The 480212-nt window shown below is 42.8% G+C and overlaps 8 protein-coding genes across 20 annotated transcripts; 7 read left to right on the plus strand and 1 right to left on the minus strand.

Annotated features, from left to right (window-relative positions):
• Positions 1-5207: 5207 nt before the first annotated feature.
• Positions 5208-22072, plus strand: GFPT2 (glutamine-fructose-6-phosphate transaminase 2; the record flags this gene model as incomplete). The annotated part of the gene is made up of 19 exons (XM_080353325.1): positions 5208-5508; positions 10016-10123; positions 10737-10835; positions 11485-11610; positions 12191-12249; positions 12740-12874; positions 14283-14344; positions 15914-15993; positions 16281-16398; positions 17078-17241; positions 17751-17846; positions 17950-18047; positions 18384-18504; positions 18817-18974; positions 19111-19225; positions 19829-19956; positions 20676-20843; positions 21271-21432; positions 22028-22072. 19 exons carry the CDS (start codon positions 5208-5210, stop codon positions 22070-22072), a joined length of 2343 nt encoding a protein of 780 aa, XP_080209451.1.
• A 3836-nt stretch (positions 22073-25908) lies between these two features.
• MAPK9 (mitogen-activated protein kinase 9) lies at positions 25909-46708 on the plus strand. The gene is made up of 12 exons (XM_080353142.1): positions 25909-25980; positions 30465-30639; positions 33211-33340; positions 34472-34530; positions 35540-35678; positions 36206-36371; positions 37638-37709; positions 41787-41969; positions 42896-43020; positions 43557-43620; positions 45236-45307; positions 46065-46708. Exons 2-12 carry the CDS (start codon positions 30518-30520, stop codon positions 46205-46207), a joined length of 1275 nt encoding a protein of 424 aa, XP_080209268.1. The 5' UTR covers positions 25909-25980; positions 30465-30517; the 3' UTR covers positions 46208-46708.
• Positions 46709-191625: 144917 nt separating this feature from the next.
• Positions 191626-220062, plus strand: RASGEF1C (RasGEF domain family member 1C; the record flags this gene model as incomplete). The annotated part of the gene is made up of 14 exons (XM_080353217.1): positions 191626-191825; positions 194941-195123; positions 196767-196889; positions 199397-199534; positions 203006-203218; positions 205310-205384; positions 208930-209025; positions 210083-210185; positions 210287-210366; positions 211033-211128; positions 215984-216079; positions 217483-217606; positions 219621-219693; positions 220038-220062. The coding sequence occupies exons 1-14, from the start codon at positions 191667-191669 to the stop codon at positions 220060-220062; spliced, it is 1584 nt and encodes a 527-aa protein (XP_080209343.1). The 5' UTR covers positions 191626-191666.
• Positions 220063-231916: 11854 nt separating this feature from the next.
• CLK4 (CDC like kinase 4) lies at positions 231917-242950 on the plus strand. Of its 5 annotated transcripts, none has more exons than XM_080352973.1 (14): positions 231917-232035; positions 234082-234141; positions 234730-234887; positions 235932-236157; positions 237343-237433; positions 237832-237898; positions 238904-239020; positions 239123-239289; positions 239384-239478; positions 240549-240678; positions 241015-241097; positions 241611-241690; positions 242429-242516; positions 242604-242950. In XM_080352973.1, exons 2-14 carry the CDS (start codon positions 234088-234090, stop codon positions 242739-242741), a joined length of 1494 nt encoding a protein of 497 aa, XP_080209099.1. In that variant the 5' UTR covers positions 231917-232035; positions 234082-234087; the 3' UTR covers positions 242742-242950. The 5 variants fall into 5 exon arrangements, with proteins under 5 accessions (XP_080209099.1, XP_080209102.1, XP_080209098.1 ...); XM_080352972.1 differs by having other exon boundaries at positions 231945-232188; XM_080352974.1 differs by lacking the exon at positions 231917-232035 and adding an exon at positions 232910-233097.
• Positions 242951-245322: 2372 nt separating this feature from the next.
• Positions 245323-427094, plus strand: COL23A1 (collagen type XXIII alpha 1 chain; the record flags this gene model as incomplete). Its single annotated transcript, XM_080353326.1, is given in 34 exon segments — positions 245323-245391; positions 246023-246404; positions 246407-246521; positions 246523-246594; positions 246596-246884; positions 250916-250985; positions 376766-376810; positions 383844-383887; positions 403365-403391; positions 405111-405137; positions 405824-405850; positions 410388-410459; positions 411680-411796; positions 412223-412258; positions 412773-412799; positions 413203-413229; positions 414305-414349; positions 414946-415008; positions 415091-415135; positions 415631-415708; positions 416316-416339; positions 417239-417292; positions 418069-418113; positions 418550-418639; positions 418991-419062; positions 419842-419883; positions 420862-420888; positions 421297-421368; positions 421465-421518; positions 421782-421808; positions 422300-422353; positions 423043-423129; positions 424541-424618; positions 427038-427094. Coding segments are annotated over 34 exon segments (2451 nt in total). The 3' UTR covers positions 427086-427094.
• Positions 426022-456342, minus strand: HNRNPAB (heterogeneous nuclear ribonucleoprotein A/B). 8 transcript variants are annotated; one of them, XM_080353411.1, is made up of 9 exons: positions 456181-456342; positions 455752-456052; positions 452548-452716; positions 452305-452463; positions 451755-451886; positions 449993-450101; positions 449747-449899; positions 449584-449668; positions 426022-430831 (listed from the first exon to the last, which is right to left on the minus strand). In XM_080353411.1, exons 2-8 carry the CDS (start codon positions 456012-456014, stop codon positions 449598-449600), a joined length of 1056 nt encoding a protein of 351 aa, XP_080209537.1. In that variant the 5' UTR covers positions 456015-456052; positions 456181-456342; the 3' UTR covers positions 426022-430831; positions 449584-449597. The 8 variants fall into 8 exon arrangements, with proteins under 8 accessions (XP_080209537.1, XP_080209541.1, XP_080209540.1 ...); XM_080353414.1 differs by lacking the exon at positions 426022-430831 and adding an exon at positions 441431-441449; XM_080353412.1 differs by lacking the exon at positions 426022-430831 and adding an exon at positions 447937-448065.
• On the plus strand, positions 437919-447776 carry PHYKPL (5-phosphohydroxy-L-lysine phospho-lyase). Of its 2 annotated transcripts, XM_080353407.1 has the most exons (13): positions 437919-437983; positions 439685-439803; positions 440622-440781; positions 441522-441596; positions 442431-442518; positions 442607-442723; positions 442943-443025; positions 443289-443514; positions 443776-443930; positions 444439-444528; positions 444734-444864; positions 445290-445346; positions 446783-447776. In XM_080353407.1, exons 1-12 carry the CDS (start codon positions 437925-437927, stop codon positions 445340-445342), a joined length of 1356 nt encoding a protein of 451 aa, XP_080209533.1. In that variant the 5' UTR covers positions 437919-437924; the 3' UTR covers positions 445343-445346; positions 446783-447776. The 2 variants fall into 2 exon arrangements, 1 of the variants encoding a protein (XP_080209533.1); XR_013922828.1 differs by lacking the exons at positions 445290-445346; positions 446783-447776 and having other exon boundaries at positions 444039-444528; positions 444734-444793.
• Positions 456343-466394: 10052 nt separating the features above from the next.
• Positions 466395-472914, plus strand: NME5 (NME/NM23 family member 5; the record flags this gene model as incomplete). The annotated part of the gene is made up of 5 exons (XM_080353187.1): positions 466395-466535; positions 468001-468206; positions 468552-468652; positions 469653-469771; positions 472828-472914. Exons 1-5 carry the CDS (start codon positions 466407-466409, stop codon positions 472912-472914), a joined length of 642 nt encoding a protein of 213 aa, XP_080209313.1. The 5' UTR covers positions 466395-466406.
• Between the last annotated feature and the right edge of the window lie 7298 nt (positions 472915-480212).

Below are 480212 nucleotides of genomic sequence, written 5' to 3' on the forward strand. Positions count from 1 at the left end.
GTTCTGGAAAACAGCAGGTTTTGATTTGCAAAAAATAGAAGCTTTTGCCAGAGAACTGTCTAAAGGGCAAATCGGAGGGCAGCCAGCAGCAAAACTATTTTCTAGCTTCAAAGGTGTTCCTTTCAAAGGCCAGTTTAAATCCTTGAAGTATTAAAGCTGTGAAAACAAATAAAGAGAAGAATGGAATGAAATTGTTCTCACCAAAATAGCAAGCCGGGTTCATACGCTTAGAAATAAAACGAAGCAGAGCAGCGCAGAAGTTGCACTTCACCCTGCTCTGTGGTGTTGCGTGAGCCAGCACAGCTTGGGAAGTGCCGAGTTCTTGCACTTGGAAGGTGGGCGCTGCCAGGAGGCACCTCCGGGAACTGGGGAAGGAGCGCGAGGTTTTGTGTTAGTGCCGAAGTCAGAGGTGATGCTGTGGCCAGTCCTGTGGTGTGATGGAGCTGTGTGAACCACAGGGAGCAGCTGTGGTACCTTTTACAGCAGCCTTTTACAATCCTTGTTCAAATTCTTTCAGTGAAGCCATAATTTGGTGTATACTGGAAAGAATTAAGGATTTCTTTTAAGGCTCTCTTTACTTTTGGAATTTAAGCTCCTTGACTTCTTACGGGGGATGCTTTTTTCAGGTATTTGAAGTAGATAGCCTTGCTCCCTCCAGCCCTATGTAATCTGTGAGAATCTTGTATTTATGAAAAATACTGACTGGACAGTCCTGATTCCCAGAAATGTGTCGGGGAGGGCAGGTACACGGATAATCTGTATTGCTCTGTCTCACTCTTGACCTCAAGGACCACACAACAGGCTGGGAAAACCCAGCACCAAAAGCCAGCTTACTTGAAAAACCTACAGACTTTTCCAAACATTTCTTTTTCTCCCTGACACATCCCATTAACTTTTTTTGCAGCTCCTGTTATGAGGCATTTACATCAAAAACTCAGGAAACCACTTAATACTGTTTAAAACATAGTGCTTTAGAGGAATTTTTATTAAACGTGCCTTTGTATTTTTGAAGTATTTCAAATCTAGTTAATTAGCTGGGTTGGGTTTACATTACAAATGCTGATCACAATTCAGTTGAAAAGCTATCATTGAATTAAATCACAGTCACCTAATTTCTCAGTCACAGGCATGACGTTTATTCACATTTATGCGTAATTCCTCCTAACACACATAATTTTTAGCATTTCAAAGACAAGCTGTCTGGCAGCAAAGAATGATGATTAACGCGCCTCCGTTCTCAAATGAAAGGCTGTTAATTAGCATTATGTGCTCTCAAACTGAAAACACCAACTCCTTAGTCCTAGACAGATCCCAGCTGACTTGCTAGTTGGCACCTCTGCCGAGAGAACTATCAATATAACAAACATGTTTTCCTCTCCTTTGAACTTCTCAGCAGAAGCAAGCTGTCGCTCTCTTCACTTCAAAGGCCCTTACCGATTATCTTCCAAACTCGTGGAGCGGAGGTGGATGCTGGAGCGACCGGCCCTTCCTCCGTCACTGTGTCCTGTCCTGAAGCAGACAGACGTGATGCTACGCACAACCTTGCCTCCTCCAAACCAAATGCCAGCAAGGTCAGCCCTTACATTTATATGTTTTTGTTTTTGTTTTTCTGTTGGTGAAATTCAGCTTCACTGGAGTGACTCCTGGTTAATAGCAATCACCATTATCAGACTGGGAAGAAACTGGAGAACAATCCAGATCATGCTGGCACCCCAAATACTGTTCAGAGCCTTGGCGGGGAATAAGTCTATTCCACCTAGTTAAAATTAAAGTGGTGGTGATGGGAGTGATCAGCTTTTCGCAATGTTTTAAATATTTTTATTGGGAGTAATACATAAAAATTGCAGAAACGCAGGAGTCTAGTTGAGGAGGATGATGGTCTGTAATGTAGAGTGGCAGCTTTTGGTCTCTCAACTTCCACATTTCAAAGCAAGAAAAACTCTTCAAGGGAATCCTTCCTAGTGTTCCTTTTCTCCAGTTTATTTCTTTACATATATATATATAACTAAATTGTCATTGTTAATACAAGAACTTGTGCTGTGTATTCTAGTATCATTCTAGCAACAGGCTATTAGTTCTCAGAAAATGTAGTAGCCACTCAACCAGTAGTCCAAAAAGCATAATTTAAAAGGAGTTTTATAACACAGCTATAGCGCTGGACTTGGAAGGGACTTCCATTTGGTCACCCATCATCCATAGACGGAGTACTCGCTTTAGTGATTCCTCACAGAACAGGGTCTGCTCCAGCAGTGTCACCAGCAAAGAGCCAGAAACCAGCCCCTGCAGCCTGTTCTATTGGGGAACTGCTCCTCCCAATTTTTTCCCAATATTTATCCTATTTCTCCCTTTTTGCAGTTCGTATCCACTACTGTTTTTTTCCTGCCCCTGTTTACTAATGAGTGTTTTGGTCCTTTTACTCCCTGGGACAACTGAATCTCCTGAAACTCCTCAGTAGGAAATTCAGTCTCCTTTGGTGTTTAGTCTGGAACAGAACAGGGTATTGAGATATGTATCTGAACCTCCTGAATATGCAAACGCAGACTGAAATATCTGTCCTTAAAATGCTGCTGTCTGCTTTTCAGGACAGGCCATCCATGCTGTAAGAACCAGTACCTGCATGAGGCTCAGAGAGAGCCTAAGCACAAATTCCCCTTCTGTCCAACCATATCCTGAATGATTTTCATTGCTCCCCACCTTTGCCTAATGCTTCCCCAGGCAACCTCCTTGCTAAAACAGTGACATGGTATTCTCCATACTGTCCCCTACTATCTCCTAGTTCTATTTTTGATCACTTGTGTGAAGACGAAAAAAAGAAAGCAGTAGCTGGGCAAAAACTCCTGGTCCCCAGAGTATCACTCAGGTTTGTGTTCAGACTTCCATGGGAAGCTGCATCAGTTGATCTCCTCATTGCTTCTCAGATGCCCGTCTCTTATAATATGAAAATGGTAACCTTTGAGTTACAAACTTTTTGTCAAAAGTGCTATCTGTTCGAGGTTTTTTAATGGTCTCCTGAGAAGAGCACTTTTCCAGAGTACAGCAGAGTTGCTATATCCTTCTTGTGTTGAACATGGTAGATGATACTTTCACGTATTTTGGTTTCTAGACTTGAACAAGTTTTAAGGTGAGATGGGATCAGTTTGATCATCTGAGTGCTGTAAAATCTGTTCCTTCGAGCCAAACAAACTAACCAGTAAATAAAATTAGTGTATTTTCCAATATACTCCCAAAATTCATGAAAAAGTTAAATGGCTTTAGGCACATGAGTCTGGGAAGTGTTGACTGATAAGTTATCAAAGTAACAGTTTAACCACTAACTAATGCAGTTCATACTTGCAGTCGAATCTCATTTTTGTTTAGTTTTCTTCCCTGGGGATGTCACATGGAAACATGAAATGTCTTGCATGAGTGAAATTTTGGGCTCTGACTTGCGATCTTTGGCAATTAGTGTTGCAGTGATGTTAAAAAAAAAAAAGTGCTTCTTTTCCTTTGTCTGCACCACATAAAATTCATATTGCACAGGGAGAAAACAAATAAAAAGTTTATCTTTACAGTGTATAATTTCACATAAATAGCAATGCTACTTAAAGAGCATAGCTGAGATGAGGAATGTCCCCCTTCGCTTGGACTGGACTGGAGGAAACAAGAGCAGAGATTGCTTCAGAGCAGGAGTGCAGCAACCTAAACAGATAAGACAAACTGGAATGAAGTGTCAAAATGCCTGATGTCACACAGCAGGCAGTGACAGAGCTGGGACTAAATGGTGACAGATCATGGGTCTGTTTGGTCTTATTCTGGGGGGTGTGGGGAAGGAAAACAAAATTGTTCTTTACAGAGCACAGTGTGCATGGCTGTTTCACACAGGCAGTAGAAAACACAATTTATTCCTTCTTATAAACTAATTTAAAGCAGAATTTTTAACATTTTCTTTATTACTTGAAAATATTTTAAATCTAGGTTTTTGCCTTAAAATTGAGACATAGTTTCTCTTTCTTAAAGGAGCACAAAATGTTTGGGGGTTTTTTTGTGTGTGGTTGGAATAATGATGTTCCAATCATTATCCTTCATTCAACCTCTCCATCAAGACAAAAAGTGATGAAATTTGAAGGAACCAGTGCTTTATATAAAAAATGACTTACAAAAGAAATGCAAGAAAAAGTGAGCTCTTAACTCCTAGTTTAAATGAGACGCCTTGTGCTTGACTTTCAGTAACTATGTATGAGGTAACGAGGATCATCTGTATGAAATATTTTGAGGCTTTTTAATAAGGAAGGAGAAACTTTGAGCAGACTGAATTGTCATGAAACTTTACGTATTTTGGAAAATATGCTCAAATTGCAACTCAAGCTACTTCTGTGAATGCCCGCAGTCCCAAGCACACTGCGAGGCACTCGCTTTGCTCGGGGGAGGCTCTCTGAGATAAGAGATCACAGGTTTCTGCAGCAGAAGATAAAAGCTCAGGTCTGCAGGACTCTTGTGCTCAGATGACGCCTGGCCCAGGGCCTGTGGCCCCCCTCACGGTGTCTGACCCCCAAACAGAGCCCAGCCGGGAAGAAGGGGCTGGAGCAGGCTCCTGGAGCCCATTTGCAGTTTCTTTCTTGCCAAATTAAACGGAACGGACCACACAGACTGACCGGTTTAGTCTGCTACTGCGGGACAGGCCCTCCCTCAGGCCATGGCCCTTGCCTTTGGCCCTGTGCACAAACGCAGGTGCTCTCGGTCCTGCCTGTGCAGATGGAGCTGGCTGCTAAGCGCGGGTTTCTGAATGCCTGTGGCCGAAAAGGCTGGACAACGGTGGCCGGTTTCCCCCGCCAAGTTCGGAGAGCGGGTGCCCGGCCGCTTCGCCTCCGTGTGCGGAGCCCGCCGGACCCCGCAGCTCTCGGCGGCCCCCGGAAGGGTTGAGCCGGGTAAGCGCGCGCGGCCGCCGGGGTGCGCTGGGCCGGGAGCGGGGCGCGAACCGCCGCTGCCCCCCGCCCCCGGGCCGCCTCCGTGCCGGGCTCAGCCCCCGCCGTGCAGCCGCTCTCCGGCCAATGAGCAGGGAGACAGGGGCCGAGCCGGCCGCGCTATAAGAGCCGAGGAGGCGGCGGTGGCTGCGTGAGGCTGTCGGGCGAGAGCAGCGTTTCCTGTCAGCGGGACGGACCGTGTGGCGCGACCATGTGCGGTGAGTGACGGGGCCGGGGGCAGCGTGTCCCCGCCGCCCGTCAGGGGCCATGGGCAGCCCGGCCCCGCCGCAGCCCTTGTCCCTCTGGTCGGGACGGAGCTGGGTTCACCGCCGGCCGTGGCGGCATTCGCTGGTAGGAGCGGGGTGCCCGGACAAAGCGGCTGCGCCCGCGTCCGGCCGCCCCTCTGCCGGGGTGCGGGACAAGGGCTGCTCGGGGGTGCCGGGCTGCTCTGCGGTGACTGCGGGTCCCGGGGCTGCGGAAACTCGACGTTGTTGCACCCACAGCGGGTTTTCGGGACCCTGTTTTGTGGGGGTGGGAAGGGGAAGACCGGCTCTTGCGGTGCTGGCAGGTAAAGGTGAAGCTCCTCGTCTGCCCTCTCCTACTGAAGGAAGGTGAGGGCCTTTCGGTCCCCGCAGCCCCGTCTCTCTGTGTCTGCCGTGTCCCTCGGTCTGCTGACGGGAAAACCTCCCGTTCCCTGCCCGGGGGTGCCTGGGCTGCACTGTTAACCTTTGCTCCGGGTCCAGATGCCTCAGTGCATCACTGCTTGGGCTGATAGACACGCTTCTCGATGCCCTTGGCTCTGTCTTTCCTAATCCAGGACAAGGGATTAGTTGTGACTCATTTCCCAGCTGTGGCAATGGGAAGCTTGTGGTTTTCGAACAAAGGTTGTGGAGGAGCTTAATTCTTAGCTGATGGGAGTTTATTCACCTTTATCTAATAAAGATGCGGTGGTGAAGATAATACCCACATCGCGTATACAATTGCTTTGGATCAGATTGAAATAAAAGCATGGGTTCAGAAGCTGCTAATGCAATGTACTTTAGGTATGGAGAAAGTTTTAGTGAAACTTTACCTGTCCCTTCACCGATGGCTCCGCTCAGCTCTGGAAGGATACTTTTGTTGGAAGTAGAAGAACTTGTGCTTGTACTGCTTAGCTGTCGTGAACAAAACCTCTTTTGTGAGATGCAGACTGAAAGTGAGTTGAGTTGCTGCTCCCAAAAATGGGCTTTCTGAGGGAGGTATCTTCCCTGCCTCCACATCCTCAGAAAGAGCAAGGAGTCCAGGAAGCCTCTTTCACTTGAATGGAAGCGTGAGGTGATACCGTTTGAGCTTCTACGTGACAAACTCCGTGTCTTCTAAACAAAACCCCTTCAGGTGCGAGACTTGGCTCAGTGCCTAAGCAAACCAAAGGCATTGGTGGCAAGCAGTGAGCAGTGAGACGTGTGATGGGAGTATCAGAAATCTAGCTTATCTGGGTTGTGTATTGATTGGGAAATGAGGGTGTTAACTGTTAAATGAGTTTGGTAAAACGGTATTGGGGTGGAGCAACTGACTCATTAGGAAATGGCAAAGAGAGCAGCAGATCATGAAGTGCAGGGGGAGCAATGCTAGTGTTCTTCCCATCAACATTTGGAGACCTTTTATGTGACATTTGTCATCATGAAAGATGTCTCATGTATTCCTTGCTATGCTGATCTGCTCTAGGAAGTGCAGGAGTTCTTGAGGTTACAACCAACAGTTTCTAAGTTACTTTTTTGTTTGTTTTTATTTTTGCATATCTTCCTAGGTTTAAGTGTTGAAATTATGTCCTGTTATGTTCTCCCTGGCTTTAGGTAGCACATGAAGATTTAAACCCGTTGTTTTCTGTTTTGAAAATACATAGGTCATTAAATACTGCCATAAACATGCCCTTTAGGAAACAGATTTGAGATGTTAACACACACGTAAGAAGACACTATAGCAAAAGTGTGCAGGTTTAAAACTGGGATAAGGTGATCTTAAACTGATGATTTTTAAGTCAAAATTAATTTTGTCAGGATATGAAGTTGAGACCAGGACTGTCTCAAAGCTAAGTTTCTGTGATCAACAATGTGCTTACCCCAACAGAGGCTTCCTTTTATTTAAAAAACATAATTAATTCTGTTCAAACTCCAAGTATAGGCTGCCCCCTTCTTGATTTTGGGGAAGTTTTGCAATTGCAAGAGTTCTTGTGGATTTTTCCCACAAAAAGTACTCCATTAACTTTTCCTCTTCTTGCCACTCTGCTTGCAGTCTTAGAAGGGGGAGGGGAAACTCTAAAGTCTTGATGTGCATGTAAAAGGAGAGCCTTGCTGTCAGTGTCTGCACCTGATTAAAGTTGGCTTTAGCAGTGATTTAACAACCTTCTGAGTGTGTGATTCTAAAGGTAAGCCATACATGACTGATCTAGCTCTATGCAAACTCTGTAATTATGGAAAATTATAAACTAGATTTAGCATTAAGGTCAAGAGAGCAATGCCCTAGTAAAACACTTCTTTAATGCTTTCATTGGATTCGATGTTTGTATGTATGACTTAGGAAAGTATTTCATTGCTGATGTTGTGCTGACAGATAAACATTACCTTACTTGATACATATCACTTCAACATTGCATTAGCTTAGAGAACATTTGAGTCTTCATTGAGGAGGAGAGATGGAAGCTCTGGAACTGGCATCTAATAGCTTGGGGAGGACATTATAAAGTAACTTTGAGCATCACAAAACTCTCTTATCGTAAGTATGATTCAACAAAGGTTCAGTCATATTGGGTTGCTTCCAGATGGAATTAAGCTACAAGAAGTCTTTATCAAAACTTGTTTCTACAGGGGTTGAGCAATGTGCTTTAAATCCAGCCAAAATGATGACCGAGTAGTGAAGAAAATATGCAAGTGGATAAATCATGAAACAGAAGATTACTAAAGAAGTGGTGCTGAGAGTAAGATTTATTTCCTTTAACTGAAAGAGTTTAGAATATATTCCTTCAGAAGTGAGGCCGCAGCTATTGCCTTCATTGTAAATGGCCTCTGGTGACTTCTGCGCCTCCTAATTTACGTGTGTGGAAGCACAGCTTGAGTTCCCTGGAAACAAGGATCTTTTTAACAATTGCAGCACACTGGTAGCATTGTAAGGATGGTCCCGAAGGAAGGTTTTTCCTGGAGCTCTGTGTAGTAAAAGATGCCACATGGAACATACAAGGCTGATGCATCTTAAATACATTGTGAAATCTGGCCTAAAAAGTAGAGCTGGATGTGAAATGAGGTGTGTAGCAATGTTTTGGAATGATGTTGAGAAATTTATATTGAAGAAATTGAAGAATGCTGCTCTTGAGGTTCGTGGTTAGTGCCAGAGAACGGTAAATATCTGTCTGGAAAAATGATCAAGAAGCTCTCAGTCTAAGGTGACTGAAAAATAATGCCTCAGGTTATATACAAAGTGTCCATGAAAAACAGTATTTAGCTGTTCAAATTCCCAAATACTTCTTTAAATGTAACTATTGTCTTAATATCTCCATTAATGTTGGACACTCTAGAAATAATTAGACTGGGCTCCTCATAAATCTCACTTGTGTAGCTAAAAAGTGCTTTCCACCCTTTAATCCTTCCAAGATAAATTCAGAGAACAGTGTAATAGTCTCTTTAGTCTCACTGTTGAATCAACAGTATTAATGACTTAAGACCAGTGGAGTAACTGGATTCGCAGCAATATTTATAAGGGAGATTTATTGGTGTATCATTAAACTGCTTCTTCACAACAGCCATTTACAGTTCAAAAGCCTTAATTGAAGGGGAAGAGGGTGTTAAATTTCAAACAAAGGCTTTATTTAAAACACTTGCTTGTCTGAACTGCTTATCTGTTGAGCTCTTAAGTCTGGTTTTTGCTCACTGAAGTCTCCAGTCCTGACTTGTTGCTTGGAGAAACTCTTGAAACAGTGAAATTAGATGCTTCTGTTTGATTGGGGTACAGATGATGAGACTTAATAAAAAGGCCTATTCTATCCTTATAAATGCAGAAGTCCTATCAAGAGCAGCAGGCAAAGGAATGGTGGTGTTTTCCTTTGCAGGTGACCTTTTTATTACACCTTTTCTAAAGATAAAACAGCACACCCAAACTCTTTCTAATTTCAAAAAAACCACTTTTGTAGTATTGCCTTCAAAAAAAAAAAGCAACCAAATTGGGGTGGGGGGAAACCATCCCCAAAGCTAAAACAGCCATGTCTTGGTTGATCTTGGTTGATGACTGGTCTGTTGAGGAGCAGGGGGTCAGGGCTGCAGACTCTTGCGGGCTCTGTTTGCCCAGCAGACAAGGAGGGAGTTCACGTCCCTGCCCCGGCGGCTGTGCCAGCACTGACCTGATGGGCGAGCAGAGGGATCTGGTGTCTCCAGCTGGGTTTGGCAGGCAGCGCAAAGGGGGAACGTATGGATTTTGGGTGACCCTGGTTTTGTCTTCTCTTTCTTTCCTTTGTTGTCCTATCCTTTTGACTTCTACCCTTTCTTTATATTTTTCTTCTCTATTTTCTTGCTGCTGAAGTGACTGTTGTATACAGGATTAAGCTGGAGCTTTTCAGAAATAGATGCTGTGCGTCGTACCTACCCGTGGGTATTTAAGGCCATGACTTCGATTACAAAAGTCTCCTTGTGTTAGTACTGGTGAATATATTCCTTCTTTGAATGTCTGGGTTTAGATCTGGATATGAAATAGATTACAATGTTCTCATTTTCATCTGCGGTTTTCATGAAAGGTAGATTTTATTTTTTTTAGGCTCTCTCAACTGTTTAACTCTTGGTAGGTAACATGAGGGGAGTGAAACTGGCCAGGAAAGCGTCTGCGTTGCGTGGTGAAAATAAGGGTCCTGATTCCTTTACTGTATTTGAATTCTTTCTATTTAAAAATCCAGTAGGAAGAATTGTACTAAAGAGGAGGTTGGATCCCCCTAGGACCTCACTGTGGTACTGTTTTTTAAGACCCTTTAAAATGAGTTTGAAGGGATGCAAACTCAAACAAACAAACAAAAAATCTTTGCCTCTCTTTCACCCCCTTCCTCTTTTCTCTTTGAACAGGAATTTTTGCTTATCTAAACTACAGAGTGCCTCGGACTCGAAAGGAAATATTTGAAACCCTGATAAAAGGATTACAGAGGCTGGAATACAGAGGATATGACTCTGCAGGTATGTACGTTAACGCAATAAATTCATTTTAGCAACCAATAGCTACTTCTGTGACTTTCTGGATACTTTCAACTTCTGCTTGTTGGATTTTTTTTTTATCCTGCAGATTAAAATATCAGAACTAATTACCTTGATTCTTGGAGTTTCTTCCCTCAGGACTTGACTGTTTAGCTCTTTAATCAGATGGTGGTTGAAGCTTAGTTCACCTAAGCAAAGCAAACAGGGCATGGGGAAGGTGACCTCCATACAGGGTCATGTAGTTTGTGCCTCAGCCATTTTTGTGCATGAGAGTCCCAGTTAAAGGATGAGGAAGATTAACCTTGTCTTTAAATTTGAGTTGGCTGATTTCATTGGGCAAAACATATCTGTCTATCCTTGAGCAAAATTTGAGATGGCTCATGCGTATTTTCATCTATGCAGTGGATATAGACTTTATCTGGTTTGATTTGAGCATACAGAGACATAGCGACAGACTTCAAGCCCATCCCTTTGAAGGATAATTTTAAAATAATTGTTTCACTAGTGTGTGCTTGACTGTATGGATTTTCTCAGCGTTTTTTAATCCAGTGAATTTCGTGCTTTAAATAACACTTGTGACTGTCCTGCATTGTAGGAGTGGCAATTGATGGAAATAATAATGAAGATAAAGAAAGGTTCATCAAACTGGTTAAGAAAAGAGGAAAAGTAAAGGCCCTGGAAGAAGAGTTGTACAGTAAGTGCCTTTAAAATTACCCCTTTACTTTGGTCTACGAGTCGGATATCATCTGATCTCAGCAGAAAGTCAGACCATGAAATTACAGTTATGATTTTGTACCAGAAGTAACTGCATGGTATAATCCAATGGCAGTTAAATTATTTGTGCCCCCCAAATCTGCACTTGAAAAGCAAGCTGATCTTTAGGTCTAGTGCTGTGAACGTATCAGCCTGCTCCTCTTTCTTTTGATTGCTCCATTGTTCAACACCTGGGCTTCCTTTGTGCTTTACTGGGAAGATTTTTGTGCTTGGTAGCTGAAATGTCAAAACATGGACTCTGACAGAATTTACAACGATTTAAGCAGCTGGCTGTCTTCACAATCTGCTTTATGCAGCGCTTCCATCTGTGAAGAACTGAAGTTGTGTTTTAATACGTTTACATTATGATTTGTAGTGATGTGCTCCGTTAACTGTTGGTATTGGCTGAAAATGCTTAAGTCTTGGCAAACAAAGTTTTAACCACAGTAGCTTTAATGTAAATGTAAAGAAAGCAAATGGTTTAAAAGAAAGCCAGAAGATAACTGTAAGAATTCTTGTTGTGTTTTACTAGTTATGTGTGTGTGCGACTCAACTTTAAATAGTCAGTAAACTGAGTTTCTTGTGTATAGAACAAGATGACCTGGATTCAGAAGCAGATTTTGAAACACATTTTGGAATTGCTCATACCCGCTGGGCGACCCATGGAGTACCAAGTGCAATAAACAGTCATCCTCAGAGATCAGATAAAAGGAATGGTATGTAATCTCTGGAACTGGATGAATCTGAAATGGTTGAACCCACATAGTACATACGCAGTCTCTTCTTACGAGCGTTGTGATATCTGTTCTTTTATACTAGGGCTAAGCTGTTGCTATTCTATGTGGGTTAGACACTCTAACAATAAAATAGCCTCTTGTGAGGCTAAAGTAAAACTGTAAAAGATTAATGAGGTCTGGTTTCTGAAAACTGATACAAGTTAGTCAAAGGCCAACATTCTTGTTTTAAAAGGTAAGACTGAAAATGTAAGTGCATCAATATTATCTGGGCTGGAAAAGGGAGATTTCATATAGTTTTTCACTTGAGATGACTTGGTGATGTTCTACTGGGTGTCAGTTAAAACTGTCTTGATGATTTGGAACAATCTCCATATGCCTTCAGAATTTGTAATCTTCTGCTTTCTGTTGTCCATGTTATGATAAACTGTAGGTCTGAAAGCTATAGCAGATAGTTTCTAGTGTACTTCTAAGCTTTTTTCCCTCTAATTTTGTGTTCTGAGTTAAATATCTTAATTTTCTGTTACTGATGTGTGTGTATATATATTTTTTTTCATTTTAGAATTTGTTGTTATCCATAATGGAATCATCACAAATTATAAGGACCTGAGAAAGTTTCTGGTGAGTCTATGGCAACTTGATTCTAAAACTAGAATGTTAATGCCCCACCAACTACTGTCAGATCTTTCATGACTTTGTTGGAATCTGAATTCAAGTGTCTTGGTATCATCTATAAAGTAGTAGCATGAAGAAGTCTGCCTAATAGTAACACACAGGAGCTGATGAAGTGCAATATATTCTAAATGCAAAGTACTTAATGAGTAGAGAGCAATTTGCACTCAGCTTCTTGGAGAGGGCATGTGAAGTGGAATCCCTCCTATCTCTTATTGCTTGACAGATGCTAAGCAAGTCTCACTACATGTCTTATTACAATATTTCAGAAAGAGTAGCTGTGACAGGATAAGTCTTTATATTTTGTCGATAATGCTATGAATCCACTAGTCCAGCATTGTGTTCCAGGCAGTCTGTCTTACTGTGCAGTTCTGGTGGGAGGCAGCTGGAAAGCTCTTCAGTGTTTCTTGCCTTCTTACTCTTCTGTATGGTATTTCAGGAGAGCAAAGGCTATGAATTTGAATCTGAAACAGATACAGAAACAATCCCCAAATTGATCAAATACATGTATGACAACAGAGAGAGTGAGGACACCAGTTTTTCAGCCTTGGTAGAAAGAGTTATTCAACAGTTGGTAAGTGGGAAGCTCCTTTTTTTCCTCTACTACAGTATAAGCTATTTGTGGAGTTCCTTAGTATACTGCATTCAGATACTCTGTGGGAGTCCTGAGAAGGTGCTGCCAATGATGCTTTTGGCCTCTAAACAGTGCTTAATAGACCAAGAAATTAAAATTTTGGAAACTTCCAAGGCTTTTCAATGATAAACTTTTAAATTGCAATGTTTTTTGTTTGGTGGTTTAGGTTTTGTTTGGTGGTTTAAATGAAGTTATCACATTTTTTTAATAAAGCAGCTTAATTAAAATTGTAGGAGCCTCTGGGAGTTGAAATCTCTTATAAATGGCAGTGTGTTCTTAAAGGCTATTCTGATCATGTTAGAACACTGCTGTGATTCAAGTTTGTCTAATAATGTGCCTTGGCTCCCATATTTGGAAAGAGATCAACAAGCTGTACTGATTCATGGTGTAGCTGGTTTCCAAACTGTCAAGTGGGAATCTACTGTTACTTAGTATACCAACGCTTAAAAACTTCGATAGCTGCATTGCAAACGTGGAGAAAGCTCCCTTTGTTTCCTTCCCCAGGCTCCGGGCAGATGTTTTCCCTCCCCTTCCTGCAGTTTCTTATACTCTTCTCACCTCCCCTTGCTCCTGTAAAGCAGCTCTGTGGGATTCCCTTAGAGCAGAGCTGGAAAGCACATGCAATAGAGGCCTGTGTGGGTCAAGAGGGAATAGTGGTGCTGGCACCCAGTTGTGGGGAAGGGTGACTTCAGGTGACAGATCAGAGCAGCCTCAGCCTGGAGTCCTGTGAGAGGAGAGAACGTGACCATCTCTTTTCTCTTTGCAAAGTTGGTGGGGGCTTTTGCTCCTGCTTTTGGAATACTCCTCAAATTTGCAAACTGCATTAATACTATAGAGTAGTTGGTTGTGTGTTCCTGTTTTTGTTCTGCTGTTGTGGATTTTCTGTTTTTCTTTCCTTTTTTTTTTTTTTTTTAAATACATTATTGGGAATTTGCTGCTTAAACTAGAAGTACCAACTTTGACATTTTAGCTAAAAATGCACGATGAAATGCAGCTACATGCACATTCTTATTAAAAGTCTTTCTAAAAGTAAACGCCTAACAGTTTTCATGTTGATTACCCGTAATATCTCAGAGATTTTTGTAACCACGCATTAGAAGATATTGGTTTTATTTGTAAAGAGGCACTCCTCAGCCTTCAGCCCTTGTACTGTTAAGTGCATGTTGGCTTGTTCTGCTCTGACCAATTCCTTTAAAGGTCTGCCCTCCAGGGAGAGATTCCTGATAGCAGTAAAGAGCTTTCCTTCACAGCCTCCTCAGGAAGAGGGGCCCCAGTTTAATGAGATGCAACTAATTGAGATAAGTTGTTTAGGCATTTTCTTCCTCTCTTCTGTTTGCATGGTTTCCAGGAAGGTGCTTTTGCATTGGTTTTCAAGAGCATCCATTACCCGGGTGAAGCTGTTGCTACCAGGTTAGTAGAAGTCCGCTTTACACATAATTCATGCTCTTTTTTTACATTAAAAATAGTACTAGCATCTCTTAAAGACCCAAATACTGATGTTTAAAGTGCTTACTTAACCAGAACTCAGAAGGTAGGTAGATGCACTAGTGGAATCCTTGTGAAGTGCAGCAAAACTCTGCTGAGCGTTTCAACTGACTATTAAATATAACTTAATTTGAGATGTGCTGACTGCAAGTCACAGAATTTCCAGAGGCTTGTGTTGATTCTCTGTAATCTCTTACTTGTGTTTTTTTTCTTAATAAATTAGCTGTGACTACTCACTTTTTGAGGATGCAAAGACAGTAGTGAAAAGTAATCAGGTGATGTTTTCTTGTGTTGTGCAAATACACTTCTGGTTGGAGATCATCCAAATTACACACTCAGAAGAAAGTACCACTGACAAACTTATTCCCATAGTCTGTCCTTTTTCCTGTTACAGTGCGTCTATAAAAAAAGCTCAGTGTATCTTCTGTTTCTAAAATTGTATTAAGAGTGTGCTAATAGTTTTTCTGTATGTAAAATGGGAGGGAAAGGGTTCAATTTTACTTCACATTGAATAAAGACAGAGAAGTATGTTCAGGTTCACTAAAAAGCCATCATACTAATAGGTTATACAAATAGTGTTCTATAGCTGTCATAGCATCTATGAGAGTTTTCTGTATAAGTTCTACTTTTATTTATGACTTGGAAAACAACTTTCAGGAAATGTAAAGATATTAAAGTAGCAAGTGAAGTAGCTTTGGGAATAAAGACTGTTTTATACTACCATCAAAAAGCCCATTGCTTCTGGGGCCTAAAATAGGGCTATATTAAAATTGTGAAAAAGCCAACTGTACCTCTCTAACTGGAGAACATCTTCTGAAGTGAACTATTCTATATGTGGCTCAGGTTTGGATTTTTAGGAGTGAAGGGATTAAGAGAAGCTAAATTTGTAATCTGAGGTGTTGGAGGGTAAATTACTCTTTTATTCCTGTGAGTTTGTTGGTTTGTGTTTTTTTGGTTTTGTTTTGGTTTTTTTTATGAAGTTCTTCAATGTGGCACGTGATACATATAATTAAAAAATTATCTTAGTATTCTACAGTTTCAGAGATGCAGTTAACATTTCTGAGTTTAGAAGGCTAAAAGGTGGAACAGTGTTTGAATAGTGAAGAGTGACAGAGCTTATTGCTGGCTCACTTTAGAGGCAGAGTAAGCTTTGTTTAAAAACAGTATTCAAAGTGATGCCTGTATTAAGCTGTTTTGAAATTAGTGGAAGGGAAACAACTACTTCATATACATTTTCCTCTACCTGGATGTAGTTCATGGGGAAAGAATCATCAAGGCGTATGATGCTCATTCACATAATAATATTTTGTGAATCTTACAGAAACAAACAAAGTTTATATAGCTCCTGCCATTTAACGGCTTTAGGATCAGGGTTGAGAAGGATCTTCCTATTTGGGAAGCTAGATGGGATATTGCCTTTCAACTTCACAGATGTCCTTTGATTTCTTTGTATGCAACTTTCTCTTTATAAACTTGTGTGTTTTCTCTTTGTAGGAGAGGAAGTCCATTGCTCATTGGGGTTAGAAGCAAGTACAAGCTCTCCACTGAACAGATTCCTGTTTTATATGGAACATGTAAGTTGATAAATCCTATTACGTTATTTTTAAGAGCTAAAATTATTTTTACTTTATAATTAGAAATTAGGTTAATTGGTCTTTGTACTATCAAACTACTAGCTGGTGCCCCAAATAACTTCTTAGTTGAGGATATTTTATTTTTATACTACTGAATGCATAGTTCTTGTAAAATTCCCATTCCCCAAAATACTTGCATGATCGTGATACCTTGAACCTGTATAGTCTATAATCTCTAACTGGAACAGACCTGCTTTTGCTTTTAAAGTGTCTCATTTCTTTAATAGGCAACATTGAGAATGTGAAGAACATATGCAATTCCCGAGTGAAACGACTGGACAGCTCTACCTGTCTTCATGCTGTTGGGGATAAGGCAGTAGAATTTTTCTTTGCTTCGGATGCAAGGTAGTAAGAGTACTTAAATGCTTCTCAAAATATTGTTTTACTTAGAAGTGAGATAGCTCTGGAAATCTTATTCTGTCTTGCTGCTGTACAATTGTCTTCTGATAGGACAGCTTCCAATCCAGGTAATTTAATAAAACCTACAGGCTCAGGTACTTGAAAACTCTAAAGGCTTGACATCAGCATTCGAACTGTAAATATCTGTCAATTGCGGATCTCTATGTAAAATAAATCCAGTGTAGGAATGTAAGTTCCATACAAATAGACACTATCAGCTGAGTATTTGGGCAGAATATAGGTTAGTCTGGATTTGGGCATTTTAATCCAGCTATCAGAGGAGGAAATAGTGGTGGTGTTCCAAACTTAGCAGTGACCTGGACATCAGGTACACGTTTGTCTCTCTCAGAAGCAAGATCCTGACCTTAGGGGTCCAGCAGAGACCCTGGAAGGCAAGATCCAATCAGCAGGAGCTTGCTGTTGTGAGATGCTGTGGTTCCTGTGAGAGTGCAGGAGGAGCAGCAGATGGAGCCATATCCTTTAAGATGGCTCTATCTAGTTATATCCAAAAGGAAGATAATAGGGGGGCTGGAAGTGTGATGTGGGGTAGTTGATCGCTTTGGAGAGTGCTGCTACCAGCTCCGACTGACGTGTCAGGTTTGTCTTGCTTCTGTTTTTACTGTAGTGCTATCATTGAGCACACCAACAGAGTGATTTTTTTAGAAGATGATGACATTGCAGCAGTAACTGATGGGAAGCTTTCAATACACCGTCTCGAGCGTTCAGCTAGTGATGATCCTTCCCGGGCCATCCAAACCTTGCAGATGGAATTGCAGCAAATCATGAAGGGTGGGTTGAAACATCCGTAAATCGGTATCACTAAAGATAAATAATTACTGAATGTTTTTGTAGTAGATAAGGCAGAAAACTGCCAATTTGTTGTGAAAATGAGCTGATATTATTTGTACTGTGAGCTGGCAATTCAAAGCTTTAAGACCAAGTGAAGACAGGTAGTATGGGACCCTGCCCACTTCTAGCCTTGGGAAGGTCCTAGATACTCCATGTTAACGTGTTGTTGTAGTTGTTGGCAAACTTTGTAAACTAAAAACTGAAGTGGAACAGATAAGTTTATTTTAAAAGGGGTTCAGTTACTTTGTCAGTGTTGGGAAATGAAACCAACCTAATAAAGAGAACTACCAGTCCCTTCTTTCTTCTCACCTACTCCTAAGCTTAAGCTAACAAGGTCAAATTAGCATGCTACCACAGGTCATCTTAAAAGTCATCTCTTTGTAACTATAATAGGCTTTAAATTGCAAACTGTGTACCTAAGTATTACCGTGTAATGTTTTTCTCAACAGGTAACTTCAGTGCATTCATGCAAAAGGAAATTTTTGAGCAACCAGAATCAGTTGTCAATACGATGAGGGGCAGGGTGAATTTTGAGAGCAGCACAGGTAACTCAGAACAGGCATTCAGGTTGCACTAAGCCTGCAAATTTTGCATGTATTAACTAGAAAACAACATATTCCGTTGATATGCTTGTTTGTTTGTTCACAGTTCTGCTGGGGGGCCTGAAGGATCATTTGAAAGAAATCAGAAGATGCCGAAGACTGATCATTATTGGCTGTGGCACCAGTTACCACGCTGCAGTAGCTGTATGTTCAGCCTTAGCTGAAATGCTTCTAGTTGCTGGGGTTTTAGACAACAGCTCTTCATCTGCTTTTTATTCTATATCTTAAACTTTGCCTTTCATTGAGCCATCTCACCCTTTTACTTAGCTTTCCTTGGTGCCACATTCCTTATTAATGCTCCAGTGGTGTTACCTGCTATGCTAGAAATTAACTTCTTTCACCTCGTTTTTTGAAGCTCTAAGTGAGCTGTAATTATCAACTTTTGTAATAAGAATCTGTTTAGATTATCACTCATTCTTAAGATGTCAAGACTTTTATGGGTGGCAATATTAATAAATATTGTGTGCTGCTTGAATACAGACTCGACAAGTATTGGAAGAATTAACTGAATTACCAGTGATGGTGGAACTTGCTAGTGACTTCCTGGATAGAAACACACCTGTATTCAGAGATGACGTGTGCTTTTTTATAAGTCAGTCAGGTGAGCTGCTCTTACTGCTTCTCTTCAGTGGAGTGAAAACTGTAGAGAAGTACAAAATCCAATTATTTATTACTTGTTGCATGTTTCAAAGGAAGATGATGGTTAATGGGCCAGGTTTGTCTTGAATAAAAATTTTTCCGACTTGATTCAAATTTATAGATAGTGGGTGAGTGCTGAAATATTGTTTTCAGTTGCATTTTGCATTGTGTGAGTGCAGTTATTTAGAACACACTTGTGTAGAATTTTCATGCTTTTCAGGAATCATTATTATTATTCTCTGTCAGCCAAAAGGCAAATGTAAATGTTTTCCAGGTGAAACTGCGGATACGCTTATGGCCTTGAGGTATTGTAAAGAACGTCGTGCTCTAACAGTTGGCATCACAAACACAGTCGGAAGCTCAATATCCAGGGAGACGGACTGCGGGGTACATATCAATGCAGGACCCGAGATAGGTGTGGCAAGCACAAAGGTAATTGCTGCTCAGTGTTTGACTTTCATACATCACCCCTGTGGAATCCAATTAAACTTTTAATGGTAGCACTTCAAACTGAGATCATACTCACTCTCTGCAGACCTAGCTGCTGAATGGTTTGTTTTGTCTGCAGGCTTATACGAGCCAATTCGTCTCTCTTGTAATGTTTGGCCTAATGATGTCTGAAGATAGGATTTCACTGCAGAAAAGGAGACAAGAAATCATTAGTGGACTAAAGTCACTGCCAGGTATTTTGATATTTTGGGATTGAGGAGGGATAGGGGATGTTGTTTAATGGGCAATGTAAAATACTACTTCGGGATGTTTCTTTCTTAAGTTTCACTCTCCCCCTCCTCCTGAAAGGTGGGCAATACTAGAAAAGTGGACTTTTAGTTTCTGCACTATTTGACAATTTTACAAGTACCCTTCCAAGAAACTTGGCAGGAAGATCAGAATTTTCATGGGTTCAGTTTTCTCATTACAATAAGGTAGTTTTGTATCAGCAGTATTACTTGATCTCCTAAATTGATTATTTGAAATTGTTAAAGCATTTCACTTTAAATCAGGGTAGACAAAAGGAAACTAATTCAAGGTGACTTTAAAACAGGCGTTCATGACATGAACACTGGTATGAGCACTGGTTAAACCGATAGTTGCTTTAAATTTCTTACTGTAAATACGACTGGAGAAAAGCCTCCTTAAACCGCAGGCAAAGGTGCAAAGTTAATGGTTGAATTACGTTAAGCATATTTGTTCTAATAGCTCATTGGAACATCTTACTACAAGCAAACTATTTTTTTCCAATTAAAAAAGGGAGGATTTCTATATGTGCTTTTTATGTTCTGCAACAGAGATGATTAAAGAAGTCTTGTCCTTGGATGAGAAGATACATGATTTGGCTCTTGAACTGTACAAACAAAGATCACTGCTGGTTATGGGTCGTGGATATAATTATGCCACTTGTCTGGAAGGAGCTCTGGTAGGAACTTCTTAATATTGTTGGATGTTATTTCAAATGAGCTTTTGTAGCTTCTGCAACACAGTTTATTTCTAACACTTCATTACAATTAAATTCTGCTGTAGTGAAACTGCTATCTATAACTAAGAGCATTTAGTTCCGTTGGATTGAACAAATACATAAGGTGAACGTAGATACAATACTGGTTTCTTGTTTCTTTCACACATAAATGCAGTTTTTAATGAGTCTATTAAAAAAAAAGACAAGAAACAAACCATTTAAAATGCTGACCCTTTTGAAAATATCAGAAAAACACAATGTACTGGTGTTCAAATGAGATGCTGGTGCAGGGAATGCATAAATTACATTATGAACATTCTGTTGGAATGGACCCATAGCAATCTCTCACACAAGTCTGAAATGTTAAAAGTAGACTGAATTAGCCAAGCTTGTGCTGGGTCTTTGGTTCTTAAAATTCCTGTTGATTACTCCATTTCTTTATCTTCAAATGCAGGTGCACGGGCAAGCTCTCCTTGCACCAGCAGCCTGCTGGAAATCCCAGCAGACAAGCTTGGCTGTTTTCACTGTTAACTCATCTTTGAAAACACCATCTTGATACTGTGTGTCTGTATTTAAGTGTCAGATATGCAGCCTTGCTGTTTTGCTTCTTCTGGCTTTTATTTCTCATCCCATTTACTGGTAACTTCATGTTGGGTGGTTTGTCTTTTTGTTGGTTTTAGAAAATAAAAGAAATCACCTATATGCATTCTGAAGGTATCCTGGCTGGTGAGCTGAAACATGGGCCGCTAGCCCTAATAGATAAACAAATGCCTGTAATCATGGTGATAATGAAGGATCCTTGTTTCACCAAGTGCCAGAATGCCCTGCAACAGGTCACTGCTCGACAGGTAAGCTGTTGAGCTAATGCAATGTCATAGGGAAAGAGATTGTTCGTGTTGTATTGCTGCTGACTGTACCTCAGAAAAAATGATGCATTTGTGATATTTTTCCTAATTATTAAGTTATAAATAAGATGCTATATCTGCATTGTAGGTTGCCATTAAAGGTTAACACCAGCAGTGCAAACTGACTAGGGGGGGGGGGGGTGGTTTGTTTGGCTTTTTTTGTTTGTTTTGAAGCAAATGGAATAACTTTGAAACTCCAGAAAGTTGAAAACATTCGAGTCTCACAAACCAGTGGATGACAAAAGTCATTATGCAAGACTGGCAGTTGTATTTGTTAGCTACGTGTCTTCAGACATACTACAGTCACACTCTGGACCAATATTTTGAAGCAGTTCTAAGCCAGCTTAACGCTGCAAAATTTTACTTTCAGGGTCGTCCAATCATTCTGTGTTCCAAAGAAGACACAGAAAGCTCAAAATTTGCCTATAAAACCATCGAGCTGCCTCATACAGTTGACTGCCTTCAAGGAGTCTTGAGTGTTATTCCTCTCCAGTTGCTTTCGTTCCACCTGGCTGTTCTCAGAGGATACGACGTAAGTGCTTTCTATGTTTAGCACTCTAGTTAGTGCGGTTTTGAACTTCCTCCGACCAGTGTACAGTGAGACACCCAGTTATATGGCACATCTAACAAAGAACTGTGGTAGTGCGGCCTACAGCGACTGTGGTAGTAGAGGCAGCATTTCAGTGATGATTCTTTAGCTTTATACTTCTTAAATTTGTATCCTTCTAAAAAAATTATAAAGATAATTTGCTTGGTTTGAGGGAAAATAGGACTTTTTCAGATAACTAGATCTTAAAATGTGATATTGCACTTAAATGTAAAATAGTTAAGTGCTTTATCCAGCTTAGGTTGTTGATGCTAGCGAGGTGTGTCAGTTGGTAGTGATGACTGCTTTGGAAAATCACTCTGTGCAAAACAAATATGTATTTCTTGGGAGAGTTTGGAAGCAAGGATGAATTCAACAGTGAGTCATTATCTGCAGATCTGTAGTCTCTTGTGTGTGTTAATGTGTCTAGAATAAAGCAGAACTCATTAGGAAGTCTGAAAAAAGCACACTAAATGAACTGTCAAATGCAGAATGTGTGTTTTGCTCTGTCAAATACTGAAAGTCTGTCTCTTCATTCTAGGTGGACTTTCCAAGAAATTTGGCCAAATCTGTTACTGTAGAATAAGATCCAAGAACAGCTGATGTTTTTGTCACCAGATGTCTGAGTTACACTTGTAGAAATGTGTTGTTCTGAACTGATAGGTACACGTTTTTCTAAAGAGAATGACAGTGCTAACTGGAAAGTGTCAGAAGGATTTATCTTTCAGCTTTAAAAGCTCTTGATGTGCCTTGTACCCAAGTGCTTTTGCTCACAGCAAATACTCTTGTAAGTCCTGAAGTTGCCAAAGAAGATAAAAATTGTTTACACATGGTATACTGAATGAACTTTTCTACTGTGCAATATATATATATGTACAGCTCTCTTCAGAGTAACTGTGAACATTTTTTTAGCCTACACTACTTAACTAGTTTTAAAAATATAGTATTTATAACTACAGTTGTATAGCTTTTTTAAGTTATTTTTATAGTACATTACTTATCTGTAGCATGGGTAATGCTCAGAATGTAAGTACTGAGCGTGCTGACACTTGTGTACAGTTGTCAGGGGGTTTTTTTTGTTGTTACTTCGGCCTCAAACTGGAACTTTGTTGTCCCTCTTCCTTTCCAGCTTCCCCTCCCCTCTTTGTATCTGTGTTTTGTATTTAATCAGTCTTTTGCAAAGCTCTTCTGTGGCTGCAAATTCCCAACGACGTTCTAAAATTCTGCTTCTTTCAACTAAATATTTGAAAAGCAAGAGCAACATTTTGTTTTGTATGCCACCCCAGCTCTTATTTGCACAACATGTACAGTGCAACAAAGTAAGGGAACTGAATGTCTTGCAAGTGGTATTTCTGTTTGAAGAGTGTACAATGAAGTTAAAATGCAATTAAAAGATCATATAATTCTTCTTGTTTCATGTGTTTTCAGTGGGTTTGTTTGTTTTTAACTTTAGGACTCCTCATCTCAGGTCTGAATGCAGGTGCAACACCACAGTACTCTGATCCAAGTAGGAGAGAGTGTTCTTCCCTAGTCTTGCCTAAATCCTGGTATCAGAGTTCTTTCCTCTGTTTCTTGGGTTAGTTCTTTCTGCTTTTAATATAGTATCTACACTACAGATATTGGAATATATGTAAAAAAAACCCAACACCCTATACAACCAAATAAGAGAATACCAAGTACATCTTCAAGCTAGGACTAAAGCCCTGTTTTATTAAGATATATATTTACAAAAGCACGTTTTACTATCTGAACTTTACACACTGAACTGAAGAGCAGTAGGAAACATTTATAAAGCTCAAAGAAATCAGGTAGGTAGACACATGAAGTTCTCTGCTCATTTGTTATGTTAAAACAGTCAGTAATTTCTGTTTTCTGCATTTTAGTAACTAAATCCTACTTTGTGGGATTCCTCTGCAGGTTTGCTTCTAAATGGAGATGTTTGAATGCTTATGTAGGTTAATAGCTTGAAAGTGTTACACTAGCTAGTTGTAATAGGAGCTTCTTACTGGAAACAGCTCTAGTACTTTTTATAACCCCAAATCCTAATGAAAAGCATAGTGCTAATCTGACCTAGATGTCAAGTAGATGTAGCTCAGTATCCAACATGTTTTAGTGCGAAGGCCCCTTTTATTGTCTGTCTAGAACAAATCATAGAACAGACAACAATAGAGCAAGACAGTCAGTTGCCGTGAAGGACAGCAGCAGGTAGCATCTTGCCTGTGTCCAGTTTCCAATTTTGTCTCCAGAGAAATTAATGGGCCACAGAGGCAGCATAAGTCAGTGTGCTAGAAACTTGGGGGAGCTGCACTTTATGGAATGATAGGATCCTAATCCTATGGGCCTTCCACTCAAAAAAGCCACAGTTAGGGAAAAAAGCATGCAAGGAAAAAAAAAAATGAAAATAGGAAACAAAAAACCCAGCAAAACTGCAATCTCCAGCACGTACCACAAGTCCTTGTTAGATGACAAAACAGAAGTACCCCCTGAACTAGATTCTAGGACCTCCTGTCCCAAACTCAACCACACTGTAGACCAAAGAAACAAGCTAGAACCTCCTCTAGACCCAATAGGTTAGCCAGAACCCGCTCTAGACCTGCCAAGTGAGTTAGAACCTGCTTTAAAGCACACCACCCCCAACTCCAGAATTCATACCGACTCTAAACATGATGGCACCAACACCACCCTGGCTCTACAAACAACCAACCCAACCTCTGGAACAGACCTGGACTCCAGGGACAGCCCAGGCTCTAGGGCCCCATATCTAATGTCAACAGCAAACACATTATTTTCCCCTTTTCAAGTATGGGCATAGGAAGATGCAGGTCACCCAGAGGGCTGATATAAGGAAGTTCATGCAGTGTTGATGAATACCACCTGATCACCCGATGGTAACTTCATTTCAACAGGAATATATGCCAGATAAAGATGGATAAAGCCGAAAGGTAGAAGGTTATCCGTTAATAACATCCTCAACAACGCTCTCTGAGTTTCTAGTACATTACAGAGCACAAATTTAGGACAACAAACTGTCATAGCTTTTCTTTTGAAATTAATTCATATTTTTACTAAACTTAGGCTTTTAAACCAAATTAAGGGGCTGGAATATTTTCTCTTAGCTCTCTAAACTATTTGTAACATATTTTTCTCTCCTCTCAATCACTTAATCCCACGCTTACATGGAGTCACCTACCTTTCCTCATGGTGTGCCCTGCCAAGTGTGCAAATTCGCAGCACGAGCCACAGAGTAAACAACTGTAGCACCACAGCGTGCACCAGAGCACAGAAATGCTCCCTGCCTTCCAAAGGGTCTGTGCTTCCACCAAATAACAATAACCAAATACCCCCCAGGGTACGTGTCAATAACTAGAAAGACTCAAGTTTTGCAAAATACTAATACTGCATTGGTATGAAAACGTAACAAAGAAGCTGCTAGAAAATAAATCAAACGTTATTGTCAAATCAAATCTGTGTCTAGAATTAGTACCCTCTTCATATTAAAAAGTGAAGCTATTAAAGGAAACTCACATCATGTAGTCTGTATGATACATTAAATTGATTTATTAAAAACATTTACAAGTGTGGTTTTCTAAAATAATCTATGAGAACAGAAATCACAAAAAGAAAGCTGGTGTTAGTCATAGGAGAGGTGGAAAAATATTTTGAGTTTATTTTTAGCCAGCACCTGTTTCAAAAAACCATGCAGTCCTAATGTCAAGGCAGATGGTATGGTACTGTATAGAAGGCTCATGGTTTTTGAGGGGGGTCAAAAATAGCTGGGCTACCTGGGCAGGGAGTAAATCCCTTCCCTTCTGACCCATCTCCTGGGAAAGCTGCGTGAGGATCCTGCCCCAGAGCTTGGGGCCATCGCACACCCAATGGGTCAGCGCCTGCAGCTGTGGGACCCTGCGCGTGAGACTCTGTCATCGTCCCAAAGCACAGGTGTGAGGTGACCGTGGTATGTGGTGTTGTGACAGGCTCCCAATATGCAATGTCATTTTTCTGTGATGGTTTGAGGGCTTCCTACACACAGCGGTGTTCCCCTCACAGAGCACTTCTGGAGCAGGGCAGCTGTGAGGAAACAACAGTACCACACATTAGCGTGGACACCACAGCAGCTCATGAGGAGGCACGCCTGTGAGGTGACATCATAAATATGGTGACAGTTTGACGTGCGAGAATGACATCACGACGGATGGTGGGTGACTCCCTCCTCATTAACCCCAACTTCTCATCTCCGCTGTAGGCCTTCACGGCCCTCCCTTATATAGCGGCCAGTAGGTCCCGCCTCCGGTGCCTGATTGGTTGATCTTTGCTGGCAGAGGGTTACGTTTGGGTTGAGCAGCTGTCTGTCAGCGGGTGTGGGCTTGCCGCGGCCTGTGTGGAGCACCGGGAGGCCATTGTGGCTGGGGCAGCTCTGCGCGCCGGGGGAGGAGGCGGCAGCGGCCCGCGAGCGCCGCGCCCCGTCCCGCTGGAGCCCGACCAGGGGAGGACAGGGTGAGGGAGGCCGCCGCGAGGGGGGCACTGCGGGCGGTGGGGCTGGAGCGGGCCCAGCTCCCTGCTGCGGCGGCCGGCCCTTTGGCGACCGAAGTCGCCGACTTCGCCGCGGGCCCCACCCGCCGGGGCGAGGTAGAGCCGCGGTTCCCCGTGTGCCGCTGCCCCGGGCCCGGCCGAGCGGGAGGGAGATGGGGGGAGCCAGGCGGCAGGGCTGAGGGTCCTTCCCTTTTCTCCTCCGCGCCTCTCCTGCGGGGCTGCCCTGGCCGAGCCCCCCGCCGTTCCCCGTGCCGCAGTGCCGGCCCCGGCCCGCTCCTCTGCGGCGGGCGCTGCCTCTCCGCCCGCTCCCCTCCTGCTTCGAGCGCGGCCCCGGGGCGGGATCGCCCCTTTCCTCCGTCCGCTGCCAAGCGCCGGGGGCTGGGCTGCCGCTCCGCTGCTGCCGCCGTGTGCGGCCGGGCCTGGCGTCCCCTGGAGCTCCTCCGGCCCGAGAGGGTCGGGGGGAGCGCGGCCGGGCCGGGGGAAGGGCCGGAGCTGCGCGCCCGCTCGAGGGGAGGGAAGCGGAGCGGAGCGGAGCTTTCTGTTGAGCCAAGGCGATTTCTCAGCAGAAGTTTTAGAAGAAATGTTAGAAGTGCTCTTGCTCATTTATGTACATAATTTTAAAACCGCATAATTGGTTAAGGGAGATGCACGTGTAAACTTTATCCCTCTCTCCACCAACTAGCCCTAGCAGGGGAGCTGAGATACATCCAGAGTTTGTCTTTGGGTATGTGTAACAGCCGAGTGATACTGTAACAGGTAGTTGGTAAAACCTTTGGTCAGTAATTGCCTGGTTTACCTAAATAAAAGTGTCGACTTCTCGAAGAGCTAAACAGATCCAGAGTACCTCTGCACTGCTGTAACTGATTGATGCTGCTCAGCTGCTGCTTTGCTATACTTACCTTTGTAACAGACTATTCAAGGGTTGGTAGTGGAGGGATAGGATATAACTCTGGATGACTCTGCAGCTGGACTTATACCTGTTGATATCTATTGCTGTAAAGATTAAAAGACAAAATGCACAACATAACACTAGTGGATAAGAGTCTTTAAAAGCGCACATCTGGATTTGAAGTGCATTTGCAAGGGTGAATAAGAGAATGAAGGGAAATTTTCTGCATGGAATTTCCATGTCTTTTCATAAAAAACACATATGTGTTCATTGTCTAGTCATTCTGTCAGCTGTAGAATTTCGTCTTGAAGTTTTAAAAAAAATCAAGCTAAGTTTCTTGATGTTTGTATGCTTCATTGTCAGTAATAACATTTCTGTAACCAAAACAGCCCCAGGAGTGTGTTCCCAGCTGCTATAACCTGTTTGTTTCAGAAGCTTTTGACTTGAAGATATCCAGAGGACAGATCTGGTTAATAAGAAGTTTCCATTTTAATAAATGCCTTTTAGGGAAGTGACTGTTGAATACAGTATTCTTGCTATAGTGCAGTTGCTTTCAACTCTTGAAAATTTCTTCATGGAATTCTGTGTAACAACTCACGAGCTGACTGATGGTGGATTTGATGTGTTGGTTATTTTTCTAGTTACCTTTCATGAGCTGCAGGTTGAAAAACACTCCTGTAAGTTTCCTGCATGGGATGTGCTCAGTCAGTTTTGTGATTCTTAAGTTTCCCTAATTGTACAAGCAAATTGTATTAAAAAAACCAAACCCAAACCACTCACTTTATGTGCATCTTGTGCATGCTCTAAGATAGAAAACCATCCCAAAACACTGTGATTCAGAAATATGCTATTATCACAGTATCACACAGTATGTTTGGGATTGGAAGGGACCTCAAAAGATCATCTAGTCCAATCAGATAAGTATGTTTGCTGACCATACTTGTCTTTTACGTTTGCTGCTGGTCCTGTTTGTTGCAGCTGCAGCTAGGAAGCCATGAATGAAAACTTATATTTAAGAAATGGAAGTAATGTCTACTTAAAAAAAAATCCTGCAGTGGAGAAGTGTAGGGTATGTTAGCTGCAGTGATGAATCAAATTAGCTCAGAATTACAAAACTAATTTGCTAGATATACTTTCCACTGAGCAATGGGAAATCTGTTTTTGTTCAAGGGCTCTGGTCCCTGAAGTAGATTGTCTTTCTGACATCCTGTGAAGACCTACAACCCCTAGGCACCTAATTTTACATTAACGTGTATGTCTGAAATAATGTGTGTCCTGATGCTTTCAAGCAGCTTGCAGCTCAAGTAAAAATTAGGGCTCACCTTGCTTTTCTTCCATATTTTATGGAGCAGTGTGGTATTTTGCACGGTGAATTGCAGGGGATGTCAGAATACATAAAACTTGTGTATTTCAGTGCCTAAATCCCTCTTTGGGTCTAGTTATCCTGATCGCTAAATTAATTTTAAAAGATGGTTTTGTACAAACAAGGTTCCTTAAATGGAGGGTTTCTGTGGTTCAGGATAACTTCCTTTTCTCTTACTTCTTTTCCTCTGTTACAGAAGAGGTACAGCATAGTTCTCGCGCAGCTAACAAGTCTTCAACTTGATTCCCAGCTTATGTGAAATCTATAATTTTTCAGTTTTGCACTGTCTTTTTTACAGAGAGAGGATTTTGGCCTTCCAGCCATGCCTCTCTTGCGATGTATGGAGTTTCATTGAAAATACTGTGGCTACTCATTGACTATTAATCAAAAAAATTGGTACTTCAGAGTCTTTGGCTTTGGAGGGAAGACTGGGGTTGTTCCAGGGATGCAAGAGGAAAGGTTGAGAGCATCTCTTAAGGTGGTGTTTTGGTCTTGTGTTACCATGAACTGATTATGGAACCACGTTTGACAGGCCCTAAAAATATTGTCTCAATGAACTTTGCTTCCTCCCCCTGCTACTGCTGTGGCAGAGGCAGAAAGTTGGTAGCTTACATTTTCTCTTTGCTGATCCTTCCTCCTCTGCTTTTTTTCTTGAGCTTCTAAGAGGAAATATCAGGTAGACTTACTGTTTAAATTGCTGCCAGATAAGGCTAAGTTGAATATCTACTTCTTAAAATGCTGCTTAGGTTTTGAGGAACTATAGAAGGTAAAAGGGACTATAGATATTTCTCAAGAATCCCTTTAGACTAACCATTACCAGTTTAAACCCAGTCTTTATTAGGATTTGTAGGCCTTTGCCTGTTTTCCTTGCAGATTTTCTGGAGGTCATCTGCTGGCTTAAGCCATGGAAAAGACACTGCTACCTCCTATGTACTCCTAGGAAGAGAGGGGTTCTAATTCTTGAAGCAGCCAAAAGCTATTTGTGTGGCTGTATGCCCTTTTAGGACAGGCTTCTGGGTTGCTCTTGAGGTTTTTCTGTTTTGCATTGGCTTCTGTAGGCCAGCAAAGAGGGCGAATAGCTGCTCTTTCTATAGCTAAGCAGACATGGGTGGTTAGGACAGCTGCTCTGGGAGAAGGTGATCTGCTCTCATTTCCCTTTTCAAGGAACACTTGACGGTGCAATTTACTCGAGGCGGTAATGACACTATCTGTCCTAGTGAATGTGAAATTGAAAGTAGGAGAATTTGTTAGAGATCTCTCCAGTAATTAGTAAGGTAATTTTCTTGTAAGGTTTGGAAGAGGGATGGAGGCCCAGGAAAACTAGAGGTCTGCATGCTCGTTAGTGCAGCACTTTAAAGTTGAAGAGGTTTAGCCCATTACCATGCTCCCCGAGGTAATTACCTACCTCTAATTCATTCTTGACAGATGGATATAACTTATTCTCTATTCTGACATGGAAGTCTGTTTCAAACTATAGCACAAAACTCCAAATTCTTGTAGGACCATAGGTACAGTGCCTGATAGCAGAGAATGTTGTGGTGTGTTTAGAATTGGGGGGTGGGTTACAGTAGGTACAGATCAGGGACGGGGTGCCTAGCAGAGCCCTCCGACTGAACTATGTTGAGAGGGATGCTGGAGAAACTGCAGCAGCCGTGGGGATTTGGCAGGCAGTTGTTTTGTTTCAAACCTGTTTTGCAGTTGTAATCAAGTCTTTTATTAAAACCCTGGTGTTTTTTTTTTCTATGTCTGTGGACTCCATGCTTTTTTGCTGTTGCTTTTGTCTGCATTATTAGTGTTTGAAAGACATAACTTATTATTTTTTTTTCTGTAATAAAGAAATTAATCTTGGAACATAATAGTAATTCCAAGTTAGGGAGTAGCCTTCATGTAATAGAGTGAGTTGTTGATTTGGATGGTTTTGTTTGTTTTTACAGTTGTTTACTTAGCTGCTTTTTGTTTCAGGGATTGGAACAGAAACATGCATTTACTTAAAGCTGTGAAACCTGTAATTATTTGCTGCTTGTCTGCAAGTATTTTTCATTAGCAGTGGTAACACATAAAGTTGAAAGAATCCTTATTTAATGGTACACTATTGAAAAATTAATATGTATTAAAATATGTGTAATATATTTTCCCATCTTGTCTGCCTGGTCTTAGTGACAGATTGAATATTTGTTTTCTTTCTTTCCCTTTAAGATCTTGAAAACTTTACCAGACCCTTGAGAGAGAAAACTATATGACACTACACCATGAGTGACAGTAAATGTGATAGTCAGTTTTACAGTGTTCAAGTTGCAGATTCAACATTCACTGTACTAAAACGTTACCAGCAATTGAAGCCCATAGGATCAGGGGCGCAGGGGATTGTTTGGTGAGTAATAAATACTTTCATTTTATATTTATAGCTTTTTATATTTAAATAAATTACAACATATTCCTGATAGAGGTGCCAGAATGTCAAGTACTGATGATAATTTGTCTCTCGCTACAGGGTGATGGACTAAATAAATTTGAAAACACCTGCTTGCTCTAGTTAGGTGCAAAACTATTTTTTGTTTTAGGGGAAAACTAATATTTGGATAACTGCATAAATTAAAATGGTCGACTAATTTCCTTCTCATTAACCACTTTATTTTTGGTTTTAGTTCTCATGTTCCCCCTGTAGTTATGACATTGCAGTGTAAGGTGTGACAATGAGATGGTGAGAGATTCTGGGTTTTACTCATTTCTACATCATGGCCCCTTTCTTCCCCCCCTTTTATTCCCGATCACTCCTGTACATTTCTAGGAGCCATCAATGCAGTGCCTTGCCATTAACTGGCAGGATGAGGCAAATCAGTGTCATTGTCACTCCAGGATTAACCAGAAAGGGATGCTGTGTGAGGGGTTGGGCTGGCCCTCTCCTCCTTGGTGTGTCACCTCAGCTATGTGTCCAGGACGGGAGACTTGTTAGTCTGATCCTGAAGCTTAGTCTCTTGTGTGGCACCACACCTCTGGGCCAGCTAAAGGTAAACATTTTCAGATGTTTTTTTAGACTGCAGCAATGCATTCTACACGACTTAGTGCCAACCCGTACTTCGTTGGGCAAAGTTTACTTGGTAACAGCAGAAATGTTTGTTGATGCGTCTGTTTTTAATTCTTCCCCTTGGATTGTGTAGGCAGCAGATAGCATTGTGTTGGGTTTGGGTTTTTCTTTGAGTCGTGGTGTCAGTGACTCCCATCTAGATGAGCAAAATAAGAGATTCAGGTGGACTTATTTGTATGTGCTCAGTGAGCCCTGACATAGACGTGATTTGCCAGATCGCAACACTTCCCTTAACATTGCTCCTTTGTCCACTGCTGACCTGTGATTAACTTCAACATCTCATTCTTGTCAACCCTCTCAGTTATTGATTTTAAACTAATTGGTTATTAATTTTAAACTAATTCCCAGGTGTAGTTATTGATATATCCAAGACCTAAATTTACAGATAACATCTTCTATATGAAGTGAATCAGTGCTTTCATATTTGGGAGGAAAATAATTTATCCAGTTGTCTGGCCAGTTGAATTTCTTCCATTTGTGTTTTGTTTTGCACAGACATAAACACTTCAAATCTGAGAGTGTATCGTTGAATAATGACTTGCGTATTTCACAGAGCTAAGCTGAAATAAATGCTAGCGAGCCTTTAGTACAAATAGTACATAGATTCAAGTTTGGGACATGTAATTTGGGGCATGCCTTGAAGAAAACACATCTCATGGGTGAGCCCTGCTTTGTGGTGCAATTGTTATTTGCAGTGGGGAAAGCGGTGTCTTGTGTTGGTAAACTTAATGTAATGTGTTGTTAGTGTTGTTATGCATATAATTCATTATAACTATTATTGTTATCACAGAAGAGCTGTTTGTTTTGTAAGAGTACTATAATGTGACAGTCCTTTAAAGTCTGGTATTGTACATATCTTGATGAGGTAGGGAAGGAGCTGACAAAGAGCTTAAATGTGCTTGGAACATATATATGAATGAGAGTTGTTTTCTACTCTATGAAAGCAACATTAAATGGAAATGCAGTAATGCGTGAATCCTTGTTTAAAATTGAAACTATTTAAAGATTTGAACTTATGAGTAGTTTGTGGTATGAATTCACATTTATTTTGCTGAATAGTCTGTGTGTTAATAATGAAGAATATTCATCCTTTAGTCTTGTTCTGGATATACAGATAATTTGGCTTTAGATTCTTACAGCTGTTAAAGCGAGTTCACACCTGTACTCAAACTGCAGAGGGGAGGAACAAGCACAACTGAAAAACAAGATAAAACCGATGATCATGTTAACTTTTAAACTTTGGTGTTTTTCCCTGCAATCTGAGTTTTCCATATTTGTTCTTTAATTTTTTTCCCAAAACCACATGATGAATGTAATATTCTGCTAGGCATGACAATTGTGTGTAATTGTAAACAGCCTACATACAGGAGAGTATTGACAGCTGCAGAATGGATCACAAAGACGTGGTTGCGACTTTCCTTTAGCAAAGAGAAATTTCTATTGCAAATACACAGTGATTGTCAGTCAGCAACTGTGTCCAAAAAAAAATTCCTCCAAATACACAGATTAGCCAGTTGAAATGCTGCTTGATTTCAAAGAAGCTTAACACATTTTTAGACCTTGCAATTTTGAATGTGAATCTTGAGTCAGCAGATTCAGTCTTAAGACAGAAAGGAATGCAGGAAGATTTCTGATGTCAGTGGCTTCTGCTTAGCCTATTTGTTTTTATTAAAGGATGTGTAGATTTTAAAGGATGTTTGTTTTCTAAATGAAAATGAGATGAAGTTAGTATAAACAGCTTAGTGGATATGCTTTGTCTCAAATCTTGATTTTTTTATTTATTTGTTTGCCTCCCTTTTGCCCCCTCCTTTCCCTCAAACAGACCAACTTACGTTGTTTGTCTTTGAAAACTTCTAGTGCTGCATTTGATACAGTCCTTGGAATAAATGTTGCTGTAAAGAAGCTGAGTCGTCCTTTTCAGAATCAAACCCACGCAAAAAGAGCTTACAGAGAGCTTGTTCTTTTAAAATGTGTCAATCACAAGAATGTAAGTTTGGCTTTCTGTTTCTCCCTATTACTGTAAGTTGTCTAAAAAGCTCAGGATTTGCTCTCTTACTTGCTGCTAGTAAACAAAGTAATGTAAAAGTAGTGAAAGACTGGCAAGATTTGCTATGGGTAATGTAGTTCTCTCCAAATTGTGGTGAAATTCTTGGGTGAGCTGTTTGGAGTCTGAAATTTACTCCACAGTTGGTACAAGTTTACCAGCAGTGTCGCCTTTTAGAGTTGGCCTTGCTGGGTTGCATTTGCCCTTTTAAGTCGTACTGCGGCAAAGCCTGGTTGGCAGTGGCTTTGTTTGTGGGCTTGGCTCTTGTAACTGCACTGTAGTTAAATCTTCCGAGCTTAAGCAAGATTTTTATTACAGTGTTTGACTAGTGGGGTTTGCAGGGATGCAGCACTTTTATTGGTAAACAGAAGTTAAATACTGTGGACAATACATGTATATTTTAAAATCTTTGAACCTTCTGAAATAAAAAGCCTTACTGTCAGTACTTCAAGAATGTGAGGTTTATGTTGACTGATATGTTCTGATATTAACACGAACTAAACATTGCAGATCATGGAAGTTGTGCACTGAGGTCTCAAACTTCCTGGAGTCAATAAGTCTTTTAGGACTGACTTTTAAGGAAGCTTTTGGTGAAACCCAGAAGTAGCAGAATTAAAGCGAGGTGGTTACTAAGGACAGCAGTCCAGTAATTTCAGCAGTTCTTCTAGAAATAGTATGTAATAATCCAAGTTAAATGGAATGGTGTGGGGCACCTCTGAGTTTGTGTTGTTGGACAGCCTTGGTGAAAATTCCTTGCACAACATGGGATTTAAAATAAAGGATTGTGGGGGAAAATGAGAGCTATTTCAGGCGCGAGGCAGGGATATAGGTGTCATATAGTTTTTAAAAGAAAATAATGGTTTTGTCCTGTCTTAGTTCCTTTGGCATACATGTTGCAGTCTTGAACTATTTCTGAATCAGCAGTTTTTTAATGTATATACGTTAAGTGAAGCCAAGTAACATTCAAATTGAGTATAATAGCAGTGTGCATTTGATTTTTGAATAGTAACTTCTGCAATAGTGGATTTTTATGTGAATTAAAGCTCAAGTTTATTATGTTTATTTTTTTTATAGATAATTAGTTTATTAAATGTATTTACACCACAGAAGTCACTAGAAGAATTTCAGGATGTGTGAGTATTAGATTTTTTTTTTTTAATTTTCCTGACCAATATGAGCCTGAGCCCTGAAGCTGTATTTATAGTATCCTGCAGACTTCACACTTGGAAAATAGAGGGTAGCTAAATGCTGAATTTAACCTTTCATTAGTCTTTATTTCTAGTTTTCTTTAAGAAAGACTAAGATAGATGTTTCACTACATGCGTTGATGAAAGCGGAAAATAAAAAAAAAAAAACGGTTATTTAACTTTTATTCATATAACTGGCTTATTTTGCTGATAGCAAATGCATCTGGTTTGTGTGTGTTGTCCTTTAGCTAAATGGGTCACCTCAAGATAATAACTTGGTCTGGATAACCAGATATAACTTTTTTGCCGTATCAATTGCATTCAGTATTTTTGGCCTCGATTAAGAACTGAATGTATTTCTTTTTTATGCTGGCTGTGCCAATTGATCTAGAAGTGATTCATGGTGGTTTAACTGGTGGGGCATTCATCAGCTGAATATGCTGTTGTGGTTTGTGAATGGGCTTCTTGGGCAAAGGGAGGAGTGTGTGTGTCTGAAGGGGGTAAGCAGATGATATTTGAACTTGAAAATGAATAATTCCTTCATAGACCTCACTGTATTGTTCTTAATTTTCTTTTTTTTTGTAATTAAAATACAGTGAAGGGAAGCATCATTTTTGAAACATTGCAATATCTGCAATTCCTGCATCAGCTTAAGTCAGTCTTAGTTTTTTGTGCTGCATAAATTCAGAATTATTCTTCTGTATTACTGTTTATAAAATGAGTGGAATTCTAATTGCTTGTGATGGACAATTGAACATTTAATAGCTAGATTATTTGAATAAATAATTTAATTTTCAAACTGGTCATGCATGATTTTTAAAAAAAAATCCTAAGCTTTTTGACACTTATGCTAGTAAAGTAGTTTACTTTTATTAAACATATCTCACGCTAGGCTTAAACTTGAAATGAAAAGTAAGACTTGAGTTTTCTTAATGCTTTCTTTCTTGTGCTCTAGATATTTGGTTATGGAGCTGATGGATGCAAATTTGTGCCAGGTTATTCATATGGAATTGGATCATGAAAGAATGTCTTATCTTCTTTACCAAATGCTATGTGGTATCAAGCATCTCCACTCAGCTGGTATCATCCACAGAGTAGGTAGTATTAGAGCATTGACAATACTCTTTATGTACACAGATATTCTTATGAGACAGGAGGGAAGGCAGGGGGTTGTTACTTCATAAGTTTATATTTTTCATTCATAAGAATAGTACTAAACAAAAGGATTGTCTATAAAACATGACCATCCATGAACCTTTCAAATTACTAAAGAATGAGTCTTTAAAATGTAATATTTACCCCTTAAATATCTGTATCCTTGGAGATACTCAAAAGCCATCTGAATGTGTCCTGCAGACAACTTCAATTCTGGTTTTCCCTGAATTTTTTGAATACTTGGCTGTTCAGCATTTGACTTGTCTCTAGTCTGTGTATAAATAAACAGATACATCAGAACATGACCGTGCAGTTGTTAATGTGAAGGGAACTGATGATGTATATTGAAGGAGGGGGGGTGTGTTATTCTAATCGCTTGTGATGAACTATTGAACATTTAATTTTTAATAGCTATGTTGTTGTTCAATATGTTGATTCTTCCTTAACTGAAGTAATTTCTTGTTAGGATTTGAAACCCAGCAACATAGTAGTAAAATCAGATTGTACACTCAAAATCCTTGATTTTGGACTGGCAAGAACAGCGTGTACTAACTTTATGATGACTCCGTATGTGGTAACACGGTATTACAGAGCACCAGAGGTTATCCTTGGAATGGGATATAAAGAGAATGGTAAGTTGCTGGAGTAACACGTATGCTTTAGACAAGATATTTCAAGTGTTTCAGATCATAAGAAAGGGGAGGGAGGGGCTGGTTTCCCCCTGCCATGTCTATTAAAGTATGTTAATCATAGTATTGGAAATAGCAAGAATTACACTGTAGTGATTTTGGAGAAGGTAATAGTTTTCTTTGCTCTGTGTACCTATCTCTGTTTAACATATACTGCTCCTTCCCCTGTTTTAGTGTTATCTCTTCATGCATTTTCCTGTTGTCTTGTTGCCTTTTTTTTCCTAAAAAAAACAAACCACAACAAAAACATTGAGACGTTTATGCTGGATACTATTTAAAAAATCAAGATATAATAAACCTTTTAATCAATGTTATTTTATTCTGAAGCATCTTCTTTCAACCCCTCTTTTGCATCTCCTATTATTAGAATCTGTTTCAGATCTCTATGATAAACCATGTTTTATACTCTCTTAAATCTGCATAACACTCGAGGAGGCTGGGTGTTGTCTTATTAAATCCAACACAGCAATAATGTATTGAATATTCAGCCAACCAAATTGCTGGCTAGGAAGTTGTCCCTGATTGCGTTGTTGGGGGCTTTACCTGCCGTTTTTTACTAGCTGTGCAGTAATATGCTGCCTCCTCTGGACTTCTGTGCTACTACATGTTTTTACATTATCACAGGGGCTTGGGGATACTTTGCTTTTTGTGTACGTGTAACTTGGGCTGTGTGATACAAGGGACTCGCAGGACCTTGCTGCAAAAAACTTCTATTAATGCACAAGGCAACTTGTTATAGAGCAAGTGCTGTATGGATCAGAACATTAGTAGAGGCTGTTCTGGATGGGACAAAACCCAAATTATCTGCAGGACTGTAAGAATACAGTGTGACCTTACAAATAAATAATTGTGGTATTTAAAAAAACCTCTTTAATCTTTTGTCCTTGTTGCACCTAACATATGATAGTGGATATCTGGTCTGTTGGGTGTATTATGGCAGAAATGGTCCTCCATAAAGTCCTGTTCCCAGGAAGAGATTGTATCCTTCTTCGTGGTCATTTCACAAGTGTGAACACTGATTATATTTTACCAAATGCTAATAACACAGTTTAGGAACAGTCAGTTGGTGTGGATATGATTGAAAATTCGTGTTAGCGGTTTGGTTTCCTACATTGTTGTGTTTTATTGTAGATGCTAGATGTTTTTGTTTGTTTTCCTCACTTTGGTTCATGAAACTTCATAATTTGATCATTTCATTTTTACTTTCAGTTGATATCTGGTCAGTCGGGTGCATCATGGGAGAATTGGTGAAAGGTTGTGTGATATTCCAAGGCACTGATCGTATCCTTCCCTAGTCATCCTTGAATCCCATTCGACTTCCAACAGAAAAACCAATTCTTTTGATCTGTTTAAGTTTAAAAGCATAAGCATTTTTTTTCAATAATATGTTTTAATAGATCTACTGTACTATTTGAAGTTAGTGTCATTAACCAAATTGTTGAGATTTCAGTTTTATTTTCTTAATAGACTCTATTTAATGTAGTTCGTACTAGTTGAATCCATAGAATTTATACTAAGAGCTTCAGCTTTGGTAGCTTAAAAAAGCATACAGTTAGGTTTAAAAAACAAATAGAAGGAAGTGTATTTTCTTACTCTTGTTCGTTTTAGGTAAGTGTTGTAAGCAAAAGCCTACCAAATTACTTTTTACTATGCATGGATTTTCCTTACTCTTTGTTTGAACAGTAGACTAATTTTTTTATTATTGTACAATTTTTTGAGTTTCAATCAGAGTTTTTTCTTATTAGCACTTGCTGGACAGCAGTGTCCTCATTGTAAGCACACTGCATGAGAACGCTTTCTTTATTATTGAATATAAAAAGAAACCTTTTTGGGTTTTTTTCTTTTTATCAACATTTTATTTTGAGCTTATTTTTTCGGTATGATTGTCATTCCTTCATTCTGCCCTCCAGGTTGTTTTTTTAACTCAGATTTGTCTTCTCAAAATTCTGCTTTCTTGTATGATAGTAATTGTAGGAAACTTTGCTGTATTAAAAACAAATGCCCCATATATATGTTTTCATGCCTTTGAGACTGGGAATCTCAGTAATCCATCACTGGATCACAAACAGATCTTGATGCTGTGCTAAGTGAACAGAATTGATCAGTAAATAAAGGGAGTGTTCTTTGAAGATTTTGATATATTTCTAAATATTTCCCTAGAGACAAAATTTAAAACCTTTGACTCGTTATCAAACTACAGTTATAAATATTGGAGCAAACCAGATGTCATCCTTGATTAATAAAACCTCTCTTAGTAGTAGTGTTGTAGGCCTAGACATTCAAGGTTGATGAGTAAATAAATAGAACCCAGACAGGGTAATTAAACCAGAATGGCCAGTTGTGGCTGTAGCTCGTTAGAAGCCATAGCTACTTGTGGTCCAAGATTTTGAAGAAAGTGGAGTATTTTTTGCTTGTTAGCAAGTAAAAGTTGAGCCCACCTCTAAAAATACCAAGTATATCTTCACAGAATCTTGTCATATATACCTGTGTATCTAATAGAGGAGGACTTTAAATTTAAATCCTAAATTTCATGACACTAATCTTCAGTGGTTGATCATGCATTATTTAGTAATACAAATGATTAATTGTTAAATAAGTCTTTTTATTTTCTACCCTTCTTCCTTTCTATACTTATCGTTTTACCTTCTGAAGCCTTCAGACCAACCTAACACAATTCTTCATGTATGTTGTCATTCACCTGCATGTTAGCATGAGCTACTTTGATTTATTCATGAGTAAAGGAAGGAAATTTTGTCCGTACTTGTTAAATATACAAGTTATCACTTGTGGTTCTCTGGAGGTTGCTGAGGTTCCACCAGTCTATATTTCAAGGGCTCTCCTCCCCTGGTATCTTATCGAAGTGCAGAGTTACACTTGCAGGGTTTTTTTCCTTTTGTAAGACTTTCAGTTCCCTTTCATGTGAAATACTGATAACTCTTTGTGCTGTTGAACGTTTTCCTGAGTGGTAGCTGCTTCAGTCAGATTGTCGTTTTTCTTTCATGTTTTGACAGTGAGGTTTATGTGGGACACTGGTGTGCGTTGCCATAAAATGTTGAATTTTTTATTGCCTTTTTTTTTTTTTTTTTCATTGACCTAAGCTTTAAAAATATCACGTTGTTTGAGGATTTAGAGTAGGGAACCACATTCAACATGTTACCTAATGATGTGGCCTTGATTATCTGCAGGAAAAACCTGCTTTTAGATGAAATAGTTTGTGTTTTCCCATCTGGTCAATGGGATACGGGCAGCAGTGCCCTGCGTGGACTGAGATGCTCCAGGGAGATGGATGCTCCTGGCTGGTGCTGTGGAGGGTGGTGCTCTGCCAGTGGCTGGCCTGAGTTACTGGGACCTGCTGGGAATGAGAAATGCAGAAAAAACAGGCAACGTAGCTACCTAAGATGAAATGATGGAAAGCCTAGGAGCACCAGAGGGGTTTTAGTGCTCTTTCTGCCCAGGTGGTGAAGGAAGCTAGTTGGCCGACTGATGCAGAAAGCATGAGGGTATATTCATGCTTGCTTGTGAAAAGTCCTGTGTGACTGACTGTAACAAGGGCCCTGTGTTCAGCTTCTCGCAGAGCCGCCAGCAGTAGGCAGCACACTGGCGTGGACCCAACTGTTCTGATTGCTTTGACTTCGAGGTCACTAGAACAGGGAGGGCAGTTTTGTCTGCAGGTTGCAAGGTTATTCACATCATGTGCTCTGCATGCTTTGTGCTAAAATTACAGGTGTTGTGGGGTTTTTTTGTTTTTGTTTTTTCCCCATTTGGCTTGTTGATAATAGGCTGAGCTTATTTCAAGTCCAACCCTGTACTACGGATTATTTTTTTCCAATTTTCAGTATCTGTAAAGCACTTTGAAACAATCCAACTGACAAATTGTTGTTTTCCGGTTTTTATTACTAAAGTAAGGTAGGTCATTATGTTTTTCTGCCCTCCCTCCAGTGCTCTGAGACCACAATAGGCTCCACTCTAATTTGGTTAGCTCACTGTCTAGACTGCTGTTACTCAAATAAAAAGCATCTTCTTGAATCTAGATTGGTGGAGATCTCTCACAAATCAGTTTAACAGTTAAGAACAAAATTTCCTGGTGTATGTTAAAATTGTCTTTGTATGTGTTTTGTTTTAGCATGAGAGTTAAGAATATTGACTTCTTAATTTTGGTTTTAATATAGTTTTTCCATTGGAATGTGTTCAGTAAGGAAATAAAATTTTCAATCTTTGTATCAGAAGTCTGAAGTCTTAGCATGAAGTAGTGACTATGCACATATTTCTGGTTGTATTCTTGGCACACTAACTGAAATAAAAGCACCTCAGTGTTTTTTAAATACATCTTAATTCAATGTGCAGCAAGTTCGTTTTGTAACAAAATCTGTCTATGTGAATGGATAGGTTGAAGTGCTAGATTATGAACTTAGCTATGAATATTTGCAGTGTCCATGGTTAGACTCTGGAATTGCACAAGCTTTTTATCAGAAAAGCTGTGAAGTGTAAATCTGAGTAAACTTACATATCAGCTTATATAAACTTAGATAAAGCGGTGTCTTATCAGTGTGATAATGACCTGGTGTGGCCATAAGGAATATCACTGTATCTGGAAGTGCCTTCACTTGGAAGAGGGAGCAGGGACACCCCAGAAGGAACATGAGACACAATTGCAACTTGTGGCTTGTAAATGCAGTTCCCACAAAACATTTAAATTCTGAATTTAAGAACAGAATAGTCTCTTGGTATTACCACAGTCGCTACACTTGAACAAAAGAACCTGCTAAAAAAAACATAGGTATCTGGTTTCACTGTTCAAAATTCTTTTGAGTCTTTTCTGAAGCTGAATTTAAATACAAAAATCCCAGAGCCTCATTTCCTTAGGCACAAACTTCCTTAATTTGAGTGGCATGTATTTTGCTTTGGGTTTTTTCACATATTTTTCCCCACTATCAAGAATCTTCAATGTTGATGGTATCGTGTTCTGCTTCAGAAGATTCAGAAGGTTCAGCAGCAGCCTTTCTTTTCTGTCCTTATAGTTATTTTGCTATAGATACAGTTGTCTAATAAAGGTTCTTTTGGACTCCAAAAAAGTATTGCTTTAAATATTAGCCAACAGATAATAATAAGGAAAAGATACCTAAGCATTATGGATTGTGCAGCACTTCTAGCCAGCCCTTAAGATTAGGGAATCTGACTTTTATTTTTGTCAATTTAGCTTTTTGCATGGCAGCTGGGAACACTGTTGATGCTAGAATGAAGTTCATATTTGTGTCCTTTGTTCAAGTTTTCATTACATTTTCACATGTCTGTAAGTGATATTTTTGTATAGTGCAGACTTCACATTCTTCAGCTGATTTTCCTAAAGATATGGTGCAGATATTGATCAATGGAATAAAGTTATTGAACAATTAGGAACACCGTCAGCAGACTTCATGAAGAAACTACAGCCTACAGTGAGGAATTATGTAGAAAACAGGCCAAAATATCCGGGTATTAAATTTGAAGAGCTCTTCCCAGACTGGATATTTCCATCAGAATCTGATCGTGACAAGTTAAAAAGTAAGGCGAGTTTCCACCCCCCTTTTTAAGTTGTTAATTTAAAATGTCTGCAATATGCTTAGTTCAAAAAACCCCAAAACAACTAGTATAAAATATTTATTGCAGTATGGGTCAACATTAAAGGTTTCATGTCTTCTGTTTCTTTTTATGTCCTGTAATCTTAGTAGTAGTCATTAAATATAGAGCTATTTCCCTACCCACAGTATTCTGCTTTATTCTCTTAGTTCTAATCCTTTGAATAATGTCTATCGCTTAAATATTCTCTGAAAGTAATACTTGTTACGGAGGTTATTTGCAATTATCTTTTTCTAGTTAATGTGTGCATGTAATTAAATTTGGCTGTACTTTGGCTTTAGATAATTAGTGATAAAAGAAAAAAAGCCCTTATTTTCTAGATTGTCAAATATATTTTTTTGACATAAAATAACTTATGGACTATTTTGTCTGAAAAATCATTGTAATAATAAAAAACATGTCAGTGAAGTGCCGCTGCAATAATGAGCAGCCAATTATTGTGCAGTAACAGCTTTAAAGGAAAAACTGATTTGATGTTGCAGAAACCAGGTCACTGCTGTACCGAGATGTATTTTTAAGAGCTTATTAAAAAACATTCTGGTTTTTGTGTTTAGTAGTTAATGCTAAATAAACTGTGACCCATGTAACAGCAGAACTGTTCAAAATCGAGTTGATTGGTGTCAGCTGCAGCGTTTAGTTTATTTTGGATAATAGCAAAATAACACTAAAGGGGTGAGACCTCATTTTAAAAAAATATGTAGAGCTGTATGGGAAAGCTTGGATGTGTGGGCTTGTTTTCACAGTGAAATCCATTACAGTGTATGTCCTATGTTCCCCAAACTATTTTTCTGTGTCAGATGTTAAACTCTGCAGCTCTTTTACATGCTTGTTCTTTTCATTTTTACTTTCAGCCAGCCAAGCTAGAGATTTATTATCAAAAATGCTCGTAGTAGATCCAGACAAGAGAATTTCTGTAGATGAAGCCTTACGTCATCCTTATATTACTGTCTGGTATGATCCAGCTGAAGCAGAAGCTGTAAGTTTGCATTTAAAATTAACATTAAGATATCAGTTTAATAACTTTAAAGAATACCTTCATTTTTAGTCAAGCGCATGTTTGAACTCATTCTTTGGCTAGCGAAATCACCCATAAAGCCTTCAGATCAGCATCAGGGGCAGATCACCTGAAGAGCAGCTGCTGGAGTGGAGCTGATAATATAAGTTTGAAAGTGGTTGATAGTGTTGATAGTTGCTTTTACTTTACAGAAAGAGTTGCTGTGTTGTGGTAAATCCAGGGCTTTATGGAAAGGGGAATTTCTCTAAGGCCCCATAAAACCTTACAGTGAGTTTTACTTTAGTTGATGCTTTGAAACAGCCTTTCAGTGAGAGGCAGAACTTAAAAGCAAATTCTGGAGCTGTAAAATGAATGTGTCTTTCAGGTACAGGGAATAGACTGCCAAAGATGGAGGTAACAAAATGTTTAAAAGCTGTCATTTTGGGGGTTGTTTTAGTTACGATTGGTTGTATTAACCTGATGTGGTAGATACACTATAGGCTTTCTTTTCTTTGCAGCCTCCACCTCAAATCTATGATGCACAGCTGGAAGAAAGAGAACATGCAATTGAAGAATGGAAAGGTAAAAAGTGAGCATGACAAATGACATTTATTGTAATACCTTGTATTATTAATGTGTGGCTCACAGTACATGTGCTGCACTGTGTAACTGACTGGAACCCACTATTCCAATTATGCAGTGCTGCTTGTGGCAGTGTGAAAAGAAACCAATAACGGGAAAATGTTCTATTTGGAGTGAATATATATGTACACATGCATATATTTACATATACATACATGTAGCTTTCTGGAATATATTCATCAAAATGCCAGAGTTTTCTTTTTTTCTTGACTATTTTGTTGTTTTCAAGTGTTTATAATCTCAATGGTTTTTTTCCTTGATAGAAAATGCTCTGAAAGAAACACGGGCCTCTTCTCAGTGCGCATTAAGCCATATCTTTTGATAATATTTACTAATTAATTTGTTCTAGAGGTCTTAAATAGCAGAAAAGAGGTTTTTTTGTATGTGTTTTTTTTCCTCTCATTGCCTATTTATTGAACAAATAGGTCAAACTGTTGACTTGAACAAACAGCATTGTGGTATTTAAATCAATTACATCTTATAGGTCTTGTCAAAACATTAAGAGGTGAGGCAGTTCAGGTTTTACACATCTACCATCAGAAGCCTGGTTTTGCTTAGTACTTTGGGAGTAGCTTGTTTTTGCAAAATAGCTCTAAGTTTCAGGTATCGATTCTGGTTTATATATATTTTCTTTAGGGCATGTCTGCACAAATACACTTCCAATTATTTTGGATTAATGCAAGGCGGATAGTTAAAATGGATGAGTTAAATCTAATTAAATCCATTTGTAAATGTTACTCAGAATTAAAGAGGTCTTAGATTTATTTAAATACTGTTACTCTCTTAAGACTATGGGTACATACACAAGCTACTGAGAGTGAACGGAAAGTATAACTGAGTGTTCCTCATGCTCTGCAGCAGTAATAATCTTTTTGCTCTGAAGGGGCCAAGGTAATGCATTTTATGTGAACCACGCCACAGACATACCAAACAGAGTAACGGATGCTGCTTTGAAGTTATACCTCTCTTTTTTTATGGTTGTTCATGTGCCCGTGTCCAAAATCATCCTTGATTAATCAATGAGGACTTTCATGCACAATTTTAATTATTTGTTTAGCCTGCTTCAAAATTTCCAGACTTTCCTCAGAGTATCCATGGAGATAGTTTTTAAAGAACAAAGACATTTGTGTGTGGTTTTGTTATGAAAATAAAATTTCCATGGGGGTTATCCATATATTTTCTTAAAAAATCCAAATCAGCTTGGTTTTGGGGTGTGCTTTTTTTTTTTTTAACAGTTTATGTATACCTGTTGTGTACTAATACTAAGTTTTGGGGTGGGATGGTTGTTATTTTTAAATGGACAGCTATTCTGTTTATAAAATAGATTGATTTTGGTACACGCTTGATGTCTTTCTGTGGTACATAAAGAAAATTCGTAGAATTCTCTAATCATTGCCATACACCTTTAAAACAAAAAGGAGGGGGTTGCACTTCCAAACTGACCCTTAACCATGTCATTGTACCTTTACACATATGTAAATTATATATTAATCTTTTGTCGTCTTACAATGTGTTTTTGCTCTGTTCTTTTATTCTCCCACCCTTCTCTTGTAAGAATTAATATACAAAGAAGTAATGGATTGGGAAGAAAGGAGCAAGAATGGTGTGGTAAAAGACCAGCCCTCAGGTTAGTCATTGTTTCAGTAGTTCTCCTGTAACTGTGGCACATAGTGCTGACCTGTGGCACTAGGGAGTGAAGAAACCCTGCTTAATAATCCAGGTGGGCAAAAGCGTTGTTGTTCAAGACTCTTGATTCTGATTTGCCTCTGGAGATACATGTGGTGGTTTTTCATTGTCATTAAGTAAGTTGGAGGAAAACTTGCATGTCCACCACCCTGAGCTGCTTTCTCCCCAAACAGCTGAGTCACCAAATGAAATTATCGATACTGTGCTGCGCCAGCTGTTGTGTGGGTATCTTCTATGCTGAATGCGTATTCTATAGCTCTGCATGAATGAGTCCCTTTCATGCAGGATTAAACATCATTAGGGCACCTTGTTTTAAACTAGTTAATATCGCGAAGTATTTATGCACATGATTGAACCCTTGGTGTTTGCCGCTCTTCTCTTGGTTCAGTCATTGGTATCTTGTACTGTGTTTTTTTTAGCTATATCTATTAGATTTCTTGATACTCAGGTCATAATTCATGTTCTCTTCTTTTTCTTTTTTCCCTGCCTAGAGAGGGAGAAAAAACAAATCTCTCAATGTTCTCCTCAGGTTTTGAGTGCTAGGGAACTTGGTGCTTGCTTTTCTATTGTTTATTAATTTCTGAATTTTCTAAGGATTTCTGTGGGGAGAGTGATGCTCAGATGCTAGAGGTGTGGTTATCTGTACCTGCAATATTGTCTTGCCTCAGATTTTATTATGTTTGGTTTACTTAGCACAGATGCAGCAGTGAATAGCAACACCAGTCCTTCCCAGTCATCATCTATCAATGACATTTCATCCATGTCAACAGAGCAAACATTGGCCTCAGATACAGACAGCAGCCTCGATGCCTTGACAGGACCCCTCGAAGGATGTCGGTGATCAGCCAGGATTGCAGACTTGATCTTGGAAAAGAACTCTTGCTTCCATTGGGCCTGAATTGCTTGTAAGTTAATGGAACCAAGTAGAAAACTCCATGTTCTGCATGTTCTGCTAAAGTAATGCCTGTTTTTTTACTCAGTTGTTATGAAATTGCCTGCTTAATGTTGTAGAATGAAAGCAAATCAATGTCTAAAGAACAAAAAATTTAAAGTTAGACACTGTTACAGGCTTTTCTTCATTTCAGCCTATTTCAGGTGAGCAGTTATAATTGACTTTTAGCCAATAGCTCCTCTTAAGTGGGTTCATGAATCTTCAGTCCCAACTGGCAGGCTTCTGTGACACAATGGTTGTTTACATTTTAATACAGTATTGCTCATTATTAGGTTTTTTGAATGTATCGTCTCTATGAAGTTGGATTTACTGTGTGACTGTGGCAGTTTGCTTTATTTAACAACTGGAGTGTTATATCTAAGTGTGAACTCGCACATCAAACACTCTCAGAACTATGTTTAAAGGGCAGTTATTTTTCCACATAGCACTTTTTTTAATTGAGCCCTTTCTATCTTCACTTTCCAACGATTCTGTCTATCTTCTTGTAGAAGAGATAAACATGAAGTTTAAAGAATATGGCCATTACTTTTTATTTCATCTATGACTATGTCTCTAGCTTCTTCAGTTTTTTAAACATAGATGGAAGGTACAGTGGCTTAATGAAATTGTAAGGAAGGATGAGTGACTTACCTGTGAAGCAGTGCCTGTTTAGAAGAGGAGAGAATGCTAAAATGTTCTATATTTTCTAGCTTGTGATACTGGTCCTTTAACAAAAACAAACAGAAAAAGAAATATGTGATGCTCTTCATTCACTGCAAACTCTGATAAAAGGACAGGTGAGTTGGAGAGACTCGCAGCCTCAAAAAGAGCTGCATAAATGTTTTCCATTTTTTTAATGGGTCCATTCTATCTAGTGAGTAATGTAAGAAATAAAAATACAGTAGTTTTGAGTCACTTATAAATCAAGTACTTACTTAACAAACCTTAGCTCTGTTACCACAGTAGGAAAACCTCTCCATTTGTACTGGGGGAGGAAAACATTTAATACATATTTTCTAAATACAGTGTCAGAGAAGAAGAGATTATTTGCTGTTTCAATACAGTTTTCAGAATCAGGTAATACAAACATTGCCTGTACATTGCATGATATGTTGAATTAGAAAATGCGTTTGCAGTAGAGTAGGGCTTAAATTGCTTTATACTACACACTTGTGAATTTGGGCACATTCAGTTTGGAGTGCACAGGTGTGAAACTTTGCTAAAGGATCTTGTGTGTGTGTGTGTGTGCATGTGTGTGAGATTAAACTATATAAGAGTAATAGATGTACACGATGAGGTAAAACACCACTTTTCTTAAAGGCACTATATTTAGCTGTTGTTCCAGATACTCTTGACTTGAATATATAAATAGAACTTATAAGATATACTGGCCCAGCCAGCCACTGCATTACTGACATATTTCTCTTGGAAAAGAAAGTTGTCCATGGTTTCTGACCTTACAGTTTGAAAAGCAGCAATTTCTCTTTATGCAAACATTGCTTTTATATTACAATTTTGCCCCTTTTTAATGGCTTAATTTGCTGTAGCAAAAATATTGAGGTTTTACTGTCCCAGGAGATTAAATACTTTGGTGTTTTGTTTTTTTTTTTATTTTAATATGATGTTAACTTCAAAATTGTCATCTGGAATCTTGTATTCGTAAAATTCTGTTTAATTGAATTGTGGGATGTTTAGGCTTGGTTTTTTTCCTTGTTTTGTTTTAAACCTACAGATACCTTAATTTATCTTTGGATACTGACAGTCCATGTGAAGCATTTTTAGTGCATTTTTGTTACTGGAAAAAGCATTTTAAAATACCTATTTACCATATTGCAGAATGGTACAGGTTGCTATTCCTCTGTGGTTTTTAAATCCCTTTTATTTGTGTACATTAGAACTACTGAAGGCACCTATTCAACATGAACAGTAGTGATTCACTATGGAAGTAATCTACTGGATCTCATTTTCGAAGGTTTTTTAAATTGTTTTCAGCTGAAGTTGCACTGTGCTCTGTTAGTTTTAACACTGCATTAGGAGACTTAACGCAACGAAGTTTTATTTTTTATGCATGTATGGTTTGGATATTTGCAGAGTTGAATTTTTCCTCTTGGACTTGGGCTGCTCAGAACAAGGGGGAGTTGGACCAGGTGACCTCCAGGTCCCTTTCAACTTAAATTATTCAGTGATTCAAATTATCTTTTGGTGGTTTTTAACACAACTGCCCTATCTCCATGATTTGAACTGGTATCCAACTTTCTAATACACACTAGTAGCTTGAATATGTTCTCTTGGAACAAAAAAAACCTCCTGAGATTGACTGAGCTTATTTGTAAATCTTGTTGCAGAAAAGCTGCCTCATACCTTATTTTTCTAATGCCATCTTGCTGTGGCACACATTGAAGCTCCAAAATGTTACAGAAATGTTACTGCTTCTGGAGCACACATGAAATGTCTGTGAATATTGTGGATTTTGGTTCCATTATTATTTAAAACCAAGTTGCTAATGACCTGAACGAACACTCATCTTAAGGAGGCACATACACAGATTACAGAAAACTCATGCAGAATAGGCGCATGCTAAAGTTCCCGTGCTGGTTCATTGTGCACTTCCAGACTATCAATGCACTGCATGTGGGTGATGTACACATGTATAGTCGTATTCCTGACTGCAGATCAAGCTCAGTGCCGTGTTTGTGAAATGGTCCTTGATGCTGGGAGAACAAAATGGAAAACAAAATGCACATGTAACTTGACAGGGGTTTAAAAGTTTAGAGAGTTTGATGTGCAATATAATCACTTTTCTTTCTAATACTAAAATCATGTATGTAAAGTGATGCAGTTGACCATTTTTTTGCACTTTGGCATTTATAAATATTTATATGTATTTAAAGATTAAGAATGTGTGTGTGTATACATATACATTATATATTAAGAAACCTGCTCAGTTTTCTTAACAGGAATGTTACTTTGAGAGACTTTGTATAGTGTTAAACACTACTGCAGCATACAAACAGTTTATGAAATCTGACTAAAAATAAGTGGTGGTCAACATAGATACAATCTGTAGTCTTAACTGCTCACCTGAAAAAAAATAATCTATGGCTATCGATGAGATTATTTACCAGAAATGTTATGCAAAGTGTATGAACACTGAGTAGCTGAATGGCATTGCAGAAATGGAGTATGTTTTAAACAGTTCATTTCATCTGTGCTCATATCATTTTTCCTCAAAAAAACCCAACAAAATCAAACTTAAAAAGAGAAGCTTGACCTTTAGAAATCTGGATAAGCAGCCTGCAACTGTGCTTTGAGGAAATACTGTGATATGACAAGTCTAGTTCTTTATTGAAGACGACGAGAGATGAATGTCAAAATTAAGGCTTTGTCTGCATTAATAATACAAAATAAACTAGTCTATTGATTGGAAATTAGTATTTGCAAACAGCCTTTGAAGTTTTGTAATCTTTCCGGTAAGGGTTTGCATTTTTTTGTCAAAATAATGCAAATTAAACTCAACCTTAACTAGCAATTAACTAGTTGGTTGGTGAGTTTCAAAACCTGTTAGGAACCAGAGGGCTCTTGAGGTTTTGTCTTTTAAGACAAATCATAAGTGTTTATTCAAAGTTAATTAAAACAAACAAAAAAAAGTGATTCCCTATGTTTATTTTTCTTTCCTAGAGGAAGGACCTTAAATGCTAAATTGTTTTCCTTTTTAGATCTGATTGTATTTGGCTTAAAATTACAGTTTTATGAATAAGGTAGGATTAAGACATTCAAAATACAACTGACATACAGAGTCTCCAAGAACTGAGTGAATGACCCTTTTTTGGGGGGATTAGAAGTGCAGCCCTTGAGTTTGGTGTGCGCTGGAGGTTCAGCTTTCAGGTGCAGACAAATCCTTGCTGCCCACAGTGCCGGTTTGGAGCCCGGGATGGGTCCTGCAGCAATAGTTCGTGTGGAGCGGTTCACTGCACTTGGGACACTTGCAATGGAATTGCTTTCAGTGTGGTGGGGATAAATGCTGAACAGTCTCTGTTTGTATATTCTACACATGTCATATGGATTCTATCAGGGCTTGATGCTAAACTTAGTGATACCATATACTGGGAACCAAATTCTTCCCTGGGATGTGTATTGTGTGATTCCTGCTCAACGCTGGTTTTGATCCAGGGACGCCTGCACCCAGATACAGAATTTGGACTTGAGTTCCTATAGATGAATCGAGTGAATTCTTTGCTTTTCCAGAGTGTCTTTGATTATTTTTTTTAACATGTTGAAATATGTCAGAAAGAAATGTATCCCGGCTCATTATTTTACATATATTTTAGATTGTCTATTACAGGAGTGATAGTGATGTTCTAAAAGCTTATTACACAACTTACCAGGTCAGTTTTAGTTTTTGCCCGCCATGCATGATAAAAGTGTCTGGAGCTAAACTAATGTTTTAGGTAAACTATCTTTTCTCATATTGGTGTTGGAGGAAAGTGGAGAGAGAACCATCATTTCTACTTGTGTTCTGTAAAATGACTATTTTTGTAGCTAAAATGATAGTTGTTGGATTTCAATCCCACAGCGTTGCTTTGTGGATATAAACTTACCTGGGTCCGCTATTTCAAACAGTTTATGTATAACAAATCCAGTATAAAATTAATAAAATGCACTCTTCTGCGATTTATTGAAAATATGGCAAATTATTTTGGTCCAAGAATTCAAACCAAAATAGAGAAAATACACTTAACTATTTTAATTTTTTCCTTGATGCTGCTGCTTATTTTTGGAAAGGGTGCTTGCAGTTTTGCACAAAAGAAATCAACTTTATTAATTGCTGGGTTTGAAGCACTTTAGGATTCTTCTAAATGCAACCAGTATATGGTATAAAAAGGAACGACATTAAGAAAAATGTTTAGTGTGTTTAAGTTTTGGTTGCCGTCTTTGCTATTCTGATAGATTTGATCAGAATCCTTTAAGTATAAACCTGTCTTGAGAGATTTTAAATTACAAGATTTTTAATGGGCTGAAATTTAACATGTAGTAAGAGATTGAGAAACCACCTTGCACTCAAATGCCTGTAGGGTGACTTGAATAGCATCGTGACTACCCGGCCGTCTGTGCTACCAAGATACACCGGTATGTTCCTGTAGCGAGGTCAGTTAGCTGTGAGCACTAGGATTCTTTTTCTTAGACACAAAACTTTGTATTAATCTTTGGCTACGCGTCATAAGGTGGTTGTAGGTGCCGTGGGAAGGCCAGAACATTTGCTGGTTGGGCTCCACTGCAGTCGATGTTCGTGAATACCCTGGGAAGACTCTGTCCTTGCTCCAAAATCATCTTCCAAACCCGACCCTTGCTCGGCTGGTACTGCAGCGAGCACATGGGGATTTGTTTCCCAGGTTGGGGCTGTAGTTCCACACCTCATAGATTCTTAGGATAACAAAAGCAGAGGAGAAAGAAATTGGGTAAGAACAACATTTTACGTTCATTACCTGACACAGTAGTCATATTTGTTACTGATAACAGAGCTAATTTGATACCCGTGAGCGTACGCTATTGTATTGTCTTCTAATGGGGAAAACTTTTTTGAAAAAACAAGTGTGTCACTAGCTTTTCTATGAATTCAGATGCTTAAATTGGTGCTAATTTTTTAAAAGAAAATGTAACAGATGGTTAGCAGTGTATTTGTCTGTTTTTGATAACTATATTTTCTTAAATGGTGGCAAGCCAAACTTTATAAAATGACTAATGTGCATTTTCAGCTTCATCAGATTCCCAGATTTTCCTAAAGTAAAATGTTTAAACTTCCATGGTAGTTCCTGGTGCTCTGGAGCTATTCCTGTCAGTGTTTTATACACTAATAAAATGAACACCATTAGAAGAGAGCAATACACAACTATCCCTTTCTTTAAATTACATGACATGTTGGGTTCCCCAGGTGGTTTTAGCAGTTTAATGTAATCAAGAAAACTAATTAAGAGGAGATGACAGATACTTGTGTGCAGTTAACTCAGTACAGTGAAGCCTTACCTGGTCATTAAGATAATTTATAAAAGATTATACAAATTTTCATATATTTTAAAGAGGAAATAACAAATAGAATTGTTTTCATACAAATTCAAATGTTAATTCCAGAGAATATATTCTGTAATGTACTCCAGAACACGTGCTATTGAAGGCTCATAGGCTCCTGGAGTGATTTATGAAATCCAGCTTTATCTAATGACTCAAACCCCCTCTAAAAATCAGTTCTTTGAGAACTTCTTTTGAAATGCCTTCAAGTTTCAACTCCCTTCCAAACGCTTTGTCTGCCTTGTTTTACGCCTCCTTCCCACCTTCTGTTTACCAAATGTCACAAAAAGTAGCATCAAGCCCTATCACTTGTTAGAGTGTTCTGATTTTTATGGCCTTAATATTAGTTACAGTATGGTATAAAATTTCAGAAGAAAGATGTGCTTTGAAGTCTAATTATATAGATACACGTGGCCTCTTCTGCCTATGAAATCAGGCGTTGAATGTCATATCTCATTCTTGATGCTTGTGCAATAGGAACCTGTTCCTTTCAATGCAGTGGCTATTTTGTCTGATGCTGGATTTTTCTTTTTGGGTTGACTAAAAGTTGACATTTTTTATGGACAGCAGTCATGTTTCCTTGGGTTTGGATTGATTTTCTTTAAGGAAATTAGAATTTCATATGGAAAACTGTCAATAACTAGTTCTGAAGTGTTAGTTAAAGCCTCGTTCTGAAGCTTTTTTATTTTGTTTTCTCCAAAAACTTTATCATAAAACAGTACTAAAGCCACTGTAAAATTACAAATAAAGATGTATACTTAAAAGATTTGAGCAGTGTGTCTTATTTACTGTAGCGATTTTTTTCTTGATTCTTCCTGTGTTGAAACGGAATGTTGTGTATAACTGAAATGATGTATGCTCATAGTTATCTTAGAACATAAAGTTTCAATTACCACTTTAGCTTCCAGTTAACCAAAAAGTAAGTATTGGTATGAAAAATGAATGAAGAGCAGTTTTGAGAGATTGGTTGGTGCTGCTTTCTTCCGACCAGCTGAAACATTTGGGTACTTTAACAGCACTTGGTTTTACTGTCAAGTGTATTTTGAAATCTGGGATGGTTTTTTTGAACTGCAGCAGCTTGCGTGGGAATTCTGACAGATCTGTGTTGCCATCGGGAGGTTAAACAGTATCAGAATTAGTTTGTCTGACTTACTGGCAAGTTTTGGATAATCTACTGGCTATATACATGTGTATGTATATGTACATATGTAAAAGGACTTAGGTGGAATTTTATCTTCATGCTTAAACAGCGTTGCGTTTCATTTTGTTCTCACTGAACAAGACAGGTACAGCTGACTTGAAAAAATACTTATTTTGAGGAAGAGGTAAATACTCTTTTAAAGCCCATGTGTGATACCTGTGGGACCTCTGGGGCAGCTGGTAAAACCCCAGATGCACATGACATCCCTCGATTAAAACCACTTGGGCTTTCAGGGCGTCCCTACAAGACTCCAGGGTGGCCCAAACGCAGCGGGTGCTGCCCGGGGAGTCGGGGTGCGGGGTGTCCAGAAGAGCAAGTGTCCCTGGGGTCAGCGGGTGTGCAGAGCTCCCGGGCTCAGGGATCCCAAGGGCTTTGTCAGCTGTCCCTGTATAACTGACAGTCTGGTTTTGCTGCTGGGTTGGTTCTTTCACCTCTGACATCGAGTATGTGCTGCAGTTGGGATGGGGCCTTTCCCTCCCTTACCCTTCAGCTCTGTTTCAAACTAACCACACTCTGGTTTATTTCCATCTGTTAATTTCCCCAAAGGTTTCAAAAAACTCTTCCATTTCTTTTTGCAGCATTTCATTCCTCCTCTCTGCGTCTTCCTTCGCTCTCTCCGCGTTTCGTATCTTCACCTCTGCCAGCCGGTGCCGCTGGCGCTGCTGTCCCAGCTGCCAGCGCGTGTCCCGCATCTCCCACTGCAGCTCTCGGTTCCGCTGCTCCAGGCTGCCGGGGACAGACACTGCATTACACAATTTCCCCCCTTTTTTAGATATAACCTTTTTTTTTAAACATATATCCCCATAAACAGAAGTATTGGTATCCCAAATACTTTTCCAGTTTCTGGTGTTACATATTAGAAGCTACAGTTTTTAGTTATCCTGATTTACAATAAACAGAAATAACCGTACCGCCAAAGGAGTCAGTTTTGGGTGTTTCGGTTGTGGGTTTCTTTTGTAGTGGAATACTACAGCAGCCGAACAAGTGGCAATGCAACATATTTTAGGAATCACTGAAGATTCTGCTTATATTGCAGTTCCCTTGAACTGCAAGGGAAAATATAAGCAGAATACGGCAGAGAGTTGTTTTATTTTAAAAAGGCCAAATATGTAGGAATAGCTCATTTTACGAAGAAGAAATGGATGAGTACTTTTTCATTAAATTAAAGCTTAAACAGATTTTTTTTCTTCATGAAATGTTCAGGGCAAGGTGTAATTCAACATTACCCGTTTGCAATGGCGCATGTTGAGGTATTTTATAATTTAATCAAATAGTCAAGTCACACAACATACCTGTGTCTTATAATTAATTGAACAATATTGTATTTAAAATATTGATTCCTTTTAACTACACAACAGAAAAGCAGCGCTATTTGGAAAGTAGAGCTTGGAAATGTTCCTGCTTTTCTTCCTTGATATCACAAGCTACGGCTAAATCTCTATTTCTAATCTTAGAAATTGGGAAAATACTGACAAATCCTTTCCTCTGAGCTAAAATTAATGACTTGCAGTTTGTAGAGAATAATGAGTTACCGCTCACGCTGCCGAGAAGCCCGCACATTTTTCCCTAGAGAAAAGCTTAATATTGAATTAAGGCAAAAGAAGAAAATATGCAGTAAACCAGCAGCTTTTTCGAGAGCTCTGAGTAGCCCTGCAAAAAACAGTCTTACAGATATCTGGAGTTTCTCAAGCACTTCACATGAAAACTAATTCAAACAGCTCTGAATAATTGTGAAGCTAATCCTGTCCTGCTGGCTCCTGGCGCCGGTCGTGGTGCTACACGGAGGGGCTGTCTCGGCCCCGCTCGCAGGTCCGGACCCTGCAGCAGGAGAAGGTGCCTTCCCTGAAGCCTCACAGCTTTTAAAATCCTTTACCTTGCAATTTTTGACTCGTACTCAGCCTTCTGTCGGGACATCAGCAGCTTCAGCTTTGCCAGGCGCTGCTGCGGGGAGCTCGGGTTTGCTGGCAAGTCCCCCGGGGCAGCGAAGCTCTCGCTGTCGTCTGCTGGGACGGGTCGTGTGTTTTCCTGATCCCGCAAGACATGACTTATGGCTGTGATGGTTTCTTGAGAGTCTTCAGAGTGGGCAACTCTTGTCAAATAACTTGAAGGAGGATTTTCCTCAAACATCATTTAGCAGTGGGGGTGTGCCCAGCCAGCACCCCCAGCCCCCCAGCTGTTGTCGGAGACTCGCTGCCCTTTCTGCTTTAGAGGAGCCTCTGTTTTCGTGTCTGTCTCGCTCTGCCTTGTCACGGACTGTGAGAGTTTTCTTCCTCCCCACAGCTGTTTGAAGCTTTCCAAATACTTGGAAACAGTCCATTTTGCTGGACCCTGGATCTTATTTCAGGCTCCAGCTTTGCTTTTTCTACACAGTGGGTTGAGGTCTTGAGCTGCTGCTCTTGTCTGCTGCCTGCTCGTCTTTATAGCCATGGCTGGTGTATTCTCATCTCCAGAACTACTACTGCTTTCTTAACCTCAGTCTGTTAGGTGTAGTTTGTCTGACATCTGTGGGTGGCCCATTTGAGAGCCATCCACCCATGACTAGTTTAACTCCTGCACTGCAGAGGTGAATTCTGCAGCACTGAGCCGGTCCCAGAGCTGTGCAGAGAGCGGGGTGCAGGGGCAATGCTCCTCGTGTTCCCCTTCACATGCATTAGGAAGGGATGGATTACATCTGTTCTGGCTGTGCTGTCACTAACCTGTCAGGCACAAGAAGAATTGCACAGATGTAAAATGGCTCGTCTGTGGCGCATCCGCTGTGTCTGCTTCGGAGGGAGCAAAGCAAGCGAGGGAGGCTGGTGCCTCCAGTTATGACGTTTCAAGGACACGAAGCCAGAGGTTAAGGAAAAATAGGCCACTCGTCAGTTATATTTCAGTTCCTTTTGGAAAAATATGGTGTGTTTATTTTAGCTGCCTGTTCTCACAAGATAAGCACAGTACAGACATGACTGGATTATAAAAAAGGAAGAGCAAAATATGCATGCAGTTCAAATGCATATCTCAAGAATAGTAGAGATGGTTTAAAATAATCTGGAAAGTTTTGTCTCCCCGATCCCCACCTGTTCAGTCCCTTGGTACAAGAGTTCAAAATGAGCTGATTTAAGTGCTGTTGAATTTCTGTAAGTGTTTTACTGGTCTCCCATGTGAAAATCGCTCCCAGTTTTCACTCTGTGCACCTGAGCAGGCTGTGATGTGTTCCTTGCAAAGTCAGGACTGGGGGTTATTGAGACGCTTTCCTGCTTTAACCTGCGCCCTTTTCAGAAGGAAGAATCCTTGGAAGTGAGCAGGCGGGCAGGTGAGTGCTTTGGGAATCTAAAGAATGCTTGCAGTGAGAATTAGATTAAAAAAGTAAATGATGCTTTAGCCTTCTGAGGGTGAGGTGCTGTACTGGAGGCAGGTGAAGGTGAAATCCGCTAATTTGATTTTGCAGAAGGAAAATAATAAACTGATTTAAACACCACCATCAACATCCCTCTCTCCCTCTCAAAACTGCAGTTGTCACTAACCTAAACTTTTGCTCAAAATAAACTATTCCTGGAGTGTTAACGCCAGTGCTTTACTTGAGTTCTACGTCTATTAATAATCTAACAGATGGCTGTAGTTTCTGATGAATCGGGTTCGGTTTCATTGAGGAGGGAGGCAGCAGCTGTGCCCACCAGCTGCTCTTGCGTGGCCGGGGGCAGCTCTGGCCTCATCCCCGCAGGCACCTCCGCTCGCCCGTCCAGGACAATGGGGCATTGCTGCCCGTTGCTGCGCTGGCAGGGAGCGGATCGGCCACCTCCCTAGGTCAGGATGGAGAAGCGGGACAGCTGAGGAGTCCCCGCTTGAGAGCGGACGGACGAGGAGGAGGAGTCCAGCCTTTGTGGTCTCGTTTACAGTGATGGTGCTTTAACAGCTCAATGTGGGTGAAGTAAAGGAAGTTGGTGGGACATAGAGGATTTGGTCATGGGCACCAAGCCCATTTATTACAGGAACTGGTTCCAGTGGCTCATGTGGAAGACCCTTTGGAGGCAGCAGGCACCAGGGAACGAGCAGCCCTTCATCCCATGCTTCTAACGGCAGAGCCATGTGCTGCACTGAGATGGCAACCTGCTCCTTCTTTTGACACTTGACCACTCAAGGGAAGTGTGAAACCATCGCTCAGAGCCAACCGTGCGATAAGGTGACCAGGGGAAAAAGCATGTGAAGGTGAAGTGTGTCGCACTCCTCTGCTTTGCAGTGACTTGGGTGCTTGCATTAGCTCCTGCTTCTCTGGGAGAGCTTTTCTTCTTTTAGGCTTTTGCTAATTGCTCACCTTGATGTTACCTTGGCGTCAGTGCGTGAAGAGAAGGCAACAACAGATGAAAGGGGTCCCCTTCCCAGCCGCCCCTCATGCACACACACACTTATTGTGCTGGTGCAGCATCAGAGCAACGTGAAGCACGTCAGCACTAAGGATGCTGCGTCTCCATTTGCATCAGAGCAACATCAACGGGGGATGAGAGCCGGACACTCATCTACTCTGTGCTTCCTCTCCTCATTCATCAGTCACAGCACCATATCATGTTGATTTCCCTCACCCATCTGAATTTACATTTATTCATATACCACATTCTCCTTTCACCTTCCCCATGGCTTCTCAGGGAAGATTACTTGTGTTAGTTTCCTGACGATTTAAAGGTCAGTGCTGAAGGGAGCTGTGTATTTTTTGCCCTGAGGCGGAGGAGCAGCTCTGTTCCAGACTCTTGGCTTGCAGGGAGCTGGGAGGTTTTGAAAAACTGTTTCTTATTTTGGACTGACTTGGGATGGAGCTTGTGATTCTGTGCAATGACCTCTCCCTGGAGCGCAGAGATGCTGCCATGCGTGGTTAAAATTTAATGTGCTTGAAATAGTTCCTCCAGGCGAGCTGTGGGATTCATCCTTCCTCAGTTCGGGTCCTGTGCCAGCTGCCTGTTCCCCTTTGTCACATTTGGGCTCTACAGGGGACACCAGAGCACCCTCACTTCACCTTTGGTAGGGTGTCATTGGCACTGCAGACAGATGAGATGCGACTGTTCCAAAAAGGATGTCAATTTGCCTAGGGGCGTGCGTGGTTGAGGTTGCTACCTACAGAAAAGCTCGTAACTTCTTTTACACAAAAGCTGATGGTAATTAGACTCTGTTTTCATAAGCCTGGTTTATCAGCACTTTCTCCTCTTCAACTAAGGCACAATAAAAATGCGTTACATTATTATTGTATTAAACTATGTATAGTCAACATGTTTTGCATCTAAAATTGACTTGGATGCTATCTTGGTTTGCCATTAATTAATTGAAAGTTTTGTTCTTGCTGGGTTTTTTTCAGCCTGGGTTTCCATGATGTTAGAATGGTGAATCCCACAGTCTCCTCGCTTGTTGTCCTCTTGGAGTTGAATTAAAAATAAAATCAGTTTCCTGTGCTATTTTCCCCCCCAAAAAAAATCCCTTTAGGTCTTTTTAACTCTGCATGAGCTGTTTGCTGTGCTAAATATTGTGAATAAATGGAAGCAAAGCAAATGTTCTCTCTGCATCTGCAGAAAGAGGCCCGGCACGCATTTCTCTTGGCTGGGACAGGCTCTGGTTCCAGGTGCTCACTCACCACTTCAGGAGTCTGAGCTCGTTTAAACTTCTGGCAGCAGTCCTGTGTTGTTTGATAGCAATCTTTTTGCAAAGAAAATAGAAACAACATCATAAACAGCAAACTTGCATAACTTGATTTTGAAAACTAATTAACTCTTTTCTTTTTTTTTTTTAATCTTTGTTTGCCTTTTTTATGATGCTTGTTATTACACACAGGTGTTGCCACATCCCAGGAGGAAGAGGCACATACGACCTAGTGCCATAAGAGCTTGAGCTTTTCAGGCTTTGGGGCTTGTCAGGAATATGGCCCTGTGCCCCTTCTGCATACCCTCGTGTTTTTGTATATAAATACAGAGGTCTGCAGCAAGATAGCATCACAGAGAAGGAAGTCACTCGCCTTTGGGCAGCTGGAAGCGGCTTGAAAAAAATAGAGCTGGAGTCTTTTTATTGCCATCCCAGAAAAGAGCTGGGAGCATGTTTAAATCTTAGGGCTGCAGCTGACCGCGGCATTGCCCTTGTCCCCCCAGAGCTGGGTCCTGTCCCCGCAAACAGCCACTGCCCAGCTGTGACACCGCGGGGCATTGCCCTTGTCCCCCCAGACCCGGGTGCTGTCCCCGCAAACAGCCGCTGCCCAGCTGTGACACCGCGGGGCATTGCCCTTGTCCCGCAAGACCCGGGTGCTGTCCCCGCAAACAGCCGCTGCCCAGCTGTGACACCGCGGGGCGTTGCCCTTGTCCCACAAGAGCCGGGTGCTGTCCCCGCAAACAGCCGCTGCCCAGCTGTGACACCGCGGGGCTGGAGCTGCCGGGGCCTTTGGAGCCCTTGGGATGGGGACGCGGAAGGGGCTGCTGGTGCTGGACTGCGGCAATGGCTGCGAAGGGAAAATGGCCTTTATTTCCAGAGCAGAAGAGCAGCATTCAGCCGCTTACCCACTAGATGTCATGGTTGGGCCTGGGTTTGTGCTGCTCTCGCCGGCTCTGCCTGAGCCCAAGTGCCTGGCCAGGAAAAACTGCACCATTTTTTCAAGCTCACTGGCAGTTTATGACCAACACCTTATAAAGTGAGCTGGGAATTATTTTTCCTTCCTTAAACAAGGGCAAAAAGGCTGGTGTGGGGGAAGATTTAAAAAGCAGTAGCGCCTGGCAGGAGAAGGCACTGTGTGCTTTGCTATATCCAAGGGAACCTGCGTTGGGGATGAGTTTATTTTAGGTGGACGGCTGTGGTGGAAAACTCACGAGGAAAGAGCCAGACAAGCCAGAGCTGCTCGCTGCTCCTCGTCCCATCCCATGCTGGTTTTGAATTAAAACTTGCTCAGTACAACATGCTGGGTTAAAGGGGGTAGAAGGGCTGGGGCAAAAGGGGGAGGTGAATCTGGGCAGTGGTGTGAGCAGCATCTGCATCGCTCTTCAACAAAAGCATCCTCACTGAATACCTGTAAACAGCTTTAATCTAAACAAATTTTCTCCCCCTCCAGATGTGTGTGGGGGGGGCGGAAATGGTGTTTCATTTGAAACTTATTCAAATTAACTCACTCATCCTTCTTTTTCTTCTGTACAATAACTCTGTCATGGTATAACGGGGAAAACTGCTTGGAGGAAACCCTCCCCAACTGTCTTTCTCATGGACTTTGTTTTTAATTGGAGGTAGTTTTGATGCAGTTCCTTTTTCTTTTATTCTCTGCAGATCTGCAAGGAAGGATTTTGGTTTGGTTGGTGCTAAAGGCAAACTGTCTTTCTTGTGCTTTCAAAATGACCCTCGACCACTCACATGGAATGGCCAGTTTAGTTCAGCATTTGTATTTCTGGTTGACATTAATAGGAGCTGCTGATTTTCAGGCTGTCACTCAGTTTTAAGGATTCTTTTTTTCCTTTTAGGATCTTCCCAAGGCGTGTTTCCATGTGACACTTTTTATTTGCATAAGGACAAGGTTTTTACTTTAAAATAGTAAACAACAACAACAAAGGGTTGAGAACTCTAGCAATCCCTCTGGAAATGATCATTTTAACAAATGTCTGCTGCTCTGCTTAAATCAAGCTGTCGTGTTTAGCTGCATTTTGGATGGTGTCTATAAACACGGCAGCTGTCTGCATGCAAAAGGGACTTTCCAGCAGTGCATAATATGAAAAGAATCTTATTACGAGTTAAAAAAAAAAAAGGCAAGAAAAGCTCAAAGAGCTCGGATGATGCCAGCTTCCTATCAGCTCCAACAATAGTCTAGACATCTCAGAGAGTCATCAGATTAATGTGATGTACGTTCGACATTTACAGCTCTAGGTTTCTTAAAGAGAGCTGGGAAAAGGGCTCCAGGGCTTGGTGCAGCTCTGAAGGGCTCCTGTCCTCTGTCCCACTTCTTACTTCTTTCTTTCCCTCTTCTCATATCTGGATTTGGATGCTATGGGTCACCTCTTTGATGAACCACACCTTAAACCATGAGACGACCCTCATTTAATGTCATTAACCTCATGGACACCTTTGCTCAGAAACCCCCGCAGCTGTTTGCATAACACAAGGGGAAACTCTCCCAGGGCAGGGATTTGGGCAGCTCGAGGAGGTCAGATGGCTTCACCATCTCTGGGGCTTCCCTCAGGGTGCTGGAGATGCGATGGAGCCAAGGTCGGACCCTGCTTCAATCAAGCTGCTCTCCTGTCCGCTCCATTCGCTGCTGCACCTGAGCACCCCAGGATGGCGCAGCTTGTTCCACCAGGGACCATTTTTCTCTGGGTTGAGTGTCGCCATCTCCTCTCGGGCCAGGCTGCTCTTCAGGGCAAGAACAAACCATCTCGTGGCTGCAGGAGCCAATTTGTAAAACATTACAAAATTTTTTTGGAAAAAAACCCAAAACAACACAAAACAAACCCCTTGCTATTTGGCAAGTGACATTACTTCCCCCAGTGCAAAGCCAGGGGTCAAAGGGGGTTTTGTGCTGTCCCTCGTGGCCAGCTGAGCCATGGGCAAAGCCAAAGGGGAGACTTGGCTCTGCCTGCTGCACCGAGGAGATTCCCAGAAAAGAAATACCAAAGCACCAGAGGAAAGGCTGCTCTCATGATATCTTCTGGCCCATCCAGAAGGAGAAAATGTCAGGAATTTCCCAAGAAAATCTGTAGTCTTTGGCTTCCCAGCTGAACTGTCCAGAGGAGCACACATGCTGGCAGGTGTCCTGCCTCCCCACCCATGCCGAGACCCCTTGTTTCTTACAGGGTTTCTTCTTTTCTTTCTTGCTTTTTTCTTCTTCTTCTTTTCCTTTTTCTCCTTTTTATTTTTATCTTTTTCTTTTATTTTTCTCTCTTCTCTTCTTCTCATCCCTTTCCTTCTCCTTCTCCTTCTCCTTCTCCTTCTCCTTTTTCTCTTCTCTCTTTCTGCCACATTCAAACAAAATTTGTTTGAGGGAGATGAGAGGGAAAACAGCCCTGTTAGGCCATCCGATTAAATCACTTTTTCCTAAATGTCACTTGAAGAGAGTGGTCATAATGTTGAGTCATTACCAGCCATTTGCATGTACAATAACAACAGTGAAACAGATAAAAAATCGATACAGGAATCAATAGAGAGCTCCCTGCTCTAGGTCTTTTGCCTGGAGCTTATCATCAGTAGACACTTGAAGAGCAGAGTACCATTAATTAGAGGAAACATTTGCAATCCAGAGGAAATGACTGACAGCTGGAAAATCCCCAATTTGTTTTTTTAACTGAGTTTTTGGGAGTGTGTTTGTTTTCCCTTTCTCTTCTGAACTCCTCTGTGTCCTGAGTAGAATGTCTCCTTTCTGCCCGTGTTTTGAAGAAAGACAGAGGTTCCTCACCTGGGGTTTTGGGAAAGAATGATTTTCCAAAACATGTAAGCAAAAGCCAGAGGCACCCCTGCCTGCGTTTAACTCCCTCCTTAAATCTTTGGGCAGTAAATCTCTGATCCCTCCTCTCTTGTACCCGTCCTCCCAAGCAGTGCTCACAGCCTGAAATAGCCCGTAAATAAGAAATAGATTTTGTTGCTTTTGCAAACAGCAGCTGCCGGGTTTGCAGGACAGGGGGCTCTCAGCAGGCAGAGCATCCTCTGGATGCTGCTGGGGCCTCAGCCCCGGTCTGAGCAGGACCATGACCAGGTGGCTTTGTTGGGCATCACTTTTATCCAAATTGAGTGACTTGCATCAAACGTCCAGCCCCGCTGGGTGACCCAGGCTGTGGCATCCTGCCATCCCCACCGCACGGCACCACCAAAGGGGACAGTTTGTGCCGTGGCCTTTGGCTCTTTGTCCCCGAGCAGTAGGAATTGGCTCTGTGTCGAAATTCAGGTTTGGAGCTCCCAGCCCACCCACCCACAAACACCGGTTAAATATTGGGAAGGAGGGAAAAAAAAGTACACAAATAATTGCAAAAAAATAATGCTTTTGCTTATTTTTGTGACAGTCCTGTGAGGCAAAAGGAAGACGGGCTGTGCCGTGATGCTCCATGCAGCATCGTGCCCGCGGGAAGGCTGCGTACGGCATCGTGTTGGGGAGCCCGCACTGCATCTCTGACATGGGATCAGGACCTGAAGCAACATTTTTTTAGCATTTTTGGGTAGTTACAGTGCATTTTAAAAATGGAACAGTGTGCACAGTCCTGCCTGGGCTAGCTGGCTCTTGGCAGTGCGCTTGCTTTATTGTCTGCGGTTGTGTATTTACTTTAACTAATAAACATAGGCTGAAACCACATTTGAGATACTCTTTCTCCCCTACATCATGGTTTAGCTGATCCCAGGCAGCCACTATTAGGTGGCTTTGGATTTGGGGTTTTTTTCTTACTCCCTATTACTACCATGAAATCATTTACAGGCCCCAGGGAGAATGGGAATAAAATGCTTTAAAAACAGCGATTATTCTTAGTAAAATATTCTAAATAATTAATTGCTTATTGGCTGCAGTGTGCTATTAAATGCCTTTTAGCTACTATTTGTATAAACTCTTAAAGCCCTGGTTCAAAGCCAAGCTCAGGTTAATGATACAGTGATTTCTGTGGGACGCTCAGTGCTGCCGATAAAGCAGCTCCTGCAAACAGCCCCACAGAGCTGGACATGGTCCTGGGTGGGTGTGGGACTGTGGGGTGCCCACACCGGGCAGGTAAATCATGTCCAGCCCTATCACGGGACTCAGCGCTGAGGATCTGGGCAGCAGCTGCACCCCTGCTCCTATTGGCACCGCTTATCTCTTTGTGGGGTCAGATCTTAAATGGTTTGTTGGGCTGAAGGGTTTTCAGTGTGTACTGTTGTTTCTCTAGGTGGTGCAGAGACACATGTGGGTGTGTGCCAGTGTCGCTGTGCTTCATTTTAACCATTTTCTGAGGATTTCTGCACTTAGAAAGTCTTTTCTTTCTTGCTGACATTCTGGAGAATCTATGTAGAAAATACACTGTATTGGTGTAACACTCTCCCAACTGTTACCCTCAGGATTTAAGAATGGTGACAAATGCCTCTAACGCATGGAAGAAAGGGAAATAAATGATAATACAGCAGTGCCTCTATTAACTTGCTTCTCCAGCAGCCTGTTTTCTATGCATGCACGCTGGAGATAAATGAGAGCACTCAGCAGGCTGGTGCTCAGAGCAGGGCACAGCATTCCCCATCTTTGTAGCATGCAGGTGTTTTAATTTGGTTTAATCTCAGTTGTTTCCTTTGTGTCTTGTGCTTCAGTTTCTAAATCTGATCCAGACAGGTCTTTGCTTGTGGTGCAGCAGCTCCCTTGACTGCTTTGGTGCTGGCAAAAGGCTGGGTAGGAGGGCTCAACTGGGCACAGCGTCAGACCCAAGCACCTGCCTCCAGTTCATCTCTTTCAGCATCACTTTCTGGTGCACCTATAATGAAAGGACTGATAGATCCTGAAGCTCAAAAATCTAATTTTTTTCTGTAAAGCTTTTCTAAAGTTGCTTCTGCCTATTAGCAGGCATTAGCATCTCTTTGCAGAGAAGATCCTAAACGTCTGGGCAAAAAGCTGTGATCTGCTTCAACAGCCATTGTGCACCTCAGCTCTCAGGGCTGTTTTCATAAGTAACTCAAGCAGAATTGGTGCAGTCTGCAGGACAGGGAGTGTTTCCAGGTCAAGTGGCTGGCAGAACCAATTAAATGTTTTTCAGCTTCGTTCGCATCTAAAAGGTGAACACTGCAGAGTTTCAGCAGCCACCGGCCTATTTATTTTGTTATTTCAAGTGTAAAATGAGTCAAATCATTACAAGCCACAGAACTGTTTGCAGCTTACTTTTCAAGAAACAGTATTTTGCTACTAGACCTGAAAAATACCCATCGCAGCTGCTGGTCCTGGTCCAGAAGCCCCAGGACACTGGGGTCTCTTCCTCAGGGCTCCATTAAAGACAGGGCCTTTGCAGGATCCGGCTCAGGATGCTGTTCAGAAACCAGCGGACATGACCTGAGGTCTGTTCCCTCCAAATGTCTCCAAGTATTTCACAAACGGTGACCTTTGCTATATCTCTTGGAGGTAGGTAAATAGTAATATACTAATTTTACAGATGACTAAACAGTGTAGGGTGTTTAAGTGGCTTGGCCAAGGTCAGAGCAGACAGCAGCAGGGCTGGGAGGAGAGCCCCGTCCTGCCGATCCCATCGCTTCCTCTGATAGCTCTGAGCAGCCCCAGCCTTCAGCAGCGCTCCATGGCGTGGGCTTGAATTTAAATGGATCTCAATTTCACATACAGCAAACACCAGGATATAAACTGGGGAATTTTGAGCAGATCTTTTATCTGGCTGTTTTTAAAGGACTGTTTCATTTAAAATGGTACTCGGCAGAAATTGGGCTCTTAGAAATCAGAAAATAAGCTGCCTCCTGAATGACAGCTATGAGGGAACAGGCAAGGTAGGGGATTAATTTGTTTGATTAAATCTTTAAAGAGTTAACTCTGAGAGTGCAGACAGCCCTGCAGATTATAGCACGGGTGCAGTGGTGGGCAAAGGAGTTATTTAGATAGAGCACACGCGCTATCTTTCATTTTTCTCAGTCCATAATTACTAATAAATAAAATAAAAACGAAACCACAATTTAGGCTGTGGAATTAATTACCATGCTACTTTTTCTCCTCTAGGATAATAAAATAGTGCAAATGACTGATGGCAACTGAAGTCTTTTCTGCAGGCACCAGCACCCTGACATTGGAGCTCCAGGGAGAAATCTAGCCGTGTAAATCACCACGCCGGGAGCAATCGGCTCCACGGCTCGTGCTCCAACGAGAAACTACTCTTTATCTGGAAGGAACTCCAGCGTTTGAGCAACATAAATTGTGCCTGGATCAGGCTCTTATCAGGCTATTTAAAGATGTATGGCTCATATTTCTAGAAGACTGCTGAAATAAGAACCCAAGGAAGCCACATATCAAACTTATTGGCCAGAAGTTAGAGTCTGACCCTAAGTTGTAAACACGGTGTTGACTGTGGCCATGGTATTTACAAGCACTTTCTGAAGCTGCTATGGATATTTCAGGATTGCCATGGTAATAAGTTGTTGCTGAGGGGGGAAGAGTCATGGCAGAGCCCAAGCCTGTCCCACATTGCCGGTTTTAGAGGAAGCCACCTACACAAATCTGAACCCATGTTCAGCAGGTCTTTCTGTGTACAAACCACTGAACATTGCCAGGTTTTATGCTGGAAACATCCCAGCCATTCGCCCAGACACCGCTGGATCTGTAAAATTTTCCCCACTGAGGCTGCTGGAGGAGATTCCCTAAAAGAGCCTCTTTTTTTTGATTTTGGGGCAAACCTGCACCAGAGCTGAGGATCTGTAGCCAGCCTGATCTGAGCACGACTGGGTCGGCTAAGGGTGAAGGTGGCACATCTCTTGAATTGGGGCATTGACTGTACTTGTGGCCACTACATGATGGCCCAGTTCATCACGCTGAGTAATTTCCTCAATTTCTGTGGCTCAGCAGTGGAGTAAAGTGTCTCTCAGTGCCTTGAGCTTGGTCTTCTCCATCATCAGTGGAGATCAGCCCATTTGCTCACTGGTGGCAGGAATATGTGGTGGGTCTGTCCTGCTCCTATCAGGAGATGACAAATTGCCACCCGCCACCCCTGCAGGGATGCCAGGAGCCTCATCCCCCCAAAAGGGCTCCTTTAATGTCAGGACTTCAAAACAAGGCAGCAACAGCAAAGCCCAAATGGGAAGTAACCAAATTAGCTCCAGACAAACTGGCCACATTTGGCAATGGACGATTTAGATTCGTGGCCCCAGGCCGCATCCCCCGGCTCTGGGAGATGAGGTGGGTGTGACGATGCACAAAACTTCCATGGTGTAGCCGGATTTGTGCATTGCAGACAGCTTGGGGCTGGAGGGGAGGTGGTGAAGAGGCTCCGGTCAGTGTTGCAGCCCAGGAGGACTTTTGGTAAAATAATGTTTACCTTCTCAAACATTAAAGCAATTGCTGAAAGCACACATTCAGGATCAGAACAGGTTGGAGACACTGAAGTTTTTGACCACATTAGCGAGCTCTGGTTTTTATCAGGGCTAAGAGACTGAAATGTCCCATTTTGTCCCTGGGGTTCTGCTGAGCCTCCAGTGCAGCCAGGCTCACAGGCAGCCGCTCACACAGCTTCTGAAAAGCAGCTTCCATGCCTCTGGCCATTTTTTGCTGCCATCTGATAACATGAGCACATTTATTAAAATCAATTGTAATTTAGGTGGTTTCTTTTTCTTCATTCTTTTCTATGATACACAACACTGGATTTTGCTTTATTTAAAGACTCTGAATGCAACAGTTCCCTGCCAGCCCACAGGCTGCGACGCACCAGCTGTCACAGAGGAGCAGCTGAAGGAGCTGTTTATTTACTGAGTTTTCTCCCCAGGAGTATGAGGCTGGCTTTTCATAAAGCAAATGCTAACAATGAGGTAAGGTGCTGCTAATCGAGGACAACTCCATTGGACCAACCTTTCCTGAGCCATGCTGGGGAAAGCCACGCTGCTGGGGCCAGATCCTCCCCATGCCCCTATCCCAGGTGGTGCCCTCAGCTGCATTCATCACTTCAGGGCAAATAATTCCCCAAAATCTTCAGCCAATTTGCTGTTAGCTGCCCAGAAGGAGGGATGAGCTAAGGGCCCCAATGTGGGTGGGTATAAATAAGGGACAGCCCCTGGAATCGGGAGTGCTTGGTGTGGGTGAGGTTGGAGGCAGGCTAGGTCTGTGTGATTATCCTGATTGCAAGTTTTGAGGTGCAGAAGTGGCTTGTGGAGCTGCGGAGTTGTACCCTTAAGAGGATCAAAGGAGATAGCAGGTGAGAAGTGTTTCTTAGAAAACTAATCTTTTAATGTAAGGACCTGCAGAAGAGCTCAGTGCATTTAAATGCCTTAGCAAGCACTTGGAAAAGTGGTGCCAGGCTTGTAAATGGATGGTATGAAGGGTGGACGTCTACCTTCTGTGAGTGATGGCCCAGGTTGTGGATCAGGAGGCAGAGCCAGAACGTCTCCCCAGTTCAGTGACTGTGCAGGGAAGCATTCAGAGCAGTGTGGGACCTCAGCATGTGTCCCTTAGCACAGCTGTAAGGAGAGGTGTCCTCAGCTGCTCCCTGTCCATGCACCAGCATCCCTCAGCAGCAATAGCCATCCCTGATGGGCACTTCACCTTCCTGTGCCTGCAAAAAGAGCTGTTGGAGAGGTTTACTGTGGGTGGTTTGCTCCAGAAAGAAGCTACAAGTGTCTGCTCTGATGACACTGGCCCCAGGGATGGGGAAGGTGCTGGCTGCTGGTGTGACCATGAGCATCTCCTGCAAGCTGGCAACTCTCTGTGGAACTGGGTGTTTTTAAAACACCATGGAGCTGAGGGATTGGCTTTTTTTTTAAAGCTTTTGGCATGGGAAAGGGTGGGAATTGCCCAATGTCACTGTTGCTGTCAGAGGCTTACAAAAGCCCTGGAAGGACTTCGTTGCAGGTGGTGACTCAAACCATCCCCTCTGGCCTGAGGTTCATCAGTCCCTGCAGCTTTAGTCCCTTGTGTCTGGGTTATGAGATGGGACTGTGGTGTGTGCTGACCTGCTGGGCTGGACTCGCATGGCTTGAGGATGCTGGTTTGGCAGAGGTGCTGCAGCATCACTGCACCATGGACAGGGCAGCTAATAAATATGAACATCACTCTTGCTTTTTATTTGCAATTAATGCTTGGTTTGCTCCTTGAACTCTTGTTTTTCTCCATGCATGCAGGGCTGTTCTGAATCATTAACCTGACAGCTAGTGAATAGGAGCCTTTATTTTGTTGTCTCTAATAAAAGTCCTTTTGTGGAAAATGAATGGAAGATAAGGTTATAAAAATCCTAAAGACATACCGTGGTGAGGCACTGAAAAGCCCAGGTCCCTCTCTTGATCACATCACTCTGATGTTATTCACATAGGTACCAGGGAAAAATGAGACCTCAAATCATTGAAGCCGTAGTTCAAGGGCAACTGAATAATACACATCCATAACTCATCGGGTGAGCGATGGTGGGAACCACAGAGGACCAGGGCTGTGAGTGAAGGGCAAACGTGGCCATGGCAGTGGTGGTGCCTTGGCGGAAGGGCAGAGGAACACTTTGCATGGGGCAGCATCTCGTCCTCCTGCAGCAAACGCATCCCACAGCAAGGAGGGCTCTGTTTGCCTGCGCTGCTGTCAGAAACGTCCAAGTGCAGGTTGGCTGCTGAGCTGCCCTGGAATGATCCTTGTCTCTCCAAGGCTGGGTTTGCACCTCAAAATCTATAAAGGTGGCGTGTGCTTGTGATAAACTAGAACTGTTACAACACGTACCCTGTTGGCATCCTGCCACTATGGCTGTTGGTTTTACCCCTGTGCAGCTCCCTGGGGCCAGATCTATTCCCAGCGTTGTTGTATCTGGGCTAACTGAGGACAACAGAGCTTGGCTGCCTTGTATCAAGGAAGGAGTCTGACCTACTGATTGTGGTTTGCATCACTGCTCCCATTTTGCACCTGGGAGAACTGAGGCACAGAGAGGAAAGACATGTCTCTAAGCTTGCTTGGCAGCAGAGGCACTTGCAGGTGCAGAGTGCACCTAGTACAGCACCTCCTTTGTTATTATTAAAACACAAATTTCTCCAGTCTGAGGCTCTTATTCCACAGGCTGCCTTTTCAGGACGGGGAGCCAATTTAAAAAGAAATATCAAAGCTGTAAGACTTTTAGTTCTGTTGTGAAGACAACCACTTGAGGAACAAAAGGAACTGAAAATAATTTGTCCTTGTTTGCCATTTTAAGTATAACCCCCTCTGCTTTCCTTATTATTGCAGTGTAAGTATTTAGCACAGCATTAATCTTGCTTGTCAGTAATAACATGCAAATTAAACACCTGCTCTAGGAATCTGTAGTGCTTTGTTCCATTAGATAGTATTGACATGTCAGATATTTGGACTTTAATTCAGAAAAATGGTGCCATTTTCATTTATCTCTCCTAATGAAGAATGAAGGTGTGCGCTGATACAGGGCTGCCCACAGCAATGCAGCTAAAAGTGAAAAACAATACTTAATATAGCCACTAAATTACATGTGACATCTCATTTAAAGATAAACAGCCTGAAGGCATATGTCCAAGTGGCATTGATGAAATTTTTAAATGTTCCTTTGAATTCTCATTTAACCAGCAATTTGATAGTGAAGGTGCTGTGCTGGCTGGGGATGTAAAGTGTTGCTTCTTTTAATGTGAACTGAAAGCAAAAACAGGAGAAAGCTGCAAGTCCCAAGGGATACAGATGTGGACTGACCCAGATGTTTCCCTCCAGTCCCATGGGAAAACAGGAGCTGCACCCAGGAGATGGGTGGCTGGGGCTATTGTGCTGTGAGATGTCAAAGCTCACTTGTCCCCACATGTGCTTCAGTCTTGCAGGGCTGCATGTGCACTGTGAGCGGTGTCCCATGGTCTGGTGAGCTGTAGTTTGGACAGTGCTGAGCCCCCACTGGGTCATATCTGACGCCATGTGCCCACCTTGCTCTTTAGTGTCGCATTGTTTTTTGCTTTCTGGAAAAGCTCAGATCCACACGGAGAAATGCTCCTTAGCAATTTAACCTACACAACCAACCTTATCTCTGGAGATGGGTTTCCCCCTGTGTGGGGGAGCACAACAGAAAGTTGCTCCCTGCCATAAGGTATGACCTTATGGTTATGACACCTGCCTTTGCTAACCCCTTCAATCTGTGTTTAAGGGCCTTATGGCTGGAGCCCTCACAATCATGTTATCTAGTCCAGTGCTTTGCTCTCCTTAGCTGCAGGAAGACCTCATCCTCAAACATTCACTCTGTATCCCTTTTGCTCTGGTTGAAGTTCATTTCTTCTCAACTAATCCATCATAAGCATGGAAATCAGGTCTCTTCTTCCACAGTAGTAGGGGAGCCCTCTATGCATTTGAAGCTCATTGTGTTCCACTCTTGGTCTTTTTTTTCCCAGCTGAAGAGTTCATTCAGTCTTTTTCCACTGTTTTCCCAGGCTGTTTGTTTTCCTCTGGACCTGTTGCAGTTGGCTTTGCTATGTGATACCCAGCGTAAATAAGCTGAATTCTCAGTGTTTTTCTCTTCCAGTGAAAAACAGGGAAGATTTTCCAGAGAAGGGAGATCCCTTTTTTGGGGTTATGTTCCTGTTTCTGCAATAGAAAGCACTGATTTTCCCACAGGGCTTCATCCTGTGATTTTTTTTTTGGCATGTGTGGGCAATCTGGGCCATCAAGAAGCAACTAATTCCTTGTTTGCATGTGCAGCTGGGGCTTTTTGGTACTTTACAGAGCCTGTTCCTGGAGGCAGGCCCTGGACCCAAACATCTTGTGACTAGAAAGAAAGACTTCCAGAGGGAATGCATAAAGTGCCATATTCTCCTATCAATACTTGCTCATTTCTTTAAGTGACTGCTTGAACTAGTGTCTCTATGGTGTTTCTCCATTGCTGTTGTTGGATTATAACCTTTGATTTACTTTAAACTAATCTCTTATTAAGAGAGCTTCAGAAATGAACTGACTTCTTTTTGTCCAGCTCACCAACATTTGCACCACAGATTTTGTTTGTTTGTTTGCTTGTTTTCCCCCAGAACGTAGCTGGCAGCAGCAGGAACAAGCTCAAGCAGAAGGTGCCTTTGTGGCCAGACACCAAACACACAAATGACCAGGATACAGAGTTTCAAAAATATTCAGCAGCATGAAAAAGCCATGGCAAAGAGGCAAATAGCAGGCGTTATTAGACCCTTCTCCTCCAAATCTTTGATTAGTCACATTTAATGGGATTTCTTCTCATATTCTTGAGCTTCACAGCTATGCTAGTGTTTGACCAATCTGCATGGTCACCTATTACCAGCTCCAGGCAAATCCCATCCATTCACTAAATGTTTCTTCACTTCTCCTTGATAAATGTCAGGCTCAATCTATAATGCAGCTCTCAGAATTTCCTGGTATGGGGTCATTTGGCATTCAGCACTTGGAAAGACCACATACTTCTACTTGTTCAGTCTTGATTTTGATCAAGAGAAGAGTTGATGTCATTTCAGCATTCCTAAAGCTCCCCCTCCCTTTTGGCTTTTTTTAGAGTATAAAGCAACTCAACACAACAGGCTGAGCTTTGTTGATTCTTCTTTTTGCATCGTGCAATGTGACAATATCCATAATAAACACAGGCTGGGATTGCCTGTGGAGAATCTACACTTACTTTGAGTAGATCCCTTTCCCATTCCTCCAAAGGTGTTTTAAAATATTAGAAATCAATGCATTTCCCCTCACATAGAATATTACAAGCAGTTTGGGTTTTATTGTTTAATAAATAGTTTGCACTCCCACGGCTCTTTCCAGCGGAGAATATGTGTATTTCACAATCCTTTCCGGTGTCTGGCCATACAACTTGCCTCTAGCAAAGAGCGTTCTTAATTTACATGGTACTTCTAGATGATGTGCAATTGTCAACCCAAACCTCAGTGCTTTCTAATCGCAGTTGGCATAGACTTCCCCTGCTGTCTTTCAAGCTGCAGGGAAGTCAGATGGTTTCATACATGCTAAATCTCTGGGTATTTTGTGATGGAGACAGCAAACTGCTAAAAGCTGGATGTCCTCCACCAGTTAAGCAGGAATTGGGTATTTCTAAGATCAGCCTCACTTATTTACATTGCTGATGTCTCTGGATATGTTACGGCCTTTAACTTACTTGTATCCCCCTATGAGAAATAAGGTTTTCCATATTGTCTATCTGGGAATCGAGGCCTGGAGAGGGGAGGTGGCCACCCGAGGCAGAGCCATGCCAGTCTGCTGGCATCGGGGCCTGATCCTTCTTCCAGTTTCTTGTTCACATTTCCCTGAGCTGTGTGGCCTGTGACAAGTGACATTTAGCAAATCATGCCAAGCTGATGATCCTTTGATATTATTCCTTTGGGGAGGGGAAAAAAAAAAAAAAAGCCTCTTAATTAACAAGAAGAACTAGCAAGAAAAACTATTCCAGAGCTCTTTCATCAGCAAATAGTCATGAAAGCAGCAGAGCTGTGCAGGGGAGCTGAGACTGCTGAGTTTCCATCACCCCTGTGTGGAGGAAAGACACACAAGGTCTTGCTCTGGTTCACACATGATGACTTGCAATATTTGGGTGGCTTCTCCTCCTTACCCCAGCACAGTGCAGGTTATTTGGAAATGCTGGGGAGCAGCAGCCCACGGAGCGTGCAAGGGCAGCTCCTGCCAGCCCCGGCCTGCCGATCAGTCTCTGTGTGGCCCCACCACTCATACCCACACCTCTCGAGAAAAGTTTTGTAATAAGCTGCCTAAAAGTCACTATCACACAGTCACAGTTCATGAGGCCCTTTGTGTATATTTTCTGATTTGCATAACTCCCTGGATGGCATGTTAGGGCTCTCTTGGCTCACAAATTGTGGCTTCTTTTACTCGGGTCTTTGTGGGTGATGGCTGCTGGGAAGGGCAAGAGGTGAGTTGTGATCTCAGTTCTCTGTGCTGGGGTAAGGGGGTGGATGAGAGACTCCGTTATAACAAGACGTGAGTGAAAATGGCAGCAGGGAATAGATTCTTAATTTAAATAATGAGTGCCCCTTGTTGCCTGACAGATGGTCATTTTCTGAGAAATGCGAAGTCTCTTTGGAGGGGTCAGATTGCTTGTAGTTACATGGAATAATGAGGGAGAGGCGCTGGTCCCAACACATGCTGTGTTTTGCACATTTTTCCGGGGCTATTCCCAGCTGTCTCTGAAAAGAGTGGATTTATCCTTTGCAAACCTTGTGTGAATCTGACCATGCATTATTGCATGAAGAAATCAAACAGTAATGGGAGTGTCTCTGATATTCAGGCAGCTATTATAATGCCCTTTAAGCATCTTTAGTTGCTAGAAAGGAAGCTTGATACTGATGCCAGAAAACATCTTGGGCCTGAATGTGCCTTTACTTGTGCAGGGCTGGCTGCAATCCAATATTCAGTTATCTACACGCCAGTGGTGTCTCCGGGATTTAACATGCGGGAAGGCAGATGGATGGCAAAGAATTTGTGAAGGGGTAGGGCACCTTCCTACACACTTCCCCCTGCCTCACTGTATCCACTTCTAGTGCAAGAACTGAAAGTCAGGCACCCAATACTCTGTTTTAACCATTATTTATTCCACCAGTGCTGATGATGGGCAGTAGGAGTTATATAGCAGGAGGGGTTATTTGGGGTCCTCCATGAACTCTTTGCTGTTTCACAATATTTTAACTGGGATGGTGCAGCCCTGTTGAGCATCATGTCTGCTCTGACTGAGGTGTTCCAGTTGTCCACCCACTTCTCTGAAAGCAAGCTGGTGCTTGCTGTCTTCATCATATCCTTCATCATGCCCTAAGCCACTGTCCAGGAGATGTCCAAAATCTGTGCTGCTTTTTGGCCAGGATACCTTAGGTGCAGCTACGGGGTGTTTTGTTTATGCAAAAGCATTCAAAAAAGGTATAATTTGAATGAATTGTTGAAGAAGTTGTTCAACCATCCTTGAACCCTCGTGGGGGAAGACTTCTTGACAATTGGTGGCCTTGGGGTGGTTTCTTTTACTGTCTGTAAGTCAACATTTAGGCTAATGTTTTAGCACAAGTAAGGCCCTTGCAGTCCCATTAAGCTTTTCCTGAAACAGGAAAGAAAACAAACTCTAGTCTTGAACCAAAGAACTCTTGTAATGATACAGACTGTACTTATGTGTTATCTTTTTGCTTTTTTCCATATGTGGTTCCCTCATTCTGCCCCATTTCTCCCAGTGCCAAGGAAGCATGAAGACTTTCTGTTGGAGAACATGTAGTGATGACAAAGTCCCAGACAAGTAAGAACTGAGCTTGCAGATATTAAAAAAAAAATCTTCTGAGCTCCCTTCAGCTGTGTAGGGATAGGTTTTGTCATAATATTTTTAAAAAGGCTAAAAAACCCCAAATCAACCCAAATCTGAAAGTCTATAAAGGGACAAACAAGTTTAAACACAAAGGCAGTGACTTTGTTGCTTGGCAGCTGGGAGATGCTCTCATAAAATTCAGCAGTTTCATACATCCTCACCATGTGGTCTTTAATCTCTGGGTAGCAATGTGTTTGGAAGAAGCCAAGTCAATCAACACCCATTTTTCACAGTGAATCATCTACTAGTGTCAAATTCTGGTCTGCGTCTTGTGCCAGAAAATGGGTTGTTGTCACCTAAATGGGGAGTGTGCCATGTCAGTTTGCAAACTCATTTGTTTCCTGGACATGGCCCTAAATTATATTCTTTGTCAAGTCTGAGAGATTGAAACCAAAGTTGTATTGTGAGAGGGCTTTTGTCTCCTTTTGGCTAACTTCTCTCCAAAGGTAGTTGCCTGTTGTTTCCATATACCATGTGCTCAGACTGACAGGGGAACAGGAGATTTGGGCAATGTGGTGTCCCTGTCAAGGTTTTGCTCAACCACTTGTGGTGGCCAGTGCTACTTGCTAAGAACTCTGTGCATCTGGGAGGGAGTTTCCAAGGAACTCAAATTACTGGACAGTTTACAGAATGTTTGCCTGATCTTCCCCATGGTTTCCTAGCAGCATGTGGATGTGTTAGCCCTGCTCTGGCATGTATAAGCTGTTACAACTTAATTTCTTTTTAATTGGTTTTTAGATGGTTGACCTGCAGTGAACTGAATCAGTTGATGTTTACCAGCAACGTCCACATGGATAGGATGTTTTCACAAGAGTGGGAAGAGAAGGAGAGAGATTGGAACAGCAAAGCAGTTGATGGAGTGTAGTATTGACAGGGAGTGAAACCTGGAACAGAAAACAAAACACAAGTCATTTTTTAAAGGTTAGTATTCTAAATATAGCTCCAAAGCTGCTAAAAGAAGATGAGGCATGTTTTTTAGCAGGTCACCCAATTGGTCTGCAGTGTCAAAGGCAGTGAAAAATGTGTATGGAGCTGAAAAAAGGCTTCATGCTCTTCTGTGCCCCATCATCCATGCAGGCTGCATTTGGGCTCAGGGACAACACGTGTGTGCACCTGGTGGTGACAATCAGGAATGACAGAGGAGCTGCGGACAACCAGGAATGATCCACTGGTGTGAGATGTGATGCTCCCAAAAAACCTGCCCAGCTTCATTGTGTTGTGCGTGATTGCAGATAATGAAATGCTGTGTGCTTTCATTACGCTTCTGAATATAAAAGAAACCTTCATTTATCTGTGCCTGGAGAATCACAGAGAAATCGGCATCAAAGAGAACCTCCTACTGAAAGCATTTGATGTGATAAAGGATGAAGAATATCAGGCAGGAGCCTTAAAGGGGGAAAATCTGACAGGCGTGCAACCGCTACTAGCAGTCCAGCCTTGTAGCCTCCAGTTTAAATGCTCTAAGAGTACGATCATAATGCACTGGGGCATTCAGAGCATAAATTGATGTTTTGTCTTTAGTTTTTTTTGGTTGCTCTAAGAATTTGCCCTGCAGCTCCTGGATTAATTAAGTGCTGACAGTCTAGTAGAATAGGAGCGGAGGATCTCTCCTGCCCTTTATATGTGTTGCACACACTGAAGTACATAGTGCCCTTAGGAAACGAGCTTGTTCCATTAGGCAAAATCAATAAGGCAGAAACCTCTGAAATTCTTGTATTAAATCACAGACTAAAACCCTGTATCTGGTGACAATGATCGTAGCTTTTGTGTCCTGGACAGATGCTTGTGGGAGCACTTTGGTCAGATAGGCATGTGTACTTTTGCAAGCATTGGCTTTACTTCACTGCTGTTTCCTACTGTGACTGATTTTTCATTCCTTGGGATACCAGAACAAAACTTTAGTTTGCATCTGTGCTTGTTCTGAGAAAGTAGCTGCTTTCTGGAGTATTTAGAGTAACTCTAGCAAACCCATTCATGCAAACATTTGCCATAGAAGGTCAGTTTCCTGCCAATAAATTCAGGGTCTCTCCCCAGGCAGGATGCGCTAAGTTTCTAAATTTCCTTGGTTGCAGCATATTTTTTTACCCTGCAAGTTTTATCTCTGATCCAACCTTGGTGCTTTTCTGCCACAGTGATGCAGGGAAGGGTGAACAGCTCAAACATCTCCACAGCAAGTGACACCAGTGCCCAAGCACTGCCTGAGGTGAAACATCAAATGTGCCATGTGCTTACTGCCCCTGAGCAGCCCAAAGTGGTGCGTGACCTGTGATCAACTTTTTTGTCATTAATGTTTTGTCTCAGAATATCCATTTTTTGCCTGCAGGTCTTGGGCTGCTTTTCAGCTGGAGCAAAAATCAACAGGTCCAGCTTATGTCATGTCTGTGAAGGCAGAAGTTTGGGCACTGGCAGCTTGTGATGGGCTTTCAGAGGCCTGCCATGCCTTTCGCCTTCTCTTCATGTCCTGTCTCCAGCAGGTGTATCATGCTGATAAGCTGCAAAAGCAGCAGATGCCATAAAGGTTTATTTTCTTGAGAGATACAACACAGGAAAAACTTGCAAGGAAATAGCGAGCCTTATTAGTGTCATTTTCACAGAAGATTACAGTCTCCTGCTGTCTCAGTATTGTACTGAAAGACCCAATCCTGAAAAAGTTTCTGTGATATATTGTATGAATGCTGGTTTCTATATCTGGCGGGTGGGGCAGGGCACAGCAGAGTTAATCTGCAGCAAGCTGGGCACATATTTGGCATCTGAAGCAGTGCGGCCAGGGACTGGATTGCTTTGAAAAGGTGGATGGGAAATTCTCCATCTTGAGAAACTCTTAACAACAGCCTGGATAAGGTTTATCTGAAGCTTTCCCTTGACTGGCAGCTCGAGGAAAGGGTTAGGTCACTTCTTCTCCTTCCCAGGGTTATTTGTCACCGATGCTCAAGGTCCTGTGTTATCTCAGGGTGCTGCATACAAAACTGCTTTTCTTTTCTGAGGTTTCCAGAACTAAAGTCCTCCTTACAGGTCTTGGAAAAACAGCTTTTGGGGGACATATTTTGTTATGAGGGTCAGAGATTAACACCCTTCCCAGCATCCATAGCAACCTGCCTTAAAAATCTCTGCTTGGAAATCTTTTTATCTTCCCTGGATGCTCTTGAATATTTTCCAGGAATGTTCTGCTCTTTCCCATTCACAACTACTAAATATGGATTCTGTTTGAACTGCAGACCCCAGTCTATTTTTACTTTTATTTTCAGAACATTTAAGTTTTTCTACCCTTGCTAGAATAATTTGGTCTGCTCTTAAACCCAAGATGTTGCTGTCCTCTCTTCTTGCCATTGCCCAATTTTGGCATCGCTTACAAGGAGTCTATTATTCTGGGGTACTTCTGTGTGGATAAGGACTGTTTAACTTCTGGCTGGCTGGAGACAAACTTAAAAGTGGACAGGAAAGAAAGGAAATCAGTTGTCCTTATACAAAGGAATAATAAAGCACCTTTGCTGTCTCTATGCTGTTTGTAAATGGTTAACTGAGGTTTGGGACAGAAAGGACTGTAATAGAGCAGTGAATTCCTGCCTGTGAAGCATTTGTCATTCTTCAGGGCTGAAATGGCCAATGGTTTCCACGTGTAAGGCAGAAAATAAGTGGCTGCTTGCTTCTCCATCCTCCTGCGTGCTAATATTTAGCAGGGCTTTATTTATTTGATTAAGTGCAAGGAATACATGCTTATTGTTTACATTGCATAAATGGAAATGGCAAGAAATAGATTTTTATCTTTGCTACTCTTGTCTTTGGCTGCTGCTTTGGCCTCTGGGGTGTTTCTGGATTTGGTGAAGGTTTAAAGCAGGGAGAGGAAAGGGGGCTGGAAATGGGGGAATATTCTCTGGTGTGTGGGCAGCGAGGGACCTATTCCATTTGTGAGCTGTGACTTGATTAAGCTTACACATCTCCACTTGACCTTCGTATGGAAATTTGTGCTTTAAATAATGTGTCTAAGTCTCCAGGGTCAAATCCAGGCTTCTGTGATGCAAAACATTACTAATGAAATTACTGCATCTTGAGCTGACAACATCTTGTTGGGAAGCAAGGCTGAGCCCATAGCAGTGCTGGGATGTTCCAGCCCTGCTCAGGACCCACTTCCAGCCTTTAGGAAGGGGGTTTAAATCCGGAAATGATCAGGATTTAAGTGTGTGGTAAAGCACAGCAAAGTTTAATTCCCTTGGGGACAGCCATGGTCTTGTCCTGTCACTCCTGCCAGCACCTACTACTGCAGCTGCCCTGGCTCTGCTTATTTATTGTTCCTCCTGGCGTGGGCTGTGTCCTTTGACAGCAACAAACCCAGCTCTTCCTGAGAGAGCACCAAACTGGTGCTCTAGAAATGGGAAGAGAGAAACTCAAACCCTGAGTCCATTACTATAGAAAGAAAATCACCAGGGCTGGATGTTTCTGCCGAAGTGTTGACCCACATTTGCAGTGTGAAGGGTTAAAGACAAAGCTGGTGCTTGTTCTTCCATGGCATTATCTGTATGATTGCTTTTCATAGCTTGCTTATTGTGGTTAGCAGAGCAGCTATAATATAGAGTGCTAGATGCAATAAATCTTGTCACTGCTAACAGCATACTCTTTATCAGAGCTCAAGGAGTTGCAAGGTAAGCAAAGGCGATCTATAGATTTAATTATATAGAAAGTCTAACCTGTGTAGATCTTAAAGGAAATTATGACTCTGAAGATTACATTAGTTTCAGTTTTATTTGTGTTGTGTATATTATCCTATTTTAGTTGTAACAAGGGCATAGACAACACACTGTCGGCATGGTGACTTCTGTGGTTTTGTACCAGCATTGAACAGCAAAAGATGCTGATAATTTAAGGGCTGAGGTGGGTTTTTTTGTCCCCCTTTCTGATAGCTATATCTGTAAATTTACACTCCTGCATTTTAAAATCTTCTCTCATGCTAATTGTAGTCCAAGAAATCTCTCTGGGTGAAGGAAACCATTTTGATTTTATTTATTTACTGAAAGATAGGCTTGTGGCCACAAAACACAACTCTGTGCATCATAGTGTCAAGTCCAAATTGTTCTAATCTCCTCACCACATCACTCACCAGCTCAGTTCCCAGCATTGGGCTGGTCACAGCCTGTTCGCTGCTGGAGGGACACACCAGACGTCCCCCTGCCCCTGGTGGGGGACATCATTCACCCTGTCAGTGAAAACAACTCTTGTCCTGGGTGTTTGGGATTATAAAAGTTTTAGCAATTTCCATTTCTTCCTGACTCGTGAAATCCCCAGCTTGGAGTACACTGATGTGCAGGCTTTAGCAGACTGTCTGACTTGTGGTCTGGGGTCCTGAGGGGACAGGATGGGTGGCTTTAAGGATTTTTCTTCCCTCCCCCTCCTTGAACTTCATGCCACCTATTTGCAGCAGCCATTTGCTCTCCAGAAGCCCCAACTTTTGGCTTGTTGCAGTTGTCTGGTGAAGCACCAATGTGCTGCAGGGCTTTCCTCCCCCAAGACAAACCTCATGGAGACCATAGGAGTGCAAGGGACAATGTAGAGGCTTTTGCTGAGGTCAGCTTCCTTAGGAGATGCCAATTCAATTAACTTGAGGCTCTAAGCAAACTTCTGGGGGTTGAGTTGCTCTGCCCCAGGCTCAGCTCCCCAGGTGGGACAGAAATAGGAGTGTTAGAAATGGAGAGATGGGATCATCATTGCCAATTAGCAGTGAGACCAAACTGGATTAAAACACGCTGCCTTGAATCCGTGGCTGTTGTACAGACACCATGACATGGTCTGTAGTTGGAAGAACCTGTTCTGATCTTCCCAGCTCAGGAGGAGGACTGGGGAGCTCCTTGGTGGTCGGTGAATTTTCCAGATGTGTCACTGAAGTATCTCACTTTGACACAAGTGACTGATGCTGCTGGGGACACTCCTACACACCATGAGTCAGGAGGAGGTTGCCCAATGTGCCCTTGGGGGAACGTGTTGCTCAAACAGGTTCATCCAGGAAAGAGCACCAAAAAGTCCCAGCTGGGAAGGGGCAGAACAGAGATATATCTGCCTCAAAATTTCCACACCTTTCTCATCTGCAGCCTTGAGACCACACTCAGGGTCATGCTGAGCTCCCCTAATCTTCCTGTTATTTCTGTCTCCAGGGGCTGAGATTCCCATTCTGGATCAGGATTGAGCTCCCAGGGACTGGCACCATCTCTGCTCCCTTTCTGAGCAGGTGTTGGGTTGGTGACAAATGGGTGCAATCAAAGCACGTGTCTAGATTTTAGCACGCAGAGCTGGTTCGTAAATGGAGTGTTTTGTTAATGTAGAAGGAAATGAATAGATATTAATTGCTCTCTGGTGGTTTGTAATTTTTCATGTAGGTTATTGATGAAATAACAGTAACCTGAGGGAAAGCAGCAGAAGAGAAACAGGTTGGGAAGAGCCTAAAATCAGAGGAAAAACCCTATATCAGCTGGAGGCAGAGGGGGGCTACATTTTAAGCTGAAATTTTGCCAGTAGATTTTCCAGTATTCAAATACTTTAGGAATTCTTGGCCTCACCAAGCTGTTCATAGAAAAATTTCTTCCGAAAGTCAAAACATTATTTTAACACTTCCAAAATGAGCCATTTTGATTTTTCTTCATATTTCTCTTTTTATGTTCCTTCCATTTTGAAACCCACAAATTGATAGGGGAAACTCCAAATCTCATTCAGCTCCAAACTGAGAAAAGAGCAAAATACTTTTAGCCTAAACAGAGAGGAGTATTTTGTTTGATTCCTGAAAGTTTTGCAGATTCTTCTTTTCTGCCTTTTTCTTTCAGCACACTTGCTTCCTTTTAGGGGATTGCAAATGAACTACAATAATAATCATGCAGTTATTTTTCCTGCTGAGGATAAATGTGTCTGCAGTGGCAATAGTGACATAATTGATGCTGGACCCAGCAGACTCTTGAGCACAGACAGAGCTTAGGGGGAAAAATGATGGTACTTTGGTCTGTGCTGAATCCAACCAAACATCATCCTGACCATCTTGGGCCAGGTCTGGGGAGGGCAGTCTTAATTACCCAGGCAGGTGTTCATTTATTAACTCTCGCAATTCATCAGGGAGAATAACCACTAAAGAAGCAATGCTCCTTTTATATAGCAGTGTCACTCTGCGTGCTGTTTGTGGTTCAGAAAAGCGATGAGCAGGTACACGTGTGCAATGAAAATGTATTCAATGTATTAAACTCCCCATAAACAGCAGAAGGAACCAAATTGTTCATGTTGGATTCTTTTGCCCTTTACAGATAGAGAGTTAAGGCTTCTTTAAAGATAAAGATATACAGCAGCCTTTAGTTTGGGGAAAGACCAGGGGAGAACAGAGTGGGCTTGAATTACTTTTGCTGTGAATTTATGGAAAGCTTTGACCTTGAAGGGAATAGTATAGCTTTGGTCTGTTTGCACTTTGCATTGCTCAGTGATGTTGCCTAGCTGTCAGCACACTATTTCATTTATACATGCATTTCTAATAATCTACTCTCTCTGTTTCAGTCTCTTCTCCATTTCCGCCCACCCCCCCTGCCCAGTCTCTGCATTCCTGGCAGTTGCAGTAGGACAGGCTGTCCAAGAGCTGATAGACAAAACAACTTAATGTTCTCACCATCTTTAAACACAAGAAAGATACAGGCTTTTCTTGGAGAAAAGACTTTGCCCTAAGCAGTATCCAAGTTTCACATCCCAAAAATGAGATTCTAACCCCTCCCTGAGAGCAAGGCTGGGAAAAGCTTTCTCTAAATAGACCCAACAACAGTCATTGAAATGTCATTATTTTCTTCTTTTCACTTCTTCCCTTCCCCTCACTTCTGATGTAAATAGTAATTTGGTCAACAGCCAGTGCCAGGCACTTGCACCACATGGGTGATTAATGCCTCTCACACTGGCTGGACCCATTAGCCCTATTTTCCACCTGCAGCTCCAGGAGTGGCGGTCACATTGCTGCACCCCAGTATACCTGTGTCCCTGGGCATGGGGAAACTCAGGCTCCCCCAAACCCAGACTATGAGGGATAAATGGGTTGCACGGAGTTGGTTCTATGGGGCCACTAGATGTATCAGCTTCCCTGAAGCTACTACAGCTAGCTGCTCACTAACACCTGTTCTATGCTCTCATCAATAGATTCAGCCCCAAGCTTGCTTTAACCCATTTACAAAGCAAATTGGGTGCTACCAGACTTGGACTGAGAAAGTCCACAGTTGTGGGATCATCTCTTTGCAGGCCTTGGTGAGGTGGGTACAGGCAATCAGGCAGACATGGATGAGGTTTGATGCACATTGCTGCTTAGTAAAGTGTAATTAAGTGATGTCCATCCCAGCAGGCAGCTGAACTCCATCAGCCAGCTGAAGCCAGGACTGCTGGAGGGAGTGCAAGCCTGTGGGTGAAAGACTGCTCAGGATGGGTGAGACATTTCCCCACCATGACCCTGTCTCCCTCCTGCTTTGGTGTAGGGGCAAGAGGTTTTCCATGTAGTCTCTTCTTACAGGAAGAAGAAACAACAAATTTCAGTATCTATATTCAAGATTAATGCACCAAAGCAGGGATGCTCTTCATATCCAGCATTCGGTGCACTGTGCTTGGGCCTGTGGCTGCCCAGCTCAGGTGCTAATGTCACCCGTGGGTGATGTTTGTCCCTTCTGCCATTGTCCTTCCCAGCTGGGAGAAGCTGCTTCTCTGTATCGTATTCTCATCTCTTGCCTGAAAACAGTCTTCGTGCTGCTGTGGGCACTGGTGAGAACCACTGGCATGTGCGGAGGTCTTTGGATAAGCAATGCTAAGTACAAAAAAAATTATCACGGCCAGGATTTTGTACAGGTGTTCAGACATGGGGGTTTTGTAGGAGGTAAGGATATATTGGAAAACCTGGGAAGGGGAGGAATGTTTTTTATGTTCTAGAGTGGGCGTGTGTTGTGTGATGCCATTAAAGCAAGCCAGGCTCAGCTGGGCTTCTGGCTTAGGGTGATGGAAGGGGGCTTCTAAAACGGAGACAGGGAAACACCGAAGTGCTCACACAAATAAGTGATGTCTCCTCCTCCCGGGGTGCCCTGAGCCAACCTCAGGGCCAGTTTTTGTGCTTCAAAGCAGCTGATGCTGAGGATCTGCCCTAATGTTTCTTCAAACCCTTTGGAAAAGCAATTCAGACTGATCTCTCCCAACACTTGGACTGGGACCACAAGTCTCATGGATGTCACCATCGCAGGTGAGAGGCACGGCACAGCCCCGGGAAGGGACCATACACAGCCTCTGAGCAGCTTCATCTGCTGCTGGCGTGTTTGTGACTTCAAAGGCAGGAACTGAGAGGTTTTGCAAAGCCTCGGCTTTGTTATTCATCTTCTCCAACGCTCATAAATTATCAACAAGCAACCTCAGCTATCAAGTCGGTGAGGAGGACTGGGTAATTATGTTTGTGGTTCAAAATGAGGGTTGTCAGTTTTAATTGAGGGAAATCTGAGGGCACAGGGAATTTTTAATGTTACTACCTGAACTCTCAAATGCTGCACAGAAAGTAATTGTAAATGAAAAATTAATCAGGGCTTAGTAGGGAGTGCAAGGGGTACTTCTTTTTCTCCTATTTTATTATTTTGCTCTCTTTCAAGCAAATTTGGATCTACTGATACAACTGACAACAGGTTTGCTTTTCATTACAATAAGAAAAAGGCATAGGCATGTACCAAAGGGCCTGAGTGATTTCAAGGGGAATCATATTTTTTAACCTGGTAATCATTAATATTTAAAGGGATTTCTCAGGTAAGAATTTCAGAAGCAAGTCTGCTACCTGGACGGTGCTGCTCTCTGGGGCGTTGGTGCCTGCAGAGCAATCCCGAGCTGTTGTCTGTCCTGTTGCAGGCCATGGCCATGCCCACACCTGCCACAGAGAGTTGGTCCCATCGTACCTGTTCCTCCTAAAACCAAGGGAGCTTCATTCTCTAATGTCACCAGCAGCCAGAGGGGCTGTCCATGTGACTGCAGTATCTGACGAGCAGGCAAATGTCAGCCCATCATGGGGAGTGTGGGTTAAGTTCTGATCATCAGGCCGGTATCCTCCCCTAATTTATTTTCCTTCATTTAGACAGGATTTGCTGGGTTGCATGTGATCTTGTGAATATTTATAATGAGATCTTTTTTTCTTGCTGCTTCTGTGATTAACCAAATTGGTACTTCCCAAGGGCGCGCACAGTGAAGGTTAAACTAAAAAGGCCAAATCCTTTCCTGTTATTATCCTTTGAGCATTAGCAGAATTGTATCAGGTCGGATTTTTGGCCCCTCCACATTCACTAGAAAGGGTTTTTTCTCAGTCGGACAATGCTGCCTTGCTTCAAGTGTGCTTGGTACTGGCAGAACTGGATCGGAAATATTCTCAAGATGACAGAAAAACGTTTCAGTAGGTTTAGATCAGGTCCGAAGCAAGTCAACTGCAGCAAATGAGCTCCCACTTGCTAATGTATCTTTATAATAGCCAAGCTGCAGACAAGTAATTGGCAATTGTAGTTGTTAAGTCATAAAGAACAATGAAAAAAATGCAGTAATTTTTTTAGTATTACATACTTCCATTATGGTAAGAATATGCTAAATCCCTGATTAGAGATACTTCGGGTCACTCAGCTGATGCTGGTAGGGAAGATGAGATCGTTTGCAGCACATTATGTGTCACTGGCTGGATTCACAGCCCTGCTGACAGTCTGGTGATGCAAAACCAGCCTGGATCAGCTGGCAAATCGAAGTCTCTTGGTTGCCTCTTAGCGCCATGGCATGTTAAGTAATCCTCAATCAACCAGTGAATTAAAGGACTGACTCTGACCTCAGTTATACTAGTAAAAAGTGAACATAATTTTACTGCCATTAGCAAACTCAGGGTCTGACCGCTTTTGCAGAGTGCCATGGCCTCAGGTGGACCCAAAAATCCCCTAAACCTCCATGCCATGGGGTGAGCGGGTGTCAGCCCTTTCTGTTTGTGCAGGTGCACAAAATGGAGGCAAGTGCTGAGGGTTAAACACACCTCTGCCTCCAACCCTGCATTCACCTGTGAAAATCCCTGCTTTAATCCCAGCAAAGCCAAAATGTTTGTCTGTGTCACACCCCCTGCAAAATCTCTTTGTGAGCAGTTCCAGGTGCCTGCCACGTGGATGGGTAAGGTCAGAAATTAAGGGAGGAAAGGAGAGGAGCTTGTGTTCCCAGTCCCCCTGCTCTCAGGCGCTCGTGGTCACAGAGCTCCCTTGGGTGCTCACTCCATGATCCCGAAAAGCTGGAAAATGTCCACAGTCTGGGAGCACAACTCTGAGGGTTTGTTTTACCTCACTGGTGCACCATTCCCAGTCAGGCTCTGGAGACACCTGCCTCCCTGCCCTTTATGAATTTTGACTTTTCTTGCTGCGGTTACTGACTTGCAACCAGGTTTAATGAAGGGGAATATTCATATTAATATCAAGGAAAGCTGCAGCCAGGCTGAGTAACTACTCAGCTTTTTCATGTATCACCATACCTAGTGCCAGCTCTTTAACTGTTTGACCCTCTGGGATTTGGGGGGAAAAATGTGCACATGTGAAGTGTGCTCCTGAGAGCCTTTGTGTTTGTGGTTGCTTCTGCAAATTGCAGCAGATTGCACTTCAAGCTTTGCTGTGATTTGGAGGCAAGAGGTCAAAGTCTGGCACCAAAACCATTGGGCCTCTAGGCTTTTGGACAGAAGCATCTTTGGGATGTGATTAACATGCAGTTACTTGGTTCCTATTTATTTTCCTAGCTCAATACAACCAAGACAATTTCATGTATCAGAAGATCTGGCCCTTTTATGGGTTTATTCTGTCATGAACAGACAAGCTGTGGGATGTTGTCCTGTAAATTGTTTCATGCCCTCAATTATTTCTCTCAAGTAGCCTTCTTTGTTCAGACTGCATCCCAGACGAGTGCCTGGCATCATCTGGAGGGCAAAAAGTCCTGTCTTTCATCTGCATCATGATGGAGAGCTTGTAAACTGCCTGGCTGCAAATGGGGTAGAGGGTGGTAATTAATATGTGTTCCCACAATATAGAAAGAGGTTGCAGACAAGTATTTACCAGCTCCTGTGTTTTTAACAGGTTGGTAGAACACCAGAGCATATTTAAAACAGCTTAATTCGTGCTACAGTTTTAACTCTGAATAGGAAAACTGTTTCCTTATTTCCTCTAAATCATGTGTTTGGGAAGGGCAAGAATACACAGAGACCAAAACTTGGGATGCTGGCCAAAAATACCCAAAAATGCAGTCAGGGTATAAAGCACTTGACTGGGCCTTAGGAGAATGAACTTTGTTCGGCTTCTGGCTGCTTCCTCCAGTCACCCCTGCTCTCTGCATCCCCTTCGCTCTGTCCGTGAACAGAAAATGAAATGAAGGCTGGTTTGCAAAGGGCAGAGCTGCAGGAGGCAGCGATGTTGCTCTCCCGTGCCATGGATCCTTGCTCACTGGGCAGCACTGCCTGCACCTAGGGGCTATGAGATGAGTGTGTCTAAAACAGGTATTACAGGGGTATAAGTGTCAACTGCAGTAAGAAAAGGCACAGGGTGACATGGTAGCTTCCAGTCACCAGCCTGGGTGGGTGTCATCCTGTCCCCTCCCTGCAGCAGTGCCAGGCACAACCCAAACTGTGTTAAATCACAAGGCAACCCTCTGCTTTCCTTGGGCCTTGAGGTGAAGGTGACAAAGGGAATGACACGGCTTCATCGGCTGGATTTTGAAAGTGCTGATGAACCACCAATAGGGTGTGGCTTGTTCCTGTATGCCCAGAAATGCTTATGTTTCCCTCGGTGAGGGTGTTCAATGGGCTGCTCCACAGTGTATCAGCTATGAGCAGGGAGCTCTGTTAAATCAAGTGAAGGGTCTGACCTCAGCTCCCGCAGTCTGGTGTGTTTTATTTTTGGAGCCTATCACACAAGTGTGGCAGGGGCCTTCCTGCTCTGGAGCAGTCTGTACATGCAAGGAGGCTGTGCCAGTCACGAGTGATGTCCAGCTGTGAGCACCCCAGCAGGGACCAGCTGACCACGCTTTGACACAGTCCTTCGAAGGATTTTGGTCCTTGTTATGAAGCTGTTCCCAAAGATGAGTGTAAAGAACCGCAAGCACCTTCCTCCCTGTCTGTTTGCATTTGTGGGATGTGACCTACTTATTTGATATTTGTAACACAAAAGCCTCCCTTCTTTTCCCTTGCAGCAAGCCACTGCAGGAGTGCTCCATGCCCAGAGCCTTCAGCAGCTCCAGGAGAGTCCTGGCATCTCGCACTGCAATGAGCTTCGCCTTAGAAAAGCTGCTCCCCAGGGCAGGAAGGCAGCTGTTGGGGTGGCTGCTGCCAGCTCCAGCAGGACATGTCCCCAACCTTGCTGCACCCCAGCTCACACTGTTCCTCCTGTGGTCAGGGCTGTCGATGCAGGGGAACTGCTCTGCTGCCTTTCTACTCCCAAAGCCCCAATGTGCAAACCCTCAGCAAGAAATTCTGCAAAGTCAGTCTTTGCATGGCCAGAGCCTCCACATGTCTCTGAAAGGACAAGGACAGTTAAGCCATCGCAGGGCAGGGGACCTCTCTCAGGCCCTGAGCAGTATCACTATCACATATCAGTATCGTGACAACATTGCAGTTGAAGAAAACAAGAGGTGAAATGGAAGTGTGGAAGCTGGGGAGATCAGGGTGTTGTTTGTTGTTTTGCGAGAGAGTATCCAGGAATGAAGCCACTCCTACACTACAAATCTCAACAGCCATGGCTGTATGTGGGAAGGAGCCCTGACATACACAGCAGAGACCTTTTTGCCTCCCCTGCTACCCACCCATCCGTAATCCCAGGCTGCTATCCCCCCAGGGGACAAACAGCCATTATAAGCCAGGGAAAATGAACACAGGATGTACTAAGGATTTTGGAAGGACTGTGCTTGAACAGCAAGGAAATATTAATATATGCTCTTTCCCCTTGTAAATATGTCTTCAAAAGACACCGCAGCTATCTGGGATGCTCCTGCACAACAGCAAGTCGTAAATGATGGCTTTCTTCAAGCAGAGTAGACTGGAAGCTCGGTTAAATATATCAAATTAACTGTCAAAATAATCTTCCAGGACTTGATGAGCCCAAAGATTAAACAGCATGTTATTTCTTCTCTGTGCTTTTTTTCTCTTAGCAAAAGGGATTTACAGTAGATTCCAAAAATCCATATTTTAAATGAATTGCAAATAGTTTCTTGTAGACTTGGCCCATATGAAAGGGATTATTACCCAAAACAAACTCTCTGTCAGGGGGAATGTAGGTTAAAGAGAAATGGGAATGTAAATAAATGTAAAGACTTTACAGTGAATTCTGCAGGGGGCATGTTTATTTTCTTTTGATTCTCCAAGCCCGGCTTCCTATGTAATTAAAGGCTCTAGCTCTTCATTGTGAAACATATGATCATTTTTGTGTGTGTGTGTCATCAGTAAATATTTGGGCTGAAACTGTTTAAACATAAGCTTTCAATAATCTTTGTTTTGCTTTTTCCTGTTCTCTGGCTGCATTTTGGTTTGAATTTCGTAGACTAAAAATACATGATTTTGTTTGAAGAGCTTAGATGATCTTGTTCATTTTGCTGTTTATCTATTACCAGGGAAGTCTAATCCTCCTTTGATTGATGTTCAGCATCACGTAGTTTAACGGTGATGTGGGATTTGCAGCAGGGAGTTTATTATTCCTAACCACGCTCTTCAGGTATCTCAGCCCACTGCTGACATAGCGTACCCACCATATTTGAAATTGTATTGCCCTAACAAAGCCTACTGCCACAGGTCGGGAGCAAAAATGTTAGCAAATAGATGCAAAAAAAGGTGATAGAAGACTGAAATGACAGAGGACATTGAGAGGCACAGGGAAAAGAGAAAGATTCGTGGCTGTCAATTCAGATTTTTAAGATAACAATGTGGCTCTGAGGCACCATTCCCCGCATTGCTCATGTTTGAACGCTGCTGGGGAGGACGGTGCCTGCCCAGCCACTGGCTTCAGCCTTAGCTCTGATATGTACCCATGTATTTATCTGTGGCTCTGAATTTCAGCTTTCCTTCTAGGAGATTTTATGGGGAACAGCTGGTGATTTCTTTAACTTATTTAAAGGCCTGTAGGGTAAAGAAGCAGGGAGAGGAAAAGAAAGCCAAAGCTTCCAAAGGATTTCCCATTTACTGGGCTTCTGGATGTTCATGTCAAAGTTAAAAAGTAACATTAATTACAGGCATCTAGAAAGAACCATAATCATCTGTCATTCATGGTGACAAGATGACATCTCCTGTTTGGATGGTTCAGCAGTACCATTTGCAAGCTCAAGATAACTATTTCTGACAACCTCAGGAGATGAGTTTGACATTTTGGATGGATGGATGTGCAGGGGAGGTTGTATGGCAGTGCAGATACGCATCAGGGCCTTATATAGACAAAAAGCAAACAGGTATTTGCATTTGGAGCAACTTTTAGTTTAGATAAAAGGGGAAATAAGCACAAAAGAAGAAAGCACTGAAGGTTGGGTGACCCATGCGCCCTTCGTACAGCCTGTATTGAGGATTCACTGCTGTGTCCAGAGTCCTATTAAGCTAGATACTGTACACTCCTAATGACATTAAGTCATTAAACTGTGGCAACTCGGATGTGCATCTTATTCTTGCTCATTCCTGCCTTTTACCTGGGAGCAGATGGGAAAAAGAAGCCTGCCATTTCCAGGATGGGAAGTCGTGGGCTGCCCACTGGCTCAGTAACCTGGCCAGATGGGACCTCCTCGCAGCCTGAACTTCATCTTTTGCTCCTGGAAATCTCCTTTCGGATTTTCTTGCTTCCAGGGTGAGTTCCAGTGAGAAAATGCTTGTTTGCAAAAAATAAACAAGAACTAGTAGCTATTGAGAGATGGTCTGTTTGTTGCCTACATCTATGACACTATGACTGCAATGGTCATCAAAATCTTGCTTGAGAATGTCTATTCTGAGTAAATTGGACTGGAGGCAGCAAGGGCAGGAATGCCAGACTCAAATTGTGGGTTCAGCATGCTGAGACTCACCAGTTCAGGACTGGGAAGCACCAGCTGACAGATGGCCAGTGTCCCATCTCTGTGCAAAGCAGGGAATCACTATGTCAGATCTTTTTCAGCTTTTTGTTTGTTTTTTATCCCCTGACAGATATCAATCTCTGGAAGAGCTGGCATCTCTTATATCCTCTCTGGCTCTGACTTCTCTGTGTGTCTGCATAAAGTAGGCCAGTGGGCTCCTGCTGAGCTCAGAGCTATGTAGGATTTGGGAGACCATGCCTGCATTGCTGCCTGCCCCACAAAATGTTCCTGCGTGCCCTCGTCCCCTGTGCTGCTGTGGTGAATCCCTACCTTACACTGCAGGTGGTTCATCACCTTGGGGCTGGTCACATAGCTTGAGTGTATGAGGAATGCAGCATCTTCATCGCTCTTGATTAAAAATGTGTGATGAGAGCCACATACCTGTGAAATTTGCTAATTGTGTGTTAATAATAGCAGAAATGAAGAATAAAGAAGAAAACGACAACAAAAAATACCCCCATCCAACCACAAATCCAAACTAAATAATGTAAGGAGTGTGTCCTGTGATCATCTCGCTACAGATTAGATCAATAGCAACATCTAAATGAAGCCAGGAGAGTGGCTCTGAGCCCAGAGATCTGCACTGCTGGCACAGTATTCACAGCCCTTATCATGGTTTAGTACACAAATGTTTTCCCTGCACATCGTAAGTTTCCCTGGTTGGCTAATATACAACCATTGTTGAAATAAATATTTTGTTAAATTTTCTTGCTAGAGGAGAGATCAAGCAGTAACTCTTCACTGCCCCTGGGAAAGAATATGCAAAGCCCGTTCTTCAAAAGGTCAGGCTTACATTAGACACTGTGAATACAGATAGAAAAGGAAATCTGTGATCGTTCTGCCCTTCGGGCACATGCTAAACATTGCAAAGTTTGGTGTGCAAAGTATTTTTTCATACTTATGGAATATTGTCTGTAATGTGGATTCTTTGAGGAAGTCGGTAAGAATCTCCGTTGGGTCTTGACATGGGATTTCTGACTAACATGATGAATTTCTTTGTTTGCTGTATTTATTTTTCTCCCCTAACTGAACCAGCCTCAGAGTGTTTATTGTGTAGTTCATTATTTATACCGTGGCATTCAGCTGCCCTCATCGGATCAGCTCCCTCTGTGCAAACACACAGTGGGAAAGTCCCTTCTCTAAAGAGCTTTAGCCATCGGTGCTAATTAGGAGACAAAGGTGCCTGCTGCTCTCCCACACTTTGTTCTCACCCACAATAACAGCCAGTTTGTTTTCCACGATGTCCCAGGAGGCGATGGGATTGTACCTCCCACGGGTCTTTTGCCAAGAGCTGGTGCCTCAAGGGTGCAGGTTCAGAGCTGTCGGTGGAGGATTTGTCCTTTCTGTGAACAGATGATGATTTGCAACACACTCCTTTCCTGTAAGAGGTTGAAGTCTTAGCATGTCACTGTTTTTTTTTTAACACAAAATAAATGCCTTGGCCATGGGAAGTTGTTGTCCAGGTGTCTTTATGTTAGGCAACCACAGAAATCTTGCTTTTCCTAAGAGGAATGCTGGAGGAGGTACAGTAATGGTAGCATCCTCCAAAAACACTGCCTTCACTTTGAGGACTCAAAAGGACTTTAACTGCAACTTTGTCTTCTGTCTTTCTTTATTTTCCAGTCTCTGAGAGGATACGAAGAAATGGTTTCCCATTGTCCTGAATATTACACAAAGGGACTGCAATATACAAGGAAGATTTAAATGATTTATAATGTAGAATGGTCCAAAGGATAATCAACACAGGGAATGAGAGAACTGCTGGAACACAATCTTTTGGCAGCGCATAAAAGCCCAATAATGATCTTGGAAACGTATTGATTCAGGGATTAGCATAAAAGGCATGCAGCTAGGATGCTTTGTTCTGGTTTGGGTGGCATCACTGGAGACCTTGAGGAAGGTCGGTAGATCCCACTGACTCTCAATCATTCCAGCTGGAAGTTGGGTAAGAAGCAAAGACCTCGGAGAGGACCAGATGCTGTATCCACACTTATTGTTCCAGGGTAAATAAAAGAAGAAAATGTTTTTCATTTGTTTGAGCAGCTGTCATTCTCCAGTGAATCTTCCACTACATCATTTTCAAATGCCTATTAGCTAAGTAACTGTACATATTTCAAATTATAATTAAAGGTAAAGTATAATTTAAATATGTAATTCTATTGCCATTGAAATAGCATGAGCCACACTTTGGTAGTGCAGTCGAAAGGGTTACAAGGGTAGTGACACAGAAAAAGCCAGTTGTGCTAAGCCAGGCACATTTCTCTTGGCTGCAGCACACAAGGCTTTTTGAGAGAGGCTAGAAAAGTGACATTGTGAAATAAGACCTGGAGGATCTGAAATGGTGTTAGTTTAAATTACAGCTGCTATGTCATTCGCCTCCCCATCTCTGTCTCAGCTATTTCTGCAACGGGGGCCATTCAGACACATGCGAGTAGATGTGGCTAGAAATGCAGACTTGCCACCATATATAGGATGCAAAGAATACTTTATGCCTTATAGGAACCTAAAGCCATGTCAAGCGAGAAGCAGAAAGCCAACACTTTGCACTGCCGCTATCTGCTGAGCCCTGCACCGCCTCATGAGATGGGATGGAAGAAGATGAGATAGAATCCTAGAGGCGATCCTGGCCATGCCACTGAACTGCTCGGGGATGCTCCAGTGCTTCGACTCCTCCACCCCATGCAGAAGGAGCTGCACGGCCACCGCAGCCGTTCCTGCCCGAGGCACCGCGGTTGGCAGTGCTGTGCTCCCAGTGCCCCGCTGATCTGGTGACATACAGGTGGTGACACCTCTGCAGCTGGATGAGGACAGTAACTGATTTTAGGCAGTTTTCATGATACACAAGTCTGACTGCAAACTCTGCAGCTCCTTAATTAATGACTTGCTGGCTTCATTCCCGACTCATGGCGTCTTCATATAGAGTATTCCAGTCACATACACTCTCAAAACAGCTTTGTCTTTCAGAGATGCAATCCAACAGATGAATAAATAACAATAAGCTCTGGCTGAAATGCATTCAGGAAAAATTTGATAGGAACTAATTTATTTTACTTTATTATTTAGCAACCCAATATATAAAATTACCTAACACAACAGTAGATTAACTGCTGCACTCACTTTCTATTAGATTTTGGTTGCCGTTATTGAAAGGCTTAAGCATCTTTTTTGAGAGGCAGTTACGTAAGAAAGAGGGGTTTTTTTTTTTAAAGACAAGATACTTTCAGGGTTTCCTGACACAAAAGTATACTGAAATAGACCTGCATCATCAAGCCTTTGAAGTATTGGGACCTTATCTGAGCTTCACCTTAAAAAGCTTACATCGTGGGTTGGTTTTAAGGAAGACATCACTGAAAACTCTGCCATAAAGATTACAGCTGACACCTCCTGTCCTCAGGCACAGTCAGACTTCCCACCATGTGCGTACGGTGTCCCCAGGGGCTGGTTGTGCCCCCCAGGAATGGAGAATCAGCTTTGATCTCCTTGCCCTCAGCTCTGGAAGCAAAGCCCCTGGCACTAACTCATCTCTAACATGGAAACGGGGCAGTACTCACAGTAAAAGCAAAATCCCAAATTAAATACTACCAAAGTAAAGTGTCTTTTTGCACACCCAGTTCTTTGCTTGGGAAGGTCACGTAGGGTGCCCAGCTCCCTGCTGGATGAGCTGCTGGTAAAGGGTGTTGGTGTCTTGCGCAGTTTCTGGGCTTCTCTTGCCACAGGCTGAAGCATCATGTTCAGGTTTGTCTGACAGAAAAACTCATCCCAGGCATATGGGTAATCCTAGAAACTGGGAAGACTAAAATGAACCCTAAGTAGTTTGGCTGCCAGTGCACAAACACTGTCTGCTTTGACAACAAAATGTGGACAGACTCCTCGGAGTCATAGAAAACCAGAGAGGGTAGAAGAAAGAGCAGCCAAATATATTCCCCTGGCTGTAAATAGCCACTACTGCAGTAAACTCTTTGGTTAGAAATAGTGCATTTCTATTGTTGAAAAATGAAGCTACAATGGTAAGGGTAAAACTGGAAGAACAGTGCTGGACTCCTTGGCTTTGGATCCCCAGAATGTCCAGGAAATGAAATCAAACCTTCAGTAATCTCACCTACTGTGGAGTTTTTCAATCTTTAGAGTTTTTCTGTTGTGTTCTGATTTATCAGTTAGACAGAAGATACCGCCCAAAAGAACTTAGGCCCCAATCCTGAAAAAGAGAACCAGTTAGAGTTCTCACAGTATCTGAACTAAACTAATGTGTATTTGCAAGGGAAGAAATATGGTGATATTCTCTGAAAATCTTGTGCCCCATTTTCTAGAAACAATCAAAAACTGAGCAAGGGCAACTCTCTGAAAATTTTATGGTGGGTCCAGATAGAGAAATATAAATGGAAATCTACTGCATATCAAGAGAATATGAAAGTTGAATGCGTTGTACACTTGAGCTGTTTTATTTGTACATCATCTACTCAGCAGTCATCCTGGTAGTTTTTCTACCCCTTCAACTTTGTGCAATTGTATAAAATGACACAGCTTCTTTCTAAAGCTTTGTGTGGCTAGATGGAAATTAAACTCTGCATTACTGATAAAGGCCACCACATGCAAGGAATTTGTTGTTTAAAAGCTGGAATGATATTCTTTTTAATTTTAGAACATTTAGGAGAAATTAAGAAACCTTTTAGTTCATCAAGAAAGTCAGTAACCTGAAACTAAGGGTTTGACAGGTACAGGCAGATATAAAATTCTGGGAGAGAAAATAAATTGAGAAGAAATGAAAAACTTGATGAAAGAAATCCAGACTAGTGCAATTTCTTTTAATGTACTTAAGAAGGCAGTTAAATGGTCCAGACTGGCTGATGTGTAAGAAAGAGAATGTTCAGAAATAGATAGGTCACTTTTAAGACAGGAAAGGTTAAATGACTTTGAGCAACAACAATGTCTCCAGGGTTCAATGGGATAAAACAAAGACAGATACATAACCAAAGAAAACCGAATATGAAGTGTACTAGAAAGTGCTATCAGAAATTCATTTCTGGAGTTAACGGTAATATAGAGCAACATGACGTGTCTAGGGGGGAGCAGTGGAAGAGAAGAGTGCCTGGCAGGGAAGGGTGATGGGGATGAAGTTCTCTCCCATTGCCACCAAACGCCCCCCTCCCCACGTCCGACCCAGCTCCCAAAGGCACAAAATGCCAAGCTGTGCCCCACTGTCAAACTGCCTGTGTAACCAAGCAACCCCAAATACATGTGTACACATATATCTTATATGTCTTCCTCTCCCTCCCATTTATAAATATCAGTAACAGTGTCTGGATATACCCAGCTCGGATTCTGAAACTGGTTTCCCATTTCTATGACCCCCTCCCTGAATACAAGCTGGCTTTTCTTTTTGGTCAGTGAGCGGCTTTCTGTGTATTTTAGTTCTGGTCCTTAACCAATAACATCCTGAGCATTCCACAAACCCCTCTCCATACCACAGCAAGGCCAAGTTGCACTGAAGTCATTGTCTCCTGATCTGCAGCACGGCATCCGCACTCGGATAAATCCCGAGACAGTTTAGCTGCGCTTTGAGGAATTAGTTAAACCTCCAGCTCTACTTAGACCTGAGGAGTTTGTGGGTATAGGGACACAGCATGAAAATTAGGCAGCGGGAGACAAATACAGAAGCTGTTGAGGGAAGCTTATTTCAAGCATGTCCCCCCAAACCCACCAGCCTATTACTCTAGCCATAAATTTATCCTTCAGTGTTTGTTTTTTTTCTTGTCTTAGAGTCTGAAAGGCCTATTTCTAACATTGCAAAGCCTCAGCTGTCATATCTGTTTTTCTTTTATTGCAAGCTACGCACTGAAGCACTGTGCCCTTTCATATCAAATACATCATTAAAATAGATCCTTTTTCCCATCAGAAATAAGCTCTGGGCGCAGTTACTCAAGCATTTTCTCCAGCAGCCAAGCCAATCTAAGATGTTCCCACCTTCCTGACCTGTTTCTGCCCACGTGTACAGTTTCCATCCGCTCACACGTACCTGTGTGTGGGGCTGCCCCATGAATTTGATCCATGGGGATTAAAACCAATGCTCTAAAAACACATGTGTCAGCACAGCAGAGAGGGACATCGACCCCTGGCACGGACACAGGGAATGCGTCCTTGTAACCACGTCTTCAGACGCTGCTAATTGCCGTTTCTGCTGCTTGCGGGTGCTGCCCAAAGCAAAGACTGCAAGCAGTGAAAAACCTGACCTGAAACCTTTATACATTTTTCAAGCAGCGAGCTAGAGACCAGAACCATTTATTTAGCTGTAATGGCACACTCTTTAGGCATTTCCCCAAACAAAATTAGCACCCTTAAATCCCCAAATCAATGCAGCTTCCACACTTTGCTATGATTAAGTAACATGCCGTCATTTATTTAATCCTCTTCAGAAACAGCAGAGCTGCTGTGAACAGAAGATCTGTGTTTATTTTCAGGCATTTCTAATTCATTCCACTTGTGTCCTCACAGATACACGCAGAGATTTATATCCTTGGTACAGAGGAACCCATTTAGTGAAACAAAATGCCAGCATGTAAAATACAAATCAGGGTGAGCCTTAAAAGCTGAACTGTAATCTTGTGTCTTCCTCATAGCACTAGTCTCCCAAAAGACTACAGCTCCCAGCATGCACCCAATATAATGGCATTTCTGGCACCAGGGTGACAGTTTGCATGAAGAAGCAATTAACCTCCCTTGGCAAAACAGGAGCCAGTGGAAAGAATCATGACCACAGCTGCTCCGTATTCTTGAAAATTTGGTGCAGCTGCCAGTTTGCAAGTTCACCCTGCACTTTAAGGTGGTGAAAATTTGCAAGCTGTTTGACCTGCTGGTTGTTGGGAGGAAAAGGGATGCTAAAAATGACTTGCGGAGGGCTTGGTGAATACTGTGAGATCACAGAAAGAGAATTAAATGCAAAAGAGCACCTCTGTGAACAAATGTTAGCAGGGTATGTTTGCTTTGGAGAAAATGCTTTATGTTAAAACTTGCAAAGGAGCAGAACAAAAGGTAAAATATATTACAATGGCTATTCGCATCCACAGAGCTCTAATGAGCCATTCCACCTAATGAATGAACCTATACACAGCATTTTGGGGATAGTGCCAAAAGGCTGCAGCTCTGTGACACATGTGCAGACCCCTCCATGGGGGTTTTGTGCTGCTGCCTTCAGACAGTGTCGCTGGCAAGTTCATACTCTGGCTTTGCCAACCAGCTGCCACCGCGGGGCACACAGGGTGTCCCTGGTCCCAGGAGGGAAGCAGCCATCTCACCCAGCATTTCCATACTGCCTGCTCTAGCTGCTTGCTATTTAAGTGTGTATGAAACTTTATCTTTTTGCAAACCTGAGATTTTGTGACAAGACACAGCCTCACAGGTACTTATCAGCTTAGCAGGCAACAAGAGTCTGGGTTATTTATATTTGCATTACCAGCTGCACCTGCAAAGTTCAGCGAGAACTAGCTGGAGAGCAGCAGCATCAAACCCACCACGTTTCCTGAGCTGCTGTGCAAGCCCAGCATGGGCAGAACAGGCTTTTGCCGGAGGTGAGATCAGGCAGGCAGCCCAAGGCGAGATGTGGATTAAAACCACCTCGCCATACTGAGGGAGGAGAAATCACACCTGACCTTGGAGCCAAAGTGGTCAGGGGAATATGCTGGGTTTTGGTTGGCACAGAGATGTCAAGTCCCTTTAAATCATTCCTAATCTTTTCCCAGGGTGAAGAACCTGGATGAGAGGCTAAATTAGCTGGAGAGAATAACTACTCCTTATTCTCACCTCTGACTTGCAAAATCTTAAAAACAGAAGAGCCTGTTTGTGTTTTTTTTCTAACCCTGTTCAGAGTTAAGGATTTGGGTGTGTATTCGTGCAAGATGTACATGCAGGTCTATAAAAATCCTCACCTCCTCCTCTTCTCCCTCACACACATACAAACACATTGTAGCACTTGAAATTCTTCAGTTGCTTGGTCAAAAAATGCTCAGGAGAATGATCAAAGGTTAATGAGAAGTTCAGCCGAGGAGCAGTCCCCAGCAGAGATAGCAGTTCTTTAAGGCTTTCAAACAGCTGACAAGAAACCATCAACAAGTATTTGTGGTCAGGGATAAAGAGAAACATCTTTTTGAACATATCCAAGCATGAAACCTCCATGGTAGTTACCTTATAATACTATCCCTGCATGTCAAACCATGTCATTTTTATGAAGAAGACTGATTTATATATGATACAGGCAACTTTTCACAACCCTCAGGGGCTGCGACTTCAATAGCAAAGATCCAAGTAGCAGAACTGTATTCTGCAACCCCGTAATAAACAGCAGTGGGAGGAAGACGCGTGTTGCGTTCTCATTCCTGTTACCAGACTTCAATAAGAATTGCCTGCGAGTGCAGTCAATTTGTTTTCAGAGGTCAATAAAAATTGTCTTCATGGAGGAACACTTTTTGTTGTTGTTGTTGGGGTTGTGGTTTTGTTTTTGTTTTTTACTTTGTCATTGTTGTTTTGTTTTTTTTTCTGAGTTTCACATATTTTAAAATAGAACTCTCCTGAAAGTAGGTTTTTGACTTGATGCCTGGGAACTTCTTAAGGAAATTTATGTTTTGTGAATGTTCATGTTATAAAATGAACTTACTTGTCTGTGCTACTAGAGTACCAAGAGCTCCACTCATGTCGAAGCATGGTCAACAGTCCTTCAAGAAGGAGGACCAGGGTTGCTGGAATGGTTTATCTGGGCCAGAGCCTACTCTGGCCTGAGGTCCGAGAGACCTCAGGAAAGCTGGCAATGGGAGCAGCCAGCACAGTGGGGCCAGCCGGCAGGTCATGGTGCCTTGATGGTCTCAACCTCAATGGTCTCAACAGCAAGTTGCAACTAAGCACCATCACCTCATGTGGCCTCTAGTTTGGGTCATAACACCTGTGATCAGAGGGTGGGGGATCATCACAGGGCCATAATGTTGGATGGTGCCCGAGGAAGAGATTGATTCACATTCTCTGAGGTTAATTATATGGTAAATGTTGATGAACTGGGCAGAAACCTTACAATCTATAAGGTATTTCTAATGGCAATTTATCATCATACTTATTGTGTTATTGGTTGAAATAGTAGTCACAAGACATCCAAACCAAACTGATTAATTTAGATATGGTAATAGTGTATGTATTTTAAACACAGTTTGATGCACTGGTGTATTTTTTCTCTTGTCTTTATTTTTATTTTCCTGTCGCCATGGTACTGCATATGTAAACACTCTTTATTTAAAAATATAAAAAATGAAAGCAGATCTAAAGCATTTTAGAATGTAAGTTCTCAGATCAGAATAACATGTGTGGTGTTTTGACATGAGCTGAAAATATATCCAAAGGCTCCTTTCCAGCATGCTGACAAAATATATAAATTAGCCAGGCAAAGGTCTAGCTCTCATCAGAGCTCCCAGCTTGGCGCAGAGCTCTGATCCAGCAGAGCAGCCAAAGCCGCTGCCTCTGATACCTGGTGAATCATCATTTTTCTAGCAAAGATGTGTACCTGTGGTCATCACAATGAGGGCCACAGGGAAGCCAGCAGCTCACTGCCTCTAAATTCAACGATAAATTAGCATTTCTCTATGCCTGTTTGCTACAGTGGTGGCCAATAAACCCCCACAGTGGCCCTGGCTATTCTGTCAGTGGGGAAAGGGAGAGCAGAGTCACCCCTTGGGGCAACCTGAAAGACAGGACTTTCCGAGGAACACTGAGCACCAAACCTCACGAGTCCCTGTACCAGCGCTTTGTTCTCAAGGAATCAATCACCATTCTGGATCCAGTGGGAAAGGGAGACAACCTGGTGCAAACTAAAGCATTTTTGGAGCTTGGCTAGCCCCTTCTCAAACACAGCAGCCTGCAAACCTTGGAGCTCAGGCTGTCAGTTTTTCATAGATTTAGTTTTCAATGCACAGCCATCTGGTTAAAACACAACCTGCTGCTTTGTATGCAGCTGTCCAGGTTTGCTCCAGGTTTCTGCCCTGAGCTTCACCTCCCCACTCGTACTTTTGTTTTTGGAGCTCTGGAAGTTAGAGCAAATGGGCTGGTGGAGGCATGAAGTGTCCTTGAGTAGCTCTGAATACAAAAAAGCAAATTTATTTAGGGATATTTCCTCTTATGGCTGATGGATAAAGTTCACCCTCAGGCTTGAAAAGACATAGACTTTAAATCGCCTTGTAAAGAAAACTATTTTCTCTTGGGACGCAACAATAGTGTGAAAAAATCCTCAAAAAAACAGGTCACTTTTATTGAGTTAGGTATTTATTTAGGTGTCTAAATCTGGTTCCTGGTTTTAGGCACACATTTTTACCAGCATTGAGAACCCTGGCCCTGATAACACCACAGGCACAGAAGCACCACAAGGAAGAAGTTATCATTAAGAGTGCAATTTCTTTTAAAGCATTATAGATTCTGTGATTTGCACTTGTAATTCCTACAGATGGTCTGGAAAATCCCACTTTAAATGTTTGTCAAGCACACTAGGACTGCTGGTGGGAAGTGCAAATTCAAAGCATTAATATTATTGCTTAGCTATTGTATCTAAAGTACAAATGTCATTTGGAAAAAGAAATAAAGAAAACTTCCTCTAGAGAGATCAGCTTTCCTCTTCCAGGGATTGTCTGCTCCCAGGCAGATCTGCAGTATTGAATGGAGACTCGTTCGTGTCTCGTCTGTTCTTACAGAGACTGAAGGAAAATCTCCCAAAGGAACGTATGCGGCTGCTATAGCGCTTGTGGTTTATTTCTGCACCTCGCCTGTGCTGTCCTGCAGCTCAGGCTGGCGCACTGCTGTTAATGAAATACCAAAGATCAAGCTGGCATTGGAAATCAGGTCAGCTACTGTGTCTCAGTTTTAGCTGTTCTGATTACTCTATAGCACAGGGCGACACACACGGAGACCCCAGAAGACTCATCTTTGGAGCAAAATCCCATCTCCGTGTCACTGGATCTAAAGAGGGGTTACATTTTGCTTCTTAGAGCTGGTAATTTGGTAAATTATTCCAGGTGCAAGCAGCCCCTCACCTGGGTCACTCTATCTTCCTCACAACAGCTGTTGGTGGATGGAGAGCTGATGGAGAGCCCTGAATTGCTGCCAGCTGTGCAGTGCCCATCCATCCCGCACCACACCCCTCCCAAATGTTTTATAGTCGTGCTCTAGGGAGCAATTGAGAGGTTGTAGTTGCTCTAATGTGTGTTTTAGGGGGATTTCCATTTTTATTACTGCAAAAAAAGCTCTCTTGTAATGTGAGTGGTTCTTCAGTCCCAGGTAAGCAGCGGTCCTTGGGCCAATCTGGTGCTGAATGTTTTTATTTGCTGCATTTCACTTCTGTGGATTTTAAAGTAGATGAGATTGAGCGGGTTGTTTTCTCCCAGTTTGCTCCCAGGCTCCGGTGAGTGCCCTGGGGCAGTCTGACAGGGAAAGAGTGTCCCAGGGAAGGTAAAGGTGGGCTGAGGTTCCCGTTCTTTATGGATTGCTAAAAATATGATACCTGTATGTTAATTTTTTGTTAAGATTGCATATTGTTCTTTGTAAATCTAACCACAGTTACCGTTTGTAGGTTGTTTGGGCATGCAAAGAAGTTTAGTGGTATATGGTCAAGTTAATTCATATATTACTGGAAATTTTCTGTTATGCTTCTACTGGCTTCTTGCCCACAATCGTTATACTTGAACTTTGCTACACTGTTTGTGAAATACTGATTGCTCTGGAAGTAGGTGAACTTATAAAAGTACTTAGCAGCTCTTGGTGGACAGGTACCTAGTGAATTCAGAGGAGTTCAACACCTACTGTACTGAGAGCTCTGAAAATAAAAAGTGTTGAACAGAAGATGAAAGATGTTTGATCCTGAGGTATCGAAAACAATCAACCTTCTGTGTCTGCTGCATCATCCCGTCACTGTCAGCTGTCTCACTGTGGTGGGCTGCACAAAACCTTTATGAAGAACGTGGTTCACACCTGAAATTAGAAAGGGGTTTCTTGTGGCTTCCTTCTCAATAGTCTGTACCTCTAAGCCATTTGAGTCTTTCTTTTATTTGTGACAGTTTTCTCTTGGTGGGGTTCATAGTAGTTTGTGATAGTTTATACTGGCATAAGAACAGATAGTTTATAGGACTGGGACTTTGGGGAGAAGACGTGAACCTTTCCTTGGGTTTGTTGTGACTGAATAAGGGTTTCTTGAAGGGGGGTGGTGGTATGGAATTGGCAATGAAGTGTTGCTTGGTCTATAGTAGCTAGTGTCCTTCAGGTAATCTGAATATTTGCTTGAACGATCCTTCCCTAACTGAGGACCTCTGGTTGGTAGCAGTGCATTTGTAAGACCCAGAACAAAGGGCTCAATGTCTTACTGCAAAGAAATTACTGCTTTTTCCCTGGTGTATCTCATCTGCATAGTCCGGGCACATGGCAGCCAGGCAGACTGCCATGGGCTCTGTGCCTTACAGAGGTGTGAATGGGATTCTCACAAGGGTGGAAGACTGTCACTTAATTCATTTTAATGAAAAGGCATCAGAAAGAAAAAATTGAGATCTTTGCCTAAACCCTTAAAGTTTCTTATTTTGATGCTAGGAATGGACTTGATGTGAGAAGTTCAGTCGATTCCTCTACTTAAGACAGTAGAAATCTATTTATGAAGAACAAAGTGATATGTGATCAGCACCACAAGTATTGGCTGGAAAACCACAAGTAATTAGTCAGGATCTGTTACTTTATGAAAATTCTGGACCTCATTTAGACAGGGGGATGTTAAAATGTCAGCTGGCCAGCAAGGACTGTGGAAGGATCCAAAAAAGTTACCTCTTGAAATCAACTTGAGCCCTTTGGACAGCAAATACTTTGTTTTCTTTGCTCTCATAATCATGCTGCTTTACCTTGATGAAACTGAGAAGACAAACCAACCTTTGTTTCTGATGGTTACTTTTCATAAATGACCCCCTATCTCCCGCAATCCCAATTATGTTCTTTTGTATCACATTTCTAGTCCTTTCACAATTTCCTTTTGTACTGCATAAATGAACCATATAAGCCTGTATTAAGTGCCAATTCTGGTAAGCTCAGTCCTGTTTCAGTATATTACAGTTAGTCCGCAGTGCTTCTTGCTATTGCTGTGACTTCTTGTCATGGGAAATTAGGTGTATGCTTCTTTATCAACTGTTGAGCTGTTACACAGCTTTAGCATTATAGTTTCCACTGATGGCAAATGTTGTAGTTGAGGGTACAATGTGACTTCCATTATAAAAAATCTGACTTGATGTTCTCATCATTAGCCTTGGGGTGAAAATTGTCTCTGAACAGAATGAAAGTGTTAAGAAGACAAATAATTTGGCCTACTACAGCCCTTTCATTATGGAATCTGCCTCAAGCCCTCTGACAAGTTACTGAAACTTTAACTTTTCCTGGACAGGGGCAACTGAAACCAGACTCTCTGCAAGCAGCAGAGCTAATACACTGTGGCTTCTCAGTAGTAAGCAAAAGTTATTGAGCGGCTTTCAGAGCCAGGCTGGTCTTGTGAAGCCAACAGTATAGTCAGGTTCCAGCAACTTTGTACCTCTGCTAAAGAACCCAGCAGGTCCAGGTTGCGTATGGGCCATGGATGTTCTGCAAGTCACATAATGCATCCCAGAATACTGGTGTTGTATGGTAGGCATGTGCAATGGGAGATAATGTGTTAAGAACATGGAAGAGACATTATTGAAAAGTATATACATGCGAAATGGACAGGAAAGCAAATTCTTGTATAGATGAACTTTCTTGGGTGCTGGGCTGCTTGTGTTTCTGGTAAAATCAGAGCTTACAGTGAGTAGAACTTCCAATTTGCGTTCACTGGTTCATTCACAAGAAAGAAAAGAACTGGCTTTGCCCAGGGCTGCCCAGTCTCACTGGAGTCATTGCTCTGCTGAGCTGATTTCGGGTAGTAGAAGTGATTTGGACCCTTTAGCACTGTCCAGTTTACATGCCCTGTGTTTCTAGGGCAGCTCCCTTGGCAGCAGGACCTTGCTTTCACTGCAGTGATCCAGAGACCAGTTTTGTCCTCCCCAAAGTAAATGGCAGGGCAAAGATATTTGGAGAAACAAAGAGGAGATAATCAGTGCTGCACAGGGCTTTGGCAGGCTTAACGGAGAGGAGGGGGTCACCCTTTTCCCTCATTCCCCCTTAATGTCCTTACTAAAGAGAGGAAAACATTTTATGAAGGCAAGGAATATCTTTGCTGATCTAAACGTGTCTGATCTAGGAAAGGCTTTGTTAGCTGACTCAGCTTCAGCAGCACTGAAATGAAATTAGCAAGTGTTAAGCTTGTTTTGAAATGCAGCATCACTGTTACCTGATTAATAAAGGCCTAACTCTCTTAAGCTGCCTCTTTGGCCTCACATAATGAAAATTTTGCCAATACATCATGTCATTCCCTTGGTTTCTCTTATGCCAGAGTGAAATTCTCTTTATTGCATTAGCCTCAGTAGCTGGGGGATGCTTGTTATGGAAGGCATTCAGATTGCTCTTGTCCCGTTCCTGCAAAGAGCCTGTTGTGTTCAGTTCCTTACAGAGCTCCTCAGATACCAGCAAGGACTGGCTCAAACCCAGGGATGTGCAGAGCTGTGCCGGTAACTGACCACTGGTAGAATTTATCTCATCTGGATGGTTCTGTTTGAGAGTTGGGGTTCAAAGCCTGCAGTACTTTCCTTTCCCATTTGGACTGAAACACTGTTTGAAAATCATGTGCTTTGCTTGCCTCTTGTGCCTTCTGTCTGGCAAAATGTTGTGAAGGTGCAGAGACACCCATCTTCTCTGCTGTTAAATATTGTTGCAAATGGCATTGCATTTTTTTGCTATTTAGGCAAGGTGTCAAAACCTCATGCTTTTCTTGTTTAGTCTGTGTGATGTAGAGTTCTGTTCATTTCTTTGCTGCAGATGTTGTTGGTAAAACAGATTATAAAGAAGCAACTGAGCGCAATGTCTGGGGACACCAGTCCATGCCTCAGAAGACATGAATACCATCCCTGCTCTTGCAACCTTCACCTCTCTGAGCTTCTGTTTTCCTCCCTCAACAGATTTATTTAGCTTGTATATTCTTAGGGCAGGTCATGGCTCTGTTCTTCCATGCTACATTCAGCACAGCAGAGCCCTGACCCTTTGATAATGCAGCAATAAAGATCTTGGAGAGCTCCCTGATTTGACGATTATGCAAGCTGAGTCCTACATTCAGAAATCCTGGAACCCAGCAAAGTCAGGTACCTCAGACTTAATCAGCAGCACAAGAAGGAAAATGAGGTTGGCTGTTTGGAAACAAGTGTTTGATACTCTGTCATTCAACAATTACTACCAGAAACTAGATAACTGCATTTTCCATATCTAATGTACTTCTGTTTCCTGATAATCTGCCCGCTGTTTCTGATGAGTGAGGGCTGATTCTCTCAAGGTGCTGTTCCTGCTTGACTTCTGAGATGGACTCCATGGGATGTTGACAAAGGTGATATTCCTCCATTCATCCACCTGCAGAAGGCCTGTGCATCACCAAAAACTAGGTCTTATACAGTGACTGAGCCTCACCCTGTCTCTTATTGCCATCTAATCATGTTACTTATCACCACTTGACTCTGAAAGCTGCTATGGATTTGCAGATGGTAGAGCTGGTGAAGGGCCGTGCTCCTCTCTGCTTTTAAATAGAGCTGGTCAGTGCAGCATTTACACCCACAAACACAGGAGGTAGTAGCAGCTCTTACCCTTGCTACCCTGATTCCCTGAAAATAAGCCCTACCCCAAACATAAACCCTAGCATGATTTTTCAGGATTTTTGAGGATGCTTGAAATAAGCCCTATTTCAAAAAATAAGCCCTAGTTACAATTCATAAAAAAAGTCAATTTAAATAGCATCCAGGCAACCATACATGTAAAAGAAGTAATAAGTTTGGGAGCAAAAAATAACATAAGACCCTGTCTTATTTTGGGGGAAACAGGGTACATGCAATACTAGGGCATTCTCTGCTAGAATGAAACGGATCTAATCCCATCAAAATCTCCAACCTGTGCAAGTTCACACTGCCTACCTGTTTGCTCTGAGTTTCTGATTACATGTCTTGACATAAGAAAAAAAGCACATGAATGCAGAATACCCATTACTGCTAGGAAGTGTAACTGTGAGAAAGCTAAAATTGCTTGTTGCTACTAGAAGTATTTGAATTGTGAAGAGATCTTGATAATGAAGAGTTATTTTGGGTTGCCATGATTTCTTTGGTTCACGGTATTTTCACATTTATCTAACAGTTTGTTGTATAACTAGCTTTTGCACATGTCCTGTATTTTGATACAAATTGTCTAGCACTATGGCTATCATAAGTGGTCATCGCAGTAAACAAAGCCCAGTCACTGTATGTCTGGTGAAAGGAGCAGATTTGCAGTAAAACAGCTGACAGAGAAAGAGACAGTGTGAGACTGCAGCCCTGAAACATGTCACTGACTTCAGGCAATGCAGATCAGCAGGAGACAGGACTGCAGCAGATGGTCTGAGTTTGATTAATCAAATGTCCTGAATTAAAGCCTGATTGTTTAAAAAAAAAGTAGAATAAAAAATAACAGCAAGCTGACAATGCAAATGAGTATACTGTCTGTTCCTACTATTAACTTCAAGTAACTGAAGGTTGAAGGAATCATTGTTTTCCTGACAGAGCTCAGCAAATCGAACATTAGTATGTTTAAATACATTTTTATTTTTCAGTGTGTTCACATGCATTTCAAATGTCATGGAGATCAAGCAAGTTCTTGATCTTTGAAAATCAAGCATATTTGGCCTCCTCTAGAAAGGGTGAGCATGATGGGCTGGAGATCTGATGAATGACAGGCAAGGTTGTGCTGAAACACCCAGGGCCCCACCAGTCTTGGGAACTGCTCTGAGGCATAAAACAGGCTCATAAGTTGTCTGATCAACCACAGACATATGCTACCCTGTGTTCAATTCAATGTAGTTGAGGATTTGAACCTTCTATTGTGACTTAATTTCCAGAGAAGCAAACCAGTCCTCAGTTCTGCATGGCTGAGACTGCATTGTTGGGTTTTTTTTTGCTTTTTAATCATGTGCACATTTCATTATAATTAATCATAATGACATAAGAAATGAGGGTAAATGACAGAAGTGGCGAAAATCATATTCGGCTCTGATTTTTCCCTCTCTAAACCAGCAAAAACTATCCAACATTTTGGGAGTGCAGAATTGAATTAAAACTATAGACTGATCATAAGTCCTCTTGGCTGTAAGCCAAGAGTGGAGCTATTAATTTGACGCAAATTAATCTATGCAAATTTGCACACTGATTTAATGAAGAGACAGACATGCAATCATTTCATTACTTCTCAGGTTTTCAATTAGACTGAATTCGGTAGCTGGCCACCATCATAGTCACTGCGTTTTGCTAAAAGGTTATTTGATGAATATTTATGAATTTGGGACTCTGCTACAGCTGGGCTTAATAGCAAGTATCATTTTCTGAGTACATGCAAATGATTCTTCAAATATCCTAATATAGTGATTGATTTACTTTTTTTAGTCTTGACTGCTCTATCTTTAATCCCAGTTATTACTCTGGTGTTCTGGTCTGAGATAAATGACTTGCTCAGGGGTGACTGTTTTATATTATTACAAACACTGTCTTGTTTCATGGCTATTTCAGTGTGAGATGTGACATTCTAAACAGCTGGAAACATGACAAACCTCACTCAGAGTGCAAATAGATAAAATTGAGACAACCCATAATATTACCCTGGGCAAAAAAAGGTGCCACTTCTACAGGTGCCTGAGATTAAAGGAGTGGATTCCCTTCTCGTTGATTTCTGTAATGATATTCACCTTGTGGTTGCATTTAAGGATGTGTTCTGCTGGAAGCCTGATGTTTCTGCTGTATCCACTCCAGTGCATCTAGTATATGCATAAACACTGCCCAGTTCGAACTGGTGTTTCTGAACCTTACCCAGCTGTTGTTGAGGTTAATGGAGCTAAACAAAATTGCTGTAAATAGGAATAAGAGCAAGTCCAACACATTCTAGTCCTGCCTCTTGTTGTTTCAGGTTCTCACTTGTTGTAAGAATCCAGAATAAAGACGGAACCCCTGAATGCACAATATATTCATGTACTGCAGGATCATTCTGGAAGCAGCCCTGCAAAATACCGCCTGCCCTCAGGTGGCTTTTACACCCTAATCTATAGGCAGAATGACAGAAATTTACTGCAGAAAATGATCCATTTGGTGCTAAATTAAGCAGGGACATGAGTGAACATGAGCATGTTATTACCAGCACTTTGAATCTCCCTATCCCTATGTTAATCTGTCTGGGTTCTTATAAAACTTTCACTAACATGGTGTCAAAGCCTCTTCTGAAACCATGAAGCCTCTTGTCTAGTAGTTGGTATGAGAGATTTGTTGTGTCTCTCTGCATCTCTTATCTGTGCTAAAAATGGGATTTGCTTTGGATGCTCCTAAAGTCAGACAGAAGAAATACAGAGCTGGTGCTTTGGCTAGGAGATAGGGAGGGTTGCAATGCTCTTTAGCTCCTGGAGAAAACAATTCTGGTGCCTGAGGCCATCTCCTCACTACTTACCACAACTTCAAACTTTGCTGTGGACCTTGGCCTTTTATCAGTGCAATGCCGATGTGAAAGCACAGGTAAATGTGAAAGGAAAATGGCTGTAGTTTGTGAGCTTCATAAAATGAGTTCTTGAATTGCACAAGGCAACATAGGAATAAGCTCTACATTTTATCCATTCAGAACAGGAGTCAGAGAGAGTTGGCTGGAGTAAAAATGTACATATCTTTGTCAGCTCTACCAGTTTACTATTGTAACTTAAGACTAAGCCAAAACTGATGTCACTGGCACCTTCTGCCAGACCCCTTAGTATGCTAGTTAAACCAGTTTTGTTGCCCTTTGGTTGATACCTACATATATTGCAATTACTCTCATATAACCACAGAACTGGCTCACTCTACCTGAACAAGAGTATTTTCTGTGTAAAGAGCCAGAAGAGCAAGATGTATCTAGAAAGACAGACATGCTGATAAGGAAGTGTTGACTGAAGTAGGCTGCATCTCCTTCTAGGTTTCATTCTCTCCTGGAGCCAAGGCATTAAACTTATTAATTCCTACTGTACTGTATACCATTGTGTATCTGCCCACTGACCTTTGCCTAGTGTCCAGACTATGAGTTAAATCTTGTTTGTGATGGAGGAATTCAGCTGGGAAAATAGGAGAGCAGGAGACTTCAGAAGGTTAGGAGGCTGACAGGACAAGGCAGGCATGTTCCCATGCTGCTGAAAGAGCCCTTTTTAACCGGCAAGGAGACTGGCCACTATTCAATTAATGGCTCCTGAAATAAAGAGTTCTTATGGTCTCTGCAATCCCTTTACTCAATAAGGTCAAATGAGTGCTGTTTCCATTGCAGCCTGTTTCTTGCACTAAATAAACACCTGCAGGTTATGTTGGTTATGTCAGGCAGGACTCAGCTCTCTGTGAGGAAATGCTGCAGGATTTCAACACGGGGCCCTGGATTGCCTCCGGAGAAAAGCTAATTCAATATAGGCTTTTGTAAACTTTGTAACAAATGTCGCTGGCAGTGTTTGTCTATATGCTTATGTAAATCAGAGTACGTGTTGAGGAGGCAGATTATCAAACTAGTGATAGTAATATTACCAGCAAGTGACTTCAGGCTGAACCATTGCAGGGAGGTTGGGCTGAGCAAGGACTGAAAAATTTTACTCATGCTTTTAAGGGGTTTCTGAGTTTCACACCAATTTATTTGCATGATGTTTGTCTAATCATCTCCTGCTTAATAATATTTTTCCCTGTTCTGGAACATATCCTCCCTGTGCTTTTTCTTTAACCTACAAAAGGAGCTTTCATCACTACCTAGAGATGTAACATACAACTCGTCTGAGAGGTGTCACTGCTTACTGTGCTGTTATATGACAGTGGGTGATGTTTCCATGTTTAACTCAAACTTGTCAAATGCCTCATTGCCTTCCCTGAAAATGACCTTTTTTGCAAGCAGTGGTGACAAATGACCATCACAGAGCCTGTGGAGCAGGAGTAGAAACTGCAAAACTTGATAGAAATTAATTTCCTGTAAAAACAGACTAAAACCTGCACTTGCATGACTTGATACACTTCAGCCACTGGCAGCGTTGGGCTGCAAGCAGCTGAAGTGTTTTCTCAAGCTGATCTTAGAACTGGTGCTCTTGGCTTTTGTGGCTCACTGAAAGAGCACAACACATCCATCTTGGTGCCAAGGCAGACATTCCCTGCAAGCCCTTCCTCCAGGAGTGAGCAAACCATGTCACAATCTCACATCCCCTTTAAAAAGCAAGATTGTGCAAAACACAGGGATTTGCTGTCTAAGGGGCTAGGAGGTAGTTTCTCAGTCCTGCTACTGGTTTGCACTGGAGTTCATGGTATGTTTATTGTCTTCTGGTGAGTGTCGTTCCCTTGCATGTGCAGGCTGGACTGCCACACTTGGAAAGGGGCCCTGAGTGGGCAGGAGACATCCTCAAAGCCAAGGAGACTGTGTGGGTGAACCTATGAGGAAGGAAGGATGGATATCTCTGCATGTCCTCATGGATAAGGCACCACTGGCTTTTCCTGAGGTAACTCCCCAATTGCCATTTCTGGTCACTTTTGTCATCTACTGCCAGAGCTACCCTCAGGACAAAGGCACTGGCTCATGTCTGAAAAAAGGAAAACGAGGATAAGAAACAGGAAAAAAGGTGCTTTCCCTGCACAGAGAGAGCCTCTTGCCCCAGGCACAGTGCTGAGCCTGAGGACTACAAGATGGCTGTCCTCACCTGCCCCCCTCAAAATGGCTTTCCCTCTGCCTGGGGGCTGAGATGTGCCCTTTGCCAAGACAGGACCACCCTGGCAGGGGTAGGTGCCACATCCTGCCCTCATTCCCCACCATGTTTTCACATCCCCTTGCTGTCAGACTGGAACACTGAGCAGGGCTGGCCAGCCTGTGTCCATCCTCTTCACTGCTCCCTGCATGGGGATGTGAGAACACCTGCAACTCAAGGTGCTGGGAAATCACTCTGGCCACTCTTTGTGTGAGGAAAAACATCAGACATGGCAGTTAGGCTCTGGATTGCTGTGTGGAGGTGTTTCTAATACAGGGCCTGACCCTCTGCTGCTCCTGGCACTGCCTGTAATTTGGGGTTGTTTCTCTCATTCCCTGGCTGTGGGGAAACATTCTGCCTGTTTTGTTGTGCTTCCCCTGCACCCATGTAACCCTCTTCAAACTGTCCCTGAGTGGTGAGGTGGCTCGATTTGTTGTCTCTTAATATTAGGTCTTTCAGCCATACTGCAAATAAACCTTAGAAGGAAATCAATATTTCTCACCCTTAGCACATTGATTTATACCACATTTCTGATGATGGCTCCTGTAACAAATGCAAAAGGGCTTTTAAAGACTTGTCTGAATGCAAAGGTCTTCCATGTGCAAATACAGTAGTGTGGGGTGGTGGGGAATATACGGTCCTGAACAAACTTGCAAGTGGCAACAGACTTGTGCGGGGCTGGCTTTTGTGCTACTGCACATGCATGCATGTTTGAGATGCTGTCCATAGTCTGGGAACAAGCAGAAAAACAGTGGGATGCTGCCTCAGCATGTGGGTTAAAATGGAGCTAGGATGGTGACATAGTGACAATACATGATGAAAATAAAAATGTATATATAGTTAGTGACAAGGTTTCAACCTTGAAGCATTTTGCTTCAAGAGAAGAGCAGAGCTGAACACAAAGAAGCAGTACATGCCATGCCGAGCTTTTGAGTTGCGTGTATATTGGTGCCAGGCAGCTGGGTGCCGTGTGTGTGTGTGCTCCATCAGTTGCTGGTGTCAGATCTGGGGACACCGAGGTGGACCCTGTATTAGTGTTAAAACAACATTCTATGATAACATGCTTGATGCTTGCCCACACCCCAAAGCACTGCAGTGACCAGAAAGCTACCCAGGATTGTGACTCTACCTGTTCTTTGAATTTGCCATATAGGAAGTATTATTTGTATTGTTATGAGTTACATGAAATCTAGTAACTGCTTAGTCACAGTAAACCTTTGTGTTAATGGCTGCCTCATTTTGGAAAAATACAGTGATTAGCTGATCTCTCCCTTCATATGACAAAGCATCCACCAAAAGCACAAGCTGAAGTCTCCAATCAGAGAAGTTACAGGGGCTTCGCAAGATGCTGTTCTGTGGCCCTGGCAGAACAGCATCAGATCATCTCCTTAAGCAGAGAGAAAGCACTGGCAGCAGTCTTGAGAAAATGCTGAATGCAGCTTTTTCCTGGCTGAAAAGGGACTTAGAGCTCTCTCCTGCTGCTTCATTCCTGGGGTGTGAAGGGAAACAAGGCTTTGTACGTAATTTGAAAGCAAACAGGATTGTGTCAGAGATATCAGACTCCACCACTAATTATTTCTCCAGACTGGAATGACCCATGAGAGTCAGATTTTTAGCCAGCTCCTCCAGGCACACAGATAATATCATGAAATATTCTTATCTGATGGAAGTGGGTATCACTCACTGGACGTTACACTGATACACACCAGCAAGGAAGCTGACAAAAATAATAGTAAAAAAACCTCTTCAATTGGAGTTGAAGCCGAGCAGTACATGAATTTAAATAGCAGTTTTAAGTTATGTGCTTGGTATATTAAGTATATAGTTTTCCTGCTCCATTACTTCTGCTGTAAAACAATCATTAATGAAGACTATGAATTAGTTTGAAAATAAATGCATTTGAATCTTATGCAGTTTGACTCAAACTGATTCCTTCTCTAAAAGGGTAGATTTGATAGTTTGTAGATCAGCAGGGATTGCTGATACATACTGTATAGTTGCTTTAAACGTGTCAGCATTTCAGAACTGTTGGGCTATACATCTGCATTCTGTCTACGAGTTCCCATCAGGGCAGTTTCCAGTATTTTCATTTCCAGTAAAATTGCTGTTGCCTGGGTAAGAAGTTGCAGAGGATAATAATTTCTTATGTGTTTATACAGTATCTACCACTGTAGGGCTCCAATCCTAACTGAAGTCTTTGGGTACTGCCACAATATAAAAAAGAAATCTTCCAAATGTTGCTGGTTAGTGGATTGTGCAGAGTATTTGAGTCTTCCTGTGCTGATTCCCTGGGGCAAGGAATTTACTGTGATTATTTGGTAGGATAGGTGTTTGGCTCATGGGAAGAACTGGGCATTCAGTGAGCCTAAGTTGCAGTTATTCTCTTGAGGTCCTTAAACTGGTCCAGGGGTGCAAAACCTAGGTGTAGGCCTGGACTTCCCCCAGCTCTAAGGCTACATTGGGTTGTGTGACCTTGTTGAGTCTTCAGATATCATTTGAGATGTAACCTGCTGGGGTCTGAGCATCTTCTTCAGTTCAGCAGGAGAAGGTTGAGGTAGATTAGGACCTCCTTTACAGACAGACTCATCAATGCATTTTTAATGTTTTTCATTCAGTAGGCAGGGTGTTTTTTCATTGAAGAAGAAGAAAATAACTGTTTGTAACTTGGATAAGAATTGACACCTGTGTCTCGAATGACCCTCTATGCAAATGTTCTTTCTCACACAGCATGATTTCCCTTCAACTCCCAGAAAAAGCACTGCTCAATCAAGGCATCTCTAACTGCATGGGAAAACAGTGCTGCAGCAGTGGTACCTTCCTTGATCAGTAAGCTGGGTTTATCCTGTAAATTTGATGGTCACAGTATCACAGTATTTTTGGGATTGGAAGGGACCTCAAAAGATCTAGTCCAATCCCCCTGCTGGAGCAGGAACGCCCAGGTGAGGTTGCACAGGAACATGTCCAGGTGGGTTTTGAATGTCTCCAGAGAAGGGGACTCCACAACATCCCTGGGCAGCCATGGTCTCATTTTCGTACTTAAAAAGCCATGGATTTTTCCCAGCAAGAAGTTCTGCCTTACCACAGATCTGCTGTGCAGCTGCCTCTGTCCTCCAGTTTGTCTCTGTCCCATCAAATGCCTCAGAAAATGTAATACTTTAAATAGAACAGTTGTGCATCGATCCATACCAATTATATTTATAAGCTGCCACTGCTCTGGGCATGTACGAGTACAGGCATGGCACTGAAAAATGAAAGGAAATGCCACAGAGGCTTTTATTCTTGCAAACACCTCAACTGTAACATAGAAATTGGGAAATACGCTTCATAGGGCAGTGCACAATCTCTCTGCACTGGCATCAGTTGCATGATTTGTCTCTTCTGTATTCATGAAGAGCTCTCATTATGGCTACTTCTCACATTTATTTTATTTCTAATTACACTGATTTATGATTGAGTTTTAATTAACTTCTCTTGTCTGGAGCCTACCTATATGCTTAATAGATCTTTACAATCCAGACCTAACACATTTACACTGCTGGAAGTTGCTCATGGTAATACCCTTGTAGCTACAAGCTTTAATTAGTGAAGGATTCAACCCTCAGAGCAGTTAGTGAGGAAGACCTTGGCTTCTGTGTTACAGAAGAGGTGAAGGATGTGTCCAAGGTCTCTTCTGAGCTGTGGTTTCCCAGTACTAAACCAGTGCTGTGGTCTGCAGACTCCATCCCCTGTGCTGGGTGCATCGTTCTTGTGACAGCTGCCCAGAGAAATGGTGGAATCACCATCCCTGGAGGGGTTTAAAAGGCATATAGATGAAGCTCTTAGGAACATGGTTTAGTGCTAGATTTAGGTTATGGTTGGACTTGATCTTAAGAGTCTCTTCCAACTGGAGTGATACTACGATTCTTGCCCAGGCAGGTTGGCTTTGTGGCTGCTATTTTCCATCTTTGTGATGCTCAGCAGCTCTAGTGAGGCCTCAGATCTGACTTGACCTTGGAGGATTCTGCGATCCCATGGCAGACAGAGAAGAATGTAAAATTGCTGACAGCATTGGACTGTTGATTCCCTATGAGGCTGCCTTGCATTTCAGTCTGAGAGTGCTGATTTGTGCTGCAGAGATATATAACAGTGCTATGAGTTAACTTTGATGCGACATCAGACTTTTAGTTTAGTATGACAGTCTCTCAATTTTCTAATAAATCTGGGTCAATGCTGGTCTTCTGTGGGATAATTAAGGTTGATCTATTCTGCAGGGCAAGCAGGAATAAAATTCATTACTGTGTGGGGAGGTCAAAGAGGGCCAAGCTGGAGAAATATCTGTGTCCTGAGTACCGCTCTTTAGTGCTGTATCCTAATTGAGCATTGAACTATGTAAATGCTGAACAGGTCAGGCTCTGCATTCTATGAAGTGTCAGAACTGATGAGGCTTTCTTTGAAAAGTTACCTTGCTGTGCTGCATGCTGCCGAGAGAATAGGAAAATGGGATTTTTCAGTATTGTTCATTTTTAATTCATGGCAAATTCTTTTTGTGATCTTTATGCAGCACTCGGTCTGCTGAGCACAGTGATTGCTTCTGTAAACAAAATACTTGCAACACAAATAAGACAACAAACAGTCTCTAACCTTTCTTACCCCCTCGCCCCCCATAGTGCAAGGTGCTGTATAGAATGATCATGGAGCAGAGAAGTGACGATTTCTTATGACTGCAAATAACATAGCTGTTTTGTAATAGGATTTATTAGTTTGGGCTTAGGGTCAGGCAAGTTCAACTTCTTGTTCTGGTGCTAAAATCAAAGGCCACAGAGGCCACCCTTCACACTCCTTTGGGTGTGGATTTCCTCTCCTTGTTTTTTAACGAGAGAAACCTGATCTAAAGAGGTCTCCATCTTCTTTTTACCTGGGCTCCAGGATTTTGGATGGAGTGTTGCCATGAATGGTATAGGAATAGAAATCAGGGGCATCTCATAGCTGAAATTGCAACAATATCGGGAGATCTGCTATAAATACAGGACTTTGTTTGTAGAGCTTTGACTTGCAGGATTACGGTCAAGTCCTGTAGCCTGAACACTCTGCTAGAACAAATTGCTCTGAGAGATCTTGGTATTTTTCATTTCACTATGACTGGAGGAATGCCAAGTTGTGGGTTTTTTTCATTCACTTGCAGCAAGAAACTTATCTGACCTCAGAGCTTTACAAAGCACAATGAGTTAGAATCATCCAAGAACAAGACCTTCCTATGAAGCAAACTACATATTAATTTGTACAAGTTATGTAGGGACAGGATTCCTACTTGTGGTACTAATCATTTTTGTGATGGACCCTTCACCACTACTTCCCATCAATGCTAAAGCAGGGAAACATTGGTTTTTGCAATGAGAGAAGCAAGAAGAGGATCTCTGATTATGAATACTATTATGGAGCAAAAGCAAAGCACACATGGGTTGTTTTAGGTATCAAACAATGGAAATCACTCAGGCTCAGATAACGCATCTGTTACTGGTATCAGAATTGTTAATGTAAACGTGTCATGGTTTTCCTTTGTGATAAGACTGTACAAAAAAATTAAGAGGATGCTTGAAATTCTGGTTCCTCCCAGACTGGCAGACGTGTGCTGTGGTTGATGCTCTTGCTATGAAGAACAAGGGATCTCTGATCCTAAGGCAGGAGGTTGAGGCTCTCATAGGAGAAACAGTTTGGTTTGTACTGCTTTGTGAAATGAAAATTAGGGAGAGAATGTGATTGCTGGCTACAAATACAAGAGAAATAGACAGTAAGAAGAGCTCTGTAGTTGGCCTGTGCACCTCTAAGGTTGCCCAGTGCTTTCCAGTTGTATAAATTGACTTAATGAAAGATATTACCTCTCCCTGCAGACTTTGCCTTTCCTCTAGTCTTAGAAATGCCATAGCTATTATAGTCTATGCTTGGCACTAGAGTGGAACACTTGCAGTCTACTTGAGAATAAATTTAGTTTGAGTGTGAGATGGTTTCCAAGTATGAGAACTGCAGTGATCTGTAAAGGACTTACAGTAAATATAATGTAGGAAAGACACCTGAATAGCCATAAATTGACATTTGATTAGTATCTGAAGGATTGCAAGACATGGGAACATGTGATAGCAGAATGGCTCAAGAGATTCTCTGCAGTCCTAACAGACCATGAGCTGAAGAGACTGTGTAACATCAATGAAGTGGGAAAAATCTGCATGAGGAACACCAGCAGGTTTATTATCCAATGATTTCTATTTAATTATTGATAGTAATCCAAGTACTGCTTACTGTATCTTGTACTATTTTACAGCGTTTTCCTCTGTGTATTGAATGTCTGATTTACTAAGAAACTAACTACATGCCTTGGAGTTCTGTAAGAACAATGAATATATTCATCAGCTTTCATATAAATTGGCTCTGAGATCTCGCTGAGGAGGGCTTCTGCAATGAGTTCATCTGGGCAATGAAGGGGAATGTAATAGAATTATACATAAGATGGGCACAGCCATTGAATGTACTACGTAGACTGTGTCATAAGGTTGGTTGTTTTGTTGTCTCTTTGTATGCTTAGAACTTACAAGAAGATTTTGGAAATTCAGTGTCCATACCTGGGGTAAGATTGTGGCACTGTATGAAGGAGCCAGGGTCTTGAATATGGGGCACTGTGCTCAGTCCTTTCTCCGTGGGTCTCCCATGGAGGGAAACACTTGCTCCCAGTGAGCCGAGAGGAATGGAGCACAGATGAGCACTCTGGCCTCCTAGCTCCCCAGTGCCTGCAGTGGGAGGGTGTCTGGCTGCAGGTATTTTGAGTAGTTACAGCACAGGGAGTGCGGTGTTTTGAATTTTGCAGTAGCTTCTTTAACAGGACTGGATGTGGGATGGCATGATGGAAGGACTGTTTACATTAAAAAAATTACCTGAGTTGCCAAATTTTTGCCCAGGATAAACAACCAGAGAATATCAGAATATTTATGTGAGTTAATCTCTGCCATCACTGGAAGTACCAGGAAAAATCCTCATTCTTCCTCTATATTGCATTGCATCCTTGCTCTGTATTGGTAAGAGGGAGACTTCTTGTCTCTTAAGGAAGTAGTCCAGAGCCTAAATATCTATGGTTCCTTGCACAAAATATGCCACGTGCGTATTATAAAATCACAGTTCTAAATTCTGCCTTGAAACCTCACCTAAAGGGGCAGGCCATGATGGATTGCCTGATAAAAATAGAAGCTGAGGATGGAAGCCCTTGCTACCTGAGCCTCCCCAGAGGATTGTGTGTGTGCCCAGAAGGACAAGCAAAAACCCTTCCCACATACTGCATGGGCCTGGACTTCGAACTTTGGCTGGTCTCTTCAGTAGCTTGAATGGGATTTGGATCAACCCCTGTGAATGGGAATGTGTTCCTGCTAATTATACTGCAATACTCCTGTGAGCTACTGCTCACCAGTAGTAGTTAGTGAACCAACAACTAGATGCACATGGGGTAATGTTTTACACTGTCCTCCGTTATCATTCTTCTCCTGTTGTAAATGCATCTGAAGGGCATGATTTCCATTTAGAGTACATTGTAGAACCAGGTCAGACATGAGGAATTCATTTTTTACCTGCCTGGTAACCTGACAAATCATGTAGTTAGATCCTTGTGAAATTATCTGACTAGACACGATGCTCCTCAAAAGCAGTGTTAGGAACTATTAGACAAAGAAGCAGACAGGTGTATTAAAACACAGGGATAAGAATAGTTGCTTACTCTAGCCTTGCAGAGAAAATTAAATTAATGGGGAAAGTGTTACTTATTTGACTGTGAATGTGGATATTATTACTAATTGCAAGAGTAATTCCTTGATAATGATGGTGTAATGATTCTTTCTATTACAAGTGGTAATGCTGTCATTACTACATTACTCAAACTCAGATCCGTGGGGAAGCTCTGTAGGGTGAGCAGTGATTGAAAGTTCCACATTAAAATAATTACCCTAGATCTTAAATTTAGAATCCACGTGATATATATCTAATGTTCACTAGATTTCTTAAGGCTCCTATTCCACAAAAATGTTCCTCTTATCTGCACTGGTGTCTGGTTATTTTCTTCTTTAAACTAGTTAATGGTTCAGGATATGTTTAAGGATGATATACAGCAATGAAAGAGTTTTAGCATTGTTAGAATGGTGACAGCTGATAAATGAGCAGCTTATTTCTTATCTATAATGTTGTGTAGGAAAAAAAAATGTATCATTCCTTATCCAGAGCTTTTCTGTTCCTGCTGCCTCTTTGAGACGGGATTTCAGCATCTTGGCAGAAAGACGCAGTGGCAGTGTGAGAAATATGACATAGGCAGGTGCAACAAATGCTAATCCAGCTCTTGTTTTGAATCTGAGAGCCTTGGGGAGAGGGCAGGGGGTGTGAAGGACAGAGAGTGCCCTGCTGATAATGGAGTGGAAGGGAGACCTGCGGAGTCAGGGTTCCATGCAGGTGTCTCCTCTGCTGTTGTGCCTGTCTCACTAACCTGACAGCACTTCCAGGGCTTTCTAAACAGGACAGGGCAAGCCCTTCCCCTGGGAAACAGTTACTGCCATTCTTCCAGAGGTGAGGAGCCTACTTGAATCCAGTGTTTTAACTAATGTCTTCTGTACTACTAAAGAGACAGTTCTCGGACAGCCAGAATGAGGCATGTCATTGCAATGTACAGATATGCCTCAGTGTAGCACAGACCAAGGAGCATCACTGAAATGGAGGAAGGAAATAAGGTGCTTCTCTCTCTCCTTTAACCACTTTTTCTCTGTGGTGTTCCTGGTAGCAACTGGGAACTGAGCCACTGCTTTGCCCTGCCCTTGGCTTGCAACAGGAGGCTATGCTGGCATCAGTGCTACATGCTTGTTGTCAAGGACTGCTGTTAACTTGCGGGAACAGTTCTGAAGGAGGGTTTTATTCTGGCTTTTCTCTACCAAATGAAGGGGAATAAAGCATCCCAAATAATTTTTAGTTAAGCTAACTGGGTGTGAATTAGATTGCCACAGGAAAATGCGCCTCACTTCAACTTTGAGATGAGGGAGCAGCGGGAGCTGGATCATCTCCTGCTTTGGAAGCACTTGCAGAGCTTCTGAACTCTGGTTCTTCATGAGGTCCCAAATGGGCTGCTGGCTGGGACCGGCCAGGGGGCCTGGGTCCCACATGAGGGTGATGGCTGGCCCAGTTGTGGTCACCTAGGATGGGCACTAAGGACTTCTCCCTGATCTCTGTGACAATCTTATTAATATTTCCTTACTGAGCTTGTCCCTGATAACTGAAGTTGGGGACTTGTCAGGGTTCTCCTCTGGCAGAGCATGTCAGTCTTTATTCTTCATACATATTCTCCTTTGTAGAAGAGTACAGAATCTGTTTTCTTTTTAAGTATCATTTTGAACATACTAATGATATTGGCAATTACTCAAAAAAAAACATATAATCAATGCTTGTTAGTCTGTGAGGTGATAAATTTAAAAAATACAGTCTGTGTTTGCCTGGAATTTATTGCTTCAGGCAAGGTGATAGCTTCAGCAGTGCCATTTCCAAAGACTGCACTGTGCATTTATTTTCTCATTAGCATCTAGTTTCTATTGTATATTTTGAACAAAGGTAACCTTGGAGTAGGAACACATTCCTTTCTGTCAGGAAGAACTTGTGATGCTGTTTCAAAGATGCATGCATGATTGAGCAGCAATACATCACAAGAAGCTCTGCAAAGAAGATAATTCTCTGTGGGCTGTAGTAGAAAGAAAAATCATCTTTTTTTTAGATTACTATACTTTCTGTGTGGGGGAGGGTTAATTTATGTGTGTTGTGACAATCTCTCAGATGGTGAGTAGACTGTTTGTCAACTCGTAACTATCATTTTCCAAAATAGCAAAGCTTCAACAATTTGCATTTTAGTACATTTTTATAAGAATTTATATTCGTTGTTAAATGAGAGGGGCTGTTGTCAGTGCAAATTCTCAAAAAAACAACAACAAAAAAGGCTGATTTTAATAATTTGAGGGAGGAATTTGAAACAGTGACTCTTTCCACTGCAGCATCCATTGTATTGTGTAAAGCCCTTGGTATACTGCTAGCATCTAAAACATGCTTAGGATGCATACAGTCCACATAGAGCTGGAAGTTCACAGTACTGTACTGGGGAAGTAAGGGAGGGTGGTCTTGTGGCAAAGCACTGAGCTGGGTCCTGGAGGAAGAGGAGGTCTGTGGTGGAGGGAGAATGTGTGACCAAGAACATCAATGAATTTCAGTGGGACACCTAGAAATGGCCTCTCAGGTGCTCCTGTTTTGAAAGCATTTGCTTTTCAGCAGCATGGAACATTAAATCTAGCTCAAGAAGGTAACTAGGAGTGGTCCTTTCTCCAGCTTGGACTGGAGCTGGGATAATAACCACTACCCAGCACAGGAAAGACCCATTTACATTCCCACAAACCACAGGGCATAGTTAGAACAGGTAAGAGGAAAATCACTGGTGGCAGAGCCACGTATCAACCGGGATGCTAATCCCAGTACTCTCATTGTACAAAACACAAGCTGAGATCTTTAACAACTCTGCTTAACCTCAGACCTACCTGCTCCAGCAGAACTGTGCTCCTACACGTGGGTGGGCACTGACTCAGGAGAGTGATTTCTGCTGAAAACCCACCACTAGCTGTAAAACCTCTCATGTTTGGAAAGCTCCTCGGTGTTGGGCCAGCTGTGGGTAATGCTGCCAGGATTTTGAATGTGCTATTGCTGCAGCTGACAGTGCTGCCTGCACCAATGTTCTGGGTGCACCCTTGGTGCCCTCCTGGAGCTTTGCTGAGCTGTCCGAGGAAAACAGAGCAGCACAGATGATACACTGTGGAAAGAAAATAGTATTTCTTCAGTGTACTGTTCCTGATGTGGACTCTAATTGCAGCTGAGATGGCTCTATCCATGCTGAGGTCACTATGTGCTGAGCGTTAAGCTGAGTACAAACAAGCTGCTCAGGCTCATCCTGCTGCAAAGCGAGAGCAGCGCCTGGGGAATTCCAGAGAGATTAAAGGGCTGCACCAGCCAAAGCAGCTGCATTGTGGCTTTTGGCTCTCAGTGCAAGCGAGCTCTGGTGTTGGCCCTTGCCTCTTGTGTTTTTATGATGGAGACAGAACAGGGAACTGACACCATGGAGGTTCTTGCTTTGGGGATTTTTCTGTGATAGCAAGTTTGAATCCTCAGCCTTTGTAGGGCACAAGAGTCACAAGAACTTGCTTCAGTTGAAAATGCAGCTTTTTAGTCCTGTACCAGGTTGATCCTAAAGGGTGAACTTCTATCAGAGAAGTTACTGGTTTAAGGATAAACTTCTGATGTGAGGCACTGTATAATCAAAACACAAAAATATGGCTCTTGGCTTGAAGAGCATTAGCTCTGTAGTCAGCTACAGCTGTTCTGGCTCGAAAGATCATATTAAACACAACGTCTGCTTCTATTCATAAAACTTGATGGGTTTTGAAAAATAAACTTTAACGTGTTTGAAAGTGCCTTAAGTTGGTAATAATGATGAAGTGTAAAGAATCATCCAAAATTTTTCTGTTTACATCTATAACATAAACAGCTTTATTCAGTAGTTCCTGCATGGGGTACTCAAGATTTTTAACTGACAACAGAAATCCACATATGGCTCAGAAAAGTGTTGGCATGCTCTTGTGTGAAGTTTGTTAAAACTGTGTGATAGACATCTTGTTATTTTAAAAATCCTTTTCCTTTCAAACAAATTTATTCTGTGGTTTGAAAGCTGAGATTTAAAATCTAATTGGACAAGGCCAACGATATAATTAGATTGATACTTATGTAGAATAGTGGTCTGGGTCTATTCTGTGAAAGACTTCTGAGTCTGAAATTGAAATTTGTCAGAATATCACAACTGGGGAAAAAAGGGAGGAAAAAATTGCCATTCATTGACAATTCTGGTTGTACCAGGAGGTTCTTGACATCTAAGTCAGAAATAATCTTGTGCCATTACTTACCATCCACCTTGTCAATCTCTCTCTCCTCTCCTGAGGGTAACACTGACTGCCAAGATCATTGGACCTGCTGGTGGTATTTGTAGGATTAAGAAGGTTAAACCAACATTTGGTCACTTATTGAAAGATGATGATTCATAGGTGTTACCAAATGCATTCAGTAGTCATATTCTTTCTGGTTATCAAATCAATCACATCTTTAAGAGGAACAGAAAATAATTCATTTAGGGAATAAGAATCTTCACCAGTAGTCTAAATTTTTATTAGTGTTATTATTATTTTTAGGGAATTTAAATTTCAAATGAACACCTTCCAGGTTCTTTACATTTGCTTCTTTGTAAAGTCAGATGAGCAAAAGCTTGCTGAAGGCATCCTACATAAGTAAAATCAGTCAAATTCAGCCAAGTTGGTTTTTTTTCTGCTTTCTGTTACGTGCATAACAACATTGATTTCTACATAGCTTATTTTTCCATTCAAACATGTGCAGCATGCACAAACATGAACTCCTCTGCACAATCTTACTGTGCTCATTTAAGCCTTGTTTTAAAAATCCAGTGAGAATGTGTGGGTTTTTTTTCTTTTCTTCAGAAACAGTAAATATGAAATGGAAAGCAGAAAAATGACTTAATTTGTTCAGTGACTTCATTTATTTTTGAAATTTTTGTTCTGTAGGCCTTTAAAGGGAAAACATGCATGAATGTTACACGTTGAAGGATCCCAGATTTGAATATGGGTAATCAGACAGAAAGGTTCCCTTCCTCAAGGATTAATAAAGAGAATTCAAATGGTAACTTACAGCTTTGGTATCAGGAATGGCTTCTTGTCTTTGCTAGTTACTGAGTAGGACAAAGAAACACAAAATTAAGGAGAGAGAGAAGATTGGGGTACACAGAACTGCTTGAAACCTCTCAAGTTCAGATATGATTTGCAATGTTGATGATGGTTTGGCTCAGTCTGTGTGTTTTGTGGCCATTTCCAAAAAGAAGCTGCCTTCAAAAAAATCTAAGTGGCTTACCAGATCTCTGTCATCAGGGAGAAATGCTAATGTGATAAAAATATGCTAGATTTATAACAAATAAATTGCTCACATCCTGTTTGCTCCTGACACTGCGAAGACTAGTGGAACTGAAAACAATCTGGTGTCTTGAGGTCTAAAGAGTTTGGTCAGTAATGACTTACACCCACCTAAATGTGGTTCCATCACCTTGGCATGGAGGAGCTTCTATCCCCAAGGCTATACCTCTACATGCATGAAATGAATTTTGGTTTTTTCCCCATAGTTCAACCACCTCCTCCTGATCCCCTCACACCAACTGCAGCTCTATCAGTTTTTGGGTCATTTCTCTTACTGGTTTATTTACTGCAGGTTTCTGGATCTTGTGCTTTTCTGCCTTTGCCTGGATCATTTCATGGCTGAGATGTGTCTGGGCTACTCTTGAAAAGCACAAATGTTACTTCATTCACCTTATCCTGGACTTGTAACTGCATTTCCTACCTATGCTAATACTTGTTAGGCCTCCCGTTATGCTTTTACCTGCCTCACTGTTATCACATGTCAAGGATACATGCTGGGTCCTGACTAAATCCAAGGCGTGCTCTGGCGTATTCCTCTGTGAAGTGCCAGGGGCCAGGTTCTCCCCTTGGCCTCTGCGCGTGGATCAGCTTTGGTCCGGCAGGAGCTGTGTGTGCAGGCAGCTGGAGGAGCAGATCATCTTACCTGGGCTTCGCCTCCTCTCCCTACCTATTATTAGAGGAAGCAGCAGCTTTAACAGCGTAAACAAGACACTTTGAAGTGGCTTTTGTCAAAAGCTTCCTCCTGATTCAAGAACGCAAGCCTTACTTTTTAAAGCAGGTGACCCTCATTAGGCACACAGTTATTTAGCATGTGGAGGTATCAAACGATGGCAGTAACCCCTCTTGCTAATATCTATACATTTGGGTAATTAGAGCTCATATCTCCTGTAGAGCTTATATTTGGAGCTTGTCTGTAAGTCTCATAGGGAACTTCTTGAACAGGAATTTTCCAATTGTCAAATATTTTGTGGAAATGACCTGACTTCCCAGACTCCCATCAGAGAATATGCAGGTCAGAATGGCCACCATTTCCTACTTAGTTAGAGGCCCCAGCCTTTCCAAAATCCTAAACAAATTGAATAAATAGTGTAGGCTTTCAAATCCATTAAAAGGATGTAGATTTAGGCCAAAAATGATCCTGGATATTCCATTTGTTTTCTGAAACCAGTCTGGTGTCCTATTAAACTCTATTGTCTCATAGAAAAGATGGAGGAAATACATGTTTGAGAGCAAACGGATTAAATTACTTCCCTGGGGTCCCACATGTACTCCAGGGCCGAAGCTGAATTGAACATGCAGCTCCTGAATATTAGTAGGGCCTTAACGACAGAATGATCTTTGTCTCATTATGTTCACATAATCCCAGTTAAATGCTCACCAACTTAAACCTCTGAAAATAAAAGCAAAGCTCTGGCTTGAAAATGAAATAAAAGGCTGGAATCACTTCAGTACTACTGAATTATTAATATTAACCATTTAAAGAAAAATGTCACTGCTTCTTGAGGAATAGCTTTTTAAAAAGTGTTTTCAAAGGACAGATGCTTATATTCATGTGGATTTTTTTTTCCTTAGGCATTCAATAACTAGACTGCAGGGAATCATCTCTGAGAAAGCTGTGTTGACTATTACTCTGAATCCTTTACCTATCATTTGTTAATGAATTTCAGCTTAAGTGCACATAAAATGTAAGAATTTGACTACAGAATGTATTGAAAATAATAATTTTCCTTCTTCCTGTGGCCTCTCTAGGCGCTTGTTAGGAGATGTTTGAATGCACTGAAGTGTTAAGAGACTGAGAGCTTGTTAAAACAGCAGAGGGGCTGCTGTTTGAGGAGGGGCATTAAGAAAGTAAGGAAGGAATCAGAACAAACCTCCTTTCCAAGAAAGATTAAAAGCATTTGAGGAAAAATAAATGTCCTTTCAGATCTTCCTGTTGCATGCTTTAAAATCAAATGAGCTAGAAAATTTGTTTGGCTGTTTCTATGAGCATCCGTCTTGTATGTCTGCGTTGGGACACTGGACCTGGTGTGCACATGCCCAGGCTAATTGTACTGGTAATGGTCTCACTGCATCAACTGGATCCAAATTTGATGGGTATTTAAGAATAATGGATGCATTCATAGAGACTGGGATTGGCTAAAACTGGGATAAAGTCTTCAAATATCTAGTTTGCAGTCTGTGATTCATCCAGTTTTGATAAGTACATTTTGCATGAAAATGGCTTCTCTTTTTCTCAATAATTAATCAGTTTCTATATTTATTGCTCAGTAGCCATTGCTTATCTCTGGTTAGGCATCTGCATGGCTGACATCTCCTGGTGCTTTGTTGTTTTTAATACCACGCATCCCCTGCAGTTTTCTCAAATGCCGTAACCTACGGGATCAAATCAACTTTAAACAAGAAGGGTGAAGATTACAAGAGCAGTATCTTTGTCGTGGAGCTTGCTGGCTTGGGCAGAGGGTGGGTTTGTGCCACATCTGTCCCCAGGAAGGTACATCCAGGTCCATGGGGCACAGTGCTGGGATGAACCCGTGCACAGGAATGATGGCTGCAGTTGTCACATCACAGTGCTGTCAGGGTGAGGACAGACACCAGCTGTGAGTTTTCACTGCTGGCCATCTCAAATGAGAAGTGGTGTGTTTGTCTACCAAGACTGGCACAAGGGCAAGTAACTGGGATGTCTCTGTGTGTATTTGCCACTTATGAAAGGGGCAGGTTCTCCATGCGTCTGACCCCCGGTGCCAAATAGGAAAGGACTGCGTGGCCTCCCCCTTATTCCCTTCTGCCCCCTCTATTGATGCTTCTTAGATACTGTGAAGTGTCTTAGTTTTTGTGAGGTTAGTACAGGTTAACAGGACATGTGGAGCAGATATCATGCAATGGGAGCAGATCTGACCTGAGTCTCTGGAAGGGTGGTAATATAACTCTTATTTTGGCAAAACTGGGCTAATATCTGTGCAATGTTACTTTGTTTCATGATTTAGAGGCACAGAGATTGAAAGCATTCAATTAGATTACATGTGGTTAAAGACGCTTTTGCTGTTAATTAGTGTGGATTAAGAGGATAGGTTTAAGAGTTTAACATTGAAGGGGACTTTAAAAATATTTGTGAACTACATGCTTAGCTGCTCATTCAGCTGTAAGCCTTTGGGATCCCGAGAAGCCCATGTTTCTTTTCACAACAGCATACAGATGGGGGAAGTCTGTTTACAGATGTGTTGTGAAGGGACTTAGTGGGAATGTTTACCTTGGACTTTTACTATTGTTCAGATATAGTTCAGGATTTTAAGCAAGAAATTTGTCCCAAATCTACTTGTGTTTGAAATCTGAGGTTTACTTGTACAGGTGTGAATACAGATCATGCTCATGCCACTGAAATCCTGCCTAGGATGTGGGCATGCAGCAGGCATGGGGACTGAGCTGAGCTCCTGTCCCAGTCAGTGTGAACATATCACATATGGATGCACTGACCTGTGCTGGGGTGGCCCTTTGCAATGACCCTGTCACACCCAACTGGCCAAAGGAGACATTTGGTAATGGCTTTGAATCCAGGCCCTCAAATGAACACGCTCTGAACACTTAGTAGAATTCTGCAAAACCCCAATTGCTTGGTTGATATACAGTTTGATAGGCACATTTACAGAAATCCAGGAAATTAAACAAGAGCCTAGCACAGATTAGCACTTCTGACTTTGAAAATCATAGTTGTATATTTTAAAGACTGAATTAAGCCTTTTAAATCATCCAGCCTGACTTATGTACCATCAGAGAGTTGTGTTGCCTTGCATTCTAGTTGAGATAAAATATATATCTTTTATATAAAGACCAACCTGTCGCATCACCCAAATAGGCTGTTTACCTAAAAATTGTCCTTAGTCTTAGAAGTGCATGTAATGGTACTGACATCTCTAAATCACATTGGCAACTTTTCATAAACTCTTCCATAAAATTGGTTTTGATGTTCAGTGTAATGTGCTAAATTGAGCCTGGGCACTGAGAAGGCGAATTGCCCAGCTAAGGCATATAGGTGCCCTGGCTTGAAACTTGAGTATAACATGCATTCTTCACCTTAAAAAAACAATAATCAAAACAAAACCCACACTAACATATTGCCAGCTTGTTTACACACCATCTCAGCTAATCTTAATATGGTTGCTATAGTGTTACTCGCACAAAGATGTGGATTAGGAGTAGTAATTTTCTGCTGCTACTTTTCTAATTAGGCAACAAAAGAATCGATGTTGGTGTGAAAGCAAATACTTTTCAGCCCACAACTGAAAATGGCTTTATCAAAATTCTCAGTTAAAACAAACCCAACCTTAGCATTAAATTTGAAAGCCTGTTCATTGACAAAACTTGTTAGTTTGTCAGTTAATTAAATATTCCCCAGACTAAACTTGCATCTCCAGAAAGGACAATGCAAAATGCGGAGTTTTAACAAAGCCATAACAGCGATGGAAATCCTCCTTTCTCTTGCTAATGTATTTCCATCACTGTTTTGCATCTCTATGACTCTGGGGAACAAGTCTGCAAAGTACACAATTAAGCATTATCATCATGGTTTCAGAAGCCATTCTGTTACACCAAGTAATAGTTCATTTTCCACTGTTGTGCACACTGCTGTTACTGAGATAGAAGCTGGACCCTGGCACTTGCAACAGGGCAAGAGAAGCCATGAATTAGTGATAACCATTGTGTATAGTTTTTTCCAGTCATAACTTTTATACTTAGTAAAGCCAAACAGGCCCATGGACTAGAATTGCAATCCTGCCATAGGTTTTGCAGCTGGTCAAAATAAGGCTGTTCTGCTACTCTAAGACATTTTGGTTTATGGTTATAGTTTTCTGTGGGTTTGTTAGACAGTCTTATGTTTTCCTGGAGGCAGCATTTTAATTTTGAGGGCAAATCATGACCAGTATTGGATTTGTCTGTTTAATGAGATTGCTCCAGGTAGAATTTGCTCTCTGTTAATTAAAGCATTCACTTTGACTCGAGCTGCTGTTTGGAAGCAGGAGAGCAGCAGCCCCTGGGTGTGAGAGGGAAGCTGAGGTTGGAGGAAGGTGGAGTTTTGGGGCAGAAAATGAGGTGCATGAACCTTTACTCTTTTAATCCCTACTTTTTTGGTCTTCCTGTACAGCCACTTCATGCACAATTAAATTATGGCTGTGATGTCAATTGATAAATATTACAAGGGGCTCTTGCTGCTCATAATCCCAGACACAAAACTGGAGACCTAAGCCTCATTTTCCAAACAGGGAGGAATGTTTTCATTACTATGTTAATTCAATCTCTGCTATAATAGTGATACTTTAATTGCTCCTTTGTTTTCCTCAGACATAATCCAATTCCCTTTGGCCTCCTGGTTTATCCACGCATTAATTGGGTTATTGCCTTGTAAAACAGAAGAGCAAATATATCACTTAAATTTTATCACAGACAATTAATAAGCATGACTGATTTTTTTTTTTTTTTTTTAAACTGCCCTAATGCAATTAGGTGCCAGGCTCCCAGGAATTTCAGTGGGATCTGCATGCCTTCCTGCATCACACCTACTTGGAAATCCCCATCCAAGAAAAACTTATTTCCTTACTGTATGTTTAACACTTCAGAGTTTCTCCTTTTCAACCTGAATTCCTGATTCTATAGTCTTTAAGCTTGTAAATCTGCTTTTGATGTAATCTAGTAAAATTCCTTTTGATTTCCTTCATCAAGGGTTGTGGGGTCAAAGCCTTTGAAGTACAGCTGAAAGCTTCAAAGCATAAAAATGGCAGAGACGGAGCTTGAGGGACTGGTAATGGGACACCCATCTTCTCATGTTCAGGACTGCAGTCCCTGTCAAAAGTGACTCCACACTTTCTCAAACTTGTGGCTGTGGGACTGGTGTCCATACCTCAAAATCTGATGGTGCTACTGAGTAAAAGACTTGATCAGCAAACTTTGAAAACTCTGAAGCTTTCCCATCTCCCCACACCAGCTTGTTGTGGAAAGGAGCTGGCGTGGCCAGGTCTGTGCTAGTTATCCAACAAACAGACACCCTTGAGTCCCTCCTGTTTCATGGGCACTTTTGTCCTTGAATTTTTGTTGCCTGTGTCAAGGCAGGACCAGGATAGTAGCAATGAAATTTTTTAGGAAAACAAAGTGGACTATCAAGCATGACCTTAATTCATTTTCATTTGAGCAGTGCACAGAAACACCAAGACTGGAGGTCTTGCTCGCTTTGTGGCTGTTTCAGGCACTGCTCATAGTGGCACAGTCAGAAATACCTTTCATTCATCATCAAAACCGTGCACCCAGCAACTCCTTCAGCTGCTGTTCCTTGGAGGCAGCAGAAAGGGAGATGGCTGCTCCATCCTCCTACAAGTTCCTAGTGACATCAGTGTTGGGTAACAACAAACAAATAGCCACCATTGCTGCAAAGCCTTCATAGAGAAAACACATGCTGAACTAAGCCCTCTTTATTGGTACTTATTTGGGGTGTGAATAAACCAACATAAAAGCCAATAGTGTATGATCAAAGGGTGCATGCTAATGATAATAATACTTTGTCGTGGGATATCTCAGCAAAGCTGTTATAACTGTCTTACCCACATCACGTCTGTAATGATGATGATCAATTTTCTTCAAGCTAGTAAAGGAGAAATGCGAATTGCCAAAGCAACACTCACTTTATTCAGTCTACATTTTATAGGAAGAGAGAGTACAAAACTGACAGGGATTATTTTACTCTGAGCGGTTTTCAGATAAAAACACTTTCCACTCAAGATTACATAATGTCAGTATAATAATGGTCAGGGAAAAGCGAGCTGCTAAAATTGAATTTAGAAATAAGTTAAAAGTGATGTGAGAGAGCTGGGGATAGGTACTTGTCCAATGAAGCTCAGGTGGGGACTGAAGACCCAGGGCTGAGCTTAACTGGAGCCCATGGGCACAGTCCTGTTGAATGCAAGGCAAGATGTGTATAAACACAGTGATAGCTTACTGGGATAATTTCACTTGACTGGTCACATATTGTATATGATAAACCTTCATGCATTAGGGAAGAAACAAGTCTCTTATAGTAACAGCTAGGTGCTGGGAAGGTGTCCTACATCTGCCCCATGGAAGGTTTTAACATCAGCCTCTTTGGAAGGTGTTGGCTCTTCTGGGTTTCCTTAAACCATGAAAACCAAAGCCGAAAAAAGAGAATTGGTTTTGGTCTGAAATTATTTTATTTATTGGAATCTTTCTCATTTAAAGTAATCTATGGGTTTAGAATCAGTCTTGAGTAACTTTCACTGATATGTGAATTTGGGCTTTTCAGGAAGTACCATATTCCAGACTTCAATGGACAGAGGGACGACGAGTGTTCTGTTCCACTTGTGTGCTTCACAGCGCTAGGCAAAGTGTTTGCTTTTGCTTCTGACCCTTTCATGAGAAAAATCAGCCCTGTTGCTGGCTGGACTTCCATGTGTCTGTTAGGCAGAAATTACTTGCACCTGAGAAGTTTTCTCACTTCAGAATGTAGAGATATGCTACTCCAGATGGACTGATCAGGGTCTCTGGAGGATGTAGATTCTCTTTCACTTACAGACATATCCACAATATCTCACAGAATCATGGAGTGGTTGGGGTTGGAAGGGACCTCTGGAGATCATCTGGTCCAACCCACCTGCTGAAGCAGGTTCAGCAGAGCAGATCACACAGAATCGTGTCCAGGCAGGTTTTGAATGTCTCCAGAGAAGGAGACTCCACAACCTCTCTGGGCAGCCTGTTCCAGGGTTCTGGCACTCTCAAAGGAAAGAAGTTTCTCCTCATATTCAGCTGTCCAAACAAGGTTGGAGCTTGATGTGGAGTTTCTCTAACCTGTTACACTAAGTTGGCAACGACCATCATAAATATCATCTTAAAATCTATGGACATATTTTGTGTTGTGTCTGCAGTTCTTCCATTTCCAGGACACACCTTTAATTTAAATATAAAAAGCCTGGGTAATTAAAGCAAAATGCTGTAGTGAGGAATGTGCCATGCAGCTGTGGTTGTGCAAAGTACAGTGTTCTTCCCTTGGAATAAATTAAAGGAGTTAGACTTTTGTTTCAGCTCAGCTGGGCTCCCAAAGCTTAGTTTGCCCATTTACCATCAGCACTGCTGCTGGCTGCAGGCGTTCAGCTGTGTGCATAGACCGAGGGAAGCGTTTGGCTGCCAGGTTTATATCCACAGTTTGGGAGCACCTGAACCAGCCTGGTCTCAGCACAAATCCTGACCGAGTGGAGTTGTGCCAGCGTGTCTGGGAGGATAGGCTGAGCCTTTCAAAGGCTTTGCTATTCCTGCTGGAGTCTTTGCAATGTTTCTGCTGCTGCTCAGCTGCATTCTGAACCAGCCAGCAGGACTGAGCGGTGAGTTTTCCCTTGGGGAAACTTCTCTGCCATTTCATTTGGAATATAATAAAACTGAAGCACAGAGATTTTCTCTGTAGTGGTGGATTTGGAGAAGAGGGAAATGACTGCTGCAGTGCTCTGTTAAATGCTCACTGCCATCAGGAAAGGGATGCTGCTGATTCTAAATTTGGGGTGGATTAAAACTCCCTTGTAGTATGGGGCAGAGCATTTTAATTTGGAGCCTGGAGTCTGTCCAAAACAGAAATGCAGAAATACAAATCAAGCTGCAGTTCTGACAACTGCTCAGTTCTGTCCTCCCATCCTTTATCTCTCTACCAAAAAAAAAAGGCAAATTTTGGTCTCAAGCCCTCAGTCTTGCTTTTCTTTTTGGCTGAGCACTCATTTCAGGCAAATGCTGTCAGGCAAGCTTGTTCAATTCCTTGAAAACTTAAAAGTCCAGGGATTCATTTTACGAAGTGGGTTTTTTTTTCATTGCAGGCTTCAGAGTTTGTATGAAAGGCTATGACATACTCATTGGATTTTTTTAGTCACAAAAATGTCTTAAATAAGGTCTTTTATAGCCTCATGATCTTTATTTGTTACTGGGTTTTTTTAATACCTTTCAGGATTTATTAGCTCTGTCTATGGAAAACACCCTAAAATCTGATAATCTGCAATATCTTTACTCGGGCTGTTGAGCTGATTGCATTTTACAAGACTTTGTGACATCTTAAGTACTTTGTTGAAGCTACAGCTATAACAAGATTATTGCTAGGTTATTGGCATTAAATAAAATAGCAGCCACAGGGTTTTAAAATTTGTTGCATACATTAGAAATGGGATAAAAATGTATCATTGATTATGCTGCAGTTTATTTGCAGTTCTCGTAGCATTGTGTCCAGATGAACTGGGAAAGCCCTGACCTATTTCTGATAAGAAGCTGAGCTCCCATCAGTTTTATACCAACAGAATCAGGCTCACAGAAATAGCCCAACACAGGGAAATCAAAATATCATCTAGGTTGGTAGCTGATCTGCCTCTCTTGTGGAAGTGGAAAGTGGCTCCACATTCATCAAACCTTTTCCCAAATGACCAAGGAGTTGTGAGGGATCAGGTATTTTCCCCCAGTGATTTTCCTGGTCTGCTCGTTGAGATATGTTAACTTGGCCTCATTCTCTGTAGAAGAGCTATCTGGATTGAATGGTCTGAAAACTTTAAGAAATAAGCAATCACAGATGGGAAATTGAGTCTAGTCACTAACTTTGAATAGGTGGTCTAAGATCTTGGGAATAAATGAGAAGGCCTAAGGGAAATGTGGTGCTTAAAGGACTTTATTGCTTAGATTCTGTAACACTGATTTTGATTAACAGCTCTTTAATGCTAGAAGCACCATTTCCAGATCAGAGGGAGCTTTGCATGCAGGAGTTGTGTGGGACCCTCAGAGCTCAGTCTGAGGCACAATAACTCATGTGGTTGTAAAAAACAGGATGGCAGAAATGGGAAAGAGGGCAAAGGTGTTAAAAATGCCAGGTATCTATTAGGTGTGTTTTGGTTAGGATCAGCCATGGTGCATGCTGTGTTCAGGGGTGTTTATTCTGGGTCCTTACCCTGGTACATCTGACCAAAGTTGAGTCTGGGGTGCTGAAGACTGATGTGATGCAGATGGAGCCACTCCTTTGTGTGTCATGGCACCATTTCCCTCACCCAGAAGGACCATCTGAGGCTGAGAGGTTATTTGCCTCCTAGGGATGTGCAGGCTGTAACTTTCCCATCTACACTTGCTCTGTCACTGAAAAATCAGCCACTTGGCCGGCATGAGACATGAATTTTCCATTTGTACCAGCTGGTGCAATGCAAGTTTCAGGACTATTTTAACTGGAGAGATCTGTTAAGTTGGCAATAATAGTTGAAGCTTCATCAGCTTTTTTAGTCTCCTAGGTAAATGAATTGTAGGCCGTTTATGACTTTGAACTGAAGATGACCACTCTCCTTACAGCCTCAGCACAGGTCTTACTGATGAGAAAAGTGTTAACCCCTTTTGGAGCAGAGTAAGCTAGAGCGTTGTGAAAGCCAAATCCAGCTCTGCTTTCCCTGGCCACAACGAGCCCAGCTCCTGTGAGATTAATGTGCCAAATTCTGATCTCAGTTATGTTTGTGGAGTTGTCCTATATTTGTCCTGAATAAATCAGTTGTACCCCATTCAGGAAAGCCAGCTGAGTTTTGATCCCAATTAAGTCAACAGGAATGTTGCCACTGACTGCAGTGGGTTTGGGTTTAATTTGTGGTTAAGAGTGTTCAGTTTAATTTAACTGTTTCTTAGTGGAGAAGGCAGTAGTGTCCCAAACCTCAAGTAAACACTTGGCATCCTCTAAACCAGGCAGGTCTCATCTAAAGGTGCATTACATTTCCCATAAAGACTGCTGCAATATTTGGTTGGCCAGGATGCTTCTCTTTCATGCTAAATCAACAGCTCTAATTAAGCATGATGACAAAATATGAGGACTTCTATGTAATTATGGCAATGGCACCACCTGCCTCTAATTAGGCTGCCAAAACATTTGGTCTAAAATGGTGCACTGAATAAGAAGAAAAAAATCTAATATTTTGGCAACACAACAAAAGACTGGCTTTCCTCACATAATTAGCTATAACAAAGTGTTGTTAATCTGACTTCTGATTAATAGACTATTTAATCTTATAGCAGTCTGACAAAACTCTGAGCTACCTCTGCCTTGACTTTCCACCAAAAAAGCTAAGATTTCAAACAGTTTTAAGGGATATACTTATATAAGAAACATTAGATTTTTCTTATTATTTTCATTGTTCTTCATGAGAGCCCTAAACATCACATTCTCTGAATTCACTGAACTTTTAAGGCTTTCATTAAATTGGAAGACAGAGGAAAAGCTAATTTTTTTTCCTCTTCCTAATTCCCTGTATGGAGAACTGACAGGTATGATGAGCTGGGGGAAGAGGGACACCCAGAAACCTTACAGGCTCTGCCCATTGTAGAGCTGCTGGTCGGCTGGCAGAAAGGATCAGCTTTCTGGGCTGCTGCAATGCTCCGGGCTGTTCAGTGGCTAATGATTCCCCCTAGAAGCATTTCTCAGGTTGGATTTAGTGACCATGAGGAGGGGAATATGATGTGTAACAACAGCAAAGCAGCCCAACTGCTTTTTTAGGACTTGTGTGGCCATTTGGGTTTCAGAGCTGTTAATGTAACCTGGCATGTTAAATCAGACATGATCAACACTGTAAAAGAGCCAAGCATACCAACAGTACAGATGGGTGGCAGGTAATGAAAGCGGCCATGGCTGAGCAGTGTAAAACTGCTGATCAAACCACATTAATATATGGGACTTACATTTCTGAAAAACAGCACTTGAATTTACCAGGATGAAAATGGGTAACCGTGTACTCACTGTAGGTGACAAGCCTTTAAAAACAAGTTTTCAGCAGATTTCTTGCATCCTGCCCTGGCTGCCTTAAATTTTATTTGTGCATAATTTTTTTTTTCCCCCCTGTCTTGTGTCCCCTGTAGCAATTGGTGACTCCATAAAGTGGGTGTGAATACTTTCTGCCAATCTCAGTCTTTTGTTTGTTTTCTTGCTCTGTTGGGTCTCTTTCCCATAGCAGTGTCTGGGCTGGATTATCTACTCCCACTCCAGCTGCAAAGTTTTAATGAGCTTTAAAATTCAGAAGAGTTTCAAGAAAGTCCAAGAACTTGGCAGCTCTCGGCTGTTTGTAAAGATGACTGTTAATTCAAAAGATTTGTTTCAATTTTCTCAGCCTGAAGTAATGATAGCGGCAATGTTCTTGTATCTGGTGTATCGCTGGAACAGTGGTGAGACTTTAGCATTTGAGAAAAGGCTTCCTGGTGCAGTTCCCTGCTCTGACAGCACAGATTTGATGGAACAAATTATAGTCCCTTTGTAGGTTAGACAGCCTTTCTATCTGTGTACTCACACACCCTTCAGAGCTGGGTGCAGGAGTCCATTTGTTATCTCTGGTCTCCCTTTGTGCAAGCAGTGGGTTGGTTATGTAGTAAACCTTAACAGATTTGCTAAATAAAAACTTAGTTGGCGGATTGTACCATGACCTGCCAGGCAAGAGGCAGTGGCGTAAAACCACCTCCAGATTCCACCTACTAACCGCATTTGAGATGTGGAGCATCCTTAATAAATGGTTTCTGTACAGCAGCATGATAAGAAACGATGAGGGTCAGAGGTCTCATTCGATACTGATAGAGCATGTGGATCAAAACCCTGATGTGGTGAGTAACCCACACAATCTGCTGAATCAGCAGGAATACCTAGTTACTCAGCACACACTGGGACTCCAGCTGACAATAAAAGCCAAGATCTCTATTAATTCTCAAGTCTTGTAAATACACTGCCCTGGTACTCGAAAACAACAGCAAGAACCCTTAGGTGACCTCACCTCTCTTACACATTGAACTGGCAGATGAAATCCTTTTCACTTTTTTTCCTCCACTGTCTATCTTGTTTATCAAACACATTTTCTGAAGTAGATTTGGGAATACCCTGTGTTTACTTTTGAGCGTGCTTGGTAAGATTTGTTTTCTTAAGAGCTGATCCAAGAACTGAACAAATGAGCTCCTGAGCCAGTCTATAGAGGGAGATGGCCAGGGTCAGTTTAGTGTTTTCTGTGATTAAAGTACATACCACTGAGTAAATACAGGCAGGAATTATATATTATTTGACTAGCTGCTAATTACAGTGAGATCTTCCTGGCTGAGCTTCCTTTATACAAGATGAAAGTCAGGTCTCTCAGAACTCTCATATTTAGTTCCTTAGGAGAAAATGGACTGGTAAATACGACAAGTATTACTGCTCTAGTTTGTATCATGCTGCTTTTGCATGCTAATTCAAAGTTCCCCTGAGATAATTTGACAAGAAGGCCATTAATGCAAATTTAAGCGTGACCTAGAAATGATTTATTTTTCATGTACCACACTGATTCTCTGCTATTGTTATTTGATTTTCTTTGTTTTAAACTGCCTAGTGTTTTGTGGTTGCCTTTCCTTCTTTTTCTTTCCACCTTTTATTGTTTATATAATCTCAGGACCATAGTAGGATAATTCACCATAAAAGAAATAAGTTGCTTTCAAATAAAATGCTCGAGTAAGATGTGAAAATGTTGCATATAAAGAATGGAGTTTATCCAGCAAACACTAGGGTGTAGTTTGGAAAAACTTTCTTTGTAGGCAATTAAGAAAAGTTGACTTCTCAATATCTTTTATTTTACTGGAGAACTTGTGTTCAAATTTGTATTATAAATACCTGAGCTTTCCCAATAGATGCGGTCTGAAAACCATTGTCCAACCATGCCCACTGGCCAGCAGAATTAAACACTAACAAACCCCAAACTATTGTAGATAGCAGGATTAAATATTCTTTTTCTAATTGCTCCATTTTATTTCTGTAATTTCTAGGCATAACAGAATGTTGAGGGACTGCAGCTCTGACATTCATGTCATAGAAATGAGCAAGAAACAAAACCAAAGACTTGAGAATCTCAACAATTCTGGATTTGGTTGTACATTTTAAAGAGCATAAAGGTCCCAGATACCTGCCTCCCTTTAGCCCTTCAGAGCTCTTGCTATTTTTGTAATCTAATATATAAAGAAATAATGTAACCTTTCCCAAAAGGATCTCAAAGCTCTGTCACTAAGCCCTTGAAAAATACACCATTGCTCATAGCCAGGAGAAATAAATCTAGCTGGATTCCAGTTAAGATGTGGCCTGTTAGCACGTGTTGGGAAAAGCCTCTCCCAGCCTGTAGTGTGTGTTTGTGTTTTGGGTTTGTTTGGGGTTTTTTTGTGTTGTTTTCTCAATTTGGACTGCCAATAGCAGGAAAAACAAGGTTACTTTTATCTCCGGAGTGTGCTTGGAGGTTATTGCTGCTGGTGGCACTGAAAATTCATGCAAGGGCGCGCACACAATTTGCTTCTGGGTTAGTTAATATTTTTCCCTTTCGGGTCGATGCGTCTGCTTTCTATTTGGCTGAAGAGAATGCAAAAGACTTCCTTGTGTGTTGCAATGGGGACAGTGAGCAGTCCTGAGGCGGAGACAAGTTAAATGACTTGAGGTTATGTAGTAATTGCAGCGAAGGCAGGTGGAGGTGCGAGTCCTGCTGGAGCCAGGGCTGCCCCACCAGCGCTCCTGCTCCTGCCCTGCCCGGGGAGCGATGCCGGTGCCGGGAGCGATGCCGACAGGCAGTGAGCTCTTGCTGACCCCATGCCAGCTTCTACTGCTGGAAAACACATGCAGTGTCCAGCCCGCTTGACCCTCTGTCTGAGTAACTTGTTTTGCCATTTGTCACTGCCAAATGTTTCTTTATTCTGCCTCAGTCACTTAGTTTACCACTCGTTTGTCTCCTTGCATAATTAACTTTGCCAGCCAATTGACTTGCTGTGTAATTATCTTTGCCAGTCACTTTGGTCTCTGCATATTAATCATGGTTCCTAACGAGCCTCGGGGCAGGCTGCATCTCGGTGGGGCTGGCAGCAGGTGCTGACCAGCCCTGACACCCACTGGGCACTGCCCGGCACTGGGGGAGAGCCCGAGGGCCACCGGCACAGATGGGACCTTGCTGAGACCACAGCGAGACCAGAACAGCTGCAGAGACACGCTGCCACTTGCTGCTTCCCTTCCCTGACCTGAATTTAACTCCGCTTCCCAGCAGTGCCCCCCTCCTCATTTAATTGCTCTCATTTTGTATTGCGTCTGTCCGCCTTTGTCGGCTTCTCTATCACGCTTCCCAGTGTGCTTTACCACACTCTGGTTGTGCAGACTGGCCTTTCACTCCCCAAATGATCTGCAAGGCATCCACAAATTCTTTGTTCGGCTTCAACTGGGGGGCTGGTTTTGCAGGATGCCTTGGAAAAATTATCTGACTTAGACTGACAAGTGTGAAGAGCAGTTGCAGACAGTTTATACATCCTCCTCATGGAAAATAAACCTGTTAGTGTACGCCATATGCTACAAAGAAGTGGCTCTCAGCCACGCAGCTGAAACACTAGAGCCTTTCCTTGACTCTTTGTCTGCTTGTCTATTTGTGTTCAAAGCAGGAGTCCCTTACAGCTGACACTTCTTCTGACCTATTTGCCAAATAGCTGTGGACTTTGTAAATAATGTAGACAAAAGTTTTCAGTGTTGTCAGGAATAAATAATGTAATACCTAAATTTTATCATCTAATTGCAAAATAATGTATTAGGAAAAAGATCTTGCCTGCTTGGTTACCATTCAGAGAGGTTTGGTTTTCTCTATTGGTGCACTTTGCCTTTAAACTTTCTCTAGCCTGTACTTTGTTGTGCCCAACCTCAGTCTAGTCTCTATATTACTTAATCAAATTTTGTACAACTTTATTCCCCATTGGATACACTTCAGCTCTAAAAACACAGTCCAGCACCAAAACCAAACAGACTTCCAATCTAATTTTCCCTGATAGTGTTTCCTAGTTCTATGTCTGGATAGATAAAATCTATTACTAGGGTTTTGGCCTGTCTGTATCCTTTTATATTGACTGGTTATTTCAAAGTCCGGTTATTCTCCTTGCTTAGAGGACCTATAGCAAATTCTGATAAAGAGCTTTTATAAAATCCTCTCCCATTGTTCCATGTTTTGCATTTGTATGTAGCCAGCAATGTCTCACAGACCTTATTTTTTTCGAAGTAGCAAGGAAGATAAATCCCTAAATACATTTCTGAGATACAAAGGGGCAAGTCTATCCTGTGCAATCAAGTGTGATATTGTTATCTCACCTAATTTTGGTGGAGGTAGCTTCACGAATAGAAGCTTTCCAGGCTCTGCAGTTGGTGTGGCACTAAAAGGAGGTGCTTTTGCCCTGTGTCCAGCCCCGTGCTCAGCATGGAATCACTCAGCTCATGCCTGGACCTTGATGTGCTGCACCACCAGCTATGACCGATGTGAATACTTTGCTCATGTTGAAGGGAGGCAAGTATTCCCCCTCCTCCCAACTTGTCCTTTGGTCTCCAGCATTTACATTCCCTGACGTGTTCCTGGGAGAGCCTGAATTATTGTTGGTAGTGGTTTTGTTTTGCAAGAGTACAAGCTCTTTGGCTGACTAATGCACGGAGAAATCATCTGTCCTGGCTTGGTCCTCCCATAACTTCCGCATAACAAAAGGAAAAGGAGTGATCGCATCTCAGCTGTCCTGCGCTCTCACGCCTGTGTTTCAGTCTGGGGAACATAAGGGTATGCTGCTGGGAAGGGATCTAAAGTTCACAATCTAGAGTTTTTCTTCTGAGATTTAACAATTTTTTTCTTCTTCACAGAAAATGAAAATGAGTTCATGTGTGAAGTATGGCTGCTTTTTTTTTCTTCTTCTTTTTCCTGGAGTATCTCTGGTCTGTCTTTAAGCTGCAAAAAACCCACTCAGAAATGCACCAAGAGCAAGTTCTGACTGGTGTGGACAGTGCAGCTCCTGAAATTCGATTTTGGCACGGGAAGTGACATGACTGGAGCAAATTCCTCAGCTTGACATTTAAGAGCAAATCATTGGTGGTTTGGCTGGGGCTGTTGTTGTTTTGGACTAGGCTTGGGTCAGTGGGAAACATGGCAATAGAGGGGACATACTAATGCAGCCTCATGCTGCCTGCTCAGCCAGGGAGAATTTAGGGGACAAGGGAATAACTTTGTGTTTTTCTGGTGTCAGTCCCTACCTTTGCAGATGTATAAACTCAAGGCTCCATGCACAGGGAACTCCAGCAGAAGGGAGGAAAGAAATGCAGTCCTTGAAATGAGCTCTAGTTAAAGATTAACCTTGCTGACTAATTGAACGTTGGGAATGAAAAATGTTAAAACAAATATACTATAGAACCGGACTGTGTGTTGTTTTGTTTTTCCTTCTCCATCTGCTGACAGAGGGCTGTGTTGCCACCTGTCTGGGCCAGTGTCTTTGGATATTAAACAAACCCAGTCTCCTTCTGTGCTACGGTACAGAGAAGTTAATTCAGCTCTATTAGAAAAGCCTACAGCATAAAGCAAGCCAATAGTAGCTTTGAGAGTGTGTCCTTCAAGTTATATTTCACACCCACCTAGTACTTGCAGATAACAATGTTTACTATCACTTTGTAAGCATAACTCTGGATGACTAAATCAGAAAGTAATGAAATGCAGCTGCCTGCTGTATTTCTGTGTTCTTTTAGTTATTCACCTTGTTGAAAAAGAGCCTGAGGTCTGTGATCCCCTCCCACAGGAAGAGCAGAAGCATGTTCCTTCCCGTGGAAAGCCTGGCATGTGGGTCTGGCTGCCCCGCTGCAGCTGGGGAGATGGGGGCACAGGGACCGTGGCTGCCAGTGATGCAGTGATTGCAGCTCCAGTGATGGAGTGGGTCTGGTTCATGACTCCTAGTTTAGCTTCTGCACTGTTGTTTCAACTGCTGTAATGTCATTTTAGGAACAAATGTTACCTGGAGTCACAGTGGGGATGTGAACCCGTGAAGAGGTTCTGAGCAGCTCAGCTCTGCTATGTGGGTTCCCTGTTGTGCAGAACACAGCACAGGTGCCAAAGGGGAGATGGGAAACACAGCAACTGCACTTGCAGCCAGTCCTGGTGAGGTACTGAGCTCTGGGGAAGTATCTCAGGAACAAGCTTTACATTCAACACCAAACATCACTGCTAATCCACACGGCATTACTGACAGTGTTAGGGGATGCCAACTCAGAACAAAGCTTTCCAGAAAGGGACCCTTTGGCAATGTGTCCTGCAGCTACAAGAGGTCAAAATGATACCAAATCTGGACACCCTTCAAACTGAATGCAAGATTTATCTCTTTGCCAAAGCTGACTTGCAATCATGAGTGACTGTCAGAAGCAAGGGAGGAAAAATAGACAATAGCGGGTGAAGGAGAATGGGGATGCTGTTAGAAATCATTGGCCTTTTAAGACCTCTGTTAAAGTCTCTCTATTATTGCAAAGATGAGCTTGATATAAACTCCTGAACAGCCTGAGATGCAAGAGAATGGGCCTCAGACAGTTTTCTGTTATCTGGGAGATTTCTGTCTTAATAGAAGCTTTCAGAGCCAGCAGGAGAGTTGAGCTCTAAAATTATGCCCCCACAGGAACAGAGTTCTATGTTCTGATGGAAAAGGCAAATTGTTTTGCGATATGATATTGGACACACACAGTATTATTCTGCTGGTTCTTAAGAAACACAGACTCCATCACAGACAGTGAACCTAAATGCTTTCTGTGGCAAAAATAAAAATCACTTTCTGTTCTCTCTAAGAAAACACTTTGCTCCTATGGGGTAATATCTGGTCAAGGTGGCTGCTCTGTTTGTTTTGCAGAACTCCAGAGTTTTTCTCCTCTGTGCTGCTGAGCACCTTCTACTCTAGTGCACGCATTTGTCTTTTAATTTTTCTTTTGACAGTATGTTATCCTAACCTGCAAGTGCGAAATTAACATTTACACAATTTGAACCAGTTAAAACTAAAGTAAACTATCACCTTCCAGCCTGGGCTGAAATGGAGTCCATGTCCCAATACACACACACAGAGCAGGATTAAATGGTAACCAAACAATGTTAGGTTAGCCAATGTTTTGCAATGTCGATGCTCTTATGTCCTGTGATTTCGATCATTGGAACAGAACTCTCTCCACATTCAAACCTGTGGTTTGCCAAATAGATTTTTGTATTTTCGATCTTGCCACTACTTTATTTACTTTACTACTTTATTTACTCACCACTTCTGGGTGGTGTTTCCTTTGGGGATACTAGCCACAGCTTCCATTATTTGCTGCACTGTTTATCATAATTCCACATTATTTCCTTTTCTGCCAATGGTAATCACATAAGAGCAATGGATTATTTACTTCCTTTCAGTTTACGTATGATCTATATATTTCAATAGCTCATACATTAACAGTGCCTTTCTCTTTGAAGATTTTAATTGGATGTATGTTCCAATAATTCCTAAAACAATATTTATATTTCTGCCAAAAAATGGAATTAAAAAGACCCTACCTTAATGTTTTACAGGGTTTTAAAGAGAGAATCTAATGAACAATTTTTGGTGTTATGTGCTGCTTTTTTTGCTTTTTTTTTTTTTGTAAATCTGTGATTAAGGGAATGTAATTACTTTTCACCTTGTCTTCTATTTGCTTTTTGCATTACACCTCTCTGTGCTTGGGGTATGAATCATGTTTTATTTCATGACTGGAGAGCAGGCATGACTGTGCTGATGATTCTGTGTCTAGTCTATATTTTTGGTAGAGACATGCAGCTGCTACAAATCAACAATGGAGTCAATGAAGCCAAGATGGTTCAGATGAGCAAAGGATGTAACCTTTGATCTGCAAGAGAAAGCCCTTGACCCTACCCCTTTGCAAAATCTAATTTAAAACAAAAAGTACATGAATGCCAATCAAACACATACTATTCTCCTCTTGCTGAGGGCTTGCTCTTGCAGCCTTTTTTCCTCCTCCTAGGAATGTGGTTGATAGAATTCAGATAAAAACCTGATGCCTAAGAAAGACCCTTCAGCAAAATGTTTGTCCAGCGGTGTTAGAACTTGCCCCTGGATAATGAGTTAAATCCACTTTTATCATTCTCTTGCAACTCTCACGCAATTAAGCTGCCGATTCCAGCATTTGCTGAAACTTACTGACTATTATCAGCCTCTATCTGCTCCTGCTGACAATCACTTTTACACTGGTGGGGCTGAATGGGCTTGGGCCCATCTCCTGCAGGTTACCTACCTACGTTCAGTGCTTTCTTCCAAACCTTGTGCTATGTCACTGATGCAATAATTTTGTAGGCTCAGCTGAGCTTTTCCCTTGAACTTACTCTCTAATTAACTGCTGCTTTAAATTCTTATCAGTAGATGAACTTGCTGCAGAAACATTCTGCATTTCCATAGCTTCCAAGCCATGTAGGAACACAGCCCCAGTTGTCTTGCTGCAACCTTGGCACTATTTAACATGTCAGGTGAAGTCTTAGTTTTCCAGACCTTTTAATCTTTACTCCTCACCTAATATTATTCCCTCCAAATAGTTGTCATTCCACTCACAGATACTTTGTCTCATGAGGATCTAAAGCAAGCTGGGTTGAGTAAAGACCCATTTCACACATGGAGGAAAACACCAGAAAGATAGGGACTCTCAGTATAAGCCTCTGTTTAGGAGGGCAGTAAAGCCTGTGCTTAAATCCATGCTAGTTGTAATTATTTGTGTTAAGAGCCTTATATATACATGTTGTTGTAAAAATATATAATGAGGAGGAATTGTCTGTCTAGTGGTGTAACAAAATCAACAAGGAGCTCCCAGCAACAGACAGCGTACGGGAAACTTGACAAAACCTTTATCTACAGAGGGATTCACTGGCCAAAACAAATTACCTGTTGAACAACAATGTGATTTTTGTGGGTATTGTGGTATATCCTCAGCCCAAAGCATGTATTTAAGTTTAATTGAAGAAATTAAAGTTTAGCATGTGCTTCAGAGCTTTGCTGAATCAGGGCCATAATGCTGCCACCAGCCCTTTTAACACTGGATGGAGATGAGCTCAAGAATGTGTCTGGGATCAGTGAAATTCCTTAGTGGTTCCAAAATTGGGTACATTGTGTCCAGACAGAAGAACTGAAGCTTCTTTCTGTACTGTGATGTTCAACTCTGATTAAACCATCTCAATGTGCATTCCCAAGGCCACTGATGTAATAGATTCTTTCCAGAGAAATGCTGCATAAAGCAACACTGCCAGGAAATGGGAGCCCTTACATTTGGTGACTGTATTTATTGTAAATATCCTGACTGAAAGCTTTTGTGCAGTAGTTTGAGAAGAAGATTGTTGTTGTCGCCCTCCTCAACTGCACCATTGTCCAAGTCTGGAAAGAAATGGGGATCTCATCTGTGGTGAGAAAAATCCATCATAGAAAAAGAGACCAAATGCAGTAGAGCAAAAATAGCATGAAAATGGGTTTGCAGTGAGAAAGTAAGTTTCCTGGAGGTCTTGTCAAAATGATCTTCATCAACAAAGGACTCAAATGCTATGGGATTTTAACTTTTTTTTTTAATTTTTCTTTTTTTTTTTTTTTCTGTAATAGTAGATTCAATATATCAATGCTCATTTCCCAAAAGTGATAGTCTACCTGACCCCATGACCACAACATGCCCCTCAGCCCCTTGCTTCAAACAAAGTCAGCAGCTTTCTGTGGAAGAAGCCAGCTCATCTCACCCTTAGGTATTTCCCAGAAGCAACAAAACTCAAGGGGAGTTGCTGCTATTCAGGATAAAACTTTTGAGTGTTTATGCTGGGCACTCTACTGTGGCTGTACTACTGGCTCGAGAGCTCTTCTGCTGGAATCAACAAGCTCCTTGGCTCAGCACTCCAACTTTGCAAAGCTCCTTTATGAATTAAGCAGCCAAAATACAAACAAATGTCACTATACTGTTAAGCATCAAAGATACTGAGCTTGGACCAAGAGTTCTCCCTCACTGAAACCAGTGAGCGACTCCAGGCAAAGGCTGTGAGTGTACAGCCATAGCTTTGTGTAAGAGAGCATCCAGAGCTACTTTCAAGCTGCTACTGAAACTTGCAGGTCTCCCTGTAGACCCAACTGCTTGTCAGATTCCCATTAAGATGTCAGAGCTAGAGACAGAGATTGTCATGTAAAATGAGGGACAAGGATGGGGCTCAGTGCCAGCATTAGGGGTTCCAGCCATTATCCCTGGGGACAAGTGAAGATGCTGTTCCAGGGATGGTAAATCCTGTGGTGGCTGTGGACCAGCTCCACCTGTACTATGACAGTGGATAGGCCTCACCTGCTAAACATTATCACAATGTTTAATAAAAGAGTACAGATATTTACCGAAGTTGAAAGGGGAATATCCTAGACAGTGAAATCACATAGCGTACTGGGTGTGCCTTTCAATTTTTCATAAATTCCTCCATGCAAACATTGGCAATGTGGTGCAACAGGTACATTTCTAATTAAATTGAGTACATACCACATGTGTTGCTTCAAGTCCGCTGCTCTTTCTCCCAGGTGCAATTTGCAGAGCTGGGTTTGATCTCTGAGCTCAAGTGGCTTGGCCACCAGCTGCTTGGAGAGTGCTCCTTTCTCCTCCAGCCACCACAGCAGCAGAGACCAACAGGATGCTGTGCCAATGACTCCCTGAAGCCAAACTGCTGATAGAGACTTGGGCAGTTCTGTCTTACTGGAATTAACTCCCCTGGTGAGCCAATAAATTGTGTATGTTGAAGTTTGCACAGAGCATAACACTAAACAATGTGAGTGAGAATCAAAGAGGGTGCGTATCGATCTTAACCACAGAAACCAAGCTGGTGCCTGTCAGAGGATGCCTTTCCTTTCGCAAAAAAGTATGGAGCGAGTTGGGTGCTGATGAAGAAATATACCTCTTCGCCACCTTTTTTTCTTCTGTCTGAGAATCACACCTACATGTCAAATGATGACAAGCAACTAGCCCACCCTTCCTTTTTCAGTGTGCTAGCAACATAGGAAACGTGCCTGGCTTGTGTAGAGAGACAGAAATGATGAAGATGTGGAATGTCTGAGGACTGGAAGCTGCTTTTCTCTGGATTCCTTCCACGGTGTTTTATAGATCCTACCATTGTCTTCCCTTGCCCTTGGGAGATGGGTTATCATGTGGCACAGAATGATGCTGTCACACAGCTGGGTGAAGCCAAGGGGCTGCATTTTTGTGTGCTAATACCAAAAAGGTCTTTTGTAGGAAAGCAAAAATAAGGAGGGTCTAGGAGATCAACTAAAAAAATATTCTTGGGTTTTTGTGATGTTTCTTCATCCTCCCAGGTGTCTCATTAAAAATGAATTAAAATGAGACAATTAGCTGCTAGGGAGAATTTACAATGCTGTTCCATCAAAGTACTTTAGACTACTTACCAAATAACAGCTGAGTAATTAGTATCTACCTCTACTGTCTGTCACAAAGACAATGGACATGGCGAGGGTCCTGGAGAGCTACGGTCTTTATTGAAGAAAGGAAATGAATGTTTAAACAGGCTAATTATAAACAATATTTATAAATTAATATGATTACTAATAGCTTGACTGGCTTTTTTTCCACCTTTTTTATTTTTTTTCTGCTTCCTTTCACATAGTTTTCTTCTGCTTGGCTGTCGAATGGATTGCCTGGTGATCAAATAGGAAAAGGCAGAAATAGTAACTATTCCATGATTCTATGATAATATTGCTTTCACAAAACCACAGTCAAAAGGTCCTTATGCTTCTTAAGAATGGAAAATGTGGATATACGTCATCTGAAACCACTGCCTGACAGTGGCTGCAGGACAGTTGCAGCTTCTTCCATACGGCCCCTCTAACCTTGCTGCTTCTCCTCTTGCTTCTTGAGCGGAATTCAGGTCTTGACTCCTGTCAGGATCAAAATGATGATGTCCAGCAGTAAGGCAGGAGAGAATTTCCAATTAACTCCTTTTCACAGACTACATTTTTATTTGTGGCTATACCAATTCCAGTTTTCATAACAGTGCATTTTTCCTTTGAGAAACGCTCCTTTCATTTCACATAGTTGTCTAAATAGCTATCACACTGCTAATGTTTGCAGCCAGAAATGACTCCCTAGAGTGCCAGATCCAGACCTTCCAGTAATTTGTGTATGTAAATTCAGATTATTATTATGTTCATATGTAATACTACAGGTAACAAAATTAAAGAGCAGATACAAATTATCTATATAAAGTCTGCATAAAATATTAACATATGGAAATCTAATTTTCCTTGTTTGTATAAATGTCTGAACATGTAAGGTCTATCAGTGAATCTTACTTGTATCCATACAGCTCAGAAACGTGTCATATTTATTGCGTGAGTCCTAACACCATCTTCCAGTAGTTCAGAAAATATGATTGCTGCTAGGAGCCGATCGGAATTCAGAACTTTACAATCATTTCCTTGTCACTGTGCATCTAAATGTCTTTTTTTTTTTCCCCCTGCTATGAATTTTTCTCATTTAACAGTCAACTAAACTATAGTGATCTGGGAATTATCAGCTGAGGACTGTTCAGCACTGCAGGATGCTCAATGCAATTAGCAAAGTTAATAAAATGTTGGACAGGTACCTTACACCAGGGGAAAAGGCGTTCTTATTTGCTCAGGATCAAACAGTTAATTTACCTTGTTTCTTTTAAGAAAGCATTTATTCTTAAAGGAGAATGAAATAAAGAATAAAATCACTGATTGACCTGTTATTGGCTGAATTCTACATTAATCTTCCCTGTTTTCTACTTCTAGGAGAACAGCTTCAGGAAACAACGTGTACCTACTTGCAGAGGGGCACAGAAACAAAAGGTACACTGCAATTGGCAAAGCCTGAAGATTGCCCTGGAATATCTAAGGAACAAGTTGAAGCCAGCTCTGAACCATCTACCTCTAACAATGTGTGGAGGATGAGAAATATAACAGAAGTCAGAGAGGAGTAAGCATACTGTTCCTCCTCTTTTTGGCAAAGCTGATCCTTGGAAACCACATGCTTATTGGCTTAACACCTGAAAAGATGGTAGGAAAACACAGTAAATGAGAGACAGCTGAAAACTACTGATATGTAGAACCAGGGGGGAGGAAGAAGACTCCTGCTGAAGGGTCTATGAAGCATAAGAAAAACAAGGATGCTGCTAATAAGGTCAGTGTACGAGTCTACTAGTATCTTCACCCAAGAGCTCACAAACTGGAGGGACTCCCACATTTAGGGTGAATGTTCTCCTGCATCTGTCCTTGAGGGAAAACTAAACTAGGTAATTGTCTGAAGTTATTTCTGTTGATTTCAGAGAAAGATTGGGAAGTCTAAGTGAGAGCCTGTAATTATGAGAGGTCTTTAAAACAAAAACAAACCTTAACATTTAGAGAAAAGACCTTAAGAGAGAAATTGTGGAGTCAGTCTGTCAGGCTGTCTGTTCCCTGGTTCAAGCCATGTTGTTCCAGGTTGTGTTGATTTTGTTTCACTCACCTCTTCTAGAAATACTTCTAAGATCCTACCGTGGCTGGAATGAAACTGGAGGAAAGGATAGTCTCAGCTTCTTCGTCCCTGTCCTGCCTCCTAAGCCATCTGCTACAGCAGTGTCTGTACTGAAGAAATGCAATGCCATAGGCACCTTCCCCCTGCCTTTGCTTTCTGGGGATCCCCACTGAATCAAGAACAGGAAGTAGATGTATGAAAAATAGTGGCTGGAAGACACAGCATCACTTATATCTCTGTCATCATGTAAGCTTCCCTGTCTTCTGAGCAGCCGTAGGGGTATTAGAGGGTGAGAAAAACCTGAAGGGGTTAAGGCAAACCAAGGATGCCCCATGCCATACACAGCTTGTGAAACACCTCATCTGCTTGTGTCCCCTGGAAATCGGCAGAGGACAGTTGCAAAAACAAGCCTCATTTTACTGTTTCCTGCAGGGGAAAAGGCAGAGATGCATGTGCAGAGTGGCAGTGTCTGCATAGACAATTGACCCTGTCTCTAGCTGTCTTTAAGCTGGGCCTGCAGAGCCACCCTCTTGGACCTGAGCTTGCCAGGCTGGAGGGCTAGTTTGTTCCAAAGGGAAAACCTGGGCAGGGACAGGCTTGGAGCATGGGCTTGAGGCCAGAATTAATGCTGATTAGCCCCAGTCTCTAGGTAGAGCTACCCCTTTACTCTTTGCATAGGTACAAAATGGTTCTTAGTCCCCAGGGGACCACCTTTATATCACTGGTAGATATAAAATGGGAACATGACTTGTCATTGTGTACTTGGGCTGAGAAGCTGGTCTTTGCTTGGAAGTGCTGTAGTCACTTGCTTTCACTTAAAACAAAAAGAAATTGATAGACGGCGATGACTGAGATCTTGGACCTTTCAAGAGGAGTGGGCAAGACATGCTTTCTTGGGGGTGGGGAAGCTCACTTGCAACCTGCATTTTGTGTTAACATGCAGGAATGCCCATTCCCTTATACACGGCCCAGGCTGATGTATGGAGGGAGGTACAGATGTGTAGGCTGTCTGCTGCTCCCTTCTGCAACCCTGGGCTAGGAGAATTCCCTAATCCTGCTTATCTATAGTATTTACACTCCTCATAGTACCCAGGTGTCAGCAGGCATGGTACAGCCACGTTTCAGCTTTGAGTCATCAGGTGAAAGAAGTCTGGTCTGGGGCCTGTAGTGACTAGAATTCATTACCTTGTGTTGGCTGCTTGTTCTCTGTAAGATGAATTTGTGGGCTTGATCCTTTTTCCCCACATACATGCATAAAACACCCACACATCTGGCTTGTATTAGCGTGTCCTCATTGGCAATTTCTCTAAAGATGAACCAGGCTGAGGAGAACTAGAGTGTTTTAACCAGCTGCAGCTCACCTGGCCCATTGAGAGCACAGGAGTGACAGAGGGGGGTGCTGATACCACTCATCCAGCCAGGACATCCTCTGTTGCCATCCTAAAGCAGTGCTGTGCTCCTGTTCAATAAGATGATCCTTCCCTAACATTTGTGATAACCTTTTATTTGTAAAACTGGTGTGCCTTGTCCTCCCTTCCTATAAGTGGCACAGTCATTTTGCTAGCTAAGGGCATCCCTTTCAAGAAATAAGTACATAAATGTTGCCTCTTATTTTCAACTGGTGTGAGCCAAAAGCTTCCACTGAAATCACAGGTCTCGAAATGCGGGGTTCACAGGAGTGGGGTGTGCGGGGTCTCTCCCACAGGCTGTGGGTCCCCAGGGCAGGATCCGCTGGTGGTTTCTGTGGGAGACCCCGGTTCTGCGCTGCCGCGGAGCAGTCGGGAGCGGCTGCACGGCGGCCGCACAGGGGGATTTCGATCAGCACGACTGCCAAAGCCAATTATCAGGAAGAGGACGATATAATTATATTAGGGAACATCTGTACTTCATTAAAAGCCCTCGCGGGGCGGATTCACACCCGGCCACATTATGCATAGGCGCTTCCAGCCGTTTCTCACCCCACTTCACCGCGTACGGCCGCCGGCGCCACCGCCCCAGGAGCAGCCGGCCCCGCTCCGGCAGCTGCACCGCCCCGGGGCCGCGCCCGGCTCCGGGCCCCGCCGGCCCCCCGAGCGGCTGCACCTGCCCCGCGGCCGGGCCGCCCCTCCCGCCGCAGCCGGTCCCATCCCGGGCGCGGCGGGCAGGCGGCGCTCTGCGGCCGGGCTGCGCGGGGGCTCCGGGGCGGTGCGGCGCGGGCTCCTCTGCTTCTTCCTTCTCCTCCTCCGCGGCGGCGGCGGGCGGCAGATGCGGCGGATCCTGGGGCGGCTCTCGCCCGCAGCGGGCTCCCGTCCCCCCGCCGCCCCCATGGACGGCAGCGGGGGCAGCAGGCGCGCGTAGCTCGGTGAGTTCTGCCGCGGCTGGTCCCGGTCCCGTCCCCTCCCCCAGCACCGTGCCCTCGGGCAGCCCGCACCGCGCTGCCGCAGCCGCAGATGCTGCCTCTCTCTCCCGCGCTGCTCCGGTTCCCTCTCTCCGCGTAAAAATCTTCCCCCGCGCTCCGGCGCCCCACGCGTGTTGGCGGCAGGAGCCGGGCTGGCGCCGGGGCTGGGCTGCAGGGACCGGCTCACCGCCCGGCTCTGCCACCTGCTCCCTGCGGCGCGGCTCCGGCTCCAGCTCCGGCTCCCTTCGGGGGCTGCGGGAGCGTCGCCTCTGCGGGCTGGTCCCTCCGCCGGGATGGGGTTTGGGAGAACGCCTCTCGGTCGTGCCGCTGCGAGCGTCCTGCCTTCCTCTCTATTGGGGGTCCTGGGCTGATAGGCTTGCAGTTGGGCTCCCACGCATTTGTTTCAGGGTAGGACTTAACCAATATCAATCTTCGAGTTATTTGTTTTTCAACTAAATGTAATTTAAACTGACTCAGCAGTTGTAAGAAGCTCAGGGAAAAAAAATAAAAATGATAGTTTGGGGATTATTTTCTTTACCTTGGGTTTAAAGACCTCTCTCTGTATATTCTGTAATGAGTTCTTTCTGTAAAATAATATTTTTGTGCTTTATTTACTCCTGAAATTTACTAGTTCTCTAGGACAGGTAGGCTTATTAGAGGCTAAAATAATCAGTCCAAGGCACACAGTCAGTGCCCTTGGTCATAACAGGTGCATATTATTATGAACAATGAGATGGTTTCAGCATTCAGGTTTATTTGTATGCTCTGCATTTCTGTGACTCTGAAGAAATCGTCATGCTATGTTATGTCAAAGATGTGCTTGCAGCATGAGCTTGTCCATAGTACCTAATTAACAGGACATGGGAGCAGCTGCACAGACCCTGTCAGCGATGGCTTTAATACCCAGGGTATTCCTGGGCAACACCCTATAACTTGGGGTGTTTTAGTGGCTTGTGTGAGGATCAACACTGGGCACGGGTTCTTCATCAGTGGTCTGGCACAGCATGTAACAACAGGAGATGAGGAAGAGCACAGAGGAGGAACCATTTGTGTCCAGATTGTATTCTCTAGATTTGATGGTACTTTAATGCCATTCCCTGCCCCTGGGTTTTCTGAATGGGGAGGTGGTGGCACATCTTGTGCTGTTACCGAAACCTAAAATATTGACGCTTAAATTCCACAGCAGAAATTTCCTGGGCAGGTATTTCACAGAGAAAAAGACCATTATTGTTTTAGTAGCTTAATGGGACCCTTATTTAAGGCAAAAATCCAGAGTGACATCATATTGGTAATTGACTCAATGGGAGTCATTCAGGGGTTAGAGCTGTAGATCAGAAGGAAATTAAACTGGAATTTAATTATTGTTCTCAAGTCAATATAGCCCAAAAGGTGTATTCCAGCAGTCCTTACCCAGGCTCAGCTCCTGCTGCAGGATACCTGTGCTCTGTGGTGCAGCCAGTGCCACCTCCTTGGAGGTGTCCCTGCCTTCCTGAGCACTGAAGGATGCACTGTGCTGGTGCTCTGCTTTCTAGGACTCTTGAAATGTCACTTATTTTGTTAGGGAGGGGAGGAGGAGCAGACTGCCTATGTAGCATGGGGAAGGATGACTGGATAAAGGGGTGCAGATGGGGACTGCATTCGTGTGTTACCTTCTGGTTCATTATAGATTACAACAAAGAAATGATGAAGCAAAGGAGGAGTCAAAGCGCCAGCCAGGGGAAAGTGTCTGGCAATGAAGTCTGCTAGAGCTATGCTCCTGGGCAGTGTTAGTGGAGGCACAAAACAAAGTAAAGGCACCAGAGATGTCGAAGAGGTCTTAGCTTATTGTCAGAGATGCTCTGAGACTGCACAGGCTTGTAGTTATGCCTTGTAGTTTACCCCATCAGGAGAGACAGTGCTTCTTCCTCCAGGAAAACGGTGAGAGAGTCCAATTCTCTCCAGAGGATTTCCCCAGTGGCGGAATCTGCCAGTGAGTTGCAATAGCAGTGAACTTTGGGTTGTTCTGTAGTGCCTACAAACCTTGGGACAGCGAAGTGTTTTGCAAAGGATGCAGAGAAACAAAAATGAAAGTGTTACTGCTGTGTTAACTTCCCTCGGACTTCTTACAGCCTCTCCCAGCGATGTAATTCTATCCCTCGTGGTTCTTGGTTTATGGCGAAGGTAGGAATATATTTCTGTCTCCTCTGAAGCACAATGTTTTGTGTAGTTCTAATTCAGTCAGCCAAGGAAGATAATTACCTTGTTCACCCTTTGTAAGATGTGACTGATACAGCTCCCTCTAGTTTATGAAGTTAAAAGTGTTGTTTACTGCTGAAATACAGCACATTCCAAAAAAGCCGGTAGTTGAGGAGAGAATGTTTCTGTTATACCGTCAAGTCAACTTCACCTAATGGTGTTGAGTTTAAAGGACTTAAAGTGTTATTTACTGAAATTTGGGGACAATAATTTAAAGAGTTCTTTAAAAATCCTCAAAAGTAATTAGTAGCCTTATTTAGCATCTTGGGCAATTTACACTGGTGAGAGAGTGATTTGTCCTTTTCACATCACTGGTGAAGCGTAATGTTGCTGTGAGCAAGCTGGATAATATTTACGGATCTGCTAAGCAATCGAGCTCTGGATAGTGGTCCTTTAATCGCCTGAGGCTTTTCTCGCCGTAGACGCTTGTTTAACAGAGTTTTGAAAATCATCTCTAGAAGCCAGTTATTTGTTTATGCTGTAGATGCTGATCTGGTCAGGGATACATCCATGCTGCAGTGACCACGTGGAGCACCCCAGTGCTGCAAGTACCTGCTCTTGCCATGCTGAGGAGCTGCAAAAGAAGCGTTGGATCCTCACTTTGCTGCCTTGTGCCCCTGCAGGAAACAAGTCAAAGAGGGACTGATGCAAGAGCAGGGACTTCTGGACACTCCAGCAAGCAAGTGTAGGAGATGTGTTGCACCAAACTGTTACGTAGGCTAGGAGATCAGCGGGATGTAAAAACAAGTTAGAAGTTTCAGATACCCAAAACGTGTTTGCAGTGTGTGTTTAAAATTAACAGGATGTTAAGGGAGGGGGTCTAAAGCCTTTTGCTTGGTATTTAAGTTGCTCTCTGATGCATAGAGTTAGGAGAAGATGCTTTCTAGGTGCCGCTGATGGCTGCTGCAATGCACGAGGTGTTTGTGAGGTCTGAGCATCAGTGCCTGTCTGCTGCTCAGGAAGACCTTTTCTCTCACTGTAGACAATTAATAAATTAAGGAATTAATAGTAGCAGATGAATTAATAATCATAAGTTTAAACCTTTGTGATGAGTTCCATAGAAAACTCCTTTTATTTTTTTTTTCTCATTTCCTTGCTCAAGGTTTGCTCTGCCAGTGGAATAGTAGTTTAAATACTCTGGGGTGCTTCTTTCTGATAGCATTAGTTACATTAGAAATGTTTTGTCTAAGCAAACTCACTCTGGACATTTTCCCACCTGCAGGTTTCTTCAGGGCTGCAGAAGCTTAGCAGGTGTGTAGCAAAGGCCTTTCCTTGGCGGTCAAATGTTTGCTCACGTCCTAAATATAACTTCTGGGAAACTGTGTTTGTTTTGGAGCTGGGGAGCACTTGTTTCTTTTACTCTCTTCGTAGCTTCAGAGGATTTAAGCATATGATTAACATTAAACATGTGAATATCCTCCCTAGACTCATTTTTTGGATCAAAGGCGGAGTGTTCAGTATGTTGAGAGGATGGAGCCCACAACCACTAAATCCAGGGAGCTGATCTGCCGCTATGCTTGTCTAAAAAGAGTATATGATATGAGTACTTTGGATTTATGTCTCTGTGCCCCAAATCCCTCTGCTAACTGCTGTCTTGATGGTTCTTATCTACAAAGTGCTTACAAATGTTAACAAACCTTCATGATGCTGCTGAGACGTGTTGTTATCCCAGTTTTCCAGAAGGAGATGCTAAGAGGGTTTCGTGATCTGCTGAGACCACTGTGGGTTATGGACAAAGCCAGGCGTTGAATTTCCAGCCTTTAACTCCCAGCCCTGGAAGGCAGGGGCAGCAGCACAGCTCTCTGGCAGTACTTGGTTAACCATTGCTATCTTTCCAGTGATCAGAATGTTCCCCAGATTTCCATTCCAACACAAAGGCTTCTCATATCGTCTACTGGATCAGACTTCAATCCGAAATGCGGTCTGTGTGCGCAGTGAGCACGGGCCTGGGGAGGGAAAGAATCTCAGAAGATTCTGTGTCTGTCCTGTCTCAGTCTGGCTGGATGTTGCAGGGCGAGCTGCTGTCTGAAGACTCTTGTAACCTGAATGGTCGCAGCTTAGAGAAAGGGGGTTTTCCATCTTCTCTCCTGTAAGACTAGTGATTCTTAATTTCTCGCTGATTTAAAAATACTCAGGCTCTCTACACAGGCATTCTGAGTCCATGTGTATAAATATAGACACTAGGTGTGAGTGTGCCTGTGAGCTGGCAGATGAATCAGTTTCCAAATTTGAAGTTTGCCTAGTGTCACTTTTGGCTCTGAAGCGTGTTTTGTTTTGTTTTCTTCCTGGTTTAATTATGCTTCATTTCCTTAACTTTGAAGAGAACAGGCAAACTCCAAACATAGAGGAACGTGCTTTGTCCCGCTCTGATACCTGGGCAACGCGGCACTGCGAGGCTGCTGCAGCCTCCGTGGCTGCTCTGCCCTTTGCCGACAGGACCGTCCTGCACTGCTGTGGGACGCCGGGTCCAGGGAAGCTGCAGCGGCCCCACAGGCTCCTGCCGGATCCAACAACCCTGACAAAGGCAAATTTCTGTGTGTTTTGAAGTTTTCCTTTTGGAAATGTGATTCATCAAAATCCAGTGTTGTGTGGTATAAGGCAAGTGACAAACTGGCAACAGGTCCTGAGTTTCCTGCAGGATAGATGTCTGGTGTACCTGCGTGTACAAACACGCGTGAGGGACAGACAAGCCCTAATTGGGAATTTACTGCCATTATGTGCTTTATGAATGAACCACAACCATCCTGAGCTTTCGTGTGTCTGCAATGGCATCTCTTTCCTTTTCTTCCTCCATAGGGAACCTGTGTTCTTCTGAACTAACATTCCCTTCCATAAATGACCCAATCAGTCTTCACCACCACTCGTTAGATCAGAAACTTCATTAGTTAATAGCAGTGCTGGTTTTCCTTTTTGCCCCTACTAGAGCTACGCTCATAGCATTTACAGACAGGCTTGTCAGTCATTCATATTCTTTTTATTCTTCATCTTTGGCTTCAAAAGAGAAAGCCTTTCATCTTTAGCCTTGCTTTGTTTTTTAGAAGCAGCCAAGTTTGACTGGAGGAAAAAAGAAACAAAAAACCCCATTTCTCTCCTGATTTCTTATAAGCTTCCAAGCAGCCTCCCCTGCTGACTTTGTGCTTTCACAGTAGACAAACATTGACTCTGTGGAACCACAGAATATAGCTGGTTTTGGGGTTTTTTTTATTATTCTTTTACCTTTTTGGATATGCCTCAGCAGATTGACAGGATTAATTAGCAACTGTCTATTTTGCTGAAATTCTCATTCTTTCCACAATTTTTTCCATTGGGTTTATTGTATAATACCTAAAGTCAAGTTGGTGTAAAGAGTACATAAAAACGTCTAAACTCAGAAAAAATGGGAAGGGTTTCTCTGATTTGGAGCCTAGAAGATTTCTGTGATTGGTTTGTTGATTCTTGCTCTTTTGTTTAAAAGAAATTAAAATGCTGGCACCCAGGGATGTGTTTTATCTCTGCCTACCTGAAATGAAATGTGAATGGGCAAGTACAATAATAAACTATGTTCCTCAGTGGTGGGAGGCTTTCTTTTCACCACTAAATGCTCACCACTTATAAGCGATCAAATCTGGAGCCTTTGCTAATCTTCAGTGCCAACTAAAAGGAAGATACAGAGGCACAGCACCTGATCTCTGTGATCATGTAGAATCTCACAGCGTATTTCTGAAGAGCAGGACCAAAAGCAAAAAGCTCCTGGCCTGGGCTATGTGTTTTTGTTTTGGTATAGAAATCACTTGAGGTTCATTGAATCCTTTTTTGAACATGCCAGTAGTTCATATCCATTCTGCTCATGTTTCCTCACTCCTAGCTCTGATGCAGTGCATATTACAGCGTGATTATTAACTGTGATTACTGCATTTTTGACCTATTTAAAAGTCTCTGGCTGTGAAATTCCAAATATTCTAATTTAAGCTATAAACCAGATTATTAATGTGCCATCCCTTACGCATTTCATGGCTCATTTCCTGATTACAGCAACTTTGAACGTGCACATTTAGTCTGTTCCAATGCATGTGTATAAACATCATATACTGTGTACAGTCTGGTCATCTGGGCTTGGGGGCTCATTTTCCACATATCTGCCATGATTTAAAGCAGATAGAAGAGAAATCTGTAAGTTTCCCTTCCTGCATTCTAACAGCTGGAGCTGCTGCAAGTCTAGGGGTTTTAGTAGCTGGGAGATGTTTGGGGGTCTCTAATGTGGCCCCCACTGTCACCCCATCACAGACATAGTGGGATCCTCTGTGCTCTTCTCAAAGGTCGGTGTAAGGTACAATATATATTGGCAGAAAGTGGGGGAGGGAGTGTGGGAAGCAAAGTGAAAGACAGGTAGAGGAGTTCATTCGGCTTATTGACTTGTTCTTTTGGGTCATGACACAGGATTAGAGTTCTGATCTGACAGAATCAAGTAGTTCTGTGCTGAAGTTGGTTATGGTTTTATTTGGGGTTGTTAGGTTTTGGTCTTTGTGGGTTTTTTTTTGTTTTTTAATCAGCTTGTCATTTTAATAATGGATAGTCCATCAATTACATCCAACACAACCAAGTCAGGAAACAAGCAAGGTTTGGAAGATCAGGGCTTGAATGCTCTTTACTTTGATCTCTTTAAAATACATTGTCATGACAAATCGACATGTATATTAAACCTGTAATCTTGCAGATAATTTAAATAGTTGGATAATTTGGAGTATGTGAGCAGTTCTTCAGAAGTCAGTAGGGACTGTACCTGTGTTTGTAGATGAAGGCTGTAGATGCAGGTGGGATCCTTCTCTTTCAGGATATGGGGGAGAACTTTGGCATGGCTGAGCTGCTGGTGCCTCATGCACACAACATGTGAGAGGTGACAACCAGGCAATAGGCCATGGTATTTGTCCCTGTGGAGGAGCAGTGTCCCCTTGGCATTTTCAGTCCTCTCTTGTGGCGGTTCCTGTGCCCAGAGCTGTAGGAGAGATTTCTGTTCTGCTCAGCGCCCATGGAGGCTGCCAGCTCAACCCTTGTCTACTCATTCTGTGCACCGAGGACAGGATTTGTGCCTTTGTTCTCCCATGTGCGTACGTTAAACAGCATTTCAGATGTTCAGTGTGTATTGTTTTAAAGCACCCACAATACAAACTTTGTAATGGCAGAGTTGCTATCATTCATTACTCAGTTGCTGGAGATAACTTGGATCCTTTGGATCCTTCTTTCTGTCTCTCAAATGAGAAGCTGGTCAGAAAATATTATTACATAGCGTATACAGCTGGGAGAGCATCAGCTTCTTGTTTTCCGTCATCTTATTTCTTAATGTGGTGTAGTAAATTATAAATGTACACAAACACCTGTGGAGCAGTTCATTCATAACCTGCCAGACTGCAGCGTGTATTTGGAAATTGCTGTTTTGCGGTTTGTTTTTGTTGTCTAGGATAACTTCATTAACTGATGCTAGGCATTACTTAAAAATAAATGGATCACATGAGCACCATGTGTCCATTAGTGATTTTTGCTAACAAAAACTTTGTCTTTGTTTCATTCCTTGAAACACCTTCTGTGCAACAACTTGTTGTTCTTTATGACACAGTTATTGGCTGTTACTAGCTAATTTCAGGAAGGTCATTATTTGCAAATTAGTGTGCTGTGGGGCTTGGAAGCACATGCCACCATGTCATAAAGGCCAACAGAAATATTTGATAGTATAGATTCTTAGGAAGATGTGAAAGAGGTTTGTATAAATAGAGATGGTTACGACTGAGTTCCTCTCGTGGCATTACTCATATGCCTCTCTTCTGGGCTATAGCAGTGCTAACAGCTATGCAGTTTGTGTATTAAAGCAAGTATCTTCCAAAGTGGAACCACAAATGACAGCAGAATTATGATTAAAGTGTGATCAGTACTGATGGTGAGCCCAGCATAAAATACAAGTCTGGCTGTGGTTAGGAGAATGTGCCCATCTAATAAGCAGCTTAACTTGGTGCATTACTGTGAAATAGAAAGAAGCATGAAATATGCGATATGAATAGTAGGCTGGATTTCCCTGTCACTTTGTATTTAAGTTCCAGGAGCTGCCCTGGCTTTGTCAGGGTTACTTCTGAATTACACCCACAGGAATCAGCAGTATAATTGAAATTATGTGTTGTAGCCCCAGATTTGGAGTTTTCATATCAGACAAAATGCAGCCAGTAAGACTAATTGATCCAAATGTTTTTATTTTTCTTGATCAGATGCTGACTGCTACAACTTCATTCAACCCCGTTAAAGAAAATAGATGTGATTCCTTTCTCATTAATGTTGGACCAGGCAATTAAGGGCCAATTTCGGCAGAGAGATTAGCAAAGACTAAGGCTTGATCCACAGTGTTTTGCAGTCAATAAATCAGCAATTGCTATCTACACAATAGCAGGTCTAGTAGGGGTTTGAGCGTCTCTGAGAGCACTTGTCTGCAGTATTGCTTCTTTAAGTTTTCTGAAATCAGTTAAATTGAGATAAATCCAATGATTTGTTCATGTCCATTGGAGTTGTTCAAAATGCGTGTTCTTCACTTGGAACAGACTGGCCTGCTGTGCTTGGGTAGGGGAAATTGGGAGCTTTTCCCCACAGGCTGTAAATAGCCTGCTGAATGTTTGTGTTTGAAAGGAGATGTTCCACCAACCACTGAAACAGTATTTCCAGACTGCTTTAAATCACTTCCTCATTGTTTCTGTTCCGGATAGCCAAGTTTTACTTTCTGTGGGCTTTTACATGCATGAAGTTTCTTTTAAGATTGTTGTGTGTCTCTCAGCTCTTCTCCCAGCAGGATTCTTCTCCTCCACAAGCCACATCCAAATACCTCAATGGTATGTTGTGGAAAGAAAAGCCTATTGTATAAGGCTGTATGTATGAGTGTTTCAGCAAGTAGCACAAGAAATCTGAGGTTCTGTGTTGCACACCTTCTATCTTGATGTTTTGACAAGCCCCATTTAAAGACTCTTATGGCGAGTGATTTTTATGAGCACATGTGGAGAGGAATGTGTAAAGTGCTTGAGATGTTAGGGACCGGGAAGACGCATGACAACTGCTTTGTGTAAGATGATCTGTGTTCTGAGGAACAAATGGTGCATTGAGATGACAAATGGAGCAGCAGAGGTGCAGCTGGGCTGCACGGGCTGTTCAATAGCAGAGCTACCATCGAGCAGCTCGATGAGAGGCTTCTGCAGTGCTAAGAATAACAAAAATGCATTTGCTCTCAGCAGATAAAAGGATTTTGTATGCTGGTCAATATTAACAATTTCTTGTTAGCTTTGAACTTGCTTATAAATTAATTATATAATTCTCATTGATTTAATTAATTGGGTTCCAGGGTCTTGATTTCCAGTTTTCTGGCAGTGGTTTTAGAACTAGAAGATTTTAGGGCAAATAAACGGTCTGTATTTTCTCACTTGCTGGGTGGGGTGTTTGGTGAATATTAGTGCATTTATCAAGGCGTCTTTCCATGTTAGAGACAGACTCTTATCCACTTTTGATAGATGGAAACAGAGGGACAGTGTGATTATGGGACTTGTCTAGAGAATGCTGTGTGGTACAGCAGAGCATAAGAGTTAAGTGCTGACACCCTAAAAGCCACACTGGTCCCCCGAATCTGGCATTGCTCTTCCTTTGGGCTATATTGTGCCTTTGCCCACACAAATCTGGCTCTGATCCCTGCTCCATGCTCCCAAAGGCAGGCAGAGAAGGGAGGGAGCTGACCTGTCCCATCAGTGCCTTGGAGCACTTTGTGATCTGGGGAGCGGATGCCATTCAGTTGCAAAGGGAAAAAGAGATCAGCTCCCCATCTTCCAGCATGGTGACTGCAGACCTTCCTCTGGAGCTTGAAGACAAATAGTAGTTCCCTATTGCACAGGCTTGGGAAAGCCAAATGGTTTTCCAGTGTCTGAATAAAGCACACGGCAAGGAACCTGGTGTGCACTCCCCTCTGTGCAGTTTGCATGCTGCCTGGGGATCCAGGAAGCTGGCACTGGTGTCATCTGGAGAAGTGGATCTGGACTGCAGGTGGGAGCCAACCAGGTGTGTCCCAGAGGGATGGAGAGTGGAACCAAAACAGAAATTGTTGGCGAAGTAGTGAAAACTGACTGCTTCAAATTAGCAGGTGTTGCTCTTAAACTGCCTCCCAGGGGAGAGGTGTTTGGCCAGAGCCATGAACGCAGACACTGCACCTGCCTGGCCGATTCAGTGGGGAAATACCCCCTGGCTGAGCGTGGGGGCCAAAGCCCCAGCCTGCAGAGCTGTGCTGGGACGGTTTTCCTGCACGTGGGATGGAAGCGCAGATGGTCTCTTCCCTTTTTGTACCTGCAAAAGGAACGCTGTGGGTCCAAGGCACAGCTCAGCTGCAGTTCCCTGTATTGGCTTGTGACAGCAGGGACTGAGGCAAGGTCCTCCTTTATCAATAGTCCAGCTTTAAAAAGGAAAAACCCCGAACCCCATCAGCTTGGCTTATCTCCCTGCTGTGAACAAACGCTATTTGATTCACAAGAAACTGTGTGTAGGTCCTTCTGCATTCTATGAGGGCTTAAAATTTTGAAAAGTTTGTAGCAGACTAGAAGAGGGCTGGGTTTGCTACTAGCAGTGCAAGAGATATTTTTGCAAAGATCTGTGTTAATATGAAGCATCAGTAGAAATGCGAACAGTCTTTAGTCTGAAATATTATAAAGCAAAGGCAGAATACAAGAAAACATAAGAAAACAAGAAAAGAAAAAGGTAATTGAAGCAGCATCACCTTGGTATGACCTTCAAAGGGTGTAATTGGTGTCAGTGAGCAAAACACAAGTGCAAACACATGAGGTTTTGGTACCTTACCAGCTTGGGCTGGGAATGCTGCAGTGATTCCTGCTGTTGACACCATAAGGAACCGCTGCTGGTTTTTTTGGCTTTCCACCTGGTGAGAGATGACCTGCGCTCGTATCGCATTGCTCTGATTAGTGTTGGTTTCTCTCTCTTGAGTTTGAATGTGTATTGGCTTTCCTCGGTAGATCAAGAAGGAATTAATGCTGCATTCTACTTAATTGTTCATCAACAGCTAAAATCATGACAAAACTGCTCCACCCCAATTAGTAAAGCAGCAATTAGGAAGACTTAATTAGACTCAAACATCTGAAGTCACACTGCTTCCTGGGCCTGGGAATGCCGTAGCAGACCAGCGCGTGCAGCTGACTTTGCTTAGTTAGCTTTAGACCCGCGCTAATGAGCAGAATCACTCGTTTCTTCATTTAGAAGTATTTGACCTTAAGATAATAAACATATATCAAGGACGTGAGTTTTAAATCATGAACACTTGTGTTTCAAGACTCAGTCAATATCTGGATTTTATTTTTATGTATTTTCTTCTTATGTCTACTAATTGCTGTGTCAAGTAACTAGTTTAGCGAGACCAGCTGAAAAGATAAATGATGCTAAAATCTTGGGAAGAAGAGAATGTGTGTTTTCTACAACAGGACCAGAGGAATTTGTAGCCATGAGTTAGATACGCAAACCCTCTGACCTCCCCCCATTGGTATTTTTTTCATAAGAATAAAGATGCTGTCAGCACAAGTCACCATTTCACCAAAATGGTCGTTTACCTTTCATAACAAATAATAAAGAGCATTATAAATATTCTCCATATGCTGCTACTGGATTGTATTAGTGAAATATGTCAGTGTTTGTGGCGTGTGCAGCCCCATGTTTTATGACACTGCTTGAAAAATGTGAGACGTTCATATGAGTTATTTGGAAGATGGTGACAAGATTATTTGACATATCTGTGTCTTAAACAGAGCATTTCCTAGTGTACAGTGGAGAGAGAAAAGCAAGTGTATGACCAAGTGTCTGCAGCGCCGGGGCAGCCGTCTCCAGTGCAGTTGCTACTCAGAAGGTGGCTGTGGGGCTTTCCAGTTGCTGGGTTTGTTTTCCAGTGTGACCTGTGCTGGGACTGAGTGCTCACAGGGACCAAGCAGGTGGCTACACAGATCTTTTCTGCATGGCTTCCAATGATTTGAAAGCAGTTTTTTTGACAGCTTGTGGTATTGGGTCTCTACGACACCTATGCATTTCCCTTCCATAGCTTTACTTAGCTTCTTGGATTATCTGAATGTTGCCAAGACTTCACTCTGAAGCAACTCAGAATTTCACCTGACAGTGTTGGCTGGAGCAGGGTGAACTCGTGTCCATTTGGTGCTTCACACACCTGAATGCAGCGTTTGTGTTGGTGACCAGAGCTGGGTTTTTCTCAGCCAGAAGAGCAAGGGTGGTCAGGGGCAATAGGTTTGGATTTGGGTCATGAGAGTATGCAATGAGCAGCTGAGAACGTCACTCCAGCTGCCCTTTCCTCTGAAGCATTTGTGCTCTGCCTTCCCCATCCACACAGCAATGGGGACGGTTGATATTATAGTAAAGACCAAGGACGAGGCAGCTACTGTCTATGTCTTTGTATGATTGTAGCTAGTCCTTGAGCCTTCACTGTATTATCTCCTTAAATCTGTGCACCTGACAACTTTGCTTTAGCACAGTTGGATGTGTTACTGTCCTGGGTCGCAAGAGAAAAGCGTGCACTTGCAAGCCTGCCGCAGGCTCCCTGGGAGGATTTGAAGTAAATCAACATGCAACTGCCCACTTCAGTTCTCCCTTTTCTCGTAGCTCTTTTTTGAAGAGTGAACTGTTGTGAGGAGAAGTTGCTGTATGCAAATTTGAGATGAAACCTCCTGTCTTTCCAGCATTTTCTATTTGCATTGCCCAAAAAGCAGTTGTATTTTCAGAGATTTGGACTCTGACTATGTAGATGCCACGGCTGAGAGCTGGGAGTGTAGATGCACGGCATCTCCAGGAGCAGCGGGTGATGGGATCGACAAAACGTGTGAGCAGAGGATTTGTAGCGCAGGCAGCAGCACGAAGTGGGGGCTCTTTTGGTTAATGAATATTGAACTTCTCCTGTCTAACAGCAAGTTGTATCCTGCTTTGCGAATGAGCATCTTTGTGAGAGGCTGAGCTGCAGACAGGGGGTCTGCTTGTGAATTCATCAGTTCCTGTCTGGGTGACGAGTGTGCTCTGCTGGTCACCCAACAGTTGGTATCATGCAATATGATGTTTTGTTTTGTTTTGTTTTTTTAGTTGTTTGGTTGTTATTGTTTTTCTCCAGAAATCTAGAAGTCTTTACTCAGTGCTGGATGCTTTTCTCTAGCTGCCCACATTGCATTTTGTACGTGACAATACCCTCCCTCAGAAAGAATTGATGTAATAAATTTGTGCACGCAGCATTCCCTAAATTCAGCTCTGTTTGTGGCAGGAGTTCCAAAGGGCACATACATCTCAGAAACACTGTGACTGTTGCGTGAAATGGTAATTTTAATGCATGGAAGATCAGCTTCTGATTTATTTTATTAGTGCAGATGAAAATTACTATGATGGTTCAAGTAGGGCGTAAAATAAATATCTCTAATCTTATTCCATGAAGAATACTAACTTCAAATTTTGTATTTCTTTTCTTTTTCAAACCACTGTAAAATGCTTAGTATGTGACTTGAGCGCCTGTTCTATTAATATCATGTTTATGTAGGAAGGTTTCTTTTTTTTTCATGCTCATAATAGGAAGAGCATATTTTCATTTTGGTAGTGTTATGTGCAACACAGAAGTTCCAGTTCCTTTGATCAGGTAAAAGTCTCATTTTTTAACCAGAGCACAGAAATATGCATTTATCCCAGTGGAGAAAAGCACATTAGGAAATGCTTTCCTAAACAGGACACTGCAGGTGACTTCAATTTAAAAAACACCCAGAGTGAGAAGTCTAACATTTGCTACCAGCCAGAATACCCAGGCAGTCAGGGCTTATGGAAGAGATTATTTTACCTTGTTTTCCTTTTTTCACCTACAGGTGAGAACCAATATGGTCCTGAAGGCTTCACAGATAAACAAGTAGCTTCTTGCAAGGTTCAGTGTAAATTGAGATTCTGGGGAACATCCAGGTGCATGAGTCTGCTCATTTCCCCAGCTATTTTGGCACAAACTGCGGTGAGGATAAGCCCTCTGCAGACTTCCGCCGTATCCTGTCTGTGACAGGTTAATCTGCTGCCCACGTCCACACCTCGAGGTGGTTGACAGCATGAAACCAGGCCTGGAAATGGCAAGTAGGGCTCCTCCCTGCTGCCGTTAGGGGTGGCATGTTATAGGAGATCAGGGACACGACGTGTCCTGGCTGCTGTAGCATACCTGGCTGCTGTCCTGCTGCTCTGCGCTCCTCATCATTCTGTCAGTGTGCAAAATCTGTGTTAACTGGTAGCACTGGCTGTGCTGAGCAGATCACAGAAGAAAAAGTGATGCTTCTCGTAGCATGGCTCAGCAGTCCTGCTCTGAACTAGCAAAACACACATGCATAAGTGGAGGTGTAACTAATGCGAAGTGTTTTCATCCCTAGATAAGTCAGCAAAAACATGGTTATAGCCAAGCCAGGACTTCATATGAGAAGATGAATGTGTGGTTCCGTGACATGGTCCTGCCTCTGACTGCTGTTTTAAGAGCACTGGGCAACAGGGGTTAATTGGTAGCCTAAATAGCATTGTGGGAAAATAGAAAAGGGCCTTAAAGAGATTCTTAAAGGATTCAAGTATCACTTGGAGTATTAACAGAAGATGCAGATGTAGATTTGTGCATGCATGCGTGCATTTGGCAATGCAGAGTCTTTCAGTTGGAAATCATTGGTACAGAAATACAGTTAAGGTTTCAAATGTATTTAGTTCAAACAGCCATAGGGAAAAGCAAGGTTATTAAAGCAGTAAAAAGATGTACTGCAAGGCATTAACTTCTATATCAATATATTGATTATACTGAAAGTGGAGTATGAGTGTGCATAGTTGGGTCCTCTGGTAAGAAAAGGAAATTTGTTTTTGGCAATGGGAAAAATGACTGAAAGTGCTCTGAGAAATTAATAGTGATGCTTCTTTCCAAAGGTTTAGAGACAGTTCTTGTGAATTCTGCTCTGTGTTCCACTAAATCGGGACTGTCCTCTGTGAGAACAGCTATGCACTGTCTCAAGGTGAAGAAATCAGTGTGGTCTAAGAATCCACAGGTAGAAGAGAAGGAGAGAATGGAAAATATTTATAAAGACAAGGAATTTTAAACTGCTAGAGCGACACTTCTGTTGTGAATAATTTGCCATAATGAAAGTCAAGAGTTTGGCATCCTGGTGAGTTGACTTTGGCTGTTTGCAGTGGGAGAGCTCAGAGAGATGCTCCTGCAGAGGTAAGGTTGATGTTTATTATTCTAGAGAATAACTTGAATAGTCTTTCTGCATCAGCAGCACATAGTCTGCTAAGAATTATAATCTGCTGGCCTGGGGAACAGACACCTGGACTATGTGGTCAAGATGGTGCCTATCCCAAATGACTTACCTGCCAGGGAGCCTGCTGTGTGCATTGCTGCTGAACATCCCTTCATCGGGGCTGAGGGCCCTGCTGGTGTAAAGCTTTTTGTAGGCAAGGTTTTGGGATGAATTTGGAAGAGGTGGCTTTGGGAGTGTTACAGGTTGAGCTGGTGAAGAGTCCTTACAGACAACACTGGTATTGTGACTGGTCTCTCTACTATAAACTTTTAATGGCATCCCTGCCATCTCTCAGTGGGTTTAGGGCGTTGGGCACTGGGGGACGGCGATGGAAAGCTGTCATGTCTATGTCCTCTATCGGAAGTGGGCGCATGGATCCCTTTTGTGGTCTCCACCACTATCTTGCACTCGAGCTGTGCCCTGACCAACTTGATGATAATATGGACTTATACATAGTGCTAAGGATCCTCACTCTGTCCGTACCCTGCAATGTGGCATGGTGCCCGAATGCTTAAGCTAACTTCAGGCAAACAATCTCACACCGTGGTTTACTCTTTAAATACAAATGCACAGTGGTCCCAGAGAGCTGAGACAGGCTGAGAGACGCGATGTCCGCATGGTGTAGTGCAGGGTACAGAGCCAGTTCATGACTTCATACCACACGTGCCCTGAGGGTCTTACATTCACAAGAGGCAGCTCATCCCTTTGTCTCCTGAGCTTTTGTATAAACTAGTATGCCCAGCTACTGTGTTTTCTTTGGCTACTAAGTGCTAAATCTTTGACTGTACTAATTCCTTTAGGAGCTATTGGTAATGTAAGGGTTGCTTCGTCTCCACTTGCGAATACATTGCTTGTATTCCTAGACGAAGATATTATTGGAATACTTACTTTAGTGCGAACCCTCCAGTGGCCAATCTTTTATTCCAGAATAATGGGCCTTTGTCCAATTTAGCACAATGTACTTTGGAAGTGGAAGTCTGTAGTTTGTTGCGCAGGAAATGCACCCATTTACTAAATCTCGTTAATTAACTGGCACCTATTTAAGGGAAGTTTCTTATTTCTTGCAGTGTTTAAAACATCATCTGTCATCAAAAGTAGCCCTTTAGATTTTTAGATTTAGATCTTTGATTTTACAAGTGATTCCTTCTGCATATTGAAAGTAATTTTTCTGCTGCTTTTTGTTAGGAAAAAGGGACCTGGGCTTTGAGAATTACAGTTTAAGCTGCTCAGAATTGTGTGGCAGCTCTGTGCTTGCTGCCAGGAAGCTGTTACTGTGCTCAGGACAGTGCGTCTCTGCCATTTGATGTAATATTCTACGTGATGAAAAACTAAAGCAGCTTTTTCTTCTTCTGTGCGTAGCCCCCACCACTTCTGGCCAGCACAAGATTAATCTTCTGGCTGCCAGTCTACAGAGCTTTTGTCCAAACCAGAGACATCTAGCAATGCCTGCACCGCACCAACTGTATCAGACAAAACTCATCACCTTTCCTTAGCAGGCTTTATCGATATAACCATGCAAATGTTTCTCCTCAGCCACCTCATCTTCACTCCTTGCCTTGCTTCACTTTGTCATTTCCAGGTCACTTCCCTTGCCTTTGTCAGCATGTTTAGCATTGCTTCGTGTAGGCGCTGCCATCAGGAACGCCATCATGCATACTAAATTCATGTCTGGGACCACGGCATGAAGTGGTTCATCCGCTCAGGAGCAAGGTACAGCAATAGGGAAGAACAGACGAGCCGCACACCTTCTGGAGATCAGTTCTCTGCCGCCGCACAAGCACCTTCTGCTGTCCTTCGGCATCAGGGTGCTGGGGTGGCCCTCATGCAGGTGGGTGCACCACTTCTACCATCCCTGGCTGCTCCGACTTACCATCAGTGCTCTCTGAGCCAGTCTATTTTAGTAATGCAATTACTCACATTAAGCGTAATCAATGAGCTGCGGAGCAATCTACCGGTGCCTCCAATCAGTAGAATTACTCAGAAGGATCAAAATGAGCTGCTTTTTCTGAAAATGATGCTGTCACTCACAATGAAGTAAGTTCAAGGAAACCCCATTCTTTATGCGGAGTATGCTGTTGCTCTGAATACCTGTTCACATAACGCCTTGTCTTGGTGTAATGTAGGAGAAAGGGGTCTGTGCATGTTTGGGAAGATGCGGGTCCCAAAGGTGTCTGCCTGCAGAAGAGCCAGGGTAATAACCTTCCCAGAGAAAACATGAATAAAGGGCTGCAGAAAATACTGCAGCTTGCTTTCCCTCTGCCAGCACTACCAGCGCAATGAGTTAAAGATTGTTTCATCTGGCCTCAGCAGAGTGTCTCTCTAGGACAATGTAGACACAGCTCAGACTGATTTCCACTGCCTCCCTTGGGTGGCTACGTGTAATTGTCCACCACTGCGCTGCTGTGGCTGGTACCTGCTGCCCCTGTGCATATGGTCCCCATGCACATGGTCCCCATGCCTTCAGCACTTAACCATGGACACGTGCTGGGCAGGTGAGTCCTCTTGCTTCTTACATGTGTGCTCTTCTTGCCAAATGACAAAAATACATGGAGGATTTCAGGGAGGGGGGAGGATTTGCTATGAAAAATGGCATTCCGCTGCGTCTGGCAGGACTTCATCCAGGCTTACAGCTGTATGGAGGGGAGGCCAAGTGTGCAGCCTCCGTTGGGGTGTTCTTCTCGGCACAGCTATGGGAAAGTATCGTGCAGACTGCCAGCCGCGTGCTGTGAGTTCTATGTCACTGTTTTGCGTTCTGACCATAACTGTCCTTGTCGCAATGTTGCCAGGCCCTGCAATTTCATCTTTAGTTTCATGGTACTTAGTTTTATCTTGAAATTACAATTCTTAGTCCCAATTCACAACAGTACAGTCTCAGTTTCTATTCTTATTTCAACTTAGCATGTGTTGGGGGGAGATGGACATTTACAGCCTTTAAATTCATGAAAGAAGCACTTGAAATGCTTGACAGCATTAACCATAAGCGCTCAGGATCCCAGAGGAAATATAAAGTTGATACACTTGTGTGTGTGTTTTTAAATCTCGAGGTTTTAACGTCAGTCTCCTGATCAATGGAAGCCTTTTTCGTTGCTGTGGAGCGTTCGATGCCGGCGACCTGGCACACGCAGCCTCACAGCCTCCCACATGTGCGTCAACCAGACCCATGTGTTGGGAAACTGGCTCGGTCCTGCTGTGTTTGAACAGCTCTCCTCCCTGCCTTTCTGGAACGTACTTACTGTTGTTCCCAGCTCCTCACTTTTCTTGATGTTCTACCTTCTTTTTAGTGGTGCTCCAGGGACCCCAGAGAGGTGTAGCAAGTGTAATTTCCATGTGCTATCTGTAGAACTGCTCATTTTTTTGGAGGTAAAACCATGTTTTCCTTCAACTCTGCCTTTTGTTCGTAGGCATCGGTGCTTGAGGCAGAGTATTTCATTAAAGATTTATGTAAAGCAGGGGCTGGTCTCTGAGGCGAGAGGATAAAACTCTGCTCCAGAATGCAAATGCAGAGCTGAAGCAGTTTTGAGTTGTGCATAATGCAGCACTAGTTGGCCCAGCCCAAGGTTTCATCCAGGAGAGGGAAACTTGCACCACCTTTGTTTTTGCCACCCTGTAACTTTGAGGTTCATTCACATTTTGGTTTATGTGAGGAAACAAACAACCCTAGGCAGCCCTTGCCAGGTGCCCTGAGCGTGCACGGGCTGGAGGATCAAAGGGAGTTTGGCTCTCGGAGCTGGGGAGGCACTCGGCATCCCAGCCCGGAGCCTGCCAGTGCTTCTTTCTGCCCTGTCCTTCCTTTTCCAGCTGGCATGAGCAGGACGTGGAGGGGAAACTCCTCTTAAGTTTCCTTCACTGAGATTTCTCTGCAGTGGCTGTAATATATGGACAATGTGCCTTTTCTCTGTGCCTCATTCTCCAAGTGCTGTCCTGGTAGGATGTTTGGGAATCTGGAGAGCGTGTCAAACATGGATGCACTTGTGAAAATCCACAAGTGCATCTGAAAGCATCAGTGTACCTGGCAGATGCTGCAGCTGCAATGCTGCTGGATACCTGGCTTGTGGAAGAGCACTTGTGTGCATACAGAGCTTGGAGCAGGGACTGTCCCAGCCTCATCCACAGCAGCTCGTGCAGAGCCCAGGTAACCTCTGTGTGACAGCACTAAGTAGAAACCTAACAGCATGTGGAGCTTTCCCCAGGCTTCACAGCTGCACACACAAACCCAAATGTACTTTTTCAGAACAGTGTTGTTTACTGTCGATGGCAGGTGCAGCTCCTGTTTTCCACTTTGTGGGCACAGCTCCTCCCTGTAAGGATGCACCCAAAGCTCGCAGGGACTTGCTGTCCTTCAGACATGTGCATTTATGCGTGCCGAGATGTTTACTTGAATGTAAAGACTTGACAGGAAATGGAGTTTGTATTCATGGAAATGTAATTATGTATGTTGTGTAAACTAACTAGTAAAAGTAATTCTGGAACTCAAAACAGGACAAGATTTGAATACTTATTAACCAAAACAATGTTGGTTGCTGTGTACCTTGGAATAAACACCTCTCTGTCCTATAGGAGGAGTGTTGTCCCATCATCTCTATAGCTCTGGGAGCTGGAAATGACCATCCTGCAGACCCAGTGTAGGAGGCTTTGGAAATGTGGGTTTGAATTCTCTCTGCTGTATGGAGATCCTGCAAGTTTTACAGGATAAAAGACTGGAACAAGTTTGCCTACGCAGGCAGTGCACTTCCAGCTAATCTCCTGAAGATAGGATCTGTGTGCTTCTTTGAAGTCATTCATGGAGAGCCACGATAACGTGGAAATCTCTTGGACTGTTTCCTGTGCCCGGCAGCTCCAGCTGGGATCAGAGGCCAAACTGCCGCGTTGAGTGCGTGAGAGGGAGATGCTGCTGTAGGACTCTGGGCGTGCGGAGGATGGTGGGCGGCAAACGGCCATGTCAAGGGATGAACAGGGGAGGGTTTGACTTTGCAAGCTGAAATATCAGCCAGAGCAGTGTAGCAGCATGAGTGTGAAATAGCTTTGAGTTGGAGAACCCGAAGATAAGCGTGCATTGCGAATGCTTCTTGTGGTGTGAGCTCCCAGCTTGCATCAGCTGTACAAAGCAATTGCACTCCTTGTCACTAAGGCGTCAGATCCCAGGACTGAATTGGTTTCAGTAATTTCACCGTGTATCTGAGCTAACAGATGAGACCGTGACTGCGTCATTTGCAATTTGTTTTAAGGTAAGGCTCTCCACAAATTGGAAAGTCCAAGTTGCAGTCCTCCTAACATCAGTCATCTGCATGGAGGATGCCAGCCACGCGTGTGTATTTTAGCAAGCACACACCTGGAGGAACGCTCCCAGCTGATTTTTGCTCTGTGTTTGCCAGAGGCAGACAATGCCAAACCGATGGCTTTTGTAAGAGAAAGTTCTGAGAAACTTTGAATCATTCTGGTGCAAGTCAACTTGGTTGCTATGAGAGTGGAACTATAGAAGAAGATTGGCCTATGTTATTGTCCTAAGCCAGGAATGATTCTCTGGTTCTCCTAAACTGTGGAATATTAATTGAAAAAATCCAAATCTCTTTCTGCATTTTTGTGGTCTCCATTTTTGGCAGTGCAAGTGACGTAGGACAGCTAAATGTCACTCAGCTTAGCTGCTGGGTCGTCTGCAGTGAGTTGCAGGCAACCATCAGCTTCCAGGCGCTTTCAGCAGCTCTGCAAACAAGCAATAACAGGTTGGCAGTGATAAGTTGTTGTTTCCCAGCAGCTTTGGAGGACAGGGTATACTTGAAATAAATCTATCAGGTAGGGTTTCAAATTGGCCAGGGCTGTAAGCAACAGTTTATTGAGCTTATTTATGATGTTGCACCTAGAAAATGAAATGGAGAAATGTCAAGTGCTTTCAACATCAGCCAGCATAATTTAATCCTCCCTCCCCCTTTCTTGGAAGCTCTGTCCTGGCTTCATGCCAGAGGCATATTATTGTAATAAAACACATTCACATTCTAGGTGGTAAATGGAATTTACCCGATAATTAAAACTACAAATAAAGTAAATTCATTCATCATCATCTTCATTCCCAGCATAGCTTACATTCTCAGCACTATATATGGTATAAAAATGTGCACCTTGGGCTTTTTAGCTCTTCATGGCATAATGACCAAATCCATCTGTGAGAGTCTTGGGAATCCGAGCTGAAGCAAAACCACACAAAGGCTAGATCTGAGCGCTTCTCCGAAATGATGCTTCCACAGCCTCTCCTCTTGTATTTGGACTTTGTCCTGCCCTGAAGGCCATCTCCTTTCCACGCTGCTGGTTGTTAAATTATTGCAAAGACAGAACAGCCTCAAGTTCCTAGGCTGAGTAACCATCTGTCTGCCCTCCCACACAAACACCTGAAGATGAGATAATGTTGAAAAGAAAACAAATCCTCTAAATAATTTTAAAGCCTCAAATGTGTCTTTCTACAATCCTGAGTTTCCAGTGTGTTTTCTCATGCGTTAATAGGATAGATATATTTTTAGTGGCAAAGTTTGTTTGTTATGTTAAAATTACTGCATTCGGTTTGGTAGAGTTGCTTCATAATTATGCAAAGGGTGTTCTTGATGCCTCTTACAATTCATGCACTAAACCTGGCGTGTTAAACATGGGTCCCTTGGACACACACAAATGAATATTAGTTTGGTTCTGTCCTGAGGGCCAGCAGCCCTTCTGCCAACCTGGGGATGGGGAAGAGTGACACAAGATCTGCAGCCTGTTTTGCAGATCATGCCTTTGTGCAATCTTACTGAGTAAAGCCTTAGTAAGCAGTCACATAATCCGGTACAAGTAGCACAAATGAGCACAGCAGTTTCTTTTCAGAGAAGCACTTGCTAATATTCGGATAAACTTACATAAAATAGGAAAATTAAAGACAACTTTAAAATAAATCCTGAAATGCAGCTAGAGGGATCTTGGATTAAAAACCTCTTGCGTGTTGCTTTATGAACAAACAACTTCACCCGTGATAGATAGTGTGCCCTGAGCGTACATAACAAGGCAATTAAGGGAAAGCACAGTCAATGGAATAATATTGTCTTATCTTTTTGTTTCACATAAGTCCTGTATCTTCACTGCCAGTTTGCTGTAAATTGTACCTTGTCATTAATAGGATTATTGATAACTCTGCCAAACAGAGCTTCTGCAGAATTTACTGTTTGCTAAAATGCTTCCTTCATCATTAAAAAGTGTTGCTAATATGCTTTAAACATAAATCTTGTGCAGCCTTAATGCTCTGGGATGCAGCCAGTGGCAAGCAGAGCTCTGTAGATTGCTAAAGCTGGAAGTCAGGGACACGTCTGCTTTGGGCTGCAGTGTCTCAAGCTGTTTGAGTATTTTTCAAGTCTGTAAACTCTTAAAACTGAATTTGCCCTTCCCCCATGGAGCAAATTCAGGGTGAATTCTGTCCTGGATAAATCAGCTTATGCCACAATCAAATGCCCACCAGACAACTCATCTTTTTCTTGCATTTACCATCTCACCCTGCTTGTTCGGAGGCAGCAGCTGTGGTGCAGGTGGCCCCAGGTTGTGCTGCTGGTGGTGGCTCTCAGGGGCCCTGCACCTCGGGAAGTGACACTGTGAATGGTTTGTGCTGGCCTGGGCAGTAGGGACATGGTGATATGCAGCTTCAAAGTCTGATGGCCTCCAGGAAATCAGCTGAAGGATGTGGGTTCGCATCCAGCAACAAAGAGCTGTTCATCGCCTGCCAGTGAGGCTGTCAGCAATGTGGTGAGCACGTCGCAGGCCTGGACCTGGAGGGATGACTGCAGGGCACAGGCTTGTTTTGGGCTAAAAGACAGCTTTGTGGCTGGAAGCTCCTCCAAACTACTTTTGTTGAGTGGCACCACGTCTCTGAAGTCTGAGTTCGGTTTCAGCCGGCTGCGTCCTGGCCCTTTGTCATCCTCCCTGTGCAGTGAATCATCTCGGTACCTGCACTATGGCTGGACAGAGCGAAGGGCAGGCTGTGCAGTGTCTTCTCTGCCCTTTGGCAGCTTCTTAAATCCTCCATGCGTTTCTCTTTGTGTTGTTGGCCAGGAGGTGCTGAGTGGGATTGATAGTGCAGGGGCTATTGCCCATCACTCCGGTTTATTTGGAAGAGCTATGTCACGGAGTTAACCTGAACTACTTTGTTCCTGCCAGCCAGTGCTTTATTGTTGACAAGTCTGAAAGCTGCGCAAGGGTCTGGAGGAATGAAAATAGATGATTCTCCCATCACCGAGGAGAGCCAGAAATCATCTATCACTACTTTTTCAGTCCCCCTTCCAACTTGAATCTGGATTGTTGTCCAGAGCATCAGACGATTTGCTGCTGTTCCTTGCGTGCCTGGTCTCTGTACAGTATTCTCTAGTGCTTAGCCCAGCTCAGACTTAAAAAACACAAAGGAATTTAATCATATCTGTGAGACATGATTTATTGTTATTTGATGGAGCTGTGTGGTATCAATCTGGAGTTGTAACAAGGCATGAACAGACTTGCCTGGGCACCATCCTGATGTTTCAGCACATCAGCCAAATTCAGGCTGAGCAAAGATGGTGCAGAGCAATTCCCTGGATTTTCATTAGCAACACAGTGATGTTCAGATGCCTTTGAAGGTCTGGGGCCTGCATAGAGTTAGAGCAGTGACCACTACGCATTCTTGCGGCCCCTTCTCTAGCGCATGTGAAGCAGCGATTTGAGACAGCCTGCCCAGTCATTTAGAAGATGATTGTTCTCTCAAAGCAGCAGTTCTCAGACTGTAATTTTAAAATTACATCGTGTTTTGCTAGGACTTGGCAAAACTTCTCCTCGGCCTAGAGTTTTAAAACAGTAGCCCCAAAAAAACTCATTCCTGTGCAGCTAAAAAAGAAATCAAAAGTAAGAAAGAAGAGTGTTTGGGAGGATTTTTTTAAGAGAACGCTGTCTGAATCTCTTGCTTTTGAAGATGTATTCCCACGCTGAGTCACATCCAAGGTTCATACAGAAAAGCCTGGCTGGCGTTTTAGAGGTCGATATTTGTTGACTGCTATGGAGCTGTTGCCAGCACGCAGCAGCGGTGCCCCACCGAGGAGGGCTACAGACATGCCCTAAGATAAATGGATTCAAAAGGTAAGCACTGCCTCTTCACTGCTTTAATTTTCCTCCTCCTGGGTTCGCTGTGCTGGTGCGAGTACAACAGGCGCTGGGCTGGGATTGCCATCTTTTGCTGGGTGACAAGGACAAATATTTTTGCCTTCAGAGAGACTGAAGGTTTCTTTGTTGTGTGTCACCGCTGTCTGGGGGGCACGTAACTCCGTGTCACCTGTGACAAACATAGTGTTAGAAATAAGCCTGGTATGGGTTAAGAGCCTCTGTCTCAAGGTTATGTGGCTGTTATGCTACTAGATGTAATTTTAACTTACAGAGTCTCACTCCAGCCCTGTTTCTTAGTGCTTCAGTTGGGGAGCGCGTGTTTCTGTTGCTGCTACTCATGGAGTGTATAATTCAGTGTGAGTAAAGACACCCATCTGAAATCATAATGTACAACTACATTAAGCCCCATTAGTTAAGAGTTGGACCGGTTACAAACGAGAGTAAAACGCACACTCCATTACTGCGTCTGTCTGTGTGTGTGTTTAATTTTCTGAACAAAGGGTGGGGAATTAAGAGACACTTCTTTGATACATTTGCTGCTGTTTTGTGCCACCCCAGATCTGGGAGAGCAATTGTATTTTAATCAGCTGTGTGAGTCATCACAAAAAATGCCAGCTCAGGTTTGATTGCCGAGTTCTTATTGTTGCTGATGTGCAAGACATGAAATAGAGAGAACACAATGTGGTATTTAGCTGCAAGACTGAGCTCAAGATGCTGACAGTTTGAAAAAGCTTGGTTTTGACTGTGTGTGCCAAACAAATTTGCCATAGGAAGAACACGTTTGCCACATAATGATGTCATTTTTGTAGACTCGCTTTAGAGATAGTGCCCACTGCTCAGCAGAAGGCTTGGTCTGAGTACAAAGACCTCTTCAGGATTCTTCTAAGTCTCCTGGTTGGAAGAAAGCCAGTACTGATGTGATAGTGAAATGCACGCAGATAGCAAAACTACTCATCCGGTAAAATTCCTGCCTGAACTCACTTGCAAATCAAAAGCGTCATTGAACTGCCTAGAGAAGGTGAAAGTTATCAAACATCTGCAGATGTGAGAGAGAGAAATCTCATGGTTCTAGAGAGGATGCAGACATGGTGCTGGACCAGAACCTTTCCTTGTGGGAAACTGGAAGCTCCTGGAGGCTTTTGTAGAAATGGGCATTGAATAATGATCATTTGAGCTCCAGAATACCCTCTTGACTCCGGCTTCCCATGGTGTGCAATGTGGCAGTGGAGCAGAATGAAGAGCCAATGTAACATGAAAAGGGATGCTTTAAAAGTGGAGAATTTAGGCATTTCAGAATTGAGGTCCCACTGAGAGATGATTCAGCTGGTAAAATTGACTACAGTCCTGGAAAATCTTGGTGCATTGTACCACATAGAAGATGGAACTTTTTTCTCCCCAGGTAATTATGTAGTAGCCATCTAAATACTATGTTAATAAATATTATAAACAAGAAAGCAATTATATTTATGAATGACAGACACACACTTAAAAATGCCCTGGACAATAAAGAAAAATATGGGTCATTGGTATGGTAAAACAAACATAATGGGCTAAATAACTTAATTTCCGATACATTTCTGGATTTGGCTAACATGAAAGATTTCACTGAAATTATCACAAAACAGAATGAGATAGTCTTGGCCAGCATCCTCCTTTTCAACAAAATAGATTCTAATAATAATGTCCTGTGCTTAATTGGTTAGCCCAATTAAAGGCTTTTAGTAGTCCTTCCTTTTCGTAGTGTTTAATAGGCTTTGGTGACATTGCCAACCAGTCCAGAGCAGGCGGGGAAGGAGAGTTTTGTGCTGGCCTTGGCAGGAAGGCCGGGGCACAGGTCTGGCCCAAGTGTGGTGGCATTTGCAGAGACCAGCTGTGGGGATTATTAAATGTGCAGAATGGAAGCGAATGGGAGTATTGGCATGGATGGTGTGGATCTTCACAAATATCTCTATTTAGAAGATAATACTTGAACAGAATACTTATTATAATACAGGAGGAATTCAGATATGGGCAAACTCCTCAGAATTCCCAGAAGGGCTCACATGCCAGTATTAGCAGGGACTCTGGGCCCTGCTGGGACACGGGGAGGTGTCCAGGTGGGGTGATATGGCTGTGGCCATGAGCTGCTTTTGGTGTTTGCAGAGTTGGTAAATGGCCGTTACAGCTGTGCTCTTGGACTCTACAGCTTCATTGGGGTTTAATCTGTTAAAGCTCTTTGAAGAACTTAAATACCCAGAGCCCTGTGTAAAGCTGAATTACATCTTGTCCTGTTTTTGTAGCACAATGTGGTGTCTTTGAGAAATCTCTGAGGTTATTTTTCTTCATTAACCATTAAAAAGCACCCAATTTGACCATGTTGTTTTAAAGTTTGAGTATTTAATTTTTGTGGACATTTTAAGCAGGGACCCTTGAAATCCCTTAAAAACCAGCTCGTTTCTCTGAGTCCCAGGCATGTCTGCTGAAAACACTCTAAATGTCATAAGAAGCGATTTCACTGTTCCGGCCGCCCAAAACAGACATATTGATGTTATTTAGCCTTCGCTTGCCAAGTTGAGCGTTAGGATTGCGTTTTCACATGCAAAGAAGCTGTTGGCTTTACAGATAGCCGTATTTTCATAAGCTACATTTAGCCGTCACACCTTCTCCTGTAGTCTCTTGATATGCAAACAAGTCTTGGTTATATATACTCCTGGCCTATAAGCTGATATCCCTGAAGAGTTCCTGATTATCCTTCCATTAACTTTTACTCTCCTCCATCTCCCTCAGGGAGGTAACAAGTAGTTTTTCCTTCATTGTAGGTTTCCAGCTGGTTACCTTCCTGGTTCCCTCCTAAATAGATTCTCTCAGTAGTTTTGTGTGTCACTAAGGATATACCAACTGTGACATTTCACTGCCACCTAAAAGTACAAGAGGCACTGTTGAAATGAGGATTTGAAAATTTGAAATGCAAGGAAAGCATCCTGGATTTTAAAGTGCCATCCTAAATAAAAGAATAACTATACACTACTGTTTCTTCTAGTTATTGCCTTGAAATGAGTATAAACCCGTGTTTGCTCATTCCCGTCAATATTCTTTGTTTGAAACATTCTGCTGGCTCAGCTCCTTTAGAATTACTCAAACTGAAATTATTATTTAGCTGAATAAACATTTCAAGACAAGTTGCACATTTCTAGTTTTGGTATTGGCACTCCTAGAAAATTTGCAAGTATTAGGGACTGAATTATTTAAATGTGTTGTCTAACTTTGTTGCTGTAAATATTTTCATGCCCAATCAGTTGTATATGGGGAGCAGAGGTGATTTCCCTTATCCACATGAAGCAGAGCCAGATAGTCACACTCACTTCAAGGGCTTGTTGAGTTTGTGGCCACTAAACAGAAATAAGATGGTTAGAATGTGGTCCCAATTTTGTGGTGATGCCAAACCTAATCTGAGCATGTGATTCATCCGGTTTGCATGGGGAGCGGATCATCAGGGCTTTTCTTCAATTGCATATATAAATCTACAGGCTCGAGACATTACAGGTGACATTAGGCTCTTCCTTTTGCAAATCCTACATATTTGCATATCTGTACATGCGTAATTTTATCAGAAATTCCCCTACAGCGTTTAAAGTCCTGTTGTGTACGTGTCTGTGCCAGCCTGGAGTCTTGAAAGATTAAATAAGGGTGAGACATTTAGCCACAGGTTAACAACTCTGGTGTGCATTCAAATTTTGTATCAGGTAGTTTGTTAGATTATTAAAATAGTACAATTTTGCAACAATAGTAGTGGCTTTAAAAACCTCACTGTTGCTCGAGCAATATGCAAAATGAATGAACAAATATAGGGTGTTTTTATGCTGGACACTATCCATAGACAAAAGTTGGGATTTCTACTGTGTCCCTGAAGCTATGTATGTCCTTTTTCAAGCACTATGGAGGAGTGTGTGTACGTCCCCATCCGGGCCACCTATACGCTAAGGAAGCTGCTACCCTGCCGCCTTGGAGCTTGGGGAAAGAAAAACCATGTGTGGTGTTTGTGCCTTCTCTAGGCACCAGAATAATGGGTTTAAAAAGTCTCTGTGCTTTCTGATGGGTCACATATCTTTCTGATCTATAAGATATGCACCCTTGACACCGTCTTTTGAGGAGCACTTCCAAAAAGTATGGAATGAATGTAGATTATGTGGGAAATATCTCAGTAGTGTGCTCACACAGTTCAAGTCAGCACAGTCTCCCACTGTTAACTGAACATGTCCTTTATGGAAATTGGCTTTGTAACTCGCATTTCAACTGCTGGAGAGTTATGAGGTCAGCAAGTGCAGCTCAGAATTTAGCTCATTTTGTGTATATCTTGGACCATATTCACCCCTGTTTTTTATACCACAAAAATCAGTGGAATGATGCCAAGAAAAAAATCATCCCCTAATATTAAAGTCTGATCCTCAAACACGTGTATTTCACTGAGCTCCCTACTATAGCTCTAGGAAGGCTTCTGCTTTCTGATTCCTGAACTTTATAGTTTTATACAGGCACTGAAAACAACTAACAATAGCAGGTTTTGGGTGGATATTAAATCTTGTGCTTTGGGGTATGAACTAGTCCCTGACTACTGGAGAGCAGAAAGAGGCTGCTGTAGTGAGCAAACCTTTGCATTTCTGCCTTCCACAGCACTCCTGGCCCCTTCCTACGATACATCTGATGGTGGCCAGTGTGAGAGGCAGGAGGATGAGCAGGATGGACCGTGGGCAGCTTGGCACAGGCATTTCCTTTGTTTATCCGAGAGCAGACTGCTGGTCTCAGAGCCAAAGCATCACATTGCTGGTGCTTTGATAGGAAGCAAAGAACTAATTTCTACAGTCCCTTTTAATGACAGATTTTTAAGAGTGATCACAGAAATGTCTCGCAGAGTTAATTTCAGCTAGTGAGCAATTAGTCAGCTCGGTGGTGGCTCCCCCTGTCCCTTGCCTGCTGGGGAAGAGGGTTGTTGGGGCTGTGCATGGTGATTCCTGGGGTGTGGGACCCCTGGAAGCACCTGCTGGGCCCATCACCCTCACCTGTGGTTGTGCTTGGACTGCAGCTGAAATTTCCTCTTTCTGAAGTTGAGGGATTTATTTTCCATCTACAGACTTGCTGTGTTATCCTAAATGTCAGCAGAGTCTCTTTTTTTTTAATACTTAATGCAGCCAGAGAAAATCTGTGAACAGAAGACTCCTTGCCTGCCCAAACAAAGGTTGAATTTGAGAGCATATTCCAGCATGAATGTGTTTTGATTTGGGGACAGCTACTGATGACGTTGATGCTTTTCTCACCATGAGAGGCATGGGGCTGGCGAGTACCTGGCTGCCTCCAGTCCCACCGTGGCAGCGAGTGGTGGGACTGAGAGCAAGGGCAGATGGTGCTCCAGAAGGGGAAATCCAGAAACTCACGAGCTCATTTCTTTTAGGGAGACACGACCATATGCCATCCATAGAGCACAAGAGCCTGCTCGTCAGTCCGGAGCACTTTGGGGATGCCAGGATGAAATAAGCCAAATCCGTAGCTGAGACCGGAGCCTGATGCTGGTAGTGCTGGTGTAGCCCCTGTGCTCTGTCTTCCCTGGTGCAAAATCCTATGTTCAAGTGTCATCATCAGCACCTCTTCAACCTGGGGCTGAGGGGATATTTGGGAGGAGGTAGCTAGGGAGCCTGCGTGGCTGGATCCATCACTGATGGGCTCAGTTCTGCTGTCCACGATCCTGTGCACAGTTCTTGAAGGCGTGTTGAGGACAGGGAATGTGAGCACCATAAATCAGGTGCTTGGTTGTCTGCACTGCACACCAAAGCATAGAGGTACTCACAGCAAAGGATGCCTTGCAGTGGGACATAAATCTCGAGGAAGTCTGCAGACCACGGCAATTAAGAGCGAAAATCTAAGAGGCATTTGTGCTAATCTGGTAACTGAGCATTGCTCAAGTACAGTGTAATTAACAGAGGTGACAAATTGCCATTGGTGTCAGAGCTTATGTTGCTCTTCAGAAGGCACTGATGTTTTCTGAGGTGAAGATGAGACCCTCTTCCATTTAATATTTTAGTGAATTTGGGAAGGAAAAACAAGTCAAATGAAACGTTGTCCGACCCAAACTGGAGCAGTTGTAAGCAAATTACTTTAATTGCTTTATTTACCTATTGGAGGGATGAGGGCACTTATAAAAATGTCTATGCTTCTATATAACTGCATATATATGTATATGTATATGTAATGTGCAAAATGTATCATTATGCATTCATATTCACATAGGGAGTCTGTCTGAGGATGTATGTATATATATAAAAATATGATTTATATGTTTTTAAACCTCCCTGACAGACTCCAGGAGGCCAATTTCTAAATCTATGCTGAGATTTTTGACTAAGACAGGTAGCAGTAGGTGCTAATAAATGAAAGAACTGCAAGTGAAATGTTGTGACACGCATCTCTCTGAACAACCTGCGGAGCGCTGGCAGAATCATCAAACCGAGCTGAGAGTAATCAGCAGGGACTGATAAAGCTGCTCTTGTAATTATTTGTTTGATATACAGCTTTCCTTCTTCCTTCTGCATAAATAGCGGAATTGCTTTCCTTAGCGCGGGAGGTTTTTTATTCCTGTCAGGACTTGTTCTCACCAAGATGTCATGAGAGGAGGACTGAGGTCTGCGTTTTTGTTTTATTTACAGCCTTTCCATTGTAATTCTGACAGCATGCAGTGGAGACAGCATTCACGTAGATGGGGAGAGGCGTCCTTGCTCCTGCAAAGCTGTCGGTGTCACAGGGACCAGACTCTGTCATGCTGCTTTTAAGCTGCTCTGATTCCTCCAGGTTTGGCCTGGAAGAAGCTGTTCCTGGAGAGGAGGCGGCTGCTGCGGTCCGAAGGCAGTCGCGATGTCATGCCCGTGTATTTAGGTATTAAATAAAATTCCCGCAGCACCTTTCTGGCTTATAAGTGCGAGTTTGATGATGCTGCAGCCCCGACTGCCCTACAAAACCGCGCATCCCTTTGGATTGACAACCGTTAGTTATCCTTAAATAACTTTCTCTCCTCACCACTGCCTAAGCGAGAAAATCCAAGTGTTGACTGTTTTCCAGGCAGTCACAGTGGTGGCCCGTCAGCCACGACTGAGCTGAGCCAAAAGGCTCCTGTTGATGTCAGTGGTTTCTGGGAACGCTGCCTGCATGGTTTTGTTCCGGGATTTCCCTCTCCGTCCATGCCTGGTTGAGCTCTGACTTCACTGGGGGCAAATTTTGCAATTCTGTGTTTAACAATGGGTACATTAATTCATTGCCACTCAAAGCACTTTCATTTTCCTCATTCCGTTTACATTTTATTGATCCTTTTTCTTTTCTTAAGAAAAAAATTGATAATTTTTTGTTACAAAAAGAAGAAAGGAAATTCCTGTATGCCAGGGTAGTTTTTATACCATCTACAGGTTTTACCAGGGATTGGGGAGGGATAAGGGGAGAGAGGCACGTTAGAGCAGAAAATAGATTTCCTAGCCTAAAGTGAGAGAAATCTAGACTGGTGCCTTTAGCATACATTTGAATACTGTCAAGGGCGTCTGGAATAGATTGGTAGGCATTCTTTGAACATCACTAAAAATCTGATAATGATGAGGCACAGATAAGCCACTGGCCCTGTGTTTGGTGTGAACACACAATATTGGGAAAGTGTTTGAGACATCAGAGACCAGAGTCAATGCCAGCTCACTCTTACTCAGGAGAAATACTTCAGACTTGAACCAGATTAATGAAAAGGGAAATTGTCCTGAGACTGAGGGAAGAAAAGCTTTACACCCCGTTGCAGTTCTAGGGGGGTAGTTCCTGAGTGATTACGGTGTGTCCTTTCAGTGCTTTCTGATTCCAGGCAATGATGGCATTTTAAGATAAATAACGTGTTCATGGCTCTGCTTGTTATTGAAAGGCTTTTATTATTGCTGATGTTACATGAAAAAGAAAGTTATTAAAAAAATGTGGCACTAACAAATTGAAGCCCCCAGGGAACTGTTGCCTGAATGGGTTTTTGATTGGAGTTCAATTTAATTGGCCATAAATCTTCTCGTTTCTGATTTACATTCTACTTCAGACTAGTCTACCAAATTCATGATAATCAGGTTTTCATTTTTCTCTATCGAACAAATACTCCGACATGAGCATAAACAGAAATATTCCTTCAGCAAGGTGACCTTGTTCTTGCTTGCACTGTGCTGGTAATTGATTTAATGCCTCCTTACCTATAAATTGGGCCTCTTTCTGATGCGTGTCCGTCAGATTTTGAGGTAATTGGTTGGTGTAGTTGTTTTTTCACCATAGTATTTTGACTGCAAGATATTTCTCATAAACCCCTAGTACCAGAGAAGCTGTGATCATTGTCACTGACACAATGGAAAACATTCAGCTGGTAGACATACACGTGCCTCTCCCGTGGGCTGGCCTTGAACGCAGCGATGTGCATAGCTCAGAGAATAAAAGCTCTTGTTCTAGCCCAGAGTAAATATGTGGGATGCAGAGTGTAGTGATTTCTGTGGGGTTTGAGTCGAATCTTTTTTCCTGTCACTTTGCAATGCCGTTAGGGGATGAATTTGTGCTGCTCGTGCCAGGTCACTCTGGTTTGCAGGTTTGCTGCAGAGCAAGAAGCGGGTTCCTTTTTGTGCGTGAACATCAGTCTTTGATCTGGGACTTGCCCGAGCACTGGCAGGGAGAGGATGGAGACCTGAGGGCTTCTCTGTGCACCCCAGGACAATGTCAATGCAGGTTTGGAGGTGCTGGACCTAGTTTTTGGTCTGAGTCTTTGGCATCAGTCTCTTAGATTAGAATGTTGGGGTTTTTTCACCAGGAGGTTGGAAGCCCCCCAAGAACTGCATAGTGCATGAGTTTATAGCTGCAGAGGTTGTTTCGATTTGGGTGTTTCCTTGAAAAACTGGATGAAGAGGGTTGGTGCTTTAGTGCTTCCCCAGCACCCTGTGGCTGCTGCTGCTCGGTTTATCCGGTAGCCTGTTCTCCCCGGTTGGAGCCCCCCAGCCACCCCCTTCCCCACCTTGTGCTGAGGTTTCCCCGTGTCTGGCCTGTCCTCCTGGGAATGGCAATGGGCAGCAGCATCTAATTCTGATTAGATACCCCAAACCCTTAAATTCACTCGCTGCTCTTGCATTCTCATTCATGTGAATCTCAGTAAAGTGCCTCAGCTGATAAAAGGAAAGGGGAGGAACAGGAACGGATCCAGCCCACACTGAGATGCAATCACTGAACTGAAGAATGTTCCAGTTAAGTGTCTTTCCCCACCTTTCCCATCCCACGGTTCTTTTCCCCTGTGATTCTTTCGTGTTTCTAAGCTGCATAGCTTCATTATATTGCTCATTTAACCATTTCCAACAGTGTTGGGATTGACAAGTTGAGTTTTCTGCAATCTTACAACTTCATGGACTGTAAATTGAATGTTTTATGGCCTGTCGAAAAGGTGAAAAGAAAGTTATACCTGCTACCAGTTTGCTAATTACATCAGCATAAAATACATTACGAGTTTGTTAATGCCAGGTACTCTTGCTGAAAAAACATTTATAACCATGGCCTTGAGAAGCGGAAGCAATTACTTTGCAGTGGATTTCCTTTTTGTTTTCTAAAACATCAGAATACTTTCTCTTCTCTTGCCTCTGCCTTCCTCATTACAAAATAAATAGAGAAAAGTTGGAATTTTAAGTCATTACAATTATATTCTGATTTATTTATTTATTTATTTATTTTCTGCAGAAATGAATAGCTGGAAAATTACTGAAAGCAATGTAAAGAAAAATGAGTATCTGTTACTGAGGTTTCTACTGAGCCCACCGGTATTTAGGGCTTGTATGACTGTGGTCAGTCAGTACCGAGGCAGATAAAACCTGACTATGTGTCATGGTGTCCTGGGGCACGGAGCGGGGTTTGTTCCCCAGGGATGGGGCAGAAAGCAAGAGCTTTATGGGGAAGGGCAGAAGGACTCACGCTGTATCCCAACCTGCAGGGAGTGTGTGGCACAGATGAGAAAGATCATTGCTAAAAGTGTCTTCATGCCAAATAATGCATCTACATACAGCTAGATCCTTCTGGCTCTACTTTGCATGTTCAGGCTGTCTGTGAAGCTGTCAATAGGGAGGGTTTGAAACTTGCCTTCACTGTCCAGCCTGCTCCACAGTGCAGTTGTTTCTGCTCCTTCGGTCATTACCTACTTGAGTCTCAGTATAGGAGTCAAGGTCTTTTCCAAGCTACCTCAATGGTAACTCTGGTTAAAGCTTGGACCCCAAAGCCCAAAGAATAAGACTAGGAGTCCCACCTGTGGCATTAAGTAGATCACCTTTGGCTCCAGTTTCCTATCTTACTGTTTGTCCATCACATTAGTGACTTTTGTTTGGGGCAGGATTCACCTATATGTCAGTTAGGACAAACAGGGCCTTGGTTTTGGTGGTATTGCAGCTAAATTGTGAAGAAGAGATCTGTGTATGTCTGCGTTGAGCTGCAGACCTGTGCAGTCTGTTCACTTGGGTCAGCATCCACGTAGGAAAGATGCTGGTTGCTTGTGATTCTTTCTCTTTTCCTGCCGTTCCATCCCTTAGCTCCTCATGTTTTCAGAGCAGAGCAAATCCCTCAGCAAAGCTCTTCCAATGTCACATAGAGAGATTAGTGATGGTTGGATAATAAGTTTTGTTACTAAAGCTGGTCAAGAATTCTCCAGGAAGTTTTTCCAAAATGTTTTAGTGTGAACCATCTTCACTTCCTTGAACTGTCTGGTCTGGGTGAAAGTTGGATCAATAAAGACATTTGCAGGGCTGAGATGGGATGGGAAATGTCCCCAACCTCTGTTTCCAGATAGGAGTAAGAACCAATCCAACTGACTCTGGATTAGGTATATTTGTTGAAGTCTGTGCCTTGCCAGATTGTACTTGACCTTGAGTCTCCCACACCCTTGATTTATCCGCTGCTCACTGAATGCTGACTTGCACATCCCCAGTTCTTGCAAGGAGGGAGCAGGATAACGAGTGAAACTGCCTCATGGCACAGATGGACACAACCTCCTCGCCTTCCCTTACCATCCTCTCTAGCTCCTGTAATTCTGGTGGATTGTCAAAAGCTTGTGCTGTTCATCCCTGAAGTGAGAAGGGTTTTATTTGTTTTGTTAATCTGAAAGTTAAGTGGGTGGGAAGATAAGACTGCAGCCCCGCTCTATTCGTCACATGGTACCAGCTCTTGTTTCCCCTTGAGAGAGGCAGAACAGATGGAAGGCAGAGATGAAATGAAGATCAAAAGTAAACAGTGTGATTAAGTTTTTGATAAAAGGATAAAACACTTATCACATCAAAGCTGCTGAAAAACACATTAAATATTTCCTGAACATTTCGTGTCCACATAAGCATTAACTGTACTTGCCACAGGGATGTTTGTAACAGTGGGTGGTGGAGTGGGGGACGCTGCTGGGCTGTTTACCCTCCTGGCTGGCCCAGGACGGCAGCGCTGGCAGCCTGTTAACCATCCTCTAGCAAACGGAACCTCTCGCTGCAGACTGGAGGGCCCATGTTATGTGCATGGCTAGGCAGTCCTTTCTTTAAGCCATGCCCAGCTCAGCTTTCCAGGTTTGGGCACTGTTTTTCCAGAGGTTTTAAGGCACTCGCAGAGTTTGTGGGTGGCTTTTCTCCCAAGCATCAGTGATTGTTTGGGCTCATGCTTTGGCTCAGTGAATCAAATACTTAAATACTTTTGTGTAAGCGGTGTAATTTGTAGTGAGAAGTCTCTATGAATTGTCTGTTTCCATCACCGTGTTGGAATACTTAGCAGTCCTGGCCAGTGGAGAAAGATTAAAAAGCAGTATATTGCAATTATTTTTTAACTTATTTTCTAATCTTATGAAAGTATGAAATATATTAAAAGAATGTAAAGAAAAGGCACTTTGTAATAGCCAATAAAAGCTAGGAATGATGAAACAGAACAACAGCAAAAAAGAGTAGCAGTAGAAATACAAAAAATTCCCTGTTCCAGTTATTACCATAACATCCCAGAAATGCATTTCCCCTGAAGTGGCAATGGGCTCACTTCCAGCAATCTTGACTTTATCATCCAAAAAAGCCACAGCTGAACAAGCTGTTGCTTGAGCTGTTGCATTTCCCAGTCAGAGAATCCTTGGCTGTACACACAGCCCCACAACCTGGAGAACATTGAGGAGCCCACTATGATCTGATGTGACACCGTTGTCCTTCTCATTCCTAAGGACAGAGGGTCACCAGGACACCTTGCTGTGCAGTGTCCCCACACTTGTTGGGGAGGGACCTTTCTGGTGCCTTCTGGCTCAGCACCACCTGCACAGAGCTGGGATCGCTGACTGAGTTGTGCCACTGCTGGTCATCTAAGCATTTTGGTGAAATAAATGCAAAATGCTATGGTACTGTCTCAGTAGCATTTTGTGTTGCCTTTTTGCAGATGTCAGTGTTGAATCCAATGTTATTTTTTCCTATTTATATAACTTTGCTTTTCTGTAGTCAAGGAAGGAGCTACATGCTCTGCCTTCTCCCACATGGAAGGTCCTGTGTAATGGAAACCAGTCCCAGAAAGTCTCCCCTTGCCTTTTCTTTTTCCTTTTTAATTTTCTTTCAACCGGTGCAGAGATGTTTTCACATCTCCAGCTCTCAGTCCTGTAGAGCACGGGGATAGTTTAAATGCTGAATGTGTGCAGCCACCCATACCATCAGTCATTTTGCGTGATGGGGTGTGGAAGTCCACCCTTCGCCAGGATCCCCCCCCAGCAGCTGTCCCTCCGGATCACCGTTTATCAGAGTGCTCCTTCAGGACATACATTATATTTTACCCTTGTCACTGCCACAAGAGCCTGTGTGCTGTTAGCAAAACATCTCTCCTCCTCCTGAACTAGGAAGCACTAGGTCTGGTTTTGGGACCAGTGTATACCAGTGTATCTTTCCAAAGTCAGGGCACCAACCCTCCCGTGTGTTTACTGCTGGAAATGTCCAGGTCTTAATAAGTACGCATAAGAACAGCAGAATTTATGAACCTTGGGGGTTTGGCTTTTTCTTGCATCATTCAGTTTCCCTGTACTTAGCAAGGCTGGTGGATGCTGTTCCTTCTGCTAGAGTATTTGTAAAGTCTCTCACCTCCATACAAGTCCTCTTGAGTCCAGTGACAGGTCAGCTCACACTGTTGCTCTCTGCCCAGAAGGGTAATAATTTGGGTCTTTTTCCTCTGCCCGGCTGCTCAGCTTAATGGCACATGGAGGAACTCAGACACTTTTGAGATCTGTCATCCTGCAAATTTTGGTTGAAATTGGCATCTGATTTCCTTCTGAAGTGAGAGCAAAACAGCAAAACCTGATGTGTTGAATTGGACTATAGTTCAGAGAAGCACCTGTTGAATTTTCACATGCTTTAATCTCATTTGCTTCAGGTTGAGTCCAAGTGGTCTTCAAGTGAAGTTCTGGGCCATTTTTACCATGTCTAGGCTGTTGTTTCCAGGAGTAGTAGAAAAAGCTTTTACACCCAACATGGACTTCTTTACAAATATCTAATGATCTGGACAAGATTTTTACATGCTCTAGTTTATATTAAAAAGCCCAGAAATTGGGAAGTACTTGCACCAGTTTAAGAAAGACATGTCTTAGAATAATAGAAAAGTTAATGAGAGGGGACCTCTCATGGTTGTTAGTCCAAGCTCCTGTTGAAGCAGGGCTAACTTCAGAGTTTGCCCAGGGCCTTGTCTAGTGGAGTTTTGAAAATGGATGGAGACTGAACACCCTTTCCTGGCCCCACTTCCAATTTCATGTGGTGCTCAGGGGAGGATTTTCTCTTATGTTCAACTGGAATTTCCCTCCTGCAGCCTGGGCTGTTGCCTGTTATCTTGTCACCATGCTGTTCGGAGAAGGGTCTGGCTCTGTCTACACCACCCACCTTTTTCATCATCCAAACCACCATGAGTACAATAAGATAAATCTCAAGGTGGTTTGCTTGTTTGTTTTCTTCTCAGTGCTTCCCTTTTTGCTTCTGTATTCTGTGAGTGATTGACAACCTAACCTTGTCTTCTGCCTACTGCAAGCAATCACATATTTGGGCTGTTTCAAAGCAAGACCTTGTTTCTATTTAGTGCTTTTGAAAAAAAGTAGTTAGTAAACTGCATGAACAGAAAAGGAGATGAGGTGCTGTGAGCAGAAAAGTCCCTGTCCTTAATTCCTGTCTGCCAAATACTGATGTTAGTCATTATCAAGCTTAGTAGTGCAATAGTTTTTTAGTCTCTGTACAGTTAGCCTTCATCCTGCTGTGAATGTAACAGTATTAGTCAACAGTGACCAAAATGGCATGAAATTAAAACCAGGTCATTTTCAGTGGCAAGTATGGTGTCAACCAGGCATCAGCTCAGATGTGACAGAAGCCTTGCCCAAAATCTCAAGATTAGACCAGGAACTTCATAATGTAAGGTCACATTTCATTTCTTAACAGTACCCGAGACAGATGTCTCAGTGACAGTTGTACAGCTGTTTTTATTCCGATTTTTAAGAAATGGTAACTTTTCCTCAAGAAGCATTACTGCGTATTTCAGCAAGATTTCTCATGTGATGAGAGGCAAATGTTCAGGCAATATCCTGTTTAGATACGTTTCTATTTGATAATAAAAATGGTGTTGACAGTGAGGGATTGCACTGAATAAATTATTACTTTGAATTCTGTTTTACACCAAAGCCAGGATGTGTCCTGTAAGTTCACAGCTGTTTTAGCTTTTTGTTTTCCTCATCTAGACAGCTATATGTCCGTGAGATCTATTTCTTGATCTATATGGACATGCAGTCCTTCTTGGGATTATTACCATAGAAACAAGACATAACATAGAGCATGTTAGAAGTAACAAATAGGATTTGGCAGTGTTTCCTATTTACTACACGGAGTCTGAGCTGTGTACAAAAAGCAGCAATTACTTGCTCTCAGAGCCTTATTAACAGGCACATCTGCACATTCATTAAAACTAGATACTTCAACTTTTATTCTGACTGGGATGACATTCAGATATTCTGCTCTTTAAACTAAACTATAATCCTAGACTTCTATTTTATTTTTCATCCAAGATGGGAATTCGTTGCGTCTGACATTTTGGTTCCTTTTGGTTTGATTGCAAATCCCGGAGGCAGCCTGCGCTCCCAGCCCGGGCGAGCCTCCCGGGAGGAGATAAGATGCAATAACCGAACCGTTGGCTCCTGGGGAGCAGTCCCTCCTTTGAAGGATGAGGTCACCCAAGTTTTGCTCGTAAAGGCTGATCTCCCACGGTGCTGGGACCCAGCTCCCGGCCTCTCCCAGGGCTTCACACCCTTCTCATCCTCTGCGGTCCAAGGTTGCTCTGAGTTGGCAAGTTGTGACAGCCTGAGCTTGGGGAGTAGATGGATTGTGCCAGGCAGAGAGCTGCTTTTGCAGGAGTAAATACAACACACCGTACGTGGAATGAAAGCTGAGCTGACTATCTGGGTCACAGCACATCTACCGATAGATGTGAGGAAAAAACACAAACTCCAATTTTTAAGCCAAATCCATGGGGCAAGTTTTGAAGTTGTATGGGACAGCGAAGAGGCAGAGAAGCAGATGGAACAGGATACAGAAAAGGGCGGAGAAATAGATTAAAACACTAAAGCCTATCTGCTGACTGCCTGTGACTGAGCACCCGCCGGCTGAGCGTGGCAGCATCGGGCAGTGTTAGCGTGTGGCCCTGCGTGGGAGGTTGGTGGTGCCAGCTCAGCAGCCTGCGGGGCGCAGATCTTGCCCTTCTAGCAGGCAGACGCTGTGCTCAGGAGGGAGAGCTGGAGTCCCGGGGGACATTCTGTAGCTGCTCAAGGGAGCAGAGGTTGGCTCTGAGACTCTCCCCTTCCTTCATCTCTTTCTCATCCTGCCTCGCACTGAGTAAAATCAAGTTTAGAAGTGAATTGTTAGGTCACAGAGGGATCCTTTGCTCTGGATGATGCATTTGCTGATGTGGGAGTGAGCGTGCACTGTCCTTTTCCCAGTCTGCATCCTATAACGCTGCCTCTTGTTGGGAGCGGAGCAGCTTCTAGGGGGAATTTCAGAGGCAGCTGCTTTAAAGTTCTTAGGGCAAAATCTGTCATCCCCCTGGACCAACTCAGGAACAAAACAACTTTGCTTAACAGAAAAAATGTTAAAAGCTAATTGTAAGCCACAAAACTGAGAAGGAGCCTAGAATGCAATGCTGAGAACTGAAATACAGGGAGCTTGAAACTAGGCTATACGCTCAGAGTTTGCCTGGCCTCCTTTCAAAGGTGCTGAGGACTCTGCTCCTCTAGTACAGTAGATGAGTGCTCAGGATCTTTTTGAAACATTTATTTAGTGCCTAAGTATAGACTCAGGACTGACTAACCTCAGGCTCCAAAAATAGTGGAGGTGTCTGCCTTCTCCCTCTTCCTCATTTATCTTTTCCTCGCTCTTTAGTCTCTTCTTCAGCTCCCACGTTCTCTGTTCCCTCCAACTCCTTTTTTCCATCCTCCTCCAGCTGACTTCTGCTCCTGCTTGTAGCCCCTCACTCGCTGTGACACGGCTTCTGTCCTGTGGGAGCCACAGAGCATTTCTCAAGGTGCATCCTGAGCAAGCCTTTGGTGGCACCCCTTTTCTCTCGCTCTCTCACCCTAAATTCTCCCTGCCTCATTCTCAGGGGGACAGAGGTTCAAATGAACAGCTCCGTTCTGCTCAAGAACCTGCAGAATTCAAGTCCTACATATCTCGCCTGTCCTACATGGGACTGACCAGGGCTGGTAGCAAAAAAGGGAATCACCACAAAGCACTCGATTGGCGTGGTAGCCCAGAGCAGCTCCTGTCCCTTTCTGGCCCAAAAGCATAAATCAAAATGTCCCATTTTCCTGTGTATTTCCCATCACAGGCATGATCTGCCAATGATAACAAAAAGAGGTTATAATAAAGGGATCATGTTAATTTTGTGAACAGGAAGCTCTCATTAGTGGCTTGTGTTTTCCAAATCAACCAGACGACAGACGTGACTGTGAATCTGATGGATTTTTGTCTCTAACACGGGTTTTTCTCTCTTGTAGAAAGGCATGCCCCAAACGCTGAGTTCTACCAGTATGTTTACCCCATGTGGCTTCAGCCCTCATCTACATACTGCAAAAGAAGATGAACAAGGAGGACTGATTTTCCAGGATGGAAACCTTACCTCAGCATCTCTGGATGCTCTAATCCAGCATCTGATACCTACCACTGATTACTACCCTGAAGTAAGCAATTCACAGTATAATAAACAGTTTAGTTTTGATAAATTGAGGCGGCACTTTATGCAAAAGTGCAAATGTGTTAAATTTTGAATTAAGAGGACTAATTTAAAAGCTGCATACAATTAAAGCTGGGTAAATTGATGCATTGCTTTAAATGCTGTTTCACTGCTCTGTAATTGTTCCCATGAAAAAGCAGATCCCAAAGTTGATAGTGCTTTTAAATAAGAGAACGAGGTGGCAGAGGAGCGGGGGGGAAAGCTGTGGTGGTGATGAATTAGTGATATAGCAGTTGGAACACTTCAAAAATAGCAATGTGTCCCAGAGAGGTTTAGATGAAGACGGAAGCAAAAATGTCTGAACTGGCATTAAATTAGCTGAATTTCAGTAGCTGCTGAGGTCATCCAGGTTTGTCTGTATGTACAAAGCGTTCCCTTAGTGACAACAGAGAGGGGTTCATAATTTACCTGGGGTTATATTCACACCAACTTTGCAGTCACTGGACAGCACAGTACGAATCCTAATCCATGTTCCATCAGTGAATATTCAGTGTTTCTTCACCAACAGTGTGAGGACCTAAACTGGAAGCAGGTTTATGGTCCTGCAAGCTATTGACTTTACTGGATTTCGCACATCCTCAGTGGAATTCAGGACAGAGTTTGACTGGAAGATTTTAAAGTCCTAATGTATCTTTATAGAAAGGCTTGTATTTCAAAGCACAGAACAGCATTGACTTTGGGCCATTTAGAAGACCACAAAAGTTATCAATGCAGAGCAGACAGCATGTTTTAAATTACCCATGGCTCAGTTTCTGATCAGCTAAAAATAGGTAATAAAGAAGCACGTCAATTAAAAAAAAACACCAAACAACAGAAAGGCAATAAAAATAGGTAATGAACAGATCAGGCTGTGAGATTTTCATTAAGCAATGTGTGATATGTCACACTATACCTGCAGCTCGGGAGCATGGCTAGATCTGGGGGAAAGAAGATAATTCAGGTGCCAGGAGGGGTCAGGATGCAAAGAACTGATAATTCATGCGTATGTTTTAAATTCACTGCTGGAATACTTTAAATAATCCATGGATTTATCCAACAGACCTGCTTCCCACAGCTTCACAGATGTAGGACTGCGTAAGATATGGCTTGGCTGATAAAAGTGAATTTTTGGGAGTTAGTAGAATAAAAGAAATATTCCTGAAAACAGGCTGGGTGAGACCTGCAGGGCAATAGCAAGATGTGACTAATCTGGGGGCATCCGCAGCTCATGACCCAGTGGAACGCAGGGGTCCCTGAGCAGCTCTGTGTTAAGTGTTCACTGGCCTCCACACGTCCCTGGTTGCGCTGTCCCCCATGTCCCCTACACCTGGGCTCACTCCTGCAGAGTGACCTACGTGCTGTCTTTGCTGTATGTTTGCACAGGGTTTGGGCAACCCAAAGCTGGAAGTGGATGCTGTGGAGGAAGGAGATGCTGCTGTCTCCTGCACCCACTGTAACCAGTTCAGTTTTCAGGGTCAGGAAGCCTTATGTCTTTTAGACATACAGGTCTGTCCTAGTGGAAATGCAAACACTGTGGAGTTTGGGGCTTTCATGGCTAATATCACCACTGTGTGGCTGCTCACAGCAGGTCTGTTTTTCTTTCTCCCGCAGAAAGCTTATATCTTTACATTCCTGCTGAGTTCCAGACTCTTCATTGAACCCCATGAGCTTTTGTCCCGAGTTTGTCACAAGTGCATTGAGCAACAGCGGCTGGACGACCCCGTGCTGGACAAGGTTAGTTTATCTTCACAGAAGAAAAGTGTGAGGTATTTTCAATGGACAGAGAAATCTGGGGCTCTGGTGTGTGTCCTTTGCCTCCCTTTGGATTGAGTGAAGCTTTCTCATAAAGGATGACAGTTGCTGCTGAGATCCTGACATTGAGGCATCCTAGTATCCATGTCCAAGAGCAGCGCTCCAGGCACTAGTCACTTCAAGTCTTCTGATTTTCCCTTTACACTTGTCTCAGTCATCCCAGGTGACTTTCCTTCTTAACTTCTCTAAGGCTGTGATGAAGCCTGCGGGATGCAAGAAGGTAGGATGTAAACCTCACACACTCTAAATTGCAGGTGTGAATGCACCACTGTCCCATTTTTACTTAATGCCTCTGCCCTTTTGCTTTCTTGCTTCTGGAACAGTAATATTTCCTCTTGGACATACCTGTCACTTTGAACGCTAGGTAACAGCACACAGCCACCCACTAACCTCCCGCTGCCGGCACCGACAGCTGTGCTGCAGAGCGGCGCGGGCTGGCACACCAGGTGAAGCAGGAGTGGGGCTGTGACAAGCTCACAGGATGAGAAAATCCAAGCTGTTCCTGTGTCAGCACTCCTCCTGTTCTGCCCTAGGGACTGTGCAGACTGATACAGTGCGTAACAACACATGTGCATCTTCTGGCAGACCCGCAGACGCTGCAGTCGTGGATCCCACTGGATTGCACCCAAGCTCTCCTCGGTGCATTTATGGAGACCTATCCGGTACATTACCCGGAGCAGGAGTTGCACCTTCAGTGCAGTGGAGGGAAGAAGAATGTGCATTAGTTGCAACTTTCAAAAAACCCCCAAATTCTGAAATTATTCTCAAGATTAGCCTTTCCAGCTTTGAAACTATTTTTGGCATAGAATACTGAATCACCAATATCCAAACTCATGTTTTTGCCTGGATAGCTGGTTTCATGAGTAACAGGAGCTCTGCCCTCACTATAGAGAGCAATCAGCCAGACTATATAGAAAGCTGATACTTGGGTTGCCTGTACCGTCTGTGTTAATAGAAATATCTGGATAAGGTGCAGCATCCAAAACAATTTTTCTGAGTTGTGATGGAGAATTAAAACGTGAGCTTTGCAAAGTTGTGCTGCTCATTAAACTTTACAAGAAATGAGAAGCATTATCTTATGAAGATTTCCCACTCTGCCTGAGGTGAGTGTGCATTTCAGACTAACCTGTCGTAACAAAGAGTTAGGGGGGCACAGCTAATTTAGTGCTCTTCAGAGTGGGGCTGAGTTTGCAACTTTGCACACAAGAGACCTCCCATTCCCCAAGTCGTATCCTGTGACTTGGACAAAGTCCTCTCGTTCAATTCGGAGTAGCGGTTTACACAGCTGGAGCAAAAGTCTCCCCAGACCTTTGTAGTTCCCAATAAAGCTTTCCCTCTAGCAGCCACCTGCTGGTCTTTGAGCCTGAGCTTAATGCTAGCTGACAGCAGTTATTTTTAGAGATGTGGTTCATTTAAACCTGTTGTTGTTGGAAAGCTGGAATATGCATTTTAACCACCTTGGTTGAAAAGCAGAGAGCTGTGGAGCTCGAGAGTATAATTTTTCCTGATTACAGGGTACACTTTAGCTACAGTACGTACAATGCAGAAGAAGGCTGTTTGTTTTGGTCTGTGTTTTCTGTAAATAAAAATGCAGTTTGTTGCTTAACGCATTTCCTTTTCACATATTCTTGGGTAACGGAGGATGGAAGCTTTGCGAGCAGCCTCACTGACCCTCTTTCAAGATAATACTAATGCACCATTTGTGCCATTCTCCACATTTCCCTCCTTGCCCCATATCTTCCTGACTATTCCTGCTGCTGCATCCTGAGATAAACCTACAGCAAAAGTAAAGTGGGCATCAGCTGTGTGTTATATGAGTGGGTGTCCTTGTTCTATCATGACCTTGAGCTTATCTGGGAAGAGAGCAACATTATCAGTAGCCCAGGTAAAGTTACCAAAGTGCTGGTGTTTTGTGCGTTGTTTCTTCCTCATGTTACACCGCCAGCGATCACTAAGCAGTTTTTTCATATGGCCAGAAAGCAAAAAACTCACCTCTTTGTTGGTCACAAACTACATTGCAATCAGTTTTTCAGGAAAGGATGAAATTGCAGGAGGGTTGCAAGTACAAACGGGAAGAACATGTGGTTCAAATGAGCAAAAAGGCCAGATGTTTTTTAAAAAGGCATAAAGGTTGCACAAACAAAATGTCCATCCAACCATAAACTGGCCAGTTCCATGTGCAGAATACTTAAATCTGCATGTAAAACAGACAGTTGTGTATGCATCTAAGTACCAGTATATTTTGCAGGCCAAAATATATCATTTGTGCACCAGACTGTTTGTTTGCATGTGTTCAGATTTTACAGGTGCAGCCATCAGTTCCTTCTTTGAAAATCTGGCCCCACTTTCAGTGAGATACAGATTTGGTGGGAGACTTTAATGAGGAAACACGTTTCAATCCCTATGCATCATTCTGGTTTCCACTTCAGGCACGGATCAGAAAATTTGGACCCAAAATCTTGCAGTTGCTGACAGAGTGGACAGAGACATTCCCGTATGACTTTCAGGAAGAGCGGATGATCGGCCATCTGAAAGACATGATTCACAGGATAGCCCCATGCGATGAGGTGAGCATGTTTGATCCGGGACATTGTGTGGAGATGTTATGTTCATTTTCCCACTTGCTTCCTCCTTTTCCTCCTTTTGCCACGTTGTGTTCCGTGCCTTTTCCTGGCAACTCTTACAGTTTTGTTCTCCTCTACTGGTTAAAACCTGTAGTAGCTTCCCTGAAAGCGACATCTCTCAGTTTAGGTTCTCCTGTGTCAGTGACATGAGGACAAGAACTCGGTCTAGATGACAGTATGGTCTTGGTGTTCAAGTGCATGAGCCGCGTGTGTGGCAGAGTAGGACACAGTGAATGGAGTCTCTGGGAGACCTGCTTGCAAATTCAAGTGGGTGAGTCCCAGAAATTAATTCAGAAACATGAAAACTACCACCAAATCCATGAAAATAATAAGGACAAGGGCAAATAGTGCATAGAGAGTCTCTAATTACTTCTAGGTTAACCATGGGTTTTGGAAGAATTCAGTTCCATTGGCTACATCAAGGCCTGGCTTCAGGCCACAGATGGGTGCAATTCAGTAGAACAAAAAGTGCATACCCATGAGTCTTTAGAAAGAGAGGGGTAGAAAAAAGGAATGAGCAGGTTTGCAGCATGCTGGAAATGAAACAGGACCTTCCTACCCACATGAAACATGAGAGAAATGGAACCAGTCGCTCTTGGGCTGGCAGCACTTTTGGGTGGCTGGAGGCTGCATGGCACTGATGGAGGTGAAAGGAACACAAAGGACTCTCAGAAAGAGCTGGAGTGGCCTCAGTTCCCTTGACCAGCGCAGTGAGACTTTTCCCTCAAGGGGAAGAGGCAATGAACTTGCTCCTACCAACCACCAAGAAAGGTTCCTTACAGCCCTTCAGCATCTGAAGCGAGACAAACCCATACAGACCCACCAAAACCACGTCCACGGGAAGGAAGGAACCAGCCAAAAAGGCAGAGAACAGAGGCTTTATGGCTCTGTAAAAGCAGTTGCTGGCGTGATGAAGAGCCGTAAATGCTAAAAATCAACTTTTTGCATACAAAGCAGAAGTTTATTTGCCTAACCTGAGCAAGTGCTGCATGCCTTCGTGCTGGAGTGGGCACAGCTGTGTACCAATGCTTATGGATGCCTTGGGGGGCAAAGCTTTGCTTTTCAAATATTGCTAGGCACTGTAACTGCACATGATTATGCCTGGGCAAAATCAATAATTAATATAAGAAAGAGCTCATATCCTGCAAATTTCCTTTTTTAAGGGACAGCACGGAAGAGTGGTGGTACCCATTAGTTGCTCGGAAGAAAGTTGTTCCCGTTGCGGATCATAGAAATGAAAGATTTGTGAGGTCATCTAGTCCATGTAGGTTAATGCAGGATTTTCCTCTGCAGTGTGCGCTCCTGTCCTTTGTAGAGTCCACTTTCCAAAGGCTCTGCGATGCGCTTAGAAAGGTTTCCATGCTGAGAAGCATTTCTTAGTAACTGCTGTGATTTGCATTTAGAGTTAGAAATTTTAATTAAAATTGGAGTTCCTAAGCCGCCTGCTGAGACCTGCCGTCTTCAGAGGAACTTTCCCAGTTAAGAACGAAACATTTTCTTTAAATATTAAACAGTAGTATGCTTCTTTTGACTGTTAATGTGGCAACGAAATGAAATTGGTTGATAGAGTCCAGCATGCAGCCCTTCTACAATGGGGGGTCAGTTTGTGGCAAGGTAATTACCAGCATGTTGAAGGTAATGAACAATGTTGTTTTCACTTAGTGAACATATTTTAAAGAAGGCAGGAAAAGCTTTTAAAAGAGCAAAAGCAGGATTTATTTTTTAATTTCTACCCCAGCATGCACAGAAAAGCTTTCTAGGCAAGGATGCACCCAACCGATTTTCTGTGAATCTCTTCAAGAGCTCTGATTGCTGAATATTTTTCTTTTGTGTCCATTAAGGGTCTCTCTTATTTCATTCTTTGTTAGGTGACTGGCTTACCTGAGTCTTTGTTTACCATTGCCTATATCTGCATTATTATACTGTATTCCCTACAAAACTAGGTGAAACTAGATCTCGTGATAAGGATTTATTGAAAGACTGGCTAATATGTATGTCTTCCAAGCGATTTTATACTGCTTTTTGACTTTTCATCCAAACAGTGAAGAATTTGATGCTGCACAGACATGGCTGGTCCAAGATTTCTCATCCAGACTCCTTTTTGAAAAAGTACTGAGTTTTCAGCTAAAAGTTTTTTAGCCAAATGTTTCATGTTCTGTAGAAGATTTGGATTTAAGTGCTGTGCCTGCCCCCCGCCACCCCAAATTAATTCTCCTGTTTACAAAATATGTTCACAAAATACCAAATATGTCACTATTTGAGCATCCAGTAAAAAAAAAACATTCTATTCATAGAGCTTGATAAGCTATGCTGAGATTTGCAAACACACCTGGATATAAACCAGAGAAATATTTAGCTGATGTTCAGTAGTTTAGATCCAGGATAGTCTTTGTAAATCAAAAGTGTGACCATCTGTTTGAATGAGAAATTCCATGAAGAAGGCCAGTAGTCTCTTTTCCTTGAAGCTACTATACATCAGGAACAGATAAAAATGGAAAGAATGTTTTTAATTTTCTAGAAATTATTTCAATTATTTATTTTTACATCTTCCTCCATTTTCCCTTCTCCTATGTGATTTACTTCCAAATAGAACCCATGTTGTCATCCTCCATGACAAGTCCCTCCTGCCTTCTAGGTACTCAGTTCTCTCACTAATCTCAGTTTTATGTCTGCATCTGTCAGTTATGAAGAGTTGAAGGCATTTCTTTCTGCCCATCATCTATGGCCAGTGGCTTCACTCATTGTCTGTAAAGAGCTGCTCCAGCTCTGAAAACAACCTGAGCAACTTAGTAATGATCATTCTGCTGAACCCATGGCTGTGCTTGGAATACGATATGAGCTTCCTTCAGTAGAAATTAACATTTTGAGTATTAAATACTCAAAGCCACACGATGCTCAGACCACTCCAACTGGGTAGCGAGTCGCAGTATGCTTCTGCTGCCCTCAGCTTAAAAGGATGGAGACTTACAAACGATGAACAGTGTTCAAAACATTTCTTATTCCTAATATCTAAGAGTTGACGAGGCACCACTCACAGGTAGAGTTCTTGGCCAACACGTAGCTGACATAAAGCATAGCTACTGAATGCTGCTGTGCTCTAGAAAGCTGCAATAACTCCTGTTGTAGCATTACCTCTCCTCTGATCCTGATCTTGGCAGGAATACGTGAGTGCCGGTGCCAGCCCAACCCGCCAGTCCTGCCTGCCTCTGCTCTTGACTGCAGTCTGTTTCTGTGGTCCAGAGCACAGAACTGTAATTAAGCCAACTGGCTATTCTGAAATAGGCTTGTCGAAAATAAAATGGTAACCTGTTGCTGACTTAGAAGTATTTTGCACAAGGGAAAATTCAGCATAAAAACACTCCTTTGTCAAGTTCTGTGGGTGGTTTATGTTTCTCTCTCTCCCTGTCTCTCCAGGCCTACTGGAAAAAGATGAATCAGCTTTTACAAACCTTGAATCAGAAGCTTGCAACCCTCAGCCACGGGCAAGAAGGGATTGTCAAGATCAGTGCTGCTGTCTCTGATAAGCTGGTTGCCTTTAAAACTAAACCTCCATCAATTCAGAGAGAAATCCTGAGCGTCTGCAGTGACCCCTATACTCTGGCTCAGCAGCTGACACATGTGGAGCTGGTACGTGGGAATGGTTCCCAACTTCTGCAGTCAGAGATATTCTTTTAAGCCATCAGCTGCTAAGTATTCCAGACACAACCAGAAGGTGTCTGCACTGCTGCAGCACATCCCGTGCTGTATCAGCACTGCAGCAGGCAGCAGGGTTTGACAGGTTAAGAGGTGTTTGGGAAGCAAGCTATATATCAGAGTGTTCCTGTGCATCTTGGAGTAGGTCACTTTCCTTTTTCAGCTTGCTTATTTGTGAAATGTGAGTTTATAATCTCAGGAAGGTCAAGACATTCTCAGTTCTGTAAGGTGCTCTAAGCCTCGAAACCTGAAGGTGCTGTTGAAATGGCTGGTCATTAGGCCTTTTGCAAGAAATTTTAACAGTTCGAATCCATTCCTACAGATACACAAAGCATCTGAGTTGTCTGATGCATTTTATGTTCTTCCCTTTTGGACTTTGTGCATGGACATCCCAGGCTGTGCAAATACCACCCACACAAAGTCTGCTGTTTCCCTCCTTGGACTGCAGTTCACTCTCAAACAGGCTTTTGACCATAGTCGCTCCAATGGCAGTACCAAGATGTTGGACAGACTGGGTTGCACACCCTTCGCCCAGGTTCAGGTCCTCCTTGTAGACCTCCTGGGCGTTCACAGAAGTACACAAAGCATTGCTGCCATCTGCAGAATTCTTGATGCTGTAATGATTCCCTGCTGCCTGTCCTTCTGTAGACAGTGCTCATCCTTGAGAGGAAGGCTGGAATAACAAACCATGAAATGGACTGTGGATTGGAGTGAATATCATGGAATTGCCTTGGGAATTCTGAAGGTAGTCGATATTCTATTTGTGAAGCAACGGAATAGTTCAGAAACCCCAAATTTAGGATCATCTCACCTTGGTTAGTTTTCAGAATGTGCAGGTTTGGCTTTCTTTGCTTTATATAGCTTAAGCCAAAGAGTAGAAGTCTTTTTGCCTGGGGAGTTTTGCTTGCTTTTCTTTTCCTCTACAGTACAACTGTCTTCCAAGGGAAGATTCCTTGTAACTGGGGCACTGCTGCACTTTTAAAACTCATACAGCTGGAGGTCTTCATTCAGTTTACTGTAATAAATACTCTGTGCCTTCTCTTTCACTTACTGCATTGGGTACACCAGCTACTCTGCACTGAAACTGTCCAAAGCTTATTTGTTAGTAAAAATTATTTGCTATTTATTTGATAACAGTTATTAACTAGTAAGAGTCCTATACTGTTATCAGTGGCAAGGTGAGAAGCCAAAACAAATGGCACAGGAGTAGCCATAAAATTTTCACTTAAGCAAAACTACTATTAATTTAATTGTTGCTTGAGTGTTCTAAGTTTGGGGTGTAGGAATTCCAAAATATCTCTTCTGAAATACCTTTATAGCCTACAACAAATATTTTTTTTTCTAGTAAACATGTTTAAGGGAATTGAAAAGCCTAAAAAGAAGGCCAGTGGTGTGGCTGGAACTGCCAGGTTTGTTCAGGAGCTGGTGAAGGTGGACTGTTCTTTACTAAGAGAGACCTGGATGCTGTGGTTAATCTTGTTTTGGATCGTGCCTGGGACACTATGGTGTAAGCGACGCCTTTAATGTGACCTGTGTGTCTTTAGTGCCTTCCTTCCCCAGTGGCACAGAGCCACCACCTTGGGCCATCACCTGAGCCTCACCTGAGCACCGGATTGCTGGGGTTACCAGATCACAGCATTGCTACCATATTAGCAGCTGGGGAACGAGGCTGTTGAGTTCTGCAGGAGCACAGCAGGTCTGTGGCAGCGCCAAGCACAGAACTGAGGTCTGCTGGCTCCCAGTTGGACACCTGTGCATCCAGCGCCTTTCTCTCTGCGCACTAGAGGGGGCTTTAACTGTGTCTTGTCAGTAATGAGACATATTTATTCTCCTTTTCTTCTTTCTGCTGAAATAACTCTAATTGTTCTTATGAATTTTAATGTCCGGTGCTAGTTGGCTGTCTACCAGTTCAGTGACACCATTCAAAGCTGACAGATAGTGGGGATGTCTTACCAAGGGGAACAGAATAGTTTCTGAGGTGCTTTCTTATTTCTTCCTCTCTGTCTTTTTTGCCCTCTCTAATAGGAAAGGCTAAGTCACATTGGACCCGAGGAGTTTGTGCAGGCATTTGTACATAAAGACCCTCTGGATGGCACCAAGGTATGATTTGTCTGTATGCAAAGTGTCTCCTGCGATGACAGTTTGTTCTACATGAACTGGTGGGATGTGATCCATCAGACCAGGGCCTGGGGCACATGTTGACCATGGCCAGGCCAACTGATGACTTGTATTCTCACGGCAAGGATGGGACTTGTTGGTAGAGCCGGCACTGGCAGGTTATTGCCATTCCTTCCTGGTGAGAGTACATCCTGGCCTGAGACTGGGCAGCTCCCTGATGTTCTGCTTTCTGGCTTGTTCCTCCTCACCTGCTTTGACCAGGGCAGATGGCTCACGGCTGCACACAGCCAGGGAACGTCTGTTCCCAGCACTGAAAGCATAAAGACTCTGGACGTGATGTAATGCCCCTAGTGTGTGCCCAGACACCACAGCAATGAGTCAGTGCGTCATGAATCAACGTACTCTTCTCTCTCCACACAATAGCTTTTAACCCAAAGCACCGCAGGGAATGGAGCGCCTGATCAGGGCTTCATCCAAAGTCCATGGAAGCCAGTTGGAGTCTTTCCACTGATTCCAGTGGGGTTTGAAGCAGCGTTTTGGTGAGTGCCTCAATAAGGAAAGAGAATTCCTGGCTGGAGAGGGAGAGTCTGAGATTTCACATGCTGCCAGAAAATAAAATTCTTCCCCAGAAGTGCATATGGGCTCCCACTGACATCATATATCAATGGCAGAATTTCATTGCTGGATGACAAATATAACAGGAAGACCTCTGTTTATAGTGCTGCACCAGAATAGCTTGGAATGGTGAAAAAATTGATGGATGGATGGATGGGTGAATGAATTGAAAGTGCAACGTTGGGCTCTTTCCTTTTGTCATTGGAGTTATGGAGATTCTGCAGTTAGTTCCAGGGAGAGGGGAGTGCACAGAGATGGTATTTCTGTGCATTGATCACATTCTTTAGGAAGGAACCCCAAGGTAGCAAAGATGTGTCAGAAACATGAAATACCAAACCAGCCACAGTGAGATTTCAGCAACCTGCTGCAAACGTGAGGGACAAGACTGAAAATGAACAGCTGTCATATGTGTTGCAAAGTAAAATGAAAGAGATCAGTTGAGGGCACTAAATTTCAGTGAATTTTGGAAGAGTGGGAGAGAGGCAGCAGTGAGTGAAATCAAAGTGCATAAAGCTATAGAGGGGGAGGGATGCTGAGAGGAAGAAGGAAATGTTCAGTAATAAACTAACGTACACGCAAGGGCTGTAGCTATAACTGGAATTTCAAATGCAAGGCCAGCACAGAATATCACCAAGATATGAAGAGAAATTGAGGTTACAAGATAAATGTAAGGAAACATCAGCAATGGTGGACAGGAAGGATTGGAATGAAAGGCAGAGAACCTGAAAATAATGGTGGAATGGGAAATCTGAGCAAATCATCTTGGCAGACCACAACAGATGATGTGGCAGTTATGCTTGTTGTTCAACTGCAAATCTGAACACTGAGGTGCTGCCCAGTAGGAGGTCCGTGACTTCACTGAAGTGCATGATAACAGAGAAAATCACCAGTGGAAAGCAGGGACACCCCACTGCATCGTCTTCTGAGTTCAAAGCTATGACTTCCCCCAGGAGGATCTACTTAGTTTAAACAAAACTGCTGTAACATTTCCACACAAGTCATGGCACTAACACATTATTTGGCTTCAAGTCAGCAAGGCTGATGGAAGTCAAGGCAGTCTGCAGCTCTTCTCCACCCAGTCCCTGGGCTGAGCGGAGGTCCCAGCGATGGTTTAGCAGAACCTCCGCACCAGGTAGGGACTAGAGGGATCATGTGAGACCTGCCAGAACGTTGTACATCGCGGCACAACCCTTGTCAGTCCCTCACCCATGGAGACCACCCCTGTTAACCACAGGGAACTGGTCTGAATTCCCTCCAGCTGGAGATCATATCAAACATTTTTCTTGCGCGAGGACTTCAAAAGGTTTCACTGATGAATGTTTATCAAGCACTCTGAGTTGCAGATGGAAGATGCTGGGGAGGTGCTAAATATTGCTGTCATTTCTAAGGCTTAACCTTTAAAAAGCAGCCTGTTTCCACTTTAACTGTTGCACATTTTTCACAAGTTTTGTGCTGTTAGCTGTGGTTTTTAAGGCCTGGCACAGGACAGCAGTGTTGGGATGAAAATAGCGTATTCAGAACAAAACCTAGGTTTTCTATACTTTTTGCTATAACAGAGAACAGGAGAATACCACAGAGTGAATGAAAACCAACTGCTATGGGTAGACTGGGGCTGCTTTGAGTTTCCTTTGGTTTGGTTGATATTTACCGGCTGCTTGCTGACATTTACTTTTGAGATGCTTTTAAAATATATTTTTATTGTATATCTGCTCTACTCATAAAGTTGATAAGAATTTCAGGCTTGTTAATATTTGCTCCATATCATGGTACTGTGATTTCTGTTTCTAAACATGCCTGTATACAGAATCACAGGTGAATATTTTTTTACTTTGAATTATCTTGGGAAATATGTTAAGCCCTATTTCTGAAGGGGTTTTAGTCACTTGTTTAACTCACATAGTACAGGTAATACCATTTACATTAATGGATCTATGTCCATGCATTGTGATATTCTTCTTAGTGGCATGTCTGTATGGTAGCTCTGGGAAATCATCATTGAAACAAAAAATTAGTATTCTCTGATACCCTCTAGTGGATGTTAATGAACGTTCAGATAAATCACATGAACTCAGTGTGTCCTAGATGGAAAGCGTAAGAATTTGGGCCTGGGAAAAGGACTTGAATTCTTATAATCCCAAGCAACATCTTCAGGCTGTGTGAACTGCCCTATCAACTCTGCTGAAGCCAAATTATCTGCTGATGTCAAAGGAACTGGAAGAGTTCAGCCAAGTATCTGCTCCCACAGCCTGGATCCATTATGGGAATTTATGTTAAGTTTCGTATGAAAAACTGAAAAATGCACTTCTTGTAATGCCTCTTATCAGGGAAGGATCTCTGGCATGGCAGTGACCTGTTCAAGAGCAGCCACCAAGAGAGCTGGTCACTAGAGAGCCTATTATCCTGAAAAGTCAATAAGGGAAATATTTTTTTCCCATGAAGAGGCAAGTAGAACTGTGTTTTCTCTTGCTGATCTGTTGTTCACTAAATTACAGTCTCTCCACTCCAGAAAAAAAGGACCATGGGTGATTGCATTTACTAAAGTGCAGGAAGTCCTAGAATCAAAGGCACAAACAGAGTGTGCTGTGGAAGATCTGCGTGTCTTACTTTTTCTGCAGATCGTTTGCTGTGTGCACCTTGCAATGCCCTGGCTGGTACTATCCCACTGAACAAGGGTCAGTGCAGACTGTGTTGCTGGACACTTGCTGTAGGCAAAACGGGGGCGTCTTCTATCCACTGGTGTGAGTTGTGCCGTGTGACACGCTCAGCTGGACCCTGTGCACCCACACCCCACCCAGGCACTTTTTGAAAGGGGCCCTTGATGTCAATAGTTACCTTTGTGTGGCATTTATTTTAGCAATCAGGCAGCTATACGAAACACAGTTAAATGTCTCTCTGTGCTTTTTTCTCCCCAGACTTGTTTCAGTGAACAGAAGAAGACGAGTAACCTTGAGGCCTATGTGAAATGGTTCAATAGACTCTGCTATCTTGTGGCAACAGAAATTTGCATGGTAAGTGAAAATTATGTGACATATTTTACCACATGCCTGAAATACCAGTTTGAGACCGCACATTAATAAGCAAACCTGGGGATTTATTTCTAATGACCCCGCTAAGCAGCTGACGGTAAGTTTTAGTAATAACGCACTCGCAGAAGCGACCTGATAAATGACAAACACATTGCAAATGGTGACACACGGGGGACGCACTGTTCTCTTGATGTAGTAGGAGTAGAGTGTGGAATAATGAACCCTGCAGGGAAAAAGAGAGGAAGAAATGCCTTGAATTTATCCTGTGAGATTTCTACTGGAAAATATTCTAGTGAAGCAGTATTTGTTATCTGTCATCCCAAAGCTCTGTGCCTGTGAATTCCCATTGCATGGCTCTTTGTTCTGCTGCCCATTACTGTAGCTGTGAATAGTGTTTTTTTAACTTGATAGTTGTTTTGTTTTGTTTAACTTGGCCCCATCAAAATGAAATGAATGTTTTCGCCTTTGAAAAGGGCATGGAAGGGAGGAATAGTAATGGTATAAACAGCCTAGATAGCCCATGACTCAAAAGCATTACTATTTGAAGATCATCTTTGGAAAAGGTGAGGTGATTGCAGTCCAGTTAAATGTGGATTTAAAATGCAAGCTACCATTTGCCCTGGCTTTATTGCTGAAAGGGCCAGAAGATGGGAAAGGGATTAATGCAGTGAAGCAAAGTCTTTCTGGGACAAAGATGCTGCTGTTTTATGGGTGTGAAATCCTGCCCTTTGGAAGGTCGGTGCTGATGTACCCGCTGACAGGAGGGAGCTGAGGCACTCGCTGCTTCGGGGCTGCCTCTTACAGCGCTCAGACGTTAACTGAGACAAGCCTGGGAATTGCCATTAATTCCTTCTGTGTCACTGCAGCAAAAGCTTTGATTTTAGAGGCTGCGGTCACCAGCATCCACTGAGCTGGTGGAATTAGAGCCAGTAAGTGGGAGCAGATGACCCAAGCTTTGCATGTACCCCTGCTCTGTATGTAATAAATACTTAAATTCTGATTCTGCTTATTACATATATTTTTTTCTTTTAATTTGCAGCCTGCAAAAAAGAAACAGCGAGCACAAGTCATTGAATTTTTCATTGACGTTGCCCGAGAGTGCTTTAACATAGGGAATTTTAATTCGCTGATGGCAATCATTTGTAAGTATGGCTTCTGATCAGGTCTCTCCATCAGCTGTCATGGATGAAAAAGGAAACCTGACTCTGATCCATGGGTTTCTTTTCTTGTTTCTCATTCATAGCTGGAATGAACATGAGTCCAGTTTCCAGGCTAAAGAAGACTTGGTCGAAAGTGAAAACAGCCAAGTTTTTCATTCTTGAGGTAAAAAAAATAAAAAATTTTAAAAATTCCAATACACTGCTTGAATTATATTGAATTATATTCTGGATTTTTTTTTTTTGTTTGTGAATTTTCACATTTTTATCCAGGTATGAGATGTTTGTGGATGTTTCACAGGCAGAGGGCCCGATTCTGAATGAAGGTTCCAAAGTGTAGTGGGGAAGGTGTGAAGCTGCTGAGACATAGAGGGGAATCAGAGCACTCGAACAAATAGGAGGAGGGGCAAAAACAAAAATATGAGCCTATATGCAAACCATAGTGCTTCCACTGATGCCAGTTTTCTTTGGCCGTACACACAATGCTGAGTGTAAAGCTCCCCAGCTCTACCTTGGATGTTGAGTGAGCAAGTTCCAAGGTTGTTTTTTGTATAGAGGATGCTAGGATTTGGCATATGGAAAATGTGCAGCCCTTATTCTTCACATAAAAGCCTGGTAAACTGTTAGGAAAAACAAAAAACAAAGAACAAAGGTACAAAGAGCCATGATCTGTAGGTCTCTCATTGTATCTTTGGCTCATGGGGTTTTTGTGTGTATGTGGATTTTTGAAGGAGGCGAGGCTCTGTTCAGAGTTTGCTACCACTGGGAGTGAAGTTGTCTTCAGAGAACCTGGATCACTTTCTAACTAACGTGTCTTCTTTTGTGTATTTAGCACCAGATGGACCCTACTGGTAACTTCTACAACTACAGAACAGCGTTGCGGGGCGCTGCTCACCGATCACTCACCGCACACAGCAACCGGGAGAAGGTAGGTGTGACCACATCTCAGGTGTGACCAAATATCTCCAGATGGATGGGGTGCGTTGCTGATGGGAGTTTGGGGCTCAAAGATTTGATGCAAATGCTTTCCTCCCTTCCATGGGACACCAATGCAAGGCTCGTGCAGTGCTAAATGCAATGGAAGGAATCCGAAATGGATCACGGGGCTTTTGTGGACTTGTTCTCAGACATTGGGGAACTAGGGAGAGCAGGACACACAATGTGGACACACAATTCATTGCAGGTATCTCTGTATCCCTTGAAAATTCACATTGATTGAAAAGCCTGATGGAATGGGTATTCCCAACTAAAATGACTTTTATTTTGGTGTGAGGCGTCAGCCTGGCAGGCCCAGGTGGAACTGCGCTTTTGTTCCAGCTGTGCCAGCCGGTGCAGACAAGCCCCTGTTGTTGTGCAGTGTGTGATTTGAGATGGGGAGCAAAGGGCGCAGCACTCGGGTATCAGGTGGTTCTCCACTTACATTAGGGAAAAATGACTTACCTCAAGTCCTGCAAAGAAGTCTGATCTCAATCCATTGCAACAGGTTTGGGGTGAAATTCTGTCCTCATGAATTTCCATTTCATTTGGTTGTCGCTGCCATCTCGGTGAACAAGAATTGATGTTTTATCAGTGTTCGTGGCAGATATGTGGCTTTCTGAGATCTCACTGATGCTGCAAAAATACGATTGATGAGATATTAGGGCAGAATCCTCCTGTTTTGTGCCCCGGTGTGTTTCTTGTTAGTTTTCTTAAAGTTCTCTTTTTTTTTTTATTTTATGAAAGAAGGTTTGTTTTTAACAATGCAATTGCACATAGTTATGAAGAGGTAATCTCTGCGTATGCGCAGAGCATAGCTAAGGTAAGGTAGATACTGCATGAACAAGCGTAATATGGAATTTAGTATTCATTCACTAGAGGAGCCAGGGCAGATGCTAATCTCGCATCCCTGCAAATTGGATGTAAATCTGCTGAAGCTAATGGAATCTCACGGCATTTACAATGAAATGAGATCAGCATCTGGTCTCAGGCTGACTCAGCTGCAATGGGAGTACATTGTGTTGTTCTGTAAAACAATTCTCTGTGCAAAGAGACGATGGCTTTGGATGTTTGTGACCGGCAGAGAAGTTCTTTTAACTCGCACACCACAGCAAGGACCTGTTGGTCTGAGATGCTTCTGTAGTTTAGTTCTTCTCTGACCATCATATATATTCAAACCAGTTGCTTTATTGTTTGACTTAATTTCCTGTGGAAGTTAGCAATCTCTGTCATATCTCTACCTCTAGCTGGTTAATACTGAGGACAGGGAGGTTATTAGATTGAAGGGAATCTATTTTACATGAGAAAAAGCCCATATTCTATTTCCCTTGAACAGTGGTTCAAGAAAATGCACAAGCACATGATTTGGTAGCTACTCACACTGGGTATTTTACAGTGTCAGAGACAGCAGATCATCTAATTCTTGCTATGGAAATTAAGGAATTTTGTTCCTTTTTATAAGCAAGATTATATGTTATTTATTTTAATGAGTTTGAATAAAATGGATAGAACATGATCACTTTTTGGAAAGAAAACATTCTGTTGTTTCTTGGCAAACTTGTGGCAGAGCTCACCCCGAAGAAAGTTTTTATCTTCAAACTGAAGTGTCCTTGCAAGAGTCTGAGATCCCCATCCCCTCCACCCCCTTCTCCACAAGTGGCCACTCCAGCAGCCCAGCTGGCAGCTCCAGGCTTCAGTCCATCTGCTGGAGAAGGAAGATGCTCTGGAGGGATCATCCTTGTCGCAGACCAACAGACTAAGCAGCAGGTTATGTCACAGGCAGAAAAACTGCCCATAGGCTCAGAGGAGCTAATATTTAACAGGCAGCCTCACCAGAAACATTCTCTTCTTCTCTCCTCAAGGCTGGTGTCCCGGCTGATGAGTTTGCACAGTACTTGAACAGCAGCACAGCTCAGGGGCTAAATGACATCCTCAGAGAGGGGGAGCCAGGCACCTGGGCACCCTCCCTCCTCCGGCCCCGTGCACGCATCTCGCCCTCAGCCCTCACCGTTCAGATCCATCCCTTCTCTTGGTGTGCAAAAAGGCATGGCAAGGCAGCCCTCAAAGCTCAGAGATGCAATACAGCAGCAGAAATAAACCTGCCAAAGTGCAGGGTGAGAGAACTGGTAATGAAGAAGAGCTGATGTTTAATGCAGAATTCAGAAGGGTATGCTTGTTAGGAGCTAAGTTGGGTTTTATCTATGCAGTCAGCTGACCTGTGCCATCTCCAAAATTAAGTCATTCCACTGGGAAACCTTGCATTGTGCTAATGACATTTTTCTGGCTTTGAAATGTCGGGAGTACGGACAGTGTGGTACTGTGTGTTGTTGCCGCCTGATACTGTGGAGGAAGAACATGTCTGATCTCATTAGCTTTCTTCTTTCTGCAGGAGACAATTGTCCTTCAGCATGCGGGTGGGTTGGCTGGCACGGGGGGAATCGAAAGGGAGTGAAATTTGAGTTTCTGGCACTAACCCAGTTTTTATGCGAGTAAAGGGCCTGGATTGAAGCCAACATTAGAGCATAACTATATCCATTTTTGTTGCTTTTCCTACAGAAATTTGGAAAACAAAACATACAGGGTAACATATTTTTATTGGGGAAATAAATGGTGACCCAAAGACAGAAATCCCCTGGAAACGTCTAGAGAACTGGTATCCTAGGGTCTGTCTTTGCTGCCTTTTGGCTGAGAACAAGCTCTGCCCATGCTCTGAGCTTGACCTGGCATTGAGCCCACATTCGTGTACCTTCCCTCTCAGCAAGGCTTTTCGTTTATGTTTAGTACCACTAATGATGGTGCCCTGGCTCCCAGGCAGTGTGGAGCAGGGCAGAACAAGCTCGCATCTGCCTGCTAAAAATATGTAGAGAGAACCTGGCAGTAATTTCTAGCTGAGGATCAGTGTCTGGTTTCAGCTCTTTGTGTCTTTCCACCTTATAAGACCACACCAGCTACAGAGTTATCATCATTTGTGGTAGAAGACCAACCACATAGACTGAATCGTATTCTTTACCTCAGGTTGATTGATGTAGGTTGGATGATATAAAAATGGATGCTGAAACACACTTAGCTCAGTTCAACCAGAAATTGTTCCACCCTGATAGGAGGGCTCAGCATTTGGGGGGGCAGGTTAGGCTGTGCTGTGTTTCCATTCCTATGTTACATCAGTGGGATGTATTAGGATAATTCCAGTGACTCTTGAGTGTCAGTCCAGGCTTTCTTATGGCTATTGCCCTGAGGTTATGGAGTTTATGGTTGTCCCACAAAAAAGCCAGCAGAGGTGCAGATCTTTAGCATGTAATATTTTAGCCAAAACAGAAATTGACTTCTGTTTTCACAGCCAGAGTTAGCAGTGGCTTGTAGACCTCTGCCTCAGTGTTTCTGCATTTCTTACTTGCTCACACTCACTGTTGCATCGTGGAGGCTGTAGACTGGAAAATAACAGCTGCCAATCCTGTTCTGGGTCCATTTCATATCCCATTACGGCTGATGTACAGCGTGAGATGGAATAACCGTACGACATTAAATACTTAACTAGAGGATTGCTCCCTTGGCTGGTCTTGCATGCCATGAAGGAACTTTAACTTCGGTGCAGACTAAACAGGCTACAGTTCAGTTAATTTACAAATAGAACAGTGGAAACATTTGGACACTTTCCTTGAAGTTCATGGTTATTGAGTTTATACTTAGTGGCTTAAAAGACCAGTATTGCTGCCACAGGGCAATGCCCACAGAGGTGGCTGCTGACCTTAGAGCTTAACCCTCCAAGTGGCCTTTTTCTATCACAGTGCCAGTGCTGGAGAGGTGGGTGGGCTCCGGAGAGCCCTGAGGGTCAGCTTTGTCCTGGACTGGTCCTTTGTGTTATCTTTCATTTCCCTCGGAGTTGTGACATGAGGACCGAGAGGGACTCTGCTGAAGTGCTGGGTATATGCTTCAGGAGCACTGTTGCTGCTTTCTGCCGTAGAATGTCTGGTGTCAAACATTACAACATCCTTGTTGTAATTCCAGTAATTTCAGGAGTCTTACCTAGAAATGGACTTTTTCTATAGCAAATTATGACCTGACTCTGGTCATATGGCTTGGATCAGTGCCATATGCCACTTTGCCCTGGATGATGCCCAGGGCCTATTTTGAGTGCTACAGTGATGTCTCTGGCTACTCTTGGCATTTTCCTGTCAACTAAATTAATATTGTCAATCCTACTGTCTGCAGGTTAATTTGGAGAAGCAGGTTGTACTAATCAGGCACCAGGAAGGAAATTACTTGCCTCAAGAGGTAGCCATGCATGGAGCTGTTGAAAATGAAACTGCTCCTGATCAGCTGTTCGCAGACAAGTCCTTGGGCATCAAATTTTATTCTGTCTTTCCTTGTTCAGGGACAATGCTGGTTCTCTGGTTCCCAGCTGTCTTTAAATTGCTAGATTTGTGTATTCAACACCTTTGCTTATACAGACTCAACAGAGAAAGGAAGAGTTCCGCAATTTTATTTTGCTCTTTGCTGTCTGATCTTGTCATCAAACAGTGATGCTGCTGATAATAAAATAGGTTATTAGCATTTTCTTAGTCATGTTATTCTGTTCAGTGAACATTGTGTTCAGTTCATATTCATTTCAGTGTACATTCTCCTGATGGCTGAACGTGTCTCTGTACCCTCCTGCCCTTTTGCTTGGCTGTCACTTTACTGCTTCTTAAGTGCATAGCACGCTGAAAACGTAATATTTCTTTTTTCTCCTCTCTCCTGATTGAGTTCTTCTTTCATGCAGAGAAAATATTGAACTGGAAAGATAATAGTTATGTCATTTCTCTTCACAGATTGTGATCCCCTTCTTCAGCCTGTTGATCAAAGACATTTATTTTTTGAATGAAGGATGCGCTAATCGCCTTCCAAATGGACACGTCAATTTTGAAGTAAGATCTGAAAAATGTTTTTATCTATCCTATTCTGACAGCACTATACTAGACCATGTGCCTGCAATTTCAGTGCAGACCAACCAAGCCTAAATATGCCAAAAGGGACGATCTCAAATGAAAGTTAAAGCAATCCCAGAATGTTTTTTAAAAGAATTAATATGTATATTTTATACAAACATTACAAGCAGATCATCCTAACTTGCTCGATGTGCGTTGGCTGCTAGAAATATAGTGTTAGAAATATAGTGTCGGCAGTATAAATGATTATATGTATGGCTTGGAAGGGAAGATGACTTTTTCAAAAAACATAGAAAACTATTTTTCTTACACACAAGTCAATATGAAAGCTTTATACTTCATCTGCCATTTAGCCATTTCTCATTCTTAATAAAGAAGTTCAGCAAAGACATAAATTACCTGTGGTCATTAAATAAAAATTAGAATACAAGCAGAATTACATATAGAGCACAGAGGCACTGTATCCATGAGCTGAATGTCATGCCGCCGATGGGAGGAATTGAATGTGTTATCTCTTGCCTGTAGGTTTCACACAGAAAAATTTCTACTAAATGCAGTAGAAGGACTTGACCATGCTCATTGCAGGGGTTGGACTAGGTGACCTTGGAAGGTCCCTTCCAACCCAAACTATTCCATGCCTTACATCCCCTCCAGCCCTGGCACTAGGCAGTATTAGTCACATATCCCAAGTAATGCCAGTTGTGTGCTGGAGCAGCTGGATTTACACCAGTACACCGTTCCTGGTGCAGTGTTGCAGGCACTGGGCTGTTCTGTGTTGAGTTGTGCACCGTGAGGGCTGAATTCTTGGATTCTGGTGGAGGGGCAGAGATGAGCTGATATGATGATGAGATGATAGTCCTTGAGCTCTCAAATTCTTTGTAAATTATTTCTTCAGCATCACTTTGGTTGTGTTCAGTTTCTCTTTCAGTTATTGGCATTGTGAGGTAGTGAGTAATGCATAAAATACTGAACCTGGCATTGCCTTAAATTATTTCAGAACTGGTACAAGACCTAAAGAGTTGTAAGGTGTTGAAGTCACTCTATTTCATGGAATTTATATGTAATTCTGCTCCCTCCCGTTCCATCAAAGTTTACATCCTCTGTTCTTAAGTACGTGTGTGTAACCCATAACTTTGCTTATGGATACATTTTCATTTAGGTACAGAGTCGGCTTGTAAGAAGGAAGGTAGCGCACTCTTTCCTCTCTCTTTCCCCTGTAATGGACTGTGAAATGTACCCCTCTGAAATGTACAGGGCTCTTTTCTCCTAATATCCTTGTGTTTGGCACAAGGGATCCTGGATCCCAGCTTTCTGCTTGGATGTGGTTGTTTTAGTGAGATAATCTTACTGTAATCTGAGTTGGAATCGTTTTCTGTTTATAGAAATTTCTGGAGCTGGCTAAGCAAGTAGGAGAATTTATAACATGGAAGCAAGTGGAATGTCCCTTTGAACAAGACCCTAACATCATCCACTACTTGCATACTGCTCCCATTTTTACTGAAGATGGTAAGATTCTGTACAATGTGTAATTATTGAAAATATGTCTCTTCGGCACTAGTAATTAACACCCTGCTCCATGCTTTGGTGATCTCTCTCACTGACCAGTCCTGATTCTTTCCTGTCATGCAGTTTGTTTATCCCCAGTCTAGCAAGGTGTTTTTGCAAATACAACCTTCTGGCTCATGAAGCTGCTGCCTGATCGCTTCTCTTTTGTGTGTCACTTCTTTGTAAGGCACTATCTAGGAAGCTGCCAATGTGGCCCTATTTTTATAACCAAGAGAAGAGGCCACACAACCATGTTGTGGGCTGCTCTGAATGTCAGCTGTCCCTTAGCCACTCATTCTGTGACCGATGGAGCCAGAACTAATCTCTTCTGCAAACCCACGCTGTCATCTCTTCAGTGAAGACAGCCCAGGGCGATGTAGTCCAGCTGACCTCCTCTGCTACAGCAAAGAATGTTATCTACCAAAAAGAATTTTTAAGAAAAATCTTTTCTAGTAATTCATTTAAGCTGTAGCTATGACAGCCCTGGTCTGAAATTATTTTTGATTTTCTTTTTATACTTATCTGTCCTCTTCAATTTGGTATCCAGCACATCAGACTGTGTCATTTCGTACTGATTTGTGTCAGTTGCCTCTTGGTACATTGTCACGCACAGAATTGGCTCTAGCTATGTTCCTATAACTTAAACTGGTGTTCAGTGTATTTTTTCTTGATTCTATAGGCAGTTTTCTCCCCTAATCCAAGTTAATCAGACCAGACAGTTTTTATTTCACAGAGTACTTCAGAACACAAAATTCTGCTTCAGAAATCCTGCCTAAATCCTAAGACCGTCAAAACAGAATAATTAATGTGATTAAAGTAATACATATCAAAAGGAGATAGGATGGAGGCATCTGTTCTGTTTTTAGGCTCTAAGCCGAAGTCAGGGATATCTCAGAAGTGGTGTTTAAAAGTACAGTTTTGCTGGACAAAAAAGCATGACCTCGACCCACTAATTGTTTGCAGCTTTTGTCTCTCATGCCCTCCCCTGTATCCCTGCTGCTTGCATGAGGTGCCCTTTGCAGAAGCTGTGGGCAGCCTGTTGCGTTGCCCAGGGCAAGTGTGGAGCAGGAGACCTGCCCTGAGTGAAAGGTGGGAGGATACAGCAGAGAGATGCAGCAGCAGTACGTGAAATGCAGCTGGACTCTGCTTGTCCCAGTGTGGAGGAATAGTGGGCCAACACTCAGATATATAAATGCAATTGAATTGTAATATGGACTTGAATACTGAGATGGTTCCAGTATTAAAGAATAAAGCATCGCTTAAACAGTCAAATGAGGAAATGTGTGTGAACACAAATCACAGCCTGCTTAAAAAGTCTGTGAAGACAGTGAGCTATTAATGCAACGCCAGCTTTTGCAGAGGAGACTCTACAGCATAGACACATTTTGGTATCATAAAATGCATCCTATAATGCAGTTTTGCAGACAAAAAGGACTTGTTTGTTTTCTTCTGTGTTCCTTCTCTGGTGCCTGTAACTCATTCTTACCTTGAGGGTGTTTTGTATCCATTTAAGATACCATGTCTCCGTAAGCTTTAAAAAGATTGAGGAAGATAAAGTTGTGTTAAATGATGGGAATATCCTTAATTTCACAAAGTTTATATGTTTGGCTGCCAGTTTGTGCACTCTTTTTAAATGTTCAAATAACACTTTGGTAACAGTGCTGTGATGGAGTAAATCGGTTGAGATCTCTATATGCAAAACCAGAGACTATTTAACTGTTTAATATTATTATAGGAAGGTCATGCTAACATATATTAACTCTGAGGTCCTTTACTGTTACATCAAAATTAACCTAACAGCTTTGTAAAGGCACATGTGTGAGCTGGACATCAGTGTCCTGTTGATGACCAGCTACCTGATGGACCAGGAAGTTTTAGTTGCTCTTGCTGGGTGGTACAACACAGGGCACACAGAAATGCAGAGAGACAGGGGCTTAATGTTGCTGTTGCAATAACACAGATTTACCTTTCCCAGGTTTGTATCTGGCTTCCTATGAAAGCGAAAGTCCGGAAAACCAGACAGAAAAAGACAGGTGGAAATCCTTAAGGTAACCACTCCTTTTATCAGCTCATTTCTAAAGTACCTCCCAAATGCTGCATTGATAGTCAAAGCTTGTAAAGTGCTGGCACATAAAATGTGACCTCTGATGGGGGTCTTTTGTATTTAAGACTGATTTACAGAGCTGAGGCTGCACTGGTAAAAGCTAATCGTAACCACAAACTATCCACCATTTAAAGGATCCCCTCTTCCTACAGTCTACATCTCCTGTAAGAGATGTGTAAGGGTTTGCTGTGAGAATCTGAAGAGAGTGATTATAAAAACAAACAAACCCCATACTTTCCTATTGCCTTTTTGGAAAAAAAATAAAAATCTTATGTTTTGAATTTACAGATCCTCTATTTTAGGAAAGACTTGAAGATAAGAGATTATTGCAGTAGGTCAAGGAAAAGAAATCCGCAAACATTTTGCACTACTGATTCCAAAGATGCCTGTTTGGGATTTAGACAATTTCTTTTGTTTGAGTTTTTTGTTGTTTTTTTTGACTTCCTGACGTGACGGATGAACTGGATTCATCCACTGAAAGCAACAGAACTGTATGCACAATGACGCTTTTGTAACTATGAGACATAAGAGGAAGGACAAACAGACTATTTGTGGCTGTGCCCAAACTGCGTCAGGATCACCGTAATTTTTGCCTCTGGAAAATAAAACAGAAAATCAGGAGCATTGAGAACAATGGCACTGCAAAGGAGAATGGAGAAAAGGAAAAAAAAGAAAAAGAGAAGAAGAAATAGACATGAATATTTCAGAAGCAGGTGCTTCAGACAGCAGCTCTTTAAACTCTCTGAGGATTGTAAAATTAAATCAAACACAGACACAGCAGCAATCTGGTTAATTGCTGAATGAAGAACGAACTTAATCTCACGTGAGCAGTCCCCAGCCTTGTTGAACAAAGCACTGACTGCTACAGGTATAAGCTTCCAACGGATGAAAACTGACATTGCTCGCTCATACGTGGACACGTATGTCACATATAGACCACATCAGCATTGGACAGTCATACAAGCCCCATGACTTTTTACAGAGAACAGTCTGAAGTGGGACTATGGTTTAGTTCTTCTTCCCACCACTGTTGTTGCTTTTCTTACTGTGAATCTCGGCCGAGCTGAGGAGGGCACAGGGTGCGGATGGTGTTGCCTAAAGACCCCACCACCACATCTGAAGTTGAACTGAAGAAGCAAATGCCTCTGGACTCAACTTACCTCTATTTAATGTATGTAGTGTATTCCCTAATTTTGTTGATGCTGAGTTGCATCTTTTAGAGGCTTTTATCACACTTAAAGAAAAAAAGATATTGCATTACCATTTGAAAAAACAAATTATCAGGTTCCAATGAATACAGTACTGTTCATTTTACAATATAGTACTAAGAGGATAGGACGTGGGGGTAACTGCTCTGAATTTGGGAACTACATGGTATGCTTTAAAAAGACAGAGGGTTCAGACTAGAATGAATGCACTAAAAAGTTGTCATTCATGAGCAGATAACCGTTCTTCTCTTTTTTATTTTTAGGATCTAAACCATGTTCACCATTTCCTTACAGATAATATGAAGTAGGGACTTTGTGCTGTGTTTAAAGGTGTACAAAAATCAAGGTGCTACTGTAACAAATATGTTAAATAATAATGAACTATATGGATATTAAATTCAAAACTAAGCCCTACCAGTAGACTAATCGTTTGTTTGTGGAAGGAATATTCCTACCTGCCCCAGAAAAGACCTCAAAAAGCTTAAATGAAACCTAAATGCCACATGATATTGAACTTTGCATTTTATTACTGCCTTGATGCTGGCCTTTTCAGATGTTCCAGTCTTTCTGCCTGCAATAGAAGGACGTAACCCTTTCTTTGAGATCAGTAGTAGTTTTACTGAAATACAGAGTGATTCCAAGTGGCTGTATTATTTTGAAAAATTAGGCTAATGGCAAAACTTGGCTGTGTTGGCTTATCCCTTTAGCCAGAACACTGGAACCGCTTCTGCCCTCTGCCAGGCCTCAGAAGTTACCGTGCCTGAACGAGGTGCTGAACTGTTGGGCAGTGGGGAGCTGGGTTTGAGGGCAGCTCTGACAGCGGAGCTGAGCCGGAGTTCAGCAGCCCGAGACTCTGTGTGATCCACTGAAGGTCTGTAGTGTCTGCAGCGCGGTTCTGACGTTGGGTTATGAGCTGTGAAAACCTGTGCAGGCTGGATCGCGGCCACCAGGAGCCCACTGCTCTCGCAGTCGCTGAGATGAGCAGGACAGCTGCTTCTAGATCTGCATACGCAGGGGCTTGAAGCAGAACTAAACTTCTTTTCATATAGGTCTATCAGTGCATGAATTCAAGCAGGGGGAACATAAAAATAGCAGGTGTTTACTCAAGCTTTGTGTAGAAGAACTAAGAGTGAGGATGGTACAACATCATTCCAGCCAGGGGATGAGCACTATTCTGGTGATACTGTTTATATGCTGTTTTTGTTAATTTTTGTACATGACCTGAGAGCTATATAGAGAAACATAGACACAGAGCCATTCGTTCAAGCAGAGCCGTTTCCAAAATGATGCCATTAAAAGCCTGTTAAATTCCAACCAAACCCAGAGCAATAACCGTAAGCATATCTACAACAATGCTAATGCTTAAGTGTGTTTGACAAATGGTCATTTTTTTCCTTAATTTCTGCATCTTTTTAACAGGCACAATGTGACTTCATAGTGGATTTTTTTGTTAATTTATCTGAAAACAGGTGTAGGTGGATGGGTCCTTTCTTAAAACCTGCTTTTTAAAGTGCAGATCATCAGTCCTTTTCTAATGAGCCAGTAGAGGCTGGCACAGCTGAGATTATAACATCCCGAAGACGAATGAAAATGTGATTTCTCATGATAATACTTTAGTTTTTTGGGCACCTTCCATGAATTCAGGCCATTTTGTAAGTATGAGTTAAATTAGATCTCATAAAGTTTATCACTGCAAACTAAAACACTTTCGTAGTCCAAAACTTTCAAGCCTCAGTGCTTAAAATAGAAGCATAAAGGTCAGATTTAGGTAGGTATTAAGGGCTTAGTGGGACTTTCAGAAGCACCAGACTGTCTTTAAACCTTTACGTAGTCGCACATTTAAAAAGTCTTTTTTCAGAAGTGCTAAACATCCTCACCTCTTGGTGAATACTGAAGCAATTATTGCTTTACAAAGGCACGTGGCTTATTGATCTGTAATGTGTGATTTCCAGAGACGCTAGCTGCTCTTTGCAAAACAACCTGGAGGTCAGAGAAGGCAGCACTTTTAAAGAACGGTCTTTAGAAATCGTAGCACGTCTTCACACAATTTCATGGCAAAAACCCTGTTGATTTAAATAGAAACAATGCAAAGCCTTAAGTTACAGCTGTCAGTTGCATTTGTAATTCATATTTGGCCTAACTAGGGTATACAGCTCCACATAGGAGAATGTTTGGAGCCTTGCTTCACCAGCAGGATTTACAAAGCACGAGTACAAATGAAAACAAAGGATGACAATTTGGGGAATAGCAAAAATGTTTCAAGATTTGATAGAAAGCACCTCCAGTAATTAATGTTTTCTTGCTATAAACGTGTAGAGAGCTCCTACTGCGCTGAAAAGAAACTATCACTGAAGACTGAGCACTAAGCCACTACAAACTACACCAGGGGACAAAACACTGGAAAACTGAACAGACAGTAAAATGTGACATTTAAATTGTGACAAAGTGTTTTCTAGCTTTTGCAAGCCCTGCTTACATCTCTGCATGTGTTACACTGTAATTAAAGCAGAAATACCCCCACAAACCAAGATGAACCAAAAATGAGTGAAAAAGGCAGGAAAACGCTTACCAATCCAGGAACAGTTGGGTAGTATTGGCCAAAAAAGCACTGATAACAGGTTCACTATAATAAATATTAGGAAGATATAAGAAAATAATTGAAATGTCAGATCTGCACATGAAGTTTGATCAAGTGTAACAGATGTCCCTGAGACACCTGTTGGATTTGACATTAGAAGGGATTTTGGTGCTGTAAACAATTATTTTTCTGTGAGGTGTTTGAGCAGCAGCTTCTGCAGTGTACAGGAGACTCTTGGCCCCAAGGATCTCACTGTGTGAAAGGAGTTGCCTCAAGTGACTTGTGCTCGCAGAGGCCAGGGCAGTTCAGCAAGTGAGCTCTCTGTCCTTCTGGAGCCATTGGGAAGCCACTTATGGGGTAGGATTTTCCAAGCACCTTCTGTGGTTCAATACCCTTCACTCCTCTCAAACGGGACATCTGACTTGCAGTTCTATTAGGAGAATCATGGGTCCGTGATCTAGTTGTTTTATTGAGCTTCTGCCCTTTGTTGTGAGCCAGATGGACATGGAATGATGTGGCAAGAAGGGGATGTACTGTGCCCACCAGGGATCAAGTCTCTGAAAGTTGGAGCCTGTGCAGGGTAAAGAGAGAGCCAGGAACTCACTGGAGGAGGCTGTAGGGAGGCACTGACATGTCTGAAGAACACCAGAAGCCAAATTCTGCTATGTTGAGCTCTCCTCTTGTTTTTTCTGAGATGCAGGCCATACTTCTCCCTCTTCAGTTGTGAATGAAATAGCATGAGGTCATCAATATTTGCATCAGTCACATTACTTAATTAAAGGTGGATGGATGGGTGGATGGATGGATGGATGGATGGATGTCTGCTGGGCATGACTGAATTTTGAGGGCAAAAACCTCTCGTAATGAGTTTAGAGCACATGAACCCTGTGCAACAGAGTACACCGAGCTTAGCAAATTGTTATTCCCTCTGTTAGGCAGTAACAATCCCATCATACAGCTGGCTGGTGGCTCCCCGTGTGGATAGACACTCGGATCTAGAAGCGACCTGTGGTCCCAGCTACTGCTGAGTTGGAGCTTTAACAAAGTGTGGACACAGCTGCTAAAGCACTTAAAATAAGAAAAAACGTGATCGTAGAGGTACTTTTCTCAGCTTGAAAATATCTTATGATGTGCTCAGTCGTGATAAGATAATCACTCAACATCAAGCCAGTCCCTTACTGATACCTTGGTTACTTCATTGTGTTTTATTGCAATAGTTTATGCACCTTCTATTAAAGCACATGAGCACTGGTTTGCACGACTGTAAATCCAGTTTAGAAGAGAGCTCAGATTACTGAATATGTAATTGGAGTTATCAAAAGAAGACGTGTTAGTAGAAAAGATATTGTTATGCATATCAGTTTAAAAATGTTACATAGTTAACAGTATCTGGCTGAACAATGAATGTGTTCCATAGAATGAGACTGATCCCAAGCCCAGCGACAAGACATGCCCGAGGAGAAAGTTCAATTGATTTTGATGAGTTTTGGAACAGTCCTAAAATTATTAAGTATACTACAGTTTTAAGTTATTCATAGGGATCAGGTTGCATTGACAGCTGGTGTAGTCCCTGCCCTTTCTTTCAAGCCAGGTGCAACTCTCAGATGAGCAGGTGCACTTAATAAGGTGAAATCCAGCCTTAGCAGAAGTTTTCTTTGACATTGTTGAAGTTTCAGCAGCAAATTCAAAGACTAAATCTGATCCGAGGAATTAATTCACATCTGAGAGTAAAATTTGATTTTATGCCTTTAAGAACTTTCTTGTAAGATTGGTAGTAATTACCCTGTCTCAGGTGACTCTCTCAATGGAAATTAAAACCCCTTTGATTGTGAACTGATTATTTCTATTGTCATAATTGCAAAATAGGATTAGGAAGTGACAAGGAAACAGGGAAAAGCCCCTTGGTCTCTGCTCTGAGGCTTCACTGTGGGCCAAAGACTTTCTTTTGTCCTTTTTCACATTATCTGTTGCATGAAATTACCTCGGTCGTGGGTGCTGGACATTACTGAACTGTGGCTGGGGAACCACACGTGCTTATCTGGTGTCCATATGGCAGCACATACACTAACAGGGGGATGTAGAGGTGATTAGATGATCCTGTACAAAGCTGACATGTAAATTCATATCTCAGCCTGCACTCTGGAGTTTCTGTTGCTTGGACACATCCCTTTGGAAAGGGAGGAAGTTCTTGGAAGTTCATTGGGGCAAAGAGTACTTATCCATCCAACAGAATGATTACAAGAGAATTCTTTTAACTAAAGGAGGTTCCTCTAGAGGACTAGAAACAGTGATGATTTTGTTATTTAGTTGACAGAAAGTTTAAGATGTAAGCAGCATGGAAAAATAAGTACTAAAAAACTCATGATAAATACCTCGATGGTTGTTAACTTTCTTATTTCACAGCATGGCAGCGGAGTGGAAAAAGATACCTGTGCATATCTTGCTATTCATATCAATGGCAGCTTGGCAGGCTAAGGCAGGAGAGAACACAGTGAAATACTGGTGCAGAAAGCTGTACCAATACTTTGGGGTTAATGTCGGGTGTGCTGGAAGGAAAGCACACTGGCTTAGCGTGTGTCCCTTGCCCTGCAACCCCTGTGAGCTGCTCTGGAGCAGCTGAGCTCTGAGCACAGCAGAGGAGGCAGCAAACACATTACCTGGTTTTGATGGAGCAGACCTGGAAGATTATCTGTTTTGTATTAATTTCTTTTAAAACTATTTTTGCATATTTTCAGGTATGCAAAAAATACTAAATACTTTAAGCTAAGCTTTGTACAGGATCATCTAATCACCTCTACAAGACATCAAATCCTGCATTTTTACATTATGCAAGATGTAGATAAGAAGCTAATAGCTTGTATGGGTGGTATTTCATTCAGTCTGCACAGCTTCAAGACACTAAAACTCAGGTTATAACCTCAACTACAGAGAAAAGCTATAGTAGGAGTAACTCCTGTCTAGATTCCCTGCCTCGCACTGTGGCCAGACACAGGCCGTAATGCTGTAAATGCAGAGTGGCTTAGACTTAGAGCCAATTTAATGGACTTCTGACCAGAAAATTCCATACCCCATCTACCTTTCAGAGAAATGTGACTTCCTCAGTGAATTGTAACAGGGCAGTACTACATCACTGCTTTCATTATTTAATTATGCTTCTAAATTTCCAGTCTGTTTGAAACAACTGAACATATGATGATTTCTTAATGTTTGGCCCATGGGTAGAGAGAGTTGAGAAAACAGGGGCTGTGATCTCGACAATTGACATCATATGTATTTCCGTAACAGCCCAAGTTGGGTTATCACTTACAGTCTGTCCTCATCTTGAACTAGAAGGAATTGTTCCAAGAGAATCCTCCTGATTCTTACAACTTAGTGAAAGATACCAAGAGAGCTATTAAATTCAAGTGTTTCAAGACCTGATTCTTAGAACCATACAAGTACGTCCCTTAGGAGTCTGTCTGTAAAGTGACCATTGCTGGTACACAACAGAGATGGAAAATAAATTATCCACTGGGTTTCAGAACTCTTAGCAAGTGTTCATCAGCTTATAAAAGTGAGAAATCAGATGTTAAGATTTTTTCACTTTTAGTGACAGTAGCAGCTATCTTAAACCTAAACTACAAGAACCTACTGTTCTAAAACATTCACAGGCCTAAAAGCACAGAGTAAAAATGGAAAAGCAAAACTGTCCTTACTTTCAGATTGAGAAATTCAAATGTTCAGTGACACATCCGGGGTCGCCTGGGAAGCACGTCCTTTCAAAAATTACCCTATAAAGATACCCGAATTTTAGTTTTACATTTATTTTGGCATAACTCTTTTTTACAACTGTGCTTAGAAAAATGGGAACTAAGTTATCATTTTATTTTTTAAAACAGAATCAAGATAGGAAATAAATATGGATTAAAAGACTGGTATATATTGATCATGTGAAAGATGGTAGTGAGGTGCTGTGCTTTTCCTGTATCTTTTTATTTAAATGAAGCAATTTCATGTTATGATTAGCAATTTCTGATCAAATTGAAATCCCTCTACCATCTATAATACTCGAACCATGTAGCTTTGTTAGAAGCCCTCAGAACAAATACCAACACTTTATTAATTGCACAGGCAGGAAACAGTAAGATTACTTGAACGTGGCTGTTATGATTTTGTGACTGTACATAGATCTTGCAAAATGTTAATGGTAATATGCATACTGTACCCCACATAAACACCGCAAGAATAGCATGGTCATTGTTACGCTTTATAGCTGTTGTGGAAAATGTCTTAACCTGCATTCATGATGATAGTGCCCATCCTATTCCCATGCCTTTTTATACAGTTGTGGTAAGATTGTTATGAAATCCTTTTGTCAGTCATGTTCGAGCCTAACTTACCTATGTATAGAATTTATATATTAAACCCCCCTAATTTATACTGTGTTTTAACAGTTTGCCTGAACTGTCTATGGTTTCTAAATTTTGTAATGTGAGTGTCAAATAAGAATAATAATAAAATTTTAAAAAGGCTCAGCCGTGTTGATTTTGGTTTTCAGTTTTATTTGTAGTAGAGATTTCAACAACTACAAATCTACAGAATAGGCTGTAAAGAAACTTGGGTTGCTTTGAAATTCCAAAAACACAAAGATATCCCTGACTGCACACAGCAATTCATCAATATGTGTGTAGGGACAAAAGTACCTGTGGTTTCTGCTCTTTCTCTTGTTTCCATTTTACTGCGTCTCTCTTCATCTTCACACATTCAGAACATCGCACTGCAAACACACTGCAAGGAAAAGAGGTAAATTCTCTTAGTTCCCATAATAAAAGTATTTTCCCAGGTAGTTGTAGCCTCAAAACTTCTTCATAATGAGAGGACAAATACAGGACTGGGCCTGAGTACTTTTAGTCTGTTCCTATAAAACTCCATGGTGCAACTATGTTTAATTGCATTCTTTTATTATTGGTATTGCTGTAAACTGACAGCTTCTATTGAGATGAGAGTCCCATTTCAGTAACCACATTCAGTAAGAGGCATCCTTGCTTCAAGTAGCTTTAAATTATTTTAAACAAAGAAGAGACTCAGAGGAGAAACTCATGTGTAGGCGTAAGCGGTAGAGTTTGTAACATTAAGCATCTGCACCACGTTGCTCCTGTGAGTGTGTTCCTTCCATTCAGCACAGCCTGGCTCTGCCTGCCGTTACCAACCCAGGACTTCTGGACTGTGTACGTGGTGTCGCTGACTCCAAATCTCGCAGAAATGGGATGTGCTAACCAGAGAGAGGAAAACCAAAACCAATACATCTTTAATTAACAGAAAGCAAGCACAGCATGCATGTACTGCATGCACTGAAAGTCGGGAATTTTTGCCTCTGCCACTGAGTATTTCAGAAGCTTTGGGCAAGGCAAACAACCCCTGCTTTAAATTTCATATCTGAGCAATGGGAAAACGAAATGAGATTTACGTCTCCTGAATAGCTGCTGTGAGGATGGATCACCTGCTGTTGTAAAGCATGTGAAAGAGGGACCATACAAAATGGCATTTTGAAGCAAAGGTGTTGAATGTAGCTTTTCATACAGGCACAAATGTGTCCCATCAGGATAATTACGCAGAACTGTAACGTATTTTGCTGCACGAAGCAATCTAAAACATGGCTGCATTGTGTGTTACTCTCTCCTCCAGTTGAGCACACATTTGGTGTTGTAAAGTCTAATTAAACAAGGAAACATTTCATATAAAAACCAGTAAATACCATAAGGGTTGACAGCAGAAGCAGCTATAACTGCACTCAAATGAGTTTCCATCCCACTTTTGTAAAGATTAAATTTCTCTAATTCTATTCTTCACCATTACAGATTATTCCTATCTTAAAAATGGCCATTTCTAGAGGGGCTGTTGCTTTGTTCGAACTGGTCATGGCCAGTGAATTTCTCTGTCTCTGAGATACCACTGAAATTACAGCTGACATCTCTCTACTGCTGGGTTTCCACTGCCACCTCCTGAACAGGAGGGAGAATTCACTGCTTTCAGTACTGCTTTTCTTTTGAATGGCTACAGAGGTATTTTTGACAGCACTTTGTTCAGCACGAAGAGCAATAGCTGAAACTACTTCACAGTCTGTCTATAGAGGCTACTTGGTGTAAACTTTGTTGTGAGGCTTTTGCTTCAGAGTGAAATTTCTTTAGTTTACTTTATGTATATTTGATGTGAAGGTGGTACAACCTTTATATTACCATTTTTCTTCTTGAAAAAGGTTCAACACAAAAAGCTAATTATTCTTCTGATAGATTTGTTCTTTCAATTATCAGCTGAAAATTATTAATATTTACTAGCTCCCATTCACTGCATTTTCATAATGAACAATAGTTATTTCCAACCCTTCTATTCCAGGCTGAGGATCCTTCTTCCCAATGGGAGAGAACTGAAATACCCCAAACCAAAATTTTCCTGCTTCAAGGTAGTCAGTCCCAATAGTCTCTTCCAGTGTGACCTTATTCTGTCCCACTAAACGGGATTTCCCCAAACTGTCCCTGAGCTGCTACACCTTGTTCGAGGGCCTCTCAGCTATTTATACAGGAAAACAAAAATAGCAAAGGTAAGACCTAGCAAAGCTGCAGAAGTAGTGAGGCAAGGAAGGCAGATAACGTGATTCTGCCACATCCCAGAGATACCCACCACTGGTTTGTCATCAGCCTTTCAGCAAGAAACTTCCCATAAAATCCAAATACCCTTCCTAGACAGTCCTCTTGGAACAAGAACTCACTGAGAAACTGTGATGATGTGGTACACTTGGCTAGTGTCAGGTCAATAGATATTTTCTGCATGTTCACAACACTTCCCTTGTGCATCCTTGCTCTCTGCATATATAATTTTCTGCTGCTTGTGTTCTGAGAGAATTCCTCTGCCAGAGGCTTTATCAGTGGATATCGGGAAAATTCTTACCACTTCACAGATGTCATTACTAGTTTTATAAATAATAACCAGTCATTTACATGCTAAATAAGAAACAGTAAACCACTGGCACCAAAGCCATATTTAGCATGGACAGATTTGGCACAAAACAAACCACGTGGCAACAAACAGCCATCAATGTTTCATATCTTAGTTTCTCTTAGTAAAAACAACACCACAGCACAAGAGAAACAGGATTTTTACTCTAGTGCAAACCATGTTAAAATGTTTATCTTAAGCTCACGGGCACATAAATTGTAATGAAAATTTTAAAACCACGAACCCAAATGTATGTCTTCATTTGAGCAGTGTTTGCTAATATTTTGGGGGACTGACATTAAAGAGACACCAGTAGTTGTTCAATGTAAAGCACACCACACCTTAGATATTCTGATTTTGCTTCAGTGGCAAAATCTTGCTGTATCAAAGGTAAAAGTTGCTAAAATTATTTTAGGAAGAGTCACCAATTTTGGGAATTTTTCAATTTTCCACTGACCTTCAGAGATTTGTAATTTTGCCCAGATAAAACATAGTGAGCTAATAAATTTGAAGCTTGCATTCCAGTTCCAGTTTCCTCCCCATTTTGGTTTTGCTGTTCTTTAATGCAGTCTCTTCTGGCTTATTAAATTCTGTGTCTGAATGACTGCTAGAGGAGAGGGTAATAATTTTTCCATGGTACAGAACTGGATTAATTCACACGAGTGACACGGGGGTTTTGGTCTTTTCTGGAGCAAGCGGGTATTTGTCTCTGCTGGACGCAAAAACGAAGCTCGATCACCATGTCCCATTTCTTGGGTTCTGTCCTCTCAGCCCCACGGCCGGAGCAGCTCGGCGGGTCCGTCCCAGGACGGGCAAAACTCGATTCCCTTTCAGCCAACAACACACACACTCTCTTTTCAGCAGCCAGAGGAATTACTCAGAGAGAAGGTGATGGTTGTAACTTGCAGACTTACATAGATAATCAATTTTATTAGTTTTATTTGCTGTCAGCATCACGCAGGAACGACCCCCCCCAGGGGTCAACCTGAGCGAGCATGAAGCCAGGCCTAACGGTGGGATCAGCCTGGACACCGAACTTTTTAAACACATTTGATGAATTAATTGAGAGGAGTTAACTGGCAGTATGATTACTGGACCGTTCAATTAGGCAACACCCCGCACCAGAGCGGGGCAGCCCCCCAGCTCGGTGGTCGCCTTTGAACCCGGGCTCGCTGCTTGAACCCCTGCAGGAATGTCAGTCCCAAGGCCGCACCGCCTCAACTCCGAGAGGGGCGCCGGGAAAAGCCAGCCCGAAGGGAGTGGGCAGGGCTGCGCGTAGAGAACCCCACTCCCCTCAGACCGGCCACCATTGCGACGCACCCCTTCCCCTCCCCCACCTCCGCTAGGGGGCGGCCTTTGTCCTACGTCCGCCCGTTGTGCTGTGCGTCTGACGTCACAACGCACAGGAGCCACGAGACGGAGAGAACGAGCCGGGAGGAAGCGGTTTCTCCGCGCTCGGCAGCGGCCGCCATTTTGTTTGTGTGCGCAGGGCGGACACGGGGATCGCTAGCCTTTTTTTTTTGCAGCTGTAAGTGGTGGAGGTGGCCTTCTTCCTCTGGATCTTTTATTTTTCCTGTCTCCGTTATTTTTCCAGGGGGCCGAAGCAGCGGGGAAGCGGAGGGGGCGCAGAGAGTTGGTTGAGGGGGGCTGCTCGCGTCGCCTCCGCGGCCCGGGGAACAGGGTGAGCATAGAGCCTTCCGTGAGGGGTTGGTTGGGGAGGCGTTAAGGTGGGGGAGAGATCCTCGGTACAGGACCCCCCTGGTCAGAGTCCCATGTGGTGGAGAGGGCCTGTGGGGGTGCGAGTGGGGACTGGGGGGTCTGGGCTGGGGCCTTGGGTGCGCTGGGTGCTTGGGGGGGGGGGGGCAGAGGGGACAAGCGGCTGCGCACCTCGGTTATTCAGCCCGCCCTGCACCGAGGTGTCTGGCCCCTGCCCAGATGGCGGCAGAGACGGGCCCTTCCCGCCCCCCCCCGGCTCCAGAGGCCTCCCAAGGGAGCACAGGAGGGGAAGGGGACTTGGTGGGTTGGGGCAGTGGGTGCCTCGTGTGGGACATGCTCCTGCATGTCTGTTCCCTGGACGCTCAGATCCACTCGACCTGGTGAACTTTGGTCATCTCAAAGGAATAAGCCTTTGACCTCCTCTGATCTGTGCAACCTGCCAAGTTTTCAAGGAGAGACATTTAGAACCTGCTGTGTAGGCAGCTTATGGCAGGACTTTTGGGGCCTTCCTGAGGCACTTTGTACGTGGATCTTTTACAAAAGATCTGTGTTTCCTGATTGAGAAACCTTATGGCAAAATGTGGGAGTGAAAACGGCCTGTGGTACAGATTACGACCAGATGCTGTATAGGAATACATACGTGCATGGCAGCTGTCATTATTGCATAAGTGTTTCAGTGCATTTATTTAGAGGGAGTGCATAAGAGTAAAAAAATCTTAAAGTGGCTCCTACTGTGAAACGGGTTGTAGCCATTTTGAGCCTCGCAGAGACCTATTCTAACAATTTCCTCCTTATTTACATTAGCTTGTCTCATTTAGGGACAGAACATACGACTTCCATCTTAATTTCAGTAATTCTGAGTGCTTGAGTGTAGGTAAGCAGCAGTTAAAAGCTAAACCTTTCCTCCAATTTCCTGTGCCAAATGTACATTGCTCCACCCCCAAGTTCCCTTCTGCAGGACGCTTTAATGGTGATTTTAGTTAGATATTTGTCCACTATACAGCATTATTGCAGCCTGCCTTCTGCCAAATGGGAGGGGGAATGGCAATCACAAGTGAAATCGTCAGTTCACCTATAACTGAGTGTGTGGGGGGAGCTCTTCACCTTACAAGTAGAATAATTGAAACGTGAGTGTATTTCATAATTCGAGTTATGTAGGTTGAAAACGGCTTTGGAGCTGGGTAAGAAGAGAAGAAATTCAGGCATGTAAATGAAACAGTAATAGATTTTTGTCTTGTTCTTTCAGGAATTTTTGTTTGTTGTTCAACACATTAGTACATTTTTTTATTTCTTATTAATTATTATAAGTGAAGATTTTTGCGAGACCTAGAGCGTGACTGACTCAAAGGTTATACCAGTCACTTATTTTTGCATAGTTTACCACTATGTTTACATTGTATTTTAAAAACTGGTTTTGTAAAAAAAAAAATTGTACAAGTGTTTGTTGTGTGTTTTGTAGTGTGTTTTTTTTTTAAACTACCACCCTGTCACAAATACTACAAAAGTATCAGAAAAACTTTTTCAGAAGAGGCTTGCTATTTACATACTCTAAAAGCTTCTCTCTTACTTTTTCCAGTTGATCTAGAGACAACCAAGATTGTTCTGTGTCGGTTTACAGAATCATGATTTTTTTTAAGTGCTATCTTTGTCTCTAAACTATTTTTCTTGCTATCACCACTTACTAGGGAAAATTTTTCTTGTCTTGTGTTAGTTCTTTCTTCAGAATATACTGAATAGTTATGTAATATTACTCTTATTTCCAAAAACTACCAAACAAGAGTAAACAAATAATGGTTGGTTTTGTTATACTCTTAAATCTACAGCTGTGCTTTATTTTACTTTTTTTTTTCCCCCCTAGTTGTGCATGTACCTGTTTGAACACGGAATTCCTGCTTATAACATCCAGCAACGGAAGCTGGTGGGTTTTATCTCTGGCAAATAAACACCCACATACTTGCATGCTAATAGGGTTCAAAACTAAGGCTCATAGTACTACCGAGTTATGTGTTAATTTATCAGAGGTCACTGTGATTGTTGCTAAAACTTTAAATGTGTCTGTAAATTGATCTGTAAGAGGAGTTTTTAGATTTGACTTCCTTGAAGTAAATTATGTCCAATGTAGGTTTTGTCAGAGAGAATATTTGAAGATTAAGGTGTTTCTCCAACAGAATAGTTTTTAAGGAAATTATTCTGTTTAGTCACTTGCGAGTTTATTTAAAACAGGCTTTAATGACATGTTTGAAGCTATTAACTGAAGATGAGTTGGCCTATTTAATCTTGCCTTGTGTTTCATAACAGTGTTGCAGTGTTAGGATGAGAAAGCTATGTCTACTCACCTGAAGCCAAAATAATGTGTGGGGAAAGCTGAGGAAAAACAATTATTTGAAGAAATGCTTCTTTCTAGTTGTGTCATATTTGATCAAACTACAGAAGTGGACTCAATCTACAAGTACCAGTGTAATCCTTTTGTCTTTTTTTGTGTTTTTGTTGATTTGTTTTTCTTTAGTGGCAGATGCGGCATTCAAAGCAAGCTCATTGTCCGGAATGGGACGACAGAAAGAGCTGGGATCAAAGAAAGCACAGTAGCAGCCATAAACGGAGGAAAAGGTCCCACAGCAGTGGACAGGAAAGCAAGCACTATAAACCAAATCCTATTTCAGAAAGGTATAAGACTCTGAACTGAGTAGCACTAATGTTTCTTATCATATCTAGTATAAATATGATTTCAGAATGAGGTTTTGAGTGGCCAAAGCTGGCAATTCCTTAAGGTTCGGCTCATTTAAGACAAACTTAAGAGATAACTGGATTTGTTACCACAGTACCTAGACCATTACATAGAAATTCTTTAATAAAAACAAGTGAATGTTACTAGCTTGTTACACTGTTGTCAGTTAAGTATTGGTATTGCATACATTCAGTATTAAATTTCAAGTTAAGGTATACATTTTCATTTACCTAATGTGAACGAAAGGAAGAGAAGGTTTGTTTAATCATTTAATACAGTGGTGAGTATGAGTTTCTCTTAATAATTTGGAGGTGGTTTGCTTTTTCTCCTGTACTACTTTCACTGGAAGGATGTGTTGTTTTTGTTTTTTTTCCCTTGAGAAGAATATCCCATGTAATTATTTCAAGAGCTCATACTAATGCTTATAAAATGCTGGAAGGGGTAGGTGTACAGCATGATGGGGGCTCTTTGCCTCAGCAGCTTTCTTAAAGGGTTCTCTTTAATGTGCGGAAGATCCTTGATCCAGATATTCTGTGAGGTTTTTAATGTTTAATGCAGAGCACTAAGAACAATGCTACTTCTCTCAGTCTCCAGGTTTTGTTTTTCGCTTTGAGCTTTGGAGCCATAGAAGGGGATTATTGCAATATTGAGAGCGATTTATCCTGTGACTTTGGAGATTGTAATTGAGTTGCTCAGTATATTTTAGGAAGTGTTTTTCCTTTTTGAGTCTGAGTTTCTTACTATGCAAGCTGTGGACAGATCATATGTTGTTCATGCGGATTGCTGCTGTGTATTTGAGACTGACAATGTTGTTATATTCATAATAAAGTAACATCAAAAGCTCCTCTGTTTTTGGGGAGGGAGTCAATTAGAAAACATTCTTGATGTAAAGACAGATGGTATGTAACTCAGCTCAAGTCGCTTATCTTGTTGGAACCTCAAGTTTTTGAAGTGGAGAACATTCACTTAAAATATATTTTCAGTCATTATTTGGACGATAGAGCCATAAATGAAAGAGACCATCATGACCGGAGATATGTTGAGGAATACAGAAATGACTTCTGTGAAGTATATGACCACAGGCATTATCACAGAGACTATGAAAAGAGTCACCATCATCACTATAGCAAATCCTCTGGTCGGAGCAGGAAAAGTAGTCATAAAAGGAAGCATAAGAGGCATCATTGCTCCAGTCACCAATCGCATTCGGTATGAGCAATTTTTAACTTTATTATTAATGAATTAGTGATAATAGACTTCTTAAGTGAGGACTAGAACTTCAATTCCTGGTCACAGTACTCTTAAGAAGTAGTATTTTATTAAAAAGGATTTGTAGTTGAGTCCATTTATGAGCATATTGTTGAGACTTTTGGATCAGAGTTGGGTTGGGGGCGGGGTTATCATAAGTACTAGTTATACACTGGGAACATAGGTGGCTGGTAGTTAAGTTCACTGGGATTAATCTAAAAAATGTTATCTTGAAATTGAAGACAAGTAACTATCCTGTTTCAAAGTACAGCTATCACTTTAGTTCTGCAGCGTAGTCAACTATATTTTTGAGTGTAGACTGTGAGATGTCATCCATCCTATTACTAAAGTAATTGAAGTGGCATGCCCTTTTAATGTTAACTTAATTGGAAGTATGAAATATGCATGTCTGATAAATTGATAAGAACAATTCTACACCTGATTCCAGAAAACTTTGATAAGTCATGTGCCTGGCTAATGGCAGCTAATATTTTACTGAAGATGGGATAAGTTTGGTGCTTGCTGCCTTTGAAGGCATGCTCTCTCAATTTCTCATTATTGGCATGATGCCCACTGATACATATCCCAGGTGTTTTATGGCACATTTCTGCAGAAGAAACAGCAAGTTATATTAGCTTATACAATGCAAATTAAGGACCTCGGCGTAATTTTTCTTCTCTCTAAACATGAGGGAAGTAAAATTACTCGGTAGTGTTTTGTATTTATTTTACATGAAGAATATGTTTTAAAAATAGAAACATTTCACCTGACTGTAAGCTTAGATATGTAAATATAAGTACTGTTTTTTGCTGTTTGCTAGCAAAGTATTAGAAATAGTAATGTTGCATTCTTAATCTGTCTTCAGTTAAACCGCTGTTTGAGAAACAAAATTGTGTTGTTTTTTCTGTTGCTTTATCACTTTTAAGTATTTATCTGAAAATCTGTTCCTTGCCATGTTTTTCTTCTGTAACATAAACTGTGCCCTGTGAATTTCTGGGGACTGAATTTGAAATTGCTCCTGCCAACTGTTCGTGGCCGTGTGTAACTGAATGCCTGAATATCTCCCCGCTGAATGAATTGCGTATTCTGACCTGAATTCACTGTGATTGATATTGATTGACTGGACGATCTTGGTGCCGTTTCCAGAAGAGTCACCGAAGGAAAAGATCCAGGAGTGTAGAGGATGATGAGGAGGGTCACCTGATCTGTGAAAGCGGAGACATTCTGAGAGCAAGATGTATAGAACATTTTTCAACACTTTTTAAAAACTATTCAGCAAAAAATCTGTTTAGAATAGTATGTCAGAGGAGGGGGGCTAAAGAAATCTTCATTGCTCTTTTTGTTCTGTTTTTTTTTTGTGCTTTTTTTGTTTTTTGCATATCTTCTTTTCTGTAGAATTTAAATACTGTGTTCAAAAAGTTCCAATTAGTAAATGAATTTGAATCTTGAGATTAGAACAAGAGATAGTTTTTTAGCTAACTGTTTTCATGACACCTGTCCAATAAAGTAATGCATTCAGATGCTGAGATTTAAAGTAATTATGCTTTTGTAATGGCACGTTTTTAAATCTACATTAATAATGTTAATTATTGTTTAAGTAGTTACATAATTCTAACTTATGTTTGTTCTTTTTAGATGAAATTGTTGCAACTTTAGGAGAAGGAGCTTTTGGAAAAGTAGTGGAATGCATAGATCATGATATGTAAGTTTTGGTTATTTTTATAAGTGGATCTCATGACAAAGGAGACTCCTTAGCTCAGAAATTAAAGTTTGGGGATGTTTTCTTTAAAAGGAAATTAGAGTTCAAATGAAGTGTTGCATTATAGTTAAGAAAGGAGTTAAACTGTTTTTGAGAGCTACCTTGTTTGCTTTTTTCTGGCTGAAAATTTTGAAGGATTTTCAGGTGTTACCAGTCTGTTTCTGGTTGGTTTTGAGGTTTTTCAGTCATCTCTTCCAGTACTATAAATGTTTTTATTTTTTTCTATTGCTCCAATGAAAGGCCCTTGCATGGTATTGACTTTATACAAGATGAGATATAGAGAAATAGTTTTGGTTACTTTGTTTTTCCTCTAAGCTTTTGAGAATCTAGTCTTTAACACTAAACTTCTTTGACCATGTTTATGTTGGAAAAACATCTGCTAGAGAGGGTTTCTTCCAAAACCAAACCTTTTATATCTATACTTTTTTTTTTTTTCTGTACAAGCTGTATAACTGCATGGTGCAAACTACCATTTACTAAATAGATGTAATCTGCCTGTGTTGTGAGAGGAGACGTTCTTAAGTCATGAGAATCAAAATACAGAGACAATTAAAAATTGGCTATCAGTGAATGGAGTAGAATGAACTATGTGCATCTGTGTTCCATTCAAGTAATAGCCTGAGGGTTGTAACATTACATTGAGTACAGGTCAGTTTTTACTAGTACAAAATACTCAGAACCTAAACTTCAGAAGTTACTAAATTCCCATGATTCTGTAGGAGCGCTTGAAAAAAGCCAGAGCAAGTTGTGCAAGTTGAAGGAAAAAAATGACACATTTTTGCTGTACTTTCCTCAAGTGAGAACTTGGGTAATTTTTTTTTAATCCAACTCATAATTCTCTATGACATTTAATCTTCTGTGTTTCTTTTATTGAAGCTGAGCTGCTTTGGGGTTGTAGGTATTTGACAATAATTGATTCAGTTTATGATGCTTTACTTTCTTTTAAAGGAGAGGAATGCATGTAGCAGTTAAAATTGTGAAAAATGTTGGTAGATACCGGGAAGCAGCACGTTCAGAAATACAGGTTTTGGAACACTTAAACAACATGGATCCAAGCAGCAATTTGTAAGTATGAAATTAGAACAATCAGCATACTAAGGATTTGCAGAAGATAATTATTCAGTAAGTTGAGTTTTCATTTTTTTATATTTTTTTCTCTTTTTTAAGCCGCTGCGTCCAGATGCTGGAATGGTTTGATCATCATGGCCATGTTTGCATTGTTTTTGAGCTACTGGGACTTAGTACTTATGACTTTATTAAGGAAAACAGCTTTCTGCCATTTCATATTAATGACATTAGAAATATGGCTTATCAAATTTGCCAGTCTATAAACTGTGAGTAAAGCTTAAGTTTATCAAATATGTTTTTTTTCCTGTTTAGGAAATGAATGTGTTAACATGGTATACTGTTGTGTTTTTTTTCTTGTAGTTTTACACCATAATAAACTAACCCATACAGATTTAAAGCCTGAAAATATCTTGTTTGTGGAGTCTGATTACATAGTGAAGTACAATGCCAAAATGGTAAGTTTGTTCTTTGTTTCTCCCAACTTGAATTAGGCTATTTCTGTTTACATCTGAACTTTTCTTTAAAAAAAAAAAAGTGTAGAAAGGTTAAGTGGTTATGTTTACTAGAATTTTCTTTTGTGCTTTTTGAGATGTACTAACTTTCTGCTGAGTAACTTTGCTCTGAGTCTAATGAAACTTTCATCTGATGACTAGTTGAGGTATTTTCTGTTTAATGAAGTTCTGGCATTCACAGGGAGAATTGGGTTAATGTTTTTGAATTTAGCCAGGTTTTTTCCTTCATATTTCTTAAACCATTGTGGAATCCCTTTATAGCATTTATAGCATTCCTGTGTTTTGAGAGAAATGTCAGATCTTGCTTTCTGTCTGATTACCCTGGAGTCTGACATGCCTGTCAGTTTTACAGTCCTTGGATTAGTAGCTAAAATGAATTTTCTATTTGTTGTCAACATGGAATGTTGATCATTGGGCAGAGTTCTAATTGGTGTGGGCCATGAGTAGAACTGTTCTTCATGAGTATCTTCCTTTTAAGTCTAAGCAAACGAAAACATAGCATTAGGATAAGAATTTGTGGTACAAATGACTTCCAGCACTGACAGAAATACAAATTTCTTTTCATGTTGCTGCTCCTTTTTCAAACTATAAAAACTTCTTGGAGACAGAAAAGCAATATGGACTTCAGTGCATCTAGTTTTTGCATAGGGCTTGGTTTTATTTTTATTTTAGAGTTAAAATTGCATAAATGAGTGTATGTAACAGTGGATAATAAAAAACAAGACAGACCTAATAACTAACTCAAGTTAACTTGAAGATTCACAAAAAAAGGAGCTCTGTTACTGTGGGAGAGGTCTAACTTCAGATTAAATCCTTTTGTTACTGGCTCCTCTTTCTTGAAGCTGGAGCTGAATAGGAATTTATATATTTGGAAGGAGTGTTTTGTTACATAGGTTTAATTTTTAGTGTGTTATGTTAACTGGTATTTTGAAGACAGGATAATGTGATTAATACCTTCTGCCTAAGCATACTTTTAAAAAATACTAACAAATAGTACTTCAATTTTCCTACAGAAGCGAGATGAGCGTACTTTGAAGAACACAGACATCAAAGTTGTTGATTTTGGAAGTGCAACTTTTGATGATGAGCATCACAGCACATTAGTGTCTACAAGACATTATAGAGCTCCTGAGGTTATTTTAGGTTAGTAAAGAGTTCTAAACCTTCTGACAGTTAATTACAGTTAATTCAGATGGCTTTACTTTATAAACTGCAACAGTTGCTTGTGGCTCTGATAATTCAGTCATCTTCCACAGATGGTGATGTTAGAATTCTTAAGAGTAAACAGTAAAATAAATACTCTAAAACATTCTAAAGTATTTTAGAGTCCATACATGTTCCTCTCCTGCCGAGGTTCGAGGAGAGGTGTAGACAGGAAGATGGGCATCAGTAATGCATGGAAAGTGGGAATATGCTTTGTGGATTACAGATTTTGCAAAGATACTAAAAAGTAAAACAAAAACTTGGCTTATTTTGCAGCATTGGGATGGTCGCAGCCTTGTGACGTTTGGAGTATTGGTTGTATTCTAATTGAGTATTACTTAGGATTTACAGTATTTCAGGTACGTACATAAAGTTAAATTGAGTGTTTTCATTACAGGCTACTGATTTTGAATGTTTTAATGACCTTTCAATGACATGTACTTAACTGTTGCTGTAAAAGGCATAGCTTTACAGGGTTTTTCAGCATAACATGGATGAGATTGTAAAGACAGCATGCATGTATGAAAATGTGATCTCTTGAATATCTCCTTCAGACTATTTTAATGTATCTGTTCTGGCTTTTTGGATGATGAAGCCTGCCCAAAGTCTGAAGATACTGCTGGAATTAGGAGTAAAGAAAACATACTCATACAAACTTTGCTTTATGAACTCTGCTGTTTGGGGGCCGTCTTAACTGTGAGAAGTGCTATGTAACGAGCTGCATTGCATAATCTATTGGTAATTTATGGTGATAATGTATAAAGATACTGTGATGGTACTCCAGCAAATGTCTTGTTTGTAGATGAGTGTTGTTACCAAGCACCTGAGAATAGAAAAATGTGATAAGTAAGTTCATTGCTTTTTCCACACAGACACATGATAGTAAGGAACACTTGGCCATGATGGAAAGAATACTAGGGCCTCTGCCAACTCACATGATCAAGAAATCCAGGTAAATTCATTATAGGAGTAAAATGCCTAATATTTTCCTATTATAAGAGAAATTTTAAAGTGTCCATTGTTAGTTGTGAGCTTCTGAAGATAACAAAGAGACTTCCAGGCTTCTTGTTACCTATTAATGAGTGTGTTGCAAGAAATGGTGTCACATTTAAGTGAATTAAATAGTTGACAATAGTCTTTTCTGGTTGTAGTCCGAGTTGCCAGCAACCAAAATACCAGCTTCTTGAACAGAAACTGAGTATGACTATTCTTAAGACTGTAAAGCTGAGTTTGGTATAGTCACCAGAACAGTATTAGACACAATTTAAAGACATTTGGGAATAATCTGATTTTGTTAAATAGTTGCTAACCACTTAAACTCTGCAGATTTTATAAGAAATTCCTATTAGACGTTAATTGACAAGCTGTCTTTTATTTATTACTAGCAGATGAGACCAAGTTCTTACCTTAGAGCATCTTAAAGCATCCATCTCTTTAAATGTCAGTAATGGAGAATATATTTTCAGTGATGTTGTTGATTTGAATACCGCAGGGCCTGTTTTCTAAATATTGTGACAATGGTAATAAAAAGCAACATGTCTGTGAATAACTATGAACTAGATGAGATGTTAGCTCCCAAATGCATGAGGATATACAGGAAAACTTTTATCGTGTTTCAAAACTACTTAGAAAAGCATCTGCCCACTTTACACACTGATGCTATCTTAAAATTATTTTCCTTGTCATGCAGAAAGCATTATTTTCGTCATGACCAATTGGATTGGGATGAACACAGTTCTGCAGGGCGATACGTTAGGAGACGCTGTAAGCCTTTAAAGGTACAAGACAACGTTTTTATGGTGTTGTTATATTTGCAGTTGTGAAAGGTCTCCCCTAAAATACTATTTGTTTTTTTTTTCTCTCAGGAATTCATGCATTGCCAAGACACAGACCATCAAAGTCTGTTTGACCTTGTTCGCAGGATGCTGGAATATGATCCCGCCAAAAGAATTACTCTTGATGAAGCCTTGCAGCATCCTTTTTTTGAACCATTAAATAAATAAAGAAATTCAAAGATTCTATATGCTTCTCCAGGGAGATTTCCTAGACTGTGTCAGTCAACAGAGATTGCATGAAACTTTTGTAAACTTTAAATTATTTTGTACAGTTAAGTCTGTAAATATTTACATATGTTTTGTATAACTGTTACATTTACCTTATTGAACCATTGTAGTCCTATGGGTATCAAAGTGAAAAATAAAGGTAATTTTCATTTTTGAAAATTGTTCTCTTTTTGAAGCTGTACCCTCTCCTTTTGTGGATGGGGCTCGTTAAGCATCTCACTTGTGGTGAGGATTCTCTGGGCTTGCTGAGTGACTTTGGAAAACTTGGAATGTTTTTAACTACCTTCCTTTTATTAGTCATAAAGATTTGAAGGGCTAAGAGTACCTAATAATGCTGTATAATACTTTGTGATAACATTCTGAAAAAATGGTTTAAAACTATACATTCTAAGTAGGTATCTCTTGTGGGTCTCCTTTTCCCCAAATTTTCTGTTCAAACAGCGTGCATCACTTGGTGACGGGCTAATGAGCCTCTGGAAACTTGCCTTATGCTTTCTTTCAATGTCAAGTATTTATAGGTAACTTTTTTGTTAAGGTCTGAAAAGTAACATTTCATAGTTTCAATATTATTTTCATTCATTGAAGAGCAGCATTTTCATGAGAAAGTTTTTAGAAAGATTGTGCTTTCCTGGAACAAAATGCAGAGAAATACTGCCTGCCACAGAATTGTGGCATATTTAAGCGCTTCTCTTGTAATGGTGACAACATCATCTTGAAGTCTTCAAATACGTGTTTCTGTGGAGCTTGGTCTCTAATTACTGATAAATAATCTTTGCAGCTGAGAAACTGTCATCAGGCTATAAAATAGGAAGGAGGAAGGGTTCTCATTTGTGACTTCTGAAACTCGGGTGCTGAGTTGAGAAGAAAATGGCACTGCTTGGCAAGTTCCATTGATGCACTTTGGTACTTTTTGCTCTTCCATGTTTTTAAGTTGGTGATTTCTAGGTCTTACTCAATGCCCTCTTAATCCACTTCACACTGTGTGGCTGGCTAGTGAAGCAGGTGGAAGGGAAACTTTCATGTTAGGCTTCATTCAGGCAGGCTGTTGGTATAGATGCAATAAGCAAGTTATGGCCATTTATTTTTCTGACAGTGCAAACCTTTCTTAAGGAAGGAAACGGTAAATACTTTCATCTCCGCAGGAGCCTAAGTACAGGTTTTGTGCTTGTTGAGTAGGTCCTAATGCATAGAAAGATTTTAAACTTGGTGTCCTTGTTCCACTGATGTGGAGGAGGCTTAATTTGCAAGAGGCTCCAGACATGCATATCTCTGGCTTGGGGGTGGAATATAGTTGGGCTGAGACTTTGAAAGCTTATCTTTGTAAGCAGTGCCACCTCCTGTGCTTGATGAGGTAACAGACACCTCTCTTATTTAGGGTATTCACAGCATTGTTTCTTCTCTGTGTGATGGAAGAGTAACAGTCCAGGTCAGCTCGGTAGGACTGAGGAGGATGGGAGTGAATTCCTTGCCTTGCTGCTTCCCACAGAACTTCCATCCCACACCTTCAGAGGCAAAGGGAGGACTTGGCTGAGTGTGTCAGCTAAGTGATGCAAATCAAAGGCAGATGGGGGGGGGCGGGGAGAGAGTTTATATGCTGCTATAACTATAAAACTGTAACTATAAAACAGTTCTGTCAAAATTGGGGAAAAATTGTGCACTCTTGCTTGAGTATTCTAGGCTTTGTTAATGTTAGCTGTTAAAAGGCATGGCACTTGCTAAAGGAGATACATGCTAGAAAAAAATATGTATTATAAAAACCTGTTTAAATTCACTTCCCTTCTCCCAGTAAACATTAAAAAAATGTGCAGCATCTGCAGTTAGGTGCCAAGCAGTTTTGCAGGCCTTGCAGCGTCTACAAAAGATGTGTTGGTGTGAAGGGGCTGGTGTCCAACATCCCCGGGCTCCCTGGTGGGGCAGCACAGAGCTGTTGGCAGCTGAGCAGCAGCCAGGTGCCAGGGCTCTGTCTGTAGCAGCTCTGATTTCTCCCCTACTCTGGGCTGCCCTCAGTTGTTTTTACTAGGGAAGAGATTTTTACGCATCCCTCACCCCACTTGTCTTGTTAATACACGAATATAATGAGGGTAGTTTGTAATCTTTGCATATCTGGATCAAGCTAATACTAACTGCCCATAGCTGTCGGTACATAAATTATAAGATCCATTCCTGTCTTTCTCCACACTTCTGATTTTTAGCTATTGTACCTCAAAAATATGATTGTAAATCTGAATGGTTCAGCCAGGCAGACCAACTGCACTTCTAGCAGCTCAGTTGTACATTTTACTAAACATGCATGATAGGACAAAGTAAAGGTGTCTCTGAAGTGCAAACGGTGTATGGGATCCTGAACTTCAGAAGCGGAGGAGGGCAGGGGAAGGGTTGAGCTGCGGGTTAAACTTCACAGAAAGTGGGTTAAGAGTTCTGGGCGAGAGGGCTTAGCATCTGCGGTTGTGATTTTCTTTTTACAGCTTGCCGATATCTCTGTAAGGAGGACTCAGGTCCTGTGGGCATGTTTTAGGACAAGATGCTTTGCACCCTAGAAGCTTCCCTGATGTGCTGGTACTGTGAATGTGCAATCGATCTCATAGAGTTGGTAAGGGAAGCCTTAGCAGGCTGAGGGGAGAAGAAGGTAAGGATGAGGTTAGTCACAAAACCCTTGAATTTTCTTCTTTGTATCTTCAGGCATGTGAAAAAAAGGCAGGAAATAGTTAGCAAATGATACAGATTTGCCTGGCTAACTGGTGTGGAAATAGTGGCTACACCAAAGCAGTGTGTGTAACCAACACCGCAGTTTAGCAGTGTGCCTGCATGTGTTTTACTAACAGACACTAGATACTGATACCACTCCTACTAGTTTTTTTTTGTAAGTCTGTCCTCTGCTTCACTCATCTCTCTAGAAGAATTACTCCTAGAAGGGCAGTGTCTAGGAGGCAGAGAGCACATTTGGATATGTACCGTATGTGCTCAGAGTCTAGACAGGCTTTAAGTTATCCAAAGATGTTTCATAGGTGAGTTAAGACTTGACATGATGCAATATGTAACAGAGGAAAAGGCGAGGATGTTTGGCAAAGTTTATGGGTGCTTAGTGCTTACATGCGCATAGTTTCTCTCATTCAAAGGCTCCCTAAAGCAGATGGGGTGCTTTATTGTGATAAAATCAATATGTTACAATGCGTGGTGGAATCCTGCTGGGCTTTGCAGATAAGGTCCCTTTCCTAAAGTAGGTCACAGCCCGAAGAGGGGAACAGGCAGAACAAAAACCCCCGAAGCTGACACCTTACAGGTCGCATTCGTTAGGAGAGGAGAGGCCGTTTCCCACCTCCGTGTCCCCGCGGCCCTGGGCGCAGCCGCTGCCCGGTGCCCCGGCGGGGGCAGCTCGCTCCGGCCGCCCCGGCCCCACTGGAGGGCGCCCGCTCCGCGCCCGCGGCGGCACCGCGGCTTGCCCTGCGCGGCTGCTGAGCGCCTCGGCAGCTGGAGCGGGGCCGCGCCCCCTTCGGCCGAGCACCCTGCACCCCGGAGCGGCGACTCCGGGGGGCGACGGGCGGGCGGGGACGGGGGAGCGGTCCCCGCGAGGGGCCGGGCAGCGGAGGTGGGATCTACTCCGCGTAATCCCCCATGGGGGGCGGCGGGCCGCGCTCGGAGCATCCCCCCTTCCCCAGCGCGGGGGAGGCGGCGGGGGAGCCGCCACCCCCCGCTTCCTCCGTTTAAGACCCGGGCTGGCGGGGCGAGCTGAGGAGAGCGGTCGCTCCGCAGCTGCCGGCCCCACTTCCGCGGCGGGGCGCGCAGCGCACGGGGCGGGCGCTGGATGCGGGGGGAGGCGGGCGGCAGCCGAGCGGGTCCCCGCGCAGCGGCGCGGAGCGCGGCGCGATGAGCGCGGGCAGCAGCGGCGCAGCCACCGCGGCGGGCACCGCCACCTCCGCCCTCTGCCTGCTCCTCTCCCTCACCGCCGTGGCCGTCTGCCTGCTGCTGGGCGCCAAGACGGCGGAGCTGCAGGGCCGGCTGGCCGCGCTGGAGGAGCGGGGCGCCGCCGGCCCCGGGCCGCTGCTGGACGCGCTGCAGCCCCGCGTGGAGCAGCTCTTCCGCGAGGTGAGTGGCGGCGCCGCCCCGCAGCACCCACGGGCGGGCAGCACCCACAGACGCGCAGCACCCGCGAGCGGACGCGCAGGACCAGCCGCATCGGGACGGGAGGGAGACAGACTTGGGAAAGGCGCTTCGGCTCTGCTGCGGCGCGGGGAGCCCGGGGCTCGTTCCGAGTGTCACCGGCTTGTTTGGAAAAACTTCCTCCCTTTTAGCGAGCTTTTCCCCTTTTTACTGCTGTTTGCATTAGTCAGACTGTAGGGAGAGGTGCGGCAAACCCCGGTCCTTCCGATGTAGGAGAGAAAATGCTCCAGGTGGAAAAGCGAGCGGTGTAATGTTTGAGAACATGCGACTTTTCCCCCTCATTCTATTCACTGGCAAAGGTAACCCGAGCACTTAAATACTATTTATCTTTGGATGTAATGGACTATAATTTCCTTGTTAGAAATTTATGAACATGATCCCTGTTATCTGGACTGTCTATCACAGGGTATCATGTGGTCCAGCAGTGCTGAACTGATTTATGGTGGGTAGAGAAGACTAGTTGCTTCACTTTCAATCCCAGGGTTTTCTGAAATTATTCAATAAAGATTTCGGTGCTGAAAGATTTCTCCTACTTGGAGAACAATTGTCCACACCAACGCCCTTCTCCACAACTAAACCAAGTCTCTGGGAGAAGTTACGCTTGATCCCAGGGTTATGTTTTTCCCCAGACTCTGGTGTTTAGGTTTGGGGCTTTTCACAGGCAAAGGGGGGTGGGCAGAGCTCCCATCACTCATAGGAAGCACTTGAAGATCCCAGAGCTGGTTTGCTGAATTTGTGTAAACAGTAGTTCATGAAGTGCAGCAGGATTCAACACCGCTTACGGGGCTGCGCAGGACACTCCAAGTGATCGATTCTCACATCTGGGGAAGGTTTTACACTGGGATTTTATTAATGGCCTGACCAGGGTGCAAAACACGGTGCTGCATTAAAATCGTTAGAGCCATGAAGCCTCAATCATGCAAAAATGTATTTGTAGGCAGCGCCTTCCAGCTGTGAGCAGCTCTGGGGATTCGAGGGGAGACGGAGGCAGCACCGGGTTGATGGGGAGACGATTCCTCGTTCTGCATGAGTTACGGGGATGGTATCGCTGGCACTGCCGCAGCGTGTCCATGCTCCTGGAAACTTGGTTGCATTGATGTGCCTTGAGAAAAGGGAAATGTTAAAAAATATTTTTGTGAAAACCCTGAATACCAGAACAGAGGGGTGCCTGCGAGGCGCAGTCACAAAATCTAGTTAACGTCTTCTCTCCAGGCAGGAATTAGCCTGCCAGTCGTGGCAGTGGTTCTGTTCCAATTACTCCAATAAATGTGCTTAGCAATGGGAATGGTTTCTGTGGCACTGCCTAAGATCATGTGCAACCTCTTGCTGAGATTTAGTTAAGTGTGGAAAGCTTGTTTTGTACTGGGAACGCTCAGATGGAGATTGTACAGGGGAAAATAAAGCAAACCCACATAATTGGGCTTCTAATGCAAGAGTGAGCTTGTTGAAACATTTAGTATGACCAAACTTTTGTCAATACTGAAAGCAAATTTTGAAATGAGTAGCAGATTCAAGGAATGCATGGTGGTGATTGTGCTATCTATTAATAGTCATTTCAAATTTAGTTATTCATTTATGTTAAAGTTCCAGAAAGTGTCTGTTTCTTGACCAAACTCCTCTCCGTTACGTAAGACGCCTCGCTTGTCAAGCAACTTCTGTCCTTTCTGTTCTTGAGAGTTTCTGGAGAGCGAAAGAATATTTCCATCATCGTGAATATCAACTGGTGCCTGGGGTCAGTTTTTTGTTAAATTCTGTGTTGGTCCTCCTTTGAAGTTTACCACAGCTTTCAGAAGTGAAACCAAAGCTCCATACGCTCCCTGTGCATGACCTGGCATACTTTGTTCTCTGTTGCTACCCAAAAAGCATTACTCCATATACCAATCTAGGGGTTTGCTGGCATAATTTATGGCAGAGCTGCATATAAAGGGCAGCAAATATAACACCAACATGCTGACTCTGTTGCTTTTAGTGTCTTTTCAATGTTTGGCAAGTAAAAGAGGATAGGAAATAATAAAGGAAGGGTGAGTGCGTAGTTAAGCCAATGAAAGCCAATTTGGACAACTAAGATTTAGTTTCTGGCCCTGTGACAGGCATCCATCTAACTCTGGAGAAATTGCTGAGTTGAATGTGGTGGGACCTTGCCCTTCCCTTGGCTGTTCCCTTAGCGGGATGTGCTGCAGGGTCCTGCTTTGATGCCCTCCAAAACATTTCCAACAGCATGGTCCAAACATGGCAGCATCTCCACTTGCTCTACATCAAAAGCCCCAATTCAAAGTGCGTAATTTTCATACTGGAGTGAAAACCTTAACGGGAGGATTATAGAAGCATCCAGTTGTTGTAAACAAAGCTGGACCGTTTTATTCACAAAGGATTTATTGTCTGCATTAGGCAGAGAGTGTCCAGATTAATCAGTTTCATGACAAGAACAATTCAGTGGGAGAACAGAGGACTTGCTCCAGGATTCAGGACCAGTGCAGATTTCTTCTGCTGTTTCTGTGACGCCGGCTGGACTGAAAGCATGGAAGAAATTGTTTTTGTTTCTATGAGCATCTTCATCATTCATACTACTTTAAAAATAAACAGATAAAAATGTAGACTTCAAGTGGCTGTCAGAAAAGTCTCTTTAGATACTCTCTTGCCACTTTTTCTTGAGGAAAGCCTGTTTTGCAGAAGGCAGCTGGATTATTCTGCTCTTTACACTTTTCTTAGGACAACTTCTCTGTCAGGTGCTATGAAACCATGTTGATACTTTCAGGACCTCTTAGCATCACAGCCGAGCAGCTGGGGAGAAATGCATAGGATTTCAACAACTGATAAAACTGTTTTATCTCCAGAATAAAAGGAAAAGAACCTAATTCACAGGTAGCCTAATTCCTGAATAGTCCACAGTGTTCAAATATTTGAACGTAGCTTGGGTCCTCAGCTGTGTAGAATTCAAGTCCAAATGCCCCAAATCCAATAAGTACTTTGATTTTTCTCTCTTTGAAATTTGGGACTCCAGTTATCAGATTATTGGTTTCTCTCTTGGTAAATACTTTGGGTGACACAGGGCATTCCTGGAGGACCGAGGGAGCAACCACTGTGGGTGAAGGTGAGGAGCTCCCGCCTTGTTGGGCTGCCCCAGCCGTGAAGCACTATGCCTGAGCTAATACAACTTACCTGTCATCAGGGCTTATTAACTTGGGCTTGGCAGTGTCCTAAATGCAGGCACGAACATTTTGGTTGGCTTAGAGAGCAGGCAGAGCGCGCTCACATCTGTCTGCAATATGCCACGTAGACATTGCTTTAGTTTTGTGAATTTTTACATGTTCTTGTAGTCCTACTCGTGAGTTTTGCACCTTGGAGATGGAAACACTGACCTTTTGTGGGACCTGGGTGTGTGTGAGCACCCCGGTCTCATTGGCAGTGCCCACCCCGCTGTCCTTCTCCTCATCCCTCTCCCCAAGAACCTTCGATATGCCACATAGCATGAATTTTAAGTACAAAATCAGCCAAACTGGGTCACGTCTGTTGTGCAAATATCACTCAGATGGGGTGTTGGGAAGCAGCCCGGCAGTCAGATGCAGCGGGGCTTTCCCTGGGGTGTTTGCCTTGCTATCGGGGTGACCATGGCGGGGCAGATGGGTTCTCTGCCCCAGCGCCATTCCTGCCACCAAACACGCTGACTTCTGAACATGGGACTTCTGTTAGCTGCTCAGGATGAATCCAGCCCATGGTGCTTGCACAGGGGACCTCTGGCAGGGGCAGGTACACTGGCCACCTGCTAATAAACATTGAACATTTTGTGTGCCACTGTGGCATGGGGGATCCAAAGAGGCTGAACGTAGCAGGGTGAAATTATTACCTCTCATTGGAAGGGAGCGTGCTGGATGGTTTAGCTGTTGGCATGCACGTGCAGACCGCCTTTAGATCAAATGTATTCTCTAATTAGCTATTTTTATTCCTTCTCCAAACAGAAACTGGGTGAAGGACTAGCAAAGCTGCGGACGGCAAGAGAGGCTCCCTCAGACTGCATGTGCCCCCCAGGTAGGTGCAAACGTACCGGCACGGCCAACACCAGACTGCTCAGGAGCCGCCTGCTCGCTGGACCAACGCCACTGAGCTCCTCCTCTCCTATTTTATATGTTCCTCTGTATCAAGGAAAATGTGTTAAAAAGTGGGATTTTTTTTCCAAGCTGAAGCCCTCTCTCGTGCTTGAGACTGCTGACTTCTTCCACTGCCTTGCTTTGGCCTGTTTACAGATAAAGAAGTTTGAGGTTTGGACAAAAGCGACGTTTGGCTATAAGAATAAAAGAACAAATAGCTTTACTCTGTTGTGAGCCCTGAGTGTTAGGCCAAAACAATTTAGAAGTAGTAACAAAATCACTGGGGCTTAATGCAAGTGTGATAATTAAAAGCTGCAGCCTCGCTGCCTTTTAGGAGAGCAGCGACTTCTCCAGCGCTGCCTTGCTCTATGAGAGCTGCCACTGATTGTTTAAATTTCCTCCCAGAGTTTAATGAACTTCTTAAACTGTCAAAACTTCCTGTTCTGCTGTGGAAGTGCATGCTCCTTGGAAACAATAAACAGCTTAGATTAGTTTGTAAAGGAATCTAATTTATAGAAATGCTCCGTTAAGTGCTTTGCTCTCATGAATGACTGGGCTGAGGAACTTCAAGCCTTTTCTTTTTTTTCCTTTTCACAGAAGTAGTGAAAGATGGGTGAAAGATGTGCGGTTCTTTGATGGAAGAGAATGCTTAGGCATGTTACAAAGCCTTGCAAGCAGCAGATAGTTCAATTCTGGTTTTAAAGATTAAAAAACCCAACCAAACAAACCTTGAATGCTGCTTGTAGATGCATGAAACACAAATGGGCAGTCTCAGATTTTCCTGAGATCCTGGAGATTAATCTTACTAGAACACAGAGCATTATTTCATACATGCAATACAAAAAAAAAGATGGACTTTTTCTCCATAAGATTATGTGTCCTAACCTTGGAAATATCTCAGTAATGATGCTCTTAAATGTGCTGCTGCAGTTGTACTCACTGTTTTTCTAGTGGAAGACTCCTGTGAGCATCCTGTGTATGTTACTGCTTTATAACCAAGCCCTGTCAGCTGAGAAACAAATCGTGCTTATTTTCAGCTCTTCGGACAGTGGTGGCCAAATTGGTTTTCCCTCTTCTGGTGCACAGAGCCAGCCCAGTCCGTCAGCCTCACGGGCTCTGTGGGCTGCGTCTTGCTCCAGTCTGTGCAACTGGGGCACTACTGATGCGCTTTAGTGCTCAAGAGGCTTTTCCTTTGCTCTGTAGAAAGCAGTTGGGATTGAGGAGGCTCCTTTGTGACCAGAAAAGTCCCAATTTGGTTCCGGGTCACCGAGTTTGCTGGTTGCTGCTTTTGAGAGATGAGGGAGAAGGTTTTCCCACGTGCTGCTGAAATACTCGTTACAGTCATTAGTAACGAATGCCAAAGCAATTTGTGAGCCGAGGAAGGAGAAGTGATTCCTGGTGGGTGGGACATATTGTGGCTGCTCCTGGCTACCGTGGATGGGGAGGTAAGGCGAGGATGGGCTGCCGAACTGCCGTGAAGCCTTTCAGCTATTTTTGAGCGATCAAAGGAAACTTCACATGTGTTTCATTTTTTTCCTGTTTCTCCTGAAGAAATCTGAATTGCCTTCTGGTCTGTAGTTAAAGAGCTTGGTCTGGAAACATCCTGAGAGCTTGTGGCCCTTACCGGCATTTACTGCAGAGCTACACCAGGTCGCAAACAGCTAAGCTTCAATTAGCCTCTGTGCACCAAAAAAAGTAGCCCCTGGGGAAAGGAAAATTCCCCTGTGGAGGGGATGGAGAGATGCTGCCAGCTCTGCTTCATGGTCCCTCCCTTGGTGCCTCTTTGGGACGGGGGGGACACGCTCCCCGCAGACCCGCGGGCAGCGTTCGGAGCAAACTGCACACTCAGAGCTCGCCCGGTGAGCTGGGCTTATTTTAAACAAGATCTGTTTTTCCTTGGAGTGAATCAGTCTGGGGTTTCGTTGGAAGTTTGGAGGATGTGTGGGGTTTTGGGATCACTCTTATAAAAGCAACTTGCTATGCATTAAAAGAAGTTTTGGGCAAGATGACTGTGATCCATTTAAAAGTTAAATAAGGCTCAAGTTATTTTGACTACAGAGAAGCCCTAAATTAGTGCTTGTAAAACAAACAAACGAACCAAACAAACAAATCAAAACAAAACCCTCCATACTTCCTCAAAAATATCCCAAACCTCCAAACCCCCTTCCCAAAAACCAACCCATTTTGTGTTCTGCATAAGTCACCTATTTGACTATAGGGCTCAACCGGGTTGTTTTAGAGCATCTTGATTTCTACAGAGGGACCCTCTGGGGAGGGCAGGGCTGTGGGGAGCCGCTGCGGAGGCGGCTGGAGCCCCAGGGCCAGTGGCCAGCAGAGGGGGCCCGGCTGTTTCTCCAGGGCAACGAAGGCATCTGGATCAAGGATAATCATAGTTATTTTTTAAAAAAGGTTTAAAAAGTACTACCCTGGCTCTGATACTGGGCGTGCTGTGAAAAGGTGTCTTCGTAGTTGCTCGCGGCATCTGTGTACTGCATTGAGCTGAGTTGTTTTGGTTTATTTATTCAGACAAAGCAGAGGCGGGAGGGACGATGATGACAAAAACTGCATGTCACTTTGGCTCCTTCATGCTTTGGGTGTTTCTGTGGCTGAGGGAGAGGAGAGGAGAGGAGAGCAGGACATCCTTGGGAGTTTGGGAAGCTGGACCAGGGGCGGGTTGGTCTCCGAGTTGCCTTGATGGCGGGTTGGTGGCCCCGCTCCGGTGAGGACGGCAGCTCTGTGGTCCCTCCAGTATTTGGGATGGGGCTGGAGTGGTTGCGTGCTGCTGGCGCTGGCCAGGCCCAGGACAGGCTGTCCCCATGTGTTGGCTCGCTCAGTATTTTTATTATTGTCATTCCCTGAGCCAGGCCCGTAATAATTTGCAGAGAGGCCCCTCATCCCCTTCTGTTCAGTCTCTTTCTGTGCTGGGATCCTCACACAGCCTTCGCTGCAAGATATAATCCGGCAGGTGTGGGAACACTTGTTTTTATGGCATTTGGGAGAGGCTACAGCTGATGAGCACTTGGAGGTGGCTTGAAAGCAAGACTAAAACCTTGTGCTTGCAAGACTAAAACATCATGCTTGCAAACACTTTGTTTGCTGTTGTGTGGCCTCTGGCTTTTTATGCCTTTATTTTTTAAGGAGCCTTTTTTATTTGTCTCCCTTGTATTTTTAAGCACAATCTTCCAAAACCTCAGGTACAAAAGGCTCTTATTCAATACAGTATTTGCCACGCCATTAGTCTTCGCAGTCTGTGAGAAAGTCCCTCAAGACCTCGAAGTGCTGGATACACCGTGCTAGAGCCTGAGAACAAATGTTTCCTCTTAAATCCAGTAAAAAAAAGAAAAAAGGCTTAAAACAAGCCCCAATCTGCAGAAAATGCCCCTACCTGGTACCTCGTCCTTGCTGTATTGCAGACCAAGGGTGTGAAAATCTCCAGCTCTTTCAGTTCCTCTTGCACCACATATTTCAACGTATGTGTTTCCATGTGCCTTTTTATTTAATGGTACCTCCTCAGGCTTTGCGCTCTGGAGCCTTAACTCTGAATGTCCTGGCTACTGGATGATGCATATCCCCCTCCTCGTCCTGAGTTTGCACTGGGACAGTGTCATATGCTTTTGAACATATGTATATATTACAAAAGAGTGTTAAATGTTCAGGGTAGTAGTCTGATGTTCCAGTGAATATGTGACAAATATTTCCCAATAGCGGCTTGGCAGCGGGAGGAGCAGTGGTACTGCAGCCTGCAGGACGGCGGATTGCTCCATTTCTCCGCAATTCAAACCATGTGTACTTGGGGGACCCGATCATTTAAAATCCTCCCTACCTTTGCAGACTCAGCAACTCCAGAGGATCTCTTGCTGTGCTTAATATCATTTATATACTATGTTATTATTTTTATTTCTTAAATTTTTACTTTTACTCTATACAGAGGGATCAGCTTTCTCCAGCTTGCTGGGAAGGTTTGTCACTATACATTTTGTGGTTCCCAGTGACGTAGAATATCTGCCTAATTTTTACTGATGTAAATATTGCCTTCAAGTGTCACTTGCTATCTGCCTTCTCCCCACGTTGTCTCACCAGGTAATTAGCACAACAGAATTTCCCTAATTGCTGGAGATCAAGGAGGAGAGGGCTCTGCTGGCTTTGTAGTCCTGATAAATGGCAGATGTTTTCCAGGAGGCCAAATGGGATGAGCTGAGCTCTGTTAACACCGGCTCTTTGTTTCTCACTTGTGGTGATAGCAGCTCTCTATTATTGCTCTTTTTACATCTTCAGTGTCTGGGTCTAGAGTTCCGTGTTTCTGTGAGTTATGGTTAAATAGATACAGAAAAATATTAAATTAACTGGAATATTTCTTTTTGAAATCAATGATGGTCTCTGCTTTTCTGAGTTGCTTTGCATCTAGTGAGCTTAACTATGTGAAGTATTCCTTACTGCCACCTGAAAAGATGCTTTTCTGCCTACTGAAACCATTAAAACTTGGAATTTTTCTGTAATTTCTATGATTTAGAATGAGACAGAGAGCTTTATGATGTCTTCAGCTTTTAGAATGTTTCCTAAATCCTCCTTGCCCCGGTTTCTGCAGGAGCCCAGTCCCTTCCCACACCCCACCAGTCACTTTGCTTCAGCTTCAGTTCAGGGTTTACTTTCTTGGTCTGGCTTTGCATGCAGGGGGCTAGGACGTTATGATTACAGTATTAATATAAACAGGATTTTTTTTGCCTTAAACTTACAAACACAATCGCAATTGTCTCCTGCATGGAAAAAGCCATGCCAGGAACAACTGGCTAGGAAGGACTTTTGACAAATGGTGCCATTTAAATGCAGGCGCTTACTTTCTGTTTAACATGTTTTCCTATCTTACCCCTTCAAAAATATGATCTGATTGCAGATCTTAGCAGCTTTTGGAGAAACGCTTTTTTGAGCATAGAAATTACTGCTGGCTACCTTCCATGCACTCCTTCCTGGCGACCATTCCCCGGTCCCTTTTGGATATTTGTGGAAGGCCCTGAGGACATCTGGAGCTGTGTCTGCTCACCACATGTGCTGGAGCCGCCAGCCGCCTTCTCCCGGGAGCTACCTGGGGTGGGCACCAACACCCTCCATCTGCGGATGAGAAGGTCCTGGAAACCCGCAGGGTGGTGGGCTCCCATTTCATCCTCAGGAACCTTCAAGATCTGCTTAGGGAGTTGTTTTGTGGCTTCAGGACTCTCCACTGATGGAAGCCTGTGGGTCAGGGCGTTGTTTATTGAGTGGTTGCAACAGATGGAAAGAAATGGAGGAGAGGTTTGGCATCTCCTCCCAGCCATACGACTCGTGCATGTGTTGTGTGTTGCAGGGTGCCAGCCAGCAAGGGGGAAGGAGCCCAAGGTCTCTCTTGAGAGTAGAGGAATGATTTTCTTATGGCCTCGTGGGTCACCCTGTGTCTGGAGAGGGCTGCTGACACTGCGGCAGAGCTGCGTGTGTCGTGGCCGAGGGAATTGGGGGTTTTTAACCTGGAGAAAAGGAGGCTGAGGAGAGATTTCATCATCTCTGCAACTACCCAAAAGGAGGTTGTAGCGAGAGGGGTCAGTCTCTACTCCTGAGTAACAAGTGATAGGACAAGAGGAAATGGCCTCAAGCTGCACCAGGGAAGGTTTGGATTGGATATTATGAAAAATTTCATCCTGGAGGGGGTTGTTGGGCATTGTAACAGGCTTCCCACGGCAGTGGTGCAGTCACCATCCCTGGAGGGGTTTAAAAGATGCGTAGATGAGGTTTAGTTTAGTTTAGTTTAGTTTAGACATGGTTTAGTGCTAGAGTTAGCTTATGATTGGACTCGATGATCTTTAGGGTCTCTTCCAGCCAAAATGATTCTATGATTCAGTATCAGAGGGGCTTCTGCTCACGCTGGCTTGCTTTTCTCTATTGCAAAGCCGCTTTTGGCACTGCTCCACACCCCCGTTGAGGAGCTCGTGGTGGTGGAGGGAGCGGCAGGTGACAGCCAGGTGTGCAGCAAAGGGGAGGTTCAAGTCAGGGAATTGGGGGACTGCTCTCAAACCAAGCTCCCCAGCACACTGGCATCCATGAGAAGGCATGTCCTCTGCTCTCAACACCCATTGAGACAATACCCTACCAGATCAGCTGCTACGTCAGCCAGCAGTGACATTTAATGTCCTACTGAGGTGACATTAAATGCTGGATGGGGCCAGGATTTTCCAAGGCAGGAAATAACGTGGTACCAGTGTTATTCCCAGAGCTGGCAGTGCCTCTGATGTGGAGGCAGAGACGTGAGCTAAAAGGCAGTCTGGCCTCAAAACCACTGGTGCAGGGAAAGGGACTGGAGCTGTGTCTCAGTGAGAATGCCGCGGTATTTATCCCAGTGGCATTTGGTGCAGCTCTGGCGTTTGAACACGGAGGCAGTTTGAACACAGAGCAGTACAGCAGGAACCGGCCCTTTCCCGGCAGCATTCATCTTCAGACCACTTCAGCAAAAATTAATTAAAACTTGTGACATCAGTGGGAGAAGGCTTTGAAAATTTATTTTTTTTAAGTCTGCCAAAGTTATTTTGAGTGTAATGAAAACTACAAAAATAAAGCTGATGACCATATCCTCTGCGAGAGGCTCTATGTAACTGTATCTTTGTCTTGACATATGAAGTCATTTATCCAGGCATAGACATTTTTTGCTGCCAGCCCCTTCAGCGCTGCCTTTCCAGAGAGGGGGCTCTGAAGCAGGTTGGTTCAATGCTCGTGGACTGACTCACCTGAGAGTTTCTCATCAGCTTCCAGTTGGTTTCCTCCTCTTGTTCAAATGACGGATGAATGTCACCCATGTGAGCAGTGACTTGGCTTTGCAGAACTGCTTATTAAAAATAGACTGTGTTTGGAATGGTACCTACTGTATCTCCATGCTGTCTCACCGAGCTGGTAGTGCTGTCATCTCCTGTCCATCCCATATGTAACACGATGGGAATGTGTTCCAAATCCAGCGTGCTTTATGTTGATCTTATCATTCATGCAGTGTTGATAGAAGCAGGTTTTATCGCAGAAATGCTTTTTGGGCAGTCAGCTGCCACTGACGTATTCCTGAAGCAAGAGTTGCCTTGTTTCTCTGCCGCCAAGAAGCTCCAGGCTTGATGTTTCATGACTTGCATTGTACAAATACATGCCCTGGGGTGCTGGGTGGGGTGGCAGGGACACAGCAGCTGTACTTGGCTGGGGATGATGCTGGGTGTGCAGGAACCAGCCATTGAGGTGACCTTGCCACGCATGTGCACAGGGTACACCGCTCTGTACACACAGATCCTCAGGGTGACACACTGCAGGGAGAAGTAGCGTGAGGGGACAGATTTGGTTGCTGTTCTTTTTTTTAATTGCACCTGTTCTGCCATGATAAACCAGACAGCAGAAAGGCTGGATTTCTTCCTGCTTTTCTAAATTGGACCCAAGAGGCAACACTTCTCGTCATTTCCCAGCTATGAGCCCATGGTAATCCTACCACTAGTACCCAAGATCCAGCGCTGGGGGCAGGTGACCATCTCAGCAGGCTGTGGTGGGCACAAGCATTTGCGTTAACACAGCCTTGCAGGTTGCAATCACATGGTTTAGTGACCTAATTAAACCCCCACCTGTTCTTCATTTGTCATCATCAGTCTTTGTTTTATCATGTGGCAGAAGATACGCGGGTGCCAAGATACTCCTGAACACTCAGATTTGGCAGCCTGTGCAAATACAATGTGCTGCTTGAGTTTCATCCCTGCGGCAGATGGATCGAACTCCCAGCCTTTTGTATGAGTGAGGCAAATTGCTGCTGGAAACACAGGGGACGGGAGGTCCTCAGTGTCCTCCTGTCCACCCAGTATGTGCTCATTTGCTTTTTTTACTTGTGACCTAGTGGGGCAAGGAGCAGGAAACACTGCGCATGCAGGATGAATCGAGTGCAGGCAGGGGGCTCATGGAGGGGGCTCAAGCGAGCCTGTCACCATGTTAATTTGATGCCAGAAGTCCACATTTTGTACAAACTGGAGGTGCGGAGATACTGGTGAAAAATCTTGCATTCATCTGCCAGGGCTCTCTGTGGCCATACTGAACCTTGATTGGGGTAGGGACTTGGGGCTGCGTTGATTGCATTTGAAGCTGTTGTTCATGTTTCTGGCTCATGTTTGGTTTGTTTATTTATTTATTCATCAAAGATATTAAGAGAACTTGGCTTCTGCTGAACGGCGGCTGCCCTTTATGGTTTATTTTTTCAAAAGGATTGCAATCATGACAAGACTTGAAGGCCAAAAAAAGCCGGTCTTTACCTGCAGTTGGCTGTGTAACACTAATTACTTTTTAACCCAGCTGAGTGGCAAGAGCTACTGATCCCCGATGGCACGAGACTTCATTCATCAGAAGGTCCCTATGGTGCAAGTTGACTGGGACCATTTCTGTGAAGACAACTCCAGTGAGGGACTTGGCTCCGGCCCTACGTGCTTTCCTACACACTTGCAAGAAATCCCACGTTTCTGCCTTTGCTTCTGGCCCATTCATAGCACGACTGTGGTCCCAGCTGCACAAGTGACATGTGAAGCCCAGCGGCGCCTGGATGGGCTGTTTAAACCGAAGCTCTGTGCACCACATTAACATTTTTACCCCTCGTGCCCCAGGCTCTTGGGCGGCTTCCCAGCAAGCATGACATGGAGAGGGAAGTATTTACAAAGAAAAATTAAATAGGTTCGATGGAGTTCCCAACCATCTGTATGCTTGTGGTCAGACTTCTAAAAAAAAAGAAAACTAGGAGAGATGAGGTCTATCGGTACATTACATCTGGAAATGTTTCTTTCTGGCTCGAGTTTGTCTGCGTTTTCTCCCTGTTTTGGGCTGTCTCTGAGCAGTACCCGTTCGTGCTGCTCCGGTGTGCGGCGCTTGGTGCGGGAGGATCGAGCAGGTTTGTGCTGCTTCACTGCTAAGAAAGATTGAAGAGCTTGGACGAGATGTTGAACAGATTTTTCTTTCTTTTTCTTTTTTTTTCTTCCCCCCAGCAAATCTGTCTGGAAGATGAGAACAGTTGGTATTGATATGATCTGCTTCATATTTTGGGAAGCTTTGGCAGTAGCTACTATCAAATAATGATGCTTCTGGGTCTCTTATTGTGCAAACATTTAAATATGTTAAACTGTGTTGCACAGAGACCCTGTCAAGAGACTGATGCGCTGTCCAAGGGGAGGCTTGAGGGCACAGCTGATGGCAAAAACAGGTCCTGATAGGCACCCGTGAGGAATGTATGTCCCATTTCTTAAGAGAAAGCCTGGCTTTTTGGCTACTGGCAGCTGCTGTTAGCTTGCCTGAAAACAGCTGGTTATTTATTGGAGGAGGATTGATGGGAAACATGCTCTCGGTTGTGGGTTGTGTGCTGTTGCTGTGGGCGATGACACTCGTCTGTGCCAGGGACACAGGGATTTCTCGTGCTTGTTTGCTGCTTTAAATTTTTGTCCTCAACTTTGCATCCTAAGCCACAGCTTTTCCAGCTCAGTCCTGGAGGGTTGAATCAGGGCTCATCCTCATTACTGGGGTGACTGTGTGTGGTTCTGCCCCTGCCCTTGTCCTGGGTGTCTATCAATCCCACACAGGAGTGTGGTGCCAACGTGCCCTGACCCTGGCCAGAAGCTGCATGTACTTTTCTTTTCTGCTGTTTTGTAGATCAGGACTGCATAAATGTCTTATTTTAATTCCAAATATATGGTTTATTTCCCCAAGAACGGGTGTTCGCCTCTCACTTGGGAGTTTATGTAGACTGCTTTGACTTTAAGGATAAAAGCACTGTATTTTAGCTCCTTGAGGGTTGCTTTAATGTGAATTAAGCCAGACTTTAAGGAACTCTGTTTCATTTTCAGAGTGAAAAGATTCACAGGCTTTAAACTATTTCTTCACACAGACGTAAGGTCAGAGTGCACGGGTGCCTCGCAGCATGCCCAGGCGCTCGGTGGTGCCGGGGGCAGGCGGCCACGCTGGAGATGGTCGGATGTGTGAGGTCCGGAGTATCTGGAGGAGCAGCAGCACCACCCCCTCTCCTGGTTTGACTCTCCTTGCTTATAGTGACACAGAGGCACATCCAGGCCTCTGATAAAAGCCAGGCTACTCCACTTTTACACACACACAAACCAAAAAAAAAAATCCCAAAGAGAAGGGGAGGCTGTGTTTTGTTAAAGCAGGGACTTGGGATTTAGGAAGAAAAATAGCCCAAACCTCACTTTTTTGAATTAACAAGGGGATCTGAAGTTGGAAGTGCCCCTTCTCCACCCCTCCTGCCCCACCAGGTCAGCGGATATTTCCAGGCTCCCCTGCCCCAGGCACTGCCCCGTCCTCTTTAGCCCCGTGGTGGTGGTTATAATGAAGAAAGCTTTTTACATGTATATATATCCCACCCCATATATAATCCCATACATATGTATATATACTCTTTAGTTCTTGTTAAGTGACAAAGCAAAATATAATGAACACAGAGAAGCAGGGAGTAACGTATATTTCTTCTCCATGCCCATGCTCTTTTCCTGGGTTTTATTCTGGGCTTTGCTTATGGCAGGTTTTAGCTTCTCTTTGCTCCAGACTAGCCCTTACTGATGGCTCTGTGTTGAGAGCTTGTGCCCAGGGGATTTCATTGTGGGGAATGGGTAAAATTGGGTGGCTCTATCCTGATTTGGTTTAAGCTGGTAATTAATTACGTGTTGTTTGAACCCAGCAGTCTGAACTGTTTTGCTTTGAAATTGATTTGATACCTAATTTTGGAAGTGTTTGCCACTGTAACTGGGGATTCCCTATGGCTGTATCACTGTCACAAGTCTATATGCCATTACTACCCTGAATTTCAGCCATTTTACACAGCGAGCTCAGTGCCGCTGGCAGGATCCTGTGCAGAGCCACTGTAGTGAAGTATTGGTGTCAAACCTGGCAATGATGCTCTGAGGAGTTTGGCCTTCACCACCGAATGTTGAAAATGTTGGCTTTTCCCTCGATGTAAACCTGGGTGCACTCAAGGGAGGTTAAATGCACACGTTGACACTGTGTCATTTAAGATCCAATATCCCATTTGGTAGCATCTTCACACATAGGAGTATTTTATTCTTTAGCTGCTGTCCTGATGGCTGATGTGCTGTCAGCCCCAGCAGGGAGCCCTGGACCTCTGAACACCTCACAATCTCAGGGTGAAATAATAATTAAAAAACTTGTTAGGCTTTAAAACTTACTTGTATTGAAGCTTTTAATGCAACCTAAAAACAATCCAAATGCCCATTTAAAAAGTAGTGAAATAAGCAACACTTCTCTTAATTGTGTAGTTCACAGTCTCACAATGAAAGGAAGAGTGGTGCTGTACACCGGCCTGGGAAGCAGTGGAGCTGTGCTGCTGCGGGGCTGTGACCCTGGAGGGATGGGGGTGAGGACCTCCCCACCTTGCCTGTGGCTTGAGAGGAACCATCTGCAGCCTGAAAGCCACAATGCTGAGCCTGTTATGCCAGATTCTTCCCCCTCCCCTCTCTCACATCCCCTCTGCCCCCAGGAATGACCCAAAGCTGGCTTCTGCCTTGTTTTCCTGAGGAGCCAGGAAGGAAATCAGGAGTGTCTCTCCCTCCACTGAGTTTCATAGAATCACAGAACAGTTTGGGTTGGAAGGGACTGTCAAAGTTAACCTAGTCCAACCCCCTGCTATGAGCAGGGACATCTTCACCAGCTCAGGTTGCTCAGAGCCCCGTCCAGCCTGGCCTGGGATGTGTCCAGGGATGGGGCATCCACCACCTCTCTGGCCAACCTGGATCAGTGTTTCACCACCTGCAGTGTAAAAGATTTCTTCTTTATATTTAGCCTAAATCTCCCCTCCTTTCATTTAAAACACAATTGTAGGATAATCTCCAAATAAATCAAACAATATCTCAGGGAAGAGAACAGAAAAGGCAATAGGGCTGCTCCCCCTCTTCTTGCAAAGGGGAGCATTGCTTGGTGGGTGCTTCTCCCCTGCTTGCACAGCCTGTTAAGGATGAGTGCTGTCACCTGTGTGTGCTGGTAACTGCACAGCTGCTGCTCCTGATGTACCATCCTCATCCCAGGTGTGTCTGGGGGCTCCTCCTGCCCTTCCAGCAAAGTGGGAGCTTGGTGGGCTCTTGCGGGGCTTCGTGTTGATCTACTTTGCTCTCCATGCCTGAGGTGAGTCTTGTGGTATTTGCCGTTTACTCAGTTCTTGGGAAGGTGCTGCAAAGGGACAATTTGTAGATGTGTGCTCGTGGGGGTGTTAGTTGGGATTGCCATTCAGCCTAGGAGTGAGGGTTATGTATGGGTGTCTTTAAAAGATCTGAATTCCCTTGCTTTTTAAAATACAGAGCAGGGGTTTAGATACACTGGAGTGAAACTCATTGCAAGCAGGCAGAAAAGCAGAGGTGTGTGTATGTTTACATATATCTATGTGTGTGGAAGAGCTCATGTGAGGTCTGGTCCATGAATAGCTGCTGAAGCAGCCTGGGTGCTGTCTTGAGAAGCCCTTTCTATTTTTGATGTTGGAAACATGAGGCTGTAGCAGGTCTCTCCATGCCCTCTGTTGCAGGAGGTGGTGAGTTGCCCTGAGGGGGCTTTTGTTCTTTCTTGGGGCATAAGTGTGTTATTTTGAAGTCTCTTTTAATTCATTTTCTCTGAAACTGGATGTCTGCTTGTTGCAGACCATACTGTAATGAACAAATGAATGTGAGTCTAACAAATACACATCTTCAAGAGAAGTTCTTAGTAGAAGGGCGAAATGGTCCAACTTTAGGATGTTAAACCACAGAATGCTTCTGAGAGGTCTTCACCTTCCTGGATGATTTAAGTGCTTTGCTTTTATAAAGTATTGCTTTTACTGTGGAATGGCTGCAGAGCCTGGTGTATTCCCTCACTCTCCCAAGCAAGTGGTTTCACTAGGGACCCCTGTGGGCCACCACCCAGCTGGTTTCTCTGTAAAAGAGGTGTCTGAGTGGTCGAGACACTTTATTGAGGTGGCTGTTCCCTGAATCCTCCATCCCAGGTTTCTGTTTTGTTTGGTGGAGTGCAGGGGATGATCCCATTTGTTTGCCCTGGTGAAACAGCAATGTGTGAGAATGGCAGACAAAGTAATGGTTTGTAATCCCAGAGTGGTGACTCCTAGAGATGAAAGGTTTTTCCAGGCGGTAGGGTGCTGGGTCAGTAATAGCTTCTGCCTGTAGCAGCCTTCCCACTTCTGTTACGCGATTGCACTATTGTCTTTGGGATTTCCACCCACCCTTTATTTTGTGTGGAGTGTCTATACTGGGGTAGGGTAAAGTCAGACAAAAACCTTTATGGATGAAGCAAACGCTGTCTGAGGTGGATGTTACAGAATGCAAAGTGAGGTGGAGGGGGAGCAGGCAAACTCCCCCAAAAAACCCAAACGAAGCCCAATCTGGAAATGCATCTTGCCCTGTGATGGGCAGTGACTACTAATTGCTGTTCTGATGAAGCGTGGGCTTGTGGCTCTTGATGGGTTGGTGGACTCAGAGGCTGCTGCTGATGGGCACCAGCTTTTGCATGGTTGGTGCCAAACTCCCTTCCCTTAGACCTCAGTGCTTGGCAGAAGTTATCACTAGCCTGGCTTAATGTGAAATGAGGCCCTGGGTTTAAGCCATTAATCTCTTCTCTTTGGAGTTGTATCTTTGCCAAAGGGTAACGAACAGCCTAACGAATGGGGCCAGCTGAAATATGGCTCTCAGCTGGGAGACTGATGGGCGAACCCTCTGATCAAGGCCACTTACTGAACCTGTTTCCACTCAAATTAGGACACACTGACAGGGCCTGTGGAGGATATGGCGATTATCACCTGAGATGTTGAATAATAACGCCTGTTCAAGGCAATTTGTACTTATCTGATAGCCTGAAGTGCAAAAGCTGGAAGAAGGGAGATGAAGGGATGGAGACTCGGCCCAGGACCAGGGGGTTTGATTTCCCTCTCTCGGCTGCCAGCGTTTTGACGGGGAGCCAGGAATGCTGTGGGCTGTGAAATGTTTTTGTTTCGCTTCATCGGGTTTGTGCAGCTGAGTCCTAATCGGGGCTGTCATTTCCAGGGAGGGAAATCGGGAGGTCTGTGTTCTGAGCACCTCCGTGGGACCGTTACAGGGAAAGGGTGAAAGGGTCCTTCCCGGTAGCTTTAACAGAACTGAATGTTGCTGATTTCTTTTTATTTTTTTCTTTTTAAGCAGCACAAACTAATTTACTGGTTAGAGCTGTAAGTGGTACAAAACCGGGCTGAGCTGGAACCTTCCAGTCCCAAGCATCGCACCCAGCTCTGATCAGCTGGGGAGCTGCAGTCAACAATCTGCTTTTTCCAACTCCTCTAGGTAAAAATATAGCAGAGATGAACGTGTCCCCCTGCCGGCATCTTTTTTTAGAGCTTATAAACATTATTAATGTGTTATCATTTAAGTCTCTAATTTCTGTTCACATGCGACTTTTCGGCTCTCATCTATAAATAATCCGTCTTGAATCGTGAATAGCAAACTGAAGTTATTTGTTTGCAGATATTTTTGGTTGGAGGAGACCTCTTTGGTGTGCTTGTCTTCCTTACCAGTTTATGTATTTTGACGTGTCATTTCCTTCGTGGTCTTCCCACCCCCTCCCCCCCCAATGGATTTGCATATGAATAATTAAAAACAAAAGGAGACAAATCTCTATCATAAATGTCTTTCATATTGGGTAAGACATGACTTTCAGGGGGAAAGACGGTGGATTGAAGCATTGCAGACAAGCTACCCAGGCATGGAAGGGAACCTGCTCTGCAGCTCCAGCTTCTCTCCCATCTCATCTTCTCTTGTTCAGTGTTCTGCTGGACCTGCTGCCCTTTCCTGAATCCCCTCTCAAAAGAGCAGGATGGAGCCACAGTGATTAAACTACACAGGAGAATGTATTTTCTGCAGCAAGCTGCATAAGGATATTGATTTAGTTAGCAAGCCCATCTTCGTCCAGCAGCCTTCAGTGCAGCCTGTGCTTGCTGAGCCCTCGCCTTCCACTGTTGAGATAATCTTGAGTCTCTGCTGTATGCAACAGGTCAGGTGTAATTTTAAGGTAGCTCCTAACAGGAATGCAAGTTTAGATCTTCAGGTTGCAGTCAGTGCTGGTTCTAGCTTTTGTTGGTCACTATTGGTTCTGGTTATTGTTAACAGATTTATTTATTCTTTATTAGGATTGAAAGGTTTTTATTAGGACGTAGAGATTTTTATTAGGCTTGTGTATGCATTGACTTGTCCAATTGTTGCAATGTCTCGTGTTGAACAGATCACCCAGAAGAAGATCATATTTCCTGCAGGTGGTTTAACTGTATATTCTGTAATATTGTGGTACCACTCCTTAAATAGATTGACCTTTCGGTTCCAGTTCTACTCTCTTCTGCCAAAATAATTTCCTCCTTACTCTGGTTCACATTATCGAATTGTGAAGCGATTAGTTCTAGCTCTCAGTCAGGGCGCTGCTATCCAAATCTGGGCTTCACTCAGGCTAAATGAAACTTGTGATTATTTGCACAGCCTGAGGCAACTTACTGGGAAAAAATGAGATACAGGACTGAATAGTCCCATGAATGAGAAATGAGTGTATTTTTTAAATTGTATTGTTTTCCTTCAGATCACTGCAATGTGTGCTGGGGAGCTCAGGGTGCGGTGCCTGTGGGGCAGGGGCAAGGCAGGCTGGGATCCTTGTTAGGAAAATGCAGTGGGTGGTGCTGGCTGGCGCTGGTCGCTCTCATGGGGGCTGGAGGGCTCCACTAAATATCTGCTGCGTCCCCATACAGCCACAGGACAGCATTGACCTGTGACACCTCCTGCTTTGCAGGAGGGACTTTCAGGAGGAAATAAATTGATTGTGTTTTGGTAGAAACTGGGGTGTGTTTTTTTAATATATACTTATATATATTTATATATATATATATTTATTTTTATATATAAATATATTAAAAATATATATAATATATATATTTTTTTATATATATATTTATATTTTTATATATAGATTTTTTTTATTAAGCTTGAATTCCTCACTCCCCTGCTACATACAAACAGACAAACCAAATGAGCAAACAGTCCTCTAGGAACCTGGCTTGCTCTTGCTTTCTGGGTTCTTCTGGGCTCACAGATCACTGAGTTGTGTCAGAGGAGCAGGAGCAGCACTGAGCATCCTCTGCAGCCCATACCAGCGTAGAAGAGCTTGCTGGAATCTAAGGAGTCCCTGCGATTTATTAAAAAAAGAACAAAAAAACCCACAAAAACAAATAAGCAAAACCCCACACACATACAAAACAAACCAACCAAGCAAAACAACCCCTCTGAACCCCTCCCAAAAACAATAATAAGAAAAAACACCCCACAAACTTCCCAGCCCCTATTTCCCCCTCAAACACTACCCTATTGAGTATTTACTTCTTTTTGCCTTTGAGCGCCTTATTCTGATGCTGTTAGTCTGCTGTAAGCATCCTACTGCAGATTCCAGTGCAAACCTGCCAAAGGTGAATGGGAACCTGCTCTACTGAACAGCTTTAACTTGTGTCTTTTTCATGGCAGTAACTCGGATCTGAAATTGGCACTGAGAGTTGAAGAAACACAATCTTAGTGATCGAAGCGTTTTGCTATCTGATATCAGACCTTCACGAAGCAGACTTTTTGCAAATATTCACTTACTGAATCCTCATTGTGAACGCAGCAGAGCAAACAGTGGGAGTTTGCGGCAGATTCGGTGCTGGTGCATGTTGTGCTGAGGGATGCTCGAGCCATTGCTGCTGGTGGAACTGGAAGAAGAAATCTGGGGTGGGAAGGGGGCAAAGTGGCAAAAAGAGTTTAAAAACTGGCTAGATCCTTGTAATAGTTGTAATAGTATATGAAATATTGGCTCACGCTGAATGAGGAGATAGTCTTGGCATAATTCAGCAGAGAATGTGACTCTTAAAAATGTGTGGCTTTTCTTTAGATTTCCTCTTAATACACTAAATCTATGGCTTTGACATTTTAATTGTACAGCCCAGATGTGAAAACTTTCCACCAGATCCTGGCAGAAATCCCAGCAAACTGTTTCAGATAGAGAAGTTTAAAGGCGGGGGGGGGGGGTGGGGGGGTGGAGAAAAGTGTTTCTTGCACTTGTAAACCCTATTGTTTCAGAATTTATCAGCTAATATTGAACTCTCCAGGCTTTATACAAAGCAGGATGGAAGTGTTGCAAGCCATAGTGTAGAGTAGATGCAACAGAGGCACTTTTTCTTTATCATGGAGTAGTGTATTTGGCACTAAAGAAGTAGGAAGCTTTTGACATTTGTTTGGTTTTTCGAAGGTTGGAGGGAGGCAGAGATCCAGTCATTGGTGCTCAAAACTGGCCTGGATGTTATGGTTTAAGCACTGCTGCTTTGAATTTTATTCAGTGGTGCTTTCTTGAGGGGGACGTAGAATTTTCCATCTGTTTAGCAAGTAATACTGGACTTGATTCCTTTTGTATCCACTCTGTTGCAAGGAAAGATAGGAAATCTGCATAAAATCTACAGAATATGCGTAAAATCAATTATGTGGGGTTTGGGGATTCTTTTGAGTCCTTGTGCTCTAATGGCTCAAGAGGAGCCAGCCCAGCCCTGGAGCTGTTCTCTCTGTGTCTGGAGTGTGTTTGGGGAGGTGGAGGGAGCTTGTGTGGATGTTCCTTCCCTAAAAGCAGCACCCTGGCTGCATGTGTGCCTGACAGGGCTCTCCCTTGGTAGAGGCCTCTGCTTTGAGAGATGAAAATGGAGTTTTAATCCAATTCATGGGTTGTTTTTACTGGTGGATGCTTTCGACATTGAAGACTATGGGATGGAAGGCAGAGGAGGAGCCCTCCACTTGCACCATAGGATTGTAGAACAGTCTGGTTTAGAAGTGACCTTCAAAGGTTATCTGGTCCAACTCCCCTGCCATGAGCAGGGACATCTTCACCCAGATCAGAGACCCATCCAGCCTGTCCTGGGATGTCTCCAGGGAAGAAGAGTTCTGCTTGCACCATACTTGGCAGCCAAGAGTCTGAGGTTGATGATCAATAACGTGGTGTACAGAGCATGTGAGAGCTCAAGGAACAGAGTGAGGCTGCTTTGTCAGCATCTCCCATCCTTCCTGTACTTGGGCACAGCCACACTGCTTTGTACCTCTTGGGTTCAGGCACAGGGCCTGGGTGGTGGGATGAAAAGCATCCTCTGCTTTGGACTCCACCTCAGTTCCCAAATTGCCCATTAATTTTGGCTCAGTTAGGATTAAACAAGTGTGGTGGTAGCTCTTCCCATCTCTTGGTGGGATGTTTCTATCAGGCTGAGCAAAGCAAGGCTTTTGCACTCTGGGTTGCCTGTAGTGTGGTATCTTTTGAGTGTGGTGCCAAATTGGTTCAATGACTTGTGGGGGAACTGTTGGCACCCACAGACAGAGCCTTTGTTGTCTAAGTGCCTTCACCTGTCCCAGTGGAGACTGGAAAACTTGTAAAGGAAGGTGGAGAACATGGAGCCCTTGTGATCAGGCTGGTAAATTCAGAAGATTCAAATAGGATTCAAACCTCATGCAGAAATCTTCCCCTTATCACACAGAGTTTGAACTGATGAATGGGTTAAATCCACAGAAGATGGCTGGGTGAGTGTAGAGGGACCATAGAGGGGCTGTAAATTAAATTACCATGTGAGAACATGGATGCTGTAATAAATCGGGAGGGAGGATTGATGCACGGCTATGGCCACTGCTGTAGGTAAGAGGGTCTGCAGCTCACAAGGACTCAAATACTGAAGCAAAGAAATGTCATTGGAAGTTTAGTGCTGCTGTAGCAGGGGAGGAAGAAGGGGATAAAATTGAGTTTGTAGTGCCCTAGTGGCATGGCCAGCCTGCTCATGATGGTTTCCACTGTCATTCTGGCATGTCGGAGTTCATCAAATCCCCTTTGAGGGCACTTGGGCCAGCATCGCTCTGTGGGGAGACAGAAGCAGCAGCATCACTGGCTTGTCTGTTTCTGCTCTATACCACACAGTTTTCCTTTGCTGTCATTTCGACATTGACAAAAAAAAGTTGTTTTGTGTTTGGTGGGATTTTCCTTTTTTTGTGTGTGTGCGCGTTGCTGGGCATGAATCCTGTAATCCTGAATCCTCCACCAGCCCGAGGCATCTGAAATCACAGCAAAGCATCTCTTGTGCTTTGCTGATGTCTCAGGTTTCCATTAGCTTGGAATTACCATTAGTGAACTAATTTTATTTCCCCCCACCCTATTTTTTTTCTGCCTGCAGGAAAATGTATGTTTTTTTGCAAACACTGTTTGTTATTTAATTCTGGCTTCACAGAATGCCTGTGAAGATTGGTCTCCATGAGAATCACTTGCAGATAATTTTCATTGCAAACAGAATTGTGTAGTATTTACATGTGCAGCCGGGTTGGCTTCTCCTTGGAGCATATGTAATGATTTCTAGATGGAAAGGAAAGTCTGAGATGAAATAGATCATGACATGACATTTTCAAAGTTTATGAAACAATAAAACACAATAATCATGGTTAAAATTTGATAAATATGTGGTGGTGTTTTTCTGCAATAAACCCTAATTAATACAGTCTGTGGTAAACAGATTAATCCCTTTTAAAATCAGAAACTTTCCATGCCCTGAACTGAGACAAACATGCGTTCTAGCAGTCTGTGTCTAACCCAGGGAGCACAAATCTTCCTGCCTTTTTTTTCTTCAATTGTTATTATATTTTATTGTATGCATTGGGCAAGGACAAAACAAAAATCTCAGAAACTGCTCTGGGTGACATCAGCTCTGACTGTGCATACACAAACCCCTTTCTCTCTTGCTGTGCAACATGTACAGCTTAATTCTGCCTACATGGGATTGTGTGGGTTTATTTTTTCATGCAAGCAGTGATTTCTTCGCCATCTCTGATGCTTTTTTCCCTCCCAGCGGGCACAATTTCATGCCCTGCTATTCTCCCAGCCTGAGGTGTGTGGCTGTGGGAAGGGATACAAATGTCATGGAAAGAGATGCATTTCCCCACCCTGCAGAAATATAGGTAGAGGTAATTACTTTGGCTGTTCATCCTTTGGTAAATCAGGATTTGAAAATCTAAGATGCACGGGACATCACTGTGTGATGGTGACAGTACCAGGGGGCCTGTGTTTTGGGAGCAGAAGAGCATTTACCTTCCCAGGTCTGAATTTCTAAAGCCACTTGTGCATCAACATGACTCGGTGACTATATCTAAAATTGCTGTTGTATCAAGCCTTTAATTTCTTGAGAGCTGGAAAAGTGCCTATGTTTTCCGCATTGCTGAAATGAACTTCGTCCTTGCTGCATATACCAATTCTGCTCTGAAAATGCACTTTTTTCACCTCTATTCAGCTGTGGTTTTCCTAACGTGTGTATCTGAGGCAGACCTGGCTGCCAAGGAAAACATCAACTCTTCCACTTGCTGGGAAGAGAGGATTAAATTCTGCTTCCTGATGGGATGGTAGTCAGATTTCACACAGGTAGTTTAGACCTAATAAAATTCCCTTCTGGGCTTTGCAGAAAAGAGAGATTTTTATATTGGCACTGACTTGTGGCTTGGAGAGTGTGTACTTCAGCGTCAGTCACGCAGATCTTGTTTCACTGGAGTGGGGATGCCCAACATCCTATACCACCAGCATAAGAAGCCTCTCGTGCAGCTTCTGCTCTGGTCCGGAGAAAATGTTCTGTGGTAAAATGCATCAGCAATGTTATTTTTTTTTAAAAAAAAGGTGAATGAAAGTTTGACAGCATTAGATGGAGGATGTACTGCATGTACTTATCTAAGCTTCGTGCTAGTGCAGTTTGTATTGTGGCTATTGAAAGATGCGATAGTGGCTGTGTTACATCTTCAGTTTGGCAGCAGTTCTTGGGGTGTGACTCTTGGTAAAAAACAGACAAAATAGTACAGGTGAGCAATGCAGCAAGTTTGGTGGAGTTTAACGTCCTGGTTAGCTAGGACCTGTGGGCACAGCAGCAGAGGTTCATTACCTGCAGTCCTAGCGGACTGCCGGACAGATGATGCTTCCTATGGAAAGCCAAAGGCAAGATCCCCACTGGGAGCAGGGATTGGAAATAAAGATTTAAGCAAATGTTCCTGTGACGTTCAGCTTGCTGGTGTGTGAGCCTGTGGGCAGAGGTGGCTTTGGGCTATCTCCACTCCATAGATAGAATTAAGAAATGGTTCAAGAGCATGGGATTTGCTGCAGAGGTAGCTGTGGGTTTAAAGACAAGAGCAGGAATCTCTGTGCAAAAATGTCTTTTTGTTTGTTAATGGAGGATATATAACTCAAAACCTGATAATGCGCCGCTGAACGTTTCCTTAAGTGACTATATCAGTGCCTTGTTTGTTTACTAAACTAATTGAGTTTATCATGTCCACAATGTTTATGGCTGTCCCTGGAATCCTTCAGGAAGACACATTAATGTATTTCCACATAGCTAAAATTTTAAAAACCGGTTGTTTACTGTGTGCTTAACCATAAAGAATTGTGTCAGCCTGAGTTTTCACACCAATGCTTATAGACACCATAAGCATTTCTGCTGTAAATATCTTCTGTGTTACAGCACTACTTAATCTCACTGCCTTTAAAATGCAGTGATTTCTTCTCACAGCCACTTACATAGATTTCTTTTGGAGTGGTGTGTATATAATATGCCAGGGTGTGCGTGTGCTTATATATGTGTGTGTATATATATATGAACATAGCCATATTAAAAAATAAAGACTACATGCTTTTTCCTGTAGAGAGAGTGACGCTTGAGGCAAGCTGTTTTCAATAATGGGACAGGATCGACTGCTGGGTAGGTATATAAAAAGATTATTTCAATAGTGGCAAAAGCTCAGCAAGAAGGTCTTGCTTCCTTACTGCCCTCTTTTTGCCAAAGCACGCACAGTATCAGAGATGTAATAACCTGTCAATATGATGGGCTGGCACTGGCATCTACTATGTGTTGTTACAAAGTAGTGCTGAGTGTTTTACACTGGACTATGTTTCATGAACTTGTGTGTATTGGTATTTGTAACTGGGGGGATAAGATCAAATGTTCTTAAATATCTGTATTGTAAAGTCTCTGGCCACAGGTGGACTGTCCCCATGCTGGGCTTTGGGAGGGCGCAGCAAGGTCTACGGCCAGGAGGAGTTTGCTCCGTTATGGTGTCTGTGCATATAATAATTCCTTGCAACACTAAGGCTGAAGGAAAGAGCAGTTGTCTGACGTGTTATGAGGACTGTAGCAGAAACGCACGGAGACACGTAAATCTCAAATTAAGACAGTTTATGAGCAGTTAACCCCAGGAAGCATCAGGTAGTGAGAAATCCTGTGAGTCATTTTTTCTGCTTAGAATGGTTTCCAGTTTTCTTTTTCCTCGGAGGACCAAAAGGCTTTCAACTAATTCTGACCTGAGTTAAATGAATGCTTTAATTAATGTGTGTGTTTGTTGCTTAACCATGAGGAAAATCATTTGGAAAAAGGTTTGGGGTTCTTTGGAAAGCTCTAAATGGCCTACATAGTTTCAGCCTGAAAACATCCCAGTTTACATTAACACAGCTCTTATTTCCCCGCTCTTCTGTTTCGTTTCTTTAGCAAGTGCAATACTAAAGAGGGAGTTTGGTAACTTGAAGGTGAAATGGGTGACAAGGCAGGTCCTTTAACCACTGGGACAAAACATAGCCTTGAATTTCTTGGTGGAAGGGGTGACGACGTTGGGGCTGCATGAGAAATCAGACCGCATTGTGGCCTTTCAGCACTTAAAAGGGTCCTTTGAGAAGGAGGGGGGCAGACTTTTTAGAAGGACATGTTATGACAGGACAAGGGGTGATGGTTTTGAACTAAAAGTGGGGAGATTCAGGATGGATATGAGGAAGAAGCTTTTTACACTGAGAGTGGTGAGAGCCTGGCCCAGGTTGCCCAGAGAGGTGATGCATGAACCATCCCTGGAGACATCCCAGGCCAGGCTGGACGGGGCTCTGAGCAACCTGAGCTGGTGAAGATGTCCCTGTTCATGGCAGGGGTGGCACTGGGGGAGCCTTGAAAGTCCCTTCCAACTCAAACCATTCTGTGATTCAGTGACCTGCATCTGTCTGTCCCAGTACATTTCGTGGGACTGGTGGCAATGCATGATGCTGCTTAGGACTTGAGAATCAGATTGACGTAATGCACTAGAACTAGCATTAAGAAGTTAACACCTTGCTCCTAAAATCACGTTAGGAGGTTCCAGACATTAGGCTGCAAAGCAAGTGGAGTTGTTTACATGCACGGAAGTGCCTTTGGTCACTGGGAAGGTTTCACTGTGGCAAACATTCCTTCCTTCCTTCCCTCATGGTCAGTCGTTGTAAATTTGCGAAGCAAGTGACGTATCTAGCCTTAAACAAAATCCCTGATCCTCCTTGGAGCAGCTACTCCCTCTGGATGCTGATGTCTGTTGTCCTTTTTACCACTGTGGCAACTGGGGTAACTTGGATATGCACCTGGCTTTCTGCTGTGACCCCCCAACTCTGCCTGGCCCCTTGGGAAGGAGGTGCTGGGGCTGCTTTTGGTATGGGGATCTGGGACCTTGCAGCCTTGGATTGGTGTTACATGGGCTTGGGCTGTTCTGGAGAACAAATGCCAGAAATCTGATGTTTACCAGGTCTGTAAGTGTCCTGTAGGTGAGCATTGCTGGCCTGGGTGAGCGGGGCTGCAGCCCTAAAGGAAATCTTGGAAGTTAAATGGTTGGGTTGTCCTGCGAAGAGTTGAAAAAGGAAGGGGAGAGGGATAAGGCTCAGCACAGAATCAGAGAGTCATTCTGGTTGGAAGAGATACTTAAGGTTGTTGAGTCCAACCATATATCTAGCACTAAACCATGTTCCTAAGAGCCTGATCTATACATTTTTTTAAACCCCTTCAGGGATGATGACTCGCCACTTCCCTGGGCAGGCTGATCCAGTGCTTCACAACCCTTTTTCTTGAAGAAATGTTTCCTAAAATCCAATCTAAATCTTTCCCTCCTTGCACTCTTGTGTGTCTTGAACTTTCCCACTTGAACTAAAATTTTCCAAGTGCTAAGCAATGGCTCCACTTGATGGACATCATCATTATTGTATTGAGGGGATTGGCATAATTCTCCAACCACAGTCCTTTTTTCTCCCTGTATTTCTGTAATCAAGAGATGAATAACAAAGTTATTTTATGCATGAGAAGGGATTACTCCTTTTGAGTAATTTTTACTAAAGAGAAAATTGTTTAAGTAACTGTTTATAGTGACTAGTTGTGAGTTTTCAGGTTGAATCAATAGCAGATGTTACTTTTGAATGACCTTTATGAAATGTGTATGTGTTTTCATGCTAGGCTGACTCTTCAGGGTACACTTGAGGTAAATTAGATGCCTTTAAAGCCCCTAACCTGTGGTGTGCCAAATGCCATGCTCTTATGAAATAAATGGCAGATAGCTCTACTGACCAGAACAACTTGGGATCTACATAAGTGATTTTATACACTTGCAGCCAACAAACATCAGGATGTGGTTTTCATACAGGTTTTAATGCTAATTGAGTTGTACATGGGAAAATTAACATGATACAAAATCAACTTCATTTTCATAGGGTGACTGCAGGAAAAAGTTGAGCAGAGGTTATCTCTGCAGTTCATTTCAGGAATTGTTAATCGAAAAAATGGAAAGACTCTATTTCTAACATATTATTTCACGTAGTTGACTGCTCATTAACAGGTTTATAGCTTTTTGGCAGCAGAATTAGCAGGCATTCACATGAATGGAAAGATCAGTTCTTTCTTTAGATTAAAACATAAAAATCTCCCTTGTCAAAAGTATTAAATTCTGATTTATGTGGTGATTCCTCAGGGTTTTGTTTTTTGGATGCCCTGACAAGTGATGCCAATTGGGCTGCTCTGGAATTTGATATAAAAATTATCTACAGCAGAAATGCAGAATTGTGATGCTCAAGTTGATTTAACATCCCTTGCAAAACATGTTTGAACGTGGATGATGGGTGAATAGGCATGTCGAATTTTCCCATTATTCCCACTTGGTGTGTGAATACCCTGTGTTTTGGGCACTGGGGTAAGACAAAGCAGTTTGGAAGTCTTTGTTTTGCTTGCAAGCAGCAAATACCACACTGGGGTCTTCATTCATAAGTGAGATCTCTTGATCTGTTTCACACAAACAGCAGGTAACCGAGTTGCTGGCAGGCTGCAGCGACTTATCTGTCCCCCACGGAGTTCTGTCTTATATCAGAGAAGAAATAGAAGTTTCAAATTTCATAATGACTTTTCTGAATTATCTGCTGGACTTTTCTTTATTTGCAAAAGTTACGTGCAGTTTCAGGTAATTCTTAATATGTTCTTTTGAATAATACGAAGATTTGAGTTAAATCTTTGTTGGCAGCTGAACTCTTTTCTCCCATCAGTAGAACGTTGTTGAACAAAAAGCATCCAGAATCATTTGCAGGGGGAGATGTTTCCTGATCAGTATGTTTTTTCCTGTTAGGGAAATATGCAGATTGACAGTAAAACATGGATGAAATAACAGGTCCATTTCCTCTGGAATGACTTGTTTTTATGATGAACGCTGAACATATTTATGGTATGATACCAACTGGATCCCATTTGCAGAGAGCATCCATGCCTGCGCATGATCCACTTTCGAAGAGAAGCTTTCCAGATGCACTTTTTCCTTGGCTGTTTGATGCATTAACGTGGGAGTGCTCAGTAGCACCTGGCCCTCATATTTGTGAAGCTACAAAGCACAAGCCGTATCCCGGCATCACACAGGAGGCACTTAAATTTCACCTGAGGTGGAGGGAAGGAGGAAAAGGAAAATCCAAATAGGTCCCATGAGGTGACTTCTCTGCAGACTTTTTGGCCTTGGCTTGATGGGCTGGGCTGCTGTGTATGAACATAGAAACACAAATATGCTCCAAGCTCACCAGGATATTTCTGAACTTGAAGAAAATTACAATGAAGTAATTTTAATTGTTACTAAAGCCCTCGATGTGATCAGTAATTAAAGTGAATCATCTTCAGGCTCTGGGATTTGTATGCAGAGTGTGGGTGTGTATTTTGGGAGAGGCAAGGTATGTGTTGTTATTTTTTCCTTCCTTTGTAGCAGCCTTGCACACATGTAGCACCCAGAAATCTCAATTAAGGACTATTGTTATATGCACCCTGGAAACAAAGTGACCCGAGGGCTTATAATTCACCTATTACTGACGCAGGCTAAAAAAAACATGTGAGTAATTAAGTGTTTCTAACTATTTCGGTGTTTGTTTGTGTGATACGGCAATTTAGAGAGTACTTGACAAATTCATTTTCAACATAAGCTGCAGGAGAGGATAATGAAATCTGTCAGATGCACGTGTGGGTGTCTTGCTTCTGTTTGTCCTGAGTGTGTACGTTTAAGTTCACAGTGTAATTATGTTTAAGAGCAATATACTGAAGTGTACTTGTTCTTTGACAATCTGGCCCCATCTTCCTGGGCTGAGTAAATAGTATGGGGAGAAAATCCATCTGGGTCTCATTTGGAAGGTGCGTGCTGCGGCGCTTGGCTGCCTCTCCCCACCGCGGCATCTCCTGCTGCCTGTGCCGTCTTCTGGCTGCCTTGCTTTGGCTTCGTCCCTCGCTGTGCGCGTCAAGTTTGTACTATCAAAATCTGTTTTCTAAAGCTCAGTTTTAGTCCAATGACTAGGAAGAAATAATGGTGACACAAATGGGACGACGTGGAAAATGGGGTTTTTAAAGCACAGTGAATTCTGGTGTTCTTTCAGTCCCGTTCCCTCTCTGTCCTAGTTGTGAGAAGTTGTGAACCACAGAGAAAGTTGCGCTGCTGTGACCATAAGATGTAAAAGTTAACGAGAGATGCAGAATGCACTTGTTTTTGGCACTACTTGCAAATTTTTATGTTCTGTTCTATATATCTCTTGAAAAAAGGTATTTATCGCATCACACTTTTCTTTGAGTAAGCAGAGCAATGTGACTTTTACATCTATTTGGGGTGACTTAACGAACCCCTGTCTCATGATTTAAGCCTTGCTTCATGTGATTTAAAGTGGACATGGGTTTTTTCCAGCAATTTGAATTTCATAAAGCAGAATTTTCTTAAGAATGGATGAAATTAATAAGTGGGCACCTTTTCAGACCACAGGTGAAAATGAAATGGCCATTGCAAGCTATGCCAGAACCCGCTGCTTCCATGGTGCTGTGGATTAATGTATTGGCCATTTTTAACTTGAGAGATTCTTGGAGAACTGAAAGGACATTTCCCAAATCAGCATGCTTTCTGGTGCTGTGTGCTCAGTCACACAAGATCAGCATTTGGAAACTGATTCCTCTGTGGCTGCAGACGTTGCCAGTTTGCTCTGCGACCTGTTCATTTATTAATATTAAGCACCCTGCTAAGACATGGTTTATGTCTTGAACCAAGTCTCATGCCTGTAAAGTCTTTGTTAATGACTGCCTAATATGAGGAAAGAGGCTGTGTGTGGCTGTCTCTCCATTGGCAAATACATCTCCTAACTCAGCTTCTAAAATAATGTCTCGGGATTGTTGTCATCCTTGTGCCAGTTCCGTGCACCCTCATTTCTTACAGGAACGAGGCAGGTGATGCAGCCACATGGGAGTTGCTCTCTGACAGATGTTGCTTGCTTTACTGATGGGATTATCTGGGCTTCCCCCTTTTTTTTTCATCCTTGTGAAAAAGTGGACTTCGTGATGTCAGCTGGTGATCTAGGTCCTGCAAAAATTCTCCCCTTCCCCTTGGAAATGCTACTAGGATAACTGTGGTATCTAGTTTTGCCTATTACTTGGCACTCTCTGTGCTTTTTTTAAAAAAATACAGTGTTTCCCTTCCGAGTTTTACTACTTGAATGTGTAATATTGCACTAGCTTTTGCTTAGCAAGTTTTAAAGGCTGTGTAGAAGCTGCAGCATGAGATTAGCACCTTTGTTTTTAGCAGATGTTTGTTTCATATCCTCTTGGTAGGGTTTTATTTCTCCTAGTTCTGTGGTCTCAGTTTGTTAAAGGAGGAGGAGGCTGGATTCCTTGTTGTCTTGAGGCTCATGTACCATTAGCAGGGTAGCTTTTCCCATCCTGAGGGAAGAGCCTAGCTTGGCTTCCAAACCTTGGGGTGATCTCGGGGAACTGGAGTTGGATCACTCTTTTTGTGGATATCTGTAACACTAAAACTGAGTCAGGACCCCCAGGTAAGCCCTTATGTAGCTGCTCTTCATGCACCTGACTAAAACTGTTGCCTAAAGGAGAAGCTCTTAAAGCCTGGGTGACATGAGCATCTCATTTGGTCCAGCTCCAAGCAAGAGAAACAGGCATAGAAATTGTCATATTCTGGCTCAATACGGTCAACATGTAGAATAAGATCTTCAGAAAAAGCAATGCGAGGCGATGCTGAATGGGATTGCAGCAGTATAAACTGGTTCATTGTAGTGACGGCTGTACCATTTCACTTGGGCAGAGTGATGAGCATCCCAGAAGTGCAGTTAAATGTCCCTTTATTGGTTTGGTTGAAACTCTTGCAGCTGTCATAAAGTGGCAAAAACACTTCAGAAGTGTACAATCACTTTATGGCAATAAAATCTCTAGACAGGCCTGTCGCTTTGCAAGGGCATAGGCTGCACGCTTGCCTAAAGGATGGCTGCCTTTAAGGCACATTAAAATAGGCTGTTAAAAAAAAAAATGCTGGAAAGTAGTTTGTTACCCCAGGAAAAATCTTTGTCTAAACTTCTTGGGCTGCTATTGTTTCTTCCAAAGAGAACCTCGAATCACAGAAACATTGATGGGAAGGGGTTGCTGGAGGGCCCTTGCCCAGCCTCTTGTGCAGAAGGGTTTGATCAACATCCCCCTTGACTTGGGGGACTCAAGGCTGGGTCCAGCCCCTCGTCTGCAGCTGTGCCAGCCCTGGCAGAAGGAGATAGTGCTGGTTTCAATCCACTGCCCACACGGTGCTATTGAGTAACGCAGAGTAATAAATCCACAGTGGATATGGTGTTCTCCTCTAGGCATCGCCACCCCATGCCATCCTGGGTCATGATATTAATTTGTAAGGCGAAGCCTTGCTGTTGAAGGATGTGACATTTAACAGTCTGTGTTTCAAAATCCATCATCTGTGTTTGGACACCCTCAAATGCCAGCAGGAAAAGACAAGGTCACCCGTCAGGCTCACGCTTTGCGTCTGGCTGTGCCCTCCATGCTGGATGGGCTTTTCTTTTTTTATTCTTTTGCATATCACAAACTCTTGCAGCCCCATGGACTCCTCAGAGCTACTGGCTTTTGTACTGTGATAAGCCACAGTACTTCAGTTCTCTTGTGAAAAGCATTGTATAAGTGTACTTAGGCTGAAGGAGCATTTATAACTGTTTGATGTGGGCTGATTGTGAATATCGTGTGGTGAAAACATAGACTATTTTTTTTTTTAACATGCAACACATGGTATAGAAGGTGGAAACCTTTTTTTCTTGTTCAGTCCCACCACAGCATGTAGGGGAAAAACTTAGTCTGATGTCTGTTGTGAGTCTGGAGGTTCGCTATAGGTAGCTACTTGGAGGTTTCTTTCTCGCTGGCTTGTGTTTGAAAGAGCATTCAGGGAAGAGGTGGATGCTGCTTCATGAAACAGCAGGCATGAGCCATCAAAACAAATGGGAAATGGAGCACCAGTCATTTTGCTAAATTTAGGCTTTGAAATGGATGGTTGCTGTAAACAAGTCTCTGCATTTGTCATACCGAATGTTCTGCTTTATCTGCCCATTTTCCCCATAGCATCCATCTCGGTTTGCAGGTCTACTTGCACAAAGTTGTGCCTTGTGTAACTCGCGTAGGATAGTGAATAGTGGTAACCACTTTCTCCATAATACGACATTTATTATCCAAAAAGTATGTCTTTTCGCAAGAGATTAGGATGAGAGAACAAGCAGAGGGTTCTATGTCTTGGCATATTCAGCCTGTGGTAAGACGGTAGCTGGTGCAGATGGGCTGGAGCATGCTGGCAGAGGTGAGACAGGACACTGACCCTGGAGGCCACTGTGGTTAGGCTTTAACACAATATTGCTGCCATTTACAGAGAAGTAAATGCAACATGACAAAATACCTGTGAATTTGTGAGGGTGTAATAGCTGGTGAAGTTGGATCTGCTCTGCTGAATCTGTAACACCTGCCTGAAGAATATGAAAATAGTCCTGTGGAGCTTGGATACTGCTAAGGCAGTGCCATGTCTTGGTGAGTGCTTTAGTTATTTTATCACTTGTAGAAAAATCAGATTAATTTTTTTTTTTGAGGAGGAGAGATTTCTACAAAAGCCAACACGTCAGTAAATTCCATGGAAAAGTTGGTAGGCAACTGAAAACACTGGCAATGCTTGTGGTTGCTGAAGTCATTTTAGTTGTATAAAACCATTTTGATTAATGTGATCACTGGTCTTCAGATAGTTTTGAAAGGGAGAGAGCTTCTGTGGGCAGCGGACCAAAGAACAGGAGAAATGGTGATTCTCTGGAAAAGACTCCTGTGACTCACTCTGATTCTGTAAACTGATGTGCAGGGTTTATTCTTGCTAAAATCCAGAGTGGTAGCACCTGGTTTTAGTTTTTAAAGGAGCTTGTAGCCTACCCTGCTCTATCAGTAGAGCATGACATTTTCCATTACTTTAGGCAAGAGATTTAAGATGTTTGTTTAACAGATGTACTACTGTGGATTTTTTCCAGTTTCTAAAAACACAAATATTCCATTTTCTACTAGAAGAGGATATGTTTCCAGGCACAAACTGATTACACTCTACATTTTGCCTTATAGTTCAACAGTGTGTATGTATTCCTTTTCCAAAGAAAACCCAGAGCTCATAAGTAGGAAGGAAAGAGTCACAAGTACAAATTGCTGCTGCTCCATTGAATATTCCCACCCTGCACACATGGATGGATTTATACCCACTCTTGGCATTATGATCTGCTCCCTAAAATCTGGCTTAACCTATGCATTACACTTAATTGTACCATATTTGCCTATGGACGTCTGAAATAACTCACCATTAGGCTTTGCACATGATTTGAGAGAACCCACCAAACAGAGAGACTTGATGCTGACAGCAGGAATCAATTATGAAACCTAATATGAGATTAAAAGGTTCCTTAGTATATTTGTAATTGAATTGTACAAAATGCCTGATTTGTGCAGTCCAGTGCACAAGAGACCGCAAGCCCAAATGAAGCAAATTATAATTCAATTATATAAATGCTTCCAGAGCAGTTCAAATCACATCTTTTCGACTGCTTAACACAGAGAAAATGCTTTTGCTTTTTTTTTTAAGATATAAAAATAAGCCCCTGTCTGAAGGTCGTCCTCTCTACCACTTCTAGCAGAAAAATGTGGTGGAGTATATAACCATGCCAGCTATGGTGGTGATGCTAGTCTCTAAAAGAAAAAGAAAACATATGGTTTGTGGAGAATGAGTTAAAATTATGATCATTTGTTGTGAAAAACAGTCCACTATGGACCTATCTGGCAAGCTCAGCTCAAATTTTACAATTTTCGTGAGGCATTTATGAATTCAGTCCCCTCACAGATATTGTCACCAGCTCCAGGCTGACTTAAATTTAATTCAGTGTAACTTGTGCTTAGTTTGGTATTTCTGTTTTTCTCTCTGATAATATTTCAAATTTTAAAAAGCTTATAAAAATAAATCAGTGCATGCTTGGGAGTTTATCAATAGTGTTGTAATGTTTAATTAACCCTCTCAGCTGCTTTTAGTTGCATGAGAAACTTAGTCCTTACTTAGAAATGTGTGCCTAAGTCTTACAGTAGCAAAAAAGGTTTCTAATTTTGAACATAAATAAAACCCTAAAATATTAAAAGATTTGTGAAATGTGAAGGTTTCAAGTCACTTCTGCCTTCCCACTCACTCCCCCCGCAAAGGTGATATTGGAGTCAAATATTACTGCCCCCAGCAAACAAGCAAGGGTATAGCTGTATCCAGAGAACTGCAGATAAGTGATGGATAAGATGTGAAATAAATTAGGCTGGTGACTTGCAGAAGTGCTGGAGGCTTTGTTGGGATTGGGATGCTTGGAAATCACAGGAGAAACAGGAGTTTGCTTGACATAGGTCTGACACTAATTCTCATTATTTTCTAAATATCTTTTTCCTGGTGGGACAGATGAGAATAACATGGCATTAGACTCCCACAGAGCCAACAGCGGAAATAACTCTTGTGACAGAGGTGGGTTGTGCTTTCTTGGCCAGACTTCTCAGCTGTTTGGGCATCACTGTTAGTCCCCAAAGAACCCATTAAAATTTAAAAGAGATACCTTTAAAAACCTGGGGGCCGGGAGGGGTATGGCCATGGGGCGTGCTGGCAGACTGTAACCACTCAGTAAATATCACAGGAAATTGCTTAATGAGAGCAGATATAAGAATATCTCAGCCTCTGAAAAAAAGTTTTTGGCTTGGCTGCTCCTGGATTATGTGAATTAGGCTGTGTGCTTCGTGAGGCCCAGAGGGCAAAATTGGCCTGACTGGCTGCCTGCATTAGGAAATAATTGCTACGCAGATAAGGAAGGGCAAGGTTGCCTGTTAATTTTAACTGTAAGCAGTGAATGGGCTTGCTGGTTACTTCAACATGTTCTGTGGAAAAGCCTTACGGTTTCTCCATCAGCGGTAATGTAAAAACAGGTTTGTGCAATGGCTTATCGTGTCTTATTTTGCCTGGAGGAACTTTGGCTTGGGGTGCTCCTGATGCCCACTTGGTCCAGGGAACACCTTGCCCAGGAGAACCAGGACTGACCCACATGAAGAACACTGATACGAAAAGCTTTATTTCTATGCATCAAATTGCTGTGTAAACAAATCAAAGTCTGAAAATTAGTCATATGTTTAGGTATTCAGTACAAATCGTCAGCATTATCTAACAGAGTAGTGACGAACTGAGTGCTCATGTTAACTCTTGTGCTAGTCTTCCATGGATATGATCTACCCGCCAGGTTTAAATGGGTCTATCACCTACAGCCCATAAATGTTTTAATTAAAAGCTCTCTTCTGTATAATTATGTTGAGTTTTCAGATGTGATGATATAAATAGCGTTTCATGGATGTATTCAGAACAGCATGCCAGACTTGCATGTCTCAAAATCAGGAGAGTTGCACCAGAGGTGAGTTGAACTGGGTGCATGTAAGGCAGTTATTCATATGTCTGATAGTTCTGGTGTTTGTGGTAGGCATTTCTCGACATTAAACATCTTGCTCATTTTAGCTTCTTTGAAAATTCTGAAGTCTGAAAGACCTTGTGATGAATTGCCAAAGTTCACATTTTAAATTACATTCCTTCTGGACTGTATAAGAAATAAATGACCATCATGCTGCTCGTGTATTTCTCGTTCACTTTGTTATGTTTGGGTTTCAAAAGAAGTGATTTTAAAAAAAATTTTAAAAACCCAAACCAAACAAAAAGCCACCAAACTTGTGAAATGAAATATGCTCTTTTTCCAAAATAATGTCTGTTCAGATTTAGTGCAGAGCGAATGCTCATGGGTGAGACTTGTATATTATGAAGCTCTGGGTTTCCAGTACATTTGGACAGGCTGATGGAGGTGTTAAAACCAAGCGACTTATCATTCTCTGGCTTGTGTTCAGGGTATCGGCTCATCACAATAACAGTCCCAAGCAAAATGGGGAAGCATCAATGCTCTAGACATCATAAGTTGTTTCAATGCAAGCGAACAGACAAATTCAACTTATTATAGAGGGCAAAGTGAAGACACTGCCCTGTGGCACAGCCAGCAGAAACACCCTGTGAACCGCTGGCCCCAAGCCTTGTGTTCCCTCCTGATGTACAGACGATGGGAAGACCAGTAGGATTTGATTTTTATTATTGCATCTCACCACAATACTGAAAGCACCAGTGTGTTTAAAGTCACCTAAATGACATTTTTACTAGACTTACCAATTTTTGTGGTCAAGCTGAAGGAGTTGCTTTGTTTTCTTGAAAGTATTTTAATACCTAATCCTCCCAGTTTCTTGTATTGTATGTAGCAGCAGCGCAGCAGACCACAGGAGCTGCTCCGTGCAATGGGGTCTCTCAAACACTGGCAGGCGCTTTGCTGCAAGATTTCCCCTTTGGAGCGCATTAAGATCTGCCATGAGCTCGAAGCTCAACCCTGCACTCCACATAAATGTTTCACGGTACGGCAGGGAAAACTATAAGCTCCTTCTAGTCTCAAAAAACTCGCTTCCAAACTGCTCTTCTATTACCCTTGGCCCGATCTTCCACACAAATGCCCCAATAATAAAAGCAAGATCTTTATTTCTTAGAGCTCAGTTCCTTTCAGCTTTCCTGAAGTCCTTGTCATCTGCTTGCAATGTGCTTTAACCAGGGAATAGACTCTGAATAAATCCACTAGAAATCAAGAAGTTTGCTTGTTTTTTATTCTTTTAAAAACTCTTCTCCTTTCCCTTTTACATTTATTCCTGCCTCAGTGAAACTGTTTATGAGGATGAGTGCAAATTCATAGGTTTTGTTTGCTAAGTTTGAATCTGTTCTCTTTTATGAACAGTATTATGTGTTTCCTCGGCTCTCCTGAACCAAACATCGTCTTTAACCACCAATAAAGCTCTTAGCACAGTATACCATGGATGCTTCTTTTTAACCCTCTTGTTTTAGGAACTTCATTTTTGTTTACTTTTTAGCTTAAAATCCAGGTTTTTGCTAGCTCACTTTCTCAAGTGTTTAATTAAAGAAAAAGGGGGAGGGGGGACAAAAAAGCCCACCCAAACCAAAAGAAAAAACACAAGTATGAATGAGTTAATTTAGGAAATGGCCCTAAAAAACCTTTTGGCAAACTTTTCCACAAATGGGCAGCTTGCCATAATGTGTCTTTGGAGATGCAGGAAGTTTAATCCTCTAGAGCTGATCAAATTTGCAAAGCTTTGAGCTTTTAGTGCCTTGTGGTAAATAACTGGGTTGAAACAATGTGTGCGTCACCTTGGCCCTTTTTGGGCTAAAAGGGAGAAAACTTATCTAGTGCAGAAAAAGTGCTGCTGTTCTTGGCTGCCCTGCCTCTGTGCTGTAGAGTGTTCTGGGTGGTTTTTGTGGTGGTATTTTGTTATTTTTTCCCAAAAAACCTGCACTGCACACACAAAAAAAGGCACCCAACAATAACTGTGAGTGCTTGAATACGTGTATGTACACACATAAGACCATACAAATGTGTGAATGTTTGAATATAGAATATGTGAAGTTGAATACATGTATACACAGACACAAGACCATGCAAATATAACAGATCACTTAGTCCCAGTGCTGGCTCTCCGAAATATTTCTCACTGCAGTTTCTATCATTTCAGGGCAGGAAAGACAATGCACTTTCGTACCTTTTCTTTAAAGCAAGTGAGGAAGGTGGCAAAAAAATCATCACCTGCACTTCTAGGTGCAGAAGCCACCTTGGTTTTATTTTTTTTTCCTCCTTTATATATTTTTTTCCAGTGCAAAGTAGGCTATAAAAAATGGTGCTGATGAACACTGACTTCAGCTATGATATTTTTTTCCAAAAATTATTTCTTTTCTTTAAAAGAAAAGCTAGCTTTGTGTGAGCAATAGTTTCTTCCAGAACCCTGTATGTAGCAGGGTAGGAGGATACGTAAGAAAATGAAGTAAACCAGATCCTGACCTGCTTCTTTTTATCTGGTTGCCGTCAACTCAACTGATCTTGATTGTCGACTTCTGCGTTCCTGCAGTTTACTTGTTTATCTGAGGCCAGGCCAAATCAAACAGCCGCAGAATGTGCCTTTAATCTCCAGCGATAAAGAATACCTTGGAGAGGAAATTACATTGTAATGTCGGGAGAAGAGGAATAACTGGAGACAAATGCATGTGAAAGCATCGCTCTGCTTTCATTACAAATGTCTTTCCCATCACATTTTTCTCACAGTTCTCCTGACAAAGGGGCTGGAGGGGCAAAGGGAGCCATGGGGAATGGTAGGTTCCTGCTTGCTGTTTTGAAAGGAAATTGCAAAATATTAATTAGGAAGACAAAATTTGGGGGGAGAATTAAGGGCTGTATCTTGAAACATTAGTTTCTTTCTTAAATGCTGTGTTGACATTGCTATGATGCTGCTTTTGTCTTTTTAATAAGAATTTTTAACTTTGTCTTGATGCAGAATGCATTAATTATCTTAAAGTTTTATCTTTTTCCAGATTTCAAAAAAAAGGACCGGTAGTGAATTATTTTGAATTTTTCTGGCCTATTGGAGTCTCTGGATGTAGCCCTCAGATTGGGAGGGATTTGGGGAAGAGATCGTATTTCATTATGTGTGGACTATCTAGCCCAGAGGTTTCCTCTCTGCCAGTTGGAAATGCTGATGCCCATATGTTCAGAAATATTCTGCTTTTTAGGTAAAAATAATTGTGAATAAATTTTCTCATGACTTCGGGTCTTTTTTTCCCTTCCTTCAACCAAAGGGTTGTCTAAAACCTGGTTTGTGTTTTCTTATTTTCTTGCGCTCATAACTCCGACTTAACGTTGCTTCAAGTTTTACAAGGAAAACTGCCTTCAGGCTTAGATGACACATGGAAAACTTTAGTTCTTTGCAAAATTTGTTTAATAAAGCTATTTGCAACTGAAAAAGGGGATTAAATTGGAAATGCCATCCAGTCCTAATGCTCTCTGCTGTAACCTATGCCCGCACACGTACAAGAGCTAAGGTCTTTACCATAACCTCTTGCTTTACAGAGTGACTTATCTCGGCGTGAAATTCCTGCTTAAATATTTTCAGTGAATGAGTTTAAATAAACTGTTGGAAAATTGCTTCTTATAGCATTTGGCTTTTCTGGAGTTCACAGAGTTTTTATGAGGCTTTGTAGTCTCATGCTTTACGTTGGTAACCTGAGAAGAAGGCTGGTATATGCTTTATTTGAGTGGAGTCAGAGCATTTTAATTAAGCCAATTCTTTGGCTTTGATGGGAACTGGAAGAGATGCGGAATGCAATGATGCTGCGTTGGGTGATGTGGATCTGCCTCTGAAGAGCCATCTCTGAGATGTTGTTGAGCCCATGGCTGCTGAGTTGGCCTCAGGATTTGCATTTCTACAGAGGATGGAGAAACAGGAGGCATCTTGCTTGGCATCAAGAGCTATTGATGTCCTCCAGGAAAGGGTTTCTCGGGGTTGGCTAATGCCTATTATACAGTTCTCTGTTTTGCCAGTCTTTCCTCATGCTGTACTTCAGCCCGATGCTGGTGTTGGCCGTGTGAGTCCCAATTTTGACTTGTCACTCTCTGTAGTTGCCGCTTCCAATTTTTGTATTTTTTCAGTGGTTTTGGTTTCAATCCTGTACAAGCCAATTGACGTGTTAACCCGGTCTTTTGGGCTCATAAACAGCCTGGAAATCTAAGGAAAGTAGCTGTTCCCCAGAGAAAACTCTTGTATTATGTTACCAAGTGTGCTGTGAACCCAAGCTGGTCTGGAAATGTACCCGTAAAACACAGCTCTGGTACCTCTAATTGCTGGTTTAGGATGGGGAGAAACTGGTTTCCTGTGCTGTACTGGGCAGTGCTTTCACTGGGGAGCTTATTTGATGGCTAGGGACGTAATTTGGTATTTCAAACCTGTCCAGCTGATTTTGGTTGTGATATTTTGCTCTCCCTGGGAGTTCAAGGCATGGAGCCGGAGCTGCATATCACAGCCCCAATCTTCTGAGGGGGTCTGAGAGGAAAATGTTATCCTCCCCTTGTTGCTTTTGAGTAATGAATCCCCATAGTGACTTATGCACTTCAGCTCCTCTGATACCCTAAACAGAACGAATTACATGTTTAGTGGTATTTTGTAGCCAAGCAAGGGAAGGAAATATGCAGGTTCCTTCATTTCTTGCCCTCGGTATATTTTTGTTGGGTTTCTTGAGCCTTGGAAAAGAATATGCAATTGTCCTCTTCAATCTAGATCTTGTGACACATTGCAGATTAAATACTATGATTCAAAGCTTAATGTTGCCTGAACATGACAGTTTCAGCCATAAGAAATCAATCATTTTGCAATATAGCCTTGCAGCACATAAAATGCCCCAGCAATTACATTCACATGCATCGCCTGGACTCATATACTTTAAAATGTTGCTATTTCTGTGCTCTGTTGGAAATGGAGACACCAGAAAGGAGGAACTGGTTGCATCAAATACTTTGCTGTTAACACAGAAAAATGTATTAATACTTGATTAAGTACAAAGTCGCTTGCATCTGGCTTCGGGATGTGCATTTGGCTGCTGAGTAGGTGATCGTCTTTTGAGCCTGAAGCTGGGAGTGGAACCAGTGGCCACAACTAGGAAGAGCTACAATTAAACTGTTTTAATGGAAATAGTGAAAAATCTTGCAAAATCGCTCTGATCAGTAAGGGTATGAAATACGGCATTTAAGTCACTTGCACTTCTGAATGGACTGCCCACATTGAACTTTTGTATATTATTAATTAATTCATTGTTGTGAGAGCTGGCCATGAACATGAAATAGAAAAGTTTTCTTCTTGCACAAGAGTAGTTGCAGATCATGAGGACAAAGCCATGTGCAAAAGCTTGTTCTCTCAGTCTTTTAACTTCTTATGGCAGCAATGAGACCACAACTACACTATTAAGGATTGCAATAAGAACCTGGGGTTCAACTCTCATTTTACACACTGAAGAAGAGAAGAATCACATCCATAACTTGAAAAACACCAAATATAGAAAAGCTTCTTGTGCTCTGCTTCATGAATTAATAACTGCATTGAGTTAGTACCTTATAGTCTATTGAGATTCATGTCTCTTGCTCTGTTGGTTTAAGAATCATATTAAGAGTGTGGGTTCAGATGGTGTTATTTCTGCATTACTGCTGTGTTTGCTCTTGTTGAGGAACTTAAATATTAGTAGCAAAAGGTTTTGAACTGGACAATTGTGTGTTTATCCAAACCTGAAATGCTGGTTTACAATTTGATAAGCACACGTGTTGTGAAGCTGAAGTCACTATGTCTCTTGACAGCTTTTTTTATGCCAATGTCACTTTGACCCAACCTTTTCTTCTAGTTTGGGGATTAGTCATTGCTTCCTTCTGGTTTTAATCAACGTATTTTATTAAAAAAGATAATTAAAGAAAAGCTGAGGCTTGCACCGTTCAATTTGTTGATCACGACTGTGGTGTATGGTTTGACGTAGATACTAGCTGTTGTTGCTGGTTATCCCAGCAGTAGTGCTTTTGATGTTAAAATACACCACTTTTTCTATTTGATTGCAAGCACTTTCCAAACCAACAAAAAAAATGGCATTGCACACGAGCTCCTCTGCCTGGTGGCGATCAGGGCTGAATCAGACTTCTGTGGCAGGCTGAAACCCTGTGATTTGGCAGAACTTAAAAGGGGAATGAATGTCCAGCTCATCACTGGTGGTAGAGACTTGCGCTGTAATCAGGGCCATAAAACAGTTTTCTTACTCAGCTGGATGTTTGCCATAAAAATATTTTTTGTGTAATATGTACTGAATTCTGAGACGTGGGCACTGACATTGGTTACATCAGTCAAGGAGGCTCTGGGTTGCTTAGGAGCCACAGGCAGTGGGCTCCAACTGCATTTACATCTCGTTACTCCAAGGAGCTGTAAAAATCACTTTGGGTGACCACAAGATCTCACGTTCCCAAGAGGGTCCTTAATAAGGCTCTACCTGGCCAGCTTGGACAACTTACATACATTGCACTTCGTGTTCATTACGAAGACAGCCTAATTACTGCATGGCAAGGAAATTCTTGAAGAGAAGGAAGATATTGGGGAGAGGTGATTATGCAATATTTTTTTATTTTTTAAGGAAGGTAAAAAACTAACAACTATTAAAAAGGCATGGCTTTTAAGGATATTACTCTGTCTTGTGCAGTATGATGTTTTGGGCGAGGATGAAACTCCGTGTTGCTGTTGTAAGACATAGAGGAGGAGTTCCTTTGCTTGAAACTATGGCAGACAACAGAAGCGAGCATTACTGCCCTTATTACTGCACGTCAACTGGGAGGGTGGCTGAACTCTGCAGAGTGGTGTGAGATGGAGAAAGGAGAACACGTGGCTATGGGGGAAGAATAACTTGCAGTTGTTTACAGCTTGCATCTGAGTCAGCCACAAGCTGAAAGGTCAGCTTTCCTCAGAGGAAGATGGTGCTTGTTGCTGGCATCCCATTTAAGGCCTGAGGACAAGTTAGATGGCTGAAGAGATGTTAAGAGTTTTTTTATTATTATTTTTAACTGGTGTAGGTGGGTAACAGGAGGAGATTGGTGGCCCTGGTATCACTGCCCTTGTATGGCGCTTGGCTTCCCCAGAGGCTGACTGTGTGGCTCAGGACAGCTGCAAGCAGACTTTGTGATTTAAAGTAAACTATCCAAGAAATTAAAGGATAAATCTGATGGTACACAATGTTCCCAAAGGGTGTAACTTAAGACATTTGTGAAAGGAGTAGCTCTCACTCTAAACCTTGTACTACAAGAGTTCTCTTGGAGCATGGAGTGTTCGTAAATGTCAAGAAAACATCTGTATTTCCAGGACCTTGGAAACACATTCCTGATAAAAACTTGGCTTTGTGCTGCCTTGTCTCTGTGTGGAAGCTCCTTTTGTATTTAATAGATTCCTGACGTTAGCGTCGTGCACGGTGGCTTTGCTATTGTTTAAAATACGATAATTGGAACCATTGAAGATAGTGAATTTGGAAATGAGACATGGTACCCTGTCAGTGGACTGGGACAAGTGTGGGGCTACCTGTCTTGCAGGGGAAGCTGTCACGGTGTCTCACTTCCACTTTCTATGAAAGAAATTAGAAGTCTTATTGAAAGAACTGCAGAACTTCCAAGTATTTTAATAAAAAGAGTAAATATCTCTGTTTGGAATGGAGTTTGAATTTTAAACTCCCTCTGGTCTTCTGTGAACACCTACCACCTATGGTTTCATGTTTATGCAGGCTGATGTGACGGCTAGGTGCAGCTCAAAAAGGAGGGCATGGGCTTACCCTTTTCCTTATGCTTCACCATGGAGAGCAACTGCGTCAGCCCAAGACGTTGCCACCCCTTTTTGCAGGTGTTCTTGATCCTCTCTCGCGCTTGGTGCCCTGAGCAGCAGAGAAGCATGGGGGAGAAGAGTTTGCAGTTCTCAAGCCATAGGAGAGCAAAATGTGGTTGGAAAAAGTTTCCCTTGTGCATTCAGTGATTGGAAAAATACCTTCGAGTAACAGTAATGCTAAAATGATCCATTTTTGCCCTCGAATATATTTCCTGAAAGGACTGGAGAAGAGATGAGCAGATGCGAAGTAATCGAGCAAGGGGGGGACTAAGGTGTCCATGTGGGTGTTTACTGTTTATTGTCTTTTCCTTGGCAGCTGCTGGTTCTTCAGGCTTTTTTACAGCCATGCGTGAGACTTGGTTTGCTGGTGCTTTTAATTATGAGATACTTCTGAGTTGCCTCATTAAGTTTACAGGGGAATTTCAGAAGTCTGTCCAGTCATTTGTCAGCTTTATTTATGTAAACTGAAAATGTCCCTGCTCTGAAATACCACATGAAACACTTAAGCTTTCCTGGAAGCTTGCAGCTCTCATTGATAAACTTTGTAGTCCTTTTCACCATGGCACTTCGAGGTAGGTAGAGCATCTACTGTTAGTGTTAATGCTTTTTCAAGCTAGGAACGTACCAGATGCCCAAGCAAATGCTGGCTCCATGACTTCGGGTGGGTGCAGCCCTGACAGCACTGAGCTCAGACAGGGTTGAGCTGCCTGTTTCGAGATGTGCGTCAGTAGTGGTGGCTGTTTATGGGGCATCTGTCCTCATCTTGGCTTCAGTTCAAAAAATGGTTTATTTTAAAGCAAACGTGGAGGCTTCTCCTAGATCTCTGCACGTTTCATGCCTTTATGAAGAGGAAAGATAAGGTGGAGCATGCTGCTCAAATGTGGATGTGAAAGAAATCTTCCAAGGAGACCAACTCTGAAGCATCTACCAGATTCAAGCTTTGCATATTTTCCTGCGGATGTGTTTACATCTGTATACATGCATTCACATATGTACAGTGTTGCGCATGACGGCGCCAAGGCTGTGAGTGCAAGAGAGGCTCCAGTCTGGATTCACACTGCAGCAAATTGATGAACAATGAGCTGCCACCAAAAGGTGCGGCATCCCTTTGTGTTTGGTGTTGAGGTGATCTTTGTACCAGTTCCTGCTCAGGTACTGTGGCAGGGAGATAAGGGAACTCTTGGGGAAGTCCTGCTCTTGGATCCATTTAGACACAACATGACATCTCTCATAACACACATTTTCCCAGGCAATGTGAGCCAAATCTACTCCTGTTGTCACCACTGGTTCTCGTCCCTCTACCATCTCCTCCTCTTAGTTGCCATAAACTTGTAGGGATTCAACCCAACCTTGTTCTCTCTTTTTTTCACCAGTGATCTCTATTCTGTCTCTGTTCTGGTTCACCCTGCAGTCACACAGGCAATGGGCCAGCACAGCGTTGGATGGGGCTGGAGTTGGGAGTGAGCGGCAGAGGCTCTTCCAGGGGCAGTGCTGGATTAAACCCTCCTGCAACAGCAGCAGTAGGTTAAACAATGTGTTGAAACTTCCACAGGGGAGAAAAACTGAAACTACTGCAAGTCTGAGATCTTGTGCCTGGCACTCAGAGCTGTTCTTGATGAGCTGGACATGGGGTTTTTTTTTGTTCGCGTTTTTATACAGTGGAAATTGTAAATATTTATAACCTGTGACTTGGGAAAACATGTTGGCCAGCACAATGTACATCTTAAAACTTGATTAATCTGATTGGGATGGGTTTAATCCAAAGTGCTGTTACTGGGGTTTTTTTCTCCTCAAGTTTGTGTACATTAGCCTGAAATTCTGGGAAACCGGCATCTGTGCGCAGTGAGGGTGACGGGATGCTAGAAAAATACTGGCAAGTCACATCTGCTTGTGACCTGGTCCCTCCTGCCTGTCGATTTGGTGGAAGATCTTCCACTTACTTCTAAAGCTTATCTCATTAAATTGCTTTTCCTCTGCTCTTTAAATTGTTGGGTCTCTGCCAAACCCAGCTAGGGCAAGTACAGGACACATCCCGCTTCCCCCATCTCTACTACTCATGAAGGATGTTGTGTGTATTGAGGCTACAGGAGCTTCTGCACAAAGACCTTTCTGGGGGACCCCTGTGCTGGGAACCCCCTTGTGCCTTCTCTGTCCTGCTGGGAAAGTGCCTTCTCTTGTCCTTACTGAATTGCCTGCAAAACAAGAGAATGATTTCCTTTTTTGATGCTGGGTGGGTAGGGGTGTAAATAGTACTTTTGGAGTGAGGAGCAGCAGGGATGAGGTGAGTGGTTCCTTCCAGTTCTGCCAAATCCAAGCGCTTGGCTACTGGGCTGTGCTGTGGCTTGGTGGACCTCCAGCCCTCCCACCAGTGCAGGGAGGGTGGCTCAGCTATAGTCCCTGGAGAGTCACGGTGCTGCGGGGTGCAGGTCTACCCAGCTGTGTATTAGTGTCTCTCCATCCAGCCCTTCATCCACAACAATTTTGCAATGTGAAATGTGGAGAAGTGACAACACTGGCAGGCAAGTGGGACTGTGGGATGAGATGATCAGCGCCAAACGCAAACTGGATTGTGTCCTGTGGACAGGAGCTGTGGTGCCACTGTGCAGAGGGGGCTGGTGCTTCCTTGCAGCTCTTTTCTGGGTCATCAAAGTCTTGGAGCTTTTCTAGTTTAGTTTGTTTTTTGTTTTTTTTTTTGCCTTTACAGTTGTATAAGGATCAGTCTTTCTTATTCATATTCCAATGAAAAACAAACTGGAGAATTCCCATACGCTAAGTGTATTTTCAGCCACCTCTGGCTTATCTAAGGAAGCCGGTGCTTGGGTGAAGTTTTGCAGAGGCAAGCAACTGCTTTGTTTTATGAAATCTGCATTTAAAGAGTACATGTGCCATTTGGTCACCAGCTGACTTAGCTGGAAAACCAAAGGCCCTCTTTGACTTCATAAGCTTTCAACTCATGTGTGGCACCTACAGAGACTGACTTAGCAAAGAGAAGTTTTCCAGTAATAATAATTTCATTATAAGGATAAAAATAAGTGCATGAATCACATAGTAGGATTAAACACATGGGGAGAATGTCAGCTTTTCAACTACATGGATTATTAGGAAGCTGATGGATGGTTTTTCATAACATGTTCATATTCTCTTGTAGGTTAAAGAAGTGAAAAGCTGTGCCCTGTTGATTAAAATACCAGGCATTTATTGTATCCTACTTGAAATTAATTCATTTTGATTTAATTACCTTTCCTTTATAATTTCAGCAAGCAACTTACGCAAAACGTATACTCAGAAAAGATGGTGGGTCCTCTTTAGAGATCCAAAATCAGACTTGAGGCATGAGGAATTCAAAGAAGAAATGATGGTTATATCTGCAAGGAATGAATCACCTGGGTGCATATTTTGGTTTCCCATTCCTTGCTTAAGTCAAATTTGCAACTGTCAATGTTTTGCAAAACGAATTATGATAAGGCTGTCCCAGGGATAACTGGGTATCTTCTTTGCCCAGTTCCAGGCTGGAAGAAGCTGTGGCCTTCGAGTGAGCTGAGGTTACTCATAACGTGATAGTTATGAAGAAGTAAAGCAACATCTGCCTGCCCTGTACAGTAGTTGTGTCTGGGGGAGGTGTGAGTGCTCAGGGCTCTGGTTTCTGTTTGCTGAACACTGATACCTGTTGTTCATGTGAACGAATTCCTACCTTCCAGTTGATATTTTTTAATGCCGATTTCTTATGTATTTTTGTCAACTGGGAGACATCAAAGCTGCTCTACCCAGGAAAAACAAGAGAGATAGCGAATAGCAATTGTTTCAAATTAGATCTTAATGGGGTACAGATGTTGAGCTGCGCTTGGTAGAATTTCTTTGAAACTGCAGATGGTCTGGTAGTTCAGGGGTAAGAAAGGGGCTGGGAGGTTTTTTGGTTTCATTTTCTCTCCTGTGCCATTTGCATGACATGTTAGATTAGGGCTGAATGTAAATGAAGAGGTAATGCTCTGCTTGGGGCTCTGGTCTTGCAAAAGCAGTGCATGTGTTATTGTGTTGTTGGAGCAGATTTTGTTAAGCAACTTGGGCTTATGTACAATATATCTCCATGCTTTCCCTTTGCATTTAATATTGCTGTGGGTTGGAGGTGGATGGAGCAGAGCAGCAGGGCTGTGACGTATGCAGAGTTATCCCAACCGGCTAGAAAAGCTTTGGACTTTTTCTGCTCAAAAAGTTACCGTTGTATTTTAATGGAGCTGGCACAAATTGTCATATTTAAAATGCATATGGCTTCCTCTGCTCTGTTAAATTTGGTAAAATGTAAAATCTGCTTTCTCCCACTAGTTCATACATTTTACTGCTCTCTGGGGTGAATCTCAATAAATAACTGGGAACGAGATCAAAGGCCCATCTTTAAAAGACTGACTGTTCATGAAAGCTCATGTTCTCTAAAAGAGATGATTGTGCACATTGGAGGACAGGGTTTGGTCTGAACGTAATCCGCATGATAGATGTAAGGGCTGCTTTAAAATACATAATGTCTTGGTGGCTTTTATTCCTGTCCTAAAGGTTCTGAACCTCAGAGTTTGGTTGAACTCGGTGGGGGTTTCAGGCCCTTTGCACATTTGCAAACCACACTATCCATGCTTATCAGGATAAGTGAGAAGCCCTCGGGAGTGTTTTTAAGCTGCTTCAACACCTTGGTGCATAGAGGGATGTAGTTGCTGGTGGCTGTATCCTGCCCCCCTGGGTGCTCCCGGCAGATTTGTCTCCTCTGGTCCCGCTGCTGAGCCCCAAATTTTCCATCACCTGCTGTGAAAGAGGGAATTCCCCCCGAAATAGGGGAATGGCGGCAGCGTTGGTGCTGCCAACACCTTGCGCAGCCCCTTATCTCTGCAGTGAATTTCTTTGGTGCTGTTTGCATGCTTGTTATTAGCCTTCCTGGTAACGAATGTGAAACGAAGCCCCTATGGATCCTTTGATGTGGTCTTCTGCCTTTTTTCCTCTTCCATGTAGTGTTAAGCCTTTTAAACTTAGATGAATACACTAGCTACAGCTGTAAAGGCACTAACATAATTAAACCTTCAGTAACAAGGTTGCACTTAGTTCAAAATCTGAGTTATGCTGAAATAACAGGGCAGGTGTGTTTCAGCATCTTGAAACCTTTTTCCTATTCAGTAGGTGTTGAGGGTGGTGTGAATCAGTTCATCTGCTGCCCGGTGCCTCCCCATGACATGAGGAAGGGATGTGTTGCTCCTGTTTCTGATAATGAGTCAGGGTTGTTGGACCTGGGATGGCTGTGAATGTGATTGCATGGAAAAAATGGTTTGGGAAAACAAATGGCTTTTTGTACTGGTGTAGAGGTGGAGACACCAAAAGTGTCCCATGCCACATCCCTCTAGGAAACAGAGTTATCAGAATATAGATGGTATTCGTAAATTTCAGATGACATAAACCTACAAAAAATGGTAACTTATGGGGGAGTGGTAATTTGGAAATGCACATAATGAAAAGCTTTTGCTCTTTTAATTAAAATATCTTTAAGTGCTTAGTCTTAATGAAACATTAACTCAAGGCGAAGCTTTTATTTTGTGTTGACATCCAGTTTACAACACTGTTATGGCAGCAGTTAGCGAAGTGTCAATCTGCAGTTAAATGTTTCATTTCAAATGACTATTTGGATGGGCAGATTTAGCCCACAAATTGGAAGATCTTTAACCAGTTAAGAGGAGAGATTCTTCAACATGATTCAGGCTTTGCTGAGTTTGGATGGCGACAAGAAAAACTTTGTGAGCCAGATGCACTATTTGTCTTGGTGCAGTGGTGATTTTAGGGAAATACCAGTCCAAGAAGTAACATGTATACTTGATTTTTTTTAATCTGTCTTTTTCTGGCATTAGTCATTCTTCACTAAATAAAGCTAGTGTGAGTTGCAGTCTTGCACAGCTCCTGTTTTGAGCAAGGATAATGGGGAATAATATCTGATGTCTGAAAACGTGGTGTCATCTTCAAATAAAGACTAATGTGTCCTTGGGATGTTGGGTAGAGGTGAGTGCAAGAAGTCCCTGACCCTGCTGTGGGTGCTCTGGGCTGGAGCTGTCGGTCCCTAAGACACCTGAGACACTTGGGCACACGATGCAGATCTGTGATTGCTGCTTGTCCAAGGCTTGGATTTTGGAAGGAAAGAGCTCTGGATTCACTGCAGTTTGCAGTGGCCATCTGTTGATCAGCAAGTTACTGGTTAGTAAACATTTCATATTTATCCTCTCTTTTCTTTTCCTTTGAGATAAGTCTTGTGAGATTTTATGTAGGTTTATGTGATTGTGTAGGAGCAACAGAGTTGTGATGTCAGCTCTGGATAACAGATGCCTGACACCCCTCAATTACAGATTAGATTTTTTTTTAAGACCAGAAAGAATTATTAGGGTTGTTAAGTTTGTGTTTTATACCCACCACTGCAGGATTTCTTCCAGAAACAAGATTAAAACCTCTCATTTTAGAGGGGGTATCTAATCTCCTCTGTAAGGCTCCAAGCAGTAGCAAGTCATCCATCATGGACTGTGCTCACCAAACAGCAATGGGCAGCAGCAGAGATTTCAGGTTTGGGTTTGGAGCAGCACCCAGACTTCACATTCTTGCTTGGAGCTTATCTGGCAAACTCAGACTGCTGGAGCCTGGTGGATTGAGTGTGAGAGCTAATGTGAACAGGCTTCTTCCTTGCATGGCTGCACAGAAGCTACTTTGCCATTTTTCATGTGTATGTGGGCACTGAACAGAGCAATGTATGCCTGGTCTTTGGGAAAGATTGAGACTAAGTGCTGGTGTTTCACACCAGGTGTTGAAGCTTTGCTTAATCCATCCCTCTCCTATGTGGGTGTCCTGTATGGACCCAAATAACTGTGAAAGTTTGTCCAGGAACAAAACATGCCTGAAACCATCTCTTAGTTCCATTCCTTTTGGTTTAATCTATGCCAGAGGCATGTGGGTTTAAATTTTCTCAGTTTCTTCAGTCGTCTATTTAGTCCTCTATCCCAAAAAGCATTTTTATTGAGAAGAGGTGTTGGAGAAGCAGCTCACACTGAACTGAGGGAGTGTGGACGTGTCCCAGCTTGTGTCAGCAGCTGCATTTGAATTTCGTGAGTGCAAAGTGAGAAACTACAGTGACATAACAACCTGTCACTGCTGGTGGATCTTGTGATGCCTATGGGAGAGGAACGTGGCAAGGGGGGGAAGATTTAAGATGAAATGAACGAACATAAAATCAACAAACTCGACTTCATGTTCTTTGGTGAAAGTTGAATCTACCCTTGGAGAAATAAGAGCAGTTCAAAGGGGAAAGGCTGTATTACTTGTTTATTGACAGATAAACTACATATGTGCTACCTGCTGGTTTTTAAATATAAGATGTTTTATAGGGGTTTGAAACATATCTGATCATAAATTATAAACTTCAGCCTTAACTGGGACATAAATGGCTGTTAATTGAGGGCAGGGGGGCTTAAATGGTCTTGAACTGTATTTGAAACGTTGGAATATTGACAGACAGGTTGTATAGTCAGTGCTGTGGTCAAAGCTGCAATTTCTACTGACAAGGCTGGTTAAACTTAAAAAAATCAGGTGGTGGTAAAATACAACCATTATGTAGACATTAACTCTTAATGAGGTGTTTTCTGACTGGTGAAAAGCTGGAGAAAGAGGTTTAGTGACACAGGAATCTTTCTTTGCTCTTTGCACAAAGAACTCTTCTTTACAGGAATTTCTCTCATTAGGAACTGACTTTGGGTTGAGTTTTTCCTTTTGTGTAAAGTTCTCTGAACCTTTTGTAAGGAACTGCTAATGATTTTTTTTTCTTCTAAATAAATCTTCACTACAGTGATCTTTAGATGTTTTTCTTGGTCTCTCTGGCTAACAGCAAGCCTATGTCTCGGTCTCTTGTTTAGGTTTCTGCTGACTTTTGTTTCAGGCATTGGCATGTTGGCATGAAAAGTGGTCGAATCTTTAAAAAGTGCTAAAATCTTGAGTATGTAGTATTGCAAGAAGAGGAAAAGATTAAAGACACAAGTGACTTCTTCATGTGCTTGCTGTCATTGAAAAGAGAGTGTTGCTCTAGAAAGGGTGACCCAAGATGCAAGTCACCGTTTTAGATTTGGAGAGATCGTCCCTCAGTGGGAGCAGTGGTGGCGTGAGCTGGGGCAGCTCGTTGTGCAAAATCATCAAGCTCATTGGGTCTCGTCACTGGTGGGGCTGTGTCTGAGCAAGGTGCCCCCCAGCAACGATCGGGTTGCCAGGCTGGGGTTTGCTTCATTGTCATGTTTGCTTTTAATTGCAGTGCAATTGGGAAGGGTTGTTTTTGGTGCCCACCGACATTCCCAGAGGAGGAGTGCCAGCCAGGCCCATGGTTTTGGTTTTTCCTTTGTAACTGCCCAGTTCTAGTCTGAGAAGAAACCGTGTTTTGGACTTTGGAAGAAACAAGTTGTGTTTGGTTCACCACTGATGATCTGACCTCTTTCATAGCCTAGGCTTGAAGTTACACAGAGGGTGAACTGTGGTGTTCTCAAAGCACAGTGAGCAATGATTCTGCACAGCAATTGTGTTTACAGGAGGGTTTCTTAAAAAGTCTCTTTACAGCAGTAGGATGGCATGAATTTCTCTGGCTGTGTCAGATTATTTGCTGTATGTGGCAGTGAACTGAGTAACGCCCAGACAAGCCCCACACAGGGTGAAGATCTCTCTCAGCGTTATCAGCTCTGGTGGATGCACAAACTTGTCCTTGTTGAGCTTTGTTGTCCTAAAGAGCTAATCACAAAATCAATTACAGAGTAAAAACAAGCAGTTAATTTGGGAAGGATTAGACAAGATGAAGTCCCACAGAGTGTCAGAACTGGAATTGCCTCTTTTCATGTCATCAGCATCAGTGAGGCAATGTTTCTTGGCTGATTGCTGCTTATTAAGCTGACTACAACCTACAGAGTAGCTGGTCAGCAGCCTGGGGCTTGTGTGATGCCCAGAACTTTTTCTAGCAATTCAAATAATTAACACTTCATTACAAAACAAACAAACAAAACCCGAAATGTTAATACCAGAAGCTAAAGATTTTTTATTTTTATCTTTTTTTTTTTTTTTTTTTAAGACTAGAAACTTAAGCAGGTTGGAGCTTTACATTAGTTTTATTCACTTTGCCCATTTGTTTTTTTCTTCTCAAGCTGTGCAATTCCAGGCTGTGACAAAGGGAAGTTATAAGCTTTAAATGAAAGGAATGTCTCATCTAGGATAAAATAGTGGCAAAGAAGCTTATGGGACTTAATGTACCTATGTGTCTGCTGATGTGTCTCTGGACTGGGTTGGGAGGCTGCAGTGGTGTCAGGGGTCTGTCTCTGCGGCTGGAAGAAGCTCCGTGTCCCTAGAGGTGGCACTGTCCATGCATGTAGCACCATGCAGTTCTGCGGGACTCTTTGCTGTCCTTCTCCAGTGTGGTCCCCTTCCATATTGTGGCTCTTGTTCCTCTCCATCATGCTGGAGGGAGCCATCCCTCCACTCCTCAGCACAGGGTGCAGTCCTGCGATCACCAACACATCCTCCCTTGGGCTCTGCCCTCCTTTGAAGGCTTGCCAGGCATTGGACAAGCCACCCCTCCATGTGGGGGGGCTTGGGGAAGCAGGACAGAGAAACAGCACATGCGGTTCTTCAGGTTTTAATCTCTGTGCCAGGAATGGTGAAATTGTTTTTCCTTTTGCCTTCAAGTCAGATTCCTGTCTCTTCCCAATCTAGGGTGAGTTTGGAGGTTGTATGGCATTTCCTGTCCTTGCCTGTGTTTTGCATTAAAAGATGGAAAATTCTGTGTTATAATTTTGATGTGGCCTACATAAAAAGCATGGTTTGATCTTTGCAGCATACATAAATGCTCCCCTGCAAAGGAGCACCACTCTTAATGGTGACTGTCCGTCTCAAATCTGGAGGAAGCTGATGGTTTAGGGCATGTATGTTAAATCAGGTGTTCAGGGTCCAGCTCCAAAAGGGAATTGTTGAGCTTAATCTTGTTGCCTCAGTGGTTTTGCTCTGTTGTTCGGCAGCAGCTTTCCTCAGCTTTGTTTTCTGGCTGTGGGGATGGGAATTTTCTCTGATGGACAGTGGGATTTTTATGCAATACCCAGCTTCCAGAAGTTGCTGGTTTTGAGGGGAAAATACCCATCTGAGCATAAGATTTGGAGGAAAAAAATAGTGATTGTTGATGCTGATAATGCTAAAACACTATTAGTGTTTGACTGGACCGCACAGCTTCTTGCTAGTGGTGACATCTTTGAGTTGGTCCCCTGGTGCTGCTAACACTGAGCAGGCGTCAGTGGTGGTGTGGCATTGGATGGGACAAGAACATGGGACGACTTACCCCGTGTGCTATGTGCTCGTGCAAAAACATAAAATAACTTTTATCGCGCACTTCTACAGTATTTAAAGAACTGGGGCAAAGTTAGCTGGGATGCCTTGTAGCACCACAAATACCGGAGATCATAGAGAAGTATGTTTCATTTTCTTAACTGTAGCGTGCTTCCGCCCTTCCCTGTGCGCGGGAGTCCTGTTTGGTAAAACTGGCTCTTGTGCTTGTTTATGGGATTTTCATTTGCAGTGGTACATTAGCTGGAACAGAAGCTATTTGAGTGGTCTCCTAATGAACAGAAGAGGGGGAAAAAAAATTTGCATAGCCATCCCATACCCTTTTTGAAGGGGAGAGGGAGTGGGATGAGGGCTTTACAGAGCACTGCACCTCCTTGGTTAGTGTGTGGTTTTCCTTTGAGGGAAGTGAGCTGGTCGTTCTCTGAATCCCTCAGCGGATGCTGCCTCTGGGCTTTTGTTGTTTCCACACTTAGTTTTGTGCAAGAACTAATAAATGCCAGCTCAAAGTCCCTCAGTATCTTTTTCTTTTTCTCTTCTGTGAAGCTGCTTCCCAGGGAGCCTGAGCTACATGCTGGAGGTTCCTGGGGAGCGTGAAGAGGGACGCAGAGCTTTGGGAATCTTATTTATTTATTTTATCCCTGTCCTGCTGCTTTCTCAAGCCAACTATCTCTGAAGTCAGGGCAGGAAATGAAGGGGCTGAGAGGTCAGGGATGCCTGGGGAGTCCGAAGGACCATCCTGCTGAAAGCGCGTGGTGACTCTCCAGGGTTCTACATGAAAGCAGAAGGCTGTGGATGTACTTAGAAGGGTTTCCAGTTTGGTTTTGTTCTTAGCAAACACAAAAAACAAACCTGCAGCCCTTCCGAAAGGGGAATACAAGCTTGTGTTGAACTGGAAGCTGTAGTTGGAGTGCAGTACGGATGCTGTGGGGAATGCAATGTGTTGCTTGTTAAATGTCTGTAAGGATTACTTTTGTAGTTGTGTCCTTTTTGCTGTCTTAATTACTTTGCTGATCAGGTGTTGTCTAAAATTGCAAGATGCGATACAATACTTGAGTCTCAAGCTGGAAGTGTTCTCTTGCAGTTTCCTAGTGGTATCCAAGTGTATAAGAGGATATTTTTAAACACTTCCCCAAACATTTCCATATAAATTTTCCAGACTTGAGCAACACAGCTCACAGCATCACTAGAGAGATTTCTGAGCACCTGCTCTAAGGATTCCCAGTTCATCAGGGCATGTCTGTGCAAGATTAGGAACAGGAATGGTTTAGCTTAGCGGCCCATTGCTCCTGGCCAGGCCCATCCAACAGATCTGTCCATCTGTCCATTTGTCTGGCATTGGAAGAGGCTGCTCGTGGAAGTGGTTGAATCGCTATCCCTGGAGGAGTTTAAAAGGCACATAGATGAGGTTCTTATGGACATGCTTTAGTGGTGACAGTGTTAGGTTAACAGTTGGACTCAATCTTGAGTCTTTGCCAACCAAAAGATTCTCTGATTCTATCTGCATCCTCCTCTGCTTCATTTGCAGCCATGTCCTCCAGTTGTTTGTCCCCTCTGTGCATACCCAGCCCCTTCTGGGTTAGCAAGAGAGCCTTTCTATATTACATGTGCACGCTGGTGTAGATGACCAGCAGTTATTTAGCTATTTGGCATCTGTATGTGTTCGATTTAAGGATGGACTGTTGAGCTTCTGGTGTGGCCAGAGATGACCTTGCTGATGTTCTGCAGCTGTTTTGTTCGCAGGAGGTACCTGAGGCTGCTTCACCATCCTTACCTTGCAGTATAAAGCTTTTTTTAAAAAATGCTCTGAGGAATGGTGTTCAGGGTGTTTGCTTTTTGAAACATAAATAATCACAACGTGTAATTGTTTGTTTAATTTTGCACCCTTGCTCCCAAGCCATGGTGCATGGTGGGTGTCACTCGCCCTGTGGGTGCTGACAGATTGAAGCCTGGTGTGTTTTACCTTACAAGGATGTTTTTCCCCAAGTGATAATGAAGCTTTGTTACCATGTGCTTGATGGTCTTGTGAGAACTCCAGTGAACTACCAGGAAGAGCATATGGAAAGTAAGATTTCCTTTTTTGCATTGTCTCCCTATGAGTTCAAATAACAGGAAAATAAATTATTGGACTTTTTAATTAGAATTTTTCTTAGTACTCCTTTATGCATAATAGGTTGGATATCTGTTGTGCTGGTCTCTCTCCTGGCTTGAATTACTGAAATTAATTCCACATATTTTTTGCCTGAAACCTTTCAGGATTCTTCATTTTGCAAAAAGTTTGTTCCTTTCTCTTTGCTCCTGTTACGATTTTTGTATTGTGTGCCCTTTATAAAAACCAAAGAGCTGCACATGTCTAGTGTGCATTTTTTGGGGCATTGCTAATAAACAGACATTTGTAAACCATTAGTTTAAGAATTAATAAGAACAGTTTTGGCAATTCTGTCTAATTATTCCTTTATCTTAGAGGTAGACTTTCCAAGTCATAAGTGGACTAAATCCCTTTGACCTTTTGGAAAATTAAGATGTATGTCAGCCTTAAGGGGATGCAACTTTTTGACCTTCTAAGTTTGTATAGATACAACTGTAATTATATGGGATTTTTATTCTTTAATTATGAACTTCCAAAGGGGTGGTTAATATATATATTCCTCCAGCATTCCTGGAAATATATTCTCCTGTGGCCTTGTACTGAATCCTTTAGGTTACAACCAACTGTTAGCACTTTGCAAAAGTTTTATTTCTGCTTGTATTTAGAAAGAAATACATGCTCACTTTTCAGACAGAGTTGTAGAATCACCTCACAGTGCAAACATGTATCCTGCGTTACCTCAGTGTTGTAATTTTGTAGAAAAACAAATGATCTTCATCAAAAGTAACACAGAGCTGGTGCCAGCTCTTCTATTGCTCAATTCTCACATTTTTTGAACAAGCACCTTCATGCTTGAGGGGAACTGCACATAGGCATCTGCAAAGCCATCTCATCATTCCCATCCTCGCTCCCACTCATCTCTCTGTAGCTATCATGATTTAAAAAATAAAAGAAAAAGCTTTGGCTGCTAAGTCATTGGTACTGCATTTGTCATTAGGGGGTTTTGTGTTCCTGTCTTGGTTTGGTTGGGCAAACCAACTTATGAATTGAAGGCTTTTTGGGCAAGGGTTTGCCTTTGCACTGTTTGTGCAGTACTTGGCATGGTTCTCATGCATGAATGCGATGGGATAGCACAGTAATGCCAAAAAATACAAGTGCTGCTAATAAGGGTAAAATGTGCCTGGCAGGATTATAAGCTCTTTATTTTCCAAAGAGAGAGAAATGAATTTCCTTTATGGATGCCACTTGCGTGCTCGCTTCCCAAAGCCTTTGCATTGCTTTTCTTCTCTGAAAACCTTGTTTCATACTGAAAAAGCACCAAAGCAGATCTGTACTTTTCTCTTCCCTCTTTGTGGCTGTGTTTTGAGGATGGCTAACGTGGAGCCAGGCGTTAAGCTGGAGAGAAAGCCATTGGCACAGCTGGGTGATGGCTGTCATTGCTTGGTGGTGCCAAGACAGATCTGCAGATGGTCCCTGTTGCTGAAGCTGCTCTGTCCTGAGGACAATCATAGCTGAGGAGTGAGCAGTCATTCCCAAAGGGTCAGAGAGGAAATGGTTTGTCTTCTCCAAGTCTCGTGATACTTCCTTGTCATTAACTGATCTTCCAGTGCTGAACATCAGAATGACATTTTAAGAATGAAATGTGCAGTCAGGACTCTTCTTTAGAAGATATTTTAAGTGTTTGCAATACGATCTGTGTAATTCATGGTCTCAGCAGCAGTTTGCCAGGGTAGTGAAGAGTTAATGGAAGAGTCAGTTACACATGTACGTACAGAAGGGGTTGGGAGAATAAAAATAAGATAAAAATATTGAATGTTGTGATAAAATTAAGCAAAGTCCATGTCCTGGGCTCTTGGACTCTGGGCTGGGTTTGACAGGCAGCACAAGGTTTGCAGCTGCCGTTCTCCAGCCTCTTGATGTGACAGCTTCATAACCTGGGGGGGTCTTCAAACACAAGCAGCAGATCAAAAGCAAGAGGAAGAATTCAAGCTCTGGCCTTGATGCTGGCTCATTAGGTTATGTTACTTGTGGGCTTTGTTGTTGTTTTGAGTGTTTGTGTTTTGTTTATGTTGTTTTGTTTTGGGGTGGTTTTTTTTGTATGTTTGGGGTTTTTTTTGTTTGGTTTTTTTTGGGTATTTTTGAGCATGCAATGAAATTTTGTTCTGCTAGCACTGCAGCTTTTCCTGTGGTTTGCAGATGTAAATGCAACGCTCAGTGCTAACAACACTAACTAAAAGGTTCTCACTTTGATTTATCGCTGCTACGCATGGTAATGAAATAGTATCCTCAGCGTGTGCGCACTGGTATGAGTGCCATGTGGGATGGGTCTTCTGAAGAAACAGGTGGTCACGTATTATTTGGGGGCTCTAAATCTCCCATGTTGTATGTTTTGTATAGAGTGAAACAATGTTCAGCTGTTCACCTTTAATGGCTGTTCTTGTTTGCATAGGAGAAGCGGCTGGTGCTGCAAAGTGGGATAATTCTGCTCCTGCAGCCGTATCAACAGATTTCCTTTCTGTGGTCCAAATGATTTTGGTGCAAGTCGTCAGTAGTAGCTATTTTCTCCTGCAGACAAGACAGAGGGCTGGATGACTTTGCTCTAATACTTAGTCTTAGGTTTGTACACAGTCCCCTTTTCTGAAAGGGTTAATGAATTTTGTTAGCAATATACAGCAGAAGTCTTGACTAGTACCATCAAACACCAAAAAATTTCTATTCTGCAGTGGACTTCAAAGGGGTAGAGGCAGAAGAACAAGACTAGAAAGAAGATTAAAACAAACATGCTGGCTGTCCAGGATGCTGTAAAGCCTTTATTGCTTTTGCTTGGGAAGACCTTCATAATTCTACCAGACCTGAACTCAAGGCAATAAAATCTTTAAAGGAATCTGTACTGTCACATGTTCTCTCTATACTTGAATTTCATAAGCAGTGTAAACATGGAATTTTACCAGGCTCTAGTCCAGGAGGGAGTCTCTTATATACACAAATAAAAGCAAGGATATTGGTGCTTTTCTCATTTTTTTTCCCCCCCTTGCATATTGTTCACCTTTTAGTTTTCATGGATTCATCTATTTTCCCGATTGTTATCCTAAGGGAAACCACAGTAATTGGGGAGGTTTTGATATATACTAACATCCTAACATGTCTCCATAAAAGCAAAAATGATGGTGATGTGACTTGGGGTCAAATAGTATTGTAAACCTTCTGTCTGACAGTCCTTGCCTTGAAGCTGTGCTCTTTGTGGCAGTATCAGAGTAGCACACTGGGATGGGTTTATGGGGGAGCTCTCAGACCTGTGTCTACATGATGTATATTGCCAGGACAACGGGGTACTGTTAGTTATCTGAAGGCTATGGAGCCTAAGGAAAATGGTTTTTAAAAGGAGACAGGGAAAAAACCAAACCAAACACGTTGAGATGTGTATTTATTTTCTTAGAACTCAGTTTCAAATTGAGAACATGATTCAACGGTACAGTTTAAAGCCTTCTGCATATGTTCACCTGTTTTTTGTAGTGGTAATATCATTTCTCTGAAATGCACTTTCATGTTCACATTGAGAGATGAGGTCTGTGGAGTTGTGTAGAGAGCGAGCTGCTTTTGGTTTTGTTATGATAAACTGTGAAAAGTGGAGACTCAAGATCCCTATTTGGTGTAAACCACTGTAATCCTGCAGTGTAAAGTGGAGAAACTGTGTGGTATGGGTGAAAGATGAGTGTGCTTTTCTTGGAAATAAGAAGGGAAAAGAGACTCAGACTTCTTGGAGAATGTATTGGTTGGGTGTAATCCAGTTGTGGACTTAGAAGAAAGTGAAATGTGCAATGAACTTGGTTTATCGTGTTGTGAAATCACTGCCTACTAATTGTTTGTTGTTTTCTTCAGTTGGATTTTTCTCATTTTTTTCAACATATATGAATGCACATTTTTTGATAGGTGCAGAAATTACCTGGCCAGAACCAGACACAAATTCATATTAGTATGATGTTTATGCGTCTAGGAGGTAACTTTTGTTTGTAGAGAAAACTTTTAACTGTACTCCCAAGTGATAATCTCTTTTATTGGTGGTTTTTTAAAAAAGTATCTCTCTAAAATGCATAGTTCTGATCAATCTTTAGCCTTTCTTTGTGTCTTCCTAACCAGTCTCCCCCAAACTTCTTAAGATATAGCTGTCATAGTAGCTTAGAATTTATGGTAGGATGTTTGACCAAGCAGTTTCTATAAAAGCAGGACAAGCCTGTGGGACACATCTGTTACGTGGTCACCAGGGAGTTTTCCTTGAGGTCAAAGCTGAACATGTGTTGTGAAGAACTTGGGTGTGGTTGGGTTGGAGTTTTGCTCCACTACGTGAGGTTTTGGGGGATGTTTTCTAATGACAAGATACATGTGTGGTGTGTCCGTGTTGTAATTTCCCAACAGCTGCTTGAGTGCTGGGCGATAAAATGACAGACAAAATGTGGTGCAGATAAATAGTCAGGCATGTGGGAGAGGAGTAATTATTGGGGAAGATGAGAGAAATTTAGGTTTCACCTACATCTTGAAACAGTATGTGTGTCTTCTGCCTTCTCCAAAAGGAGACAGAAGATCTCCTAAGTGTGCAGAGGGGGGTGAAAAGGATGATGAAAGTTATGGAACAGCAAGAAACAGTTAAATAGTCGTTTCTTGCATGTTTTCAAGTACCCAGCCAAGAGCAAGGAGAGGTATTCTTGGGTATTTTGGTTGGCATGGTTTGGGTTTTTAGCCAGGAGAGAGTGCAAATGCAGCCCCTCACAAACAAATCAGAGGAGCTGAGAATGTGCTTGGCAGAAAAGATGATCCTCAGCCTGGGAAAACCACCTTCCTGATCCCCACCGCTGGACATGGGTTAATGAGGAGACAGGTCATCCCACAGATTCACATTTCAACTTCTTTCTAATGTTGTCATGTTCATCAGCAAAACTGACAACGGGAGAACCATGCAATGCTTTCTTCCCCCAGCATGGCTGTAATCCCTCATGCAGCGCAGTTAGAAGTCTCGTTCCCGGTGATTTTCACCCCCTGCTTCCTTCCTCCCCCTAGTCTAAATCCCATTCATACCCGTGGCATGCAATCTTAACCCACCATAGAGAAAACTAGATTTGTGGGTTTGGCAGATTGGTTGTTGTGGTGTCATTTGAGCACCAAAACCCAGGGAAATCCTTACACTGTTGTGCAGCAAACTTTTGAGATTGTTGCTTTGGGTATTCACTGGACCCTATATTTTCATTAAAACTAACCCAATAGTGGTTTTCTGATTGGAATTAAGGTGATGTTATTTGTGAAACACATCCATAGGCTGACTTCTGTTTAAGCTATTTTTTGGGCAGTTGTGCAACCCAAACCAACCAAATGTTAAGGTTCTTTTGTTCATTTAACTAGAACTCTAGTTTGGTCTCAAGTAACATGGGAGCTTTTTTGGCAGGTTGATTTATTTTATTTCTTTCTTGTGCGAGTAAAAAGGCACCATGTCTCAAGTTCAGGCGGTTGCAGGTGAGATCTCCTGGTCTTAAAGCATCACGTAGCTAGACAAATGGTTGGATCTTGTGTGACACAAGAACTGCTCTTGCTCATCTGTTTGTGAACGCGCAGGTTGTAATATCAAAATAGAGAAAGAACCTCCGAATGTTAGAACCACTGGTGTAAGATACCTGAATATTCAAAGAAAAAACAACTTGTTTATAAGTAGCCATATGTCAATGATAGGCTTAGAATAATTTGCCATGCACCGTTTTACTAGCAGTGTTCGTTAATAAGAAAATGCCTTGGGTCCTTTTGTGTGCTACATTAGCCTTGCTAGTTAATGTTTTCCAATTAAACAAGCCAGACAAGGGCAGACACTGAGCTGAATTCGCCTGCCTAAATGCATGTGCTGTTGAATGCCAAAATATACCTGTTGTCTGGGTCCAAGTCCACCAGACAGACCCAGTTAAAAGCCCCTGGTGAGGTTGGCGTTAAGAGGAATCGAGTTGTAACCAGTCCTTTCCTTTGACTGTAAAGGTGTCTGGATGACCAGCTCTAATGAAAAACTCTACCTCAAAGGCAAGTCAAGGCAGGTGAGATAAATCCCACTCTCAAATCCTTATCAAACATGCTGGAATAATTTTGCTTTGGTTTGAGGCTTTCTTTCATAATGTAGTGCCAAGAATAGTGAACTATCTTCAATTTACTCAAGAATTTAGTTTTTATAACTTCTTTCAGCTAGAAACATGCGAACACGTTTCATAATTTCCTTTACAATTGTGTGCATCCATCTATGCAAATATACAGGCTGTTTGAATTACTTAATGTTGGAGTGCTTTGAAAATGTAATGTGCTGTGTAAATGCAAAGTATCAACGATATAGTCCTACGATTAATAAGGCCTTTTATTAAATAAATGCCGGTCCTTGCCAAAATTCCAGAGAGACTTGTGGTAGAGCATGTGTACTTAACAGGTCAGAATGTGAAAGTAATAACACACATTCTCAAATAGAAAACATATGTATTTGTTTTTAAACTTGGATATATTATTTTAAATTCTTAATACCCTCACCCTTCTTTGATTAAAGGGCCATAGACTAAGTGGGGTTTTGCAAGAGATTTTCTAACAGATGTTCACTGCTGAGAACATTTCAAACTGAAGACAGAACAGATGAAAATCTGTAAAGGAAAATATAATATAATATTGATCTTTTAAACCTGCAAGACTGTGGGAAATAACAAGCGTAGCTTTTCTTCTTTTAGCAGTTGGTGCTTCATACTGACTGGGATGTTGCAGAACACCATGTACAGCAGTAGCTAGGGGGAGAAGTTAATTACAACAATGAGAGAACTGGTTTCACTCTTGAGAAATCAGGCTGGTTGTATTAATCCCAATGAATGCCACTTAAGTGAGTAGGTATATAAACTTGTATTAAGGTTTATGTCTCTGACCTATCTCATCTGCATCATCTTAAGTGGAAACATTGCTCAGATTAATGGAAGTTTTGTTATCAAGCTCTCCTTTATTAGTATTAGGCTCAGGTCTTCTTTCTGTTCCGTTTATCAGTTTTTATTACAAGTAGATTAGAAGCAACAGAAGCTTTATCTCAACAAAAACTGAGCTGAAAACCTCAAGATTTGATCATAAATAATATTGTTTTGTTACAAAGACCACTGGAAAAACAAACAAACAAAACAACAACACCCCCCCCCCCCCAACTAATCAGTGAGATAAATTGCTTAGAGACTTACTCAGGCTTTTGAAAAGAGATTACCTTTGCTATAGAATAACATGTATTGCCATAAATTACTTTGTAGTAGTTTTGCGGTAGGAATGGGGAGGGGGTGAGCTTCAGATCCAGAGCTTCAGTGACCTGAAGTTATTTGTTAAGTGATGTGAAGGTGCCAAACAGACTCCCCAGCTGCTTGCATCAAAGCGGGTGTTTTGACAATTTACAAAGGAATCTGGGATCTAAATCGATCGTAGCACAACTGTAGATAACACCAGAAAACAAACAGAATAACCACATTAAAAATAAATAAATTACCCCCCCCCAAAAAAACCCAAACACTCAAACTAGAGAACATGTGAGCTTCAATGCTCCATGTTGTCCCAATCTGTCCTAAAAAAAACCCAAACAAACAAAAAGAGGGGAAAAAAGAAAGAAGAGGTCTCAGCTGGAGTGAGAAGTTGCTGTGTTTCTCTGGTGCAGTACTGTGGGATTCCAGCTTCACTCTACATCTTGTTTCTTACCTGGGAGGCTCAGTCACCAAAGGGGCCAGGGCTGGCACCGCTGGCAGCTACATGTGCCCAGCTGCAAGCTCCACTGTATCAAAACACAGACTGCAGCACCATGTTGATTTGGAAATCCACGGTGGATGTGCTGTTTAGGGGCCAAATGGACGCCACCACGGATGAGATAGTCGTGTCTGTTTTGATGGAGGCAAGGCAATATGTTTTCCCCATCTCGAAGTCTTGGCTTTTGCACCTCTGTGTGTGAGAGTGTGCCTGGTGCTGTGATAGCACACAAGGACATTGATAGTGATTTGTGGCAGCTTCTCTCACAAGCAATTTAGTTTTTCGTATGAAACTGTTGTGTATAAGGTGCTTTTATTCTGCCTTTTGTTTATCTATGGATTTAAATAGTGAAATAAGCAGGTTTGAATAGTGATCTGTACTGTCAACCTCCTCTAATTTTCCAGTTGTCTTTAGACTTAAATTTGACTTTATAGCATATTGCAAATATAAAATGGGTTTCCGATTCTGCAAAACTTTGGCATATCTTCCTTAAAAAAATTTGTACTCTGCTTATTCATGCTGTGATGTGGCTATATCTCATGTGCCTCTCTTTTCTTTTTTCCTTTTTCTTGCCAATAAATATTAATAGACAATATGTTTGGGCGAAGCTTTTTTTTCCCTGCATTGAGTTTAATTTTGCATTGAGGAGCTCCATGATGTGCATGTCAGGAACCAGCACCGCTGCCCATTTTGATATGGGGAGAGTCTGGCTTTTGAATTTTGGAGTTTGTTAAAAGCAGGAGGACCATCTTTCATTTGTTAAGGGGGAAACATGTTTCAAAGCAAGTCTGGAAATAGGAGAATGTAGTTTGGGGAGAAAGAAAATTATCAGGGTTGGGATAGCAAGGACTTTCTGCTTGGGGGGCAGTGGCCCCGCTGCTGAAAAATGGTGACATCTATCAATCCATCAAAGGGCAGAGTGCTAAGGTAAACAACGGCCATAAACAGGGACATCTGGCTCCCATAAATTAATTGGCCATTTACACAGTGAGGGCTGTTTGCATGTAAAAGGGGGCTTTCCTGCTAACGCTGTCATACGCTTTTGATTCTCCTGGTTCACCCGTGAATTAGGTCGGCTTGTTTTAGTCAGCTGGATTTAATTTATTTTACTTTGTCACTCTTGAAATGAAGAGGAACTGGGCGGTCATGAATCATCTGACACTGACACTTTGTCTTTTGATCCTCTGGGGTCTTGCTTATATTTTCTCTTATAATAAGAAACCCAAGAAAAGGGGATGATGAGCCTGTCTGCATGAATGTGAGTTCAGACTCTTCTTCCCCTGAGAAATCTTTCCCCACCACCACCATCAGTGTTGTTGAGTTTAACTGATGGTGCCACGGGGCTGAAGAGGTTTCCTTCTTGCTAAAAATGTTCTGAAAAGTCCCAACACGTGAGAGCAGTCCAGGTTCCCTGAACTGATGGTGGCAATGCCTCATGGATTCCTAACTGGGCATGACGAGCTCTGAGGTCTGGGCTTCCCTCCCGTGCAATCAAGATGTTGTATCTGACCGGACTTCTGAACCATGCGAGGGTGGATGGAGGGGTGTGGAGATGCTGCTGTTGGGATGGACAGGGTTTTGGACTACATCCAATGGAAAGACTGAAGCAAACTCAATCCAGTGTAAGGAATAGATTTATGTTCCTGGGCCCGAGGCCAGGACATGCTGAATGCATCCCAGAAGTGTTGTACTACTTAGTTCACATGCCTTTTGCCGGGTTAAGAGAAGTTTGCCCTTCAGGGTTGCTCTCCTCGATTCATCCATTAAGTAGTCTTGCAGAGGGAGAAAAAAAAAAAGGCTTATAACGTGTTGGTTTAGGTTGAATGAAATAACCCCTGCTGCCATATGTGGCACTGAGGATTGTCATCGACATTTTTGAGTGTCTTAAATAGTTGAGGCTTCCTCTCTTCTTCATCCTGAGATGAACAACACATGGTCTTGCTTTTCTAGGAGTGTAGTTGAACTGAGATGTGGAAAACAGTGTTGGACATCTGTACAAACTTTTCTAAAAGGTGTGAAAGTCCCCCAAATATCTTTCTGTTATTAGAAGTTGCTGAAGATAAGCCCAGTGGGTGCTGGTTAGCAGTGGCTGGGGTTATATTGGGCTGTCTTGTCCTAGTGGCAATGAAATGAAACACAAATGCTGTTAATGTCATGGATGAACTGGGTTTTTTTGAATGGTACCAAAATATTTTGGAAATTCTCAAGAATATTATCGATTTTAATCGTTCCAAGCATAATTGCTGCAGAGTGTTATCTAGGAGAAAAAGAAAATATCAAAAAGGTATTTTAATGGCAGGGGGGAAAGGCAATTTAAAACTGTTTGGTTTTGTGTTTATAGTCCTGTTCGTGTTTTAATGGTAATTATTCTTGGTCCCTAACAGTATCCCCTTACACGCGTCTCCCAACCCGCCACTGTCTGCACTGTAGGATGTCCTCCACCTCCCGTTTCCCTCACCCTGCTCCTCCATGACTCCAGTCATCCCACAGCAGATCAGTCTTGCAGGGGCTGGGACCTCCTGAAGAGTCTTCCTGCAGCAACAAGCTTTCTGTCAGCCCAGGGAGCTCAAAACACCTTCACAAGTTGCAGTGATATAAGGACAAATGTTAATTTTAATGCATAAAGTACTAGGTGAGTTACGGCTTCGCAGGTTGAAACGATGTCCCTGTAGGCCAGGTGCCTCTGTCAAACTTGATCTGTGTATTCAGGTTTGAGTTTCTTCTTGAATTTGCTGCTCAGTAGACATGTTTGAGGGAGTAAAAGAATCATTCCTGCTATATGAAGGAAAAAGCTAAATACGTACTGGAGGGGAAGAAGCACTGCTGACTTGAGACAAGATGCTCGCTCCAGAGCATGTTTGAGAACATGTGTTTTGCTGTTGCTTTTTTTTCTCTCGAAACTATGCCAACTTTTTTTTCCTTCTGTTTGTCAGTCTGTGCCCCGATGCATTGAGGTTTTACTCTGCCAAACAGCCCCTCAATGGCATCGTGGTTTGGCTGGGTGGATGGACCCTCCACAAACCTGCAAGTCTGGTAGATGTGCATTTCAGGATCATCTGGAGCACAATGAAAAGAAATTTGCTATTGCATCCAACCACTGAATCCAACTTTTCTTGAAAAAGCACTATGAGACTTTTTTTGAGCCAGTCTGTAAGCCACTTGAGAGAATACTAAGTAAATATGTACAGTTGGATCAGACAGGCTTTGTAGTAAAGAGGGAATTCATTAGAAAGTGTTCAGAGAATAATAAACATCACTGAGAATTCCTGGGTTCCTGCCTGTGGATTTATGAGTTCATGCTTTAGCCAGATAAATTTCTCTGCCTTAGTTTCCCCTCTGGGATGGAGCGTCATCTCCAGCCCTCTTTCCCTGCTCTTATCTTGAAACTGGAACATGCTATAACGAAAAAGAGATGTTAGTCATTCCTTTAAGCCTTCCATCATACGCTGTTCTGTGGGCTTGTCTGACTCGTGTTGAAAGTTTTGTTGATTGCTCAGTGGCTGTTCCTGGCAGGGTGGAGGTTTTGGGAGATCCCTGCCGGGTCGGGGGTCTCGGTGAGGAGTTTTTCCCCACACAGTAACTTTTTTGCCTTGTACATCAATGTGTTTCCCTGGGCTCTAAGTTCCTGTGGCCACTTCTGAGTGTCTTCAGTCCTGAGAACAGAGGAGGCATGTTTTCAATGTGAGCACGTAAAAATGGATGAGTCTGAAAGCAGGTACACCACGTGAATGCCACCAAAGAGATACTATAGCCTCTTCTGCAGCTTTGGGAGTTAGCATTGTTTTAAATGCTGGTACTGGCACCTTGGTTGTAAAACCCACTGATTTTTATTATGACTGAGGTTTGCAGTGGGGAAGGGAGATGCAGTCTTGACCCTGGCTGCCTCCCATGAGCATCTCCTCTCCACTTGAGGGTTCCCTGCAGCAATGAAAAACCCCTAACCATTTTGTACCAAATACAAGCCCCTTTCAGGGATGTTTTCTAAGGAAAAATGTTCTTTCTTCATGCTGCCCAGTTGTAGCTGAGGAGGAAGTTGGTTGTAGCTTCTTGAGCAGTGACAGCTTGAGGTATGAGGAGCTGCTAATCTGGGAAAAGGAAGAGCTGTCTCAGAGCACTTCACTAGATGAGGCTTGCGGGGAGATTAAACAAATGCACAGAGGGAGCTTTGGTTTGGGGTTTGTGGATTTTTGGTTGTTGTTTTTGTTTTTATTGTGTTTTTTGTTTGTTGGGTTGGTTTGTTTGTTTTTTAATGAAGGCAAATTTAAATGAAGATAGAAACTCTTCTCCCTATTTCCCGCTTGAGCAGAGAAGTTTTCCAGTGTCTGAGCCCACCAGACTTCACACTATGCCCATGACTTCCCCAGGTTGCGTGAGGGCTTTAGATAGAGAAGGGGGAAAATGACAGAAAAAAGGTCACTGGGTTCTCTGCTGTTTTCACCTGATTCAGGTGGAATCCTCCATGGTTCAAAATCTCAGGGGTTCCAACCCAAAACCACATGATTGGACTCTGGACACCTTTCAGCAGGGCCTGTCTGCATCTCCCCTTCCTCCTTCTCCAGCCCCAGGATGAAACTGCCTTAAAAACTGCCGCATTTCCAGAGTTATTTGTTTTGTTGAAACCTTTTGTTGCCAGGCCACCGTGATGGTGAAAGGAGCAGTGTGTGATTTGGGGAGTGGTGTTGAAAGAGGCTTTCCTCTCCTTTCCTTCTCAAGGGGGTCCAGGTCGAACCTGCTTATCTCCTTTCCTGCGGATTATTGGGAAGTTGTTTGCCTGCTCCCAAGGGCTTCATCTGCTTTCCTGAAAATGTAGCAGGCATTTAGAAGCTGTGAGGCATTGATGGCAAAGCACAGGAGCTATATTTGGATTTTGATGGTAAAGATACAAGCAGCAGGATGACATTTTTTCGTATTTGGGTTGCTTCTGAAGCTTGGAGCAATGAAGAGTTTTCATTTTTGCTTTCAAAAGTTACTTCCAGAATGAACAATGTAGGTCTTTGTGTTGCTACATATTAATTCCCTTAGTGTATATCTACTCATATTTCAGCAATAAAAGAAACATATTCTAATAAATGTTTTTCTGGTGACATTCAGTAATGCATTCTCTTATGAACAAGTTGAAATATAACCATAAATTTTAAGCAGACTCTTTGTTAGTCAGGGTTGGCTTCAGTATTTGAATCTCTGTCCAGTGCTGTAAAATGTAACAAGCACTTTGGATAAGTAGTCTGGGGCCATTTTTTTTTTACTTCAGTGTGGATGTTTTTTCTAGTACCCCTAACTTAAATAGTCAAATTGATACAGCTTGCATTTCCTAAACTGAAAAATAGTTATAATGGAGTTTGATAGGAAGAGGTTTAAGTAGTGAATGCTTGCTTTAATGATGTAGTGAGATACAGTTTGCAGATATTCTTTATAATTTAGGATTTGATAAAAGTCTTTCTAGGTTTATAGTGAATTTTTGTAGTCTCATTTCCCATTATCTCGTTGTGGTATAGGGACTATAACTTATTAAATGAGGAGCTGGAGTTTAATTTATTATGGGTAACTCTCTTAAAATCTACTTTCGTGTACAGATGGGCTGTAGCACTTTTAAGTGACTGGTGGACAGAGTGATCTATTTATTTTTGTTCCTGCTTGATAAAGAAGAATTTTTCCCCAGGGATGTAGTACTGCACAACTGACCTATTGCATTAAATAAATTCTCTGCTTTCCTTTGGAGTAAGCAAACCAGTCTATTCCCAGAGCAATTACAGATGCGTGCCCCTTCCCCTGGCTGATTCATACCACATTGGTACAAAGTCTGTAAATAAACAGAGCTGAATTTTTACCTAACTGCTTTACATGAGAATGATGGTGTTCAGTGGGCTGAGGGCGATGTGATCCATTTGAAGTATTGCAACTGTGCCTGAGAAATGCTTTGATACATCAGCCTGGTGGAAAAGCCTTGGAGATGGGGATTGGAGGCACATGGGGCTGGAGAGGTGGTTGCAGCCTTGAGTGGTTCTAAAGAAATAAAGCAGTAACCATGGCATGATGGCTTTGAACTTTGACAGAGATAAGTACAATACAGCACAGGGCTTTGAGCCATCATCAGTGAGTAGCTGAGGACAGAAACCCAAGGTAGCTCAATGCTGGTGCTGGCAGCCCAGGGTGCAGTGCTGAGCTGCCTGTTGTACCAGTGCGGCACAGGAACAGGCAAATATAGAGTGATATTAGCTCTGTAGCTGAGAAGATTAAAGCAGCGCTAATGCTAATTCTCAGCCCTGTTCCAGATTTCCTTTCTGGATTTTACAAACTGCTGTTTGCGGGACAGATCAGTTTATCTTGCTATCATCTGGGCGCTTGACATGAGCACAAATGTTGTCGACAGAAACTCCCGAAGAATTGGCACCAGATCTGCTGCTTTGCCTCACGTTATTGTGCCTCTATTCCCTTAATGAGCAGACGTGTTCAGGGGCTGAGAGGAGCAGTCTGGTCTTCTGTCTTCAGCACACCTGACGCATCTGCTGGCTTATTTCTTTATGGACGGTTTTCTCCAAACATGACTTTGTTCTCATTGATGGAGTTTTTCTTGGTTTTAATTCCCTTTGACTTCCCACCTTCTGATAAGCATTTCAGGCAAAGAATTGTGCAATAGAGACATGAACAACCTAAACCCTGTTCCCAACATGTTTTAATGAACAACAGAAAATGAGAAGGAAGTAACGCTACTGCCAAACCCTAATGTATGACATAAGTTCCAGAAAACATCACAAACTCGTACATGTATTCTGAGTGCTAGCACTCAGGGCTAGGATTTTATGGGGAATTCTGCCTCTGCAAAAGCGTTCTTAACAAATTATGTCAGACAGTGGTCTAAAATAGTCAAGAAACTGTCCTCATTTTGCTTCAGATTGGTGACAAACTTATTCTTAAAATGAGAACCTGTTAAACTTGGATCTGAAGTTGGATATAGTTACGTTTAAGGCACATACTCTGCCTATTAAGGCTTGCCTCTAGCCACAGGGACTATATAGGAAAAACTCTGGAAAGTGAATTATGGTTTATGTTTTTGAGTGCAAAACCCTGCCTTGTTTTCTTACAGCTTGAGGTCTTGCTTATATTGCATAATAGTTACACTTCGTAACAAGTTTATAACATACAAAATTGACTTGGCATAAGTACTTTGCTTATAAAAGAAATGCTTTAGCCTGCAAGTGCTGGTATTCCCAAGACTTGAGGATATTAGTTATTTCAAAGCATGCAATGATTTCTATCACTCAAAGTTTTAAACTTGCATATAGAAAGAAAACTTTTGCTTCAATGTATTCTTGTGTCTGTACTGTGAAATGGGAAGGCTGTTCCTCATTACCAAAAGGGCTTCCCTGAAAATATCTTTGTATGCAGATGCCTCTAATAGTTCGTTTTTACATGCAATGTCAGAGCAATGCTTCCCCAAAGCATTATGGTTATGAAGTTGAAGATCACAAAAAAATATCAGTGTTGCATTTTATCTGATGGATCGCTGCTGTAGGGAACTCTAAAAACTTACAGTGAAATGCAACAGCAGATTCTCCACCAGCCTTAGTATTGTTGGGTGTCTTGTTAGCTGCTATTAACATGGAGTTTTTGTTTGAAAAGCAGGTTTTGATTCTGAAATAGATACCGCACTATTCTGTCCCATGTAGGCCACTAGAAATCCCATCAGACTCACAGTGAACTGCGTTTAAAGCTTCCTGACTTTCCCCAGTGCTGAGTCCAGCTGTAGTGTCTGGTTTCATGGGCAGGAAAGCAGAATATCGTATGGGCTTTAAATGATAAACAGCTGTCAATCCAGGCAGTGAGCTTTTACTGCTTTTATCTATTTTCTGTATTGAAACCCAGTATTGCATTTTAGTTCTTTAGTTTCCTTTGTGTGAGAACATGAGACCGGTGTCATTGGAATATTAGAAGGACATGGAGTAATTTGTTGTGATTATGTTCAAAATGAATTATTTACTGTTTTTATAGTAAAACATGACAGTCTGAAGGAATCTTGTTCCCTGTCCAGGGATAGCTGGGTCTTCCTCGGTTACACGTACAGCCCCGAGCTTTTGTGTGATTACTGAAAGCAGCTAATAGGACATCTGAGGAGTAAATTAACTCCATCCCTTATGCCTTTATCCTTTCATTATTAGCAGCAGCATTTAATTAAGAACACAGAGCATGAGATACTAACACAAACTAGAGGAAGGTACGCCTTGTCCTGAACAAAGGAGTGTTTAAACAAATGAAAAACACTTTTAAGAAGCGTAGGCTCAGAAAGAAGCGACTTACCTAAGGCTGCAGTGTTGTAACCTTGAGCAAGTTGCTACTGAAGGGCAGTAGTGAGTAAACCCAAGTGTACTGGGGCATGGTCAGGTCTTCTGCCCCATGGATCAGGCTCTTCTGAACTTTCTTCTTTATCCCAAGTCACCTTGGCACTGCCAGGAGTCACCGCAGAGGTTTTCCATTCACTGCCCTGTTCTGATGGCTTCTTGGCACATGCTGCCATTGTGGTCTCTGTCTCCACGGCTGCTGCCACCTCTCTCCTGAGGATGCCCTGCACAGCATCCCTTGCGGTAGCTGAGTTCTGCGGAGCCGGGGCTGTTGCCGGCACTGATGTCTGTCAGCTGAAGAGCTGCTTCTGTTGAGTGATTGCCCTTTGTCTCTTTCTTTTCTTCCTTCTCTTTGGAGTTCCGAGTTTATTTTCATATATGTTGTGTTAAACTGGTAACTGTGCCGTGTTGAGGCACTTTTAAAGTGTAAAGGAATTGATTAATCTGAGCACTGGAGTGGTGCCATTGACAAATACATGTGCGTAGTTCTGTGTTTTGATCAGTATAGAAAGATCAGTAGTTGTTAATAGTTGGGGTTTTTTTTCCCCCCAATATTGTTTTTATTTTAAGAGATGTCAAATACTTCATGGAGCCAAGGAGAGGTTTGTTCTGAGTCAACTGAAAAATAAGATCCTAAATACCAGTAGGAGATTTTTCTAATCAGATCTGTTGATCATATGTGAATGTAGCATGCTAAAATGGAGCTCTTTGAAACACATGCCATTTCTTGGATTATGGTAATTATAGAGCAGAGAAAACCTTCAACTAGAGGAAAAATAAATTTGTACTTGACAATTTACATACTGATGTCCAGAAACAATAAGAGGTACTTGATGTGCAAATAAACTGAGTCTCCTCTCTGATGAATTCGAGTGGCATAGCTCCAAGCACAATAGGTTTCCAAGGAGGATGTTTTCAGGAAAAAAGCATGGGTTTAATACTTGTTTTCCTTTTCATCCATAGAGCATGTACAATTTGGGGAATTACAAGGGTCTTGCTAGAAACTGTGCCAGTAAATGGACCTTGGTGGTGTTGTCTTTGGCAGCCAACCAGGGAATAATTCTGAATTAGTTTTGAAAGTCCTGTTTCTAAGAAATCCTGGCAGACCAAGGTCAGGGTTGAAATGACCCAGTAAGGCAGGATACAAAGGCCATTTTGTATCTTAAACTATGCCTTGTTTTAGCACACTAATCTCACGATGTGTGTCGAGCTCTGCTAACTGTGCCTGGGCACCTGTGTGAGCAAGATAGCACTTGTGTGGGCTGGTGGAAAGGGATGTAGCAGCAGTCCTTGACACAACTACCTTTAAGGAAGAAAGTGATAGTGCACGTGGGTATTGTTGGAAGATTGCTGGCAGGTACTAAATGTTGATTTTTGTGATTTGAGTGTCTTTGATAAAACATTCTGATTTAAAGAGGAAATGTTCTGGTTGAAGAATCAGTCCACAGGAAAGGTTGGCTGGTGTAAATACAGTGTTTATTTCTTGTTTTGGCTGTGTAACTCATGGGCACAAAGCCACACTGGGAATGCACTGCTTCTAACCGGCCAGAACAAGGAGGGGAGCTATGCCAGCAGCCTTGGTGGCTCAGCAGCAGCAGGGTATCCTGAGGGACAGGGATGGATGCCTGGAGCTTTAGCACCTCCTTTTTATCCCTTTGGTTGCTCAAGGTCTCATCCTGCAAATGCTAATGGGGAGGAGTGAGGAGCAGGGTGCTCTGGAAGGGAAGGAGCCTGCAATAGGCTTTTAGGGCTCACAAGGAGGAGCTTATGGTGAGAGATCACCCAGGCTTTGAGCTCTCCATCACTGGGGGCTGGTGGAGGTGATTTTCTTCTCCTTACTTCTGTGAAATGGGAGGAAGGAATAATACAGTCTAGCTTTGAATTCATGAGTAAAGAATTGAGTTACTGTGGTTTTGCCAGCCAAAAGTCAGCTGAAAAGGTTTTCAGTTTGTTACCACCTCCCATCTCGAGTAAACCCAGATTATACAGTATATTGCAAAGCTGATGGGATATCGCTGCTAAGTGTTTCTCTTGCATATACTTGTGTGATTTCTTATGTATATCTAATGGATGCAATTTATCTGTGTATGTGCGTGCAAATGAGTATCTGTATTTAAAAAAAGGCATGAATGTTATAATGAACACTTTTTCAGAAACTAAAAACATTAATTTCCTGCCTTTTTGCTGCTTACTCAATGCAAAACAACCAAAAAAGGTGGAGTGTAGGTGTGTATAAGACAGTGCTGGCCACTGCTCCAGCTCCACAGGCTCCATCATGTGAGGAAACCCCATTGTCCTTGTGAAACTTGCTGTAGCTGGTGATGTTTTGTGCACATACTGGGGCTGAGGATCTGTTTGCGTGATTGCAGCCCATGTTTCATGTTTGGAATGACGGTAAATTCTGTAATATGAAAAGCTCTATTTTTAAAAAAAAAACCCAAACCTCTTCCACGGAATATTGTGCTCCTTAAATGCTGAAGTCATTTTGGTTTACTACATAATAAAGTTATACGTGGCTTTGAAATATTATGTGCGTAGTTTACCAAGAGGTCCTTCCAAACTTTTTTTAATTTTACCACAAAGTATCATGACTGTGGAATGACTTGTATTTGGTCTGTGGTTTTGCAAATAGACTCTGAGACTGGAGTTTAAAAGACGACAACAGCAAAAACCTCAGAACTTCGAAACACATCCCTAGTTCTATTTTAGGATCCAGAGCTACAAAGGAGCTGAAAGAAGCAGGAGCCAAGGTCTGCTCTTGGTTACCATGCTGAAGTAGGGAGTTATTTCAAGCTGTCGTCCGACCAGCACTTCTTGCAGGAGCAACGCCAACATAAGTAGCGTCTGCCGCTCTCCCTGGTGAAATGGGCTGGGAACCGACTTGGTTGCTGAAAATAACATGTGGAAATGGCTCTTCTGAGTCTGGGCCAGGTCCTGGTTGGGTACCAGTCGGTGCTGACACCCGAGGAAAAGCTTCTTGTATTGTACACTCGGGTAATTGCAGCAGCCCTCCCACTGCATGGAGTAACCAAGACTATGCAGCCAGCTGCTCATTTTCTAGGCAAAAACCATCTGAAAACCTCAAACATGCTGCTGCAGGAAAAAAAGGCAAGGGGATGCATTTGAAAGGTAGAGAGAGGTGTCATTGAGAAAGGGCTTATTGGAGTGGGCTCTTTGTCCAGTCCTGCTTGTGGGTGTAAGTGCTCCATGCTGGGGTGGTGCTCAGCTGTACCGATGTGACCGAGGTTCTTGTACTTGCTTTACCCAGGAGAGATCAGCTGAGAAATAGCATCTGATGTTCAGCTTGCTTTTATTGCACCTAGATTTTCAGCTGGATTGACAAAGGTCCAGGGAAGCTCATAGCAATCTGCACTGGGTCATGTGCTGAATCAATGGCTTATTTTAGTTACAAAATGATCACAAGCCTTCTAGGTTGCAGTCCTGGTAATCGTTGTTGGAGCTATATTAACTTTATTAAAATACACAGATGTCCTTCACCTTAATAAGCCATTAATTCCTATGTTATTTGAAAATGCAGAAAGGTGAATTCAACTGAATCTCAATGTTACTGGAGTATTGCATTTATAATTACTAAATTTGATCTCCTTAAGGCACAATGTGTTTGTATTTCACATGGTATGTGAAATATTGCTTGGAATGTGGAGCCCAAAAAGCCAAGAGGTGAACTGTTCTTTACCTGCAATATCTAAAGCAAGTTTCTCTCAGAAATGCCACCTGAATGCAGAGCTGACTGTTGCATGGGCAATTCAGGAGCTGCTCACTTTTTTTTAAATTTCTAGAAGCTTATTGTTAGCACCAGGGTAACCTGTGCCTGAGAGACACTCTTTTTGTGGTTTTCCTTTTGGAAATGCTCCCTCGTTGCCTGAAAGCCCAGACACGCTGCTGTCTAGCTGAGCTTCTCCAACTCACGGAGCAGGAGGCTGTGTTGCGGTGCTGCTGCCTGCCTTGCTGCGGGTCCAGAAAAGGACCCAAAGACCCCAGACATACAAATACCTTTGCTTTAGTGTGGCGGAGCAAGCAGAGTTGTCTGGTCTCTGTCAGATCTCCAGGGAAAAAAAGTGTTGTGCCAAGGAATGTGGCGTTTTGGTATTGCGCCCTGGCTGGACTGGAGCTCTCAATGCCCTCAGGGATGGGAAGTACATCTCAAAAGCAAAGTCCAAAAATTGAGTGAGTGGTAGCAGGGGAAAAAAAAATACCAGCATTAATATGTTACATTTTTTTGTAGCACCTGGCAGTTTGGGATCTTCTGGGTGCAGCTATGTGCCCATCTCTAGTGCGGGCTGTGGGTGCAGCTGCCTGGCAAACCGGAGCTGAGCTGTGCTGAGAATCTCCCTCAACCTTCATATAACTCAGATCAGCTACACATGGGTGTTTAGGTTGCTCTGCCTGGTTTATTGCATTCACATGCTGCTTTCATTATATATACCTTACAGACTTGCTCCCTTTTTCCTTTTTTTTTTTTTTTTTTTCTTTTTAGGGGAGGGAATAAAAAGGGGAACAAATCCAAAACTACAATTAGTCATTTGAGAGTCCAGGTTTGTTTTTCATTTGTTTGCAGTTAGGATGGGTTTGGGCTGGGGGAGGTTTGCTGAGGTGAGCAGACCAGATGAATGGTAGGGCTGAAGTGTTGATGTCTTTTTTTTTCCCTCGATGTTCACATAGTCCTTTTGCAGTCACACCAACACTAACACAACATCAAAGTCTTGGTGTTTTATTAGGGTTTTCCTCCCCTGGCTCCTCTCACTTGTGGTGTTTATGGGGTGGAGACAAGTTATGGCCAAGCCACACTCATCAGCACTCACAAGCACCTTGATGCTCAGTAATGGGGTGGCTGATCTTCTTGTGGGGCTCCTGCTGCCCTGTTGTTGCTGCATGCTGGAGTGACTGGTGGGACAGGCTCCAGGGTTAAAAATTAGCACAGGTCAGATGTGTTCCAGGTGTCATTCTCCATTGCCTTCCTGATGCTAGTGTGTTTTGGTGGGTATTTCTGTTATTTAGTCAATGGCACATCTGTGTCATCGTTGCATCCTGTTAGCACTCAGAAATCATGATGTATTCTTCATTTTCACGGTGCTGGCTTGGAAATGGTGCTGGTGTTGGGTGAGACAGTGACGGTTTGGTGTGTGCCAGGGAAACTGGTGTGTGCTCCAGCTTGAGCTGCAGCCTTGATTTTGATGGGGTGCCCACTCACCCGTACCCGTCCCTGCCACCAACCCTCATCCTGACTCAAAACCAGTATGTTTTACATATCTGCACTAATTTTCCAAGGGAAGACTGAGGGAAGGGGCTCCATTAGCTGGGGTTCCTTGGCCTCATGAAGCTGCAGATTTTGGGATGCTTAGCATAGGGGCTTTTATTTTTTTTTTTTTTTCCTTGTCCCAGAGATTTTCCCTGCAATTATAAGCCTGGCTTATCCCCAGTGCCTGGCTTCTCCTGCAGCTCGCAGCGCTGCTGGGATAGTTGGCCGTACTGATCGACAGCTCCTCCCTGGCAGTGGGCTTGGGGCCAGGTGCTCATTAACACGTACTTAGATTCCTGTTGAACAGTAAAAAAATATAGTTGTTTCCAACATGTGCTGGCCTCCTACCAATCACCTGGAGGTAAAATGTGTGGTGCCTATTGCGATTCCTTAATTCCATGCCTTTCCCACCACTCCAATCATGGTCCTGGTATAGAGCCAGCCCAGCATCCCTGGGCAGCACAGGGGAGGCAGCAAGACAACCTGCCCATGCTGCCTGCCTTTTCTGCTGAGGTATATCTCACCTGGAGAGATTTCAGAAAGATGGGTCTTGATCCTGCCATGGTGTTAGCAAAACCTGCTGGTGGGGTATAGTAAGACCAAAACCAGATAAATCTCCTCGATCTGCCTTGCTTCTGGCTTCTCCTGGGTAGGGTTGTGCCGTCCCACAAAGCCATTACAGTGATTTTTAAAGTAGCAAGAAACTGCTTTTCTACTTCTCCCTGTGGGAGCTTATGCCGTGAGCTCATACATCTTCCTGATGGAATGTTTCTCCTGACTGCCAACCTAAACGTTATCTTTTCCATTTTCCTGGGGGTCAGGCAGCAGCATGTACTAGATCATGGCTGTCCACTTTGTGTTTATGCGGCCTCTGCTTGGTCAATTCACTACAAAGCCCTTTTCAGGTTTCCTTCACCTTCTTCTCCTTCCTCCACCTTCACCTTCTTTATCTTTTTTTCCCTCCCCTGTATGAAAGTAATACTGTGGTTGCAGAAGAACTGAAGGGTGACCTGTTGCCACCCTGGTTTCTGGTGAGAACCCAGCAAAAATGAGAAAACTTTCCTTCTTGTTTGCAGCCTTGTTACACTGTAACCTTTGTTTAATATTCTTTTATTCGCATTTTCCTTTTGGAGTTACCGCTTCTCTGTTTTCTTCCTTTCTTTGAAGAAGTTGCTAGAAATGATGGCATTAACCTTATCTGGCAATAACCATAGCATAAGGCTACGATGCATTAACTTGCATCCTGTTGGTGATAAAAACACATCCTGGCGCACTTTTACGGTGTATCACTTCAAGCATCAGCTACGTTCATATCTTCTTTTAGATGTTGATAAATCCCCTTGTATAAAATCTAATTTGGGATTTACAAGGAGAGATTTGAAACAGGAAAAACCTCTGAGTAGAAAGTGAACAAAAATCCTATTAATGATGTGTTATTGAATTTGATGTCAATCAAACCATTGTAAAACATGTTACAGTAAAAATGTGCTGAGAACAAAATTGCTCACTACCTTTTGGCTCTGGTGATTTAGTTCTTTGATGTGAACATAACTTTATAATATTAGTTTTGTACATATTTTTATAGACTTTTCTTTTTTAAATACACGCTGTAGAGCATCTTATAATATTCCTATTGATCACTTTTAACCCCTTCAATAATGTTCCTAATAGAATTTTCAGGAGAACAGGCTGTTGCGTTTGCTGGAAGTTATTTCTGATGATGTTTTGGTGAGACATAGAACATATGTCTAAGAGCTGTGCGAGTGCCCTTTGGGTGAAAACAGGCTCCACTGTGAGTTTACAAAAATCGATCGTGCCTGGGTAAAGAGAGGAGGGAGAAAACGCGCTGCATGTCCTCCTTCCTCCCACCCCCTTTTCCTCTTTGGCATCAAATAAAACTATGTCTCATATGGTAGAGTACGCGGTTCCTGATGAGCTTACTGTCTTCATACCACCCAGGATGGGTCTGGTTCTTATTGTGCATACTTGCACACACAGTGTGGAAAACCAGGCTCCTTTGCCGAAAAACAAAGATTTCAAAGCACAGTTAATTGACAATTATACACCTATTGCTTTAGGGGAGAAGCCTGCAGGATGGATGTAATTTTCTTCAAGTGTGATTTGTGCAGTTTGCGATGGAAAAGCAGATTGGTAAACTCTTCCCTTCTTCATTGCATAATCCAGCTCTGATTTGGGTTTTCCTGGGTTTTCCGCATCTCTCTTGCTCTTGCTATTTTGTGCACAGGAGTAACCTATGGGTTTCTTTGGCTAGTCACATATCCTACTTTTAATAATAAATATAAGCACAAATGCTGGCAGAGCTGTGCCTGCCCGACAGAGAAAGAAGGGTGCTCTGGTGGGAGCTGTGGACTAGAGGAGCTGAGAGCACTTGGTGTCCTGGTTTTGCTAAAAACAAGACCTTAAACCTTGACACTTGGGTTTGGGCTCTACCTCAAGCACAATGTGAATGGAGCTTGACAAATTGTTGCCACTTTGTTTCCTATCTGTAAAGTGCAGAAACTGTTTCACAGCCTCAGGGTAATTACTGAAATGCCTGGTGGTCCTTCATAGCTCTGGTCTGACTCCAATACATGGTGGCTTCTCCAAAAGCAGGGAAAGGACCTTTGGTGATCTGTCTTTATGAAGAGATAAGTTGCTTCATCCTGAGCCCTGCTGGTTCTAGATAAGTGGCAAAGCCAAGGTAGGTAAGTCAGGCATTGTGCCTGTAGCATGTTGGAAATGGTGGTGTTAGTGTTTCCTCCAGGCTCAGAAGCCCAACGATGACAGTTCTATGCTGGCGTCGGTTCAGCATGAAAGCGCTGGCCAAGTTGTGACAGTGCATCGCCTCTTCAGAGGTAAGGAGAATATATGTGTGTGGAAAGCATCCCAGCTGTGGGATTGCTTGGAATAATTCACCTGGAATTGCCTAAAGTAAATTCTGTGTTTAAAAAAAAAAAAAAAGTAAGTTTCTTCTTTCCCACTCATTTCTGGATGACAGTTTTATGACTCAAGAGATGCAGAACACGTCTGTGATGGACTGGACATCTTGTTTAGAGCTTTCATCTACCTTGGAATCCAAAATGTTGTAACACTAAAGAGTCAAAGAGTGCTGTCAGTGATTGGGATGAGGTAACTGGAGAAGTTGTTTGAGCTATTTTTTTTTTCCTCTGAAGAAACTTTGGATCTTGCCTAGAGCAGCTGATGTAGAATTATAATCATGGCCATGCTAAATATTACCACAATGCAATATACTTTCAGGGAATTTGGGGTCCAGAAACTCTTCTCCAGGGAATGTTAAAATTTTCTCGGAGGTGCAAGTAACCCATATGTATCTATAAGATTCACTGTTGGACTTGGTGTGAGAATGTGAACCACAGTAGGTATTTGTGGGTTTTAAAGAGGTCTTTTACAATGTGCTTTAGTGAGGGGTTTATTACTGGTTCTAGATTTGGGGTTGGTGCCAAAGAGTTGGGAGAGTCTCACCATGAGATTTGCAACATACAGATAAAGCATTAAGCCCGTGTTGAGGTTTTTTTTCCAGATGCATTAAAAATTGTGACATACTTGCAAATGACAGGGGAGCACCTCTCCATCCTGTTTTGACATTGGGAGGCCCCCACACAACAAGCCTGAGCTCCAGGGCTTGACAAGAGTCCTTGCGCAGTGCATAATAACTGCTCTGTCTGCTCCCGCCGCCATGGAGAGCCAGCGCTGGCACCGCTCGTGGACTACGGGAAGCACAACTATGCAGAACAAAACAGCTTAACAGCCCACAAAAATCTTGTAGACGCCAATATACTTCATCAGCCAATGTTTTCATGAGGATTAGGTTAGGTCGTTTGATAAAATGCGCTGGCTGCATACAAGAACCATTGTGTGTTATCGTCTGGTAGGCCAGGGCAGATTCGTGTTAGTACTGATGTGCTAACGTGCAATGAAAGGCAGCCGCAATGACTCTTCAGATGTCCAAGGAGGCTGATGACAAGCGTGCTCATTCAGACCCCTTCAATAAAGTCACTCGTGGGTTGCGGTATTCCCTCTGTGGGCAGCGCGGGCGGATGGAGCAGCGGCTGCAGAACGAACAGCCACAGCTGACAAGAAACCCTACGAGGGCTCCAGCGCGGAGCTGAGAAGAAATTAGAGACATGGGCAGAAAGAGTTAGATAAACAGAGATTATGCTTAAGATATTTTTCTTTCATTTTGATTTATGACAGCTGTGCAGCCAAACCTAAATAAGTTAATCTTGCCTAATACAAACATAGAGTCATTTATCCTGCAAGAGAAGGCGATGCTGGGGGAGGGATGGGACATGACTGCGTGGGGACTCCGGGCTGGGAATTTCCCTCTGTTTTAATGAACTTGCTGGTTTTGTTGGGGTGTTTGCCCCAGTGTTGCAGATGGTCTTGTAAAAAGTTGGCTGTTCAAAGCATGGGAGCCATGTTCTGTGTATGTAGTGCTGTCTCAGAAAGGAAGAGAGAGGAAAGGGTTTGATGAAAGCTCCATGCTCCCTGCTCAGCTTCTTGTGTTGGTAGCACTCCATGGGCATTAGCAGCTATCCATACTGGCCTGGTGAGGCCTTTCACGTGCATCTTAACACCAGTTCCTGGCCAGATACGAGGATTTGTAGGCAAGTCTCAAAAGGAAAAACAAAAATTATTTTCCCCTCTTGCAGATTAAACAAAAAAAGGTTTGGTTTGGTTGTTGGTCAGGGCAAAATCAGCGCTTCAGCAGTATGTTTCTCTTTTTAAATGTGAAATGCTGAGCTCCTTCCTCTCACGCTGCACAGAGAAAATCCAGACTGACATCTACAAGCAGGTCTCCCTGCGTTGTCCTTTCTCAGCCAGGTGTTTTCGGTGTAGCGGAAATGAGGAGCTGGAGTGTTGGGAAGCAGCTGTAGGAATTAGCTCTCTGGAGCAGTAAATCCATAGCCCTGCAGCTCTCACAAGTACTGTGGGGGGGATTTTCACTCTGCTTTGAGCCACTGTAGTTTTGCTATTAAGGGGAATAAAGCTTAGCAGCTCCTCTCAGCTGTGGTTTGAACTCTTAAAAGAAAAAATAGCTTGTTTTGAAAACTGAGTTTTAATATTGTTCTTCAGACACCCTTTCCAAGAACTAAAATCTGCCTTCTTTGAAAATGACACTGGGGTATTGCATCTGCTACACAAACATTAATAAATTCCATATTTAAGTCTCCACCATAAAACCCTGGGCTGTTGTGTTTTCTTCTTTCCCGTGTTTCAAATATCTGTGCGCTCCATCATGGTGTGTCTAGTCCCACTTCAAAGCTTTAATGGTGCCTCTGGGAGAAATGTAGAACGGTTTTTGCTTTGTAATGATGTTTAAACCATGCAGTCAAATTATTTGGTGTTAAATACTGAAGAGGAAGATACTACTACTTAACAAAGAACAACCAAAACTCATGTTAGAAGGGGAAAGGAAGGTGTTACCGGTTAAAAGCAGAAGTGGTTAATCTTTGATTTTTGCAAACAGTTCCTGATGGTGCAAATCATCAGTGCTACTAAAATACACACACACATTCCCTAACCCTGAGTTATTAAGAGTGCGATTGCCGCTAGGTGCGGGCAGCTGAGCGGCACAGCGTGTGAAATGAGGCTTGAGTTTCAAAAAGCATCTAGAGACTTGAAAAGTGAGATGGGTGAAACTGGACCTCCAGCAGTGGCGCATTGAGGCTCCGGGGGTTTGGGCAGCACGTTCTTGACTCTGTGCTGAACGCCAAAGAGCAACCTCTAAACGGAAAATACCCAAGGGATGCTGGTATTCATTTTGAAAGTATTAGTCACTATGAGAAAGGGAGTGACTTCCCGTCTGCATGGCAGAAGTTTATCACGGTGTGGAAGTACGGTGCTGACAGCAAATAGAATTATCTCTTCAGATTACTTTCTAGCTGACTCTTCTGATTGCTTCAGTGCTCTTTTTAAAGTGAGCAGAGATGTTACAAACTGAAAATTACTGTATTTTTGTAGGATTCTTCACTCTAATGTGCCGTTTCCTTGGGCTTGGAAAGTTTTTCCTCTTTAAACGTAGTAGGAGGCAATAGAGTTTCTGAGAAGAAAGGACTGCACTGGATCTCCTGATAAGGGTTTGCTGCCAGTAACTTTCTGCTTCTGAACTCTCTTGAGTTGGGATAAGTTCATTTATGGTGTGGCTGGGAAGCCAGGCAGGTCATTCCCACACGTGTGCACTCCAACAGGCTTTTCGAGCTTTATGTCTCATTGACGTGACCAACAGGGAATTTCCTACACTTCCTTTTAACAGCAATTAACTGACCTCTCATTCCTTCGGAAAGTGTGTTTGGGGAGTGGGTGACAGTGCGGTGGGCAGGGGGCAATGGCAAATTCCTGCAGTTGGGACACGGAGCTGGGAATTTGAAGAGCTGGGTTTGGGTCTCACTGTGTGATCACGCATATCACTGTGGATTATAATATTTCTCTGTGAATCCATTGCTTCCTGAGGGTGAAAAAAATGACATAAATGCTTCATTATGAGGCTTCCGCCTTCCTCTCACCCGTAGTCGCAATTGCCCACTAATGTTGCAAGTGAGTTTTCCCTTCTTTTGAGCAACCAGTGCCATAAATCCTAACTAAAGTCAACATAACTCACAATTTGTTCTTAATCCTAAACTGAGGCAAGACAACCCCTGCTGGAAATGAGTCTTCAGGTAATTGTGATGGTTTGGCAAAAGAGGGAGACCGTGTTAAATCTCGCATTACACAACTTAGTATTCTACTTATTGAATCATCTGCTACTTCTTGAAAGGAAAGCTTTTATTTTTCTTCTGCAAGGTGCTTAGCAGAGGCTCAAATACTACTAATATTATGGAAACTCTTTTTTTCCTGCGTGACTCCTGGTACTTTGTAAGCAGCACCCGTTCATGCATAAGTGAACTCTTGTTAGGGTGGTTACCTTGGATAACAATGAGTATTTTGGGTTACTTGGGTAGGAACTGCACGTTAGTGTAGTTACAAGATGAAATTCCTCATTTGATTTTAAGTGTAAACAATTGAAAGCGTTAAACTTTGCTGATCCCAAAGTAAAGAAAAAAGCAAGGGTTAGTAACTAGGTTAAGTACAATGTCTTGTAAATGCAGTTTGTCTTTATGGTGTCATTTGAACCTTAGAAATGTATTTTATTTTTGGACCAAAAGATTCTTCAAAACTGACAGTTGAAAACATGAAGGAAAATGTAATTCTACAGTGATTTATTCCCATCAGGGCACTCAGATATTTAGTTTTGACCTACACAGCCTGTTTTCATTTCAAAGACAACTGGATATCAACCACAATCAATGTGTAATGCTGGAAGAGTGGTAAAAGGCTGATGGATTAGCGTTTCCCTTCCCTTTTGAAGCCTTAAAAATGGGAATATTGCAGTGAATGCGCAGAAAATAGTCTCTTGTAAGACATGGTTGGAAGTCAGAAGGTCTTTCTAGGGATGAAAGGTCAAAAGTTGTTATTCAGAGGCAGGACATCAGAGTAAGTGTCATACAGACATTTTTAAGAAGCCTCCACAACTTCAAAGCCCAGACAACTGGGTGTTCATACCAGAGGGTCACTTCCTGTATGATTTGCTAAGAGGCACTAAGAAACCCTTTAGAGAAATCCCTGGCTTGGAAAATCATGGTACAGTTCCAAAATTTTAATACTCATAGGGTCATCTTTGTTGTTTGTGCATTTTTTTCCTCCTTATAAAAATATTTTGGGAAGAGAAATACTGCTTTTCAGGATCATATTTTTACTTCAGTTTTTGCAACTCCTGGTAATACCTAGCAAGTCTTTATTCTTTCACGCAGAGATAATGTTAGGTTTGTTTATTTTATTGTCACATCTCTGTGGAATATTTTCTTCACTATTTGTAATTAAATCTTTTGCATTTGTTTCTTAGGTCATTGCTTACCCTGGTGTCTATTCATAGGCGTGTGTGCTTGGGAACAGCAGGCTGGGAAGAGAAGGAAGGGCAGAGAGTGGGTAGTTGTTTCTCTGTCAGCTCCTGCGACAGTCCTGGAGAGCAGCTGGGAAGGGGTCTGGGGGAGTCTCCCCTTGGATGTACCAATATCCCAGACCCTTGACTTGCATCAAAGACCAGAAAACAGTATTTCACCCTGCATCTTTGGCCAATGTTGCTTTGTGCTTTCTGGGCTGGGGACAGTCAGCCACTGCTGCTACAGATGATATTCCCTGTTTTATTATCATTCAAACAGCAGCAGCTATTTGAATTCTTAGCCTAGCAGGGAAGAAAACAGAACCAGTTCTAAGAAAAACGTAGGTGTTAGGAGCAATAAAACCAGGCCTGTTGTTTAAGGGCTTGACTTAGTGCAACTGTTATTTATGACTGTACAGACAACAGGATCTCTTGTTGAGGATGCTTATTTTAGACCAACATTTTCGTGGGGATAAATTGTCTTTGTCCTTTCTGCCCCCACTTAGATGCTTGCTGATCCTGGGATTTCAACAGCTGGGATGCCATGGCATGGCTTGCAAGCATGAGCAACACTATGCAAGTGCATTGAGCTTATTTTGGGGAAAGCATCCACACCTGCCTTTCCATGGTACCTGTATTTAGGACATGTGAAAAAGCAACTTGAATTAAACTGTCACTAGAGGGAAAGAATGGGATAGGAGGAATTGGGGTAACCTTGAAAGTTTCCTGTGTTTGCCAGCTGCTGGGCTTGTTTTATGAGCAGTACGTAAATCTGATGGAATTTCTTTTAGAAATCTCACTTTGGACTGTACTTATGCAGCTTTCCAAGAACTGTCATGTTGGCAAACTCTGAGACCCATTCAGATTCAAGCTAGACCATGCTCACAGGAGGATGGATTTTCTTTCAAGACGTGTGCAAGCAGGTTTGGAGTTAGTTTAAAAACAAACAAACTAAACAAATACACACACAAAAATGACAACAAACAAAAACATTCCTGGAAAGGAGAGGAACATAAACCCCTTTGCCTGTAGCCTCCTTATTTAGTACTTTGTGCTTCCTTGCAGCCCAGTTTGGGCCACCAAATTATTTCTTTAGGGGCAAACAGATCCTGATGTGATTTTGGTTGTCTTGCAGCTTACCAGGATACAGCCAACTGAAACACATCAAAGAGCCACAGTGTTCATGTGGGAGGGAAAATTAGCTGTCTTCTCCTTTCCCCAGTGCAGTGGGTCCATGTGATGTGCTCTGCGTGGTCCATCAACAGTGGTCCTGCAGGATCACTTCTCTACTCTTTTCCTTCAAAGGGCAGTGGGATCGCTATAACCCTCATTACTTAAATGTTTGCTCTCTGTCCTCTGCCTGAGCCTACCCAGAGACTATTGCAGTGCTGCTCAGGTCTGCGTAAGATCAGAAAGCCAGTTCCATGTGTGGCCTGAAGCTGGTTGGTTGCCATGTAGTCTGCGAGAGGATCTGCCGTACGTTGTTTTCTTTAAACTGGAACGTACTTGTACTATGTGGTTTTTTGAGCTTCTTTGTAAATTTAAGAACAACTCCAGAGCAGGCAGTGTTTCAGTAGCTGTATGAGAGAGAAATCAAGTGTTTGGCAAATAAGGCAAAACCTTTTCTGTGTGGTTTGGGTTCTGTTCTATCCTAAATGGGCCATTTTAAGTCACGTTGGTGTGACAGAAATAATTTCAAGATTGATGGTAAATCTTGCTCCTGCAGTAAGTACCAGAAGCAGTTAGCATTTTACATACAGTGTAAACAAAAGGATGATCATCAGCCATAATTAGATTTTTATGGGTTTGTTAGCTGACTCATGCCCCTTGGAACTTTTGCACAGCAAGCGAAAGACATGCCAAGGTTTAGAAAATCATGATTGCTCTTTGCCTTTTAAAAATATCAAGTTTGCATGTACAGCTGTTGTGTGTTCCCTAATAATAATAATAATAAGACAAAAATGTTGTAACCTTTACTCATCCTTTCTTCCAGCAAACTTTCCATGGGATTGAGTAAGAGCCTCAGGATGTAGTTTGTGGACACTGGCTGTTAATGTTAGATTGGAAAGCCAGCAGCAAAAATAGCCAAATTCTGATGTTTCTTCAATTTTGGGGGATGCCAAAGATAGCAAGCTTCTGAGTGGGCAGCAAATCTCAGTCCAAGCTTTGAAGTGCTGAAAAATAGCAGCCATAACAGTGAGTCTTGGCCTTTCAGGAGGCCTGAAACCAAGTGGTACCTGTGGTTGAGGAGCAAGACATTTTGTAGGGCACTTCTGAGCTTCTCGCAACAACTGTAGAGAAATTCTTTCTGAAACTCAACAGGTGACTATCTCCTGAGCATGTCACGTGAGTATGTGTCTTGTACACGTAAGGCTTTTGCAGCTTCTCACAACTGTCCATTGACACAAAGCATGTCAGAGTAGATAATTCTTTTTTTGATCTACAAATCTGTTGTCATTAATTTCCAATTTCAAAGGTGTTCACAAAAAATATTTCTTGAAATGCAGCTTGACACTTAGGTGGTACCTGAGGCAATCAGCTGTCATCGGAGCTCTTCTGCCTCACTTGACATCAAAAGTTCAGTCTGGCACTTAAAGGTCTCTGGGTTGAATATGCCAGGTAGGATTTGGGGACAGTGACGATGCCCCTTCTCCACATGCAGCCTGTGGTCTTCTGCCATCGCTGACCCTCTCTCACCATTGCTGCTGCAGGTGTGTTTGGTCTTCCCCAATGCCAGTGTCCAGCATGACTATGCCTGGATAAGGTTCAGTCTTGACCCCAAACTCCAGCTGTCCAGGTGGCTTCTGTGTGGGGCTGGTGGGTTTTCACACTGTTTTCCCTTGTTAGTGTCTGTACCTGATGCCTTGCTCTGGAAAACTGCTCAGCTTCGCACATCTCTCTCTGACAAATTAAATTGCATGTGTGAGAGACAGGAAAGTCCTCTTTCTGGTTGATACAATAGTTGCATAACTTCTCTGAAGAAAGCCAGAAAATTGATAAATATGGAACTACTGTCCCTCAAATTTACTGTTCTCTCTTGTTTTTGTTTTTGGTTTTTTTGGGGTTTTTTTTAGCATATGGAGGAGATTTCCTGCAAGGTTATGGAATACTGATATGGTTTAAATGGAAGTACACGTGTCCTCAAAGGACTGAGCACATGGCTACGTATAAATATGGAAATAAGCAAACTGTTTTCTCAGTGCTGATCTCCCTGTTAGGAGGTGCAGAGGCTGCAAAGCACAGAGTCAATTCTACAGCTCTGGTAAAATGCATAAACTGGCCCAAGATGCTGCTGCTGATGTACCTGGGGTCTGTTCAGACTGAAATCAAAAAGATGTGTTAAGATAGGTGCTGCTCACTTAAGAGAAGGAGTATGCTTTACTACTGTGTTAAAGCATAATAATAATATAATAGCATAAAGCATACAACTTTTTTATTTAACTCTGTTGGTAGTGCTGCTTATCACCTGATAAGAGAGCATGGGTGGGAAACAGTCCTGTGTCATTTGAAAAACAAAGTGCAAGAGGACTGAGTAGCATTTGTACACTTCTAAATGTGTCATTCTGGAAGCCTCTAATCAGAAACAGGAGCTTTGAGCTGTGCAGGGTCAATTCTCAGTCGCTTGCTCGTCCTTCCTCGCCCCCTTGCCCAGTCGCGGCTGGGTGATGCTGGGGGTTGTATCCAGATGACTGAGAGGGACTTGTGGCTGTTTGCAGGTTTGGTTTTGACCTCAGCAGTGGCTGCTGTGCTACCTCGATGGAGAGATTGATTTATTTTTATTTTTTTTTTTAGCATCTGTTGTACATTTGTCTATGGCAAGAATTACAATCCCCGAAAGAATTGTTGGCTGATGTATGGATGATGCCAGATGAGGAAAAGCACCGTTTGGCACATTCCAAATTAAGCAGCTCTCCGTGTATGACACCGTCATTTGGAGATGATTTACACAGCCACTTTTGCCATCAGGATGTCATCTGCCCTCTCTGCGCTGTTGAGTTTTAAGTTTTGGATGCAGCCTGACTACTTAAACACACTGCCGTGATTGGAAACACACTGAGGAAAACAAATGCATGCGCTTGCCTTTTGTTGCAAACTGTTTTATTTCAATGGAAAGCAGTAGTGGAGTCATTTTTCCCCCCTCTGATGTTGATGTCAGGGTTTCAAGCCTGACTGCCTGAATGACGAAAGCCGTGGTATTTCCATAGGACAGAGCTGTGTGGGAACACATTGACATGGAAGGAGCAAACCAGTCTCCTTCCCATCTTGGCCAGATGTTTCCATGCATTAGCATTGGTATTGTGCATGTTTTTCCAGCTGTGTTTTGTCCATAGGATATTATTTTGTTTTCTGTCCTTTCATCTCCATTTTGCATGATGTAAAAATAACGGTGGGCAAGTTGTGATGATGACTTCGTGATCTCCAGAGGTTCCTTCCAACCCTAACCATTCTATGAGCACTTCTCTCCAGATCAGGTCTGGATCCTGTGCTGGTGTAAATCAGCATAGCTCTGTTGACTTCTACAAGATGAACGAGTCTGATCATCTTGCTGGTTTTTGCCGATGCGCATTGTTGTGTGGGGAGGTTGTCCTCACTCCCCATTGCAGGCAGCTGTGCTGATGGTTGGGCCAGTAGCTCCTCTTCCCTCCAGCCCTCAGCTGAGCTGCTTACAGAGCTGTACCCAGTTTTAGTGAAAATGGGTTTTATCAGTTTTCGTAGCAGCAAAATCCCTAATGTTAGCATTGTTGAAACACAAGACTATCCAAAAGATCTTATCCCCTGTCACCCCCTCCACTTCAATGTGGCGCAAAATAAAGTCTGTATATTGATATAACCATCCCAATTGCAGAATTTGACTTGCACCACTGAAATCTATCTGTAGATAGTTCTTTCCTTTCACTTGTGTATTTAGTGTGTTAAAACTTGTACCAGAAGACAAATATTTTATTCTGTATTTAACTCTAATTGTGTTTCTGAGACCATGAAGTCCCAGTTTTCCCAGCATACATCTGCCCTTGCTGGCTTGATAAAGCATTTGCTGAAGTAAATCCCATGGCTCTGAGAGGATGATGGTGGTGACTTGCCCCTTGTGTATGGCATGGAAAAGCAGACAAATACAAGTCAAACGTAAAACCAGAGTTGTCTTCCTGTCTTAGGTAGCATACTCATTTTAAGCTGAATTTAGGACAACTTAGACAATTGTTTTACTCCTGGGTTTGGTCTGTGGAAACCAGCGAATAAAGCAAAAATGGCCTTCCATTCTGCTCTTGGCACAGTATCAACGTTTATGTAGTGATGTGAAAGTTTTAAACTGTGAAAGAAATAATTGCCTGCTCTAATCAACATTTTAGGGGTAAGGAGTATTAAAGCAGTGATACATTATTTTAAACTTTTGAGTACTGTTTCTTCCATTTACAAGAACTTGAACTTTCCCTAGCTGCTTCGATAAACTTTTCAACGGGGTTCAAAAAACTAACAAACGATCCTATTACACCATACGTTAAAAATCTATTCGTCTTATACTAATGAGTTAGTGGACATGCATAAAATAAAAATATCTGTTCCTTTTACATTGTTTAAATAGCTACTGTCAGGTACTTCAGCTCCAAATGATAATGTGTGTTTAAAAAAACAAATACATTAATGTTTCATGTTATTTTAAAACATCCATGACTTTTTCAAATGATTTATATTGTGTTTGTGATCCAAGCATGAAAGTATGCTAAGAGAGAAGAAAACTTGCTTTAAAAGTAGAGTATTTCCCATAGTATTGCCCCAAACCAGTGAAGTAATGAAATGTGATAAAGAAATTGGAACAGATTGCTGATTTTATCTTTAGCAAGTTAATTTAAAATACAATATTTTAAGAAATGACAAATCATTTTAGCGATGAGACCCGTAATGTGGAACCCCTGAATGCTTCTGTATTACACTTCATTTGCTTCCCCTTGTAGTTTGTTTTTGAGATGTGCAACTGTAATTTTTTGGAAAAAACAGTCTTGTATTATTGTAAGCACCTTTTTCAGATGGTGTATAACTTCTGGATTGATGTGCATCTCTGACATTAAATTGTAATGCAGAAAGAGCACTGAGCTTTAAGGAAGTCTTCATGGGTGCATGCACTAAATGGAAAGGGCTGTAGGTACAAGAAGCCCTGTTTGGCTTCATCTGTAGGAGAGAGAACAAGAAGCTCCTATGGAGAGATATCTCTATAGTGAGAAAATGTATGTTGAGTGGTATTTCTCTCCATACAGCTTCTGCTTTACCAGTCTCATGCTGTGAAGACATGCCATCAGCATCCTCCTCTCAGGGCAGTAGCTACGTGTTGATGTCTTCTGGTTGCCTTCAGCAGTCTGAGGCAAGTAGGTTTGGAGACTGCTCGAATAGCTGACGTCGGCTAACATTTAAATAAGATATCCAGCAAAAGCTGTCATTGATCAGACAGCCAGTTCCTGTGCTGAAACAGGAACACATGTGAAATATAATTAACAGGAGGAGTCAGAGGTTTTATAGCTGCTGATGCAGCTCAGCTCTGGTGACTGTGGACTATCAAGTTTGGCCCAACAGGCTCCCTACAGGGAACTTCTTGATTGAACTCCCTCCATATCACTCAGAGATGCTCCAGGAAGGTGGAAACAGCACAGGGATGTTCAGTCTCCTGAGAGTACCTCCCAGCAAGCAATCACATTTTTTAACACTAGTTTTAAATCACTGAAGCTCTGTCTTAAAACTTTTTATGTCCAAATTCATCTATTGAAAAACTATTCCAGATCTTGTGTCAGTCACAAAATTCCTAATTTTTAATGTCAGTTTATTCACGGTCAGTTTATTATTCTTATGCTAACACTGTCCTATATTTTAAACAGCTTTTTTAAAAACAAAACTGGGCGTATCTCCTTTCCGTTGTGTTTGTTGATGGCAATCTGTCCCATCTGTCTCCGTTTTTCTAGGCTAAGTGTGGCAGGCTCCTCTGGTCCCTTGGCCAAAGCTGGACCTCCAGTGTCCCGCTCCTGTCTGGCTCCCACTGGTTAAGGAATAAAAGAAGGACTAAGTGTTCCAGCTAAAAGCCACCTTCAGAAGGCAACCCCGAGCCAAGCTTCTCTCCGGAGCTTAATTGTTTTCGTTTCATTGTATTTCCTGATGGCAAATTAAAAAATGTGTGTGAGAAGTACAAGAAGGCTATTGTGGACCCAAAGGGCTCTCCTTTGAAATGAAGTGGGTATGTGTTTGCCGTGTCCAGGCACTGATGAAAATGCCATAGTGTTGTTGTATTTCCATGTCCCAAAGGCAGTGATTTTGCTGACATGAATTCGTAGGGAACAAAAGTGAAATCAGATGTGAGTTTATTACTTTAGCTCTTTGCATTTTCAGTGTTCTATTGCATTGGATAACTCAGTAAATTTGAGTTATTTTTTTAGTACCTTTACACATAGCAAATCCTAGTGATATTTTTTAAAGGAATAATTTTTTTTAAATTGGTTTGATTTATTGGGGAAAATGTGTAAAAATAATTTGAAGCAACCTGTAAATGTGTTCTTTCACAAAAGCCTCTGCAAACATTAAAGTAACAATAGTGTCATGTCCTTCTGAAGATGCACCTGGGTTTGATATGGGACTAGCAAAGGAAAGCCATATATGGCCCGTGCCTGGTTTTACGGAGCTGATTTCTGTCACAGCAGTGGAAATGCTGCTTATGGATTAAGACTGTTTTTTGAACTGTGTGGCTGAAAAACAGTCAATCTTAAAAGCACTGTCCTGAAAAAACAGCTGTGTAAATATTTCAGTACATTTTTCCCTCCTGATTTGTTATTCTTTCCCCACCTCCAGCCCCCTTTGTGATAGCAGATTATTCACTTTTCCTTTGGAAAAGGATCTTTGCAATTTTAAGTTTCCCGGCATAAAACTCCAGGGGTTCATTCTGCTTTGCAGCAGTGTGTCGAGCCCTCGCTGTCCCATCAGTCAGAATTAAAACTAAATGATCCTTGGTATTTCCTTACCAGATGTCACACGCAGGGACAAGGACGTAGCAGGCAAGTTCATCACCTGACTGCCCAAATCTCTGGCTGTATCATTCCTACTTTTGGAAATGACCCTGGGAATTTTAGTGCAGATCTTGGAGATGGCATTGTTTGAACCTAGGGTTTTGTTTTAGTCTCTAATCTATTTTGTTATTAGCCGTATTGTTATCTATTTTTTAATCTGCTGGAATTATTTGCAGGAAATCAGTGTGACTTTCTCTAAACCGAGATAAGCAGAAAGACTTTGCTTTCTTGTTTTCACAAGGGCTGTAGTTCTGCAGGTTGAAAAAACCCCATGGGCTCTTTTTAAGCTTGTAATAAACTGTGGTCAGTAAATATTTATTCCACTTCAGTTACCATCTTAATGGGCTCAGAGAGAGGTGTCCATCTAAAAGTGCGCTCCAGAAATGGAGCTGCTCTTAACGAAACAGACCAAATGATCCAGGCAGACTTGGTTTACTGCTGCAGTCATAGCCTGTGACCAGTGCTCCTGAGGAATTGCTCTGGGGATGAGTCTGGTCCTCAACAGGTGATTTATATATGTCCTTCAAAAGAATGAAGATACCCTATGAAGCATTTCTTTACGAGGAGGGTGGTCAAATGCTGGAACAGGCTCCCTAGAGAGGTGCTTGATGCCCCAAGCCCTGTCAGTGTTTGAGGCATTTGGACAATGCCCGCAACAACGTGCTTTAACTTTTGGTCAGCCCTGAACTGGTCAGGCAGCCAGAGTAGATGATCATTGTAGGTCCATTCCAACTGAAATAGTCTGTTCTATTCTATATATAATTATATATCTATTTTTTAATATGGACTAGAGACTCTGGACTTGGGTAGTCGTCTTAGATTCACATTTAATCTTCGGCGTTGAAAGAAGTGTTGCCCAGCAGGGTGCTGAGCATTTGATTCCCACTGTGCTGTGGGACTTTGCAGACCAGTATAGGACCAGTCGATGCACTGAATGAGGCTTCGGGCACTTGGTGAGACTTGGCAGGACGTGGCCCCTGTAGTTTCTACCACCCTGCGCTCCCAACGAGAGCAGCACTTGCTCACATCTGCTTGTGAAATGCTGGGAGGGGTGACGGGGCTGTCATTGGGGGGCTGTTTGGGTGTGAATTGGCAATCGGTCATCAGCTGGCGAGCCGCCCTCCTCCTCTGCTAGTGCTGGAACCTCCATTCTTATTGGTGTTATAAACTCCAGCTTGGATTCTGCCTTAATTGACACCTGATATATGCTAATGAGCTTTTTTTTATTATTATTTTTAATTTTTTTTTACTTGTTTTCTATTTCAATATTGTATTTTCATTTCTGTCTAGGGATGCCCTCAGAGCTGTGCTAATTATTAACCCTGCAGACTACAGGGTTCGCTCTCCAGGTCTATTAAACTCAGAATTGCAAAGCCTGCAAGAGCTGGATGCTGGTAACCTTGTAACAGCGTGGTTTGATATAACTGTATCTATACCCAAACAGCCTCTTCATGTGCAGCACTCTAAATAATGTATAGTTTCTCTGGTTATATAGGTTATTTTTCTGAAATTAAACACAGAAATTTTTGTAGAAGATGGAGAAAAGCATTATATTCATCTCTCCTTGCAAGCACCATTCACTTTATTTAGATGTCAGATCTTAAAAGCACAATTTTTGGTGGGAAACACGGATACCAGGCTGGGTATCTGCTGGCTGGGTGTGTGTGGCTCAGGGTATTTGTGAGCAAAGTGGGCAGCTACTGCTCAGAAACCGCCGGGGAGCGAGGGGAAAGCGTGAGTCTGACCTGAGTCGTAGATATTCTTGTTCCATGTGTGGGTTTTTTTATTAAAATGTATGAACTTGAGAAAGGGGATCTGTAGAGTCAGGAAATCCTGGAAGCGTTATAGTTGAGGCTGTGCTCCCTGTAGTACTGTTCTCCATCCTAACGCACTTTGCAGGCTGCAGACGAGCGGTATGAAAGTCATTGGTTTGCTACTGAAATGCAGCTTGGGACTTTTTATGTCTATATTGACTTAGAATGGAAAATAAATGCATAAACAGTGTCCAGCCAAGGTTACAGGGGACTATTTAAATGGGCTGGAGGAAATTCCTCTGGCCAGAATTTAGTGCAGCTATTCCCAGCCGTACCTGTGGGTTTTCCCATCTGTTGCTCGCAGGAGACACATCATCCCACGTATTGCTTGCAAATGCATTGTTTTACTCAAGGTAGCCATGAAAAAAAAAAGCAAAAATAAAAACTGTCTAAAAATAAAATGTTACCATGGGAGGAAATGGGACCAAGCCCTGTGGTGTGGCATTGGCTTGCTGAAGGCTAGAGATGAGCAGAGCTGGATTAGAGCAAGCTGCATCCAGCGGGGTCACTCAGGTGTGTGCTAGTGAAGGGTTTGGACTCCCTGTATTTTAATTTCTCCTTTTTCCTTCCCTTCCACTGGCTTTTCATATCCATTCATTAGGAAATGAGCCTCCAGGCTTGTGTCCAAAGACAGGGTTTGTGTGCCATATGCGCTGCTCTGGAGGGAACTCAGGATGTGTTTATGTGTCTTATTGTGAAGGAGCCGAGTGAACTGGCCCATGCCGAGCTGCTCATGCCTGTGGTTTTGCAGGTTTGGAGTTACCCTGTGTGTGTTTACCTGTGTGGCATGAATTGCTGTGGGTGGCATGTCTGCCAGCCAAACAAAAAACTATACTTTGGGATGAGGCTGATATTCTTTCATCATTAGTGGACCTGGGACACTACTTTTGCATCACTACACTTGCATCTTTTTGTTATTTATTTATTTTTTTAGTGATAATTAGGTGTCTTAAGAGCTTTTTCCTCAGTAGTTGGAGCCTGAGGATGTGGTGGCCAAAAATATCCTGCATGTTGTTCAGGTTCTGCCTGCAAGTAAGGACCAGTCATGTTAACACTTGACAAAAACCAAGAACCCCTGTGGTTTAGAGAGAGATGTTAAGCCTGTATTTAAATTGGCACTCTGTGTGCTGTGTCCCCCATTGAGGAACAGTGTTCCCTCTGATATTTTTTTAAGTAGTAATTTAATAGAATACGATTTAATTAAGTGGAAACTTTTTCAGAAAGGCACTGACTTGTATAACGCAAATGAAAAATAGGCTGTAACCACCATCATTTTCTAAGCCTAATTTGCAAAAAATACTTACATCAACTAAGTAAATGTGATCTGAATCAGAAAATGATTCTGAAAGACTGTTTTAGCTTAGCTTCGACTGAATTAATGTCATTCTGGTTAGTGGCTTGATGATAAACATGCTTCTACTTTCTGAAGCCACTACTTTATAATCTGATTACAGCTGATACGGCTGGCAGCGAGCCAGCCCCCGCTCTCACAGCAGCCTCCTTCTCTGCTGGAATGTTCCAATAAAAACCACACAATCTGCTTTGAAAGCGACCGGGCGAGGCAGCAGCGCAGGATCACATCCCAGCAGGCGGCTCTGCTCCTCACCTTCGCTTCCTCAAGGTGAATCCTGGGCTCTGGTGCCTTTTCCCAGCTGCAAGGGGAAGAAAGGGGGGGTAACGGTGGGACAGGGCACCTTTCTGGGTGCACATCACTGAAGGCCAGCTCATGTCAAAGGTGCTGGAGCTGCAGGGTGGGCTTTCAGAGGTGGTGGTATCTGAAAACAGTGAACTCAGGGGTTCCTGCAGGGTTTGATCAGTTAAAGTACTGCTGCCATCACTTACATTCACTTGCCAATCAACCATCCTGGTGTGAAAGTCCAACGCTTCTCAGAGTTGGAAGCTTTGCCCACAATGATGCAACTTTTTCTTTTTCTAGATCAAGTCATATTGCTCGATATAACTTACATAATGTTTTGCTGATGGCCTTTTCAACAACATGTTTTTCTCCTAACGCGGTGAGGGCTTTCACGTTGTTGTTTGCAGCAGAGACTGGAGCAGGGAATAAAGCACAGTCACTGCGCTGGAGAAACCTGCCATGATGGAGGGCTGAAGCTTTCTACACTGTTACTGGAATGGGAATTTTTCTTGAGATAAGTTCTTGTTGAAGTCTTTTATTTCTATTTTAAAACCAGGAAGTTTTCCAAGTTGGTATTTGTGGGGTTTTGGTTTGGTTTGTTTGTTTGTTCTCAGCAGTACAGTTGAGTTCTGCAAAGTGGATTGGATACCATGAGAGTGGTTTCCTGAGCACATCAAATGCAAAAGACCATCTCTTCTAGATAGGAATTATTCTATTTCTGGGCGGCTGGATTGCTGTTGTTGCCTAAACACCTTCAAAGACTATAAAAATGGAGACTTGTTACTGGTACTTCAGTGACTTTGTCCAAGATGTTGCTCCCCAGATCCTATTTATATGCACTCGGTCTGTTTTTTATATTTCCAAATTTGCTGGCATGGAGGCTAACATAGGAAATCAGAGACAACATCTTCTGAAGTGGAAAAAACTAGAAATACCTTCACCTGAAGGTAGCCAGTGATGAGGAAAGGGGTCAAAAAGAAAAAAAATATTAGCAAAGGCTTTCCATATTGCTAGTAAAACTAACAAGCTATTTTGATGCTTTTGTGACCACGAGCTTTTCCTCCACTAATGACTTCGCCGGCATTCTTGGAAAAGCTCACAAGGTGCAGGATTGGCCAAGCTCATGGGCAGTGAAATTCTCCTGGGTCATGTCCCGAGAGACAGATTAAAACTTCAGAAGCAGCAGCTTGTGTGTTTTGGTGGGTTTTTTTACACGGGGCTTTGATACGGGCACAGATGCTTGTTGCTGGTCCAGGCTCTGAATTCTTTGAAGCAGTTATCAAAGTCTTAAGTGCAAAGCAAGCCAGGACTGTTTAGGGTGGAAATGGGCATCCCTCAGGTTCTAAATATTTTGGATCAGGGCAGAGGCACCTTTGGGTGCCAAAAGAGCCTGTTGCTCTCATCATTTGTCCCGCACGTTGTAGAAGTGACACTGCTCATATGTATGTGTGTGTAGGGGGGTGAACTCTACCTATTACAGTGTCAGCTAATAGGAAACAGAATTGTGCTCTGTTTGCTTACAGTCATTACCCTAAAATAGATTAAACTTTTATATTCCAGCTGAAAAGAATTAGACATAAATGATTGACATGCATTACAGGGCAAGACTGGGTTGAAAAAGAAAATTATGTTGGGTTCATAAAGAACTAGCTCTAAAATTGCATTTAATGTTGTTTAATGGATTGCTAAGAAAAGCACCTGGAACGATAATTTCACATAAACTGCTGGTCATGAGTAGGTTTCTAATAATGGAGACAGAACAGGAACCTGAAAGAATTTCAGGAAAGAGAAATCAACTTGTAAATGGGATGTAAAATACAGCGCGTCATTTTCTAGCAAGATTCATCTCTAAATTTTCTGAATGTTTTAAGCACTCTCTGAAGTGCTGCAGATACTGAAATCTGGGGAGCGTGCTGGTATTCTGAGAACCTGAAACAAAATAAGGAGTCTTTCTGCGGCTTCTGAGAGGCATTTTAAGTTTATATCTTTATAATATAGAATACAGTCTGCATCAAAGAGGTATGGGTTGTGGAGATATTAGTTATTTCTTTGTCAAGATGAGGAAATCTGCCACAAAATTAGTGGAAAGTATTTGTTTTGTGATTCTGTTGCCTACTTCCCATGGGACACAAGAAGTAAAAACAACTTGTGTCCCAGGCCTTTTGATTTGCAAAGCAATTTGTTCAGGTCTCCAATACCTTATTGCTGAATGGAGGAAACACACAGACCCTTGAAAAATACGGACTTTTGTGTAGTTTACATTTGTTTTGCAGGAGCACATCTAACATTTCAATAAATTTGTTCAGTAGAAGTGTTTGCTTAGCTAAGAGGAAAATGGCACATTAGAAAAGATTTCCCACTGCTTTGTCTTGCCTTTTTGGTTTGGTTTGGTTTTACATATTTCTGCAAAGGTTTTACAGATTTTAACTGGAACCTTTATTGGGAACATAAATCACTGAGATTCATTGGGTTTCTTCTTTTTTGTTGTTTTTATAAATACATATCACTACCAAACCAGACAAGCAGCTTCAAGGTTAATAAAGGCAGAAGAGATGCAGGTTCTTCCAGAGCCATGAATGTTTTCAGTTTATTTGTTGCTATTGAATTTGAACTTAGTTTTCAATAAAACTGGAAAGGAAATGTTACTATTTTCCCACAAAATTGTGCCAGGAAATGAATTTGCTGTGATTTGGTTTCATCTTGGAAGAATTGGCTGGAGATCTTATTGAAAGTTCTCAATTGTTACAGCTGTGGTCATCCTGCACGTGGCTCCAAACTGGGAATCTGTGTCCCTGGGGCTTTCTTGGAGCTTGGAGGTAGGACTCCGAGTCCAGAAGTGTGTTGTTGTCCTGCTCGGTATCTGTCCCTCCATGTGTCACATCAGCCTGTGCTTTCCTGCTCTGCTTAAAGGAGATGCTGGGGCTAATTTATCGCTCGTTGGGTTTTATAGCGTCAAAGACTATAGGAAAAGGTGGGAACTGGCATACTTACATAGGCTATAACTCTTTTTTATTTTTTTTCTAGGTGTCATATATGGATGTCATATATGTCATATATGGATGCAGGTGTGCGCACATCACTTCTGTGTGCAATTGTCTGTGCAACAGATCTGCACTACCCAAAACCACGAGAATTTTAATGTGTGATGACAGTCTACTTGTCATCTAGGCAGTGTTGCTCTAGTAATTACAGTGTGACCAAGGGGTTGAAAACCCTGTTTAAAACAGTTATGCAGAGATCTTAGTCCTGTGGACTAAACTGTTGTAGCTACGAACTGACTGGAATCAAGTATATGACTTATTGCAACAAAATATGTTTGGGTGTGGTGTGTTTATATATAGAACTTTTTTTTTCCTTTTTTTTTTTTTTTAAATAAAAGCACTATGTGTTTATTTCTGTTTTTCTTTCATTTCCTTCCCAGCACGCCGGGTCTCTGCAGCGTTCCTGCCTGCACCTCGGCTGTGCTGGATCTATACAAGAGATGGTAGTGGAGGTGTTAGACCTTTTTCTCTGAAACCGGCACTGAAGGACACATTTGTAGTGCAAATAGAGACACAGCCTCCCATTGCTTTTCTAAAATGTGTGTGGAAACTGCAAAACCAGAGGATTTCCAGATCAAAGGTGGGGAGTGTTTGTGTGGTACCACCAATTCCCCAGCCGGCTCCCACACCTCTTCCTCCTCTGCTGTTGCGGCATCTCCATGCACTTACAAAAAGCAGAATTCTTGAATCCAGGCTGGAAGAGACAAAACCAGCTTCATCAGCTCTTGGTCCTGGCTTGCAGCCGCTCTTTTTTCTGGTCTGCTCAGTTTTTCCTTGCTCCCTAATGTAAGAAAGTTGCGGGCAGAATTTCTCTGCTGACTGGCCATGCATTTGGGGAAGGATTTCTCTGCATTGGTACAGTGCACCCAGAGATAATTCAGCTCTTATTTTGCAAATACTTTGCTGTAATTATTTGAGAAGTTATGGCAATTGAGTTGTCTACCCTGCTTTCACTCACCTCTGATGCTGAGAAAGAGAAGACCTCTGCGCTGCAGTTAACCCCTAGGGTGAGACCACCCTTTCGCTTTTGTTTAAACTCTTTGAGTTGGTAGATGAATGCGGTGGCATCTGCAGCTCCTCGCTCCCTGGGCAGTCTCCTCTGGTGGCCACAGCAGCTGTAGGGTCCTGCTGCAGTAACTGCATCAGAAACCATGGCCAAGCCAGGCTGCTGGAAAAGCTTTTCTCCATGACAGGAGTCCCAGGGCATTGGGAGTTTCCTGTACAAATAATACCCTCTCACTTGGTCCTAATGAGAATTTAGTTTTGCGTGTCTTTAAAATAGAGGAGGAAGGGCTGCTTCCCCCTCTTCGGACAGGTTGCTTGTGAAATGAGGAGCTGTAAAGGCTTTTGGTGCAAACTGTGTCTGTATTTGTTCTGGGTTTGTACAGCACCGGCTCTCCTGTTGCTCAGAGCTGTAGCTGTTACTCTTAGGATGCACCTATGAGCTGAGAGATTTTGCTGTTTTGTGCCTCTTATGTTGATGTTGGCTGTGGACATCTGTTGCCATGCATTAGTTGCACCATCAGTGCAAAGGAGGGTTCAGCTGTGCTGGTGATATGAACTGGAGGTTTTCCACCAGTATGATTTTGGCTTTTTTTTTTTAAGTCAGCTGTTGGTGGGGGGGCTTTGTGTGTGTGTCTGCATGTTTTAGTATTGCAGAGGATTTTGAGTTCTGTTTTTTAGCAGCCTCGTAAAATTCTACCAGGGTCTTTAATGCGGTGTGTACTTCTAGCACTGCTGCTCCGCAGCTGTATGGTTATTGAAATGTCTTATTATTTCAATAACATTTTGAAAGGGATGTTTCCCTCCCAGCTTGAGGGAAGAAAATTTAATCTCCTTTCTGTTGTCTCATGGCCATGGGACTAAAACTGATGTGCTCAGACCTCACCTGAAAAGGGTTCATTGCCTGTGCCCATGCCTAGTGGTACAGGAGAGGACAGGACACGTCTCTATCAGCAGATATCCTTTGCAAAGACCAGCTCTGAGTGCATTTAGCTTGGTGTGAAAGGTTACTTGTGAGGGTAAAGGCTTTCTTCCAAGAAATCCTAAGAGATTTCTGCTGCCTGATTCTGCGCTTACGTACACTCTAGCAAGGAGCAGCAGGTAATGTCTTTATACTTAAGAGTAGTTTAAGAGTCATTTTTCTGAGAGATCTCCTAGCTTATGAAATTATAAATTAGAGATTAATTCATATCAGCCAATGAAAAAAGCACTGAGCCTTCTCTGCTCCATACTGGTGATGGGGATAGGCACAAAATCCTCAATTTTATTTTCATTGTCAGTTCCTGGTGCTGCCAGCCTTGGTGTGCCCGTCCTGCACAGTGTCCTGGCCAGGGCTTTCCAGCATCCCCTGCTCCCAGCCTGGGAAGCCTCGGAGCGCTCAGATGGTGTCACTTGGGGCTTTCTGAGTCATCATGACATTGGTTGGGCTCTGCCTGTGTCAGGCAAGGAGGGTTTTACTTTGAAGTCGCTCCTGGTGTATGTTCTGTTGAGCAAACACATAACGGGACCTCATTTTGTTGCTGTCCTTCTGTGCTGGATTAGTTCATTCCTGGCATGGTGTGTCAGAGCTCTGGCTGACAGTCAACATTAAGACCAGGTTTTCCTGTTCTCTGTTTGGATGGGAATGGGCATTGATGTGAAAGCAAGATTGGTTCACAGCGGTTTATCTGTTATTTTTGTCCTTTCTTCTGAAAGGAGGAGTTTCCTGTATATAAGAAGAATTTATACTCTGGAGGTTAGGCTGAGAAGTTATTTAGATCCTATGCTAAAGTTGGATGTTCTGCTTACATGTGTTTCCAAAGCCAACACCTCCTACTGGTTTAACACCCTCTTGGTGGTGAGTGAGTAATGAGGCTGAGCCAGTGGCCACAGCAAAACAGCTTCAGAGTCACCAAGTCTCTTCAGGTCTGTCCTCAGGGCTGGTAATTCCGCCTTGGTGGTTCTTGAAGGGTGCTGAAAGAAACCAGAAATTAAATGCGCTTATTGAATTTTGTACTCTTTTGTGGCTGGAAATGAATTAATTAGCTCAAAACAATAATAAAGAGGTGACTCCACTGCAGTGGCCTCCAGCAAGGCGAGCAGGGTGGGCTGGGTTGGTGGGTTTTGCTGGGGTGGGAGGGATAGCTGGGCCAGAGTGGGAAGGCAGGGATGGCCTGTGCTTCAGAAGAATGGAGAGATCAAGAGTATTTGATTTTTAAATGGAAGTATAAAACCTCAGGAATGTTAATATCTCATACTATTGTTAATATGAGTATTTTTATCACTATTTAATATTAAGCAGTTGTCATTTGCACTATAGTACTTTCATTCCTCCAAGCTTCAGCCAAGAGATGGACCCTGTTTTGTTCTCAGCTCAACAGAAGGAGCTGCCCATGCAGCCAAGGAGCCCACAGCCACGCTGCAAGTCTGCTCAGCATCGCCTGGGCCTGGCTTTGTACTGAGCCTTTCTCACACTACAACCAAGATAAACCCAAAGCACAGGCAGGACAGCACAGCAGCATCAAAATGTGCCGTTGTAAAATTACAGAGAGCGGCTTATGGGCTAAACGTCTGAGGTGGCTCCGTAAATTTTTTCTTGCCATTTAGTAGCAGATTACAGCTTCATTTTCTGAAATAGATTCTGAGATGGACATTTAAAGAAATGGATGAATTTAAAAGCATATGTATTACTTGCTCCCAAGTACACAAAAAAGGGGAGGAGGAGAAAAACCCAGCCCACCTCAGGTCAATAGATGATGAAAGCAGAGGGAAAGGGAAGGACGAAGACCTGATTATAGACTTACTTTTAGACCTTAATTTGCTTGTTTTCTTCCCTCACCGCACCATTCCCAGCAACACATCTGAAAATAAGATGCCCAATGTGTGAATCTGATGACAGAACATGGGTCCTTGTGTTTGGTGATAAGCGTGGGGTTCTGTAAGCAAGCCAAAGGATTAATGAAATAAGTTCCTATAGATAAAATGAAAAATTACTTGATTGCCAAGGCACTCTCATCCTAATGAACTTGGATAGTCTGTTTGTTGGAGACAACAGAAAATTTAACTGGCATTGCATAGGTTTATTATATTCAAAAATAGACTTTAACTAGAACATTCTGTATTCTTTCCTGTGTGAGTAAAAACAGGGGCTGATAGAAGTTGAAAGCAGCAGATAAGCTGATGTGGAGACACATATGGCTTAAAGCTAGCATTTTAAAAGCAAAGAGACTGTAATCATTTGAAGGTAAAAAGAAAAATGTTCGTAATAAAGAGTCCTGTTCTCAAGGCATCACTTCACATTGGTATGAAGACAAGTTTCGATTAAGTCCAGATCATTTTTTTTTTGGTTTAATGTGCACCTTATGCAGAATGGATGTTTGTCGCCGTCCGTCTTTGTTACGAGGGAGGAAAAATGTGGAAGCGTGTTGCTGCCTGAGCATTTGGAGCCTTAATGCTAGAAATCAATTCAATGTGGTCATCTTATGAAAAATGCTCTTAACAGCCCCTGTGCACTGATTTTTAGTTGAAAATTATAAATTTCCTTCATCATCAGTACCGTAATATGTGATACAGAAAATTCAGTTTTCTATCTGAAGACTCTTTTATCTAGAGGTGTTCAATGGACTTGGTAAAGTAACTTAGATTTGCTGGAGAAAGGAAGATTCATGGTGATGGGAAAAGGGACCTGTCCTGTCTGACTTGGTGCCCGTCCAAGTGCAAGGACCTGGCTGGGTCTCTTCTGGTAGGATGTTGAACGTCATTGTTTGTGCCTTGTAGCTCTCTGGGAACCTGGAATATTGTTCATATTTTCTGGGATCTTTCACATCTGTGTAGTGAAGTCGCTAAAGCAGGATGTCTATATGAAAATGTTCTCTTCCTTGGACACTTTTTATTTTGAAGGAAAAGAGGAAAAACAATATTTACAAAATTCAGAACATTTTCAACTTTCTGATTGGAAAATGTAAGTGGTTGTGTTGAATTCTTGGCTCTTTACTTTTTAAGCTGAAATGCTGGCTGGAAAATACGCACACTTTCTGTCTGGTACCTGGACCTTGATACTTTGGACAAGGCGATGATTGTCCGGCCTCAGTTTCCTATGGCAGAAGCATAACCTGAAACAATGTTGGCCTTTTATAGATGCACTGATTTTCAGAAGCAGCATCGTGACACTGGCTAGTCAGTAGAAAGGTATGGAGTTATTTCACATAGACAGGAATGAAATAGCAGAAGACTACGTGTTTTTTTTCATAACCTGTTGCCCTTAGTTTTCAACAATCAGATTAGAGTACAAAAAAGCAAAGATAGCTGCAGAAAATTGAACCCAAAGGAGTAATTTGCTTGCTTTCAAGGTTTTTTTGGTATCTAGAATTCGATTAGTAGGGAATATGTAAGTGATTCTTAAAGTTAGCCAGCAGTAGAACGTGTACATGGGCGAATGCAGCAGTACAAAGGTTCCAGCTGGTACCCAGGATGAGTGTTGCCTTTTGAACTGGAAACCAGAAAACTTGACATTATTCCTGGCCAGGACTGCTTAAACATCTGAAATGTTGAGGAGTTGTGTTCTCTGTCTGTAAAATATGAATAACTATATTGCATAAATATTCTTTAATCTCTTCCCATGAACAGCTCTATGGAAATTCCAAGAATTTGTTATTAAATGCTGGATTTAACCTTTGTTGAAAATTGAGACTGTTAAATTATTTAGAAATATTCTGATTTTAAGTAAAATATGCATTTGGATCAGTTAATGCCTTTTACTGTAGTCAAATACAAGTGGTTAACAATAAAGTAAGTTCTACAGTAGCAGTGATTAAACAATAATTTAATGTCTGCAACTACGGTATGTGCAGAGGCAGATTAAAAGTGCCAGAATGCAGCCAGTAATGCAGTAACATGGGATTTGTGAATTATCTGAGGTAAGTCTGAGGCAAGAATCATGGCTGTGACTGTATAGCACTGGAAGAGAAAGTTGTCACAACATGTGAAAGGAGTTGAAATGGTGATACTTCTCCAAGTCAAATGGGGAATTGACTGGTTGTTGCTGGTTTAACAGGCATAAAATATAAGTCAAGACAGATACGGCAATTCAGGCTTTGACACCTAATCTTGTTGTCTCATTTGAACTGATGTGCAATGGCTTTTTGATTCCTTGCCATCAGTCTTCTCCTTAGGAACTGCAAGTTGAAGTTAATGGCTTCCATCATAGCAGCAATGGAAATACCATCTACCTATTTAAAATGCTCAGCAGGGTAATTCTCAAGAATGATGCTTTGTGCTCCAGGCTATTCATCCAGTTTGATGAAATCTCAATTTTTCCTTATGGCTGCGTGTATGTAGACATGCCATGAGGCTTTGAGCTCTCTATCCATTTTTGAGCATGACTGATTTGTGTCCACACCAGACAGCTTGTTGTACGTTAAGCCCTGCCAGCCAACAGATAATTTTTCTAGCATTTAAACCAATTTACGATCTAGCTGACATGCTCATTGTTTCACTAAACCTGGCCAGTCAGCACCATCTCTGCCACAGAGCAGGAAATTAATCTTTGCAGATATTTGACTCCATCAGGTTTCCTACGTGCTGCATGCAATTGTGGAGGAATTTGGAAAACTTTCTGTAAGACCTACGTCCTAGAACTGTGTGTTCATGATAGCTCCTAGTAATCCTCCCTTTCCTCTCCTGGACCATGTCCCCCAGGGCATCATCTCTTCTCCCACCCAGCTGGGTGGAAGCAGAACACCCAAAGCCCAGGGGAGAGGGTTTGGTTGTGTCATTTGCACAACCCAGGAGGGGGCATCTGAGGTTGCTGAGACTCATGAGTAGACAGTAAATACATTAATGGGGTGATATGAAGGGCGATTTTAAATCTTATGCTGTTGTCTTTAATAGCTTAGGGCTATTAAAGATCTGAAAGCCTTAGAGCAGGGGTGTCAAACTCATTTTCACCGGGGGCCGCATCAGCCTTGCACTTGCCTTCGAAAGGCCAAAAGTAATTTTTAGACTGTATAAATGTAGGAGTAGTACCCTGACTTAGAGCATACCAGCTTAGCTCTTTGGTTGTGCCCCTGGCTTAACATACAGGCATGGATACAATTAGGCTGAAACTTCAGCAGGGTCAACAGAGGAATTGCAAAGGAGGCATTAACCAAAATATGTACTTTTACATTCGTTTTCATGGAGATGCTTTAGAAAAGACAAATCCAAAGCTCATGTCTTTATGGCACCATGCTGTTGCAGTTCTTGCTCTTAAGACATGAAAAAGCAAATAGGAACTGGAAAGGAAATTCAGTTCAAACTTCCCTTAATAAAGAGTGCAGTAAGACTGGCACAAACCCAGATCTGTACTCAAGCCCTGGTTTAGGTAAAACCCCGCACTTGCACAGTGAAGGGGGGGCCAGAGGTGCTGCTCTGCCAAAGCCCCCCTGGGACTCTCATTTCCACATTCCCAATATCTGCCTGTGCCCCTGCACTGGAAGGACTTTGCCTTGAATCTCTGATGCACAATTTGAGCTAGTCTTAATTTCATGATGACTCTATGCTTAAAATGAAGGCTTGTAAATTTGAGTTATTTGACTTACAATTTGCATGACTAAGAAAAGGCAGTTGGATTTGTCTTTTGAATTTTCAAGGACTATGGAGACAGAACTATCGTGTGGAGAGATTCACAGCAGATAATGGGATGCATCAAAAAGATGTAAGGAGATAAATTTCAAGCAATCTGAAGTTAATTTGGTGATCCCAAGGAGATCCCACTAAGTGGCCAGTGTTTTGCTGAAATGCCAGCATCTTTTTTCTTTCCAATTTTGTTTTCTCACTGAGCCATATCTGTTGTTTGAAGTAGCTACAGCTGAAGCCAAAATTTGTGAATGCCGGGAAACCAGCAGTTCTAAGCAACGAAAAACCTTTGTAGTCTGTTCACAGACAGAGGAACAGAGTAGGCAAATATTATCTTTTTTATTAATATTTTATTTCCAAGCCTCTGGCATTTGACCCTCAGCTTCAGCCTGGTTGTGTTAAAATGTGTGGTGCAATCTTAAAGGTCTGTTGGCCACCAAGCAAAGAGCTTCCTGGTCAAGGAAACCTGATGGGGAGAACATTTCCCTCCATGCTGATGTGTTGCCAAATGGTTTAGGTTAAGGATAACAAGTCATGGGCTGAGACTTGACTGGCTTTGAGATACAACATATTGCCTGTTCTGGGCAGTTGCACTGGTTAGTTAGGACTGTGATTAATGTCAGGAAAGCTAGCCATAGTTAAAACGCATGCAGCGCTTCCATTAACTGACCTGGAGTTCAAAAACTAGGAATCGTGAGTGTTAAGGCTAAACAATAAAATCTGTATTCTTTGTGATTGTATATTGTAGCTTGTGTTTGAGTTCTCAACCTCATGTCCACAGCTGCTAAAATGGCAATAATTTTGGATGTGATGGGTACAATTCCTGTTACTATATGGTTTGCAGTCCATGGCATTGTAAGAATGAGTGAGCATTATGAGACATGTTGAAAAATAAAGCTAATATTAGTCTCATACTTGGGATGCTCACTCAGCTGAGTGACAGAAGTTGGTATCATGTAGCACAGATCCTGCCATGACAGTGCTGCTTTTGCAAGTGGAAGCTGAAACTAGTGCCACTTCCAGGGATTTAAAGATCTTTGTTTTCCTGTGATACTGTGTTCCTTTCAATTAATTTCAAAAGAAAAGGCTACAAAAATTCAAATACAAAACAGTCTGGATGTCATCTGGAATTTATTTGACCTTTTACATGGGCTCTAAAAGAAATCATAAACAAATAAACAAATAAAAATTATTTTCTAAGATTTAAAAGACACTTCATTTAATAACTAGATTAAAGAAAAACAATTCAAAGCTTAGTGGGGGAGGTTGCGTGTGACACAAGAAAGGAAGGAGCACATTTCATTTTAATGGCGAGTGGAGATGCTGCCAGTTCATTTGGTATGAACCCCTTGTCAGGGATGTGAAGAAATTCCCATTGTGCTAAACAGGCCGTGACTGCAGTGACCTGTGCTTCCTCGAGATGATGAAGTCGGGGTCTTTATAGAGAGGGTTTGGACATTTGAGGAAAAAAAAAAGTTACTTTCTTTTGGAGGGAGTGAAATTTTAGGGGCCAGTATTTAGAAAGGGCATCTTCATTCACTAGGCAGCCTCAGTGCTCCTCAGTTACTTTAAATCAGTGTTGATGATCACCAATCTTTATTTGGAAAATTAATAACCGGCTTTCTCCACTTTTAAAAAGCTAACTTTTATGTACGCCCAGATTTTTAGACATGGTCTCAGCTCTTTCCTTGTCTCCCTCAACACCACTCCTCCCTCTCATGAGGCGCCACTCTAGCTCTCTTGGATAAAATGTATTGCTAGATATAAAACAAGAAAAATATTTGTTTATTCTGCTCAGACAGCTGTTTAGGATGCTGTAGAAGTCTAAATCTTGTAGTAGTTTTGCAGATGTTTTTTGTATGAGGCTTTTTCTTGGAAACCATACTTGGTAGGAGGCATGGAGAGTTTCTGTGCATCCCTTGGTGAAAAGAGTCTTGGTGAAAAGGTTCTTTTCCTTCAGCATCTTTGTCTAAGGAGTTTGAAGGGGGAAGGACAGAGGAGTATTGCCAATGTTTGGTCAAAAGGAGGACTCATTTGACCTCGAACTACCAAAAAGTTTTTCCGGAGCATGAACTAGGACACTCAGTGCATCCAAAGTCCAACTGGGCTGAAAAACAACTTCCCTCCCTCCTAGAAAAATGTAGAACAAACTTCTAGTGACCTGTATAGAAGTGGTGGACCCCTTCTAGAAATTGTTCTTCGGTTTTATCCAGGAAAACTGCTTTGGATGATCTGTACTTCCAGTCCAGTTTGGTGGGGTTAATCTACAAAGGAGAGAATAGGGACTCCCCAGGATGATGGCTGCAGGGCAAAGCAGGTTTCTCTCCAGAGGAGGAGATATACATGCACTCACATTCAAAAACTTACATATTTCTGTTAAGATAATTCAGCCAACAAAACATATAGCCAAGGGTGATAGAAACTGAGGAATGTGGACTCTTTCTTGGCAGCTCCAACCCAGCTTGGAAGCATTTCAGAGGAGGATTAAATCTCGCTGCTCGGCAGGTCAGAGTTGGGGAAATTGGCAGAGGTTGGGGATGGCTGAACCAGAGATTAGTGCGGCACGGTGGAAAGTCCGCTGCAAATGGGGATGCAAATTAAAATAGGTCAAGCATCTTTCATCCTAGGCATTTCCGAATGGATTGTGGTGTTTTCAGGAGCTTTGAGCCTGTGGAGTGGGGAGAGGTGGATGGCAGAGGTGCTGACTGTGCTGAGCACAGGTTTCTGCCTGGGGTTTGGTGGGAAGGCAAGAACCCTTTTAATCCTGTTTTCTTTGCTTTGGGGGGAATCAAATACCTGAAGTCCCACAGAGAAAAATTGACTTTTCTGCTCCAGTATTGTTTACTTTGTGAAATTATCCACTTTGTCATTAGTTCACCTTGTTTTGTGCAATGTGTACATTGTATGCAAATTAATATGGTTAAAACAATGTCAAACAGGCTTACATTAGAGAAAAGTTAATATTTCTCTCGGCAGTTCCAATATCCTTTGTTCCTTTTGTGCTGAATTAATTTCTTCTGCCAGCTCTTGCTCCATGCACAGGGCGATAGTGTCCGAGGGACTTGCTGAAAGGACTCTGCTTTTCCTCTGAATAAGGTGGAAATTCCAGTTTTGTCAAGTGTTTCTCAGATGTAACCACTTCTGCAAAGCTTCCAGAACAAGACAGCAGATCAAACCCCAAAAGTAAAATTAAACAGTTTGTGGCAGGAAGCTACCACAAGCAAAATAAAGCTGACCTTAGCCTCATGTTTGAGTTTCTCTGGTTTGCCAGATGGACTGTACCAGGAGGCTCAATGCCAGGACATGGCATGGATCCGGAGTGGTGGCTCAGTGCTCGTGTCCTTCTTGCCATGCTGCCCTAGGTGCCAATCACAGGGTTTAAACGTAAATGCAGGGTGCAATCACCCAGGCTCCAAATGCAAGCTGCAGGTTTTGCACACATAGCTACAGTTTTGAGTTTAATCTGCTGTCAACAAGAGCTAAAACCAGAGCTGATGCCAGTCTGTACCACGCTCAGTGCAGGTGTTCATTGACCTCTAACAGCTGGGCAGGAGCTGCTGCCAATGGTGCAGCAGCATTTCAAGAATAAAGTGTTTCTCAGCCATTTCACAGCTTGTCACAGTGATTCTGTTTAAACATCCATTGAGACAGACTCAGGGTTTTATTGTCGGATGTAAATGAACCCCTTGGTTTTTGTGCACATTGTTTCAGTGCTGGTATGTGCTGCAGGTCATCATGACCATATAGAAGGTGCAATTTCCCCAGTGCTGTTGGTGCAGCCACATGGAAGCAGCAAAGTGGCACTGATTTTGCTGTTGCTTGAAATTGAGAATTCTGTGGAGTTAGAAATGCTTATTATTTCCATAGTGTCATCCAGGCGAGCAAACCTCCTCCAGTGTCCCCATGAGCTGCTTGTCTCCTGGGCTCTGTTGCTGCTTCCTCTAACCAGCGGCAGAATAAGAAGATGCTTTAGACTTTGGTGTGTTTAGTGGCTTAAAAGAAGGCACTGGTGTATGGTCCAGGCCACATCTGCGGTGGAGCCCATTTGGCAGGACCAGGGAGGCAGCGATGCGGGAGCAGAGCTGGAGGACAAGGGACTACTTGACAGATTTCCATGGAGGTTTTGGGCTGAACTTATCCATGATTCTTGTGTTTATTTCTTATTCCATCAACCTAAGTTGTGTGTCTGGCAACTGTTTGTTTGCTCTGGCTAGTTATAGTTATATTAGTATAAATATTTTCTAGTGATTGTTGAGTGTCCAGTTTACTTTAGTATCTTGCAATTTCCTGCTGTAGTTCTTTTTTGTTCTTTTTTTTTTAAAAAAAAGGCAGAAAACTACTCTTCCCATAAGCATCAAACTGTGCTTTGTCAGGCAAAACTCATACCTCTGAAATATCAAAGGTGCTTTTTCATAATTCAAGAACTGCAAGAGGTGGCATCTACAAGATTGAAGTAAATTCTCCTCCATTGTTTCAAAATGGTACAATAAAACCCAACTGAGTCACTGCTGCTGGAGTTTAGTGACCATGGGAAATTTATGGCCATTCCGTAGTTCTTGTTTATCCTCTTCTTTATCCCATCCGTTTCCTTTTCAAACTTGTTTTTGTTTTCATGTATGTATATTGAATGGCAGCATCTTTGGAATGGGAATCTTGTATGCACGGGTCTTGCAAAACATATAAAAGTCTCCTGGTTACTATAGCAGTAATAGCACAATAAACGCAGAAACTATGCTGAATACAAGTAAGCTAGGACTTGATTTTTTTCCTTTGTACAGGTACTCTTTTTCCTAAATGCTTTCTCCAGTTTCCCATTCGGATCCTGGACAAGTGGGCACAGGCATCATGAGAGCCAGTTCATGCACTGGACTGGCCCCGGGATGCCCTATTTCTGCAAAATTACATTTTCTTGCAGCAATATGAGCAAGGCCTGGATCTTATTTGTTTTACCAAAGTCATTTTTTCAATATGAGAACAATTAATAAATGATTATGGAAAAGAGCTCAGCATTTGTTCCACAACCCCTATAAATAAGGTAATTGCCATCTCTAGAGGGAACAGAGTTGGCAGAAGTTTCACAGGGAACTTTTGAACTGTGATTTTTTTTTTTTTTTGACATGTTTTAAATGGTTTACCAAGCAAAATCAGACACAAAAGGAAAGGGCCCTGTCAGTCAAACGACTTGTGTGGAGCTGTTAATGTCCCCCTGTCAATCAGAGCAATAGCAGCTTTCCTAGGTGGCTGAGTAGTTGCTGGAGGGAGGTGGGGAGCAGCTGCGATAATTCGAGTTATTTTAGACTTTCCCATTTTATACAAGTAACACATAGTTTCTTGGAGGATCTGATTTATTATTATATGGATTCAGGCAGAGTGTTTGCAAGATTTACTCTACTTTATAGTATTACAGCAAATGTAAACACATATAATTCAACAGTGCCAGAAGAAAATGAAGGTGGAAAATGGCCTTTGTCAGCAGCAGGAGGGATTTAGAGAGAGCTGTGAAAAGCAGAGAAGAGATGCAGTTGTGACCAACAGTAGGATTGGGTTTTGGTTTGGTGTTTTGTGGGTATTTTGTTTTGTTTTCTTCCATCTCCAAGAGGAAGACTATGTGTCACTTTTGAGGAAAGTAGAGGTGAGCTGATGCTGAGGGTTAGAGGAGGCTCGTCCCACATGGGATGGTGCCCGGAGTCAGACCAGCCGTAGCGAAGATGCCATGGGGGTTTCCCTGCCTGGGACCCGAGGTGTGAAGGGCCCGTCGGGGCTGACCCCCGTGGCAGCTGGCTCCTTCGCTCAGCTGGAACTTGTTTGAGCTCTAAATGCAAGCAAAAAGATAAGAAACAGAAACATCAGCAAGAGAGAAGTTTGACAGCCAAGTTGTGCAAAAACCAGATGTCATTCTTCATAGTTTTCTTTCACCCGGGTAGCGTGGGTTATTCCACCTCTCTGCCTCTGGGTGAGGGAATGTCTCCCTCCCAACCAAAAGTCTGGTTTAGGCCATATTTTAGCCATGGTTGCAGCAGATTTCCTGGTTACGGGTCTGTACAACCACTCATGAACACGCAGCAGTGATACACAGACATGATCAGAGACTCCTATGAGATTCTTCTGTGGGATGAAATGCCCCCTGGGGACATGGGGCTCCCCAGCAGGATCCCTCTGGGGACAAGATTTTCTGCTCTTCCGTTCAGTAAATGTCATTGCTCAGTAATGGATTAATTCACATTTGGGGTTTTTTCCCATGGCAAAGAACTGTGCTCTGTGAAATACCTACTCCCTGCTGTATGGCAGCTCAAAGACATGAGCGGCAGTGCGTTTTGCAGGGGATGCACAGCCATGGATGGGACTGGCTGAGAGTGGCAATAAGAGAACGTGGAGGTGAAGTGGTTGCAAAGTAGAAGTGTAGTTTGAGGGTTGACTCTGGCTTTGTGATCTTTCTAATTATCTGGAAAATGCAAAGCCAGAAGTGATCTTGACTGAATTCTGAGACTCTAGAAAAATGTAGAGGGGAGGATAAAACATACCACTTTTCATTACTTTGCATGAGTTCTTAGTTTAGTGCTAGATACCTATATTTAGCTTCTGTAATACCCTGTAGGATCTATAGTTATTTATGCTCTTCAGCAACATTTTTTTACATGTTTTTGAAAGCCTACAACGAGTGGTAAAGTTGAGTTTTGGGTTTGCTTTCAGACTCTGGACTTCATTGCGCAGTACTCCTTAAATTCCTCAGCGTCCCATCCTGTAGCACAGAAACTGGCTGTGCATTACTTGTCTGTGGATACAGTAAATGTTGAAAGGCTGATTATGAATATTGATTAATAATGAAATGGCACCAACCCAGTTCTTGGAAGCGTGAGTTGTATTTGCTAGTAAATTTTCATCTGTGGGGAGAAAAATACTGGCTGAAGCAGTGGGTTCAAAACCTTTTAGTCCTGCAGACCACTACCAGCATGCAGGGCTTCTCCAGGGTACAGATGTACTTGTGAATTGTGAATTCATCTCATGAAACCAGAACCAGCTCATGGTTGTTCACTACGGCCTTGGAATCGTGGTTTGGAGGGTGGTGGCCCAGAGCGGGGCGTAATATATATATATAGATATATAGATTTATAGATATGCACACACACACATATATTTATATGTATTTTTCTGCTTTGAGTGTTAATTTCCAGCCATTATACTTTAACACATGGTTAAATGCCCTTCCAAAGGCTTCATTGATCTCCATTTCAGGATTCAGTGGCAATATATCCATATTCATGCAGGACTCTCAAGGTTTCTACTTGAAGTACTCTTAGGTCCTCAGGTGAAATTACATCCAGTATTTCAATAGTTTAAAAGTGCATCTTGGAATCCAGAAAGCAAAATTGAAAGCAGGATTCGGCTTATTGTGTTGCATCTTAAATCCAGGTCTGATTTTAGTTAAAAGCTTGGCAAGATGCAGCAATAGGCATTGTATACTAATCAATGAAAGATGAAGGCCAACCCTGCTGCTCTGCTTTGGGGAGAGACCTGCATTTTTTTTATTGTCTTTCAAGAACAAGGTAGACTTGGAGAGTTAACAGAAGTCTTCATGCAGTACTTGGGGCATATGACTGGGAAAATAGAGGTCTGTGGACAAAGTAGCTCATAAAATGATAAAATGGTTCAATCAAGCCTCAAAGTGACATATTTAGGAAGTGAAATTTTATGCATTGATTCTGTTTTGCAAATCTTTTGTCCATTATCGTGACAAAAGGATGCACCGTCTCTCCCATGTCCACACATCTGCAGCTCCAGTCCAGACAACCTTCACCACCGCGCTTGTCCCTAACACCAAACAAAAGAAAAGTTGGATGCTTTGTGCGTTTCCCTTTCTTATTTCTCTGGCCTTGAGTCCTGCTTCCACCATATTTTGAACTGTTTTTCTCAAACTTGAACACTTTACAATACAAGTGGAAACTGATGGTAGTATCCAAACTTAGTAACATATTGGATAGCTTTGCTCAGAATAATTGCCTCTTTCTTTTCATCTTGTCTCAATGTTTAAAGAACAACAGTACCTCATCTCTGCTAAACCTTTGAACCTTTCCTGGATATCATTTGGTAAGTTAAACTGGCAATCCAGCATTTGTTTAGCTGATCTCTAAAATGCACAGATGATAGGAATTCAAGTATCTGGAGGTAAAAAGTTGCACCTTGGGGATTGTCAGAAGTAATTTAAATTTCCTGTTTGATCTTTGAGATGCTTTTCCATGTTAAAAAACAAAACAAAACAAACAAAAAACCACTGCATCCCCCACACTGCTGCCTTTCTATCCTGTCAGTCCTGCTTTTTTACTTTAAAATGAGGAAAGAGAATATGTTTAGCTGTCATGTCAAAAGATTTATAGACCTATTGCTTTATAGACAACTGAAACTTTGGAGCTGAAAACGGTATAAGTACCTTTGAAAGATGCATTTGGCTGTTTGGTAAAGAATCAAGCATCTGGATGAAGCAGCTGAACAGTCAGTCACTTCATTATAGGTTCTTGAGGTGTTTGCAAGACAAGATCCTGAAGCAGCCAAATAAAACAAAGTATTCATCAATAAGATGCATGGAGTGAGCAAATGAACGTGGTTAAACAAATCACGGTGGTAATTTTGGTAATTCATAAATTTAAGGTGCACTTGCAGAGCTCCACACTATACCTCACATCCTGGAAAGCCGTCAGCTGAGCCACGCGCTTGGAAGCAGCTTGGTGCAACACCTTGACCCAGCAGAACTTTGATCTAAAATGAAGTTGTTACCAAAATATTTCCCAATAAAAACAACCATTGCCACTGAATTCCGGGCTAGGGCAGGCCAAAACATGTCAGAAAGGGGGCTATAGCAGAGTTTGTCTTTGCAACTTCTGTATTTATTGGCTGGTGCTGTTTCATTAATTAGGATGGTTCCCCACCTTGTGCTACCCACCTCCGAGGCATGGCATCTGCCAAAGAAGTGTCATTGTGCTTTCTGGGATCTCAACTATTTTATACGTGCCAGAGTACCTTCTTTTGTTTTTTGGGTTTTTTTTTCCCCTCCCCTTGGTTTACCTACAGCTGTTTTATACCCAGTGTCATTGCCAACCATGCACTGGGACCCACGGTCTCAGCCTGGAGCGAGCTCCCCATCACCCTGACCCGATCTCTGCGCACGGTCACCTGGCGCTGGGCATGACCAAAGGGAGATTTCGCATCTCGGTTGTCAGGTATCTTAGATTTGAGTTGATTTGCCATCTGCTGGCATTTGTAATTAATCTCTGGGGTGGCATTTTGTATTTTATGGGGTTGCCCGGAGGCTTGTGCAATTGTTGCTTGTGTCCAGCTGGAAAGTAATTGTGCTCTTTGATTTTATTTTTAATTTTTATTTTTTTAATCAATGCCTTTATGTTAACTGTCATGCTTCTGCTTGTTAATTGGATTCAGACTTGACACGGATTAGCATTATGGCTGGAAGCCTAATTCTTTAAAAAGAGACAAAAATGCTGCTCAGAATGTAGTCATTAATTGCTTTTATTTATCAGAATTCTTAAGTGTGGCCACTCAGAGCTCAGCTAGCAATTTTAACTGCAGCTGCCTCGGTGTGTTTCTGCTGGAAGCTGTGCGGTGCAGGTCAGATACACAGCAGTAAAAATTATTGTATTGTTTTGATCATTCGCACTTGCTACAGGAATCACTATATTCTTTCTATGGAGTGAATATGACTGTAGCATGTGCTGGTTGTGTCTGTATAATGGAAACTATATTTTCCGTAAAAAGATCATATATTCCTTTTTTGGAAGGGTCTGAGGTGGACAGGAAAGCAAACAGAGGAAATCTGGTGCTTGCCCGGGGTTGTCAGGCAGAGAAGGTGATTGGACCTTTAATTATATTCTCAATTAAAATGAGGAGCAGTTTGGTGATTAAATCTTCCGCATGGTGAAAACTCAAGATGTAAATGTTGCATTTCAACACACAGCAAAAAGTCTTTAAAAATGAAAGACTTTTTTTTGCCTGTCTCTTCTGTAAAAATTTTTCATCGCTGATTTCATTGCGTTATCAGGACTGAAATGAGAAACACTGCTTACGAGCAAATATAGCATTTGAATACAGGCCAGGAATTCCTTTTAGAGTATAAGCTTTTGTGTGAAATAAAAGCCAAACAGCTGCTCACAACTTAAGTCTGAGTAAGTGATCTAATGCTATTGCTCTGGTCTCAAATTTGAGGCTAAATTGTTTCTTTGCCAAAGACCTTGTGCCAACCTACCTGGTCCCAATTTGTGAGAACAAAGTACATTGTTTCTGCTGCACTAGGAGTGAAATAATTTTATTTGACATTTTTTTCCATTATAATTTCGGCCCTGATGTGGGAACCTCTGTGGGGTTGAGACTCTACTTCTCACCTTCAGTCCTCCAAGATAGATCACAAGTAGGAAAATACCTCCTTGTGAAGGCTAGTTCAGCATGATGTATGGGTATATCTTAATATACTTGAAGACTCTTTTTTTTTGGCCATTAATGTAATTGCCTTTTGATTTATTTTGTTCTTTTTTTTTTTTTCCTCAGATCTTGTTTTCTCTCCACATCCAGAGCTGGTGGAGCATTAGGTGTGATTAAGCCTTTTGGAACAAAAGCTTCCACAGTCCCCAGGGAAGAGCTTAATTTGGGACAAGATAGATATCTGCAAGTGACTTAAGCAGAGGTTTCTAATGACTTTGGATGCTCCTAAATGCAGGAGATAACCAGAAGCTGGTATAGGTGGGGTAGTTGAATTTCAGTTTTCCAATTCTTCCTCCATAGCACCACACTTGTGCATTATTGGGAGGATGGGAGGAATGTTTAAAATAACTACAAAACCACACAGTGGTGTTTAAACTTAAATCAATTATTTTTGTGCTTGAGGAAAAGAAAGTCAAATTACCAAGAAGGGAACTTCTCTAACCATGGAAAAGGCAGAATATTTCCGACAACTCGGTTAGGCATGGACTGGATCTCTCAAACACGCCGTTGTGCACTTGTGCTTTCACAAAAGGTTTTAATTTCCAAAGAATTTGAATTGTGCTGTAAGTGCACACTTAGAGTTTAAGGTCCTGTAAGATTTATTGCCAATGTGTAAGCAAAGGGGAGGAGAAAACCTATTGGCCAAGAAATGCCGTGTCCTGTCCTGTGACAGTGACTGCCTTAGCTGGTACCCAGAGAAATCTCAGAGCAACCACAGCCTTATTCATCACAGAGCAAAACAGAGGATTTACATGCTTGTTCTAAAAATAGTTTCTTTTCATATAAACTAAAAATGAGGATGTTTGAAGCATGTTTTATTTAGAAGTTTACATTATTATTGAGCTTTTTTCTATCTAAAAAAAGTAACCACAGTTTTTCAGAGTTTAGATGCATCATTGTAATAAGGACAGCATAAAAACTTGTATGCACAGAAAATGGGAAAAATTCCTGATGTCACCTGGTCTGTATCCCACATATGTTCAATCATTCACTCAGTTCCCATGGTGCTGTTACCTGTGTTTCTTCTGTTTGCTCTTCCATCCCACCAATGGCCATTTGGGAGCTGTTTTCCTGATGATGAACAGCATCATTTTGCATCTGTTGCCGCTGTCCTTGGACAATTCCCAATCTCTGCAAGGTCATAATGATGTCAATAATAGCTCTTTCCTGTGTGCTGAGTGGCATTTTAGCAGTACTGCTCAGAGTGCCTCTCTAAGCGTTGTTCCACTGACCCACTTACTGGGAGAGCGGAGTTCTTGATGGATTAATCACATCTCCTTAAAACTACATTGTCAAAAAGATAATTTGTCTTGTGTGTGTTATGACTGACAAACAGTAAATTGAATAACATGCAGTCAATAATCACCTGCTGTACTAGTCTATGCTGCAACATGGTTAATCTTGTAAAATCCTCTCCTGAAACCATCAGCCGTGGCTGCCTGACTTCACAGGTAACTGCATGTTCCTTGATCCCACATGGTGCTGGGTGAGATGCAGCGTCCTGAAGCATCCGTGCTCCAGGGGCCCCTCCAACAGCTATGCCAGGAGAAGGGTCACACTGTATGCAAGAGAGGAGTTTCTTGTCTCTTTTTTAATTGTCCTAGCAACTGGCTGCTTGCAGATGGTCTGCTTTCTTACATGGACTTTTCCTTGGATATTTAAACGCGGTATGAATCCACACACCAGTTTCGTTTGGGGAAGGATCACCTGTGTCCATCTTTCATCACTTAGCTGTTGAAGGCAGTGCGGTGGTTTTGCTGGGTATTTTATATTGGGTAAAATTATTTTGAAACAAACTTGTTAATATCCATAGTTTAGACACTTATTTGTGTGACATTGGTGATAAAATGACATGATTAATTTTTTGGTTTGTGTAGCCTTAAATTTCAGGCTCATTGCCTGTTGTGCTTACTGAAGACTGCAGGCTTTTTGAGAGCAAAACCAGCATAATACCATTAGTTTTCCAAAATCAGTCGTTGTTGTTTGTTTATGCTGAACTTGGCTGGGAGCACACAAACACCAAATGGCTGCCGTAGTTGCTTTGGAGCAAAAATTAAACCCCTAATGTTGTATTCTCCTGTTTTCCTTGATCTGCAGCATCTGCTGGGATATGAGTGTGCTGGTGATAGTTTGCTGGTACCATCGTGCAGAAGGAAATATCCCTCGCTATGGCACTTTCTGTCTGTATATATTCTGCCCAGAAGGGATTTTGCTGTTTGGGTTTTGTTTCACTAAGATGTGCTTTCACTCTCTTTTTTGAAGCATATGGCATTGTGAATCCCCGGTCCAGGGTTAATGCTGATAATGGAAAGAGAAACGGCTCCAGAAGCTGACTTCATATTTATTTGACAGGCTATTCCTGATATCTCTTTAGAAAAAAGATGTTGCTTGTGGGACAACGTGTAGAAAACAAGGTAGTTTTTAAAGAGGTGGAAGAAATGCCTTCTGCATGCAGAAAACTTGGGAGGGAGAGAGAATTGAACAAAAATAAAATGTTTCTTTTGAGACCACAGGAGGAAGAAGTTAACAGCTTTTTTAAAGATGCTGAAATTGTGACATGTAATAGTGCAGTGTTGGATGAGTTTCAAAACAGGAAAACTTAGATTTTTATGTTAAACTTGATTTGCAACATGGAAGCAAAATCTGTTGGTGATATTTAGCATGATCACTGTGGGCTTGCACTTATGATGAGCTTGGCCCTGTCCCTCAGATGCTTTATGGTTTGCACATGGCAGCTTGCACACTCCTTTTTAGGAAGCTGAGAAACAAAGAGAGTGGAAAATCCTGCCAAAATGGGCATTAACCATAGACTACATCCACAAATGTGTTCGTGCAAGAATAACATTTAAATACAAAGTATGTGATTGTTTGCTTAAAGTCTCTAATGTATACGCTTCTCTATAGTTACTGGGATCTTTTCTGGATGTACGAGAAACCACATTATTCAGCTGCTCTCAAAATCTTGAATTGCTGATTTCTCTTCTCTTGCAGTCTTTGCATACTCAATGATATTGAAAAGGACAAATAATTACTTTTTTCCTGTGGGATCCTGGCTCTGGAATGGCTAATTCTGATTGTAGATAATACACATTAACTTTGAGTACTTCCGTGCTCCAAAAATGCAATTCATCAAAACGCAAGTACTTTGTGTCAGATCTGAATGTTTCACGAGAGATTTTGTAATCCAACATGTCAAACTTGTTTAAATGTGAGATTGTAACTGAAAGCCAAAGGAAGCAATAAGTGCTTCGTTATCTTGCTTACCTTACAGAAGTGTCTTACAGTTCTTGGAAAGAAGAAAATTATTGTGTTTCTGTAAGAAATACACAACTATCTCAGGCGTTGCCAACATGTGCGTATGCTGCTTGTGTTTGTAAGCAGGCTGGTGTTCCATAGGGGCAAACATAGTGACTCCAGTAGAGTAATGCTCGGTTCCAGCTGCCAAATAACTCCATGCAACTTGGTTGCTGGTGACTTCTTGCTTCTTCCCAGAGGTGGCTTTGTGTTAGCAATCATTTGAGCAGGGGAAAAAGCCTAATTTATAAATGCTTGCTAAGAAAGCAGACTTTGAGGGTATCTGTTTCCTCATCTGTTCCAGGCAGTGATGCTTTAAGTTACCTAGTACTGAGGATACTGTAAGAGTGATGAATTTTAGTCAAATGCTACCGGAGGACTCCAGTGTGAGTTTGGCATCGCTTCTGTTCACCTCAGTCTATCACCACATGGTTTTCTAGCTTGTCTCCAAAGCAGGAACAGGAATCTCTGTTCATTTTCCATATTCATGAAACTGTACCTGACTTGCCTAACCAGTAAGTCTCCAAAAAGAAGAGACTGTGACTTGCTTGTGTTTTCTTAACCTTCCTTGGTGTTTTTAGTGTGTAGGAGCATATCGGCATGATGCACAGAGGTGGTCACTGTTCTCATAAAGAAACACGAAACCAAATACGTGTGTATGTTTATGGTAGACACTTAGATTTTCTGAAAGACTCTGAAAGTTACCATCTCAGTTCAGGGCTCGTCCTGAAGCAGCTGTCTCGGTGCAGATGTGGGAAACTGAAATCTGCCACAAAAACGTTTCTACCTTGCATATAGCAGCCCCCACAGCTGCCAAAATATTCATCTTCTTGTTTTAAAAATAGAGGGGGGGTATACTGGATACATCTGCTCCTGCCCAGCGCTGTGCTGCAGCTGTGCCAGCATATTATCTGGATAATGGCCCGAGTCAGACCAGCCATAACAAGAGGGGGGGAAAAAATCCCATGTTTGATTTAAGTGCAATTGTGGCTTTATTCCAGTCACTTCTTAATTTATATCTCAAATTCAGTTTATCTTCGTGCCCTGGTGACTAAACAAAGGAGCTGTGTGCACTTGACTGTTTGAAGAAGCTGTCTCTAGGCGGGGGGGAATTATTTAAGGGAGTGTGTGTGGGGAAATCCAGAATACTGAGCAGCACCATCTCAGTTGTTTTAAATGGAGCGTAATCAGCACTTCGAGTGGTTTCAGTGTATGTGTGTGTATATCATTTCACTCTTTGAATGAGTGTGAATATATTTTATACTTTTCTTCTACTATACCCAAGGGAAGAAGGGCTTCCGTTAGCTACAATTAAGGAAAATGCTTAACCACTCCAAATTTGCTTCTGATCTTGAAGAGTTGTGCTGCTTTGAGCTATTAAACTTTGTGTGTAGGCTTTGTCAATGCTGGTGGATGTTGGATTTGGGACTTGGATTTCCTCTGCCCCATCTTGCTGGGAGGGTTTAAGACTCTGCCCCCAACCTGTGCATCCCATCCCATCCCATCCCATCCTCTCCCTGGATATTCCTCATTTTTAGCTCAGCTGTAGGTGAAAGAGAGTTTGTGGCTGGTAAACCTTTAGTGCTGAGGTGCTTTAGCCAAAACATATCTTAAATGTTGCCCCTTTATTATTCCTGCAATAACAGCAATATTCCTGTTTGGTTTCTAGAGCAGGAGTTTTCTTCCCCAGGGTTGAGTGCAGCTCCCTGACATGTTGTGAGGAAGATGCTTGTGTGCATCTTTGCTCAGAAAGGCTGCGTGGAGTTGCAAGAAGGAAAAGAAATATATTGCTTGTTCTGTATCTTTGAGAGAAATTGGGTCACGTATTGAACTGCAAGGAGCTTTCCTCAGCTAGCAACCAGAGGATGCTTTTTGGGTGGTTTTTCTAGTAACGTTAAACATAGCCCAGGATTTCAGGGATCTTTCAGGGCACTTGGGCCAAATTTGAAATTAATCTAGTTTTTTTTGTTTCATTTTATTTGGAAAACTTCTGTAGACTGTAGGTGCTGCATGTTTCCAATCTGCATCTGGTATTTACTTTGAATGTTTGTGTCTTTGGAATCCAAAGCCAAAACGTTTCATGCAAAGTGTTGTGACCCAAAACTGTTTAATCTTAGATCTGTGTTCTCAGAGCCCATGGCCTGACTTGAGTAGCTGATGAGTATCAGCTGAGCAAGCATCGCAGAATCTGACTTCTGCCCATGAACCATAAACCTTTTCCCCAGGGAACAAGAGAGTAAATTGGCCTTGGTGCGGGAACAGCCAGCGAGACCGGGGCCGCGGTTTCCTTGTGCTCAATACCAGACCCTGCAGCACGCTGCTGTGAAGATCGCCTTCCTTCTAAGTGAAGCCATATGAAAAAAAGAACAACACTTTTTTTTGAGAATGGCTGAACCAACCAATTTGTTCAAGCTACTCTTCTTGATGGCTTATTTTTAGCTGAAAAAACACTGATATTTTGAAGGCAACTTGAAAAGTGCCGAAGGGGAAGAAGGGGAAACAGAATCAAAACCATTTCAGGCTCACAAATGAAAAACAACAACAACAACAAAACCCCCCCAAAACCCCAAACAAACAAACGCAAGCATGTGAGCAGGTACGCCCTCCAAAATGGTGTAGAACTTAATCCCATGTTAGAGCATGATGAGTTAGATGTGAGTTCATCTAGAAAATAAGTAAGCTCAACATTTCTGATTAAGAGGTCACAAGGCAATCAGCTCGCTGTGTCATGCTTGTGAGGGAAAAAGTCCTCTGATTTAAAGATACCCAGTAAGATAGGTCTTCATTTCACTTGGCCAAAGTTTTTGCCTGAATGTTGTTCTTAATTTCTTCTTTGTATCAATGTACGCCAGAAAAAGTCCCTGAGACCCTTAGGCTTGAAGAAAGAGATGGGTGCAGATTTATGGTTGATATATTTGTGTGTATGTTCTCAGTGGAAAAGGGTGATGTATCTGAGAAATGAAAGTGGGAAGATAGCACAAGCCTGGTGCCACAAGTTCTTGGGTAACAAAGTACTTCACTGGATAAACATTTTAAAAGCATTGGCTGTCTTCAGTGACGTTTTGCTGTGTTGTAGTGTCAAACTGTCTGTCTTGCTGGCGTTTTACATTCACCTTATTCTTGATGAACATGGATTTAACCTGTTAAGCCCAGCAGTGAGGCAGGCAGCAATGTGCCCCTTGAACTGAATTGTCATGAGCCAGCACTGTAGCCTCCCAAGCCTGGGAACATGGGTCAAGGACCAGATTTGATTTAATTATGAGGAATAAAAAGATGTGAAGCATATGTAGTGCCATAGACCTGTTTTGCTGGTATTGATGGATTACAGAGTTCATAGAGCAGCCCGATTTGCGGTTATCCAATTTGCAATGGGAAAATTAGTTCAAACAAGGTAATTTACTGCACTGTGGACAAGTACTTGGTTTTTGCTCTTAACAATATCTTAAATGAACTATAAAGTGTTGTTGATTTTTAGTACTTCATTTACTCACCCACAGTAGGTGACATAAGCGGCTGCTACCCTGCAGAACCGCGAAGTCAATTGAGTCTATTTACTGTGAACTTTTTACCTTGTTTCTGAGTAGCTGTTCTTTAGATGCACCCATCAGCTCTTCCTTATAATGCTTCCAAAGAGCAATATGTTTCTTTCCCTGCCTTTGTCTTTGGGTTACTAAATCTATCATCTCACTGGAAAGCTTAACGGTGTTGTCAGAAATTGCATTTTATGTCCTGGGTTAGGGCTGTTTAGCTTGAACGTGACAAGTTGTTTAAAAATAGGCTGTTTTATGCTTTGTATTCATTCTCCTCTCCAAAACTGTCTTTCAGAACAATGTAAATAAAGAACTCCCAGAACTGATACAGGGGAGCTGGTATGCTTAGCAGAAAAGGCTCAGCTATTACCCAATTGACATTAATGTAACATAAATCTTAATTATATTGAACATGCATCAAGCTGCAAGGTCTTAGGAGATGGAGTCATTAGGTAACAGTTTACAGTGAACATTTATCTTCAAACAAATTCCCAGGCCTCCTTAATTCCCTTTGTAGTCTCTTAAAGGCGTTGGAAATGAGAGGTGTAATATGGATTCACTTTATGCCCAGCTCTTTTAGCAGTATCCAAAGCTGACCCCTCAGCACAGGCTAGAAATGGCTAAAATAATCATTTCCAATCATGTAGACCACGGACTTAGTCCCATCTGCACAGGACGAGGTTGCAGACGACTCTAGGGTGACTCTGCGTGTTGTCTCTCTGGGGAGCAGAGAGGTCTCTGTCCTTCTACTCACCCACATCTGCACCATAGGACTGTGACTTGCAAGTCTTGCCCAAACTGCATACTGGGTGGGATGTTCTTCCTTTTAATCCCCACAAATATTTACTTTCCTCAGAGATGTTTCCATATTCCATTATGACAGCAGGATTCTAGATGTTTCCAAAATACTACTTCTTTTTTTCCACCAAATTGCTTTCTTATCTGTTATCTTTCTTATCTGTTATCTTTCTTATCTGTTATCTTTCTTATCTGTTTTTATCTAAACAGCAAGTAAAACAGATGATAATGGATTTTTTTTTCTCTCAATTTTGGTTTATCTCATGGTTTCCACAAGCATGCTATACTTGTAAATTCATGTGCTACACCCATCTTACAGATTTTCTTGAAGACTAAGGAAAGAATTAAAATATCATAGAATCCTAGAACAGTTTGAGTTGGAAGGAACCTTCAAAAGCTCATCCAGTCCAACCCCCCTGCAACAAGCAGGGGCATCTTCACCCAGATCATGTTGCTCATAGCCCCGTCTGGCCTGGCCTGGAATGTCTCCAGGGATGGGGCATCTACTATCTCTCTGGGAAACTTGTGCCAATGTAGGCAATAGTGAAGTTTTCCCTTTTGGAATGAAGAATTAAGAAATCCCTTAAATTAAAAATAAATGTAATACTGATTTTAGTATTTTTTTTTTAAGCAGAATCTTCAGTTTCTCACAGTTTTCTCACGTTCTCAGTTAAGTCTCTGACCTAAGCTTTAGTTGGGAGCTCCAGCATTCACCTTTCAATATCAGTGCTCCTCTAAATTGCCTAAAAACATCACTACCAGCTCATTAGTCACTTGTTTAAAACCTTTGCCTTCCTCTCCTACAGCTTCATTAGGACATTTCCTTCTCCTGAGAAACCCCGGGCTTTCTCATCCCTGCTAGCAGAAGAGAAAAAGTAAAATCATTATGGATTAAATGCATCCAGGAGGAGTTTATCTCCAGATACAGAAGGATTAAGCAAGGCTGAAGTTTCAGGCTGTGGGTGCTCAGGCTCTGCCTGGGGCTCAGACCACCACAATTAGCCAAAAGGGTGGTATAGGTAGATAAGCTTTAATTACTTGGTTGTGTCTGGTCTCTGATGTAGGAAAAGGTGCTTCATCAGTCGTGGTTCCCCTCCTTGGATTAAGGATGGAGGGAGTAAGTGTTCTTCCTGGTCTGATGCAGTGTAATAATTTACCTGATTTCAAGAATTAAAGAGGCTGAAGATAGGCCCTTTTTATTTTCTTTCTCGCCCATGGATGTTTTCTCCCAAGCCCTTGTGAGGGCGCACTGGGCTGGAAGTTGCCACCCTCATAGCAAGAGGAGCCCGTGGGGTTTGGAGCAGCCGCTGCAGCCCTGGTGAGGGACAGATGAGCTGGGTGGAGGCAGCACTGCACGGTTTGTCCAGACTTCAAAGAGAAAAACTCCAGGCCATGGCTGGAGATGCAATTACACATTTGGGCACGGAGATGTTTACGTAGAAGGAAATCTTGGTAGGAGTGCCAAAGTATTTAATGATCTTTGCTTATTGTCTTTTAGTCTTAAAGCTAAGAGGAAAAAAATAAAGCAGTAGAAAGGAGAGGAAGCAGTGTAGTTTCACAAATAAAAAGTGAGCTCTTGCTTTTTGTTGTTAACATTGCTGTCACCCAGCAAATGCTCCCCCAGAGCTGGCTTTTGTGTCCCCATCTGGCAGATGTGAGCCACAGGAGGGGGCAGCTGCCAGCGCCAGCCCAGAGCCTGCAGCACGAGGGACACGGTGTGACAGCTTTGTCAGGGACCTGGCTACTCAGTATGTGCCAGAGCAGTGTTCTGCACCCACATGTGTTTGTATTAAGTGCCTTATTTTCTTGATTAACAGTATTTTGTCATTTGTGGTATTTTATCGACCACTGAGCCATTGCTATCTAGAAGAATAAGAATACAAGCAAGTTTCATATCTGAAATTATAAATATATAATGAGATCTAGGCAGTGTTAGCAGTCTGCACAAAAACATTTTCTGACTCAGATAATGATTAGTAGCAAAAAGTTTGTTTCCCTTTTTAATACTTTAAACATTGCGATTTGCAAGCCTCTAACATCCATGTGCAGTGGGCATGGAGTGCACAGGACTGCCAGCCACTCTGTGAAGATTTTTCCGGAATTTTGGAGCATTTAAGACCTGGTTCCCTCTACTGCATGGGCAATGCTAGTAACTTCCAAACCTGCTGCCCAGCTTGCTTAGGAACCTGGCCTCAGCTTTTCCACCAAAATGATGCATTCTGGGGGAAAAAAAAAAAAAAAAGTGGTATTTAAGATGTACAGCTGTGGGAAACTGCAGCGAGTCTGTGGAATCCATGACAGAAAATATGAGAGTAGAGATCAGCCTTGAGATATTAAGATTTACCCTTGAGAAGGATGGGAGTTAAGGAGTATCTGGAGAGAGGAGAGATGTACCCATGAGAGAGAAGGGGATAGAAGAATAACATGGATGATAGAAAAATTAACCAATGAGATGTTAGTGCTGTAACTTGTAACCAATAGTGAAAAGACACATGAACTGGTAGAATTGTATAAAAATGCACTTGTAGCAATAAATGGCATCTATTACTTTCATCTTGAAAGAACTTGGTCCATGTTGTTTGTCCGTCTCAACTGCGACATACAGCCTGCTGTTTTCTCAGTTGTTGGGAAAGGGGGTAAGACATGAGGCGCTCTGGATCCGAAGGGAAAGGTGTGGGATGTCACTAACCCTGTGCTCTCTGCTTTCCACAGGCCCTCCGGGGAGGCGGGGGAAGCCCGGCCGGCGCGGAGAACCCGGTAAGCATTGCCTGGCCCCAGCCACGTCACTGGGTGCCCCATGGGTGTCATTGGGCTGGGTGGTAACCCTTCAATAATGGTGCTGGTCACCTTCACCTGGGCTGTGGAGCAGGGGCTTCCCGCATCCCTGCGTGATGGATATAAAGGTTTTCATAAAATCCCCCAAATAAAACCAAAAATTAAAAAAACCTTCACCAGAACAAAACTCAAACAAAAAAACCTCAAAACACCCACTGTTGTCACGTATTTATTAGTCCTTCCGTTTCTCCCTTGTAGTGTTCAGACACATTTTTTACTCCATGCAACAGTGTGAATTAGCACAAAAATATAGAAGCCCAGCTGCATGCTGCTGCTTTCCAGCCTATGGACACATCTATATGTTGCCTGCGGGTCCTACGCTTGTGCTGTTTGTTGTCCACATTTCAGAGCTGGGGATAAACCAAACCTCAGCCACCAGCCATGGGCACGTCCCCCGAGTGCTCGCGGTGCCCTTCGACCAGGTGAAACCACAGACTGGTCTCACTGGGAATTTTTATTTAAGCTAGTTATGTATTCTAATTAAATGCTTCTGTAATTTTGTTATCTGGTGGTTTGGGGTTTTTGTTGTTATTGTGGGGTTTTTTGCTTGTGTTTTTTCTTGTGTGTGTGTGGTTTTCTTTTGTTTGTTTTGTTTTTCCTGGCTTGTGAAATGGGAAAGCACCAATCCCCTTCAACTGGGAAGTGCTGTTTGCATTCTGCTGTTTGGTTGCTAGTGCTGTTGGAGAGGGTAGAGACACGGTCAGTTTTGCTCTTCCCAAGGCAAACAGTCACACAAGGATGTACCTCAAAAGCCATGGAATTTGCAGCTGCCTTTGCATGTTGGAAAGCAGCAGGTGATATTTCACACACCTCAGCTCTTAGGTTATTGAACATTGAGAGAATGAATAGGGACCGGGTAGAATTTATTTAGCAAGGAGGCTGTTCTGTGCTGCCTGTTGCTATAGCAAATAGGCAGCTGGGTTTTAAAAAAGGGCAGCCTAACTTAACCAATAATTTGAATGATTTTTTTAACTCTGGGGTAAGGAAATTAGGGGGTTTGGGCTGTGGACTGATGTCGATGGAAGGCAGGCAGGCAGGTATTTCCCTTCTCTCTTCCACTGATGGTATTTCACAGTGCATCGCGTGTTTTTTGAGATACTTTTGCTCTTGAAGCATCAGGGGTTACTTATGGCCAAGGATTGGATGGTGCACTCATAGGGGTGGTGATGGACCCCAACCAGCTTCATTAAACCCCTTTTCCTCCAGCTGGGCTGTGAGAGTAGCCACCAGGTAGCTTTGATTCTTTTTATTTGTTTATTGTTTTTTAAATATCATTATGCTCTTTAAAACACTTAGAGGGGAGTACAGCATTCAGCCAAGGGCACCTGATGAGGTCAGCCAATGAATTTGGGATTAATATGCAGGCATTTATGTAAATTTTTTCCAAGGTATGTCTTTAGCCCATACAAAAATTTAGGAGGTAGCTGTGAGCTCAAGCATAGCCATGACCTTCGCTGCCTTCTCCCTGTTCATGTGAGAGCTCTGAAAAGTGATGGTTGCTCTTGTGCTGCAGCACATCCGCAAGTGCTTCTTGAGCATCCCTCTGACCATGTGGGAAGCTGCCAGGGAATCAACACAGGACCAGCAGGAAAACAAGCATTATAAAATAAACTTTTAAAAAAAATCATTAATAATAACAACTTATGATCTTCTTTGAATTTTTCTGTGATTGTGGAGGAAAATCCGTTTAATGCAATGCAGCCTCCCCAGATTGTTCCACTGGATTGCAGATAGAAAAGCAGTGAGCAGACATCCTGTGTATATTGGTTTTGGCCAAGCTGCCAGATGTTTGTTTTCATAGATAGCTTGAATATATATTTCCATATTTGTTTGAGAACCTGACCACACATAAACCGGGTCCTTGTTCCTTTGCTACAGCTGATAAATGTGAATAAAACTTTGTTTGCGTAGCATGATAGTGTCCATCCCCAGGGACCCTGCGTGGTTATAGCTTTACAACCTTGAGACAAATGTTGTTGTAGAGCCAGAAGGCTTAACGCTATTCTCAGCCCTGCCAAAGGGAATGTTTTTTTCTGGCAATTGTTGAAATGGTTATGTTGAAAAACTTTTTCTGCTTTATATTGAAACTTTGAAACTATGTCTCTTAAAAAGAAACAGAGACACCTTTTAGAGATCATTCTGTCCCTTTTCAATCCCATCCTCTTGTTGATTTAAACCAAGACTGAATTTGACTTTTTTCTCTTGCTGTGTTGGATTAATATAATTTTTAAAAAAAATTAATCCAACAGCTCTGTTTCTCTAAACTAAGAATTCATCATCCTTGAATGCATGCTGAGACAACTGCTCTCTACCATAGAAAGACACCATACCATAAAAAAATTGATTTAAAAACACTTTTAGGAAAATAAAATATAACTATTTAGACTGTTTGGAAGTGGGGCAAGCTTGGCTGCATGTGCTTCAGAAAGCACTGACCAAAATGTGGGTGTGAACCACTACTGCTGCCTCCTGATCCCCACCCCGGGGAGATGCTGAGGGCAGGCGGTGGGTCCCACCAGGGCTCTGCCTCTGGGCTTGGTTTAGTTTATTTTGTTATACACAGCATAAACACAGTAATTTCCCCCCCGGGGAGTCTGCAGGCCAGGGAAGGCTGTGCTAAACCCCAGCCTTTCCTCATGCTTCATGTCTCTGGCGGCAGCATGAGCTTCCCGTGGTGACACGGTCATCCCCGCTGTCATCTCTTCCTCAGCCTCAAACGTGAACACCAGGTACCTGGGGAGCGTTTCTGCCACTGTCAGTCCAGCTGAACAAACCAAGGACTAATTGAGTCAAATGGCTCCATCCGGCCCATGTTAGTGACTCCAGCAGCCATCTGGCCCTGTGGGAATCACCTCCATGGCTGCGGCCGGGCAACAGCAGACGTGTTCCAGGGATGGAGTGGCTGCAGTGACAGTCACCTGAGCGCTGCCAGTGCGGGAGAGGTTACTTTTAAAAACCAATTTATTCTTCTGTTGCTATCATGAGGCCAGGAAGCCCACACCAGCAGCCTCCGTGGGGACGTGTCGGTCCCAGCATGGCTGTACCTGCACCCATCTCCACTCCAGCCTCTCCCAAGCTCCATCCCATCCTACCATGTCCTGTCATGCTTATTCCTGCACACAAGCATCGGTAGTTTCTTGTGCAACTGGAAGGCAAGCACAGCATTGAAGACCCATGTGCACCTACACATAGAGATGGCGTATGAAAAGAAAAACACATTTTAATACAACCTCATGTGGGATTTGCAGCCTTCTCCAAGTGCGAGGTGGAAGGAAGGCTTTGCAGCACTAGCTGTTGTGGCTGGTCCTGACAGCCAGCCCGCACGTCTCAGATACAGTTCTCTTTCTACGCTAAAGGCAAAAATCAGGTTTAATGTCATGTTAGCTTATTTTTTCAATGTGATATGTCCCAGTGAGGATGCAGTTCAACTTGTTTAAGTGAGCGTTTGTGAACTAACATGGATTTTCGCGGGGAACCTGGGAGGTTTTGCTTCCCCTCTTGCTGCCAGCTGGTGCTGCATGAGCGAGATGGGGTACGGCCACACAGCACTCCTCTGGGGCTTTATGTTTCTTTTTGTAAAGATTGATCCGTACTGGGGTATTCTTGAAGGGTGAATGAGTAATGGGATCCAGGATTTGGGATTTTAGTTAGTTATCGGTTCAAAGTCTCTGCACAACTAGATGGTGGGAGATGGTGCTCATCTCTCTAATAACGACGTGCTGCTTTCTTCCCGACTTGAAGACTGAGCAAAAACTGATCTGAACCTCAAAATCACTCAAGTAAAAACAGGAGAAAATCCACCTGAAATGTGAAGTTTTGGAGGTCTGTGGGTACATCTCTGCTCTCCTTGAATGAAGCAAGAGCTGGTTCTAGATACAAACACTCAAAGCCGGTCGCTGTGGGCCAGCGCGCATTTGCATCGAGTCTGCGCAGCTTCAGCAGAAGGGAGGAAATGTGGGCCATTTTATGCACAAAATTGCCCTTACAGGTAGGCCTGGAAGGGCATTTTTCCATGAAGTGTTGTTTCATTGGAAAGTGTTGACTTGGCACAACTGCCATTTCTGGCAGTAAAAGTTTTGTTTCCAAAATTTTTCCTTTTCAAAAACAGTTGTAGGGAAAATGTTTTGAAATTGTTGAAACGGAATGAAACAGTCTTCTGCCCCACCGGCCATGGCTTTTTCTTTCCCAATGTACATTGCACTACAACTGTTCTTCAATTTGAACTTCTAAGAAAATTTTGAATCAACGCTTGTTTTGTTTTGTTTTGTGGGGCTGGTTTTGGATTTCAGGGGAGATTTGTGTTGGGTTTTTTGGGGGGTGGGTTTTTTGTTTGTTTTTTACAGCTATTCTGTTTACAGAAATATCCTGATTTGGAATAGGGGAAGACTCTAAAACTCTTTTTAAGGAATAAAAGCAAAGCAATTTCTATGCAGGGGAACATTTCTCTCCCAGCCCTACACGTACTTGAGCACCATATTTTACATGTTAAGACCCTTTGGCCGTTTGATCATGTGGACCAACTGTAAATATACCATTGGTGTTATTCAGTAAACCTGTGTATGCATATATGTGGGTAAATCATGCAGAACTTTGTATTTATTTGGAGATTTTCAAATACCTCTTGCAGACTCAGGTACTATGTGTTCACTCCCAGCAGTGCAGCAGTAACATATGGAAAAGTAAATCAATTGTAGACCAAAACCTGTACGTTTGCATGTTGTCTTCCTCCTCTTCCTTCTGAAATAAGCCACCAAGTTATTTCTTGTGGAGTTTGAAATACACAAAGGCTATTTCTAACTTTTATTCATCATAGTAAAAATTTCCGAGTGGTTTCATTCTTCCTTTGGAGCTCTCAAACTGATTCTCACTAGTCAAAATTATTAGCGGTAAATTCTGCCCAATTTCTCAGAAAAGAGCAAGTCTCCTGTGCAGTGGGTCCACACTGAGGAGATGGCCAGGTGGGGGCAGCCCTTGGGTGCACCATTGACTCCTTTGTCCTTGACTTATGAAATATTTTACTTTCTTCCATAGGCAACAAGTGTCTTGTGGCTAGGCTTTTGAAAAACGTGTTCAACAAGCAGATTATATTCTTAGGAGGAGAAGGGATAGGTTCAGTAGTTTTAACTTTATGCCTTAATGAAGATTTATCTAGCCCCATTTGGCCAACAGCGCAGCTAAAGACAAGCATAACTCCACTGATGCTGATGCGGAGCATCCCATCAGACCTCCCCATCCCACTTTGATTCCTGCATTTGAGAGGAAAGCATTTTAAAAGAGCACTTGCCTGCACGTGTTGGGAGAAAACAGTAGCTGAGAAAAGGAAAAAGGCAATGAATTCCAAGGAGATTATAATTGGTACATGATTGAAATCCCATATTAAAATAATTTCCTGACTGCTTCTTATTTGAGGCTTAGTTCTGACTTCACTACAAAAGGCCTTTTGTGGGTAGCTTGGCATAAGCGAGTTAATAAATCAGGTTTATGATTCTCAGTTAATAAATTGGCTTAGAGCCACTGACTTCTGTGTTCATAAGAAATTAAACCCAGGAAAGTGAGCTAAAAGCCTGTGTGAATTTTAGCGCTAAAGAAAATAGGCTTGTGGGCATGGAGGGCAATTTGGAGGTTGTCTCCTCCCCTCCACACCAACCAAGCGTTCAGCCATAGTTGTGTGCGGAGCCGACCACATTAAGCTAACGAACACAGGTTAATGGAATAATTCTTGGCAGCAGGCTCCGTCTGTCCTTTCTTGCTTCCAGTCCTCGTTCTTAGGCTTTTCTTGGGTTTTATTCTTCAACTCTTCAATGTTTTAATTTTTAAACAAATTTTTTAAATCTTGAAGAGGCATTAGCTTGAAATATACTTCTTGTTTTTTATGCATGAATAAGATAAACCAAACTGTTTGTTTGGGGGTTTTTTCCTCCATTTTAATTTTTCCCACATTTTTTTTTTTTTTTTTTTTTTTTTTTTTTAAATTGTGATTAGTTTCTGGCTTTGATCAGGCAGGAAATAGAGCATGAAGAAGGCCCAAACACAGAACTATAGGCTGCCTTGCGAACAGGAGTGAAATGTGGATTGCATTATATATAGAGGCTCAGCGTTCACCTCTGCATAGCACCAGCCTGGGCGAGCGGTGGGAAAGCTGCAGATATTGGTGTGGCAGGCGGCACAGAATAGAATATAGGGGAATATATTTTCTTTTTCTACTGCCCTTAATCACATTTTCAGACTGTGGCACCAGTACCCAAAGCCTATTGTAGATGTGGCGGGTTTTTCCCCTGGATCTAAGGCGCCGTGTATTGACCCACCAGCTGTCTCTGAGCACAGCAAAGCCCTCGGGCAGGGGCCACATGGAGGTGACACAGGACCATGGGGTTGTGTGACTTGTTTTGAGGTCAGAGAGGGATGCGGACCAAATAACAGTGATGTTTGGGATCTAGGGCAGCTGTAGCAATATCCTTGCCTGGTGCCCCTGACACTCCTCTGCTCCTTTGGCTTTTGCAAGCACATCTCCAGCTCCTCTTTTATACTGTGAAGGAAAAGAAGCTCTGTGGTGAAAATGCACTTTTTGCTTATAGAATTCCATCTGTGTCTGTTTGCTTTGTGCTGGGGATGCTCTCCGGCTACATGTGATGGTCCAAGCCATGAATGTGGGTGATGCCCTGTGATGTGCCCGGGGTCTCATAGGGGGAGAGGGAACAGAGTCACACTGGGGAAAAGATCAGAAAAAATGGGTTTATACCCTGTGTAAGCGCTGCCATGCCACAGTGTGGGTGAGGTGGTCCTAAAATGGGAGGATGTGGATGATGTGAAGTATATCTGGAAAGTCATCCCATTGGAACTGAATTGAAAAGTAACAAATTGTTTTGATTTTGGTTCTTGCTATGTGCTGTTTTATCAAATTATACTTTGTGATGAAGTGACTTTTTTTTCCCTTTGTTTTTCTTTTGTTTTCCAGGACCTGCAGTAAGTATCGTGGATTTTACTGTTGGATCAACAAAGTTAAGGCTTCCCCTTCCCCGCTCCCCTGCCTTTCGGTGTCATTGCAAAAGCACAGCATTTTTTGGTAGAGGTGTGTCTGGGAGCAAAATTGGTACCAGATGCTGCTGTATTTTTTTTCCACAATTGTAGACAAATAGAGAGGAGGGAAAAAGAAACTTTTAAAATGTTTAACTTGCTGCCCTGAGGGACTTCCAGTCATTTTAAACCCAGAAAATAATAAGTAAAAAAGAGTTTTCCTTTTAAAGAGTACTTTTAGTCCACTTTCATTTAGCAGAAAGAGTGTTGTACTAATATTTTAACATTAGTGGGTTTATTGGTTCTAAAGCTCTGTCTTGCTTTTCTTATCTGTTGTATTTCCATCATTTAATATCGTTTTGGTAGCTTCACCAGGAGGGAGAGAGGGAAAGCCATAGCTTGCTTTCTTCTCTTTGAAGTCTTGGGGAGAATAATGAGCATTCCTACCAATGCAAACAGAAAATTTATGGGGAATTTGTTGTTTGAAGGGGTAATAGTTGAAAATGTGTCAACTCCTCCTTCCAAACGTTCAAACGTGCCTCTGGCTGTGCCACCACCACGTCCAAATCTGATGTTCTCCTGCTGGTTTTGGAGTGAGAATACAGCACTTCGTGTTTGCTTTCCAAGTCGTTATGGGATTGTTAAAAGAAATTATGGGCATTAGGTGCTTCTGTTTATTTCAAGCTTTCATCCCCCAAAATTGGAGCAGGAGGAGACGCATGAGCTGTTTGCGGCCACATGTTTCCTTCTCCGTCGTTGCACTGAGATGCTTCCTCACGTTGTTCTCTTCCTATAGAGCATCGTTGAGTTGAAAAGGGATTGTTTCAGGAAAATTAAATTTGCTAGCTGTTAGTGGATTAATTATTTTCCAGTTCTGTAAGTCTGTTTGAAAGCTAAAGGGTGATAAGGAAGCGCACGTGGGGCGTGGGGGCTGTCATAGTGCCGTGGCTTTGTTTCTCCTGGAATCAGCAGTGCTGCCCGTGGGTATTTTAGTTAATGACTTTCAACCTTTTGAATATGTGCTTCTATTTCAAGTTCATTGATTTATATAAAGACTTAAGGCTGGTTTGAGCAAAATTACTATTTGGCCATGTTTTGAAGGACCAAATCAGAAAATTTAGGATGTTAACATTTATGGATTAGCCATTCTTAGAGGAAATCTGAATGCTTTTGCTCTAAAAGTTGTGCCCAGCATTAGCAGTGAATCCAAGAGACTGTCTCAGGAAATGCAAACAAATGAGTTGTCCTTGTTAGCTTTTGTTCAGAAATGTAGTCTGTCAATAAATTAATTTGCCTGTAAATATTCTCTAATTAAAAACTGCAATGCAACCTCTCCAACCCAGACAATAGAAGTGACTCCATGGGGTTCTGAAATATTAGTGACTGGCGCTGGTTGTGGGAGCACCGTCAGGTGGTGAATCCCCACGTGCCTGGCCCAGACCTGGATGCTGCTCCGTGGCAACTTGGTGGTTCACTGGTGTCACCAAATCCTGCATCACGGTCACATCATGGGACAAGATCCCGAGGTCCTGGGGAGCATTTGCTGTGGCTGGGGAGCCCTTTTGGATGCTACAACTGGTCCCCACAGGGCTTCTGCCTAGTGGTTATTTTTTTTCCCCTCTGAAATTCTTGCAATTTGGCTTAATAATAATAATAAAAAAATCTCATTCAATGGCAGGTTAGAAATGAAGAGGATACTGCCTGCTTAAAACTCCATATTACATCTTTTAAGAGGCATGTTCCTCTTAATTAAAATACTTTGGCTGATTTAAACTTGATTTATTTAAGAGTTTCAGCTCTGCTCCTGCTCAGAGCCTGTTATCAGCCCACACGCAGCCGGCTGGGTTACGCTTCCTCACGTGTGCTGTCTGTTCGCTTTTATTGTATGCAATTTGGCATAGGCAACATATGGTGCACTATTAATTTTTCTTTGTCTCTAGTTGGTTTCATTTCCTGGTTCCCACGACACTATTGAATTGCAAACGGAGCACAGGGGAGATTTAACACAAACAAGACTTTTTTCTTCTCTCCCCTTGCCCTTCTTTAAAACACAACTCCTGCTTTAGTTTGTTGTTTAAAAAAAAAGTAAAACCCTGCATTTTTAGCATAAGCGACATTTGCCAGAGACTTGTTTAAACATAATGTATAATAAAAGTCCTAGAACCCACAGAACCACAATATTATTTTATTTCAACAGTACTGTATTTAACTCTATTAGTTTCTTCTGTTTCTTGATTTTGGCCATAAGGAATTGATTACATCTTACATGTACAGCATCGCACTCTGCTAAAACTCCTCAATTCTCTTGTTCCCTAGTAGCAGTTGTTCTGGTATTTTATTTTTTGGCTGTCATAAGCTAGTTGTGTATATGAAATTATTAGAATTTGTGGTACAGGATTTGTGGCTGTTGGATGATTGATCATCCTGTCTGTGCATAAGGGGTATTCTGCTCAGATGTGCTATAAAACCTCTGTTTCGGAGGGTATTAAAATCATATGCTGGGTAGGAAATTTCTACAATTGAAGGATAGACTTACCACAGACTGTAATTAAACATTTACAGTCCCAGATATTAACAAACACTTTATGTATTAACATGCTGGCTGGGGAACTCACCAGCGAGAGCGGACCGGGAGTTAACAAGTGTTTCCTATTTATCTGTGTGTGCTCCAGTGCCATACGTCTCCATAAAAATCTCACTGTACACTTTATCCCAAGACTGTAATTTGTTAAATAGGTGGTTGTTGAAGTCAGTGTTGTTTCTGGATGAATCAATAGTGCTGCAGGAGGCATTAAAAGCTGCATGGGCACTTAGCAAGAAGGGAGAACCCATGTCCGTGGGATGAAGGGGGCTGCCAGAGCTATTTCATGCTGTAAGAAATGTATGAATCTGTATATCCGCAGCATGCTGACATAACCTATGTTTATGGTAGCAGATGACATTGCTGTACCAGATACATGCTTTACTGCCTACTTGTCTACCAGCTAATACTTAACAGCTCCTTCCCGGGGAATCTGGCTTGCAGCAGGCTCCTCTGCTGTAGCTCACGGCACATTTAACGGCAGCTCGAGCTGTAAACGCCTTTAGGAACCCCCCTGAGGAGAGCAGAAAAGGTGAAATACACTGAATGGGTTGTGTTTTATTCTGCTGATCTTGCAGGTGTTACTAGCAGCTTAGGTAGTGTCTTTCACCACAGCATCAGCTTTTTTTCTGCTTCATTGCAAACTAAAGCAAAGCTTAGAGGTGAACTGGAAGAGCTGCATCCTGCAAGAAATTAATGAATGTAAGAGGAGGAAACCTTCATTCAATCCATTGCTGGAATAGTTGGAAGCTGTGATTGCTGCTGGGTAGATGGGCTGTCCCAGCGGCTGGCTTGGGCCTCCCTGGCCTCTCCCTGCTGCCCGGGAGCTCCAGTACCTCTCAGTACCCTCATCCTGGAGGGTCTTATGGCCAAGGATCTGTTGTGTATCCCACACATCTGTGGCTTCAGGGCCAGCAGGGACTGAGCACAGGCAGCAGGGATGGGTGCAGGTTGACAAAAGCCTTGGTAAGTAGCTAAAGGGGGAAGCATCAGATCAAAATCTGGGAAAAATGTGCCACAGGTGTGACATTTCTGATAGGAAAAGTGCCTTGAGAGGTTTCTCTGGAGAGAGTTTAGTTCTGGGGCTGGCTGGGGAGCCAATGGACCCATCTCCTGCCTGCTGCTATGTGTTGTCACACTGCTATGGGTGCATTGACTGACTTTTATCTCACTTGCCTCACAGGGGCAGTCAGGACGTGATGGTTACCCGGTAACTCTGCTATTCCTTTTATGTTTATTCTCTTCCAATCTGCACTCCATGGTCCTCTCTGACTTTTCCATGACACTTGCTTTTCTTTGCCTGTCTTGGTCTCTTTTTCTTTTCTTCTTCCCTCTCTCTTCATCAGTGATAGCTTTTGAGGGATTTAGCCCTAAGACTCAGGAGCCTGTGCAATATTATATTCTCCATTTCTGTTTATAGAGTTGAAGTACTTGAGCCCTTTCATGGTATTATTCACACTCTTGCCAAAGAGTTCACTGGTGTGCAAAGTTTGGAGTTTGTACCGTTCATAGCTGTAGGTGGCCAAATCTGGGGGACATTGGTGGAAGAGCTTCACATCCTCATTCACCCTTCTCCAAACACTTTTCCCTGGGAGCAGAGGTGTCTTGCTGAACCTGTTGGCACGGAGGGATTTTGCAGAGGCTCAGAAGGGTGATTTGAGATGTACTGCCCTTCCTATGCCCATGGCCACCGCTGACATGTGTCTGTGTTAGAGGGAGAAATAAAGCTGCTAATTTGGGGCTGTTAAAGGCTCTGAGCCTCTTTCTACAGGAGGAGGGACCTTGTTCTGGCCACATCCAAACTACAGCCTGCAGGCTGGCTCCCCAAATCCACGTTGATGCACTTGGATGGCCGTGGTGCTCTGGCTCCGAGGGGCTCGATGGCTCATCAAGGAGTAGTGGCTCCCATGTATGCACTCAGTAAAACGGGTTGGTAGAAATCTCTGTCGATTCTCCATGTTCACAGCGCATTTCCAGCCCTGCTGCTGCTTTTTGAATGCGTGCAGCGAGTCCTGCGCTGCCTGATGCTCTGGAAGGGGCTTCTTGGCTGTTTGTCCTGTTTGTGATGGAGTGGGAGCTCAAGGGAGGAGGATTGGGAGGGAAATACAGAGCTGTTTTCAGTTTTCATTTCATTCCCGGTAAGCCTCTCTGGGAAAGACAGCAGCATTTCCCCAGCAGCACCAGCCCCTGAAGGTGAAAGGTGCGAGATGGGATTAATTTTGCAGAACCAGCCTGTGCTGCCATTGCATCCCTAACATGAAAGCACTCGGAGCTCCACCAATTGATTTGGATAAATGAAGTTTAGGATGAGGGAAGGCTGGGGAAGCCTGTGAGCAAACAGAAGGCGGCTGATTTCCAGGGGAAGGACGGTGGTTTGTCTCCCTCCGGCGGTACCAGCCGCAGCGGGAGCCGCCGCCAGCCCCAGCTGGAGGGGCTGTGCTGCCCGAGCAAGATGGTTATACTGATGCATGAGTGGCTTGTTGGAAATTAAGAGCTGAATTTATTAGAAATTAAGATAGGAGATTTGGCTCTAATTGGACTCTTTGAAGGTAGTTTTAGGGTGACTTTCTGGTCTCGCAGGATGATGCTAACCATTTCTGGATTAGCAGCGCCTCTGGACAGTTGGCCCCCATCTTTTCTGTGTTGGTCGTATTCTGGCAAAGCTTGTGCATGTGATTTAATTGCAGAGCTCGGAAAAACAGGGACACTGGGAGGAAATAGTGACTTTTCTTCAGGACAGAGCATCACCCACAGCCTGTCCCGGTGAGCAGCCCCAGCACTGTGCTCACCCCAGCTCCTGGCAAGGGGTTTTGGTGTTCCTCTGGCTCTTCTGGATGGGGTCAAGGTCTGGCAGTGACCTCCAGCTCTGCTACCACATCTGCCCTGGGAAAATGGCATTAGTGTCATCAAAAGGTTTTTCCTCCTTCCCCCCAGGACCTGCAGTCCAGGCAAGATGCATGGCTGATCTTATTCCTGACTTTGCAAAACTGACTGAGCCAAACTCAGCAAACCCTTGAATTACTGCACCCACACATCTGTGACTACACTTGTTAGCTTTATCTAATAAGGAGGTGACAATAATTACATTTCCAAAGAAATACGTACATCTGAAGAAGGAGGAAACTAAACATAAAGCCTGCCTGAGTGTTTCATTCAGCAGAAGCATATGAACACACTTTATTGCATCCAGCTGCGTAGTCAAATCTATTTAATTATTTAGTTCCCTTCACAATAATGAAATAAACTTTCAGCTGTTTCCAGAGGTGGATGTGGTGCAAATGCAGAAGTATTATAGCAAGTGGATATTAAATCGTGTTTGGTGTCAGAAATAGGTGCGTTAACACGTGCATTTCTTCACTAGTGGTGCTTTGAGTTTGTCAGCTGCTGGTGTGTAACTGAGCTGCGAGCAATGGAGGCTTTTAAGGAGTGAAGTGAGCCAGAGCTCTGGAGACAGGCCCCAAAGAGAAAACAGCTTTTATAAGATGCTTTCAATATTTTGATAGTTAACATCCTAAGGGGAGGGGTTTCTGCCCTACAATAAAACTTTACAGCAGAGACAGTTTCTTTTTTATGAAGTTCTGTAGGTTCATTATTATTTTTGAAGCCCCAGAGAGGATTTAGTTTCTATTTTTAGGCCTCTGGCATATCCTAGTAATGTTACTGTAACAGCTACGAAGAATGTTGGGGTTTGTTGCTTTTCCAGTCTTTTTTGACTTGGTTTTGACATCCCACTGAACACGGATCACTGCATATACCTCAGCCTGATTTCAGTGCAGGTTCCTATGGGCTGAGGGCTGCGTGGGTCTGTCTTCTCTCTTTCCCCAGTAACTTTTCAACTCAGCCCATTTCAACCAAATTTGACAGAAGGACAAAGACTCTGCAGATAATTAGTTTAATGTGAACTTCTGCTATCAGAGGCAGGTTAAGGGAAAAAGAGCCTTTTTGATATCCATGGTGAGGCACGCTGCCATACACATGCCATTGCTGTGTCACCTGCATCAGAGGATGCCTGAAGATTGTTCTTTCTGAGATTTTCTGTTTCTTTTCTAATCACAATGCTGGGGAGGCTTTTAAGATGTTTTTGACACCCTACCCCCCCCTCCAGCTGATTATCTAATCTGTTTAGGGCATTTTCTGACAGACATGGAAAGCTGATGGCAGAGAAAGGCAGAAGATCTATTTAGTGTCCAAAATATCTGGAATTTTTTTTTTCATATCTTGGCTGTGTAATTTGCACATAGTAACAGTGGCAGCAATCATCATAAGCTCCTTGGTTTTGGGGTGCAAACCTTAGTCTGTGAACCTGCCCTGCACCTCCTGAGCTTGCAAGAATACAAATGACAGCAAAAGGGAATGGGGAGGCTTTTACTCTTTTTGGTGCCAAGATACGGATCTTGAAATTCTTCTTTAGAGAAAATTACCTAAAACAGCTTCTGGGGGGAAGCAGAGTGCTTTACACTGAAGGTGGAGGAGAGCTGACAGGTTGCTTTTCCCATCTGACATCTGTGTGGACCTTCTTGCAGAACACCACAATATTCCTCTTGCTCTTCATGCTGGTGGGCTGGGGGAACACATAGGTGTGTACTGGGTGGTGTTCTGGGCTGAACCAACAGCACTGCAAATTAAAAACTACAGGATAAATGATCACTTTATACAGAAATACCAGAACAATTGGTAATTATAGATTGATTACTGGGCTCCATTGATTCCTCGAATCATTTAGGTTGGAAGAGACCCTCAAGGTAATCAAGTCTAACCACAACCTAAGTGTAGCACTAAACTTCATTAGAGATGCAGTGGTTTCTAAGGAAAAAACAGTGATAAAAATTCTGCAAAATGAGTGTTTTGGCAGAGAAAATGACAGTTTTCTAGACAAGTTCCTGAACAACCTTTGGTTGGTCCTGCCTGGTGGTATTGCTGTGTCTGCAGCCCGTTGCTTGGGGACCTGCCCGGTAGCTGTGGTGATCGAGCTCTGGTTGTCCTTGCTCTGGGCTTTGTGCAGGTCCAAGCATGTTCTGAGGTCTCCCTGCTGCTGGGGAGGGTGTTGCTGCACTCCTGCCATCAGCCACTGATGGCCTGATTGTGCTGTTATGCTCTGGTCCTTCCCCTTGCTGTCTTTTCTGAAGGGATGACAGCAGTCTCTAGATCAGATTAACAAGGAAATTTTGAATTACATCTTTAGCCTTTGCCAAAAGATGGCCTGGCCCATCCCCAAACCAAAGCACGGCCCCAAAGTTTGAGCTCGGGTTTGCGCGAGGGCGTGCTGGAGCAGAGCAAAAGCAGATGTTGAGCCACTGCAACGATGGAAATATGTTTCTTGTTGGGCAGAACCAAGCGTTGGGACCGGGATCCCCTGGGACTTGTCCCAAGCCATGCTTTTTGAGGTGAGGAGCGGTTCTCCTCGGCTTGATGTGCTGTCAGCGTGTCGGGGACATTTGCCCTCGTAAAGCTGAGAGGGAAGCAGAGGGACCAGCTGGTGCAGTGGAGCTTTTGGCTGCTTACGTTAGCTGGGCAGGAGGAAAAAAGAGAAAATGAGGAGCAGATGGAAGAACCAAACTGTGAGCAGGCTTTTCGGCTGACCTTTTGGTGCAGGCAGATCTTCCCATTATGTAGCTGTTTAATGGAGTCAAATCATACATGGAAGGGAGAAGCAATGGTCAGGCGATGCTTTTAGCAGCCTTGCCCCCATCCCTTCTCCTGCCTCACACTGGGATGATTTTATACTTTTTATACACAGCTGTCCTCCTACATGATATTTCTCCTTTTTCCCAGTGAGATGCTGCATTTGCGTTTCACTACAACCCATTCCCTTCCCTCTTCCCATCTACCAGAGAGGCCTTTTGAAGCCAAAGTCTCTGTTTCCTCTGCTACTTGTCCCTCCCTAAAACTGGTCTCTGCGTGACATCCCAAATGGAGAGTTGTCATTTCAAGTGGGAAGAAACCAAAAGAATGAAGTTGGTTAATGAGGGGAATTACTTCATGTGCGTGTCTTCATTAATAAAAAGCAGAACAAGGAAGAGGCTTTGCAGAAAAAAAAAAGTATTATATGAAACAGAGTTGTCTCCTATTGCTAATATTCTAAGTAAAATGTATAATCTATTTTCAGTTGAGCAGAGTCTTATTTGTTTTGTTCCTCCAGCGTATCATGTTTGCCTTCTGAATTTTGTAAATCACTTGCATGCTGCCTGATTTAAGTTTTCCACTTAAATTTAAGAAAAAACTTCTTCTCAGTGAGGGTGACAGACACTGGAACAGGCTGCCCAGGGAGGTTGTGGAGTCTCCTTCTCTGGAGACATTCAAAACCCACCTGGACATGTTCCTGTGCGACCTCACCCAGGCGTTCCTGCTCCAGCAGGGGGATTGAACTAGATGATCTTTTGAGGTCCCTTCCAATCCCAAACATACTGTGATACTGTGAAAGAGCTCAGGAATTGTCCTGTCCATCTCTCTTAGCAGTGGGGACTCTTTGGGAAGGGGAGGAGAAAAGGGCTTCAAGTTCTGCCTGCTTAAACGTATTGCAGCTCCTTACTCAAAATAATTAATTGTTGAGTAACATCCTTTTCTGATGACAGGTAACTACAGTGATATAATCAATTAATGGACTCACTGTGAATGAGAAACACAACACGGGTTTTGCTCAGTGCTGGCAGACCTTTTGGGGAATAATTGCTCAGTCAAAGTAGAAATATTCTTGCATAGGCTAGTCTTACGTATGTACAGTCCACCTCACGCTAAGGAGCTGTTAGAGCTAAGCAGCTCAGCATCTTCAGAAACTTTATTTTGGAAGCTCTGCAGAGTGAGCTAATATCTTCCTTTGGCTACAGTGTTGTAAATCCAGAGTTATCCACTGAAGTCAGCTGGAATGTCTATAGCCAAAAATCAACTTGTAAGGATGATAAACTCTGTTTTTAATTAATTTTGAAGACATAAAGTGAAGCCAAATGTTTTTTTCTGAGCTGACATCTGGGAGAGAGGTTGGAGGAGCATATGCAGAAGAGAAGTTGGTTCCTTGACTTGCAGGACCCCAATGCAGTGGAGCACTGTGACAGTGACTTTACTAGCAGCTCTAGACCTTGGCCATAACCAACAGAGTTTGGAGTTTTCTCCCCTTAGCAATTAAGAATTTCAATTAGTGTCAATAACTTAGCAAGAGACGGTCTGTGCAAGCTGTGTGTGACCCATAAACGTATTATGAATGCAGACAGGCTGATGTGTGGGGAATGAGGAACATGTGCCCAAGCCTATTCCTGGTGGCAGTTCCTCTGTCCCATTGCGGTCCCTCAAAGTTTACCAGAAAGCTCCAAGACATGCACTTAGCCAGGCTTTTTGGAAACAGCAACACCAGAAAACCAGATGTGACATTAATGATAAACTGCTTTTACAGGAAGACTGCAGAAGTAACATGGAATTGGACTCCCTGATGCCTTGCTGAGTTGGCTCCATCTCTGCAGTTATCTGCAAGACCTGCATGGGCACGCTCAGGGTGCGCCCGGGGAGAGTCGCAGAAGGAGCCGTGCCTGGCTCCAGATCGCTCCGTGCCCAAACCAGGGCAACAGGCAGGCGTTTAACTCTTCAGGAGCGCTGCCAGAAATCCCATGGGAGATATGGGAGACCACGCTACGTGGTCAGATCTCATGAGCTGTAGGAAAGAGCGTGTGAATCTCAGACTTTTCCAGTTTTTCCGCAGCAGGCGGATGCTTTCCAGACCCTGGGTGGTAGCTCGTGCACAGGCACGGAGTGCCTGTCTCTTGCATGGGTGTTTTTGTTGGTTGTGCATGCACAGAATTAAAAAAAGAAAAAAAAAGATCATATTTAACATCTGGCATTGCTAGACTTAGATATTTTCAAATACTGTGTTGTGTGATTTGTATCCATCCCCAAAATGAAGGCTTCTGTTGGTAAGCTGGATATTTAGTTTTCTCACCTAGGTTCATCAAGGTCGTAAATGTAATTTAGGGTTTGGTCCTGTATTTGTTCCTGTGGGTATCTTTACTCATAAATAATGAGGCTTCAAGGACCATCTCCTGTAAATGAAGTTATTAGCACACATACTTCTCCCACTAAGAGCCCAAACGACAGAAGTAACAAATATTCATTTTACAAGGCAAGCTTTGTAGTTTTAGTCTTTTTCGTTTTCTTTTAATATCAGTTTTGTGGCCAATTCACGTAATTATTTGCCTAGAGGGCAAATGTTTGCCTATTTAAACAGGGAAAGCAGATCCAGTGTATTTTCCTGCCATGTCCATTTACTGGCTCTCTGATGTGGAGACAACAATGATTTTGTAAAGACCAGCTCTTCTTGGCAGCAGTTTATTTTTCTTTTGATTTAGAGGTAATTCTTCCACAGGGAAAATAAAAAGTTGTCTCATATCCCACCCAGTAGAGGAATCGCAGATGCATTTGTTTATCTTCTGCACTTCTAGTGTTTCTGGCTGGGGAGAGGAGAGGGTCTGGTGAAGGTAACGATGACAACAGCAAGAATTTCTTCTTCCCAAATCGCACAGGCAGATTTCGGAAACAGGACACGCACAGCTTATGAGTCGATGACTCGGACCCAGCTGGCTGCCTTATCCCGAGCTGGCTTGTGCAGGGGGAGGCTTGGCAATGAGGATGACTGCGAGGATGGGTGGTGGAAAAGGTCCTTCACCACCCAAAGCCTGGTTGAAGCAGGGGGTTGGTTTTTGGCTTCTCATGCAGCTTTTTCTCTGGTTCTCTGCTTTGGATGCAAGTGCGGCTGGTGGATCTGCATCTCCCATTTTCAGTGCATTTGGGCACAGCCGCATGGTACTACAGCTTGGCTTTTAGGCAGGAGAAAACTGAGAAAAACCAAGAAGTTTGCTCATTAACCACAAAAGAGAGTTAATCCAAACAGCAGCTGTCAACTAGGGATATGACACTGGTGGGGGAAGAATATAAATGCAGTAAGAGGCTGAAGTGTTTCCTTGAAATGTCAATATTCCTCCAAAACAATTGCTCGCCGACTTCAAAATTGCATTCCCACCACAGAGGCCTTCTCTCTCATAGTTGAACATTAAACAAAAAATATCCAAAATCCAATTTGGCACCAAATGCTCGAAACAGACAGTTGCACAGAACACGTGGAACTCATTTAAGCCTCAGAAATTTGGGGGAAGTCGGGGGACTCTTTCTTCCATAAAAGCACTTTGTTGTTTTGGAAGAAAACTGATGCAATGTGATGCACAGATGAGCAAGCTCTTGCTTCTGAAATGATGCGGAGCAGCAGATAAGCCATGCCAGGGCGCTCCTTGCCGAGCAGTGCTGGCCGGGGAATTGAGGCACTTGGCTGCAGCGACTCCTTCCCTTTGCATCGGAAGGAGAAAACAATATGGCTGTGTTGTGGCAATTCTTTTGATTTCATCCAAGTAACCTTGCTCACGAACCCAAGCGATGTCCCATGCAGCTCCAGCCCAGCATTTCCTTTCCACCCCTTTGCACCATCAGCGTTAGATTTGCTTCCAGGCGTTTTTCCTGAGCATCTTTGAGAAGATGTCCAGCAAAATGAGGAGGAAGCTCTGCAAACAGATGGAAGAAGGCTCATCTTATGTTTAAGAGGAGAAAAGGTCCCTTGTTTCCGCAACAAAGCCTTGATGAACATGGTTGTCCCATCTGGTAAGACAGCTGGGACACAAAGTGCTCTGGTCAGCCCAGGTTGGCCATGTGAAGGAGGGGCTGGGGCCAGTGCTGCCCCAAAAAACATTCTCAGGATAGGCCTTGGTTGTTTGGTTTTTCGATTTGTTTGTTTTTCTGTTTTGTTTTGGTTTTGTTTCCCACGGATTTCAGAAACTCTTGCAATTATTCATGCCTGTGTGCGGCCACTGGTTGCCCCGCACAGACCAGCCCAGCCTCCGAGGTGGCTGATCCCTTGCAGAGTCCTGCAGTCTGGTTTGCGTTATGGGTGAAGTTTTTAGCGAATTGCTGCTGCTTTCTGCTCCGTTTCCATCAAAGAATGGGCAGAGGCTGCCCAGCAGTCTGAGGACAGATTTTTTTTCTGGAATAGAGCACGGATTTTGGTTGGTTTGTTAACACGTTTTGGCTCTTATCAGGCTGCTGCTCTGCATCATTTGCCTGACACCTCTGTTGGGGGATTTATTGCTCTCAGCTTAAGCTGTGGGACACAGTCCCACCCCAAGAAAGGTTTCAGAGGAGTTTTGGGGGGTTTGGTGGTGCTGAGCCCCACCAGGTGCTGTGGGCAATGCCTGGGGTGTGCTCAGGTGGCCTTTTGGAAAGAAATTTGGGAGAGGTGTGAGCGTGGCACAGCAAGGGGGAGGTCTGCAAGTGAGGGGGGCTCAGCTCACCCCACTGCCCAGAGCAGCCCCGCCGGGATACCCCCAAAACCGGGGTTGGATGTTACACACAGGGCTTTGATTTGCAGGGAGATGGATTTCGTGGAACTCCTAATTGCCCTCTCCTGTAAAACAGAGTCTTCTTGCTGAACAAGGAGAACTTGGCTCTGAGGCTGTGCAGGGTGATGGCAGCAAATGGAGTAGAGGGAGGAGAGAACCAAACCAGAACGTGATTTGCCATTAAACTCTTAAAAACTTAGTGGCAGTCACATTGTTTCCCAAAAATTTGTCCAGCTGTCTCCAGATGTGGGGTAGTACACACATACAGGTGGAAGTGGCTGTGTCTGAGTTTCAAAGCCCTCTTGCTTCTTATGCTACACCTTGCGTAGGGTTTGCTCTGTCAAGAGAAGTCAAGTGAAAATTCTGTGCAACATGTTTTCTTACACAAGTGCCTCTTGCTGTGCTTCAAATCTGGAGCTATCCCAAATGGGAGCCACAACCTGTAATAGTGATTTCTCTTAACCTGCTACTCATGATAAATACGCCAGTGAAGCCCGACATTTAATGTAGCTTTTGATCCAGGAATACAACTTAATGGCTAAACATAATAAATACCCATGTCTGGCTTATCTTTTATTTCTATAACATCTTGCAGTCGTCTTGAAGAAGACTATAAATCAGGTGATGCGTGCAGCAAGCTGTGCTCCCAGTGCCTCGCTGCCAGCCGTGGTTAGGATGCAGGTGCTGGCAAGGCTGATTTTTGGGGAATGACAGCAGCAGCCCCAGCTACCTGTCCCCATGGCCTGGGGGGACCTGCTCTGCCAGAGGTGCTTGTGTTTGCAGAAAGGTATTAGCTAAATCACAGAGGTTGGATGTATTTAAAGCTTAACTTTTCCAAAACTGAGACCTCAGTGAATATCATGTGTAAATGGTTTCCTTGTTAAATCTGGCAACAGGGTACTTATCAGGGCTTGCTTTGGAGTTTTGCTGGTTTTGGTCATTTTGAAAATAATTAATAAAAAAAAAAATACTGATTTACTCAGAAAATATGTTTAAAAGACTTCTATCCCTTGAGGGGTAGCCAAGCCAGTTCAGTTTCCTGCTTTTCAGTTATTCTTTGCTTCTGTTTTTAAAGCAAATACACTGATGCATGACTTGACAAATGGGAATTATTTTCATAGTTAATTAGTCTTACAAACATTAAAAAAATAGTCCTACCTCATCAACATTGCTATTTTGTGCTTGTAACAGAACTGTAGAAGGTATTTGACTTTTTCTTTTTTAATGAAGAAAACACTATCACCTAGTAATGAAAAAGTTCTAGGTTTGCGTGCAGTCATGGACTAAGGGGGAATTTGTGTTGGATGATACTGAAACAGCTTTTTTCAAGCATAAATTCTCATATGACCCATTTCGTATGTAAAGTCTGTCTCTCCACAGATACAATATTTAAATGCTGTTATTTGGAAGGGCACTGTAGTAGAGGTGGTATTTGATGGGGTAGAAACTTGTGTTTTTATAATGGCTTCTGGTCTTTCCATACTGAGGGCTTTGGGGAGGGAAGAGGGAGCAGCAGTAATTGGAGACGAGGATGAGGGAACATCCTGGAGCGTGTCTCTGGCACTCAGTTCATTGGCAGTTAGTGCCAGTTGTTCTCAGCTGCCATTGAGAGGACTCGCGTTTCATTTCTCAGTCCCTTTTCACCCCTTCTCCTTCAGCTTGGGGACTCTGCGGAGCCACAGCAACCTGGCTGCCTTTCTCCACTTTCCTTGTGACGGGTCTGGCGGGGCGTGCTTGGCCACAGCTTTGGCCAGCGCTTTCTTCTCCTACAAAAATGTGCTGAGGACCCGCATCGCCAGCAGACACTGTCCCGCTGGCGAAGATTTACAGCGTAGCCGATAGGAACGGATGGTCCCTGGTCTCTGGCTGAGCTGCAAACCACTCTGCCTAATCCCCCCCTTCCCAGGGTTACTAAAATACTGTCGTGCTCTTTTGTTCTGACACTTTCCTCCTTTTCAGATGTGAGATTTTACCATTTTTTGAAACCACAGAGACAACGATTGAAGGCAGCCCTTTGAATCTGTTAAAATTTGACTGCAGGGTTCCTTCCGACCTCTGTGTTAATTTTTAGCAGAGCAGGAAACATTAAAAATAACCACGAGAGAAGATTTCTCAACACAGAAGGATTGTCCTCTTAATAATCTCTGGCTTCATTTTCACTGATATTTTTCCCCCCCTTAAAATTCCTGTAATGCTGCTACAGCAAGTCCATCCCTGCCAGCAGCAATGGCACTGGAGGAGGAAGGCAGAGGGCCAGGTAGCCAAGCTGGCACCTGGGCCTGTTTTGAGCAGAGGTAAGGGATGTACAGGGGAAATGCTTACTATTTATTGGAAGAGCCTTTGCATGTGAGTCAGAGCTTGCAAGATCCAAGTCTTCCCTTTTTGGTGAATTCAGAACTGTTCCCAACTTTTCAGCTAATCTCAATATTGGGTGAATCTCATTTTTGCAATGAGAGGTGACCTTTTGGTGTTATATCTTAAGATTTATGAGCTTATACTGTGAAATAAAAAAAAGAATCATTATTTGTTTTAAAGCCTATCTGAATGTAGCCCCTTCCTCTGAAGTTGAAATGTTGCATGGTCAAACCAAGGTGTGCAGCAAGAGCGCACGGGAGATTAACAGCCACTGCTCCAGCCCCAGGGTCTTATCTGGCCTGTGTCACCCAGGTGATGGCAGTGGGGATGCCCCGTGGTTTGGGTCATTATACCCGCAGGAACATCATACGCTTATATTACTGTTTGTGAGGGGTAAATTGAGGGCGAGTAACTGCAATTACCACTTAGCTCTGCCCCGTGTTGCCAGCTCTCCCCACTAACACAGCTCCTCCCACCCTGGCAACCTGAGACCTCCAGCCAGAATTTCTGGATGTATTTGCTTTATTGAAGTGATAGCAATGTTTCCTCTCTTCAGATGTGGCCCAGCACCACACACAGGTGGTCCTTACTGGTGCATGGTCAGAAAGTGAGATCTGAGTTGATTACAGCTAGGTCTGGGCTTTGACATCCACCGAACGATGTCGGCTGAGACCACATCAGTGTTGTCTTCCTCAAAGCACCTGGGATTGATGGGCTGCGCCGCTATGCTTTTGGTCAAAACCGTGTTTCAGGGGGAAGTTGAGTGATTTTTCTTGTTTTTTTCTCTCTACTTAAACCATCAGGTTTATCATAGATATAAATTTCATCCCCTCTTGATGTAGTGAGCATTTAATTATGTGAAGTGCAATCACTATGTGTGTGATTCAGAGCGTAAGGCTTGTAATTGAGTGTGGGCAAAGGCATGAGTGAAACTTATCCCTGGGGAAAAAAAAGCACAGTGTGAAGCCACTGCGATGCTTTCTCTTACTTGAGCCCTGTAATGGGGTGTCCAGAAAAATCACCTTTTTGTTACACTTTATGCTGGTCGTTTAAATTGAAGTGATTTTTGTCCTCCCAAAATGATAACTTCTATAGAGGTGGGTTTTGACTTGGGGAGTAGGGGATTGCGTGTTGTTTTCCTGTTCCTTAGTTGTCAAATAAACCAAAGATTCCTGCATCTTTGAAATGACATGGAGCAGAATTACAGTAAAAGGCAATAATAATCTCAACACATGGGTTCTCCTGAAAGTTGCAGGCAATCACTTCAGTGAGCCCGGATTTCAGATGCTGTCTTCTGCTTTACACATTCAGTCCTTTGGCTGCTTTTGGAAACCCTTTGCCCAGGCAGACATTTGGCTGGGCAGGTAGAGCAGAGTCAATTAAATATCCAGCCCAGACTAACAAAGTATTTAAAAGTCTGAGTTAGTCTTGTCCATTCAGCAGCCAAGAGCCCTTTTGAAAGCCCAATGGATATTGTTTCTCTCAAGCATTAAATGCTTTTCCTCAAACATCCATCCTGTGAATAGGCCATTGTTTTTCCTTCTGGATGTCTCTTTGTGGACTGATACAAGAATAGCTAGAAGCTGATGAATTGGTATTGTAAATTTAAATTAAAAAAAAAAACTGTGGGACTCCTCAAAGAAGTTGAATTGCTGCGAGTTCTCTGCTCAGGTCCCACGTCTTGTCCTCTGGAAGTCAGAGAGCTGCCTTGGGAACTTCAGGTGAACCATCTCAAATAATGATAGTTTCAGGAAAGAAGCTCCATGGACCAGATGCCTTTCCCAGGTGTTATAATGTAAGCAATTGAAGTGAGATACAGTGTGGAGGGGCTGTCAGGGGAAGTAGTAGTAGTTTGGTTGTAACCTACAAGCCTTTGCATTTGTATTTTCCATTAACACTATGTAGCGGTTGCGTACTGGTAATTCCTTATGAGAAATGATACACATCATGTGAACAATATAACCTATGTTTGGCCACTTCAGGTAACTCACATGTAGAGGAATCCCCATTTATTTTGGGGTGAACATCTCTGGTACAGGGTCCCCTAGTCCTTACAACACAGGTACTGATGCCCTGCCCAGGATTCAGCAGCCTGGATTTACCTCTTTTTTTCCTAACAGAGCTGTGTAGTTCCATATTCTAAGAGCAGGTTTTGTATTCCAAGCCACGTCACTACAGTCTCTATAGTCTGATTTATGTCTTACCGATGGCCAGACCTGTGAGCTAGAAGAATGCTATTTTTAATGCAGCCCTTTGGCTTCTCTCACACCTTTCTCTTTTTTGCTCAGTTTCACCATTACAGATTTACGCTGAACTGGAAAAAACTTCACTTTAATTGGTTCCCTATGAGATATTGAAAACTTTGACCCTTTATTGTTGTGTTATATGATGGTCCAGATTACATTTGCTTTGGTAGGTCCTCCAGGTTTAGAGGGCTGTGACATGGGAAGATGTTTCAGCCCAGCACATCTGCAGAAGGAGCCAGGAGGATGCGCGGGTGCCGCACACGTGTGGTCATACAGGGCAAGATGTAGGAGGGGGAGCGGGTGCTGATCCCAAGGTACCATTTTGGAAGTGTAGCCCTTGAACTTGCAGTGGGCAGTGAGGAGAGCAGGGCTGGGCTGGGTTGGCGATGCTGGGAGCAGCCGGCCGTGCTGTAGCGCTGAATCAGGCTTTGTGGTAGGGATGCAGCACCCATGGCTCCCTCTGGAGCGGATCCTCACCCAGCGAAGCACATAAAGTGCCTGTTGGAAATCTGGAGGTGCAAGTGGGTGTGCAAGGGCTTGGTGGACTTGCAGCCATCATGCCATATTTCTTCAGGAATATTTTGCAGGGCTGAGCGCCTTCGGGTTTAAATGAGGAAAGGTTGTAAGTTCTTGGGCAGTAGGTTGTGGATGGTGTGGAAGTGCACTTCTGGGATTTATCGCAGCTGTTGGGTTTTGAACTGCATCTTTTCATCCCCAAGTGCTCCAGCTGGCAGCAGGGGCAGCTTTGGCCATGTTTGTGGGCCTTAGATCTTCCTCTCCCCACATGTATCCTTTCTCAAAATCAAGGTTTCCTATGGCCCAATATGCTCAGTGTGTCACATTAATTAAGGGCTCACATGCTAGAAATGGTGGGGAAATAACTATTTACCTTGCTGATTTACAATGCACTCCTGCAGCAACCCTAGAAAGGGAGGACCTGGGGAAACCAAATGCTTGGTCCTGCAGACACAAGTGTGCTTCCAGGTTTATATCACTGCAGATGAGCAAGGCACGTAGGGGCAGATGCCCCCCTTTTTCCTTCATAGTGAGACACCCCATCCCACCATTGAGACTTACCAGTGTGGACTGAGGGTGATGGCTGATCCCCACATCTTAGATAAAACAGGAGAGTTTCAGCAAGTTCTTTTGAGAAAACAGATGTTTCAGATCTGGGGTTGATGTTTATCGCTCCTGGGATCTGCTCAGTTTAACTAATATCGGGCACAGAATCATAGGATATTTGGGGTTAGAAGGGACCTTCCAAGCTCATCCAGTGCCACCCCTGCCATGAGCAGGGACATCTTCACCAGCTCAGGTTGCTCAGAGCCCCGTCCAGCCTGGCCTGGGATGTCTCCAGGGATGGTTCATCCACCACCTCTCTGGGCAACCTGGGCCAGGCTCTCACCACCCTCAGGGTCAAAAATTTCTTCCTCATATCTAGCCTGGATACATTTAAAGGTGAAGATTCCTCGTCCAGTTTGACGCATTCTGTCACTTTCAAAAGAGAAAAGATTTGATTCATAGCCATAGCGACAGAAACAGAGGTAGTGCCATTACACAAGATCCATTTTATGGCTGCACAAAATTATTTCTGTATGTTTTACTGCTCTTTTAGAGTCTTTAAAAACCTCAAGGAGTCCCAAGAGCTGTGCCAGAGCAGTGTCACCCTGTCCCTAATCCTGTTGCTTTCTCTCATGCTCCTTCATACTCTGCAAAATGCTTGATGCCTCTTACTCTACTTCTGTGAAACCTTTCTGCTGGATTGCATGGATGAAGAATTAGTATATAAGTAACATAGCCAAAGATTGCACTATATGTAAGCAGAACCTCTCTAAAGAGCATGGCTGATATTGCTATATTCGTAAATTGCTTTTAATTTTTTTTTTAATAATATTGTCTTTTCCTTCCCTTTTCAGGGCCCTCTTGGTTTGGATGGCAAACCAGTAAGTAGTACTGAGTGCCAAACATAGCATGTCTTTATTCATGCTGCTTTGCAGTAAATAGGCAGAATCTCAAGTGTTACTCATCTGTTACTACATATATAACTGTCTAGGAGATAAAATTGCATTTAGAAAACTATTCAGTGGTCTGTAACATGTGCAAGTTCAAACTCTGAGCCAGAGCTGGCTGGCACAGCTAGAGCTGAGCTTTTCTTTAGCTGTCAGCCCATCTCTGCCGCTTCTCCCCATCCTGTGCCAGCTCGGCTAGTGCAGACTTTGCAGATGGGCTGCAGCCCAAATTTGGGAAACAAACTCCAGTAGCACCTGGGAATAAGCAAAGTTTCAGTGACCTTGATCATGTGCTCCTGGCACTACAAAGTGGTATCATAAAAATTATTGTTCCCAAACTGGGTTCATTTGCTTGACTCTATTTTTACTGGGAAGCCCTTTAGGTACTCAGGTGCTCCACTCTTTTCTCCTCAGCTCTGTATTTTTATCCCAAACCCACTCTATTCCACCACATTCACTAGAGGGCACCATTTGAAATCTTTTCAAACTCTTCTCCTAAACCAACTGTGATTTTCAAAGTAGGTAAAAGTCATTCAGTCTTTGCAATCTAAAAGTTATTGCAGATACTTATTTCTAGCCAATTAGGAAGTGTTTGGTTATAGGTGTACATTGCTGTAGCAATCCTACCCCTGCAGATGACAAACGCGAATGAAAAGACACCTAGACATAAAGCATTAGAAAAATTAATCCCAAGGAATAGGAAGACCAGCTCACTGGTCTGTGCTCAGGGCTCGGCTTTGGATTAGCAAAACCCCGTGATGGAAGAGCAGCGCCAAGCCCCGCAGCACAGTCCTGCACCCGCTGCCCTCGGCAGGCACGTGGCTGCCAACGGCTGCGAGTTGTGTGTGCGCACCGGGCAGGAGCGAGACCTCTTCGTGACAGGCAGGGAAAATCTCAGTGAAAGAGCAAACTTACCAAATGTCCCAACTGAAACCAGACTGTTCATGGTCTTTTCCATGGGAGCAAGGGGCCAGCTGTCTCGCTTAGAGCCAAATTAACAGCAGGAGGGATGCTGCGTGGGGATGCAGATGCTGCCGCTGTCAGCCTCTCTTGCTGACTTCCCGCCGCTGCACCCCACCAGGTCCTGCTTCGGCAAACGCCGTGAATTGGGCTGAACCCCAAGAATTTTTCAGTGCTGGAAGGAGGGCGCGGAGCAGACACATCAAAGCATGGCTCTGCGGTTCTTTTTGGGGCTGCAGCATGTCTCTGCCTGCCTGTTGTACAGAAAGCTGCTTGCAGGAAAGATGACTTACGTCTTCAGCAAATAGACTAAAGAAAGCAGCCCATCCTCCCTGTTTATTTCAAACAGATGTATAATTGTTGTAAGGATATGCTAAGCATGTGTTTTTCTATAAGTGATTTAATACTTCAAGAAATCTCTTGCATTGACTTAGAGTCACGTGCTTGCGAGCAGCTGTCACGCTGCCTGCCCTGCCCCGGTCCTTATCCGGTCCTCTGTCCTGGTAAGAGCAGGCAGGACCCTGTTGGTGCTTTTCAGTAGCATGCTGCTCATGTGAAGCAGTGCATAACTTAAAATAATAGCAAATGTGGCTTAGGCTTGCGAACTGACAAATGCTGTCTCCTTGGTTTGGATGCTGTGTGCATTGATGATTCTGCTGTTTCTTAACTCGGATCCTTCTTATGTATTTCCAGGGACCTCCAGGACCAAAAGGGGAAAAGGTAAAGACTGCATTAACATGTGGCTTTTGACGATGCAACTGTATGTCCTCCTCCTGCTGTAATTCTCTCATGTTCAGGTTACCCCAGTATGTCAGCATGAACATTACCACTGGATTTTGTTGGGATGTAGAAACATGGCAGCAGGTTCTTGGGTGGCTTTTGAATAAACCCTGGTAATAGGAGGGCAGAAAGAATTTGCAAAGATGTAGGAGGAATAAGTATGGCCTTAATGCTCATCCATGCTGCAGGGTTCCTGGTAACCCCTTAAGGGATAGGAGAGTGGCATACAACTCTCTTCTTGCTCTCCTCAAAGAGCAAGGTTGTGGGCTCCATCACTTTGTGTTCGCATGACATCCTCCCATGAAATCAGAGCAGCCAAAGAAGGTCATTACTGTACTGAAAGTGATGTTAATCCTTCATGGATAAGACATAAGCAGTTGCTAGGAAAGTTGGAAACAATCCACTATTTCTGATTTATTCTCTGTTTCGTTGCCTGCCAGGGCAGAATCATTCCCTATTGTGTTGTCTTGAGCCCTTCTCCTCATTTGTTTTAAATACATTAAGCAATAGGACTTTTCCCACTTTCCTCGTGTGCCGTTCCCATGTCCAGCTGACCCTGCACTTGGTCCTTCACGGTTGAAATTTGAACTCCAATACTGACCCTTGCTGTTTTGCCTGACACACAGGGTGAAGCAGGGGACATCGGCCCAAGGGTAAGTAATGGTACGCTTTATTCTACGGTCTTGTTGGGTTTGGTTACTGCACAAAACAAGGCTTTGTGCAGCTTTGTCTCTGTAAACTGAGGTGTGGTAACAGTTCTGGAAATGTTTCATTTTGCCATTGGAGCTCTTTTTGGTGGTGTTTTTTCTAACTTTGACCATGGGGAAACAAGAGTGGAAGACCTTGAGGTACCTCATGAAGGGTTTCACTTTCGCTACACTTTTCCATCCCAAATTCCCTCTTCTAATGTCAGAGACAGACTCAGTGTTTCTCTTGAAGCTGTAGTCTTTATTTGTTGGCATCAGAGCACCAGTACGCAGTGGTATGACCTGGTGTCCCAAGAAAGGGCCCAGCACGGTGTTCTGCAGGATGGAAAGTTCTTCCTCTCTTGCTGAGCAAACCATCTGGGAGCATAGGCTGCCTTTGATGGAAAATAAAGGGTTTAAAGTAACTGTATGATGAAGGAAAACTGTTTTGGTGATGGCAGCAGTAACACCAAGTCTCCCATGTTGTGGGTGAGATGGGACAGCTCACTGTGAGGTCTGCGGTATTTCCGAGGTGCAGTTGGTCATGGGTTATAGGCATCTGCTGGAAACCCCGCGATGCGGGGTGCTGGAACTGGGATGTTGGCGTATGGGCCCTGTGCAGAGCCCAGGTTCAGAGCTGGTACCCAAGAATCAGCTAGTAGGTTTAGATACAGTTGCAGGAAACGCAGGCAGGACCTCAGTAGTTAACCAGGCAGAGATGCCTCAGAGTCATTTTTCTTTTTTCCCTTGGGGGCTGTTCAATCACTTTTTGAAGTTGGTGTCATTTTCTGAAGCAGCTCCCAATTGCTGCTCTGCTGCCACCCTCAGACTCCGAGAGCCCCTGAAGGTTCCCCAATAGATTTATGCCCTGCGTGGCTGAGGAGGGGCTCAGCATAAGGTCTCAACCTTGTCTAAGTGCCCACCCACACTCTCAAAAGAGGCTTTAAGAAGTGATTCAGCAGCACGTGGGTGTGAGTTTTCACTCCTTGTCTGGGGCTGTGAGTGACTTCAGGGCTGGGACTCGGGTGATGCCAGAGGAGATGCTCAGGCTGCAAAGCCTCTGGTCTCTGCTGCTGGATAACGGGGGATCCCACCTCCTGCCATGGCTCCTGTTTGTGCTGCAGGAGATGCTCAGGTTCCATCTGGAGTCACAGGGGCAGGTGCCACTTCCCAAGGTAACACTTGTCCTATGTTTTAATCTACCAATAAAAATATGTGCTTTTTTTTTCTCCTGATCTGCATTTGTCCAGATTTCACTTTACTTTTAGATTTATGTCTTTTTGCACAAGAGTAAGGAAAAGGCTCAGAAACAATCTGGGAGGAAAAGGGGAGAACCAGGCCTGGCAGAGTCATGTGCAAGTAGGTGTAACGACTGGTGCCTGGCTTTGAAAATAGCTTCCTTTGTGTCTCCAGACAGTCAGGGTTGTGGATTGGATGCGAAACATCTCAACACTATCTGGGCCAGATTATTTTTTATTTCTTAATTTAATCTATCGTCTTCCTCAGGTTTCAGTGTTGACTTTGAAAGATGTGCTGCAGCAAGTCATCGCATCAATGGGAGGATAAATAGCTAGGAATATATCCAGTGCTGACTCCCTCGTAAATGTGTGTGTCTATGAGAGCTCAAGCGGGAATAGCGTGTGTCAGTGAACACAAATATTATCATTAGGAATGATGGATTAAAAGAGAATAATGCTTGGGGCGGCTTTGGAGGGACTGTCTGCAGTGGAAGTGAGATGAAGGCAATTAAGGATTAGCTGCTGAATATGTTTGTGTCTGCGCTGCTTCTCTTTCTGTCTCTAATCAACACTTGCCATCAGTGTGGACAAAAAAAAGAGATTACTGCATGTGTGAGTGTGCCTAATGCAGATACTGGAGGGTGACTTTGGAAGGCTGAGGAAGGCATTTACATCAGGTTGTCTTAGACACTGAACGCTAGTGCTTGCAAATGGCATCAGGAAAGCTTTTGCACAGCCTTGCCTAACCAGGACGGAGAATAAACATGCTCAAATATACTGACAAAATGCATGTAAGTGTATTTACAGGGAGAAAACAAGAGCAGATTGTCTCGGCTCTGGGGAGGAAGTTGAAGCAGGATGCTGCCAAGGCTGGGTCTGCTGTGCCCTGATATTTTTGCTTCTGTTTCTCTCTTAAAATCAAACATGTTGCTACATCTCTGAAAAGGACTGGTTTTATAAGCCGGGCTTGCTCCCTGAGCTGGCACTGGGATGACCACTCTGAATTTATTACCTGAGGTCAGGTGATCCTGTTCTTACTGACAATTCAGAGGTTTAGACAAATGGTGGGACTGATAGATTTCTGCACATCCTGGGCTAGTGGCTGCACAGCGTGTGTGGCAGCAGTGCCAGGTTTGCTCAAGAGAGAAAAGGGGCTTCAGTTTGTGAGAGAAACGTTCTCGTCAGTGGCCTGTGCAGCAGTTCCTGCTCAGCGGCCAGTGCCAATGGAGATGGCACCAGTAACATCCGCACCTGTATCCTGAGCCACCGGGGGCAAATGCTGGCCGGCTGTGTGGCTGAACTGGCTCGTGGCTACAGGCTGGAATTCAGGCTGCGGGTAGAAAAAATAGCACTTTTTCACTCTTTTTGCAAGAAGATAAATAAGTGCTTGCCAAGCTCACATTGCAGACGAAAGCTCGGCACAGAAGGTGTCCTGGAGAGCTCACGGCCAACAGATGTATGGATATTGTATTTTACCTTTACTTCTTATTTTGAAGCCTTATGTTGAAATGGTTAAATCGAGTGCTCTAAAGCTGGAAATTGCCAGTGCTCAAGGTTTCTGTGCCCTAAGGCTCTACTGCTACACAGGGTCAGACCCAAAGGCCAGTTAGCTCAGTGTCCCATCACTAGATGCTTCAGGAGTGTAAACGTGGAGCAGGAACGTGTAATTCCAATACACCTCACAGCTCTCCTGGAGCCTGGTTATCTCTGACCTGGGCATTTTTGGGCCAGAGATGGTGCCTCTGTATTCAATAGCTGTTCACCTCAATGCTGTTCACCTTTCACAAACTCATCTGTAACAGAGATTGTTTCAAATTAAATGTGTGGTGGCTGGATTTGGTGTTGGGATATGGTGTGTTTGGCCACAGAGCAGATGCAAATTGTCATTTCACATCAAAATAGAGAGCGCTGCCCTTGGGAGGTTTTGACTTGGATGGTGCTCAGCAAGCTGAGGGATAAGAAAAAAGTTTCAGTTCCTGCCCGGTTCCTTGGGCTTTTCTGAAAATCCCACTCAGTGCTCTTGTGTATCTTCATGCACATAAGAAGCCATAAAACTAGGCCCTTTGGGTCTACCACAAAAACTTTTGCTCTCAGTAGAGCTTTTTTGGTGGTTTCTGTAGTATCTGGAGAGCCTGGCCAAGCACAAAGGCTCCGTGTCCCCATTAATTTCAATGTGGCATCATCTTGGGTTTTTAAAATCTCAGGATTTCAGCATTGTTCCTTCCCCAAAATGGGTGTATTTAAGTGAGGGCTGAGCTAAAGACTCTCTACAGCTTGAAAAAAAAATCCTTAAGGGGGGGTTTATTTTCCAGCGTTGATTAGTTTTGTTCTGTCTGACTTTGCTTTTCCCTCCCTTTCCAACATGACTGTGTTAAAACATCTGAGTTCAATGTACCTGTGCGTGCCTGCTGCTAAGCCTGGACTGGGAGACTGGGTGGGAGGTGGGCTTGTCTATGCAATATTTACCATAAAACTGAGTTTTGGGATTATCTGTTCTTTGTGTAAAAGATTTAAAAGCTCCCTGGGCGATTTGAACAAGTGGTTTGTTCCTTAGAAAACTTCCAAAATCCTCATGGAGGATGTGCTGGGTGTTCCTGTGGGGCTTCTCGTGGTTTCGCTCCATCCTTTTGGTTCTCCCAGGGACGCGCACAGGGATGGGGTGGACAGGGGAAAGGGAGACACAGTATTCTGAGAAAGGAAATGTCTTACTGCTTCTCCCTAGATAGATATGTGGAAAGGCTAAAAGACAATAGCAATGACTACTGACATGGTCTGAACACATTGTTTTTGCATCATATAAATCTGAGAGATTTATCTGCGTTTTGCAGGCGCGGGAATACATCGGTATTCATTTTAGTCTCTAAAAAAAAACCAAACCAAAAAACTACCCAAAAAAATGGTCTCGGGAGAAATGCTGGGATATATCCCCTGTGGGCTTTACTGGAATACTGCTCTTCATTCTGCAGAAAGCTCTGCAGTAGAGGGATCTTCTGTACCCCAGCTGCTTTGAATGTCCTATTGTGCAGTGAACTAATGAAAAGATACTTGTTTTCCTCTGTCTGTTTACTGCTCACCAAGCTCTAGTGTATCCAGAATGTTGAAACAATCACTGATGGCTACCTAGATTATTTAATCCTTGTGCATCCAATTAATTATTGAAGAAAAAATGTTACATATTGTTACAGCCTTTAAAAGTCATTCTTCTGCTGTGCTTTCATCTTAAATTCTTGCTCTTTCCTCCTCTGCCTCCCACTTTACCTGGCTAGATGGTTTTTCCCCGGCTCAATCACGGATTTCTGGCTAATGATCAGCTTGTCTTTAGCCGACGAGTGCTCAAGGTAGATGTGTTTGATCTGCTGCTGTTGGTTTGCTGTGATTCTTTGAGTTGCTTTTGTTTCTTCTTTCTGGCTGGTAGTGCACTTTTGCTATTTTAAATTGTCACTGTTGTGACTGCATTCAGAGGTTATTGTTGGGAGCGCACTTGATTGAAACCTCATTGGAATTTAGGGGGAGTTTTGTCAAAGGAGACATAGAAGTTTAGGGGCCACTTGTGGGAAGTGGGGATCAAGCAGCAAAGTCCTATTAGTGTTGATATGAGCAGCACTGGTACTGCAAAATAAAATGCATTAAAACTAGATTTGTCTAAATCCTCATACTCTAAACGTGACATTTTAATTAGGCAAAATTTGGTAGGAGACTCTTGACACAATTGGATGCAGTGTCCAGCATTTCCAATGGGATTTTTTTTTTAACTATGTAAGTGATTAAGGAGCACAGATCTTGTTGAAAGGCCGTGGGATTTGTGCTGCTAAGTCACTTAAGGACTTCTGAAAATCCCACACTTGTCCCTGATTTGAGGGTGGACCACATATTAAATACAGTCCTCGTACTGCCTCAGTGGTAACCCTTCCAGATGTTGCTAAAAGATTTACGAGACGGCCTTTTTGTGGGGTTTTTCCATTGTGCAGCTGCATGGATGTGCCCGGCCATGGCCCCGGGGCTGGGCTGCGGTGGGTCGGGAGCCGGTAACTGGGTGGTGAAGCCCCACGGGCACCCACCAAACCTTCACAGTCCCACGGAGATACAGCTGCTGCTTTTCTCTTTGCATCCAAGCAATACTGGTTGCAAGCTACGCTGGATGTTAATATATGACCTTGTCTGATTTTAAAGGATACTAAGGGCTACGTTTTTGGTTTTTTGTGGGTTTTTTGGTGTGGTGCACTAAGCTATGGAAGTGTGTGCATGCTCTGCGCCAGCATGCTGTTTGGTCTGGTTTGTCTTTGGGTACTGTCAAATTGGTGGTTTCCATGCAGACAGTTGATGGGCAAGGAATTAATGAGATAAAACCTTGTTGGAAGGCATTGAGCAAAGTCCTGCTTAAGGAACCAGAACCAAAGGGTGCAAAGCAGCCATGAGCTTCCAACCTTCCCAGCTGGCAGTTGTAATTAAATCCCTTTGGGAGAGTGGTGCTGATGGCCCAGGGATGCAGTGCATGTGTCGCGGGCACCATATAGCCAGTGCTGCTTCATTTCATCATGTCTGTGTGAACTTCTTCTAGGGTGACCAAGGTCGAGATGGAGCCACTGGCCCCCCTGGTCCACCAGGACCCCCAGGTGCCCGGGGGCCTCCCGGTGACACGGGAAAAGATGGCCCAAGAGGACCTTCGGGCCCCCCTGTAAGGACGCAAGATGCACATCAAACACATGCCCAGAGAGGGAGAGGAGGGTCAAGGGTGTCCCCTTCCCCAGTCCTGCCACCCCAGGTGCTGAGTCCCCAGCCCGAACCAGCAGTTGGGCTCTGGTGGCCACTCATACGGCAAAGCTTTGGGGCATGGGGCCAAGAGAGGAGGAGGCCATCCCATCTTGAGATTTGGAGCAACGAGCTGGACTTGGAACACGCTATTTGCGGCTGCTGATTGATACCTGGAGAGCCTGGAGGAGATCTCTTCCCTGAGGCGTAGCCTTCAGACAACCTGTTGCAAATCTCCAGATCGCTGGCGATGTATTTAATAAAAAAATAGCCTGAAACGCAATGCTACTGAACTGGGCATTTTGGAGAATGAGGGATAATAGTTTCAATATTGCCCTTTTTACTTTTGCAGGGTTTCAAAGGCGAGCCAGGAGAGGATGGCCTCATGGTTAGTACTGCTCAGCATCACCTGTGTGTGCATATCCCATGCTCCCCTCGCTTTACATCACCCTTTAGCTCTCCACAGCAAGTGATTTTTGTGTCGTTGCCTATGGAGAAAAAAAAAACATGAAAATTATAGATGCCCTAGAATGGATGTTTGTCTAGGGGTACCTGTGCCAGTGGGGAGAAAAGAGCCCGGTCTTTGTCCCATTGGCTCTTTGGAGGGATGTGCTTCTCCTGTATCCTCCCTTCTGCTCCTCCAAAGCCTCCTGACATTGTCACTCCAACTCACTAAGGTCTAGGTTGGATAAAAAGGTGCTTGTTATACATAGAATACACAAGCCATAAAAAAGTATTGTTTACTGGGAGCACAGAGAACTTACAGCTCTGTTTGTAAGGGAAAATGAGAATTTATCACTCACATTGGTTTTTTAATGGGAATAAAAATACTCCTGAAAATGTTTTTATCCTGTTACACTCTATTGCCAAACAAGGATACCAACTACTTTTACATTCAACAGGGTGCCAGGGGACCTCCAGGACCAAAGGTGGGTAATAAGTAATTTCTTATTTGTATAATTTTAACACAGATTCTTGAAATATTGCTGGATAAGTGGGGCGGAAATGAAAATACATATTTTTGCACTGGATTTGCACTCATCTGTATATATCAGATACAAAATTTCTGAGGTATCGCAGAAACTATTGACTTGGCGCTGCAAAAGTCTGAATGTGTCACCTGCTCAATATCACAACCACTGCCCTTGCAGCGGGGGTGGAGGGGCCATTGTGCTGCGGGAACGTGCTTCGTGCATTTTGGGATGGGGGATAAAGACGATCAACACAAGCCAAGTATTTTAATTTTACGATTAATGTTGACTATCCATACAATTAGTCTTATTTTGTTATATCTCTAAACTTCTTTGTCCTCTGTGTGTGTTGCTGTTGAAGGGTGAGCCCGGTGTCCAAGGGAAAAAGGTAAAATGGTGATATTTTTATTTATTATTTTTCTTTTTCCCACTTTGCACGGTGCTCAACTGGGGAAACCGTTGCCAGAGACCAGTGGAGAAGCCGTGGCCATGGCTGTCCATACCGAGCCCTTGTGTTTCCCCATGGTTTCTCCCCCATGCCACCCCGGAGCACAGGCATGGCTGTGCCTGCAGCCTGGTTTTCATTACCACCAGAAGCTGCAATCGCATCTGCCCAGTAGACAAAGAATAAAATAGCGAATGCCGAACAAAGCAGTAGGTCTTGAGCCCTTTCACACCAACAATTCAAGCTGAACTGAGAAGCGCCTGGAGGGTGTTATCTGCCCAGGGGCCCGCGGGATGGGATTGAAGCTCCTGGGATGGGCATTGCCATGCAGCACCTCGGTCTCCTGGGAACAGCCTCTCTCTTAAGGACAGACATGCTGCTTGGCTTGGCTGTTGAAGACTGTGGGAGGTTCACATGTCTGAGCTCTCCATGTTTTCTTCTGGTGGTGCCACCAAGCAGTGGATAAATCACTGCCCTTTCACTCTTGCTGCTTTTCCTCAAAACTGACGTGGCTGGAACTTGGCTTAAAAAAATTTCGTAACTGGCCAGTAAAGTTAACCTCTTCAGCGGTTTTAATCCATGGGAACAACAAAGCATGATGAGGGAAACAAGAAAATCTCCTGGCAGATGAGCATGCTGGTGACTCATCATGAAGTCCACGAGGATGGGTGGCAGGTTGCAGGAGCTCTTTGGGACCCAAAAAGCATAAATGAATGAAATATCTAATTTCTATTAAAGGTGGGGGAGCGTGTTCCCCAGAGCCTGCTGTAAGCAAATCCTGGGAGATGCCCACCCGCCTCCCCAGGAGCAGGGGGGGCAGAGCTGGGGCTGAGTTGGGAGGAGGGGACCACACTGGAGCCTCCTGGGCTCCTTGCTGCAGCTTTCTCCCGGCCTCCTCCAAACCTGAGTGGGTCTCGGGTCTGTGTAACACTCAGTGGGGTTGAAATGACAAGTTGGATCCTAATGATAAGTGTGTACAAGCTCTTTGTAGTTCACTTTTTATATTTTATTTTATCAGGGTGATGATGGGATCCCTGGGGAACCAGGACTTATGGGCCCTAAGGTATGTTGTGCTCTGTGCCTGTCTAATGTACATGCTTGGTAGCATCTTTTGCTATCTGATTTCTTGGCACAGTATCATTTTGGGGGCAAGTTAAGAAACATGTTTCTTCCCTGATGTGAAAAAAGCTAAAAAAGAGAAAAGAGAAGCATAACGTACCTCTGCCATGGTAGCTCTGCCCAGAAGTTTGCAAATGCAACTTGCTGACTGTGGCAGAGAATTGTCACTTAGAGGCTGCTCGTGCAGAAGACAAGGGGGCAGCGGTGCTGGGGGTGGCCCAGAGCTGGGGTTTGGGACGTGGGTTTGCAGTGCCCAGACTTGGGGTGCAGCTCTGCAGGAGCCTTCTCCAGCCCCTGCGGTTTTGGGGCTCACTTTGCAGCTGAACAGCACCCTCAGACAAACTGTTAAGCCTGAAAGCTTCATTTAATCTCAAAATTTCCCCTTTTGCACCTAGGCAGCGTGACATATTTCAGGCTAAAAGCAGAGCTTTGCTCACTCATGTATATAAAAGTAAAGAATAAAGCAAGAAAATTCGAACTTAAAGAAATCTGCTCCCCATCCTACCTGGATAGCATTTGTCTAAATTCTCTTGTTTTCAGGGAGAAAAAGGAAGCACAGGTCCCAGCGGGGAAAACGGCACAGATGGCTTGCCAGGACCCAAGGTAAAACAAACAGTATTTTTAAGATAAATATCCTATCTTTTCCTTGGTGTCTTTGAACCAAAAATGTGATTTTGATTTTCAGGGTGAACCTGGTGAGAAGGGAGGAATTGGCTCCATTGGACCCCGGGTATGGACGTATGGGGTTTTTCTTTCTCGGTTTGGAGTCATGTGTTGGCCTCAACCTGAGCTGTTCCCCACCAGCTCTTTGTGCTCAGTGCATGGTTGAATCACTCACTCCAGCATCAGTTTGCTGCTAGAAAATAGAGACGCTGCATTTCAAAACAAATCATTATGTGGGTACCAGATGCTGCCATGGGAGATAGCTCTGGGAAATGCAGTCACGTCCCATTTTCTTATCATTGTGACCCTTTTTTTGCAAGAGGGAAGCTGTGAATAGGGGTAATCAAATGAGGATTTCTATGCACTTCTCAGTTTCACAGTTTTATGGCCTTCTGAGATGTGGCTGGATGACAGTTACAGCTGTAAGACTAGAAAATTATTAAATTGATAGTGGTTGTAAGGTGATAATGCTCCAAACACTTGGGCGTCAGGTCTTTGCTTTCTTACCACCTGCTTTTCTCTGATACTTCAAAATCTAAATAGGATTTGTCCCCCATTGCAGGGTCCTCCTGGCCTGAAAGGGGAACAGGGTGACACTGTAGTGATTGACTATGATGGCCGAATCCTGGATGCACTCAAGGTAAGTCTGACACCAAGCCCATGCCAGTTCCTGTGGGTTACAGGGAAGGAACTGAAAAACTGCTGAGCTCTGCCACAGTGACGTTGTGGCATCGTGTCAGTCACTGTCCTGCTTTTACTTCCTGAGATCTTGGTCTCAGCACAGAGCTGAGTGAGAGGGAAGAGTGTATTGGGTCTGGAGGCTGAGGATGTTTAGGATGTACCAGCAAAAAAGGTGGCAAAACTCGAGGCTGTGAACTCAGGCTGGGTACCAGGCTCCCGGGGATGCGGATATGGGATGCGAGTTAGTATTCTGCAGGTGAAAGCAACTTGATACAGCCTGTGACATGTAAACACCTGATGTGATGAGTGTGATAAGCCAAATTACAGCATAAGCGCTGCTGGGTGTATTTCCCATGGTGTGGAGCTGTGGGTTTCCCTGCGCATCCTCTGGAGTGGTTTCCTCTGCAAGCAGCAGTCAGGATGCAGGAGGAAGGGAGATGGTACCCGAGCCATAACCTGCCCGACCGAGCAGCACCCTGACATTTTTGTTAAGATGAAAGAAACCAAATAGATTAAATACTTAATTACAGACACATTTGAGAACCATCCTAATTGTTTTATAACAGGCTGCAGGGATACACAAAGTGATGGTAATTACTGTTTGCCAGATGTCTGCACGGCATGCAGCTTGTGAGTGGAGTTTGTGGAGTGCAGTGGTTGGAGAGGCTCCATCAAGCGTCTGGAGACTTTATCTGCAGGGCCAGACCCTCTCCCGTGTGCTGCATGTGGAGATTGCTGAGGGGCACGTCATTGAAGCTCGCTAATTTTGTCATTTTCCTGCTTATTAGCTGGTTTTGGTGTTTGCTCACTGACCTGTCTCATGGATGGAGCTCTGGAAAGGGGTGGCTTTACACGGCTCCCAGTGCAATTAAATGTATTTGAGAATGCAGTCATGTTAAAAAGGTGCTTGGGGATGTGATGTGGTTTTGTCTTTCAAGTGAGCGAGACCATGAGTTTTGCTTTTTGAGATAAGTTGCAAGTTGCAGAATATTTGTTCATCTCAAGGCAGTTTATGGTCTCTGCACCCAGCAGCACCCAGGAAAAGCTTCCTTAAGTGTGCAGGGTTTTCCTGCTGGTAGCACTCACACAAACTCCTTCGTTTCCCCTCTTTAATTGCACCTCCCCAGACAGCTGGTTCTATTTTCAGCAGGATGCTTCTTCCCAGCCCGGCTGGCTGCAGGGAGACAATCAAAAAGAGACCCCTGGATTTGGGGCCACATCTCTGGCTCAAGGCATTTTGCCTCGTAGCACACGTACCGCTGCATGGGTACACCTGCCTTGCTCTGGTTTGGTTTTCTTTCGCATGAACAGCCCCTGTGCCGGAGGGGACCATTGGGTCACTTTGTGTCACCTGAGCTCATTGCGGCGTTGGGGCAACCCTGGTCGCACTGGTGCCTGTTGCAGATTGTGGCTGGGAGCGTCTCTCGTGGACAGTGTTGCCATATTCATGTTACTCATGCCAGTGTTCCATTTGTTTGCTGTGTTTCAGGGTTCGCCAGGTCCACCGGGGCCACCGGGCCCCCAGGGCGCTCCAGGTCCCAAGGTGAGCCCAACCTCTGCCACACACATGATGTTTCCTAGCGAGAGACATGGTCCTTAGCAGCTCTCCATGTAGCATTCCTCAAGCCAAAATAAGGCAGGTGATGCTGGCTGCAAGGCTTGAGACTACACATGGTAAAGGAAATGCTATTTAACACTTCCTTGGGCTGAGAAAGGAGGTATTCACGCAAAATCCAAAGTTTTGTTGGCCTTTACTTGGTCTCCAGCCACTTCCAGATGAGGTTGGCCCAGAAATGAATCCACTCCCAATCTTACACCCAACGGGTGAAATTTCGTTCCCTCCAAGATTTCCTCATTGCACATGGTGGGAGGCAGCAGCAGTTGTGGGGGATGGCTGGTGGGTCCAAAGGCCTCCATCCTGCCCTTCATCCCACCCTCCCCATGTGCTTCTTGCTGCTCCACCACCACGTCCAAGCAGGACCACACCGTCCTCACGCTTCACAAGCAACAGCCAGTAACCTCCAGTCAGCTGTAGTTTCTTCAAAAGAAGAATTTAACTTGCAGAAAAGCATCTCTTGGAAGAATGGGATGGGGCAGGATTTTGGTGCCTCTTGGGGCTTCCATGTTGCCTGAACTCAGATGAGCTGGTAACACTGGCACATCACTGAAACCTCGCTGCTGCTTCTGAGCCTGGCAATGCCAAACCCATAACCACAACAGTTGATATGCCTGGGTAACTCATTTCCTTGCAAAATCCTTTCCCGAGATTGTTTCTTGATTTAACTCACCATGAACTCCCCTTTCTTTGTGTTGCTTCAGGGAGAGCTGGGCTTGCCGGGTCCGCCTGGACTGGACGGTGAAAAGGTGCGAGGGGATGGCTGGATCAAGTGAGACCTTGCAGGAGCTGAGTTTAAAAGGAGTTTACTGTATGTCTCGTAAGCTCTGCCCTGTAATGTTCAGCTGCATCTTCATGAACTAATCGCCCGTTGTGCTCAGCCGTGAGCGCACAGATGCTGCTCACGGCCATGTGTGTGGGGCTAAAGGGGCTCCTTTTATGAGAGGTTCATCAAACACTGTCTCAAATTCTGTTGTAAACCTTCCCAACTCTAAACGGCTGCAATCCCTGCTCTGCCAAGTTCTGCTGCGCCTGTAAAATTGGTGTATGTAAGTTTTAACATTAAAATGTGTTTTTGTGAGCTCATGCTGCAGTATGGAGAGAAAGAACGGAAAGGCAGAAGTGGATTTTGTGGGGTTTTTTAACAGTTTTCCCCTAAGCAAGTTGTTTTCTGGAAACTTTCAGGGTCCCAAAGGAGCGAAGGGTGACCAGGGCAGTGCGGGCATCACAGGACAGAAAGGAGAGACAGGAGAAATGGGCTTGTCAGGTCCACCGGTACGTCCCTCTGTCTGTCCCTGTATGTCTGTCGCTCGGTCTTTTAACACTAGGATCTCTGCAGACGCTCGGTATGTGGCTGGGTTTGCTGAGCAAAGCAATGAGGCCGCACTGCGGAGCTGGAGGGTGCAGGAGCTTTGAATTTTCTTTGCCGATGATGATAACAGCTTATTCTGAAGGTGATCTAAGCTGGTAGCAAGGAAGAGAAAATCATTTCTCAAAGTCTGCTGGGGATGAACATGAGCTTTGCTTGAGCCAAGGCTGGACTCAGGAGAAGACAAATGTATTTTTCTCTCCTGCTTCTGCTTTCCTGAAAGATGCACCCCATGGATGTTAGGTTTTATCTTTTAGGGAGCAGAAGGGCCAAAAGGAGACAAAGGAGAAAAAGGAGACACCGGGTCGCCGTGTTTGCAGAATAATCACGTAAGAACCTGGCACTATGGAGCCTCTTCCATGTCGTGGGGTCAGGGGGTGCAGGACGGAGCCACCGGTTCCACATCCACCAGTGTAGCAGAGGGGAGCAAAGCCCAGCTGTTTTCTACAAGAACTTTCAGATGCATCTAAATGCGTTTTATTCACTAGGGAAGAACATTTTGCATCCTCAGCACTGCAAAGTTACTTTAGATTTTGCATTAATGTTTGATATATTGGATGCTGCTGTTAATAATCATGTTTTGTTCTAGAAAAATATCGGGGTCCTTGCAGTTTTATAAGATTTCTGCATCCTCTTTAACTTGTTCACGCCTTTTTCTTAGAAAAAAATGTGGTGGGGTTTGATATTTTTTTTTAATTAATGACATGAGCACTCTGATTTTGTTCTCATTTGTTGGAGTTTTTTAGGGGTTTTGGGGGTTGGTTTGGTGGTTGTTTTTTAGTTTTGTTTTTAATCAAAAAGGCTGTTTTCCTCTGGTCTATGCAGAACACTGCATCATTTTCCATTACATCCATTTGGCGACTGGCAAATACACTGAGCAGCGTGGATCACACCTCTCATTTGGAAGGCTAGCTTGGTTCACGTGCTTATTAAGATTCATTGATTTATAAATCCTATAAGCAACTCTTTGATTAGCAGACATTTTGATTAAAGCCATTAAATCAGAGGGCATTAAATCATGATTCTGGGCCGTGTGAGGTTTCCGTTCCCAAAGTGCTGTGTCTCTGTGCCCAGCCCCATTAACATGCCATTTAATTCCCTTCTGCAGATCATACCTGAGCCTGGACCCCCCGGATTACCTGGCCCTATGGTAGGACTCTGGAAAGCAGCTCATGCAGCTGAGCGTTGCTGCAGTTTGTTATCACATGTGATTAGTTAAGGATGAGGGTGGTTTGCTCTGTTTAATCATCGTGGGCTGCTGTGAATCTGGGAGAATATCTGTGAGGAGCTACAGCGTTGGGTGCTGTCTTGGGAGAGATGGAAGCGCCTGGTTTAGGGGAGTATATTGGTATTTGTGGCATGCTTTGTGAATATCCAAGTTGCTTCTTGGCATGTGGAAAAGATAAAACTCTGTGGGATGGGAAAACCTGTTGTTGTGGAGTCTCCTACTCTGGAGACATCCAAGACCCACCTAGACACATTCCTGTGTAACCTCACCTGGGTGTTCTTGCTCTGGCGGGGAGATTGCACTGGATGAGCTTGCGAGGTCCCTTCCAATCCCTGACATTGATTCTGTGATTCCTCCCATGACGGTGTTTGCATCCGCACAAATTTGCCCAAGTCGGTGAATTTTTGCCACCAATTGCAGCGGTGATGAGCGCACAGAGCATTTTTTGTGCAGACGTCTGTGTTTGATACCTGTGATGCTCCAAAAGGCTGAGGAGCCGTCAAGGGCATCCGGAAGGTCAGGATGCTCCTGCTCTGTCCAAGAGGCACCTTGAGAGATCCCACTTCAAAACCAGGCAGCTTTCCAGGTGGCATTTGTGACCCGGGAGGTGTCCCCAGCCCTGCCCGGTGGCAGCGGGTCGCCCTCCAGAGCTTTTGCCGTCACTTGCTTCAGCAAAGCTCTTGCAGAGCTTTATTGTTGCATGTTACGCAAAGCGGTCCTTTGCAGTTCCTCCTCCCCCTGATTTGACGTCGGAGAACAAAATGAAGTGCCACCTGTCTTGCAAAGAAGTATTTGGCTATCGTCAGCCTGTAATTTGAGCAAGAAATGGTTTGAGAAGCAAACTCTGGGGTTAGTTTTTTTAAATTCTGGTTTTCAAATGCACCATTGTCTTTCCCACAGGGTCCTCCAGGAATCCAGGGGCCTAAAGTAAGTCAATAAATTGAATGTCACCCACTGTTTCCAGGCTGCCAGTGTGTTATTTACAGGCTCACAAAGGCCTGTCAGCTCTGGGGACTGATTTTCTGTCACTTTTTGTGACAACATACCCTTTGGTTGTGCTGTTCAGCAGTTGGCTTTTTGGAAAACAAGCCGTTTTTCCTTCCAAATACATTTACCATCTTAAATTCTCCTCTAGCACAGAGTCCTGAGGGCAAGTGGCACATGTCAGTCAAGTTTTCCAAACCCACAGGCTTTAAATCTGTATTTTCAACAATTCTTGTACGTGGTCAGGTCAAGAGGAAAACATGAATGGCCACGGCGGGGTTATAAGCATCCCAGAGACGCGGTGGGTGCGTGGGGTGGCTGTCCTGGGTTGATGCTGTTTCATTTATGCAGGGCTTGGACGGTGCAAAGGGAGAAAAAGGTGACAGCGGTGAGAAGGGCGACCACGGTGACACTGGACCTGCTGTGAGTTTTAATTTTCCCCCTTATCTCATTTCTGTCCATTGCCAGAAACCTGCACTACAGCACCTATCCCAATGCCTTGTTTCTTTGTTCTTTCAGGGTCTCCCGGGTGCTCCAGGGCTCATCGGTTTACCCGGTACCAAAGGAGAGAAGGTAATCACTGGTGTGGGAAAGGTGACATGTTGTAATCCTAAAGAATAGCGGCTGTAAAATCCTGTCGCAGTGGGTTCAGCCAGAACTGCTGAGCTGGGCTTAGCGGCACCATCCTAATGCTGGGGAGGAGAAATCTCGAGTCCCGAGGCTGTGTGTGAGCCCCTGCTGTCAGTACCATAATATTTCACCAACTCTAGATATAAGTTTGTCTGCGACACCAAGCTCAATATGGCACGTCTTAATTTTCATTTTTACAACTGCAGGGAAAGCCAGGGGAGCCAGGATTGGATGTGAGTATGGAAAACATTAATTGATACGTAGACATATGAACAGCATGCATGTAAAGGCCATCAAATTGCTTGAGATTGTTGGAAAAATATGTAGCTAACACTGTATAGACGCTGTCTCTTAAACGTCGTGTTAGCAGAACAATGTCTATAGGAAACAGCTTAATTCAGGCCAGTTGCCAGACTACTCGCACTGCACAGCGGTAACTGCTCAGCTAAAGATGCCACAGGGGTTTCCCTTTCCAATTGAGAATATATGTCTTGGATTTGGTGAAATTAAATCTCCCATAGATGTCATGTTGCTGGGGTAGGTGAAGCACGAGATTTCCCAAGAAATTACTGAGATACCAAGTCAATGGGAAAGAAATGTCGTTATTCTTCACCGTGGGGGGATGGATTGATCGCTGGAGGTTGCTTATGTTGAACTGAGATGCTGGGACATTTGTACACTGAACTTACAAACCTCTTCCCCTCGCTAAAAATTGTCATAATAGGGCTTCCCAGGTCTCAGAGGAGAGAAAGGAGAGAGAAGTGAAAGAGGGGAGAAGGTGAGTTATGGCTGTAGAGATGCTCACGGGGGTGCGTGGGGCAGGACCGTGGGCGCTCCTGCTTGCCGGCAGCAGCGCTTGCCCTGGGCACTGGTTCCCTCTCCAGCCTGGCAGCGTTTCTCGGGTCCTTGCTCTAAAGCCTGTTCAGCAGCAGAGGTATTTGTGTGGCCCCAGCGTGGGGCAGGACACGGAGTTAACTCCTACACACTGGGAAGTGCTTTCTACAAACCTGTCGTGTGTCCCCCCCCGCCACTTCCCCATAGTACAACAATTTTGGGAAGCTGGAGCAGCGTAACAGCTCTGCGTTGCAAAGAAATGCTAGTTTTGGTTTATAGACCTTGAAAATGGATCCAAGTAAAAGGTTTTGTTGCAGCTTAAATCAAAGGGCGCCCAGCTGAAGGCAGGGACCCAGCTGAGCACAGGGCTGGAAGCTGATGCTCCCACTGTTAGATACCAACCTGGTTTCTAGCAGAACCCAGTCATTTAGCTATTCTATTACAAAATTATCTATTTTAATATCTCCACCCGGCTTTAACTGAAGATTTTCACAGTGATTTAATTAGTCATTTGAGGTGACGCTAGTGCAAACATCCTTGCTCCGGGGGAGGTGTGGGGCTCTGTATGTGCTGCGTGAGTTAAAGCCGGGGTGTTTAACCCCCGTTCCTGATATTTTCTCGTTGTGCCAACAGGGAGAGCGAGGAATACCGGGGCGAAAAGGAGCCAAAGGGCAGAAGGGGGAACCGGGTCCTCCCGGACTGGATCAGCCTTGTCCCGTGGTACGTCTTTTATTTCACTTCTCTTAAACAAGCGTTGCCAGGACTGAAAGGAGATGCAGCTTTGCAGCCAGGGAGAGGGAGGGAGGATTTGGTAGTTCTTTATTTTGCAGTAAATCAGAGCAGATGGTTATTGTTTTCTCACTTTTCTTAATGGTTTGTTTTATCTGCACTGCTGGAAGTTCACTGCTTGCTGTAAGGGCTCCTCTCCGGCCAGATGGGACCAAGCCACAGCAGTAAAAACAAAGAATCTTTGTGTAAAGACCTTCTTATTGTAGAGGGGAACAATGGGCTTCAGTTACGCTCTTTGGGAGATAGCATGCCCTGGTGAAGCTGCCGGCGTGGCTTTTGAGTGCATTTAGAAATCAGGGAGTAGCTCAGTGCAGTGGATTTTAAAATAGAGTCAGCTTCATCCTTTTGTCTCTGCAAACGGAGCGAGGGATGAGCTCAGCTTCACCTCTCCCACCTGGGGCAGCGGGTCAGAATTGGAACATCTTGGTGCTACCAAAGATAAGTGATGTACGAGCTGGAGCTGCCCGGGCTGCCAAGAAGCGCCTCTGGGAGAAGAGACCTCCCCGTGTTTTTGCACCTGCGGGAGCAGCTCAGACCTGTCCCCTCTGGGACATGTCACCGTGCAGCGTGTGCACAAAGGGGCCTTCCAGGAAACCTCCTGGGTGTCTGAGCCTGAGGAAGGTGCATCTCCCAAATGCACTGCCAGAACCTCTCGTTGCTTTGGTAGGGCCCAGAAAAAAACAAACACCAAACCACATACCTCCTTTTCATTACTATTTTTCATGTAATGACTAACACCAGAGATCTCTTCCCTAAAATGCTTTGAGGCTATAGGATGAGTGATTTGTATCAGCAATTGCACTAGAGCTACTTAAACATAGCTGTTAGACCTTAGCTAAGCTGCACCTAACCAGTAGAGCCAGGTGCCTGCTTCGATATGCTCAAATAAACCCATTTCTTTTCTAAATGTGTGACTTTTTCTCGCCCCACCAGCACAGCTATGGCAATCTAAGCTATAGTATCACTCCCCTGTACCAGCAAAAAGCTCCTTCAGTCAATATGCTTTATTTTGCTTGGAGATTGAATGTGAACTACAATTAATTATTTAGTTTTTGATGGATCACCTTTTGTCCCTCAACATGCTGGATGATTTAACCCTCATTTTTTCACTGTGCTGTTACAAATGTGACTCTGTCCATTGTGTATAGAAGATCTTTCCCAGATGACAGACTTTATGTGTCTGTGAATTCCCTACCATAAAACAACTCTGCTGACTTGCTGCGTCCTCAGAAATGGAAGTGTAAAGTTCTGGACCCGTCCTCCTCTGCTGAAACACACGTGTCTGTTCGATTAACTCCCGTGTCCTTGATCACTCTCAACAAGTGGTTATTTTTTCAAACAGGGAGGTCGTACTATTGCAGGCAGCCAAGGGGACGCAGGTTTGCCAGGCCTGGCCAGGGTGAGCGCGCCCTGCCCTTTGGTACCGGATCTGCTTTTCTTTCTTGCATGGCTTGTGTGTGTTCCTGCTGTGGCCAAGCCCTGTCCCGAGCACAGAATCCCTCCGGGGAGAGGAAGGACATGAGGCAGCAGAGCTGGAACAAAATGTTTCACTTTGGCACTCGAGGAAGGACGTCAATGTGTTGTGCCTTCTTCCCACCGTTAAAATGACTTTGGATAAGGATGGGCGATGGCAGAGGGGATGTTTGCCCCTTCACAGTAACCAATGCTAAAAATGAGTGCTGGTTTCTCTCACCATCTGTGGCCCAGTTTGGTTCCCCTCGTGCTTGTGCTCCCGCAGCCCTGCCAGTCCCATTCCCAACTGGGTTTGCAAAGCTGTCCCCACATGAATGGCCGGTTGTGTGGAGCGGTGGCTGGAGGGAACACCGGCACCCCGGGCACCACAGGGACATGGGCTGTGCCAGCAGGTACGGCAGCTCTCTCCGCACAGCTCAGGCTCGAGGCCACTGGTTACGCAGGAAGGTTCATGCTCTGCTCCCCAAAAGGGCTCTGCACGACTAGCTAAAGAAGTTTATTGTTTTATTTTCATTTTTTTTAACCATAGAAAATGCTGCATGCTAGATGATTTGCAGTTGTCTTCAGAGAAACAAAAGGGCAGTGAGCTGTCTCTCTTTCAGAAAGTTAAATTACTTTCATATGTGTCGAAGAAACCAATTACTAGCAGCAGGCCTGCTTCAACTCTTCATATTTACTCCCTAGAAATGTTATATTTATCAACTATTTCCTGCCTTAACTATACAGAAAACACAAGACGTATCTGTATTGAAGCCATTGTAACCTGCATTAGGTGGTTTCTCCAATAGGTAACTATTGCCTGACTAGTTAGTAAAGCACTTCCAGATCTTCTTGCTTATGTACATGAGGGTCAGCTGCGTGCTGGTTGGGAGTCTTGTCTTCATTCTCCAGCTCACCGAGCAGCAGACACTTGGTGGGTTCTGTGCAACGGATTTCAGTCCAGAAATGTGAGCAGGAGCCTTACACACAGGTTGCAAAGCTCTTTGTAAGTTGACATGTCATTTCAGAATTACTCGAGTGAAACACGGTAGAAAGGCATGGAGTTTTATGATGGGCAAAATAAGCATTTTGAGTGCACGGGAAGAAGAGAAAGCCCAGGGCAGAAATCAGCCCTGTGACTGTCAGCGTTAGGATGCGCTTTAACTGCAGGTTGGGGTCTTTCTAGCTCAAACAACTGCTCTGTGCCTTGTCTCCTTTACCCCCAGACAACTCTAGCAAATGTACAAGTTGCACTTTTTTTTAATGAATAGTTATAGGCCAAAATATTCAGTGGTGTCAGCAGAAAAACATGTATGTTTTCTAACGTTATAGGAACGCACGTGAAAATAACTTGACCTGTTACACTCTGAGTAGCTGGAGAGGGTAACCTTACTTCACTGCATCTGTTTTATTGGGCATAGGCTATTTTACATATAAAATCAATACAGAATACAAAAAATGTGATGACTGACATTTACAGTAAAAAATGTAAAAATGCATTTTGACCTCTATTGGCGCCAGCCGCTCTCTCCGCTGGGAACGCACCCTGGTGGCCTCCCACCCGCGTCACCCAAGGTGGCTCTGGGGCAGGATCAGTGCGTGTGTGCTCTCTGTGGCTCCACATGCAGAAATTCAGGCAATTAGAGATCCAAGAGCCTTAGAAAAACCCAGCATGGAAAGGCAGCTGAAGTCGGCTATTTCTTCTGAAGTATCTTGCAAGAGTTGGTCATAGATAGTCCATTCCTCTGCTGAGGGCTCCTTCCTTTTCAGTGTTTGCCTCCTGGTAAATAAGCTCTTCAGGCTTTCTGGTTTCTGTATGTTTCTTGTATCTCCATCGGAAAAAGACAAATATTTTCACTCCCTTTGCATAGTCCAAAACTGATCCTATTTCAATCAGTTCAGCAACTCAAAGAGTTCTTAAAGAGACTAAATACTGCAGGATTGAATTTAACACAAGTAAGGTATCATCCGGGAAAAAAAAAATTACATCATCGCCCTCAAACTGAAAAGCGCATATTAACAAAAAATACATTTCCACATCAAGCTTTCCATATATGTGTCTGATTGCAAACAACACTAATTTATAAAGCAGATTATTAAGTTAATTAAGTGTGGTTCCAAAATGTTTGTATTTGTTCACATTTCAGGTTTAAAGGAAAAAGTGTAGGTTTATTTTTTGTTACCCTGGGGTGTATTTAATTTTGTGTTGTGTGTGACGCCTGGATTACATTGCCTGCATATTTACGTTTGTGCATATAAAATAAATGGGTTTTGCATGGTAGTTAATGGTAAACCTTTCACTGTTGTGAGCACTGACCTTCAGGTTTTTGGGTGAGACACTTAAGTCACTATCAACAGAAATTAAGTCTGTAAATTCAATTTTGCAGGGACCAGACGGACTGCCAGTAGCAGGATGTTGGCATAAGGTACAGTAATAATGATAATTGTATATCCTTGAGTGGGTCCTGAGTAATTTTGTTTGCTGCATGGTGATTGTTTGTACTGACCGCTTCATTTAAGCAACAGGTTCTATTCCTGGCAGACCCAAGGCCAAGCCTTGGGAGAGCAGGACTCAATGTGGCTTTGTGTCTTGTTCCCCACGGCTGTCAGCTGGTGCTAGCAACACCACTCCAAAAAACTTGCCAAGCTTTAAAAATCACTCGCATTAATACTGTGGATAGCAATGCCTTTTCTTCAGGCTTGCTCAGACTGGGCTTCTGTTCTGGCCCAGGCAGTTCAGGAACCCCGCATGCAAAGATTGCTCCACTCTGCAAAATATGCTGCTGTGACTTGGCCCATCCCCTCCAGCTGAGACTTTTACACTGAGTTGCCTCTTTGTCGCAGAGTTACAAAACACTTGTTTCTAAAGACTTCTCTGCCATTCTAATTATAATCCACAACCACTATGCTGCTCCAATCAGTAAATCAGGGTGCAGGTGGTCAGGTAATTCGGGGTAATTTGTACCATCTCAGCACCCAGAACAGCCAGGAGTTGTAAGTGCTAAAGGCAGCCCAGGAGAATGAAGGAAAATATCCCCCCTACAATGAGGATTTGATCCAGACGTGTAGGAGGATGCTCAAACCTCATTCTCCAACGCGGTTACGACACTGAAGCTGAGTGGAAATACTAATCCGGTTTCAAACACGTGGTATGTGAACACAGTCTAATAGCAAGCATGTTACTAACTGGTTGCAAACCCTCAGAATGTGAGCACGCCCTTAGCGTATAAAAGTTTTTAATTCTGTGGTAAGTTGCTTGAATGTGCTGTTAATATTAAAAGCAATCTGAATGCCAATCCTTATAATGTTAACAAGATTAGTAATGTAAGGAATGGTGCATTTCTCTTTGATTAAAATGTTTGTCTGTGTGTTCTTTTTCAGTGATCCCTAAGCATGGAGCACAATGTGTAAATAATGTGATATATTTTGATCTTTTTAATTTTTGTATAAAAAAAGGAAAAAAACCCTTTCAACAGTAATATATTGACCTTTTTTTATACTGGATTCTGTCATTTATGGACTCTGAAAATATTGTAAAGCTCCGAAACCCATAAGATGCACGTGATAACATCAGGATTTGGTGAAGGTGCCAATGACGGTAGCTGGGAATGAACAGCATTCACGGCTGATGTTGCTGCATGAACTAACAGTACTGAGACTGCTGCCTCGTGTGCCTTATTGCATGAAGGAGGGAGAAATCCCTACCCTCTCAACTCTGTATTTGCACTGCACATGCACATTAAAAGGGTGAAAAAAACTGGCTGAAGACAAAGAAGAAAAGGATGCAGCCCTAGAATTGAAAAAAGCTGCTGTGTTCCCTGGGGTCAAACAAGAGAAGGACTTGTGACGTGCAGAGGAAACGAAGCCAAGCTCCATTCATTGCTACCATTGATATGATGGAAACGGCAAATCTTTGGCTAAACAGAACAACCTTGACTACCTATGGGTGTTCCACTACTATCAAGACAAACTTTTTTTATCTCAAGAGGGTCCTGCTCTGAGGTCTGTGGCCGAAGATGTGCAAAGTGCTTCCCTACTGTGGAACCCCAATTCCCCAAGAAAATATCCACTGCAAAATTTCAAAACACAAAAACCTAGTCAGGTTTTCAGCACAGAGAGTTGCAGGCTGAAATATTTTTTTTACACAAGAGAGCACATCATGTTGCTGTTTGGGTTCCCAAAACTTGGAGTTTGGAGTATTTAATTGTCTTGGTTTGTGGAGTTCATTGGTGTTTGATTTTTCTTGGTTTACATTGTTTCAGTTGTAAACTCTGTAACTCTGCACGCTCATCTTGTCCTATTTCTCTCCCCTTTTTGGTCTCTTTCTTTTAATTATCTCATATCAGGCACATCCCATGCAAAGCAGGGTAATGAATAAAGGGAGGATTACAGTTTCGGTATCGGCATATGGCATTAAGTGAGCTCAATTAAAAATTTGCAAACTATTCCATTGTTCACATTTTTAAAGATGTTGGAAAAAACAGATTGTGCAGTAGAAAGCCATAAAAATTATTTCAGGGAGGGAAAGAATGGCTTACAGCCGAGTCTGTTCAGCTTACAATGAAGAGGCGATCAGATTCCATTATAGGGAGGAGATACTTTATGTTAACAAGTTCCTAAATTGAACAGAGAAAAATGTACAAATATCCATCATCCAATGTGTGGAAACTGAAGCTACACAAAATCAAATAAAGTAAGCCATGGATTTTTAATGGTGAGACTGGTTAATCCTAACCAGACCAGTGATGTAATCCCCATCACTTTAATGCCTTTTTGATATAACAGATAATTTCTTGAGGAAATACTTTAGTCCAATAGAAGCTGCTAGGCTCTGTGTGAGGAGTCTTAGGTGAAATTAGGAGCATGACGGTGCTATGAAACCAGATGACGGAAAGGCTCTTTGTGGCCTTGACCTTGTATTACAGAAGGGAGGCATTTTTGGTGCATTGAGGAGGTGTGAACCCTCTGTTAGATCCTTGTTCCACCGCATTTCTTATAGCAGCTACTGCCAGAGAGGACTTGAGAGACGAATGAGACCATCCAGGGGGAAAATCTACCCTGTAGATGCTGACCTAGCGCTTGGGGGGTTCTTGCTCCGATATTCTGAAGAACAGCAGGAACATGCTCGGTGCTCCATGCAGGTTGGGTGACATTTGACTGATGTCTGAGTTGTTATCTGTGACTGAGTCCTATGTGTCCTTGAGGTTTATTCTTCAGTCAGCTGGGAGCATTTGTTATTTGCTGGTAAATGCTGAAATGGCCATGGAGCTTGGGCTGTAGGGCCATATGGACACAGAAGACTGATGGCTGTAGGTAGTCAACTTCTGTTACCTTTGTTAGCTGCTGAGGGTCTGCACCTGCACACTGCTTGCTTTCTGGTTGTACTTAGCATCTTTACCGGTTACTGACCATTTTCTTGGTCACCATACAGATTAAATCTGTGTAAATTCAGATCAACTAACGAATCAAGAAACAAGAATTGTGTAACTCAAAACAGCAATGAAAATGCATTTTTATTTACTTCCATTTCATGTTGTTAGCTATCACTTTTGACGTAGGGGTTTTTAAAGGCATAAGGAGCCTCCAAAGCTCCCACTGGCTTTTAGTGCTCTTGAAAAACCCCTGTACTGTCCCAAATTAAAGCTAAAAATCATCTTCTGTGGAAGGTTGAAGGCAAATCTCTCATTGATGTCACTGGGAAGAAGATCTGTAATTGTTCCCTTAATGTACAGTTGCTCTTCCCATCTCCCCCAGTCATCTCAAACTAAAAGCAATTCACTACTCCAAACCACACTGTGGGCTTCTACAAATTCCTGCATGTGTCCTGTTCATGGAACCTCTATCGATATCAATGAGAGTTCAGTCCCCAGAATGACTGCAGAAAGCACAAGAATCTGGAAGTGTCCACAAACAATCTACAATGCAGATAGAAAAGTCTTGTTTTACATACGCTGGCAAAAACTAAACAGCTTTCTATCTAGCTCCTACTCGAAGAAGTTTGATATCACTGAAGCTACAAGACAAGCTAACCTCCAAAGCTTATGAAATTATATTAAAATTTATATTTTCTCTGAGGAAATACCCCGAAGTCCTATTATCTTCAGGTAAACAAGTCAGTATTCCGTCTTCAACTTGTGGAATATCCAGTGCTTGTAGGCATCAACTGTGACCACTGCCAGGCCTGCAAAACATTGATACAGAATACCAGAAGAGTGCTTTACCCGTTGCTCTAACCACTCCGCATGGCAGCCGTCCCCCTCCCAACACAGCCTCTGTGGCCACAGAACCCAAGACATTTGCTTGTACCAGAGGAGCAGAGCTCATTCGGAATCAACTAAACCTCCTAACTGTGAGTTTCCTCCCCATCCCCGACGCACAGCCTGAGCACTCACAGTATTTCCATGCCGGTCGAGGAGGAAGGCTGGAATCATCTTCCTAGCACAGAACTGTGGCTGGTATCCGCCCCATCGGCGCTACCGCCTCGCTGCCAAACCTTTCAGTGATCAATCATCTTTGAGAATTACCGGGCACATGCCTTCTCTGCATTGGTTTGTTCTGCATCCCAAATGCAGTGAATCCAGCACATAGCAGCAGATCCATCTGTGCACCTGCAGCAAGTCTGGTCTGTTCAGGACACCTGATCTCCTGCACCCGTACAGACCAGCACAGCCCAGGAGCAGCAGCTTCTCCGCACTCCTGCCGCTCCCGTTTCCATTAGAAATGCAGGCGGGTACGAATCCTACTATATACAGCGCCTACTGCCACTTGGTCTACGAGGAACTAACCAGGAGATCTCCAAGGATCTGCTGGTGGTTCCTCTACTCTACCAGCCCCTCCTGATGCAAGCAGAGCTGGGATGGGCGCTGGGATTGGCGCTCAACGTCCTTCCCGGTCCCCAGCTCAGATCAGTGCGCCTGGCCTTTGTATTCTGAATTCAGCGTTCCTTATCGATCGTATCATGCAGATCCACAGACTGCATTAGAGGATCTGTTGATTTTTGTATTGACTACACAGAGTCTAAGAGGAAATCTGCTTAGACTTCCATGTGCTTTCCACACACACATATTTAGAAGAGTGGGTTGATAAATGATAAATTGTTTCAGAGCAGTCATGATCCTATTGGGAAGAGTTAAAAAAAAAGATGTGCTTTGCTTAGCAAATGCATTCCAGATCAGCTGATTATTTTCTCCTTCCATATGAAAATGTTTATGTGGGTCTTTTTGAATACTTTGAGCTTGCAAAATAGCTCACAAAGTTAAATTTGACTTTTAGGTAGTACTGGCAGTCTTGTTCAAAACTCAGTCATTATGTCAGCCTCTCACCAAGCATAGTGCATTTTTTATTCCCCAGGAAAGCTATTTGGGTTTTATATTGTCTTTTTGTTGTTGTTGTTTTGCCCTCTGGTTTAAGAGAAAGTTTGTTTTACAGGAATTCAGAAATGCAGCTAAATGTTACCACGAGATGTCAGTAGCAATAAAGGTGATTGACAGGGAGGCTGCTAATGCTTATGAAATGTAGGTCAATGTGAGACTGAGCAACTATTTATCTTGATCACTAAAATCTTCAGTATGTTAACTTCATGGGTTCACCAATAGACGTTTTGGGTAACACACTTGAGCTTACTGGTCTTGGGGGAATCCAAAGCACAGCTAAATTTAGCTTTGTTTTCTACTTCACAAAACAAAATTATTAGTCTAATTTAACTGACCATGAAAGCATGGTGATTTCCATTATGTTAAGATAACCACATCTGCCTGCTGTCCAGGAGCAAAGGACAAGCAGCTTTCTTTAAAGCTTGTTTTATTTGAAATAGTAGCGAACGACCATCTTCCCAGTTATAACCAACATCCTAACATGCCGTAGCCAAATCAGTTTTGGAAGCAAAGCTCCCAACTGACTCCTAAGAGCCCAAGAACTCACTTGAAACCCCTCAAAGGTTTTCCAGCCCCCAAGCCCTGCAGGGAGGACACAGCAAATCCATTTGGTGTTGTGGTTGTGTGTGTCCTTGTCCTGGCCCCTGGCACTCCAGGACCCGGCTGTCGGGATGGGGAGCGCTCCCTAAAGATTGGGGGGAGAATGGATTGTGTGGGAAAGGAACATGGCCAAATAAACCCTGTTTCTCTAACTCCAGTTTGGTCCTGAAAGCAACTCGAGAGGCCCTTTGCCAGAGCCTGAACCTGATGATTTGGCCTGTGCTGATGAGGGCAGGGGAGATTAATTAGAGTTTTGTGGCTGACTTGTGGGCTTGGCCAGTGAGTTTGGGAATATTTCTCTGGGTTATGAAACAGATGGCAGAGAAAACCCTGTCTGATTCCAAACTGAAACTTTCTAAGCCCTAATACAGTGGGGGTTTAGTTTTTGGGTTTAAAAAAACTAATAATAAGACATTGCCACATGCTTTGTTTTATTCTCATGGGGGGAGTCGCCTTTCTTGTGTACACTGCTTCTAACACTTGCTGTATATATAATGGTGATGAATTTATTTCCATATGGATTTTTCTCCTGTGTATTTAAAAATAAGAATGTTTCTTCTAACAATAAGAGACTTTCTGATGTGTTTTCTTTTTAGAAAACCAACAGATTTAGGTGAGCTTTTGTCTTCTGTAATTTCATAAAGTCAGCATTTGAAATCCTTAAGCAAACGAGCAAAACACGTGTGAGGTTTCCACAGTCCAATACAATCCTCCGCAACGATGAAAAAGGAGATGCAATGGAGAATGACACGTGAGGTTTTAAGATTGATATGAAGCATATTTGTGATGACCAAGGCTTTTCATGCCAGAAAGTCTGTTTTCTAGCGTGGCTACGTTCTCCTTTTCCCCCCACATACAAGCTCAGTGTCCCGTTGCAGCTGCTGTCACTGTGCACAACCGTGCCGAGCGGGGTGACACCAGCCAAGAGCTCAGGCTGCGCCCTCGCTGTCTTGCCAGCCCACAGCTCAGAAGGAAGCTCCACATTTTTATCTATAACACATGGTTTTGCAATCAGCCAAATATAGCAGACTTTTGCGCCAGAACGTAAGAACTCGCCCATTGGTAATGCATAGTCTAATTAAAATATTAAGATGCCAGAAATTTCCAGCTTATTGTAATGGTAAATAACCATCCTTGGTCAATATAACTTGTTAGCCTGTAAATTCGGTGTGCATTATAAAGGAGTATACAAGCTTAGGATTCCTGCTCATTGAATACTGATTTAATGCTGCCCTCTAGAGGAGATTGTTTTTAATGGAGAGAAACACATGTTCTGCCAGGACAAATTTTGTACCATGACACTGTCCCTTAATTGACAGCACACATTGGGATGGGTGCATAACTGTTTTGCATAACTATATGGCTTGAATAGATATTTGTAAAACAGGAGCAAATAGAAACTTCAATCTTTTTTGCAAATCTGGTAGTTCTTTTTTGGGAAATACCATCATATCCTCACTTCCTTCTCACTTTTATTTTTTCAGTCCCAACGTTGCCCAGACAACTTTAAAGTGTTATACAAGTAAAATCAATCTGTAGTAGGTTGCCATTCAAATTTCCATTTTAAAATTCTAGAGTGGAAGCTTTTGGAAGCTTTGAATTATTTTTCTTTACAAGCAACAGCTTTATATATAAGATACGCAAAAATATTATTAACAACAAATGATAAAAAAGGGAAAAATTTTACAAGTGTCCCCAAACCACTTATCCTGAGTAAATACTGTATGTATCTGTCCAAATGCAGGCCAGTGAATCTGGTGCCAGTTTGCCCCAGTATAACTAGTAGAGTTAGTCCCAGTGTCCTCAGTAGGTGTCCAAGGGTGGATGGAATAAAACCTCCATACTGCTTTACCTCATTAGAAGCCCCCAAGTTTTAGGTGGCAAGTATCTGCTGATGTGCTTAACAGCACAGCCAGCCTGCCAGGGCTATAACCAGGAAGGTCTGTCAATGAGAGATGAAGTATTTTAATAGATTTCAAGAGACCAAAGCCACTTGAGCTTGCCAAGGTCATCACTGTGGCATATACTGACCATGGCAACAGCGTTTATGTAAGAATAGTTCTTGGACCATTTTGCAATACTGATTTTAAACCAAACAAAAAAAGGTGTAGGGGGGAAGAAGACATCTGCTCACTCTAGTTAGTCCAGTCTCATTGGAGTGACCTTTTAATTGTGTTGCTGGCACTGCAGTGAACCCGACTGTAATTAGTACAGTTTGAAATACTTCACAGCTCTGCTTTGGGGAATCTATTGCAGACTGAAGCAAACCAGTGAGTAAAATTCCATTTCCTAAACGTCGTTTTCCTTGATTATCATTTACATTTGTAAGCTAAAAAATGACTTCTAGTATTTTCGTGTCCCCAGGTGAACCCGAAACTTTCCCATACACTTGTGTACCATTAGCTGGGATGTCTAACAATTGTGCAATCTGCAGCTAAAGTAAGTGCCGAAAAACTGTCACTTAGAAATGAATGGGAGGACTTAATAGATTGTATGACTCTACACTAATGTAGGGAGCCTGGGGGAAAACCACAGGAAAGCTGGGAAACTTGAGTTTTGAATGCGTAAAAAGTTGCATTATTGACAACAGAGTGGAATAAGAAATGCATTTGCGGTTTTCCTGTGTCTTAGGACAACAATCAACCCCTGTTCACCAAGTTCTGGTAGAAGTTGCCTCCTAGTTGCGCAGTTTCATGTAACAGTCAGCTCACTTGTGTGTCTGTGTGTGGTTTCTTATATAATGTAGATAGTAATGAACAGAAACTTAAAATGGAGATGTCCCAACTATCTGAAATAATTAATAATTAATACCACTTGATGTTTTTTTTAACATGCTGAACACTGCACTGTATGCTTAACTTTGAGAGGTGCGTTTGGCGTGATGTTATGAAGTACAGATGGGTGCATATCAAATCTGCATTTTTGCAATTATATACAAAACTAGGACTTGGTTTTGCAAAGCAAAAGCACCCACATTACCCAGTGCATTTCCAAATAAAGCAGAAGAGGTAGGAAATTGGCAATGGCTAGAATGGAGTTGGAGTCCTCTTTTGTTTGCTGGTGACATTTCATAGACAGAGTGCAGTTTTATGGAAAATTTCATAGCATAGCAACTCTTTGCACTATGATTTGGGGGCCTTTTTTCAAAAATAGCCTACTTGATGAATGTTCAGTACAAAATGCCAGTCAGAACTGAAAGCCACCTGCTCTGGTGCATTAAATTACTTTGGATGTAGAAGTATTTTAAAACCAGTATGTACACTAGCACTGAGGTGTGATTTTGGAAACAACATAAATTGAGAGAAGATATACCTGCTGGTATTTAAAATATAAATGAAAATCTGACTTATTTATCTACAGTTAAGGAAAAATACATGCAATATGTGCTTTATCTGTCCATATTTGTTTTGAAATGATGCTAATGGGGCTTAATCCTCTACCATGTTATGCAAGTGTCCCTTTTTATGCGAGTGGTTGCATCACTTCAGTAAGGCTGTTCAGAGGAGAAAGGGCCATTCATGTGTGTGCAGTTTGGACACCTTGCAAAAAGTAGTTTTATTATGACTGTATTTACATGGTATTTTATACAAAGCTGACTAAATCCCTGTAAAATGTATCACCTTTAAAAAGAAGTATATACAAAATGTACTTAACATCTCTATTGCAAACTCTTTCTGATTTTTAATCGTGTATGTGCTGTGAAAAGTATTCTATTTACTTATTTCTTGGGGAAACAACTGTTCTAAAAATGAAGGCATTAACAACAGTATTTCTTATTCATTGTTTTAACATGTTAAAATAGTATTAATTAGTACTGCATCATGTATTTCTAGTTTAAAGCTGTAATGGACAGTACATTAGCTTAAGACCTCAAAAAATGTATTTTATTGTGCTTTCTGTAATAAAGCAAGGACTAGATTTTTAAAAATGGTCTCTCTGTACAGATTACCTTTACAATTGTGTGAATATGTATAATGAACTCTTCATTTATAACCAAGAATAAACTTTCCTAATTGTAAATGTTCAGGTTGTTATTATAAAGATACTTAATATCTTAACCAGACAAGAGTTCAAATAAAGATTAACAGCCATTATTAACTCTTCCTCCATTGTCTTTTGTTACTTGAAATGTGATGTTTACGCAAAAACTGAGTTTGAACTCCTAAGTTCAAACTGACTTAAAGTGCATAGCAATTTGGTTTTGGACTCTCCATGTGATGCAATATTTAAATTGCTCCTGAGTTTATCAAATAAGTGCAACTAGAGATAATTATTGGTTGCTATATCTAATCAGCAAGCAAGTCTGCCAAGTCTGTAATTTAAAAGGGTCTGCTCTATCTTCTAGAGTCCTCTTAGTGGATGTTGTTGTTGCTTGCAGTGGCAAAAGACTCAGAACATCCCTTCTGGTTCTTTGTCCTGCTGTTCTTTAAGTAATTACAATCAAACAGGAATGGAGGAATGACCACTCTTCTAATCCCAACTACTGCCTATCCTAGGATTGGCTCTTAAGTAATCAGTCAGGTCTACCTGTCTGTCCCTGACCATACACAACAATACAACAACATTGATTGTTTGGTTTTAACTTTTGCTTAAATAATGAAGTATGCGTTTAACAATTAATACAGTCGTAACACCTAGACTACCACCTCAAATTATTTCCAACTGTAAAAGAAACTTCTCCAATGTGTATTTCAAAATAGAGTTATGATATAGCTGTAAGAATGATTCTGAAAAAAAAAAAACCTCAAAACTATGTTATTACCCTCTGAAGTAGCTGATAACCAGTTGGGATCCAGGCTGCTGTGACACCCATGGTGCAGCCCCATGGGGTACAGTTTCCAGCCTTGCAGGACCCCACAGGGGCCACCTCTCCCTCATTTGTTGGATGAGACCTTAGAGATGAAATCACCACTCTTGATGCTGTAAGTGAAGAGTCCAGCCTCGCAGCCAGAGGAGCCTAAAAGCCCTGGTGAGTTACTGTTCTACTCCTTGTGACACCAGCCTGCCTAAAGGGATGGGTTTGGGGAGCGGCTGGAGGTCAGGCTGGTCTCTACGATAAGAGAGGCACACTGTGACAGTGCTGCTAGAGCAGACACATGCGCAATGCCTGTTTCCCTGTGTCGCTCCTGCCAACAGTCGCGGTAAGGGCACTTTTTTAGCAGCGATCAGCACTAATCGCTACGGCCGTCGCTCCGCTCCGCTCCGCTCCCGAACACAAGGCGGCACCAGCTCTCCCGGGCAGCGCTCCGCCCTGCGAGGAGGCGGCACCGCCCGGGCCCCTCCGAGGCGGCGAGAGCGGCCATGAGGCCGGCGCAGCGCTCCCGGCAGGAGACCCTGGCCCTGCGGCGGCAGCTCATCGGGTAAGTGCTGCGAGACGAGGAGGAGCCGCCACCACCCCTCGGGCTGGGGAGAGCGCTCCCGCCGGGCTGCCCGTCCCGCCGTCGGGCGCTTGACGTGTCCGCAGGGCCCGGCCCCCGGTTGGCGGCCCCGGGCAGCCAGCGCGGCAAGTCCCGGCTGCTCCGAGCCCGACACCGCGATTGCTGCCGGGGCTGCAGGAACAAGTTTCCTGCCTCGCCAGATCTGCAGGGTTAAACTAGCAACATCGTGGGGAAAGGTGGTGGTATGAGCGTGCAAAGCCTGCTTCTACTAGTATAATTAACAGTAATTAGCATTACTTAAGGAGTTTCAGAACTAAAGTATAGAAGCTGTATGTTATCTGTGCCTGTTCAAACTTCCAACGGCTCAGGAAGCATCTCCTGGCAGTTCCGCTGGGAGCAGAACCGCTGCAGGCTCAGACCCTTAGGCTGACCTAGTATTAGAGCCTTTCAGAAAACCTTTTCTTACATCTAAAATATGATAGAATTAACAACATGTCTGCCTAATTTGACAGAACTAAGCATAAGATGCATTTCCAAACTTCCAATTACTTGTCTTCAACTAACCTAAAAAATTTTTCATTCTACAGCCTGCATCCAGGAATGACAGCACAACTTGCTCTTACATTTAACTGGGAATGCTTTATGTTGTACCTTATACACTGAAAAATCAAGGCTACTTGAATCTGTAAACTGATGATGTAATGAGCCCAGAACTTGGACTGAAAGTAAATGCTGGAATTAGAATTGTGCCATTACACAAACCTGAAGAATAAATAGCTTTTGGTGTATTTTATCTTTTTGTAACTGGGAACAAAGACCCAGTCTCTGTAAGAGCTTTCTTAGCATCTGTTGAACAGTCAGTATAACTTTACCAAAAAACTGACTTTTATCATTCTACTGCCACAGAAAGTATAGGATTCCTGTAGGGGAGAATGAAACTGTCTTATTTTATCATTTGTCCTGTTGTTGTTGTTTATTTGACAATGAGTTTGTATTCATGGTCAATATTTTTTTCATATGCAATCTTTTCCTGAATGAAGCATGAAAGTTTGGAATTTGCCCTCGGAGTGAAATCTCTGCAACTCTTACTTAGGCAGACGTGTTTCCATTTTACTTGTTTGGCAATTTATTTTAAAAATGAAACAAATACACAGAAGTAGACCCAGCCTTATAAAATCCTTCAAGGTTTCAGCTGAGGTTAGTAAAGCTTTATATAGAACCACAGCATACTATCTGGAAAATCAGTACCTTGGCAAGAATAGCAAGAATATAATAAAAACGATCACAAGGTAAGAGACACCAAAGAGAATTTCAAGACCATGAAGGGCAGACAGTGTAGACAGTAAGGAACTGCAGTTACTTAAGACCGGATGAAAGTCCAAAGGTGAAGTCCTGGCTATGTGCTGTGCCTAGATTACTACTGAAGGATTCTCAGTTCTGAAGTGTTTTTAAATTGCCTGCAAGTCTTAACTAAAATGTGACTCTCAAGTTAGAGCACCAGGCCTGTTCTCTTCCCCACCCTAAGCTTTCGTTTAGGGGGCAGGAGCAGGATGACATCATGTGTCAGCAAACTGGGGAAACCTCTTTTTCTTCATTAACTGACTGAACTCACAATGTTACCAGCAGAATAAACTGCAACTTTTAGAATTCACTAAGATTTATTTTGCTTTCTGCTTGTCACAGCTCTTCTTGCAAGCTGTTTTTTGCTAACGATCCGGTGAAGATCGTAAAGGCGAAAGGCCAGTATATGTACGATGAGAATGGAAGACAGTACCTTGACTGCATAAACAATGTTGCTCATGGTAAGTTAAAAGTCATTTTACTTGATACCATGTTTTTCTGCGCAGGACAAGGAGCAATCAGTACTTTTTACCGTTGTTGCATTGTGTTGGGGGAGCCACTGTTTAATTGGGAAAGTGGAATGAACCATTCTTGAGCCTGTAGTTTGGGAAACTACGGTTCACATTTGAATTTCTGTGTGCCTGAGTGTGCTTTTCAGACTTGCTTCCTGCTCTGTCTTCCTAGAAATGTACTTGTCTTGAAATTTACAGATTTTCCTTCCCATGAAGCTTAAGTACTTAACTGTAAAACCAACAAACATCTTAACAGTTGTGTTTATAAAAGTTACTGCTGAGCCAACAATCAAAGGGCCACTTTCAGTGTGCGGCCTGAATTTTGTATTAGTAGCTGCTGCTTTCTTACTGTATTTGCCATCTCTCTAATTGGTCAGTGCTGTCACTAACACCATAGCACAACTAATAATTCTTCGATCATAAAGCTTACCTGTATATTCCCAAACCCCTAAATTATGTATATGTCTAAATCCAAGTATCAAATTAGATGCTATTTGCTTTAGCATATCAATTTCCAGTTTTAACTGCAACCCTTAAAGTACAGTAGCAATGTTCCCCTTTTTGAGGGGAAAAAATAGTTTTTAGAGAAAGCTTACAATGTGTACTGACATTGCCTTCTGCGAAAAGTATCATTAATGCCCTGCTGATGAAATACAATCATCAGCAGTAGTATCTCTGTACTATTAGAGAAATAGAAGTTAGTATGTGAATGAACACCATGGGTAACGTGCAAGAACTCTCAAACCACTCTCCACACTCTCTTGCAGTTGGACATTGTCACCCCGATATAGTAAAAGCAGCCCATGAACAAAATCAATTGTTAAATACAAATTCTCGTTATCTTCATGACAACTTGGTCGATTATGCAGAACGACTTTCAAAAACACTACCTGCAAAGTTATGTGTCTTTTATTTTTTGAATTCTGGGTAAGTCATGTATATTAGAATTGATACTGCGTTTTCACTAGGTATATACAGACAAATGTAATACCTTCTTATCAGCAGTCAATTGCATGATCTGGTGTAGATGACTAGATATTGACAAAAACATGGTTTGGGGTTCTGGTTTTTGAAGAAACTGTAGTCTTTTAGAACTTCAGTGACTCCAAAGTTGAGGTTTAACAAGCTCTCTATCAGGAAACTAAACTAGTGCTTTATTTAAGAAGGGGTTTATTCTCTTTATAAGGCCTTGGACTACAAAACATTAACAAATATTTATGGTATTAGTTTCTGGTCTGACTTCTTGACCATGAATTACATTTAATTTTGATAATAAAAGTAATGATGCATATTTCTGCTTTGAGGGATGTATTCCCAAGCAAACTACAAAAATCCCAAACAAACAAACAAAAACACACAAAAACCACCAACAACAAAAACCAAACAAATAAAAAACCACACACACACACACAAAATAAACAAACTAAGCCACACCACAGCAAACCAAAGCCACCTGTTTCTGAAACAGTTTCTGTACTTCAGTTTTTTATGATGGATTGTGTTCTGGTGAGCAGTCCTACCTAGTGAGTGCAGATTACTGCAGGGTCTGTGAGTAACATTCATCCAGTTGTGTCTGTTCTTTAGCGACACAAACACTGCAAGGCAAACTAGAATTTCAAAACTCAAGACATCTGGATTGAAACACCTATTGAATATTTCAATTGCAGATCTGAAGCTAACGATCTTGCCCTAAGGTTGGCACGACAGTATACAAAACATGAGGATGTGATCGTTCTAGACCAGTAAGTATACTGGCAATTTTATTTACTGTGGGGTACAAGTCTCAGTTTTGGTCCATGGTCAGAGCATTTCTGAAAATCTCTCGTCATAGAAATATTTTAATAACCAGGAAGTTGAGGGAAGTAACTTTTCCCCCTGGTCAGTATTTTTTCAACACCAGCCCAGAGAACTGTGTTGAGCTTGGGCTCTTCAGTATGTGACAGACATGGACATAAAGGAAGGAGGCCAGCAGTGGCCGCCCACCATGGGCAGGGAGCCACAGGTTCGAGAGGTTAAGAAAATTGGATTTGTTCAGCACTAAGAGACAGCTAGAGGGAGATCTTACTGCAACCACAACTGTCTGATGGGATGGAGCAGAAAAGATGGGAGCCAGGCCTGAAGATATATGGTAATAGAAAAAAAAGACAACAGACTTAAGTTGAAATCTGAGGAATTTTCATGAGACATAGGTGAAAACTCTTCTACCATGAAGCGGGTCAAATATTAGGATGAGATGGCCAGAGCCATCATTGGAGGTTATTCACAAGTAGGCCAGACACATCCCTTCCCATCATTCCGCAATCTTTTAATACTGCTCATGATTCTAGTCACTGGTCCAGGCAAACCAGTGGCAGGGAGTACTGTCCCTCTGCATCCCTTAGAGAATCACAGAATTACAGTCAAGATGTGGAAAAATAAAAAAGCCAACTGCTACTAAGCTGATTGATAGAGCTGTTCTCATCTTAAGTGACTGTACTCCCACCAGGTGACAAAGCCTCACTACTCTTCAGCTATCAGTAATGCTAATCTTTGATAATCAAGAAATTACTGTTTAGTTCTGCTAATTGTTTTTTAAGTGCTTACCATGGACATCTGACAACCTTGATTGACATAAGCCCATATAAATTCAGAAATCTAGAAGGACAAAAGGAATGGGTCCATGTGGTATGTATTTGAGCCTCTATCAACTACTTGTACATTTAATTGTCTTATTTACGATATACTGAATATAGAATACTGTTCCTTTGCACAGGCTCCTGTTCCAGACACATACAGAGGAGTTTACAGAGAAGACCATGAGGATTCAGTAACAGCCTATGCTAATGAAGTGAAAAATATCATTGAACAAGCACATAGGAGAGGCAGAAAGGTAAAAAGTTATTTCCATAACCATTTGTCTTGAGAAATGAGCATGGCTGTCAATGCCATTCAGGATTACTGAGCTAAGTGGTATGGATTTGTCTAAAAGCAAAGATCACATAATCATGTAAGAACCATCCAATGACAAAGAGCTTACTAATTGTTAACACAATTTCCACAACTTTCTGTATTGTGTTCGAACATTACATGCATGCTACATATGTTTCAGATTGCTGCATTTTTTGTTGAATCTCTGCCAAGTGTGGGTGGTCAAATCATTCCACCAGCAGGCTATTTTCAGAAGGCTGCAGAGTAAGTGGTCATTCATTATCTTAACTTTTTAAATTTAACATACTTGCTGAATATAGATGATAAAGAATTTCTCTGCCTGCTTTAGTGTATAGCTCTATAGGCAGGAAAACAGCCTCTGCCTTCATGTTAGAATGTAAACTTTGTATAGCAAAAACCTGTTTTTAAACACATGGTACAGAATATAGGCCCACACAAGTTTGTTTTGGAAGTTTGCAAATGCTTTCTGCATGTTCTTAAAAAGTAAACACTATGTTATATTACAGGCACGTGCACAAGGCAGGAGGTGTTTTTATTGCTGATGAAATTCAAGTTGGCTTTGGCAGGGTTGGCAAGCACTTTTGGGCATTCCAGCTTCAGGGAGAAGATTTTATACCTGATATTGTCACTATGGGGAAACCAATAGGAAATGGGCACCCTATAGCCTGTGTCGCAACAACAAAAGAAATTGCAGAAGCATTTGCAGCCACAGGAGTAGAGTATTTTAATACAGTAAGTAAGCTGCCCAAACTTTCCTTCTCTACAGGAATCTATGTATTAATATCAGATATTCATGCAGTGTTTTTAATCATCCTTATCACACACAGTTTTGCTGTTTGTATTATTTGTATCTTTCTAGTATGTAACTGTTCACTGGTTCCATCTGATATCAAGGACAGTATGCTCATTCTATCACTGAGGCTACACTTTCAGTGACAAGATTACATCTTTCTTCCCTTTCCATGGCTATGTGTGTCCCTTTGCTGAGCTTAGTTTGGAGGAAACCCCGTTTCATGTGCAATTGGATTAGCTGTGTTAGACGTGATTGAGAAGGAACAACTTCAGGCTCATGCCCTGGAAGTAGGCAACTTCTTGATGAAGCTACTCAAGGAGCAGAAAATCAAGCATCCCATCATTGGTGATGTCAGGTATCAGTGCCATGTTTATATTTTCAGCTGCTTTTTGTCTGGTTCAGTCATAAACAACTCAGTTTAACTGATAAGGTTTTAAGAAAGCAATGAAATCTGTGTTTTCAGCAAAAGTCAACAGCCTGCTGTACCTTAGATTAAAACAAATTTGAGCTTATCAAGAGTGTGATGTACTTTGCTACTCAAGGTCAGTACTGTTTTATTGATTTATTAGCAGCTAAAGGAATTCACTTTCCTGTTTGAACTCTTACTTCAACTGCATGAAGAACAGAATTAGATGGATGGAAAAATATATTCAATATGTCCTGCACTGCCATTCTGAGCAGACAGAAGTTTGTACTGCATTACTACATTTATTCAAAACAGCAATACTTTTTCTATCACTAGCCAAGTATCATGTAATTCTCATGCAACAAAGGTTTGGTCTCACAAAAACCTTCCTCAATTTTTTAGTTCACATATAGTTCCTTCCTCTGATACCAACTGACTGTTTTTATTTCTTTTAAAGGGGTTCTGGCTTATTCATTGGAGTGGACTTAATCAAGGATCAAGCAGAAAGGACCCCGGCCACAGCAGAAGCAGAGCTTCTAATCACAAGGTACAATCATGTAGCTGCTCACTGTGCAAGGCAAGCACACAGTTACAAAGTAACCTTGCCACTCAACAGTTGTTAAAATATAGCCAACTGGCAGAAAAAGGAACCAGTTAGTGCAGAAAGGCATTGTCTGGACAGCCTGCATGCTCATGCCTTGATTTTTTCAGAGCTACATGCAAAGGTAAAGAATTGTTATTGCTCTTTCCAGACTTAAGGAAGAATATATTCTACTGAGTACAGATGGGCCAGGAAGAAATGTGCTTAAATTCAAGCCCCCAATGTGCTTCAATATGGAGGATGCAAAATTTGTTGTGGACACAATGGACAAGATACTAACAGGTAGATTACAACTGCCTCAAAGGGGGTTGCTGTTGGGCTGCCTTAAGTCAAAGCTGAACTGCTGAACCTGCTTTTTGGAAGTGCTAGAATAGCACCAAAATAGCACATAGGAAAATTAGTCTTAGTAAATCAAGTTTAGCCTTCACTTCTAAATTATTCTGTTTCCAAGTTCACCAACAAAACCATTTACTCCACAGATGCACAAGCCTTTTAAAGTAGCTTTGCTCTGGCAGAAGTTGAAGTGTCTATCTGAATAAAGGCAACTGGTAACAGCTGTCCAAATTTCATTCTTAAAAGCCATATCTGTGTGCATTAGCCACTTAGCTTTTTATACAACTTCTGCACACTCGGTATTAGCCAAGTTGGTCCAAAAAACTTGTCTCAAAGTCATCTGTTTTCTCAATGGTTGCTTATTCTCTCTCCAGATATGGAAAAAGAACACCTGAACCAACAGAAAATATGCACTTGTTCTACCTAAGCAGGTATTTATCTATATTCACCCTTTACTATTTAAATGCCAAGGTTCCCAAAGGTAACTTCACAAGCATTGTCACTGGCAGTAGAGCAGGATCACGTTTCCTCAGAGATGCTTTTATTTGAAATTAGTTTGCAGGAATTTCTGGCAATCTAGAAGCATGGACCAGACTTGTGTACATCTGGTATTCACAGCTACCCTCTCTCAGGGGCTGACACTTCAGTAATGCTGTATGTATTCATTTGTTTGCAAGCCAGGTTCCAACATGTCCCAGAAATGCTCACCACTAGAACATGCTGCACTTGTCTGGGAAGCTGTAAGAGTTTAACCCTTGGCATGCAAATGATATGCAGATCAAGACAAAAACCATAGTTTTCATGCTAGCTGCTCAGTGCCTGAAGTCTCCAGACAGAAGCTGCTGCAACTGCATACACTGTCTAGTTAGTCAGCTGTCTGACTACTATTTAGCAACTCTCTCCTTAACTGCCCTGAAGTGCAGAACACCCTACATTCTAAATGCCACAATTTAGGAACCTCCACTTAGGCTAACAGCTTTATAAAGAGCTATAAACAGGACTTTTACTACTATACCTCCTGTTTTACTTAATATTTGACTTTGAAATAGTAGTGCTTCCTGTTGTCTTGAGCATTTTCACTACTTCAGAGGATCATTTCAGGTTCACAGCTGTTATCTCCTGCTTAAGTATAAATTTATTGCTATACTCAGAAGTTTATGGGCATTACTAAGACTCAGTCCTGTTAAGTCTTCCAAGCCTTGTAAATCTTACTTTATGTTGAAATCCCTCTATAGCTTGCTTACAGAGAACATATTGCTGCCACTCATTTTGCCACACATTCATGAGCACCATATACACTTAAACATCTTGATAAAAACACCCTTTGTACTTCTTCAGCCTACTCTGACAAAGACAACCAAGTGTTTTTTTAACAAAGTGGCCAGTGAAACTCCAGGTACCTGGGTAGGAATATACCTAAATAATCACATTAAATAATATAATCATTGGTGGCCTCAGCCACCATAGTAGATTCACAGTGCTGTGGCCCTGAGCTCAAGAGAACCATGCTTTTAGTTCAGTGCAATATTAGTATAGCAGGCACAAGAAAAATGTGTTAATATTTTATTGAGCAAGTTAATGGAAAGACATACAGCTGTTCGTACTTGTCTGAGAACAGAAAGATTACTCAACAGTGCCAGTTTAACTTGGAGGCCTAGTGACTAAATGTGCTTGTCTGCTACCTAAACTAAGCAAGAAAAATGCCTTTTTTTTTTTCAACAGGAAACCAAAAATGCAAAAGCCTCTTACTAAGTATAGTACTAGTATGACACTTACATACAATGTAAGTGAAAATGAGGCAATTAAGTTAATTCCTTTTGATGATGCTTTGACAAAAAAAACCCATAACATCATTTTCTTTCTATAGGTTTCAAACAACGTTCAAGATTTACTGCTAAGAAACATTATTCTACCATAATAATGCACATTAATATTCATCCTAGCATGTCTTAGACCACATAAGTTACCTTTCTTTGATTTTGTTATTTTCAGTTATCGTGTTATTAGTAAAAGCTTTAATAGAAATAAATTTTACAAGAGCTTGTTTTAACTCTGGCAGAAGTGTGGAATTGGCTTTTATTTAAAACAGCATATCTAAACCTGATTATAAAGGAATATATTTCTAGTAGCTGCTATAAACTACATCTTCTAAATTCATGCTCTTTCAGGTTATGATGCTTTTAAAATGGGTTCTCTTTATTTTTTATATATGCTGCTACCTATGCAGACACCATTCTAGATGCCAGTATATCCAGTCTTCCCCAGGCTCTTCCAACCAGTTTCCATAGCCCATTTCATAACAAGGTCCCTAGTAGCGCTATATTCAACAAACAGTCTCAGTGACCAGATGAAGTCAAAAACTTCAGTCCCAAACTCATAACATCAAATGCATGAGGAACAGACAGCTGAGGGCCATGGCACCCAAACCAGTTCTTACCAAGTATTCTGTCCTCAAGAAATATCCAAGTAGGATTAGTAAATTAAGAGTAAATTCCAGCCATAAGCAACAACCTTGCATACAAGCCCTCGCTTTCACCAAGTAATTACATGTTCTTTGTATCACAAACCTTTCATGCAAAAAAAGAAAGGGAAAGCCAGCTCTGCATTTAAGTACCTCAATTTCTGCTTAAGGCCACATCACCTGTCAAGGAAGCATTACCTGAGAACCTACTTCAAAAAACACCAACATCACAGCCAACTGACAAACTATTGCTAATACACTAGCCTAAGTATTGCAGCAGTATGGTCCTGACACACACAAACTCCCTGTTGGAGGGCAAACTGTTTGCTAGAAAAATATTCTGCCATCCCTCTTACTTCATAAGAGAACAACTAAAAAGATGCAAAACAGTAAAGCATTTCCATTTTAAATGTTGAGACAGTAATACTTTTAAATACTGTACTCGTTTGTTTCAGTGGTCTGCAATTTTTTATTTACAAGTTGAGCATTAGGTTACATACTCCAGCTATAAAACTGTCATGTTAACTATCAGATTTAATCTGATTTTCTTTTTTTGTTTTTTAATACTCAAGATGTCCACTTAACCCCAGAGAAGTCTTAGAGACTTCTAACTTGACAGCAAGTTTTTCTTTCCAAGAAGAGCCAGCAGGGAGCAGTATATTATAGTCTCCACAGGAACAGCTGTATCCCTTGTTAAAAAAAAAAAATGAAAGGTCACTGCAATATATGTTTGTCTTGTCTTAGTTACTTGGTTTGATTCCACTTCTGGTTCCCATTTGTTCAAATACAATTTATTACAAGAAAAAAAGTCAGATGATTTAAGCTCTAAAAGGAAAGTAAAAAAATTGATTACTGCAACAAAGTTTAGAAGTTTACATTGTGCAACACTTGCTACTTACTAATAAATCTGAGATGTGGACTATTCTGCAGCAAGTCAGGCAAATCACATGCTGGTTATTGCCTTAAAATAGTGGTAAATCAGCCAACAAAGGAGAGCTTATTTCTAGCTGTTTACTCATCTCTAGAGATATCTTGTTGTTTTTACTCCCAAAACTTTAATGGAAGATCTTAAGCCCTTTTCAGGCTACAGGAATTCAGACTGTGCATTGGTAACTGAATGTCTGTCTAACCTGTCTTTCAGGGTAGGTCCACGTACTGTTAAAAACTTTTAGAAAAGTCTCCAACTCAAGATAGCGAAACACAAAGGAAGTAAAGTGAGCTTCTTGCACACCTCTTAGCTTCCTCCCACAGTGCTGTCTAGACTCTCTAAGCCCTCACTGACACCTATGCCTCTGGCTCCTCCTAGGAGAGCCCTACAATGCAGACACTAAGACTGTTATGCTGAGCCTCTGTCTTTGACTACAGAACACAAGCCACCAGCACAGCCTCCACAACAGCTGGGGCTTTCCACCCGAGTGCTCTTCCATAACCTCCAGGCAGAGTGACTGCAGTTTTTAGCTGCCACTTAACTGCAAGTGAGCACAACTACCACTACAGCCTTCTAGTTTTAAGATTAAAAACACTTAAGCACAACTCTTCATCTATCAAGGTACTGCCATGACCTAAGTTCTGGGAACAGTATACTGGCATTTTACTAATACATAAGCTGAAGAATGGCACAGGACACTAGATTACGCCTTTTTTATTTCAAAAGCTAGGAATAGCTTCAATATTCATGTCATGGTGAATCAGAACACATGTAAAATACCTTACAATACATTAGATTCCAAAAAGGTACCAAAAAGTACAGTAAAATTAACACTTCCATTACAGGAAATGTATGACACAAAAACAATACAAAATAAAAAGGTGGAAAGTGACACTGGTTCCCTAAGATGCATCTCATTCTGTACAACTGGAGTAATGCAGAGTCCATAGTTAACTCCAAGAGGCAGTCCCTAGATGCAGAGCTGCAGCTTTAAGCAGACCCTCAAAATCTGTTTCAGTTTAACCTATTAATAAAATCATTAATTAATATCTTCAGCAATGCTGAAATTTACACACCACACTGTCTAGACAACTAGTTATCTGTAGGTATTAAACATGTAAAACATTTCCAGGGAGCTCTTCCAAGTAAGATGCACATTTAACAGGCCATAGAAATTTATTGTAAAGTTAAATTTGGTACAGAACTGAAATATCCATCTACAGCATTGTATACAAAACCTATGCAGTCATTTTCCAAAAGAGACCATGCCACTGCATACCTGAATAAGTTTGATCAATATGGCTTGTAGTTATTCTGATGACCACCACGTCTTGGTGTCTTCCCATAATTTGCACTGCCTTGACCTATGAACAAGAGAACAAATGCATTAAACTGCTAATTAGTTATGCTTGCTTATACCCAATACAGTTCTCTTTACTTACTGTAATCATAGCCTGGTCCATATCCATAATACCCATATCCTGAATAATCATAGCCTCCATAGCCACCATAACCTTGCTGATAGCCGTATCCTTGATTCCCATAACCCTGGTTCCAGTAATTGCCATAACCTTGATTCCAATTTTGACTTTGAGCTATAGAAGGGAAAACCATCCACAAAATCCCATTTTAGTACACACAACTTATTTAGAATGTGTCCATACTAAAGTAGTGTGTGCAGTACTTACCGCCGCCTCTTCCACCTCTGCCTCTTCCTCCATAGCTACCTCTTCCTCCACCACTACTGAACTGTTGCTGCTGGTATACTTCTTTTGGCTGTGCTACCTTAATCTCGCACTGAAAATGAAAAACAAGGAAGAGTATGTATACTGTCTTATAGCAGCAGTACCCAAGCCTAACCACCTAGGAAAGCCAGGTTAGTCTAGAGGCAAAGGAGGTACATGTGCTGTGTTCCATCACAGGACCAGGACTAATGCACATCCAGAAGCATCCGATTTATTGTGCCACCTGGACAAAAGGTAAGTCACTGCTGGCCACACAAAGCAGGCCACTGCTTTCTAAGTATTTTATACTGTCAATTCCCTACCACCAGCTCCCCTGTGGAAGAGGTGCTGAGGCCACCTCAGCAAAGCCACTGCTCCTGCAGGAGCCCGAGACAGCCCCCTATCCTGGCATAACCTCCAAGAGGCTCTTGTTATTGGAATTCACCTGGGCTGCACTGAATGAACAAAGCTCTGGGAAATGCACCAGGATGAGTTTTCCTGGCAGACTTCATACACCCTATACACTTAGCACCTGTGTTGGACTGTACAGTACACTTAACAACACTTGAAATCATCACTTATCTAATAGCTAAAACCAATGAGAATTGACATTTCCCAGACAGGTTCCCAAGCTGCAGTTCAAGCTGTCAGCCAGCTTCCTAGTTCCTGAATCTGTGCAGTCTGAGATGAAAGCTACTGCTGCTGTGAAAGAACAACTCCCAGTGATAGCAGCACCTGAGCAAGCCTGACTTGGAATTCTTCACACAGAAGCTTTAAGATAACCTGCTTTTTTTATTCTATCGACACAAAAACAAGCCATATTTACAAGATACACAAGTATTACTTATTTCTCAGCTCCCTTGGCACATAAACTTTCATTTCTCTTGAAAACAAACTTTATTGCTAACTACAGTGCCTTGCCAACTACCAGTACATTTGCCAAAGTTTCTTCTGTGCTGTGTCAAGACCAGTCAAACTAAGTGCAATTGAAGTCACCATGTCAGAGTATGACCACCTGCACTAGGGCTCTCAAGTTAGCACATGGTCACACTAACCATGGAGCGATGGAAGGACACCTCCAGCCAGCATACATCATTTGCCTCCAGCCCTCACTAGCTTGACACATAAGCCTCCACTAGCCATTCCCACAGAGAGCAATGTCAACTCCTCAGAGCACCTCATACCACTTCTACAGTAGTGCACATAACCAGCTGACCAGGTGCAAGTTACCCTAAGTACATATTTACTCTCTGCTTCCTTTTATTGGATTTACATGACAAAGTTTTAGTAGCAGTCGGTGCTTCTGAGTGAAGACACCAAGCTGTCAGACAGAGCCAGTTCCAGCCAGCAGCTTAAAAAGTTAGTCTATAATCCTTGAATTTTATATACAAGTGCTCTATGATGAAAATAGTTAAGTATCTATTGAAATAGCTTATAGTGCCAGACTGATACATAAATAAGACAGTTTTTCCCACACAAATTTAATAAATGCAATCAGAGGCTTTACATACAAAAGCCCCTACAACATAGCAAGTATTAAAGCCACAAGAATTAGTAAAAAGCCTTGGTAACCTCTATGACTGAACTTATGGTAAAACACCGCTGTGGTAAACTGAAAGCTGTCCCTATCGTAATTTTGGTACCCTGAGGTCACAGGTCTACAAAATCCTTATAGATGTAGTGGTATTAAGAGCTTGAACAACAATTTACAAGTCAAAGTTTCTACCTTGCTTCCACTGACGTTATGGAATTTCTTCTCCAAAACCTTCTTCACTGGATCCTCTTCCTTGAAAGTGATGAACACAAACCCCCTCCTTTTGTTGGTCTTTGGATCCATTGGAAGTTCAATTGCTTCAATCTGAGGACATTAAATACTACTTTCAGATTTCCGTTTTAGCGAAACAGTTAAGTGCATGGCATTTGGGACACTAAAACCGTCAGTTTCCTATCTATGCATATTATGCAACACTAAAGTTGCAATATTCTTCCTACACTACCATTGGATTTCAGACCAGACGTTTCAATTTTACAATACTTAAAACCAATTTTAACATAAAACAGTTTGAATTACAGACAAAGGGTATCTAACTAGCAATGGAAGCGCCTAGCACACTATGTGCCTTCCTTGCACTCAAGATGGGAAACCTCTGGACCAGTTACAGAACAGAAAGCCTAATATACCTGAAGTTAATTTAATTTGCAACTTGCAAATTATCAGTAAACTAAACAGCAACTGGAGACTATGTTTCAGTGTTTACTAAGGTAACATTACACACCTCTCCAAACTCTCCAAAGTATTCCCTGATTTTCTCTTCTGTGGCTTCTGGGTTAAGTCCACCAACAAATATTTTCTTCACTGGATCCTTTTTCATTGCCATGGCCTTCTTGGGGTCAATTAGTCGTCCATCTAGCCTGTGTTCTTTCTGTTCCAGAACCTGAAAGATAGTTTGATATGATTAACCCAAGCTGAAAAGTTTCCCCAAGAAGTTAAGAATCTGAAATGTGAATCTTAAATTCACCTTTTCAACACTGCCAGGTTCTTTGAAGAGAATAAATCCAAAGCCTCTGGATCTTCCTGTGTTAGGGTCCATCTTTATCGTACAGTCAGTTACCTCACCAAATTTGGTGAAGTAATCTTTCAAGTCTTTTTTGCTTGTATCCCAACTGAGGCCGCCAACAAACATCTTCCTGAAATTTCAAAGAGATAAAGCTGTTTAGATTCACAAAATACCACAGAAAAGCACATAGAGCAAAATGCTCATAGTGGGACACACCTCAGCAGTGTTGTCAGAAACAGGACCAAGTTAAGTTAAATGCTTTTACATCTTGTCAAAAGCTAAAGAGTGCACAAGGATGCACTCTCTTTTTGAATGACACAATGCATCATAAAGTTTATTCCGAACTATAAGAGGCAGTAAAAATTGCCCCATTATATTATTCACAAGTAACTTATATTCCTTCAACAGTATTTTGTTATTTGCAACAAAGCAGTATTGATTATCGAGTACTGCCAACTCAGTTTTTGGAAAGAACCTAGGATCATTCCTACCATTTTAAAAACATTCAGGATAGAATAAGGCATCAAAAGCAAAATACTTGAGCTCTTTTAGGATGTGGACAAATGACAGTAAAAATTTTAGTCCTACAACTGTTCTGCAGAATTTAAACCAGGTATCTATGACCTTCAAGAACAGTCACATACAAGAGCTGGGACTTTGGACCTGCTTTAACTATGCTGTGCATTTCTTCCTGCTTACAGAACCTAGTTCTATCTTCAGAAGAACCACAGGAGTTATCTTCACTATTAAGTCTTTACTTTCATGAAAGGTAATACAGTACTTCCCTGCCCACTTTCCCACACAAAATATCCTCTGAAGCATCTCAAAAGAACTAAATACTAACAAATCACAATACAGAAGTGAAGCTAAAACACAGAACTTACATTAGTCAATCAGGCACTTTTGAAATGCCTCACTTCAAATGAAAACATTAATAACATGGCTGTATTTTCTGTTTTCAGAGATCCCAAGCTAACTATAAACCAAAGCAGTTGAAGTTGTTATTACTCTGTTTAGGGGCAACCTAGATTTGGCACTAGAAACTAGTAGCACTTTAGAAACTAGACTATGTGTAAATAAAATTGGGTATTGGTGGTTATGTTTAACTTAGATTTGCTATAACAAGCATCCATTTATGTTCAAAAGGCAACATGAGGAAAATGTATAGGTACTATGTTTTTGGTTTGGTTTTTTTTTTTTCTTAAACTGGATGAAACTATATCCTTTATAAGCTAAACCCTTATTTCTTCAGAAGATCAAAGTGTGCACACTCAACTGACAGGTACAGCAAGATATACAGAGTTCAAGTTAAGGCTGTGTGCTTTTTGCAGCCATTACAGAACCTTACAAAAAAGGCCTTACAAAGTTTCCTAAGCCTTTCAATAACAAGTGAAAAAAGATAACTTGATGGATTCCTTCTCATCACAATCGCTTACTGACCAAGCATGACTGCTGTAATTTGTACAGACTGACAGTGGTTTTCCATAGCATATCCTGTCATCCTTGACTACACTCGTAGAATAATCAAGAGAAATTCAGTGGTTGGGGGATGACAGGAATTTGTCTGCAGGCAGTTGTAGCTGCTTTACGCCACTGGGATGGGGCTGTGGTATACACAGATATTGCCACATACTAAGTTCACCTCTTACCACAGCAGTAGATATTACACTTTGTAATTTACAGTCCTTTGTTTTGTAATTGGAATGATCCATATCTACATATATTTACATAACACAACATAAAGCCTTTGAAACTAAGACCAAATTCCTCATATTTGGCTTTGCCTTCCAAGGCCACACAAACTGAACAACTGCTATCCTAACATGTAGTCTCTTTTTCCTTCTGAGCATAGTAGTGCAGCTAAATTAAAGCATGTTTCAGCTCTCAACAAAATAGTTCAATGTCAGCATCCAAAACTCTGCCTTGGACAGACCTTGTTTTAGCACAGTGCTATATTTTCTACATAGGTCAAACCCTCTAAATAACTGCTTTTCTTGAAGTTTTGTGTCGCACTGATTTGGGGTTGAAGTTTGTCACCTCCTATGTGAGATAGGCAGAGAGCATCACCTCTTTTCAAGGCAGAACACTAAAAAAGTAAAACAAAAATTTGCACACAGCTAAAGGGCCTGGTTCCCAATCCTTCTAGTGTCTGCAAAAGATACATCCAGCGTTAGCTTATGAGACACTTGTGCAAGTTTTTCTCCTTCCATTACAGCCAAAATCTATTACGCTATGGTGGCTTCAGCTCACTGTCCAGCCTGAGGGAACAGACCCTCTGGTTCAGGGCCCAGGGATAACAAAGGAAGTTCCAATTAAATATATGGTGTAGACTAAATAACAAAGACCCACTTGAGAAACAGGCAGGTAGTTTTCAAGTCAAGCATGTATATACATAAACAAACCAACTATGATAGGAAATAAATGACTCTCTTGTACAGAAGGATCAAAACACAGCGAAACTACACTGACTCCTGCAGAAATCAATTGTGAACGATAAGCCGTTTTCTGACAATGCTGCAAAGTACACCAAAATCAACCTTACTGGTAAAACACACTGCACATCATCTCATTCGTGCTGATTTTTTCCCCTACTCACTCAAAAAATACTTAGCTTCCCCCGTCTAGCTTCCAAACTCAGGATTATTTTTATATGCGTTACACAAAACATGTTCACATTTACATGATCGCCGGCGGCGATGGGCCATGCAATCCTCACAAAGTTTGAACCAGCCCACCCCCCCAAACAGAAAACAACTCCTTCCGTCAAAAAGCGAAAAGCAGAGGAAAAACGCGGGATACGAAGCGAACCGAGTTAAAACCTCCTTCCATTTTACAGCGTGAGACGGCAACAAACCCGCTCCTCGCCCCTCCCCCAGCCACCACATGGCGCCAACAAAAGGCAGCTCCAGAACAAAGGAAGCGCTGGTGCTGCAGGGCCGCCGGCTCACCGCCCGACCGATCCCTCCGCAGCAGGGCCGCCCGCCGCCCTCCCCCGCCGGGCGGAGCGGGCCCCGGAGCGCGCCAGCCGCCCGCTCTGCTTCCGCTCCCGCCGAAGGGCCGCGCCGGAGCCTGGCGGCCGCGCTCCGCCGCCGCACATGGCGCCCGGGGGCGGGGGGGGCGCGGCCTGCTCCCGCCTCAGCCCGCCGACGGAAGCGCGGCGCTTACCCCGCGTCCTCCTCATTCTTGCTGGCGTTGATCTGGTCGCCTTCGGCTCCGTTCTGGCTGGCGGCCGCCCCCGCTGTTCCCGCCGCCGGTCCGGCTCCTGCTGCCGCCGTTCCCGCTGTCGCCGCTGCCGCCGTTGCTGCGCCCGCCGCCGCCGCCGGAGCCTCGCCGGTTTCGGCCTGCTGCTCTCCTGCGCTCTCGGCCGCTTCGTGCCCGTTCTGGGTGGCGCCGGCAGCGGCCGCCAACTGCTGCTCCGCTTCGGACATGCTGCCCCGTCCGCAGAGGCGAGAGGGACGACAGGCGCCTGCAAGAGATGAGCGCGGCCCCGCGGGTCAGCGAGGCGGCTCCCCCCGCCGGGCCGGTCTGATCCGGTCCGGTCCCGCCCCTCCCCCCCCTTTCCGCCATCGCCATCCCGCTGCCGCTCATACTCACTTTAAAACCCGCTCCTAATAAAATCCGGGCCGGCCGGAATCGGATTAAAATCCCTCACGCGCAGGAGCTGGCACCCCTCCCCGCGGCGCTCGGCTGCTCCGCACCGGCCCCGCCACCACCTTCTCCTCCCCCTGAGACACGTACTCTCCGGCCCGGAGCCTTAACGCGTGGCCGCCTTTATAGCGCCGGAGCCTGAGCCACACAGCAATAAGGCTCTTTAACGTTGGCCGCTGCCGCCTGTCACTCACGCCGTCACGCGGTTTCTGTTGGTTCTGCTGCGAGGGGAGGGCGGGGCGCGCGGGGCGAGGCGAATGGCGGCCCGCGGGACTGGGCTAGGAGGGAAGGCGAGGCGCGCGGAGGCCTCTCGCCTCAAGGCTGAGGGCGGCTCTTCCCGCCCGTGAGGGGAGGAGGAGGAGAAAGAAAAGAAGGAAGAAGGGGAAGGGGACGGCAGTCGTGCCGTTGTCGCCAGGGCAGCCCCGGAGGTGTGGGGCGCCTGGGGAGGACCGCCCTCCCGTGGGACCCGCGCGTACGGCGCGTTGTCCCCTTGTGGCGGGCAGGGAAGTGCCCGCTCCGGCGGCCGCCCCGGGGAGCGCTGCCGGCCTCGCCAGGTGCTTCAGGAAAATCACACGCGTGACAGGGAGGAAACCCAAGGCCTGAGGGTGCGGGGCTCGGGCGGGACGGTCAGAAGCAGCGCTGCGCTCTCGCTGTTCCGTTGTTCCGACGCGGCCCCGCCGGAGCCCCGCGGGGGTTGCCCAGGGTCGCGGGTCCCGCACGGTGAAGTCACGGAAACGCGCCTGAGAGTTGAGCGCAGTATTTACTTAAAACGTTGCACCGTTTTAACTTAAGGTGTGGTGTGTACACTGAGTCAGTTACTCCAGTACGAGTAGTTTACTTAATGTTTCCAGCTCTGCTGGTTTTGCAACAGAGAGGGCCAAAATTTGTTGTTTTTAATGGAAACTTAGGTTCGGATGTTACATAATTCTGGGAACTGCAGCCCTGAACTTGTGCCTAGGCCTTAAGGTCTTTTGCCCAGGGATATATCAACCTTGTTGATGAAGTTGTGTGTGAAAAGTGCAGAAGACAACTGTTCCTTGCAATCATACTTAAAATTCTTCTGTAGCATACTGTTCCTAATATCTCACTTCTCCACATCAAAGGGACAAGAGTCTGGATTTTAGGTAGACAGCTAAAGCTTGCTGCCACATCTTGAAAAAAGTTAAACCCTTTCCTTGTGGGCAAAAAATAACAATTATTACCTAACTTGCAGTACTAATGAATGCATATGTTATTACTTGCTTGCTCCCCCCTCTGTCAAATATCTCCCCGTCTCGACTTGCATATTTTCATCTGCTATTACAATTCAAAAAGAAAGCACATAGCTACTTGAGAATAAAAATAAATCGTGGTGACAGATTTTGTTGTTAAGTAATCAGGTCTATGGTCTGGGAGGTCCTTCAGTGAACTGCTTTTAGAGCACTTTTCATCCTCAACAGGGTTCATTTGCTGGACTAGAACTGGGTAAAACAGGGAACATTGGGTTTGGTTTTGTAAGCTTTGTAGCAGTACAAGCAGAGTGTTCAAGGTGAACATGAAATAAAATGAATATGGTATGTTGAGGATAAGGGCCTGATCCACTTTTTTTCCTTTTTTATTTTTTTTAATGAAGCATTCCATTGGTTCAGGCTATAAGCCAGAGCGCTTAAGGAGAAGAAAAAAACTAAAAAAAAAGGAAATTGTGCTTGGTATTGGGACGTGGTATGGAAAAGAGCCCCTCACTACAGTCAAGAATTTCAAGCTGCTCTTTTGCTATGGTGCTTGTGGTACTTGCCATGAGCATTGGGTTGGACTAGATGATCACCAGAGGTCCCTTCCAACCCCAGCCATTCCGTGAATCTGTAATTCAGCATCACTTTAACTGGTCCAAGCTGAGCTTTCTCCTTTGATACCCACGCACAAGTGCAACAAGACTGCATCATATTTGTTACTGGAATTGCACCTGATTTTCTTACAATTTCTGGATTTTAAATCCTCAGCCATGGTGGCTATTTGCTTTTGTAAATCTTCTGCCACACACACATTCTTGTTACTTACAAGTAGGAAAGTATTAAAGTAATTAAAAATAAGTGCCCAACATGATTAGCTCCGATAATTTACAGGCATAGTATATGTAATGTGTGTGATTTGTCAGCCAGGTGAAGGATATTAATTTGTAAGTATTCTGTCACACTTTGTGGCCCAAGCTACAATAGCTCAGAACTTTATCTTGAGAGATGTTTATCCCAATGTTGTCTGCTGATAGGGGAGGGTACACTGCGGACAAGCTCTGCAAACAGCTCTTTAGGCTAAAGTTTGAGAAGCAATGTTATATGAGGTCAGGTCTAGTAAAGACAATACGAAGAGTATCTAACCAGTACATTTCATAATTGTAATGCCCACAGGACAGGTTGTATATGTTATCTGATAAAGATACTCATCTTTATGAGAGTGGTTTTTTTAAATTGTTTTTCTTGTATTGGATTTAAATAAAATGTTACAAGTAAAGACATTTTTCATGAGATATTCTTTATCCTAATTTATGCCATCTCAGAGGAACTTAACCCACATCCAGCAAGATAACTTACTTTGATTTTTGTAGGCAGATTTGTCTTACATCTTAAACCTGTCAATCAGGTCTGTACCAAAAAGGTATGGTTTGTGGTGAAAAACAACTAAGCCACTGTCTGTCAACTGGCTGCATTTGTTTATACTGGGCTGCTGGCCTGCTTCCATGAGAAAATACCATGCATTGGCTTAAATCACTCCAGGGGACTAAGGCCAAACTCATATTTGCAGGCTGATCCGGCTGAAGTGGTAAACGTGCACTGTCCACCTTCTTTTTGCAGGATTTTTGTATGCAGCTGTGGCAGCTGACTGCAGAAATGCATCTGTGCTGAAGTTACAAGTTTATAGACCAGCACCTAAGGGCAAACTGAAATTGGCAGCAGCTTATATGAGCGTGTCATGAAAGTTTAGGCTTAGCTGGTGGATGTAACCTGAGTGCTTTTGATGTTATTTATTGCTTAATTTCCTTGCAAGATTCACTGCCCCAAACAGCTCCTTTGTATTTCATGAAGCTTTGCTAAGGACTTGAATGATTGATTGTCATTTCATTGCAACTTCTCCATACGTTTCCCATTTCTTTCTCTTCTCTTTTTTTCCCCTCTTCTCTTTCTTGCTTTACTGAACCCGTCTCATCTTTCCTTTCATAGCCCTTGCACTGGTACTTGGTCACACGTTATCCTTGCCCTGCCTAGCAGTGCTTGCTTTAGAGCTGTACTCTTTTCTTCCAACTGCTGATTTCTCCTCGTCAGGTCTCTCTCCATCTCTCATCTTGACTATTCCAGAGAGCAGTTTCCCAACTCCCAAGGCTTTCTGTGATTGCCAGTTGCCCCATTTTAATTCAATGACTTAAATGTCCCATAGCCAACAGCAGGACAACAATGTGGTTATAGATTGGCTAAGCAGCCTGCTTTGAAAACTGACTGTCAAGATTGACTGACAAGTTACTCTTTACATATCTAGACACTGAAGACAGAGAAACATGAGAATATGGGTTGTTATAATTATTATTTGTCTCACCAGGTCCCATCAAGCCACAGGTAATTTTCAAGAATTCCTTTGGGTTGTGACTTAGGTTTTGGTCTTGCATTTCACTCTCTTCTCGAAGTCTGTGGTTAAAGAAAGAAAAATATACACATACCTTCTCAGGTGGTAATTGTTCTTACATGACACATCTACTGCGGAGAAAAACATCCTATCGTCCTGTTTGCCTTTTTTTTTAATCCTGCAACTACTATGATTATTCATGGTGTTGACTGAAATTCAACTGCATTTTACTTGTGTATGGACTTTCTGATCTTGGGCCTAATTCTGCTGTTCTGTCAAACTTGCTGTTTACTCCATGCCCTGCCCTTGCTGTCTGTTTATACCAGTTTTGTGCCATACCTGTCTTCATTGCCTCCTTCCCTTTCTTCTCTATTCTTTCTATTTGCTTGTTATTTCCATTGTGTTGATTTTTCTAGCTCCTCTTTAAAAAAAAAAAAAAAAAAGAGGAGAACCAAGGTATTATTCACTTCCTTGAAACTGTTGATGTAATTTATCCCTTTCCCGCACCCTCTGTCTTGTCTAAAGTGATTGTAAGCATCTCAGGTCACAGATTGCCTGCTATATACAAAATGCCGTGCTATAAGAAGCTTCTGTCTGAGTTGGTCTTTATGCACAGTATAAATAAATAAATATAATAATAATAACTTTGATTTTAATGGTATGGCTGAAAGTAAATGCTCAAAATAAGAATGGAAAAAGGGTGCCTTATACTACATAACTTAAGATGAAGAAAATATGCATTTAAGGAAGCCTTGACAATATAACTTTTCAAAAAGCCTTATTTAACTGATTGCCTCTTGTAATTTGCCAAATAAAATATTTTTATTGGTTTATTGATACATTTATTTATTCATTGTGGACAGCATTACACCGAAGACTTATCTATGAGCTTAGTGGCCTCAGGGGTAACCCAAACTAGTATTATGTTAAACATTATGTTTATGAAATGAAAGAGCAAAACCATGCAAGAGTTTCTCCTCCAAAAGGATAGGTAAAAGCCTAATATCTATATGTAGTATCTATATGCAATGAGGAGGAGCTTTATAGAAAATAAGTTGTCAATACCAGCCTCTACAGGTGTTCAACAGGAGCTCACCGTGGGAAGAAGCAGGAAGGTCTTGATTTGAAAGTGCAGTAGTGGAATTCAGTTGTACCTACTGGCAGGAAGCAGGAGATATCCGTATCCCTTCAGCATCAAACAAAAGGTACGTGGGACCCGAGCAGAATGTGAATGGGCTTGTGATTGAAGACTAACAGTTTTGTGTGTGATAGAGAGGACTCTGGAAAGATGTGGAGAACTAATGGAGTTAAGCTGAAGAACTAAGAAAATGATGTTGCAGAGCTTTGTGAATGGAAGCGAATGTGGTCTGTGTTGAGGACAAAGAAAAGGATGTTAATAACAGAGATGAGGAGACCTTGAGCAAGATTCCCAGCCATGTCAGCCAAGACACAATCTGTTTTTTATTGACATCCCCACCGTGATTTAGACCAATCTGAGCCCAAACCCCACATTCCTGGCTGTAAAGTTCCACTAACTCCTTTGCACAGTTGACTGTAAAATAACTCAGTAGAAAAGTGGTTGGGTGTCAGGCAGATGGTTTGTCTGACATGTGCTTATTACCAAGACTTTTAATTGCAATGGAGATACCTGAAGTTTGAAAGGAGACAGTAATGAGAGGCAATCACATCTGTATTTGCTCATTAGGATGTCTTGCAGAAAAGGGAAAGAAACACGAGGTACGATACTGACAAGCCAAGCTGAAATAGCGACTGGAGAAGCAGCAATAGGTGAGAATATTTGCAAAAGCTGAGATAGGACACTAGGTAACTATGCTAAACGTGAGCGAAGGCCCAAGAAGAGATTAGTTTATGATGGGTTGAGAAACTTTCAGATGATGAGAGTAAGCAAAAGCAAGTTTGAAGGGGATTTAGGGTAGAACTGGACAAGTGATGTGTTTGGAAACTTGGAAAAGCGAGATGACAAGAGGCACTTCTACCAAAGGCTTTTTTGTTTTTTAAATGTAAAAGAGACAAGCACATCTGTGTGGGTGCCAGGGGGTCAGAACAGACTGAATGACTGAAGCTGTGAACAAGTGAAAGAGTGGGTGTGAGGGGATTAGGAAGTGAAACAGGGTGAGGTTAATAGGGCAAGTGACAGAGTTACAGGAGTTACAGGACACGTGTAGGTAAGATTTTTGTCGGTGCCACTTACAGACTTACAGAAAGGGGAAGCATCAAGACAATATGTTGTTAATTTTATCTTTAAAGAAAATGGTGAGAATAGAAGAAAGCAGCAAGGAAGGCTTGAAAAGGGTCAGCAGCAATGGAAAGCTAGCTGGGATTACAGACATGCAGATAAGCTGCAAGAGTAGAATTGTTCAGCTGTAAGAAGGCAGAAATGGAGGAGAGAGCAAGCTTGCAGGAGAGGAAGTTAGCTTGGTCACAGGATTTCCGTCAGAGACACTATGTGCTGCAAAAGCAAGCCTGGATGAAGCAAGTGCTGAAGGTAAGCTGTGCTGTGGGCAGGTTAGGACAGTTTATCGGAGAGGTAGAAGCAAAAAAAAGTCAGTGGTGGACAAAAGTTGTATGGGTGATAAATCTATAGGTAGTAAATTACTACAAAAGCAAATATTTTTTTCTGTTCTTAATGTCAAAATGCAAATAAAGCTAAAGGATGTGCAAGCTTCATTTTTAATCAATGCAACTAGTCAATGTTATTCCTTTAGCTTTTCTTCACTCTCTTTTTTCATCATTCTCTTTTTCTTTCCCTTTTTAAGAGTCTACAAGACTAATTTCTCCATCTGCTTTCAATATTGGAGTACAAAGCTCTGAAATCATATTTTTCCTTAAAAAGTTACTTTTCTGTTGTTACTAGAATGTAAATGCACCTGTAGCCACAGTCTTTCAGTGTCGTTATATTCCATGCTAGCTAAAAATAAGTGAACTAAGGCTAGTTAAACCGCTTAACAGATAAGATACAGCAGCAAAGCTACACCCAGGGAAGTATTCTGAACTGTAATGGTTCATTACATTGTAATTATACTTTTCTTTTTTTTTTTCTTAAAACCACATCCCTGGTTTACAGAAGTTAAGGAGGATGCTTCAGACCAGCCTTTTAGTTTTCAGAAATATTTTTTCAGCCACTATAAAGATAACATACATATGATAATGCTATTAACACAGGGTCGTAAGGTCAGGTTTATAGAATCCAAGGCTTTAGAAGAAACCTTTGAGACTTTATTACTGTGAAAAATGTCTTTGTTAGGGAACACATAATGTTATTTTGTCTTAACATGTAGGGCCACTTTAAATTTGTAAGTCTGCATTATTAAACCATCGTGGGAAGCGTAGCAAGAGGAAACCCGGCGTAATTGGCTGCAGCTCCAGATGCAGCCGCCCGCTCATTGGAGAGACGAGGATTCTCCGAGGTACTAAAATTAGACAATCTCCACCCTCCAGAAATGCTTCTGGAAACAGCGAGGAGAGAAATTCTGAGACAGACTGAGGGCCCGTGGCGGGAAGTGGAGCACACAGGACTCTGCTCCTGGTGAAACTGCTATGTGTAAGGATGCACAGAAATACACGTGGGTTTTTTAGCCCTTGGTTAGCTGAAAAAAAAATACACACAATAAATAAATTGCAAGAGATTAATCTTAGCAGTGTTTTACATGGATATTAAATTCACTATTTCTTATGTAATGATAATTCTGAATTATTCATGCAGGCCGAGGAAGCCTTTCAGCTGCTAAATCTAAGCTAGGGCTGTCAGACTTGTGCTCATTGACTTTGAAAATAAACAATTAACTCTGAACTAAACTAAAAAGCTGGTGAACTCCTACTCCCAGCTTTTTTTTTTTTTATAAACACGTTTGTTCATTATCTTTGTGTGGCTGCAGTGTTTACAATGTTTTCAACCTAAATATTGGATAAGGTATCTCTGTTAGAGAAACAAATGCCATACGCCCCTGTCAGTGAAGGAAAGCCTGTATCTGAGTTACTTCATCTTGTGCACTTGGAACCTTTATTTTTTTAAAGTGTGTGAATAAAACACAACTTCAGTCTTGGATTTTTAAACATATTTCAAACTGGCTGCAAGGAGATAATTGCATAGTTTTGTTTGCCATTTTTATTTTTTTATTATTTACCTTGCTCATGAAAAAGATTAAGGCAAAGTGCATTTTTCTTACACTAAAAACAGCTTTTGCAATCAATTTATTTCCTCAGCTAACCAGGGTACACAATGTCAGCATCTACAGCTCTTAAAGTGTTGTGTTTTTTTTTTTCTTTTCTCCTTTGCATCCACTTCCAGTCTGATTTCATTAAAAAGTTAAGCCCATATACCTGTGTTTTCTCTCTGTCCTGTTGTCAGTGTCACCTCGAGGACTCAAATGCAACAGCCCGTTTCAGCTGGATTCACCAGCAGGCTGGAGGTCTTAACACCATCTCGGAGCCCACAATTTTTGAGAAATCGGTACCAAGAGGTGTCAAGGCCCACTGGAGAGGAATGGTGGCTGCAGAGGGAGCTCAGTAGTTATCAGCGGCGTTCACCGGTCACACCCGGGCCATGCCGGGCCAGCTGGCAGCCGCTCAGCTCTGCCCGGGGCCAACGGGGCGGCGGGTGATAGCGGAGCGGCCAATGCTTTGGTGTCCAGATCACAGACCGGGCTACAGCACAAGAGATCACCATGTCAGATGGGTGATGGCTGTATCAGAATTGCTCCCAGAGAGCCGGGCAAACATGGAGCGTGCAGGGAGCAATGGTGGTAAAACCTGGTGAAAATCCCCAGCAAACGTGGCTTCCCCAGCTCTTATGGCTCACCTCGGTGTGGTTTAGCCCAGAAAACGTGGCTGGTCTTACTCATTACGTGTTTGGTTTTGTGACAGAAGTAGCGTAGCACTGGGTAGGCACTGTAATTCAATAAAAAATGATGAAAGATGGGGCTGTAGGTTCAGGTCGGCGCAGGAAGGCTGCGTGCCGCAGGCTCCCGATCCTGCTGGCAACCAGGCGTGTAAACACGAAACCTCGTGTGTGCTCCCACAATAAATACTGGTGTTTACATAACCTGAAGAAGGGCTTCTGTGCATATTCGTTTTTCCAATAAATGGCATTACCTCGGTTTATGAACGTTTCCTGTGAGCCCATACCTCCCTCAGTAGTCCTTAGCATGAGGTAAAAACTGACATATTTTATTTGATTGTGGAGAAATGAGCGGGTTCCCGCCACATCACGCCGCTCCCTTCCTTCCTTGTTCTCGTACCAAACGCGGTGCGCACCAACAGCCCGATGTGGCCCTCGGCCACCTGCCCGGGCACCGCGGCTGCTCTGGGCTGCGGGGCGCGTCCCGAGGGTGGCGACCTCCCCCCCAGCACCGCCGCTCCTGCCGCCATTTTCGCTCCCCCTCCCGGCTCAGGGCGCAGCCGAGGCCCGCGGAGGCCATCTTGTGGCGGCTCCGCCCGGTGAACCGGCCCCCGCCGTCGCCTGGCAACGGCGGCGGAGCGCGAAGGTGCGTGGCATGGCGCCGGGGAGAGGCCGGGCTGCGCGGGCGGAGAGGGCGCAGCCGCCGGGCAGAGCTGCTGCTGTGGCGGCGGGTCCCTCCGGGTAGGAGGGGTCGAGTCTCCGGGTGGGTCTGTGAGGAGGAGGGAGGCGCTTCTTGGGGGTCTCCATGGAGCCCTGGGCCGCCGGTGTCCGTGCCGGGTGCTCCAGCTGCTGCGGTGCGTGCATTCCCCTCCAGCCGGGTTCCCAGGCAAGGGCAGCGCCGGCCCCCGCGCTCAGCTCTCCACAACTTTCCTCCCCCGCGGTGGAAGCCACAGCTTGTTCACCCCAATTTGAGAGCAAACGGGGAGTCTCGAAGGTACAGCTACAGAGCAACTCATCCTGACCAAGAAGGCAAGTATAACTGAGCAATGAGAGAGGATTTTTGCAGCAGTGAGCTGGCCAGTCGGCTGCATCCCTGTGTCGTACCCAGTGCAGGTGGAGCGAGGCCCTGCCCTGTGAGCTTGGAGGCAGAGGGAAGAGGGAAAATAATCTCACAAGTGGTAACAAGTCTGCAAGAAACCCGTCTGCACTCATTCCTCTATTCACAGAATGAGTTTATATCCTCATAGCTTGCTGATGGCTTGGTCTGCTCAGTTAGAAAAATGGCACTTTGTCTTGAGTCCATAAACATAAGAATTAAGTAACAACTGAGGAATACCCTGAGGCTTACAGGTGGAATAGATCCAGGTAATAAGTCCCTCGCCATGATCTTCACGCTTGAGAACAGAGATTTTGTGTTTGGACGGAGAATGTGGAAGTGCAGTGAACTTTGCAAAGTGTGTGATAATGCTTTTTTTCCTCTCATACACTGTCTGAGTTAATTAGTTTACATCTTGCAGTGAAATGTGTGTGTGAACTGCAGACTGCCAACTAGTCCAGAGAATATCTCATGTGGATTTTGTGAAATTGGGGTGACCCTCTCCGTTCCCAGAGTACCTGGTAAATGTCACCGCTGGTGACTGTGCCGTAGGCAAACTCCAAATATCATGAACTCATGTCATTGCAGTACAAACGGAGTACGTGAATTCCTAATTTAGAAGCCAAGATGCAGATGTTAATGCCTGAACCTCAGATTTTTGTGGAAAGAACTCTGGCCCTCATCAAACCAGATGTCATTGATAAAGAAGAAGAAATAGAAGATCTCATTCTCAGATCGGGTTTCCTGATTGTTCAGGTAACAGGCTGAGCCTCAAGGAAGATAACTGAACTATATTTATCTTAACTTTCAGCAGTCAAGCCAGTAACTAAAAGCCAGTGTGTCCAAAAAATCAATTAGTGTTTTTCATATGTCATCAACCAGCGCTGCCAGATTCTGTAGGGAAACATCTTGTTGGTGCATGGGGTGGAACAGAACAGATCAGTCATTTCACTGGCCACAGGAAAACACAGACTTTGTTAATAAACTCAGATTTAGCAAACATATGTAGCAGATGCGTGAACTCTCTGACGTAACTTTGGAGAGCGTATCATTCTGGTATCGCGGGGTTTCGTACAGCGCGTGTTTGCCAAGTGGATGATTAGATAATTAATTCGATTAAATAACTGGCCAGTTGTGGTCTGATGTATTTTTTTTTTTAAATTTCCACTGTGTTTTACCTAAATGGGCTTGATGGCTGCTCAAATGCATTGCAAATATTTATCCCGATCGGCCTTACCGGGCTGGTCCTGTGGCCGTGGGACCGCGTGATGCCGGGAGCAGCCGCTGGGGGGCGCTGCTCACTCGCGACACTCGTTGTGGGCGTGGCCTCCCCCTCCTTCCCCTTGGTCACGAGTGAGCGACTGCGCTTCTAAACACAATTTTAACATTACTAATATTATTTTTTAATTCAAATAACTTTTGTTATTCTCGTAAATCCCCTTTTCCACATGTGTTTTTTGTTTAATTCCCTCCGTTGCCTTTCTGTTTGTTTTATTTATAGAAAATGTATCGGAAGATGAGATAAGAAATCATTTTTATTTATTTTTTAATGACAGTATGTTTAGAACGTCTTTTGATGTCTCCAGTGACTTTTGCCACCAAAGTTATCAGGAATCTGAATTTCTGTTGTTCTGTGTGGCATAAGTTCAGGCTCAACAAATACACTTTAAAAACATTTTCTTCTCTTTTCCCAGCTGCCCTATGCCTGCTGATAACCTCCCAAACGTGTCCTAAGCCTGGCTATCTGCAGGCTAAGCAGCTCTTGTGAAAACCATAAAGCATGAATCCTGAATGAAAAATAGAACGATTGCATAAATAACGGTGTGGGCTGAAGAGAAAATTGTTTAAAAGTAGAGAATTATGCTGGAGCAGCTCAGTAATTAAATCCTGCCCTTGTAGTGCTCCTCACTTTTTCTGTACTGTGCTCTGGCTATACTTTAAGTCATCCAGCCGTTTTACAATGCTGAAGTGTGAGTAGGCTGAAATCACATTTTATTTAAATGGCCTGTTTGTCTGCTTAATTAACTTGGAAAACTCTTGCTTTGTTGCACTGTATCTCCGAAAGATCAGATCTGGGAGAATCAGATTAGGCTGGGACTTTGTGTCTATTCTCCTGCACTTGAAGATATGTCAGCACCAGAGGGCTGTATTCTACCTGAGGTAGCGAGCGACCTTAATTTGGCAAGCTTTTTAAAACATTTTTTTCTTTTACTCTTTACAGAAACGGAAGCTTCAGTTAAGCCCAGAGCAATGTAGCAACTTCTATGCAGACCAATATGGAAAAGTGTTTTTTCCTAATTTAACAGCCTATATGAGTTCTGGACCTTTAGTTGCTCTGGTTCTTGCCAGACGTTGCGCAGTCTCATACTGGAAGGAATTGCTTGGACCACCAAACAGCATAAAGGCCAGGAGAACGCACCCTCACAGGTAAGTCGGGATTTGTTTTTCTCTTAATTGAGACCAAAAGTTCTCACTTATTTTTTTTCCTTCTACAAAAAAGATACAGATTAGGAGTGGCCTGTTCTTTCTTGAATTTTGTGTAACATAGCTTTTCACCTTTGTCTTGTTATTATGTAAAGCTCTCCCATTTTATGGAGAATGCTGAGTGCGTGAACGGAAATTTTAGGTAGCTACGTATTTTTTTAAAAAAGAGAATCAAGCCAATACCTTGTTAATTAGTCCATATGTATTGCTTTGATATGCTTTCAGACTGTAGAGACTTGGAAGGGATTTGCAGTTGCCTACCAACCACTTTTTTTCTCTTGTTTTTAGCTTAAGAGCCATCTATGGGACTGATGATCTGAGGAATGGACTTCACGGCAGTCACAGCATTTCCTCGGCAGAAAGAGAAATTAGGTTCATGTTTCCAGAAGGTAAAATGGTACAAATAATACATTGCTGATGTTTGGGAGGACAGTGTCCTCCCCTATTATTACTTGTCTCTGTTTGGACTCTAGATAAAATTGGATTTAGAAGAGGTTGAGTTTGTTTGCTTTGTGGGAATGTGAGTCTTTTTTATGTATAAGCTGCTATTTTCTGTGATGAAAGACATGCCAAAATTTATCTGAAGAGCCATTACAGGGATTGCTTCTACTTTTCAAACTCTGTGGTCTGGGAATTGGAGCAAAGCTGGTAAATGAGAGAAATGGGAAGCTGTTCCAGGTCTTCCTGGCAGCATCAGCCCAGGGACTCCTGTCGGCTCTCTTGAGAAGACTGACTCTGCTTGGGCTCAGGCTGAGTAATTCTTGTTCTGCAGCAGCTGGATGCTCACACGATAGCGCAATTCCCAAGTTAAGTGCCAGAGAAATGGGCCATAAAACCTGGAAAGGCTGGGGGAGGATCTCTTGTTTGTAATGTAACAGCTGAAAGATCACTTTGCTTTTTGACAGAAACTCTGTGAGAAAAACTTGTGTGTTTCTGTCAGCTCCATCAATTTAATAAAACACGGTGTGTTTCCCTACAAACCTTACCTGTTGTAAACCATGTCTCTTCTCCTCACCTTAATGACAAAGTTGGACTTCAGGTGAGATTTTTAGGGTCTTCAGAAACCAGCTTCACACTGCAAGAAGTATTAAGCAGGGGACATATTGTTTCTTTCTTGCCCCCAATGTGTCTTCAAGGATACACGTTTTCCCCAGATGATCTGTTTTCGTCCCCTTTCATAATTGCCTAGTTAGTAAGATGACCTCAGGGACATTGTAAAGGGGTTCAGGTAGTTTCTTTGCAGTTTGTTGTGGGGAAGCTATAAAACCCATTATGTATTATTAACTTAATAAGGAAAACAGCAGCTCATACATAAACCACCTTTGAAAGAATGCCTTCTTTAAATCACTCTACGAGCTGCTTTCCAACACGTGTGGTTACTCTTTACAGCGATTTTGGAGCCAATTCCAACTGGACAAAGAGCTAGAGATTACCTGAACCTCTATGTAAAGCCAACATTACTGGCTGGGCTCACTGCGCTATGCAAAGAGAAGCCAGCAGACCCCATGGTATGTACAATATATCAGCTTTCTGTTGTACGCTTTGTTATACATTGGCTTTGTATTAGTAAAGCCCCTGTATAAAGGGAAGCTACTCTTGTGTTAAAGAGCTGTGCTGTTTTAGCTACCTGCTAATGAGCTGATCAAATAACATTTGCCTTTCAAGATGTTGATTGGTTTGTTAACAGAAGAAATGAGCCAGGCCTAAATGAAATCAGCCTTGATGAAATGGGAGAGGTTTTTGGTGACTTCTGTAAAACTCTTTCTAACATGCAGTTGTTACAGATGGCTGGAAAGGTAAGTAGGTACTATCATATGATGTCAAATATAAGTTTTTACTTTATTTACTGTTTCTGGGTGTATTTGAGATGAAAGTGCTCTCATACAATAGATACTAAGTGAGATTAGATGCTAATCACAATGGTAGTAGTTACACAGTCAAGTAAAATATTGTAGAGTTCTTAGCAAGGTTAACTGTATTTTGTCGTTGTTAGATTTGTTTAAATTTATTATCATCCTTCTTTAGGATGAATCATTTTTTTTACTATACAGTGTTAGTTTCACTTGCTCCACAGTTCACCAGGAAAATGAATTATGGTTCTTCTGAGTGAAGTTTCTCTTGAGCAGTCAAATAGACCTACAGAAAAATCTTTTGTCTCCTTGTGCTCTCTTTTTAGTTATCAGGCCAATGCATCTTGTTCTCCTTTCATGTATTATTCCTTTTACCCATATAAGTAATTCAAATTACAGTTCTTAGTGGGAAGACTAGAGTTAATCTCCTGTTAGTTTGTTTTGTTTTGTTTGTTTTTTTTCAGTCCCTAAAAAAAAAGTCAGTTTTCTTTCATCTGGAAAAATATGGTAAATGTTTTTGTATTCTTAAGGTTCAAGTCATTCACACTAGTACTTTAAGATGCAAATAATTAATCAGTGTGACAATTTACTGGCAGTTGTGGTGGATTCTACATGATTATCAGATTTTTTAATCAACATCCATTTTTTCTAAAAGATACATTTCAGAAAAAAAAAATCCTGACAAATAATTCAGGGATGTTTCTGTGAACTATGTGGTACACAGGGGGTCAGATTAAATGTGCTGTGATTGTTCCAGCTTTATAACATGTTCATTTTATCCGTATGTCTGGCACTGTTACCATAGAAATCTAGAAAACAGAGATGAAGAAATCTTTTCATCCATCCCTTTGCCCAAAGGCCAGACCAGTTGTCTCTAACCATTCCTAACAAAAGTTTGTCTGGCCTGTTCTTTAGCACTCCGAATGATGGAGAATTTACAGTCTCCCTAGGTAACCTGTGACAGTGCTTAGTTGAAAAGCTTTCACTAGAATTCAGCCTAAATCTCCTCTGGTCCAATTTTTAGCTCATTACTTTTTTTCTTTTCTTTTACTATCCCCAGAGGACATTAGAGTCAACGTATTAATAACATATATTTTTTTTTGCAACAACCTATTGCATATTTAAAGGGCATTATCATCTTTTTTTTCCCTTCAGTCATCTCTTTGCTAGATTAAATCTGATTTTTTTTTTCCTTCTTACAAGTCACATTTCTCTAACTCATTGTTTCTTTTTGCTTGCAATTAATCTCTGCATTCTGAGCATAATTTTCTAGCCAGTTGTGTGGTAATTGACAGTAACTTCATCAAGACTATGCTTTTTTGCCTTGCTTGTAAGAAAGCCATAAAGCTATTTGAAGCAGTCTCAGTAGCTTTACTATACTGAAAATATGATATTTGCTCTTTCTTCCCTATCCGTAATGTCTGTGACCTTGTAACAGAAGAAAAATAATGTTGATTTGATATAACTTTGTTGTTGTTTTGGAAATAGATGTTGGCTATTGCTTTTCAGGTTGTTATCTGCTGGGTGATTTACAGGGAGATTGGTGGAATGTGTTTTGGGTTTTTTTTCCTAGTATCCTTCCAGGAACCAAAGAACTGAAGTTAGGGTGGTTTGGCTCTTCATTGTTTTTCTTTCCTTCCTTTCTAGAAGAAAATGGTATCAGGAACTATCTGTCCACTCAGAAACACTTGCTGGCAGCACAGAGGTTGTCTCAGCAAATTCCCTACAGGATAAATTTAATCAGGCACAAATGATTTAAAAAATTCTTATTTTTCCAAGTAGTCTTTCTAAGAGCTTTTGTATTTTGGCATTTGTGGTGGGGTTTTGTATGTGTGTATTTGTTTTCCGTTTATGTCTTGAGTTCTTACTGTTCTCCTGCTATTGCTAACTAACCTGTGAGGGTTGTCTTAGTGCTCTACTTGTTGGCTCACTCTTTGTCATCCTGTCTTTTTGTACCTGGTAATAATAGGAGAGTGTTGCTTACCTTCCTGGTCTGCTGTTCTATCCATTGTTTCACTTCACAGGATGGTATGAAGTTTGTTGTACTAGAAACTAATTGTCAACAGCCTTGTGAAGTAAATAAGGATGTGTTAAAAACTTCTATTTACAAGAAAGAGAGGCAAAGGGCTAATTTGCCTAAGGCCAGGCTGTGGCATTGGCAGATGAAGGCGGGCTCAAGACATTCCTACTTCCCACATTCTTATTTAAGTACAATTTGCTGGAAAACTTACAAGATGAATTTAAAAAAGTAACCACATTTTGTTTTTAGGTTGTAAGTGCTATAAAATTATTTCAGTGCAGAAGACTGGCACTTTTAATGCATGATTTTAGATAAAATATCTGTAGATGTTGTCAGGAATAATATTTCATTAAGCAGTTTCATGCATATTGTACAACCTCGTTCCAAAACAGAGTTGACCAGATTATTTGAAGTATGGCTTGAGTGTTCTTACATATTTACAAAGATAGGCATTACCAGGAAAAGTTGTCTTCTAAAGGTCAGTGTGAATGATTCAAAAGCAATATAAGCTGTGAAGATTTAAAAGAGCATTAGAAGAAACAGGTTATTTGTATGTCTGTTTTTTCTGAAAGGTCTTCAGAGCATAGCAGGAGAGTGTCTGTATCAGAGGTTTCAAATAATGCTTTCAATATTCTCCCATACGGTTAATAGAAAACAACAGGAAACTGAAAATGTTTGGTTTTTTGTTCCACAGACTTGGCTGGCTGACTGGCTGATGGAACACAATCCTAATAAACCTCGACTGCGACATCAGATCGCTGAGGAAGAGCATCAGGGATGAGAGCTCGGTGGAAATCATCTCAGGCATTCCAGGTTACACTGAAAATGATAATATATATCTGTATCCCATGGCTATGTAATCAATATTAAGTAGATGTTATTGTCATAACTACCTGTATCCTTGTGAGATAAATAAACTTACACTTAACCAGGATTTAAGAGTTCTAGTAGCTTTTCTATAGATAAAGTGAATGTAGAATTACATGATAAATTTATGGTAAAGTAACCAGAAAAAGTCAAAATTCCATCAGGTGTGACTTAACTGCTATTTTTCTCCATTTATCTTGGTTCTCCCAGACAGACAAACCAAATGATTTGCACCAGTGCAGATTCCCAAGTGACGTGCAGCTGGGGTGTGCTTTGTGAAACTGAGAGTTGTCTCCACATTTTTTAAGCAGACACAAATTCCATTATGAAGAGGGGTACTTGGATGTAGCTTTGAAAACTGTTCCTGGAGGCATGTTAGCAACTTCAGAATTTTAATTGCTGATTACACCACCGAGCTAATGTCACTGTTGAAGATGACTCACTTGAGCCTGGTGGTTTTTGTCAGAATGTGATTTGAAGGACTTATTTGCAGGTACATTGAATGTGCCTTTCCCATCTTGGGGGCAGAAGGCACAGTGGTTATAAATCAGTCTTTGATTTCCTTTGGAAGTCACAAGATGATGTATTTTAGTCAAGGACTAATGCTATCTTCCAACGTTTGTTTGAAAGAGAGGTGTTTAATTTGAACAGCTCACCTTAAGGTACCTTTCTTCAAAGATACACTGACTTCTATTGTTTTCCTGGTATTATTGTTTACCCTTGAACTTTAATGTGTTCTAGTTTCAAGAGAATGGGTTAGAGGCCACACTATTACCTTTTCTAAAATAACTGGACTGGTTTGGGGGTATGTGGGGCTTTTAAATTTTCTTAAGAGCTGTACTTGTAGTGTTAACTTCAAGCTTTGTATCTTGTGGTTTGCCTGGCTAGGGTGGAGAAAACAATGTAATTTTCACAACTCTGAAATATTAGTATGCTTGACTAATACTAAACAAACAAGCAATTTCATAATTCATTTCATGAGAAAACTTGCTCTTCCAACTTGAGTAATTACCAGAAACCTAAGTCATTTGTCTGTAACAATAAATTTTGTTTAAGCTAATTGTTTATCTTCTCAGTGGAATAAACCACTATTGCCCAGAGAAATAAACATTTAGAAAATGGGTCTCTACAGTACTGAGACTTAAAAATCTTGGGACTTTTTTGGAGGGAGGGGGTAGAGGGGCAAATACAAAAAGAAGCAAGCTCAAACCCTCAGGTGTGAATAAAAAAACCAGGAAGTGGCTAGAAATACAGTAAACAGATGTGTTTACAACTAGTTTATTTTGCCTATGATTATTATCCCCATATGTTTCTGATTGCTCCAGTTACAGGACAGTTGTGCTTTGTGATTGTCTGTCAGTCAAACCAAAAATGTATCTTTTGAAGATGCCAGAAACTAAAATCTAGTGAATTCACAGGACATTCTCCTGTATTTTGTTAGTTACTATGGCATTTGCTTACTTATTTTGATGTGATGATGCTCGACAATAAACATCTCCTTTGTGTTACTGCTGGGAGTTTCAGTTTTGCTTTTGTGACAGATGCATGCTATATTGTCTCTATAGAAGATCACAACTTCCATAGAGAGCAGGTAGGTCCTTAGCAGGAGAAAGAGCAGAAGCAGCTGGTGTTGCAAACATTACCTTTATACCCCATGCAATAGAAAGTGTCAGTCCTTCCAGTATACATCTGTCATGGATTTATCGTCTCATTAGAGTTCACACCTTGAGTTGCTGACTTGTGTTCACTTCAATTTTTCTAAGGGAAAGGTAGGAAGAGAGAAGATACAGTGAGCCAGGATGGCACCCGAGGGATGAAGGTATCAGTACACCTCGAACGAGTATCGATCCAGCAAATCTCACAGCTGAGTTCTTGAGGAACCTGCATTAATAAGAAGGACATGGGCAGGTCAGCCCTGGGAATGTAAAATGGACGAGCAGCCTGGTCCCCTGGGGGAGCTGTGACACCACGGCAGAGGCTGTTGCAGGACGTGCTGCTCGCTCTTCTTTTGGTCTTTAGTTTTTTATTTGGCTCAGAGTGGTGTAAACTTGGCCAGTGTTATAAATCTGTATCACAGAAAATGTAGCTTTGGAAAAAACAGATTGACTGAAGGATGTCTTACTACTTGGTGTCAGCAAGGTAAGCTGCTCTCTGGGAATGAGTGACTTCTTGCTCTGTTGAGTCAAAATGATTACCTTGCCTATTGAGTTTTATTGGGCATTTTTGACTTTGAGGGAGTTCATTTTAGTTTTACTGCCTGAGTGCTGGAATAGAGCTCTGTCCATAAAACTAGCAGTTCAGTCTCTTTCCCATAATTCTGTTTTTCCAGCAGACTTTCTCCTGGAACTTTGCTTGTCATATGCTTGCTATCACCTGCACTGCAAGTTATTCTTGGTACTGTACAGATTGAGCTAGTCTGAAGTATACGATTGCTCGGCCTCCTGTCTCATAAGGGATTTATTATCTTTAAGAGCAGTTTAACTGCCAGGAACCTTGAACATACATTACAGATGGCAGAAACCTCAATCGAAGCCAGTTCCCTGTAGCCAGTTCCCTGAGTAAGTCAGTGTTCCAGCATGCTGAGCTTCAGGAACGTGTTGCTCTTCAGAGCTTAGGACTTTTCATTCAGCAACTTTAAGCAAAAACTAGTGTTACATGGAGATTTGCAAACCCTCATTTTTCTTGCGTAGAAAAAGGTTTTGTCTTCATTCAAATTACTAATCTTGAGCATCTTTTAAACAACAGTTGTCTAAGCAAAATTGGTACGCTGATGATAACCTGATAGGTATTTATCTCTTGGCACTATATGAAGGGAAGGAGTGACTCAAACTCTTTTTTTCAGTGCCATATTAGAATGACAGATTCTATTTAAAGATACAAGGGTGTTAGTTAATTTTTATTTGTTAAGTTGGAGCAGTCAGATCAAGATAATTCTTGTTATTCTGATATTAACAAAGTTGGTCATTTTTGGCACTGCCTAACAACAGTGCATCCTGTGAAAATACTGTGGCTTTTCAGTTTCTTTTTTAAAATCTGAAGAGTCATTGTTTTTATTTTGTTGGAAAGAGAGGCTCTTCGCACATCATAAAAAGTTAATTTACAGTTGTTCTGGCAGTGCTGTTTCCTTTCAGATGCCAGTCAGTAGATTGTTTCTTGGACTAGAAATAGTACTTTGGTCCTCTCTGCTGATGACCTACTGCTTTGCTTTTCTCAGACTTTGCTCAAACCGACATGGCAATGTCACAAGCACCATCGCAGGAAATAGGTGCTTTATTTTTCTGCTGATAGTGAAACAGAAAAACCTACTTTGCTCCATCAGGAGCAGCTTGCCAGTACCTAGAAACCTTCTGGATTCTGGAGGAGCTCCTCTGGGTGTGGAGTGTGTCAGCAGAGTGACTGATCTGTTGGGTCTCCTTGGGAAGGTGCCTGTCAAATTATTGTGATGCTGCCTCCTGCCAAGGGATCCTGGAGATGCTGCCGTAAGCTCCGGGGAGAGCCTATTGTTGGTCTTCTGAGCCACAAGTGAGGCTTTGTTGTAAGACTAAGCAGTTGGTGGGAGAAGGCGGCAGCTTGCAGACAAGTGGGTGAATGATACTCTAATAATGATGACACTGAAGGATTAAGAATTCTCTTCAGTTTACCGCTTGTGAGTGTTTTACAGCTGAGGGAGATGATGCTTTCATACAAAGTACTTTGTGTAGTGATGTGCTGGGGATGCTTACATTTGTCTTGCGTGGCATCATATTTTGTCCCCTGAGAGCACCTGACTGACTCTAGCGTATCTGAGATACTATTCTGAAGCATGATTATTAAAAAAACCCACAACATTAGAAGACACTGGTGCTGTATATGCAACTTTTTACCACGGTATTTGTTTGCAAGTCTTCTCACCCAAGATCTTCGAGTCAGCCTGGATAGATCTTCTGTATTACTGGTGAGAATTGCGAAAGGTAGTCGGGTGCAGTCTGTCTGCCCCAGGCTCCCTGGGCAAGCGATCACATATGAACTCACCCTAAATTCTAGGGAATTTTTATGTGCAATAACCTAATTTGACTCTAAATACTCTTGGCTTTAGTAAACTACTTTGCAAACCACCCGTGCTTCTTTATAATCTATTTATAGCCAACACCTAAGCTCTCATTTCCTTGCAAGGAGACGGTTGGGTTTTTGTTGCATTTCCAGAATCTGCCCTGATTGTCAGGTTAGAAAATTCCGCACTTCTAAAAGCAACATCTTATTGCTATGCTGGCTATTGGTTCTTATCTCTTTCAGGTGTTGTAAAGTTTTTTCTTACTGGGTGGCATTCCTGTTGCAGTGTGAATGACGGCAATGTTTTGTACGCATTTATTTTTGTGTCGGCCTCATCTCTCTATGTGAGAAAATTCCCAGGAGCATTTAACATACGCGTGTGGATAAATCTCCTGCATGCCCCATAAAGTACTTTACTATAGGCCAATATAAAGCAGTCATCACAGGGTGATGTTTAAACTTCTAAGATTACCACAGTCTGTCAATTGCACTTATTTTTATAATGCGTAATTTAGCAACTGAACCGTGAAAAGTTATGGCATAGCAAAGTCTTCTTAAAAACAGTGTCCCAACTGTGCTTTCAGTTTGCTTCATTGTAAGTCTATAGCAATTCCATACTCTTAGTCAAAAGAAAAAGGAAAACTGGACTGTTTCTGGGAGCCGGTACAGTATACACACACCTGAAATGTATTGGCAGATGTTGGCATGGCACGTCCTCCATTCCTGTTGAAAGCAAGGAGTTTGTGCCAGATTTCTCTGGAGCCAGACTTGGACAATACTGTTTTCTGCATGCAGAACACTCTGTCATTTGCCATTTTGCTGAGAGAGTTGTGCAGTGGTATTTTAGCCCAGACAAGGAAAGTTGAACACGCCTCTGTTTGAAAACCAGATGCTTTTTTCTGTGGTCACCACACATCTAGATATCTGGGAAATCATGCCCTTACCACTTCCAACTAAACTAACCCGTGAGGCTATTTCAGAATACATTTTATTTTCTTCAGAGGTCTTCCATGTAAATATACTGAATTGAACAGCAAAGTTTTGACCGTGACTGTCTTTGTTTTGCAAACTTTTCTTGTAAACAGGCACCACGCTGGCTTCTCTGAATAGCACCATCAGTGCAATTGAATGGGAGCAACAAAGGCATAGGAAATGAAATGTCCATTGAATTTCCTATTCATGTAAAGGATAGTTTATCATACTGATTATTAGCTTCATGTAGTTAGGATCTGTGATGGTTCTTAAGCCTTTTATTTTATTTTGTGTTTTGTTTTTAATGAACTGCAATAAAATGTTGCCTCACCTGAGCACTGACTCAGTGTCATGGCATGCTCCAAACTTAGTATTATAATTGCTGTTAGTTCATCATTACGTATGATACTTTGCCCTACAAAACAGCCATGATGTGTCTTTACCAGTTGCCCGTTCTTTCTGCAAAATTTTCCTTTTTAAGACTACATGGAATTCCTGGAATGAACAATTTCAAGTAATCCCTAAACATAGTTTTAACAACAATACGTAGTTTCTTTATAACATCTTTCCTCAGGAGGTGATGCTGTACAAAGGAACTAGCAGTACTCGAATGATACAAGTGTGAAGGTCAGGGACAGAGAAATTAAATGGCTCTCCTTGGGTCATCCTTCGGAGCAACAGCAGGATCAAGAGTCTTTAGTTCCAGCTTTGTGTCATATCAGCTGAGCAGTATATCAGTTTATCTCTTCAATAAAAACAAAACATCAAAAAACCAAACCAACCAAACAAAAAACCACACACACACAAAAATGCTTGTAGTGGAGGAGATTTGGTACCAGGTACTGGCTGTGTAGCCCAATCTAATGTCCTCTGAGTCAATGTGGACAAAGTCTCTTCACTGTCTCTTTTTGGAACAGGACACAAGTCAAGGCTCCTGGACTCCTAATTCTTCTGTGTGCTGAACATCTCAATGTTCCCATCTGAACACGAGCAAATATTCACATGATCATCCAGTACCTCGTGGACTACTGGGCTGAACAGTCCATTTCTTATAGTGTTAGTGCTCAGGCACTAATGAAAAAGAGTTTGACACCCCTGCCTTACAGTAAAGGAAAAGGTGGTATTTTGGCATGTATCTTGCTAATGCGTTGCAGTAACAATTACATGTAAATTTGGTATAGTGGGAATAAATTAAAACCTAAACAACATTCTGACTTAAATAGTCATAAGAAAACTTTTATGTAACACGACCGGGGAGCTGTAACAGAGTGAGAAGTCATGTTTCATCTGTGGAAGCGAAAATGAGCAGAGCCGGTGTAGTTCTGATGCCGTATCTGTCTGCACTGAACTGGCAGGTTTGGAGTAATTCAGCTCCAGCGCTACAGGTGAGTCTGTGACCAGGAGGATCCGCGTTTTTCTGCTCCAGTGGCATCTCTTGCTATTGGGTTTTTTTCTGTTCCGTATTGCTGCCTGTGGCCACTAAAGGTGATGATCCAGGAGGAAACCACACAGTGTGTTCACTTGCACCATCTTTGGAGGCTGTGAAAGAGAGAAAAGGCCAGACGAGGACAAGCATGTTGCTCTTTTCTGCAAACTCAGCTTTGTCTGCCTGTGTCTTCCTCTGTTCTTACAACTCCGAAATAAAACGCTTCCCTGTGCATCCACTTTGCAAATATTCTTACTGAACTCTGCTCAACCTGATCGCAGGTGTGTGTGGGCAGGACTGACCTGGACAGAGAGAGCAAAGACCGACAGACTGTTAACATTTCTAGCTAATTTTTTTTCCTTTCTAACTGCCTTTTCTTCTGGGTACAATCAGTTGATGTGACTTCATCAGCTGATGTGATGGAAAAGGTATAAGGTAAAGTATATTTTAAAAATTAAATGAGCAGTTTTATATATGCCGTTATAGATCTACTGCAGAAGATGATGTTTAGCCATGTCCTTAGGTACTATAACCTGGTGTAATTCTACTGAGGTGATTGCTATTATGTCAATTTGAGTATGACCTGAGAACGTAAAGTTCTAACAGTATAAACTGGCAGCTTTTGATTTTCACTCCCTTTTACTGACAAGAAATTGGATCTTTATTTATCTATCCAGTTCCAGTGAAAATCAGCTGTCGCTTAGTATTAATTTGCAGTTCTGCTGCAGGTTTTTTTCCTTGTGATTGAGAAAGTTTAAACACAGAAGAATTTTCAGAAGTCACTG

Source organism: Nesoenas mayeri (assembly GCF_963082525.1).
Source record: "Nesoenas mayeri genome assembly, chromosome: 14".
Taxonomy (NCBI): Eukaryota; Metazoa; Chordata; class Aves; order Columbiformes; family Columbidae; genus Nesoenas; species Nesoenas mayeri.

Coding starts and splice junctions, on each gene's coding strand:
- MAPK9 (XM_080353142.1), top strand. CDS start 30,518: ATGAGTGACAGTAAATGTGATAGTCAGTTTTACAGTGTTCAAGTTGCA. Junction 30,640..33,210: donor GGGGCGCAGGGGATTGTTTG/GTGAGTAATAAA, acceptor GAAAACTTCTAG/TGCTGCATTTGATACAGTCC. Junction 33,341..34,471: donor AATGTGTCAATCACAAGAAT/GTAAGTTTGGCT, acceptor TTTTTTTTATAG/ATAATTAGTTTATTAAATGT.
- CLK4 (XM_080352973.1), top strand. CDS start 234,088: ATGTACCTGTTTGAACACGGAATTCCTGCTTATAACATCCAGCAACGG. Junction 234,142..234,729: donor ACATCCAGCAACGGAAGCTG/GTGGGTTTTATC, acceptor GTTTTTCTTTAG/TGGCAGATGCGGCATTCAAA. Junction 237,434..237,831: donor AGACATTCTGAGAGCAAGAT/GTATAGAACATT, acceptor TGTTCTTTTTAG/ATGAAATTGTTGCAACTTTA.
- PHYKPL (XM_080353407.1), top strand. CDS start 437,925: ATGAGGCCGGCGCAGCGCTCCCGGCAGGAGACCCTGGCCCTGCGGCGG. Junction 437,984..439,684: donor CTGCGGCGGCAGCTCATCGG/GTAAGTGCTGCG, acceptor TGCTTGTCACAG/CTCTTCTTGCAAGCTGTTTT. Junction 444,529..444,733: donor GCAGAGCTTCTAATCACAAG/GTACAATCATGT, acceptor TGCTCTTTCCAG/ACTTAAGGAAGAATATATTC.
- HNRNPAB (XM_080353411.1), bottom strand. CDS start 456,014: ATGTCCGAAGCGGAGCAGCAGTTGGCGGCCGCTGCCGGCGCCACCCAG. Junction 452,464..452,547: donor AACCTGGCAGTGTTGAAAAG/GTGAATTTAAGA, acceptor ACTATCTTTCAG/GTTCTGGAACAGAAAGAACA. Junction 450,102..451,754: donor ATAACGTCAGTGGAAGCAAG/GTAGAAACTTTG, acceptor TTTCATTTTCAG/TGCGAGATTAAGGTAGCACA.